This window comes from Equus asinus, chromosome 4, assembly GCF_041296235.1.
Source record: "Equus asinus isolate D_3611 breed Donkey chromosome 4, EquAss-T2T_v2, whole genome shotgun sequence".
Taxonomy (NCBI): domain Eukaryota; kingdom Metazoa; phylum Chordata; class Mammalia; order Perissodactyla; family Equidae; genus Equus; species Equus asinus.
In genome coordinates, this window is record NC_091793.1 from 131,106,230 (window position 1) to 131,618,998 (window position 512,769).

Here is a 512,769-nt window from a genome sequence, read left to right on the forward strand (position 1 = left end):
TAATATGGAAAATTTTAAACATTAAAAAAAAGTAGAGAGTATTGTCTAATGAACTCCTATGTACATACCAGGCAACCATCTCCAAGAATTAACTTTCTGCTGTTCTAATTTTATCCGTCCCTTTGCCTATTTTTCTTTTTTTTTTGTTGTTTTTGTTTGTTTGTTTGTTTGTTTTTGGAGGAAGATTAGCCCTCAGCTAACTACTGCCAGTCCTCCTCTTTTTGCTGAGGAAGCCTGGCTCTGAGGCAACATCCGTGCCCATCTTCCCCTAGTCTATACGTGGGACGCCTACCACAGCATGGCTGCCAAGCAGTGCCATGTCCGCACCCGGGATCCGAACCAGCGAACCCCGGGCCGCCGAGAAGCGGAAGGTGCGAACTTAACCACTGCGCCACCGGGCCGGCCCCTCCTCTGCCTATTTTTCTAAGATATTTTAAAGCAAATTCTAGAACGCAGGTCACTTTACCATAAATACCTCAATATGTATCTATCAGGAAAGAACTTTCTAAAACATATCAGAATATCATTATCACAGTCAACAACATTTGCAATAAGTTCTTAATGCCGACTAATAACCAGCCCATGTTAATGTTACTCTTTGACATTCCTTCCTCTTCTCATTTTTTTTTCAAGCTCTTTGTTGAAGAACCTGGATAATTGTCTATAGAATTTTTCCATTCTGTACATAGCTAATTGGATCCTTATAAAGGTGTTTAATATGTTTCTCTATCTGTACTTCCTAAAAGTTGGAATTAGAAACAGAGGCTCGGGGCCGGCCCCGTGGCAGAGTGGTTAAGTTCGCGTGCTCTGCTTCAGCGGCCCAGGGTTTTGCCAGTTTGCATCCTGGGCATGGACGTGGCAGCGCTCATCAAGCCATGCTGAGGCAGCGTCCGACACGCCGCAACTGGAAGGACCCACAGCTAAAAATACGCAACTATGTACCCGGGGGGCTTTGGGGAGAAAAAGGAAAAAATAAAATCTTTAAAAAAAAAAAAAAAAGAAAGAGAGGACTTATTGATTCAGGTTTATTTTATTAATTAGTTTTTTCTTCTGTCAAGAATTCTTCATGCATGGAGATGTTCAGTATCATTTTACTTCAGGAAACACATCTCAATTTGTCCACTTATTGTGATATTAAGAGTGATCTATCCATTATCAAGTTCCCTATCAACCTTTCACTAATGATTCTAGTAGCCGTTTGTGATTGTTGCCTCAATCCAGTATTTCATTAGAGCTTACTAAACGGTAATATTTAGCATTCTCCCTGCATTTAATAGCAATGATTTTTCTACAAATAAGAAATTCTCTCTCATAAACTATTAGGTATTCTGAAATATAGCCCATACAGAAAAGGCAGAAAAAAAATAATTAAATCCTTTTTTTAATCGATTTTCAAAAAATGAGTTGTCCCAGCTACCTCCAAAGGTGTTCAAAATGTTTTTGGTTTTGTGGTTGTTTGATTTTATTTTGGGTAGTGTTAAGTGCTTCACTACATTGTGGTCATTATTCTCTTGCCTTGTCTTTGGCCAGTGGGAGCCTTCAGAGTGGTTCCTGTGTAATCTTGACGTGATCGCAATACGCTTGGATGGTTTTCTTTTATCTGCTCTAACAAGATGTCCCAGGCTCATCTTGTACAATTCCTGCTCCAACCTGCAATCAGTCATTTTTCTAAAGAACTTTGGTCTCTTTTAGTGGGAAATGGTATTGAGAAGCCTCTCTCTGAGTTCTAGAGCATTCACTGTGACCATGTGGTCATCGCTTCTAGGGCTTTTCAGGGGACAAACCTGGAAAACATATATTTTCAGATAGAGAAAAATAAATAAGTACATACATCTCCAATTCAGGTTAACAATTACAGGATTTTTACTTCTTTGATTTTATATTTTATCTTTTTTCTCTTACTCTGAATATCCTGGCTTCTAACATTAACATAATTACTTATTTGCTTTACCCTATTTATCTATGTATCTATTAATAATGGTTTAAAAATAGCAATGCCAACATTACCAGCTGCAATAGCACTGAATGCAGCTTAAAATTTCTTCGTGGTTCTTTTGTCTTTACAATATATCTCACTAGTGATGTAAAGGCAAAATACAGTGTTTTAAAGTCACTGAAATTTATTCTTCTTTGCATAGTTCTCTGTGAAATAGAGTTAGGTTCATTAGTTTCTGTTTTCTATTTTACAGATTGATTTCTTGTGTTCTTAAATTAATTTTGTTTTGCATTATATAAAATACGTATATGCTTCCCAAACCAAAACTATAAAAGAAAGCACTTTGACAGAGATCAGCTTTCATTGCTATTTCTTCCCTACAGCTTTCTCTATATCCCTATCAATAATCACTTTGATCTGTTTTTGGCTTCTCCTTGCATTGTTTCTTTTTGAAAATACTGTAATACACACACAGACACATACACACACACCCACATAAGCTATACTTCTTGACCAAGAAGAACTTACAGTACATACTCTTCTGCATTTTGCATTTTTAACTAATAGTATAACTTAGAGATCACTCCAAACATTTTTAGAAACCTACTCTATTTTATGGATGTACCATCATTGGCTGTTTTTTAATATTTTAAAAATAATTTTGTAAGCAGTTTATTATCTTTAAAGGGATTTTTTTCCCTTTATTTAGTCTATGACATATTTCCCATTGAAATAAAAAGTTAACTCTGTACTTTTCTGGAAACATCCTCCCACCAAGAACAAAATGGCTGACTCTCATGTGAAATTGCACATGTCTGCAACGAAAAAAAATTAAATACAATTTTTTAAACCAAAGCAGAAATTTGTGGTTAATGTTTCTCCTTTGACATGGATTGAAATGGAGCATTTATTCTGCGGGTTATAGAAGCCAAGAAAATAAGCAGTAAATTATTGGCGTAAGGTCATAAACACTAAACATTCCTTATAAATTTTGATGGCTGCTAAGAACTTGCTAAAATGTATCAAGTTTGAAAAATGAACGTTTTGAGTCAAACAAGTTCACGTTTTTCAGAGCACATCTCCATTACCTCTGCCAACACAGAAATGGTATAAATTTTGAATTCAGATGTGCAAAATCACTGAATGTATATACACATCACAAGAATTTATCAAATGGACTTGCCGCCAAGGCAGGAGTCATCAAGGATACTCCATCAAACAATTCAACAAATGATCCAATTCAATCCAATTCAACAAACGTATATTGGATACCTATTGTGGGTCAAACACACCACTAGCCACTGGGAATATAAAGCTGAAATGGTTCCCTGAATTTAACTTTTCTACTAATCTGTGAATTTTTTAGGAGTTGACAAAAGACAGACATAATTTAAAAATTCCGAAAGAGTGTGCTAAGGACAATAATAAATATTTACAAACTACAGTGGAGGCAGCATAGAGGAGAAGTTCAAGTGATTAATTCTCGGGAAAGCTTCCCAGCTAAGTGGCATCTGGGCTGGACTGTGAAGGATAAACAACTCCAAGGGGAAAGATGGGCAAAGGAATCTGGCAAAGGGAAGAGCAAAGAATATTATATTGACCATTAGAAAACTCTGCAAATGGCCTTTCCCAAGACTCCATATCTCTAGGGGTTTTAAAAAATGTCCATGCCTGGGTGCCACCCCACCCCTACAAATGCACATTCAGATTAATTAGCCTAGGGTTAGCCTGGGCATAGGAATTTTTAAAAGCTCCCCAGGTAATTCAATGTGAAACCAAGGCTGAGAATCACCGCAATAATTGATGTCTGGAACTAGCCAAAAAGATGTGAACTGTGTATAAAGCTCTAAGATAAAGGGATGTCCTCCCTGCTTATAGAAATCCTATCATTGCTGTCTGACACTATATCCCGTGGGTAATGTTCTCAATATTTCTCTCATTTTCAAATCAAGAAATAGTCACCTTTTTCAATGTACATGAAGATCAGCATTGTAAAACTATGTCCATTGTTTTGCTTGTTTTTCTGAATAAATAGGAGCAGTGAGGCTATTAGCACCAGAACAAATTAGGCTTCACCTTAGGCCAAAATCTAATGGAAGTGAAAGAAGACGGCCCATCTTTTTGGCCATTTATGCTTAATTATGCATTTTATTAAGCAAAGTTTTTACTTTAAAAGGTTCATTAGTAACAATTAGTCTTCTCTCTTTTCTAATTTATATGCACCTGTTTCTAATTACAGTGGCACTATGTCAACCTTAGAAAATGCCTCTTAAACTCTTTAAAACAACCTGGATATTTCTACTTAACCAAGGATATTCATCTTCCTGTTTAAAAAATACCACCACCTTGTTTTATCTCAAATGCATTTCCTGTACTTTTCTGGTATAATGATTTTTGTACTTCTCCAATAGTTGAAATACACTTTGTTCCTGTTCTGAAGGCTTAGATCTCATTGAAGGTGGTGAGCATGCCTGAATAAAAAAGGAAACCCCGAAAAATGATTTGTAACCGTTAGATGTTTTTTCTAATTCTGTGACCACACTGTGACTGAATATTTGTGTTCCCCTCCCGATCCCCAAAAAATCGTATGCTGAAACCCTAATTCCCAGTGTGATGGTCTTAGGAGGTGGGGCCTTTGGGAGGTAATTAGGTTTAGATGGGGTCCTTCGGGTGGAGGCCCTCTGTGGGATTAGTGTCCTAATAAGCAGAGGAAGATGCCAGAGCCCTCTCTCTCTCCGCCACATGAGAACTCAGCAAGACAGCCAGCCGCAAACCAGGAAGTGGGCCCTCACCAGGAAGTGAATCTGTCGGAACCTTGATCTTGGACTTCCTAGCCTCCAGAAATGTGGGAAGTGAATATTTGCTGTTGAAGGCACCCAGGTATTTTGTTATAGCAATCCGAAATGACTTGAGGCAGACCCTCAGAACCTAAACCAAAGCCACATTAACTAGTACTGGAAAGTCTTCTGACAGAAAATGGGACAACTCTCTTGGCAAAGGAATGGCCATAAACAAATTCTCTCCTCTTCAGAGCACCTTGAGCTAAAAGCACAGAATTCGGGATTACCTGTAGGAAAAAGTGGGAAGAAAGGCTAGCTTATAACAATCTATTTTTATAATGTTAATATGGAATTTTAAATATGCATTATAAATTATTGCTGGCTAGTTAATAAATAAATTCCTATTTTAGAAACTTTCAGAGTTCCAATAGAGATTAATCCTAAGGAGGATAAAAAGGAAGAGTGATGCTTAAACAAGATCATTGAATTGATTTTGGGTTTTAATTATATAACATGTAGCATTATAGCTTGTAGGCATGAATGCTACTTTTGAAAAAATAATCAAAATTAATTCCCTGTAAGTAAAGCAAAGAAAACTCTCTTACCAAGGCAAAGCCTGGAGAAAATCTGCTCTCAACATTCTCACCCTTCACCCGGGCATCTTCCTTCACTGTGCAACACCCTTCTTTCTCCCTCCCTCACCAACTCTCAGACTCCACCTACTCTTTCTGATATCCCACCACAAGCCTGGCTGGCCCCAAATGTGCCTGGATGCCTTTTCTTACAGCAAAACTGAGCTACCCTTTTTACCATCCCTTCTGATCTCAATTTTCTGGCTAGGACTCAATAAACAAATTCTTATACATACATTCACGGCTGATAATAAGTTCATTCCAAGTACATTTATGAATTTTCATAATTATAATCTAGCTCTTCTGTTTTAAAATGAGTAAGTTATCCTAATGCTGAGAACTGAAGTGACATAGCAAAAAAAAAGTACTAAACAAGGTACCAAAAGACCTAGTTTCACAACTCTAGTAATTCACTTAACCATTGTGATCCTCAAGTTTAGCAATCGCAAAATTTATATAATACCCACCCCGTTTGTTGAGAGGATTATATGAAAGGAGTTAAGTAAAAGTCCTTTGAAGCTTTTACTATATAGGAATATTACATTCATATGCATATATGTGAATACATAAGCACACACACATATATAATAAGATAGTATTATTTATTCAATATTGGGGAGCTCATGAGCCTTTTACTCCTACCATGTCCAATTGTTGAACAAATGAATGACCAGTTAAAATACGAGATGAAAAAGGGAGAAAAATGACCTTTCAAGAGAAAAAGATTGCTATATACCTTGGAGACTACCACTGAGATGCCCAGAGAAATGGCTTTTAGAAAAATGGTCACCATTTCATACCTTTAGCCTTCCAAGTCCAATAGAGCTGAATTTGACACAGTGGGAGAATACAGAATAAAAAAGGCCCTGCAGATAATTTCATCCTATTATGTTTATTTGAAAGGAAGACTGTGAACTCGATGCTTTTTTTTCAGTGTTCTTTCTCACAGTTTTAGTGCACTGATCAGAACCAACCTAAAGCTATGTGCTGAGGGCTATAATTTCATAGGAGGCATCACAGTAAGAAATTTGATGGATGTGTATCCGTAAGGAGATAACTTAGGGAAGGCATCAGAAGCAAAATAAGATTGTCTTAAGTAAATCCATTTTAGGGCTGGCCTATCACATAGGCTCCAACACTATAAAATTATGGATCTGTTAAGAGCAGCGAAAAGCTTGTAAGATCTGCTGAGGAAACAAGTTCCTGCTAGTATGTAATCTTAAAGCTGCTGAGGCAGGAAAATCACTAATTGCATTTTCTGAGTGACGTTTTTGATCATTCTACCTTCCCATGAAAGAGGATTTTCTGAAAATTGAAAGAGTGTTAGGATGTTGAGAAATCAGCCAAGTGATGATGTGTTTGCCCAGAATATCATTTTCTGTTTTGTGGGGAAGAGTTCTTTTCATTGTTGTTTTTCCCAGAGATCATACTGTGTCTGAGTAGTAATTTAGGATGGACCTTATACACAATATTTCCTGACACGACTACTGAAGTGGATAGAAATTCATGCCAACAAGACATAAATGTCGTTGGCTGCCTTTTCTTGTAATTTTTTGGAAGAATCTTATATAAATGTACTGATGGGAACAACCAGTAATGGGATTCTTCAGTGAGGAGCAGAAAGAACAATATAACGAGTGGTGAGCTTCGGGGCAAGAACAACATCAGCAGGAGAGAAAGAGAAGTTGAGCTGTGTTCAGACTGAAAAATTATTGGAGAAACAACAGACTAATTTCAGCTAATACGTTAGAGGTTGTATGAATATAGCAGGTCAATCACTCATGTTGGTATAACTGCTCTTTTTGTATGAGGAAAGAATTTAAGTACTTAGGCTCTAGAGCTGCTGAATAAATGGAATTATAGCACTTTAATAGAATCATTTAAGGAGAGGCACTGGCCTTTGGAAAGAGAACTACTTCTCATATCCCAAAAGCCATGAGATCACCTGGAGAACCACCAATTGAGTAACTGAAGACAAAAGGACACAGCTAGCCTACTTGTGAAAGAAAAGTTTACCTCTCTCTCACCTCCTTCAAGGTCACCTTTTCTACTTTCTGCCCCAGAAATGCTTAAGTTGACTGTTTAAAAATCATTATAACAGTTTTTTTTCAAACTACAGTCATGCGCCACGTAACAACGTTTTCGTCAACAATAGACTGCACACACAACAGTAGTCCCATAAGACTAGTATCACAGAGCCTGGGCGTGTAGTGGGCTCTCCCCACTAGGTCTGTGTGCGTGCACTCTGTGATGTTTGCACAGCAATGAAGTCGCCTGATGACACATTTCTCAAAACATATCCCTGTAGTTAAGTGACACATGACTGTATTTACAATTACTTAATATCTATCTAAATAGCCCAGTGCTACTTAAGATTAATGTTAGATTACCTTCAAACATTTATTTGACTCAGTACTCTGTTTTATTTATATATGTTCAGTCTTCATAGTTTGTTGATCACATGACAAGTTCTCAATCTACAACGTTTAAACATGAAATGGGAGTTTGCCACCTACCTATCTTTTTAAAAATTTAAATCACACTAACTTCTCTAATGCACAGATTTCACAGTTTTTTTCCTATATCCATATTCCCTACCAGTTAGTCAATCTGGATGAGATGAACAATTTGGACAGGATTCAGTGGAAAAAAAAGAAAGATGTAGAATATTTTCACACAATTCTAACTAACATACCTTGTTTCTAGAAAATTTATTTTTTAAAAAAAGATTTATTGAGCACTTACTACATGCCCACTTGTACTTAAAACTGTGGGAGATGCAAAGAAGCATAGGAACAGAATCCTCAGGCTTATTTGGCTGAAGAAGAAACTCAAAAAAAATAGATTAAATAAATAAGATAGATAGATAGATAGATGATAGATATTGGTAGGAGGGAGGGATTATACCCAAATTGTAAAAATTGCATTAAAAAATATAAATTAGTAAGTTTCCAAAAATGATGATTATACAGACATAAGATGAGTATCCCAGTGTATGCACCACAAACTAGAATGGAAAGAAATATGAAGTTTGGCAACAATTATTTTACTTTTCATTTTCCTTTTTCCACTATTAAAGTAAGAAAATAAATGGAAAAAAGCAAAAGACTCTGGTTTTATTTTATGGTTAATATTGGGACCTAAAAGAATTATCATTCTAATTCAAAATTGATGTGCACTGTCACATTCTCAGTCTTCCAAAGTCTGTCAAATGTCTGTATATTTAAGACTCAGTCTGTAAAAGATTAGCATAGAGAAGCCTAAAGCCAAAATAGAGGAGTCATTTTGGAACATCTAGGAAGGAAGCTTTTTCCCCTATCAAACGACAAAGCAAGAAAAACCCCAGGATAGAACAGCTCTGGCCTTAGAGTGAACTGCAGGTAAACTGGAACCAAAGTGGGAAAATCGAGGATCCAGGTCTGGACAAGCCTGTCCATGGAGAAAGGGAAGCCATGGGGAAATTGAATTAGAGTTGAGGATCTAGAAAGAGATGCACTTGAGGCCCACCTCTTTGAAGAGTCAGCACTAAAAATCACTCATGGTTTCACTTTTTTTTTTGCTGAGGAAGATTAGCCCTGAGCTAACTGCTGCCAATCCTCCTCTTTTGCTGAGAACATTGGCCCTGAGCTAACATCTGTGCCCATATTCCTCTATTTTACATGTAGGACACCTGCCACAGCACGGCTTGATAAGTGGTGGGTAGGTCCATGTCCAGGATCTGAACTGGCAAACCCCGGGCCACCAAAGCAGAGTGCGTGACCTTAATTGCTATGCCAGTGGGCCAGCCTCAATCTGCCTCTTTTTTGGCTTGGGGAAGATTAGCTCTGAGCTAACATCTATGCCAATCTTCCTGTATTTTGAATGTGGGTTGCCACCACAGCATGGCTGACGAGTGGTGTATGTCCATGGCTGGGATCCAAACCCCTGAACGTGGACTGCTAAATCAGAGTGCACCTAACCCAGTTACTACGCCACAGGGCTGGCCCCTCACATATTTTTATAACAGGACCAGAAAATATGCTTCTGTAAATTCCTTCTTCCTCTGCACTATTGTTTATACTATTTGTCCCTGAGCTTACACTCCTTTACGTTGCTATTTATCTTCTTGCAATATTTCCCCAACTGTTCTATAAAACTCTCTTTGAATGCTCAAAGCCCTTTGCCTTGTTGTGTAATAAGGAATATGTATTGTAAACAGATCAGAGTGCTTTTCTTTTCCTAACATCACTGTGTGCGATCTTTCTCTCTTTTAATCTTTTGCTCACAGGAGAACTGGAATTTTGTGTTTGTGTGTGAGGAAGATTGTCCCTGAGCTAACATCTGTGCCAATCTCCCTCTATTTTGTATGTAGGACACCGCCACAGCATGTCTTGATGAGCAGTGTGTAGGTCCGTGCCCAGGATCAGAACGCACGAACCCTGGGCTGCCAAAGTGGAGCACATGAACTTAACCACTATGCCACTGGGCTTGGCCCGAGAATTGGAATATTTATAGCAGAAATACAGAGTCTATACTTTTTCTTTTTGATGCCCAAAATAGAAACATGAAGCCAAATTTTCTCTTAATTTTAAGAAAGGGATTTTCTACATTTGGAAACTATTCCTTTAAATATAAAGAGACAAGCCTAGCTGACTTAGATAAAAGAGGTATGGTGTGAAGATAATGGAAAATATGGTGTGTAAAGGAATTTTCCACCAGGAAGAGAAAATAAGTAGGAAAAAATAAATAGAAAGTCTTCTAAAACAGTAAGAATAAGAGACATTCAAAGAGAATGAGATGCTGTGGTTATTTGAGTTCTAGAGAGGGATCTATTCCCTCTAATTCCTGGGGTTTCAACCAAAGGGAACAAGTGGACAAGAGTATAAAAGTGCGAATATAACCCCAGATAAGTTTCAGAGAGAATATGACAGTATCCAACTTGTGTGATATTCACCCACCTTGTATAGTGTGGCAAAGCACAGGCAGGGCAGCAATGACTGATGCAAGTATCTATTTTAGATTGATGTGATGGTTAATATTTGTGTCAACTTGGATAGGCTGTGGTGCCCACTTGTTTGCTCAAACACCAGTTAGATGCTTCTTGAAGGCATTTTAATCATGAAGACATGATTAACATTTAAATGAGCAGACTATAAGTAAAAGAGATTACCTTCCATGATATGGGTAGGCCTCCTCCAGCCAGTTGAAGGACTTAAGAGAAAAGGCTGAGAAAGTAATTCTGCCTCCAGACCATCTTCAGACTCAAAACTACAACATCAATTCTTCCCTGGGTCTCCAGCCTGCTGGCTTGCCTTGTAGATTTTGGACTTGCCAGCCCCCAAAATTGCGTGAGTCAATTCCTTAAAATAAATATCTATCTCCCTATAGCTAGACATAAATAGAGATAGAGATATACACACACATACATACATACATCCTATTGGATGGACATATACTATACATATAGTATATGTGTGTGTGTGTGTGTGTGTGCAATATACATCCTATTGGTTCTATTTCACTGGAGTACCCTGACTAATATAGTAGACAAACTTAAAATAACACCAAGCCCACATTGCATGAAAATGCCATACAAGAGGCCCAGGAGTTCCCCAGTGGAAGACGAAGAGATGTAGAGAGAACAGTGGGACATCTGAGAGAGGAGGTCAGGAGAAGGGGGCTGCGGACTACAGAAACTTCACGGCCAAAGCTAACGACAGCAACCACGGATTTCAGCAGCAGCTCCCCAAATGACTCCAAAATAGCAAGTCATACCTCAGAAGATGCCAGCTCATAGACCCCAAAGACCAACACAGACTAACCATACCACAAAAAATCTAGAGAGGATACCAAGAAGAGTCTATGAGCCAGTCCATAGCCCCATCCCTCCATAGTAAGGTCATATCAGGTTCTTACTGGCAACCTTCATGAGAAGAGGCACCTTGAAAGAGCAGACTAATAACCCTGATATAAAATTCGTACTTTGAATTGACTATTACATGAAACATACCGTGCTAATCCTAAATAGACTGTAAAAATCCAAACCCACCTTTATTGTCAAGATTAAGCTCGTTCTGAGAGAGATGACATCAGCAAGATGGCAGAATGGGAGGTTCCCTGTTCATAACCCAGTCAGCAGCAATAGTTTGGCAGCCATCCATGACAAAAGTGCCTTTGTGGGAGCTTTGGGATCCAAATAAGAGATGGCAAAACCCCAGTGGAATCCAAAACCAAAGAGGGCCATTTTGAGAAAGCAGGCCCATGCCCAGGTGGCAGGCTCACTGACCAAGGTCCTGGATACAGACACAGAAAGAGCCCTGTCCCTCTATGGACTTGCCTACATCCCTGTTTGGCCTTGGTCCTACACCAGTACCATCTGCTAAGGGACCTGAGAAGAGTCCCACCCGCCCCTTGCCTCAGATAACCGGTCCCCGGAACTGGCTCCCAGCTGTGGACCTTGAAGTGTCCCATGACCCGGCTCCAGGCCTTCTCAGCTGTCCAAGAGTGATCCTGACCACCGAAGGACCAAATGGCATACACCCCTGTCTGTGCCCTTGGAGGTAAGCCTGCTGCCTTTGATCTGATCATGGATTCTAAAATGGTGCTGTGACTTAGTTGCAGCCCCATTTGGGGAGCAGTCTCACTACCCAGGGACCTGGCAAGATGCATACTCATCCATGCTCCTGGAGGCAGGCCTGCAGACCTTGGCCCTGCTGTGGACCCTGAAGCAGTCCTGTGACTTGGCTGCAGCCCCGCTTAGCTGCAGTCCAAGGCTAGAACTGCCCACTCAGTGACCGATCCAGTGATACATCAGGAGCCCTACCAAGGACTCAGCTGGAGCAACACCCATCTGTGTACCTAGTAACAGGTCTGCCATCTGTGGACCCAACTGAAGACTGTGAAGTTGACTCTTTTTCCAGCACCGGCCATCCTAACCAAGGTCTTGGAGGCAGTCCTGTCCACCCAGGGACTAGACAGAATTCATATCTGTGCTCTTGGTAACAGGAGCACAATTGCTGGATCCTGTGGTAAGAGTATGCAGACGTTTAGTAAGAACCTGACAAACTGTCTTTCAAAGAGGCTGTACCATTTTGTTTTCCCACCAGCAATGAAAGAGTTCCTATTGTTCCACATCCTCACCAGCCTTTGGTGTTTTCATGGTTCTGGATTTTGGCCATTCTAATAGGTGTGTAGTGATATCTCGTTGTTTTAATTTGCAATTGCCCAATGGCTTCTGATGTTGAGCATCTTTTCATATGCTTATTTGCCATCTGTCTATCTTATTTAGTAAGGTGTCTGTCTGTTCAGCCTTTGCGTTTTAAGAATGTGGCTTTCTGCTCATTTTTCAAACTTAAAATATGGAAGGACAAATTCACCTGCCTCTACAATAACCACAAAACACATTTCCTTGATTTTTAATATTTCCACTCTGAGATAAGACTGAAGAATCAAAGTTATTCAATTAGGGGACAAAATCAAGTCACCCGTTCATAATCTTCTCTAAAAGCATGAAGGAAAAAACAAAACTGAGGGCTGGCCTGATGGCATAGTGGTTAAGTTCTTGCACTCCGCTTCAGCAGCCCAGTGTTGGCAGGTTCAGATCCCAGGCGTGGACCTACACACCACTCATCAAGCCATGCTATGGCAGCATCCCACATACAAAATAGAGGAAGTTTGGCACAGATGTTAGCTCAGGGACAATCTTCCTCAGGCAAAACAGGAAGATTGGCAACGGATGTTAGCTCAGGGCCAATCTTCCTCCAAAAAATAAAATTGATATTTCTCAGAGAGGAATCTGGACAACGGTGTACCTGGAAATAATAATGCACATTGTCCAGGTAGCCTGGAACATTTGTGACTTGACTTCTATTGTCCAGTTTTCACCTTTAAAATATTGACGGGACACAATTGCTATCACCATCCCACTCTGCATGACTAATCTGAAGGTCTGTGCGATTTTGGAATTGTCACTCCAGTTTTACGAGAGGAGCCTTCAATTGTTTTGAATGGCCTTGTATTTAATTCTTATCAGTTTTATGGCCAAGTAAAACAGGGATCAAATTTACTGCACAAGCTCCGATTCATGAAATTATTTGAACAACTATTAGCATTGGACTGAAAAGACTGTCACTTGTTAATAACTAATACATTTCCAAATAGCTAGCAAGTCAGGGCTGTTTATTTTCTGAAAATACGTTATATCAAAAAGACAATAATGTACTATTGGGAAAAATCGTTAAGTACCTTATTAATCCATGTTTTGGCACAAGCGTGGTTTAGAATATGAAAGTAGTTGTTAATGGGCCTCAAGCAGTTTGTAACAGATTTATAGGCATGGCTTCTAAGGGCACTAAAAGTATCATAAAATGAAAAAAGAAAAGAAAGAAAGTAAAGGGATATAAATGTACGATGTGGTCAAAGTATCCTTAAACATTAATAATTTAGATTAAAAATTAGACTTTACCTTCTAATGTATTTTCATTTATTGGACCAAATACTATATGTAATGATTCAGATAAAAATCCTATATTTGTTTAACTTTTCAATTTTAACAGTAATGATCAATATATACGTACTTTAAGCTCTAATAAAATATGTTTTAAAACTCGCATTTGAAAGTGTATATTCATATAATGATAGTTCTATCAAATTATATCATCAAACATAAAATGAATAAATTCAAGGGCAGATAAAATTCTGAAACAACAACAAAACCAACTATGCTGGCAATCACTAGGAAATAATTAAAAACAGATTATTTATTCATCACAAATCATTAAATAAATGGAAGTTCTAAAATATTTTTGAAACTGCAAGCAACTCAGAAGGTCATTTTATCCATCTACCTTATTTAGATAAGTCTATAATTAAAAGTTATCCTAGACAAATAGTTGTCAATTGTTTTTCTAAAGATGCTAGGAAAATTGCCTGACCATCGGTCTCAGAACTCAACATTTATTAATCATATTCTACAAAGTCTTCCTTCTCTTTGCCTGAATTCTCTCTGGCTGCTATTTCCTCTGGTTTACTTTCTGAAAGAATTGCAAATAATCTTCCAAAAACCAGAGCAGTGTTGTTCAAATTTCGATCTAGCCAGCATTTTTACTTCAGTGAAACAGGAAATATCCGAGTGCATTGGGTAAAGTATGAGAAATAATTGATTCATGAAACTTGTTTCAGTTATCCTTATGCATGTATGTGTGAACTGGATATGTATTTACATACAAGTATGTTTCTTTCAGGATAAAAATATATTTCTTACTAAGTGTAATGGTAAAAAAAACTGAAAAACATAAATGCCTATTAGGACATCAAAAACTATTCTTGGCCCCTTTTTATTCCTCCGATAGTTAAAGAGTATTTTCTGACTATACGTTCCCCCACTTTTGGACTCGAAAAATTTTTCGAGTTGTTCACACAACTATACTCCTTTTTGATTGCCCAGTTTTGCTTGGGGAAAACTCAAAATGTTTTCTTACAGACTATTTTTTACTAAATTATATAAACTTAGAATTGTGACTTGGAAAACGAGACTAATTGAAAACCTTTGATGGCATGACTGCTCTTCAGTCTTCATGTCAATGAGAATAGCTCATAATGTATGTACCAGCAAACTTAACTGTTATTAGAATTGATGATATAGCTAGGAAGTGTTTTCTGCGTGTGGTGCAATTGAAGCATGAATTATGCTACAATAAATATCATTTCTTTGACGTGCAGTACAAAAAAAGACATTTAAGAAAGAATTTTTCTACACTAAGTTCTCACAATTTCTCATTATTTGTGACAGAAATAACAAAACTTTTGATTAATTTCAAGCATTGATAATATGAATCTTTCCTAAAATAAAAATTAAGAAGACGAAGCGGAATGTGATATTATAAAATCCAAAACTTTTTCTTGAGATTTTTTTCTTTTTAAATCAACTCTACTTAGGTATAATATACGCAAAATAAAATGCCATACATTTTTAAGTAAACAGGTATAGTCCAGAGAGTTTTGACCATGTATACACCCGTGTAAACATCACTCTTTCCAGTCAGTACTTTCTCAATCATACTGTGTAAATCAATAATGTTGTTTAAATTCATTTATATTGTTCTATGTAGTTTGTTTCTTTTCATTGCTGAGTAGTATTCCATTGTATCGATATATCACAATTTGTTTATATACTTAACTACTGAGAGACATTTGAGTTGTTTCTAATTTGGAGTTATTACGAATAAAGCTGCTATGAATATTTGTGTAAAAGTCTTTTTGTGGACATATATTTTCATTTATCTTGGGTAAATACCAAAGATTAGAATTGCTGAGTTATATGTTAAGTGTGTGCTTAACTTCGTAAAGAACCACCGAATTGTATTCCAAAGTGGTTGTGCCATTTTATACTCCCATTCAATGCATAAAAATTTATTTGCTATACATTCTAGCCAACACTTAGTATTTTATCTTTTTAACTTCAGCTATTGTGATAGTCAGGGTTCGCCAGAGAAACAGAACCAAAAGGATATATGGAGATATATATATGGAGAGAGAGAGACAGAGACAGAGGCAGATTTATTATAAGGAATTGTCTCACATGATTATGAAGGCTGAGAAATCCAAGACCTGTAGTGAGCAAGCTGGAGACCCAGGAGAGATGATGGTGTAAGCTCCAGTCCAGAAGCCAGCAGACTGGAGATCCAAGAAGAGCAGATGTTTCAACTAAAGTCCAAAGTCCAAAAAGGACCAATGTCCCATATCAAACAGTCAGGCAGAAGGAGTTCCCTCTTACTCAGACTTTTTGGTCTATTCAGGTCTTCAATTGATTGGATGAGGCCCACCCACATGAGGAAGGGCAATCTGCTTTACTTAGTCAATGGATTCAACATTAAGCTCATGCAGAAATACCCTCACAGACACACCCAGAATGATGTTTGGCTGAATATCTGGGCACCCTGTGGCCCAGTCAAGCTGACACATAAAATTAATTAACACAGCTATTCTGTGAGCAATCTCATATCACATAACACATTCTACACACTGAAAAGGAATTCCTTACTTGTGACAAGACAGCAAGATAAACCAAAGAAGAAAGGAGGGAGAAGAGAGAAAGCATGAGCAAGGAAGCACATAAGCAAGGAGAGGGTTTATCAGCTCGATGTGTGCCTGAGCAGAGTTATATAAAGTGCCATTAAAGGGGCTACAGAAGATGTTTCCTTACTGTGCAAGTGCACTCCTTGTGAACAGAAAATTCTGAAATGCCCTTTGGAGACCTGCCTTGTGGCTTAGGGTTCTAAAATCACCAAGTCCACTCCCTCAATTATTTGCTCAACATTCACCTTCTCCATCCCAAGCAAGGGAATGTCCTTCACATAACGAGTTCCATTCTTGGCAGCTAAGAAGTAAGTGGGAAAATGCCTCTGAAAACTTAGACTCACAAAATCCTGAAAAGTTGGTTTGCTTAAATCTCCTCATTTGGGCTGAAATTTAGACAAAATGCCCCCACTTCTCACCTTCTCCCCCCACCAACCCTGACCCCATTTCACCAATGTTTACAAGCAGGGGATCAAGTCTGATGGGTTTTGGAGGGATGACCTCTGACCATTGTTCACTTGACCATCAGCCATGAAAATGTCCTCTGAACCAACTCTGGGTTCTTGTAGGAGTAAGGACCTCTCAAAGACTATTTCTTTGGTTTATTGGGCACTAATGTTGTAACCTGACACTTTTTTTCCCCATTTTCCTTTGATTGGTCCAAAGTCTTCCTATGTATTTCCTTCAGGGTGGGCAGGTAAAGGTGAGGGGATAGTCCTATTGTAAAGAAGGTGTGAGTAATACTCTAGGGTCCAGTTTCCCATGCTGGGATCGTATTTGCCATTCCTCAGGGATGAGTTCAAATTCAGGTCTTCCAATCTGGACATTTTACGTTTTTAGTATTAAATGAAAATTGGCAAGTTTCAAATGTCTGCCATGATTTTCTTCATATTTGAAAGCATTTACAACTTTTAGGTGTATGCACTGAAACATGTCAAAAGAGTTTCATTCTTTTAGGCACTTAGGATTATAAATCTGAGTATTTAATTTTGTGAATGGGGTTTTCCATACACTGAGATTTTGCTATAAATGAGCACTTACATTCCAAGAATTGTTTAAGGCACTTGATGATTTTTAACTCACTTAATCCTCATAACAACCATAGGAGTTGGTTACCATTATTATCCTTATTTTACACGTGTCTATGGCACAGAGAGGGATGAAGTATTTACCCAAGCTTGCACAGCTACCAAGTGAAAGCTGAGAATCACACAGACAGGCTGGCTCCAGTATCCATGTTCTTAACCACTGTGCTATGCTTCCTCTCCATAGAGTCTCTCTTCTTGAAGTAGTTTAGTTCCTGAAGTTAAAAATAAGGCTAGTATAAAATATTGTACCCAGTTGGTTAATATATCATAGGACTTGGAAGACTGTTACATTGAGACCTTCACATATTTCTTATTATACCATTATAGGACAATCTTTTCTGTTTTCTCAAAGTAAAATAGATACACTACCATTTAGATGCTATAATTTTTTAGGTATATTAATCAAAGATCTTTTTTGAAAGTCCAGAAATTGCATCAAGCAAACAATTTTAAGATTTGTTGCCATAAATGACCTAATTTCATCAATTCTCAGATTTTTTGTCAAAATTTGTCACAAAATTTTATATCCTCAAAACAATCAATTCTTACATGATTAGGCAGGAAACCGCCTTACACTTAAGTAATAAGTGTCATCAATTTTGTGTCCTCTTCTTCTGATTTTGGCGAAGAGCAAACATCTGGTTACCATTCTCCATATAATAACATCATATACCTGAAGTTGATAATTAAGCTTCCCCAGAAGACTTAATAACTATGGTTCTTAAAACTCCCCTGATAAACTCTCAAACCTTTAATCAGTTACTTTCTTATGGATTCTTGCCAAATTCTCATTTTTTTCATGTCTCTTAAAATTGGTGAGATCCAAATTGGACACATCGCATAATTAATTGTTAAAATATCTCTATCATCATATCACTCCATCTTGTGAGCACTGGTCTGGAAGTCAGGAGATTTAGTATCTACTCTCCCTTCCAGCTGATTAGTTTTAGTATAGTTTTGAGTTGGATAAGTCATCTAACTTATCTGCATCCTACTTTGCTTATATAGAGATAGTAGGACGTGAACTGGAAGATTGTTATTGTCTCACGAGGGTATAATTTTATGACTTCCTCCAGTGAAACAATAATTTTTAATGCATATCTTTGTATAGCTAACTTTTTTTGCATTCTCTTTTGCAGATTTTTTTTCTTCACAAAGCAAACTATCCTTCATTTATCCCCAGAAGCTTCATTATACTTATTTTTTCAGCTTGTCAAAGTCATTCAGAATTCTAATTTTCTACAAGGTAAGGAATTCACTTAAAGTATCAGTCCTTCAATACCAACATCCAGTATCTAGGGAAAATAACCCAGAATATGCTTGTGTATGTTGAATCAGTTTCAGGAATTTATATAAGATAAACTGGTCTTATAAAAGAAAAGTTTAACAGGATAAACACTAGGTCAAAAGGTGAGATTAACCAATCTTTACTGTTCCTCTTCCATTTCTTTCTCTTCCAATAATATTTATTTAACACTCTCATTTACTGTGCTAGGTGCTATGCCAAGAAAGCATAACAGATGTATTTCTTGTCCTTGAAGGACTCAGATCCTAAAGTAGGTATCATTGAAGTGAGAAAAAGGGTAAGAAATAGACTTAAAATATGCAAAGAATAAGTGACTCTTTCAAAATATATGTACTTTCACCATATGTGCTGGTTGGAATCTGGTAGTAAAAGGTTCTTCATTATCAAGTCTGATCTCATGACTTGGGCAACAGCTGCTACCTTGCTCGTCTCCATATGACTTTTAGGAAGGATCCGGTCCGGAAACAGATATTGTCTTTATTCTTTTACCACTACTGTTTTTTCACTCCTATCTCCTCCTTCTTCCTTTCCTTCCCCTCCCCCAAGTCCCTCCCACTCTCCCCACACACTTGCTACCCTCCTTTGCATATAGAGAATCCACTTTACGTGCTTCATGTAGAGTCAACCCCACACTCTCCTTGGAACCTGGATTCCCAAAATTAGTCTCAACTTTTTTCTTAAAATTACTTAAATTCTTTCCTCTTGAGAAAGAATTTAAAGAGTTCCTGAGAAATAATCATGATAAATCAAGTGAGGCTTCTTTCCACAAAGAGGCTTAGAATTTCTGGTATAGGCTATAAATAATTTTCACTGTGGTGAGGTGTAGATATTCCTAACTTGTGGTCAGAGTTGGAGAAGGTCGTCAGAAAGGAAGAGCTGGAAAATTTCGGGTAAAACTGAAATGGGGAGACCTAAGTCTTAGAAATATTCCAGCAATGTTTGAGAACATGCAGATGTTCTAAGGAGTAAATGTAGCAGAGGAAAGGAACAGTAGAATAAGCAGTCGGGATATTCTTATAATCTAATTTGTAACTATAGACAAGGAATTGGACAGTAAGGAAGAGGGACACCAACAGAAGAATTTTAATGAGAGTAGTTTGGTGGTTAAAGTGACGGGTCACTAACTCACTCTTGACAGAACATATAAACACCCACAGCCTTCATTCTTTTGTAAAACGTGACTAATGGTGCTCCCCTACTGAGGGAATGTCAAAAATAACAATAAAAATCACCGAAAAGTGACCAGTAAAAAAATCCCTTAAGTAATAACAACTTTTCCCTCCTGAACTTTTTGAAAGCTCTGTTCAACTTTTCTATAGATTTATTTTAACATGCAATTTTTAATTCTATACAGCTATCCTGTTGGGAAATCTAGGAAAATTTTTCCCTTTGTCAACTGAAACATATCATTCACGTCTGTAAAGTTCTAATAGTGATTATCACAATATAAAATAAGATTTGTGTGTTTTCTCTTTTTCAAGAAAAGTTATGTACTAGAGCAAGACTGGTACGGAGAATGACAGTAAATAAAAACATGACAATGGAGAGATGCTGAATCAGGTGAGCCGCAATATTTAATATAAACCAAATCATTTAAAGTTTATTTTACAGAAATAGATGTATTTAAATTACTATTAAGGTGCTCTTACACATTACTATTTGGAGGGTACGCTCTAAATTCAGTGCTCATTTAGTTACAGCTCGGTTGGTGAGCGTGTTAATGAACAAAGTAGAGTTTGAACCACTTATTTAAGATATGCAAATACTTTCAGGCAAGGACAAAGGGTCTCCCCTTCTGCAGGGGCTCATCTGTAGAAAAATACTGATTTCATGTTGATTCTGGTGACAGTGTTAGAGTCAATAAAAGTTTAAAGTTAAATGTTTGATGGGATTTGTATATTCAGTGGAAATAAAATTCAGTGCAGTTGTGTTCACAGCCGTTGTATTTTTTGCTCAGAATTTAAAAAATGCTTCTAGAAGAGGTGAATGTTTTATTGATTAGTCAACCCAACAATTTTTTACCACCTATAAATAATTGCTAGGTGTTTCAGCAAATTCTAGTTGTAAAAGTGACTGGAGTCAACATTCTTTGGTAAATTACTTTAATTCCTTACTGAACATTTTTCATATTTCAATTAACTTTTTTTCCTCCACTAAGTACTAAACAATAAAGTAGCTGTGCTGCTGGAGATTGCTTTGTCATGCCCGAACGTTACTATTTCACAAAGAGCAATAATTTTTGGATACATAAGCCATAAAATAATTTCATTTACCTTTTAATTGATGCTTAAGCCTCTTTAAGATCATCATTAACAAACCTCTTTTAATGACCAGCCAGCAAATGTCTTCCTATAATTAGCACTTTCCTGACACCAAGCAGAACACCTTTGTCCTAGAGAAGTAGAGGGTGGAAGAGTTTTTGAGGAGGCCCACCAGAAGACAATTCTAGGCCAGATATTCCCAATGGTCACAGACAACGACTATCTAGAGCCATTTAATAAAGCTTCCTGGGGAGGAGAAGGGCATGCTCTTTCACATCTAATGGTGGAGATGGATTTCAAACATTCTTCTCTCCTGTGTGTAAATGTGGAACATCTGTGGGAACAAATGCCTGTGAAGTCTGTGCAAACAAAAGTAGACAGATTGCCGGCGCAAAATCTCTTTCCCAGGTTTGGTTAGGGATGAGAAATAAGACCAGATCCTTTTCAGGGCACTGTAAGTTGGTATTTCCAGTTGCTACAGGGGAAAATCAGGTTCGCCCATTGTTGCAAGAAAATGACTTTAATTGACGACTTTCTAAATATCTCCAAGCAGAAGATTCACCTATGTAGACAGAGGCAGGTTGATGCAGTGCTTTTAGCAAAGAGACAGATTATGTTCCTGTCTGCTCAGTTCAGAGTCTCCATGATGATAACAGATCGGAAAGTAATTTGAAAAGGACGTATTAATTAGAATACCATAGTAATAATTAGAATATTTCAGTTATATTTGGCTCATAACAATCTTTTTTTGTTATTACAATCTTAGACTAATTCTCTAATCATACCAAGTTAGACTAAACGATCGAAAACAGTGGAGAAAAGTAGAAACTATAGCATTTAAAATATTTTTTTCCTCCTCTCAGGTGTTTATAATACTTGTCAATGGACCGATGAACACCTCACACTTTGAGGTTAGAAATTTTATACATTATGTAATAAGTCCACATAAGAATCAAAAATCAGCAAATAGTCTTTTAGTCTTTCTGGTTGAAGACAGAACATATTTTTAAATTACTCTTCAATTGCCAGTTTTGTCTGTCTCATAAGTAATTCCACCCTGATTCTATTCATCATATTGTGTAAGACAAATTTCCCAATTTGGGGAATTTAGAAGGTAATTACTGGGGGCTTCTATTATCCCTGTCAGAGAAGTTATTTTAAAAAACACTTTAGGAGAAACATGCCATATATTAAAAATTGTGAACTTTATTTGGTATGTTCTATTTGGAAAATGTCATGCTAATTATATATTTTTAAATTTTTGTGTCTCAAGGAAAGAGGCTACACTGCCTTTCAACTTAATTTAAATATTACTTATTGATAAGCAGTGGTATTTTAATATATTGAAGAAAACCCTTGTGGTTGCTGGCAAGAAACTAGAACTGATTTATAAAGAATAGGGCAAAATTTTTTGAGATTGGATGCCAATATTTTAAGCTGTGATAAAAGAATGACATGGCCCTATTGATATATTAAAGTAGTAAGGTGACACGATACAAAGTGAAAAGCCTGAGATTGTTTTGAAAGTTTTACTGGGTCTGTTAGACTGGAAAGCTGCTGCTAATAGATTATATGAATTATTCTAGAACTTCCCAACAAATGAAATTAGTATTGTCTCACCTTAAACTGTCCTGTTAATTCCTCATCAAAAAAGTAATTTTCCAGGCTGCCCTGTGGCATAGTGTTTAAGTCCAGCACTCTCCTCTTTGGGGGCCAGGTTCGCAGGTTTGGACCCCAGCGCCAACTGACACCACTCGTTAGCCATGCTGTGGTGGTGACCCTCATACAAAATAGAGTAAAATTGGCACAGATGTTAGCTCAGGGCCAACCTTCCTCAAGCGAAAAAAGAGGAAGATTGCCAACTGATGTTAGCTCAGGGTGAATCTTCCTCAGCAAAAAGAAAAAAGTAATTTTCCATATAACATATGGAAAATTCAAAATGGTATTCACTACATGGGTCAAAATGCATTGAATGCTTTTGCTGAATAGAGAAAGGACTGTAAAAACCTGGGTGATTTCTGCATGTTTTTATTTCCCTTAAATTTATAGCATTTTTCTTCATCTCTGCACTCTGTAATTTGAGAATGTGGGGGAAATTGTTGCTATAAAGTTTAATACATTTCATTGCGGTTTACGGGTGCAGAGTCTAACTCATCTAAAGTGTGTTATGTAGGGCTGATAAGCTCCCTTGCAAACGTTTTTTGGAACGCATGTCACATACTCTGCATGCGATTAGGAGTAACATATGGATGGATATAGGGAAAACTGAGGTGGATCCTTGACTATGCTTACAGAATTTCAGAACTGAAATCGAAACGCATTTTCATGATCACCATTTATTATTGCTTCATGTCAGTCTCTAATTCAATTACATTTTTATAAATAACAATTATATAGATAAAAACTTTAAAAATAAAATTAGGTGCCATGCAGGAAATGAAACAAAGTAAGCTATGAATTCTGACCTTGAGAAGCTAATGGTTTTTTATAGGACATAAGATATGTAAATAACCATAAAACAGAGAGATGATAGGGGATACGAAAGGAATCTCTGGAATCATTTAGTGAAGAGGAAAATGATTTCAGAGCAGGCCTAGTGAGGAATATGACAGATGAGTTCTGGGAATGAGTTTGGTGTAAACAATCAGAAGATGAGAAGAGGAGGGAAGGTCATAGTGTATAAAATTACTACTGATGAGGGAGTGATCCTAACGTACAATTACTGGGAGCGGGGAGCTGCAGCTCCTGCTAGCCCAGGACACCTGGAGGCTGCGATTCTGCTCTCAGCGCATGTCTCAGGCTGGTTCATTTTCAGCTCTTCCACATTTGCCTTTTCATATTTCAATAGCCAACTTCACGAATGTTGTGAATATTGAAGGCGGCTAAGGGACTTCTTGCAATTTATTTGCTCCTTTTGCTATTCCATTTTTAATGAACAGAATAACACATAGGGGAGGTTCATTTTCTAACAGTGTTCGTTTCACACTTAGAACCAAATTCGCAGGCAGCATCTGAGAACGAGTCCTGGATTTCGAGCGTTGGAGGGCTGTGCAGACAATGACAGAGGAAGTGGCTGTTCGGATGAGGCACAGCGGAGCCAAGCAGACACTGGGAGAACTTCAGGTCGTTAGGGATTCCCAGGTCATTTGCTGCCCAAAGATTAACGTCGACCCCAGCTCCTGGGTAGATGTCAACAAGGACAAATGCTTGTAGAAAAATTAACTTGGATAAACTGAAAACTGCTCTTTGCCCATATATTAAACAATCTGGAACCTTTCATTTTTCCATACGATTTTTTGTTTCTGGCAGCCTGATCACAGCTCCAGGCTGTGTTTTTTATGCCATTCACTTGCCTGAATATTGGGCAAGGAGAAAAAGTTTAGACATTGAGTTAAACTTGAGGTAGGCTCCTTCAAATGTGTGGGTGATGAGGTGAAATGCATTCCTGAGCCTTTTAAGGCGGTCATTAGTGAGCGCATCGTGGCCACCACAGGTGATGTTTATCTCATTAATTTTAATAGGGAAAATCATCTTTACTTCCTTTTCCTAAAGCCCACACTTCATTCCATGGTTTAATTACGTTATTAGTGCAGCTCACCAAAAAAGCAGCTCATCTCTTCTTGATCTCCTAATAAGCGTCTTACAACAGTTCATCCAAAACTTCCCCACTGTTTTCAAGTATTGCTTGAAGCATCACTCCACATTCCCTCATTCTCAACAAATGAGCTCACACCTGCTTTATGGAGGAGCCAAAAGTCACTTAGCATAAACTCCCTCATCTGTTCTCTTCTTGGGCTTGATTTCGACACCTATCATGTCTCCCTAATTTAGTCTCAGAAAAAGAGGTGTTTCCTTTCAAGGCTTAGCACTGTCTGGGCTCCTGGCTTCTCTAAGTGTGGCCTGAAGAGCAGAAACATCAGCATCACCTGAGAGCTTGTTCAAACTGCAGACTCTCCAGGCCCATGCTGGACCTAAGAATCGAAATCTGGATATTAGCAGGCTTCCCCTGGTGATCTGTACACATGTTCACATTTCATTTTAGATCCTAGTCAGTCCTACATCCCCGAGGACTATTTTCCTTTAATTATTTATTTCCATTATACATATCATTGTAACAGGTCTTCCTGTCTCTTGGCTTTTTAAGTGCTCATAGCTTCTTTTTTCTATCTCATCAAATCCTTCTCTTCTCACAACTTCTCACTTAAAATGCACTTTCCAAGATTCTTAGCACGTTCTTACTGCATTGGCCTGGTTCTTACATCATTGTCTCAGCATCCTTTCATAACGACACCTGACATTTTACTTCTACGTGTACCTTTGAAAGTGAGCAAGGATCTCCAGTTCCCTAATCCAACTATCTAGACTCAGTCTTCATGCCTTTGCATTTTGGAGAATTTGGCACAGCTCAGCACTTTCTTGAAACTCTCCTCCTGCTCCCTTGACACTAGGCTTTGTTTGCACAAAGCTCTGGCGCATGGTGTTGACTCTTTTTAGTTTCCTCTTCTCAACTGGGTTGAAGGACTGGCATGGGAGAATGCTTAGCTATAGACGCGAGATAACTTAATCATAAGAAAGTCCCCTTAGTTTAGAATTGGGGTGCCATTATTGCAGCATTCAAGGGCAAATCAAAGTGAAATCCAGAACTTGAAAATTTATTTATTCAAAGCAAAGAGAAGAAGACGACTTAGGGAGAAGCCCTGGGCTCTGAAAATGCTACCATTCCTCACCAGGTTTTTTCAGATGCCATCTTCTAAGGGAGGCAATAGATGAGCTGAACAGCTTTTAGACTTTTTTCTCATTATTTGGGGATTTGGGGATCATAATTATTCCTTTGAAGGGAAGTCTCTCTTGGCTGAGTTCCCCTTCCTCCTCCCAAGTTGGTGGAAATAACTTTAGGAATCAGAAAAAAATTTCGTCAACATAGGAAGTTAGAAAAAAAATGACCCAGAATTCCACTCTCTCAGAGATACCCACAGCTAACACTTTGGGGTTCATCTTTCTAAATTTTCATTCATAAATAGAGAGAGAGAGAAAGAGATAGGTGTGTGTGTATGTGTATGCATATATATATATATTTATTTATTTAAACTTAAACTTTCTCTTTTTTACTATTTCATCTACAAAGAATGAAAGCTAGTTTTTTCAGTTACTTATATAGTACAGCTCAAGTTTCTATGTGAAAGCATATATATCTACCTCCTTTTTAATTGATCTATATTATTCTGGTGAATTGCTATGGCATGACTTATTTGAATAATTTTTTATCATTCTTTTCAATGTTTTGCACCTTTAAACAATGTTTAAATGAGCATTAATGTGTAGATACCTTTATCCACTTATCACATTGTTTTATTATGATAAGTTCCCAACAGCGGACTTTTTATGTCAAGGGCTATGTACATTTTAATTGTGGATGTACAATGCCAAACTGACCACTAACTTATAGGCCATTCCTAGCATATACGAGTGTTATTTCTCCTGATATTTCCTAATATTTGCAGGGTTAGGATTAAGATCAGATAAGTGCAGGACTAGATCTTGCTTTTAATTATAATTTTGACATTTTGTTTATCATAGATTTTTGGATTAATTTTCATCAAAATATTATTATGCTGATTATTGAGTTTTCTGTGCCCGAGTTGAGTAACTTGTCTCACTATAGACCCAGCCCTGAATATTGGGTCAGATATTAGGTGAAAAAATGCCAATATGATTGGTATAAAATGATAGTTAATTGTCACTTTTGTTTACATTTTTAAAACTTCTAACGAGGGTAAGCAATTTTTCACATTTATTGATAATTTTATTTTTTCCTCTGGATTGCTTGTTTGTGTTCTTTGCCAACTTTTTTAGGAAATACTGTCATTTGCATTTTGATTTGTAAAAACTTTTCCTCTGTTTATCATACACATTGTAATAACTTCCCCAGGTTTTTTTATTTTCCAAGACTTTTTTGGCATGATTTTTCTCCACATTGAAATTTGAAACTATTTTGTAGTTATGACGTGAATTCAAAGACTTTAACATGAGAGTCTAACCTTTTGGTTTTCCTCCCTTTCTTCAAATATTTTTCCTAAAAAAACGTTAACTGTTTCTGCCATATTCATAATTTGAGTATTTAGAAATTCACCATTGAAGTCCAGTTTAGCAAACAAAGAGGGGGGTCAGGCGGGAGACGAGAAGACCAGCGGAGACACACGTGTTAGAGTGGGTTTTCTCCACCCCTATAAAGAGCTTTTCCAAGGAGACGGGACTTCTGATTTCAGAGCCAGCAGGCGTGGGGGGGGGGGGGGGGGGAGCCGGGGGGAGGGCGGAGGTGAAAAGATCCCAGAGAAGACGGTTGCATTGTACATCCAGGCAGAGAAGGCTGGTTCCTAAAGTCCCTATGTGACACAGAAGCCACAGAGAGCTACCTGACTTCAAGGACCAACCACGGACTTGATATTGAGAATGGAAGCATGAGAAATCCCCTGGAAATTAAAAGCACTGATATTTGCATCCCATCATCCCTCCCCACACTACCTCCCAACCCGCCTAATTGTCTAACTACTGCATAGGCCTCTCTGACTTCGGTGCAGCCTTGAAGAAGAGAAGAGGACCAGCTATAACAAGGCTGGAATTTCCCGATGGTTTGTCAGGAGGTTGAAATTAATGTAAAGGAAACAAAGTCTTATTGACTATATACTCAAGTCCAGAGTCTGAGATTCATACTTGCTAAACGATTAGATTTAAAAATCTTTTCTTATATATATTTTTGATTTTGATATAATGCTAAGAATAGTCTTTCCCATCCCGAAAATTTTTTTAACTGTCCTATAAATTTTCTAGTACACTAATGATTTCATTTTTATTTTTACATCTTTAATTCATTTTCAGTTTATTCTGGTGTGTTTTGTGTGTAGTCGGAATGTAATTTTAAAATTGTTTCCAAAATGGTTAGCCAGTTTAATCACCATCTCAACCCTATATCAAACTCCTGATAGTATAAACTGGATGCCCTGGGAATGTGAAGCCAGAAGTTGTTCCTTTTTTCCCTTTCTTATAATTTGTCAGTCTAGTCACTGTTCTAGTTTCCTTCAGCTTTATTCTCTTTCTGTTTATTCCACCCTGAAGCCAAGGTGATCTTTCTTAAAGACAAATCTGCTCATGCCATAATAGTCGCTGACAAATATTAGAAGCGCTATGCTGTGTACGAGGAATCTGCTCTGTGAGGCAGAACCAGAACTCCTGGTAGGAAACTTTGGTGCAAATTTAAATTGTCAAACAGTGAAGTGTCCTGTAATAGAAGGAAGTGATTCCTTGTTTGGGTTCTCTGCGAAAATATTTCAGACTGGAAGAACGCTCTGAGGAACGCCGTGAAGGAGACTCTGTCACAGGCAGAAAGTTGGAAGAGATGATTTCAAGATTCCACAATTACGCCGTGCGTGTGGAGTTCTATAGACCAGAGCTCAAAACGCAACAAATGAGGGGGAAAATTACAATTGTTAAGATATCTCCTGTTTAAACATATCCACTCTTCTATTAAGTGCTATGTTTATTTAATAGTTTTATAATAATGGAATTGAATTTTCTGAATATCTAATATATTTATTTATAACTGTTTTCTTTGTTACTGGTATAGTAGTTTGTTGCAGAACAATATTCTCATGAAATGTTAATGTATATTTTCTCTCTCTGTTTTAGATATCTAATTAATTATGATGGCTTAAATATATTAGCCAGAATTTGATCTTTACATAATTCCTTAAAGCGATTTCTTGCTTTTAGTATGCAGTAATATTATTGGACCATAATTTTGGTTAAAAATTTGAAGAAAAGATTTATTATACTTTTTAGCAATATCCATCAGCTCAACACTGATTATCATATGAAACAGGGGCAAGGAGAGTATCAGAATGTCATGGTTGAGCGATTTAGTCTCTGAACAACAATCTAGTTAAGAGGAGAGCCGCAGGGTTACTAATACATTAGGACTAAGGGCACAGAAGGGAATCGAGTGCCTTATGCCTTGATTTGATTATTATTAAATGTTCCCCTTCAGGAACATTGCATTAATTTTCCATTTCAGAAAGAAAATTACTTTTGCAATAGTTAGAGCGGGGCACTAACTAGGGTCCTCCGAAATCTGGACATTTGCCAACTGCCTGGAGCTATTCTTGATAGATGATTTCCTCCCACCTCCTCCTCACATACACTATGTTCTAATTGGCTAGTAGGTGGGAAATATAATTCGGTACTAAATGAATTTCCACAGATACTATTTGGAATACCTATAGGATCTAACTGCTAATCCACAGGTGGCGATTGGCCCGGAAAAAGGCCTTAAATATATGGTGGTTTTGTACTTCTACACATTTGCCCAAAAAATATTTTTAGTAACATTTCTCTATTTTTTAAATGGATAGGATTAAAAATGTGATAATGCTTAGCAAATGGAGGAAGAGCACATATAAAAATAACAGCCCGTTCAATCAGCAAATGTCTGAGGGTCTACTCTATATACACATAACCCTCTCAAAACTTTTTGTCTCCCAAGGACAGCATTCTTATTTGTATTGTGTGAAAACCTACTTAATAAATTTTCTAGACTGCACAAAGGATGATTAACATTTGTCAGAACATTCCAGGTTTAAAAAATTTACTTTATTTGGCATCTATATGAGCACTTTTTTGTGTTTTTATATTTAGGACTGTTTCCAAGAATACCATATTCTTTGTACCCCTATATATGTGGTATAAGTTGTTAATTCCTTCACTCTTTTTCACCAGAGAACTTCCCAAATGCCATTTTATTATAATTTAGAATACAGTTCCATAGAATTATTTGTTTACTACGTAAAATCCCAAAATTGTATATTTTTTTCTCCAAGTAGACTCTGTGTTGTAGATAATTCAAACAACACTGGTCATAAGATTGGGTTTTGTTCCATGCAGTCTCTGTTTTTTGAAAGTAGCCAATTCTTTAGCATTAGTCTTACCCAACCCCAATCCAAAAATGAAACACTTCTTGAGTGTATTTCAATTTATTGCTTTGTGACAAATCACCTAAAAATTCAGTGGCTTTAAACAACTACCACTTATTATTTATCACAATTCTGTGGGTTAATTGGGAGGGTCTTCTGGGAGCTCTCAGCTAGGATGGCTGAACCTCTCTCTCCAACCCCTGGGAAGCACAACTGGGCTTCTTCACAGGTTTGGCCTCTTCACAATGTAACTGGGTTCAAAAGGGTGAAATTGGTAGAGGCAAGCCCTCTTGATGCCTTGGCTTGGAAGTCACTCAGTGTCACTTTTGCTACCTTCTGTTGTCCAAAGAAAGTCACAAGGCCAGCTCAAATTCAAGAAGATGGAGAAATAGACTCTACTTCTTTCTTGATTGGATAAGTGGCAATGTCACTTACTAGGAAGGGAGAAATTTAGGCCATATTTTGCAATCCATCACCTCTGGGAAGTAAGGAAGTGACCATGGGCGAAATCTAATCAATCACCACAACTCAATCAAGATTTCAGGAAACCAGAAAATATAAGAAATTCGTACAACCCAATTAAGCAAAAAATTTTAAGTGGGCGAAATTTGAACAAACACTTCACAAAAAGAGATATAAATGGTCAATAGGCACATACAAAGATGCTCAACATCATTCGTCATCAGGAAACACAAATTAACACCACAATGAGATAACACACTTTACTCATTCTCTCATTCATTTACTCAACTAACATACTGTTTTCTCAGTGCCAACCATTGTGATAAGCAATAGTTATATAAAGATAAGTCATAGTTCTTGAAACTCCCAATAGAGATGAATAAACAGATGGCAAAACAATGTAACGACTATCACAACAGAGAGTGCACAAAATTTATCCAGGCACAGAGGAAGCAGTGGCCAAACTTTGGGAGACTGGAGAAGGAGGAGGCAGAGTGATTTCTAGATAGTCTTGAAGGAAGGGTGAGAGTTTACAAGAAATAAGAGGGAGAAAAGGTATTCCAAGAAGAGAAGCAAGCCTGTGCCAAAACCTAGAGCCATGGAGAGGCATGGCAGATTTGGGGAAATATAAGGAGGCTTAGCCTTCAAGAGACAGGAGTGAGGTCAGTGTGACTGATATCTAGCAGTGAGAGGCTCATGGTAGCCTTTCCTGCTCCACTGTTTCATTTTTGGTGGATGGGCTAGCACAAAAAACAGCGCTCCATCAAGTTCTTTCATCTCCACCTTCTTCTCTTCCTCCTGTAAAAAAAAAAAAAAAATCCCACTTTCCCTTGAGCTTCAGTAACATTTTATTTGTATACTTATCACATTTTGCCTCATATTTAGATTATCTGTCTTCATGTCTAATCTTCCCTATTAGACTGACAGCCTCTGTTAAGGCAGGACCCAGGTGATTGCTTTTTTTTTCAATATTTTGCAAGATTCTTTACTTTTACAGGTCACCAAGAAATGCTTGTTAAATAAGTTTCTACTTTATGTATCAATTACTTGGTGTATGATGTTGACATGTTAAAACGAGAGGACCAAATACAGCATAGTTTCCTGCAATTGGCTCACAGGTTTTAGGTGGAAATGAAACTCAAATTGTCAAACTTAATCTTATACATAGTAGGCTTTCTTTAAAACCAAGTAATTTAATGCATTTTTAAATGATTACTGCTTTTGGTACACATTTTTAAATTTTGGAATATTTATCACTTAAAATATGGATTCCTTTATGTTATATTTTAAGTTGAACTCAACTCTCTTGGCCTCACACACTAGAATTTGCTCTCAAACTCTCTGTCATAGAATCACTTTCTAACAGTAATTCATAGAAGATATACTAAATACATTGGCAATGTGAGATATGAAATGCATTCATATTTGGGCTAATGATAAACTCAAAACACACTCTAGCAATTCTTGGAGGGTAGGTTTGGGGATAATAGGGAATAGTTTGGTTTTAGCATCTCAAGAAGTGGAATGTGGATAGTTTGAAAACGTAAATTTGATCTAAATATTATTAAAAATTATTTTTAAAGTAAAAACTGCACAAAACAAGGCTTGGCTAATATATGTGAAGATGGAGTGGAAAAAAACACAGAGAGATAAGAAAATAAAGTTTTAATACTTAGTGCATACTGGACCTATATGTATTAAGTGGGAACTATCTGGATAATTCAAGAAAGAAAAATAATTTTTTTTATTAAAAAAATTTAAAAAGTTCATTGAGCATCTATTATGTATGGGGTACATGAGGGTTTTCATTATTTAGCTGCATTCAGATGAAAGCTTTCACTTTCTATTTTATATTACACATCTAGACAGAGACTTAGTTTCTACCCAGAACTAAAGGACACTTAATTTATTCCTAGGTGCAAGGATTTATCCTCTAACTCCTATCAACCCATCTCCATCAATCAGGCTAGGCCCTAACTAAACAGATGGGATTTTCACCAAGCTCTGACGGCCAGCAAGCATTGTTGAGCCAAGAATGAAAATTAATTCCATAGACAATGACATTCTTCTGAAAATGCTCACATAGTCAAGGTTTGCATTCAATCACTCAAGGAAGATGTATTCTACTTGATTTAAGAGAGGCCTCTCCTTCTTTTACTATATGGCTCGCTATTGAACAGGAACATGTAGGGAGGGTTTTTGTCAGAGACAGGGTTCTCTGCCTCCTTCCAAATGATGAGGTTCGAGTCATTTAAAATACGGTTTCTCCATTTGCGAAGGAGGGTAATAACACACATCTCCTCCCCAACTGCAACAGTAGTGTTCAGTGCATCAAGAACCACAATAATTTGTAATGTATCTTGAGTGTCGCAGACTCAGATACCTGTAGCATTTTTTAAGGGCTTACCCCATTATGGACAATTTATTAACTTTATTCCAGTAGATCCCAGAGCAATAATGGGGAAGTATCATTATTCCCGTTTTAGAAGTAAAGAGAATGAGATGCGGCGACATTAAGGGGTTTGGCCAAGGTAACATTTCAAGTTAGAGGTAGATTAGCGAGGTAGCAAGATTTAGAACTGTGTATTCTGACTTCAAGTTCAGAGTGCTCTTAATTCTTCCACCTCTCCCTCTCAGAAAAATGCTATCATCACAATCTTGCACAATTTCATCCAGACTGTTCAGTGTGTTGAAGTAACCCTCCATGTAAATTCTATAAACTTCAAGCTAGAGGCTACCTCCAATCATGAAGCCTTCAGAGCCATATCAGCTGCAAGGGAATTTGTCATTGGCTCAGAGACACTGGTTTACAAACAAAAATAACCCTTCATAGTTTTACCTGTGCTTAAAACAAATCCTTATCCCCAAACACTTAGAACTAGTCATTAAACCATACTACTCTGCTTCGAAACATATTTTTAATGACATAAAAGCCTAAATGGTATTAATACAGCTTTCAAAAAAAGTTTCCAAGTTTAGCTGAATTTAACAACAAAGTTGAGATCTTTTCTCAACTTACAAAAGTAATTAATTCACCACCTGGCTCAGTGCCTCAAAAGGATTAAATATAAAACTGGAAAATTGCTTCCAGTGAAGGGGCAGTGAGATGAGATGGCCTGAGAACTTAGTAAAAGAGGCACAAGATCAAAGACGGTGCATTGGCAGCAGGTCAGGAGCATCGTGTAAGCACAGCTACTCTCATGGTTCAAACAATTGGCATTTATGTGGAGCAATAAATAAGCAGGATCCATCAAGAAAGTGTACCCAGTTTCTGCTTCTTAGAAACCTCTGAGGAGAGGTGGCTTTATCCTGGATGTTTGTACTTACTGGCTACCAATTAGTTTTTGGAACCAAGTATCATTGGCATAAAGGGAAAGACATCACTGGATTTTCAAAAAGAAAAGAAGAAAGAACTGCAGAAAATAGGTGTAAGATTCATGCTGTGTACTCCAGAATTCTTAATTTTTCTTAGCCTTAAAGGGAAGATTCAGAGCATATTCATATTTGTTTCTCTCCTTCCTAGCACATGTCTTGGCACATAATAGGCTTTCCAAAAGGTATATGATGTCAGAATAATTAGGGTGGTAGATCAGGAACATCCACAAACACCATATCCGTCAGGGAACCAGTATAATAGAGTCATTGATTAGACTCTGGAATCAGACTGTCTGGGATCAAATATTCATTCCTTCACTTACTAGCTTTAGGATCTCATGCATTATAGGAAAGGAAAAGAAGTAGTATAAATCCATTAAATAAAATATGGCATGTAATAATTTCAGCACAGTGCCCAGCAGATAGTAAGTGCTCAATGAACATTAGCATTCATGGTTACTGTTATTGGTCTAGAATCCAGTAGAGTATATACCATCTTTAATCATCACATCTTTGTGGCTCACAGAGAGAATACAGGATGAATGATGGTTCCATTAGGCGAATACCGACTGGATAAGTGACCGTACAACAGAGTGGTGACAAATGACTAGAGGGACATTGCAGGAGCTGACCTTCAGGGTTCTGTCTTTGGCCTCTTCTAATTATCATTTTTATCAGGGACTTGGTTGGAGATTTAGCACATTTGAAGACTTATCTGACATATCTGGTATAAAACGGCATCTAACATTCCCTGATTTAGCCTTTCTCAGCTTCTCACTAAAATATCTGTGAAAAACAAGCAAATTATCAAAAACATCAAAAACCAAAACTGGTGATCCATGGATTGTGGGAATCCAAGGGGCATTTGCACTACCAATATGACCTAAGAAGCTTCTACGTTAATTTATTACAGTCAATACCCTCCTGAAATATATTCATTTTATCCAACTGATATTTATGGGTTGCCTACAAGGGGTTCAGCACTGTTCTAGGAACTTGGGATCTATGAGTGAACAAAAGAAAGATTCCTGTCCTCATGGAGCATGAGGATAGACAAATAGTAATCATAATTAATGAATAAAATTAATATGTTGTGTGTTAGATGGTTTAAAATGCTATGAAATAAAATAGGGGGAGGTACAGGATGTCAGCAGAGGAGGGGGTTGCAGTACTAAACAGGGTGGTAGGGGAGGGCCTTGTCGAGAAGGTGCAATTGGAGCCAAGACTCAAGGAAGGCGTGAAGGAAGTAAGGGAGTTGGCTACGCACACATCCCAGGGAGGAACATTCCAGGTGGGGAGTAGAGCTGGAGGAAAGGCTCTGAGGTGGAAAGAAAGAAGAAAACAAGATAAATCATCTCTTTCCATGCTTATCCCTAAGTGACCAAAACATAAAGTGAGCCAGATGAATTTATTTTAGAAAAGAGGAATAATGTATATATTCAAAAACAGTCAGAATTGGAATTCAAGAAAAGCCAAACTGAATAAAATGAAGTTTAACGGGGATAAAGGTAAAGTATTGCAACCGAGTTTAAAAAACAGAAGTACCTAACTGTAGTATAGCAAAGGCATAGCTTAACAGCGGCAGGGATCAAAGGCACTTGGGGATTTCAGCTGATTTTTTTAAAACCAATCTGAGTCAACACCGGGAGCGGCTGCCAAAATAGCCCTGATAGTAAGATGCGTTATTCCTGCGTAGCATCCAAAACCAGGAAATCGATATTTTGGCCCACTGGATTTGACCAACCATGTTGGTCAAATCCTGCGGTACATTGATCAATTCTGTGTTCCACACTTAAAAGTGTACTCAGAGGAGTGCAAACATTATGTTAAGATGACTAAGAGTATGACGTCTGAGACACAGTTTACGGGACTGAAACTGAAAAGCTAGAAAAGGAAAGGCGTGGGATAGACATAAAGAACACACTTAAATAGTCACAGATTAAAGCACAGATATGGAGCATTTTCACATAGTTTTTCCTGTTAAATCTTGACAATACCCAGAGGTAATGATTATTCTTACCTTTAAGCCACCACATTTTTTAAGCCAAAGATTGAGATTCAGAAAGGTCAAGGAGAGGCCAGGTTTGACTGGGACCCTTGGGAGTGAACACACTCTGAGTGAACACACTCCCCTGAGCGTGGCTCCAATCTGAGTGTGCGCACCAAGCCCTCAGGCCTGGCTCTGCCGCCTCCCAGACAGTGTCATTCTAAACGCTCCTCCACCCTTCCCTCCTCCCTGATGGACTGAGGCCCAGGGTTCCAGGGGCCAAATGACTGTCAATTCACTAAAGCCAGTTTTATTTCTTCCTCTTTTTTCATCTGTCGTCTTCTTTTACCTCTTATTACGCTCAGCAACCAGCAAATTTCTGTCTTCCTCCCACCCTGAAAATTGATGCATAGCCATTAAGTACCTACCATACAAGTGGCAGGAGAAGAGATGGGGGACGGGAGTAGGGAGATAAAGATGAGTAAAAGACCATATCTAGTAAGCTGCAAATATATATACATCATGACTCAGTCATTCCCTTTCTAGGTATATTCTCTAGAAAAACTTGCATGGGTGTATAAGACAAGTAGAAGAATATTTCTGAAATGCAAGTTGCATTGTTTGTGATACTGAAAAATTGAATAGAAACTAAAGGTGCGTCAATAGAAACATGGGTAAGCAGAAAGGCAAAATGAATGAACCAGAGCTATACAGAGGTAGAGAGGTCACAAAAAGAAAGCTGAACAAAAAAATGTGGCAGAATGAAATGTACAAAATCATGCCACCTATAAAGATTTTTAAAACCTATAAAGTAATGTCGTATACACTTATATATTTCTTTGCTTGCCTCCATTCTTTCAAGAGTTGTCTTCCTCCTCGTCACTTCACTTTCCCCTCTGTTCAGATGTACCTGTATTTGCCCTCTTCTGGGGATTTGATGAAGTCCCCAACAGAGATGAGTCCTTGTCCTGGGCAGGAGGTAAATAGGAAGGCCCATTTACCACGTATGAAGGAAATCCTTTTGTCTGGATCTTAAATATCATTCTTCTCATGCTCCTTACCTATGTCTCTGTGCTCAGAATGCCCATCCCCATTGCTTAATATAGAATTCTTACCTATCCTTCAAGATTCAGCTTAAACCAATCTCCTCTACAACACTTTCCTAATTACCCCAAATTAGAATTTAATTCTCCTTTCTCTTATTCTTAGATCCTTTCTCAACCACTCTTTTAACATGCCTTGCAAAATTATATATATATGTCTGTCTCCCCACTGAACTGATTGCCTCTAGAGACCACAGGTTTTGTCTTATACGTCTCTGAATTCCTCCTCAGCACGTAACACAGTTGGCAGGCCATAGGAAGTGCTCCACAAATGTTTGTTCAATCCTGACACTTTGTTGCCTGAAGGCTGTTGATCTCTTGACACAATGTTGCCTGGAGCAAGTGCCTTTTTTTCTATCCTCCTAAAACTAGTTTTGCTGCTGTAACTAGACCTAACTAGACTCTGGATCACTTGCTTGTCCCCTTCTCTACCATGGCAGACTTCTCCTGGCTTGAAATACCCATCCACTCATTCCTGTCGCAGCCCTCAGTGCCACTGTTCTACCCTCTGTGTCCTCTGTGCCTGTGTGTGTATATTTCTACTTTCACACTACTTTTACTTATTTTTAATTTTGAGACCTATAAACTAGTATTCAACAAGCTTAAATCGTGCCTAATTCTTTCAGAGTTGTTTCCATAATAATCTTTAAACATCTGCCACACACAATCTTGGCAGATAATATCAGCGAGAATTGATGAACAAGTTACTTTTAAACGGATCTTCCCAATTAATTGGAGGATTAGAAAGTTAATAGAGTTAGAAGAGGAATTACTGAGGGCTCTGGGAGTTTTCTGAAAGTCATTCTTTATTAGCAGATAATTGGGAGCTTTCTTTGATAGCCAATTTATAATTGAACGCTGCTGAATAATAACCAACCCCAAAGGAAACTTACTTGAGTGGCGTAATTCTGATTTTTTTTAACAGATAGTTTCTGAGGACCAGAACAGCCAAATCACATTGTATTTCTCTCTTGCGCTCGCTCTCTCGCTCTCTCTCTGAATCTCTCTAGGTTTACTTCTCTTCTTACCGAAGCACATCCTCTAGTAGTTCTTTCAGAAAAATCTGTGGGTGGCAAACTAATGTAGTCTTTTTATAAAAAGTGACTTATTTTGTCTTCCATTTTGAATGATGCTTTAGCCCAGTACTTTAAAAATACTACACTCATTTGTCTTCTGGCATCAATCACTGACAGAAGCCTAACGTCATTTTAATTATCATTCCTTTGGCAGTAATCTTTTCTCTTCATTTAGGTTTCAACACTTTCTATTTTTAAATTATTGTTTTCCCTTTTACTATACTATTTCTAAGTATAATTGCATTCTTATTACTCGTTGAACAAGTATGATGTTAATCTAAGAACTCAGCTGTTTCCTGTCTAGCTAAATTCATAACCTTCTGCTCCACTGTTAGAACAGTTAAGCCCAGACAGTTTTCCCCACTTCTAGGAAATTGTCAACAATTATCTTTTCAATTATTTTTGTTTGAATTCTTCTAAGTAACTATTAGATATAAATTAGAGCTTATCAGTGTGGTCTCTCTTGCTCTTAACTATACTTTCACACCTTTAAGTCTTTCTTTCTCTACTGTGCTCTAGGTAAATTCATCAGTTCAATATTCCAATTTATCAATCCTCTCTTCAATTTGTGTTCAACTTAGAGGCTCGATGTGTTTTGTAATTTTGGTTTGCCAACTCATTTTTAGAGATAAGTATTCTTCCTCCCTCCAATTCACTTGCTCCTCACAAACTAGCAGTTTTGGGGTCCACCTGCACAGTCTTCTGGAGAAACCAGCTCAGAAACTTTTATTAGAGGCTTAGAGCTCCTGCCTGTGATGACAATAAATGCACAACTTTGCTCTGATCCTTCCTTAAAGCGAATCTGGATCCTCCCGCCTCCCCGAGCATCCAGCTTAGTCTATAGCAACTGTCATTAGCAACTCTTTATAGCCTCCTTTATAAGACAGAACCACAGGCCTCTGCCTTCACTTGATACCCTGGCTCTAGTCCTCTACCTTATGTGCATTTTCATTCTTCCTGTACCCAAAAGACACAAACTCCCGGCAGCCTCATAGCTCCAGGACCTCTCAATAGTTCAATTCTGTTCTGTTTCTGATCCACGGACATGTGTCTTATCTTGACCATGGCCATGTCCTTTTAGTTTTCTCTTTTTATATGTTATCTGCCATCTGTGTGTGTGTGTGTAGCTGGAGTTGGGGAACAGAGTGCCTGAAGTCCATCCTGCCCCACTATCATCTCCATTCTAGCTCTTCTGGAAAGCTTCCTTCTGCTACCAGTCTAAGTTGTGGATGTTAGCTTATGAGATTCAAGTTCCTTCAAATGAGCCCAAGATCATGAGACTGTTCCTCAGAAGGAAGCAATCCCTCTTGTTTGTGTCTATAGACTCTTTAATCACAGTTAAATACTGGGTAAGTGTGTGCACACTATTCTCTACTGACAGTGGGACAGTAGCGTCATTTCACACAACCAATTGGCACTTCACATCTATTTAAATCTGATGAGTTAACAAGAGATGGATATATGAGCTCTATGGTGAGAGAATTTCACACTGCACAAGAGTTGGGAAACTATGTAGACCCCGGCACTGAGTGAATCAGAGCAGACACCTGGAAGAGTTGGGTTCTCCTTTACATTTTCACCTAGTGAATTGATCATTACCTGGGCAATCTATCCCCTTAGTGAAAACTGCAGAATTTTGACAGATGGATAGATAGATAGATAGATAGATAGATAGATAGATAGATAGATAGATGATAGACAAATACGAAAGTCTCCCTGAAAGGGGGTAAATGGGGACTTGTCTCCAATTTGTAATTGTTTCACAAAAATACTGTTTTTACTTACATTATATGTTTAAGTTGGTAGACTTTTAAGAAATCTGGTAAAATACGGCTGCAAGATACAGCATGTACCATAAAAAGAGTCAGTAATTGGCTGATGATAGAGTAAGCTGGTAACCCGTAGCCACAATCACCATTCTCAAACAGCACTTTCAAAAATAATTAAGAATTTAACCATCACTTTTTTTTTTTTGAGGAAGATTAGCCCTGAGCTAACTGCTGCCAATCTCCTCTTTTAGCTGAGGAAGACTGGCCCTGAGCTAACATCCATGCCCATCTTCCTCTACTTTTTTATATGTGAGATGCCTACCACAGCGTGGTGTGCCAAGCGGTGCCATGTCCGCACCCAGGATGTGAACTGGTGAACCCCGGGCGACCGAAGCGGAACATGCGCACTTAACCAGCTGCACCACCAGGCCGGCCCCCTAACTATCACTTTTTAAATACTATTTCTTCAAATACTCACACGGATTTATTTGTATGGATCCCACTTTTGACTTTCACTATCACTTCAAGTGCATCAGATAATTTCTCTGTCTACAAAGTAGAAATGCTAATATTTGCCATATCTTCAACTGATAAACACTCTGTGAACAACTAGGATTAAGACTCAAGGTAAATACAACAGGCTGCTATTTTTACTAACATTTTTCAAAGCCTTCTAAAATTTTTAATCCACTTGAAAATAATTGCTTAATTACATGAAACGATATGAACACCTGACTAAATTAAGATTTTATGCCCTGTGGAAGAATTCATATAGAGTTGTCCCACGAATTTACAGAGAGAATAAATTGGGCCTATAAACTTGGAGCCTTAGGTTTACTCCAGTCTAAAGCTTTTTCCAACAGTAAGGAAAAATTTCGCTTCGTTTTATGAGATGAAAAAGTCATAAAACATACTGCTCTAAGCCAACTGAGTGACTCAAAGTGCTATTGCTCTCAGCAATTATCATACGAGCTACAGGAACGAATGAATTCAGCGGATGCTATGGGCCACTGTAAAATGCCAGTGCCAGCATTCAAATGAAATATTTGAACACTGTCAAATGAAGAGTGGTGTTATGAACAGTGCTAGCGTTTAAAAAGGAACTGTTTCTCTGCCTGTCTATTCATCACCACATCTGTGCGTGTTGGGAGGGGAGATGGATGAGTTTAGAGTGGTCCACATTTGCTTTCTTCATTTTTTACGTTTAATTTTAAAAGAGCTCTTCAAATGTCCCTAATGATGACTGCAAATTTGCCAGATTCAGTGGTCTTTCCCTGACTCTCCCCTACTTTACTGTCTCTGTAGCATTACTGATTCCCTTTTCTAAAAAGGCAGAACACAGCACTTCTCAGCTCCCTCTGATAACCTTGGATGGACCATTTTCCATTGTTACACACCCTAAAGTTTCTTTATTCCCTCTTGTGTACCCACTCTTCGTTTCTACTATCATCTCTATGTTGATACTCCTCAGACTCAATATCTAGCCCCAATTTCTGTCCCAATCATTAAATTAACATTGCTGAAAGCTTTGGCTGATATGGTCCAGAAACCCATCAACTCGACACGTCTCTGAGCACCCTACTATGGGGTCGCCCAGGAACTCTCTATTTAATACTTCTCTGTGTTAAGCCTTTGTCTAGTCCTGATTGCAACCAAACGTTTCCTTCTGGTTATGTTGTTATTGTTCTTACTCTTGTTCATCGTCTGTCCTCACCAACATGAGAGCAGGGACATCGTCTACTGTACTGGCCGCTCAGTTCTAAGTACTTAAAACAGTGCCTGGCACGCGGTAGGAGGAAAATAAATGTTTGATTAATAGTTGAATAAATGAATAACCTTCTGTAAAATCATTAATTTTTCTTTCCTAATGGCACTGTCATTTTTCTAGTCACTCAGGTGTGAAATATAGTTACTTTGCCTCACCTCTCTCATTCTCCTAGTCACTGTATCAGTTAGGATTGCATTCAACTGCAAGAATCAGAAACAATCAAAAAAGCAACCCCTCCACCTCCACCAAAAAAAAAAAAAAACAGTAATTTTAACCAGTAAATAATAATTATCTAAAATATTTACATAAGTAGATACCTGAAAGTGAGTGGCCCTGCACTGGTATAGCATCAGGGAACAAGGATCCTCCAACCTTTCTGCTAAGTCATCCCTGTATATGTCTTTTGTCCTCACATTACAGTCCAAAATGGCTATTCCACCTCCAGGCACGGTGTCCATGTTCCAGGCAGGAAAGACGGGGAGGGATAGTAAATGGCAACTATGAATGTTCACTGAGTCAACCTCTTTTTGAGAGTTTTCCTAGAAAACCACTCAACTTTTCCAGACACAACTATCTGCAAGAGAGGCTAGGAAGGTCAGTTTTTAAATAGGAATACTAAACCTTTCCCTGCAAATTGGAGCCTGGTGTAAGGAAGACAATGGAAATGGGTCTTGTGTCGGCAACTAGTCATTGTCTGGAGTTGTATCAATTCTATGTCTGAAATCTTCCTCCCAATCATCCCTTTCTAATCTCACTTCAATGACCTTAATTCAAGTACCTATTTCCCACCTAATCTACTGCAATAGACCCCTAACTGGTTTCAGTAGCTTCTCTTTGCCAGCCTAAAGAATGCAAACCTCAGGAATATGGCTCTACCTTGCCATGTTAGACTTTACCACAGCTTCTCTGCACACACTCAACACTCCTATCAAACCAGGTGTGATGGTGAATTTTATGTGTCAGCTTAACAGGGCTGACAGATGCCCTGATAGCTGGTAAACCATTATTTCTGGGTGTGCCTGTGAGACTGTTCCTGGAAGAGATTAGCATTTGATTCAGTATACTGAGTAAAGATTACCCTCACCAAAGTAAATGGGCATCATCCGATCTTCTGAGCACCCAATAGAACAAAAAGGCAGAGGAAGGGCAAATTTGGCTCCATCCTTAAGCTGAGACTTCCATCTTCTCCTGCCCTCAGACATCTGTGCTCCTGGTTCTCAGGCTTTTGGACCTGGACTGGGACTTGCACCATCAGCCCCCCAGTTCTCAGGCATTCAGACTCAGCCCGGGACTTACACTATGGCCTCCTCTGGGTCTCAGGCCTTCTGGTTTTGACTGCAACTACACCAACCAGCTTTCCTGGGCCACCAGCTTGCAGATGGCAGATTGTGGGACTTCTCAGCCTCCATAAACATGTGAGCTACTCTTTCATAATACATTTCTTTCCATGTTTCTATACATATCCTGTTGGCTCTGTTTCTCTGGGGAACCCTGACTAATTCACCAGGCCACTTATTATTCTCTAAATCACTGCCACACATTTCCCCCTGACACTGCTAATGTCTATCCTTTAAGACCCTTCATAATTGCCACTTGTAATGGACTAAATTATGTCCCCCCCAAAATTCATCTGTTGAATCCCTAATCCCCAATGTGACTGTATTTGAGATATGGTCTTTAAAGAGGTAATTAAGGTTAAATGAGGTCATAAGGGTGTCGCACTTTATAAGAAGGGGAAGAGGTGCAGGTGCACAAAGAAAACACCATCTGCAAGCCAAGGAAAGAGACCTCAAGAGAAACCGACCCTGCTGACACAGATCTTAGACTCCCAGCCGTCAGAACTGAGAAATCGATTTCTGTTGTGTAAGTCACCAGTCTGCGGTATTTTGTCACCACGGTTCTAGCACACTAATACACCACCTCCACCATGAAGCCTTTCCAAATGGGCTCTGCCCTCCGTGGGACCCTTTAAAGCACTTCCTCCTGCACTGCCTTTATGGCAAGGTTTTTTTAGCTTTTTGTCTTGAAATAATTTTAGACTTACAGAAAAGTTGCAGAAATAGTACAGAGAGTTCTCATACATCCTTCACTCAGCTTTTCCTGCTGTTAACATCTTATATAACGAGGAAAGTAACATCGGTACAATACTGTTAATTAAACTACAGACTTCATTCAAATTTCACCAGTTTGTCTCAAATGTCCTTTTCCTGGTCTAGGGCAATACAGAATCCCACATGGCATTTAGTTGCCAAGCTTCCTTAGACCCCTCCAATCTATGATATTTCCTAATCTTTCCTTGTTTTTCATGACCTTTATGCTTTTGAAGAGTACTGGACAGTTATTTTGAACGTCGCTCAGTTTGGATTTGTCTGATGTTTTCCCATGATTCCGTTGAGGTTATGCCCTTTTGACGAGAACACCAGAGAAGTGAGGTTGTACTCTTCACAGTGTGTCATATCAGAGGGTACGTGATGGCAATATGTCTTACTTTGGGTGACGTTAACTTAGATGTTTGGTTAAGGTGTTGTCTGCCAGATTTCTTCACTGTACAGTTACTATTTTCTCACTTATAATTAATAAGCATCTTGAGGGAGATAGTTTAAGATTATGCAAATATTCTATTTCTCGTCATGCTTTTGCCCATGAATTCTACTGTCCATCGATGGATCTTGCCTGCAACAACTATTACCGCAGTGTTTATCTGATGGTGATTATCCTACTTCTCTAATTTCTTCGACATTTATTAACTGGATTTCTTCCGTAACGAAGAGTTGTCCGTTCTCTCTCATTTATTTATTTATTCAATTATTTAACTCAGTATGGACTCACAGATATTTATTTTATTTTATGTGTTATAATCTATCACCATCATTATGCATTTACTTTGTTACTCAAATGAATTCCACTCTAGCCCTTGATTCTGGAGCCCCTGACGTTTGGGTCACAGTCCCTTCCATCTTCAAAGCCAGCATGGCTGGTTAAGTCTCTCTCACATCGCATCACTCTCTGTCTCCTACTTTCCTCTTTCACTTATAATGACCCTTATGATCACATCGGACCCACACGGGTAATCCAGGATAATCTCTCTATCCTAAAGTCAGTTGATTAGCAATTTTAATTCCATCTGTAACTTTACCTTCCCCAGCCATGTAACATAACATATTCCAGATTTGATAGATTAGGACACAGATATCTTTGGGAAGCCATTATTCGGCCACCACAATACTTAGACCTCCAGTTTTAATTCAACATCTCACAGTTCATTCTAGTCTCACCCTTTTTCCTCATTTGAAACTTCTTTTTCTGACAATGAACAATCTGACTCTCACTATCTGTGATTTACTTACTTGTTTGTTGAATCCTAACATATACATAACATAGTTTCAGAATTGCTGACCCACACTCCGTGAGAGACAAACTTAGTAACCATAGCACAGAATTTATGCACAGTTCTTTTTGTCTAATCTCACAGTATACAGCCAAAATACTCTTCTCCCAAGTTATTCAGGTTAGTTTTTATCTTCCCCACCTCCTTGGTTGTGGTTTTTATTCATTTGTAACAAAGTTCAGTTCACTTCTTACTGTTCGCATTCCATTTGGGATTCCTCCCACATTATGGTGAATTTTAATTAATTATTGGAGGGAACAATACGAGAAACATTACCAGGATTCTACGAGGTAGAACAATACAAAAAATCCTCACTACTCAATTCCCAGGCTTCCCTCCTTTCCACCCCTTTCCCTCTCACACCCTGTAGAAAGCCAATCTCATTTGTTTTTCCCTTATCCTGTCTCTAATTCATTTACATAAATGAGCAGATCCATGTATGTTCTTATAGCCCCTTTGTACTTACATGGAAGATAGCATGTTGTAGACATTCTTTGGCACTTTGCTTTTTTGCACTTGACAGTCTATACTGGAAATTACTCCACAGCCATTCCTAGAGATCTTTCTTATTCTTTTTTACAGTTGCATGGTACAGACTGTCCCCAATTTATGATGGTTCAACTTACTATTTTTCAACTCTACAGTGACGCAAAAGTGATACACCTTCAGTAGAAACAGTATTTCAAATTTTGAATTTTAATCTTTTCCCGGGCTAGCGATATGCAGTACCATACTCTCTCATAATGTTGGTTAGGGCAGGGAGCCTCAGCTCCCAGTCAGCCATGCAACCACAAGGGTAAAATACCAATACACTTACAACCATTCTGCCCAGACAACCACTCTATTTTTCACTTTCAGTATAGTATTCAATAAATTACATAAGATATTCAATACTTTATTATAAATAGGCTTTGTTTTAGATGATTTTGCCCAATTGTAGGCTAATGTAAGTGTTCTGAGCATGTTTAAGGTAGGCTAGGCTAAGCTATGACATTCTGTAGGTTTGGTGTATTAAATGGATTTTTGACTTACAATATTTTCAACTTATGGTGGGTTTATTGGGATGTAATGCCATTGTAAGTCAAGGAAGATCTGTACTCCGTAATGTAGATTACCATAGTTTATTCAACACCTTTCCTATATGTGGGCATTTGGATTGTTCCCAACATTCTGCAATTGTAAACATTCCTGCAATGGATAACCTTGCACATACGTATTTTCTTATTTTTGGAGATATATCTTCCTAGTGGATTCCTAGAAGTAGGATCATTGGTCGAAAGGTAAACACTTATGTATTGCCAAATTTCCCTTCAGAGGGATTGTACCAGTTCACATTCCCAGCAGCACTGTATGAGAATACTTATTTCCCCACAGTCTCCCCAACATCATGGATTCCCGTGCTTTTTACGTTTTGCCAGTCTTCTGGGTCAAACATGGTATCTCCAAGTTGTTTTGATTACTATTTCTCTAATCATGATTGCGTTCGACTTTTTTTGCCATGCAAATAAGGACCACTTTTCTCAATATCTTCATTATTTTATTTTTATTGAGATATAACTGGTATATAACATTGTGTAAGTTTAAGGTGTACAACATGTTGATTTGATACATTTATATGTTGCAATATGATAAGCACCGTAGCGTTAGCTGACACCTCTATCACATCACATAATTATCATTTCTCTTTTGTGGTGGCAACAATTAAGATCTAGTCTCTTTGCAACTTTGAAGTTGATAATACAGTATTGTTGTCTATAATCACGATGCTGCGCATTTGATCTCCAGGACTTATTTATCTACTAGTTCCAAGTTTATATCCTTAAACAACATATTCTCAGTTCCCCAACCCCCCAGCCTCTGGTTACCATCATTCTACTCTATGGTTTTCACAAATTAGGCTTTTTCAGATTCCACACGTGATATCATGCAGCATTTTGTCTTTCTCTGTCTGACTTGCCCCATTTAGCATAATGCCCTCAAAGACATTTTTATATTTTATATTTTATCTTTAAAGGTTTTCCTGTAGATGAATTGTGTCCACATGACTCTTTCCCTTTTTTCTATCAGGTTTTTGGTCCTTTGTCCCTCAATTCTCTCTATATTAGGAATATTAGCCCTTTATCTATGGTACATGTTGTAAATATTTTTTCCAGTTTGTCATTTGTCTTTGGCTTTTGTTTATAGTATATTGTGCCATGCCAAGAAATTTTTTTTGTAGTCAAATTTACCACTCTTTTCTTTCATTGCCTCTAATCTTGAATCAGTTAGAAAGCCTTTCTCTACTTTGAGGTAAAAGAGGAATTCATCATCTCATCATTCTTCTAACACTGTGTTCTGTATTATAGTCATTTGTGTTCGTCTCTGCTATCGCCACCACTAACTTCTCCTTTCCTCACAAATCTTTGAGCTCTCTGAAGGAAATCTCCTCCTTATTTTATGATCACTTGAGTAATTAGCCCATCCATTCTTTATATGAGGTCTTCAATAAAAAATTAAGCAAGTGAATTGAATTGAATTTACATGAAGACATTAGCTGCACTCTAATAAATACCATATTTCTAAAGTTAAGGGAGATTTAAACAAATCGGTTATTGGTTTCTCCAAAATTAAGTAGATTAAGTTTACAAAATAATGACTTTGGAAGGAAATGTAAAGATAATCTTACTCAGCCCCTTTATTTTGCAAATAGGAAAACTGACACCCCTGCAAGTAATGTGACTTGCCCAATATCTTATGTCCAGGAAACAGAAGTATTAGCTCATTGGTCTATGAAGTTCAAATTCTTGGTCTATTAAATTTCCAATCCTAAGACTCAAACTCTCCCAGCTTTTCTTTCTAATTAAGTAAAGATGGTTTTCAAAACTATCTACACTCTAATATAATCCAGACAGAATAGTTAATAAGAATAAAAGATTCTCCTGAAAGGTTAACACAGCAGCCAGCCTTTGAAATGTCTGGCTGTGGTTAGGTTACTTTGAGTAAAGGAAACACCATGGATTCCAAAACTGATTTTCTTCCAAATTCACTCTTATTAGAAAGTCAGCTATGTCGTGTGTGAAAGACAGGATTTCCTGTTGATAAATAAGGATCCAACTGCTCAAATACAGCTCAATAAATACATCCTGCAGAACTTTAAAACTGGTGGACAGCAGGCCAAATACAGCTAACAGACCTGTTTTCTTTGAAGTGCCATTTTCTAATACTGAGCAACATTATTTGTACATCAAGAATTACCTATGAAAATATCCATTTTCATTGTTTCCTGAAAAATTAAAAGAACTGGCAGCTCTGAACTCACTTTTCCACATGATATTAATTGGTCACAGTTGAGAAGTGGCTGATTCTTTTGGTCAGGTTATGATCTCTTCAATTTATCAACATCTCTGCCACTTCAACCCAATGCACTTCATTCATTTATGTCAGCCTAGGCCTTGTAGCCATTTGAGTTTGTAACCACTGATATGGAGTTTAGTGTGGACGCTAATAGGGAACAAACTCAGTTTGGATTAACATTATTAAAACAGTAAGTACCATTTATTGATCATTTTAGGCACTAGGAACTTTTTTTTTTTTTTGAGGAAGATTAGCCCTGAGCTAACTACTGCCAATCTGCCTCTTTTTACTGAGGAAGACGGGCCCTGAGCTAACATCGGTGCCCATCTTCCTCCACTTTATATGTGGGATGCCTATTAGCTTGCCAAGCGGTGCCATGTCCGAACCCAGGATCCGAACCAGCGAACCCCGGGCTGCAGAGAAGCAGAATGTGCAAATTTAACCGCTGCACCACGGGGCCAGCCCCAGTGCTAGGGACTTTTAAGTACTTTATATACATTATATCATTTAAGTCCTACATGATGAGGGAGGTAGAATTCTCCCATTTTACAAAAGAGAAAACTGAGGCTCCAAGAAATTAACTTGATTAAGAGTGCACTGCCACAGAGTGACACTTTGAGCGGGGATTCAATGTATTTAGACTGCAGGTGGTGAAAACAGACAGAGTGATGACATAGAGGAGATTCAAGAAGTTTTGCATGGACAGGGTCATAGAAAATCTGGTAGAAAATGTACAGAAGAGTAAACTAGTAAAGCAAAGAAAGAGAACAAAATAGGAGAGTAAAGCTCTAGGAACACCTCAGCAACAAGAGCAAAGGCCAAGAAGAAATATTCAGATACAGAGCAGGAGAGTGACTAACAGAGGACGCTGAGGAAGCAGCAAGATCCGACACATGGATGGTGGAGCAGTGTGTCTTAGAGGATGGGACCAGAGGCACCCTCAGCCCACACGCTCACTGGGTACAGAGCAAAGGGATCTCTGGGCTCCTTCACGTTGTATTAATTATTCATGATCTGCTTGGTAAATCTTTTTCTAACTTCATCCACAGCAACTGTGGATTGTCTGAAGTACTTCAGAATGCAGGAGAATGTCCATCGATCCTCTTGAGCTGCCCTATCTGCCTTAGCAAAATCTGCTTGGTACTATCTAGGGGAGACAGTCACACCCTCAGTGCTAAACCAAAATCTTCAAGCATTTTCTTGCACCTCTTTCCTTCTGTTCCCGACCCTCTCAACTCCAGGTTGCAGTTACCTTTTTCTTGTCATTCTTATTATTCCCTGTACTCATGGGTTGCTGCTAAATGTTTACAGAAAGAAAGAGAAGGGGGGTCAGGAAAGGAGAGAAGGAAGGAGGAGAGAAGGAAATAAAAGAGGAAAAAAAGAAATAAAATTCCTAATTTGTAGCATTTACCAATTCCCATGGTATAAGTACTCCAGCTAGGGCCAATTTCAACTACCTATGAGATGTCACTGAAAACCTCTTGGGAAGAAATGCGAAGTAAAACACCATTTTATAGAATTTCCATCATAAGATAGACATGCAACAGATATATCTAGAGTATAGGCAGAAGTAAAATCTAGTGGAATCAACATGAAGAAATTAATTTGGAGCAACTTAATTACTGTGCTTTTAATATAACGTATTTATTATAAGTTGATATCATTTAATATTTCATAATGGCTGTGTTTAACAACCAGCTAACAAAATACCTGAAAATTTAACAATTAGCTCTCATGAGCCAGTATGAGCCAGCTTGAGCACACACCACTGCTCGTGTTTCAAACTTCTAGGGGACGTGACACATTTAGGTGGGCCGGAGATCTTCTTTTTCTGTTTTTAATAATTAAATTTCCTTTTTGACTCCAGAATCCTCTAAAGGAAAAACACACTCCTCCTGCGTGTCTCCTCTACTTTCGACACTCTACCATAATACTCGGCAACTTCACTTCCGACACGAGATGTGTGGGTTTTTCACACATCAAGCAATTCTGCAACAGCAATGGGTGTCCTATAATTTAACTCAATTCTGACACTTTCCATCTGGAGATAGTGTCAGATCTCACAAGTTAAGTGTTCATTCCCACAAGACTGCTCCCCTCCCTTCAGACGACAATCCCAAGTCTAGGTTGATACCTGTGCTTCTGACCCACTGATTATAAATCGGAGGTTCCTATGAACACCTCCTCAGATTCAATTAATTTCCTGGAACAGTTCACAAAACTCAAGAAAACAGTTTACTTACTGTATTACTGATTTATTATGAAAGGATATAACTCAGGAATAGCCCAGTGGAAGACAAGCAAAGGGCAAGGTACGGGGGAAGGAGGACAGAGCTTCAGTGCATGCCACCCTTCTAGCACCTCCACATGTTCACCAACCCAGAAGCTCTTGGAATCCCATCCTTTAGGGTTCTTATGGAGGCTTCATTATGTAGGCATGATTGATTAAATCATTCGCTATTGGTGACTGATTCAACCTCCAGCTCCTCCCTCCTCCCCAGAGATGGAGGAGTGGGACTGAAAGCTCCAGCCCTCTAATCACACGGTTGGTTCCCCTGGCAACCAGCTCCCAACCTTAGGGACTTTATGAAAGTCAACTCATTAACATAAACTCACATGTGGTGGAAAGGGACTTGTTATGAATCAAAAGATACTCCTTTTACTTTTACGGCTCTGTAGCTATTTCAGGAATGGAGGACAAAAGACTAAATACTATATTATATCAAAGATATTCTCATTGCTCTTATCAGTAGGCAATTCCAAGGGTTTTAGGAGTTCTGTGCCTGAAATGGAGACAAAGATCAAATATATATTTCTTATCATAAATCACAATATCACAGACCCTCATTCTATCAGACTGCCATAAGAAAGAAGAAATTTACTCTCAGTCTTTTCTGTGTACCACCTCTCCCAGAGGTTGTGCCACCCAGTTCTGAGGTCTTCCCAAGTCCTGAGAGGGAGCCACCAGTTCACAGTTGTCAGTGCAAACAGATGCCACCGAGAAGTCCGCTGTCCTAGCCTATATGACACCTAGATCCAGCGTCTCTGCTCTTCTGTGCCATGCTTGGACAGCTAAGGGCCAAATGTTTTTCAGTGACTTATTCAAGCTCACACCACTACTCAGGAACAGTCTAGACAATGACGCAGGTGTCCTATCTCTAAATCTAACAATGCACAGGGGGACGCTTCATGATCTGATCCCTGCCCACCTACCACTTTCTATGGTGTTCTCCAGCTCCAGCCTGCTGTCCTTTTTCTCCTCCACCACATCCATCTTCATGCGTCTGAATTTTTGCCTACTTTGTTCCCACCAATTGGAAGCCTTTCTCTCATTAACTCCCTCCCATTCCAAACAAGAGCTGGTAAATTTCAACTCGCCATTCAAGACTTTACTGAGGAGTCTGCTCCTTTGGACTCCGTGCATGCCTCCCTTATAGTTCTTATCACACTTTCTATCATTTTCTGTGTTTGATTTGTGTCATCTGTTGAACTATCACACTTTCTATCATTTTCTGTGTTTGATTTGTGTCATCTGTTGAACTATCACACTTTCTATCATTTTCTGTGTTTGATTTGTGTCATCTGTTGAACTGTGGGATTCTTGAGAGGCAGATTCAGTGTTCTGTTCATCATTGGCACAATGCCTGTCATGCAGTAAATACTCAGTAAATAATTGCTTATATTAAAATGACCTTAAAAAAACAGGTGTCTCATTTGGTAACTTTTAAAAAGGATCATTCATTGTACAAATAACCTGTTAACTATAAATTAAACCAATGATCTAATCAAGAAAGCTGTTGGCTGGAGTTGTAGCAGGTCATATATATGACTGAAATAAAACCCAAAAAAGCACCCCTGGAGCAGATCATCAGGGAGCTAACAGCCACATAGCAGGTGAGTGGGACAGTCTCTGTAGCCTCGTTTCCAGCAGAGGTCACAGTGAATCCACCTTTCCTTGAGTTTTAATCAGAGCTACTCTTCACTGTTTACCTCATCAATAAAAATACACAAGCAGCAGCTACAAACAGAAGAAGATTTTCTATTTTCTTCACTAGGGAAACCACATTTTGATAATTCTCAAGACAATTACAGGGAAGAACAAACCCACGCAAGAACACAACTCAATCAAGCCAAAAAAAAGTAACTGTGGAATGAGATGGACAAAAAGGACAAAGTTCAATGGAAAAATATTCTCTGTAGGTGCAGACTATTTAAATGTACAGTAACTTGCATGACTGCCACTATGATAATTGCTTCTTGCTGAAGACTGGAGTTAACACAAAAGAAATGAATATGTTCTATTTCCATTCTGTGATCACCGCCGAATTAGTACAAAAATAGTGACAAACTTTCATAGTATATAAATCAAGAGAAATGAAAAGCATTTCTAATTTTTAATACCAGCAAAGTCAAAAAACCACAAGAAAAAAATTCAGCAGCAATCTCCTTATTGCCGAGATTCACAAAAAAATTGCATGCAGAAAAGAACCTTCCTTCTTTCCTGCCCTGTGCAAAAGCTTACTTGTATTCTTCCCTTTAATCATCCCTTTGCCTCTTGTTATGGGTTGAGTTGTGTTCCCTAAAAATTCATATATTGAAGTCCTAACCTCCACTACCTCAGAATGTGATCTTATTTAGAGATAAGTTCTCTACACAGATAACTAGGTTAAAGTGAGATCATTAGGGTGGGCCCTAATCCAATATGGTTTGTCCTATAAAAAGGGGACATTTGGAGACAGACATACACTGAGAGAATGCCATGTGAAGATGCAGGAAGATGGTCATCTACAAGCCACGGAGAGAGGCCTGGAACAGATCCTTCCATCACAGCCCTCAGAAGCAACCAACCTTGCCAACCTTGATTTCAGAGCTGTAGCCTCCAGAACGATAAGACAACAAACTTGTGTTGTCTAAGCCATGCAGTTTGTGGTACTTTGCTGTGGCAGCCCCAGGAAATTGACATATTCCTCCTACACACTTTTCTCCGGATATACTTCATCTCGGTTCTTCCAACAGTTCCCAAGATCAGAAAAAACATTTCACACCTGTATAGTATAAATCTTATGGTTTCATTTGCCTTCTTGTAACATCAGTGTGTAATCTTACCTCACAAAGTTAGCTATAACGTGGGAAAAACCTCTACAATTTTCAAACCCATAATAATCAAGTTCTATAATTACCAAAAAAGAAGAGTACAAAAGAAAACCAATGCTGAGAACTCTCGTAAAGCAAGTACAAAGGCAGAAGATAAAATTGGCTGTGCGCTATCATTAACTAAAGCTACCACAGTCCCTTTGTCATCTTAAGCAGCTATTCCATGATCTTTTCACCTGCAATAATGAACTGAGCTTTTGATAAAAGAAAATATTTGATCTCCTTTTAGCCAAAAATCTTCCCTTTATAAGTCCATTTAATATTCTAGATGGGTTTTCTTTCCTTTGAAGAAATACAAGTTTGACATTCTAAAGGCATTTGTATTTTAAAGCCTACAAAAAGATTTTTGGAGAGTACCTGCTGAAGTGCTGACTTGCCTCTGTGGCTCAAAAGTGCAATTATTAGAGACATTTTGCTCAGCATAACACTTCTACCTTTTAACCATCTAAATAATGTTCATTTCTCTTTCACTATGATAGAATTCAAGCCCTTACAATACACTGTGAAAAATTACAATACACTGTGTAGGAGGTATACAATTGTACTTCTTTTTCTTTGTTCCTAGATTTTAAACATCTGCCTATACCCCAGAATAAAATAAAACTTCCCAAAAAGAAATCAGTAAGGATAGATTCCAGTTCTCTCAGAGAATGAGAATGCATCAGGCAAACATATCACTTTTATTGTGTTTTTCTTCCGAAACACAAGAAATAGATTTCCTAATTTTGGAAAGCTGATTCCTATGAAAGCATTTCTAAACTGTGAGAAAATTATCTCAGCAATGAGGAATGAAACTCTCTTTCCAAAAATATTTACAAATCAAGACGGGAATGACCTTGACTGCTATTATCGGTCAGGGTTTTTGGTTGGTAAGCAACAGAAACTGACTCTACCTAATTTCAGCAGAAAGGGAACTTACAGAAAGAACAAGGGGGAGCTCAAAGAATAAACCAGCTGAGAGGATGGGACCCAGAACATCCCCAAGATACATCAAGAACTAATGAGCAGTTTTCCCTGGGCACTCCCACGGGATGAATCCGCTCCAACGGCTTTTCTATCTAGATTAAGCCTGGGGAAATTCTGACTAGCCTGCCTTGGTTACCCACCTAGAAGAGTTAAGCGTCCTTTGACCAAGGTTGCTCACAATCTGGGAGAGGTAATTTCTCCAAAGGAAATTGGGAAGTGTTTAAGAAAAGAAGGAGAAATGGATGCTGGTTTCCATAATTAAGTAAACAAACAAGCAAATAAATAAACATCATCTACAAGTAAACTCATATGAGAGCAAAATACATACTCTGTGTATTTTAGAGAGAAAAGGTGTTCAAAACTCACTTTTTACCTAATGACTTTATGTGAAAGCCCTAGTGAACTTTCGAAAATGTTTATTAAATCTACAATTCACCTAAATAATTTTAAGCCTTTGACACACTAAAAACCAATCACTTGCAAGTTCTTCTATGTATATAAGTTAGCGTACATATGTCAAATAGCCCCTGAATACATTTTTGAAAGTTTGTTATATAAAGAAACAGATATTTGTGTACTTTAAGAACAATACTTCAACTATACAGACAATCCTCATAAAAATGGGTCCTCAATCCTACCTTTTTCTTTTTTGGGGGGAAGATTAGCCCTGAGCTAACATCCACCACCAATCCTCCTCTTTTTGCTGAGGAAGACTGGCCCTGAGCTAACATCCATGCCCATCTTCCTCTACTTTCTACGTGGGACGCCTGCCACAGCATGGCTTGATAAGTGGTATGTAGGTCCATGCTGGGATCCAAACTGGTGAACCCCAGGCCGCCAAAGCAGAGCACACGAACTTAACCACTACACCACCAGGCCGGCCCCAATCCTGCCTATTTTTATCTAAACTTTTGCAAATAGTGCCTGATCAGAGAACCAACATCTAATTTTATGATTTTAAATTTTGAAGTTAGGCAGCAAGAATCATAAAAATGGATTTATCTTACAGCTTACGTTCTGAGATTGACTCAGGAACTACTATTCAAGCCATCAAATAAAGATCTTGAAATTAACTACTAAAACATCTAATATTTGTGAACACACACACAAAAGTATAGAAACGTAATATTGATCTTAAATTTTCAAAAACATACTAAATAAACAATTCAATTGAATAGACATTTGACATCAATCCTCCACCAAATTCTGTGACTGTGAAGATGACATAAGACATAGACCCTCATCTCAAGTGACTCAAAATTGAGAAGCCTGTTAATAAATAATTACAATGTTATGTGGACAAGGAATAAAAGACTTTATGTGCAAGATGCCGGATTAGTATAAAGAAGGGAAGACTTCAGAAGAGATAGTGTTTGATCTGGAATTGGAAGGATGAGAAGGTGATCAGAGTAGAAAAAACTTGCTAAGAAAAGATAAATATAAAAGTCTTGAAATGTTAAGAAACAGGGAGAGATGTAGGAAAGGCAATAAATTTGTTATTGCTAGAGCATAACTTTGACACGACTACAGAACCAGTAGCTAGAAGTCAGGGGCCATATCATAAAAGCTTCTCATGCGATAAGAAGGAATTTGAACTTAATCTCATACATAAGCATTTCCTAAACTATCTACTCTAAGAACAAAGAGCTCTTAATCAAATAAGCTTGAGAAATGCTTCATGCTAAAAACCTGTGCAGCGGCCATTACAGGCAGCTAACCAATATCTATTTCACCACTCTCCCAATAAAGATTCAGCACAGTTTGAGGAACTGATTCCATCCCCAGAGGAGGGCCCTGATTAGTCTAAGCAATTATAACATCCTGTTTCCCTTACCCAAGATTGGTTAAGGAACTCCGGCCTAAGCCAATCAGCACATGGCTTGACCCTGGTGGTGGTCACTGGTCTGGAGTTGGATCTAAACAACTGCATCAGACTGGAAAGAAGTACTACATATTGTTCCTTGATTGGGAAATCTCTCTTTCTCTCTCTCCCCAGAGGATTAAAGTGAGAATAGATGCAGCCTTAACACAGCAGCCAATGGGCAATGATCCTAGCACTACAAGAAGAAACCACCTTAGGACAATTCAGGTGGATGGCAGAACAAGAGGTAGAAAGAACCAGTTCTTGATCACATCATTGAATTGCTGCAGCAGCCAGTGTGGAAGACAGAAGCAAGACCCGGTTCATGGCATCAAGGGGCTTATGACTTTTAGGGAAGAAGATACATATACAGTAATTTCAATACACTTTAAAAGTACTATAGCAGAGAGTAGTACATGCATGAAGCAATAAAGAAGAGATTGGTAAGAGAAAGTTTTCATGCTCTTCATCTGAGTCTCCAGTAACGTGAAGGAGCTTACAGTTAGCCTACAAATCCATTTCGTTTTAATACATTGATATACTTAGCACTTTATATTATACCCAAAAAAGCGATAAAATTTACAAAAACTGAAATCATATTCAAAATGAAGGTGCTGACAAGTGTTGACAAGTAGCATATGAATTAAAAATGAATTAAACATAGTTTATGATTCTCATTATACACAGTAGGATTAAAAAGGGATTTATTTCTTTTAGATTTCAATAGTTGAATAAAACTTACAGCTCCTAGAATAAAAGAAATGATTTTGAACTACCTATGTATATACTCATCTGCATTTTAAACAAATACTGTTATTATAAAGTCATAAGTGACTTATCTACTATTTTCTGTTTTGCATTCATGTTATATTTTACACATATCATTCTATTCAGTAGGGTTTCACTATTGGCACGAATTTAATGCCATTTCTCAAATACAATTAGCCAATCCATGACACAATTTGTTTGAAAGGGTAGGCAAAATTTTAAGTTCTCATAAATACAATGTCTTATAATTACTGTTCAACAGACTATATTTTTAACATCTAAGTATCTCCTCATCAGTAAAATTTCACTTGTACCATAAACGCCATATGGTTTGGGTTTTGCTCTGCTTAAAAGAGATGTATAAAAATTATCACTGATGATATAGTTTATTGTCTAAAAACACCACACCCAGCAAAGCTTTGTTTCTCTACCCAATAATTTGTTAAATGTGCTCTTGCCTAGAAACATCCTAACGAGTTTCTCACCACATAAAAAAACAAAGTGTTACATTATCCTCATGGCTTGTCATAGACCAAGGAATTGGAAAGAGACAGCTTGAAAAAGGAAACCACATCATAACGACTTTCAGAAAACACTCTTCAAATTTCATTTTAATTGGACTTTTTTAAACCTAAGTTAATGGAGATGGAAACATTCTTGCTCATTTTATCTTAGCAAAATGGAGATAAATGCAAAAATGTCATGTGCATTCTTTATTTAAAATGAAGAATCTTCTCTATAGAGTGAAGGCTTCAGGCATAAAGTTCTTCATCTAATAGGAATATTTTGACTATCTTTCTGCTGGAATCTTCATTTTGACAGTCTTGCAGCTGTGAAAGTTTGCAGCTTCCTGAGCTAAACTCAAGAGGCTCTGAGTCCGTGCCAGCTGTCTTTCAATTTCACATCAACTCTCTTGATATTTTGTCAGTTTAAAGCTTTTGCAAAGTTTGCAAGGCCTGAATTCATTAGATAAGGGAAGTGGGTCATCTAAATCTTAGCCAACCTCAACTGCCATAGAGATTCACTATTGTAAATTTCCTTCAAGACTGAATTAGAAAATAGACCCCATGGGCTTTTGTCAGTTTTGGTATTTGATGATACCATTGTAACAGCAGCTGCTAAAGCTGTATGTGCCTCAATAAAAATTTCTGGCTCAAATTCTCCTTCCTTTATACTTTCTGTATAAAATTGGATGCTGACAGCTGCAATAATAAGGGCAAAAGGTTGTTTAAAGTTCAGTTTGCTAGGCACATGATAGGCAACAAATTCATCACAAAGGCACTTTTTAAAAATTATGGTAGTTATTAAAAGAAGAAAAATCCATCTCGCTTTTAAAGAATTCTGCAGCATCCTAAAAGAGCTAAAAAACAGATTGTCAGGGATAGTTAAGGAAGTTGGAACACAAATCTTCAGCCAACAAAAGGATTTGATGATTCCTCTGAGAGTGAAGAACAGCCTTCTTATCACAGGCAATCATATGTTATCTATATTTTGGTACAGTATGCATCTTAGATCTGCAGACACCCAGTCCTTGCCACATCTCAATTAGATAGAATTATTTAAGTGCATGTTGGTATTTTAAACTGAAGAGGAAAAAGCTAAATAGTATATGGAACAGGAAAAAGTATTGGTAATATTCTCTAACACTGCAAAGGAATGAGTGCTTCATCTCCCAAAGATTAAAATCTGTCAAAAGTTTGCATTCTAGAAGTAATTCCCAAGACAGTGCAGAAAGAAAGAAAGAAAGTGTCAAGGCAGGAAACTTTATAGAGAGGCAGAAATTGCCTTCAATAGAATTTTGGACAATGTGAACCAACTTACACTGCTTGCCAACTGCTATTCCATAACTCAGCTGTGCTAGCAGTGTCATCCAAAGCATAGTCTTCAGAACTAGAAAGATTCACATTCAGATCTGGCTTGGCCACTTATTATATGATCTTGGACATGTCGCTCACACTTTCTGAGCCTCAGCTGCCTTGTATGTAAAATGAGGAGAATAATATCTAACTCATGGTGCCACTGGAAGGGTTAAATGAGATATAATGCATGTCAAGTACCTGGCACATAGTACATGAACATTAAAAGCTAACTATTATTTCTAATGGATGCCATAGTACAAAGAATATAAGTGCACTGTGCTTTCTGAATTTGAAATGCAGAGTAACTATTAAACTTATTCTTGGGAAATTTGGGAAAACGAGGGTGCCTACTGAAACTGTTTGTACAGATCACTCTTTACCCTTGGGAGGAGGAAGGAAGGCATATGTAGTAAAGAGTTTAAGGCACTTGACAAGTCAACTAGACACCTACTAGCGAGCTCACAGCTCTATTACCGTGCTGTCCCATAGTACTTTCCGAGAGGATGGAATTGTCCTACATCTGCACTGTCAAATACGGTAACCACTATGTACAAGTGGTTAGTGCAACTAACTGAATTTCTAACTTAATTTAATTTTAATTAATTCAAATTTAAATAACCATATGTGGTTGATGCTACCATATTGGAGAGCACAACTCTATACTGATTGACATTTTCATTAGACTTTCTTAGGCAGCATAAGAGAAAAATAGTTCTAAGTGAATAAAAGTTTAACATAGATATCAAAAAGACCTGCTCCCTTAACGCAATCTCTGGATCTTTAGAATAATTTTATCTACTAAAATGTGATGCATCAAAACTTCTAAGGGAATCAATGGGGGCTTTGCCAGGTGGCTATTGAGCTACCATGATACCAACTGGTGAGCTACCCAGACACCAAAGGATGGTGGAGCTCACTGTTAGCTGCTTGATAAGACTAAAAGCACCAGGACCTACAAGAACGGGCACTGTCACGAGCTCCCCAAGGAGGTATCCGTGATGGAAGCCAATGACAACAGGAGCCACTACCAGCAGGATCAGTGCTTGAGAACCAACAGGGAGTAATTGTTACGGTTGGTTTATAAGAACATGACTTCTTGGAAATCCTCATCGCCTCTACTTTCAGTTGGATGTTACTCTTACAGAGGAATAAACTTTATTTCCCCTTTGCCATGTAACCTACCATATTCACGGTTTCTGGAGATAAGCACATCTTTTGAGGGGCCATTATTCTGTCTACCATACACACATATTCTCCACATAGAGTAGCCATGATGATGCTTTGGGCCTCAAGGAGTATGTCCAATGATTAGCAACATGTTTGGGTACTCCTCTTTCCAAAGCATATGGTTATCCAAGTAAATAGTCCCAGGTCCCTTTGGGTAAGGACCAACGAAATCATTACTCTTTATACACACCATCAGTGTTGGAGGACCCTTCATCGTAGGAATTTGGCATTCCCTTTAGTCAATGAGTTCTAGCTCTGAGAATTGGCTCAGGTCTGTAAACTGAGCAAGGGATTATGACATTTTGTGTGGCTGCTTTAGCTTCCTCCTCATCCATACTTGTTTTCTTTTGGTTGTATAGATTGTGAAATATCATTGTTGACTGCCCATCTATTTTGCCACTGGGAATGCCATGCTCTATCTCCACAGCTCTCTGTGGATTGGACATGCCTAGCTTCCACTCTGACCCTTGGTTATTACAATAATTGCATTTACCTTGCTTCTGATAGTTAAGTATACCACCTGACCTCTATTATTTCGGGATTCTTTCATCCTCTTTGCTATCAGTGATCCCAGTTCTATAACAATATTTTCTTCTGCCAGTCCTTGTCTACAGAGGAGAGCCACTGAGCTCAACAATGCCAGTGCCACTCTCATCACTGCAATCCATATGACTATGGTTAACAGGTTTTTTTCTTCCAGCATGTTAAGATGTCACTCCATTGTATTCTGGTTTGCATAGTTTCTATATAAGAAGTATGGTTTATTCTATTTGTTCTTCTCTATGTAATGTATCTTTTTTCTGAGTTTGTGCATGTTTGTTTTTATCATGCTGGCGTTCTTTGGTTTTGGTATCTAATTGAATCTTTGGTTTGATGTCTGTCATTAATTTTGGAAAAGTATCAGCCATTATTTCTTCAAATGCCTTTTTTGTTTCATGCACCCCTCACCCTGTTCTGGGATTGCAACTGCACATATATTTGACCATTTGACATTGTCCCACAGTTCTTGCTCTGTTCTCAGATAGGTTGTTCTCCCATTCTTTTTATCTTTGTGTTTCAATTTGTAATTTCTATTGCGCTATCTTCAAGATCACTGATTCTTTCCACAACTGTCAAGACAATTGATGGACCAATCAAAGGCATTCATCGTCTCTATTACTGTGTTTTTCACTTCTACCATTTGCATTTTATTTTTCTTATGATTTCCATCTCTCTGCTAGAACTGCCCAACTGATCACGCACACTGTGCATCTTTTATACTTGAACCCTTAACATAGTAACCATAGTTATTTTAATTTCCTGTTTAATCATTCCAACATGTGTGTCATATCTGAGTAACGTTGTGTTGCTTGCTTTGTCTCTTGATAGAGGATTGATTTTTATTACTTCTTTGTGTCCCCTGTAATTTTTTGTTGAAAGATGGAGAAGGGATTTCTATGCTGGGAAATGGGCATGCTTTTCTTTCAGCTAGGCCTTTATCATGGGAGAATGAATAAATTCAGCCAGAAATTGAGCTGGGCTTTGGATTGTTGTTACTATGGTTACCCTTAGTACACCACAGGCATACGAGTCCCCTAGTATTACCCTGTGTTTAGAGTGGAGGCTGATTTAGGGTAGAAACGGGTTTATCTCAATTTCTGCTCCACTTTTAGCTTTAGGATTTCCCTTTGAGGTACGCCTCAGGGAGGCTCTCTCTCCACGCTCTTTCCCTTCTGCCAGCAGTAGAATGCTATTACTTGGTGCTCAGTATTTGTTAGCTGGTGTCTGTCCCTGGTAAGCAAGTGCTTAATTCCTGTCTCCTTGAAAATGCCTGTCTTTCCTGATTTGGGGTTAGCTTCTTTCCCTGTCACCTCAGCTCTCCCATGGGTTCAAGAAAAGTTGTGAATTTATAGATTGTCCATTGTGTTGTTGTTGTTGTTATAATGATGGAAGTATGCTCTTCCCAGCATCCTATATCCCAAAAAGAAGCCAGAATGCCCTTAGCACTTTGGTAAAGTCCTTCTCATAGAACACAGTCACCTGGTGGGTGTTCTGGTCTTCTTTAGTATATTCATTCTCCGTATATACCCAAATTCTCTGAGCATTTTGATTGCTTTCTCCGTTATTTGTCATGGAAGTTCTCGCATTTTTACTTCTTATAGTATGGGCTATCACTTTTTCCAACCTCTCAAAATCTAACCCAGAAGGCTATTGTCACTATCTCTTGAGGTCTTGCCAGAATGTTAAATCGTGTCATGATAAAGTGATCTCATGTCAATAATTTCTCCTGTATTCATCTTTATTTTCTTTCCTACTTAAACCAACACCCTTAGAATCTAGTCCCATATAGATTCTTCCAGTTTCTACTAGCATATATTGACTAGGTCCTGCAAATTCTTCAGAACCCTTCTTTGCTTAGCAGACCAATACTTCCCCAGTCATTTTATGTGGTAATTTGACTCGTTATTGGTCAGAAGAGACAGGAAGGAAGGTAAATGTAGACACTGGCAAGTGGGAGGGGGATAAGAGGGAGGAGCATATGCAAATATAATTTTGGCAAGGAAAAAGCCTCTCTCTCTCTACATTGGCTATAAGCAAGTGCCTCTCCACATTGTCTAAAACAAGACTTTAAAAAGAAGGGCTTTATCCCAGGGCTCGGGGGAATATAAAGATTTGAGATTTTCCTGTGTTTCAACCAAGATGTCCCTATCCCAAATCCCACTCCTTCTCAAATAGGGTGCTGGATTTTGTAAAGCAGACCTGCCAGGGTTGCGAATTCAACCTTCCTTGGACTTCTGACACTCCTGCAATTAAATCCTGGGTTTGATCCTCAGTCTTTTCTGCACTCTGGCAGAAAATTAAAGTTTATGCTTCCAAGGAAACCCTCTGGCTTTCGCCCTTCACGTTATAACAGTAATTAATCACCCTTAGCTTTCACTGTCCTTTAATTCATCAGTCTGTCCCAGCAACAGCCATCCAGTTCAATAGTCCTTAAATCACTATTTTGCCTGAACTTTTCAAATGCTTGACCTATATCACACCTGCCAGTGTATATCCTTTCCCAGTACTCTATCACTGCTTATCACCAGTGAGAATTTTAACAATTACAAAGGCAACTCATTCCCCGCTCCATCAGTGCTCCATTACCAACAATTATGGTGAACCAATTCTTAAAGTCCCACCTTAGAATCTATTTCATAGGACCCCTCCACTTCCCATATCAACTGTAATAGATCTTGTTTCACTTGGAAAATAGCCTTCGAGACTCTGATATTTGCACACAGGTTTATTGCTGATGCTCTTGGGAATATGTGTGGATGGTGAGAGAAGCAGGATTTGGTAGAGGAAGAGCTTGAACTGCGGTGAATTTACAACAGGGGCCTTAGACAACATCTCAGAGACCTCTGGAATGAAGATGGTCCTTCAGAATTGTCTCAATTAAGACAAGAGGGTGGAGCATTTGTACCCACAGCATTAGACACAGATCATTAAATACAAATTGCTACCACCGTGGGAGTGAAACCAAGAGAAATAAGCTTCTTGCACCTGAAGACAATTTCTAGAAAGGAACTCAGTTGTGAGCCAGCAGCAGCGAACTTTCTCAGCAGCTGCAGGAATGAATGCCTTGATCCTGAAGAGAGTTCTGGGCAACACACCACAGAACCCACCTCAAAGGCGGAATTTGCAACGTTGGAGACAGGATCTTTACCCAACATCTCATGTGAGCTGAAGGGCTCTAAAGCTCACATAATTTGTAAGGCTGATCAGCAAGATTCAGGATACTCTGTTTCTTTCCCACTTTTGATATCCCAAGCTTAAGTATGATGATGCCCCTGGGAATTTTGGGTGACTCTCTCAATCGTATCTCAACTATAAAATGAAGAAGTAAGAGAAGGCCGTTATGTACAGCTGGAGTTTTGAAGGGGGAACCGCAAACTTCCAACACCTTGAAGTTAGGAGAGTGGTAGCAGTAGATAGTCAAGAGAAGCCACAAAAGAGGATGAGTCTGTGATCCGAGACAGGTCCACCAGGGGACACTTCTCTCAATAATAATGCTGGAGACTCTGGGTTTTATTTTCATCAAACTAGGACTTCTTTACAGTGGAAGTCTGGCCTTTAACTCTTTTAAGCAGGTTCCTTCTTTGCACATGGTACTTCAAGAGGCTCAGATAAAAATGTGTTATGGAATCCAAACATTATTACAGTTTACTCATTTTGGTACAATAGAATATAAAAAAATAAACTTAGTAGAGATAGTTACTTGTATGTGATATAGCTCTATACTTAAGCTTCTTCTAAATACAGTAGCTAATAGTTAGGACCAAGACTATAACAAATCATCTGAAATTTAATGTGAAAAATGTAAATACTGCTGGTATTCACACTAACAACATAAAATGAGTAAAAAGTTGTTACTCATTTTCACAAGAGAACAAAATCTGAATGTGATATTATTTTACTCCTTATTACCATAATAAGAGCAGAATTTGGACATTATTTGGTTATTCCAAATTGCCTCATTGATTACATAAAATATGTAATTTATTGAATACTTACTATGTGCCAGAGATAATGGTAAAGGTTTACATACATCAACTCTTTAAATCTTATAAGAACACTATGTGGTTGTTCTTAGAATTTTAGCTCAGATTTAGAGACTTCAAGTAATTTGTCCAAGTGCACACTGTCAGCAAGCACCAGATTAAGGATTTTAGGACAATCTGTCCTCAAAATTCATGCCCCTAAATACTATGCCAGAGGGCCTCTTAGGAGTAAAAGAAACTACGTGGATTCTGAGCTCAAAATTTTTCTCTGAAATGATTAGCTTACCGTAGCCTAAAATCTTTCTATCCTGAAGATATAGTATTACTTCTACTCAAGGCTTAGCCTTGACTTCTTCCTGCCCATGCACGTACCCAGGATAGATTCCAAGACGTACTGAAATATCACCCTGATACAGAATGAGTTCCACGTTTTGAAAAAAACAGACTATTTAAGTGTCCTAGGGAAAGATGCTGGATGGATGAGGGCACCAAAACAACGTCCAGCATCAGCTCTTTAAAAACCACAGTTGAGGAAGGAAAAGGACCACACAAACACCCAGCCCAGGTGGTTAGCTTTATCTCCCTCTGAGCCTCTCAGGAAGAAATGGCAAAACCAAGTCTCATCTCAAAACAAGAATGGCTTTCTCATGATAGAATAAGGTGTGAGAGTCTGGAATATTCGGCTCTACTTCTCAAGAGGGCTACCAAGTTTAGTCAAATACTACAGAAGTAAAAACAAGCACACGAAGAAACTAATATATGCTGCAAAACTTCCAGAATAAAGCAACTGGAAAAGTCAAGTAAAAGTGATTTTGTTCAAATTGGGTCTCACCTTGGGATGAAACACTTATCTCCCTCCCGTGGCAGAGTGCATACACGTGGAACCAATGATTTTAATTAGGTCGGTGTGGCGCACAGCAGGACTTCCATATCTGATCAATCTGCTGATACCTGGTGCAGCCTCATTCTTACCAGAAAAGTAAAGAAGCAGAAATGACGGATTTCCTGAACGGATCAAAGAACTCTTCTGCCCCTATAAACGTTCTGCTGGGAAATTAAGAAAAGCAATTATTTGTATGTGGGGACAATATTTCTGTCCTCTCTCAGGGCCAGAGGCTTTTAGACTCCGATGCCAGTACTTCTCTAACTTTGGGCTACTTCAGCCCACCCTAGTGGGATTTTTTCTTTTTTTCTTTTTAGTTAATGAAATTCAACAGTCAAATGCCACTGTTTCCTGACAGAAAAAGAGGAGATGCAGAAGAAAGGGTGATTTGTCTCCTTTCAGACAGTCGACCTCCTGGCTGAAAGGTTGGAAGTCTGTTCATTTATTTTCCCTTGACCGGTCATTTGTCCTTTCAAATAATCAAGTGAATAAACATTTCATTCAGTTCCAGTTGAATGCAAATTGTTATGTATTAAAAAAGATGGATCTAGATTTTGAAGTCCCCCTCACTGGTGTTGAAAAAGCAAAGCAGACAGGATACCCCTAGGAAGGTCAGCAGTCAGCTCCACTTTTCATAGCTAGGGAGGTTCTGATAGAATCCGTTTGGTATTATCCAGATAAGAAGCACAGGGCTAAGTAACCTATGAGACTTAATTAAAAGCCTATCATGGCCCACTGGGATTTTTTCCACATCACACTCATAAGCCTTACGCAATGCAGAGAATTTAGTAAGGTTTTCATTCAATCTTACATCATAGTCTCATGAACCATTTTGAAAGATTTGGTCCAGACAGCAACGGTAAAAAGGGAGACATTCCATTTGCAATTTAACAAGAGTAAAAGAAATAATCATCACTGATCTGTCGCCCAAAACAAAGCACATATAACCACAACTCATAATCTTGATTTTTCCATGTTTAGTACTGCAAGAACATAACGGACACTAACTTTAACTTCTTAACATCTGAGAGACTAAACAGAATTGCTAAAATTCATTATCACCCGAGAACTCATGCCCACCCTCATACACGCTTCCCACAGGATGTTCAAGTCTGAACAAGTGTAATATCATACAATATTCATCCACCCGTACTAGTTGAGGGCTGCAGATACAGCACAAGAGATTAACCAAAGCCTTTATACTTCATTATAACGTTAGTATAAGAATTTTGCCACTTAGATTTACTTATCTTAAAATATTTTTCTTGGTTCAGGAGAGGGAAATTTTTCAGACATCAATTTCATTTCACTTGAGTTTTGAGTCTTTTTTATAGCTATCTACCTTAAAAAATTCTAATTAATTCTTGTTATGTCCATATTGTTCACTAGGTGTTATTAATCCCTAAAGGATTATGGGAACATTTCTTAGAAAAATGTTCCCAACTCTGGGTTAGGGGAAAAGAGCCGTCTCCAATTTACAAATTAACTCTTAGTATACAAGGCATTCTTAAATCAGTCAATTCTAGGTTAAAAATAACGTCCCCAGGGAAACAATCACGTAAGTGGTGGTTTTGTCCCAGCTCAGCTTTTACAACTCACGATGTGATGAAATTTACCGCAGCATCCTTGCCCCAGGCATGGCCCTGTTTTAACAGTGTTAAAGAAGTTTTAAAAGGAGGCCATTAGTCTGAGGTGGCTTTAATGCCTTAGTAGCCTAGGTAAGCACACCAAAACCTAAACCTGAAACGCCTCAAGGTTAAGATGTCAAAACCTAAGGACGTCCAATCACAAATAGCCAACCAGGCTTTCCCAAATAAGGCGACTGCTTAAGCTACAGCCAATCAAATAATTTTCTTGCTTACCTTCCACCTCTTCTCTGCAAATATCTTCCACCAGCTCCTCGTGGTGGAGCCTCCTCACCACTTCCGGTTTGGCGCTGCCCGATCAGAATTGATTTTCACTCAAGTAAACTCTTAAAAATGTAATATGCCTCAGTTTATCTTTTAACAATAGTAAAACGCATCCACCCCTCCAGGTAAGATGGAAACACAGTTGTCTCAGCCCCACAGTAAGATCAAGGAATCTGCTTGCTTTGGTCACAGTACCTCAGTCTGGGATCAAAGTATATTCAGGAGCAGGAAGTGCTGGCTGCTCTCCCAGGGGCTGCCCCATCAAGTGAAGACATCCTCACAAGGGCTTCCCCAGCCGCTTCGCCTCTGCTCCCCTTAATCAGGCTCTCCAAGCAGCAGCCCAGAAGACCCTTTGCAATGCAAACGAGATCTTGTTGTTGCCATCTCAAAGCTCTCCAAGGTTTCCTATCATACTTTGAAAAAAATTCTAAGTCCTTTGCCTGACCTGCGTGATGTGGCCTCTGGCTGCTTCTCTCATCTCTTTCCCTGCCGCTCCTCCCACTACTCTCTCTGCTCCAGCCACTTTAGCCTCCTTGCAAGTCTTCAAACGGGTGGAGCATGTTCCCACTTCAAGGCTTCTGACTTGCTCATCTCTCTACCCAGAATGCCCTTCCCCCTGATGGGACACAGCTTGCTTTCTCATTCAGTTTCTGTCTCTGCTCTAACATCACCTTCACAGAGAGGTCTTCTCCAATGACCATAAAATAGCGCTCCAGTCACTCTCAGCAACTGCCCTGCTTCATTTTGTATCACAGCCCTTAATTCTCTCTGACTTCATGCATATCTGTTTATCTTCTTTAGTACAATGTAAACTTCATTGGGGTAGAGAATTAGTTTTGTTTACCACTGTATTCTCCAAAACAGCACATGGCACATAGCACACGTGTCATATGTATTTGTTAAATGAATGAATGAGAGTTATGGATCTCTAAGAAAATTTTTCACAAATCACAGCCTGCCTACGTTTAAAGTTGGCTTCTATCATCCCAGTATACATCAGCCAATACCAGGGAAAAGTATGTTAAACAAGAGTAAGAAGGAATAATCAGCCACACAGTAATTAAAACAGTCCTCTTGACAAGAGATTTTCACGTATTGTGGTATATGGGGTAACTTCTGGTTCAAAACTGATTTGGCGTGGGGCTGGCCCACTGGTGTAGCAGTTAAGTTCATGTGCTCCACTTCAGTGGCCCAGGGTTCGCCAGTTCGGATCCCAAGCACAGGCCTACACATTGCTTATCAAGCCATGCTGTGGCAGCATCCTACATATAAAATAGAGGAAGATGGACACAGATGTTAGCTCAGGGCCAGTCCTCCTTGGCAAAAAGAGGAGGATTGGTGGCAGATGTTAGCTCAGGGCTAATCTTCCTCCAAAAAAAAACAAAACTGATTCAGTTTAAACTAAAGAAGCCTGACTTATGGCCTGTCAAGCATTCATTGTACATCTGCTTTAACCATTGAAGAGTGTACTCTCTTAAGATAAGAATGCATACTTCCCCTCCTAGGCCAGATTGGTAACGCTCAATCCATAACACCCTTATTGGTCCCTTTCCCAACTTCAGGGTCATGTTGACCTGCTAATTTGCAACTGAATACCCCTTTGAAACTTTGATGAATATGTATTCTGGGTGTGTTTAATGTATGTTCTTTGTTCTAAAAAGGTCTAAGACTGTAGTAAAAACCTGTGCTTCTCCAGAACACTTTCTTCCTTTGTGGAAACTGCCTTCCCAGATTATAATCCTCACCCTGGCTCAAGTAAAACTCACTTTCTCTCTCTTATCTATGGAATAGTTATTGGTTATTTTGCATCAACACTATGAACAAAGTCCATTCTGGAAAATTAACAACCAGAAGTTTTTAAAAATCAAAGTATAGAACGTTTCATCTTACCACCTGTGCCCTGATTGTAACCAGAGGCCATGAAGCTGTTCACAAGTGCCCTCTCCCTAGTTCCGTATATTTTGCAAATTCTGCATATCTGTGTGGGCCTGCGAAGCACCTGGCTCAAATGGAAACTACTTAAGGCCGTTGGCATTCACAGATGTAACAGCTTCACCTTCAACATACTTCAGCCTTGAAGGCTTGGGGAGCTACACCATACTCAGCAGGAGCGAGGATTGCTCATCACGGAATGACAGGATGTTAGAGCTGAGACACCTGAGAAATTACTTAACCCCCCCCCCCAAATTTATATTTGAGCAAATATTCTCAAAAAATAAATTCTCCAGAGAGGAGAAGTTGCTGAAGGGTACTAGACTATGCCACTCCCAAAAAGCCTCTTTGGCAGATGTGTTATTTTGAACTAAAGGCCATTGAGAACCAGGAGACACAGGAAAAAGCTCTAAAAACAGGGCACAGGTTTTCCTTTTGTAACAGAAATTTACGTTCGCAAAGGAAATTTCATTCTAAAAATGTCTCCCACTCTCTTATCAGAAAGAGAAGGACTTTTGTCAGTGGAGAAGGCATCAACTTAAATTTGGATAACGAACGCTACTAAACAACGCTTGTTCATCATACTTTCCCTGGTCACCTTCCAGAACTTACCTCCCTCTCCAGAGCCCAGGACCTCTTCTTCTTTACCCTAAAACAGTATAGTAACCCAAATCCTAACCACCCTTTTGGGTTATTTACTGGGTGCTCTATTTGTATGCATGATTAATAAACTTCTGTTTGTTTTTCTCTTGTCCGTCTTTGGCCAGTCTAATTTACAGGGCTCCACCTGGACAACCTGAGTAGAGGAGAAAGGGGTTTTTTTCCCTCCCCTACCTGGAGATGAATCTTTATAATTTCATTAAATACCTTTATAGGCAGGTTTGTTTAGCAGACATTATCATTTTCCCCATTTTTGTTAATTTAGAAGCATAAATTTGTGTTGCATCATCCAGTTGTTTCTTTAATGAACAACTCTTTAAAACCTGGCTTAATGGACAACTGTTGACTTTCGCCTGCCTGGTAACCCTTCATCCCTCCCCAGACACACACGTCTCTGAATCACTTACTCTTTCCTCCTCCTGAGCCCAGGTCCCTTGGCTACACAAGTCAGCCTCTGACCCAAGGCTTGTTCATTGGAGCCTAGACCAGCCCTGTCCACAGTAACTGGTTCACGAATGGGCACATGACCCAATGAGATCTATTACAGGACTCCAAAGTCCTAGTTACGGGAGTAAACAAGAGAGAAAAATTCACCAATATAAGCCTTGATCCACAGTCGGCCACAGAAGGAAAGCCTGCCTGAAAAGTGAGCCAACACAATTGAAAGCAGAGACGACAGATGGAAAGAAACTGAGACCTGATGATGTTGTTAGGTCCTTTAGAACCAGTTCTGTCTGCATGCTGACTTTTCAGTTACTCAGGTCAACGCGCTGAGTTGAGTTTTCTGTCATATGCCACCAAAAGTATACTAACAACAACCAGAGTGTTGTATGAATTTACAGAGGAAAAGCAAATATGGGATATTATATAGAGAGTGATTTGAACACACAAGAATAAAGCTTCTCATATTCATTCACCTCAGCAAAGAGGCTAAAACTAGAAGCAATACAAACATATAGTTCCCAAGCTTCTTGGCTCTAGTTTAAAGCAAGGAACCTACTGCCTGTGTTTTAATCATCTGCACAGTTTCTTCTATCCTAGTCTCGAGCAGAAATAGCTGCCAATAAATTGTTCTACAAAGAACAAACCTTGTGAATCAAATTTCTATTTCTACCGGCTGACGAAAGAGATTTTAATATAAAAAGATACTGTAATAAAAAACACTGCAGCTGCAAAAAAATTAAGATAAATTTGAAGATTTGTTTTTACTCTTAAGGCAGGAAAATTGATGTCTGTAACAATAACTGCATACATAACCATCCACAGCTCCTGTGACCCCCTAAATGTAGCTACCCAAAAAATGCTGTCACACATGCCCGCTTTCAGCGGGGGAGTAATAGTGCCAGCCAGAGGGTTCAATTTTCCCTTCTCTTTGTGTGGATCACTCACCTAATAGAATTGGCTGTAATAATAACCAGCAAAACAAAATGGAAAAGCTATGCTAGGGTAAGCACTTTTAAATTTAAACCCTATTTAAAAGAAGAAGTATAGTAAAAATCCTTTTTTAGCAGCACATTTTCCCATCCTGAGGAGCTTGGGCTGATTTCCTCACAGTCCTCTCTGGGGGGTGGGGGGTGGGGTACAATCCATGAGTCACTGGCTGAGTAATCTGCTCTCACCCAACAACTCAAATATGTATTTGTAGTTTGACGGGAGGCAGAGTCGTAGTTTCTGCGATTATCCACACCTGTGTTGATTATCCAACCCTGTGTCGATTATCCACACCTGTGTCTATACAGAAACAAAACTTGTGCTTATAAACATTAAAGTAGGAAGTTAAATCAATCCAAAGAGTTCAAGAGAAAAAAAGGCACTCTCACCTCATGGTGAGTGAGTTGATACCAACGTGTTTTTACTATGAATTAGACAAAAAGCTCCCTCAATTCTTTACTTACGTTTGTAAACGCAACAAAAATGAATTGAATGTTCCATTAATTCAAAAGCAGATTGATGTAGTAAAGAGGTCCTTTCTCCCCAAATTGATCTGTAGTTTTAATGTAGTTCCTAACAAATTCCCAACAAGCTTTCTTGTAGATATAGACAAGCTTATTCTAAAATTTATGCTGAAAGACACAGGAATTAGAATAGCTAAGACAGTTTTTTTTTTTTTTTTAAAGATGGGCACCTGGGCTAACAACTGTTGCCAATCTTCCTTTTTTTTTTCCCCCCCCCAAAGATTGGCACCCGGGCTAACAACCGGTGCCAATCTTCCCCCCCCCGTTTTATCTCCCCAAACCCCCCTGTACACAGTTGTATATCTTAGTTGCAAGTCCTTCTAGTTGTGGGATGTGGGACACCGCCTCAACGTGGCCTGACGAACAGTGCCATGTCCGCGCCCAGGATCGGAACCCTGGGCCGCCACAGTGGAACGCGCGAACTTAACCACTCGGCCACAGAGCTGGCCCCGCTAAGACAGTTTTGAAAAAGAAGAATAAAGTGAAAGGAATCACTCCACCCAATGCTAAGGCTTGCTACATAGAGTAATCAAGACAATGTGGGTACCCTCCTACACTGCTGGTGGGAATGCAAACTGATGCAGCCACTATGGAAAACAGTACGGAGATTTCTCAAAAAAATTGAAAATAGAAATACCATATGATCCAGCTATCCCACTACTGAGTATTTATCCAAAGAACAATTCAAAGAGACTTATGCACCCCTGTGTTCATTGCAGCATTAATCACAATCTCCAAGATATGGAAGCAACCCAAGTGCCCATCAACTGACAATTGGATAAAGAAGATGTGCTACATATATACAATGGAATACTACTCAGCTATAAAAAAAGACAAAATCATGCCATTTGCAACAACATGGATGAAACTTGAGGGTATTATCTTAAGTGAAATATGCCAGACAGAGAAAGACAAATGCCATATAATTCACTCCTACATGGAAGATAAACACATGGGTAAGGAGAACAGATTAGTGGTTACTAGAGGGGAAGGGGGTGAGGTGGGAGGGTGAAAGGGGTAAAAGGGTATATATGTATGGTGACAGATAAAAACTAGACTATTGGTGGTGAGCACGATGCAATCTACACAGAAACTGATGGATAATAATGTATACCTGAAATTACACAATGTTATAAACCCTTATGACCTCAATAAAATAATTTTTTTTTTAAAAGACAAAGTGGTGTTAATGGAGGGATAGATACATAGATCAAGGGAACAGAGTGGAGAACTCAGAAATAGACGCACACAAACATGCCTGACTGATTTCTGTCAAATGTGCAAAAGCAATTCAATAGAGGAAGGATATCCTTTTCCACGAATGGCGCTGGAGAAATTAGACGTCCATAGGCAAAATAAACAAACAAATAACCTCACCCTAAACCTTACATCTTATACAAAAATTAACTCAAAAGGATCATAGAGTTCAATTTAAAACTATAAAACTTTTGGGAAAAAACATAGGAGAAAATCTTCAGGACCAAGAGCTAGATTCGACACTAGAAGCATCATCCGTAAAAGAAAAAGAAAAACAATAAATTGGACCCCATCAAAATTAAAAATATTTGCTTGGCAAAGCACCCTGTGGAGAATATGAAAAGAGAAGCAGCAGACTGGGAGAAAGTGTTTGCAAACCACATATCTGACGGGACTTGTATACAGAATATATAAAGAACCTCAAACTCAGTCGTATGAGGTTCCACTTTCACAATCGTGGCTTGAGGGGCTCTGCAGACCTACTCCCCAGAGAAACAATCATAACTTGTAAAACTACAAAAAAAAAAGTTTCTGGAAGAAACATTTATTCAAGAAAATCTAAAATTCGGCAAGAACTGGACTGGGGGATGGAGAAAAAATTTTAAAAATAAATAGAATTTGGTAAGAACAGCAAGAGTCTGTGGCAATTGAACTACATCCCACTCCCCCGGCCCCCATCCCCGCTCAGCATGGCAGAAGTTCCATGCTAGGCTGCTGCAGCCAAGAACACAGTAAGTCCTCTCCGTGCAGCTCACAACCAAGAGTGTGGCATCTCCCCGGGATGGGCAGGCCACCAGCATTTCTCATCCTTCCCCTCAGATCCATGTTGCTGAGGCTGAATTCAGTCATGTGCGGCCTGGCAGTCAGGACTGCCTTGCTCTCCCCAGCCCCTTTGGAGCAGAGGCCCTACCGCAGGCAGGGCACTCAATGCTGGGAGGATGCTGAGAAAGTGGATCACTCGGACATTGCTGGCGGGGATGGAAAATGGTACGCTCACTTTGGAAAAGTGTCTGGCTGTGTTTTTACAAAGCTAAATATGTGCTTATCATGTAACCCAGCAATTGCACTCTCTGGCATTTATCACAGAGGAATGAAAATTTATGTTCACACAAAAACTAGTACATGAATATTCGTAGTAACTTTATTCATAATAGACAAAAGCTAGCAACAACCCAAATGTCTTTCCGTAAGTGAGTGGTTAAACAAATTGTGGTACATCATAATATGGAATACTACTCAGCAATGAAAAGGAATCAGTACACTAAACTTAGATGGATCTCAAGAAAATTATACTGAATTTTAAAAAAGCCCATCTCAAAAAGTTACATACTGTATGATTCCATTTATATAACATTCTTGACAAGACAAAATGATAGAGACGGAGAACAGATTAGTGGTGGCCAAGGATTGTAGGTGAGTGGCTGTAGCAGGAAGGATCCTTCTGATGGAACTGTTCTGTATGTTGACTGTGGTTGCGGTCACATGAATGTACCCATGTGATAAAACTGCATAGGACAAAATACATACACACACACAAACACACAAAATGAGTGCATGTAAAACTGGTGAAATATGAATAAAATTGCTGGATTGCATCCATGTCAATTTCCTGTTTGTGGTATTGTACTACAGTCGTTCACGGGTTCTATGGGGGAAACTGGGTGAAGCATATGTGGGATTTCTCTGCACACATGTACAATTATCTCAAAGTGAAACAGTTTTTAGTGAGCGTGTGGAATATCACACAAAGTTGAATGGTCGGTTGGTTTTTAGATAAACCTACCTGAGAGAGTCACATCATCACTGCTAACCATTTGAAACAGAATTTCCATTATTTCAGCTTATTTTCGCTCTTTATGACAGGAAGACACAAAAATAGTGTTTGAGGGCTACTATGTCCAGCTGTGGTCACCTGGTAGCTAACAGGTGAGATAGGTTCTGCCACAGAAGTGATTCGGCGCTGTGGAAAGCACACGGTCCATGGTGTCATGGGTGCGGAATCAAACCCTGGCTTTGTCTCCTGCAAGATCTGTGACATTGAATATGTTACTTACTCTCTCTCAGAGTCAGGCCTGTAAAATGGTGTAAAAATAATTTGTTACAGAATTTTGTGAAAATTAAATGCAAGAAAATATGTAAACAAATGGCCTTATTAAAGGGTTAAACAATTATTAAATAGAAATGAAGCCACAATGGTATTTCACAGCTCACCTAATCAAGTCCCTGGTTTATGTAGATAAGAGGTCTGAGGCCAGGAAAAGTAACTGCTAGTAGAGAGGGAGTGGCCTGTCAGATGGGGGCAGGGACAGTTGTCTCCATGAGGCCCTGCCCTTTGGAAGACCAGTCCCATTTTATAAGAGAGAGGTTTTAAGCATCTGCAGGGCATCACTTCTTATTCTACTTTTTAACCTCCCACTGCACCCAGGTGATCCTGCACATGCTAGAGTTGTTTCATAAACGAGGACAGATTCAATTACCAAAGAAAACTGCAGAGGCAAATTCTAACATACATTTATTTCGTATACAGCTTTTTGTCATATCGTTAGTCTCAGTGTGAAAACCAACACTGCTTTCTTCCTTCCCTCTCAACAGAAAGAGAGCAAAGTTCAGTGTTTGTAGACATTTGTTTCCAAATTTTCTTATGTGATGATACAGTCAAGCACATCAGCCATTTTTTATTTCATTAAAATCCAAATTGTGGGGGCTGGCCCCATGGCCGAGAGGTTAAGTTCGCGTGCTCCACTGCAGGCGGCCCAGTGCTTCATCGGTTCGAATCCTGGGTGCGGACATGGCACCACTCATTGAGCCATGCTGGGGCGGCGTCCCACATGCCACAACTAGAAGGACCCACAACAAAGAATATACAACTATGTACTGGGGGGCTTTGGGGAGAAAAAGGAAAAAAATAATAAAATCTTAATAAAAAAATAAAAAGTAAGAAATCTGTGAAACCACAAAGCCGCCTCCATCGTGTGTGTCTCATGCATATGTACTACTTCCAGGGCACAAAAATTCTGTTGAAATTAATAAAGAGAAAATTAATTTTTAAGAATCAACATAGGGACTAAGGATTCATCTATTTAAAAACTCTAGGATTTTGTTTTATAGCATTTTAGTTCTCCAAGTCTTAAGGCTTTTTGTGCTACGTTATAGACCTGAATTTTCAAGTTCTTACCTGAGCCAATAATAAGAAATACATTTAAGATGATGCCTTTTTCTGAGCTCCTGGACCAGGAATATATTCATCTTGATTGTGCACGTTCTGAAGCCTTCTATAACTGTCTATGTCTTATTCTTTCACTCATTTCTTTTGTAAGCTGGACCTGCTAAAACAGTGATTTGAAGCGCTCTAAGGGTTCCCCACCATAATATTAGCTTTCTTGGAATTTATTGTGTCACCACAATTCCTCAGGACTTTGTAATAAGAAAAACTTCTGGGGCCTGGCCCCGTGGCACTGTGGTTAAAAGTTCGGCACGCTCTGCTTCAGAGGCCCAGGTTCACGGGCTCGGATCCTGGGTGTGGACCTACACCACTCATCAGCCATGCTGTGGCAGTGACCCACGTACAAAGTAAAGGAAAACCGGCACAGATGTTAGCTCAGGGAGAACTTTCCTCAAGCAAAAATAATAATAATAATAATAGTAATAATAATAATAAAAACTTGTACATGCACAGCACTTTAAATCTTTCAAAACATATTAACCATATAATTTTATCCTGTAGCTCTTTTATGGATGCTATTTTTTTTTCTGTTTAAAGGTGAAGATGAAAACAGGAAAAGAGACTGTCTGTGTTCTCAGAAATGGAGCTGGGACGGGAAGGCAGGAGTCCTGACTCAGGCTCAGCTGCCTCCCTGACAGGTGACCAGCACTCACCACCCCTTGCCCTGAGCTTTCCAGAAGGCCGTATCAGTCATGTCAGAACAGATTCCACCTGGACAGTCTACCAAGGTGAAATGTCACATCTCAGGAGACCACGTGCTTGCAGCTCCTGGGGAAATTCAAAGGGGAACCAAACAGCCAATCAAAGTGGATTCCATCAAACGCAGGATTAGACAGGAAGACTCTGAAGGGCATTTCCAATTGAAATGCTGTGATTATAGCAAAATACTTTCAGTCTAAACTACAATTTTTTTTAGTAAATTACTTTCTTATCTTCCTTCTTCCTTAGAGACTATGATTGTTAAAAAGAAAAAAAAAGCTAAAGGTGTTGTGTAAAACAGCATTATGGAGTCTAACATTTTGCCTCATTTTTTGAGTCAATACTCTACCACGTTAATAAACCCAGACGAACGAAAGGCTGTGGCTGCTGCTGCTGCTCAGAGCAGATTTGACACCCAATCCATTTCTCTTCTGGGGATGAGTGTCACAATATTTTGAGAACTGGGATTCACATAAGTATGCAGATACAAACGGCAACAGTTTTTTTCATTATTTTCTGAGCTGTGTCAGAATAATCATTGCCAGAATGTTGCCAAAAGTGGTGGTGGGGAAAAGACAATTTTAGGTGCTTGTCGGTGGATATTTTCATAACTGTACCCGCTTGCTGTCCAGTCTCTGCTGTCATACGGTCAATGATACAACGTCTTTCACTTTCAAAGGAAAGACTTGTTAAATCACTTTTTCAGTCTATAAAGACGGCGGTTGCTGTTCTTTATTTTATCATAAACGTAATTTTCATCACATAAAAAATATATGCTCAATATTTAAACTCACTTTGAGAATTACACCTTTTCAATAAAATAAATAATATATTTGTACACAGAAGAGTAAAAGAAGATAGTGTTCTTAATTTCTATAATTGAATTAAGCCATCTTATGAGACCCCATCCCGCTGATGGGGGAGAGAAAGGTGCATTTAAATTTCCCAATTAAAGCTAATTCACGTATTCTTGCTTAAAACAGTCGCTTTCAAGTAAATGTTCAGTTAATTCAAAGTATACCTTCCTTTGAGGGCTTTTCTCTCCTCTCTTCCTTTTTTCTACCAGTGATCTGCTTTCCAAGGAAGCCTTTGAAAGCTTCCCAGCCCTGAGGTAGGGGCCTTAGATTAATCTTAAAGGGACCAGGAAGCAAGCCTTCATTTGCTTGGAGATTATGCTTTTCATTCCATTGCTTCTAGCTATGATGTCTCTATTTTAGCTGCAAGATTTCTTGTGATTTTTTTCCAAAATGCATACAAGTTTTTTCTTTTTAAATATCATTGCAACGGTAATGGCTGCAAGAGACGTCACGTTTTAGACTCATCTGCAAGCTCAAAGACAAGCTCCATATTTTAAATAAACATCTAAGCATATCTTTCTTAATATCTCTTTTCATTTGGTTTCTCTGTGCATCTTTCGCTGTGGTGGGAGTGGCGCTCTTATCCTCTTTGCTGCCGGTGCCAGTGCAATGGGTCTCAGGGACAAAACATGCCTCCTTGATATCAGCTGGTTCTAAACTTTCCTCATTACCACGAACATCGTCACTGATTTCAAATGTCCTATTTTTGTTCACTGATCCATCTTCTTAGTTATCTTTTCATTTTAAATTGTTACACATTTAAAATGTAAATTGACTGACAGTAAGAAAAAATCATCTAAAACGTCCCCACAATTTCAACATTTCTTTGTTATCAGAGAACACGCCACAGGAAGAGGAGCTAAGCATAGCCAGGAACGAGATGCGTATAAAGTAACATTTCTTTGGCTGCAGTTGTAGAAGAATGTTGACCAGATATGTGAACCATGTTTGCGTATGTGTGCAACAAAAATATGAGAAAAATAATAGCATCGATTCATAAACTGTTAAACATGTTTCTCAAAAAAACTAACTCTGGGGGCGTCTTCTGGGACTCAAGGAGGAAGCTCCGGTTTTCCAGCCAGCCTGTCTCATAGACCACAACGAGGTATGTCAACCTGTGACATTGACATATATAGTGGACACTGTGATACTTCCCTCCGAGTGTCCCCTCCAAGGGAGGGATTTTTGCCCCCACTGCTGGACGTGCTGTCCCCAGGCAGTGTTCAGCTGTCAGCTCCTTCAGGGTCAGCCTCAGATGCAGAGAGTCACCCTGCCTAACATCATACCCTTCCCAGGGAGACCCACATCTGATGACCAATCCATGCAGGCCTGTCCTTCCAGTCCAGTGCAGGACAATGCTGGAAGAGAATTTCAGTTCCAGGTCTCTCCGAGGGGTCTGCAGAGGTTATCAGGGGATCTGCTTGGCAGCCGCACTTCCAACCTCAGGTCAATCCTGCATCCTTTCCTTTCCTTCCACAGTGAACATCCTGCACACTAACCTGCATCTCGGTGTCTGCTTCCTTGAGAACTCAACCTGCAGTGGCATAATTATCTTCCTGAAATACTAGAGTCCTGTTTCTTACAGTGCTGATGCCACCATCACAAAAAACTACCTAATTTTCCAGGCACTCACTATACCATGGTATAAAATGTTATACTATCTAGCCCAGTGGTTCTCAATGACTTGGAGAGATTTTCTTTTTAATGTTAGTATCCAGCCCAATTAACTCTGGGGGTGGGCTCTAGGAATTGAAATTTTTTCAAAATCTCTCCATGGGATTCTAAAATGCAGCCAGCACTGAGAACGCTCTAGGTTTTCAGGAAAAAATATACAATTACAATTAACCACAGCAGAAGAAAAGAATTCCGCTGTGTGTGCTTGTGCTGACATATGCTAAAGCATATTTCCACCACCTAACCTGCCGGCCGTTCTGCGCACACACCCATCACCTCTGCTTGTCCTCACGTTCCAGCGGGTGAAATATTTGTGGTCCTGGTCAAGGCCTTAAGGCCAGTTTCTCCATTGTGCAGTGACTTCCATCGTCTCAAAGACTTCTCTCTAGAAAACGCTCCCCCTGCCTCTGCGTCATTATTTTTTTCTTTCTCTGCTGCAGTATTCCTGCTAGCACGCAAATATGCAGAAATGTCTCCGTTCTTTACAAAAAGGAAAAGCTCAACCCCACATCCTCCTCCAGCTGTTTCCAGCCTTCTAGCTACTGCCCCATTGCTCTGCTCCTTTTTCAGGAAAACGTCTTCAGACAGTTGATTATGTGTGCTTTCTCCATTTCCTCTTCTTCTTTTCTTTCCTGAACCTAATTTACTCAGGCTTTTATCCCAACCCTGCAACCACAGCTGCTCTTATCAAGGTTACAATGCATCCACATTGCCAGGCTCCGTGATTACTTCTCAGTCTTCTTGCTACAAGAAGCCTTTGGGAGCCTTTGACACAGTCCGTAGCTCCCTCTATGACACTGCCTGCACTGGGAGTCCTCGGTGGCACGCCCTCTTGAGATACTCTCCCTTTGCCAATGGTCCCTCCTTTTCGGTCGTCTTTGCTGATTCCTCTTCACCTTCCCAGCCTCTACACTCTGCTGACGAGTTCATCTCTTCTCTTTGCCGTCTGTATTTGCTCATTAGGAATTATCCCGGTTTTACGGCTGTAAATATGATCTATATGCTTGAGATTCCCAAATGTAAACTCCCACTGCAGACTGTATCCCTGAATTCCAAGCTTATTTATCCCCACTACCTATTCCAGTCTCCACTTGGATATCTAATTGTCGTGTCGCACTTAGCATGTCCAAAACCAAAAACATTTCTTCCCCGAAGCTGCTGCTTCCTCAGTCTTCTCAATCTCAGGAAACAGCAACTGCATTCTAGTTGCTTTTTTCAAAATCTTTGAAGTCATTCTTAACTATTCTCTTCTGATTTCATCTCACAAATTCTGTGGCTCTACCTTTCAAATAAATCCAGCTAAGACTGCTTCCCATTACCACCTAACTAAGCAACCCTCATCTCTCAAAATAAATCCCAATGTCCTCAGGGGATTATAGGCATGTCTTCCTGCCCCACACTACTTGTCCCAGTGCATCTCCTTCAGCTCTCCTCCCTGAATATCTATCTCACAGAAGGCAGGGGACCACTGTACTTTGTAATGTCAATCTCTCCCCCAGACCAAGAATAAGTCCCTAGTTGTCTCTTTATCCCCATTCAGAGTGCAGTGACTGAGCACAAATTTAAGGTTTCAATAAATGGTAAGTGGATGAATAATGAGTGAATAATCCAACAATGTGACAATATTGACTAGAATGGATAAAGAGATATATTGATCTGCATGACAGAGAATTCAAGAAGTTATTATTAACTATATTCGCTGTGCATGCCAACTGGAAAGAATTTCACACTTGCTTTGATGCGTTCATTTTTCTCTTTGATTCAGTCCGTGGAATTGAACTGTCTTTCTTCTTTTTCAGAGGCTGATTAATTTAAACAGAAGGGCATGTGTGGTGACCCTCGCAGCACACTGACCAAGTGAGTTGGCTCCAATAATTCAATATGTACAAAGAAAGCCTGTTGAAACAAGACACCAGCCAACTAAGCCAACAAAATCAGTCCTAAAAATTTAGAAGGCCCCTAATAATCTATGTTTTTAAAAATTATCTCAAAATAGTTTATAAAAAGATTAGGCAGTAATTATTACATATCCTTGGGTAACTCAAGTTGGAAGAATATAATCTTTTTAAAGTTTTGACCATTTTATGTTTAATGTAGGTCTATTTGATATTAGTTCAAGGAAGCGTATACCTGTCCAAAATTAAAATTAATGTGCATTTCCCTAATGAGAGTGACTTCATGATTTGCATTCACATTAATTCTCAACAGGCTTGCTTAAAATTGTTTTGAATTGGAGTCTCATAATTAGGATTTAACATTTAAATCATATTCAGGAGACTGTGCATATGGTTAAACAGACTGCCAGAATAAATTGTGAGCTAACAAAATAGTAATCTATCACTTTAAGGTATTTGGTAAGTCATACTGTAGTCATCCTTTTACATCTTCTTACAAAAATATTCTCTTAGGTTTCTTAGCCACAGTTCACCCTCCTCATTTGACTGACGACACTTGCTTACAGAGATATCACCTTCATGATTGTCACCCTGGAGATTCAAAGTTTAGTGGTGCCCTAAGGACCAATGATATGAGGGAGAAATTCAGTAAAATACCTAATGTGTTTGCCTATGTGCTTACTAACCTGAGCTCTGCTCTCTTTGCCCACAGGTATAGCTTAGCCTCCAGTAATGCATTTTTAAACTTAGAATATTGCCTGCCCAATATTCTATTTAGAAATTGGTAAAAAATACAAGATCAGGTATTCATACATTTGCTTTTGAAATTTGAGCATCATATTGCTGGTTATCTTGCCTTCTAACCTTTCCATCTTCCCATCTTTACTGTATCCTAGCTTGGTCACCTTGCCTCCAGCGAAAGGCTTTACAACCTCATCACTACTGACATTTGGGGCCAGGTGATTCTTTGTGGCTGGGATGCTGTCCTGTGCATTGTGAGATGTTTAGCAGCATTCCTGGCCTCTACCCACCAGAAGCAGGTAGCAATTCCTCCTACCTCCACCCTGGTTGTAACAATCAAAAATGTTTTCAGGCATTATCAAATGTCTTCTGGGGAGGTAGAGGGAGGGACAAATTGCCCCCAGTTGAGAAGCGCTGCTCTGTGATAACGGAAGCTAAAGATCCTTGCAAATGACACAGCTACTAAGGATCACTGGCATTCAAATCCATATCATCTTAACCCACAACGCATTCTTTCCCCCAAAATGAGAAAGCTTGCACTAGCGGGGCAAGTCAGCCAGAGTGTGTTCCTGGAGATCATGAGTGCAATGACGTGTGATGGCTAATTTTCTGTGTCAACTTGGAGGGTGCGTTTGGATGACATTAACATTTAAATCGGTGACCTGTGATTAAATCAAATTGCCCTGCATAATGTGGGTGGGCCTCATCCAATTAGTCGAAGGCCTAAGTAGAACAGAAAGATCAACCTCCCCAAGCAAGAGGAGCAATGCAGAAGACTGTTTTGCTGCTAGTCCAGCAGACTGCCTTGGAACCGAAACTGCTCCATCAGCTCTCCGGAATCACAAGCCTGCCAGCCCACACTGCAGACTTCGGATTTGCCAGCCTCCATAATTGTGTGAGCCAATTCCTAATTACAAATACATATACATTTTCCCTGGAAAACCTTAACTAATACATGACATAATTGAAATAACATTGTTTGTGCTTTTCTTCCTCTCCACACACACACTTCCTGCAAGTTAGCAGAGACATCCACATTGCCTTGAGAAGGACAAGAAATGTTTATTTTTTGACTTCTGGAATGTTGTCAAAGGATCAATAAAGAAGGTTTGAGGAAATAAGACCCAGAGTTTCTATGATAACAGAAGAAATATAAAGAAAGTAGAACATGTGAGAAGAGTGGGGAAAGACAAGTTGGGGCACGTGGAAAGAAGCAGAGCTAACACTGAAAGTCCAAAAAATACTATGATGGGATGGCCAGTTCTTGGGAGCCATCCAAGGCCCGGAGGAGCCCAGGTGAGGGGGTAACCTCACATCACCTGGTTGGAGAACCGTGTGAACTGCAATCTTGTGACTAAAATGTGTTCATTAGCAGCTGCCTACAGGTTGCCCATGAATTGTGCCCTGAGACTTTTCAGAAGCCCATTCACACTGCCCGATGTAAAAGCAATCTTTCTTTTTCAACTGCCCAGCCTCTTTCCAAAACAGCAGGTTGGGTTCCTCAGCCCTCAGATATGAGGAAGGGAAAGTCACTGCAGTGGTGAAATCAGGAATGCTCACGCCGCACTTCCTCACCCTGAGCACGAGGTCCTGGGAGAAAGAAAGGTCATGAGATGAGAAGTACAGGTCTTTGCTAGGTTGAGTAGAGCCAAAAATGCCGCAAAGCAAAATATAACACGGGGACAAGTAGAACCATTTTCAGTATGACTTTTTAAGTTTTGAGAAGTCAGATTTTCTCATATCTACTTTGTTTTAAATCACAGATTGCTTTTCTGACTGGGTGCTCCTTTTCAAAAACTAGAGCTTGATAAACAAACACGTGGATAAGGAGAACAGGTTAGTGGTTACCAGAGGGGAGGGGAGTCAGGGGAGGGCGAAAGGGGTAAAGGGGCACATACGTGTAGTGATGGATAAAAATTAGACTACTGGTGGTGAGCACGATGCAGTCTATACAGAAGCTGAAATATAATGATCTACACCTGAAATTTACACAGTTATAAACCAAGGTGACCTCAACAAAATAATTTTTAAAAATTAAATTAAAATTAAAATAGAGCTTGACTTACATGCAGACAACATACCTGTTTATGACACCTGTAGATTCTTGGCTTATTTGTATAAACAAATTTATTTCAATCCATAATACATCACATGAAAATGGCTACACATAATTCACCAATTTTGAAGCATATGTTTGGGATAACCTGACTTAAAATATAGGTTGATCTACTGATCGGCGGTTACCAGGGAAAAGGGGGGGTGGGGGGAGGGCACAAAGGGGGAAGAGGTGTACCCACAACATGACTAACAATAATGTACAACTGAAATCTCACAAGGTTGTAATCTATCATAACATTAATAAAAAAAATCAAAAAATATATATATAGGTTGATCTACCCCATGACCTAGAAATGCCGCTCATGGCTATGCACCCCAGAGAAATGAGTCCGTGTGTCTGCCAAAAGACGTGTATAAGAAGGCCCACGGCAGCTTTATTTATAATAGCCCAAAAATGGAAACGACCCAAATAACCATCAGGGGAGACTGGATAAACATATGCATACAGTAAAATACTCTACATTACTAACAAAGAATGAACTATTGATACCACTACAAGGAATGAATCTCAAAAACATGCTGAGCGGAAGAAACCAGACATAAAAGTGTATACTGTATGATTCTATTTCCATGAATATCAACAGGCACAACTAATCAATGGTGATATAAGTCAGAATAGTGGATAACTCTGGGTGGGGCAAGTACTGACTGGAAAAGGGCATCAGGGATGCAGGGAAATGAAGTGATGGAAATATCCTCTATCTCGATCCCGGGTAGCGGGGCTCAGGTGCTTACATATGAAAACTTCATCAACCTGTACACTTAATAACAGTACATTTTAGTAAGTGCATGTTAAGTACATTTTACTCAATGTATGTTATATCTCAATTTTTTAAAAGTTCTATATATAGAGAAAGAGCTGTGTACAAAATTCACCATGAGGATCCTCAGGAGGAATGGCTAAAAGATAAAGGATGTTGTGTCTAGTCTAAAGCATCTGAAACTGAGGCACCTGCTGATTTAAAGAATCATGTGCTACATGTTCACATGCTGAAATCAGAAAAAATACTGATTCAAATATGAAGGCCACGTGGAAAATCATAAGGGTGGCTATTTGAAACAGCTGACATTGATTTGCTGCCCAGCTGCCTCTCACATGGTGTATTCATTTCCTATTGCCACCAGAAATAGTTACCAAAAACTTCGTGTCTGATCTCTCAGTTTCTATAGGCCAGAATACAAGGTTGGCTCAGCTGGGTTTTCTGCTCTCTATTTCACAAAGCCAAAGTCAAAGTGTCAGCCAGCTGGACTCCTATCCAGAGGCTCTGGGAAGACTTCATTTCCCGGCCCATTCAGATGACTGGCAGAATTCAGCTCCTTGTGGTTGTAGGTCCCTGTTTCCTTGTTGGCTGTCAGCTAGGGGCCACCCTCAGCTCTTAAAGACCCATATCTGTGCCTTCATGAGCCCTTGCATCTCAGAGCCGGAAACGACATGTCAAATCCTTCTCAAGCTTGTAATCTCCCTGACTGCTCCTTCTGCAGCTCTCTTCTGCCTCCAGCTGAAGAAAGTTCTCAGCTTTTAAGGGCTCGTGTGATTAGACTGGGCCCACATGGGTAAGGCAGGATAATCTCCCTGTCCTAATTACATTAGCCAAGGCCCTTTTGCCAGGTGACACAGCATCATCACGGGTTCCAGGAATCAAGATGTGGACTCCTTGAGGTTCATTACTCCACCAACTACACAGGCACAGCTCTGTTGGGTGCTCTGGGCTGTATGGTAGCAGCATTTATTCATTTATTAGTGCTTAATGGCCTTCTTGAACAAGAAAAAGAACAACCAATACATCTGTAGCCCGGTCGTGTGTAAATGATGGCTTCTTCAATCGAAGCTGTTAGGAAATTCTTTGAAAGGTAACACTGCTCCATTTCGCTATACTACTTTACCAGTTCCAGTCCTAGTTTGACTTTGAAGAAGCCTGTTTCTAAAGAATTACTGCTTCCCACAAACCTCAATAATTCTCTCCTACTGAAGACTCAGGTTCTGGACAAGGATAAATCTTTAAGGCGAAGGATGAATTGTACCCCAGTAGCCGTCCTCTCCAGCCTTCCCTAGGATGGACACAGCCCCTGCCTCTGCCACTCCCTATGCTGCCACTCAGGGACAGAAGCCAAGCTAGCATGGACTGGCCTGGAGAAGAAGAGCAAAGAGGAAAGAAAACTGGCTTACTTTAGCACGATGATATCCAGAAGGCAACACATGAATCCTGGTCATCTTAATCGTCAGAATTCTGAGTGTGATTATAAAGTAGCACCAGGATCCACCTGAGTTGTGACGTGGGTAGATGATGCCTTGGCCACATTTCTTTTCCCCTTGGGTCCTGCCCTTTAATGTCTTTACTTTGCATGGCACTTCACAGTTTGCAAATTTTTTGTGACCCATCTACTCTCATTTGAGCCTCCACATAATGCTATCAGGTAAAGCAGGAAGCATTATTACTCCATATCTCATCTGTGATCACCGAGGTTAAGGAGATCAAGTGACTCCAGTTTGCAGAGCTAGCGAGGAGCAAAGCCGCCTACGCACTTGGCAGTCTTTCTGTGGCAAGAACAGCTGCACCAGTCGCCGGAGCTCTCTTGGTTTTAATTCCATCTCCCTTTTCATAACCCAGCCCCTGAGACTCATTCACAATAAAGTGTGAGTGACTCATTCTTCCCAGGAGTGTCTGCACTTCAATATCAAAGGAATCAAATTCAGAGGATAAAATTTCAGACATTAGCAATCGAATCAGATGAGTTGGGGTGGGAAGGGGTATAGGAACAATGAGGGCTTCCCGACACTTCTATAATGACGTCCAGAAGCTTCTTCCAAATGTATCTAGAGGTTAAACTCAGTGCCCGACTCCCACGGAAGTTAAACACCAAGTTATGCTGCTTCAGATAAACCTTATTTTATTCCGAAAATGAAGTGATCACATAAATAAGGGAAGGCGAGAAGTTTAAAAAGAATTAAAGCAAGGAAGTTATGAGGAGAGAATGTTGGGTGCCAAAAGAGGAAGAGGATATCAATAACTAACATTCTCAAGCTGTTATATCAAATCAGATACAGAATGGTCCATCGAGAAATGAACAAATTGAAAATATGGACTTCTCTCCCAGATGATGAATAACAGCAATTTTTATGCTTTGTCCTTTTCTGCTCATCAGAATGAACGGCCGTGTAACGCACTCAGAAGAACCTCTGAAGCCCCTATTAGAGAAATGTAATCATCTTTGAATCTATGCATACACTGAAAAGAGCAGGTACGTTCCTGCCCACCTCTTGCTTTTCCCTACAGTGTTTTCCCGTTTACTTTTTGTCCTCCTGTTATCTCCTGACCTATTTTATGCTGTCAACTTCTCCAATGTCTTTTAATAACATATAGAAAATTATCCACTTAATGTTTCCCTTTGTGAAACCTCAGGCTACCAAAAAAGGTTAAAGTAACTGAGTCTGATAAAATTAGACTAAAACCTTCTTTGAAGCAGTGCTGGAGTTTTGCTTTCTTTCCTGTTTAAAATCAGAAAATGACAACGTCTTTTCTAGATCATACAAAGGTGAACAAGGGCTTGCCAAGTTATCCAGCTCGTTGCGTGAATCTAGGAGACACCACATGAAAACCATCAAACGACACTGCGTACCCCTCTTCTTATTTACGTATGTATTTTCCATCCTCAGAGAAGATCACTTCATAGGATATTTGTTCTCTTTACAAAAGAAAAAATCATAATGGTGATCATGGTTACCATATATGGGTATGTATCTAGTTATAAAATATGGGTTTTATTTCTCTTTAGCTATATGGAGATGTCCTGTTTCATGTGTTAAGCACGTCTAACCAAAAATTATCATTATGTATTTACCTGTTTAAGAGGAAATAATAGATGTAGGGAATTGAGAGTAACCCTCCCTTAAAAAAAAAAAATGGGTAGGAGGCAGCCCTGATGGCCTAGCAGTTAAAGTTCAATGTGCTCTGCTTTGGTGGCCCAGGTTCACTTCCTGGACATGGAACTACACCACTTGTCTGTCAGTAGCCATGGTGTGGCAGCAGCTCACATAGAACTAGAAGGACTTACAAGTATACACAACTATGTACCAGGCTTTGGGGAGGGGGGGAAAGAACAAAAAGGAGGAAGATTGGCAACAGATGCTGGCTTAGGGTGAACCTTCCCCTGCAAAAAAAAAAAAAAAAAATAGGTGGGAATACACGAGTACAGAAAGAACTGATCAGCATCTATGGTCACACCCAATAACCACATAGAAAGATGGTTCAAAATAATGGGTTAATTAGCATTCTCAAGAGAAGAGCTGCCTGCGTAGACTCACTCCTCCCTCTGAGGAGATGAAACCTCTGAATGACCTGATTAATGGTGCTGGGATGATAATAAGGTTGAATGAAGTAAGATAGGACACGCAGGTGACACATCGTCCTACCGAACTTCATTGGCACAGGGGAGGAACAACAACGTGCTGGAGGACGCGGTGAGGGGAGGAAACAAGCAGGAATCTCCTCTCTCTGTATTCTGTAAGCCAGACTCCCTATTTTGTCCTTGAATCTTAGCCAGACTCTCGAGCCGGAGCTCTCAAGCAGGAATAAAGTGAAAGTAGGCCATTGTCTCCTACTTGTTACTGAGGACGACAGCTGATTACATGGGGAATATTCCATAGAATTTGACGTGGAGCCAGTGATCTGACACTTCACAGAGGTGTATCTCTTGGCTTAAGATTGATGGCAGGGCTCAAGTAGGAGTACCATCTTTTCATGAAACACCTATGAGGATTATTATTCACCTCTCCATTGTAATGAGAGAACCCAAGTATTTCAGCTTCTTTTCATTTATAATTGGAGTATGCTAGCCTAGAAAAGAGAATAGTTAAAAATTATTGATACTGACACTTATACAACGCTAATTACATTGTCCACATATGTTTTTAAACATCATTAAATAATCATATGCCAGACATTTTCAAACAATAGGTAGGCAACTAATGACTGTGGTTTAAAATAAAATTAATATTCCAACTCCAGAATTCTTCTAGTACTTGTAGTTCCGATTGCAAATCTACTGTTCACGAAATCCCAGCAGTGATGACAGAATAGAAATGACTTTATAATGTATTAAGTATTCTAGTATTCTATGAAAATGTATGAATGATTTTATTATTAACGTATTTGCTCCAGGGTCCCATCTTCAACTTCCTCTCATCTGGTAGGAAGAAAATTAGCAAATAGCTGCACCCCATGCCACAGAGGGGCAGGGATTACATCTTGCAGAAGTATAAACAAGGTTCCAAATTATTGTTAGATTTAGAAATGGTCAGAAGCACTTTTATTCTGTTTTTCATCTTGAGCAAAAGGGAGACAGTGAAATAAAAGTATCACCTTTCTTTAAAACAATCTATTCCAAATTTGTGTAGATGGTAAAACCAAAAACTTAGCTTAAATTAATTTTAAGTTTTGGTTACACCTGAAGAAAGTTAAGTACAATTTCTGAACCATCACTCCTCTTCTACGCCAGTCATGCTTTCTGTCCTCTCATAATTATCCAAACACGTTTCATGACTTTGACAACACAAAGGTTGACATTCTAGTCAGCTAATAAAACAGTACAAGAGCAACAGATTCTGTTTTTTGACAAGGAATGGAAACACATCCCGCGAATCTGCCAATTACTGTTGAGCAGAACCAAGTTTTAGTCTTACTTGAAAGGTTGTCTCAACTTGAACTGTTAGAAGGCAAGTTTTTTGTTTAGGTCCATGGGCTTACAGATCCTGTTTGCATAGTTTTCTTTAGCATCAAAGAGAAGTAATTAACAACACAGTGCTTGAATCAACAAAGACTACTTTTAGGTCTCATTGGCCTCACAATTCCTCTTTTTTATAGCTGATTCCCTGTTTTAAGCAAGACTAACATATCTAACTTTCTTTCTTTAAAGAAGGGATTTATTTTATTCTGTTTCTATAACTCTGTAAGTCATATTCTTTCAAACTACACCTTCTAAGACATATTTCTAGGCTCACAATGTAGAGAGTATACAAAGGGCTCACACTACATGCTGATATTTGCACTGTCACACTTTTCTATCTTCAAATTCACACTCCTGACCTGTGATAAATACACATTCTCACAAAGGCACACATTCTCATATATGCTCATGAATCTCACAGATCTCTCACAAATCTCTCACGGATGTGGTAGATAACAGAATACTAAAGCAGATCTTCTAACATACAACATTCCTCAATTATCTATTTTGTTTATATTCCTATCAAGAGAATTGCTAGTTTATTGTCATAATGTCTGCTGTGAGCTCAGTAAATCTGACTTGCTTATGCAAAAAGAGAATTTATTAGAAATATTTGCAATAGTTCACATAATTGATGGGGACGCTGAACAGTCAGATCCAAGGGAGCTTCAGGAGGTACTGGGCCACCTTCTCTTGAAGGTGGCACCAGGCCAGCGTTTTCTATAGTCTACTCAGGTTTCACATCTATTGAACAAAGTGTCTGATTAGTTTAACTAGAATCATATAACCTGGCTCCCATCTTTCAAAATGGAAAGAAGCTATTCCTAAAAAAAGAAATTTGGCAGTACCAAAAGTTGAAATGGATGTTAGGCAGCTAAAAAACAAGGAATGTCCACTTTGGTCCAGCCCTTTGGCTTCCCAATAACCTCATACCTCCTTCTTTTGCATTATAGATCCAGATGTCCCCCTCCAACGTTTCTTAACTATTGCAGGTAAAACTGACTAAGAACTCGACATCTCTCCCATAGAAAGAAAACTCAAAGTTGGTCAGTTTCTGGTAAAGTTGCCAAAAGTGGCATGACTTACTCCTGACCAACCCATTTGCACCACATATCCCTGAAAACAGTGATTGGTTCAAGGAAAACCACAGGACCCCAGTGACCAATCATAGCCAGCGAGACTCGCCTTGTTCCCTCCAGTGAAGTTGAATCTAGTTATATGTAGGCTTGAAATACTGCCAAGAACTTACATTTTTTTTATTTCTTATGACAGTTTGTAGTAGAATTTTCTGTCTTTCAACAGAGTGTACTAACTACCCATCCCTTGGCTTGGGGTACAGACTGTACACCACAGGGAAAAGATGACAGAACTGGTACCAAAATATGGTGCAATGGATACTGGGAAGTCAAAAATCAACCAGTAACCATTGTGTCCCCTGCTCAAATATGTTTTAATAGCTTTGTTAAGATATAATTTATATACTATAATATTCATCGATTTTATGTTTACTGTTCAATGAATTTTAATAAATGTATACATTTGTGCAGCCATCACCAGATTCCAGTTTTACAAAACTTGCCCCATGCCAAAAAGTTCCCCTCTGCCCATCTGCAGTCAATCCTGACTTCAATCCCAATCCTTACACAACTACTGATGTGCTTTTTTTAACTAACAGTTTTGCCTTTTCTAGAAATTTCATATAAATGGAATCTTGTAATATGTAGTTCTTGTACCTGGCTTCTTTCACTTTCCTAATGTGTTTGAGGATCATCCATGCCTTTGCATCTGTCACTGGTCCGTTCCTTTTTATTGCTGAGTTGGCATTCAGCAAAATGGAAACATAAGATTTTGTTTATCCATTCAACAGCTAATGGAGATTTGGTTTTTTTTCCTTTTTTGTTTGGCTATTATGAATAACACAGCTCTGAACATTTACAGACAAGACTTTTGTGGACAAACGTTTTTTCTTTCTTTTGGGTAGGTCCTAGGAAAGTATATTTTTAACTTGTTAAGAAACTGCCAAAGTACTTTCCAAAGTGGCTATACAATTTTATTTCCCACCAGCACTGCATGAAAGTTCAAGGTCCTCACATCCTTGACAACACTCAGTGTTACGTCTTTTTAATTATGGTCATTCTAGTTGGTGTGTAATGCTAACTCGTGTTTAAATTTTGAATTTCCCAATGACTATATATGCCACTTGTACACTTTCTTTGGCAAAGTGTCTACTCAAATCTTTTGCCAATTTTTGAATTAGGTCATTTTTTTTTATTCTTGTTATAGGAGTTCTTTATATATTCTGGATGCAAGTTCTTTATCATGTATGTTATTTGCAAATATTTTCTCTCAGTCTATGGCTTGTCTTTTCATTTTTGTAATGAAGTCTTTTGAAGAGTAAAAGACCTTAATTTTGTTGAAGTCCACTTTATCTCTTTTTTTCTTTATTAATAGTGCTTTTGGTATCACATGTAAGAAATCTTTGACTAATCCAAGTTTATAAAGATACTCCTATGCATTTTCTAGAAGTTTAGAGTTTCAGTCTTCACATTTAGGTCTATGATCCTTTCAGGATTCATTTTTTTTAATGGTGAGAGGTGAAGATCTAAGTTCGTTTTGTTTCATATAGATATCCAGTTGTTCTAGCATCATTTGTTAAAATAATGATGCTTTCTCCATTGAATTACCTTGGCACCTTTGTTGAAAATCAATTGATTGTAAACAAGTTTATTTCTGGACCCCATTCTGTTCCATTGTCAATGTTTATCCTCCGTCTTGATTACTTTAGCTTTCCAGTTAGTTTGTAAATTGGTTAATGTAAATTTTGCAGACTTGTTCTTCTCTTTCAAAAGTGTTTTAGCTATTCTACATCCTGTGCATTTCCAAACAAATTTTAGGAAGAGTCTGTCCATTTTCACCAAAAAAAAATTGTTTGGATTATGATGGGGATTGTGTTGTATCTATAGATCAAGTTGTGAAAAACTGTCATCCTAACGATACTGAGAGGCTTCCAATCCACAAAGGTAACTCTCTGTTTAGTTAGGTCTCTTTAATTTCTCTCAACAATGTTGTGTACTTTCAGTGTTAAAGTCTTATACTTCTTTTGTTAAATTTAGTCCTAAGTATCTTTTTTTTTTTAGTTTCCTTCACCCTCCATTGTTTTTTTTTTAATTGCTTTTTCACCCCAAATCCCCCTAGTACATAGTTGTATATTTTAGTTTTGGGTCCTTCTAGTTGTGGCATGTGAGATGCCACCTCAACATGGCCTGATGAGCAGTGCCATGTTCACGCCCAGGATCTGAACCAGCAAAACCCTGGGCCGCTGAAGTGGAGCATGTGAATGTCACCACTCAGCCACAGGGCCGGCCCCAGTATCTTATTTTTTTTATGGTCTTGTGAGTGGAATTGTTTTTTATCCATCTCTTGATTATTGCTTAGTAAGTAGAAATAAAACTAATTTCTTTATATTAATTTTATATCATATATATATCTTATATCTTATGACTGTATTAGGCTTCAGTTTCTTCTTCTGTAAAATGAGAATATTGAATTTTTTAGCTAAGATTCTAAGGCCCTAGTTTTAGAGCCAATAAAAACAAAGGAGAAACCAGTAAAAAGAAGTCATTAACCCCAGCAGACTATAAAGGTTAAACATAGAAATTAGTTTTAGAAGGTTCTAGCAAATATATCCACACATTATTCATCAAGGGAAAGCAAGGTGGCATCATTGTTTGTTCAAGGCACAGTTTGACCACGTTAGGTTTAAGATCATGTGCACAGATGTCACATTCTCTCACATGATACTCTCTGGTAATTCGCTGTGTACCCCTTGAGCTAACTGTATAGGTTCTTCCAAGGGAGTGACATAATAACAAAGGTCATGTATGTCACATCCATTCTGTATGTCCACACCAATCAGATAAAAGCTCCTACAATCAGTCTTGCAATTTCATTCATCTTGGAATGGATTTTTTAACACTATCAACATATCTCATACCTTAATTGTTTTCTGGGATGCCTTCTTAAGTAACTAACATTGGAAACATCTGAGCAAGAGTAAGAGCTTTTGTGGATATTGAAATAGCACAGATCCAAATTTATTTTACCACCAGCAAACTTAATTATTTCCAAGGCAGAATATCAGTATATTGATGCTGCAGTTTAAATAGAATTGAGTCATGCAAGAATCATAAATAACGTGACTATTTACTTGACTCTGAGTACATGCGCCCTGGGCTTAAGTAAACGTAACCAGGTTGCCTCTCAAGACCTAGAGCTCTAAGCAAATGAAAAACATCCAGGATGCTTGACTGTCTCTTTCTGTGTGTGTGCCGGAAAGGGAGAGAGTATTTGCTCAGGCTATTCTTCCTTCAAGACCTCTAAACACTAAATAACTTGCTTTGCAGGAGTAATAGAGACTATGAAGAAGAGTTTTTCTTCCAGGGGAAGAAGGATGGGAGAAATGCAGAGGACATTATTACCTCTGCTGCTCAGCACAGATCCTCAACCTGAGCTACTTTTGAGGCTCCCTAAGGTGGAAACCTACAGAGGAAGCTACAGTGAACACCTTTGATGCCAGGAGGCCCTCCAGGAATAAACAAGACTCCAACAGACATGGCAATGTCCAGCAGCTCGCCTGGAAAGCAGATTTGTTTGTGAGTCATGTGACACACCCCTGAGGTCTTCCAAAAGTCATAGGGGAAAGGGATTTTTCAAAGGATCAAAGTGCTGGGTACATCTGTGGGCATTCTGAGCTGGCAAAACTGAGCACTAATGTCAACTTCATTTCACTTTTCCTGGTAAGTTGGTGAAGTCTGGGGAAATTTGGATTAGTATGTAACTATGAGTCTCTTTTCCCCAAGCCAGTTCTGATTTCTTTACTGCCTGTGTCCTGACTGCCCTCTAAAATTTCCAAAATTATCTAGATCATCAGCAGTCTAAACACTCCTAAGCCTCTTCGCCAACAACCAAAAATATAAGGAAATGAAATATTATCCCGATCTTTTTGCCCTAACTATTGCCTCTTGCTGAAAAGAACAGTAAGGAATACTAAAAAGGACATTGATTGAGTCAGTATACTGTCTGTTGATTTAATGCATTATCTCCTTTTCTATTTAAAACAGACCTTTCAGGTAGGTACTCATTACCTTCATATTACAAATGAGGAAATTAAGTTTTTGAAGGATGAAGTGGCTTGTCCAGGGTCACGTGGCAAGTAAATGGTGGAGCCAAGAAGAGAAGAGAACAGCAAGCAGTGTTTCCCTAACCCACTCCTGTATCAATTGCTGGCTGATCGAAGAAGATTTCTTGCCAACAATCTTGACTCCCTTAGAGGCCCAAGTTTCCTCAAGAGAAAAAAGATGCACAGCTATAGCCCTTTGCTTTCTTTCTCACCCACTGGAATTAATCAAAGCTACTCAAGCAACAGCAACAACCAGTTCCACATGTCACTCTAATTCCTGCCAATTGTCCAACATTCGGGTGCCAGAGGCTGGAAAAAACAGTAATAGAAGAGTCAAAGGAATTTAAATCAGCTTTATGCCCGTGCCAGCTTATGCCAAAAACTTTCATTAAAAATTAAAAAATGAAAAAACTTGTCCTTTGAGCATTCAGAGTTTAACACACAAAAGAGGAGAAGGGTAAAGGTACCCTTCTCCACAGAACGCCATTGGCACCTTGAGGAGGCCCACTTAGTGCGCAGAGGAAATGGCGGCCTGTGTTTTTCAGGAGACGATGCCCCACCTAAGTATTATCCAGCAGGGGGAGCCTTAACAGAAGAAAAAAATGGCAGCCGCTACATGGTAGCTGTTTCTCCCTCTCCCTCTCTCTCCCTCTCTCTCTTAGACACACACACACACACACACACACACACACACACAAGTCCTCTAATTTTGCATGCCGTAATGTATATCCAGTATAGCATAGAATAAAACTTCCAAGACTGAGAGTGAAAATGCTAGTCTTGGCCCTGCCCTGTTATTCCGAGTAAGTTAATTAACTCTCGCTGGGCCTCAGCTTCCTACTCTTAAGAGGAAATTGGACTGGATAATATTTTAAAACCTTCACAGCTCTAACCATCTCTAATGTTCAAAGAGCTACCCAGTTCACTCTTTACCAAAGGAATTGTAACATTTCTCTTAAGAGAATTCTGATTCTAACCTAAAAAATAGTCTTAAGCATATCTCATTCTCTGAATGCTCTAAATGAATGTTTAAGATATTCCTCTTCTTTCTTTTTTTTTTTTAAGAAAGTGCTTTTTACCCTTCAGGCAAAAGAAAACTCTTTGTCCTCCTCTACTGGCTGGCCCTCTTCAAGACACAATGCATCCCTCACTGCTAACCTTGGTGTGGCACTTTTTTTTCCCTTTTCCTATTGTGAGAGCTCTCTAAAGTCTTGTTTGCAGAATAGCGAAGAAAACATCACTGTCTGCAAGACTGCTTGTCGCCTCTGAATGTACTCCATCAGCATACTGCCACTTCATCTTTTTTAGACTCATCGACTGCTTTGTAGAAGGACACCAGTGTCCACATCTATCTCCTGGAGACAGGCAGAGAAACGAATCCTTTTTCCTGTCTCAAAAAGAGCTCACAAGCTTTTAGTAGTGTTTATCTTCACCGAAGGGTGATAACCTTGAAAATGAAAGTTAAAAAAGACTGATACAATTAGGTCCATGGTCTTCTCCATTCAATATTACAATTGGTTTTCTTTCATAGTTTAACATGTCCAAGTTTTCTATTGTCCACATTGATTTTTCTAAAACTAAATTTAAAGTTACATTTTATTTACAAAGTACAGGTACATCATGTTATGACTCTTTTGCGAAAATGTAATTCCTTTGTTAAGCCTAAAATGGGTTAAAAATATAATTCCATTAATATTTTCCATCCTTCCCACTACTCTTCCCACATTATCCATGCCACTTTTTCTCTTCTTTTGCATTTTTTGGCCCTATATTTTTGTCATATCTGCAAAATCTTGAGATTTCTCTAAGATAATTTTCCCTGATTATGGGCAAAGCCTTAGAATTCTAATTATTTACATTATGTTGACCCAAGGATAACAATAGGTGCTTTGATAGTTTCATTAATAAACTTGTTGCTATAGATTGAATGTTTGTGTCCCCTCAAAGTTCACATGTTGAAATCCTGATTCCCAATGTGATGGTATTACAAGGTGGGGTCTTTCGGAGGTGATTAGGTCATGAGAGCAAAGCCTTCAAGAATGAGATTACTGCTCTTATAAAAGGGACCCCAGAGAACTCTCTCTCCCCTTCTGCCCTGAGAAGACACAGTGAAAAGATGGCCATCTATGAATCAGGAAGTGGGCCCTCACCAGACGCCAAATCTGCCAGCAACTTGATGTTGGACTTCCAGCCTCCAGAACTGTGAGAAATAAATGTCTCTTGTTTATAAGCCACGCAGTCCATGGAATTCTGTTATAACAGCCTGAACACGTGTGTATTAGAGTCCCCTTGTGACCTAGATTGTGCCCACTACTGGGATTCGAACACCATGGATATGTCTGGCAAGCAGGTAGCTTGGCCCTCCCAGCTTGTTTGCCTGAGGGACTCAGAGTGCCTTAGGAAAGAGCTCATCCTAATAGAGCAGGAAGCCAGGCTCAAAGCTGTGGCCATCAAAGGAGAGCAGTGTTGCTGAGTCTAGTGTCATATCGTTGCTCTGCTTTGTCTCGGGGCTCTCCAAGGTTTCATGTCCAAGGCACAAGGGCAAAAAGAGTCAGCAAACAAAAATGAAGCGTAACTCAAATGGCAGAATGACATTTTTTCCCATTATGCAGCAGAGCAAGGTGCAGCTGTGGCCCTTGGAGGGCTCCTGATTCAGCTCCAATGGAGCACAGTGGTTCCTGGTGAATGACTGGCAGCAGATTGCTGACAGGGGCAGCAGCCAGCGGGCATAAACTGGTGCCAGGCACACATGAACCCTCCCTGGGGACTCACAAACACACTAAGGTCATTCTAGAGGGATTAAAGGCTTGCAAAAGCAAAAGGGGGCATTCTCTATGGCTGCCCTGCTGCTCTCCCTGCTCTGCTGCTCTCCCTGCCACTCATGCATGCCTCTCTCCATGGGTGAGCTTAGCCAATGCAGGGTCTGTGGCAGGCAGGACTGAATCGTAGAGTCCTGTGGGATACCAGGCAGAAGGGCCCGTGAATCTGGCCTCTCCCATCTCTCCGCAGCTAGTTGGCACTGGCAGGGCTCTGAGCACCAATAGAGTTGGTGAGGCAGCTTCCACCCAAGTTGAACGTTGTTGCTTGTTCGCAGTGGGAGCCAAGTATGGATGAAATATCCTTGTGGGCTTAATCTGGCCTGCAGGCTGTATTAGCCACCCCTGCTTCGGCTCTAAATTACTTCATAATGATGAAAGAATGTATAAAAGTTACGCTATCTGGTTTTGGCTCAAAACTTGATATTACATCTTAAGTGTGTTATCCTAATAAAATACATGACATCTCATGTTCTTTTTCATACCATTTTTACAGAGCTAACGATCTTATCCATGGAGGTCTTTCTTTGGCATGAATTGGTTTTTTTAATCTTTCCATCTCCCACCTCCACAAAATAATTATGAAGTCTAATAGATATGCCAGGCAGTAGCTTTGAACAATGTAAATTATAACTTTCCCTAAAATGGAGCAATCTAAAACATAAAGATATTGTGATTTCACAACAAGATTTTAAGGTGTTTAGAACTGTAGCACAGAGCTGGACATAGAGTAACATCTCAGTAAGGAATTTTGGAGCTGAATTTTGATGAATTAAATGGAATGAAATATCTGTTTGTTAGTTTGTTGATTTGTTTGTAAGAGCAAGGCAGTGTTGTATACTCAAAGAGAAGGAGCTTGAAAGAAGCTTCTTTGAAGAATTCATGGGTTCAAATCCTACCTCCCTTACAAAGTATATAACCTTGGGAAAAACCATAAAACAGAGATAATAAACTCTCTCTCTGGGATGTTGTAGTGATAAATTAGATAAGTATATAAATCACCTAATATGTTTGGTTCAATGGAAGTTAACTATCATTTTTTTAGTCATAGAGAATAGCTTTATGGATTTTTCCAATGAGGATTAAAAGGACAGTATCTGTCACTTCTCTAAGCTGTTACCTAAGAGCAGATAGTGGCTACTGTCAATGGTCTCTGTAAGAGGTCTCCCCTGTTTAGAAACTGAATGTCATTTGCAGCATAAAAATGGAAGTTCTTGATGGTATCTGAGCCTTGGATGATATAGACAACTCCGGAAACATCAATGCTCCATTTTATCATCAAAGAAAAGGTGTAGGCAGTCCTTTGTTTAAATACGGTACATGCCGTTTGGCCTGGAACATCTGGGAAGAAGGTGGCAGTGACATTGTACCCATATTCCAGGGTCAGGTTTGGCCAGCTGGACAAGTCGTGACCTCTATCCACTTTAAGCAGCCCATTGTAGAGAACAGCACTGGACTGATGTAGGACGTCTAAAACCATAAGATCTAGCACGGGTTCCACCTCTTCCTAGCTGTGCGGCCTGAGACAAGGTGCTTAAGCTCATTGAACCTCAGTTTCCTCATCTGTGAAATTAGAACAACTCCAGTTTTTCCTACACTATTAAGTTATTTATTGTTATCATCATCCACTCTGCCCTAGCTCCACCTACATTGCTTGGGCTTGATAAGTGTCTCCTCAGTCCTGTGTTGGGCATTGACTTGTATTACCTCATATAATCCTTACTTCAACATAATGAGGTAACTGTGATTCCCATTTAACAGATGAGAAAACTGAAGCACTGAGAGGTTAATTAACTTACACACCTGGTTATGGCGGAGCAGGAATCCAACTTCAAAGCCTATGTGCCAAGATGCTCTTCTAAGCTGCCTCTTGAAAACTGAGGTAGGGTTGGGTACCCAGCACTCATTCAACAGGAATATATAAGGACCACTTCCTGCCTCAAGGAGCTTATATCCAAAATTATAGTTTAGAGATGAGCATGGTCAAATTGCCATTTGCATCCACCCCAGAAGAGTTCACTGAATCCTGGGTTTCCAGCTAGTGGGGTAATTTCCTGACAGGATGTGAGACCATGAGAGACACACCCACAACCTGAGTCACCCACACTCAGGTAGGGCTAGAGAAAGTCAATCTGTCTCACCAAAAGATGCAACATCTTCTCTGGTTTGTAAGCATCTTTCCCTCTATTTCCATTCAAGTAGCATTAAAAGAATGAAACACTTATCTACTTAATTTCCTTTAGTTAGAAGGAAAATTGCACTTTCCTTTATCTCAAATAGACAAATTTAATGCCACACGGTAAAAAAAATAATAAAACCTTTCTTACATTATAAAAATGATAGTAAATCTTTATTGGGCTTTCTTACTGATATGAATACACTACACTACAGTATTAATTGCTTCTACAGTTAGAGCCTAGAATTTTAAAACTCCAAAGTAGTTGTCTAATGCCATTTTACGTAAAAAGACTGCACTAAAAGTTGGCTCTCCTTACTCCCAGTCCGATGCTCTTTCCAGTGTGAGAATGCCCTTCTTTAACTCTGCTAGTTTTAATTCCCTGCCTGAAGGAGAAGAACCTTGTCCTTCTTTCTTCCTCTCTGCCAAATTCCTATTGATTGGTTGGTGATGAGCTTCTAAAAGCTTGATGAGAATGCCATCTAGGCCTTCAGTGTCAAGATCAAGGAAAGCTTATAAAGAGATGCCTTTCATCTTTTCCTAAAGTCAGTGCCTTAGGTAATCACTTCTTGTCCAGAGGCAACGAGTCCCCCAGATGAGGTGCCGTGGCTCGGGAACTCTGGCCTCAGCTTTGTCAGCTCATTAAGGATACAGTCTACCACAAAGTGACTTTTGAACACACTAAGTAGAAGAATCAAATGGTTTCTGCAGTGACAGGGTCAGCTGGATCAGAGCCCGAGCCTTGAAATAAATCAGATATTGAAGAAGTAAACAACAAAAGAAGCTGAAGACAGACTGGATACAGACGTGGTGCTTTTATCTGCCAGCCAGCAAGCCGCCAGCTTTCTCTTTTGCACACAGACATGGTGTTTCTGCAGCGCCACCTGATCACATTGTCAGTTTCTTGCCCATTTCACTTGCCGGTCTGCAGGCTCTTGGAGGCAAGGACTCTGTCATGCATATTTTTGTTCCATGGTTTGCAGCACACTGCTTTTTAGATAGTGGGTGTTTGATGTATGAAGAAATAAAGGAAGAAAAGAACAAAATCTCTATGTCCTATATTCTGAAGAAATTTATAACAAAACCTTTAGCTCTTCTTCCAGAGTATTTTAAACCACAGTAGAAAACATGAACGATTATTTTGTAGAAGAAACGGGGAGAATGGGAAATAAGAGAGGTGAATAGAGAAAGGAATCAACATTTGTTTACAGGCCACCTTGTGCCAAACATGGTAGCGGGTAATTTGCACGTATCATCTCCTCTGTCCCTACCATCGCACCATGAGCCAGATGTCCGTAGTCCTCGTCTATAGATAGGTAAAGAAACCAGGGCTCAGAAAGACTAAGGAACCTGTTCAAAGTCATGCAGCTGGTAAGTGACAGAGCTGGAATTCAAACCCCTAACTGCAAAGCCCATATTCTTTTCATTTTATCAAGCTGATTACCACAGGCAAAAACCCCATTCTACAGCCATAATTAACAGCATTCGAGCAATAAGCGTTTCCATCATTCTAGTACCACCAGCACTTCCTCTTCTTCTCCCGTTGACATACATTATTTTAAAGACACTAATTTGGAACTTCTGCTTCCAGCAAAGATGGAATATCAGGGAACTAACTTACCCTCCTGGCTGAAACAACCGGAAAAAAAAAAAAACAGAGAAAATATATAAATATATTAAACAACAGTTTTCAGGACATTGAGCATCAGGCAATGAAGTATAAAGATCCCTGAGAGATGGGAAACAAACAATGTGAGTCCTACCACCGCTCTGACTTTTTACTTTGAGAGAATTTCCAAGCTAGAGCACAAAGAGGGAATACTCAGGCACAGCCCAATGAACGACCTGAGTTGAGGAGATAGATCTGAGAGTCCAAGGAGACCCAAGGCAGGTAGACCCTGCCAGGCAGCATGCCAGAGAAGAGATAGCTGCACAAAGAGAGAGCCCCAGAGATTTGCAGAGGGGCTCCCCAGAGAATTTAGCAGAGTACTGATCAGTGCAGGCATGTGAGGAAATCGCTCCTGGCCAGGAAAGAATCACTAGAGGATTAAGGAGAAGAGTGTTCAGCACTCACACAAGACCAAGACTAGCCTTTGTTTCCAAGCAGACTGAATAAACCTCACAATTCATGGAGTTTGGGGAAAATTACTCATTGGGTAGTCTTACGTCAGTTGTGAGGAATAATTATACCTAGACTAAACAATATACTCATCCCACCAAGCAAATCTTAAAAACAAGACCCAAAAGAATCAAATTATTTTCAAGTAATTTAACTGTATTCCAGAATGAAGCTCAAGAATACCTATAGGAGTACAAAGATACACAGTACCAACAGGGTAAAATTTACACTCTACCATCCAGCCAACCAAAGAAGCAGGAAGTAAAACACCAGGAAAGCACAGTTTATAATAAGAAAATTAACCAAGTGACACCAACCCACAAGTGACACAGACGGTAGAATTAGCAGACAAAGACATTGAAGCAATTATCATTACTGTGTTCCAAGTATTGAAAGAGCTAAGTAGAAACATGGAAGATATAAAAAAGAATCAAACTTTTAGAGATGAAAACTATAGTATCTAAGCTTTTTTAAAAATACACTGAATGAAGTTAAGAGTAGATTAGACATTGCAGAAGAAAATATTAGTGAATTTGAAGACATAACAAGTGAAACTATCCAAAATGTAACACAGAGGTAAAAAAAAAAAAGAATTAAAAAAAATGAAAATAGAATCAGTGAGCTATGGAACAACTTCAAGAAGATTAATATACATATAATTGGAGTCCCAGAAAGAAGGGTATGTGAAAAAATATTAGAATAAATAATGGCTGAAATTTTTTCAAATTTGATAAAACAATAAACCCCACAGATGCAAGAAGGTCAACAAAATTCAAATTTAAAAACCATGAAGAAAACTACACCAAACCACATCATAATCAAATTGCTCAAAACAACTGATAAAGAGAAAAATCTTAAAGGGAGTAAGAGAAAAAAAAGACACATTATGTACAGGAAAACAAAGATAAGGATGACACTAGATTTCTCCTCAGAAATAATGCAATCCAGAAGACAGTAGAACAATATTTTTTAAATGCCGAAAGAAAAAGGCCGTCAATCTAGAATGCTACACTCAGTGGAAATATCTTTCATAAACAAAGACCAAACGAAGACTTTTTCAGACATACAAAGCTGAAAGAATTCATCACTAGGGATCCACACTACAACAAATGTTACTGGAAACCCTTCCAGCAGAAGGAAAATGACACCAGCTAGAAACACAGATCTGCACAAATTCAGGAAGAGCACCAGACATTTATTTACATGGGTAAATAGGTAAGGCATTTTTTTCTTATGATTTATATCTCTTAAAAGATAACTGCGTGTTCAACAACAGTAATAACAATGTGTTGTGAGGTTTATAACATATATAAAATTAAAACACATGAAACTAATATCATAAAGGCTGGCAGGGGAGAAAAGGAAGCACACTGTTGTAAGTTTCTTCTACTATACACGAAGTACAGGACCACTTGAAGTGAACTATAGTAAGCTAAAGAAATATAGACCCCATAAACCTTCTGGCAAACTAAAATAACAAGACAACAGTGATAGCCAACACACCACCAAAGAAGATAAAATGGTATCATAATACTTGCATACCAATTTTCATGGCAGTGTTATTCACAGCAGCCAAAAGGTGGAAACAACCCAAATGTCCATCAACAGATACTGGATAAACAAAATGTGGTATATACATGCAATGGAGTATTATTCATCCTTAAAAATAAAATGAAACTCTGATACATGCTGCAATATGGATGAACCTTCAAAACATTATGAGAAGCAAAATGATCCAGACACAAAAGAATGAACATTGTATGATCTCACTTATACGAGATATTTAGACCAGGCGGATTCACAGAGACAGAAAGTAGAACAGAGGTTACCAGGGCCTGCGGGGAGAGGGACACGGGAAAGTACTGCTTAATAGGTATCAAGTTTCTATTAGGGTTAATGGGAAAGTTCTGGAAATGGATAGTGATGACAGTCATATAACATTGTGCATATAGTTAATGCCACTGAATTGTACACTTACAAATGGTTAAAACGGTAAGATTTTGTTATGTATATTTTACTATAATAAAAAAAAATGACACAATGGTACTATAAAAATTCAGTTAAGGGGGTTGGCCCAGTGGCATAGTGGTTAAGTTCACGCATTCCACTTTGGCGGCCCAGGGTTCACAGGTTTGGATCCCGGGCGCAGACCTACACACAGCCATCAAGCCATGCCATGGCGGCATTCCCACATATCAAAATGGAGGAAGACTGGCACAGATGTTAGTTCAGTGACAATCTTCCTCAAGCAAAAAGAGGAAGATTGGCAATAGATGTTAGCTCCAGGCCAATCTTCCTCACAAAAAAAAGAAAAAATTCAATTAAAAGGCATTCATTTAGATCCTATGGATTTTGCCTTACTTATGATTTTAATCCTCCTCAGTTATGCTTTTAAACAGCTTATCTTTCAATTTACAGAAATAGTTTTTCCTTCTAACATCACAAATAGTGGTGCTTATTCATCTACATCATAGCAAGGGACACTGTGTCCCTTTCATCATCTTCCACGCTAAACTCAGCCAACGCCAGGAATTGGACTCCTGGATCATAAATCTTAGAATTCAGCCCTCTCAGACCAGGTGCTCCTGCTGTCCCCTCCAGGTCTCAGTTTCTCAAGACCACTGTTGCTCCTTGGACATTCAGAATCACAGTCCACTGTCCCTCCCCCTGGGGATCCACCCACCGGGGGTCAGACAGATGTTCCTTTACCATTTCCAAACAAAATGTTCCTGATGCCACCTCCTCATCTAAACAGCGATGTCACCTGCCCCCCTCCTCAGTCCCCACGTGTCACTAATCTTAGTGTTGCCAGAGAACATGTTGCTCATCCCTCACAAGGAAGCTGATTTGGTGATTCAGAGGTCAGCTCCCTTCTTAAGAGAGGCTAAAGTGATTTTCTGACCCTCCCTTGCCAGAGAAGAAGACACACACACACACACACACCCCAAGTCTAATCTGGAGAAGGGCAGCCTTCTGCGCTTGGAAATTCTTTCAGGTCCTCATTAACCGTGAGAAGAAGAGGTATGCAAACATAGAATCATTCTATAGTGCGTTATAATGCCTTAAGACTAAAACCAAACCAATCATAATAACAGCCACTAATATGAACTGGATGCTTATCATGATCTTCATTTGATTTAGTGCACTGGGGACCAAAACCAAACTAAAATTAATAAGAAGAATGACAATAACAAAAGTAGCAGCAACACTAACAGCCAACATAATCCAAATGTTTACGTGTTCTGGACACTGTGCAAACGCTTTATATACAGTGTCATTTATTCCTCTTCATTCTATGGTTAACTATTATTATGACCATTTTACATGGAAAACCAAAGCCCCAAGGGCACACAGCTGAAAATGCTAGGATTGAACCCCTGAATTACAAGCCACTGTATAAGAATTTACCTAGAACAATTCAACTCAGAGATAATAAATGCATTTCATTCTAGAAACAAGAAAGTAGCAGATGTCTACCCTCCTGTGGAACTACTATAAAGAGGTCAAATTTATTTATTCTACACATATTTATAGCATGCTTATCATGTGCCAGGCACTGTCCTAGGCACTGGGGATACAAAAAAAAGCTTAGTCTTGGGCCCTGCCAACGCGCTCACAATCTGATGAGGGAGGTAGATTTTTTTAAAGTCAGGGGAAAAAAGGCAATTAGGTCAGTACGTATATTACAGGAACATAGCATAGTACAGAGAAGGAAATGATTCATATTCTGAAAGTTTTTGATCTCAAAAGAAAATTAACACTAACTTATACATTAGCTGGAAGAATAATTGAATGACAAGAAATGCAATAAGAGTGTGAGGAAAAGTACATAAAATTGAATCTTGGTGTTTTTATATCTTTTCACCTTTTTAAAATAGGCTTCTGGATTGGTTTGAAGCATGCAGATAGCGGTAAAAAATGAGTAGATCAATACCTATACCATTATTTTATTTTTCCAATTCGTTTTTTTAATTGTTTGTGAGCTTTATTTTACCTACCTTGTATCTCTACACCTGGGAAAAGCTAACTGTTGAGCCCATGTCATCAAACCTGGAAAGACTCAATTCTCAGCACCTCCCCAGATTGCAAGCAGAGGACGTAAGTTGAATTTTAAGTCTCTATCAATGATGATACCAGTCGGTTTATAAAAATTGCTATAAGTTTTAGTGCAGAAAAATTAAAATGCATTTTTCTTTTCCTGTGTTGCTGGTTTCCTTCTTAGGGTAAACAGTCTATAAAACCAACAACAAAGAGAAAACCATGCCTCTTGACTCACTGAATGGGTCATTATGATTCAGATCCCAGTGCATAGGTTTTAAATTCTGCTGAAGGAAATGATGAATGGGCCAGAGCATCAAGCAAGTTGGTTAAGTAAAGCAATCCCAATTTACCATAATTGGTGCTTTTCTAAAAGAAATTAGTAATTATCATTTGCTAGCAGGTGTTTTAATGAACAAAATTGTTTTTATTCATTCATTTAGTTAATCATTCATTCTTCCAACCATTCATTTTTCCAATAGATTTTTACCAAGGGCCAATTTTGTGCCAAGCATCATTCTAAGAGCTGAGGCTCTGGCATGGAGCAAAATGATGGTTCTGCCCATAGAACTCATGTTCCAGTGAGAGAGATAGATGGCAAGCAGTTTAAAAAGCAAATGTGTAATACGTCAGAAGGTGATAAACACTAAGGAAAAAAATAAAGGATGACAAGGAGCACAGGGAGGGTCCGGGACTCACAGAGACAGTATCACGTGAGTAAAAACTGAAAGAAATAAAGGAGCAATTCATGTACCTACTGCAGGGGGGGGGGGAACAGCCAGTGCAAAAGCTCTGAGGTAGGAGCATACACGGCCTGTTCAGAAAAACAGAGAAGCCAAAATGGCAGGAGTACAGGCAGTGACGAAGACAGCTGTAAAACAAAAGTTGTCAGACAGAGAGGGGGCTCGAGACAGACATAGAGTACCTTGTGGGCCATTACAAGGACGTTAACTTCTACTCTGAGTGAAAGAGAAGTCATGGAAGAGTTTTGAAGGGAAAACCAGTATCATAATAGAAGAACCAAGAGAGTGGTTGATCTCAGGAGTCAAATGAAGACAGCGAAGTAGTTCAGGGAGAGAGAACTGTGTCAGATCATCAAGTAAGTTGAGGGCTGAGAATTAACCACTTGATTTCACAAAAGGGGGCCAGTGGTGATGTTGGCAAGAACTGTGTCAATGGCATGGTGAACATAAAAATCTGACTGGAGTGGGTTCAAGCATGAAAGGCAAGAATAAGAATTGGAGCCATTTTCAAAGAGATTTGTTACAAAAGGAAGCAAAGAAATGAGGCAGTAGCTAAAGGGAGATACAGGGTCAAAAGAGGTTGGTTTTTTTTAATGTAGAAGAAATTAGAACTCATTCGTATATCTCATCATTGAATTACAAAACTCTTCAATAACAATGTAGCTTCAGATGAATTTGCCTGTGTCTTAGAATTCCCTTAATGTACCAGTGTGACACATTTGTCTTTTAGTATTCTATTTGCTTATAGATTTTGATAATGAACTACCTTGTATAGTTCATAAAATAAAAAACATATATTCTACTGGTCTTTCTAATCCTTTGTATATGTTGCCTGCTCTGGAATCACCAATAAAGACCTGAAAATTAAAGATGTGCTCTGCATTTGTGCGTGTGTGTGTGTATGAGAGAGAGAAAGAGAGATTTGGAAAGCAAACTGCATATTACTTAAAATTTTCATATTTATAATCCGTTTTGTCCAAATTTCTGAAAGAGAAATTGCTCACACAAGAGAAGACTTCGTCCAGAAAATTAGATTGAGGTTTTCTTTTGTATGTAACAATTTATCTCCCTTAATCTCCTTGATCTTTACAAATTAACACCCTCCAAAATTAAATCTACTTTAGACATGTGTAATTTCTAAAATTCAGCCCTAGTCATTTCCTGTGCATATTTTTCAGAGAAATCAATGAAATTTGTGAGTATGGATCAATTGCGTGACGAAATCTTCCTAAAAGGGCTAATAAGTTTTCAACTGAACAGAATGAATTTATGCTCAGAGAAATATATTGGGCAATGTGAACTCTGAATGTCTTTTTATCTCATTTACATAAATTATATGTGGAATAAAAACAATGCCTGTGTGGATTTTGTTTAGTTTGGGGTTGGGGACTTTTGGTTTGGGCTTAGATGTCTTTTGCATCCTGTTGTTCTGGAGCCACGGTTTTAAGAAAAATCACTGCAGATGTTGTCTTTAGAAGTCATGATTTATATGCAATTTTTATGCATCAACATCTTAAACTTGTTTGTCTTTTTATTAAAGAAAAAGTGGTAGGATGAGTAATTGGAAGAAAATGATTTTAATTCATTATCACAGGATACAAGAGAATCTGAGAAAGGCCTCTCATCTTTCTTTTGCAAGAATTAGAGAGACATTTCAGGATCTTTGTTTTGTTTCTTTTTCATCTATCACTATAAATGGCACAGACATTTAAATGCAGATGGGTGCTACCTTACACTTAGATGATAATGGTGATATGGTGGTAGTAGTAAATAGGCAACTGGACTTTCTCTTTCTCAGTTGGGTTAAGGGTGGTATTTTCCTACAAAATATAGAAAGTAAAAACTTGTCCTATACACTCCCAAATTCTGAGACCTCACCAAGTGTCAGAAAGTAACTACCAGGCATTCTGTATCACCCAGAAAAGCTACTCACAGGCCAATCTTGCCTAGTACAGGCCTAGGAAGAAAATACAACTTAATAAGGAAAGTTTAATTGACTTTTTTCCTCCACCCTACCACACAAACAGCTGGATATGTTTGGGAATGTAAATGTTTTTTGACCTAAAACTCATGCATATCCCTGAGGTCTTCTGTTCTTGAAGATCATTAGAATAAAATAGTCACTTGATAGATCTTACTGGATAAATCTCAACACTATTAATACCACATTCATATTGATGTTATGATAGATAGATAAAGTATTTCTAGAAATAGGCTGTTATTTGCATATATAGACTACTATTTATATATATATGTTTTTATTTATAAATATTGGTTATTATATACAACTAAATACAGGGAAAGAGATTATTTGATTTTAAAAATTAGGAATCAAGGTTTTTAGATTCAATTTCAACCCTGCCACATACTGTGACCTTGAGCAAATTACTTAACCTCCTGGTGGCTTAATTTATACATCTGCAGAAGAGTAAATTACCACCTATGTTATTTACAGAGAGGATGAGGATTTACTTAACATAGTAATCAGTAGGACTCTATCATTTTGGTGAAATTCTAACTCAGCTGGAAATCTGCACAGATTTAATTTATGGGAGATCTTAATGCTGAAGTAACTACTAATGCATTTTTTTTAAAAAAAGGAACCATCCAACTGTAAAATTGGCAAAATGTTTCCCTTGGGCTAGACGAATGAGTCTACTTTGTTGAAGCAAATCAGCCCACTGGATCAGACTAAAGACTTCAAGGTCGTAAGAGTAGCTCCCATATTGCTCAGATAGTTTCAGACACAAAAATTCATCTGAGCCGTGACTTCAGTTGCATCCCTGACCACAACTTAATCTACTGCTTTATAGTACATGGCATAGGTCACCCAGGAATCTGTCCTAAGAATGGGGATGCCTCAGTAGTACCTCTATGACCGTTACCAAAATAAGCAATGCAAAACCCCAATCTTGCTAACTGTGTAGGTCAGTAAAACCACCTTTGTTTCATTACCAGAATGTAGGCCTCAAGAACATAGAGATTTTTGTCTGTTTTCTTCACTGTCATATCTCTGGCTCCTAGAACAATGCCTGATACATAATAAACAGTAAGTATCTGTTGAATGAATTAATTTCTCTCAATTAGGAATATGGAGCTCTCCTTCCTGCCATTGTCAAAGGAGCTGTAGGATTATCCAGAAGACAATTATGAAAAAAAATCTCTTTTCTTGGATTATTATGTTATGTGTTAAGGTCAAATTGACCTATACATTGAAAAGATTTAGAAATAAACAATGTGACAGCAACCCAGAAGCATCTCTACTCATCGTGACACTTACTAATAGGTTGCCACTTAGAACAGTTGGCTCAAAGTCTTCCCAATCTACACCCATCAGCCTAACATAATTACTAATAATACCCTCTTTTATTCCGAAGAATGCTTGGGACAACAAAATCTATGCTTACCTCTCCCTACTGACCTAACTACACACCAGAAAATAGAGAACCTATCCTTTTGCAGGTTGACTTTCTCTGAGTAAAACTGAAACAAAATCTTAATCTTTTAAAATGTGTGATAATGAAGACCAAAATGCACTGTGGTGTAGTGGAAAGAATAGTAAACTAGAAGTCAACAAACTTGAAATATAGTCTAAATTGTGCCCACTTACTAGCTGGGTGATTTTGGAACAAAATGTTTAAATGGGCTTCACTTTACCCACTTTAAGCCATTGACTTAAACTGAGAAATCTTTAAGAGCACTTCCAGTTCTGAAAGTGTCGGAAGAATTTCATAATTCTTCAGTTTATCTACTGCCTTTTCTCCTTTATTTTTATTATTTGCTGAAACATAAATTTTGGTTTAATTGATTTAATTTTCAATGATTAAATAATTTCTGAGATCCCTTCCTGCCAAATCTAAAAATGTAATTGGATTCTAAAAGTCTAGGTCTGCTATAGTCTATACTAAGGAAATGAAAATTATGACTAGATGTAACAGGAAGGAAATGACTAAATGATAGTTTATGAGTATAGAGGACTTTTGAGGAGGAAGACAAGTCTGGATAGGACACTGCGGTGTTAGAACAGCTAGAAAAATGTTTAGTTTCTCTGAGATTCAGCAGCAAGGAGAAGAGAGGAGCTAGAAGTTAAGAGAAGGAGCATAAAGGGAAATTTCTGGAATTTGTTTAGATGTAGCTTACCCCATCTTCTTGACCTAGAGGCCAAACAATTGTTAATTAATGACATATACTATGGTTTAGTTCCCTCTCCACTTTTGCATGATGTCCCACCCATTGATGATTGTAGGGATTTTAAAAAACATCCACAAATTCTTTGATACTTCTTTCTTCAAAAGATGAGACTTAATTCTTTCTCTTTTCAGTGTAGACTGGACTTAGTGACTTGCTTCTAATAAATAGACTATGGTAGAAGCAATGGTGTATGACTACCAAGACTAGGTCATAAAAGGCACTGTGATTGCCTCCCTGCTCTCTCTCTGAATAACTCACTCTGGTGGAAGACAGCTACCATCTTGTGGGGATACTCCAGCAACCCTCTGAAGAGTTGCCTGTAGCCTCCTGCCAACAGCTAACAGGAACCGAGGGCTTCTGCCAACAGCCGTATGATGAGCCATCCTGGAAACAGGTCCCCCAGCCCCAGTTAAGCCTTCAGGTGACTGCAGCTCCCACCGACATCTTGACTTCAACCTCAGGAGAGCTCTTAGCCAGAATCACCTAACCAAAATGCTCCTGAATTCCTGACCCACAAAACTTGAGACGACAAATATTTTTGTTTTAAGCTGCTAGGTTTTAGGGTAATTGTTTACAAAGCAACATATAACTGAAACAGTGATCTATTTAAGTAAAAAGTGAACAGCCTCAGGAGAAGTGAGGTGAGCTGGGGGAATGGTTGACATCAGATGTTAAGTGTGAGAAAAAAGTCCAATGAACTGATCTACACGGGAGAAGAATTGTCCTCTAGGAGTGAGATTCTGTTGGACACTGAAGGGCCTTCTTTTACATAATCCCACTATCCTAGTCTGTGAGAGATACGTTCTGAAGTCTTCACAAGTAAAATGACGTGATATCTAGGTTTTGCTTAAAAAAAAAACAAAACTGAGAGTAGGAGATAGATTAAGCAAAGTAGCACAAGGCTGATAATGATTAAAGCTGGACGGTGGATGCATGGGGTTTGTTATTCAATTTTCTCAACTGGTGTATGTTCAAAAATTTTCACAATAAAATGATTTAAAAATCTAAAAAATATGTAATTAAACTCGACTCTAATGCTTTATAGCGAATATGTTTTTGAATTATTTTAATTAAACTTAATATATGTGTTTATTTCAAATGTAATTTCAGAATCTTGAAAAATAAAAATAAATAGATAATACTTCTTAGCCTCATCCACCTGAATGGGTGGAGTGGTGGGGGATTTGTGACAGAACGCCAGTATTCTCAGGCCATGTTCACTTTTTCACTCCCATTAACGTCACCACTCACAAAGCAGTGGAAAGGCCTATATGATGAGCTTACTGTCCAAGGGGATTTGAGGGCATGTTGTAAGTTGAACTGTGTCCCCCAAAAAGATATACTCAAGTCCTAACCCCTGGAACTTGTGATTGAATTGTGACCTTACTTGGAAATAGAGTCTGTGCAATGTAATCAAGTTAAGCTGAGGTCATACTAGATCAGGATATCCTTATAAAAAGGGGTAAATTTAGATACACACAGAAGAAGGCCATAAGACAATGGAGGCAGAGATTGGCTTGATGTAGCTACAAGCCAAGGAATGCCAAGGATTTCCAGAAACCACCAGAAGGTAGGCGAGGCAGTTTCTCCCTCAGAGTCTCCAGAAGGAGCCAGCCCCATCGACACTTTGATTTTAGACTCCTAGCCTCTAGAACTGTGAGAGCATAAATATTTGTTTTTCCAGTTTGTGGAACCTAGTAACGGCAGTCCTGAGAAACCAAAACTGGAAACGTCAAAGCAGTTTCCTCTCTCTTGTGTTCCCTTCCCACAAATGGGCCTAGAAATGCCTGACTTGGCTCTGTAAAAATACAGGGAATTTGTCATTTTTGTGAGCAGGTCACTTCTGATGAACTCTTACAGGGCCAGGTCCACACCATCACCCAGGCTCCCTTTCCCCAGCCTTTCCCATGGCATTACTCTCTGTCTTCATTGGTTCTTCTGAGCACAGGAAGTGGTTTACCCCAATTTCCCTCCTTCTTGGAACCAGCGTGTAATATGTACTTGTTTTTAAGGGTGTCACTGTTGCTATTGCTGAGAAACAAGGCTTTAAAATGATTTAAAAGTATTACAAAATCATAGAAATCTCTAAAATATAGAAGTAGTGGTATACATAGTTTTCATTGAGATGTCATTGAAGTTTGGTCTCATTGTCACATGATAATTGCTCAGTAGGGATGACTATTATTATTTCTAGAATTACTTTTCTGGATGTGGAACCTATATTAGGCCACTGAGAACAGAAACATAAGAAGATACAGTCTTCCTCAGAGATCACACTTCAGAAGGGACAAAAATATCTAACCAAATAAGAGCAATAGGAGTTAAGATTGAAGTTTACGTGTCATATTGAGGTGGCATAAGTTAGTTGTCATAAACAATTTCCAGAATAAAATGATTATGAGTTGAGGCTTGAAAAATTCAAAGTGAGAAAGGCCATCTCAGCATGAGATAGGTGATAGATAGATAGATAGATGATAGATAGATAGATAGATAGATAGATAGATAGATAGATAGATAGATGATAGATGCATATTTGGGGGAACTACAAATAATTCATTGTGGGTACAGAGGTGGAATAAAATAAAATTGAAAGTGAGTCTGAGGAAAAATTTGTGGAGAGGAATATGATGTTGGCAAAAGAGAAATTAGTTCAGAAAATCATTCTATAAATTCCTATGGATTTTTTTATAAGTAGCCTTCACATATGCTCCATGCTTCATAGTAGATAATTGAAAGAAAGGAACATTATCAGTTAAGAGACTCACAATTTCATAAGGTAAGAACAAATCCTTTGCTCAAGAGAATAATATTACTATAATCCCAAAGTGCAGGTGTAGTAGCATTAGAGAAGAGGAGGGAACAGAAATAAAATACAAATGGTAAGGAGGTGGAATAAACTGGACTTGATCACCAGTTAGATGTGGAGGATCAGTGAAAAAGAACAGTAGGACAGCTCCTGGGTTTCTTGCATTGGTGACAGGAGAACAGATGGAGAATAAAGGCAAGAAAGGTAATGAGCTCAGTTGTGGGGATATTGGCAGGTTAATGCCCTGTGGAGAAATACTGCTGAAGTTGTCCAGTGAGCAGCAGAGACCACAGTTAGAGACAGCAAACAAATGAGCTCACAGGTAGAAGTTGAAGCCAAGGAAATAGATTAACTCAAATGGGCTTGCAGATTATGAAGGTATATGATGGAGTGGCTAAATGTGAAATGTTGGAAAAATTAACTGAATTATTTTATGTAAAGAGCTTAGAAGAGTGCCTGACCCATAGTAAATATTCAATAATATTAAAAGGGAAAAAAGGGAGGGACAAGGAAAGAAGAGAGAGACAGACTGGTGAAAGAGAGAGCCAAGGGCAGAAAGGAAGGAAAAGCAGCATATAAGCAGTGGTCAAAGGGAAGGAGGCTCCCAGAAAGGTGGAAAGAAGCCGCAGAAATGATGGCAAACAACAGTGAGGAATGGAAGAATCTCAAGATGAAGGGTGCGTTCAAAAGTTGAACCTTCTGAGAATTCAAAAGATAAAAGTGGTGAAGAGTCCACTGGTTTGACACTTGGGTCAACAGGAAGCCCTCAGCACAGTGAAGCCCCAGAACCAGGGGAGCAGGTAGGAGGCCCGTGTGCAACTCTCCTCACTCCCCTCCTGCTGTTGTAGCCCCCTTACACACGTTCATAATAAATATCAATAACTGCCCCTGACACAAATGTGCAACATGAAGATTTAGCATTTTCTTCCAATTTAGTCAGCTTCTAGTTGTTCACACATAGCTTGGGGGAACATTTCAAGTAGATAATACAATTTTTTTTTAAATTTATTATTTGTATTACCTTCCCAATCTACCCCGTCACTCAACATTGCCTGCCCTTTGCCAAAGATAGATACAGTGATGATGCCAGAGAGATAGGTAGTAGGGGCAACAAGAAAATGCCAGTGAAAATACAAGAAGGTAGAATAAGGAGCTGGCCCAGTGGCCCACTGGTGAGGTTCACACACTCCGCTTTCACAGCTAGGGTTTGCCAGTTTGGATCCCGGGTGCAGACCAATGCACCGATTGTCAAGCCATGCTGTGGCGACGTCCCATGTATAAAGCAGAGGAAGATGGGTGTGACATTGGCTCAGGGTCAGTCTTCCTCAAAAAAAAGAAGGTAGAATAAGAACTAAATAAGAATCTGTCTCAAGAAATACTACAACAATGGTGTTAGAACTTCAGGTCAATTTTCCCGTGTTGGTTTGGCTGTGTGCTTCAAATGCAGATCCTCAGGCTCTTCAGAGAGTTCCAGGAATCTGCGTTTTAACACTTCCCTCATGTGAGTCTGAAGCAAGCACTCTGAGTCTCTGACTTTTCGAAATAATTGCTCTGGAGTGTGCAGATGAATTGAGAGTAGATATTCTTTCATTACAGGGTCAGAGATATCACAAAAGCAGGGAAGATATTTTGTAGTACTCAGTCCCACATCGTAGGAATTCCTATACGGAAGTGGTTCTCAAGCTTTAGAGATGGTTAAATACAGCTTGCTGGGCCCCACACCCAGAGTTTCTGACTCACTAGGTCTGGGGCGAGGTCCAAGAATGATTAGTTCTAACAAGCTCCCAAGTGAATTAATTCTGCTGATGCAGGGACCACATGTTGCGAAGTACTGCTCTTCAGCTTCATAAAAGGATCACTTTGCTATCTTCTGTCAAGAACATGAAGAAAATCAAGCTCATTATATTTAAAAAAAAAAAAAAGAAGCATAAAAAATGAAGCCAACTCTTAACCATAGTGGCAAATGTCACACAACCTCATGTGTATGCTTCACACAGCCATTACATTATGTGGTCTCAAGGCCAGCCCACGTGGACCAAGGTAGAGACCAGCAATATTTTGTTCTTTCAATTACATCACAGTGGTTTCGCACATGTATCCCAAAACTTCCCTGGGAAGTTGTAAGTGACACATGCAGGAGTACTGGGCCCAGCTGTTATCAAAAGATCTGTTTCGATTTGAGCATACTTCAAGTGAGAAATAGTTTGAGGATTATTTCTCCTCCCTAACTCTGGGATGTTGTATAAGAAGCCAAAATGAAGAAGACCAACTTACTCTGCTCGTAAATGACTTCTTTTCTAACTATGATTCATACTTACATAGTTGTATAGTGTGTGTCCAACATGACTGTACTATGATTCTTTTTAGCAACTAGTTTTAAATTCCTTTAAAATGAGAAACCTGAAATAGTTTTTATATGATGCGTTTATTGTAACAAACTGAAGTGCAAGGTTCCTCTATCGTTGTATATTTTTTGTAATTGTATATTTCTCTATTTGTACATAACTGTATATTTGCAAGTACTTTTTTGCAGATATATATTATATGCCACTTTCATATAAGAAAAGCTATCCTGGGAAATAATACCTGTTAGGTTTTCCTATTTTTGTTAGGGGAGTATTACTTTAAAAGTACACACTCAAGCTAAAATTGTTAATTGTTAATTATGTAAAATTGTTAATTATGAAAAGAACAGGTGTTTTATGAGAGAGAGAGAGACAACATTTACAGTTTTTAATACATTTATAAGAATTAGAAATGAAGATCTGTGACCATCAATTACATAGTCACAGGTGCATTTTAGTTGAATTTGAGGCAAATCGATTTTTTTAACAAAAATCACAGGTGATGAGATTAGAAAATAAATACCAGTTTATCCCTACACCCCTATGCTGGATTATAACAGAATAACAGAAGTCTGGCCTCACAGGTGTTTTAGATGCAAATCAGGTGATTCTGATCAAATCGCTCCGGGATGACCTCAGTTTCTAGAGCACTGACTGTCCAAGGAGCTTCTATTGAGGAAGTAATAGCCATGGTGTGAGGCGCCTGGTGACAGCAGCTTCGCAAGTTGCTTTCTTCTAAGCCACAGTAGAATGAAAGGAGAATTTCTTCTTTCTTTAAAAATAATCTATTTTTAAAGTTAAGGTCATATGTATCTATGGTTCTAAAAAATATGAAATAAAAAAGGAAATGGTTTTCCTCTCTCATAACATGCCAAGTTTCTTTCTAAAAATTAACCACAGTTAATAGCTATATTGTGTATACCATACACATAAAACTATTTTATGTATATCCCAGCTTGTTCACATTTTCTTTTTATTATTTACCCAAGTGCAGTCATACCATACATATTGCCTTACATCTTATAGAAAAACATATCTTGGAGATCTTTCCATATCTGCGGATACAAATCTTCCTCATTCTTTGTTTTTATTGTAATTATACCATTGAATGTGTGCACAATAAGTTATGTAGTCATCCTTTGATTAACAAACATTTAAATGGTTTCCAATTTTTGCTGTTATAAACAATGCTACAACGCAGCTATATCCCTAGGGTAAATTCTGAGTTGTAGAATTGCTGGGTCAAAGGGGATATGAATTTGTGATTTTGATAGATATTGCCACATTGCTCTCTTAAAGGGTTGTGCCAAGTTTCACTCCCATTAGCAGGGAATAGAAGAGCCTCAATAGCACTGGTTCGTTCCTTAATCGTGCTTCCGGTTACACTAAGGGAAGGAAGTCTATTCCAAACACTGCAGGAACCCGCCTACCCCCCCATAGAATTCTCCACTTATCAGTGCACCAGGGACCTCAGTGAACTCTGGTGATAGTGCTCAAAGGCATCTCTTTAATTTCACTAGTCAGTTTATCATATAAACAAGTATTTAGCATATTTATCAAAGGATACCCACCATATGCTAGTTTCCCTCGGGCTTGCTAATAATCTGGAATTTTTGCAATCTGTCCTCCATTTCATTTTGTCCTTAGGAAATACATAGTCCCAGCATCTGGATGGTAATAATAAATAATAATAGCTCCCTTATATGGGACTTTTGCTCCAGCAACTCAGAACACAGTATGCACATTATCTCATTAATCATAAAACATCCCTTTAAGGAAAGCACTTTCATCTGTGTTTCAAAACCACATAGAGCTTGAGCCATGGAGGGTTAAGGATTTCCCTTATGGGTCTTCATGAGCTAATGGGTTTTATGTATTCTGGTCTCCCGGTTTGAGTTCAGCAAAGTTCATGACAAAGGCTCTCTGAGTTCTCTTCATTAAGGAAAGTCTCAGTGCTTTTATAAAACTATAACAAGCAAAATGGAACAGAGGTTTCCAGATGACACCAAGAAGGTTGTGAACTACTTTTCTCAAAGGGTTTTACCTTCTCTCATTAAACAATTACAAAGAGAATAGAAGCAGGCCACAGATAGAGAAGAAACCACAATATAGATTAAGTTTACAGTAGGGTAGCACGGGATTCTCCTGGTGGTACAACTGAATCTGTGAAGCTTTATGAGACACTCTCAAGCCGTAATCAAATCGGAATGGAGGGAGATGAAATAAAAGTTATACTAGATTTGATAGACAAGAATAAGGGTTTGGGGGAAAATCTGTTAGACTGGCCAGTTTACCTTGCCACACGAGGCCTGATATCAACATTGGCAGATCTGTGCCTGACAATAACACCAAGTGGTTCATTCAGTGCATTCCATTCAGCACCACCATTGTGAAATCTAGTGCTGGTTGCAAGGAATTCCTGGTCTGATGTGGGGAAGGTTATCTACAGAAATCCCTTGTGAGCAAAGAGAAACAGAGGCAAGACTCTGTGGCATTTCCTTCAGGCTTATTGGATTGCCAGCTACAAGTATGCAATGAATTTTTCCACTGGTACATTTCTATTCTTCTCTCAGAAAAGTTGAGATTCTGGGGATAATGGCTTACACAAAGGGGCAGAAATGCCTTTCAAGCCAGCATCCACTCTAGGATCCTCTTCCTGTAGTCTGAGGTCTTAGCAAAGGCTGTCATGGCCTCTTCTCACTGTAATTTGCAGCAGAATTCTGTGGCCTCGGAGGAGGACAGGCAGTATGGTGAATAGAAAAAGTAATACAAAATTCCATAAATAAAATCCCCTCTTTTGCTTTATTGAACCAGTAGCAGAGATCAAAAGACAACACACAGACTCTTCCAAACAGAGCGCTGGGGCAGAATTTTTTTAGCATTTCAAATACTAAAATAGACCAAAGGAGTTCAGAAAAATAATGTGGGCGTTAGTTAGCAGAACTGATTGGTTTTCTACAGCAGCAAAATCAGATGTGACTATCGTCAAGGCTGGAACAGTGGAGCTTGGCTGTATGGCTCACATTCATGTTAATTTCAGTGCACTGAAAGGTTTTTCATTGTTTTTATTGTTTCAGGCCACTCAAAAACACGAACACTCAATTAGGTGTACTGAAAAATTTGCTGTATTTGATAGAAAAGCTTGTAATAACGTTCACTTGGGATCTCTGACACTTGAAAGATTTCGTAAAAATGAAGCATTTAGTTTAAACACACACATGCACATTCTAAACTGTCCTTAGTAAGAAAACACAAGGGGAGGGGTCAAAGGGTTCCTGTCTCTCGTAGAGTCTGCAATGAGAGAATGGAGGCAAATCACAGTGCCTGTGTGCATCCATTTTCTTTATCCTCCCTTGTTTGGGTTGTGGAGCCGATCCTAGCAATTTTACAAGACGCCTGCTGTGCTCCTGAGAAATGAAATGTGCACAGCATGCTTGCCTTCAGTGTCCTCCCCCGAGGGAGATATCTGGAGTCACTGACTGCTGGGCCCCTCGCTGCTGGGCTGTCCCCTCCTTGGGTAGTTGGTGTTAGTCACCACACCGTTATCCTTTCAAGTGGACATGCTGTCCGGTCTCTGGGTTTTATTGGACCCTGGAGACATTTGGCCTAATCTGAATCTGAAGGCTAACTTCCAAAATTTAATTTAACTGAGTTTTTTTTTTAAGCCATTGATACCGCCAAAAATATAGGTAACCTTTTTAAGATCCTCTCAGGCAGCTTCAGTGGTTGAGAGACCATTCAGGGCAGAAATCTTTGTATTCTCTAGAATTAGGAGACCTTTCATGGAACTACACAATAAAGTAATTTTAGAACTAGAAGGTTTCTCCAACTCACGTAATACAAGCCAATCATTTTATCAGACAAAAATTTTTCATGATACGACTTTTTTTCAGAATACATCACTTTTTTGGAGAAAGCAATATAAGCATATGGTTCAAATGTCAAAAGGTGAAAACATTGAGCAGTGGAAAATGAATATTTCCCACTCCCAGTTAGCCAGCTGGAGGGACCTACTGTTACCAGCTTCTTAGGATTTTTCCACAACTATTCTGTGCATGCTCTGATGTCCTTTCAGCAAGAGCTCCAGACCTGGCAAAACCAGAGAGGTCATAAATTAATCACAATTTGATAATTATCATAAAGTAATAGTGGATCTTTTAATTCCAATCTCCCCTCTGTGACTTACTATCTTGGATGAGTGAATGCATCTCTCTTCCACATTTTCCCCAACCCTCTGTTGGAATTAATGAGCCCCACCAGGCAGGACTGTCAGGATTAAGTGAGGTAATGTAGCAAAGTTCCAGATACACTCCTTGATTTTGACTATGGGAAAATATAAACTTTCTTTTCTACCTACTTGCATTTCCAATGCAGAGGATGAAGTCTTATCAAGGTAGGAACGAAGGTGTCTGTAGATATAGATCACAAGGAAGTGTGTGTCATGTTGTCTGTTTTCAGAGCACTATTACTCTACTTTTCCCACCTTGATGAAGTTGACTGGCTTCTTCCTTAATCGCCCCCTTCCATCATTAGTTTAGTTGTCTTTAATCTTCTCCGAGACCACTTCCCACAAGCTGAAAGTCAGATGACCTACTTTCTTTTCATTGCCGTACTCTGTCTTCATCTAAGACTGTCTCCTCTAATGGTCTAAAAGGAATCAGAAACAACCAGTGCTGCGTGCTTCCTAGTTCACATCTACAAAAGCAGAGAGTAGTTTTGAGGCAACGCCCAGGGATGAGAGAGAAATCCCTCCCTCCCCCAACTCCTACAACTCTCTCCTTAACCCCACTGTCCCTGATTGCTTCACATGCCTACCCTGAACCCACCATACGGACACGGGGATGTGATGTTGCTGGCTGACTTAAAACAACTCCTGGAGCTGGGCACTCCCACCCAAACCACACTGGAAAATTCAATGTTTACTTAGAAAGTAGAAAGAGGCCCGGAGGGGGAGGAGGGATCTCACAAATGTCAGCTAGAGCTCTTGTCACTTCTTCCCTCTGCATGTCTTCTATGTCATTCTCTTAGGCTGGCTCCGTATACAAGGTTTTTCCTTTGGGTTCCCTCAGAAATTCGAATTACGCATGGTGGAGGCTTGCCATGGGACAACTCTCACACCTGTGACTCTGCAAATCCCATTGACATCTCCCATCTATGACTTTCGTGTCTTAGTTCAAAATTCTCAAGTGATACCATCTATTCGGCTTGGCCTAACCTATGGACCGACTCTCAGAGGAGGTCTTCACACACTAGTCCTCCTCTCCTGTAGCTGGAGGAGGGTCACCTGACATAATCACAGATGACTAGGGCCATCTGCTCTGCAGTGGGTGTGGGTGGGAACAGATTCTTTTAGAAAGGGATGTGGGCAGAAAGGCAGTTATATACATCTCCGGCAAAAAAAATCCCAGAGGTGAAAATGATAGGGAGAAAATGGCATCAAATTTAAAGGTAAAAGAAAAGCTGCCACCATCATTCAAAATTAAACTTAAACGGGGGGACTGACCATAGCCTTCTGCTCTAACCGCTCTGTTAACCTCACAATTCCTGAAGTTTACTTTAAAGAACACTGAAACACCTCTTCAAGCGGAAACATTACAGGAGAAGACAATCTCTGATCATAAATCGAGACCCTAAAAAGATATTCATGCTCATTCTGTCCGAGGTGCCGAACAGTGTCAAAGTATAGCTAAATATTATGCCTTTTTGGCAGACTTTTACTTCCTCAAAATGAGTTTAAACACTGAAAGGGTAACAGAATACCCCAGTAGAATTTCTCCCAACAAAACTACCTTTCACTCTCAAGCAAATGACCCCTTTTCACCTCCTGATTTCCAAGAGGGTGTTAGAGATTCCTGTCCCCTCCCCAGCCTGACTCCAGATGTGTTCGCTGGAAAGGGGAAGTTTTCACTTAGCAGCAGCATCTGTGGCTCCAAGGAAAGAAGCGTGTGGGTATCAGACAGGGCAACCAAACCTCTGCTGGAGCTAAAGAGGAACACAGGCAGCCCGAAAGAGAAGTGTTCTTCTTCACTCTCATAACGTATTCAGGCTGCCTTTGACCCAAATAGCCATCTGACTGGTTCCTATTTTCAATGTGAAAACAGTAGAGAAAAGACTCTCTCCAGCTTCCGTAAGCCTGGAATGGACTGGGCTGAAGGCACCAAAACTGCCCCCACTCTCCCACCCCAGGGCAAGGAAATCTCACCTAATGTTTTCTTGACGATTCTAATACTTAAATTAAGAACACTTTGCCTAGACTAGTCCAAGGTATCAAAAATAATAAAATAAAGTTGAACTAAGGAAAAATAGAAGAAATATAGAGAAAACACTTTTCAAAAAATGTTCTTTGGCCTGTGGCTAATAAGGATTTTAGTTAAAAAACAAAACAAAGCCCAAAGATGGTTAAAACTAAACAATAGTCAAAAGAAAGAAGGGAAGACTTCAGACATAAAGGCAGACTTTTTAAGATCAACATCTCATGCAGCAGCTCCCCCAAGGCCTTCCCATTTCTCAATAGCTTTGATTTGTGGAAATGATGGTTATGCAATTTCCACACATTGTGTTCCAATCACAGCATGTGGGCAGCAATAAAAAAACAAAAACAAATAAACGCACTCGAAGCTGGAGATTTTGATAAGCTTTGCTTTTTATTTCACAAAAGTTTTTAACTTGATATCTTCCTAAGGCTACTGGCATATTCTTATTGAGCTTTAATCAGATATATGTGAACACAGTGAAGTGTCTTATTTTCTTAAATGTATCTATGGCAGCAGGACTGGTTAATCTAGTTGCAAAAAATTAACCAAAAAGAAACTACTGGACTAGAGAACTCCATGATTGATGGATTGTTGGTTTTTCTCCTAAAAAAAAAAGTCTGTTTACAAAAGATGAGAAATGTTGGAGAAAATGATTTCCCTTAGGACATAATGCTGTGGCCCCTCTGGCAGAGGTCTCTGGCATTCTCCGCGAGGGATTGGTACAAGGAACAAGACAGCATCAGGTTTGCACAGCCGTTGGCGGAGAAAAACAAAGATGATTTCCTCTGGTCCCTATTTTAGTTTTACTCTTTGAACTTCCAACAGTTTATTTATTATTGTTGTTATTATTTTTAGTGGGGCACAGATTGTTTCAGGAATCATCTTGGTTCCCTTTTTTGAAGTCTTTTTTTTTTTTTATTCTGTTGAGACTGGTTTTTAAAGTGCTCCACCTCCACCACCTGTCACTCTCCGGGGGGCTGTGCCTGGAGAACGCTCACAGTGCCGAGTTCAGCTGCAGACTGCGTGGTGGAGGGCGGCGGCAGAAGGAAAGACAGGTGCCGATTTGGAGGTAGGTGGCTACACAGTATTTCAAAATAACGATCCTCAAGCTGCAGACCCGTGATACATTTTCGGAGACTGTGTACCTGGAGGAATAAAAGTAACCTATCAAATTTAATTTTCTCAGAAGGATTTTTCCCTTTACCTATAAAATCCTGGGAATTTCACCTCCTCACCCCTTCATTCTATGTGATTAATCGCATGTTGATCACTTGTCACTAGATGGCATCGTGCAGTGTTTCTTTACAGCAGTAACTAAGTTGGCAAAGTTACAGCTTGGGCCGTTTTTGGGTATTTTCTTCTTTGGCGTGGATCTAGAAAATCTAAATCGGATCCTGGATATTTCATCTTTATTTGCTTTATGGGTTTGGCTTCGTAAAATTTGTGTATTCTTTGAGATTCTTTTTCCTCAGTGTGTCTTGCTAGTAAGTGAACCCAATCATTATTAGTCCTAAAGAAATAATAAATTAGTTCTTCCTCTAAATTTTCTTCCAAGTCACACACACAAATATTAACTTATAGAGGCTTTGCAGAAATAAAGCTCAACACATCCAGGATCTTCAGCTATACAGGCAGGTAGAAAAAATACATGTATGAAAACTTGTTTTATCTAAGCCTGGCCAGTTGAAATCTAGACGTGGATAAGCCATGCTGATGGAATAATATAAAATGCTCAGTTGATGCTTTCATAAGCCTGTGAAAATTATAAAGAAAATACAACAGTGAGAAATAAGGAAAACCGATATAGGTGCCGGCCTGGTGGCACAGTGGTTAAGTTCGCATGTTCCGCTTCTTGTGGGCCCGGGGTTCACAGGTTCGGATCCCGGATGTGGCCATGGCACTGCTTGGCAAGCCATGCTAAGGCAGACGTCCCACATATAAAGTAGAGGAAGATGGTCACGGATGTTAGCTCAGGGCCAGTCTTCCTCAGCAAAAACAGGAGGATTTGCAGCAGTTAGCTCAGGGCTAATCTTCCTCAAAAAAAAAAAAAACTGATATAAATATAATATGAGTTAATGGTCACAGGTCACAGTCTTGTACTCTCCCAGATGTGAAGGGGAATTATGATCATTTTTATTTGTTGTATTCCAATAAACCTTATGTTACTGAAGAATGAATTCTAATTTCTATGCTGTCAATAAAACAGGACAAGTCTTTCTAAATTATAATTATGACTTAGTGACCTAAAAATTTGTAAATAATAATAGTTGATAAAATGCATTATCTGGAGTGAGGTTAAAAAGATAGATGACAGATAAATTAGATGATAGATAAATAGATAGCATCTAATACAGTACTTGATATTCTGAATAGTTGCTTAAAATCTTTAATGTTAATCTTCTGTTTCATTTACATATTTACTATCTGAAAACACAGTTCTGTTCCAATTTGTCTTTCTGTTTTATTTCACTCATTCATTCAACAAACATTAACTGAGGACCTACATTGGATTAGATACTAGTGATGCAAAGATAAATAGGATATGAAGTTTGCCCTCAAAAAGCTTGTAGTTTTTTTATGTTTTAAGCTTCCATACAGTAAGTTCCAGAATCAGTTATGGAGGGTAGGGGGCGAGAGAGAGAGAGAGAGAGAGAGAGGGAGAGCATAATACAGACAGTCTTAGACTAGGAACCAGGATGCGCGGTTTGCAGTTAGAGCTCTGCTAGAAACTCACGCGGTGACTCTGGACGTCCGTCACTGTTCAAGTAATATATTTATATGAAAGTACTTTGTAGACTGTAAAATACTTTATAAATATAAAAATTTGATTTCTTCCTATGAGAATCCCACAGTTTTTAAACAGAACTTTGATCCTGCAGTCAAGGGTTTACTCCCTTTTAATTTCCCCACAATTTCAAAATACCAATTGCATAAATAAAAACATATTAATTTTTCAGTTCTCCTTGTGAAGCAAAAAGCGCACCACGATCGGGGAGAGAGAAAAGCTGCGAGGCTAGCCTTAATGGCCCTATGACCACATCAGACTCTGAAACACTGAGACTCTGGGATGACCCCTGTCCGTCCTCTGCTCTGCTGATTCTCGCTGCTTCTCTTGGTTTCTGCAGCTGGGGAACGGAATTTCAAGCAAATTGTTATAATAACGCGCGAGATAAGGAGACCTCTTGTGAGTTTCATTCTGGTCTTATAGCTTTACCTCTTCTACACTTTGATGGTAGGCAAAAACCAAAGAAAGTTCTAGTTGATTAATGGGTTAGGAGATTTAGTGCAACACCACCTTTTCTTAGACTAGTTCAATAGATATCCAAAATGCTTCTTAGTTTTCATTAAGGTCAGCCATACCGTATTCCACAGTAGATAAGTCAGAAAACGTCTTTCTCTGCAGATTGTACGCAGAAGTCAATATGTAAGGAGCTCCAAACTCAAAAGTATTTAAGACCACCTTGAAAGATACATAAAACGGTGTCCTTAGTCAAGGCCTTGACCGGATCTGGCTGTGTAGTGAGGTGTTTTATCTTAATTTCCTAGTCCGTTATCTGGGGATTTTGTCTTTTATTTTGTTACTGTATTAAGCTGTATTTTTAGTATGTTGACAGCTTATCAGCAAAGATAAACTTTTTTTTAAATGACTATCTTTTTTAAAATTTTAAAATTTTTATTTATTTATTTATTTTTGAGGAATATTAGCTCTGAGCTAACTACTGCCAATCCTCCTCCTTTTGCTGAGGAAGACTGGCCCTGAGCCAACATCCATGCCCATCTTCCTCTATTTTATGGATGGAACACCTACCACAGCATGGTTTTTGCCAAGCGGTGCCATGTCCGCACCCGGGATCTGAACCGGCGGACCCCAGGCTGCCAAATTGGAATGTGCACACTTAACCACTGCACCACCAGGCCAGCCCCAAAGATAAACTTTTAATTAAGCATCTGGGCTGAAAATGTTCCCTCAATATATTAGTATATTCTCGTTTGAAATAGTCTTATTTCATTAGGAAAAGAGAAAAACTAGCTCGGATTCGTTCTACTGTAGAAAATGTATTCCTACCCTTATTTTGAATGATTAGTTTTGTTCTAGAATATTTGCTTGTTATCAGACATGGGGAGAAAACTTGAAAGATTGGAAATGAAAAGTTTAGAGACCGAGATATCGATTTACCAAATTATTTCTTTCCTGGCTTTCCTTTCTTTTTTTTTTTTCTAGGTTTATGATATTTTTGTCTTTGTATAAAATATTATTTCAAGCCAATGAATGTCATAAGAATGACTTATTAGTTTTTGTGCATAAGGAATCTAGGAAATAGAATTCTACTTCACTAGTTCCAGAGACCATAACACTTAAGCCTTTCACCATCAGTATATTTGGGTAAAGAGATAGTCTTTATCATAAAAGTGTATGCATCCACATTTAGCCATGGACAAAACTTCCCTGGCAGGAAGCAGAGATTTTTTTCAAAATTATTTTCAGAAAGTATGCCGAGGCTTTTCTCTAAAAATAAAATGGTATTTCATCAGTACTGGTCATTTTTTAGCCACATATGACAAATGATCACAGATGCTCATAAAAATCTAAAAGGAACTGAATGTTGTTCTCTTCTGAAACGGCAAATATTTTTCCTTTAACTTCATTTTAAAACAAAAACAAACTTTACCACTTTGATTGAAGAGAATGCAGGAAGCGGTATGGTCCCACCCAAAGTTCCTGCATTCGAAATGTCCTCATGGGGAAGAAGGTTCAAGGTGTTTTTAAGTACAGAACTTTCATGTTTCTGTGTGTTAACAATGGCACTTCCTGTTTTGACCTCTAACCATACTAGGCTATCAAGAGAGTAAGATGATGGACTTCTCCTTTTTGCAAAGTGAAGAGCATTTTTACTCCTTCTCACCATGTGTGTAGAGTTCAAAGTGAAGACGATCAAGACTCAGTTCTCCTGAGTCCAAGACATTGATCTATGGTCTCCCAACAGTGGTTGGAATTTTCAGTACTTTATAGTTACCTAGCCATGCACCCGAGATTGAAGTCAACAGAATGTGCAATACTCCTTGTCTCAAATATAAATAAAGCTATGTGTTGCCTTTAAATGGCCCCAGTGTTTTACTAAAAATTATTAACAGCCCTTAACAGATTCAGGACTCGGTGACTGCCTCCTTTTAAGCCACTTTCATTCAAAGAGAGAGAGAGAAAGGAGGAAAGTAGGGAGAGAGGGCAGAAAAGAAGGGAGGGAGGATGGGAAGGAGGGAAGAAGGAAGGAAAGAAAGACGGAGGAAAGAAAAAAGCAAAGGGTGGGAGGGAGGAAGGAAAGAAAGAAAAATTAGAGGGAGAAGACCATCATTTTCAAGTGAGAAGGAAATTACTTGCAAGATTCAATAATCTGAGTACCTGTTGCTTCCCAAAACCAGAAAAAAAAATATTTTAAAGCAAATTCAATTTACTTACGTCATGTTATATTAAAAAATGCCATATTATTTTTAAAAGTGGATACAGATTAATGGTATGCTAAAGATGTAAGTATGACATCAAAATAAATAACAAACATTTTAGAAGTTAATGTTCTCAAAGTTTGAAAGAAACAGTACTACATATTGAAAGAAGACACTATTTATTATTTTGGTGAGAAAGATTTGCCTGAACTAACATCTGTGCCACTCTTCCTCTATTTTGTATGTGGGATGCCTGCACCACATGGCTGATGAGTGGAGTAGGTCCACACCCGGGATCCGAACCCAGGAACCAGGGCCGCGGAAGTGGAGTGCAGAACTATAACCACTCAGCCATGGGGCTGGCCCGAGGACATTATTTAAAGTGGAAAAAAATCTTAGTGACTATTCTATTTCCTGTATTATTGTGAGAATGACAGTTTATTAGAAATGAGAATATATTTTCTTAATAAAAAAGACAAACTTTATCTTAGAATTTGTCCTTCAATTCTTTTTTTTTTCAAGATTTTATTTTTTTCCTTTTTCTCCCCAAAGCTCCCCAGTACACAGTTGTATATTCTTAGCTGTGGGTCCTTCTAGTTGTGGCATGTGGGACGCCACCTCAGCATGGCTTGATGAGTGATGCCATGTCGGCGCCCAGGATTCGAGCCGGTGAAACCCTGGGCCATGCAGCAGAGCACACAAACTGAACCACTGAGGCACGAGGCCGGCCCCTGTCCTTCAATTCTTGAGGGCAGTTATATATTTCTATTCCAGAGAAAAGCAATTTGTTGGCTTTCTTTCCCAGATTCTATAAAATCATCTTTAAATATAAATGCATACCCTATTAAATATATATGTATACAATTTGAATTATATATGCATAGATATAAATGTTTTAGAAAGACTTAAATGACGGCTTTCTTTAAAATATTTCAGTAATTGGGCTAAATACAGTAAAAATAAATTCCTTCAGGCATTTATTGTTATCATTAATGATTTATGTATGGCTTTTTTAAAAATAAGAAATTCATATGTTTCAGATGCAAACTCCAGATTGTTACCCATACCAAATGATACTAAAACAATAAAACATTTGCTAAAGCAGAAGATAAGCAAAATATCCTCAGAGGATGCTATTGGTGTAGCTAATAGCAAAGTTGTTAAGACTGCTAATTCCATTTGGAAATCTGTGCAACTCGATGAGCAGATGCACGAGAGATCTTTGTGGGAGGACTGAGATAACCAAAGATAATTAGAAAAGTCAGTTTTTAGCAGAATGCATTCTAGGGCAAAAATAAGTTTTAGAAGCAGAAGATTTCCTGGCACAGTAACTATAGCGATTAGGCTTTCTTGACTAATACTTCTATACGTTTACAAAACTGAAATAAAAATTGGTAACTGTCAAAAACTGTTTTCTCCTTCTTCCATGAGACAGCAAACACTCTGTAAAATCATTTAGGGCATGCTTTCTTTAATTCTTTTTTTTTTCCCCCCCTGCTTTTATCTCCCCAAATTCCCCCAGTACACTGTTGTATATTTTAGTTGTGAGTCCTTCTAGTTGTGGTGCTTTCTTTAATTCTTGATTTAGGTTTTTATATATTTTCCAGAAGTAAACAACGAGTAAATTGTCTGATACTCTAGATTCATTATCAATATCCCTCAGATCAGCAAATTAGATAATAGATAAATAATTTTTTTAAAACCTTTATAAGTAAAATATATAACGTGGCCATGATAATCCATCAAGTTCAAGGAGACACTCAACATGTAAGATCACTTTTATGTCTGAAAAATAAATTGCTCAGCAGGCCAGTTGTAGAAGGTGAGTGCTTAAGAGTAGAAACTAGGGGGTCAGAGAGTCTGTATGTTAATTATAGTATAGTAGTACCGTTCGTTAATATCGCTAGTAAATTAGACCAATTTACCCCAGTAATGGAGTAAATGGAGATGGTAACATAGGGTTGCATAGGGTTGTTTAGAGGATTAAATGAGATAATTCAAGTTTAGTGGAATGTCTGGGACACATTAAGCATGCTACAAAATTACCAGTTGCAATAATGTTATTGATGATGGTGATAATGATGCCGCCTATTCTCTAAGGGTTCTAAACTTCCTCCTGAGATTTCTAGTTTTACCCAGGACTAAAAGGTAAGCGCCCTCCCACCCCAACCCCTGCGCCATCTTTTCTTTACGGAATCAGTATTTACACAGAAGTAAAGTGTTAGAATTCCACTTTCCTGTTCCTGCCACCTGCACACCTCAGTAGTTCTCACCTAAAGAGGTATGGAGACCTGGAGAAGACATCCCTGAAGATGTGCGGGCCACATCTAAAGGAAGAGAACCCACAGAGGCAGCACTGTTTTCTCTGAGATGTGTTCACTTTACCGTGAAAACTACATGGCAAAAGCCTGAGACTCGTCACTTCAAAGGTATAAAACGGGGTCGGTTATATCTCAGATGTGAAATTATAGTCCTATAGAATTTGATAAAATTATAAAGTGGAGTTTGTAAGTGGAGTTTGGAAGTTCAAGAACACAAGATCTGTGCTAAGGAAAACAAAGGGAATTAACAGGCTGTAAAAATCACAAAAGGAGAGATATGCAGTGGATTAGGATGTGATGGGGACCCATTACGATGCTAATTAGGAACAGCAAACCCCTCCCAGAAGACCCTCCCGAGAATGCCTTAAACTGAGGCAGGCTGAGACCATTTTCACCTCTCACCTTGTCTCCTCTGATCAAGACAGAAGGAAGTTTATTTAAGAGAGAGCAGAATTGCATCCTTTTCCTTTGGACCTAAGCACCTTGAAAAGCTGTCGCCAGGGTAAGTCTTCTTATGTCCAGCCCATCCTAGGCCTCGATGTATTACCGCTGAGGCTGTGGAAAGGCTATTTAGTGCCTCTTTGAAGGCTCGTGTATTTCCTTACTATTTAAACTTTTGAACTTGATGTCATGGCAGATGGCTCTTGACCAAGATTCAAGGACAGCAGAACGACTCTGGGGTATTAGTGGGATATTGTGTTGAAGACATAAACTTAAATTTCTACATAATAGAAACTGCCCATCAAAGGAGAGATTTTGTCACTGGTGCTCTTGAGATTTATCTACCTTGTCCCTTTTCCTCGTCCAACACCCTTTCTTGTGTTAGCAGAGTAACAGAGGGAGGAACTACTAACTTTAGCGGAGAATGTACGTGTTCGGCACATAAAAAATTAAATTATTAATGTTTGTTATATATACAGGGAATCATTCCTTTGCCACTTTAAATTGTTAGATCTGTGTTTTTAAAGGAAGTCGTTATAAGAAGAAATAAACTCAGGTGACTGGTTCTTTGTCATCTCTTTAAGCAATGAGCGTTCATTCACGGTCTGGTGAGTTTTCGGTACTGTGGTTTGATTTGATCCTCTCAAGATTTCTTTTAATTCTGAGAATCTAGATTCTAGGATGATATAGAATGTTGGGTATAGGACACAGTTATCAGGCAACGTGATATAATGTAATGTGCAAAAGTACAGAAGAATGTGTGTGTGTGTGTGTGAGCACTCACGTGTGTATGAACTTGGCTGTGCCAGGGAGGAAAACATCCTCTTAGGTTCTGTGGCTGGGCTGGGAATTAAACTTACATAAGACAGATTACCAGCAGAAAAATAAATATTTAATATTTAAATATTGAATTGAATTGAATTTGTTTTTACACGTACGTGAGAGTCTTCAGATAGAAAATGAAGACCTGAAGGAGCTGTCAGGCCCAAAAGCTTATACACAGTTTTACACAAAGAACAATGAATTGTGGAGATGTGACAAGAGAAAGGGGCTCGGGCTAGAGGCAGTAAGTTGTGGGACAGCTGCTAGGAATTATATGAGGGGGGAAACTAATGGAAAATAAGGATTATGTGAGTTTGCACAGGTCCTTTCCAGCAACAACTCCCAGTCTCTGGTGACGAGAATCTCTTCCTGGTACAAAGGGGGTGCCCTTCTCATTGGAAATTTTTTTTTTTTTTTGAGGAAGATTGGCCCTGAGCTAACTGCTGCCAATCCTCCTCTTTTCACTGAGGAAGCCTGGCCCTGAGCTAACATCCGTGCCCATCTTCCTCTGCTTTATATGTGGGACGCCTACCACAGCATGGCTTGCCAAACGGTGCCATGTCCGCACCCAGGATCCGAACCGGCGAACCCCGGGCTGCCAAATCGGAACGTGTGAACTTAATCACTGCGCCACTGGGCTGGCCCCTCTCATTGGAAATTTTATGATCTGCTTTTAGGTAGAAAGTGCAAGGTCCGCCAGCCCTTCATTCATCTGCTGTTTCTCCAGTACCTTCAGCTCAAAATATCACTATGCCAAAGCGGCATATTTGGGGCTGGTGTGTTCTGAATCCCTTCATCTGATAAACTTTTCAAATGAGAAAAAAAGAAACAAAAAAAAATCTTTTTAATTCTTACTGTGAAATAAATAATTTGGTACCCACAGCTAGTGGTACATATGTTTGGTGACTGTTCATAGCATCATGGTAATTTGCAGAGTAAACACACTACAGTTTTTGGTTAACAGCCTGAGAAATAGTCTGAGGCTTGTGTGTAAGTTAGTCAGAAAATAAGCAATTGGATTAGGAACGATTTTCAGGCTGATCAGAAAATTGAACTAGTAAATTATTAAATCAGTAAGATAGGTAAAATTGCAATGAATCCCTTGCATGACCTTATCTCCTTTGATTGATCATTAATCCCAAAATACTTGCATGATGTGATGAGGGAACATATTCAGAAAAATCGAGACACAATGAACACTAAAAAAATTCTCCTATTCGAAACCAGTCAATTAGAAGAACTGATTCAGATTGCAAGAACACTTTTATGAAATACTGAAATGGAATATTAAATGAATGTAGAGGGAAGTTAGGAAGGACAATAGACAATGAAAAGAAATGCAGATAAATTTCCATATAATGTAAAGCATGCACATTAAGACATTTAAAAAGCATTTGCTGTTTTCATAATGCTGGCCTTCAAATTGGAAGAGTCAAAGGTAAGACAAACACAAATTATATAATAAAAAGACTAAGATAAAGTAATTAAACAGGCTTTGTGTTTCCTGGGAAATTAATATCGAACTTAGAAGATGCATAACAAGTTTGTAAATCCTGCCTTATATTCCCTGCTGGAATTACTTTGTGCTCTTTTTAAAAATTTTTTTTTAATATGCTGCACCTTCAGATTAGCTGTGCCAAGGGTACAATTTCAAAGATAAAAGAAAATTACTTACAAGTCCAGACAGACCAGTATGCATTTCAGGTCAATGCCAACTGCGGAGTGTGTGGGAGGGTGTCCACTCCCTGGGATGGAAGGCCAGACTCCAGGCTTGTGGAAGGCCTGAAGTGTGAATTAACTCTGTCTGTGCAAACCCTCTTCTAACTTGAAACACTCTCAGCTCCCCAATGTAGGAGGCCCATCCCAAGTTTAGGTTTCTGAAAACATCTGTTTTAGAAAGTATGTGATTTAAAAGGTTAAACTCTGAAGGAGAAATAGCATTCGGGAAATGGAGGTCAGGAGTAGCCTTATAGATGCCCTTAGGATCACTTCGCCATTCGCTGAAACAAAGCAATGACGTAAACACACTGATTAAACCTAATCTCTGTGGTACATCAGTCATAATCGATGTTTGTAGAGTTAATATTTTTACAATACTCTCAAGACTATTCAAGGTCTCCATTCCACAGAGCTTCAGTGAGACTGTCTTGTTCCATATACTGTGGATCTTAAGGACATTTGTTTTTCTTCTATTGACCTGGGTGGTCGTGGTGGTTTTTGTATCTGTGGTCCTTGAACCCACTCCTCAAGCTGTTTTATCATACAATCATTTTAATAATTAAAAAAGATTTTAAGTGCTGGATTTACCTTTATTTAACCTACTCCATATAGCCAAGTAGGTATTTCTCAATCCTCTCTAAAACCTATAGTGAACCAGTCTTAAACTCTCTCCTTGCATGATGTGGCGCACACATCGCACTGAATCTCAGGCCATTGGACGTCTCACTCAAGTCTAGTTGCCCCCTCTCCTCGGGACACCATCCAAATGCACCTCAGAGGCTGGAATGTCTTCTGCCTCTTAAGTTTCCTTTCTTTTTGCTAATGTGCCATTCTCTTCAACTCAGTTTTCTATTCCCAAACCCCGTTTCCCTTTTTTAATTACCACAGACAGGAGGACTTTTCAGTTTTCCATGGCCAACACTGAAATATTCAGAGTTTAGGTAAAAGGATCCAGAAATAAAGCTGTGTGTGATAGAATTTCTCATGAGGACGCCTCGGGTAGGAGATGCATTACTCTGCAACAAGTACATAGCCCATTGTTTGCTGTGAAACTCGACTGCAGGGCAGGTGTGTGAGAGGTGAACCACAGAGCAGCCCTCACTGTGTGCAGCGCCTGAAGGACCACAGCGGATGGAAAAGGTCGCACCACTTGTCACCAGGCCCCTGATTACTGCCATGCTTCAGCAGACCGAGATGTATTTGCCCTGTTCGAATCCCTAAATTTTAAACACTTCTGTAGAGCTCTAAAATGAAATATTTGCAGGCTGCCCAGCCCTTCTACTATTTAGTACTTGACTCTAAAAGCCTTCCAAAAGAGCTATTTCATTCCTTTTTTAAAAAATAATAATAATAAATTAAGGCTGAAGCCTGGCCCAGAGATGAACTGTTCCTGGCTTACCATCTTTTCGTCCATATGCCTTGACAGCTTAGTTACCAGACATTTCTGGATGTGCTAACTGAAGATTTTGAGCATGGGGTGAAGGGAAAAGGACCTTCTTTTGCTTTTGACTGGAAATCTGGTTTGTGTACAAATAAAACCAAAGCACTGAGCTGCTGTACCTGGTCAGATTCTAAACTTCCCTCAAGGTAAAACAGCAACCTTCGGAAGTGAGTCCTTGGCTGCATCTGAAAGCCGTGGAGGGTGGGGCGCCCCATATTGTAAAACATGACTCTAGATTTGTAATCATTCTGATCGTGTTGAAAGGAAGAAAAGGTACGAAAAACTAAAAAGCCAAATCAAAACTACCCTCCAAAGGAAAATACGGACTCCAGGAATTTGGCAAGTTTTCTTTCCTTGATTGCAGTCATTTCAAGGAGATCATAGCCTCTTTCTCCACTCTCATCTCTTCAAAGAAGCAAATCGAAGCAGAAGAATTAGCACTGACCTTCCTCCTGATAGGACCCAAAAGGCAGGATGGGGCTGCGTAACACGGGGATGGAAATAGGATGAATCTCTTGTTACTGTTTTCCCGAAGCTAATCTGAAGGTTGTCATGGTAACTCTCGAGGGTATAAGACTTATCAGCTTCAGAGTACAATTTTGGGTTCCATTCTTAAAAGAGGATATCAAGTGCTTGCATTAAGAGAGTGAGAGAAGAATCTTTTGGAAGTGGATGGAAACTGATTTCAGATTTTGGTCTGGACTTTTGAGAGAGTAGGCATCTTGGGAGAAAACAATAGGAATATGTCAGTTGGTAAGTCTTGCCAAATCTCTGGGGTCGCGGAGAAGACTCAGGCCAGGTAGCAGGACTAAAAGAATCCGGAAGTCGAAAACAATTGGAGCCATTCGGTGATTTAAATATGCACATCCTTATAAGAGTTGAAGCTATAAGTGGTAGGTCTCTGCTATATGCTTCGCTGTTATCATCTTGGTATTACTTACCGAAGACTCCACTTCAGTGGATTTGATCCTACTCTTTTCCTATATTCTTTTCATTCTGAAGTCATTGCTTGCATAGATTAATAACTATACAGCTTTTCCCCTTTCTACAGAAAAATCGTAAATGAAACAGAGTCTCATTGCAGCAGTTTACTTTCAGAACAATTCTTCCTGGTGAAAGCTACTTAGCGATGTGGGATTCTGAGTACAGTAGGATGTAAGCCTGCCTCTGGTTTTTCAGATTCGAGCACCCCACCCTCAGGCTGACAGGGCTCTGTACAAACAGGCATGCCTTCCTGGGGCTTTAGCTTTACTAGAAAGTTTGGGGGAAAACAGATTACGGAATACAGTGCTAAATTCACAACAACATTTAAAGGAAAACACAGAACCAGAAAGAAATTTCCTGTTTGAGGCAGGACAGCTTCACACGGCCTACACCTCCCTGACCACCCCCCTGATTCTCACTGTTAAAACTTCTGGAAAGCTTCGAGCAGCCAAGATTCAAACAGCCAGTCCACTTGGGGAATCCTGAGGACGACTCCAAAGACTGCAAGACGCAAGCAGTCCCAAATTACTATTTAACTATCTACACATGGTTTGGGGCCTTGGGACGCGTCTTTTTACAGCAATTACAAGGTGGAGTGTGGCGTAGTGTGATTCTAAGTCAGAGGTCAGCGCTACTCCCCGAATGCCGAATCCCACCCAGCGCCTGTTTTTCACAGCCTGCAAGCTAAGAATGGTTTTTCTATTTTTCAATGGTTAAAAAAAAAAATCCAAGGAAGACTATTTCACGACATGTGAAAATTATAGGAAATTAAAATTTCAGGCATAAATAAAGTTTTGTTGGAACAAAGCCACAGTCGTTCGTTCCTGCATTGTCTAGGGCTACTTTCTTGCCATCAGGGCAGAGTTGAGTAGGTGCCACAAAGCCCATACGGCCTGCAAAGCCTAAAATATTTACTATCAGGCCCTTTATGGAAAATCTTGGCCAACCTCTGATCTAAGATATGATCCCCACTATTGCCAAGTTGCAGCCTGGATTATCTAAATATAAAACATCAAACAATTTATATTATCACTCCCTCCATTAATGAGAGCTGTTTTGATGACAGTTCATTGTCCTGCTACAGAAAGACTGAAAGAAGACCAGATTTCTCAATGGTAGGACTGACAAGAAGATACACAAAGAGGAAATGAGAGATAGTATACTACTTCTAAGTAATCTCTTCCAAAGAAAATGGAAATCTTTTCAATGATATTTGGTGTTAGGTTTCCTTTTACATCAGAGACCAAAATGCCCTAGTTTCAACCTCATGGAAACTGCAAATACGCCCACTTGATCAGTGATTTTCTTTCAGAGGAATTAATGATCAGTGTTTGCAAGTTCAAATTCTGACCTTATTTGTTAAACTGCCTGGGGTGGAAAGTGCTGGGAAAATGACAAAAGGAAGGAAGCATTTCTGTCTTCTGAGACTTCATTCCTCTTTGATTGACTGAAGAAGCCGTAAGAATAGCTTTTCTGGGCAAATGATAACCAGCTTGCTTTAAAAAGAGGAAAGATATTCTTTTGAACCAAAAATCTAATTGTGATTCTAATTCAGCCAAGTCTCTCATCTCAATATTAAAGTCTGGAAAGTGTAATACTTTTTCTTGGGTCCTAGCAAACTTTTTAAAAACAGAACAATTGGATTTACAATTGTATCACTACCTTATCAGACTGTGTCTGAATTTCTCTGTTGATGCACAATTGGTGATGTTCACAGTGGGTAAGTCCTTGCTTGGGTATGCCCAAGGCTACACATAATTCCAGGATCCACTGACTATAATGCTACCATGCGTTTTACACTCAGCCTTGTAGGATGCAACTGAATATAAGGAAAGTTATGAATCCACTCATGTATATTTTAAGTAAACTTCAGTATATTTATGCCAATTTCAAGTCTTGTGAACAATAAATTAGTTGAGACACATCTCACACATACTAGTCAGTATACTTCAGTTGAATGAGAACTATTTAATTTGGGCAACATGGCAGCAACGTTGGATGCCTTGGTCCTTTAGCCCTGGGAGAGGCTAGGCAGTAACCTGGGTAGCAGCGACATTGGCTTCAGCATCACAGTTATGGTACTTCTGTGAGATGAGTCTCCTCGAAGGTGAGCCTTAACAGTCTCTCACAGCCCACATTTGGCTTCACCTCTTGCACTCTTTGCCCCTTTCAAACCCATTGCCCATCAGTGCAGTGGACTGTTCAGTCCGATTGGACTCAGGTAGAGCTAAGGGATCAACCTGTTATCTCCATGCCATTCCCCACAGGCTGCCAATGTTTCTTGGAAACTCCACAAACTGCTGAGTAAGAGGTTTCATTGCGTCAGGATTACTTATTTCTGTGCACACTCTGCAGCATTTCCAAGAAGGTGCTCGTTTTCATTACACATGAAGGGTGCTGGTCCAAGGTCATACCTTCTCAGAATCTTTTGCCCTTATGTATTTAGGACAGAGGTGCTTCAGGAATGAGCATCCATCAAAATCAGTCAGAGTGAAAAAAAATAATTCAGTACGTAGTGCCTTCTTTTAATGAGTTTAAGAAATAGAGGGAAAAGTCCTGGTTCAGTGAATCTAGGTTAAAAGAATACCTACTTTTATTGAGAAAATGAAATTTCCTTAGCCAACACATTGGCTTTTAGATTTCTTCTCTTTTATGAAGAGCTTGTGGTTTCATCAGACATGAGTAGCAGATCTGTTCCAGTGGGTCATCCAGGCAGCAGTAAGTTAGGATAATTGCGAACCTGCAGGGTCTCCAGAGAGTTGAAGGTCTAATTGCCGAAAAGAGGAATGCAACACTAGTCCTGAAGTGGAAGAAAAAAGGTCCTTTGGATATGAATACGATGGCTGCAATGTGTCCTGCAGAAGCAGGAAGTCTGCTCTGAATTTGAAGAGGTTTAATTAATAGCAGATTGTTGGATAATACATTCATATAATATAGAACTTAATTTCTGGAAATGGCCTACACTACTTGGCAGCCACAAATCCGACACTAAGGCTGCCCACAGAGCCCCGTCCACCTGGTTAGACTTTTCTCTCTCTTTCTGCCTCCTGGTCAAGAGACAAAGCTTCTTTCTTGTTATATACAATTCTTCGTTTTTGACTTTTGAACAATATCATTTCTCTTGGTTTATTTTTTCTTCTTACTGTCTTAAATTCTTTACAACAAGTCCTTTTTTTGTTTGCTTTTCTCATTTTATTTTCTTTACTACTTGCGTTACTTCAATTTTAAATATGAATATGCCGATGCTTTCAAACACCTTCTTTCAAAAGAAGTGATAAGATTTGATGGATTTTATTAGCATGTCAGAAATTGATTCAGCAAGATGTTGAAAAAAACCTTAGATTAGACTGGATTTTTCATGTCATTCATAGAGCTTCTATTTTTTTCAGCTTTAGTGAAGTATAATCTACATATGCTAAAATCCAGTAATTTTAAGTGTACATTTGGAAGAGTTTTGACAAATGTGTAAAGCTCTGTAACCGCTATCAAAATCAACATACAGAACCTTTCTGTCACCCCCAGCCATTTCTTCCTGCCCCTCTGCCAGTGAGCTTCTGCCCCTCCCCTCCCCCAGCCATGAAGCACCACTCATTGTTCTGTCACTACTGTCTGCCTTTTGAGAATTTCCTATAAATGGAGTCACACTGTATGTATTCTTTTGTCTCTGGCTTCTTTCACTCAGCATAATGCTTTTTGAGACTTGTCCACATCCAATAGCTTGTTTTTTTCTATTGTTATATGTGTCAGAAGTTTATTCTTTTTATTGTGAAATCATTTTTCATCTTATGAATCCACCATAATTTGTTTATTGGTTTACCAGCTAATGAATATTTGGGTTGTTTTTAATTTTTAGCTATTACAAATAAGCTTCTAAGAACATTCCCACACAAGTCTTTTTTTTTTTTCCCCCTGCTTTATCTCCCCAAATTCTCCCCGGCACATAGTTGTATATCTTAGTTGTGGGTCCTTCTAGTTGTGGCATGTGGGATGCCTTCTCAACGTGGACTGACGAGTGGTGCCATGTCAGCGCCCAGGATCCGAACCAGCAAAACCCTGGGCCGCCACAGCACAGTGCAAGAACTTAACCACTGCACCACAGGGCCGGCCCCCCACACAAGTCTTTATGTGAATATAAGTTCTGTTTCCCCTGGGCAGATACCTAGGAGTGGGATTGCTGGGTCCTGTGGTCAATGTATGTTTAACTTTTTAAGGAGCTGCAGTTTTCCAAAGTGGTTCTACCATTTTGCATTCCCACTAGCAACATATAAGGGTTTCGGTTGTTCCACGTAATCATCAAAACTTGGCATTATCATGGTTTAGTTTTAATCACAGTGGTAATTTATGTGATTTTAATTTGCATTTCCCTAATGAATAATGATGTTTACTTTATCTGAAAAGATTTGGGGTTTCATTGATTTTTGCTTTTCTGTTGTCCATTTTCTGATTCATTGATTTCTACTTTTATCATCTTTTCTTCCTTCTGCTTACCTAGGGTTTAATTTGGTCTTCTTCTTAATTCCTTTCCTTTTTTTTTGGTGGAGAATGTAGGCATCGATCCTTAATTCTTTTTTTTTTAAAGGTTGGCACCTGAGCTAGCAACTGTTGGCAATCTTCTTCTTCTTTTTTTCTCTTCTTCTTCTTCTCAAAGTCCCCCAGTACATAGTTGCATATTTTAGTTGTGAGTGCCTCTGGTTGTGCTGTGTGGCACGCAGCCTCAGCATGGCTTGATGAGCAGTGCCATGTCTGCACCTGGGATCTGGGCTGGTGAAACACTGGGCCGCCAACATGGAGCGCGAGAACTTAACCACTCAGCCACAGGGCCAGCCCTAATCCTTAATTCTTTATTTGGTTGCTTAATGTGAAAATGTAGATAATTCATTTTAGATCTTTCTTGTCTTCTAATATAAGCATTTAGTATAATAAATTTCTCACCAAACACTACTTTAGCTGCACCACATACATTTTGCTATGCTGTGTTTTTATTTTTATCCACTTACAAGTGTTTTCTTTTTTTATCATGTGTTATTTAGAAGTATATTGCTTAATTCAAATATTTGAGGATTTTCCATGTATCTAGAAAATTATTGATTTCTTGTTTCCTTCTATTATGGTCAGAGACATAGTTTCTTATTTTCAATTCTTTTAAACTTATTGAGATTTATTTTAAGCCCAAAATCTGATGTATCTTCTTGAATGTTCCATGAATAGTGAAAAAAAATGTGAATTCTTCTGTTTGTGGATGGAGGGCTCTATGTGTCAGCTGGGTCAAGTTGGTTGAAGGCAGTGATCTTTTTCTTTACTACTGCAGCCCAACTATGTTTAACTGTTCTCTATAAATATTTGTCGTGTGAATGAATGAATACATGCTCTATATCATGACTATGATTATTATTTTTATCCTCCACTCAAAATTCTAAATAATGGGTTGCCTGAAGAATAATCTCACATCTACCCAGTGCATCTGTCTCACTAGCATCTGAACAATCGCATATGAGCCATAAACTGAAGGGTCATTCAGACTCCATGTCCTCCCGTTTATGTCATTTCTAAATCCACCACTGAAGGGATAACTGTGTATTTTGGTTACTTAAACTTCAAGAGATTGCTGATCATTTCTTCATAGATGTAAACTGCTTTTCAATAATGTTCTGAAAGAAAATATCCAGAGGAAACAAACTTAAACGTATTTAAGCAGAGTTAGCATAAATTTCATCTCTTGGTGGACAGCTGAGGATGGGGAGGGATGGGGGCCGAAAGGAAGGGAGATTGTGGCACTGAAATCTTTATATCTTAAGTATTCTTCAGTGACTGCAAATCGTTTAATGTACTCTCTCTTCCCAAAGCCTTTGTTTCTTTGCATGACTCTATTAAAAGAGATCTCAGTCATGTTTGTGGCCCAGGAATAAAAATGGTAGTGCTTGCAATCAAGATTATCAGTCTTTTTAGAGTAGCCTCACCATTCCCCCCAAAAGTTATATTTCATTTTTATTTCTTTTCAAAATGCAGGCAAATCAACATTAATTTTACTTTGCGAGTTTTACGACACCCCTTGAAATTACTGTAGATGTACTGGCATGCCGGAAGGCCAGGATTTCTGGATTGGGATTGTAACTATTTCATAATAACTAGAGTTATTATAACTTGGGTAGTCTCCAAAAGTAGTGAGAGAGTTATATTTTTATATATACGACTTATATATGTAAGGAGAATCAATGCATCTAAATCCACAGAAACTTTGTGCACTATTAGCTCTGCTTTCTGTCATGTTAGTTCTCTAAGAGGCTAATACCTATTCTTTTTCTTTTTTTTAACTCCCTCCGAGGAAACCTTGATAGAAATCAAGTCGGGCCAGTTTTGTTAGTTCTTGCTATCTTTAAAATCATAGAGTCCTGCTTGCTAGTCTGAGGTGTTGCTAATTAGGCCAAAACATGCCTTAGCTTGAGAATTTACCTGCATAATTTTAAGTTTTCATACGTAAGAAAGCTAGCCAAGAGGCTATTATGTGTGGATTTTTTAGAGTTAAACCTATCAAAACTAACCTAACACGGTTCTCTATAAAAACCTTCTCCACTGCTCTGAAATATTTTAATTGGATCATGCTTCGAGTGTGCAGACATTAACTTAACACACTCCTGTCTTGGGCTCATGGTCTCCTACATTTCCCCCTGACTATTTCTTTCATTACTCCCACAAAGGGATTCTTTGTGGCTTGTTTTTAGGTAATCAGAAAGAATGATTCTGCTTCGGTATAAAGGAGAATCATTCCACATCCAGCAAGAACTGCTCAGTTTCGAGAGCCTGAGAAGGAGGCCATCAGTCACAGCTTTGGGGACCAGCACTGCCCAACAGAGGTCCCTTATGGGAGCAGTTACTGGAAGAAGTGGCTAACGTGAGGACTTAGGTGATGGGGTCCCCTGGCCTCTAGGGCCCCCAGTGCTCCACTAAGCTAGAAAGGCAGCACAAACCCTGGTCCCTCTGATGCCAAGAGGAGGAAATACAGCACTTCCTCTGAAGAGTGGGTTATAAATCATGGTTCAAGTCTACAGTAATATGGGTCCTCTATGTCACCTATACTAAGGAATTAGGTGGGCTGGCACCTTGAGTCCCTAGTGTCAGCCTGCTTTAGAAAAGCCTTTCAGTGGCTTTTGAGTGTGCTTTATTGTGAGGCTGCACAGGGCCTCCAGCTAATTCTGGTTGTGTGAAGTTGAAAGGCATCCCTTCCTCAGAGTCAGGTGAATGCAGCCCTGTGCCAGGGCACTCGGCCTGCCTAGTGTCCTTAGGTACTGACACCCTGCACAAGGGTCTGTCTGGCTGCCCTGTGGCTACATCTATGATCATGACCCCAGGGTCACTCTTGGCAGGAAACAGGCTGTCCTGGATGTCTCTTGAGATCACCTGTGGATTCGGATAGCCAACAACTACAGGGGAGTTACCGGACAGATAAGGCTGGCAATTGCCACAAGTGCTGTGAGAAAGGCCATAAAGTGTGGAGAGAAACCATGTCTGCTCATATCTTTGGGATCTTAGCCTAAATTTCCCTTCCTCAGAGAGGAAGTTCTCTTGTCAACTCATCTAGACTGCAGTTCCATTGTTTTTCGTCTTACAAGTGACAATTGTATTTGTGTGTGTCTCATTTATTACCTACCTTTTCAACTGTCTTTGAGGTGTTCACCAATACACCCCCAACACATAGCTGATACCTGACACAGAGTTGGCACTTATTAAACATTTGAATGAAGGAATGTCTTCAGCATCCTCTGACAGTGACAGGGATGGGAGGTACGAACGCGATCTAAAATACCAAGAGGACAGAGGGTGGACAGCCCTTGTTCAGAGGGACACAATCTATTTGATTTTCCTGCACTACAGGGGCTTTCTTTGACTCTGTCACCTTTTTACAGATAATAGATACAGATAAGGCTGAGCAGTTGATGTTTTAGCGTTTGTTTTTATTTTTATTTATTTATTTATTTATTTATTTTGGGTGAGGAAGATTACCAATCTGTTACCAATCTTCCTCTTTTTGCTTGAGGAAGATTCGCCCTGAGCTAACATCTGTGCCAATCTTTCTCTATTTTGCGTGTGGGATTCCTCCATAGCAAGGCTTGAGGAACAGTGTGTAGGTCCGTGCCCAGGATCCAAACCCACGAATCCCTGGCCGGCAAAGTGGAGCGTGGGAACTTAATCACTACACCACTGGCCAGCCCCCTCATCGTGTGTTTTCAGCTGACACTTTCTGAGAATGCTAGGCACTGTGCTAAGTGCTTAATTTACATATGTTATATCATCCAACCTGCACAACAAGTACCCTATGAAGTAGGTATAATTATTATTCCATTTTACAAATAAGAAAACAGACTTGGGTATGGGGGGGTGGTTGTATAACTTACACAACAAAATGACAATGTCAGGACTCGAACCCAGTTCTGTCTACCCCCAGGTATCACACTCTTAAACCTTATTAAACACGTCTTTATCTTAAACACAGTGAGATGGAGCAAGAGATGCAAACTATAAGCATCTATTACAAAATCGCTTAGCCTGGGTCTCATGGCCCATTCTGCCTTTGGTCTTTCCAGAAGGTGGAGGATTTCTGGTTCTGCCTGTGTTCTAATCTAGTAAATAGCAGCCTCCATGCCCATGACCTTATTTTGCTTCCTCGTTGGTGCTTACTCCCATACTATGGGCACCCAGCTGCCTACTACACGGCTTCCATGTCCCTGGGGTGGGAGCAGGCTGGTTCCCACGCTCAGCAAGGCACGGACGTCTGGTTATGTAGCTCAACACTGAACAACGCTCAGTCTTTGGTGGGATTTTTTTCCCTCAAAGTTTTAATGATCCCTTAAAATGGCAACCTTCTTAGCCTTTAAGTTTTTTTTTTTTTTTAATTAAGGTTATGAAAGTTAACATCCTTGTGAAATTACAGTTGTACATCATTATTAGTCATGTTGTAGGTACACCACTTCACCCCTAGTGCCCTCCCCCCACTCCCCTTTCCCTGGCAACCACCGATCAGTTCTCTTTGTCCATATGTTAACTACCACCTATGAGTGGAGTCATACAGAGTTCGTCTTTCTCTGTCTGGCTTATTTCACTCAACATAATACTCTCAAAGTCTATCCAAGTTGTTGTGAATGGGATGATGTTATCCTCTTTTATAGCTGAGTAGTATTCCATTGTATATATATACCACAACTTCTTTATCCAATCATCAGTTGCTGGGCACTTAGGTTTGTTCCATGACTTGGCTATTGTGAATAATGCTGCGATGAACATAGGGTGCATGGAACTTTTGGAATTGCTGATTTCAGGTTCTTAGGGATAGATACCCAGTAGTGGGATGGCTGGGTCATAAGGTATTTCTATTCCTAACTTTTCAAGGAATCTCCATACTGTTTTCCATAGTGGTTGCACCACTTTGCATTCCCACCAACAGTGTATGAGGGTTCCCTTTTCTCCACAGCCTCTCCAACATTTGTCACTCTTGGTTTTGGATATTTTTGCCATTCTAACAGGTGTAAGGTGATATCTTAGTGTAGTTTTGATTTGCATTTCCCTGATGATTAGTGGGGATGAGCATCTTTTCATGTGTCTATTGGCCATCCGTATATCTTCTTTGGAGAAATGTCTGTTCATGTCCCCTGCCCATTTTGTAATTGGGTTGTTTGATTTTTTATTGTTGAGTTGTGAGAGTTCTTTGTATATTATGGAGATTAACCCTTTGTCGGAGAAATAACTTGTGAATATTTTTTCCCAATTAGTGGGCTGTTTTTTTGTTTCAATCCTGTTTTCCCTTGCCTTGAAGAAGCTCTTTAGTCTGATGAAGTCCCATTTGTTTATTCTTTCTATTGTTTCCCTCATGTGTGGGGTTATGGTGTCCAAAAAGATTCTTTTGAAGCTGATGTCAAAGAGTGTACTGCCGATATTCTCTTCCAAAAGACTTATTGTTTCAGGCCTAATCTTTAGGTCTTTGATCTATTTTGAGTTTATTTTAGTAAATGGTGAAAAAGAATGGTTGATTTTCATTCTTTTACATGTGGCTGTCCAGTTTTCCCAGTACCATTTGTTGAAGAGACTTTCTTTCCTCCATTGTAGGCCCTCAGCTCCTTTGTCAAAGATTAGCTGTCCTTAGATTAGCCTTTAAGTTTTGAAAGGCTGCTGTTGTGGTGGCTCAGAGCCCTGGCCATTTGGGAAGGTCATTTTCTACCAGGAAAATGCATAGGCAACTGCACCTTGAACCTGATGTCAGAAATGTGTACCACATTGTCTCATTCCAAACGATCAAACAAATTTTCATAATCAATTTCTTACATATCTAGGCTACTAGTATTTACTTGCTAGGTAGACCCTCATGGTAATTATCTAAAATATACATAGCATTTCAAGGTATATAGCAAATTGCATTATAGCTTTTAAAATTTTTCATTCAAAAATACATGTGACAGCCTAGGCGACAGGGAAGAAATAAAGATAAATAAGTTGACTCCAAGAGGTCCAAAATCTAATAGTAATTATTTATAACAAGACTCAGATACAACAGGATATTCTGATCTTCTGTTTAAAATCCTAATATCGCTTCATAAACCAATCAGACACACTGACCTCCTGCCAATAGAACGTTTGCTCGCATGCCTGTGCCTCACTGCTGATGGCCTGGTAGCTAGCCTGGCTCTCCCTTCCCTGAGAAAGCCCATCTTTGCAAATGATGAAATTGAGGCAACTTAGTCTGTGACTTTTCAAGATGTGAATGTGGAGTAGCATAGAGACACACAAGCTGGTGGTTCACTGCCTTCTTTTCAATCCTGTGCACTGTGTAGATTTGGCTGAAAACCAGCTCACGTTTAAGCTGCGCGTTATTTTGTAAACTTGTGAAAGTTGCACTTAATGTGTTTTGATTACCCTCGATTGTTATCCATGCTAGCCAGAAAGTACTTAAAATCACAAAAACACTTCTGTCTGTATCTTGAGGCCTACACCACCAAACAGTGAGAACGAGTCATCTTGAGCTCTTTCAAGAAAAAATAATTAAAATTTCTTATGCTGCAGTTTAAAAGTCAACCATGGTACTTTTCTTTTCTTTATCTTGTATTTGGTCACCATACTTTAATAGTGTGCAGTGAAGAGGAAGGTATCAGCCGAGATAACTTTTTTCTACATGCTAGAAAAGCCGATTCTGAGTAAGGCCAAGCAATTTATTTCAGTTCATAAACATTTATGGAAAGCCTAGGAGCAGGCTAAGGGCTAGAGGCAAAGAGAACAAAGTGTATCAGAATCTTGATGGGGAGGGGAGAGATACGGAAATGACCGTATTATAGAGTAGGACAATTATTTAAATGAGGGAAGAGATTTCGGCTGGGGGAGGGGGTGTGGGGAATATTTGGGAAGTTGGTGATAGGAGGTGGGATATGATATCATTTCAATTAAGGCCTGCAGACCATGACCTCCTTGAAGGCGGCACAGACAGTTGGATCAAGTTTCACTGGCTTCTGTTTTGGGCATTACTTCTCTCCCACTCACGCCTCTCTCTTCCATTCCCACTTCCCTGCCAAAAGAAGAGAGTAATGGGAGGGAAAACGCTTCTTTCTCTTCAAATGCAAAATGTATTGTTCTGCCTCGGGCCAATGAGGTAGACCAACTATTCACAGAATATACCTAATGCATGCTCTGAGAAAGGATACAAACCTTGCCAGCTTTCAAAGCTTTCACTCACAGGAATAAAAAAGTTGGAGTGGGGAGCATGTAAGGCAGAGGAAAAGCCGGGATGTGTGTGCTGCCCATTTACTGTAGTCGTGGTGTTATGAAAGGATCAGTCCAAAAGATCTTGTGTTATTTATTTAATCAAGTAATCACACTCTCTGGAACTTTTGGATGCAAGCACAGGAATAAAGGTATTCATGAAGTCAGACTTGCAATTGCCAGGAAGTAGCAAAGCATGCCAATTTAATCTCTGCTACCTGTGTAACTCCTAAGGGGAAGATGAGCTCATGAATGCATACATAGATCATTACAAAGCTGAATTAAAATACATTAAATATGGAAGTCGGATATAAACCCTCGAGGGCTATACAACATAAAAAGAATAGTTGAAGAACAACCTGAAGCTTTAAAAGGGGAGAAGCTAAGATCCTCACTGGCTGGGGAAAACAGTTAGTACTCACTCTTCAAGGAAAACATCTCATAGAAGCTTGGGGTTTGCAAACCCTAGCACTCCAACTAATCTAAATGAATGTAAATTTAGGAGGAGGGACTTGTTTTATGCCCTTTGTGGTCTCGGCAGCCTCTGGACATGACAGGCTTCTATAACTGTTACCTGAATTGGATTGAGCTGAAATAAAAAGGGAAACACCCTAAATCATCCATTGAAATCTTCTTTAAAGGGTAAGTTTCATTTATTTTCCACTTTTTTATAGTTACTTAGCAATGTATATGCTACAGGTTAAACAGTTGAACATTTACTTTAATATTTTATTTTGGGGTAACATTGTCTTTAGCACAATGAGTAACAGATGCGCGCATGCACGCACGAACGCCAGGAAGTGTCCCATTTGCGGAGAGTGCCATGCAATTAACCTTTGGTGTATTAATGAATCGGCAGCAGCAGGACTCAATGGGGACCAAAAGTAAAAACTTTAAAGACTTTAAAATAAAGTGGCTACCAATCAAAAGGAAGAAATAACATAAATTCATACTTAAGAATAGAAAAAAATGTGAATTAAAATTAAGAGAGTGCTGAGACTATGGAAATCATTAAAAATGGAGCAGTAGGAATAGGAAGGAGATTTATGTGCAAATACACACGAGTGTAAGAACCATGACGTGGACAAGGGCGTTTATGCAGGAGTCAGTTTGAGATTGTTCTCCAAAATAACCCAAAATGAATGGAAAGAGATATTTGGCCCCCTAAAAATGAGCCAATGTAGACATTGACAGGTAATGACTACTCTAAAAGATGTCGGGAACCCTGAAAGTAAACAGTCAGAAAACATTCAGAGCAATGAAGAAAATATGTACTGTGCATAGCTATACATCATTAAAACGGTAGGAATGTCTGTTTACTGTGATAACATAAACAAATTAAGGGAGGCAAAATCTAGAAAGAAAGAAATTATTTTTTCTTAAAGAGTCTCAGAAATTGACCTAATCAGACATATTTATAGTTCATGGAGATTAACTACTGATGGGTGAATTTAGGATGGCTAGTAAACTCATCCTGGAGAATTCTGAAGCAGAAACTTAGGAATCACAAACCTGAAAACCTGGATAAGTTTACCCAAAAGCTAAGGGAGCCGCCTCCGTTATTGGAGGAAGTCCTGTTTTTCTATGATATGACTTTACATTCTGAATTACTCAAACTGAGACTCTTACTAGCAAAAAGTGAATAACAAAGAACAGCACCGTGGGATCCTGCATGTCTTTAACTGCAAAGACTCATTAACAATACGGCAACTAAAGACACAGGTACAATTCTTTCAGTAGCAAATTCTGACTTAATCTGAATGTAAATAAACTAATTTCAGACTTTAAGTTTCAGAAAAAATAAGGCGTGAAGGATTTAAATCTTGTTCAGTGCTTTTGTCCCACACAGAAAAACTGAAACGAGATGGGGGAAAAAAGTAAAGAAAAAGTATTCTGTCAGCTTTTGGATTCTTTGTGTAAAGAATTGGTCATCTGAGTAATTTTCCTAACGGTTGGATTGTAGTCTGCTCATTTAGGTTCCGTCTTGCATGAGCAGAACATCTCGTACTTGCATGTTCTTTTCTCTGAGGGGACACCACATCTAGGGTCAGTTACACGGTGAAAGGCTTTATGCTTGCTTGTTATTCCTGGTGTAACAGAAATATTAGCCAATGTGCCTTTAAAGCTTAAAATACCAGCAAATGTAATTCAGTACCCATGTTTTTTATCCTTTTGGTTGGCTTATCATTTGGCATTGAAACCATCCTTTTTACTGACTTCACTTTTTACTTAAATAAGTAAATTTTATTTTCTCTGCAGGAATTTGAATCTGTAATAGCAATGAGGTAGATGCTTACACGTGCTTTGAGAAAGTGTGTTGTGTATGTGTGTAATTTATTTTAAAAATCAACATTTATCTCACGTGCACCCCATTTGGAAGGATACATTTAACACATTGAGGTATTCTTATTCTATGCCACACAAAAAGATGAGTAATCAGCCTTTGCCTTCAAGAGATTACCATCTCTTTTGGCTGACTTAATATACGGTCTCTGCTCCTTTCGTAGGATGAGAGAACAATTAAGCTCTGCGTGTGCTGAGTAAGCACTTCGCCTGAGCCATAGTGAGATAAAATGATCTTGGAGTCACGTGGACCTGGACTTGAACCCTGGCTGTGCGTACTTTTGTTCCTTGAAACCTGAGATTTCTACTTAAAAATAAGGATACTAATTTTTAGTTTACAGAGGTGTCATGAGGGTTCAGTGTGATCACGTATATACAACACCTAACACACATAAGCCCTGAATTTGTAGGTGCCCTCCCCCCTTGTATATATTTAAATGAAACGTTCAGGTTTAGCATGGTCCATAATTGCAGCCAGGGTGTAATAGGCAGTACTTCTCGTGGTGAATGAGGCAGTAATCCAGTGGTTAAAAATTCAGAGACAACGTGGGGACGCCAGAACATGATGCGCAAGAGCGAAGCCACAGTCCTTCCACACATGCATCACCAGTCACAGCCTCTCTGTTAGAAACGATCTGTCAGGGCTGGGGAGCTCCACAGGGAGGAGGACTGGAGCAAAGGATCATGGTGTTTCTAGAAAGCCTAGAGAAAAGAAAAGTGGCTAAGAAGATAGGGATTTGTTTTGCCAGCGTTCTATAAAAAAGAGAGGCACATGGATTATATTAAGAGAGTTCGACTAAAAATAACTTTGAGTTTCTTGCCCTTTTGCTCCCAATCTACCAGACCCATTATGTAGTTTTTCACAGCGAGAACACAAAGGAAAGTCCAACCATGTGCACACCTTTCATCCCTGGACAGCACTTCTGCCCACAGCCCTCCCTCTTTTCCCATTTTGTTGAGCTGTGTTGAACAATAAAGTACACTTGAGGGGCTGGCCCAGTGGCACAGCGGTTAAGTGCGCACGTTCGCTTTGGCGGCCTGGGGTTAGACAGTTCGGATCCCGGGTGTGCACGTGGCACCGCTTGGCAAGCCATGCTATGACAGGCGTCCCACATATAAAGTAGAGGAGGATGGGCACAGATGTTAGCTCAGGGCCAGGCTTCCTCGGCAAAAAGAGTAGGATTGGCAGCAGATGTTAGCTCAGGGCTAATCTTCCTCAAAAAAAAAAAAGAAAAGAAAAGAAAGAAGAAAAAGAAAGTACACTTGAGGCCAAACTTTAATTCCCTAGCTGAAACCCAGATAGTCAATTTCCTCTTTGTCCTCCTGGTCACTCTTTGCAACAATCTCCCTCAACAGAGAGTCAGGGTGCTCCCTACAACAAGTGAGGAGATGTCCCTAACAAAGAAATTCCAAAAATTAACTGAAGCCCCCAAACCCTACTAGTTTTGGGGGGAGATCTTATCATTCTTTATTCTGCTTGTCTTTCCACATTCTATGCCTGATAAGCTAGGGAATGTGAAAAGCTTCTTTGGGTTGGTCACTGTTCCATCCCCTGGGTGAAAGGTTGTTATTTCTCTGGATTTGTAAAAATGGGACTATTTCTTTCACTTTTGTTGAACTGGTTGGCATTCTGGTGGTGGCTTTCTAACTTGTTTTTTTTTTTTTGCTGGGAAAGAGTCGCCCTGAGCTAACACCTGTTACCAATCTTCCTCTCTCTCTTTTTTTTCTCCCCAAAGCCCCAGTACACAGTTGTAAGTCTTTCTAGTTCTTCTCTGTGAGCCGCTGCCACCGCAGCATGGCTACTGACAGACACTGGTGTGGTTCTGTGCCCGGGAACCAAACCTGGGCCACTGAAGCGAAACGCGCTAATCTGTAACTGCTAGGCCATCAGGGCTGGCTCTCTAACTTGTTTTTAATTCCACCACTGTGATTTTTCTTTAATTTCATTTTTAAAACTTTACAGAATAACATACATACAGTAAAGTGCACAAATCTGCTCAATGAATTTTTATATGTTGATAACACCTGTCTGCTTCAACCACATCAAGATCTAGGGCACTTTCAGCACACGGAATTCCCCCTGCTGTCCCTTCCCAACCAATATCTTCTTCCTGGGAAACACTCTTCTGACTTCTAGGTTTTCCCCAATTTTGAACTTCATATAAATGGAACCATAAAGTGCATACTTTTCTGTGTTTGGTTTATTTTGATCAAAATTAAGTCAATGAGATTCATTCAAATTGTTCCATGTATCAATAATTTGTTCTTTTGTTATGTAGTATTCTGTTACGTGAATGTACCGCAATTTATCCTTTCCTGTTGATGAATATTTGTGGTGTTTCCATTATTCACCTATTTTATGTAAAGCTGTCCTGAGCATCTCCAACGTAAATTCTTAATTTTCTCCAGGCCCCCTCTTTGTGGACGTTGTGATGAACAGAATTTGTGGAGAGGGTTTACAGGCACTCACTTAATCCTGCCTCACGTTATTTCTTCAGGTTTCTTTGGCACCAGAATTCAAAGGATGATAAAAATCCTCTGTTTTCCAGAAAAAAGAAAAGAAAGGGGCAGAGAGGGAGAAAAGAAGGAAGGAAGACAGGGGGAGAGAGGAAGGGGTAGGGTAATGTGTAGGCATGTCAGTATAAAGCCTTAAACTCATAACTCCCCTTTTATAGAGGTATCTGACCATCTTAATTTGCAATGCCTAAATAAGCAGTGCTTCCATGATTACAGACTTCTTTAGCTCACTTATGGAAATATTCCAGGCCCTCTGGAAATTATTTAAAGAGCTCTGTCTTATCCTTTTAAGAAGTTGATAAAATCACAGTGTCAAGTGCAAGTTCCAGGGCCAAGTACACTAGGAAGTTTGGTTGACTTTAAGTATTTTTCCTAAGAGTTTTTTGTGTTTTTAATTTCACAAAGACTTGAAACTCTTGAACAGATCCCAGAGGCTGAGGAAAACAGTGAAACCCATCCTTAAGCGTTCACTGTTTTGTGCCACTGTTACTAGCAATCTCCATTGCTGACTCTGAACTTTTGATTCCTTATTTCACTTCCCCTGGATTTTCCTGCTTTTGTTGATACTCAGGTTACTTCCTCAAATGTGGAAAGTCCTCAGACATTCAAGTTTGTTCCTGGGAGCCCTAGAGTCTTCTACATTAATAAATTATCTAGACAATTACCTAAACGCTATCCCTTTTCAATTTTTATATATATATCATCTAAGAAACTGGTCAATTAAAATAATTAGTGCATGGTAATTAGCAAATTATTTGCTCAACAGTTTATTTCTTATTAAAGAGATTTTCATTTCTTTCTATCATTAAGATTAAGGATAGTTTTTTGTTTTTTTTTTAAGATTGGCCCTAATATCTATTGCCAATCTTTTTTCTTCTTCTTCTTCTTCTCCCCTAAATCTTCCAGTACATAGCTGTACATTCTAGTTGTGAGTGCCTCTGGTTGTGCTATGTGGGACGCCACCTCAGCATGGCCTGGTGAGCAATGCCATGTCTGCGCCCTGGATCCAAACTAGCGAAACTCTGAGCTGCTGAAGCGGAGTGCGCGAACTTAACCACTCAGCCATGGGGCTGGCCCCAATGTTGGCTTCTTTCTAATTGTGTTCTTGTTTGTTTAGTTATGGGGAAATACACATGTTCTTCGTAACATCATTGCTCAATGTTTGAAATCAGATTATAGTTATTTTCAGTTAAATTCATGGCAAATCAACTTGAGAGGCTTCATGATAAATCAAATTATATCAAGCCATCGAACCTCTTAAGAGTAACCACTGGGTACTGTAGATAAATTACAAATGTTATGAAAATAGTAACAAATGGCTGTACAAACATGGCAAGCCAAGTTCTAGACATCAACTCTTTAACCGAAAGGAGTTAATCCAAGAAAAAGGTACTTGTCAATTTCCAGTTTTTAACAATCACAGTTAGAAGTTAAAAATATGGTTAGAATTTGCCTATTGCTTTCCCCTGCAATGTTGAGGGCTGGCTGAGTGAATCTTCTATGATGAATATTTTACCTCAACCACTCATGTGCTGTGCTGGAAGCAGTTTTATTTAAAGACAGAATGGAAAGTATATAGGCCAGAGTTGAAAGAGAAAAGATAAATATTTGCGTTGAAGGGTGGTGGCCATAGAAATGCACTAGAGAATAAGTGTATGAAAGGCTCGGCGTTTATCACTGTGCTTAGAAGGACATTTTTGAGGCTCCTGAGTTTTCTTAAAAACTACATCAGTAGCTCCAACTAGGAAAGAATTCTCTGTCCTAACCAACAGTCCAAGGCCAACTGTAAGGCTTTCCTTAAAATGTGCTTTGTATGAAGCTGCCAGGAAACAGCCCTTTGTTAGCTGTATAATAGTTCTGGGTTCAAAAAGGCTGAAGTGATAAAAACATAAATTATGATTCCATTAATAAAAAACACTCTAGCTAGAGCTGGTTTTGAGTTCCTGTGATAGTGTTTAACTCGTTCAAGGTTTGCATTCGACCTTTACAATAGGCTCAGTGTTAGGGAGAAGGAGAAACCTGTTGATACAACTCCTTGAAGCGCTCTAGGTTTCAAAACAACTCTGCAGATAGCACACATTCCTGTGGTGGGAGGCGGAGCGCCAGCCCACAGCTTTCCCCATTCATGCAAAGAAGGAGAAAGGGACTGAGCTTACCTCCCAACAAGTGAAGTTAAGCACATCCTGCACGCGGATTGTTATCTAAATGGAAGTTCTGTTCACAGGGGCCATAAGCGACAATTTCTGACCTGGTTCCCTCCTGTTCCCTCACTCCACCCCCAAGCGCCCTGGCTCACTGCTGAGAAAATACTTATTTTTTCTTCAGAGATACCCTTTGTCTTCCTTGATGATAGTAATTTTTTTCTCTTTCTTTTTAGCGCAAAAGAATTTTTTCCTGTTTGTCCTGTGTGCCATGTCTAATACGTGACATTGTTTCTCCTTTCCTGTTACTATGCTGTGCACCTCTTACAAACAAATGTGAGCTTTGTATCAAAACAACAATAAATGCACGTGCTATAAAATTATAAAGGGGATAGTACAGTTCTCAGTGATTATATTCTTTGAGCACATAAAATTTTGAAAGTGCTTAGAAATTTCTTTTAAAAAAACTTCTTGCAGAAACCGATTTTGTCACGTTTTTGATTTTTGCTTTTACGGATTGTTTACAAAAATACCTAGTGTGTTTCAGAAATAATTATGTTTATTTTAGTGTAGTGGAGCTTCAGCAGGTTAAGGCTTTAGACTGATTTTTCATTTGCAATTAATCCATATATTTATCCATAGATTTTACACACTATTTCAGCAGCATAGAGTAGATCAAAATATTATGAAGTGCAACAACTTAAAAAAGATGAACAGATCATATAAGGGTTGTGGAAGCAAGAGAATATGTTTGCTGATATTTATTCTTTGAAAGGCATGTGCTAGTGTGCCATTTTAAATTTTGTAACTATTGTCCAACTCTTTAGCAATGTAGAGCTAGAAGGAGACTTTCTGGGTGTATCTTTACCTGCTCTGAACTCCCCTTCCTGCCTTTGTTCTGCCCCCCAATCTCAGTGGTCCTCAGTTTTCTCCAACTCTGACAGTCTCAGAGTTGGAGATAGGGGCTGCTCTGACTCATGTGCACTTTTATCTTCTGAGATCATTCATTGGAGGAGCAATGACATCAGTTTTCCTGGAGGCAGGCTGGTTGGCCAAGGGGACCATGGAAGGGATGAAGTTAAAAGACTTGGAATAGCACCTGATACATAGTAGGAGCTCGACAAGTATTTGTTGAGTAAAAGTCTTCAACTGTTCTCTTCGTGCCACTTATATTTCCAGCCAGATCATGAGGGAGCAACTGTTCTATTTTGTTTGTATTGCAGTTATAACCCTGGCTTTAAAAATATCGGGTGACTGGACATTGCCAAAATTAAGTAAATAAGCTTTACTTAATTTACTTAAATAAGCGTTCCAAGCCTTCCAGACTTTGATAGCTTTATTTCCAAGGTACGCTTCAATTTTGCTGAAGGGAGTCAGGAAGGAGCGTTGAGCAGGTGGTGCTCCAAAACCCCTCCCCCCTAAACGAGAGCAGCATTACATCCTGAACTTTGCCAGATGATATTGTTGGCAGGGATGCTTTAGCTGCTCAAAAAAAATCTTTTTACATAAGTACCAAAAAACCCACACTGAGAAACTTCTGCCTTAAAATAACCTAAGCTTTAGATAAACTCCGCTAATTCACTATTCCCTCTCTGGCAAACTGGGAGGTCCCAGTCCGCTTTTGATGGCTTCCACCTGATTTCGATTATTTGCGTTGTTGCCAGGAGTATAAATGGAAAAATTAGAATATCTACAACTATGGGGTCTGCAATCCCACAGGGAACCACTGATACTACCTAAGGAATGGCCACTCCCTTGGAAGAGGACAAAGTTCTCTAGAGCAGGACTCCTCAAACTTACAGAGGACACGAGAATCACTGGAGATGTTGTCACAGTGCAGATTCTGATTCCGTAAGTCCAGGGTGAGGCCTGGGGTTCTGCGTTTTTAACAACTCACAGGTAATGAGAATGCTGCTCTTCCGCATTATTATCACCTGTCAGTTTTTTTTAAACTATGGATGCCTGGGTTCCACCTCCATCCCATCCTCCCACCCCCCACCCCCACTCCATCCCGGGTTTCTAATTGAATTGGCCTCAGTTAATGGCCTGATCATAGGGATTGTCTAAATCTCCCAGGTGATGCTAATATGCAGCCAGCTTTAAGAACCTCCAGATCTTGTTTTTAATCAGTTTTCACTTGGCAATCCATTCATTTATATGCTTCCCCTGCCTGGCCCTTGTAGGCATTTGATTTTCTGAATTAAATACCCTGCCCTTTCTTGAGGAAATCACATGAGTCTTTCAAAACCCCTTTTCAAATACTACTGCAATTTTTGGATATATAATACATTTAAAAAATAGTTCTGGCAGTCATCTTGCTGGAAATCCCATACAACTTTATTCATAACCCCTAAGGCAATGACCACATTTTACCTATAACTGTTATGTGTATTTATCTTCACCTCCCTAGTTGATAAACTAGCGAAAGGCAGACATTGCCTCACCTCTTTTATCTTTCCATGTGGTTTCCCAGCCAGTGGCCCCACGCAGTGCCCTGAGCATGCATTTCTTCATTCAGCAAACATTCACATACAGCTGGTGTGCCAAGCAGGCCAGGCTGTGGTGAGGCGTGCAAAAACAGACGTGTTCCCTCTCTGCCTCTAGGAGCTTCACAGTCTAATGAGGGAGACAGACATCCATAAGTGACTTCTTACAAAAACAAATGTCAGACTTTAACCAAGACATGAGGGAATCTGAACTTTTCCAGATTGGAAAGTCTTTTTGAGGAAATGGCTGAAATCTGAAGAATATACAACTAGGCGGAGGTGGTAAATGAAGGTGAAGAACATTCTAGATAGAGAAAACTGTAGCATTTGCATGATTTTTAAAAGAAATTAAAATTTTTTCAATCGAAAGTCTGCCTCTTCCTATCCTCCATCCACTCAGGTTCCCAGAGAGGCGCCAACTAATATTAGTTACTTGTGTATCCTTTCAGAGTCTCTTTAAGCATGTTCCAGCAAATGCATGCTAAGCATTGTATTTTCACTTCTGAACCATGCTTTTTCCCCCTTAACAATTTACAGTCATGTGTTGTGTAACAATAGACCGCATATACGACGGTGGTCCCATAAGATTAATACCAAATAGCCTGGGTGTGTAGTGGGCTATACCATCTAGGTTTGTGTAAGTACTCTGTATGTTGGCATAACGACAAAATTGTCTAAGGACACATTTATCAGAACATATCCCCATCACTGAGTGATGCATGACTATAGTCTGTATTTTTCACTTCAGCACAGAGAGAGCTTTCCTATTTTTTCGTAAGAAAAAACTTGTATTAAAGCTGAGCATCATTCAATTATGTGGCTGTTTTAACTAGTATGTTCCCAATAGTTGGGTTGCTTATAATATTTTATTGCAAACAATGCCACAATGAATAATCTTGTACTTAGACATTTTTCACATATGAAAGTATATCTGTAAGATCATTTTCCAGAAGAGAAATTGCTAAATCATGAGCATGTGAACTTGTAATTTTGAGAGGTATTGTTCGATTGCCTTCTATAAGCATTGTACCATTTTATATTCTCATCAGAAATATTTGAGAACCCTTTTTCTCCTATTGCCTCCCCAATAGTGTGTTATCAACGTTTTGGATGTTTTTCAGATGTGATAGTAAAAATAATGGTATCGTAATAGTTTTAATTTGGATCTCTCTCTCTTTTTTCTTTTAAGATTGGCACCTGAGCTAACATCTGTTGTCAATCTTTTTTTTTTTTTTAATTCTTCTCCCCAAAGGCCCCCAGTATGTAGCTGTATATTCTAGTTGTAGGTCCTTCTGGTTGTGGCATGTGGGACACCACCTCAGCATGACTTGATGAGTGGTCCCATGTCCGTGCCCAGGAGCTGAACCAGCAAAACCCTGGGCCACTGAAGCAGAATTCACGAACTTAATCACTCGGCCACAGGGCCAGCCCCTGGATCTCTCTTATTATGAGTGAATTTGAACATCTTTTGATACGTTTAAGAGCCACTTTTATTTTTTTCTGTAAACTTCCTGTTTTCATCATCTTTGACCATTTTTATATTGGGTTCTTATTAATTTTCTTATTGATTTCTAAGAGCTCTTTATGTATTAAAGATATTATATTTTTTGATATGATTTGCTGAAAATTCTTCCAGTCTTTTGCATTTAATAGTACTCTGGAGTTTTTGCTTGTTTGCTTGTTTGTTTGTTTTTACCTTACAGTTGCTTTTGGTTTTCATAGATGGAAACTTATCACTTTTTCTGTTATGATTTCAGAATTTTTAGTCATAGTTAGAATGGCCTTCCCCACAGAATGTAAACGAATTCTTCCATGTTACATTCTGGAATATCTATAGCTCTGCCTTTTTACATTTATCTTTGATCTTTCATATACATTTGGTATATCATGTAAAGCATGGATCTGATTGCCCATCCACTGTCAAAATACCATTTATTAAATATATATATTTGTAATATTCTTTTTTTAATGGTACCTCCTACTTATTTATTTATTTATTTATTTATTGGTAAGGAAGATTGTTCCTGAGCTAATATCTGTTGCCAATCTTCCTCCTTTTGCTTGAGGAATATTGTCGCTGAGCTAACATCTGTGCTAACCTTCCTCTATTTTGTATGTGGGACGCTGCCACAGCATGGCTTGATGAGTGGTGTGTAGGTCCGTGCCCAGGATCTGAACCTGTGAATCCTGGGCCGCCTAAGTGGAGTGCCTGAACTTAGCCACTAAGCCACCAGGCCAGCCCCTTAAATAATTTTTTAATGAGATAACTGAGAGTATTAAGAAAGGGAATCAAAACGTGAGTCTAGGAGCTCAGTTCTAGGGAAGTAAGAAGTCATGGGGTAGCAAAGCAAACGCAGCGCTGGGGAAATTAAACACTGAATCTGTGTAGCAAGATGGACGGCAAGTTTACTTCATAGATGCTGCCACCACCACCACCCCTTCATGGTAGACATGGCCAATCTGTCATCGCACTTCTCCTCAAAACATGCTGTTCCAGGCATCTACTTCCAATTAATCAAAATTGACACATTTGCCCTCCCTGCGGTAGGATTTGATTTGGGAGGAGTAGAGGAGGAAGACAAGTGGCAAGAGAGGTGGCTGAAAAGGCAGGCAATGTCAGAGTCTGGAACGCATCTTAAGCAATGGAGATAATGTGATTCTTTTTTTTTTTTTTTTTTTAAAGATTTTGTTTTTCCTTTTTCTCCCCAAAGGCCCCCGGTACATAGTTGTATATTCTTAGTTGTGGGTCCTTCTAGTTGTGGCATGTGGGACGCTGCCTCAGCGTGGTTTGATGAGCAGCGCCATGTCCGCGCCCAGGATTCGAACCAACGAAACACTGGGCCACCTGCAGTGGAGCGCGTGAACTTAACCACTTGGCCACGGGGCAAGCCCCTAATGTAATTCTTTTAAAGGCAAAAATGACATGATAAGTGTTTCAAGAAAGGAGGGAATGATGGATTAAAGGAGCAAAATCAAAAGCTACTATAGTAGTCCAATCTAGAGATGCTGAATACCTGAATTCAGGTAGTAGAGTAAAAGAGAGAGGATAGGCCATATGCAAGGGGTAAACTCGGTGGGACTTGGAAAACAATTATCTATCGGTAGTGAGAGACAAGACAGAATAAAAAATGATCGATCCCTTAAAGTAGGGCATAGAGTAGTACTGTGGCCCAGACAGAGACCTTAGGAGAGGAACAAATTTGGGAATGGAGAGATAATAATAAGGAGAATGAGTTTAGCTTTGGATTTTAGATATTAATACTATATTTGGATTGTTTGCATTTGCCTAGCACCAGGCTAAAACTATGATGTGTTTAGGAATAAAGAGAAGATTTAGTGTTGACTCACACAAGATAATTACTTGAGGAAAGAAATTACATATACGGAAGCTGGAAGAATGACCAGTTAGATCTATGAATTCCCAGTATAAAAGATGACTGCCTCAGAAACCATGGGAAAAGATGAACTGGCAAGTGGAGCATGTGATAATAAAAACAACAACAAAAGCTGACACAAGTCTTCATAAACTGGAATAGGAAGCTTGAGGTGACCTTAGGGTAATAATTCAGTGTTAGGCTGCACCAGCCAGTCTCAGCATATTATATCAAAGCTTGGGCTCCAGGCCTTGAGACATGAAAATGCTGGAGAACATTCAAAGAGCAAGAAGATAATTACAGGGTTAGAAATAATAGCTGAGGCATGCAAGTGTACCTGAGTTAGCCTGGAGAAAAGAAGAATAAATGGTAACCCCTTTCACAATAGATGAAGGTATTATAGAAATAACTATTTCCCCAAAGTTCAGAGCAAGAGAAGAGCGGATTAAACTGTAAATTGATAGGCATGAGATATGGGGCAAAACTTCCTGAGAGGAAGGTTAAATGCTAGAGTTAAATTTGGGGGTTCAAGTTGTCTGAGGTTGTGAATCTTCTGCGTGTGAATCTTTAAAGCGTGGAGAGCTACGTATGAAATCCTCGATTTAGCAAGCACTCTGTACTTAGGGATGCACTTTCTGAGCCCTGCCAGCAAAAGTCCACCACAAATCTTGTGCAACTTGAGTTGCTGTCATAAGATCTCTACGCTAGAAGGTCATCCCCACCATCAGTGCCCCTTCAAAAGCCATTCATTTGTTCAGTAACTATTTTTGAACAATACACGTAAGACATTGTTTTAGGTGCCAAGGACATGGGGTGAATAAAACAGAAGAAAGGAACGTATCCAAAGTTGATTGAGTGTTGCTCTGTATCAGGTACTGAGCAACTAGCTGCTCACTCTAAAACCCACCTTCTTGAAAACTTGCCTCTTGCCATAGTCCCCGCTTCCTCCTGTTTCCTCCCAAATCGCTGCCTGAGTCTGGTATCTCAGAGCTCAGTGCAGGCGACTGGAGAGTCCCTGCTACAAAAACAAGTAGAGAGTTCAAGAAGCTGGATTTAATATTTTCAAATAGAATATGGATTGTCTGTAGTTTTAATTTGTATCAAAATCATTCAAGATATAATTGTTCATCGGGCTTATTCATTTCCTTTTGACTATCTGCTGTCTGACTGCCACTGGTGAGTGTGACAGCATGATGTTCAATGATGGTGCTTATTGGAGACTTATTTTAATAAGACAGTGACTTATTTCAATTGTTCAGATAGGCAAATTAGAATATACATCATTTAGGTAGTCTGTTTATGTAATACATGTAGAAATACCACGAATTTTTAGATGTTTAATAATGCAAAATACTTGGAAAGAACTCTACTACAAGAACACATGTTTAGAAATTAGCTCACTGTTTTTTAAGGGCATATTTAGAATTGGAAATTGCTGTATGGGTTTTGAGTTCTTTGATTTCTTTGAAGATAGCGTTTGATGGAGTTAGCTTTCTTGGTACTGAACTCAGCAGAGGGGCAAAGGGCTGTTTATATCTTCATAGAAGTCAACCATGCCAATTTAGAAGCTTCCTGTAGGACAGGGAGTAGTACTCCTCCTGTTCTTATTGTTTCCAAATGCTTTGAAGCATTCCCGTATCACTTGATCCAATTCTCCAGACAGAGGATGTGGTAATAGCAGAAGGTAGGATTAAAGAGAAAAGTTGCAGGGCCAGCACGACTGGAAAAGATCATTTTACTGGTAAAATTTTCACCAATTCAGAGACGTGTAGGCTAGTCGGATAAAGCTGAGGTAGTTAAAGTATGAAGTGACCCAGCACTGGAACAGAGTTTGGCTTGGAAAGACAGATGTTATCCAACGGGTGGAGTTTTGTAACTGTACGTAACAGGCAGACTTGGATGACTCTGAAGATTCTTTGAGAACGGTACAGATAAGGGCTGGGGGGAGGGATCCAGAGCATCACAAAATTAATTGTGTTTTGATAGAACAATTACCTATAATCATAATAAATGCAACTTAACAATGCATAGGAAAATATGCCAGATGCTTTATAAACATTACCTCAATAAATCTTCATAGACCCCTGTAATGTAAGGAATATTTTGCAGAAGAAAAAACAAGGCCTAGATAATGAAATAATTTCCCCTACTTAGAAAATAGTGGTGCCAGGATTCAAACTCACATGCATCTGGTTCCAAATCTGTCCTCTCTCAGTATATCACGTTGCTTCTTACCATTGCGCCCCATTATTGCACTTTTTTAGAAAATGAGTGTTTTAGAATATTCCCTTTAATATTCCCAGAAGTGTTTCTGGTTAAGTAGACTTAGTAAAGTGAACATTTCAGTTTGAGGCAGTTAGATGACAACACGAAACTGGTAGTAGTAAGCCATGCTTCCCAGGCATAGGTGAAGGTAATGTTTTTTTTTTTGAGGAAGATTAGCCCTGAGCTAACATCTGCTGCCAATCCTCCTCTTTTTGCTGAGGAAGACTGGCCCTGAGCTAACATCCGTGCCCATCTTCTACTTTACATGTGGGACACCTACCACAGCATTGCTTGCCAAGCGGTGCCATTTCCGCACCCGGGATCTGAACTGGTGAGCCCCAGGCTGCCGAAGCGGAACGTGCGAACTTAACTACTGTGCCACCAGGCCTGCTCAGGGTAATTTTTTAAGGACGGATTTAAAGAGAATTCAAGCGTTTGAAAGAGAAATTGTGGTGAATGTGACAAAGTGACTTGCAATCAAAAATGAAAAGAAAGTTTGGATGTCATTGTTGTCTGGGCTTGAGGAATGAGCACAAAGGACAATAGCTAGAGATCCCAGAGATAATGTCACTAAGCAATGATTACATAGACTCAGTCAGCTAAGCCCAGAAAACATGACTGATAGAGATATGAGAAAAGTAAGGGTGAAAGTTTAGTATGAAAGTGAATGATGTCACTTTAAAATAGAATTTGAGATCCATTTAACAGAAACGTCCATTGTATTCAGGGCTGTTCTGCCAAATTAAACAAAGGCATATGTTTTCATGACATGATTGATTTGAGCGTACTGTTCTGTCAATAATATGATTTTTTTCCCCCTAAGTGTAAGTTATATATTAATACTTCTGCTTAGGGTTCCTTTAGAATTGCCTTAGTGACCTTACAAGTTTTTATAAGAATATAGACTCCCCCAGCCCCCGCCAATCCAACCTTGCTCAGTATTATACAATTTATTGTTTGTTAATGATAGATTCTTGTACTAGAAGTAAATGTATCTTTTAGGGCTCAGTATACATTTCTTAAACAAGAGAGGCCACAGTAAACTAAATATTTCCTGTGAAGCAATAACCGATACTCTACACATTCTTAAGGAGAGTCATTTTTCTTTTGGTTCTATCTAACTAAAGTTTAAGGCAACCCGTTAATTGCATGCTTTAGCTTTCAAACAGAAATTTGGCCCAGAAAAGAAAACTCTTTTGGCTTTATAAAATGACTTATTTTCAAATTTTAAATGGGGCAAAATGAATACAATATATTATCTACTTTTATTTATATTGTCTTCTTTCTCAGCAACTTGCTTTTTTATCCTTTGAAAATGAAAGAGCCTAAAACATAGTGAATATACTTGTAACACTGCAGAAGTATTCCATCAAAGTAATGATGTTTTAGTCATTTCTTAAAAGAAGCAAAATTCAAAGAAACAAACAAAAAAAACCATACACACACACACACACACACACACACACCCTCTTAGATATACAGATAGTGAGTCCTTGGTCTAATTTTTCCCAATCTAAAATAAAAAAGTTGTCATTTCCTGAAAATTTATAGTCAGGAAGAAAATAAAGGAGGGAGACCATTCACCAGTCACCATCTGGGGACCCCGTCAGTTTATGCATATGTAAAAGAAGGCCTCTTGTTTCCAGGTATCACAGATACGAGATGTGGTAACTGCCTACTCAGGAGGAGGGAAGTGTGAATGTTGTACTCGTAAGTTAGCAAACTTTGAAAAGGCAGTTTCAAATGGTGCTGATGACATACACTTGAGAATAGTCCCAAGCTTTGTCCAGTAAGGCATTAAAGATTTCAAACGTTGTTGACAGCTTATTGTGATCAGTCAGTGACATCAGGTAGTGCTTCTTTGCCACTAATACAGCCCCATCCCCAGTCCACTTATGAAGTACCCATGGTGTGCAAGGCGTTGGGATGAGAGATGAGCAAGGAGAATGCATGTCTAAGCTAAGGTTTCTGCCCATCCTTGATTGCTCCACAGACACCAGTAAATCAGGGATACCCAAAACTGAATAAAGCTCGGCAATGATAAACTTACCCAAATTTTTATAAGCGAAAAAATCTGGAGAAAAGCTCTTAACGTAAATATGCATGTAAGTTTGGCATTTTGTCATTTATAGCTTGGTACTGGCTTTATTTAAACGGTATATGAGGAGTCACAATCTTTGCAGAGCTCCAGGCCTCTAAAAGTTCTAAATGAGATCCTCTCCTCACCTTCCTTATCTGAGACGGAAAGCTTCTCATATTTTCTTCTGTTCTGTACGCTTTACTTTCTCCCTGGAGATAGCAGTTGTATGATCAGAAACCCTAAAATTTGTCAGACTCCCCTTGGGATAAGAAAGCCTTACTCAGATTTGGATGGTGGAAGCTGACTGCAATGAATCGATTCTGTCTTGACGGTCTGACTGTACAGTACAGTAAGACTACTTTCCAATTTACCTCTTCTCTCTTGGTAGCTTTGTTCCTGAAGCTCTGAGATCAGAGAGTAATAAAATTGTAATTTGACATATAAAAGAGAAAATAATACAAGTACTTTTTATCATGGCCACCAAATATGGATTACTTATCCATATAATTTCATTAAAAAAAAAACTCAAACAAGCCTTCTATAATTCTGTGGAAATGCAAGCGGAAGAGCTTCCTTTTTTTTTAATTTTTATTAAGGTTATGATAGATTACAACCTTGTGAGATTTCAGTTGTACATTTTTGTTAGTCATGTTGTGGGTACACCACTTCCCCCTTTGTGCCCTCCCCCCACCCCCCTTTTCCCTGGTAACCACCGATCAGATCTGCTTATCAATATACTAACTTCCACCTATGAGTGGAGTCATATAGAGTTCGTCTTTCTCTGACTGGCTTATTTCACTTAACATAATACCCTCGAGGTCCATCCACGTTGCTGCGAATGGGCCAATTTTGTCTTTTTTTATGGCTGAGTAGTATTCCATTATGTATATATACCACATCTTCTTTATCCAATCATCAGTTTCTGGGCATGTAGGTTGGTTCCACGTCTTGGCTATTGTAAATAATGCTGCGATGAACATAGGGGTGCAACGGACTCTTGAGATTTCTGATTTCAGGTTCTTAGGATAGATACCCAGTAATGGGATGGCTGGGTCATAGGGTATTTCTATTTTTAACTTTTTGAGAAATCTCCATACTGTTTTCCACAGTGGCTGTACCAGTTTGCATTCCCACCAACAGTGTATGAGGGTTCCTCTTTCTCCACAACCTCTCCAACATTTGTCACTCTTGGTTTTGGATGTTTTTGCCAATCTAACGGGTGTAAGGTGATATCTTAGTGTAGTTTTGATTTGCATTTCCCTGATGATTAGCGATGATGAACATCTTTTCATGTGTCTATTGGCCATATTCATATCTTCTTTTGAGAAATGTCTGTTCATGTCCCCTGCCCATTTTTTGATCGGGTTGTTTGTTTTTTTGTTGTTAAGCAGTGTGAGTTCTTTGTATATTATGGAGATTAACCCTTTGTCGGATAAGTGGCTTGTAAATATTTTTTCCCAATTAGTGAGCTGTTTTTTTGTTTCAATTCTTTTTTCCCTTGCCTTGAAGAAGCTCTTTAGTCTGATGAAGTCCCATTTGTTTATTCTTTCTATTGTTTCCCTCAACTGAGGAGTTATAGTGTCCGAAAAGATTCTTTTGAAACTGATGTCAAAGAGTGTACTGCCTATATTCTCTTCCAAAAGACTTATTGTCTCAGGCCTAATCTTTAGGTCTTTGATCCATTTTGAGTTTATTTTGGTGTGTGGTGAAAAAGAATGGTCAATTTTCAATCTTTTGCATGTGGCTGTCCAGTTTTCCCAGCACCATTTGTTGAAGAGACTTTCTTTTCTCCATTGTAGGCCCTCTGCTCCTTTGTCGAAGATTAGCTGTCCATAGATGTGTGGTTTTATCTCTGGGCTTTCAATTCTGTTCCATTGATCTGTGGACCTGTTTTTGTACCAGTACCATGCTGTTTTGATCACTGTAGCTTTGTAGTATGTTTTGAAATCGGGGATTGTGATTCCGCCGGCTTTGTTTTTCTTGCTCAGGATTGCTTTAGCAATTCGTGGTCTTTTGTTCCCCCATACGAATTTTAGGATTGTTTGTTCAATTTCTGTGAAGAATGTTCTTGGGATTCTGATTGGGATAGCATTGAATCTGTAGATTGCTTTAGGTAGTATGGACATTTTAACTATGTTTATTCTTCCAATCCATGTGCATGGAATGTCTTTCCATCTCTTTATGTCATCGCCTATTTCTTTCAAGAAAGTCTTGTAGTTTTCATTGTATAGATCCCGGAAGAGCTTCCTTTTAAAAACCAAACCACTTCTAGGTTTTAGGGGAGATTTTGGAGATTCTTATTGCAGAGCAGACAGTAATTAGACAGGGTCACTTGCTGAGTAACTATACAAAGTGCAGATAAGGGTAAAGAGAATGTCCAGGAAAAGATCACCAATGAGTAATAATTTCCCTGAGTAAACTTTCCCAAAAGAGAAGATTTTTCTATATAGAGTTACTCATCTTTATCTCAGGCTCACAAACTGGCTGGCAAGTTTTAGTGGCAGGAAAATTGATAAATAGTTGTAGCCTGGAGACACAATTTCTCTCCTTGCACATGAATGTCTTCCTATGTCCCTTGGCTGTTTTTATCTCAAAGCATTAATCTATGTTTATTGGAAAATAAATTCATGACGATGCATCAGTAAATTCTCAACAGCTCAAAGATTGCTTTAAAATTGGATTCTAAAGTATTACTTTTCTGTATTAAACTAAGGGTTCACTATTATCTAAGAAGTGATCTAAATCAGGAGTTTTTAACCAGGAATATGTGTTAATTCCAATTTGCTATAATGACTTGATAATTTATTCCTGATTCCCCTCTCAAAACATTTTGAAACAGTAGGCCTAGAAATCTGCATTAAAACAAAACAAAACAGGGGCCAGCCCGGTGGTACAGCGGTTAAGTTCACACATTCCGCTTTGGCGGCCCAGGGTTTGCTGGTTCAGATCCCAGGTGCAGACATGGCACTGCTTGGCAAGCCATGCTGTGGTAGGCATCCCACATAAAGTAGAGGAAGATGGGCACGGATGTTAGCTCAGGGCCAGTCTTCCTGGGCAAAAAAGAGGAGGATTGGCAGCAGATGTTAGCTCAGGGCTAATCTTCCTCAAAACAAAACAAAAACATCCCTTGATGACTCATACCTACCACAATGATTCATAAGCTACAACTTCAGTAATTGTCCATTCTTCCATTTTAAAATGGAGTAAACTGTGAAGACACTGATTTAAACAAGTGGCAGTTGACATCATTCTGTGTCCCAGAGGGCTGGTGACGTGATTTGAGCAGTACCAGCTTCCCACCATTAGCAACACACCCTAAAGGCAATTATATTACCCAAATTTACAAAAAACAGAAGACAATGTACCTGAGTAGATGAGAAGGGAGGAAGAGAGACTTTTCTAAGGGCTTATCAATTCCAACGTTCTATGATTCTTAGAACATTTTTTTATAATCCACAGCCAGATATTTTCCTGTATAAAAGGAAATAAGACCAGGAAGGAATTGGAAACAAGAGAGGCAAATTTGAGAGAAGGAAAATGTACGTAAGTTAATAGTATACTGAATGGTCAGATGTTGCATCAAGACTCCCTAAAGACTGAGGGGCAGCAAGAAAAACCACTGGTTACCGTAGGCAGGAATGTAATGTCAAAGACGGGAGCAGATTGTGGTCAATATCAAATTTTCCAGACTTCACACTTTCGATAGAGTCTGCTCTGTATACAGTTTGTTTATTTATTAAGTCCCTTGTGGAAGAAATCTCCTGTGAGTTAGACCTATTAAAACAAACTTTAAAAATGAACTTCTGGTACAAGGAACATTTACAAAGGTGGGCACTTTGAGTAAGATCAGCAAAGTGTCAGCAAAATCAATGTCATGTGAACCTTGTTTCCTAAAGTTATCACGGAAACAAACTGGCTCCGAACTCTAGGAGTTCATGATAGAACACTTGTAGAGTTGATGAATTGGTTGTACTTTGAAGAAATAAAGTTCTCCATAAATATTCACATATTGCAGACCCTCCATAAAGAGTGAAATAGTAAACTAAAATGCTTGGAATCCGTTGCTATTTAATCTATTTGTCCCTTAGGAAAGTTCAAGATAAATGATAATTGGTTAATATCTTAAATTATTATATATACATTTATATTTTAACAGTTGCTAAATTGGGTTATCACCTCAGTAGGCTCATCTAACATTCAATCAATAGCCACATCCACTTTAATTCATTACTCAATGTTTACTGAGTATTTCCTATGTGCCAGGCACTGTGCTAGGCACTGGGGATGAAATTGAAGCAAGTGGCCCCTGCCCTCATGAAACATACATTCTAGTGGAGAGACAAATACAAAATAAATAATCACAAATAATTTATTGCAAATTGTGATAAGCACATTGAAGAAACAGGATAAGGACATACGGGGGTGGTGCCTAATTTAGACTAAGGGGTCAGAAAAAGTCTTTTGAAAAAAGCAAAAATTAAGCAAACACCTAAATACATGAGAAGTTGGTCTAGTAAAAATAGGGTAGGACAATCCCTCAAATTTTCCAGGCAGAGGTCCTGGGCCTTCTGTACATTCTATCCAATTATTCTTGAGCAATCTTACTCAGTCCTGTGGTTTCAAATATCATCGAAACACTGACAACTCCAAAATTTATGATCTGACTCACACTTCTCTTTGGAGCTTGACCTGGATATTCCATTACCTACTTGACATCTCCACTGAGATGTCTCGTAGGCATCTCAGACTTAAAACAGCTCAAACTATGAAGTCTTCATCCCCCACCCCCACCTGCAAATCTGCCCCTCTTCCAGTCTTCTCCCTTTTGGTAAAAATACCTCCATCTGTATAGTTATTGATACCAGAAATCCAAGAGTTGTCCTTGACCACCTCCCCACTCCCCCCCTCCCACACACACACTCTTAGCCAGGCTATAGCCAAGGCTCATCAATTCTACCTCCAAAATATACCTCAAATCTGTTACTGCTCTTGACACTGCTTCTACACGAGCATCTTGTGCTTGGGTCACTGCAATAGCACCAGTGAGTTTGGATCAAATTCAACATCCATTGTCTGAATCCAGCCATAGCTCTGGAGCCACAGACTGAGCATGTCAGTCCCAGACTTGTGGAAGAGTCTCCTTCACTTAATATTTTCCAGAGTACGTCATGGCAAGTGCTTTCGGTTATATTATACAAACGACTTGGCAAAATTTCTTTTCTGATGGCTAACAAGGCTAACAATATCTTGAAATTAATTTTCCCCTATGACACCCAACTGAAAGGGACAATTTGGAGAAGAAATATATCCACACTATTGCTGAAAGAATTGAAATAGTTATTTCACTGGATATCTATGTTAAAAATGTCAAATTGAATCTCCGATTTAAAAAATTCAATCTCCAATTAAACACCAAACATATCTTAGCCTAAAGTGGTACATAGCTTCTTTAAAAAAACGTTTTTAACAATACCCTCAAAACACAGTATAGTATTACTTCAAAATTTAAAGAACTTATTTTTTTAAAAAAACAAGACTAAATTTTTAGATGAATTGTAATTTAATTTATTTAACCATAATTTACTTACCTTGTTGTTACCTGATACCTTGTTTTCTGTTAGTGCTTCAGTATGGTTCAAAAGACTTATTATTGAATGGAAATAGATTAATCCTTTCTGGGTCTTTGATTTGGAGTTATTTTTGAAAGAAAAATAGCCTTTGAAAGCAATCTCAATTTGTGATTAAGAATATTTACCAGTATATAACATCTACGTCCATTTGCAATAGGGATGTGGGAAAAGTACTGATATTATCACAAGATGAATTTTACTACATTCTAAAGTAGAAAGCAATGCAAAATTCTATGGATATACCGATCAATGTTTATAAACTATAAAGGACAAAACAACTGGATAATATTTATGGCATGGGATGGAAAACTTCAGTAAATGCGCAATTACTGCTGTTTATAAGACCACTAATTATCTTTATAAAGCACAGTTCTGAAGCTGCTCCATCATTCAATGGCTATGACTCTTAATTTGGGTAACAATCTTGAGTGCTTAAGCTCTTTGTCCAAGGATTTGAGAGATTGTATTATCCATATTTGTTTTGATATTAGACAAGAGGAATTTCCTCAAGCTTTTGATGTGAGGTAAGCTATGCCCAAAGAAGTTCAATGGCTTGTTCTTATCAAAGCTTTTTCGGTGAAGTTGAATTTGAGTGGTAATGTCAAATATGAAGAAAGGTCCCCAGCTCTCATTCTGTCTTTTTCTTTTTAAATAATTGTAGTACTTAATCTGCAACCATGACTTAAGATTCATGGTTTCATCCAATCCTTTTAGAATTTAGACTCATTTCTACCTGAGAATGTGGTCCTTTCATCTGGTGATCAAAAGATAGTGCTTCTCTGTTTTGAAAACTAAAATAATAGATCTTCATGTGGTAACATCTACTCACTCTAGAGCTGGTCTGAGTTAAAATATGTTAATAATTGAATGGTATTTAATGTTTGATCTTAAAACATTTTTTATGTTATTTATAGAATTATTATACATTAGAGGATGTTGACTTTTGCAGAGAGAGACTGTTGTTTTCCAAAGCCATTCTTTATCCAATGGACTAGATTTCCTTGCAGAGGCAGGAACTCTGATCTTGCAACGCACAAATATCTGCGAACCATTTCTGCTTTTACATTGACACATAGAGGGGAGGTGGACAGGAGAAAATAAAAAATATTTTTTTCTATCTACAAGACGAGTTTGTTTCTTTTTTATTTCTCTGATTTAAAAATATTTCCCCTTCTGAATCTCACAGTGTGATAATCAAACATTAAAAAAAAAAGTTGAATTAGAAATCTTCAAACCCACATTCAAGTATTAAAAGATAGGCCTATTTTATTTTGAAAAGAACTCTTTACTGTAACCTGACAATTCACAAATAAACAGTTTTTACTTCTCTTACTCATGACCACATTTCCAACTTTAGTGGTAGAATGTTGGTTGTGTTAACACAGAGCAGTGAATACTTTCCTATTGGTCCAGTATATAATCTGTGTTTTGATTTCTTGATACTTGGATATATTCCAAGGGTTTTGCCTCTGAACATCTGGTTACTTTCTGATCCTGATTACTCTATAATTCAGGGATAATGTTTTTAAGTCTCTGAATTTTTGGTGTTATATTCTAATCCCCTTAAGGGTTCTCATATTTTTATTAAAATTTAATATTATCTCTTTTATTAGATTTGCATCCATATAAGCCACCTGTTCCAGTTGTTCAACTTGGTACGCCTCCTTCCAGCTACTGTTAAATGGCTTGTAATCGTTTTCTTTTGCTTGCTCATTTCAGGGAGTTTGGAATGTATCAAACTCTGGTGATCAGGCTCTTGGAGTCTTTTGAATAGTGACGGATTGACCGAAAGTGTAAGATTATGTATGAGTAAAGATGCTTTCAACTTTAAGGAACAGAAAACCCATGTAAAAGTCACTTCAACAGTAAGGAAAATTATCATCTCACATAACAAGAATTCTAGAGATAGGGCATTTCCAGAGTTGAATAATTCAGTGATTTAGCAATGACATCATTTTGCCCAGATGTTTTCTATCTTTCCACTTTCCCTAATTCAGTGTGGTGTTTGTCCACTTGGGCAGGTTATTTCTAGGCTTCGCATGTAGATGACAAAGTCTCGAGGCAGAAAAGGGAAATTTCTGCTTCTACATATCTTGTTAGAAGGAAGAAACCTTTCCCAGAGGGCTTTTTGGCTTATTGGCCAGAATTATGTCACATACTTATTCCAGAATTAATTGTTAAAACGAAATGGAATATCACATTGGCTTAACTTGGCAGTGGTGCAGGGCACATGGAGGCCCTGATAGGGATCCTTTCTGAGTTCACAAGGTTAAAATCATTTCTCCTAATAAGGCTAAGATGTTATTTGCTTTTTCACCCCACTTATGGTGCAAAAGCAGTAGTGGTGGGTAACACTTCCAGTTGTTTAGCACAGACAAAGGCTGTGGCGCCAAAATGTACTAGTAGTCATTGTATTCTTACCTGCCCAGCCTTCATATGAAGTCTATTGTCGTCTGCATTGTCTCCCGGTGCATGCTGAGTGCTCTCGCTATCTCGGTCTACTAGTGGGTGGTTGAGTTGTCAGCTGAGATGGCCACTTTTTTCATGGAACAATTTTTTCTTTTAACTTGAAAGACTGACAAACAAAATATGGTTATTCAGACTTCGGTATTTTGCAGACATTTCCTTGAAAATGAACAAATTGAGCCTGTCACTTCAAGGAAAACAACTGACAGTATTTGTTGCAAATGATAAAATTAAAGCTTTCAGGTGGAAATTAGAATGCCAGATAACTTGTATCCACCACTCTGAGCCTGGCAGCTTTCCAGCACTTAAATATTTTTCTGATGATATTGGTGGTGATATTAACAAAAGTGATTTTTTGATGTGGTATGATGAAATGTGTCAGCCTTTGAAAGATCCCATAACTCAGCGAACCAATATTTTCTCAATGACTTATGCATGTTAGATCCATTCAAAGACCAAAATAGACTAACAGTAAATTTAAGGGTGACTGAATATAAAATTTCATTGATCTGTTTTCAGATTCCACATGGTAATTAACCTTCGAGGAACTACCACTTTTTGAGTTTTAGTGTAGTATCAAAGAGAATATCCAAAATTATCCAAAGAGGCTATTAAAACACCTATTCTTTTTTTTTTAAGATTCTACTTTTCCTTTTTCTCCCCAAAGCCCCCAGTACATAGTTGTATATTTTTAGTTGTAGGTCCTTCTAGTTGTGGCATGTGGGGTGCTGCCTCAGCATGGCCTGATGAACGGTGCTATGTCCATGCTCAGGATTTAAACCGGCGAAACCCTGGGAGGTGGAAGCGGAGCATGTGAACTTAACCACTCGGCCATAGGGCCCCCTCCTAAAATACTTATTCTTTTTTCAACTACTTATTTGTATGAGGCTGGATTTTCTTACTATATTTCGACCAAAACAAAAGATTGAATGCAGAAGCAGATACGACAGTCTACATCTTCTATTAAGGCAGACTTCTCAAAAATTTTTTCTTATTTTGAAAAATAGTTATTTTTCCAAAGAAGTATTATTATGTATAATAATATGTAATTCGTTTATTATTTTTTAAGTGAATTAATATACTTAAAATTTTTATTTTTGGTTTCTAAAATGGTAAATATTGATAGATATGACTCACATAAACAAATGTACTTTGCAGTCCTCAATAGTTTTAAGAGTGTAAAAGGATCTTGAAACCGAAAAGTTTGAGAACTATCTGGTTTAGACTAATCAAAAATTTACCACTTGGGGCTTAGCTTCAGTCTCCCCTGTGTACATGATTTTATGTTTTTGCAAGAAAATCAGGATTCTACTAAACAGGAAAATGAGGGGAGGAACGTAGTTAATGGCTTGATTAGACAGGAATGATCTGCCACAGTCAAGCTGAAGGAGAATTTTTCCAGTGGCATGTGGCAATCAGCAAACTGTGACCTGTCTTTGGGAAATGTTAGCAAAGAGTTTTCAGATCTCAGTGACAGGGACTTCATACTGCAGATACTCCTGGGCTGTCCAATTCGAGGGGAAAGCTTTCTTCAAAAGCTGCAAGTAGGGAGTGGACAGAGGCAGTTAACTGCCTTTCATGCCCATTGGAGGTCAACCTGAGTTTCTGGTCTGGCTCCCAAAAGCAATGATGTTCTTTGACCCAAGCTGGGGATATTTGTTTCTTTCCCAGGGAACACAAAACAACGACTTCCCATATCACTGTCTCATATCAGGACTGGAGGTCTCAGCTATACCTGGGCTCACCTCAGGCTCCATAGGTCAGCCAAGGCTGTTTTGTTGATGGATTGGTAATTATTCAGGAAAAGCAGTGACAGGAAAGGGAGCAGATAGAAATAGAATCAAACAATATTTGTATGAGATCAGAGAGGATAATAGTGGTCAAGGAAACACTCATGGCTATATACAAGGATCCTGTTGGATGGCTGGGGAAGTTATGATGCTCTTAACCATGAGTGAGGACACAATAGAAACCACAAGATTATGGTTTAAAATGAGGGTTTCTCCTTTGAGTGTACTGAGTTTAATACTTCTGAAAGTCTGTAGGTAGATAAGTCTACTAGGCGGTTGGAAATATGGTCTGACCTTTAAAAGAGAGATTGGGCTTAGAATACAGATTTTGGAGTGTTCAACATAAAGTTCATAGTTGAAGATGTAGGAATTTGTGAGATTTCGGTCCCCCTGAGAGATAATATAAAGTAATAAGACAAAGCAGTCAAAGGTGGAAACTTAGGACATATCACTTAAAGGACGGGAAGAGGAGGAATCATTCAGTATTGGAGACCAGAAGAGAGTATTAGGCAGGAAGGGAACAAAGGAAAAGCATGACTGAAGATGCTAAAGAAAGAGAGTTTTCACAAGGAAAAGATCATTCTACAGTGCAGGATGAAGATTGTCAAAAGGCAACAAGATTTGGCAAACAAGCAATCAATGATGACAAAAAAATAAACTATTTTTAGAACAGTTTTAGATATGCAGAAAAACTGTAGATAGCACAGAAAGTTCCTATATACCTGACATCAAGTTTCACTTATTAATACTTACATTGCTTTGATATATTTGTTACAATTCATGAACCAATATTCATAGATTATTAACTAAAGTCCTTTTCTTTTTTTTCAGATTTCCTTAGTTTTAACCTAATGTCCTTTTTCTGTTCCAGAATTCCATCCAGGTTATCACATTACATTTAGTTGTAGTATCTTCTTAGGTTTCTCTTGGTTGTGACAGTTTCTCAAATTTTCTTTGTTTTTGATGACCTTGACAGTTTGAGGAGAACTGGTCAGTTATTTTGTAGAATGGTCCTCACGTTTTTCTCATGATTAGCCTAGGATTATGGGTGTTAGGGAGGAGGACCACAGAGGTAAAGTGCCATTGTAATCATATTATATCAAAGGTACATATTTATCAACATGATTTATCACTGTTGATGTTGACCTTGACCACCTGGCTGAGTTAATGTTTGTCAGGTGTCCCTACTGTAAAGTCACTCTTCTTGTTCCCCTTCCCATACTGTACTCTTTAAAAGGAAGTCACTGTGTGTAGCCCACACTTAAGGTGGGGAGTTGAAGAGGGAATATCTACATAAATTACTTAGAATATCCCTGCATGGGATATTTGTTCTTTCTGCCCCGCTTTTAAATTTACTTAATCATTTACTTATATCAGTATGGACTCCTGGATATTTATTGTATACTTTGGGCTGTAACCCAAAGCTATTAATTTTGTTGCTCAAAGTGTCCAGCTTTGGCCTTTGGGAGCTCTTTCAGTGGCTCCTGTGTCTCTTTCACATACTGCCTTTCAATAATGACTTTTGAGTGAGCCATTTCACTAGAGTGGGGAACACAGGCATAACAGTGTGTTGAGCAGTAAATAAGTGGTGAAGCAGAAAAACAGTTAAGCAGTGACTCAAATCAAGGTGAGGCATATTATCTGTCTTTATAAGTCCTTTAGACATTTTAATCTCATAAAAACACAAATCAAAGTTTTGGCTGTGCCATGAAAATCCTCAAAGCAATAAAAAAAAAAACAGCCCAGAGTAATCAAATTGGATGAACACTGAGGATGCTACTTTAAATTTATATCTGAGACTGAGAAAATAGTTACTGTCTGTTCTTACTGCTTTTATAATTGGAGTACACTAATTTTTTCTTTTAACAGAGAGTAATGTGGTAAACGTTAATTATAATGTGAGTGTGCCAGAATTTTTGATGTACTCAAAACTTCTCTGTGACTGCGAGCAGTGCAAGATTATAGAGAAAATGACTTGATTTTAGGTCTCATTTTAATTCCTGCAAAGACTTGATCTTTAGAAATGCTATAAAAATGTTTTCCAAGGAATAGGTAATTTTTCTCACAGTGAATATATTCTAGCAGTAAAGCAAGTTAAAAATATTTAGAAGACAAAGGTTGGGTTCATTTTGTTCTCTGAACATTTCCTCATTCAAATTAACTGCTGAATTTTTAAAATTTTACAGGGGGCAAAAGAAGCAAGTGAGGGTTGGAGGTGTCATTTGATAGGTGTGGACAGGTCAAAGATGAAGGAACAAATTAATTCATAACTCCTTCCACATATACTAGTATCAGCCATGTTTCATGTATTGGGTCCAGGGAAGTCATTTCCAGCAGCCATTACACTAGTATTTACTCCATATCTACTTTGTACCAAGTAATGTGCTAGATGCTGAAGATACTACATTGAACAAGTCACAGTCCTGCTACTAAGCAATTGGTGAGTATAGGAGACATAGATTGTGGGTAGACAAGTAAACCACAAGTACAGTACCCTGCAAGCTATGTGCTACATTTGTGAGCATGTAAGAGGTAGAGCTAATCCAGAATTGGTCTGGGAAGAGAAAGGGGTGGGGAAGCTTCTTACAGTGATACCTAAACTGAATTCTGAAGGACAAGTAGGAGGTGATCAGATGAAGGAAGAGGAAATGTGCAGAAGAGAGGAAGCCCTTGAGACAAGGAGAAAAGCATAACATTTGAGGGAGTAACAGGTCTTCCAGTATGGCTGGACCATAGAGTTCTCGACCTGCATCATCCAGTAGAAGTATAATGTGAACCACTTACGTAATTAAACATTATTCAGTAGTCTCATTAAGTAAAAAGAACCAAGTAAAATTAATTTTAATAACACTTTAGCCCAATATATTTAAAATATTATCTCAGCATTTAATCAATATGAAAAGTTAGACATGTTTACACTTTTTTTGTACCACGTTTGAGAAATCCAGTGTGTGAATTAGACGTACAGTAGTCTTAATTTGGACTAGCCACATTGCAAGTGCTCCACAGCCACCTGTGGCTAGTGGCTGCTACATTGGACAGTATCATTGTAGAGCAAAGTAATGAGAGAGAAATCTGCAGAGATAATATGGGAGCAGATTCAGTAGGATATTGTGTGTTGGTGAGATTGTTTAACCCAAGGGCAATGGGAGGCTTTAAAAAGTTTGTGCATGGGAGTAATCTGATCAAATTAGTGATGACTCTGGGGTTCTTCTGGTCAAACATGGCAGCTAGAACATGTGTGCTTAGTTTTGCTCCTTCACTAAAACTCACAAAAAGGGTATTAAGAAATAACAAAGATATATCTATAAATACAGACAAGATAATGGGCAAGAGTAACAAACCATTTTTTGGAAGACGGAAAGGGAATGGTGAACTATTTCCTCTGGGAGCTTAGTCCCTGGAAATGGGAATAGCGGGGAGAGGGAGGCCCATTGGTGCTCCAGCACCCCAGAGACACTCAAGAATTGAAAGCACGGGGCCCTTCTGCAAGGAGGTGAAGGGCATGCCTGGAAGCAAGAGGATATTTGGAAATCTATGTAAGGAGCAGACTCCTCGATTTCTCAGATTATGAATGTGTGTATTTAAGAGAGTTAAAGCCTGATCTTTACTGAAGTCAGTAGCAGACACTTGAGACTGATGAAATAGAGGACAAGCATAGTATTCTAAAATATAAATCCCTGGAGAAAAGCTAAAATAATTGAGGGTTTTGTTCTGGGAAGGGAGATCCCGGTGATAGACTGCTGATTTTATTCTATTTTAATTTTTTTTAATGTAGTTAAATATATGTAACAAAATGTACCATTTTAGCCATTTTTTAAGGTATAATACTCAAGCAGAGGTTTTATTGACATATTTATCAGTAGATGAAGCTGAATCCATGTATAATGTATAAATTTCACTTTTTTTCCCGCTACTAAGACATCAGATAATTGAATGAATTTAATCATTGTATCTTTTATTGTGATAAAATATACATAACATAAAATTTACATTTAACCATTTTTTTTTTATTAATGTTATGATGGATTACAAGCTTGTGAAATTTCAGTTGTACATTTTTGTTAGTCATGTTGTGGGTACACCACTTCCCCCTCCGTACCCTCCCCCCACCCCCCCTTTTCCCTGGTAACCACCAATCAGATCTCCTTCTCAATATACTAATTTCCACCTATGAGTGGAGTCATATAGAGTTCGTCTTTCTCTGACTGACTTATTTCACTTAACATAATGCCCTCGAGGTCCATCCACATTGTTGTGAATGGGCCAATTTTGTCTTTTTTTATGGCTGAGTAGTATTCCATTGTGTATATATACCACATCTTCTTTATCCAATCATCAGTTTCTGGGCATGTAGGCTGGTTCCACGTCTTGGCTATTGTAAATAATGCTGCGATGAACATAGGGGTGCAACGGACTCTTGAGATATCTGATATCAGGTTCTTAGGATAGATACCCAGTAATGGGATGGCTGGGTCATAGGGTATTTCTATTTTTAACTTTTTGAGAAATCTCCATACTGTTTTCCATAGTGGCCGTACCAGTTTGCATTCCCACCAACAGTGTATGAGGGTTCCTTTTTCTCCACAACCTCTCCAACATTTGTCACTCTTGGTTTTGGATGTTTTTGCCAATCTAACGGGGGTAAGGTGATATCTTAGTGTAGTTTTGATTTGCATTTCCCTGATGATTAGCGATGATGAACATCTTTTCATGTGTCTATTGGCCATATTCATATCTTCTTTTGAGAAATGTCTGTTCATGTCCCCTGCCCATTTTTTGATCGGGTTGTTTGTTTTTTTGTTGTTAAGCAGTGTGAGTTCTTTGTATATTATGGAGATTAACCCTTTGTCGGATAAGTGGCTTGTAAATATTTTTTCCCAATTAGTGAGCTGTTTTTTTGTTTCAATTCTTTTTTCCCTTGCCTTGAAGAAGCTCTTTAGTCTGATGAAGTCCCATTTGTTTATTCTTTCTATTGTTTCCCTCAACTGAGGAGTTATAGTGTCCGAAAAGATTCTTTTGAAACTGATGTCAAAGAGTGTACTGCCTATATTCTCTTCCAAAAGACTTATTGTCTCAGGCCTAATCTTTAGGTCTTTGATCCATTTTGAGTTTATTTTGGTGTGTGGTGAAAAAGAATGGTCAATTTTCAATCTTTTGCATGTGGCTGTCCAGTTTTCCCAGCACCATTTGTTGAAGAGACTTTCTTTTCTCCATTGTAGGCCCTCTGCTCCTTTGTCGAAGATTAGCTGTCCATAGATGTGTGGTTTTATCTCTGGGCTTTCAATTCTGTTCCATTGATCTGTGGACCTGTTTTTGTACCAGTACCATGCTGTTTTGATCACTGTAGCTTTGTAGTATGTTTTGAAATCGGGGATTGTGATTCTGCCGGCTTTGTTTTTCTTGCTCAGGATTGCTTTAGCAATTCGTGGTCTTTTGTTCCCCCATATGAATTTTAGGATTGTTTGTTCAATTTCTGTGAAGAATGTTCTTGGGATTCTGATTGGGATAGCATTGAATCTGTATATTGCTTTAGGCAGTATGGACATTTTAACTATGTTTATTCTTCCAATCCATGTGCAAGGAATGTTTTTCCATCTCTTTATGTCATCGCCTATTTCTTTCAAGAAAGTCTTGTAGTTTTCATTGTATAGATCCTTCACTTCCTTGGTTAAGTTTATCCCAAGGTATTTTATTCTTTTCGTTGCGATTGTGAATGGGATAGAGTTCTTGAGTTCTTTTTCTGTTAGTTTATTGTTAGTGTATAGAAATGCTACTGATTTATGCACGTTAATTTTATACCCTGCTACTTTGCTGTAGTTGTTGATTATTTCTAATAGTTTTTCTGTGGATTCTTTGGGGTTTTCTATGTATAAGATCATGTCGTCTGCAAACAACGCGAGTTTTACTTCTTCGTTACCTATTTGGATTCCTTTTATTTTTTTTTCCTGCCGAATTGCTCTGGCCAGCACCTCCAGTACTATGTTGAATAGGAGTGGTGAAAGTGGGCACCCTTGTCTTGTTCCTGTCCTCAGAGGGATGGCTTTCAGCTTTTGTCCATTGAGTATGATGTTGGCTGTGGGTCTATCATATATGGCCTTTATTATGTTGAGGTACTTTCCTTCTATACCCATTTTACTGAGGGTTTTTATCATAAATGGGTGTTGGATCTTGTCGAATGCTTTCTCTGCGTCTATTGAGATGATCATGTGGTTTTTGTTTTTCATTTTGTTGATGTAGTGTATCACGTTGATTGACTTGCGGATGTTGAACCATCCCTGTGTCCCTGGTATAAATCCCACTTGATCATGGTGTATAATCTTTTTGATGTATTGCTGTAATCGGTTTGCCAAAATTTTGAATGAATTTAATCATTGTATCTTTTATTGTGATAAAATATACATAACATAAAATTTACATTTAACCATTTTTAATTGTATAATTAAATGGCATTAAGTACATTCACAGTGCTGTGCACCCATCATCGCTTTCCAAGTTTTTTTCATCCAAGTAGAAACTCTGTACCCTTTAAACATCAACTCCCCATTCTCTCTCTTTCTCAACCTCCCATCCCCCAAGGCCCTGGTAACCTCCATTCTAGTAATTTCTGTCTCTATGAATTTGCTGATTTTAGGTGTCTCATATCAGTAGAATCATAAAATATTTTTGTCTGACATTTCACTTAGCATAACGTTTTCCAGATTCATTCACATTGTAGCATGTATTTCTATTTGAATTTTAAAGCTAATGTCAATGTATTCCCTTGATCAAAATAGAAATTAAAACAAACAGAACTTCGCAAAGTAATGCCCATTCTATAGGTATTGACAACGAAGCTGAATCATGAGGTTAAGAAGGGTCTTTCAAGGTCACAGTTGGTAAATAGAGCTGGGGATCCAGTTTGATTCTATCTCCTTGACACTTCTCAAATCCAACCGTTTCTCTTTATCCATGATGACTTCTCATACGATTATTGCTATAACAGCTTCCTAATTGTATTAGTTTTCTATTGCTGCTATAACACATTACCTCAAACTTGGCAGCTTAAAACAGGACAAATTCACTATCTTACAGTTCGTAGGTCAGAGGTCTGTCTGACACAGGTCTCACTGGGCTAAAACCAAGGCATCTCTCTGCAGGGCTGTGTTCCTTCTGGAGGCTCTAGGGAGGGACCCATTTCCTTGTCTTTTCCAGCTTCTAGAAGCTGCCCACATTCAATTTGTGGCTTTCTGTCTCCAGTAACATTGCATCTCTCTGACCATTCTTCCACAGTCACCTCTCCCTCTCACTCTTTTCTGTCTCCTTCCACTTTTAGGGACCCTTGTGATTAAATTGAGCCCACCTGGCTAATTCAGGATAATCTCCTTATCCCAAAGTCAGCTAATTAGCAACCAAATTCCACCCCCAATTTCAATTCCTTTGCCACATAAACTAACATATTCTCCGGTTCCAGGGATTAGCACGTAGACTTCTTTGGGGGGACCATTATTCTGCTCACCTAACTAATGCTATTGTCCACTTCCTGTGTTCATGCCACTTGCTGCTTAAAATCCTTCAGCAGCTCTTACTGCCCTCAGGGTAGCATTTGGACTCTTAGACATGGCACCCAAAGGCCCTGCTTACCAGTCCTGTCTTTCTCCCAATCCCCCATGCCAAAAACACACACCGACACCATGTGTTTCACTTCCCCCAGCTGAGAATCACGCTTTCACTCACTTCATTCCTCTGCTTCAGTTGATCTGCCCCCTGCTCTTTATCTGGCGCTCTCTTACTCATTCTTTAAGTCAGACCCGGGATGTCATGTCCTTTTGGCCGTTTTTGGCCTTTGCTGTCATAGCAACCCATACCTATCTCTAAGAGCACTTGCCACTCTGTATTGTAATTGCCTCTTTAACTACTTCGCCAACTGGACTATAAGCTACTTAAGGGCAAGAATCATATTTGTTCACACTCATATCCCAGCTACTTCACATAGTGGCTTGCACATAAAAGGAACACAAACTATTGCTTGAAGACACTTCCATCCCTCAACGCTTTTATTTGTTTCTTTTTTCCAAGGTAGACTTGCAGCGGATGCAGATTTACATAAATCTAACGTTGAAGTGTACCTTTAATTCCCTAAATGAATTTCACTTTAAATCTGCTGGGATATATTTGTCTGCACCTGACCAATTCTTCATTGATTAGCACATTAGTAGTTCATATTTACATGACTATGATCAACGTCATTAACATACACCTGATTCTGCCTAACTTTTAATACAACGTTACTGGCATAAATATCTGAACAACTATATCAAATCACCATAAAGAGCGGAAAGCTTTCAACTAAGTGTGTAACCAGATTGGATAATTAACATTCTAATTTAAGAGACTGGAATAAACATCTCCTTGGAATTGATTCAAGCTAGTCAAGCTGAAAGATAAAGCAGAAAAGAAAAACTGTTTGTGTTATAAGTATCTTGAAATGTTTTATTCTATTCTTTATTTCATTTAAAATTTCCATTGACCTGAAACACTTGCAGACTGGGAAGACACCAGTTTATGGTTCTACTGATTTTTTTAAACTACCAACTTTTGCAGAGAAAGTAACATAGATGTCCTTACAAAAATCGGGACCTGCACATAGTCTTGATGTAAAGGCAAGGTGTAATATAAGGGGTAAGAGCATAGCCTCCAGAGCCAGACTGCCTGGACTGGGGTCCTGGCTCTGCCACATGCTATATAACCACCTCAGTTTTCTTCATCTGTGAAATGGGCAAAATATCATCTACCTTCCAGGGCTGTCATAGGAATAAAATGAGTTATCATATATAAAGCACTTGAAATGGTACCTGGCACATTTTGAACCATACACCTTCATGTGTTTAGGGTAGGAAGAAAGTCTGAACATAACTGCTTAGAGAAATCATCGGATGCTGTAGATGAGATCATCAGGTGTAGTAGGTTGCTAACTGTTGGGCACTGTCAGAATTGTTGCTCACAACACATCAGGAAGTTTCTAAAACTTCTCTAAAGATGTGTGCTGGTAAGAAGAGGTCGTTTATGGGATTTTATGAAGAACACAAAAGTGGCTTATTTTAGTAAAAATAAAATATGATTTGAGCTTTACATAGAAACAAATTCGGAAATCTCTGCAAATTACTCATGTTTTGACAATTCACTTATTGCCTTCCCTAATATTTAGAATTTTGCAGCATTCTTGCTGTCAAATTTTTAATAAATAAAGGTAAGGAATATTTGTTAAGATAAACCAAGTGTGTCTTGATTTTAAAAGAGATACTTGATTGCTTTCATAAATGTCAGTTGTGAAATGGTCTCATTATTAATTAGCTTGGAAGCCCTAGGCAAGATTTGAAATTTGCTCTCATATGATGACATTTTAAAATGAATTTTAAAAATGAGCTTATTAATTTTAACCAGTTAAACTAATGAGCCTGTTTTTAAAAATATTTACATGGTAACTTATTACAAATTCATTTCCATGTTGATAATTTTCCTTAAATTGAAGTGTAACCATCCACAAATACTCTTCAAATTTAGAATATTCATGTGGATATGTATGTTACTTTTTAAAATTCCTTTGGACTAGGAGCTAAGGTTTGTAAAGCTGATTTCTGCTTTGCCTCCAGAGTCCAAGAGATCCAAAATGGCTGCCTGTTGGCATCTAGGCCCCATCGTTGGTACAAGTGGCTGCTCACCAAACCTACTGTTTTTCTTCATCTTAGTATTCTGTGAGTGAACAAGGCTGGCTGGAAGCAAGATTAAGAAGTTGACAATTTGTCTAATTTTCCTTCTGTCCCTTTTACCACACTACCACTAGGAATCTAGATAATCACGCTCCCTATTTAAAGCTTCCTCTTCAGAAAAGACCTGAAAAAATATACTCACAGGAGTATAAATAATAAAATGGTAGTAAGTTCCCCCAAGGTCAAGGTCCCTTTGGTTTTGAAGGCCCAGGAATGAAGTTCCAGATGTGGAATTCCAGGGATCGAGCACAGTCGAGTAGGTTTGGGGTGGGAAGCCTTCAGGGGACCATCACGTGGGCAAATGTGTGGTCTGCCTGCCATCCTGGCTCTAGCTCTTAGCTTCTTGCTCTGTTCATTCTTCTGAGTGGGCCTCCTCTTTCCCCTAGGCTAGATCTCATTCTTATTTTCAAAACGACTTGCCATGGCAAGTCAGAGGCTTTAAGCTTCTCCATTCCTGTCTTTCTTCCAGTGGGGATGTCTAATGCTAAAGGCCTTTGTTTGTATCGTGATGAATTGAAACTAAGGGGTCTGGCTAGTCTAATGTTAGCATCATCCAGGCAAATCATACAGAAGTTAATTTTTCCATCATGGTCGAGGAGTTGCTTGAATTGTTTTGTTTCATTTCTCCAATCTATTTTTGTTTTTGCAGACAGCCTGAAGCCCATTTTATTGCATCAGCCTACCAACGCACAATGATCTCACTTGACAGGCACATCAGTCCAATTTGTCTCTCAGCAGGGTAGGAGGGATCATCTCTCCCTGCCTTTGCGTACCCTCCTCAAAGTGGTGGGCTCTGTGGAAGAGGATGACCATCCTACTTACATGAGTCCTGCTCTTTAGAAAGGGGTGCAAGGGCAGCTGTGATCCTCTCATAAGAACTTCCATGCAAGCTCTCAAGGCCTGTTTATCTTTATTTTAGGAATGGCAAGTCTTTAGATGAGACAGTGGAGCCATAATTTCTCAAGGGAGCAGAAAAACACTGCCCCGTAGGCCCTACTTCCCATCCTGACCATGAGCTTGACAAGTTAGATGTCACACAGTGCCACAGGCCTCAAAGAACAGGAATGCGATGTACTTTTTACATTTCTCTCGCCTCAGATCTGGGGCTGGGGCCTCAGTTTCCAGGCTGAAAAACAGTCTCTAAAAGTGAAGAGACGGTTGTTAATTTTACTTCCCACCTCAGGGTTATATATCAATGCAATTTAGTCTTCCTTGTACTCTTGTCTCTAGGTAGAACCTTGTCTGAACTAAACTTTTTTGGCTATGTAAAAATCAAAGTTTAAACTGAACATGAATTTAAGGAGCTTTATCTTTGATTATTACTAATCTTGATTCACAGAAAGAACAACTGAGTTTGAAAGGTCTGATTTCTTAGAACCAGTCATGTTCTTTATAAATTTAATTAAAGTTTCTTTTTTTCTTTAAAGATTGGCACCTGAGCTAACATCTGTTGCCAATCTTCTTTTTTTTTTTTCCTCTCTCTTTTTCTCCCCAAAGCCCCCGAGTACCTGGTTGTAGATTCTAGTTGTAGGTCCTTCTGGTTGTGCTGTGTGGGATGCCACCTCAGCACGGCCTGATGAGTGGTGCTAGGTCCGCTCCCAGGATCCCAACTGGAGAAACCCAGGCTGCTGAAGCAGAGTGCGCGAACTTAACCACTCGGCCGGGGCCAGCCCCCTAACTAAAGGTTCTTAACTTTATTGTGGATGATGACATTTTCCCCTCCACTAGAGGGAAAACTAAGTTTACGACACGGACTTCCTTTAGTCAGAACCAAAAATTGAGGTATGAAGTGTGGTTCTTATTTCCTTTATTAAATGTAGCTGGTTCTTTTCTAATCCTCTGAGGGGCAGAAAAGGCCATTGGATTTATTATATCATGCCTCACAAAGGTAGATTGGTCATGTTTAAAGTTTAGATATGTGAAATAAAATCGAGACTGGAACAGTGTAAGCAAAACAAATGAAAGGTAAACCATTTACACACAATTCAATACTCTTTCTTCCCTCCAGGTATTGCAAATCACCTATACTGTTTTTATAATTCAGTTGAGCTTCTTTATGAATCAAATGAGGTGGCTAGAAAAAAAGTCTGACCCTTTCACATGGTTCTATGATTCTAACCTATTAGAAATTCCTTACCTCGACACGTTCCTTGTATATTAAACATACGTTATAGCAATATTTTTGCCGCACTCTCCATTGTTTAACTCAGCAGGTGATTTTGAGTAAGGCTGCAAGTCATTTTCTAAGATTCCTTTTCCCAATAGGAAAAGCAGTAGACTTGTTTGCAGCTCAATCATTTGCCCTACCTAGTCATTTTGCTTTCAGTCCTGCTGTAGTCAGTGTGCATATACTTGATCACATATGAATGTTTGGGTGAGCGTATCAAAGTGGTAGGAGATATGGTTTATTTTCAAGTACCTTACGCTATAGTTTTATGCAGGGATGATATTTAAAATACATAACAATTAGTAAAGCATAGGCACTAACCAATTAGAATGGAAGTCCTTGATATGGGTTGGGTCCTGCAGGTTTCCTTCTTAACCAAGTATTAACCCTTTAGTTCTTGAAATGTGGGAGGTCTGGGGAATCCTGAGAGAAGGGGCTGGTACACGGGTGGGAATTATGGGGGATTTTGACTCAGAGCTGCAACTATTGACCAATGTGTATGGAAGTATTTCAATATTGGATCAAAACTAAAAAGCAGTGTGGGTGTGGGTGCCCTAAAATATAAGGAATGTATGTACTATATCTTATTGATATTTCGAAGAAAGGTACTGCATGTATTTTAGAGGTGCTAGTAATAATGTGTTCAATAAAATAATTATAAGCCTTAAAATATGAGGGTAATTTGGCAGCTTTTTATGCATTGGATTCAAAAGATGTACTATATTCATTTTATGAAATCTAAGGTACTTTAGTTCTGATTTTATGAAATCTAAGGACCTTAGAATAAGTTTAGACTAATTCACTTAACTCATCCATGAATCAGAGGACCATGGTCACTGTCTCCCACAGTTAGTGACAATGGTGAGCCTTGAAGCTAGGACTCAGGCTTCACCTCTTTCTTCTACACCTCAGGACTTCTCCCTTTGCCTAAGAGCAGCTATGGAAACAGCAGGAGTGAGGTCAGCGGATTGGCTCTTCCAAACAACAAAAAAAGGGATATGAAAAGCTTGGTATCCTGGCATTCACTAAGCACCTAAAATATATTCTTGCAGAAATAAAAAACAAACGCAAGGAGCTAGCCAATGGCATTAGCAGTTAAGTTCTTCAGCTCCCCTAAGGCACCCTGGGGTTTGCCAGTTTGGATCCCTGGCCTGGACCTACACACCACTCATCGAGCCATGTTGTGGCAGCATCCCACATACAAAATAGAAGAAGACTGACACAGATGTTAGCTCAGGGACAATCTTCCTCACCAAAAACAACAACAACAAAAAAAACAAAAGCAAAACAACTTCCTTCATGAAGGTAGATATGCAGAACAGGGGGAATATGTAACCATACCAACTGGGTTTGGATCCCAACTCTCCTCCCTACCTGTTCTGTGATCTAAGGCAAGTTACTTAACTTCCTATGCCTCAGTTTCCTGGGGTAGGATAATAAGGCCTACATCACTGTGTGAGGATGATATTAATATATATGTAAAGCACTTAGGAAGTATCTGACACACAGCAAAGTTTGCTATTACTATTGATCCTAGTTTTATGCACGCTGCTAGATATCAATAAGGCACCCACCCCCACAACACACCCTATTAAGTAGATTCTGGGGGGACACAGAAACAGGCCCACCCGACAGTACAGATGAGCCACAACATGGACATTAAGTGAGTGCCAGGAAGCAGAGTAATGAAGCAAAGAGGTGTCCAGAGCCACCCTGTACAAAAAGTATGGGTTGTGAATTGCTTCGTAAGAGGGGAGGAGACAATTTAGGCGGCAGGTATGCTGTAAAGGAATGGGAACAAGAATAAGCGCGACGTAGGCAGGAGTCCATGGAATCCCTTGGCTGGATTGGGAGTTTTGGCTGTTGGGTGTTAAGGAATAATCAATGAATGAAGCAGTAGGAGGTGCTGGAAAACCTTGGAAAGTTTCCAAAAGCCTCAAGAATTCCTCTAAACGCGTGACATGCTTTTTGGACTCAACTTTTTCTTTTAGGCTTGGAAGGCTCACAGGAATCGCGCTTTAGAATAAATGGGGCCGCCTTAGAATAAATGCGGCCGGGGCGGGAGGGCGGATGGGGTGGGGGGGTGTGAGAGACTATGCAAAAGACCTCGCACTTAGCCCTAAATAAATATCAGTTCCCTTTTTGCTCTATGAGTCTGAAGGTTTACTTTAACAAAGCCGAGGGGTTAAGTTAATGTAGAGAGTTTAACTCGTGTACATATAAACATCCTGACTTACCAATTTGAAACCTGGCTAAAGCAAAAGACCTTCCATTACTCATCCGCCTTCCCAGGGCCGCAGCAACTGACTAGCAAAGCCGGGAGGGAAGGCGACCGGGTAAAGGGAGCTGCACGCATGCGTTAGAAGCCGCCCAACTCCCCCGCGGCGTCCTTTCTTGGAACAAAACTAGCGCCGAGCCTCGGAGCTCCGCAATTTGCGTAGACTCGAATTTCCTATTACCCCGACTGCCTGTGTGAAACCCGTGAGTGGTGCAGTTCCCCTACGCAAGTTACGTTATCCGAAGTGAATGGCTGGGTGGTGCTATACGCCCAGAGCGTAGCACCCATAGGCGGACGGGGTGCGGCTGCGCAGGGACCTGAGAGGGCCTTGTACGCCGCTAGCGTAGTGTGGTGTCTGACGTGCGGGCCTCCGCGACGCAGTTAGCGCAGCCGGCTTTGGTGAATACACGATTTGGTGCAGCCGGGGTTTGGTACCGAGCGGAGAGGAGATGCACACGGCACTCGAGTGTGAGGTAACTATAAAACCCCGATTTGTTTACATTCCCTCCCCCAGAACCGGCCCCGTGCGCGGCGGAGCCTGCGAGTCCCGGGACGGCGGGGGGGTGGAAAGGGAGACAAGTACCGGGAGTCGGGGCTCGGTCCTTCCCGGCTCCGGGCGCTGCGCTGCCCGCGCTGCTGCAGGCGGCGGCGGCGAGTCGGAGCGGAGCGCGTGGTGGGCTGCGCGTGGGCGCCGCGGCTCCTCGTGTGCGCTCCGGGCTGCCGCGGGCTGGCCAGCCGGCAGCCTCCGCCCCGCGTGCGGGGCCCGGCGCCCGCCTCCGCCGCCTGCCGAGGCCGGGGCGCCGCGCGGGGAGCGGGGGAGCGAGCGCCGGGGGGGCGGCGGCGGTTGGGGGGCTGCGCGCGGGCGGCCCAGGGGCTGAGGGCCGCGTCGCCGCGGAGGCGGGGACCCTGGGGCCGGAGGGTGGGAGGATCCGCGGTCGGGTCTGGAGGAGCGGCGGCGCGGAGCCCCCGGGTTCTCCCGCTGCCGCCCTCCTCTGCCGTCTCCCGCGGGCTCGGGCACCCCGGGATGCAGCCTTGTGCTGTTCCGGCCCCGGGAGCCTAACGGCCGGCGCCGCCTCCGCTCCCGCCGTCCTGGGCCTCGTGGGGCTGCTTGTCTCCCCGCCCAACCGAAAAGCGCAGGCGGGGGAGTAGCACGCCAGCCTCCTGGGGTCCCCGGAGCGGGGGCCGGGGCGGCGGCCGGAGGGGCTGGGAGGTGCCCGCACCGCAGCCGGGCTTTGTTCTGAACGCCGTCGGCCGGGGGCGGCGGGGCCCGGCTGCGGAGGGCCGGGGGAACCTCCGCACCTCTCCTCGCTCCCCGGGCCTGGGGGGCTGCCGTACCCCCGGCTGCTCCCCCGGGACCCCCGGCCCGGCTGCGGGGGCGGCGCGGGTGCGCGCGCCGTGACGTCGGAGGGCTTCCTGTGCTGCCGTGGGCGTGCTCACGTGGGAGCCTGGCCCGGGGCCGTCTCTGCGGGCCAGCACGAGGGCATCGCGCGGAGCCGCGGGCCGCGCTGGGGACGGTCGTGCGCTCAAGCCCCTGTCCAAGTGAAAAAGAGTGACATTAAAGCACATAATTCCAAAAAAAAAAAAAAATGATGGTAGGTTCTACTGTCTCTTAACGTTTCATATAAACGTTTCATGTAACGTTTCACGTCTTTTACGCCTTTGAGTGTCATGGTTTTATCTTGGAACTGAGTCATTGTTGATGGAGCAACACTCGCATGTGACGGGTTTGCGTTTTGTCTTTTGTTTTTGGATGGGTGTCTCAATTCTACATAAGAACGAGCAACTAATATACAGGAAGAGCTGGAGATAGAGAATGTAGTTGATTGTACTAGTGCAATTGAAAGCCTTAAGCCAAGACTTGTGTAGTACTGTTTGATATTAGGACTTCCTGTTCTACAAATTTTGAGTACCTTATGAATCAGTCTCTTGTTCTAACCCTTGGAGGTCCGCACCAGACAACCCACATGCCTACACGTGCTGAATATTCTGGTAGGGAGAGAAAGACACAGACACTATCAGTGATGTACTGGTGGGACTTTAATTTTTTGTGTGTGGTGAGCCTCAGAATGATGATTCTAAATGTGTGAAATACATAGAATTACAACAGAAACTAATTATATTGAAATATAATTGTCAAAAATATTAAATGTTATGATAGAGTAATCCATGCTTTGGTAGAGCATTAAATATCAAGAGTAGTGGCAGGTCTAATAATGGCTAATTTCAAACTAGTGAGCACTGTAAATGACTTTAAAGAAAGGAATTTGAATGATTTCTAATTACATCAGGTACTGCGTATTATTGTGATTTTTGCTTACATTTGTAACTGAAGGAATAACTAAATAGAGATTATAGCTAAGGTGTATCTTTCTTCCCTCTCCAAATTCACCGACCTTCTGAATTCTGTAGAGTCCCCTGAGTAAGAACGCCTGTGCAAGAATGACTTTGATGCTACTTTAAAAGAAGTGGTAGGGAAGATTTCTCTCATGGGGTGACATCAATAATATATTGCACAATAACCTGCACTTGTTCTTCCTGTTACCAATTTCTATTCCACTAACGTAGTTTAAAAGCTAACACTGCTCTTGCCCTTTGTTGAGCACCTGATATGAAGTACTTTGAGGAGGCCTCCAGTTTAGTGTGCAAGCACTACTCTAGGGCTTTTTTTTTTTTTTTTAACTGACTTATGGAGAATGTAGGATATAGGTATTATAGCTAAGGCAATTATTCAACAATGGGAATTTTTTATTATTGAGGTCACATTGGTTTATAACTATATAAATCTCAGGTGTACAGCGTATTTTTGACTGCTGTGTAGATAGCATCGTGTTCACCACCCAAAGTCTAATTGCCATCTGTCTCCATATACATCTGCCCCTTTACCCCTTTAGGGAGTGCTTTTAATAAAAAGAGTGTACCTTGCTGCTGTTCTGTCCCCCCCACCTCTCCTCTACCCCTAGTATTGGAAAGAATTGAGGGCTTAGGAGTGAGACTTAAGGTGCAAAACCAGGACTCATTATTACCTAGTTTGGGCACCCTGAGCAAGTTGCTTTATCTTAATCTTTTATCTGTGACTTGAAGTCCTAGGAAACTTTACCTCATGGCTTTATTGTGACCACTGAATGACATAATGAACCAAAGGGCTACAGGTACTTAATTCATTTTACCTTTTCTACACACAGACGTTTCAATTTTTCATCAGTGGTTGAGGGACTGCTTTCTGTCTCTTCTTTCCCCCTGGTTGTTGATCACCCCCAGAATGAGGGTTAATGGTGTCTACTGGGCCTTTGCTGAGATTATCCTGTTGTTCTGTTACTCATATGTGATAAACCGTAGAATTTTTTCTGCCTCTCTTGCATTTTCTAACTCTTAATAATTATAATGTACATCTTGTTTTCCATGCCAGACTAAGTTTCTTGAGCAGAACATATTCCACAGCTTTTTGTCACATAATGCTCGTAACACATTTTCAATGAATGTGCAAAGCTTGGTGGTTAAGCTCCTTAATCAAGTTTAAAATGTTAATTGAGTGAAACAAAACTTAAATTTAGCATCAACCCAAGGAAATACTTTGGATAGAAATGCCAGCCCTTGTCTGTGCAGTGCGTACTTCAAAAATGGAAATGCCATGGGTTTTGGTTTATATCAAAAGGACGTGATCACTAGTGCGTTTTAAACTGATGTTCACAATAGCAAAAGAAGGTACACAGTAGAAAGTGGAAAAGAAGTGTAGGCAGTCAAAACAGAAAGCTACATTTTTCTCTTTATAACAGAAGTTTTATAACCCTATAAAGTCATCTTTCATTAGAAGTGTAATTCTCATTCAAAATATGCTAACTTTAGCTTAGAGTTTACGGGTGGAGGCGTGCTCAGTCTGTCCCGACGGTTTGATGCTGCCCCCTAGTGTTTGAATCCCCTGGAAGTTTCCTTGAGTTTAGCTTCACCTTCCCTTCCCCTTTTCCTGAAACAAGATCTATTTAAATGACAGATTCTTTACTGCTACAGATCTGGTCTACCCTGGGATTTCCGCCAGCTGGTTAGCTGGCGTGGACATGGTCATTTTGAATTGGTTGACTTCGATTGTTTTAAGCCCCTAGTTTTCCCAATCGCGAGTGAGTGTTAGGTGGAGATAGAACTGTGTAACAGTGGGTTTCCTTGCAAGAGTATATGTGGGATTTTTCAAAACAGGAAGAGGGATATGTGTTAAAAGTGTATCTTTGTAGTTGGCTTTGTATGTGAATAACAGCAATTCATTTAATCTGGGCTTCTCTTTGTTTTAAAGAGTGATAGAAAATTTGTTTTCTGGCTTAATTTACTTCCATGTAACTTTATTGCCTCAACTGTACTGAAAATAAAATTTGAAAATGTTAAAATCGCATGGTGAGCTTTTTTTAAGTTCAAGTTTATTTCGAACTATGACTTTTTCTTAAAGACTGGCACCCGAGCTAACAATTGTTGCCAATCTTCTTTTTCTTTTTCTGCTTTTTCTCCCCAAATCCCCCCAGTACACAGTTACATATTTTTTAGTTATGGGTCCTTCTAGCTGTGGCATGTGGGACGCCGCCTCACATGGCCTGATGAGCACCATGTCCACGCCCAGGATGTGAACTAGCAAAACCCTGGGCCGCCCGAGAGGAGCGCTCGAACTTAACCACTCAGCCACGGGGCTGGCCCTCAACTATGACTTTTATAGAATGACTTTGGAAAGTAGCCTCAGGGAACTTTAATAACCACAAGATTTCCTGTTGTCATTTACGTAAACTCTGAGGTTTCAAATTATACCAGTTATCAATATTCCAAACAACTTTTTTCCTTTTCGTTATTTTCTGTTCATAAATTCTGTGAGTGGGCTACACAATGACTTTTAGGTTTTTCCAAAATAAATAACATTCTCAATAAAAATTTACCACAATCTGAATGTTCAAAAATATGTTCAGTAAGTATGCAGGCAATTTACAACTGACAGTGTACAATTTTAAATAACAATAGCATATTATTTTCAGCTGCTTATGAGATACACTTAATGTCCAGACATGTTAAAACAGAACACAGTAATTTATTGTCTTATCACGTAAGTAACTGTCAAATTCTATTTTTCTATTCTATCAGAACAAGGGGTGCCGGCCCGATGGCGCAGCGGTTAAGTGCGCACGTTCCACTTCGCGGCAGCTCGGGGTTCACTGGTTCGGATCCCGGGTGTGGACATGGCACTGCTTGGCATGCCATGCTGTGATAGGCATCCCACATATAAAGTAGAGGAAGATGGGCACGATGTTAGCTCAGGGCCAGGCTTCCTCAGCAAAAAAGAGGTGGACTGGCAGTAGTTAGCTCAGGGCTAATCTTCCTCAAAAAAAAAAAAAAGAACAAGGGTTTTTTTGGTTGCTACATATAAGGATTGGATATTTAATAGATTTTCCTTTTTTTAAAGATTTTATTTTTTCCTTTTTCTCCCCAAAGCCCCCCGGTACATAGTTGTATATTCTTCGTTGTGGGTCCTTCTAGTTGTGGCATGTGGGACGCTGCCTCAGCGTGGTTTGATGAGCAGTGCCATGTCCGCGCCCAGGATTCGAACCAACGAAACACTGGGCCGGCTGCAGTGGAGCGCGCGAACTTAACCACTCGGCCACGGGGCCAGCCCCTAATAGATTTTTAATAGTAAATTTTTCATGGTAAAAGATCTTAGACTGAGGTAGTGGTCCTGGTGACAGTTTTGTAAGGATAAGGATAAATTATAAAATCTTGTTCAAGTAGTGTTTATTTTCACTAAGAGTGAGTGGTAGATGATTTTATAATTACCTAATTTTATATTTTAAAATTACTCATTATATTGTTGATATTTTACTGCTTAAAGAGAGGGAGGTATCAGATAATACTTACCCTGCTATTAACATTTCTAGCAGCCATGTTTACCCTATGTGCCCTACTTTTGAGGACCATCCATTCCATTTAGAAGAGGTTTTTGGGGATTAGAAAGGTGAATCAGAATGTTGTAGGAATTATCCTTATCTTATTAATATAGTAAGATTATGTACTTTCGTAAGACCAGAAGTATTGTTGTTGTAAGAATGACTGTGAGCTATGTATGAAAAAGTTATTTTTAATCCTCTAGTAATTATCTAAGACTTGTCAGTCAGTGATCATTTTAGTTTTTAGATTTATTTTCATTCATATAGGAAGTAGAAAATCTAAGTCGCTGTCAGTTCTTGTAACAAGATCACAAAGATAGACATCCCACTCTATTACTTTAATGTCTGTGAATAAAAAGAAACCAATTCAGGTGTGTCCTCACACCTCTAAACTTTTTTCTGAATTCACTTTATATATTCTTTGAATTTTTGAGTTTTAAAATAATGGTTTCTGGGGCTGGCCCTGTGGCCGAGTGGTTAAGTTCGCGCACTCCACTGCAGACGGCCCGGTGTTTTGTTGGTTCGAATCCTGGGCGTGGACATGGCACTGCTCATCAAACCACGCTGAGGCAGCGTCCCACATGCCACAACTAGAAGGAGCCACAACTAAAAATACACAACTATGTACTGGGGGACTTTGGAGAGAAAAAAGGAAAAAATAAAATCTTTAAAAAAAAAAATAATAATGGTTTCTCCTACATTTGTCTGCTGAATTGGTAGTTTTTCAAAAATGTATAGATTGTCAGGGGTCAGCACACTATGGCCCACGGGCCAAATCAGCCTGCTTTTGTAAATTAAGTATTACTAGAACACAGCCTCCTGGTTCGTTTATGTATTTGTATATGGCTGCTTTTGTGCCATAATGGCAGTATTGAGTAGTTGCCATAGAGACTGTACTGCCAAAAAACCTAAAATATTAACTGTCTGGCCCTTTTGAGTCTGCCAACCCCTGGATCCTGCTCTCAATCTTCTATCATTATTTGACAGGTTGCTGTTATTTAAAATACATTTTCCTAGAACCCATATGAGTAAAATATTTTAGTAGAAAAGCGTTCAGTCAAATGTCAATTCCTAGGTGGTAACGTGAGTTCTCAGGTGTTCTTCACCTAAATAGTGCAGAAGCGTCTCATCTCTCCTGCTCCCTGTTTTCTCTCTGTAGGAGGAGTAGCCCCCTTCTTATGCTTGCAGTTGGAATGGCGAGCCCTTGGCCTTTAACCTAACTTGCACATTGTTTCTACTTGCGTAGCATTTCTCACTTGAGCTTCCCTAAGTCAAAAGGTGATTGTGTCTTCCTTGTACCTCCTTCAGAGCAGAAGATGCTTCATATTTATTTTCAAGCCTTCTCTCTGCCTCTGTCTCCTTTCCTCCGCCTCTTTCCCCTCTCCTCCCACTCCAGTGCAGGGTTGCATGTTGAGGGGCCTGTGAACAGACGTTTGGCTATAATAGCTCTCAGTGTGCCCTGCTGAAGATGAGTCGTTACTTTATTCTCTTCACCTGTGGGAAAGTGTACTGTACACTCTGTTATAGAGGAGCATAGCTTCTTGATGGAGGGAGCTAGGGAAAGAATGATTTATACAATAATTTATGACTTGTTATCATATTGCAAAACAGTAAGATCAGTAAAACAATCTAATGTTAGGAAAACGTAGTTATAATGCAGTATTTAATTATTACATAATTATGTATAAAATGACATATAACAAAATAGAGAATGATTAGATTTGTGTATCATATATGCTATATATACCGTAAAGCAATGAAATCATGTTTTCTGTTCCCATGGATCTTTTTTAGTGTAGAATTTCAGCTTTGGAACATACTTTTTAAAGATTTTTGTTGTAAATTAGGATACTCTTAGTTTTTTTTAAATAAAGTGAATAATTTATATATAACCAGTGTAAGTAAAGTGTTTATTTTCAAGAAAATAATTATACCAATTTAAAAAAACTGAAGAAATCAGAAAGGTACACTCAAATCAAATCACTGAAAGAGATTTTGAGGAAATATGTTCTTTAAATTCACTGTAAATATAACATCATATAATACATAATTTATAATTTATAGAACAAATGTTAAAGCTTTTTCTGTGGTGGTTTTTGCCTAAATACAAATACTTGAAAGTTTTATTGAGGCTAAAATATAAACTTTCTTAGTTAACAGATAAGTATGTAAGAGTCTTATTAGTTCAGTGGATGCTTCTATTTTCCCTAAAAAAGAAATGAATGTTAGGGGTCATGTTAATTTTAATTACGGCTTTTTTTTAAAGAAAAAAAGACATAAAATATATAGAGAAAAACTTTTTAAATTTAGAAAACAGAAGAAATTGCAAAAAAATTTGTAGGTTTTATTGCATGTCCATGAACACATCTATATACAAAAGGGGAGGCATTAATCAAAATAAAAAGGCACTGGACAGAACTGAAGATGTTTTTTGCAGAAAATAGGACCAAGTCATGTTATGTAAAAGCTCATATATGTTGATGAAAATATTGAGACACCAGGAATAATTTTAAAAGTATAAATAAAAATAAGGCAAGATCTTTAACTTATTCCAAAATTAGTAATATGAGGTACTAATGAGAATGCTGTGACCATGCTGCTGGTGGCAGTATAACCAAACTTAATTTCTCTAGAAACCAGTTTGGAAGTATGTAACGAGACCTGAAAAGTGTTAAAATTTTTGTAGCCTTCTTGGAATTATCCAAGTAAGTAACCAAAAATAATAGCACAAGTTGGAATTAAAATGATTGCATATTGTGATTAAAACCCTACAAACAAATGCTTGTGAAAATCTTAAGACTGTAAGTAATTCATTATCTTCCACATGTGACATAATGTGATTTTTGTTTAACAAAAACTTTTAAGATTTATAATTGCTGACTTGAGTTTTTTCAATCAAAGTTATACATGAATGTAATTTAAAGAATTAAAGTTCTGTAAAGTTTTCAGGGGAAAGAAAAAAATCAGTTCCTCATCTTCCTTCTTTGATATACTTCTGCCCAGCGAGACAAAGAACTCTTTAGTTCCTTTTGCTGATTGTTCTGCCATTAGTTGCCATATCTCCAACATGTGCGTTATTTCTTGTTGATTTTCAATTTTAGTCATTATCTGTTTAACGGAAGATGAGGATTTAGCACTTTTCCCACCTCTCCATGTACCTTCCCATTTCCCATATTCCAGTTTCTCAGTACAAAATTATATTGTAATTTTGGTTTAGAACAGTATTGAGTGTTATACTTTTATGACTGTAAGTGTTATTTACAACTGAGCCATTGTAATAAACTGTTATGTTTCCTTTCCTGCGCAGCTTTCTTTTTTCTGGCATTAATAATTTTAGTTTTTCTCTTTTTTTCTGTGCCTATATATGACAAAATTTGCCCCAGCTCTGTGTATCTGAATGTAGCTCTGTAAAAAAAGGAATGTGCCCTAAGAACACTATGTTTACAGAAGAATTTATGTAGTTTTCTTATATATTGGGCATTCTTAAACTTGCTAATAAAGATGGATTGATAATTGATAATGAAATCGATAGTTTGCTAGTAAAAGGTAAGTAGCTTTGACATTTGAATTACACTTTTGTAAGATTCTTCTAAATGGCAAAACTAAACCATTTCACTTCATTCAACAAATAAGAGGACCTTGATGTCTTAAAATAACTATAAGGACAGCTAAAATTAATCAAAGCTTTCCTGGTAGGGAAGAAGTAGCCTGTGTTGTCTGCGGTATCAAAAAATGTTAATGTTGTAAAAAGATTACCCTGGATATTCTGATTTTTTTTTTTCCCTGACCTCATGGAAAGAAAGGTTTATTTTAACTGGCAGTGTTTATGAATGGCAAGCTGGTGCAAAATCACGAGCGTGTAACAGTGACAAGAGGCTGAAAATGGAAAACACAAGGGAAAGAGTGAAGATGGATGGAGTGATAAAGTTTGAAGCAGTGGCAGTAGCTCTTAGAATGAAGGCACCTGCGGGTCATGATGAGTCAGAAGAGAACACAGCTCTGTAGGTGGAAGGGAGAAGGCATGTGTGTCTAATTCAGGTCCTACGGTTAGCTCTCTGTCTTTGTGATGCATGTTGTGGAGATTTCTATGCTTTTGCAGTGGAAAGAGATTGAAGCCTATTTACTGAAAGGGTAGCTAAAATCGTAAACGTTTTGGTAGCTTCAGAAGGCATCACAGTATTTTGTGACTGATAAAGGCAGCCCAGCTAGTACATTTACTAATCTTAGACGTTCTTTGTATTCACAAGCAGCAGAACAGACACAGGAACATCATAGGTGGTTTTCTACAACATGGTTCAAGCTGCCTGTAATGAAAGCTTGTAATGCAGACATTTCAGATAGTTGTTTTGCATTTAATGAGAAAATGGAGGTTTGTCCATGAGTGTTTAGAATACAATAAAGATGGATTTGATGTGTTGTTGCTTGATTTGGTACATTAAATAAAGGCTCAGATGTTTATACTCTCCTAAAAAAAAAAAGTTAATGAAACAGGAGCAGCACTGAATTATGCCCAAGTTCAGTTAGCATGCAGCTACTATTTTTATATGAATGAGTCTCAGTGGAAGTATTAGAGGCTGTCTGAATTGTGCTTGTTTTGGGGGAAGAGCTACATTGGCATTCCAAGCTGAGACTATGGCATTAGTAGATTAGATAGCTGGTGAAGTGGGGAAATGAAAAAGCAGACCTTGAAGCTTTAAGAGGATTTTGTGGTCCCTGCTGAGGACTCATTACTGAAATAATTTTATGCTTTGAAAAGTTTTGTGATGTCAATGAAACTGGTATGCTGTGGTGGTTTTTTCTAACTTCTCGAATACTAGTGAATTGGATGCCTCCTGCAGTCTAGAGTTGGTCTTGGATGTACGAATGCTGCACAGGCTCTTGGAATATTTTTGAAAGCATTCTTTCAAAGGAGTCAAAGGGACTTTTTCTCCCTGGTTCTACACTTTGTGGAAGTTAAGTGAAAGGTGTATAATACTGCGTCTAATAGTGCTAACACCTTAGGTTAGTACACTTAGTTGCTTTGCAAAGCAGTTTCATATACGTTATTCCATCAATGGATAAGTGTAGGTGCTGTTTCCCCTGTTTTGCAGAAAGGAAACGGACAGTGCTGGGATGATCTAGAGATGAAGGTTTCTGACTCCTGGTACCTATACAGAATGCTGAATTCAGTGGATATATCAGAAATGGAATTTAAAATGGGTCCAATTTATATTCCTATTAATAGCTTTCACTTAAATAACATTTAAACATTACAAATAAAATGGAAAAACGTGTAAACCTTTTACCACTTAAAAAAGTACACGTCTTATTTTCTTTGGTTCTCATAATTACTGTGAAATAGAACAGGGATTAATAGCCCTGCTTTAGAAGTGGGAATAAGGCTTAAAGAGGTTCAGTGACTTGGCAAACCCCTCACAGCTAGTGAGTGGGATCTTGGACCCCTAGACTAGTGTTTCTTCAGTATGCAGGCAGTCTCTCTGCTTCTCAGTCGTTTTGTGTGCACTGCTGTTGAATCACAGAGGAAACTAAGTTGATATCTGACTACCCGTTCCTGTCAATATGGATAAAGATTGATGAGGGCACTCAGTGATACAAATACCAGTTGTGTTTATGTGATTCAGGATATAAATTAAACTAATTTCTACCGTTATTTGAAGTCCTGTAATGAAATCTTTAAAAAAAATGAAATCCTTTATGAAATTAGGATACTATGTACATTTATTAAATGGATTTTCACATTGTTTACTTAGGCCTGGATCTATAATCCAGGTTGAGGGTTTTAGTGATTTCTCTTTTCATTTCTACCTCATTGATCTTCAAAATACCAATCTGGAACGTTGAAATGGCTAGTTTTAAAACCTAAGCAATGTATAGTATTTTTTTCTATAATTATTAGTTTGAATATCTTTTCTATAATTATTAGTTTGAAATATTAATTTGAATATATGTAATGTTGTTTAATGACCAGCACATGGTCTGAAAAACGTATCGTTAGGTGATTTCGTCATGTGAACATTACAGTGTGCACTTACACAAACATAATGGTATCACCTACTACACACCTGGGCTTTATGGTCCTAATCTTGGGACCACTGTCGTATATGCAGCCCCTCATTGACTGGAATGTTATGTGGTGAATGACTGTATGTATGTATATTGTGTGTGTGTGCGTGTGTACGAGACAGACAGAAACAGAATTAAAATACAGATAGTAACTTTTGGTTCTTTCAGTTGGTCTTCAGTTTCTTTTAAAAAAATACCCCTTTGAGTAAAAGTCTAGTTTTTTTTTAATTGAATGAGTTGAATAGATTACACACAGTATGAAGTTAGCTGGCCTCTTCAGTAACAAGAACCTAGTGCTGGAAATGGAATTGTTTTAGTGTTTATCAGTCACTTTTTTTTAAAGATTTTATTTTTTTCCTTTTTCTCCCCAAAGCCCCCCAGTACATAGTTGTATATTCTTCGTTGTGGGTCCTTCTAGTTGTGGCATGTGGGACGCCACCTTAGCATGGTTTGATGAGCGGTTCCACATCCGCGCCCAGGATTCGAACCAACGAAACACTGGGCCGCCTGCAGCGGAGCGCGCGAACTTAACCACTCGGCCATGGGGCCAGCCCCTATCAGTCACTTTTCTTATTTCAAGCAATCATTTTGTTAAATAATCTGATGATATTCTTATTGACTTTTTTTTATGTTGACTGTAAGTATTAGAGACAATTTCTTTTTTCCTTTAAAAATGTTTTGGATAGGTTACTTTAGTAATTATCTCAAAGTAAAGAGCCCTTGACTTTCAAGTGAGGGCTGTGCCACAAACTTAAAATATCACCTTAATCATACTGTATACCTTCTCTGGGTCTTACTTTATATACAGAAATCTAAGAGTGTTTAGCTAGATATATTGAACAATCTTTTCATCTTAAACTTTCTCTGATTCTGTTATGTTCATCTGTATGAAATAAAGATAATATTTTTCTTTAGACAAAATATCAAAGGATCTGTAATGTTAGCAATTAGTGTATATTTCTGATTTTGTTCTTGGTACAAGTGTTTAATTTTATTTATTTAAAAATTTAAAAATTTGTAGTTTGGCATTTTCCATAGGAAAGACTACAACAGAAAGCATGTAATTAAAGATGTTTGTAAGCGCCTAAAGAAGAACTTGCTACGGAGAATATCAACCCCAATTACTTCGATTTAAGGATCTAGTTAACCAAATTTTCTCTTAAGTATAATCCTATATTTTGTCATGCAAGATCTTTGGTTACCAATGATAACTTTTTTTCTTTCTGGCTAAAAAAATGGATTTTCTACCATGGTGCTTTTAAGAGTGCTTGCAAAAACTGGGGAAATTAGAATAAGGTCTGTATTTTAGTTAATAGTATTATATAAATACAGTTTCCTTGTTTTGAAAATGCACTATGATTATGTAAAATGTTATTGGGGAAAATTGAGTAAAGAGTGCGTGGAAACTCTGAACTATTTTTATAACTTCTTGTGAATCTTAGTTTAAAATAAAAAGTTAAAAAAATAAATTCCTCTTTGGGGATGATTAAATATGGGTCTATTTCTAGAAGCTGCATGTTACTGAATTTACTAATTGAGGGTTGAAATATATGTGCTTCACATAGGGATTAGAAATCGTTTTGTTTGAAATATGACATGCCCTCAGAAAAGTACTCAAATGTTAAGTGTAAACCTTGACACATTTTCATGAATTGAACAAATCCATTTAACCAGCACCCACGTGAAGAAATAAAACATTAATAGCAACCCAGAATTCCCCTCATGATTCTTCCCGGTCACTTCCCGTACCAGAGTATAACCACTATTCTCACTAAATATTTAGTTCTGATGTTAATGTTAAAATATTAGTGAATCTCATTTTTTCTTTGCATCCAAAGCAAAATATTTGTTTCAGAAATAGTATAATTCACTAGCACAATGATTAAATTACTTAACTGTAAATTAACCCGACCCTTACTGTAGAAATTATACAATGATAGAATACTTTAACATTTAACTGTGATGATATACTGGAAATCAATAATAAAAGATGAAATTAAATGTGTAGTGACAACTGCTAGCTATTTTCCAGAATCCATTCTTCCTTTTTTGTGTAGTCAGTTTATACATAGATGTCTGTAGCACCCAGAAGTCTTAGGTAAATAACTCAATATGTATTGCTGAATTAAAAAAAATATTCAGTTATAAAACATTCTTAATGCACAAAGCTTGGAAAATTCCAGAACACAAGAGACAATAGACTGTGTTGGCCAGGGCAAAGCTGAGTCCTATAAAGGCCAGTTTTGCGGTTGAGTGGTATATGGACTTAGGCAACATTTCCCCCATTCCTGTCTCTACCCTGAAGATCCTCCTTGTCCTGTGCATAGAAAAGAATCCTTAATTTTCATAGAATGCTTGGGAAATATCCTAAGTTGTTCATGAGACTGTATTTCCCAGTCTCCTTATAGCTGATTGAGGCCATGTGACTAATTTCTTGCCAATGGAATGTGACGAGTGATACATGCAACCTCTGCTTCATTTGTTGCTTCAGAAGAAATTTCTGAACCTAGACTTCCCTTCTTTCTGTTTTACCACTAGCTGGAGTAGCACTGGGTAAGGCTGATGTGTCGCAGAATGACTGGAGCAGAGCTGCTCACAGACCTAGAGCAGTCACCTTGGACTATTTTTGAGGGAGAAATAGCTTGTTTCTTAAGCCGCAGCCCTTGGGGAGAGGTCTCTTTGCAATAGCTGCTTAGTCTATGCTAATACATGCTTCATTCAGATGATTCTTAAGCACACATTTGCTATAATGGTTCTAAAGTTGCAAAGTTTCTGAATGATTTACATAAAAAAATAGTTAACACAAGTTTAATATTAACCTTGTGATGTCACTCATGTACTCGCATTCCTGTGATGCTCTCTTGAATATAAATAATTAGAGGACTCCAGATGTTTAGAATCTTGCAGTGAACAAATTGGGTACTGTACATTTAAAAAATAGAGGGGCCAGCCTGGTGGCATGGTAGTTAAGTTCACCCGCTCCGCTTCAGTGGCCCAGGGTTCGCAGGTTCAGATCCCAGGCATGGATCTAGCACCGCTCATCAAGCCGCGCTGTGGTGGCATCCCACATAAAATAGAAGAAGATTGGCACAGCTTTTAGCTCAGTGACAATCTTCCTCAAGCAAAAAGAGGAAGATTGGCAACAGATGTTAACTCAGGGCCAATCTTCCTCACACACAAAAAAATAGAGACAAATGACTATGTAAAGCTCTTCAGACCACCCAGAGTTTTTGTGTTTCATGGAGTCATTCATTTGATGTTGCCTGATCAACGTATACTTATGTTTTATTTCCACCACTGGCACTTATGCATTTGACAGTAGGATAATGTGCACTGAAGAAACTGCAAGATATTTACATATCAGATGAATGGAGCAACATTCACTGAGAATGTCACCTTTCACTAGCCTCTTCTAGTGGAAAGCCCAAGGTAACCGCAGGGAGTGTAAAATTGTCCTCTCTCTACTTAATAGTGATTGTCTTAATTAGCCTTGCCTTTTCATCTTCATTAGTGTCCAAGTAAAATTGATATATTTTAAATGGTGACTTTATCAATGAGACTGTACAAGAAACTGAAGTGTTTGGATTACAAAACAAAATCTAAATGTAGTTTTGGAATTAAAATATTTTTTGGAGACTATTTTTTAAAAGTTTGAACTCACATATAATTCAACCTGATTTATTCAGGTAATCATAATATTCAGTTGACTAAAATATTTTAAATAAATGGAAGTGTTTGATAATTTATTTGTGTAGGTAGTGGTTCTCAACGTATCTTGCATCCGACTCGCTAGGAAGACAGGATAAAACATTGCTCAGCCCTACTGCCAGAGTTCCTAATGTAGTAGGTCTGGGTGGGGTGCAAGAATTTACGTTTCTAACAAGTTGCCAGGTAACTGAGATGCTGCTGTCACTGCTGCTGCTACAACTGCACTTTGATTAATCACTGGTAGAGGTTATGTGATGTCTTTTCATACTTGGAGAAAAGTACATAGAAGAATAGAACAACCGCCAGCCTCCCATTATGCTGCTTGAACAAGTATTAAATGTTTCTTCACGTTGCTTCAGATCCCCTTCCTTTTAAAAACATAGAACACTGCAGATGCAGTTGAATATATACATTCCCTCCGGCCTCTGATTCCTCTCCTCTTCCTGAAAAGAAAACCACTCTCCAGAACGTGATCTCCCCCTGTTAGGCTCTTGCTACCTGTATATATGCCCCCAAAGTAAAGTATTTTGCATGTTTTAAATTCCGTATAAATGACAGGACTTGTGACTTTTTGCTATTTATTTATTTTGAGGAAGATTAGCCCTGAGCTAACATCCACCGCCAATACTCCTCTATCTTGTATGTGGGATGCCTGCCACATCATAGCTTGATAATCGATGCATAGGTCTGTGCTCAGAATCTGAACTGGTGAGCTCTGGGCAGCCAAAACGGAGTGCACAAACTTAACCACTGCACCACCAGGCCGGTCCCACAATTTATTTTTTGAATTATGTTTCTGAGATTTGTGCATGTTATATATTCCTTCATAGTCATACATTTATAACTGCAGTTAATCTTTAATTGCAGAAATATGCCACATTTATTTTATCCATTCTTCCACTGATGGGCATATAGGTTTGTTGCAGGCACTATGGGATACGTAATCATCAGCCATTCCTCATCTACCTCCTTTTTCCTTGCTGTGTGACCCCCATGTTCTGTAAGTACTCCCTTTCCCGGATACGTAGGAAAGGTGGCTTCTTCCAGTCCCGAGGGGATGAGTGTGGCTTTGTCTAAGCTGATCGTGGTAATTTCTTCCTGTGCCAGTTGTTGGTTTTGGCGTTCGTATGTAGTATAGCCTCTTCAAAAACATGAAAAGGGAAATCTGGAAGGGACTTTAGGGAAAGATTTTTTTCCTTGGATAAAGGGAGAGACATGAAGATAAATCTTCCACCTTTGGATTTGGTTGTGCAAGGATAGAATTGTGCCAACAGCAGTTTCTTGACCCTCTGAGGGGACAAATCTGAGGATGAGAGAGCTTGAGTTTTTGATAGGGTAATTGTCTTGGAACCGCCCATTTCTCCCAACTTCTTTTTATGTGAAATTTTCCTCCTTGTTTTAACCACTTTTAGTTGAGTGTTCTGCTGTTTGAACCAAAGCATCCTGTTACAAGGTGGTTAAATCAACAGTACTGCAATAAAGATTCTGAAGTTTGTTTCCTGTGCCTAAGTGTAAGAGTTTCTCTAGGATAAATAGATAGGAGTGGAATTTTCGGGCTATGGAATGTGTTCATATTTAGCTTTGGTAGATGTCAATTGCTTCCCAAAATGGTTGTACCAATATATTCCCACCAGCAGGGTAAGAGGGTGAGGTAGTTTCTGTTTCTCTACATTAGGTCTTTGCTTAACACCTGCTTTTGTCAGATAGTAATTTTTGCCTGTTACTGATTTGGTACCTCATCTAGATTGTTAGTAATCCTGTTGCTGCTCAACCAGCTGTCTTGTTTATGTCCTTTGTGTAGTTATCTATGTAATATTGGAGTTTTTTCTGAATTTATATATATATGTTTTATACATTCTGGATACTGATTTTTTTTTTCTAAGATTTTATTTTTTTCTTTTTCTCCCCAAAGCCCCCCAGTACGTAGTTGTGTATTTTTAGTTGTGGGTCCTTCCAGTTGTGGCATGTGGGATGCTACCTCAGCATGGCTTGATGAATGGTACTGTGTCCGCACCCAGGATTCAAACTGGCGAAACCCTGGGCCACCAGAGCTGAGCATGCGAACTTAACCACTCGGCCACGGGGCCGGCCCCTGGATACTGATTGTTTACGTGCATCTTTTATCTATACGCATTGCCAATATCTTCCCGTGTATGGCTTGTCATAAGCTTTGTTTATGGTGTTCTTTTTTTTTTTTCTATTTTTTTCTCCCAAATCCCCCCAGTACGTGGTTGTATATTTTAGTTGTGGGTCCTTCTAGTTCTGGCATGTGGGACACCGTCTCACTGTGGCCTGACGAGCGGTGCCATGTCCGCGCCCAGGATCCAAACCGGCGAAACCCTGGGCCACCAAAGCGGAGTGCACAAACTTAACCACTCGGCCACAGGGCTGGCCCCTATGGTGTTCTTTATGGTAGGGCAATATTTAAAGAATTTAGTTTAATTAAACTAATCAAAACTTTTTCCTTTAACGTTTGTATTTTGTTTCTCTTATTTAAAAAAATATTTCCCTATCCTCAGGTCATGATATTCTTCTATATTTTCTTCTAAAACTTAAGAATTTTGCTTTTTATATTTAGATCTTTAATCCTCTTGGAATTGACTTTTGTGTATGGTGTGAGGAAGAACTATTTTCTCACAATCAATGTTACTGATTCTCTTGTTGAACTCTGTTCTGCTCCTCTGGTCTGTTTATCTGGCCCTGTGCCAGTTCTCTGTTAACTTTAGTTAGTGTAACTTTGTGAAAAAAATCTTTATCTCTTTGCTAAGTCTTCTGAATTGTCTCGGTTGTCCTTGGATTTTTGCTCTTCTATATGAATTTTTGGATGAACTTGTATAGTCTCAATAAAAACAAATAGCTACCAGGATTTTGATTGACACTGAATTAAATTTGTTGTATACACTTGGGAAGACTACATATCTCGTCTATGTGAGTGATGTCTCTCTAGTTTTTGCAGTTCTTCTTTAATGTCCTTCAATAATGTCTTATAAATTTCTCCTTTTAATGGTCTTATTTTGTTTATTTCTAGAAACCTTATAATTTTTGTTTATAATTACATTTTCTAGTTGGTCTTTACTGGAGAAAATTTGATTTTAGAAAAACTTTTAAATTGAAATACAATATGTACAGAAAAATACACAGAGTATAAGTACAACAAATTATCACAAAAAAATTATACGTATTTGTATAACCAGTTTTCAAGTCAAGAAAGAGAACATTACTACACTTTGCAATCCCAATTATTGCCTGCACTTTTCTTTTCAAAAAGTAATCATTATTTTGGTTTAGTTTTGCTCGTTTTAAACTTGATATAAATAGAAATATACACTGTACAGAATCATACAGTATTTCTTTAGTGTTATATTTTGCTCATGTAGTACTTATAGAGATTCATTTGTGTTAATGTGTGAAGTCATAATTTTCATTCCTGTGTAGTATTCCATTGTTAGATAATTTTGTTTTATTTATCCATTCTGCTGTTGATAAACATTTGGCCTTTTGCCTGTTTTGAACTATGATGAATGATGATCAGGTGAATTTTCATGTTCGTGTCTTTTGGTGTTCTGGTACGTGCATTTCTGTTGAGCATATACCCCAAAGTAGAATTGCTTTGTGAGTGGATATGCTTACGTTCAACTTCTGGCAGATCCTGCCAAACAGTTTTCCAAAGGATACCAATCATACATACCAATCAGCAGTGTATGCAAGTTCCAGTTGACCCCGTATTTTTGCCTACATCTTTTTTTTTTTTTTTTTTAAAGATTTTATTTTTTCCCTTTTCTCCCCAAAGCCCCCCGGTACACAGCTGTGCATTCCTCGTTGTGGGTTCCTCCAGCTGTGGCATATGGGACGCCGCCTCAGCGTGGTTCGATGAGCAGTGCCATGTCCGCGCCCAGGATTCGAACCAACGAAACACTGGGCCGCCCGCAGCGGAGCGCGCGAACTTAACCACTCGGCCACGGGGCCAGCCCCTTTTGCCTACATCTTTTATATTTTATTTATTCTGCTTGGTATATAGTATTATCTAATTGTGATTTAATTTACATTTCTCTGATGACTATTGAGGTTGTGAATCTTTTCATATGCTACTTGGTAATTTGACTATCCTCTTATGAAGTGCCTATTCAAATTTCCTGCCCATTTTTCTATGGCGTTGTCTCATACTTTTCATACTGATTTGTAGAAATTCCTTATATATTATTGACTGGTAACCTTGTGGTAATCTTCTCCCAATCTGTGGCTTGCCCTTTTAGTCTCTTAATTATATCTCTTGATGAACAGAAATTTCTTAATTTTTTTTTTTCCTTTTTCTCCCCAAAGCCCCCCAGTACATAGTTGTGTATTCTTCATTGTGGGTTCCTCTAGTTGTGGCATGTGGGACGCTGCCTCAGCGTGGTCTGACGAGCAGTGCCATGTCCGCGCCCAGGATTCGAACCGTCGAAACACTGGGCCGCCTGCAGCGGAGCGTGCGAACTTAACCACTCGGCCACGGGGCCAGCCCCAGAAATTTCTTAATTTTAATGTACTGTACTTGATCAGCCTTTCCTTTAATGCTGTTTGTGTCTTATCTTGAAGGTCTTGAAGCTGGTCTTCCAAATAAATCTTCTCCAGCTGCACTTTCCAGTATAGTAGCCAGTAACCACACGTGACTATTAAGCACTTGAAATATGGCTAGTCTGAATTAAGATGTTCTGTAAGTGTAAAATACATGCCAGATTTCAAAGACATAATATTAAAAAAGAACATAAAAATTGCATTAACAATTTTTATATTGATAACATGTTGAAATGATAATATTTGGGATATAGTAGGTTAGGTAAAATATAGTATGAAAATGACTCTCACCTGTTTATTCTAGAAAACCTTAAAATTGCATAATTGACAAGTTATATCTCTGTATTGTAGAAACATGCTGTCCAATGGAACTTTCTGTAATTATGGATGTGTTCTGTTATCTACACTGTCCCGTTATAGTGGCCATGAACTACATGTGGCTGTTGATCATTTAAAATGTAGCAGTGGTGACTGAGAAGCTGAATTTTTAATTTAATTGCAGTTTACATTTAAGTAGCCACATGTGGTTAGTGGCTACCATAGTGGACAGCATGTTTCTGGACACAATTGCTTTAATATTTATTGTTTTAGATTTAGGTTTACAATCCATCGGTAATTGATTTTTATATATGGTGTGAGGTGGGGGGTCAAGTTTTATTTATTTTTTCTTGTGTATGGAAATCTAGTTGACCAAACACCAAGGAACAGGGAATCTTTCCTATGTTTAGACGCTGTGTTTTGTTTCTTGGGTATATTTGTTTGTTCTTTACACAAAATACCACGCTATCTTTAGTAACTGGTAGAGTAACTGTTCCTATCTTGTTCCTCAGGAGTGTCTTGGCCATTCTTGGCCCTTTCTGTTTCCACATAAATATTAAAAATACCTCATCAGTTTTCACAAAATTACTTCTGGAGTTTTGATTGATTTTACATTGGATCTATATCTCATCCAGTCATGAACATGATATAGCCTTCTGTTTATTTAGGTCTTTCATTTCTCTGAATAATAGTTAATCCTTTTTTTATGTAAAGGTCTCACACATCTTTTGTTAGATTTATTCCTAACTATTTGCTGCTATAAATGATACTGTTTTCTAATTTCATTTTCTAACTATTGCTGGTGTATAGAAATACAGTTGATTTTAAGTTATTGTCCTTATATCCAGCAACTGTACTAAATTAACTTATTCTTATAGATTCTTTTGGATTTTCTTCATAAGCAATCTTGCCATTCGTGAATAATGATAGTTTCCTTTCTTTTTGATTCTTACACATTTTATCATTTTAATTAATCTTCTTACCTTATTGCACTAACCAGGACCTTACGAGCAGGGATCTGCAAACTTTTTTTGTAAAGGACCAGATAGAAAAGGAGCCAACAATTCCTGTATAAATGCATAGGCTCATCAGTGTTGTGCTTAAAGGGGGTCAGAGTAGTCTTGTAGATAAGTCTTGAGCAATTTGTATTTATTCAAAGGACTGTACACAATTTTGATAAATTAAAAGGGGTCATTTTTCTACGGTATTGGAGAAGGAAAGAATGATTTATAACCATGAAAGAAATGGAGTAAAGCATTTGCCTAATGGATTGGCAACTGCTGGGGAATTTATGATCATTTTGAATGTGCCTAAGTATAAACTAATGCTTGCCTCTCTTTTTAAATCCCTTTAGGAAAAATAGAAATGAAGGTACATATGCACACAAAATTTTGCCTCATTTGTTTGCTGACATTTATTTTCCATCATTGCAACCATTGCCATGAAGAACATGACCATGGTTCTGAAGAGCATCACAGACACCATCGTGGAATGACAGAATCGGAGTCAAGCAAATTTTCAGTGCTGTATGCTGAAAATGAAAAAAAATATTATATTGAAAAACTTTTTGATCGTTATGGTGAAAATGGAAGATTATCCTTTTTTGGTCTGGAGAAACTTTTAACAAACTTGGGCCTTGGAGAGATAAAAGTAGTTGAGATTAATCATGAGGATCTTGGCCACGATCATGTTTCTCATTTAGATATTTTGGCAGTTCAAGAGGGAAAGCATTTTCACTCACATAACCACCAGCATTCCCATAATCATTTAAATTCAGAAAATCAAACTGTGACCAGTATATCAACAAAAAGAAACCACAAGTGTGATCCAGAGAAAGAGACAATTGAAGTATCTGTCAAATCTGATGATAAACATATGCATGACCATAATCATCGCTTATGTCATCACCATTGTTTGCATCATCACCTCGATCATAACACTACTCGCCATTTTCCTAATGTTTCCATTACTCACGGTGAGCGTGGGGAGCCTGGCCATGAACCTTCAACAGAGACCAATAAAACACAGGAACAATCTGAAAGTAAGCTACCAAAAGGAAAGAGAAAGAAAAATAGGAAGAAAAGCACTGAAAATTCTGAGGTTATTACACCAGGTTTTCCCCCTAACCGTGATCAGGGTGAACAATATGAGCATAATCGGGTCCACAAACCTGATCGTCTACATAACCCAGGTCATTCTCATGTACATCTTCCAGAACATAATGGTCATGATCCTGGTCATGGACACCAAGATCTTGATCCTGATAATGAAGGTGAACTTCGACATACTAGAAAGCGAGAAGCACCACATGTTAAAAAAAGTGCAATTTATTCAGCTGCTAGTCACAAAGATCATAATGAAGATGACCGTCAACATGAGGTAAGTATAAAAAGATAGTTGCAAACAGAGAAGTAACAGTGGACTGGACTGGTCAATCATATCCAAACTTCTTTCCAGATAATGTTCGCTAACAAAATACATTAAGGAATCAAAATCAGATCTAAGATTTTTATCTGAATTTTCGCTTGCATTATTTGTTTTCAAGTTTGCATCCCTCAAATCTAAGTGTTTAAAAGTTGTTAGAAAATATATCAGTTATTTTCTTTCCTTATTTTACTGTCTTGCTTATGACTTGTTTTGACTCCCCAAGGTAGTTTTCATGTTGTTACTGTTAGCTGGTTTCTAGATATTTGAGAATTAAAGCCTTTTTTGTTCAACCTTTCCTTTTGGAAAGTGACTAGACAGTTTCTTTTTGTTTTAGGAAGATTAGCCCTGACCTAAGATCTGCCGCCAATCCTCCTCTTTTTGCTGAGGAAGACTGGCCCTGAGCTAACATCCGTGCCCATCTTCCTCTACTTTATATGTGGGACGCCTACCACAGCATGGGGTGCCATGCCGTGCCGTGTCCGCACCCGGGATCTGAACCGGTTAACTCTGGACTGCCAAAGTGGAACCCTCAAACTTAACTGCTGCACCATCAGGCCGGCCCTGACAGTTTCTTTTTCATAATTATTAACTTAATGAATTAACTGTGGAATGGTTCCCAGTCATTGGTCTAGCTCCAAAGTCTGGTATTCTGCACATACAGTAGGTTAGTTTTCTGTCAGGTTATGATAGGGCCTGCTTGCTCGTGGAGTTAGTCTTTTCTCATGCCTTTGGCAGGTTTAGGATGAATGCAAAAAGATATAATAATAAGGAACTCCAATAGTAGTGGGATGGTGCATTTTCTAAATTTTCATGCTCTTTTAAATGCTTTCACATTTGGTTGGTTCCTTCTTGATTTTTTTTTTAAACTGTTCACCTTAAACACATTTATTTTTGTTTCGTTAAAGGTATATCAACACCGTTGTTTATTCTAATTTTTAGCAGTCTTTAAAGTTTAGAAAAAATTATTGACGTTTTTGTTCATACGGATGAAAAGCAGCACCATCTAATGTGGAAAATGACCTCACCCTTTGCTGTTTCTGTCTCTGTTATTGAAGTATGTTTTGCATCTAAGTAAATATCTTTGTTTCTTCCCTAGATAAATCATCAGATATTTGGTTCTTAACAGTTATAAATACTGATTTTAAAATAACTTATATTTAAAATCTTAAGTCTACTTTTAAGGAAATATATTCATTTATTACTATGGATAATATCCTAGAATCTTTTGTTGATAATATCTGGATATTATCATTAATGTTTACTCTTTGTATCAGACTGGGGTCTGCATCATAGACCTGTGATTTTGTATCCTCACAGGTCTGATGCATATTGGGAATTTTCTCAGGATTTCTGGAAATGTTCTGTGCATTGGATAGGATGGTACCTCATGTTCAGACCTAAGAATTGTCTGTCTGTTTGTATATTTTGATTTGGTTTTTCGGACCATAGATAAAATCATAATCAGGTAGCAGTTCAGTAAACAAGAATGCAGCCAGCATTGATATGTGTGAAGAAGAGGCAGTACAGTCTTCTTTGCGTTAATTTTAGATGTTTGTTTTCACTATGTGATAGGTCCAAACTTGTTTGCTGTTTGTTTTGTTGTATGTTATACTTAAAGTACCAGTGGATGAAGCTGCCTTTTTTTCGTCTTCTGGTTTTAGCACTGGGATAGAATTCTTCAATATAATATTCTTTCGGGGTGCCTTAGGCAGTAAAAATGTCTATATTATGGCATATTTTAATATAAAGTTATTGAAGTACTCTGTTTAACACTATTTCACAAATAAGAATCTTGAATGATTGATGATTGTACTTTGACCGGGGAAGTGATTTTTCTCCTCACCCCTTAAGAATCTTGGAAATGTAACTGTGAGTTACTCTTATCAATGGCAGAAAGTCATTATCTTTCATGTGTTGGAGTGGAAAATGGTTAAAATCCATAAAACGTCTTCAGTAATCAAGTTGAATGTATTCCTATCGTAAATTTCTATCAGAAAGCTTTATTTGTAATACATATCTGTGTATTACAGATTATTTTTAAATGATATTTAGAATATTTTTTATTATATAGTAATTTATTTTTCTACTTAACCTTCTTAAAGTACTCTTTTTACTTAATTTGTTTTATCACTTTCCTTGCAGTGTTTGAACGTCACTCAGTTGTTAAAATACTATGGTCACGGTGCCAACTCTCCGATCTCACCGGATCTATTTACATACCTTTGCCCTGCTTTGTTATATCAAATTGACAGCAGACTTTGTATTGAGCATTTTGACAAACTTTTAGTTGAAGATTTAAATAAGGATAAAAATCTGGTTCCTGAAGATAAGACAAATATAGGGGCATCAGGTAAGAAAGACTTAAGTTTTTTCTCCTCAAAATAGTCTCTTTATATATTTATTTTTTAATGTAGTTGAATTGGAGAGTAATTCTAAATTACTGCCTTCCTTTTGGTGACTTTCAATATGTTTTAATGAGGTTTAGATATGTGTGCTTAAAAAAGATCAGGGGAAGACGGGAGGCACAGTAACATTTACTTATCTCTTCTGGCATTACAGAGGGATGTTTTGCTATGGATAGAGAACTAGAATAAAAAGAAAGTACAGGTTTGTGATAAATAGATCCTTCTTGATGGGCAAGTGTTGATAATGGGGCCTGTAATTTAAGTTATTTGGTGTTATAATTACTTAACATTTAACAGAGTTGAGGGCCTCTTGCAAAAAGCTGAGATTATGAAGTTTTTAAGGAAGTAAAAAGGGAAGTCTGTGGTTAAACTCTAGGAACGTCTCAGAAATGCCGGTGATTGGCACATGAACTTCGTCATGGGCACATCTAGAGAGCTTCAACTAAGGTAAAACCAAAACTATTTTTAAGCTTCTCTCCAGGCACATGGCATCCAGTTGGCTAGTTAGCTCCACCTTGATGTTCGTGGGTATCTCCCACTTAATATTTTTCAAAACTTCTACTCCACATAAAGTTTTTACCTCTTGTTCACTCCCAAATGCTGTTAAGTTCATTCTTTGAGAAAATCTGAAAATCTTTGGCTTTTTTTCTCTTAGGTTTTTTGTTTTTGTTTCTCTTTTTCCCTTGTATAATCAATTGTCAAGTCCAGTTGAGTCTTCTCGTAAGTATCTTCTAGCTCCATCCACTCTGTCATAACTTTAATTCAGGTCCTTCTTGGTTCTTTACTGAATAGTTGAAATAACTCATAATCTTCCCTGCTTGTGTTCCTGTCCCCTTTGTAGGTCATCCTTAGCACTTAAGCTCGATTTATCTTTCTAAAATGGCAAATGAGATTCTGTGACAGAGTTTTTTCTTTTTAGTGATAGTTAAGAGTTTGGTTAATACATATTTTTATTTTATTAACAAATACATATTGCAGTCACTGTTTTAAAATCAATTTGTTTACTCCTCACAATAGTCCTGTGAGGTGGAGAATGTTATCTAATAACTTTCCCGGGGGTCTCAGAGCTGGTAAGTGATAGCGCTAGGATCAAACTAGGAAGTTTAAGCATTTTGCTATTTGTGTGCTAAGTCTTTTATATGCATTTTTTTCATTAAATTGTAACAATAATCTATTAAATTATTACATGAAAGAGCTGTTATATGATTCTTGTTTTTAAAGATAAGGAAGCTGAGGTATAGAAAAGTTTAGTAATTTGCACACAGTTCCCAGGCCTAATAAATGATAGAGCCCACCAACCCTAAGGTTTTCTCATAAATCCTCTGGGCGATTAATGACTATGCTATTATCTTCCAAATTTAGTTAATTCTGGTGTCACCTTTATGGTTTTTCCCATTTTTCTTTACACTATTTAATGTTTTTCATTAACTGTCTAATATTTTTCTTTATATCTTTTATATTATAAGCAATAATATCTATGAGAAAATGGATTTGGTGTGATGTTCTAGTTATATTTTTTCTCGTATGTTTTAGGAAACCGCGTTATGCTATATTCAAAGTTCAGAGTCATTCACTTGGCCCGTCAGACTTTCCAGAATATGACCCCTGCCTACCTACCTACCTTTCCATCCTTATCCTCCACCATTTATTTCTTTCCTCTCAGCTCTAACCATAATGAACTCCTGAGAACAGATTATGCTGTTTTTCCCTCATTCCTCTCTGCCTTTTCACATTCTAAACCTCTCTACTTGACTGACTACTGTGATTCCGCAAAGATTCAGCTCAAGGATTAGCCCCTTTGGGGTAACTTACTGACTATCCTAGCCTTAATTAAGTCCACTTCCTTGACATCCTCTCGTGTCTCCATCATAGTACAGAGCTTAGGGGATCTTAATAATTGGATTAGTTATCTGTTTTTGTTGAACTTCAGTCGCCTAAAGGAAGTGACGGAGTCTTTCATCCCCTAGTGCCTAAGATAGAGGGTACCTTGGACAAAAAGTAAGAGCTCATATATTTATTGATTGAAAAAATCACTTGGTATTAGTCTATAAGCTTTCACTTACAACCCAGGAAAGACACTTGTTGAAAATGAGTCTTTGAAGATCATTTTATGAATATATCAATCAGCCTAGTGTAGTTTGATAATATGGTGGTCTTAGAATGGGTGGGATTTTCATGAACTTCATCATGTGTAAAATCATGATGAACGCAGTTCTGCTTGAAATGCCCCAAGTTGTAATGGTGCTTTTGCATAGTAAATAAAAGATGAAATTGAGAAGTATGAATATGGGCTAAAAATGGAATTCTGCAAGGTAAAAGATTGGAAGGGCAAAATTTTAAAATTTTTCATAGTGGAGGGATAGGGTGGACATATTTAAGAATATCACATTTCAGTATATAAGAATTTTATTTGGGATAGAGATGGTCCTTAAAGCTTTTAAGAGTACAAATAAAAGGAAGTGCTCTCAGCACATAACAAAGTAAGTCTCCCAGGTACCTACCTATTCTTGATTAATTTCTTTGCAATAGGAAAATAACTTTAGATAAATTAATCATAATAGCCCATATTTATTGGAACCTTACTATGTGTTCTAAACAGTTTTATAAGGTAAAGATATTTAATTTAAGATAGACACTTTTATTTACTTAAATTTGCTGAGGAAAGGAGGCTTTGAGAAGTTAAGTAACTTGCTCAAGGTCACGTAGCTGCCAGGTAGCAGAGCCATGATATGAACTAGAATATTCTCCATCTAAAGCCTGTAATCGTAACCACTAAGTTCTTCTCTTATGCTGAGCTCTACTGCTTCCTGCTAGAAGTTCTTAAGTATGCTTTGCTAGAATGTAAATGACAGGGAGATAAGGAGAGTATATTTAGTAATGTTTTGACAGACAATGTTGCATCTAGAATTCAAAAGACTTTTTTATTTCTAAGGCTTTTAAAAAATTTTAGTTCTTTATTTTCACATCAACTGGAGATTATGACTTAAAGTTATCTATGTTGTAATATTGACATACATAATGTGTATATTTTAACGAAGCTGTTGACAGATGCTTGACTATAGTAATATTGCAAATTACAGCTTATTCAATCTGATAAGCCTTAGAGGCAATTGCACTTGTTTTGAAAACAAATACATTACTAATAGTGAATATTGATTAGTTGTTTGCAGGTGGTTATTAGCAGTGTCAGAAATGAAGCTTAAATTAATTATGCCCTGATAGATGTTAATAATTGTTAGAGAGAATGCCCTGCTAGTAATTACTTTTAATGACTACTGCACCATTAAGAAAGGTTAACTTGTTGTGTATAAATCTCCCACACTACACAGCTACTACCTCATTAACTGTTCAAAGACGGCTGTAAACCAAATATGCTGTATACTGTGCATGGTAGAAATGGTTTGTTTCCCGAGATTGGTTCATTTACTCATAGAGTTGACCCTCGCTTAATTACCGGGGGGGGGGGGGGGTGTTGTGAAGAGGCCACTAAGCATTTTCTGCCAATTAAAATGCTGAAACAGTGTAGGAAACTGCCATCTTGCACATGCTTTGAACCACATTAATTAGAAAGTTTCCACAGATGAGCGCTTCTTTTTAAAAGAATGCTTTTTCTCCCTCGATAATGAGGAAGGGAGTTGGTGAATAACGAAAGCTTGGAGACCTTTAACGTTGTAAGCGACCTAATTTGCAGACTAAGGGAAGCTTATTTCAGACATTTAGCATTCTTTATTGCACATGGTATCTTGGGTGCAAATAAAGAAAACATTGCTAGTTCTATTTAATAGTTTGCATGTTGTTAGTTTGGTATAAGTTTTATAAAAGATGCCTTTTATTGTTTGTTGTTTTTTATTGCTATTTTGGGGGGTTTTTTTGCTTTATACCAAATTGTGATTGAAAAAATCAAAACAATTTTATTGCCTGAATTGCTTTCTTCTACACCTAGGAAATTACAGTAGAATTTATGTAAGCTTAAATGTAAATGTTATTAATTCTAAAAATAAGTATTTAAATAGCATAGGAAAGTATTTTAAATACCATAAATTCAAGTCAACTTTACTTCTCATAGGTTGAAAGGATTCTAATTTTCCTTGACAAAGATTTACAAGTTGTTAGGAGAATGACTATTACTTAAATTTTTAGTGCTGGAAAACTAAGATTATTTTTAAAAATCAACAGTAAATCTGTATAAGAAAATGTTTATAATAACACACTTATGGGAATAGTAGGGCTGTTTTGCTAATGAAACAGTTGTGATGGAATGGTTGCAATCTATAGAAAATATCTGGAAATTTTCTGATTTATCTGAAATGGGAAATGTAGCTCTTTGTCCCTTATTTCTTGGCACTGGCAAAAATAAGTGATAATTCATGTTAGATGAGACATAAATACTTTAACCTTACTCTTAGATATATTTTTAGGTGACATTGAAATAAGTATAGGTATATTCTGAATAACTTCATGTAGATACAAGTTTGTTTTGTAGTAATCTTTTGTTCCTCTCCTTCTAATTAGCTCAAATTTTGAAAAATTGATTGCCATTTGGATTAATAATAATATATTCCTTCCTTCATGTTTAATTGTACTTATTTTTCTTATAGATCTTTTATGTGAAGCCACCTTTATGAGGTAAATACGTAAGTGATAAATAAATCACTTGGCCAATAATTCTCTTAAAATACTCTGATTTAGTGGAGAAAACTGCATTAAGAGAGGACTTTGGGTTTAGTTGTGACTTTGCCATCTTAGCTAGCTGTTTAACTTTTTTTAAATGGTAAAATATATGCAGTATAAAATTTGCCATTTTGGGGGCCGACCCCGTGGCCGAGTGGTTAAACTTCTGCGTGCTCCACTTCAGCAGCCCAGGGTTCGCAGGTTCAGGTCCCAGGTGCAGATCTACACCACTCAGCCATGCTGTGGAGGCATCCCACATACAAAGCAGAGGAACATTGGCACAGATGTTAGCTCAGAGCTAATCTTCCTCAGGCAAAAAAAAAAAAAGAAGATTGACAACTGATATTATCTCAGAGCAAATATCCCTCATGGGCACACACAAAAAATTTGCTATTTTAACCATTGAGGTGTACATATCAATGTTATTTGTTACATTCACAATATTATGCAATCATCTCACTATCTATTTTTAAAACTTTTTTTATCACCCCAAATAGAAGGTGTGTAACTGTTAAGCAATAATTCCTCATTTTCCCCTACCTGAAGCTCCTGTAACCTCTAGCCTTCCTTTTTTCTCTATGAATTTGGCTATTCTAGATAGTTGATATAAGTAGAATCAGACAATATTTGTCTTTTTATTAATTATATTTATTTAATTTATATATTTGTCTGGTTTATTTCACTCAGCATAATGTTTTCAGGGTTCATCCACATTGTAGCATGTATCAGAACTTCATTCCTTTTTGGTATTAGCGTGATCAAGTGGATTCTGGCCTCTAGCGGCCCTGCGTACAGCAGAGCAGAGCCCTGCTCAGTTGTCTCGCGCCGTCCTCTCTCGCCTTCTGGTGCTGTGTTAGACAATGCTCCACTGCTATTCACAGGGGTTTCATGGTCAGATTTTTCACAAGTGGGTGGCCAGGTCCTTCCTCCTAGTCTGTCTTAGTCTGGAAACTCCACTGAAACTTGTCCACTGTGGGCGACCGTGCTGGTATTTGAAATACTAGTGGCATAGCTTTTGGTGTCACAGCAATATGCAGCCACCACAGTATGCCAACACACCGATGGGTAGTGTGGTTCTCTAATCAGGAAAGGAACCTAGGCCTTGGGGGTGAGAGCACCAAATATTAAACCACTAGACCATCAGGCCTGGCTCTTCGTTCCTTTTTATGGCTGAATAATATTCCATTGCGTCTATATTACCACGTTTTGTTACTCTTTTCATCCATGGATGGACACTTGGGTTGTTTTCACCTCTTGGCTATTGTGAATAATGCTGTAATGGACACGGGCATACAAGTATCTAAGTCTCAGCTTTCAGTCCTTTTTGGTATGTATCTACCTAGGAGTGGAATTCCTAAGTTATGTGCTGATCCTATTTTGCTTTTTGAGGAACTACCAAACTTTTTCTACAGTGGGTACACTATTTTATGTTCCTACCATCAATGTACAAGGGTTCCAGATTCTCCACATCTTTGCCAACATGTTTTTCTTTCTTTTTTTTTTCCCCATTCTAGTAGATGTGAAGTGTTATTATTTAACGTAGATGAAGACAGTTTGAGGAATACTAGTGTAGATTATTAAAGTCCTTTCTAGCTATATAGTATGACAATAGCTAGTATGTTGCCAGTTCAAATAGCTACTAGTAAGGAAGAAATTTAAAAAATTGTCTTTTTAATGGGGCAGAATACTTGACATCTTTGAAAATAGTTTTTCTAATTTCCAACTCTGTCGATCAAGACAATGTGTACACAGAGGAGTAATAAACTATTTTATAATAGTCCCAATTGTGCCCTCTGTTTTATGTACAAAAAATGTTACTGGAAGTTACAGGATCCTTTTTAGTCCTAGAATTGGTTATTTTTTTTAAATCAATTAAAAAATCGTTTGAAGGTAGCAAGCATACCATATGTATTTCCTCTAGTTGGTAAAATGGGAAAACTGTTTTAAAGAGTTAAATAAGATGTTCAAAGTTATATATCAATTATTTAATTTTAATCTAAAAGCAAAGTCTTTTTCTGATTCTTGGCTTTTCGTTGCTGTTTCTCAGTAGCCAATTTATTGCCAGTCATTTTACTATCTAACCAAAAACCCAAAAGCATTTGTATTTTTTTTAAAGTGTGTGTGTGTGTATGTATGTATGTATATGTCAACTTATTTTGGAGGGGCAACTGTCCAAGCTCAGTATAATACCATTTCTTAAACAACTTCAAGTGGTATCATTCACACTGTACTCTAAGTAAATGTCACTCCCTCAAAGATACAATGAGAATGGTGCTCTTGAAGTTGGGCAATGGTATGACCCTGGATTGATTTATGTAAGGCTTTCTCCTTTATGGGATTGTGATTTTTTTTGTATTTTCTGAATTTTAGATGTCAAATATGACAAATGCCAAAGATTTTCTGATCATAGTGGGCTTCTCTCTTTCAAACATTTCTTATTTCAGTTCCTTGCTTTCTCACCTGGATGAGAAAGAGGTATAATTATCAGAGCTGATACATAAGAAATTGTCACTGGGAGTGTGTAATTTGTGGCATATACCCATTTGTGCACACATGAATTCATGCCCCTTTCACACAAATCCTCCCCAACTACATGTGTAAGCACTTTGCTAATTTAGTGTGTCAATCTACCAGTGATTGGATTTCACTTATAATGTATTTAGCTCACTTGTTTGCATGTTGGCAAATTGATTTTCACTGAATTCAATTTTGATTGTTTTGTCATTTGCTAACTTGGTTTTTGGCTTATTAACCAAAAGTCATTTGAGAGTATAAATCATCTCAGAACATTGCAAAATGTTTACGGCTTTGTAGACTCTTTCTTGGACTTTTCTTCGTATTCAAGATACCCTTAGCCAGAAGTTAATATGCTGAGACTTTTAGAAAGGAAATACATACCGAGAATAATGTTCATTTTCAGATATAATTTTTATGATTAGGAAATAGAATCGCATTTTTCTCAAGTCTTTACTGATTAGATTTGTATAAATATGCTTATAGGAATATTTATATGTTGGTTTAATAGGGTCTCATAATCTTATAAGCTCAAATTTTAAAATATGCATGTAGTGCTAAGATTTTTATTAGCTTGTTAAATTATATTGTATAAGTTGTTAATCATCTCAGATGTCCACTGTACAAATTAATGGTATTCTTTCTATGTTAAGATTTAGACATTTAATTTCTATTATAAATGTCTTAATAGGCAAATACAGAAATGAATGAATATGTATTTCTCAGTGTAAAATATAATGTAATACTAGAAAAAAGAATAAATCAGGTTAACAAAATTTACCCAACTAGATTTTGGCTAATGTGGATTTCAATTTAGTATCTTAACCTGGTTATAGGAATTTCTTGGCTATCAATTGAAACATAGGAATAAAATAAGAAATACTTTTATTGGGTAATTTTGGTGACTAATTCCAGTAAATGTTTGGCCAAAATAATTCTAATTAATAAGAATTTCTAATACTTATGAAAATTATCAAATTTGTATGGTGTTTTGGGTCGTGTGTGTAGTTTTGGCAGTCCTTATTCATATATATTTACATTAGTGAGTGTACATTTTTTTTTTTCTACTACAGAGTCTCTTGGAATATGAATTACTGGCTTTTCTAATTAGCTTAGTGCTGTTTAAGTTCTAAATTGAAGTTGCTTTTAGATTGTTTTGAGATAAATTGCTCCTAGATTGGATTATTGCCAAACTAAGGAAAAATATATTTGGGGAGGGAGAGTTATATACTAATATATGAGACATTTTATTTCCAGGTTAACGTTTTTGTTACCAGCCTCAATTTGTCCCATTTAGTTATTATAGGTACTTTTTGTCTCTCTTTCCCACTAGTATGATTGGATCTTGAGAGCTGTGATGTTTTTGTTGGTTTGGTGGGCCAGTAACTATTGGCTCCCTGACTTTGTGTATACCTGTGGCCACTTAATAGTTATCTGTTAGATATGGGATAAAGCACAGAGCTTCCATTAGTAATAGGTGACCTGTTGTTTTCATTCTGTGAGCTAATTTAGCTAACGAGAATTAGCTAGGTAGTGTTAATGTTATTGGATGCTGTGACTAAAACACCCAATGGATAAACAATTTTATTGATAAAGTTCAGCATTTAGTGGGTCAATTAGTTTCATTTCCTTACCTATTCTTCTCTCTGTCTTTGAAAATTTTAAGTTATCTTGATGAGGAAATGCATTTTTCCTTTGTTCTCTTATCACAAGACTTAACATAAAGTCTCTCAGCAGATTTATAGTCCTGTTAGATTTGACTAGAAAAATAGCATTTTAGATTAAAAATTTGATAAAATTATCATTCAGTGGAATTTTCCATAGATAAATATTAAAATAAGCAGAGTTTTAAATCATAGCATTTCTATTTTGTTTTAGGTTATTAATAGAAAGTAATGTCACATTTTAAATGAAAGTGCCCCACCCCAGAACCACTGGCATTTATTTCTGATATCTTACGCGCTTATGAATAGCCCAAATACACCTATGTTTCTCACAAGTCATACTGTGAAAATGTTCCTCTTGTGTTCTGATCCAGTTAAACTTACATAGTGAGATTAAAAAAAAGAAAGAAGGAAATTGTACAGAAAGCCAAATTGGAGGAAAGGGTGTTTGGAACTGGGGTATGAAGGAGAGATGATGTCAATGGAAAGAGGACTGAGTCATCCTTCGTAAAAATAAGAAATGAAATACAATAAAGCTACCAGTAATAAGCCTTTTTTGTATCTCGTGTGACTATATTTTCATTTTGGGCTGATCTGTTGTTTCTTAAACTTTGTATTAGAAAGATTTACAGAGTATGGTGCATAAGATACTTGGCTTCCTTTAATGCCCACAGGAGAGTTTTATAATTATATTCTCTAAATAAACAGTTTTATTGCTGTGGTTTTATCTTCAGCGATTGGTAAAATTTTATTTACAGTCTAGATGTTAAATGTGCATCACAGCCTGCAGTCATTTTAAGTCCGTGTTTCTAATAAGGTGGGCTACTGAAGATACCATTTATAACTTGCTCTGAGTTTCTTAATTCTTTCTGAAGTATTCGAGTTGGTTATATGGTGGTTTTGTTTTCAAACATGCATTGCCAAAATATAAACCTTCTTAAAAAGCCTGGTCTGGGTAAGATAATCTATCTTCCGTGACTCAGTTATTTTATGTTTATTCTTCTTTGGAGCTTTTTTGGTTTATATTGTCATACTAATGTTGACTGTTAATTTCTTTCCTACAGCGTGGATTTGTGGTATCATTTCTATCACTGTCATTAGCCTGCTTTCCTTGCTAGGCGTGATCTTGGTCCCCATCATTAACCAAGGATGCTTCAAATTCCTTCTCACTTTCCTTGTTGCGCTAGCTGTAGGAACAATGAGTGGAGATGCCCTTCTTCATCTGCTGCCCCATGTAAGAAATCTTTTTAATCTTTAAAAGAACTAAAAATATGTAAGCTAAAAGGGTCCTTCATTAGCAAGCTGTAGCACACTAATATAATATTTGTGTTGTTTTATTTGCTTACAGGCTAAAATATTTTTCCATTTGTACAGTTTTAATAGCAATATTTTTTAGGTAAATTGAGTTGTTAGGTTTTAAAATGGCAACAAAGGCTGGTAATGTTAGTTTTCTTTCACCTGTCACAATGCGTGCATATCAAATCACCACGATGTATACTTTAAATATCTTACAATTTTATGTCACTTATACCTCAGTAAAGCTGAAATTTTTTAAAACTTTGCTCCATTAGCATTTCTGAAAATGAATACTTAAAAAGTCAATGAGTGATCTATCTTTTTATCTGTGTGTATGAAAGAAAGCCTCTAGAAGTCTATGAGTCTTAGAAAGTTGTGCATCTAACCAGTGTGCCACAGGCATCGTAATTTGAGCAGGAGTAGGCGGACATACTTGGTTAACTCTTTTAGGTGTTTAGCTCTTTGCACAGGGGCCATTTATCTTTTCACCTGTCCACCAGTTGTCTTCTTCCATTCCAGGGCACTTCTAATGATCATAAGTAAGCCCACACTCCTAGTATCTTGCTTATCAACCTTTTTAAGTCTATCTGTTGCTCGTTAAGAGTATTTGATCCAGTGTTATTGTTTTTACTTCAAATTCTGAAAACAATGAGGCATTTTCTTTTCCAAATGTAAAATTACAGACTTTAATATTTTTTTCTATTCACACCATCACCCCTCTGCACTCTTGGTTGAGAATTCCAAATCTAGTATCTAGAACAGTATATGGTGTTGCCTTTTTAAGGAAAAAAAATGAATGAATGAATCATAAAACTGTGAATGTGAATTTTTTTATTAAGTTGATTCATTATGTTATTTCCCCCTTTTCCTACCCTTGCTTGCCCTTTCTACCAGCCGTGAGGAGTAGCAACAGTCCGTTTCAGAACTGGGCCTAATAAGAGCAGTTGAAGTGAGAACAATGTTTAAGTGCTATTAAACTTATTTTTCCCTTGAGAAGTGTTAACTGAGTAAAGTTATTACCTTTTTAAATGGTCTTCACTCCTTGGAGAGGTTTAGAAACCTCTTCTGTTGACCACTAGCAAATGGGGAGAGAATACAAACAAGTGTTACAAGGAAGGACAATATTTAAAGCTAATTTTCTAATTTTTAATTTCTCTAAGATTAATATTGTGAAACTTGTACATTTCACAATTAAATGTATGTACAAAAGGAAAGCTATTTTTTATTTTTGCCAAAGCTTTAAAATGTAGGAAATCACACACGTTTAAGTATACAGTTTGGCTAATGTACCACAGTATGTGCTGAGGTAGCACCTCATACTTCTTTGAAATAATTTATAAGGGAAGAATATTATAAAAATATAATCAGTTTAAGAAAAAATCAGATTACAGGGAGCCACAAGTGGTGACCTGCTGTTGAATTAGTTTGTTTTATTTTTACTAAATATTAGGCATTTATCTGGGTCGTGTTCAGTTCAATTTACAAAGGACTTGTCACTCTGTATTTTCTTACTGCTGGCTTGATTCTCTCACTGTGGTCCGTATCTTAACCCCTCTAGGCATTTGAGTGTGTGGTCTTATTTTAGAGTTACTCTGAAATGCAGTAGGATAGCAAAATTAAATGGAAGACTACTTAAGTTAAATAATATTTAGGGAGCACTTTAAAAAGTGAAAGGTAGTTTTTCTGTGTCCTCTAGGAGATTATAATCTCAAAATTTAAAATAGCATTTTAATTATTTAGAAGTGTTTCTTCTTATTATTAATAGTCTCAGGGTGGACATGATCACACTCATCAACATGCACATGGGCACGGACATTCTCATGGACATGAATCTAAGAAGTTTTTGGAAGAATATGATGCTGTATTAAAAGGACTTGTTGCTCTAGGAGGCATTTACTTGTTATTTATCATTGAACACTGCATTCGAATGTTTAAGCACTACAAACAGCAAAGAGTAAGTAGTTTTTAATTGTTTATTTCATTTCTTAGATGTAAAACTCAAAGCAGAAACCATCGTTTTCTGGCCATCTGCTTTTCTTAGTTTTGGTGTTGGTGTATCTTAAATATCTGTCTTTTAATAGATAATCTTCAGAGGAAAAACTGCCTTTGATCTTTGCCATTATTTTGTCATTACATTTATTTTGGCATTTATAATCCAGCTGTATCAGTTTCAGTAAATTTGTCTTGTATCTTATTGACTTAAATAGGATAGAAAAAGTTATTGGCCAATTTGAGCTTATTATAAAAATGAAAAAATGTATGAATAGAAGCACATCCCAACAGCCTTCTCCGGTAATATTTTCAAGTATAGGTGGCTTTCATTGTCCTATTTTCTGATGTGAAAACATTTCCACAGAGCGCCTTTCTTTATCAGACATGCCTTGTCAGTGGTAGAAGTACTGGAGGTAAGAAGAATTTAGATTCAAGGGGCTTTGTAGGAAGAAAATAGAATGAAATGAAGGAAATGGTGATTCATCTCAGTAGTGATGAACCACTGAGGAGATGATGCTTGGACTATTGATTAAACTGCTTATCATGAACGTCTGTGTTTTAAGTCACATTTGTGAAAATACCTAAAAGAATTTTTCCTCCAAGAAATTAAGTTCAGGGCCACTACCATCCACTATGATTGACACCACCACCTCTCCCCTGCCCCCCGACCCCCGCAGTTCACATCTGTCTCCAAAGCCCTGTCTTGAATATATCTCACTAACATGTTTGTGATACTAACGCTGATTATCTTCAGTTTATTCTCTTTAAGTAATAAATCTAAAGAACATTTTTAGGAAGCTTTCCATAAAAAAAGAGTTAGAAAATTCAGACATTTTATTATTTAACTGCAAAAATTCAAAAAAAGAAGGAATCTTTTCTTTTTCTTCAAGAATACTGGATAGTCATGATCATAATATATACCGTCCACTTTTACGCTACAACTGTTATGCTATTTTTTTGGTATATATTTAGTTTGTATATGTATGTGTTTTGTACATATCCTCTTGAAACAAAATACAGTTTAGAACATATCGTAAAGAGTGAACTGAACTGGAATTCAGGGGGAGTGAGCCTAGTCTTGCCCAGTCACAAACTAGCTGTGGGACTATGACTCCTTCCCCATGATTTCCAGTTGCTATCTAAACTTATGGGAAATAAATCCTACTTCTCATCTGTATTTTCATATCGTATTCCAAATAGTGTATTTAATTTTAATTGCCATAGTGTAGTCAGGACATCATCATATTTAATTCCCTCCAAAGGAGGAGTATCAAGATGGTGCAGCCAGTGGATTATTATCTGAGGGATGCTAAAGGAACTCGGGAGGATCAACTTAGAGAAAAGTGAAGGAAAATCTAACAGCATTTGGATTTTGAAGAGTTGTGTGGAAGGTTATGTGGATGGGGAAAGAGTAGAATATAGTGGAAGGGATGCCAAAGTAAAAGTGGCTGAAGGGAAATGAGTTAGCGAAGGAGATTGCTGCAGAGTAATTTAAAAGAGGTAATGGGGGGGGGCTGGCCCCGTGGCCGAGTGGTTAAGTTCGCGCGCTCCGCTGCAGGCGGCCCAGTGTTTCGTTGGTTCGAATCCTGGGCTGGACATGGCACTGCTCATCAAACCACGCTGAGGCAGCATCCCACATGCCACAACTAGAAGGACCCACAACGAAGAATATACAACTATGTACTGGGGGGTGTTGGGGAGAAAAAGGAAAAAAAATAAAATCTTTAAAAAAAAAAAAAAACTTAAAAAAAAAAAAAGAGGTAATGGGGGCAAACTGGAGTCATGGTGTACAGAGGGGGAGGAGATGTGATGAAGAGAATTATTTAAATGAGAGCATTAATAAGAAGACTTCACAGTCGATTACATGAAAGAAATACAAGAATTTAGAGTCCCTCTGTGGGAGTGCCTAATTTAGAACACAATTACATATTGCAGAGTATAGAAAGAAGTTTTGAAATTGCTGTAAAGCCCTATTTTTCTTCAATTGTATGTACCTACTAACATTGAAGCAGCAAATATTAAGTATTCAATATGTACAAAATATTAGACACTGTATAACTTACAGATAAGTATAAAATGCAGTCCTTCAAGAGATAATTCAAAATTAAAAAGTTTTGTTTTGCTTTTTTAGTTTGTTTTTTTTTTTTGGGTTTATTTGGTGAGGAAGATTGGCCCTGAGCTAACGTTTGTGTTAATCTTCCTCTATTTTGTATGATGCCACCATAGCATGGCTTGATAAACACTGTATAGGTCCTTGCCCAGGATCTGAACCTGTGAACCCTGGGCTACCAAAGCAGAGTGTGCACACTTAACCATACGCCACTGGGCTGGCCCCTCTGTTTTTCATAATTTAATCTTGAAGTCATTTGGAACCTAAACTTACTGGCAAAATTAAATCCATTTATTTTTGTAAAGTAAACTAATGTAGGAAAATAGAGTCCCCAGAACATTGCAGCTTTTTTGTAAATTTGAAATTGTGGGAAGTAAAAAACTGAAAGGAACACCTTCGGCAGAGGCATGCTCTAAATCTAATAGTAAGGAATTCTTCAAGTATATCAAAGAAAGGAATCTGGGCAGACACATTAGTGCATCTCCTCTCTGATAAATAGGACAGTAAGTAACCTAAGATGAAAAAGTGTAATGCATTTTTTGCAGAAAGGGAATTAGCGATACTTGAGTAGAACAGACATTTGACTGTCTGCACAGAAGGATCCTTTATTGGAAGGAAGCTTTCAGAACATAAGTTAAATAATATACCAGATGCTGACCAGATTCAGCAAGTTGGGTCTTTGAGGATAATGATTTGACAAGCTCTTGGCAAAGTGGACAATCAGACCCAAAGCCATTAAACAAAATCCCAGCTGGTGTTCACACTTTCTTCTTTACTCTCTCTGTTCATCTCATTGACTTGGGTACTGCTGTTGGCTCCTCCTCCTCCCTCTTTTCCCTTCTTTAACTCATGACTGCTGTTTTGTTTCCTCTTTTTAGGATGTCTCCATATTAGTTTCTTTTGAACATTTTCTGTTTCCCCCCGTTTCTGTTATCTATTGCTAAAGCAGAACAACCCGAAACTTAATGGCTTACATCAACAATTTATTATTTCTCTTAATTCCGTCAGTAATTTAGGTGGGATTCAGCTGGGCACTTCTTTTGCTCCACTTGGCATCAGCTAGAGTCACTCATGCCACCACATTCAAACCCAGCCGGCATGAGTTGGCCTGGGCAGGGCAGAGCTGGAAGGTCCAAGAATGCTTCGCTCTACGTCTGCATCTTGGTCCTCCTCCACATGGCCTCTCTTCAGAGTCCAGACTGAGCTTCTTCATAGCATAGTGGCTAGCTTTCCTGAGGAAAAGCAAAAGGTGCCAGCCTCTTTGAGAGTAGTCCCAGAATTGGCACAGCATCGCTTCTGTTGCATTCTGTTGCTCAAAGCAAGTCAAAAGGCCATCCAAAATTCGGGGCAGGGGATAGACTCCACTTCCTTAGGGGTGGAGAAGAATGCTCATCCAGGGAGGGAGGAAATTGAAGGTGGCCATCTTGGAGCCTCTATCACACACTCCACCTGCCAGAACAAGCTTATTTACACAGCGGTTAGAAAACTCAGACATCTGAGACGTAGTTCACAGCCACCAACTAGAAGATGCTCTGCCAGTCAGTAAGCGTCTCCCAGAGGACACTGACCTTTACTTTCACCCTGTTCTAATGTACTTGCTTATTTGATCTCTTACGTTAGCATAGATTAGAAGTAGAAATCTTAAGTTCGAAGAGTTGTTGGTGATAGTGACACTGATCAAAGAAGAAAGCAGACTATTAAGAGATAAGATAGGAAAATTCAAGCCAAAACAATGAAATACACAATATTTAGAATTTATTAGTAATTGAATACAGATAAGATGAGGAAAGAAACTTGAGTATTGCAAAGCTGTTTGACGCTGGCCATTATGTCACATGTAGGGAAATGTCAGATTGCATTAAACACAGAATGAAATTCAAAGGAATAAGATTTAGTTTTTTGGAACTTTGTATTTCTACACACTTTTAAATAAGAGAGATTACATATATTTCACACATTTCATTTGGTTTGCATATAATAATAAAGTATTGTGTGCCCTATTCTTTGAAGTAGATGAATTGAACTTTTTAGTGGAGTACTCAAGAAAAACCGACAACATACAGATTTCATTGGATTTTTCATCTGGTTAGACCCCTTGATTAACTTCTAAACATGTTTTCTCATTCCTTTTCTAAATAACTTACGTATAGAGTTACCCACAGTTATCCCCATAGATGTTAACAAGTGAATATTGTTGCTAATTGTGGCTGAAAATTTGATACTGATACCAGATGTTTTTTTCAGGGAAAACAGAAATGGTTTATGAAGCAGAACACAGAAGAATCAGCTATTGGAAGGAAGCTTTCAGACCATAAGTTAAATAATACACCCGATGCTGACTGGCTTCAGCTCAAGCCTCTTGCCGGTAGACAACAGTTCTGACTAAAGAGAAACTTTTAAAACATAAAAATTGAAATATTGCTTCTAAACTGAGCCTTGTGTTGTTTGAAATTTCTTGTCTTTGTGGCTTCCTTAATATTACTTTCTAACTTGTATTTCCTTCAATGTGAGTGTGTCTTAATTGTGATTTTGTTAGTGTTTTTATTGATTTCAGCCTCATTCATACTGGAATGTGAGACCAATTATGTTACAGGGCAAGGAACATATTGCACTTTGACTCTACAGAAAAAAAAGAATGAAACAAACAAAAAGGCTTTGTTAGTGGTGGATCAGTGTTGGTTTTATTTCTTGACAATGCATGATCTCTGTGCCCTCCACATGTGATTGGTTTCATACGGAAAAAGGAGAATAGTCTCTGCTTAAATTCTCTGCTCATCGATCCCTCTCTTCTGTCGCCCGATAGATGTAATGAGGTAGCTTACAGTTTTCAGGGAGACGTAAGAAACGTTTTAACCTAATTTTCCCCCTTTCTGTTTGAACTTGTGTTTCCCCTGAGTGTACCAATGATTTTCTGCAGAAAAAGGGCAGCCTAGATTCTTAACTGTAGACTCTGCCCCAGAATACAATTTGGGAACTATTAGGATCTTTCTTACGTAATAAATAGCTTTTGAAACTAGGTGAGAAGGCCAACCTTAATCTAAAAGAATAAATAAAAAACAGCTTATCAGATGCTATCATTTATCAGATAGGTGGAGCTTTGGAAGATGCAAGTTATTTAAATGTTGTCTTTGTTTTCTTAAAAAAGAAGGTTAAAGTAGGTAAACTTTAAGGTTCCTTCTTTCTCTGAAAAATTATGGGTTTATTTTGTTATCCTGTAAATGCTGCACTAACGTGCCACCCTTTGATTTTCATCAGCTGTCCGTGATGTGGCTCTTAAGTTTCACAATACCTTCGTGCTTGCCAATTTTTCTCCTAACTCTGCCTGCTATTGATTTCGGTTCCCTCCCGTTTACCTCATGTTTCATCTTTTGGACCCTCAAAACCCCAGTTTGTTTTCTTTGTGTGCATGCATGTATTTATTTGTTTTTATACATTTATTAGGAATTTTAAAAGACATTCATTTAAGAAATGTTCATTACATTGCTATTCTGCCTGGGTTTAAATTAGCAAATATGCATTCACTTACTTGTTGATAAAGCATATCCTTTGCTATTATAAATATAGGAACTGATGACTTGGTTGTTTCTGAAGATCGACTTAATGAAACTGAACTGACAGATTTAGAAGGCCAACAGGAATCCCCTCCTAAAAATTATCTTTGTGTAGAAGACGAGAAAATCATGGACCATTCTCACAGTGATGGGTTGCATAGCGTTCATGAGCATGATCTTCATGCTGCTGCGCATAACCACCACGACGAGAGTAAAACCGTGCTGAGGAAACATAACCATCAGTGGCACCACAAACATTCCCATCACTCTCACGGCCCCTGTCACTCTGGATCAGATCTGAAAGAAACAGGAATCGCTAATATAGCTTGGATGGTCATCATGGGGGATGGCATCCACAACTTCAGTGATGGGTTAGCAATTGGTAAGTGGACTTGAAACTTGGGTTACCGTTTGCTCGTTAAGACCATTTTCTTTCCTTCACTATTTCAGTACTAATCTTAGGAATACATAATAATACATAAGATTAAAATTTGGAGCTTAACAAATACACTATTAAATATTTGTCATTTGTTTTTTCCAAAGGCTATGTGAATGTTTTTGATAAATTTACTTGGAGACGTAAGGTATAATTTCAGTGGGTTTTTCTTTGAACATGTAAACAAATATATGATATACTTTTACATATTAAATACACTTTACATATTAATTTCTTAGTCAAGGCATAGTCACCATATTGAAAAAGCTACCTTAACATTATGTTTTCAAATACATTTACACATCCTTCAGTGAGAACAAATTTATTTCAATCTTGGGTTTAATAATTTTTTACATCTTTGAAAAGGTGAAGAAAAATTTCACAATGTTAAAAATCCATTGTACCAAATTCAAATGTATTATATTAGAATCTTGCTAATGTAAACTGTTATTACCAGTTTAGGAAAACCTTAAATGTGATCAATATGTGATTTTCTTTGAGATCCAGACTCTGTTAAATAATCACTCAGAAGTAGGCTTTGGTTTTTTCCAGAAAAGTGAGACAGTATTTTTGAATCCACAGTGGCTGTCACATGTTAAAGATTGAAAATTTTACTAGCAGAATCAGATGCATTTATACCTCTGATCTCAGTCCTCAAAACCATCAAACAATAATACTTTGTACCAGTTATGCTGTAGACCCAGAAAAGTTTGGATAAGGATTCCAGCCATTTCAATATCTATAAATATTAATACGAGAGAGTAAGCGCAATCATGGCCTTACGTGACTTAAAATTGAGATCAAACTAACCCTCAGAGATTGAAACACTCAGAACCTCCTGCTCCCAAGCTGTCAGCAAGTTAGAAGGCCACACAAGCAGAGGCTTTAGTTCAATAGGGAGTATTTCTGTCACTGAGTAGCTCCTTCTCTCGTCACACACCTATTGTACCTCGCTATATGTTCAAAAACTGGAGTGTGTAAGACAGGTGAGTCACTCGTAGATTCTGGAATTAATTTATGTAGGCAAAAGAGATAGCACCTGTGATTGTTAATGAAGATGGGAAACAGAAGATCAGTAAACGTGGCTTGCTTCTTTTTTTTCTCCCACCTCAGGAGCAGCGTTCAGTGCTGGATTGACAGGAGGAATCAGCACCTCCATAGCTGTCTTCTGTCATGAACTGCCGCATGAATTAGGTAATAGAGCCCTAAAAGTCATCCCAGAGCCCATCACACCTCAGACTTCTTCAAATGTAAACGCAGCCGAATTTTAGAGATTGTTAAAACGTAAAAAATGACTGATGGCAAGTATGAAGTGTCATCATTCTCTTATTTATTGTATAATTTTTGTTATATGCTCCTAAAACATGTATTGTTTTATATGTATGTATTTTTCATGTATGTGAACAATATTGTGTTATATCCCATTCTGTTTCTTACCTTATGTTACTAATCATCATGTTTTTAAACTCCATCCAGGTCACCATGAATTAATTTAATATGTTGAGTCTGCTCAGTATTCAGAGGTGTGCGTTTACCACATTTGACATATTTAGCATCTAGTATTGGACACACCATGTGGCCTTTAATTTCCTGCCACTACTCATATGGCGCATTGAACATCTGTAAACGTGGTGCTTATAGACCCTGCAAGAACACTTTTTGGGCCTATACCCAAGAACGGAATGGCTGAGTCTTAGGATGTGCATGCCTGAGAAGCGCCATGTCACTAAGATGGCCACACTAGTGTAATCTAACCTGCAGTCGCTGAGAGTTCCCGTGTTCCCACAGCCCTGCCCACATTCCACATTAACTAACTCTCTAATTTTTGCCAATTTAATAGGTATGAGATATTTCTCTGTTTAGTTGACATTTATTGATCTACCAGTGCTTTTTTAGTTTCTCTTCACGTGTTTTGGTTTTCTCCTATATGTTGAAAAACAGAAGTAAAAGGTGTAAACGTGCATTCAGATAGAAAATATCTGAAGAATGTGGAGATGACATTAATTTGAAAGAAACAAACTCTATCTTTTGAGTATCCAATGAATTTCTTCATGTGCTCTTTCTAATTTAATATTTTTCTTCAATTTATCTGACTAGGAAACATCTATAATTTGTGTTTAATTGTCTTGATTGGTAGTAGCCTTACTTGCTCAGTTTGATTAGAAGTTATTCATATAATTTTCTTAGAAAATTATTAACTGTTCACAGAAAGCAGAAAAATCTGTTAGTGCTTACTTGGTGCTGATTCTTTAGGGCTTGACTTTCTTGTAGTTTTGATAACCTTGCCAACCTTGGGCATGTAGCCTTCCATCTTGTTCGTGCCCCATAATCCTTTACCCAGACCAGATCATCACTTCCTTCCTTGTCTTTTGCTTGGACAGTTTCCATAGTGTTAAATGTCTGGTTTCATTCCATTCCAGTGTACTTCATATACCTTATTGGCAGATACATCTTCTTAAATGTCACTTGCTTATGTAATTAAAATCGTTTAGTAGCTCTCCTTACATCTGAAGTAAAAGCTAAGATTCATTAGTCCTACTTTCAGTGACCTCCACTCGGGCTTCTACTTGCCTATCCAGCTTCCCTCACTGTCCTTGCTGTTGCGTGTTTTCCACTTCACCCAAACACAAGGCACCAGACAGACACCTAAACCTGTTTCTTTGCTTATACCCTCCTCCTACGTGGCTTGTCCCACTACCTCTGTCCCTAGTTTTCTCCAGCTTCACTGCCATCCTCCCGTGTCCATGCCTTGGAGTACTCTTTCTTCTCAGCTTTATCACTTACTTTCTTGAGGTCCTTCTTTTGGTGCTTAGTGTATTTTCATTTTAGATGTCCTGTTTCTTAAAATGTAGGTTCTTTTTGTGCAGATACTGTATCTTCTACCCTTCTCTAACTAGTTTCCTGTTAGAGAATGATCTGCCATGCCAGTACTTCCTTTCAATTCCATAGCAATACAAATCAAGGCCTTCTGTCAGTTTTTATACATGAGTAACATATTGCCTCATAGTTTTAACCTTTCACTTTTTCTTTGAACTTGCTTAGTAATAGTCACACACATATGTGGATAGTCACACATGTATCCACAGTATACTAGGGAAACCTCCGACTGCCCTTCCTGCCCACCCACTGCCCCCTGAATGGAGTATGTCAGGCCCCTTTGTGATTACGTGTGGTTTTACTGAATTGTCCTAACCCCCGAGGACCCGCCGAGGCAAGAATTGACAGCGGGGAGCTTGGAGATTAGGGATAGTTGCCCTCCTACTGCTTACTCCTCTTTCTCTCGGTAGTTTCTCACGGAAAGAGTGACACACAAAGACTGATAGCCGCATGTAAAACAAATGCACTGCATATCTTAATGGCCGGGTAAGCCCTTGACACCCAGTGCAGAGGCAGAGCTCTGGGAAGAGCTGGGTTAGAGAGAACTCTGCTTGGGCCCGGACTCCTCAGCGAGACATTCAGACCCCAAATCTCTACCTGTTTTACCCCACAAAGCAGAGGTTGAGACGCTACTGCTGTGAGAGGAAACTTCAATCCAATATGGAACTTAGAAGGAAAGCAGTGAGACCTTATGAAAATGTGCATTTTCCCCTAATGCCTAGTGCTAAATTGACGTAAACTGCCCCATATTCTAGCTGCTGAGGCTACTAGGGAAGAAAGAACATAAATGACCCAGCTTCCTCCCCTGGAGGCGACAGAAAAGGCTTTGGCCCTCATATCCATCAACATGGTGGGAAGTGGTCCACTGACCATAGCTAAAGGAAGTAGAACATGATTGTGGAGCCTAATTTTTGCCTTTAAGTCACCGTAATGGTAAAATAGGGCCAGATGAAATGTCTCTACTCTGATTCGATTATTCACTCTTACTCACTTGGAGACAAACAGGTGTGGAGAGAGGCATAGAACCTTCTTCCTCGGAACCTTCAAGCAAGGAAGGGGAGAAACCAGGCCCCTAGAGGCTGACACGGAAGCCTGGCAGGTCGACAGGGAGAAAGAGAAATCCTCTGCCTGCTTACTAGGTTACGATGTTGGCAAAGCAGCCTAAACATCATAGTCCAGGATAATTTATTCATTCTAAAACCTCTTTTGTCCTAGTTAAATTTCTTATTGTGAATTCTTAAAACTATTTTTGAGATTTCTATACTAAAGTCCACACCCTGAGGGGAAAGATATGTATTTAAATTACTTTGCAGTGCGTTGCCCTCGGCCTCAGTCAGTCAGTAACTCCAAGCGTAGGCGCCACTCTCCTGAACGGATGACTGTTTCTCTAGTGGCGCACAGCTGTGGGGTTTGTTTGTGTTTAGGAACGTGGTACGAAAAAGACGTGCACTTTCAAACCTAGAGCAGCATGCAGCTCGGAGATGCCCTCTGAGAGGCTTGCAGAAACTGAAACCGTCTGAGGAAACGGAAGACTCCTCTCTCTCCTTTCCTGTTTGCTCTGGGTGTGGTCATGGTGACATTGCCTGAATTATTACTCCTTTCTCTTTTCTGTTTTTGCCAAACTTGTGTAGCTAAATTTAAGTAAGTTACAACATTACTCTTGTATTCTCTGCACATTTTTCCACCCTCCTAATAAGGAACTGTATAAACATTTGAAAAATAATTTATAAGAAAGCCACATAAGATTAGGGATAATCCAGAAGGGTAGTTAATCAAACTCTCTTTAGATTAAATAACGTGTTTCGACTTCAAGGAAAGAACGTTTGGTAAATAAATGTAGCCATATCATTAAGATTCAGTTTGAAGAGGCTATAATACTGTCCATTTTTTCCTTTCCTCTCATGTGTATTAAGGGTTAAATAGAAATTCACACTAAGATTTCCATAATATACGAAGTTGTCCAGGGACAACTGAACAGTCACTGTATGTATTCATCCATGTGTATGTGTGCATTATTGAAGGCAAAAATAAAGAACCATAAAATACGTACTTGTTGAAGAAAACGTCAGTAGTTGATGTTAGCAGATGCTATACTACACAGTACAGTATAGTAATTCACATGCTATAGCGCTGGATCACATCAGTTTAACAGCTCTGGCAGGGACACCATTCGTTGTGCTAGTGATATCCTTTGTCAGCAGAAAGGAAAGACTACTGATTTATCAAAGATGGGGGCCAGCCCGGTGGCGCAGCAGCTAAGTTCGCATGTTCTGCTTTGGTGGCCCAGAGTTCACCGGTTCATATCCCGGGTGTGGACATGGCACCACTTGGCAAGCCATGCTGTGGTAGGTGTCCCACATATAAAGTAGAGGAAGATGGGCACGGATGTTAGCTCAGGGCCAGTCTTCCTCAGCAAAAAGAGGAGGATTGGCAGCAGATGTTAGCTCAGGGCTAATCTTCCTCAAAAAAAAAAAAAAGTAGATTTGCTTGTTTGGTATAAATCCTAACTGTGGGTATTTGATTTATTTTTCAAATGTTTATACTGGTTCTTACTAAGAAAGGAAGTAGAGAAAAAGGGAGAAAAATATGCAAATATCTTTGAGAATTTATAACCTGAGATAAGACAGGGACAAAGATAGATTTTAAATGAAATAATTCATCTTGATACAAGATCATTATATAAAAATCATTTATACTGCTATATACTAGCAGTGAACAGGGAAATTGAAAATTTTTTAAAGTACTATCTAAAATAACACCAAAAAACATGAAATACTTTGGTTAAATCTAACAAAATATACATAGAATCTGTATGCTGAAAACTACAAATCGCCAACAAAAGAAGTCAAAGGAGACCTAAATGGAGAGACGCACCAGGTTCAGGAAACAGAGGACTCAGTATTTTTAAGATATCAAATCTCCCTGTAGAGTTAGTGCATCCCCATCCGAATCCCAGAAGGGTTGTTTTGGAGATAAATGAGCTTTTTCATAAGTTTATATGGAAAGGGAAAGGAACTTGAATACCCAGAAGGATTTTGAAAAAGGACAACAAAGTTGACTTTAAGGCTTACTGTAAAGCCACAGTAATCAAAACAATTCATACTGGTGAAAGAGTAGACACAGAGATCAGTGGAGCAGAGTATAGAGTCCTTGCATATGTAGGAACTTATTTTCAACAAAAATGCAAAGAAAATTCCATGTTGAAAGGATAGTTTTTTCAACAAATATTGCTGAAATAATTGAATATCTACTTGAAAAAAAAAAAAAAAACACACCACAGACAAAAACTAACCCAAAAATGGATCACTGATCTAAATGAAAAATTTTAAAATATAAGACTTAGAAGAAAACATGGAAAAGCTCTTGGATTAGGCAAAGTGTTCTTAGGTCCAACACCAAAAGCATGATCCCTTAAGGAAAAAAGTAATAAAATGGACTTCATAAAAATCAAAAACTTTAGATAAAAGACACTTAAAAAAATGAAAACAGCAGCCACAGGCTGGGAAAAAATATTTAGAAAAATATGTATTTGATAAAAGATTTGCGTATATGACCCAGAAATCCTACTCACAGATATCTGCATAAGAGAAATGAACACTTAGTGTTGACACAAAAGCCTGTCTGTGGATGTGTACAGTGGCTTTATTCATAGTTGCTCAAAACTGGAAATAACCTAAATGTCCTTCAGCTGATGAATGGGTAAATAAACTCTGGTTCATTTAGGGAATATTACTTGGCAGGAAAAGGCAGTGACTTTCTGATACAAACTGTTACGTGGATGAATCTTCCACACATTCTACTAAGTGAAAAAAATCTGGACTCAGACGACTTCATCCTGTACGATTCCATTTGTGTGATGTTCTGGAAAAGGCGAAACTGTAGGAACAGAAAGATCACTGGTGCCTATGAGTGAGGGGCTGAGGAAATTTTGGAGGTGGGAGTAAAGAAATAGTTCTAAAGTTTGATGGTGGTTGTGGTTACATGGTATGTACTTCTGTCAAAATGCAAATCTACATCCAAAAAGGGGGGGAATCACGTATGCAAGTTATATCTCGGGTTTAAAAAGTATTCATTAAAAATAATTCATCTCGAATCTCGATTGGTTACTTCATGCTGTGTGGTTGCCACTCAGGGATGAAGGGAATCATCTTGCCATCCAGTATTATCAGGGAAGGCATCAGAGTGGACATAGTGTGTACCTCTGTTCATTGAGTATTAAGTAATCCTTTTTAAACTCTCTTTTAAAATTCTAAAAGGAAACACTGTGTTTTATAACTTAAGAAGCATTCTTCTGTAGTCTCGTTTTGTATTCCCTAACCTCCTGCTAAATGAAATTGTCCCTTTAGCACAGTTGGTGGGTGAATTATTGACAATATGGTGGGGAAATTTGTAGAGGAAGAAGTTAGGGAACTCTTTCTGTAGAGGAAGCTGAGAAAGGCCTGAGGAAATGAAAACTCAAGGGGAGGGAGGAGATAAAAGCTGATGTTGAATCCAGGTCTCACCAGGAGAATTGAGTATTTAGGATCAGAGGGGAAAGATGTAAGGAGAGTATTAATATTAGGTGGAAACTGGAGAATGGCAATTTAGAAGCCATTGGTAGGTAATCTCCTTAGGTGTATCTTAACTTTCCCAATAATGTTGCAGGATTTAGTTTGTAGCAATTTGTTGGAATATGGAAAAATAATGCCTTGCACTAATTTCTTTGTTGTTAACTTCTACTTATTTGTTAGAAACTTTAGGACCTTGTAACCATACAGTTAGAAAATAACAAATCATGTATTTTTAGTCATGTGAGATCTTTTTTAAGAGAAAGAAACAAACCTCTGTATTTTGTATAGTACTTTGCCTCTACTAGTGTTGAATTATTGATTGGATGTTTGTATGTTTAGTAACAAAAAGTTTGTTATAATTAGTAAAACTATTGTTTTTGACCCTTTTGCTTCAAGATTATTATTTCTAGCGGCATTTTGCCCTTCTAGTAACATCTCTCTCAGCGATACTTAATCATTTTTTTCCCTGGTATTCCAACTTGAGACAGAAGAATAAGAAAAGCCTCTATTCTTTTTTACAGTTTTAGGATTTTCAGATTTAATTTTTTTCCTGGAACAAATAAAACATCAATGTAAACAACATACAATATACTTAGAGCGTCTGTTACCTCTTTCCTTACTTAGGCCGTTTCCCTTTGAAAAAGGGCAGCGATCAGAGAGCTCGAATTGTTGCTCACAAAAAACACAGTGACCCAGTTCTGTTCTTCTGGGTTTTTTTCTTTTTTAAAAAATTTTATATTTCATGTCATACCGTAAAATTGACCTTGCTTTTTGAGGTACAGTTCTTTGAATTTTAACATGCATATGGATTTGTGTAACCACCACCATCGGGATGCAGAACAATTCCATCACCCCAACCAACCCCTCCTGCCATCCCTCTGTCACCAGGCTTTCCCACCCCTGCCCTCTGGTGACCACTCAATGTTCTCCATCAGTGTAGTTTTGTCTTTGAGAATATCAGACAAATGGAATCATGGGTAACCTTTCAGACTGTCTTCTTTCAGCATCATGCCTTTGGGATTCACCCAAGTTTTTTGCATGTTAAAGCTTTAATTTAATAAGTAAAAAATAAATTTTCATGATAAAATTTCACTTCTTAAAGGTGCATTGTTTTTATGTCATTGTTAATTTTGTTTTTTTCCCTAAATTTGTATATAAAATCCTGTGGTTTTAAAACTCTCACATTATGTCTTAACTGCAGGTGATTTTGCAGTTCTTCTTAAAGCAGGCATGACTGTAAAGCAAGCAATTGTATACAACCTCCTGTCTGCCATGATGGCTTACATAGGCATGCTCATAGGCACGGCTGTTGGTCAGTATGCCAATAACATCACACTTTGGATCTTTGCAATCACTGCAGGCATGTTCCTCTACGTAGCCTTGGTGGATATGGTAAGATATTTTATATTTTTCTTGTTACACTAAATCTGTAAATAGAATGCAACTTTTAAAAGGGAAGAAACCTTTGGATGTGGTTTGAAAGACTTAATTATTTTTCAAAATATTACCCATTTTAAAGACATGTGATATCCTAAATAATCTGTTAGGGAAAGACATTTAACTATAGGAGGGTTCGTTCTTGGCAAACCAGTTGAGATGCTGGAAATTTTTGTCCAAATGATGTTGCTATTCAAAGTAATCATCAGTAGTATTTAGAGATATAATTACAGAAGTATACTACTTTGAAGGTTTTGTGATATTGAGGTGAAAACGTTGTTCTTGTTAACAAAATAATTCTTTGAGCTTGCTTTGTGGTGAACAAGGAAGAAATACTATACCTCTTAGGTAAGCCAGTCTTCTGCAGAAAATGGTGCATATTCCAAGGGATTTAAGTAGTTTTCCTTAATTCTGTGATTAAAAATTTAGGTTATATAGTTTTGAAATGAGACTATCTGATAGATCCTACCAGGAGGAGAAGTGAATGTAATATCAGATTAAAAATAAAAAGTAACAAAATTGCTAGTTCTGCAAATACACTGCCTAACATATTTAGGATATTAAAGTAAAATTAAAAAACTAATTGTTAGTGTTTAGATTTATTAACTTTAAAGTTAGAAATAATGCCTATTTACTATAGAAAATTTAGAAAATAGGAACAAAAAGAAAAAATAGAAGTTGTTTACATTCTCCACCTAGAGGTCTGTTTCCCGAATCTCCTCTTAGACTTTATTTCCTATCCCCATGCTCAATACTCTTGCTTCCTACTTCATGGAGAACATGGCAGCCATCCATCAAGACAACCTCTCGCAAGTTCCCCTCACTATTTCTATTCATCCCCCAGTGTCCATGCCTGTTGACCTTCTTTCCTGTTACTCTGAAGAACTGACTACGTTCCTGGCTGAGGCCAGCTCCTTCCAATCGTTCACTAGAACTTATCGCCTCTTGCTGACGCCCTTAAATTCTCCCCTTTTTCTTCACATCATTCATTTTTCCCTCTCTGCTGGATCATTCCTGTCAGCATCTAACCCTGACGATACTTCTCCCTCTGACAAGGTCGGGAGAGGCGTGGTTCTTAACTTGCTTCTTGTTTCAGCCGCCCCCAGTGCTCGCCTTCCCTCGGAGAGCAGTCACCCTTTCTTGTCTGTTGAGTCTCTTCTCTCTCGAATCTGGCCTCATCAGGTTTTCTCCCTAACCGCTCTGCAGATTGTTCTTGTCAGATTTACCATCTACCACAACATGCGTGGCGAAGTCCCCTGGTCATTCACCTGCCATTTACCCTGCACGTCTTCATCTTACGTGTCCTAACAGCAGCATTTGGCAGTGGGTCATTCTCTTCTCTCTGAAACACTCTCTTGTCACTTGCTCCTGTACCCCGCCCTTTCCTGGCTTCCCACCTCTGCCCTTTTTTTCTCAGGTGCTGGATCCTCTTCTCCTCCCCTACCTCTGTCAGTGAAAGCCTCTAAGAAGTCTCATCGCTCTGAATATTGATTGGATGATAATTCCAAAGTTTACATCTTAAGCCCAGACCTTTTCCTTAACTCCACATCAGTGTATGCACCTGTTAAACCCGAATGTCTAAAAGGTACTGCAGACTTACTATGTTCAGAACCCAGTCCTGAATACTTGCCAACCCCACTCCTTGCACCAACCAGCACCTCCTCTAGAATTCTCCATCTCAGAAATGACAGCTCCATTCTTCTAGTTTTTCAGATCACACCCTGAGTATCGTTTTTTGACTCTACTCTCTCTGTCCTCCCCACAGCTGGCTTGTCAGTAAGTCCCAAGGGCTGCAGCTCCTAACCACCTCTGCACCCCCACTCTCATGCAGGCCACCGTCGTCCTTCCCTTTCTGTCTGCTCGCCCTGCCCACCACGCACTGCATCAACAGCGCAGACAGGGGGATCTTTTTAAGTGATCCTGGTAAGATTAGATCATGTCAGTTATGTGCTTCACGCCCTTCAGTGGTTTCCATCTTATTCAGAGTAAAAGCACCAAAGTTCTTGTTTTGACCTTCAAGGTTTTTCATCCTCCTTATTTCCTCTTCCTCTCCCTCCTTCATTTCCTAATCTTCCCTCCTCCCCTCCCCGCTTCCCCAGGAGGTGCACTCTGCCTCGGGTCCTGGCTCTTGTTGATCACTCCACGTGGAATATTTTGTCTGCAGACATTCTCCCAGCTAGCTCCCTCACTTCTTGTGAGGCATCCTATCTAAAATTTGACTGTCTACCCCAATATTTCACATCCACTATCCCTACTTTAGTTTTTTCTCCTTTGCACTTGTATCTCGATCTATTAAGAACACACTAAACATTTTACTTATTTATTGAGTTCATTATGTGCCCCACTAGGATGTCAGTTTTGGGAGGGCAGGCATTTTTGTCATAGTTCACTAACTACTGGACATGTGTTTACAATTAGTTGAATGCAGAATGAATGAGCTAATTCTTATCCTAGGAAGCTAAAGATGTAAAAAGAATGAAAGAGTCTCTACAGTACATATTTATAGTCTAATGAAGAAGAAAAGTAGCCATCAATTACAATTCTTTTGATACATGTTATGATAAGAGTGGTGCACCATGTTTGTGGAACTACAGAGAAGGGCTCGCTAAAAACTTGGGAAATAAAATTAGGGAAGTGTTTCTGGAATAGGAAATCTGAGCTTGAATCTTAAAGTAGAAGAGTTTGTTAGAAGCAAGAGGAAAGGGCATATGAGAAAGCAGAATAATAAAGAGCATCATTGTTTGATCAGTGAGTTTACTCCTGGGACCATATTCTGAGGAAATAACCTAAAATGACTACTGCTAATATAACAAACAAAAATAAGACCATATTAAAGTGTTCTTTGCAGTAGTGTTTATAATGTCACAGTTTTATTGGAAAGACCCTAAATGTCCAAGAAAAGGGGGACAGACTATCCACATATATTTTAGGATTTTAGTGACACTGAAATATGTATTTTCTAATATTAAGTGGAAAATAGATACAAAAATTGCATCCATAGTTGGCCAGATCGTGACAGTCACACAACATGCCATGCTAAAAAGATCAGAGTTTATCTTATAAATTTGAGGGAGCCATTAAAAGGTGTAAGCAACAATGATGTGATCACATTTGTTTTAGAAAGACCGCTTTGGCTAAGGGGAGACATTTTTATTGGTTTATAGTCATTTTAGAAGATAGCAACAGTACCAGAGGTTTTAGTTTGAGGTGCCTTTAGGATACCCAGCTGGAGGTACCTGGTTTAGGGGGCTTGGACAGCACCTGTTTATCAATCAGTGAGAAGCATTGTTGCATTTTAACGAGGATGGCCGTACCAGTCGGTACTGGCTGGCTGCTAGCTGTGGTTATGGCCATCGGTGTGGGTGTTGGCATTCAGGATAGAATTGAATGTGCCTGTTCTAGCTGATATGTACACATATCTAGAGGGGAGATTTCTGTGAAACGTTCTGCACACTATTTATGCTTAAATATTAAGGAAAGTCAGCAGTAAAAGTTTTTTTTTTTTTTTTGTTTAAAGATTTTATTTTTTCCTTTTTCTCCCCAAAGCCCCCCAGTACATAGTTGTATATTTCTCATTGTGGGTTCTTCTAGTTGTGGTATGTGGGACACTGCCTCAGCGTGGTTTGATGAGCAGTGCCATGTCCGCGCCCAGGATTCGAACCAACGAAACACTGGAACGCCTGCAGCGGAGCGCGAACTTAACCACTCGGCCACGGGGCCAGCCCCATTAGTAAAAGTTTTTGTAACAATAAAAACTTGAGGGAAGAGGGGAGAAAAGATACAATAAAATAGTCTTCTTATTAGAACCATAGGTAGGAAGTTAGCCATTTTAGTCTCATCCCAGGTTTTGGTCATAATCCAAACTTTCTGTAAAGGGCAGATAGTAAATACCTAGGCTTTGTGGACCATATTATCTGTGTTACAGTTATTCAGCTCTGCCATTTGTAGTGGTTTCTGTCACTACTGACTACCGCACTCTGCTAGTGAAGGACAGTCGGCTCCGTTAGCCGTTGCAGCACCGCCCTGGACTTTCAGACAGCATGATGGCAGCCTGCAGTAGTTCTTAAAGGGGAGCCTCAGGAGACTGTTGAACATGCTGCAGCACTGTCAGAGCGTGGTAGCTGGCTTAATTGTCCTCATTATTTAATAATGAATAATGGCGTTTCTTCCTAGGCAGGCCTTATGTACTTACCACCATATCTCTCCTCCCTAAACCCAAAAGCGCCAACATGTTGTTTGGAGCAAAGCTTGGTGTCTAAGAGAAATAGCATATCAATATCATCTTTCTGTAGATTTTCATTGCAAACGTGAAGTATGTTTTTGTGAAAGTGAAAGTTAGAAGTAATAATTCTTTAACAATTTTTATTAGTTTTGGATAGAAAGAATTTATGCTTATCATAATGCACATACATTTCTTCTTCAACAAATCTTATTTACTTAGGTAAATTAAAGATTTAAGTTTTATACTTTGAACTATGGGTTATTCTTAAATGCTTATACTGAAAACTTTTCAATGTATTATGCCTTTAAAGATACTAGGAACTTTCACATTTTAAACATTTTATCACTATTAAGGGAATAGAGTACACTGGGAAGGCAGGGTGCATAATTTGGTCGTAGCTGGGGAGCTTCTATATACTATTTTTTGTGTGTCTTATTGGAAGGAAAATAGTGGCTTAAGAGCATAGAGATGCCAATTTGGAATTTCTGTAAATATCTGTCTTTGCTGTCATGTGCAGTGGGAAATGAGAATTTTAAATGGAAAAGGGTGAAGAAATGATACAATTTTGAATTAGATATCCCCAAAAGATTTACTTTCCTGGTGAACTTAAGATATATCAGTAAATGTGAGAATTGTAGTGTTCTTTTCTGAGAGTTTTATTGGCAATAATAAATTGTCTTACATTTAGCATAAAGTAAATGTCGGAACTGATGAGGTCAGTGGGTGATGTAACTTTAAACGTGGCTGATGCATATATTATGTGCAATTGTTGCAGGCATGAGAAGGGATCGGATCTACTGTTTACTTAGTACATAGCTAGAGCATAAACTTGCTTAGTGTTTGACTAAAATATGTCTTATGATTAGCACTGTGTTAAATAAAATAATTATTTTATTTGTAGTTATGCTTTTAGTCGTTAGTTTTCTGAAGTAAGAAGATGTAAAAAAAAAAAAAAAAACCTTGAGCAGAATATTATAAAAATTGCTTGTAAACATCTGGGTTTTTTTTAGCTTCCAGAAATGCTGCATGGTGATGGTGACAATGAAGAACACGGCTTCTGTCCAGTGGGTCAGTTCATTCTTCAGAATTTAGGATTGCTGTTTGGATTTGCCACCATGCTAGTGATTGCCCTCTATGAAGACAAAATTGTGTTTGACCTCCAGTTTTGACCATTCCCAGTAATTACTGTTGGTTACGAGAATGTTACCATGCAGCTTTGCATCTTTTTCTTGTACTGTATGCACATTGCTCAAAGAAAAGTCAGTGGCTTGCACTACTTACAAGTTCCATAGATTTGAGCCTAACCATGAACGACTGGTGCTCAGTACTGTTTTCCCTGTGTGAAGGGGTCTTTTGAAACTATAAAGCTTGTGATAAAGCAAGGAGAAAACGGGACTCCATGAACCAAGGTTGATATAGGTTGGATTAAGAGTTTTTAAAAAAATAATCATATAAAACACTAAAGTAGTCTTTATTAGTAAAAACCTCTGTGGCTATGCAGAAATAGAAATTGAACCAAAAAATCACTTAAACTTTAAAAATGTTTTCAATGGACTCTGGGCAGACTTTTCTTTTTCCTAAAAGTGAATTTCAGTGTCCTTTAATTCAGCTCCGTATAGATATATGGTCATAGGGATCAACTTGACACAGCTTTGCAATGCATAAAGTAGACTGTAGGACTAGAGGAGAGCTCAGGCTGCATTAGAGTATGAATTTAGTATTGGGAAAAGCCCTTATTCTTGAATCTAGAGTTACTATTTTTGTATATATTTGCATAGTGTTTAAATTTGCAGCCTAAACTACTGAAATTTGTGATTGTATGTGTGAGCTTCAGTTTAATGAAAGATTCATAATGGTTCTTGGTATTAATATACTTGGTGTCTGGGTTTTCTTTTTTTCCTGAACTTTAATTTGTTTTTGTTTTGAGTTTTTTGGTGTGGGTAGTGGGTTAGAGCATGTGGTAAAATCTTTTTTCGTTAAAATTGTAACCCTCTACAAATATCAAACATGAAGAACCCAAACAAACATGGTCTAAATATTCAATTTCCCTACTTGAACAGGACTAACTAGTTATTTGGGAAAGTTAAGTCCTAAATGCACACATTGCTTTACCAGTTTGGCATTGGAACCAAGAGCACGTGCTGTGGCTGGCACTAAGGTGGTAAGGCAGAAAATCCAAGTTGACCACGTCCATAACCTGTACATGCAGTGTCAAAACGTCACTACGATGACCTCTGATGATACCGTGGCTATCATGGTACCAGGCGGCTTGGAAGATAGTTTTAAATAACTCAGCTGAGATCACTTGATCATTTTGTGCCAAGATATGCTGTTGGTGCCTGACGGGGATTAGTCTCTTTTTTGGGTGCCCTGCTCTTCTACCATAATTGTGAATGATTTGTGAGAAGTGCAAGCCATGTTTATCCTGAATTTTGACCTAATAATTTGTAGAACTAGTCATGTGCATGTAGCTTTCTGTTCACATCTGTGCCACCTGGTTGTCATTTATGCCAGGTAAACTGTATTTGAACTCTGTGCAGGCAGCTTTGTTTTAATCTGCTTGGCTACCAGTGTAGCTGCTTTTAAAAATCTTATTCAAACATTTTAGAGCCAAACTCTTTCCATTCCACTTAAAATGTTTTCATTTAGTCCTCCGCCTTTCCCCAGTTCCTTTCCTCCTACTCCATGAACTTTAAAACAGCAGAACTTCGAGAGCAGCAGGTGCCTCCAGGTGTTGATAGGGCATTGCCAGGGTTTCTTCTTTATGCTGTAAGCAGCGAGCCTAGGTGGTGTTTCCTTAATTCATGCCTGAATTTCACAGATTGTTTCTGGCTTTCTCCATGGCCTCCTGTAACGAGTTAGGAGTTTTCTACGGAGGTTATTTTCTGCATCGGGCACTGCATCGGGACAGTCCTCATCTCATGCTTGGCCCTTCAAGCAGCCTCGCTAAAAGGTGCTGATATTTTATTTAGTACTGCCAACTTCAAGCAATTCGAGTATCTTGCTTTCTGAACCAAGATTTATTTATAGTTTATTTTTGGGTTTTTATACCCAAGGAGGATTCTGCATTCCAGCATTAAATCTGCTTGATTTTAAAACTTTTATGAAAAGCAACAGCTGGAATATACTCCCAGACTTAAAATAAATGCCTGATGTAAAGCAAATAGGTTATGCTGAAGTATATAAAGTTTTATATTCTCTCAAAAATGGTGTTACCTTTATTTGCCAGATTTTTTTAAACCTTTGGAGAGGGCTGCGACAGTTGCTGCTAGTATTTTGTTAGGGTTCCACCAGTGTTTAGTTTTCACGTCATCCTAATGTATCGTTTCAAGTCTTACTAGACAATCTGAATTCCACTACATTTCTGTTTGGCTCCAACATTCCATTTAGCTTGACCAGTCTAATTTAACATGTGTTTGTTGGAGGTCATTAATGTTACTTGTACAATGCTGTCACTGTGTGACATCCATATGGATTTTGGTGTACATCACATTGCACTCAATCAGCTGTGATTATGCTTAGGAATACTATAGTAACTAGATGCAGTGTGAACCTTTTCCATTAACAGTAAGTCAGTGGCTTAAATGTGATTATGGTCCTGCAAGGTGATACTTGCTAAAATATCTAAACTTTTTTGTTGTTGTTGTAACCGAATCATTTTTTAAAAATTTATAAAGCTGGAAATGATCAAATGCCATTTTTTTCATTGTCAACAGTGGTGTGTCATTTTATGTATGTTCCTAATGCTTATGGAACTCTCCCAAAATAAAGTTATTCAAAAGAGCAAATATACCAGTATGTTTTCTTCAGTCTAGTCTTTACTTCAGAACATTTCCTTACACTGAGGTATGAATCATTTTAAATATAGGCTACATTTGCACATAAATTTATAATTAAGTATAACTTTAGTCAAATTGATTTAAGCCAAATAAATTGTTTAAAAAGTAAAATATATTTTCTACTCAACCATCTATAAGAAACAGGAACAGGGAAACGACGTCTTCTAATTATGAGTTAAGTTGACATAACAGTGCTACACCGCGTCCAATCCAGTGCTCCTTGGGTTGGTCAGAGGGAAGGGTCATGGCAATTACGAAGTTCGTAGAGTGCCCGGTGGTGGATAATGTTCCTCTCCGCTCACTTGTCTTATACAATGGAGCAACGTAACTTGGTCGTTCTGGAATATCTACCCTCTTACAGGGTTTCAGCCACATCTGGAAGGAAGTGCGTAAACTTCTTTAAGTCAAGGCTGGTATATTTACATATATTTGAGCCTGATATGGTATTGTTAAAGTTATGTCTGAAAATTTCTGTGGCCCAAATAGATTTTATTTTTGTCAGCAGTGCTGCCATTGCTCAAAACATTTTATTAGAGCTCTTGGAGCTATCTTCAGAACCAGTCTAGAAACTAAATGAGAAAAAATAGTCATTTTCACCTACTCTGTCCAGAAACATATTGCCCATTTACTCATCACCTCTCCACTGTACTTGGCTGAGGATGACTTTGGTTCCTACAATAATAAAAACTCAGACTTTCAGAGGAGAGAGCTGCCACCCTTGACGCTCGCACTCATGTTGCCTTATTAGTTAAAGGCCAACCCCCCAGAATTCTGAAAGGCTTTTCTTCAATGACTGTAGAAGCAGATCACCTCCTCATTTTCATGGTGACTATTTTAAAGGGGCGATTATGTATATTGTGGCCTCTGCTTAAAAGTATAACTGCATTCCTTTCTAACTACAATAGACTCACGTTCCTTTGAGAGAGTGATTAGCCACCTGCCTAGAATGTTACCATTGTTGAACCTCACCAACCTCAAAACTAAGATTTGGGAGCAAGTTGATCTCTGAATATAAGCGTAAAGAACAAACTATGATCATAAAGAAGAATTAATGTTTTGTTTTAGAATTTAATTAAATTCCTTTTAGCAGTAGAAGTAATAGCAATCCTTGAGGTGATGGGAGTTGACAGCCCCACTGCTCAGAGCTCTTGTTTAGGTTTCTCAGGTCAAAACAAATTGTATAAAGATGCTAGTTTCTCTCTTTCTCCCACATAATTGTGGAATCCAGATTATTATAAGGGGGATCCATAAAGCAGTTCTTCAGATATAAATATATGGACTCAACACTCAAGTCAGACGTATTTCATTTCAACCAAAAGTGGGTTTTGTTAATGAGAATTTTTCTTAGTGACTTCCTTATTCAGGAAAATCATTCATGGATAAATTCCTTCTGCTATTCACTGCAAGCTACTGAAGAGTGTGCATGTGAAAGCAAGATGATTTGATCCCAATCAACTCCTGAAATTGCAAACATTTGCCCTTGTGACTTTCAATTTGGGTCTCGTATTTGAAACTGTCTGCCCACAGTATCTTAGTACATGTGGCAGGATTTTTACAATTGGCTGTCAGCTGGTCCCTCACTGCCCGTTAGAGCTGCTCTGAAGGATTCTTGCCCGTTTGAGCTGCCCCTAGCGCCCCACAAACAGAATTCATGTCAATCCATAGCATGTATTTCATCACCATCCCAGACCAACCGTTCAAGTTATGTGAAAAATCTATCTAGCTATGATGTAATAACAGATGGAAACAACAATATAGCTTAGTCTGCCCATGCTGAAGATAGGTGCCAGGAAACTTTCTGCAGATGGTTTTCATATAGTAATCTAAATCTGCAAGTTTCACATTTTTAGGACAGTGTATATGTAAGAAAATATATATGATAAACATATGTATGTGTGTGTATGTGGATACATATATACCATCCATCCTCATTCCTGGATTCCGTATTTGCGAATTTGCCTATCACTAAAATTTATTCGTTATCCTAAAATCAGTACTCTGCGCTTTTGCAGTCATTCACAGGCATGCTCAGAGCACCAAAAACTGAGTCACCAGACAAGCAGCTTCCCAGGTGAGGTTGAACCTGGTGACATTCTGCCGCCTTGTCTCAGCTCTCATAACTAAAACAACTATCCGTTTCACAGTTTATTTAATTCCAAGTTTTTCACATTTTTGTGGCGTTTTTGGTGATTTCGCTGTTTAAAATGGCCCCCAAGTGTAGCGCTGAGGTGCTGTGTAGTGTTCCTAAGTGCAGAAAGGCTGTGATGTGCCTCATGGAGAAAATATCGTAAACTTCGTTCAGGCATAAGACAGTGCTGTTGGCCATGAGTTCAATGTTAATGAATCAACAGTAAACATTAAATAAAGTATCTTTAAACAAAAGCACCAATAAGGCAAGGTTCTGTACTCATCAGTTAACAAAAATGTGACCAGAGGATCGCAGAAACAACCTGTATTTCTCCTAGGAGCAATGGTTCAGTATTTACTAATTCACTGTTGGCAGCCACTTTATAAAACATAATTACCGTGAATAACGAGAATTGACAGTATATGTGTGCGTGTGTGTGTGTATATATAAAATAGACCCCGCGTACATGTCATTAGAAAATACTAACCACAGGCACTGCATCATAAAGAATTTTGGGATGTGATTCTGCAAGTTTCTTGGTCTTCCTATTCCAGGAAGCTCCATCTAGAAATAATCCATGAATGAAAACACCTAAATATAAAAGAAGCAGGTTAGAGCGACACTTTAACCGTGTATTCATTGAGCTCTGAATCTGAAATTCCTACAGGTGAACACTACGCAAATGACACGAGGTCAGCAGCCTAGGACTTGTTCTAAAATGAAAGCGCTATTCTGAGTGCTTTGTCTTAACACCCATATTTCCAGAATATCTATACTTTGCATAGTCAATTAATTCAATAGTAAAATTAGATGTGGAAAACAAAAGAGGAAAGGAATTTTTAATTAGTCTGTGGGAAGTTCTCAGTTTGTGTGAACACTTATCAGATTTATATTTTTTTTTAATTTTTATTTTTTTCAGATGTACATCATGTTTCAAATTCTGGATACATTACATCATGTTCACCACCCGAACACTAATTATAGTGCATCCCCTCACATGTGACCCTAATCACCCCTTTTGCCCTCCCCCCTCCCCCCTTCCCCAATGGTAACCACCAGTCCAATCTCCAATGCTATGTGTTTTTTTTTTTTTTTGTCGTTTTTATCTTCTACTTATGAGTGAGATCATACGGTACTTGACTTTCTCCCTCTGACTTATTTCACTCAGCATAATACCCTCAAGGTCCATCCGTGTTGTTTGAACTGGCCAATGATTATAATGTTAGAAGACAGGAAATCTGCAAGAAAATTTCTGCCTGCATTTGTAGGGATGCAGTGGCTCCAGGCAGCATGTGAACAGAATACTCTTCTGCAGATCTCTAGTGTCGTGAGAGTTAAGTTTCTCCTGTCCTTCTAGAATTTATTCTCACTCCAACACCTCTCCATAGTCTGTATGATAGGACACATGGATGGACTTCCTCTAGAGCATGATGTCATACACTAACAGTTAAAGAAGAACACCAGTGAGGAAAGCAGTGAGCCCTGGGTGACTTTCTCTGGCTGTCCACTGTGTAAAGCCTCATGGACTGAATGTAGCTATCCGCACATGAAAACATTTGTAGCAACTGTTGCACAGATGTGAAGGCAAGCAATGTGGAATTTAGAAAGACCTAGGTTTTAGTTCCTAATTGCTGTGTGACCTTGAGCAATTCATTTAACTTTAGACATGTTTTGTCGTTGGAGAACAGCTGGAAATCATTTGTAAAACAATGATGCCTGCTTTGTGTACCTTGTAGAGTTGTTAGAATCAAATCATTCAGTGCTGGTGAAAGCACTTGGTAAAGTAGTATATAAAAATCCACTGGGCAGCACTGTCCAACAGGACTTTCTGCAATGATGGAAATAGTCTATATCTGTGCTTTCTAATATGGTAGCCACTGGCTATTAAACACCTGAAACACAGCTAGTGTGACCAAGGGATTGAATTTTAAATTTTATTTAATTTTAATTATAGTTAAATTTTAAAAGCTACATGTGGATGGTCCAATGATGGATGTTGGGGGAAAGACTTACCCTTTCTCCTCTAGGTGTTAACTGATGCAAAGAATAGTTGGAATAAAATGTCAGTTTTATTAATTGACAAAGCACTTGTCCAGTAATTTCCCTACTATCACTTGGGTAAAGTTGAGTTGCAAAATGCCCCCTGAGCCTGGGGCAGTGTGGGGCGTGGACCCGCCTGAGGGAGAGAGAGGTCTGCAAACATCCTACTTGCTAACCTCTAGGCCAAATGGAAGGCCTGCAGGCCAGTCACAATAATAGACGGGACTAGGGGAAGCAGAGGAGCCCCCACAGACAGGTCCAGGAAAGCCCTTGAAGACCCTGGCGCCGCTGACTCGTCAGCAGTCTCTGGCTCTAACCAATTAGATTATCTAATCCTCACTTGGGAAAGAAAAAATGTCGTAGAGAGTAAACAAAGGGAAGAGTGGCACATCTAAGAAAAGTGACAACAGGGATCAAAGTTCCCTCCATCCCAACAATAATCTTATAGGAAATGTTTTCATTCCTCATGGTCAAGAAGGGCCTTATGGAAAACACAAGATGTAAAACAGCAGGCAGACGTTAACCGAGTCCTGGGTCACAGCCTCTCCCGCTCTGTGAGGCATGCCTTTTGCCATCTGGGAGAGACGGGGTCAGCACGTGTCACCTACAGCTTCTCGGCCTCTCTCGTTGGCTGTTCTCTGCCTCCCTTCCTGCTGGGCAGTGCTCTCCCCTGATGACTCTGAGTCACCCAGTACTTCCCAGTAGTCCAGACAAGAGGAATCTTAGGAAAATATATGTAGAATGTATGGGGCCAAATCTAAGTCGATTTGTAGTGGCCTTGTGGCCTTAAAGTGACCTTTTCATTACGTTTCAATCCAGTCTTTGGTAAATAAGGTTAATATCTTCCTGAGCCCCAGAAACAGGCACATACTAAAGCGTGTAAAGGAGAGAGACTGGTGGAGGGTAGCGATCAGAGAGAACGAAGCTGTGGTTCCAGCCCAAGCTGTTCTCAGGTGCCATCTGTGTTCCTCCCACTGGGGTCCCATGAGAAAGCTGCTCTTTAGGAAAAGTCTATCGCTCCAAATCATTCCATGCAATGTCATTTTCTTTCTTAGAATTAGCTAGTAGGAAGGAAAACAATGGAATTACAAAAAGCCTAATTTGTGCGTGTCTGTGTTTATTGGTGAAATATGTGTGTGTGTACAAAATAATGAAATTCATGATTTAGTAAATATTTATCTGCTATTATAAGTCAAACCTTAGGCTGATACTTTGGTATTCAGTAAAATGGCTGGCTTAATTGACAGCTACTCTTTACTGTGCAATCCTGGAACACTAAATGGTCTTTATTGATCTTTAAATAAGTTGTGCTTTATTCCTGCTTCACTGTTTTCAAGCTAATTTTGGATTTTAATAAATTTGGATCTTTAATAAAAGGGGTTGTGGGTTAAATTAGTAAATCATTGTAAAAGGAAATACCAATTATCCTGTACAATGTCCAAATTCAGTATATAATGACGGGCAGTTCAACAGTTTGATCTCAGGTGTTAGCTAGTTTGTAAACTCAGGCAATGCTTTTATAAATCCTATCTTTAGCTGAATTCAAAAACATCTAACTCTGAGGGACATCATCAGTGCTATTCAGACTCCAAATGCCATCTTCTGCCTTTTATCATAATGATATGAGGACAATTTAGAAAAAAATTCTCGCATCTGAATTAAATACTTAAGAATCAACCATTGCTTCTTCAAGAAAGCTTCCCCTGAGGAGTGTGATGATGTTTGCGGACTTCCACTCAGGCAAAAATTCTCAGTGGGCCAGAGAGAAAGCAGCCAGCGGAGGAGGCGAGCCAGGCGGCCTGGGGGTGGACGCTCAGCTCGGCCAGTTACTAGCTGTGACAGCTTGGGCAAGTTATTGCACCTTCTGAGCCTTAGTTTCTAGCTCTGTATGAGAGGGATGATAGTATCTGTGCCGTAGGGGTATCATGAAGATTAAATGAAAAGTAAAATAAATGTAAAGTTTCCAGAAACCAGTAGTAGTAACAGAGCAACTCCATGGCCTTCCTTCGATTTGCCTTTACCCAACTTAAACACTCCCTTCCTCCTTTCCCAAATACTTAGTTTGAAGCAAATTATGTATCCTTCTCAGTATGTTGCTAACCTGCCTATATATGTTCTGATCTTTATGAGGGTGTGGGAACTCAAACTTCTATTTAATGTTATCTTTTACAGCATGTAATATAGTGAGCTGTACAGATAAGGTATTTTTTTTAAAGGCCTGTATAATTAAAGAAACGATAAACTAAACAACTTAGCAGAAGGTGGTTAAACACCCTTTAGGCATGCAGCAGTATGTCTATTCAGGGTGTGCTAGGAATGAAAGTATTCTGAACAAATGCCCAAATTAATGATAGGTTAGGCATCTATGGCCGGAGGAAAAACGATTAGTTTTAAAATATCATTTGTCCCAGTGATCTTTTTCCCCTTGCATCTAATGTTCTTAAATGTGTTTCTGCAATAAAACTTTAAATTAAGTATTAAAGAAGATTGCAATGAACGGTAGCTTAAAAAGTTGGTTAGATTCCATGAATTTGTAGTGGATTCAAGCAGCATGATTTTTGGAATTTCCACAGGAGTATTTGAGGGCCTCTTGCGTGCCAGACACTCTGACAGGCGCTAAGAAAAGAAGGAGGAAGACAAACAAGATCACTAGCCTCTTGGGATCTAGATTTGATTCTAACTACAAAGGAAAAAATGTCATTATTAACATATTTAGTTGTCTAAATTTTCTATGGGGGCTTAGTGATGACATTATCTGTTTACGTATTTAAAAAGTTTATGTGGCTTCTGAACAAATGAAGGATTATAAGAGTGTAACTACACTAGTAGGGAGGCTAGATAAGAGGCTGGAGCAGAAGTCTAGATAAAAACAGTGGCGGCAGTAGGATTATACAAGAGTGACTGCATTTGATGTGAGTGTATGAGAGAGCAGGAGAAGGAAGAAGAGTTCATGGGCTTCTGGTTGGGTGGTGGTGCCATTTATTGAAATTCATTATAAATTTTACGTATGCAGGAGACACCAAAGTGGAGATGTCAGGTAGGCAGTTGGATAGAGAGGTCTGGGTCTTAGAGGAAAGACTGGACATTTAAATTTGGAAGATATCAGCCAGGAGACAATCTTTAAAGACACAAAAAAGTATGAGGCCACTTGGGGAGAGGATGCAATTAGAAAAGAACAACAGTCCCAGGACTGAGTCCTCAGGAACTCCAATATTCAGAGGAGGATAAGCTAGCAAAGAAGCGTACATGTGTCCAGTGGAAAAGAAAAATCAGGAAATGGGTGATGTGTTGGAAACAGAGAGAAGAATGTCTCTAGAAAGAGGAGGTTGTCAACTAGTGAAAACTGCTAAGAGGTTAAGATGAGGACAGAAAGATGAGGACATTGTCTACATGGAAGTTATTAATAACTCAGAAAAGAAGGGCTTCAGTTGATCGACAGGATGAAGAGTAGACAGGAAATATGAGGTAAGAACCTGCAGATGGCATGTAGAGACAGTTCTTTTGAGAAATTTTGCTATAAAGGGGAGCAGAGACACGGGATAGTAGCTGAGGGGATGTGGATGGTAAGACAATTGGAATTCTTGATTTGTTTTAAGATGAGAGATTCTAGACCATGTTGCATGCTGATACGAATTACTTAGTACTGAGAGAGATACTGCTGATTCTAGAAAAAGGGCACAACTGAAGGAGCAAAACCTTTGAGAAGGAGGGAAAAAATAGGATCTGGACTCTCAGAGCATGCACCTATCGACAGATTTATGGATTTGGTCGTGCTAAAAGCTCTTTTCTGATGGCTTCTTATTTTTTCAATGAAGTTATGAGGTGAGATGTGAGGGCATAGAGAAGGACAAAGAAGGCACAAGTGGTTGCTTTTAGCGTGGGAAAGCAACTTTCTCAGGGAATAGTAGTAGGATTGCTTCATAGTGTTACAACACCCTTGAGGATTGTGGCCACTGATGTAAAGTAAAACCACATGACACAGTACTGTGATTATTGTACACTGTTCGGGTTACACGTTTACTTGTTAGTATCCCACCAAAGCCTAAGTTAGTTGAGGGTCAAGATCCTGTCTAAATTGTTCACTGCTGACATCCCCAGTGTCTAATAGAGTGAGCCGGTGACAAATAAGGAAGCAGAGTTGTCTTCGACACATTAGTTAGAGCAGGACACATTAAGAGTTCTTTAGAGATTAAAGTCATTTATTTAAAGACCACCATTTTGGTAAAATTCAGGAATCTGTAGCATTTAAAAAATAATGCTTGTTTAAAATAGTAGCTCTGTCCACTAAATCTGAAATAAAACACTAGGGTAGCCACTAAATATTGAAAAGACAGTCTATTAAGAAAATAAAGATAAATTTCCTCACAATGCTTCAATCACAAAACAAATGCTCCTATTAGCTATCAGCTTTATTAAGTTTTGGAATGATGCACATAACAGGAAAGAATACCTGTTTTAGGAGTCTGCAAAGGGATGTCTTCAAGGGACCAGGAAACCTCCTTCTTTCCAATGCTGTGCCATCTTAATTCCCCAAGGTCACCATAAGATTATGGTTGATTATTCCATGTATTGTTAATTTGATGATTACTTTATTCCTAACTTATTAGAAATAATTTCAAACTTACAAAATTTTGCAAAAATAAAACAGGACCAGGGACATATACTCCTTATTCAGATTCATTTTATCCCCATTTGCTTTACCATTTGCTTGTTCTCTCTTGCTCTCTCTCTCTCTCACTTGCTCTCTGTCTCTCAATAGGTTTTTTCTCCATCATTGGAAAGTAAGTTACATATATGATGATTAAGTTTTTTAACAGTTGAGAAAAGTAAGCAAGAATGTTACGTTTTTGTTCAGTGTCCAGATATAAGCCAACTCATTCTGTCAGTGCACTTACCATCTTCCGGAGCATGCTTATATTCCTTGTCTTCCATCACTTCATAGTCAAACCCAAGAAGATCAATGGGGATGGTATATTTCCTGGCGTAGTTCTGCTGGGCACCGGTCAGGAAGGCTTGTGTGAAGAAGAAGCCAGACAGCCAAAAGACTGGAGGAGGGCCGACCTCGTACCATTGCTGTGGTGTCAAAGTAAAAGTGTCCCAACAACAGAGCCTTCAACTCTGAATACAGCGCTGCTTAACAAAATTTGTCCAAACACACCCCCCCCCCCATTATCTTTTAGGTAAACTAATAAATGAGCTAACCCTTTGAGGAATAAAAAGTCATACTCTCAGGTTTTAAAAAATAAGTAGTATATTCAGTATTTGTTCTGACTTCAATTTCCTATCCATCGCTCCAGCTTGAGTACCACAATGTGCACGAATGCAGATACAAATGTGTTTTATACAAGCCCAATGACTCCTTCAGAAAAGCTCCCTAAAATAGTGAACATCTAATATACATTGTTGTACAACGTATCACGTTATATAGTTGAATAGAAGAGATCCCTATGAAGTCTGGTCAGATGGTAATGTTTTTCAGGTTTTTTTCTCTTTAGTCATTAATACGCAGTAGAATATTCCTTGGGAAGTTTTCTCTGCTACTTCACCAAAATACAATGAAATTCACCATAAAGAAATACAGTATTACACAAGGAACTCCCAGAAGAAACAGGGTAATGAGAGCCGAAGATTTTAATAAATATCAAGATATCTGGATATTCTGTTCATATCATGTATTATAATAAGCTAGTTGAATACTGATTTTAACTAAATAGGAAATTGTAGAAGACAATCTGAAGAAATTAATTTGAAGAACTTTCCCCTATTAGAGTACAAAGTAGAGCCTTCACCTTTCAAGAATAATCTTAACTGCTTCATATCAACTCTATACAACAGAAGGCCTGTACTCTGGAGGGGAAGTTTAGTCATTTTATTCCTGCAGAAATCTCCTCATGGGCAGTTTTCGATGCTCCACATAAACTATCTAGGAAATTGATCAATATCGCTAATGAATATAATTGTTAAAAAGAACACAGTTAAGCACCAGTATTGCCAGATAATTAGGAGGTAGGCTTCAGCCCACTCAACATTTCCAGGACAATTAGCCATTGTGGGTATTACTATCTTGGGCTGAACCAGCAATCTATTGATTTCATGACCTGGAAGAATGTGGGACAAGGAAGAAATAATGCTCCTTGTTAGCAACTTGTCTGGCTGTCTAAGATGCTTTGCTCTAGGGATCGATTTTAATGCTAAATATTTAACGGAAAAATCAACATAGCCAGTTGTTTTCTCTCTTCAAATGCCATTGGCTTGAATGTCTAACTTCACTGAACAGGAACGCCTGCTCCTAAAGAAGCTTTCAGAGGTTCTGCTTCCAATACCGGTATTTTGACAGTTCAGTGTAACAGTTACACAATCTACAGGCAATATTGGATCGTGGTCACTTGTGCCTGGGACACACAGAAAAACTAGAGAGGAATACTCATAAAATTAGGCATCCTGATGAAGAAAAGGAGATCAGAAGAAACTTAATGTATTATCATTTGGATGAACTCACCTGCAAGAATTTTAGTCTCGCAAGGAAGTCATTCACATAGCTCCCGAGGGGCTTCAGGCTGGGGTAGGATCTGCCCATCCACATCCCTGGGATTTTGACGTTCAGAATGCTGCTAACCACTTCTTCAAGGTCTGTAGACATCACGACAAGCCCCTGAAACACATGCAAGCTTTGGTTAATGCGACAGTACAGATTTTGGAGAATCTTCTCTTAATACCTTCTTCCTAATTATCCTTTGTTTACAGTAGTGATTAGTTAGGGTTGAGTCATATAGCAAAAAAAGAGAAAGCAAAGATATTTTTCTTTTGCTCACAAGTAAGTCATGGAGTCTTTGAACTATTCCTTAGGAAAACATTAACAATTTCAAGCTGATCAAATTTTAATGGAAATTTTTTTATTGAGGTATAATTGACCTATAAACTTTATATTAGTTTCAAGTGTACAACATAATGATTCGATATTTGTGTATATTGCAAAATGATTACCACAATAAGTCTAGCTAACATTCATCACCAACAGTTATACATTTTTTTTCCCTGTGATGAGGACTTTTAAAATCTACTCGCTTGGCAACTCTCAAATATGCTGTGTATTAACTATAGTCACTGTGCTGTACATTACATCCCCAAGACTTATTTATTTTCTGGAAGTTTGTACATTTTGACCCCCTTCTCCCATTTTGCCCACCCTAGAAAATCATCTTAATCAATACCTGGCTACTGACTAGCTATTAAATCATAGCCTAACTTTCACTTAATTTACTTGTTTATTAAATGGACAACTAATATATCTCTGTCTTGCCTTTTTTTTTTTTTTTGAGTAAGATTAGCCCTGAGCTAATATCTGCCGCTAATCCACCTCTTTTTGCTGAGGAAGACTGGCCCTGAGCTAACATCCGTGCCCATCTTCCTCTACTTTATATGTGGGATGCCTACGACAGCATGGCTTGCCAAGCAGTGCCATGTCTATACCCACGATACAAACCAGCCAACCCCGGGTCGCTGAAGCGGAACATTCGTGCTTAACCGCTGCTCCACCAGGCCAGCCTCTCTGTCTTGCCTTCTTGAAAGGACAGTGATGAATATAAAATTATGAAAATTATATGAAACGCTTTGAAAAGTTAAAATATCCTGGATTCCATTTGTGAAATCTAATTGACCTTTTTGAATCTCTGACATATAGATGTCAAAACTTTGAGGCCCTTGAAAATTCCTGCCTATTTGATCTGGCCATTGCGCCAGTTGACATCATCATTACTTTCTTTATGGTTGACAATATCATTCCAACTAACATATGGAGAAGATTTTAGAGTAAATTTCATGGCTTAAACACCCACGTTTCATTTGCCTCCTTCCCTAAGTCCACTAAAACAACAGCAAAGAAATTTATTTTTTAAAGGCACAAACCCACAAGTGCAGAAAAAATAGGGGAAGGCACAATGACAATACAATTTTGGGAGCTAGAAAGCACATGGACTGTTGGTAGATCAGGAGAAACCTGGTCCTAAACTGGCTGAGAGGAAGCTAAGAATCAACTCAGTATACAATGCAGAACACTCAAAAATATTTGGAATTGATGGTCTTAGATGAAAGTGAGGACAGGAGGATGGTGCTAAATGGCAAAGATTGTTGAAACCTGGTTTACAAAACAGAATCCTGGGGCTCGCCTGGTGGCACAGCGGTTAAGTTCACAGGTTCCGCTTTGGCAACCTGGGGTTCCCTAGTTCGGATCTGGGGTGCGGACATGGCACCGCTTGGCAAGCCATGCTGTGGTAGGCATCCCACATATAAAGTAGAGGAAGACGGGCACGGATGTTAGCTCAGGGTCAGTCTTCCTCAGCAAAAACAGGAGGATTGGTGGCAGATGTTAGCTCAGGGCTAATCTTCCTCAAAAAAAAAAAAAAAAAAACCACACAGACTCCTAGGTCCTGTACCACAAAACTGCACGTCACCCACCTTGAATGAAACCTGGAAAGGAAAACGAAGGAATCCTGGGAGTGAGAGATGCCAGGCTCAGCTGGGGTTAGAATTACCATACTGAAATCAGGGGATTAAATGAATGCATGTCTGTTGAATGCTGAGATCCCTGAGGCCTCTTTCCCCTTTTAGCTCCCTGAATGCTGGAACCAGGCCTCTATCTTCCAGGAAGCATACAAGAAGAAGCGGGTCGAGGAAAAACACATGGTGCTGAATGCTTCTGAGCCAAACGGCCCACCCAGATTACACTACAGCCAGCCTGGGCGACTCCTCTTTCAATGATAACTCATATCTGACCACTTCTCTCCACCTCCTAGGCCACAAGAAACCAACTCAGCTGGACCACTTCAATCGCGTAATTAGTCTCCGCCTGCATTCTTGTGCCCCTACAGTCCTTTCTGCAGTGAACTTTTAAAAACGTAGCGAGAACTTTTAAAAATCTACAACAGACCATTTCACTTCATTGCGTAAAGCCCTCTGCAGGCTTCCCTTTCCCTTTATACTTTACAATAAAATTCAAGACCCTAATCGTGGCCAACAAGGCCACCATGGAGCCCAGGGCTTCCCCTCTCTGTCCTAGCATCTCCCTCTTGCTCACTCCCCTCTCGCCACAGCAGCCTTCCTGACTGTGTTCCCAGACCACGCCATGCCCCTTCTTCTCCTGACCTCTGCACTAGCTAGACCTGCTGTGCCAACGGTCCACAGCTTGTCCTTCACATCAGGCCCCTGCTCAAGGGTCAGCTCCTGGGAGGAGCCAGCCCCAAACGACTGAGTCTCCCACCTGCCATTCTCTACTCGTTTACCCTGTTTTATTTTTTTCCATAGAACTTACCGAAATTCTGTTACATATTGATTTGTTTATTTTTTTTTAAAGATTTTATTTTTCCTTTTACTCCCCAAAGCCCCCCGGTACATAGTTGTATATTTTTAGTTGTGGGTCCTTCTAGTTGTAGCATGTGGGATGCCGCCTCAGCGTGGCCTGATGAGCGGTGCCATATCTGCGCCCAGGATCCAAACCAGGGAAACCCCGGACTACCGAACCCAACCACCCAGCCATGGGCAGGCCCCTGATTTGTTTATTTTTTAATTGTCTGTCTCCCTTACTAAAACGTAAGCTGTACAAGGGCGGAGGCATTGTCTTTCTTACCCCTTAACACTTGGTTTGTTAACTCTTTGGCTTGTATCCTATCCAGTAAACTATTGCTACCTAACATACTCTATACTTATTTACCTCTTTATTAATTGTCACCCCCAGAATTCTACGTGCTCTCCAAGAGCAAGGATTTTTTTCTATCCCCAGAATTAAGAACAGGACTTGCATGGAATCTGTGCCCAAGAGATATTTGCTAAGTAAGCGAATATGTTTACTTCAATGATTTTGCTTTGGTGCATGTGCCCTTACCTTGATTGCTTTCTGAATATTGGAGCATGATTCTCTTATGGTCTGCAACAGCTTATTGAAGCGTCCCATCTCTTGGACGAGCACAGTGTTCATGCTCTGCGTGTAAGTTGTCGGGTATCTCCTCATTGCAGCCTCAACATCAAAGTTGTTTGGAAGTTTACCCAAGATGTCACCAGCGACCTCATTTACTACTTCCTCCGATGATTTTGCACCAGACTCTGCTGAACGAGACTATAAGGAATCCAAACTATAAATCAGAAATCCTCATAAAGGTCTAAGCATAGCTGGATAGGAAAACTCCTAAGGTAAATGTTATAAGAATGAGTACTACTCTGCCATTTTATCTAGGCTTCTTCTCCACACGAGATGTATTGCAGCGCTGATAACAGGCATGGGGGTGCGGGGGGAGGAGCTGCGGCAGAAAATAACTGTTAGAGAGAGAGGAGGAAGAAGGGAGTGTACAGCGTTGAGAGGCAAGAGGGTCTGGAGGAAGCAAATAAGCTGCACATTGTGCTGCCTGGTGGCGGGAGAGGAGTAGATGCTGCGGACGGAGGGCGAGAAAGCATTTTCATTGCTGGCATGGCTAAATGATGACGGGCATTAAAACCCAGGAGGAGGAAATCAGATCCCGCTTTGAGAAAGCTTGCCGCAAAATATATTCGCTATAACTCTGGTGCCCACTGGTTGCCAAAAGCAGAGATATAGCTTTCTCCTTGAACCAGGAGGGCAAAGAAAATAAGCCCATCTCCTCTACGCAGTTGGAAGAGTTATGCAGAAAAGGCAGATTTTAGTGATTCACATTGGAAGCAAAGAAGGGGAATTTCATTTCAATTTTTATTTTCTATGTTTATAGTGTCACTGTGTAAATGAGTCTATATTTTCTGGAAAAAAACTTTAAAACCTCAGAATAAATGAATGTGTTTGTGTGTGTGTGTGTGCGTGTGTATGGGGTGAGACAGAACAAGCACAATTAGAATATAAATGAATATTTCTCATATTTTTCCAGTCGGAGGAAATTGTGTTATGCTTATTTCAGATTTTATATTTCCTCGTTTCTATACTGGATCTATTCCATAAATATTGACTATTTCTTAAGCTTCTTGTGAGATTTTTAATGCCACCTACTACATACCACCATAAGATCCTATGAAATTGTACAATAAAAGAATTAAATGTTGGTCTTAATTACATGCTAATAAAAAAAGGGATATGTCATTATGGTAATTCTTTAATACGATCCCAAAGTGCTGGGTTTACAACTAAGTATATAAAACAAATTATAGACAGCAAGGAAGATAATGAATATTTGGCCAAAACTAGTGAAATACCTATTTCCATTGCATTTAAAGAATGATATGCTGATTTCTATTTGTATTTTGGCATGCATATAAGGTAATATAAACTCATTAAAAACATTCATATTTTCTAACAAGAGCTGTGCCTCCACCAAAAAAAAACAAGAAAGAAAAAACAAAAACAAATTCCAGGCCTATAGCCCTTCAAAAATGTAAGAAAATTATTTTAGTAACACAATCATTCCTTTTACCTATTTCTCACATACCAAAATCACATAATTGAGGTGATATGTTTTAAAAGTAATATCCAACTGATAATGAGAATTAAGAGCAAGACGGTATTATTTATTTGTAATTATTTAACTTAGCATTTTTCTTTTGACTATCTTTCCTTAGACTTTTCACAAATGTCAATTGAAACCTTCTAAGTGTTATTTTCTTTTTATTAAACAAATAAAGATAAGTGGGATTCATTTTCAAAGAGACTTCACAGAGTTTAACCTTTGCAGAGATCTCAGACCATTTTTAGTTTTATAATATTTTAAGTTGAAACAATTTTCCCATTCAAAAGAGAGTCTGGCAGTTAAGCATAAGCAAGAGAGTGCTGCAAAAATTCCCGCCCCCCCGCCCCCCCCCCCGCCAATATCTCCCTCTAATTTTTAAGGATATTTTAATTAAACAGATAATGTAAAAGTCTTGTCATCGTTAGCTTGCTCTCCAAACTCTGCAGCTCTTGTCTCTCTCTGCCTCTGAATTGTGGTAAACCCAATGCACAGTCACTGAACTACTGCCTACCCATTACTAGAATTGTCCTTGCCAAGGAAAGTTTGAGGATATTGAAAGAGGTTGTTTAATTACATACTGAGAAGATACCCCATGTGTATTTCAACTTATGTGTTTGGTTCTGAGTCATTTTCTGTTGGAAAGAGCCTACTGTTTTATGTATTCTGTAATGTGGCACACCCCATCAAGTTTAAATAAAGCCAAAAGACACTATAAATGTCCTGTTGTCAGACTGACTATTGTGGATTACATGCATTTAATGTTCTGAAGATCAACTTATTCATACCCGTACATATACTTTCATGTTCAGGCAATAACTGATTTTACTGCTATTAACATGTAAAATGGACATAAAAAATAGTCTTTGTCCTTTTTGCCTCATTAGGAAAAGTCATCTTACAGTAGACCAAAGCGTCAGGAGTTCCACGGACTCTCCCATCAATGATGGCACATCATGTTATTCTTCTAATCTGGTTCTTTTAGCCATTTTTTTTTCCAGCATCTCTGGTTATCTGCTTTCTAGGTCTTAGCCCATTTTTAGAATCTAGAAAGAGTATGAGCATAGTGGCTCAGAACACAGATTCTGGAGCCAAACTAGTGGGAGCCAGACTACTTGGCTTTGAGTCCTGGCTTGAAATTGTACTAACTGGTCTTGGGTAAGCTACTTCATCTTTCTGTGCCTTGGCTTCTAGCAGTAAAATGGGAATACTAGCCCCTGCCTCATAGGCTTGTCGTAAGCATTACACTGTTATACGTAAAGTGCTTAGAACAGTGCCAGCACGCAGTAAGCTCTATGTAGTATTATTATGTAGTGTTATCAGTATTACTCCAAGATTCCGTAAAAATATAAAAGATCAGCTATTATTCAGTTTGTGGAATAATTTGCTTGACTGAATAGTCATCCTTAAGTTATTAAAATTTCATTCAATCACTAAGGAAACTTGCCATTTGGATGAATTTGTCTTTAAAAATGAAAAAAAAAAAAAACAACGGAGTGCATCTTTTAAAGGGAGAGCAGTACAAGAGAAGATCTCTTAATGGACAAGCAAGATGAAATCTTTTTCATTACAACTGACCGACTCATGCCCATGGCATGCTGAATTCTGACGCCTCAGAAGGGTACTCTCCAACTCCCCCTTACGTTTATGCCCTCAGTAGTGGGGCTGCATGTTTACTAAGAGTCAACTGTATTTTTCTCCAAAACCTTTTTATTCATTTTGCACTTTCTATTGCAATTATATTCTTTGAATATTATGTAATCTGATAAAATATTAATGTGAAATAAACTTTCTATGTAAACCAGGTTATATGTTCTGGGATGTTTGATAAAGATAAATCATTTAAGGAGTTGCTGTTGAATTAGTGAGAGACATAAGTAGGCACAATTTCAGATGGATTCTGGCATCACACTGCTTCCCAAATATCTCTGAAATTCTTCTTTCACTTTAGAGGAATTAAAAAGGGAAATAACATATAATGTATCTGGGCACGATTTATACAAGAAAAGCAAAATAGAGCTCCTAGTAGCAGAATGACATCAACGATTACTCAGAGATACTCAAAGAATGTTACTCGAAGAACTCCTAGCAGCAGAAAGATACTCAAAGATTCTTTCCAAATCAAAGATTGATGGGAAAAAAAACCCACACGTTCATGTATTTTATGTTTAAATCCATATTTAAGATACGTATGTGTTTTTTTTCTTTTCCTTGAATTGGTTCTCCACGTTCACAGATGGAGTTGTGTATGTGGGCCGCTGCTGGGCTGGCACATGCTGCTTGGGGAGCATCCTTTCCAGCCTCAGAAGCCAGTTCCCATACAGATCACACACCTGTGTGAGAAGAATGTTGTCGAATAGCAGTTGAGTTTCTGACTGATCTTTGGTGATATCTGCATTGGCATTCATCCCGAAGATTTCTGGGGCCGGAGTCAGCGGCAGAGTCTTTGCGTGTTCGATGTAGCTTTTGTGCTGCAAAGATGAATAACAACGGAGTCAGGAGGTTAGAAATCAACTCTCCTGTAGGACTTTCTCACTGAAAAGAGAGACTTTTCACTACTCAAGTTGTTGAGTGGATGGGCCTGTGAGACTGGACACTGAACGCTTTCATTTTCTTTCAACCTGGGCCAAAGCTTAAAAAAAAAGAAAAGATATGGACACAGAGGGAAAAAGAAAATGCAGCATTCACTTGGAATGGATTATAAAATGGAGACAGGAATATCCTGGCCACTTCACTTAGAAATTTCTTCCATAGAAATCTTTCTGTGCTGCCTTTTGCTGATGACTCTTCCTAATTTATTGCAATAACAATAAAATTTGTTCTGCTTTTCTGATTTTTCTGTTGTGGGGGATCAGAACGGGCCACCCCAAAATGTGTCTCTTTGGCTTCATTATTTTTAAGAACAAAAGACTCTGAAAGAAACTTTGACCTTTCCCCTAACTGCCTAAAAGAATTTAAGGCAGAAGGCCTGTTCCAGGAAGAAGCTAATACCATAACTGAAATGTAATGTAAAATGTGTCTCTCAGGTCACATTGTCTATAGATGGTCCAGCAAACACTTGTTTATCAAACATTTGCTTTTCCATCTCCATGTAAATTACCTTCCTCCCCTTTGAAGCCTCCAATCACTACCCCCAACATCCTCCTTTGTCCTTAGCTGAAGATGGTATTTAAGCTGGTGGCTTTTGCCATTCTATGAGTTGCTCAGTTTCCCTAGGTTTCTCCAATGTATACATGTTATCAAACTGTCTTATTTTCCCGTTATTCTGTCTCATGTCAATTTAATTCTTACACCAGCCAGAAGGACCTAGGGGGGAGAGGAATTGTCTTCCTGCCCTATACTGTCTACTCTTATTGTGACAAAATCGTGTAATTCAGAAAAGTAAAAATTATCTGAAATGTTATTATCCTGAGATAACCACTAACATGATATATGTTTTTATGCATATGCACACATTTTGTATTTTATTTTCATGGACTTCTATTAAAATTCCTTCTTTCTTGATGCTCATATAATCACAGACAAAGACTTACATATATATATATATATGGTGGGGGTCAGGGGTGGGTCATTGATGGTTTTCCAATACAGGCTATGTTACATCCTCGTGGCTTCATCTTGCTTTTTCGCTCACTTGACAGTTCACCATTGGAGATTATTTTGCCCATGACTCCCCATGTTGACTTGTTCCATTTAATCAACAACCCAGGCTCTAGGACTGATTGTTCTCTTCATCCCTATTGATATCTCAGCGAGCACTAATCCTAGTGGATGATGGAGTTAAGTTTCGGGGGTGATGGTATGTGCCTCTGTTAGATGTGGCCGCATGTTTAACTTTCAATATGTGCCCTTCTGACTTCTGGGGATAAAACGATAACCAATTTGATTGTCCTGGTGGTCCCTAGAAGGCTACCATGTGATATTCTGAAGGCAGATTCCACATTTTCCACTAGACAGGACTGGGAAAAATAGCAGGAGGGAGCCTCGGCCTTGTGTGGCAGGTGGTTCCGTGACTCTCTGCCTCTTTCTACCTGTGCAGCTTTGGGCAAGTCATTCTGCTTTTGTGAACTTGCCTTCTCATTTGTAAAAGGCACAGAACAATAATGTCAATGTTAGTTTGATGCTCTAGTGAGATACTTGCATGTAACTGCTTTGTAAGTAATCAAGCATAATAAAAACATCAACTAGTATTGTTAATACTAGTTTGTAACCCCTCTCATGTGTATTTCCATTTTGATTTGGGGCAATGTCTTTTTACCCAAAGGACTGAATTCATGATAACAGAATTTCAGATCACTGAGGAAGCCATTCTTGACACTCCTCACATTACAGCAAACTGGAAACCACTAACTCCATCTATGCGTGGAGGGGGAGGGGGGTGCTCTGTCCCTATAAGACTGAAAGAGCACACACAATGGTTAACCAAAAGAAAGACCTCTGGAAAAATCACTCACCATTTTGTCTTTGCCAGAGGAATTTCATGTTTTACTGCTTTTAGTTTTCTCTTTTTCCTTCTGAGGAAAACCAGCCCTGAGCTAACACCTGCCAGGGGGCCAGCCCCTGCTTTTAGTTTTCTTGAAGGGCATACTTACATCACCAGAAGGAGGGACGAAATAGATGCCACTTGAGTCGAATTTATAGCTTGGATTTTCAACTAATTCTGTGTTGAAGAATTTGTTTAGAATACTGCGCAGCGTGCGCCGGTCCCAGTCGTCTGTCACCCTGCCTCCATAATTGCATTCACCGGTCATGTAGCGCAGAGCGTCATAAGGCAGTTCCTAAAATTGAGAGTTCAAGTCGCTCAACCAGTTAAGAGTCATCAGTAGCACATTATACAGAAACGTGTTTCCTGCTTCCTCACATTATTAAATTAAATGGCTTACAGAAATTTGCACCAACACAATTCCCTGTATATACTTCCCTGCTGGTTGTTGCAATTCCCCCACCTCTCGCTCTCCTTTTGTGGTCTGTCATTTCCTTTCAGTCAATGCAGAGAATAGAACTCCTCTATTAACTGTGAACTCACTCACTATCCAGCCAACATGAATGGACCACCTACTGTGTGCCAGTCACAGAATGACTTAGACTGGAATCCCATCCTTGAAAACCTTTCACTGCTGATTGACATTCAAAATAAATCCAACAGAATTCAGAGATAATAGGGTTCATTTCCTTCACCACCTTTTATATCCATATATAATTTGACTATTGGAATCACACTATATATATAATTTTGCATATAATTTTTCGCCAAATCTTACTTTATGAGCCATTGAGATGTCTTTTACCATTTCATGAAAGACTCTTTGAAAATACTATTTAATAACTGTCTTCTAATATTGAATACTCCAGTTGCTCCTAATTTTCTGTGTTAAATTATGTTTCATTAAATATACATTTCTTAACATTTTCAATAATTCTTTAGTCCAGATTCCTGACAAGGAAATTACTATGTCAAGGAAAAGAAATTTATAAAAAGTAATTGACTAATGTCACCAAACTGCTTTACTAAAAGGCTAGCAATTGTAGGAATCAGTTTTAAAATCTTTGCTAATTTGACTGCCCAAAGATAATTTTGTGTTAATTTGCATTTTTAGAATACTAGTGAAGATCATAATTTTTTCATATGTTTAATAACATTTGTTCTTTTGTGAACTAGCCTCCTACTCATTTTTTCAATTAAAGTTTTAATAGTTTTACTTTATTTGTATAAACTGTTTTATAAATTGACCTTTATTTTTTTGGTTTTTGAGGAAGATTAGCCCTGAGCTAACTACTGCCAATCCTCCTCTTTTTGCTGAGGAAGACTGGCCCTGAGCTAACATCCATGCCCATCTTCCTCTTCTTTATATGTGGGATGCCTGCCACAGCATGGCTTTTTTGCCAAGCGGTGCCATGTCCGCACCTGGGATGCGAACTGGCGAACCCCGGGCTGCCGAGAAGCGAAACGTGCGCACTTAACTGCTGCGCCACCAGGCCGGCCCCCTAAATTGACCTTTATTTATCAAATTTGTGGAAATACTTTTTTACTGTTAGTTTGCTTTTTTATTATATACTCTGGTATACAGTAGTTTTGAATGTTTATGAATGCAAAAGAATTGACTTCTCATGTTGCAATTTTTTTTATCCTAAGCATAAATACTTAAACACTCACCAGCAATATAGAGAATTCTATTTCTCACTACTCTCAACAAAACTGAGCTTTATCATTTAGGGGAAAAAAACTGATAAACAATAAAATTGTTTTAATTTTTAAGTTTATTTTCTTTATTATTTTTTTATTGAGCTATAATTGACATTTAACATTAGTTTCAGATGTACAACATAATGATTCAATATTTGTATATATTGTGAAATGATCACCACATAAGTCTATTTAACACCTGTCACTTTACATAGTTACAAAATTTTTTTTCTCGTGGTAACTTTTAAGATCTATTTCTTAGTAACTTTTAAATATGCAACACAGTACTATTAACTATAGTCACGAAGCTGTACATTACACACCTTAAGTTTATTTGTTTATTTATTTTTTGATATTGACATTTTCTAAATGTTTATTCACCCTTTGTCTTCTTATTGTTAAATTATCGGCTCTGTCTTTTAATGTGTTTTCTTCATTTGAATGACTATCTTCTTTTTTTAATTACTAAAAGCTCTTTATAAAGATACTGAATCAGCTTGTCAGATAAATTTTAGATATCTTCTCCAATTTTCATTTGTCTTTTAGTTTTTACTTAAGTACTTAACATTTACTTAAAATGTTTAACTGCTTATGGTATTTTAATATAGTAATGTTTTAAAATATTCTCTGCTAAAATACAGCGATGTTTTACTTTAGGATTTGCCATCATTTCTGGGCCTTTCATGCCCTTATTGCCGTTCTCGTGAAAAGTTAAACTGTGGATATCCCACATTCCAGGGATCCCAGCTGGAGGAATCTATTCAATGGAAATAACAGCTCTGGGGAAGAGCAGACAGGCGTGATTGGAGAGGGAAGTTTATTGAATTAGGGGTTGGACATTATGGGATTTGTTACTTGTAGAACTGGAACTGAAGGCAGTGAATTTAGGAGACCATGTCAGTGACCAAGACCTCATGGAGAAACGAACAGAATCAGGCAGGAGAACGCCAGCAAGTTGATGTTCTTCCCACTGCAAACGCAAGGGGAGTGTGATCAGATGCCCCCACTGCTTGGGCTGGCCTTGTTGACAGGCCCCCACCTCAGAATGAAGTATGGGAAGAAAACTCACATGCAAATTATGTAGGTAGTATATGAGGTGGGGCAGCACATGGACAAGCTGGCCCTGGGAGGGCTTTGTGATGCAGACATAACACGAGATCGGGTCGGGAAGGGTGATTTATGTATGAAGAGTTAAAGCCACCACCATGCCCCTGAGAGCAGATGGGCGAAATGTTTCTCTCAGAGCTCAGTCATAGCCAGCACCAACCAAACTGGGGAGTGCATTCTCCCAGGGGCCCAGGCACACTGGCTGGGGTTGCAGAAAGAGTAGTGGGTGCTGCTGACATTGCTTCCCTGCTCAGTTGTTATAAGAAGGTTGAGACTATGGGGAGAGAGTGTAGACAGAAGCAGAGCTCAAAGTTGGCAACGAGTGCGCAAGGTTATATCTGAGGTTGTTCAGTCTAACGTTGCTTATTAGCAAAAAATAAAAAGGAAATAAAATCATAATAGTCAACAGAGAGGAAATGCTGTGTAAGCAACCATTAAAACAAAGATCTATATCTACGTTGAAAGTTGTCCACAACATATGTAGAGTGAGAAAAGCAAGCTGAAAATGAATACGCAAACATAATTATGCCTTTGAGGAAAAATTTGCGTGTATATTGTGCATATATATATGTGTGTACCTATTTGTGCATAGAAAAACTTCTGCACAGATATGCCCTAAGCTATGAAATTGAGCGGTGGGCCTTTCTCACACACACACACACACACACACACACACACACACACCCCTCTATCAAATCAAGAACAACAAAGCAATTGCCCATCTGCCAAGTAGATTATATATATCTACTTGTATTTTCTTCTTTTACAGTTTCATTTTTCCTATTTATTTTTTTAATCCAACATGAATTCTATAGCATGAATAATCTAGCTTTATTTTTTCCTACTAGCAAATAATCGATTATTCTCTCATCACTTATCGAATACTCCTTCCATTTTCTATCCATTTTCAATGCTGCGGTTACTATGCCAAAGTTCTACATATAGTAATGTTGCCATTCTTGTTTTGGAGAGCTTGAAGATGTTTCCACTAATCCTGGTTCCTTCATGAGACAGACACGTACTGAGCTGTCTACGACACATACTGTTTTAGGCACTAGGGACGCAAGAGTAAACAAAACAAAGTCACCATACAATTTACTGGCTTGTGATCTGACAAGATGTGCTCTCCTTCTGAGAAAAGCTCATAGTTCCCAGTGACCCACACTGGCCACCAGCTCTGTTAAGGCTACCAGAACAGAATGGGGCCTGGGCACCCATGTTTCTGGCCACTATGCTAGAGTTTGTAACGGAAAGGATAGCAGCGATGTTGGGCAAGTAGACCATGGAAGACCAAAAGCGTCTGGAATCATCTCCTGCTCTTATAGGTGTTCACTCACGACAAGGATTCTCAACACAATGCTGGACCAAGGACTATCAGCCAAAGTCGCACACAGAAATGTGCCAAGGGGAGGCAAACTTGGCTCCTGAGTCTGAGTTGATTATTCAAGAAAGACTCCAATAAGTAGACAAAGATTGGGCACAGGAAAGGGTGCTTACAGTGGAAGGAAAATAAATGCCAAGGTTCAGAGATGTGGACAGAGCACCTCGCACTGGGAGAAGAGCAAGTACACCATATATCCACACAGCACAGGGCACGGGTCGAGCGGGGAGGCGGGAGTGGAGGAAGGCAGGATGTGGCTGCAGAGGGGTGAGGAGTAGCTGAGTGTCGGTGACTCCCTATCTCTAGCTTAAGGGTTGGGTGGGAGGCGGTTCCATTACTTTGATGCAGGCAGGGAATGGAAAATGGGGAACAGAGACAGGATTCCATAAGATAATCATTGCTCATTCTGTTTCTTTTCCACATTTTTCCCTACTCCTTCACCGATTATTTTTACAAAACACAGCACTTGATATCAGCTCCATAGATGCCCAGCACCTCACTAGAAATCAGGGTGCAACGGTGTTTTTCAGCCCCAACACTTGAGTACCAGGGACCTTTTTTGTGAAATCTTTGTTTCCTCAAGTTCCTGTTAGTGTTTGATTCCTCTAGAACGCCAGAGCTTTGCCTATAGATTTCTCCTCCCTAACGACTTGCTTTTCTCTTTATACATTCTTGGCTGGGTTGGAGGGAAACTACCAAGGCCATATTTCTGAGGCACGGGGCAAGGACTCCTAAGAGCCTTCATTTTCTTTCCAGTTTGACTTTTATTCAGAGTAAATTAGAATTAGAACGTAAAGATTTGGTTCCACTGCTATAGCTCACCTGCTGGACCTACTTAGGAGCTAGAAGAGCACGTTCTGGTACAAGTTCAGAGGTCCTGGGATTTTAATGTCTGTTGCAATCATAAACCCATTCTTATCCCCAAGTTGAGGTTAGTGCACCCTCTTTAACTTGATTTCCTCATCCTAGTCATTCTCCTGATGGCAAGAACTATTGTTGGTCTAGGTTTAATGTGTCCATGAGAGAGTTTAATTCTGACTGCTTTTTTTGTCAAGACATTGGATGGTTTTGTTTTAAGAAAAAATGTTGATTATTGAAGAAGGATTACATGAAACTTACTGATCTGAAGGGAACTGTGAATTCACATTCCTCAAAGAATCTCTAACTCGTGATGAAGTCTATGTGACGCACGAATAGCAGCTTTGTCGTTTGCTATATACTCTGCTGGAGGAATGGGCAGCATTCTGACCCGTCATTTAACAGAAGGAGCCAGTTCAGTCAGTCCTGTGTGTCATTCAGATTCTCCCCGCAGCGCTTGACAGGACGGATGGCTCCTGACGTCCCCTGTCACTCAGCACACTCTCCCCTGCTTTCCCCCTGGCTGCTCAGTCTGCCCTCCCCACATCTCCTGTCCTCTCTCCCACTGTTGACACTGGGTGCTCGCCAGCAGTCAACCTTTAGTTCTCTTCTTTTCTTAGGCTACAGGCCTCCCTTTGAAATCTCAGAAGTTCTCGGGCTTCTCCTAATGTGCTAACAATTCACAAACTTCTGTTCTGTGGTCACTCTCTTCTTTCAGGCTTTTATCCATATGCCAAGAGCCTATCAGATAGCATCACCCAGACATCCCAGGTGTATAAAATGTAGGAGACTGACGTAATTGTCCACTCACCCACCTCCACTGCACCAACTCCACTGCACCAACCCACCACTTCCTGGTACTGTTCCCTGTCTGGATTAATGGATGGTACCACCACCAATCCAGACCAGAAAACTAACATCAGCTGAGACTTCTCCCTCCCCCTCTCCCGTTTAATATCTAAGTCATTTCAGTCCTTTTCCCTACATGTCTATTGTATCTCTACCATGTTCCCCATCCTAGTTCAAATGTTTTAGTTTAAACTTTTCTCATCTCTTGCCTGGGGTATCATGATGGTCTCCTGTAGCAGCTTCCTAGGGCTGCAGATAGGTGGCTTCCAGCAACAGAAATTTATTGTTGGATAGTTCTGGAGGCCAGACGTTTGAAATTTAGATATTGGCAGGGCCATGCCCCCTCCAAAGCTTCTAAGAAGGATCCTTTCTTACTTCTCCCAGCTTCTGGTAGCCCCAGGTCTTCCTCTGCTCGAGCATAACTCCAATCTCTGCCTCCAGACATGTTCTACTAAGGGCCCACCATTCTCCAGTATGACCTCACTTAGCTTACTGATCACAGTTGCAACAACCCTGTTCCCAAATAAGGTCACTTTTTTAGGTACCATGGATTGAACGTCAACACATCTTTTAGGGGGACACGATTCCACTCATATCATCTAAAACTGGCCTGTTATTTGGGTCCCTCTAATCTACTTTCCACTCTGTTGCTAGACTGATCTTTCTAAAATGCAAATATTCTCCTGAAAGCACACCAATAACAACAGAATAACCCCCAAATCAGTTAGCATGGCATACAAGGATGTTCCAAATTACTGATAGTTAACCAGACCTTTTCACCTGTTTGCACTTTTTAACCTTTTTACTGTTGTTTCTCCACACTGTCTATCTGAAAAGCTTCCACTGTTCATTCCTTGAGTCCCACGTACCTGGTTCTCTGTGGAAGCTTCCCAGATCACAGCCAGCAGACCTGCTTGCCCTTTTGTTTGTGTTCACATCTCTCAATAGCTAGGGCGACTAAGTTTACTATTGTCCAAACTGAAACACTTTGAGGGTAAAAGTGGGTGCCAAAAATAATTCGTATTATATAATTTTAAAATAGTATATGTTAAACGACAAATCTATCCTAGTATTTTGGTGGACCTATAAGCAGCTCTACTCAAACACTGTTTTCAAAATAAGATTATTTCTTAAAATAAGTAAGAAATTGAAGCAAAAAGTTTTTATAATGATTTTCTTAAGAAACAATACAAGCAGAATAACTTTTCTTGGTATATATTCACAGACTTTAATTAACTTCTTAGACATATCTGTCTCAAATAACATCTCTGATATTTTTCCAAAGAATTTACCTTCCAATGTAGTCTCATTGTTTTTAATTTGTAAAATAAAATTGTCTATTATAATCTACAAAGTTTCATTTTATGGTTACTAAATTTTAAATCGTTGACACTTTTAATTGACTCTTTAGAAGAAACGTGCAGGTGCTTGAACAAATTGCTAACTGGAGGAGGTCCTCATCCTTTTTTTCTGTATTGAAAAGTGTATTTGAGCTCAAATTCTTCCACAGGCACTGTATCACTGCATTTTGCCTCCATTCTTGGTATCTTTTTTTGATAAATATTACTACAAGAAAGAAATTCATCAAATTCATGCTTCTTTTAAATGTTTTATCAAATTTAAATGCTGCAGAATCAAAGGGCTTCTTAACGCATTTCATTTTAGTAAGAATAGGGATTTGTCAAATGTAACACAGAAACTCAGACAAAGGATTCTGCACATATGTTTACACTGTCATTTGAGCTCTCAGTATTTATTTTGTTCAGTTCTTCCTCTGCTTTTATAGAGACAGAATTCAGTGCCTTTCTGTTTGTAAGCCTTTTTAAAAAAATAATCACAATTCACTAGCAGTTTCAAAAACCAAAGCTTTTTGATGTTCCATTGATTGATTTAAAAATTTTCAACCTCTTTTGAACAAAATTCTTCCAAAATTTAAGGGGTTCACTTTTTAAAAAGTTCCATATCCTCGCAGGACACTTGGATGGATCGACTGAGCAGTTCTTCAAAGGGGCAAACAGGTTAAAAATCCAACTGATGGACGATAGCAAAGAGGGAAAGTGGGTACTGCCACGCTGTGCGTGTGTGTGTGTCTGTGTATCAGAACAGTAGGGCATGAAACGTGTTGATGTCACAACATTAGGCTGTTTGGCTTCTTCCCAGAATCTATACTTCAGGTTAACACCAACAGCTTAAATAGTTCATTTTCTCCTGACAAATGGCCCAAACTCTGGAATAATACTACAGTGACATTTCTCTAAAAATAAAGTCATGCTCCAGAACAGAAGGAAATCAGTCTGTTTGTTTTTTTCATTTTAGAGCCTGGTTGATTTATGGTCCTCTCAAATCCTTTTCGAAATAAGTACAATATGCTCACTTTTCAGATTTCCACAGGTGGCTATATGTCAAAATAAACGATAAAATACAGATTCCTAAAAGACAAACTGACATTCAATTCCCTACTGTAGCAGCTATCATAATACCCTGCTGCAATAACGTCCCACTTACTAAGCTGTTGGGAACTATCCTGCTATTCATTTTATGAGAGCAGAAATTAATCAGAAGTCCCTGCTTACTGTACAAACACTTACAACGTGATAAAGAGCAAAACAGGTGACGTCCTTGCCATGAGTTTTACGATACCTCATACTGGTTCAGGAACATGTGGAGCTGCTGTACGCTGATTCTCAGGTCAGTCTCATTGAACTCATAAGGAATGTTCCACCCCAGGGGTCCAAATTTCCGTCTCTCTTGGACCAAAGCATGAAAGAAACAGAGGCCATAAAGTAATTTCTTGAATTCTTCCTGTAATGAGAAGAAATGGTGCCACATCATTATTTTTCCCCCTAACATGGCATTATACTTACCATATTGTAAAATGAAAGTAATTAACTCCTTTTGCGTATAAATATATCCATCTCAAAGTATAACTAAAACAGAATTAACTGTTTCTACAGGCTATTTAGACAAAAATATGCCCATTTGTATACATGTTCAGCTGGCACATATAGCTGGTTACACCAGATCTTCAGAAAGCATAGTACGCTCATCTAATTTAATGTTACCTTACAGGATTTTGGAGGTTCCAGCTGAAGCATCCTGAGGCAAGAAGCATGAATTCTAATGTGTGGTCCCAGACCATCTTGGAGAAATTTCAAAGGAGATAATTCAAACCAGTTAGGCAGCTCTACAAAAGGACTTTTGGACTGAAACTTTGGGCAGACCCATGACTTTTCTGTTTACTCTCAGGTAATAAAATGTCCTCCACTCACTGTCAATTGCAAAGCCAGCCTTGACTCAGAAATCAAAAAGTACAATGAAATATATTAATCATTTGCACCCTCCAGAAGAAGGTTCTAACATGGTCAAAATAGAGCTTGAGAGAGAATCTGTGGAGAGATTTCCTTGGAAAGAGCAGCTGCTGTGCTGGGAGTCCCCTTGCCCCCACCCCCAAGGGAGAAGGGAGTGTGAGGTCTTAGTCCAAGCTAGTGAGAAGGAATGAATGGGGCCACTTGGAGAGTGGATGCATGTTCCCCGCAACTGGGTGGAGTGGGAAAACGCAAAACCCATGCCTGAAAGAGTAGAGCAGCCGAAGGGCATAGGGTAGAGGACTGTGAGAGGGAAATCAGCACCCCACCTCCAACGGTGGGCCAACTGGGTATGGATCCCAAGGAGCAGAAGGGGAGCTGGAAGAGAATGTCAGCCAGGAGTAATTTAAAGGTTTCCCAGTCAAGAGGACTGGTGTCACAGGGTGAGTAAACCCCAACAGTCAGAGCCTGTATGAAGTGAATGCTGGAGAACAAAAAGTTGAGGGAATCAGGAGCAGCCACCTGAAGGAGAGGCTCTGCCTAGGGTGATGAGATCACAGTCAGAGGCCTCCAGCAGGGGAGCCCAGGGAGAACCCACGTAAGAACTCACAGGAGAAAAAGTCAGCTTTAACCCCCCAGGACAAGTGCCAAGTGGAGAGCTCCAAGCAATAGCAGCCCCGAACAGGGACTTGTACTTCCTGTCTCGTCCCCGCACACACTCTGAACTGAGCAGTCAGTGTCAACAGCTATCACGTGAAGGAGGATTCACAAAAAGAAAGATGCCAACTGCATCCTCTTCCTCAGTGGAAGCCCACAGACTACAGGCCCTGGTGAGGTCCTGGAGAGTTGACGCTACACTTTGAATAAAAGTTGAAGTGCTGATTACTAGATTGCACTGTACTTTCTGATTTCTGAATGAAGGCTGGCTTTGCAAGTTAAAATGACTTTAGGTCATTTTATGACCTGACAGTAACCAGGAAAGCCATGAGGCTGCCCAAAGATTTAGCAGGGGGAAAGTTTCCCCTGTGGAATAAACTTGAAAGGGAGAGTGGGCGACAAAAGTAAAGCAGCATAAATTTAACCACAGAGGTGGGAGGAAGTAAAGTTAAACATGCTGTGTTAATGCTGGAACAATTTTAGATTTATTGGAGCATTGAGCAAATTAGCAAATGTGTTGATGCTGTGGGAGCTAGGCTTCTCATATAGAAGAAGGACATACAAATATAGAATGAGGAAGAGTGAGAAAGAACCCTGGGTAATGGACTGAAATTGGAGGTATTGCTATGAACTCATTACTTCTAAAATATATATATGGCTATGTGCGCGTGCACTTGTTTGCGTGCATGGACATGTGTGTACGTATATATGTATTACACGTATATGTTTGTGTGAGTACATGCGTACATTTCCAAATTCTCTCCACCAACAGGGCCAAGAACCAAAGCCAATGCAGTAGCACTGAGCTCATCTAGCACCCAGCTCTTGGTGTCTAATATCATTCCCCACTAAAAAAGATCAGGACTCTTCAGAGAAATGGGTTGTTCCAGGACTAGGGTACAGATGAGATTGGAGCATCATATGCCAGCAAGTAAGAGGGCTCATCATAATAGTAATAGAATTTTTTAAATGATGGGACTTATAAAAGGCAGAAGAGCCAGCCTGAATGAGCTGACCAAATCTGGGACAATTTGAGCAAAAGACTTAAGTTCAGCAATGAATTGTATACCAATTGGAAAAAAACAAGGAATGCATGAGTTCATACCAATAACATAAATAAATGAGGGAGAAGGGAGGGCTTTGCTGACAGTAGAGTGCCAAGTGTCAAATATGGAAGGAGTGCCAGAGCTGGAATCATCCCAGGAAATAACGGGATCAGGTAAGAATCATCAATGGAGACTAAATCTGGGCTGGGGTGGATTTTGATAAGGAACAGGATATTTGCGTGTTCCTAAAATGTCTCCCCACAGACTGATTATTAGTTGCAAGGGGCAAAGCAGTTATTTACATTGAAGAAATCAGACAACACTTCAGTCATCCACTGATGATCAAAATAGTATCATCAATGAGGGGTAAATGGGCATTGTGCGCTTCCCAATGCAATACTCTGAGGACGCAATTTCACCCGTGTAGTATTCTGGCTAAGAATGAGTAACCTCAATCTAATCAGGAGGGAATAGCAAACAAGGCCCAAGTGAGAAATGTTCTGTTAAAGAAACGGGCGGAGATGAATTCTTCAGAAATGTCAATGTCATCAAGGACAAAGAAAGGCTGAGGAAATGTTCCAGATTAAAGGGGGCAAAGAGACATGGCAACTAAATGTGACACGAGCCCTAGACCAACCCTGTAGTGAACAGGGAAATGCTCTAGAGGACATCACCGAATCAAAGGAGAGATCTGGAACACAAATGGCAGATTCGATACAATAGTGCATCTGTGTTAAATTTACTAAACTATTAGCTCTACCTTGAAAAGACAGTATCTCTGTTCTTCAGAAATGTACATCTAAGTATTTCTTTCTGGATAAAGGGCTGTGACATATCTAAATTCCCTGAAAATGGTGTACATTAACAAGAGGTGATATGGGTGAAGGGCTTTGGGCTGTTCTTTGTACTACTTTTATACTTGCATATTTAAAATTATTTCCAAAAAAAAAAGTTAAAACAGAAAAACTATGATGTGCTGCTTTGGCAGTTGAGGAGATTTGGGTTTTGGCCTGGACCATGGTTCATAAACGCCTGGACTTCCCATGTGTATGACTGCCAGTGGAGGGACATTTGGATTCAGAAGAAAGGGAGTAAAATTTTGCAAAAGAGCGTCTAGCTAGCCCATGCAGAAGCGCCTCACCACCTACCTGGGAGTAAGCTGCTCTCTCTGGGCCTAATCAATGCCAAAGCTAGTCGTACAGAGGTCTTGGAAGCTTAGGATAAGGTTTGACTTAGTTTTAAACACGGGCACTTTTTTTAGTACCCAAGACTTTTGTTTAATGAAAGTACTTCTTTATTTTTATATTTTCTTTTGATGTGTACTTAAAACATATTCTGACATCAAGAGTGTGAGGTTTTTAATGGCAAAAACTTACCAAGGTTCATAACCCCTCTTAAAAAGAAATTCTTCCATTTTTAATTATGGTAAAACACTGTGAAACAATTTTAGGTCACAGACATTCACACATAGAATTCTAATCACGAAAGCAGTGGGTGGTTTCCCTGCTTGCCTGGTGATGCTAAAAAAGACCCTTATGAGTCCCATCAATCAAGGAGTAAAATCATTTTGGCTCTCATTATAGTTATATGGAGGAAATATTTTTATGTTTTAATTTAAAGATATGGCTCCAAATAGCAAAGGGCTCAGTTAATATCCTGAAACAAGATTCTCCAGCCTTGCAGATTTGTACAGGGAATGGCTTACAGCTGACTTTCTAAATAGAAAGCTACATTATTAATGACACCCCAGAAGATCTCAGCTGAGCAGGAATGAGGCTGGTGGTAAAATTAAAATAAAATATTAATAAAATTGACTTCAGCACAGTCAATAATCAGTAATCAAAACCAAGTGCCCTGCAGTGCAGGAGGTCTATTTAATTTGTAGTTTTACTCAGCACACACATCCATGATCGCCAGGGGCCCCTTGAATTGCTCTACAGGGCTGAGGTAACAAGGCTTGGCCATTACTAACAGGCTTTTTGCAGCTGCCAAAGAACTCAGGGTCAGAGATCGGGTCCATGAGGTATGATCGAATGATATTAGCCCGTAAACCTTTCGGTGCTTCATTGGTCATTTTCACTCCATTCTGCAGGACTGACACGGGGAAATTCGGAGATGGGTAACTTGTCAGCCAAATTCGGAAATCTGGATGTGTTGATTCTGGGCTTAACTCCTGCAAGAAAAGAAATCGGACACAAAAGGGTACATAAAATCCAAGACAAATCTCCAGATCATATGTGCATGGGATGGACTGGAAGTGGGAGGAAGCATTTTTGCAAAACAGAACTTATTGCTGCAATTTAAGGCGAAAGCCTTAAAATCTGATTCTGCCCCCGAAACAACATAGTTCACTGAGAAGGCCCAGAGTGTTGTCATTCTCCTTGATACAATTAAATCATCCGACTATAAAGTCTACAAAGGGGTTACATAATTCAGAGTTGGCCACAATAAAGACTAAGATATTCCCAAAAATCTCGCACCTTCACTGATGTTGCTGAAATATTTACAGAAATAATTCTCTGCCCCAGAGCCAAATTAAGAATAATTCGTTCTTTTTGCTATAGCCAGGTTGTGAGAATAAGTAATACACTCAGATATGTTAATATGAAACCAAGCTGGGATGGAAAAAGAATAGAGCATTTTGAAAGGCGAGAAGAACTGGTACATCCTGAAGCGACATTACATAATGACATAATGAAGTGACATTACCACGTCACTATTAGCTGTGCTGGTCTAGGGGATGTCCAGGCCGGCACTGTAAAAGCTGGCAGCACACACAGCACTGTCGTGAAGCCTAGGGGCCCAGGACTAACTAGCAGGGGCCCTTCCTTCTCTTCCTCTCCAGTCCCACTCCCTGCAGCTACCTCCCCCAATTGCCCATGTCAGTGGTATCTATGATTTTTTTTAATTGTAAATGTTCATTAGGAAAAAAACTATTTGAGAGCATTTATGTGGCCAAGGGGTGGGGCTGAATTAGGAAGGATGCATAGCTGCCTGAGTTCTTTAATAACAATAGTGGTGGGTGAGGGCACTGTTTCTTTTCCTGTCAGCTGCTCTATGTCCAGTGACTTAAGCAACATGACTCGTGGGACTTTGGATGAAGCTCACCACCCATTAGGGACAGCTCTTCTCTCCCGTATGATTCTCTGATGGGTGTATATGGTGCAATCCTACGTGTCATGAGAATGGCCTAGAGACAGAGGAAACACGAAGACACAGGCACAAATACAAAACCTCTAATATAAAGCCTGAAGGATGAGTAGATGTTGGTAAGGCAAATAACAGCAAGAATAGTTTTTCAGATAGAAATAATACCTATTATGATGGCCTCTCGAAAATATGTGCTATACCAATAAAAGTGAGGGAAGTTCAAATGGCTGGAGCATAGAAGTTAAGGCAGAAAGTGGCAGAGACGACACCTGAGAGGCAGGAAAGGTCAGAGGAAGAAGTGGGCTGGAAGCCAGGATGGGGTTTGACCTGCGTCTTACACGCAGTGGGAAGCCACTGAAAGGTCTGAAGCAGTGAAGCAATATTCATTCACTAATTCAGTAAATATTTATTGATTGTCTCCCATGGGCCACGCCCTACTCAAGGTGCTGAAGACAAACTAGAGAACAAAAGAGACAGAGAAAGTCTCTGTCCTCGTGATCCTTATGGTCTAGTGGGAGAAACAGACAAAGTGGTGATAAGAGGCATAAAGAAAAATACAACTTGCTCCGTAAAGTTTCAGCTGGATGTCTGCATAGTGCAGGTTCCATCCCACCCTGGGGTACGGGTAAACTTCGTCGCCCAGGGGACTCTGAGTTAGGAGGGGCTGGAGTCACGGGAAGTTACAGAGGACGCATTTTCTCTCTGTTCACTGAAATCAAGTGCAGGTTTTCAGTTTACTCAGTTGAGCTCCGTGGGGTTTTCTTCCTGGACTTTCTGCCCATCAAAGTAGGGAAATACTATGACCCACTGCAGGAAGGGTGGTTTCAGACTGGTCCTCTGTGGCAGGGTCAGGGGCTAAGTGGGTGAGAAGTGAGTCAAAGAAAGTTAGACCCCGAAGCCCTGTGGTTTAGAGTGGCCACATGAATTTCATTCTGAAAAGCCTCCTTTGTTGTTTTTGGTCCACTGCTGTAAAAAGTAACTTGGTTTCTGTCCACCTCGTGGTTTACTCCCATCTTTGAGGCTGCTCCTCTGGATTAAGGAGATTTCCAACTCATCAGATGAGTCCTTGTTCCTATTAAGAGGGATCCAGCAAGGCATGACCATGTGTTCTCCTCTAGTCCCCAGTGTGAGCCCATGGCTCCTGTAATCCAGCCACACCACTAACCCGCAACCCTCCAAACTAGAGGATGGGAATGGAGTTACTTAGATGGTACATATATCACTAATTACATCGGGGGGAAACAATCTAGTAAAAATAAACTTGCATTTTTACCTCACAAACTTTCTCGAGGGTTGGCATCCAAGAGGTGGCAAGGTGACAGTTCTGAAGAACAACCCATGTTCCTTCCTTGATAGCTTTTTCTAACATCTTCATAGCTATGGGCCCTTGGCCTTGACCAAGAGATAAAGAGCTAAGTTTTGATCCCCCATATCCCTGTGTACAAGGAGAGTAAAGATATTATTTAACATCAAATTTATAAGAAGACTCAATATTATTATTACAAGAAATGTTAACATTAAATATATTAAAATTAAATTATGGAGCATCCTTCAAAGGTTCAAAAACATGCAGCCCTAAAAACTCTTACTGACTCAGAATCCTATAAACATTTAGACAAAAAGCAAGTCAGTTAAGGAAGGAAATAGTCAGCTGGGTGCTTGATTGTTAAGATAAGGATAGAAAAAATCTTAAGCAGACTTTTAACAAGAGGAGGAGATGAAAGGGTCCGGCTGTCATTCAGTAATTCCTAAAACCCAAAGCCGAAAAGAAAACTATGAATAGACAGATGATCTTGCCCTGTTTCCTCCAGATCTTTGAATAATTATATTTTAACTAATTTGGCTACTGCATAAAACTCAGAGAAAAAAGCATTAACCCCCAAATCCCATTTAAAACTCTCTTTAAAGAATTTTGTGGGAATGTTTTCCAGGAATTTATTTCTACTGTGTCCTGACTCAACTGCAGCTTCTGGAAATGGTGCCTGACTCCTGAGCTTTTTCTTTCTAGGACAGTTCCCACCTGAAGGCCTCTTTGGAAGAGGCCTTGAGTGGACGAGTAGGGTCTCGAGCCCTCTCTCTCTCGAGCCCTCTCTGAATGTCCACGGCTTATTGACACGAGCAGGTAGAAGCAGCAGAAAACGAACAGAGCTAGACACTACTGTTTCTGGAAGAAGTGGAGACAGCAAGTGAAGATAATGCATTGAGCAGTCTTATATAGCAGCCAGAGAATAAACAAACTACAACGTGGAAGAGAAATGGAGGGGAACCAGGAAGGTCTCAAAGCATCGGAAAGGTCAAGTTGATTTAGAGAGATTGAATCCCACACAAATGGAAACTTCCAGCCATCTCCACCACTTCCACTCTGCTCACAGTCCCACCCGCCATTGCTCTTCCTGGCCTTCCAATAGCACTCTCTAATTAGTGCCCTGCTTCCATGTTGCACCTCTCAGATCATTTCTCCTCACTCCAGCTAGAAAGAGCTTTATAAATTATAGATCAGATCATGTCACTTTATTGCTTAAAACCTTACCACATCGTCCCATCCTACTCAAAGTCCTTAAGGCAGCCTACCAAAGCCCTGCATGATCTAGTCCCTCAGTGCATCTTGACCTCATCTCCTGAGTTATGACAGCCATGTCCCCGCACGTCTTTAACCAATGGTAAGTGCTATGTTACACAATCAATCCTCTAGTATTTAAGAATTACACCCAAAGCAAAAGACATGGGGTGTTAAAATATAAATTGGCTTAGTAAAGAGTATTGTAACCAATTAGTATGTAATCTTTGAGAGGCCACTTAACCTCTCCATGCTTTAGTATCCCTTTCGGTAAACTGGAGACGCCGCCTCACAGGACTGCTGTAAAACTCAAAAGAGAAAACGTGTGTAACAAGATCTAGCAAAATGACCAGTGTATGTAAAGCACTCAACAAAAGTGATGATGGCGATTTTAGAAATATCAGCATTATTACCATAAAATGTTACTTTGATTAGACCAAAAGGGAAAAAACTCAACTCAAAAATGCCCAATCATCTATTATTATTCTCTTGTTCTAGGTTGAAAGATGCGAGAAAATTTATACTAAATTCATTTGAATAATTTTTAAAGCCTAGAAACGTAAATATTAGAATATATTCTAACTTGGTAAAGTGCCGGTAATATATGATGGTTCTGGAAAGCCAAGAAGGGCCCCCTTTAGGGATTAGGAGAATGGGCAGGATCAGAGAAGGTCCTCCCCAGGGTCACTGTGCAGACTTGAATTTATTAAATCAACCCAGCTCACAGAGTGGGGCAGTGATGTCACAGAGTCTGTCCATTCCTCCAAAACAACAGCAAGGGCCCCCCGACCCAAATTCTGGTTTTGAAATCTGGATAAGGAGCTATTTTTACTGTCATGCTGCCATTTAAGTATCATTTTCTTGGGACTCCATCAACCTTTGGAGCCCCAAGTCTTTCAATGGCTAAGTGAACGACGAATTTTGACCTTTCCCTTTCTCCTTAGGATAAAGAAGTATTGCTCTTTTAAAAAATTCAGTTGGCAAATCTTTTATTTATTTATTTTTATAATATCAGATAACCTCCTCTGGTTTTCTCTCTCTTTTTTTTTTTGTGAGGAAGATTGACCCTGAGCTAACATCTATGCCAGTCTTCCTCTATTTTATGTGGGATGCCGCCACAGCGCACCTTGATGAGTAGTGCTAGGTCCACACCTGGGATCCGGGCCTGCAAACCCTAGGCCACCGAGGCAGAGCATGTGAACCTAACCACTACACCACAGAGCCAGTCCCATAACCTCCTCTGTTTTAAGGTACCTGGTCATCAGCAAATTTTAGAAGGGCAGCCATGGGATCCGCTCCAGGAGAGAGCACGAAAATCAGCGGTGCACAGCAGTTACTGTCTCCAAACGCCTTGGATAAGTCAAAGGGGGGCGGTTCAATGAACATGCGCCCCAACTTGTGGATTATAAATTCTTGCAGCATTGGAATAACCTAGAAAGGGACAAGAATATATTTGAAAGAATATTCAAAATCTGCCTAAAACCTTAAGAAATTCAGATTCAAAGGTGTTTGAAAACAAAGGACTCTAGCTACATTATCTTAGTTAATTAATCATTAATGCTGGTGGAGAGTCAAAGGCATCACTTTATAGAAATGTTTTTTCAATAGAAAAAAACGATAAATTATTTAAATAATAAAAGGTGAGTGATACCAGAATTCAAAGGCATTTGTCTTCTTTTTAGTGAGTATTCAATACTTAGTGAAGGAAGAATATAAGAAACTTTAACTCTCTAACTTAAGTTTTAAAACACCATGTTCCAAAAGTCCACAACTCAAAAGAAGAAATTTCAGTATGATTTATACAATACTATATCACCAGGAAAGAACTGATATAGCTGGGGGAAAAAACAGAAAGAAAGAAAAGGAAAAGCACTTGAAGAAGAAACAAGTCATTCTCCTGGGAAACAGGAAAAACTGTATTGCATAAAATTTCCGATAGCATGCCTGTGCATTTTCTGGGGCCCTGTTTGAGAAAGAGCAGAACTCTGAGGCTTGGGGGTCCCCAGCAGGCGTCGATGTGGGAATGGAATTGTATTAATCAGTGCAGCTGAGGTGGCTTCAGCTACATCATCCCTTCCTTCTGCTAAGGGTCTAGACCTGTTATCTCCGGACATTGCCTCCAGCTAATCACGCCTCAGGTGTGAGCCAAAGTGATAAAGATAGCTTTAACAAACCAGTCGCCCTGTGTCTAGCCTCACAAATTATGTAAACACATCCCAGGAAGAGGAGTAATGGGTGACAAGAACACAAAGAATTTTTTAAAGGGCCTGGAATCCCTCTGACTGGATCGCTGCTCATAACCAAGGATGGAATTGTGTGTACACCACCAGCAATTCCACCAGCAAGTAACTTTTCTGAACTTGGAGCAAACTGCAGGAGCAATTTTCAGATGTCAAATATTTCAAAAGGATTCTCTCCTCTGGAAAAAGTTACATGTGTTTCCAAGTTTTAACTGTGTACTCTTGGGAACGTATATTCACATGAGGTGTATAAGTAAAAATCATTGACATGTCACAATGCCTTAAAAACTGTTGATCCTGGTGTGAATGTGCATGTGTCACTGAGGGGGCGAGGGTGGGAGGCTGAGAGACAGTGAAGGAATATCTGGGCTTAAATTAGATTTTTTAATGCCTCCCCAATATTTCTCTAGGTTCATTCAAATAAGGAAAAGGTATGGAAGAATAACAACAAATTTATAAGCATCATGTTGGCAAGGACCTACCTAACAAGATGAGACATATTGTTCGTGTGCAACAAATATCTATTGAACAAAGGAATGCATAAAAAACTCAGGATGCCTCTTTTTGTGAGGGTGGAATTCTAATTGGAGAAATTCTAAACAAAAATCGTAGATTAATAAATTCACCTATCATAAAGTTTCACGTCTACATCAGTTCTCTCATCGTGCAGACATATTGACTGGGCACAGATGTCAAGCTTATTGCAGGAAACTAAAAATATCCTGTCCCAGCCTCATCCCCTCCTCTTCTCATTATTTTTTCCTTTAGCAGGTCTTTTCTCATTGGATTAAAAAAAAAGAACAACTAACAAAAGAAAACAAAACATTTTTTCATAACCTCTTTCCTCCTAAGACTGACTTCTTCACTAAATTATAGTTTTACAGACAAAATGAAAGCACGTGGCTTTGAAGAGCATGGTCCTACTTTTCCGAAGCATGAGCTGTAAGTGGCTCCTCTTTTGAGAGTGGGTCAGGCCCCTGCACACGTGCAGACACAGCCGGTGTGAAGTGATTCTCTTCTGTCAGTGCTGGAGGACCAAGTTAGGGATGCTCATGAGGGGGTGAGCCCAGACAAATTTGTGTGTTTCATTTTTGGTTTTTGTTTAAAGATTGGCATCTGAGCTAACATCTGTTGCCAATCTTTTTTCTTCTCCCCAAAGCCCCCCAGTACATAGTTGTATATATTCTAGTTGTAGGTCCTTCTGGCTGTGCTGTGTGGGACACTGCCTCAGCATGGCCTGATAAGTAGTGCTAGGTCTGTGTCCAGGATCTGAACTGGCAAAACCCTGGGCTGCCAAAGCGGAGCGTGCAAACTTTACTTGGCCACAGGGCCAGCGACTCAGTGTTTCATTTTTAATGTTAGAATGGAACAAGACTTGCTTGCTCCCAAAACTGAACTGTAACTCCCAAGGTAAATGAAGCCGTGCTAGCTATTCAGTTTGCAAGGCAATCACATTGGGTTTGCTTCTGCAATCTGATATCGCCAGCATTAGGTCTGTAAAATGAAATCTGTCAGTAACAAAAATTACAGACTAATTTAGGCAACCATCTACTCAAAGGCAGGAAAGAGGTTTGTGGTCTTTCCTTTATGTTTTTCTATTTTTTGCAAGTTCCTATAGGATTTATCTGAGGTCAGAGAAACATATTAACTTACATTTGACAAGTTTCTTATTGAAAGCTGATTAATTTGCTTTCTGTTTATAGTTCACAAGGAGAGAACTGTGGCCAGAAGCTCTTCATTTTGTAAATGGGCTCAAAATATTTCACACTTCAGTATTTATCCATCTGATATATTTCCTTTGTCAATAAAACACAATAAACTATTAAATTCTAACAGAAGGTGCAAGCCCATCCCATCTTCCTACTGGTGATTTAGCAAGCATCTTCTGCATTTTCCCAAAGTAGGCCCTTAGAAAACCTGGCATTTGTGGCTTCTTACCACTGCGTACAGTTGGTTCTGAGGGGAGAACATGGAAAGAAGACCAAAAAAAAATTGTGCCAACAAATTATACTGAGAAGTCAAGCAATTGTTGATTTCCTGGTGGATGTATATTATCTCATATCTTACAGATTGCAAAGAAATAAAATCTAGATGGTACAGCCCAAATATCAGCTCCATATAGCACCAGTCCTTTCTCTGGTGTGCTATACCATTTTACTTTGGAAAACCACTCTTTGAAAAGCATAAAGCCATAGGGGCTGGCCCGATGGCCAAGTGGTTAAGTTCGCGCGCTACGCTGCAGGCGGCCCAGTGTTTCATCAGTTAGAATCCTGGGTGCAGACATGGCACTGCTCATCAAGCCAGGCTGAGGCAGCGTCCCACATGCCACAACTAGAAGGACCCACAACGAAGAATATACAACTATGTACCAGGGGGCTTTGGGGAGAAAAAGGAAAAAATAAAATCTTTAAAAAAAAAAAGCATAAAGCCATACATCATTTAAAAATATATAGATTCCAAAATCAGCAATTCACCACTAGAAATTGGAGTTCTGGGTAACAGCAAGATGGAAGGGTTGGAGGTTGCTAGATAATATAATAGCATACTAGTAACTATGTTTATACTAAGGATCAGGGTGTGGTAGTACAGATAATGGTAACCAGCCAATTGTATCACTTGGGATACACTGAGTTATGCTGTGGTAGCAAACAATTTCTGGATCTCAGTGGCTTAACACAACCAAAGCTTATTTCCTGTCCTTGCACAGGAAACTAACTGTCCACATACTGGCCCAGTGCTCTTGCCTGCCTTTATGGCACTGAAATACCAACACGTGATCCCACCGGCCCCATGGCAGGGAGAACGCCCTGGAGAACCTCACACTGGCAGTTAAATGCTTCTGCCCTGACACTTCTGCTCACATTTTATTGGCCAAAACAAGGTGTATGGTCACAACCCCCGCACGTCGAGTGTGCGCAGGAGAGGAGAACCAGGAATGTCGGTGAGCAGCATTAATGTCTACACTCATTCGCCTGCCCCAGGACAACTCCAGAGGCGATAAGGAAACATACAGGAAAAAGTCACAAGACAGGGTGCTAGGGCACTGAGCAGAGTAGCTGAGAGAAGGATGAAACCATCAGTTCAACCGCAGATGATTTAAAAACAAACAAAAACATACGAACAAAAACTCCTCAGCTTGAATATCTAACTCCTCACTTCTCTCAAATACACTTGAAAAAGGGAATAAATATGGAAAGAAATATTAGATCTATTTGGTAGCTCAAAGTATTTTCAGATTAAAATGTCAAAAATTTGCAAACATAAAACTGAGGAAAAGATATTTCTAGATGGAACTGCTGCAATTAGGGAATGGCTCATTAATCATTTTTAATTAAACTTAATATAAGACATGAACAGAAGATCCTTTGTTTTTCAGATATTGAGGGGAGAAGGTCAATGGTGCCTGCAGAGTCATTTTACTTATAGAAGTCTTTATCTAGCTTAGAAAACAGAGAGAAAACCTTTGAAAATTTTAATAAAAAGGTTTTAAAACGGGAAGCCATATTAGGCAAGAGTTTGAAGCACCTGATATTCTCCCATACTTAACACTTGAAATGAAGACTTCTGAGGCTCAACACTAAAGTTTTAGTGGAGATTCATTTTTAAAAGGGCTACCAAGGGGCAGGATGTTTCACCAGTTTAACAACGATTCCTAACAACTACAGTGCCTTCCAGCACCTAAGAGCAGGGCGCACTACGACCTTCACGGGCCCTGGGCACTTCATGGGTCCCTTCCTCCACAAAAAAATATGAAAAACTATAGTTTACAATTGTTTTGGTATAATTACAAATGTAATACAGACTGGATTATATTCTCTGTTTTAAAAGAAATTAAAACATTCTCATGGACCCCTCAAAGTATCGTGGGCCCTAGGCACTGTGCCTACTGGATGCTTGGGCCCTGGCCGAGAGCATGCTGTCGAGTCAAGCAAGAATTACATGTGCATTGGACAGACTATGGCTTACAGAGGAAAGGAGGCCTCTACCCCATATTATCACTGACATGTATAAAATAAATTTTGAAAAATTTATTGCTTTCACCATCTCAGTTCTGCTTTTTTTTTATTAGGATGGAAATATTGTCTTATACTCCTTAGCAACTCAAATTGTGAGTACAGCAAGTTTTGAAATAATTATGTATTACTTTTACATGAGTAGTAACAATGGACAATTAGGATATTTTTTCAATTTTTTTCCAACATATTTAATATCTACATTTTTCAGAGTTTATGCATATCTCTGTGGATATGGGTCATTATACTTCAAGTGAATAGTTTTTTGGGTTTTTTTTTTTGGTGAGAAAGATGCACCCTGAGCTAACATCTGTGCCACTCTTCTTCCATTTTTCACATGTGGGATGCCTCCACAGCATGGCTGATGAGTAGAGTAAGTCCATGCCCAGGATCCGAACCTGCGAACACAGGCCTTGGAAGCGGAGCACACAGAACTTCAACCACTCGGCCACAGGGTGGGCCTAGTTTTTTTTTAAATGGAGTATACTAACACAAATGAGGATGTGAATGAGTACTGAAACTTGCTGAGATGACAGGTCAGATGGTTCACTGGTTATATAATTCATTATTTAAAGAAATTAAAGCTAACCAGTATTGACATTTTCCTTTGTAGTCAGCAATGGGGAGTGTCTTTTTTTTTTTTTTGAGGAAGATTAGCCCTGAGCTAACTACTGCCAGTCCTCTTCTTTTTTGCTGAGGAAGCCTGGCCCTGAGCTAACATCCATACCCATCTTCCTTTACTTTATATGTGGGATGCCTACCACAGCATGGCGTGCCAAGGGGTGCCATGTCTGCACCCGGGATCCAAACCTGTGAACTGCCGAGAAGTGGAACATGTGCACCTAACCGCTGCGCCACTGGGCTGGCCCCTTTGGGAATGTCTTAAAAACAATATTCTACTAGCTTTCCAAAGGCCAACAAAGAACTATTTATAAGGATAGCATTTCAGGAGCCAGAAATTCTACCATAACAGCTTGATATTAACACCACTTCTTAATTTCATCAATGTAATAAGAATAAAAATGAGATTATAGCATGTAAAGGAAGTAGATTGTGAGGAATTGGGGAAGCATACGTTAAAAGGAAGAATCATAAAATAAATAAAACTATAAAATGTAATCTGCTCAGTTACTAATTTAGTGTGGCTTTAACAAATATATAAACTTTTGGTAAAATGGCTGCATTAGATGGCAGTGGGGTTATTTCCCCCTGGCTCCTCCACCTCCCCTCTGATTACATAAGGCAATACACGTTTGGCTGGTGGAGAGAGGAGGGATGGAACCGCTGAGCTGCTTTCAAAGTCCACATTTACCTTGTCTGGCCTCAAGCAACGAATGATAAGCATCCTTTGAAACTCATTTGCTTTATCCTCCCAGTTGTCAGGAAAAACCTCATGATGTGGTTCCTAAAATTACAATGGATATAATTCAGTGTTATTTTGGAGACTATTTCTAAAAAGAACAGTATTTTGACTTTTACACCAATTTTTAGAGAAAATACATAATGACTAAATGAAATCAAGAATGCTAAAGTAAATTTTATTAGGTTGGGGAAAAATTATGAAATAAGGAATGAAAAGAAAATTTAAAATACCATAACGGAATCAAAACTACACACGAATGAAGCAGGTTAAAGTCAGTATGAATACTAATCAATAGACAAAATGATCCCTATTTTTTCCCATTATTTCTCCAAAAGCATTTTAAAAACCTACCACTCTCATCACCTATTTATAAAAATAAACATTTATTACAAAAGAAGAAGGGCATTGTACTGAAATTTATTGTGTTATTTCTTGTTTTGAACAATTTTTTTGTATCTTTTTTCTTCTTTATTTTTTTTCCAGGGAAAGATTTGTCCTGAGCTAACATCTGTTGCCACTCTTCCTCTTTCTTTTTTCTTCCCAAACCCCAGTGAATAGTTGTATATCCTAGTTGTAAGTCATTCTAGTTCTTCTATGTGAGACACTGCCGCAGCACGGCTACTGACAGACGGGTGGTGTGGTTCCGCGACTGGGAAGCGAACTCGGGCCACCGAAGCAGTGAGTGCCGAACTTGAACCACTAGGCAATCAGGGCTGGCTCTGCATCTTTTTTATAAAGGGATATTTGAGAATGGGTATAAGTAAAGAAGCGAAGAGAGAGAGCAACTAAAAACATATAAGAAGAGAGGCATCAAGGCCCCAGGAGGAGGGGCAAATCTGGAAAAAAGAAGATGTTTGTACCTTTGAAACAACAGGGAAGGCTATGTGGTGTCTCAGATCAGAAATCTCCAGGCTTCAGCATAGCGAATAATATTTCTAAAATATATTTGTCTCTAGGAAATATATTTTTATTACTTACAAGAAGAGACCCAGTCCAAAATATTTGAATTCATGTGCAGACACAATCTTACTAGCATGTATAATACAACAAATACACAACCAAATAAAAAGCATTCTCCACATGTCTGGCTCTCTCTCTCCTCCTCCAAACAGAGCTCTTGCATATTAAACCCAAGGAAAGCAGAATATCAAGAGAGTAGAAACAAAGGAATAGAAAAAACTAACTGGGAATTGGCAAAATATTAGCTTCTGTGCTAAAGAAAAATTGAGGGAAGGGAACAATTTCTATGTATTCCAGAAGGGAAACTGTGAGTATCATGGCATATGTTAACTATAAGAGTCTCCAATTAGCAAGATAGGGTCTCATGAAAATTATTTGAGAACTATTAGTTTTTCCATCTCCTCAAAGGACAGAAAATATTTATTAGCTTGTACTCCGCATTCAGAAAATCTAAACAATAGCTGATTTGTAAAATTTTAACTCATCTGCTATTAAGACTGCTAAAGTCTAAATTGATAATAAATCAAAACCTGGCATAGAAATTCAAAAAGAATATTTTTAAGGACCATGTGGCTTTTTTGCATCTCCACACATTTCAAGGAATCTGAATAGAAGTTCAAACAGAACTACCGATTTAGAAGGTAGGGATAATATAAATCAAAACTTTGATTTTAACACCTGACGAGTTATTTAAAGCTTACTTAAAGCTTGCTTTTACTCAAAGATAAGAATAAATTATTTAACATTATTTTCTCCATTTAAAACCTTTGGACTAAGAAGGAGGGTTAAAAACATACCAAACTATCGTATACTTTTTTCCACCCATCCTTTAAGTGCATAAACTCCCTACGAATAGCTTTGAAGGCAGGCAAGTCATCCAGTCGACATATTTCATCCCAGGATTTTTGAGGAAGCCATGTACAAGGGTTGGCATGAGGATTATCCAGTCCAATGCCACCAGTTAGCAGAAACCTCCACTCGGCTTTATTAATCTTCGGAAGACAAAGTGGCACCCAGTCAGAAATGAGTTCATCAGATACACAGTAAATTCACAGCTATTTTAAAAGAATTGACCGTTAATTTCAAGTTTCATCAAGTATGACACCCATGAAATTCTATAACTACTGATATAGCTCAATATTTATCCATAAGAAACCAATGTATCCATTAAAACCAGTTTTCAAAGTAGTTCCATTTTAGATAGCTAATTTTTCATAATTTTCCTCCAGAATTACTAAACATGAAAATCTGAATATATTCTATTTGAATATATGTTTTCCAAAATGGCTACTTAGAGTCCTATTGATTCTAAAAATTGTCAGGAGTCAGAAAGCCATCAACCTGCTATGTTTTCAATTATTTTACATGAAATATAATGAGGTACTGCTATGAAACTTTTGCGAGAAATGCAAGGATAAAACTTTTACTTCTTCAGCTTTCAACAAATACATTACCATATAAAATCAATAAATCTTAAAACATAAGTGTGTAAAATAGTGAATTCACAACACTTGTCTTTCATTCTCAAATTGCTTCCTACATTTTAAATGAATAGATTTAAAACATAGCAAAAATTTATGAAAGTTACTGTTCAGCCCAAATGGTCAGATTTGACCAACTTGCACAAGTTCTTAAAAACATCACCATTTATACTAATAGTTTGCATAAATATATCAATATATTTAGTAAATTTATATGCATACTTATACAAGATTCTTAGAAACTAATTTATTTTAAACTAAAACATACAAAACTTTAAGCAACAGTTACATAATGAACTCAGCGCCTAATTTCTTTTTCCTCTCTGTGAAATTCAGTGTAGTGATGTCCTGCCTTAACTATAATAATAATTAATATTATTGTTTATGTACAACCTTTTTTTTATATATTCCCACACAAATTAGTAAATGACTGAATCAACGTTAATACAGGTTTTTTTCCTAAAATGAAAACAGTACTGACCGCACGCTCGTGTATCAGCAGATTCACAGTGAGACAAAAGGAAAACAGGAGTTTATCTTTTTCAAAGAGTGACCGGCAGACATTAACATAAAGGGAATAAGTAAAGTGATCCTTGAGAATTTGAAGCCTAAGGGTCAACAGAAAGAAAAATCATTCAATAAAAATAAATTATACTTTAAAGAAAATGCTCTTAAGGAAACCTATTATGAACCGTTTAGATGTATGCTCTTCTCATAAGCTTTCTAGTCAATTACCCCCAAAACAATCAAAGATCCTCATTAAGCAGGTACAGCAATTTGAGAGCTACGCAATGCGGAAACACTGCAGCAGAACTGCATTTTACTGTCGACTGATTTTTTAAAAGCTTAATCTTCCGTTTGGAAAAAAGTCAACGTGTGGTTTATTAATCTATTACATTTAAAGGTTTACGGATTACTTTTAACTACAAAACATTGCTTGGGGTAAAATTTGACTTCCTTATTCCAAAAGACTTCCAAATGTTCTCTATTTTATACTAAATGAACAGACTCAAATTAATAGCTCCTTTATTAAGGTAACATTAAGTTTAGCAGTGCGCTACTCTGCTCATAAATCTATGAAAGCTGGAGAAATCACAAAGCTGGAACAAATTTACATTTTTATTTACCATGTAGACAAAACAAAGACATATGAATAATTCCAACATTTCCAACTAACAACTTTCTAGTAAGTGCTAACATGTGTGATCCGTATTCATAATAATTCCTAACATGAATATAACAACTTAAGCATTTCCACTTATCTCATAAGGGAAAGAAACTATCGTTGAAACAAAACTTTTAAAAATAGTTATATTACATAGGTTATAATAGTTATAACAGAAATAAATAAGTGACTAAAAACATTTGTAGAGAGTAATGGTTGACATGGATTAATGGCCCAAACTCTCTAAGCAGATCAATTTATCTGAAGGAAAAATTAGCAAAGTATTATGATTAAGCAAAATTATATTGGTGTTTCTAAATGTGTCTAGAAAAAAAAATCTACCAGTACGACCATATTTTGACTATTTCCAAACTGATACCCTAAGCTATTGATCACCCTCGCTCTATTGTTTTCCTTACCGGCCTATGTCTTTATTTTACCCTCTGCCAGCTTCCCCACAAAGAGAATTACAACTTGATGTATTTTATTTCCAGGTGAGACCTGTGAAAAAGGGCTTGGTAGAAAGCCCCTTGAAAGTAGTTGCTGAAATAGAGTTGAATTCTTTGAAGATTTAAAATAATTATACTATTCCTGTCCCCATTTCTATGCTAATAGATGGTCTTTTCACACTTGGCATTTAATTTGCCTCATCTATACCTGTACAATTAATACAGGGTGACTCAGATTTGGTCTTTCTAGAATAAAATAAAAATTTCTGCACTTTAAGACAAATTTCCTCTTGCAGATTGGGAGACTGAAGGGAAAAGGGTAAGGGCCAATCCTACCAGGAATTCAAGTTCAGTCTCACTAGTGATAAAAATGCAGAATAAAATATGATACTTTAATAATCTGTTACAGAGAAAAAGAGGATAAAAACTATCATCCTCAATGCTGATGTGTGATACAGTGCTATAAGATCATTCATGTTGCTCCGATGGAGGCGTACATTTGAATAACTTTCCAGGAAAGGAATTTACATCGAGACTGAAAGAAGTGAACACTTTTGTCCTAATTTTGGATTTCTAGCCTAAGGAAATAATCAATGATGTGGACATTTATATTTATTGCACTTTATTTATAATACAAAAGCTAGAGACTACTTATAATTCTTACAATAAGAAAATTATGGTATATTCATAAAATGGCATAGTGGGAAGCTACTAAAAATTACGTTTCAGAAGAGTATTATAACCTGAGGAAAATGATTTTGACAGTAGTGGGAAGAAAACAAACTATGTGAGTGAGTGTGTGAGTGTATGCACTTACATGTATTTCTGAGAGGAAGATTTTCGTTTGGTCCCTGTAACAAAGCTATATCCTTGTTAGATGCTTGTCTCTGTACTTTTTTTTTGCTACAGTTATTTGTTTATTTGGCTATAATAAATTCTGATGCATTGAAAATTTTATAAAAAACAGATGGTTCAAATTTTTATGGCTATTTCACAGTATATACCACAGTTGTCATAACGTAGTGTATATTTGGTGTCATAGCTAAATGATAATTACTATGAATAATAACCATCAGAAGACAAAGATGAAATACATTTTTATCTCTGAGTAAAAGGAAATGAGAAATAACTTTAGACCGATATTAAGATTCTAAAACAATTAAGTAGCCTGGTGTTAACAGTCACACGCTTTCTACGCCCGAGGTATAGCCCGTAGTCCAATAGCTGATTAAAGTCCACAGGTCATCTGATGTTTATAAATGACGGACAGATAAACAAATGATTCTTATTAGAACTGATTCTATCTTATTTCTAAATGGGAGCTAGCTTCTTAATTGAAAACTCTTATTTTACCAAAAAAGAAAAAGATTAAACAAGTCTGGCTAAAAGAGTCTCTTTTGCTGTAGCCACTTTGGAATTCTATTTGGCATTATTTACTAAAACGGAACTGATGTACACCCTGTGATCATCAACTCCATTTCTGAAAATGTACAGACCAGAAATGTGTACATAGGGGCACCAAAAGCCAAATAAAAGAACAAAATAAATAAAAGGGCCCAAATAAAAGGGGCCGGCCCGTGGCGCAGCAGTTAAGTGCGTACGTTCCGCTTCGGCGGCCCGGGGTTAGCTGGTTCGGATCCCCGGTACGGAGACGGCAGCGCTTGGCACGCCATGCTGTGATAGGCATCCCACATATAAAGAACAGGCAGATAGGCATGGATATTAGCTCAGGGCCAGTCTTCCTCAGAAAAAAGAAGAGGACTGGCAGCAGTTACCTCAGGGCTAATCCTCCTCAAAAAAAAAAAAAAAAAATGTTCAAGGCAGCAAAATCCTAAAAAGCCCCAAAATGGAAGCTACCCAATGTCCCCAGCAGTAGAATAAATAACTTGTGGTATAGTGTAAGGACAAGTGAAAATTAAAAGAGGTTTAATTTTCCCTATTGAAAATAAGGAAAGAGATTTCTCTCCCCTCTCTCTCTTAGAGTATTTATTTTTGAAAACTTAAAATTATAAGTACTTTCTTCTCTCTGAAACGTATATAAATCCTTTCAAAAACTAGCTAGGCTTTTTGTCAGCTTCATGGCTCAGGACTGTGTTTCTCAAAGACCTGGGAGCCATCTCTTCAAAATGTAAACCTCAGGGGAGACAGTGCCCCTCTCTCCCAGTTTCTGTGGGAGGGAGGAGCCTGACTTCAGAGGGTACCTGGCTCCAATTGCAAAACCACCTCCTGACATAAAGATGAGAGATGTTTGTGTTTCCTCTGGATAAAGCCAGTTTGCTAACACAGAAGGTCACCTCAATTAGCAGTAAAGTTAGGATGAGATTTCTGTCTCTGAATCTCTTAGTGGATTGCCTGTGATGTGCATCACGTTCCAGTTTAATGCTTATTTAATAATATAACTGTTTTTTCTCTACTACCTTTGTGGAGAAAGTTTCTGAGTTGGGAGACCATTTTGCTTTTAGACTTCCCCATCAATATACTAGCACAACGGAATACAATTTATCAATGAGAGTGAATAAACTACTGCACAAAACAACATGAATTGCACCAGCACAATGTTGAGTGCAAAATGCCAACACAAAAGAGCATATACTGTGTGATTCCATTTACACGACGTTCTCAAACAGGAGAAACTAACCTTCGGTGTTGGGAGTCAGGACTGTGATTATCTTGTGGGAGGGCATTAGTTCCTAGAAGGGGACATGAAGTGGGGTTTCCAGGCTGTTGACAAGGTTCTCTGTCTTGATCTGGTTACTAGTTATACAGGTGTGCTCACTTATGAACATTCATTGAACAAATACTTCTGATTTCTGCATGTTTCTGAATGTATACTAATAACTTCAGTGAAATTTTTCAAGTACATTTTTTGTGTTTACTCTTTGGTTCCAGCATTATACTTTTAGGATCACTGTCATCATAAATATGATTTTCATTGTTTCTAAATTAAAGGATTTTATCTAAAAAGTAAAAGGCACATTTTGTTTTCTAGATGTCATCCCAGTCTGACATCTGGGTAAAAGGATTTGATTTTCTATAAATTGTAAGGGATTCTACCACAGTTATGAAGAAATAGGTGTCATATCTGTGGGTGAGTTCTAATTTGATATAACAAGAGATAATAAAGGAACCAATCATTATTTTTAAAGCATAAAATTGTTCTAATTTTTAAATCTTGTACACAAAATAAGTCTTTAAGTGACAGAGCAAAGAAATTTTCTCCTCTAGACTCCAGTAAATACCTTGATTTTAAACTAGTTAAGATGATAACATTCTGGTGGTTATTGTGTTGACCAAGATAGAAATTAAGAACTGCAGTGAAAAACAGAACATCATTTACTGTGTGGCTCCACGTGACTGGCACTGGGATAACTTCTGGGAATATTTTTTTTTAAATCCTTGCCTCAGGAAACTCAGAATCCAGTGTGAAAACCAGACATGCTTGTTCAATTAACTAACATAATGCAAATGGCAGGGAACGTTCCTAAGAAAGGGCACTCGAAATCTTGTTTTCTCGATTTCAGTAATCCTTGCTAACCTTGAGAATTTCAGATACCGGAAGAAATAGAGAAATAAACTAAACATTTTCAAATATCATAATATAAAAACAAACTTTTAACTTTTCCATCATGTCTTTCTTCCCTAAAGATACTCTTTCTTCCCCCTCCTCCCTTTGTCACAGCACACATCTGAAAAACTGTTTGCCAAGCCAAGTGACGGTCTCACGCCTTTATTAGTCTCACATTCAAGCTTAAGCTAATGAATGATATGAACAAAAAATTGCTGAGTCTAAGAGTATTCAAAATTTAGGAAAATTATACCATGATATGAAAGGAATTCAACTCAGATTTCAAAAGATTAGCATTTTGGATTTCTACAATAACATTCTTAACTGCAAGCGATAAGCATTGAGTTTCCTTTGTGGGTAGGAACACTGAAGAAAGTGAAGCATCCAGCTCCACGTGGACCAATAAAGCTCAAAGGGCAAAGGCTGCAAGTAATTATTTTCTTTGTTCAAGAAGTAATTTCCTGTTAGGCTCTATTAAAAACATGTTTTAATACCAAACCAAAATTTCTCACTGATAACAAATAAAAAGAAATTTTATTCTCTCAGACTTACTATTAAGTAAGGTCTTAATTCCATTATTTACTGTAAGAGCCAACAGTAGAATAAGGTATTTTATGTAAATAAGAATAATCACAACAGAGTATTTTTTTCAACTGTATTACTTGACACATTTTCTATATGTGTATATCAAAATATGAATTTGTAACTTTTGGAATGCAAGCTTGCAGGGGGTAAGAATCATATCTTTTAGGGAGTGTTACTCACTCTTTCCATACCTCCAATCATAAATACATTTTGCAAACAATAAACAGAGGTAAATATTTCCTCTTTTTAGATTTACATTATAATCCTAAATGTCCGTAAACAATTTCCTGGCAGACCAAATTTGGTCACATCTGTTCAATTTCTAACTCAAATTTATTTCTGGTACAATGATTAATCAACTTCATTTTAGCTATGTAGCTGCAATGCTCACATCATTCTGAAACAACAGTGAAAGCCACCAATTACTATTTAATTTTCATGCATTAATTAGTATTAGTATTAATTAGTATTTCATTTACATACCTTTTTGCTAAAACATCTGATTTCTCTGAATTTTCAATAGACAGGATAAAAAGGTTAATAAACCAAGTCAGTGAGTATTGGTACATGGGCTCGATGTTGGCTAAATCAGCAATAGAAAAAAACAGGATGGTGGAATGGATGGCAATAGGACGATAGCCCATGCGGGTGGTATCAATCTTTTTCTCTGTCTCTTCGGCTACTTCCTGCTTTTGAGAAATCTCATTAGCCAAAGCCTTGGAGGAAGATAATATCTTAATAGCAGTTTCATCTTCTAATATATTGCCTTCTGAAGATGAAAGAACTTCTAAAATCTTGTCTTCTATTTCTTTTAACTGCCTGGAATAAAACACAATTTTCTCAGAAGAAAAAGAAATCTAAAATCACTTCACGTGTACATTCTTTTATAAGAAACAAAGAGCTTGTAACCTAAAGAAATGTATCACTTTGTGACAAATATCCAGAACAGTGGTATTGTATAATTAATTTCTTATCTTACAAAATGTCAAAAAGGGCTTTCTGCTCCACTTCTCTTTCTAATGATCATTTATGTGGTAACTAGAGAGAGAGATGGTAAGCCAGTCTTCTCTGCCATCAAGCTTCTCAGCCCCGAGTGAACAGAAAGGATCACTCCATTTATTTTGAAATTTTTCCTGACTTATAGAGCTTTACTGTTTCTACCTGCGATATTATGGTCAGGTATTATGAGCAGAAAGTGGGCTGCAACATATTCAGATTGTGCTCCAGTGAAAACAGGTAACCTCAGTTTCATAAGGAACACTAAAACTTTAGTGTTACAGCTTTCTTGAATAGTTGAAAATGCACTGCCTTGGCTTGGAGCAGGGCTTCTACTTCTTCCAGAGCACGTAAAAACATACTGCATATCACAATTTTCCAAATTAACACAGAGGCATTGTAACACCTTACATCTTCCTCTTGAATCTTCCCATTCAATGCATCTATTAAATCTAACAAAATAGATCTTTAAAAGGTACTTTAATTCATTCTAAGTGATCATGAAACAACTAAGAATAATTCTGTTTTACAACGTTTAAAACCTTTTGTTTTCAGCTCCTTGTAATATTAAGGCTTGCTTTTCTTCTTCAAGGTCGGGCCTTTCTCGTGCCACCACAATTCCCAAAAGCTGATCTTGCATTCCCTCAGAAGTTATCATGAAGTTTAATAATGTTACCTATAAATGAAAGAATGTACAAAAATTGCATCATTATTTCTATTGAGAAAGGCTCTGCTTATATGCTTCAAGTTCTGACCTTAAAATAGACTCTATTTCCTACAATAGTACGTGTGAAAAGTAGAATTTGTAGACTATGATTAAAGATATAGGCAAGCTTGATTGTGGATTAAAAACCCGCTAAAGTTTCTCATAGTCATAAATGTAATACTTCAAAGGGTTTTATTTGGTGATCAATTCATTCTTATTTCAAACTGGTCCAATTTCTGACAACTATTTAATCACTAAATCAATTAGAATCAGGTTGGAAGCCATGCTTCATATTGGCTGGACAAGCTGGTTTGTATTTTAAGGATCCTCATGGGATCAAAAAGTAAAGGAAATCTTACAAAGTGAGATAGAGAAAAAAGAACACGGTGTTTACTTGTCATGAGAAAAGTATATATGATATTTACGATCTGATAATCATATTGCATATCATAATATAATCATATTACAATATGGTATATTACATTATACATAATAACATATTATGATATGGTATTTACAATATAATAATCAGCCACTATTGTGAACTAAGGATTGTACATGTTGATGGTGTCCATCAAGATGTGGTCTGCTAGCAAACGCTTTCTCCCGATACTTAATGGCTCTCACCGGCAGGTCTCTCTCGGTTCTCTCCCATAAATGGGAAAGTAATCATGCTCAGGTCTCTCTTTTAAAAAGCAAACAACAAACAAATAAATCATTCTCTTGCTCTCACAATCCCTTTCAGCTACGGAACCATCTCTCTTTGTGTCTTCACTGGAGGCACATGATTTCTCTTTGTGCCTACTTACTGAAAATGTGATTTATATATGCTTTCTGTCTCCACCGCATTTCATTCTTCAGCCCTCTACAGTCCGCTTTCATCCCTGCCCTCACACACCCATCAACGCACACAGAATAAACTACAGAAACTTTCTGGCTCTGGTCACCAATGAACCCACAAGCTAATAAACACTTATTTGACTTTGGCTTAATTGGAAACACCCTCCCTTTTTTTAATATCTGTTTTGCCATCTGCCTACCATCATGTCGAGTTAAGGTCTGCACTCATGTCTTGAGCATCACCTCCCACTCCGCTTTTCCATGAGTCTTTCATTTTAGCTACACTGAACTGGTTGTGGGATCCTGTACACACTGACCATGAAGCGTCTGCATGTGCTTCAGCTCCAGCTGCTGACTGGGAGACCTTGTGTCCCCCTGCCTTTCCTAGTAAGAGAATAGTTCTTCTGCAGAAACAAAGTAATTTTGTTTTTGTACAATGTCCTACCTGCGATCAGGAAGTGTATAACAGCTTCTTACAGTAGTCCCAGGAAGGCGACTCCTTCCTCTGCCCAAACCCAGGCACCTTCTCCAGGAGCGGCCCTCTGGGCTAACTTGCCCCCCTCGCTTGCCCCATGGCGGGCCTTGGACACAACCAAGTATAGATTACATGGGCATAATCACGAATTTAAATGAGATAATAAACAATTCTTGAAATCGAGCAATTCAAAAAACTCATGAAGTGTTGTTATATAATTCTCTACTGCTCTGGCATTTATTCATAGAAACATTATAATTAAAGCTTTCGAAAGATTTTCCCTGTTGGCACATGAAGCCAAGTGCACAGGTTACATTTGCTTTAATCCCAAAACATAGTCCCAGTGCCTGGTGAAATGCACGTTTTACAGCTTTCACCTCATTGTATTCAGACACAAAGAAGTAAGCATTTACGTTCCACTAATGCTGGATCTTTCAAGATCAAGATTTTGCAAATCTAGCCATTTGCTCACAAGTAAACATTTAAAATCATACAAATATGGTCTCATAATTTTATTTTCATTTAGATTGAAAAAGATTATAGCAGCATGGTATCATCCCTTGGGTGCTTTTGAAAGCAAAAGGTACATAAAAGAGCCTAAAAATAAGATCAAGAAGAAGTATTTTAATTTGTAAATGAAAGCAAGCAACTGCCTCACTATGTTTTCTAATCCCCGTTTAATCAATCGCAGTAATTAAAAATAATGAAGCCACAAGACACTCTGGGGATCGGAAGGATTTTGATAATCATAGATCAGTTCCCTCCCCACAGTGGTTTATGACTTATAACAACAACTAGTTATTAGTGAGCAAAGAATTGTTCATGTTATTTGTGATACTTTCATAGATTTTATTGACAAGCAAAAAAGGATTTCCATATCATTTACACGGCTTTGAGATTTTACCATTTTTTTATATTTCCATTATTTTTTATATTTCCATATTATTTTATATTTCCATATTACCATATCTTTTATATTTCATTTTTTCTCACTTATATTTAAAAGTTAATGATGCTAATAGTTAACAATCATATAACACTGTGTGCTGGGTTATTCTAAACGTTTTACATAGATTAATTTATTTAGTCTTCACATTACACTATGAGACAGAGCTATTTATTATTCCACACAGACTAGGGAACTGAGGCACAGAGAGGTTAAGTAACATGGCCAAAGTCACACACTGGCACGTGAGAGAGCTGGGATATGAACCCAGGTAGTCTGGCTCCAAATCCACACTCTTAACTGCTGCCGGGTACTGCCTCTCCTAATGGGTGTACAACGTGTAGGTGTTTAGATAACGTATTATATTTTAATTTATTAAAACAGTGGCCAAGAATTTCCATATTTTAACACTGTGTTTTTAAAACTAAGCTCGATGGTCGCCCCACTTTCCCTGAGTCTTCCTGGCATCCCTGAATGTCCAGTCTAAAGTGTGTGTCCCCGACTCCGAGCTCCTCTCTGTCTTCCAAGTCATCAACACAGTCACCTTACCTACACGTTATTTACAATGTACACGTCTGGAGAGCAGGGACCACCTTTACTCATCCTGGAGGGAATGAATTACATCATTTCAGTGCTTCCGCTGCCTCGCTGCACACAGATGCCTACCTCAATTTAAATCTCTCCAATAAAGGACAGCATTTAAACTCCCTGCATAAATCTTGCCTCTATTATGTAACTTTCAAAACCTGAATCAATATTTCTTAACATCCTCTCCCACTAGCTTCTGTAAATGAAAGGCAGCCCTCCTTCCCTCCCTCACTCATCCGCTCATTTCACAAACATTTATCAAGTGCCAACTGAGGCTAAGAATTGGGAATAAAAAGTGGAATAACCTTCAGGACTCAGTTGCAGATTAACGTCTCAAGTCGTTTTAGTCACTGACTGAAACCTTAAACTAACTTTACTCTTTAAAGGGATTTTTAGTATTTTAAAAGAACGAGTGATCGAAAACAGTTCTTTCAAGTAATTATGCAAAATCAGATAGCAACAACCTTATTCTGAGAAAGAAGAATGGAGTTCTGTTCCTAAATTCCAATTCCAAGAATTAGCATACCATCATTCATTACAAAGAAACAACGCGCATATACGTCATCAATTTTTAACAATGAAAATCTAAGAATAATATCAGTTTTAGAAATTGGATTTTCACTGTCGTTTTTCACTGTATCCTGCACACACAAAAGCAATATTTGGAAATTATTATAGCAATTTCAGGAAATGCAAGGACAAAATCCATTTTTCTTAGGAAGACCTGTTTTCCTTATGGCTCAGGAGGAAAATACAGTCATTAATGATAAAATTTGATAAAGAAACATTCACTTTAGATACTGGCCTTTACTGATGTTTCGGGAAGATAATGAGGATTTCTCAGCTTTGTAGTAATATAGAAGCGGAAGTCTGGTGCATACTCAATGGTGGAATCTCCAAGTCGGATACACGTACTCCCACCCTGCTTAAAGGTCTGTTTTAGTAGAAGAGGTTCCAGGATTGGATCCAGTTCTTCTCCAACATTTTCTAGCAACACTGGAGTAAAATCAGAAAACGATTCCATGTTATTTTAAGTATTGACTGTAAACTTTCAAGCCTCCAATTTTTTCAGCCTTCGAGATTGCCGCTGTTCCTAGTTACCCATAATTTTTATCTTTCGAGTATAAGGAAATGATGCCATAAAAATAACTGGACGTCTGTGGGAAGGGCTTTATTGGTGGGTCTGCCTGGTCATCCTGCCTGCTTCCATATTCCTTAGCCATAGTTCTACTCGGGACTCCCCACCTGGTCTGGGATTCACTATGTGCCCAAGTATGATGGCAGTGAAGTATATCCATCTGAGACACCAGAGAAAAAGCATTTCCAGGTGCAGCTATTTAAATGGTTACTATATTTTCAATTATAAAAGTAACTCATTATAAAAGTAACTCATATAGTAGCTTGTTATAGAACATGTGGAAAATAAAGAAAGAATAAAGAAATGCTAAATTAATTAGACAAGGACACCATTAGACTGAGATGGCTCTAAGGCCACGGTGGCTTACATAAGCAACCCCAAATTTAAGCCTATAAATGCCTCAAGGTTATGAAATCAAAATGCTAAGGACAACCAATCACAGCCAATGAGGCTTTAAAGTGTAGCCAATCACTTTCCTTTCTTTGCTTCCACCCTTTCTCTCTCTGTCTTTCTCCTGGCTCCTGTTGGCAGAATGCTCTAAGCACTTCCAGTTTGGCACTGCCTGATTCTAATAGATTTTTACTCAAAGAAACTCTTAAAATTTTTGATGTGCCTCACTTTATCTTTTAACCGAAGGGAAAACTACTTCTACTTAGATTTTCTCAATCTTCTCTTTCTCCTTCTCCCTAAATATTTTACATAATTGACTCATACCATATATAAGTTGATAGAAACATGATGCAAAACTATACCTATATGATAATTATTTGTTGAATAAATTGTATTTTTCTCTTATTTTTTATTCATCTTTTTCTATACACAGTTGAGACTAAACAATATATCTAATTTTGCATCCTAATTATTCTGCTTGACATTATAGCACAAGTATTTCCCCATTTTATTAAAAACTAATAAACATGCTTTTAATTACTGTGTAACAGTCTATCATATTGATGTTCTCTCATTTTTTAAACCAGTGCTCTATTATTACATATTTGAATTGTTTCCTGTTCTCAATATTATAAGTAGTACTGTATACAAAAACTCTGCATTTCAGAATACTTTCTTACGATAGCATTCCAGAAGGGGAATCCCTGGATCAAAGATCAGGGACATTGTAAAGGTTCTCAATACATTCGCCAAATTAAAGTCTTACATTTCGGTGTTTGGAGTGCTATCACGGCCAAACTTGAACCATGGTGTCTTGTAGGAGTCCCTAAGGGACTGGGTGTGCAATCCAGATGGGAAGGAAGGAGCTCAGGGCATTGGATGACACGTATTTGGATCTCTATTGCAGGGGACGTGCAGACATAGTCTGCTCCTTCCCGAAGGGTACTCCTACCAAATGAATTCCTACAACTGTCTTCCTGTCAATTTCCTTCACTGCTGAGATCTTAATTAACCAAAGCAGGCATGTCTGATGATTTTTAAACTCATTTTCATTTTCTGCTTGAATAAAATGATTATTTTTCATGGTTAAATAATGAGTGCATCATAATGTATTAAACACATTAATCTTCTATTATTCAGATTGCTTCCATTTTTCTACTGTTAATAATGCTGCAGTGAACATCTTTTTGAATAAATTCTCGTGTTCATCTCTGATTACTCACTCACGCTGCAGTCCTAGAAGTGCAATTAATAACCGACAGTTACGAACATTTTAAAGGCTATTTATATTGCCAAATTAGTCTTCTGAATGGCTGTAGAGATTTCAGAGCTGCAATGAACACTCACTTTTTTGTTTGTTTTTAACCTGTTTTCGTATAACATCACTATACTTAGAAACACCAGGCATCACGCTGGCATTGTATTTTCTCATCATCCTCACAACTTTAAAAAGCATGGACTATTATCATCCCAGCTTTACAGATGAGGAAACTGAGGCCAGGCAATTGAAGGAAATGGCTCAGTTAAACCAGCTGGTAAATGACAAAGCAGGGACGTGAACTAAGCAGTCTGGCTCCTTACCTGGCTCTCCTAATCACCGTGTGATACTGCCAGCATTAAATACTACACTTGTGACTGTCACAATTTGATAGTTAAAAAAATATTGTTAAAATTTGTATTTTGGGCTTGATGTTTGAGGTGCTCTTTGGCTAATTACATTTCTTCTTCTGGAAATTGTATGTTAATGTATTTGCCCATTTTCCTATTGTGGGGTATGTTATTTACAATTAGGTTCAGTTTTAAGTGATAAAAAACCCAAAATAATAGTGACACGAACAGGAAGGGACTTCTATCTCATGTAAATGGGAGCCTGAGGTAATCAGTGCAGAGCTGGAAGGACAGTGTGTCTAAACCATCAGAGAGCCAAGTCATCTCCTTCCCTCCCCTCCCCTTGCTGCTTCACCGTTCTTGGCATATGGCTTTGATCTCTGGCCAAAATGGCCTTTCAAACAACATCATGTTCCAGCCATCAGAAAGAAAGAATAAATCGAAAAGGAAGAAACATCTTTTAAGAATATTTCCCGGGAATCAGAGCTGGCATCCAGTAACATCGAGATGGGCAGACCATAGTCACATGACCACATGCAACCACAACAGAAGTCAGAAAAATTATTTCTTTACTCTGAATGCAATGTGCACAGGTAAACACAGGGAGTGCTAAAAGTAAGGAAGAAGGTGAGAATGGATATATGGATAACAGGGAATAAACAGCACTAATTGTCACAACGTGCTAAGTTTTAAAACTTTATTTGTATTTTTTACATTGTTGTAGCAAATACCTCCCCCAGTTTTCTGCTTGTTTTTAAATTTGTTTATGTTTCTTTTTATAATTTGACTTTATGTTGTAGAAATTTTCAAACCTTTTTCAAAACTAAAAAGAATAGTATACTCAAAATTCAGCCAATCGTATTTCCTCTAATCCTCATCTCACTCTGGATTATTTACAAACAAATCCCAGACATCACAAAACTTCATTTGCAAATATTTGAATAAGTATCTCTAAAACGTAAGGACTCTTCTTTAAAAATTGCCACACCTTGGGACCAGCCCCATAGTGTGGTGGTTAAGTTCGCACACTCTGCTTCAGTGGCCTGGGGTTCGTGGGTTCGGATCCCAGGCGCACGCAGACCTACACACTGCTCATCAAGCCATGCTGTGGTTACGTCCAACATACAAAATAAAGGAAGATTGGCACAGATGTTACCTCTGGGACAATCTTCCTCACACACACACACAAAAATTGCCACACTTTAAAATATTATCAATAATTCACAATTTCTTCAAATATCAAGGCAGGGAATACATTTCCCCATTGTCTTAAAATATTTTGATTATAGTTTGATTGCCAAAATTGGGAAACAAATAAATTCCATAAATTGTGATTGCTTGATATTCTCTTTAATTTTTTTTACATAATGTTTCTTGGCTTAAATTATGAATTTTTACAATCATATTTCTTAATCTTCTTCTTTTTAATTTTTTCATTGTGTATTTTCTTAGAAAGTCCTTTCCCATCAAAGACAACTTAGTTATTCCCCTGCTGTCCTTTAGTATTTATAGCTTGTCTTTTTTTCTTTCATATTTAATTCTTTAATTCATCTGGAGCATATTTTGGTGTGAGGTGAGCCTCTGATTTGATATATTTTTCCACAAAGTAAACGTGTCCAACACCATTTGCTGAATGGCCTATTGTTTTTCCATTGGGTTATAATGCTTACTTTCTAATGCATTAAAGGCTTACGTATATTAGAGTTTCTCCCAGCACTTATTCCAAACTCACTCTTCTACTGAATTTTTACTGCCTCTTTTACTTTCTTTCTTCTAGGTTAAGTTTAGTATTATTTCTAGAACATTTATTTTTGAAAGAGTTGACACTTTTACATTTAGTCTTCCTGCAGTGAAAAAGCAATGTCTTAAGTCTTCTTTTGTTTTTCTGTGAAGTTTTGTCATTTTTGCACTGTGCATTATTAAAGACGTCCTAAGTTTTTTGTTTCACTTTGTTTTGTTTTGTTTCCATTTACCAGTTGACTAGAATTATGACCCATTTATTTTCTTCTCAGGAGTTATTGATTTCTTTTAAATATTCTTTTTGGAATATATCTACTCCATCGAGTTCTTTTATTCTAATAGCTTTTCAGCTAATCCTCTTTGGTTTTCTAGATGAAACATATTGTCTATGAGTATGATAATATTCTTCCCTCTTTCCACACGTTATAGAACCCTCATTGTTTCCTGTTGTATTGCAATGAAAAGAACTCTCCTAATAATGCTAAACAATAACAGTGATAACATATCAATGTCTCATTTTTACTTTTACATGATCAGATTTTTAAAACCTATTAATTTGCTTTAGTTATGAACTGAAATTCTGTTTATGAAATATAACACAAGTTTTGCATAATAGCCTCAACTTTTATTACCAACAATTTTTGTTTGTTTGTTTGTTTTTTTGTTTGTTTTTTTTTTTTGGAGGAAGATTAGCCCTCAGCTAACTACTGCCAGTCCTCCTCTTTTTCGCTGAGGAAGCCTGGCTCTGAGCTAACATCCGTGCCCATCTTCCTCTAGTTTATACGTGGGACGCCTACCACAGCATGGCTGCCAAGCAGTGCCATGTCCGCACCCGGGATCCGAACCAGCGAACCCCGGGCCGCCGAGAAGCGGAATGTGCGAACTTAACCGCTTCGCCACCGGGCCGGCCCCTATTACCAACAATTTTTTCACAAAGTATAATATTTAAATTATTTTTCACTCAAAAATAATATTATACAATTTCATTCCCTACTCCCCATAAATTGTTTCCTAGTTTGAAACAGAATTGAGTGCCTATATTAATACTTATAAGTGTCTTTTTTCAAAGCTAAAATATACATTATAAAACTTAAATATTGCAGACTTGATTCTTTTCCTCAAAAGTGAAAATTTATTTCATCACTAATAGGATCAAGCCATAAGCCTGTTAGGAAAGATTTCTATAGCATCCTGATCTCAAAGAAATATGTTCCCAACATTGAATACTTACTACTATTATAAGCCTCAGTGGAAAATCAAAAGTATTTCAAACTTAAAAAAATGAAAAAAATAACAAAAATGCAAAGGTACATGAATTACCCAGAACGATATCCTTAATTTAACTATTTTGACTCCTTTAACTTTTAACTAAATCAAAATATGTTTCATGTTAAAACATAGGAGCCAGGGGCCAGCCCCGCGGCCGAGTGGTTAAGTTTGCATGCTCTGCTTTGGCGGCCCAGGGTTTCGCTGGTTCAGATCCCGGGAATGGACATGGCACCGCTCATCAAGCTATAGTGAAGCAGCATCCCACATGCCACAACCAGAAGGACCCACAACTAAAATATACAACTATGTACTGGGGGACTTTGGGGAGAAGAAGAAAAAATAAAAATAAAATATCTTAAAAAAAAATACAGGAGCCAATTCATGAGACAAGCTTCTCTTCATATTTCCATCATCAAAGTTAACAATATTCTGGTTTATATAAAAGCCTCCTTTCTCACTCCCAAGCACCAGCCCACCACAGTATTTGCAAAGCTTTGGGAAACCAAGACTGAGAATCCAGACACTGACTGCTGACATCTTTGAGTAGGCAGACCTTCTCACTCAAAACAGTACTCCGTAGCAACAGAAATACAAAGAGAACCAAGTACTCTTTTCACATTTCTTTTGCACTTAGGACATTAATTGATATCAGATTTTTTATTATAAATTGCCTACATTATTATATGTGAGACTTCAAATTCATAGGAAAAAAATCTTCTGGGTATTATGTTCCACTATGGAGCATATCATATTCAAAGTAGATTCAACAAACCATCACTGAGCACCGACTGGGTACTCCTAAAGAGTCTGGAGGTGAGAAACACACAGTCATGTACATGAGAACAAGGGCAACACCAGACATCTGTGAACGCTCCAGAATTGGCACTTCATTGGACAGGTCAAGAGAAATAACACAGAAAAAGAGGTGTCTGAGCTCTATCTTAAAGGGTAAAATTTAAAGGAATTCACCAAGTGGATGGAAAAGCACAAATGAAAGCTAAGAGATATGACACATCACTGTGTTGTTACACGTCCTGGCTGCTCCCTTGTACCCTGTACTCCGATTTTCTAACCCTCATCACACACGTAACCTCTCTCTCCCTCTACTTCAATAAGCTCACAGACAGCAGAGACCAAGTCTGTCTTGTTCATGCTGTGCTTTCAGTGCCACGTGGTGGGTGCAAAATAAATATTTGTTGGGTGAACGAATGAACCAACAAATGAGCAAATGTAAGGAACATTAAACCGGAAGTAGTTTTGCATCCCTGGTATGTTATACGCAAGAGGGAGGGAAAGTAAAGTACTGGGAGATAAGATAAAAGTAAAGGAGGCTCAGATAAGATAGATCTTGCTCTCAACGCAAAGATTTCATTTTCATAGTTACTGGAAAGCTATTAAAAGATCTTCTCTACAAGTTGATTTCTTTTTCAAAAATTTAAAATTTCATCTTATTTTATTTTTCCAGCTTTATTGAGTTGGGAACAAATTGACTTAGCAGTATTTTTATGATTACTATCCTAGGCACACCTCAGTCACTCGTGTAACTAATACAGACGTATCTTTGTTTGCTAGAACACTGGCTTTCAAACTCTTTTAAAAAGCAGGACACTTTTTTCAAAGAGGATTTTATCTTAAAACTCAATATAAACAAAAAAAAAGGGAGGCCTGCTCTGGCGGGAGCAGAGGCCAGTGGGTGAAGAAGGCAAAGACCTCTGCCTTCTCGACCACGGCTGCCTGTGAGGGATGACAGATCAAAAGCCACTGTCCTTGAACAGGTCAATAACTAAAGGTAACTTCTTAAATGGAAGAGTCTTTAACTGCTTCTGTTTTAAAACTGTAACAGTAACCGATACTTATACTTGAAGGTTCAATATAAAAATAGTTATAAAATCTGTCATCTGTTTCTCTTTCTATAATAGATTTAAAACTTTTCACTTCTCTCTGATGATTCATGTTAGCAAGCATTGTAAATAATCATTATCCATTTTAAAAGTATTCATTCCAGCGGGCTGGCCCTGTGGCCGAGTGGTTAAGTTTGTGCACTCTGCTTCGGCGGCCCAGGGTTTCGCCAGTTCAAATTCTGGGTGCAGACATGGCACTGCTCATCAAGCCACGCTGAGGCAGCATCCCACATGCCACAACTAGAAGGACCCATAACTAAAAATACACAACTATGTACTGGGGGGCTTTGGGGAGAAGAAGGAAAAATAAAATCTTAAAAAAAAAAAATGTATTCATTCCAAAACATAGGTTAAAGCCACTGTGAGTGACACAGAAGGCACTGGACTAAGGCATCAGACCTGGGGACAGGTTGCAGCACTCCCCTTGACTAGGCATACAGTCTTGGTAACTAACATTCTCCCACACCTCACTTACCGGTTAACCAAATGAAGTGGTTGGAATTACTACTACTGGATTTCAGAATTCTGTGGCCACAACTCCAAGTAAGAAATATATTTTGAATCTTGGTCCTGTACACACATTGCATATAGAACTTTAAAATTTCATGAAATATTGCTTACCTTTACTCCATGCTATGCAGCCTAAGAGGTTCCATTCTTTTCTATTGCATTTCATTTAAAAATGCTGGTCATGACCCACTAAGTTGGTTTTCTCTCCCACAGTTGGGACTCACAGTTTGAAAAACACTATACAGATTGTCTCTATGGCCGTTTCCTCTCCAAAATGATGCAATACGGACATCAAGATACATGCCTGAGATCACAGAAATCTTCAGAATGTCAAGCACACGGTAGATGCTCGATTATCATTTAATTGTTTTTTACTGTGTCAAGGAAATTACTTGAACATTTAAGTCTAATTAAGTAATTTTAAATCAAGTATTTGAGGTGTTAATTTCTTCAGGAAATCTTCCTATTGCTCTGAATTCTCATAGTTCATCATCTGTGCCTTTCTTATTATACTAATGTAATTAAATATAATGCTAATACAATTAAAGGATAATACACATAGTAAATCTCCGACCAAAAAACAACACATATTGAGCTTATCAGACACTGCTGTAAGTACCCAAAGTACAGTAACTCATTTCTTCCTCATACTATATGATCAAAGTACAGATAGGGAGACTGAGCCTCAGAAAGGTCACTGAACCAAGCACTGAGTAACAGAGGTAGGCACTCTGATTGCAGAGCCATGCACCTACCCATAACAGAACAGCGGCCCCAATAAGGGTTAGTGAGCTATGTCCATTTTCTGTTTTTATTACAGTTAGTTACCCATATTGTCTGATCCCATCTATTAAACAAGCAAGACATCTGATAGTGGAGATCATATTCCCCCTTTTCCTGGAACTCCTCCATCACCCATACTATACTCTAAGAATGAAATACCCCTTGTGTGTGTCTGTGTGTCCATATACATAAACACAAGATTTTGTAGGTAGACTTAGATTTTTTCATTTCATGCTTGACAGAACCTAAAATTGTAATATTTTAAAGACTAACTCGTTATTAATATGCAAAAATAAAATGTCTGTAAGACGACCTTGTATATTCTTTATGATTCTTCCACGTAGTACTAGCTCTAACAGCAACTGGGATTTACTATACTTGTCCTGGGACTAAATATGTTGTAGTTTCATAATGTTTACATTTATTTGGTCAAGTAAACAGTCAAAATTTCATAGGTAACATGGATTTAAAACGTGACTAATAACCCCAATTTACTCAAATCATAAGTATTTTGTTCTGTGTTTTGACAAATGTGACATGTGCATAGAGCTTTATTAAAAAGTCCTTGTCATATTTCTAGTCTCTCCATTGTAAATGGCAGATCATAGTCAGCCATGTAAAATGTGTACTTACCTCTCTGCCACTTTTGTACGGTAAGTCAAGAAAAGAATACATGGATAATTGGACTAATGTCACGTTAAAATACTTTTGGCATATCAAGCAGCCCTTTTAATTGCAAAAGTGGAGTCATAATAAGAACTAAAGAATTGCAAACATCAGACAAAAATTAAAACAGCTAAATTAAAGGAAGCATCATAAATGAATCTTGAGACATAAAAAAAGTCCTAACTTGCTGGTACTATACTCTCTAAAGTTCTCACGTGATTAATTATCAATAAATAATAAAAAACGTTAACAAAGTCATAATTTAAGATGAGTCTGACACAACTATCTTTTTAAAAAAGAAACAACCTACATTGTTTTGGGTTAATTGTGCCCTCTCCAGGCATTTCCATAATGTACACTTGTTATTCAGCTACATACCAGGGGTACCAAACTGGATGCAATTTTCCAGAGTTCTGGCATAGTCAGGATCACTTAATTTAATTAGATGGAGACTATTGGCTTTTTCCATATTCTTGACCCATTTATTAGCCTGGCCTTGAGGATCTATCATCAGAGGCCACCTTCTTGCATTCCTGAAAGGGAGAAGAAAGAAGATGCTGGTCAAACTATGATTTGTCTCTGTGCGATTTAAGCATGCACACATCACTTTCTTACAGTTTATGCTTTATAGTAATATTTTACTCTTTAATTTATTACAAGAAATGATATTCTTGAAGCAGAGACATTTAGATTGAGCAGGCTACTAGAACGGCAGTTACAAAAATCATGTGGAAACAACACAACCTCTTTTACTCCTTTTGGGAAATTACCATTCTCGAAATGTTAAATTTGATTTTTAAAAATATTTGCTGCTCTTGCTAACTGGGTGACAATGACAACACCAAGAGTACTAGAAATCAGGAAATGCAAGTTCTACACTGGGCCTGGCCATTGATTGCTCATGTGACCTTGGGCAAGTCACTTCACTTGCTCAGCTTCCATCTCCTGTCATTTGTACAACAGGGAAAGAGAAAGGATTGAGACATCAGATCTCTCTTTGAAATATGGACCATTAAAGATATAATGGTCTAAAAATAAGGTGAAAAGCATAATTTTCTATCATCTAACCTTCATAATAGCCATGGAACCTTAAGTGTTCACATAATCGTTGACCTAGTATTTGCTTCAAACACTTGTATATTTAATGCCATATATGTACATATTTGTCATATATGTCGTATATTTGCTTAGCAACTGTGAGCTTATTACAGACAGAAATATATTTTCTGGAAGTCAGGGCTTTTGCACTATAGAAGAGCTCACATTTATTGCTTTATTCTCACTCATCTCCCTTTTATGATAAGAACGAGAACAGTGAACCATGAGGCACCCAGTTTCTTTTCCAGCGTGTTGTGGGGTCACAAAGTGTCAACCAGTATCTGCCATCACCATATGGTATCCAACCATATAGCTTTCTACCTTGTGTGACATGTAATCAGCATTAAGGTTATTGTTCTTTTTTTTTTTTTAAAGATTTTATTTTTTCCTTTTTCTCCCCAAAGCCCCCCGGTACATAGTTGTGTATTCTTCGTTGTGGGTTCCTCTAGTTGTGGCATGTGGGACGCTGCCTCAGCGTGGTCTGACGAGCAGTGCCATGTCCGCGCCCAGGATTCGAACCATCGAAACACTGGGCCGCCTGCAACGGAGCGCACGAACTTAACCACTCGGCCACGGGGCCAGCCCCAAGGTTATTGTTCTTTTTCTTCCTCTTCGAAGCTTCAGGAAATACAAGCCACGATTCTGGAAAATTTTCTAAAGATACTGTCCCACTCTTCAAAAGTGAGCACAGCAAATTCACATGGAACATCAGAAGAGAAGGAGGAGAAAATAAAAGGTTACTGGGGTAAAAAAAAAAAAAAGAAGTGGGACTGGAACAGGATAATATACTTAATCAACCTCATTATAACACGAATTTAGCATTTCATTGGATAATTTGTCCCCTCACATGGAAGTAATCATATTTTTTAGCATGTAAGTTAGAGTTGGATACAAAACTTATAGTTTATATGGTAAAGAAGATAGTCTTGTCCTCCAGTATCAGCATTATATAATGGATTAATTGGCTTGGGCTGCTGTAATAAAATACCACAGACTGTCTTAAACAACAGAAATTTGTTTTCTCACAGTTCTGGAGGCAGGAAGTCCAAGATCAGAGTGCTAGCAGATTTAGTTTCTCCAGAGGCCTCTTGCCTTGGCTTGCAGACAACACAGCCTTCTTGCTGTGTCCTCATTGACCTTTCCCCTGTCTGCATATCCCTGGTATCTCTTCCTCTTCTTATAAGGACACCAGTTAATAGTTTAGGGCTCCATGCTATGACCTCATTTAACCTTAATTGCCTCCATAAAGGCCCCATCTCCAAATACAGTTACATCGGGAGTTATGCCTTCAACATATGAATGGGGGGAACAACTCAGTTCACTATATTCAGGAAGAAATGAGGCCAAAAGAATACTGTAATATGTTAGATACAATCAACTAATAAAAAGAGAATCACATCCATAAGAAACTAAAGGGAGTGAGGAGGGAAATTAGAAAAGAATAAAACTTATAAGTATGTAAAAGTTTCATTCTGTCACATTTTAGAAATATTTTTAGGTTCGGAGGATTACGTGTGAGTGTTAGACAGCGTTTATGCTTCCCTACAGAAATTGGATGACTCACGCTTCCTTCTGTTGCTCCCACATGTTTTAGCCACAATACCCATGTTCATGCTGTTTTTTTGTCCAAAATGCACTTCTTCCCCATCCTTTCACGTTCAAGTCCTACTCGTGTTTCAAGGTCTGCTTGAATGCTATGAAGTCCACAAAGCCTGTCTTGATCTCTTCTCTCTGTGAACTTCTTTAGCCATTCATCCATATTACATTTATGGTACTTTCATATAATCAGAATATTCTATATGATAATATTCTATTATTGATTCTATAATTTCTTAACTGCATCACTCAACTAAATAGCATATTCTTTGAGGGGAGAATGCTCATTCTTCTTTATCCTTTTTTCCTAGATCAAATAAAGTTTGCACATGATAATCTATTGAAATAGAAACAGCAAAAAACGTCTGACAAACCCCATGCAAGCTAACTCATTCTGAAAATTGACATTTTCTAAGAGATCAACCCTGCATGGAGAAGGAAGGAACACCATCTCAAAACCAGAGGAAAGGACTTCTGGTGCTGACCAAGCTGGGCTACACCCAGTACAGCCAATCTCTTCCACTGATTACAATGAAAAATTCTGGATAAAATACAAAAAGCAACTACTTGCAGATTCTAAAAGTAAATAATAACAAGTGAATGGGAAAGAAGTTAAAATCTGAAGAATGACCAATAAGGGGGTGGTGAGTTTCTTGGGTGTTTTTGTTTTTTTTTCCTCTAATCTTGTAGCTTTGATCTGAGAACAGGCCTACTGGAGAATTGTGCAGCAAGCACAGGGATCAGAAACTCTCACTAGAGGACTGAGAATATGACCATGTGTGAGCCAGAGAGAGTGGGGGAAAGTGCATGTTTAGTTTTTCTCTTTTTTTTCTCCTGTCCCCGCCCTCAGGTCAACCCCAGCAGAAGAAGTATATTCCCATGGGAGAAGCCGTGGGATGAGTCACCTAAGAGAGCAGACTGGAAGAGGGGCCTCTGTTGTGCGTAGAGAGTAAGGGCATCTTTGTCTGCTCAGGCTGTTGTAACAAATCACCATGGCCTGTGTGGCTTAGACAACAAACATTTGTTTCTCACAGTTCTGGAGGCTGGGAAGGATAATGTTTTCAAACAAATTGTGCTAGAACAAATGGATATTCACATTCTCTGTCTCTCTCTCCATATATTTTTTTATATGTGTGTAAATATATATATTTACACACACACAATATATGTAAATAGATATATACTTACACACACACACAGAGATACTATTCTATACCCAGTTAAGAACTGTATCAGGGGGCCAGCCCCAAGGCTGAGTGGTTAAGTTTGCGCGCTCTGCTTTGGTGGCCCAGGGTTTGGATCCTGGGCATGGACATGGCACCGCTCATTAGGCCACGTTGAGGCGGCATCACATACTAGAAGGACCCACAACTAAAATATACAACTATGTACTGGGGGAATTTGGGGAGAAAAAAAAAGAAGAAGAAGATTGGCAACAGTTGTTAGCTCAGGTGCCAATCTTTAAAAAAAAAAGAACTGTATCAAACTTATTTTCCCCAAACAACACCCTCAATATAACACTCAATATAACATTTTTTGATTCAAAAACAGGACAAAGTTGCGACTTTAGTTTAAAATATTTGCTTTTAAAGATTAGGGCTTCCATACAATATCATGTCAGATTAATAAAATTTCAAAGGAGATATTCTTCAGGGTAGGTAGAAAAGAATGTACTGGTTTTTAAATATATATATAACAGCAATTATTGTGGAGAGTTATGTTCGACACACATGGGTTTAAATAGCTTCACTCTTTGGATGAACATAAATCCTGAATTTGAAACAAACGAGCACTGTATTTACTGTTTACTTCCTCTTCACCACTGTTTTGCATTATTTTTTGACAAGACAACGTTTTTCTCTACACTATCTTCTCTGCTACTTCCTCCACCAAACATTCTTGAATCCAGAAATGCTTTCAAACCAGTGATTCCCAAATGGAAGTTGAATTTTTATAGCACTCGGCATTCCAAGTTTTAATAGTGTTTGTTCTCTTGTTAGTCTTTTGTTAGCTCTTTGTTCTTTTTGTTAGCTCTCTTGTTTGTCTAGAGACAATTGTTACTTGGTTTTGGCTCTTTCGGGTTTGTGAAAAATGCAGACATGCCACAGTGATAATACATGTTCACAGCAGTCTGCATGGAAGGACAGAATTTGAATATAACAGTGGTGCTTGTCAAAGAGTTTTGCTATTTTCCTCCTTACACACATAAAAATAGATAAAAACAGAGAAGGAAAGATAGGTGTTCCTGTCAGTTACTATTGCTGCTGAAATAAACCTAATTTATCTGACTCCTACAGAAATGAAAACTTAAAGACATTTTTAAAAGGCAGAGTTATATTAGATACAGGTCTGATCTGCTTACCAAATTGTTAAAGAATCCTCTTACCTTCCCCGTAAAATGTTCAGCTGCAATCCAACTACATTAAATGTCATCACTCGCCCTGAAATTCTGAATAGCCAAGGACCTGCAGCTGTCAATAGCTCCAGAAGTTACTTACATTCTTACTTATCCAAACCGTACAGATTGTTCCAGTTTCCTTAAATAATCGACTTCTCACTGAGCTGAGACAGTATGTGAAAAGCACTTAGCACAGGATCAGGTCCTCAGTAAGTGCTCGGTATGAGTATTCTCATTATCAAGCAAGTGTCTCTGAGGAATGGAGGAACGCACCATGCAAGTAAACGCTTATCCGATACTTCAAAATGATCACCTTAAACCTACTTACTGAAACCTCTCAGTAAAAGATTAACGAAACACATCAACAAAATGAGCCAAGAATGAAAATGTTAATATTTCCTTCTTAGTAAAGTTGCTACCATAACTGCTTGCTAATATTCGAACATTTTTATAAACAAAGAGCAAAAATATAGGAGTTATGGCTCATTAATACCATTTTCTACCTGTAATCTCTCTGGAAATGTGAGCTTGTTGTCTTAAAAAATACTCACTGAAAGGTTTGGAATCTTTAAAGCAGAAATATTCATCAACAGTTCTGTTGTTATTGAGATATGACTGGACCCAAAAGAAAGCGCACATTTATTTGCTAGAAAATAAGAAGCAATTTAGCTTCCAATGAATACAATGGTTATAGATGTTCTGTAGGTGGAACAAAGGTATATAAATTCAAATCAAAACAGTAAAGACATAACTACCACTATGTGGGACATGACAAACTATATTTGCAAGGGCTTGGGAAGAGCAAAGTATTTTTTCTGAGAGGGAAACAATCGCAACAACAATAACGAAAACAGCAAAACTCTGACTATTCTTAGGTTGAAGTTAATTGGTCCACCTGGGCCAAAGTCACTGTCAACGATGGACTTCTAAACTTGCGGAAACCTCCCATATGTGTCAATGTCCACGGTGTGTTCTCACACTGAACACCAGCACAGACTATGTGCCATCGCCTTGTTAACTCAGTCAACAACGAACCAGCTGCCATTCTGGGCTTGTTAAAAGGCACTTAAAAATCTGTTTTAGCTGCAAACCAATGCACATATTTATCATTTATCTAGATTCTACCATTTTTCTTCTGGATTAAATTAGGTTATCAGTGCAGAGTACTCAGTTAATTTTAGTTTCCTGAAGTTTTGTAATCTTTTCTTCAAATCAACAAAATAATTAAATTTAAGTTTAGTTCCTGAAAAAGTTTGCCTAAGTACAATTTACTTGGCTGAAAAATGAGAACTACATGACACAGCTTTTCTTTTTGCCTTAGTTATCTGAAAGCTTTGAACTTAATTCAGGGCCCAGCCGTAAGGATTAGCTTGTCTCAAGTACCTAGCAGTAGCTAGTAGTAACAACTTCTTTACTTCCACTAGGTGGTCTCATCAGATTTTATCTTGTTTTGTATTATATTCAAATTGTACATACGTCAAATCTCTGTGGAATAATTTACCAAATAGATGCTAAAGAAATCTGTCAGGATCATTTGTTGAGCAGTAAAGAAATGTGTTTACCAGAGTTTTAATTTGTGGAATAATTTTCATAAATATTGCACACAAAAATTTAATAACAACTAGTCTTCATATGTAGTGGTTAATTCTATTTTAATAATTCACATGCCTCAATCATTTTAAATTAAGTACTATCATATTGATTGCTTTTTCAGTAGTAAAGCAACAACTAATCAAAACAGTCATGTAACACAGAATTGAACATTTCCTACTGATGGTTTACCTACACTATTCCCAAGACGCTAAAACCTCCAAGAAGACTGGCCCAGGGACAAAAGGCCTGTAGTACTGTGAACTTGGAAATCACACAATTCATGATGGTCCTCACACTGGGACAGGCTGAAGTCCTTGGTTTCTGGGAGGTAAGACCTGGAGGAAAGGCAAGGCTGGAGGGGCCTCCCATATTCTCCCAGCCCAGTCTCCATGGGACTTATCTACTAACCAGGAGATTCCAGGAAAAGCAACCATTTGTCTTGAAAGCCCCAATCAGCCCAGGGCCCAGAAATGTATCATTAAAGCTGGTCCCACACCCAGCAGGGACTAAGAGAATTTGGAACATCCAAACCCATCACCACCAACAACCCACTGCTACACCTTTCACTAACCTGCAATCCCAAAGCCCTGTATCTTATGGGAATAAAAATTTTGGACTTCACTTACTTATGGGAGGGTTTTGTTCTATTTGCTAAAAATTGACTAAAAATTAGGCAAATGTCATCTGGGTTTTGTTTGTTTACTACAGTCTCCAATACTCAACTATTCCAATATTAATATGAGAAGAAAGTGATTATCCATATTTAATTTAGCTAATTAAGTAAAATTTTGTTTTCAATACTATAACAGTTTACTAGCTATAACTGCTAAAAAGGTGCACAGATACATAACTCTACTGATTAACAGAGGTCATTTGTGAGAAAAATATTTTCCTTACATTATGATGATCCCATTATCAATGGAAAATGAGTCGGAAGGTAACCCAGCAATATTCCAGGCTCGAATTGTCACTGCTTCTCCCAGGATCCCCATAAGGGAATAATCATCAGAACAGGGGATATCTCTTCCTTTGCACAAATTTGTCCATTCCTTGGTTTGGTTCTTTAAGACATACACAGAAAGATATAAAAATGAGGCTGGAGATCACCAAATGAAAACTTTGTAAACTCCTTGATTATACTTTATTCATTGAGTCAACAAATCATTGCTGAAACTCTACCTCAAAAATGATTTATAGTTATCAGATTTTTTCAAATAAAATTATAATTTAGAAGGTCCACTATGTATTCAACTGAAAATTAATTATAGCCAATGCTAAGATAAAGTTTAGATAAATCACTTAACAAGTGAAGTCAGAATTTTGTGCCTGGAAAAAATAATTGCCAATTACTTGACGTAGAAGTTGGAGACCACCATGTTTTTCTTTAAATTACAAATATTCAGCAAGCCTAACACAATGTTATGGTATAAAAGTAAATCTAATTTGCACTGGGAGGGCCACAGAAAACATTTGTTTCTGGCTCTCACATGCCCTGGGGGAGGGATGATGGCGGGGCTATTAGGCACCAAGGATTGGGGCACACATTAGAGTTTGGGATATTCCATCTGGGGCACAGTTTGCTAAGATGCTTCATGCCCAAGTTGACACTCAGAAATTCAGAAGCCAAGGTCCAATTTGAAGTTACAGATAAAGAGTTCAGAAATAGTCAAACACAAGACAGAAGAGAAAACAGGTTAGGAAGAGACATGGGGAAGGCAGATATACATGGTGTTGGTACCAGCCCATGGGCAGAGGAGGATCCTGTGTGTGCAAAGTGGTGCAGGCGGAGAGGGCACAGTGGGCACTACCATCTCCCTCAGGCTCCTGTTGAGTAGGTTCGACCAACATTGCCTTAGGTTTGCACACGAAAGGCCATGACAGTTTGGGGAGAGTTGATGACTTTCATGACCTTGATTAGCCAGTTATTTTGTAGAATGCCCCACAATTGGGTCTGTATGATGTTTCCTCCTGATTCAGTTGAGGTTATGCAACTTTGGCAGGAATATCATAGAAATGATGTTGTGTTTTCATTGCATTCCATCAATGGTACATGATTTCAAATTGTTCATTTATTGATGATACTGATTTTTATCACTTGATTAAGGTGTCTTCCAGGCTTCTGTGTCATAATTCTGTGATCTTAGGTGTGATTAAAGCTTCTGTGGATGGTGGGACACAACACAAAGACACTCAGAAGAAAGGGAGAACTCTTTGTTACTTATAGCTCCAAATAAGAGAAAGCTGCCATACAGGAGGTTGCACACAGAAATGGAGTAACAGCAAGGTGTAACTGTGGGAGGCGGTTTATAGATGGTAAGCACGGTGGGGCGGGGTGAGCTAGGCTTCATGGGCTTCCTGGGGACTCGGTATTTTGAATAATTCCACAGGCATGAGGAAGAAAGGACCTTCCCTTCTGGGTGTTAGGTGTTGGGGGCCTCTGGAAGTTGGGTACATGCCTACTGTACCCCAGGAGTATTGGAGCCTCATAAGGAAAATGCTTGGGGTGAGGGCTTAGCAAACTGCCCATGAAAGGGAATTCAAAGTTTTTAATCATGATTCAAAACTGAGAGAAGATAGCACTTGTGAAATATTGTATTACAGCTTCTCCACCGCTAAGTTGCTCTTTTCCCCTTTCCCTTTGAAATTTGTCAGCATTTTGTGGGAAGATACTTTGTAACTATGTAAATATTCTGGGTTTTGTGAGGCACTCATTTTTGAAATTTATTAATTTATGTCTGTATAGATTTATCTTTTCTATTTTTTGTCTCTCTTTTTATTGAGGTATAATTGACATATAACATCATATTAGTTTCGGGTATACAACAGAATGATTCAATATTTGTAAGTATTGTGAAATGATCACATAATAAGTCTAGTTAACATCCATCACCATATATAGTTACAGAATTTTTTTTCCTTTCCTTTTTCATTTTCTCCTGATGAGAACTTTTAAGATCTACTCTTAGCAACTTTCAAATATACAATACAGTATTAACCATAGTCACCATGCTGTATGTTACATCCATGACTTATTTATTTTATAATTGGAAGTTTGTACCCTTTGACTCCCTTCACCCATTGTGCCCACATCTTTTCCTATTTTATTCAATGAGTTATAATAACGTTACCATCATTATTTATTGCTGATTTGGCCAGTGGGAGTACCTTTAAATTAAATTCTATGTCCTTTTGACATGTCCCTACCATTCTTTGGGCATTTCCATACTCTTGCTCAAAAAACATATTTCAGGCTTATCTTATAGTCAAGTCCGCACTGACCAAGGATAATCTTCCTATTTTGAGTTCAGCTGATTAGCAACCTTAACTGCATCTGCTGAGTCCCTTTGCCATGTGATGTAACATATCCACAGGTATAACACTAGAGGGCCAACACTGGGGGCAAATCCTTGCCGCTCACGGTACTTAATAACTATCACCTGGCTTTCCTGTTTGGTTTGGGTTGGTTGCTGACACCATGAACAGGTGTGTCTATGTAGGGAGGAGGGGCTGAGAGCATTTCCATTTTGGATTCTGCCTCCTAAGTATGCAGTTCCTACTGGCATGTTTTGATTTCTTTATTGTTAGGCTTTATTGTTTTTATTCTTTATTGTTGGGTTGCAGACTTTTGGGGAGGTCTGCAGGTTTTCTCAGATATGGCTTGATGCTGGAGTAGGCATGACAGCCAATGATATGCGGAAGAAGTAGAGAACATGAGAGCAATAGCTGCTGTGGAATGCTGTTTATAGTTGACAGTATGTTATCACAGAGAACTCTGGATTAAAAATTTAAGTGGCTCAACACAACTAGAAGGACGTGCAACTAGGAATATACAACTATGTACTGGGGAGATTTGGGGAGATAAAGCAGAAAAAAAAAAGATTAGCAACAGTTGTTAGCTCAGGTGCCAATCTTTAAGAAAAAATTTAAGTGGCTCAATTATACATGTGTAAGGGTGTGGCAACAGCAGAGAATAACTGAAATGAATATGAGGGACTCTGAACAACCATCTCAAAATATAAGCCAAAGGCCTTGGCTGGTAATCAGTGGTAAGAGAGATGGTGGAAATGGAAAACTGACCATTAAGGGTGTCATCTTGGTGAAAAAAATTCCATCACCACCAAAACGGTTTTGACCTTGATTATTGGCAGGGAAAGGTCAGTTAGAAAATTCACATTAATTCAACTCCAGGGCTTGTATGTCCTCACAGCACTCTAAGATTCTGTTTCAGAGACTGACATGGGCATTGCAGTTGAAGTACTGTGGGCCCAGCTATCCCAGGAGAATTGGACTTTTCTGTGTTTCACTTATAAAGAGTACCAGAAACTCTACAAAGGGGTCGATGAATAATTGACAACTACTCTGATTCAAGTTTGGAGGGAGGTGTTCCAGCTATTTGTTGAGGGCTCTTGTTATCCTGGGACTTTGATGCTAGAAAAGAACCAAGATTTTATCTTAGTTGGGTTTCCCAGAAGCACACTCTGAGATGAAGATTTGTGTGAAGTGATTTATTAAGGAAGGGATGCAGGGGAAGCAGGAGAAGAATAGGGAAGAAGCCAATAAAAGGTGAGAGGGGGCTGACTCCACGGCCTAGTGGTTGGATTTGGAGCACTCTGCTTCAGCAACCCAGGTTTGCAGGTTTGGATCCCAGGCATGGACCTACACCACTTGTTAGCCATGCTGTGATGGCAACCCACATACAAAATAGAGGAAGACTGGCACAGACGTTAGCTCAAGGCAAATCTTGCGCAAGTAAAAAGATGAAGATTGGCAATAGATGTTAGCTCAGGCCAAATCTTCCTCAGCAAAAAAGAAAAAAAAGGGGGGAGGGATCTGCCAAATTTCTGCAGCAGTGGCTTCAGCTTGATCCTACAGAAAGTGTAAGTTATTCCCTGGAGTTGTCCCAACCAGAAGGAAGGGAGATGGACTCTCATGCCCCAACTTCTGTCAGTCATTCATTAGGCCTGAGCCAGAGGGAAGTAAATTGCCCAGCAATTCTAGCTCTCCAAGCATTGGGCAAAGTGGGTTCTAAGAACCCAAGGGAAGTCTGCCAAAAAAAGAGACACAGGTGCTGGTTGTTGGATGTGAAAACACAGGAAGCCAGGAAGGGATCCAGGCAGAGCACTGACTTTGTCACTATAACCCTTGTGCTTAGAACTGAATGGGAAGCTTTTGATGGGATGTGAACTGCCAGCTTCCCTAAGAGGAGAGGAAAAAAACAAAAGAGAGATTATGGAGTATGACTCAGAGAACGAATTAATGGGAAGCAATAGCGACATTCAAGACTTGTTAAGAAAAGTCACAGCCTAGGTTGCTATAGTGAAGCAAAGAAGGGACAAGACTGCCTTCAAGCCTTCGTGGAGATGAGATGGGATGGGATGGCTACTTGAACCAGGGTTAGGGACAGTGGATTAAGTTCACAGAAAGAACTATGAGCTTTGGTTGTATCTTGTGTCTACCTTGAGTGTCACTTGGCTTTTGTCATTAAATTCTGAGGTCTCAGTTCTGGACCTCAACACTCCCTTGAAGCATTTGTGTGGTGGTCTGACTGGCAGCCCCCATTCTGGTAGAAGTGAGTGACTGCTGTGTCAGCAAGACGCAGTGCCTTGAAACAAGTCTGTCAGAGGGCTGGGTTGGGAGGAATGGTACTGGCTCATACACTTTCAGCATGGTCCTGGAACACTAAACAGGAGCCGGTGCAGACACCCAGGGGTATGCTGGGGGCCAAGAGAGAAGGGTAAAGGTGGCTGCAACTACTCCTTCCACTGTTCCAAGTTGATACAGGAGAGTAGAAAGAGCGCTAAATTAGGATTTGGGTGACTACAAGTCTCATTCCTGCTCTGTCATTAACCAGCTGTGTGCCCTGAGCAATTCTCTGAATCTTTATAAGTCTCAGTGTCTGAAATTGTCGAGGAAACAAGGCTGTTACTAGGTAAATAGTGTCATCTTAAATGTTAACTATTTGAACTATAAGATGTTAACACCATAACCATAGACAGTCATTCAAAGATACGAGTGAAAAGGCAAAGCTAAAAAGATATGAAGGTCATGCACCAGGACAAGGGCTACCAGAACCCAGAAGACTAAAGACAGAAGTACCACTTATGTGAGGATTTTAAACCAGTTTGGTTAAAAACAAACAAATCAAAACAGTAGCCCTCAAGAATCAACCCTGCTTAAGAGAAAACCCCAACATTAAGTGAAGCTCACTTAAGACCACGTGCAAGCAAATGCTTTGTAAAATGACAAAGGTGAGTTGTTTCGTTCTTCTCTCCTTGCTTGACACAAAAACGTATTGCCAAATGTTTGAATTTCTCTCTTCTCTGTACCTTCCTTTTCTTTTTCTTTTAGTTCTTTTAATTTTTCTAAATCTCTCCTCCTGCTTTGACAGGGCCACGTCCTGGGTGGGATGCCAGTTTAATTTTCCTAAAGAGAGCTGAAGAATACACTGGGTCCCATTCAGGAAGGGACTGAAAAGCGGAAGAAAAATGCGGAGAAGAAATAGGATTAGGAGTTGGGTCAGGGAGAAGGAGAAGACAAGCAGAGCCCATCAAAGGGGAGGGAACTCGAAGCAGGGGACCCGGCGTTGGTTTTCTAAGGAAGAAGCAGCTCCCCACTTGGGTTCCAGGCCGTCTCACCTCTTCCTTCTGTAAAGTTGCAGTCTCTGAAGTTATTTGGAAATGATTTATTACTGAGACTCATAGGGAGGAACTGATTAACCCCCCACCCCTACCCCTCCCGGGCCCCAAATCCTGATATCTTTATACTTGCTTAGGAACTGAAATTTTATCATTAGGCCCTGCCATCTCATTACATTTTAAAGTAGATCTTTTTGTTTCTAAAACAATTCGTTTTAGAAGAGTATTTGATATAGCATCTTCTGGCTACCAATCCAATTTAAAGAAAAAATAAAATACACAACTGAAAATCGCTTAAAAACATATTGCTCCTCGTACTTACCAACCAACCAACCAAGATCCCTAAGATTAATGTTGGCTGTAATGAGAGGGTCTGGAAGAGATCTTAGAAATCGATTAGTATTCCTACCTGTCGATAGTTCGACGTAAAGGCTCCCAGGTAGGCGACAACTCCAGAGGAAATGAGGATGTCACCTGTCAGGTTGATGTACAGCTGCCCCAACTCCAGGGCGGATTGGCTCCACCGCGTTTTCTCACCCCCAAGGCCTCCAATCAACTGCTCAGCTCGCTCCAACTTTTTGCTGCACAAGTCAACCTCAAAACAGAAGTGAGCATCATCAATGTCCGCAAGGAGAATGACTTAAAAATCCTGCAAGATTTTACCGCCAGAGATAAATTATTTTTTTAATTACAAACCCACGCCTGGAATTCTCTTTTAACTCTCTAAAAGAAAAATGTGAGAGATCTTACTTTAAATACTGGAAAGTCCATGACCTTTAAGAATTTTTTTTTTCATAATAAAGTGTGTACTTTAACACAATTTATGAAATTCATAATGGATATTTATCATATAACGCAAAGAACAGCTCTATTTAAGGAAATGACCTATAATATGAGATACTGAAAGTTAATTAAGTAACAAAGCACATTCTCTTGCAAATATAGATGTTTTCCCTCTATTCAAATAATCTAAATGCATTTTATTTTAAATATTCTATGAACATTTTTCTCCTCATTTAACTTCTGGTTGATTTAATGATAATTTTAAAAGTTAAATGTTTAAAAGTTTTAATAATTTATGCTTAGCTACAAAGCACAATTTTCAAGTTGTTAGATTGCGTCAACTGACTCAGATACTTGCAATTAACCTTAAATTAGGACATCAGTCAATAGCTGAGAGCCTTCTTTGTGCCTAAGACTGTCAACCGAATCTGATTACATGTAATTAAGCAATGTGATTTAAAAAAAGAAAAAGGCTAATTATGAAGGTGACAAACCCGGGGAAAAGCCATTTCAACCACGCACTAGAAATACTTCAGGAGAATATCTGAATTATTTTTATTTAATTTTGAGTGACTTAGCATCGTTATTTTTAGAAGAAAACAAAATTAAGGGTTAGCTTAAGGTTCAAAATGAAATAATTTACATGAAAAGAGGAAATAAATACTTGATAAAAGCAGAGACATTTAGATTACTTTGGAATAACAGTTTGTCTTATACTTTTTCCTAATGCTATTAATATTTATATTAAATAAACACTTTTAGATTAAAAGATATAAAATACTATATGAGTTTATCGAAAGATAGGTTTAAAAAAGCAAAAGGTGGGGCCGGCCCTGGGGCCTAATGGTTAAATTTGACTTGATCTGCTTTGTTGGCCTGGGTTTGGTTCCTGGACCTGCACCTACACCACCCTTCAGTGGCCATGCTGTGGTGGTAAACCACGTACAAAATAGAGGAAGATTGGCACAGATGTTAGCTCAGGGCAAATCTTCCTCAGCAAAAAAAAAAAAAAAAAAAGAACGAAAGAAAGAAAAGAAAAGAAAGCAAAAGGTATGTAATTGGTAATACTTTTGATACTTCCTAAATTTAAACCTTTTCTTTTTTAACTTTACCCCTTTTAATATCTTCTGTATTCCTAGCTTCTCTCTTCATCCATTCTTCTTTTAACAATGTTTACAATAAACTGAATCAGGTCTTAGACTATAATAAAGTTACCATCAGAAACTACTAAGTAAAAATACTTTAGCTAAAATTTCTCCTCCAAAAGCAGATTTTTAGTACATATACATGCATACATTCATTTTATATTACTGTAATCTTCCAACATTTTCTTAAAAGTAAATAAAAATTTCAAACATACAGCAGAGTTGAAAAATGTTTACAGTGAGCAACCAGATACCTATTAGTTATATTATTTAAACTAAAACTGACCACTTGGAACTCATGCCCAATAATAGGTCACAGTTCTAAAGATTAGCACAATATCGTATATTTGTTACAAATATAGAACTTGTGTACATGTCTTAGAGAAAGAGGCAGTCCGGGCCGTGGGAAAGAGCATAGCTATTAGGGTCAGATTGCCTGGGTTCAGACTTAGCCTTTAATGCTTAGAAGCTGGGTTGACCACAGGCAAGTTGCTTAACCTTTCTGTGCTTTAGTTTCCATAAATTGGTCCAAAAAGATTACCTCCCTCAGAGGCTGTTGTGAGAATAAATGAAATAATACACACTGCTTGCAGAACAATGGCGCCTTGCACTTAATAAGCACTCAATAAATATTAACTGTTATAAAATATTTTCACATTTTTTTTCCCTGGAGCATAATCAGACTTTAGAAATTAATTTTTGCAAATGGTGTCTCTACAGAAGTTAGAGGAATGTTTCTCATCTTACAAACATTTTCAGTGGACACAGTATGGTTCTGGGCATTGACTTCTCTTTTTTTCTTTTTAAAGATTTTATTTTTTCCTTTTCCTCCCCAAAGCCCCGTGGTACATAGTTGTATATTCTTAGTTGTGGGTCCTTCTAGTTGTGGCATGTGGGATGCCGCCTCAGAATGGCCTGATGAGCAGTGCCATGTCCGCGCCCAGGATCCGAACCAGCGAAACCCTGGGCCGCTGAAGCAGAGTGTGTGAACTTAACCACTCGGCCACACAGCTGGCCCCTGGGCATTGAGTTTTAATTTCAGCTCTGCCTAAGTCACTCACCATTCTGGTTCTCCATCTCCTTATCTATAACATGAAGAGTGATTTAAATAGTCTAGCTCAAAATTCTAGTAATCTAAGGCAGAGATGACTGGCAATTTTTTTTGGAAGGACCAGAAAGTAAATATTTTAGGCTTGTGGGCCAAGAGGCATAATCGAGGACACTAGGTAGGTACTTACATAATGTCAAAGAGCCAATTGACATTATATAAGTCAATGACATTATATGTAAGTCTTTAACAATGTCAAAACCATTGTTAGCTTGTGGACTGTACGAAAACAGGCAACAGTGGGTTTGGCCGGTGGGCTATAGCTTGCCAGACCCTGAACAGGAAGAAAACGGGATTGCTGTGTTATGTGCTGGTGTGCATATCGTTCTTTTTTTTTTTCCACAGGGAAAATTCATGCTGAGCTAACATCTATTGACAATCTTCCTCTTTTTTCTTCTTCTCTTCCCCAAAGCCCCAGGACATGGTTGCATATCTGATAGTTGTAGGTTCTTCTAGTTCTTCTACATGAGCCACTGCCACAGCATGGCAACTGACAGGTGGTGTGGGTCCACGACCGGGAGGTGAACCTGGGTTGCTGAAGCAGTGAGAGCGCTCAATTTTAACCACTATGCCACCAGGGCTGGCTCACAAACATTATTCTTGTTGATGATAATTGAGGACTTCACCATATTTGTCTGTTTTGCCCCATACCTGGTTTTCCAAGTCAGCCTTCTTTTGTTTGTTGAGTTCGAGCGTGTCCTGGAGCCTGGCCAGCTTGTCCTGAACCTCCCGCAGGGCTGCCTGCTTCTTCCTAAGCCCATCCATGGCAATTTTGAGCTCCCCTTCAGCTGAAGCCAGTTTTATCTTTTTGGGAGCCACTATTTTTGCCACTCTGCAAAAAGTAAAATTGGAAAGGGAAATATACATTTAATATTCTGGAGGACTTTCTATCACTGAATTTACTTTTCTAATATCCTTACTATCACTCAACACACATTTTTATACAAAATCTATACTGATTTCCATATTCTATATTTCACCTAAGAATCAGTCAAACCTGATCCCAGCACATAAGAAATGACTATTAAAATACATACTAAATTTGCATAATGTTTTCAAATAAGAAATAATAAGATAATAATAAGAAAAATTATTTCAATAATTTTTCTACCTAAAATAAAATATTCAATTGTTAGCCAGTGTAAATTTTGGTGATTTTGCAAAAGGAGAATAGCATATTCATGGAGAATATTACAATGTTTATAGAAACTAGCCAAATTCATTAAGGCTTAATTCTGATGAGGAGAAAGGGAGGTATTTAATCTACATCATTTTGCTTTTTAAAACACCTTTCAGAATATACCCTTAACTAAAACCAGCTATCTTACAAATACGTATTTTGGTAATAAAAGGGACATAGAGGCAAAAGAATGGATCTAAATTCTCTTCTCTTTATCTGGAAAACCAAGTCAGTCAAGTACTCGTTCCAAACAAATGATAAAATATTAAATTAAAATTTATCAATAGCATAATATATAATGGGCAAAAAAATATATAGTGTGTAATATATATGTACAATGATCCAAATTGTGTATGAGTTTGAATGACATCCTGCTTTTTGAAGAAACGGCCAATATTTTTTACTCTGGTAGATCATATAAATGGTTCTCATACAAACACCAAAGAAAGGCTCCTTGTCTCACAAGGAATACTATTATACCAGCGGTTTTCAAAATGTGGTCTGGGACACGGCCCCTCCTCTTCAAGGAGTCCATGAGGTCCTCCCTTGTCCAGCTAAACCTCACTGAGAGGCTGTATTTCCTTCATACACTTGTGGGGATCAGAATTGACCACCTCAAAATATGTCTCTTTGGCTTGATTATTTTTAAGAAAAAAAGACTCTGAAAAAAACTTTGACCTGCCCCCCTAACTGCCTAAAAGAATTTAAGATAAAAGGCCTGTCCCCAGGACAGGCCATCACCAGAAATAACCCTGGGTATCATAGACTGTGAGAGTCCTGGCTCGGCCCATTCTTATCTACCAAACATCTGCTTTTCCATCTCCATGTGAATTGCCTTCCTCCCCTTTGAAGCCCCAAAACACTACCCCCAGCACCCTCCTCTGTCTTTAGCAAAGATGGTACTTAAGGGAACAGCGTCTGCCATTTTGGCGAGTGGCTCAGCTTTCCTGGGTCTCTCCCATGGATACACGTTATAAAGCTTTGTTTGATTTTCTTCTGTTGTTCTGTCTCATGTCAGTTTAATTCATAGCCCAGCCAAAAGGACCCCGAGGGTAGAGGATTCGTCTTTTTCCCCTACACACTTCAGTCAAAGCAATCTATTGCAACAGATTGAACGAAGAAGCAGATTTGAGAGTCCAGCTGTCTCTCATTAAACTGCATATTAAAGAGATTTGCAAAAATATAAAATATCACCACTCTTCGCACAACTTGTTTCGAAAGTGTGGGTTTTCTAAAAATAAAATGTTATTTATGCCATTTTTTGTTGCTATTTTAAAATGAATTAAATATTTCTCAGTTTTAATTTCTAATATGGTAGATAAACAAAAGTTTTGGGGGTCTTCAACAATTTTTAGGAGTGTAAAGGGTTCCCAAGTCCAAAAAGTATTATACTATTTAATTGGTATATTCTTGCCTCCAGTAAATACGTAAACACGTAGCAAGTATTAGACATAATTTTCTGAGGAGCCTCTCACCTATGTAGCTTTTAAGTTTCATATTGCCTAACTGACCAAACCTGAAAATAAAACCTATCAGTTAGTTTTCTCTCTGTCAGTCCTTACCTATCATACGAATCCATTGCTATGACCCATTTGCACAGACCTTCAGCTGCTGTGGAAGCATTTCTAATCTTTTCTGGAACAAAATCTGGATTTGGAATATAATTTTTTCTTATGATATTCATATAAGCTGGAGGAATATTGTCCTTGTCATACTCATGAAGTGACTGTAGAAACCTAATGTCACCAAGAAGTCTCTTAGCTGGACCCCAGAAATCCTCTATTTTTTTGCCTGAACCTGTGGGGTCTGGGATTTTGTCTGCTTTGATGCCTTTCAAGATGCATATGGCTTCCATGACGAGCTTGACGCCAGCAGGAGGACTCTTCATGGATTTTACCACAGTAATGTCCTTAAAACAACAACAAGCTCATTACTAAAAAAAGAACTGTCTGTTTATATATAACTTGTCACTGGTTGCTAATTTCAAACTAAGCCATAAGCTATAGAAACTCCCTCTGTCCAGTGGGTGGAAAGAGTGACAGTGATCCTACTGCGTCAAGAAGCATTGAGAAGTTTGTCCCAAAGGAAAAATTTAAAACAAAAAAGAATAATAGAAAGATACCCTATGTGAGATTACTTATGACATGAAGTGTACTTCAAAAATACATAAAGGAGAGATTTGGGTGTCACAAAGAAAGAGTTTTGCAGCTTCTTAAAAACTATAAAAATAATAGATGCCAACATTAGAAAAATCCAGAGAAATTATACATATGAAGGTCTCCTATAATCCTATGATATAGTGTAAACTTTTTCATTTACATTCTTCCATATATTTTTCTATGTGTATATCCTGCAAACCAGTGTATATGCCATATTTTAACCAATAGAATCACGGTATACATAACATATATGCTGTTCTAAAACCTGTCCTATTTCAATAACAATATATAGTAAATATCCTTTCCATGCTAGAAAACATTTACAAACATAAACATTTACAGTCTTCTGATGTATAGATAGGAGTCATAATTCTAATACCCTATCTATGCTTTTTTTCTATTTTTTGCTATTGCAATTGCCATGTTGAATTAAAGACTTTATGCCTTTTATTTTGAAAGCTTTTGACACATATTGACAAGTCACTCTTTAGAAAGTATACAAGGGTACCTGCTTTGCTACATACACCCTTAGCAACACTGGTGGGCATTCTGATAGGCAAAAGAAATTTTATGTTAATCTGCATTTTTTTAAATACAAGTGGGGTAGGATATATTTTCATGTTTACTGACTATTTGTATTTCTTCTCTTGTAAATTACTTCTTTATATCATTTACTATCTTATCTTAGAGCTACTTTTTTTTCTTAGTAAGAAAAGCTCTTTCTGTATGAGCTGTTTACGTAAGGCATATTAATTAATATTAATATTAATCTTTTGTTTGCCATGTATTTCAAATATTTTTCCTCAGTGTTTCTAAACTTCTATCCATAGTGCTTACATCAAACAAAATGTGTTGGGTTTTAGGTACCAAAATTTACTACTTTTTAAAATATTTTATTAATTATGAAAAATACAAAAGTGTGTCAGAGTATATATATTACAAACAATATTGCTTGGTATTTTTTTGTTTTTGTGATTTTTCTCATACCAAAGAAATCCTAGGTCCTAGGCAATGCCAAGATCATAAACATCTGACTTACATTTTCTATTACTTTGCAGTAATATAACTATTTATTTTTAAATTTCAATCTGAAATCTATTTTGGAGTAAGGTGTGAAGAAAGCATCTAACACTCTCTCCCCACCCCACTCAAAGGTTTAGCCAAGATTCTCAACTCTGTTTTTAAAAATTCACCTTTATCTCTCTTAATTGAAATGTTCCCCTTTCACATATTAATTTCTAATACTACATTTCACCAAATCTAAGACATGCTATTATAAACATAACATTGTAAGCCATATTATTATTTTATATATCACCAAAAAAAAAACAGACCCACATTGACACAATACTTGATCACATTTACTGTAAGGTGTATCCCAATTACAAACATGTCTAAATATAAAAAAAGGTGCACCTTACAATCAAAATGTACACGTGTCTTACGCCTCTGTCCATTATTGTAGTGCAAAGCTGTTAAGCAAAGCTCTTGAAATAACAAGAGTAATAGGTTATAACGTCTGGCAGCTTTCTTCTTTTTTAAAAATTGTCTTAGTCGTGCACACGCATTTCTTCTTTCAGGTGAATTAGGGAATCTTTCTGCCAGTCTGAAATGATTCCCATCATATTCAAAGTGGAGACTAATTTGGAGAGGTTTCAGCCTGCAATGGTAAGCGCTTTCCGGAGCTGCGATGACACCTCTCTCGGCACGTGTGGGCCGGCGCTCTTACCTGTGCGGTGAGAGTGTCCAGGGCGGTGAGCGCGGACTCTAATATCGGCAAGGCCCCCGCCAGGTCAGCGTCACATTCGTCTTTGATGGCTTTGGCAGCCATCGCTTGCTCATTTGCTATTGTTTCATCAGCCTTCACTATTTTTTCAGTTTTGGCAACTTCTACAGACTCCTTCTCGATGATCACCATCATCTCATCGACCTCTTTGCTGGCAACTTTTAACTGAGGGTGCAAAGCCTCCAGCTCTACTTGCATCATGGCGACCTGAGATGCAGCAGAATCCAGTTTATCCAAACCCACTTCGTACCTCTTCTTCATTTTCATTACTTCACTGAAAGCAAAGAGATAAAACAAGGTTGGTCGTCAGGCTCTGTATCCTACTTCAAGGAAAAAAAGGAAGTGTTCTTGAGCTTTTCAGGCTTTTTTAAGGTACAACTAAAGAAGTGGTCTGAAAGATTTTCACATACATTAACAATTTGTTAAAAAATATAAACTCTAGAAAATCCGATGTGCTCCATTAAGAGCAGACACTATGTCTTGCTCCTCTCTGTATTTCCAGTACCTAGCACAATATCTAGGCATACAATATATATTCAGAAGTTATTCTCTTTTATTTATTATACACTAGGTAGAAGGCAAAGAGTATCCTATACGAAAATGAACGGTGTACCTCTAAAACTACGCACCTTGGGAAGTTTATTCCAACACTGTGGTTCCTTAAAACCTTTTTATAATCACTTCTTTTAAATAGACTTTGACGCTCAGAGTATATTACTTTGAATGTTGCCAAAGGTGGCAAATGACTTTAAGATGTATCCAATATGTTGAAATAGGAATGTTTATCAAGACAAAAGTGACAAATAGGATAGATAATAAACCTCAACTTTTTTTTTTTGGTGCAAAATGATTATAAGGTAATAATAATTGGTTAGAAATAACATAATATTTTAATGTACTTTAAAATTTTTATTTGCATTCATATATGTTCTCTAGATAATCATCCAGAGAAATATGTAGAGAAAACTATTCTTCTTTATAATTTGTTTCATTTTAAATATTTGATATACCACAATGTTTCAATGTAAAAGGTGACACCTTTTAGAAATCCTCTTCAAACTGTAGGCTGGAGTGGGTAAGGATCGGCCTGCTAATTGTCTAAAGGGAGAAGCACTCTCTTAACTGAGTGTTTTACTGGCTTAGTCGGAATAGGTAACCAGGAGAACACTGAAAAACTGTCAGAAAAAAATCAAATTTAGAGGTGAGGGCATGCCACATTTTTGTCACCTGTTGGTTCCCTCTGAGTTAGCAAAATATCTGACAGGACTGAGAACCCAGGGGACTGGATACATGAGACCATATTACCCGTGAGTTCGGTTTCAGTTGGAACCTTGTGGAGCAAGCACAGGAAAGGTCTCGCTCCTGCCAGCAGGAAGCAGTTTCAATGTTCTGGGTCATCTAAACCACTGGTTTCCTGGCAGGTGACCTGAGAACTTGCTGCCAGGTTCCAGTACTACCTGGCTATAAAGAGATCTGAAGGCTTCAGCTATTAAGGGAAGAGTAACTACGGGTTGGGGGGCGGGGGGATTCCAGTTGATGTACACGAGAATTTTTTTAAAAAAGAGGAAAATTTGAAAGGCAAATAAGAATATCCAAAAGTGCCTAGAAAATATTATTTCAACTTCTCTATAAGTTTGTATCTCAATTTTATAATCTTTCTTTCAGTTAGGACAGCCTTTTTTTTTTTTTTAAAGATTGGCACCTGAGCTAACAACTGTTGCCAATCTTCTTTTTTTTTTTCTGCTTTACCTTCCCAACCCCTCGTACATAGTTGTATATCTTAGTTGTAGGTCCTTGTAGTTGTGGGATGTGGGATGCCACCTCAATGTGGCCTGACAAGCGGTGCCATGTCTGCACCCAGGATGCGAACCCTGGGCCGCTGCAGTGGAGCGCACAAACTTAACCACTCGGCCACGGAGCCAGCCCCTAGGACAGTCTTAAACATTGTGAGCATACACTCAAACAGAGACATCAGTGATATTCAAAATTCAATCAGACTCTCCAAGAGGTTCTGATCCTCCTAGAAGGGAAAATATGGAGGGAAAAAAAAGCAAGATTCCATTAAGTTAAAAATCATAAGATCTACATGGAGAAATCATAATCTTGATAGCTAAAGAAATAACAAAATTCAGCCAAGTCATGTAGCAGCCTTGGGTGGCAGCTGCCCATTTCACTAGGTAGATGGAAAAATACTAATGGTGTGATTCAAACCCGGGGTGTGGACTATGGTGAGTGGGAAACGCTGAGGCCCAGCTGCAGAAGGCATCCCAACAGGCGCTACAAATACGGACGAGGAGTGTTCTACCGTATCCAGGCAGCATCCTGGACAATATGAGAAAAGGTGCTTCAAAACACCTGAGACTGGGTTAGCTACAGGAAGGTTTAGAATTAACAATAGTTAATATACAAAAATTAAACTCAGCGTGAATATTTGTGTGTTAAGGAATTTGTGCATATTTGATGTTTTAAGGTTTTTTTAATATTTAAAAGAATTTGGTCTGTTAGATTAACAGATCAGCCTTGTAATCTAAGGTAAATTGTATAATTGAGCAATACAGTTAGAGTGTGTTTTTAAGCAAAAAAATTCTCACTAAGTTTGTAGATAATATTAAAACATTTAAAAGAACTTCAGGCTTACCATATGTATACGTTTAACTTACTAGACTTCATACATTATTTAAGTCTCTAGGAAAGTTTGATTTGTCAAATCAGACCTCAAAAGGAAAATTAAAAAATGGAAAATTATAAATGCCATACAAGAAATTCGTTTAAATAACTTTTTGAATGTGACCAAACATTCAAAGTTGAAGTAACTGAAGACCCCCTTGAAGGTGATCATTAAAACTTCTAAATTTCTAACTTTCCAGTTAATTTAATGCTTTTATACTTTGTAATATACATATTGAGTATTAATTTTTAGAACCAAAGAAACTTTTGAATAAACTTTTCTGTGTGTAAAAGTTACTCTCAATGACATCAAAAAACTCACATTGACACATTCTATAGTACCTAAGTTTATTGAAGTTTATATTGATGTTTTCAGATGGAAGTTTATTTGAAGAAGGAAAGCTGACCATGTATATTCAGAGAGGCTGTCTGGGTTTCAACTGTTCAGTACCTAAAGAGAAGGTTTATCTATTATCTAATTACTTATCAAAGAAAAGTTACTCTCTAGTAGTGTTTACTCAATACCATTATCAAAGTATCCTGGGGTCTTATAGCTCTGAATGGCACATCTTCATTCCTTTAACAAATATGATTATGCATTTACGATGTGCTAGGCAATGTGCCTGTACAAGAGAATAAGACCCGCTCCCTACCCTAAGAATGTTTGTGGAGTAAATCAACTAAAGATTTAACAAAATTCAAGGTGTGTATATATATAAATTCAAGGTATATATATATATATATATATATATAACATGAATTGAAGGTGTGTGTATATATATAACATGAATCTCTATTACATCACAGCTATGTCATTTTTGTACATGCAAATATTTTAAAACTGCCATAGCTTACTTAGAAACATGAAATTTCATTTTTACCTTCTTTTCTTTTCCAACAACAGTTTGAAGGTGGAGATTAATTCAAGATAAGAGGTAGGAGTCACATAATTGTATCTCTGAAGTTCAACATAGAAGGATGTTGATAAATCTATGGTAGACGTGTGGAAGCTTTTACACATGTCGATACAGCCATCTCGTATTTCCTCTGACATTTCAATCTCTTCCAAGAAGCGTGAGGCAACTGCCTGTAGTGCGTCTTCAGGCCAGGACTAAATTTAAGATAAATGCTTTAGCACTTGATCCAAGGTACTAATACAAATCTGTTACTACTGCAGTCCTTTACAACTTATGGATGTTGGAAGTGCAGGGCGAAGCCTAAGGGATGGGGTGGGAGAAACACTTCGGTGAGGAACTTCCCCCAAGTACTTGCATGCTTAGGGCAGGGAGACCGAAGGTACTGCATGTGCTATTAACTCTTCATCGCTTGTTCAGAGGTTAGAGAAATTGTTCATGAGTATTTCAGGAGGAAGGAAGAGGAGAGGAACTGAACTAATGGAATGTCTATGTCTGTGTGCATTCTACTACTGCTATTTTCTCATTTAATTCTCCCAACAATTCTCTGAGGTAAATGTTATTATCCTTTCCCCTAAACTCCAGAATCATAAGACCAGCTACCTTCTTGATTTCTCTTACAGGCATCTCAAACTCAGCAAGTCCAAAATGTGGCTCTTATCTCTCCTAAAATGGTTGCAGTCTTCCCCAGCTTAGTAAACATCACCACTTAGTATCCACCCAGTTGCTCAAGTCAAAACGCAGGAATCATCCTTGATCTCTCTCCTCTTCCTCAACCCTACATCCATCCTGTAAGCAAGTTCTTTAGGCACCATCCCTAAAAGAGCTTCCCAATCCTTTCCCTTCTTTCCATATCTACAACCATCCCAGTTCACCTCTCTATTAACATCCGGTTGGAATATTCCAATAGGGTTCTAACTGGTCTCCCAGCTTGCCTGCTCCACACAGCTGCCAGAGTGATCTTTTCAAGATCACTCTCACAGCACACTCCCCAATTTATAATCCTTCGAAGACTTCCCAGCATACTTAAAATAAAATCCAAAACCAACTTGTGAGTCTCTACCTGATCTGGCCCTTCCCACCTTTCTGCCCTCAACTCTCCTACTTCCCTTAGTCACTCTGCTCTCGTCGCCTGCTCTTCTCTCCCACTCATTCCTTCTATAGCTCCCCTTGCCTTCACTAGTTGATTCTCTCTGCCCAGATCCTCTCAGGACTGGCGTGTTTTGTCTTTCATGTTTCCTCTTAAAGGTCACCTATTCAGAAAGCCTTTTACTCCCTATATTCTACCCTGTATGATGGAATTACTTTTTGCTAATTTGTTTGTCTGCAGAAAGTAAGCTTAAGGAGAGCAGAAGACTTCTGTGTTTCATTTCCCTCTTCATCTCCAGCTTTTAGAATAAGAGTGGCTACAGAGCAAGGGTTCAATAAAAATGTTTTGCATGAAATAACTAATCTCAGCAGGAAGTGCAGACATAAGAGGAGCTGTGTAAATTCCTCAAGGTCAAAAATGCTCGTGAGCTGGACCTCACTCACAGGATCTCTGCCACAGCCCACAAATTTCTTACCCGCCACCCTTGTCCACTGTGCTCTGTATTTCCTGATACTGTAGTTTACCTCAAAAAGTGTCCCTTTGGCTTTCTTCCTTTTGACTTCTTGTTGGGTTGGGCTAACAGAAAGAGATTGGAGGGTGGAAGAAGAAAGAGGTAGAGGTATTTATACCCTCCCTTTCTTTCTAGCAGGAACTGAGTTCTAGGTTTTGGGTTTCTATTCCTGTCAGGCATCCTACTTCCACAGCTCCAAGCTCCAGTAACTCTTTCCTCCCTATGCCCTTTTATGTCCAGCTGTGGTAACAACTTCCTGCTATGCTCCACCACTTCCTGATTGCTCCCCGATTCCCTCTCTGTTCCTTTCACCCTGCCTGCACCTCCCTGAACAGTCCTTCATTCAGCTTTCCTCAGTGAAGCCTTCCAGTGTGCTCTCTGTTTCCTGTCAGGACCCTGATTGATGTACAAATTTATCCTCAAACTTTCTACAATATATTGAGGTTAATGACTATAGACACTAGAAATAAAATGTCTTTCTATTATCATGATTTCTTGAATTATAATTTCATAAAGTGCATTGTTATTGATCAGAAAATTCTGCTAAACTACATTTTTTAGGGGAAGTCTATAAAATGTCATGATAATGATGGAGATTCAACATTTCTAGAACTCTATCTAAAATTTACAAGGCAATACCTGAAACCAGTCAATGGTACAGCAGTTAACAAGAGCAGGGAACTTTCTAAGTCGAATCCGAAATGCATCTCCAATGGGACTCATGGCGAGCACAACATGCAGTTGGTTGCGGCAGCGATCAATAAACATGTTGAAAAGAGCTATGGGGCTTCCGTCTGTTTGTTTGGTTTTATCCCGTTGGCGATCCAACTGACGCATCTTTTCACATATTTCCTGCTTCTCATCTACTGCGAAGAGATTTGGAATCTCCCCAGCATTTAGCAGATTGTTGACATCTTCTAGAAATGACTCCCTTTTAATCTGAGTATCTGTAAACAGGAAGACTCCCTGCACCTCACCTTCAGCACACTTCCTTAAGATCTCTTTTAAATCTTCACGCCACTCAGCGGTACCATAGCCCTTGGTGATTTCAACCTGGAAAACTGAATAATCAGCCATGTGGGCAGCTAATCTAGTGACAGACTGCCTTCCACTCCCTCCAACACCAACCAGAAGAGCATGGCTGCGAGGCTGCTTCAGGATCCTGGAAATTCTGCTGATGTGTTCTATGGCAAATCGGAATAAGACAAGGTTCATGGTTTTTTTGCTTATGTTGTTGTATTCTTCCAGGTGAGCTTCTACTATCACTCGAAGATTATCCACATCTGCAATTTCTCTGTAGTTGGTATCCTCCCTCTTGGGATCATGGAAATCACAAAACATTAAGCTGCGTAAATCATCTTCTTCCACTATTCCATCATTATTAAAATCCAAACTTCGAAAAAGCTCATGAAAATCTTCATGCATATATTGTTCCAAAATTTCTTGAATGTAGTTGATAAGCCAACTTCTGTCTGAATTATCCAGAAGGCGATCATAATACACTCTAAGGACCTGTATAGTAATTAAAAAGCAGCTTTAGGAACTGATTCTTCTATTTTTTTAGTTTTATTTCTGTGCTAACCTCAAGTAATATACAAAGCACTCTCAGAAAATTTCTGTGGGTTTATTAAAAGCATGTCCAAACAATCATGACTGACTCATAATAATGTTTGTTTTAAATATTAGTTTTGATCATATATATTTGGAATAATACACAGCTACACTGTTGTCAATAAATAAAGGTAATTTGGGGGGACTGAAGCAGACTGTAGAGATGCGAAGAGTATTAAGGACTAGAGAAAGAAAGACAAGGACTAGAGAAGGTGAGTGACGGCCTTGCGGGTCACTCAACTATGGATAACAGAGCTGGGCACTGGTACCTAGGGGTCTCCAACTCCCCTACGGTGATTTCCTTTTTCCAAGCCAGATAACATTTTGAAAATTATTGGGAAATCAATAGATATTACTTGTTTTTTAAAAAGCACATTTTCTAGAAAAAGAGAGAATGTCTTACCTGGAGGGGAAGTTTGTTTTGGACATTTGATAATTATTTTTGCTGTAAGTCATTGCAGAGAGCAACCTACTAAAATAAATCTCTGATTATAGGCACAGGTTATGGAGCTGCAAGAAATAGTTAATCAGCCTTGCTACATTAATTAACTATTTCCTCAAAGTGTTATGAGTGTCCCGTCATTACTGTCTGTTTGGACCAAACTCTATCCTCCAAAAATACATGTGTTGAAGCCCTAATGCCCCAAAGAGACAGTATTTGGAGAGAAGTGCTTTAAGGAGGTAATTAAGGTCAAAGGAAGTCATAAGGTTGGGGCTCTAGTCCAATAGGGCTGGTGTCCTTAAAAGAAGAGGAAGGGACACCAGAGCTCTGGCTCCCTCTCTGCGGGCACATGGAGGAAAGGCCGTGTGAGGACACCGTGAGAAGGCGGCCGTCTGTAAGACAGGAGGAGAGCTTTCACCAGAAACCAGCACTAACGGCCCCTTGATCTTCCACTTCTGGCCTCCAGAGCTGTGAGGAAATTTCTGTTAAGGCACTCAGTCTGTGGTATTTCTGTTACGGCAGCACTAGCAGACTCACACACATGCGACATGAGCAATGTAGATTTTCGTTGGCAAAACTTCTGACTTTGAGTCCTGACTCTGCTATGCCGTTTTGGGCAAATTACTTAAACCTGTCTGCACCAGCATCTTTACCTATAAAGCGGAAGTAGTAATACCTACCTTACAAATCTCATATGGCAAAAATAGAATGACAACGTATGTGGAAACACTATAGAACTGATAAATATAACTATTACATCCTGCCTTGGATTCAGCATAATGGTGTTCAAGAATAATGACTGTAGTGTTTTCACTGTTGTCAAGTTGATGACATAATAGTATTATCCCTTTTTCTAGTACTAGTGGCTGTAGAGGCAAATGATTTAAGTTGCCCCCAGTCCTCCACTCCAACCAGTTTAAAAGCTATTTCTCTACAGGATAATCTAGATTCCCCACATATGCCAATAGTCACCCCCTTGCACTGAGGTACCAAAGACCTCATACAATATTCCTATGAGAGGAAGGAACTAAATTGAGCCAACCTCACGTATCAGGCATCAGCCTAAGCATGAATCAAGTATATTATTATCTAGCTGGCAATTTCGCAAAACCTAAGGCAATGTTTCCTCAAAGATCATCAACACATCTGCATTGAATCATCTGAGGTACTTGCTAAAATGCAGATTCCAGGGCCCCACTCTGGACTTGCTGACTTGAACGATTTGAGGACAGTGCCTGAGTTTATCCTTTCTTTTTTCTTTCTTCATTTCCGTATATAACTTACAAAAATCTTAAGGGTAAGGTTCCAAGACTTTTTAAACATTTATACAGCCATGTAACTACCACCAAGATCAAGATCTAGAACATTCCCAGCACCTTGGCAGGCTCCCTCATTCTCACTTCTGTTGATGTCTGTCCTCCTCCCTCCGCCCCAGGGGACTATTATTCTATCAGCATGTCTTACATTTTTAAAAGTAGGCATGTAAAATTTTCTATTATAAATCTAAATTATTGCAAGGGAGGTCATTTCTGGCATATTTATATTGTATTTGTGCTTTGAATTGATTTGCCTCAAACCCTTGATTACAGATTGTTTTAACTGATATATTACTCACATGTAAAATTTACTCTTTTAAAGAATGTGATTCAACGGCTTTTAGAATATTCACAAAGTTGTGCAACCACCACCACTATCTAATTCTAGAACTTTTCCATCACCCCAAAAAGAATCTTTGTACCCACTAGCAGTCACTCCTTATTATCCTCCCCTCTGCCAGCACAGCCCATGGCTACCATTAATCTACTTTCTGTCACCATGGATTTGCTTGTTCTGGACATTTCATATAAATGGAATCACATAATATGTGGCCCTTGGGGTCTGGCTTCTTTCACTCAGCATGTTTTCTAGGTTCATCCATGTTGTAGCATGTATCAGTATTTCTTTTTAGAGATGAATAAAATTCCATTGTGTGTGTGTGTGTGTGTATACACACATATACATTTTGTTTGTCCATTCATCAGCTGATGTACATTTGAGTTGTTTCCCCTTTTTGGCTATTATGAATAATTCTGCTAATAACATTTGTGTACAAATTTTTGTGTGGACATATGTTTTCAATTCTCCTGGAAGGAGTGGAAGTGCTGGGTCATATGCTAACTTTATGTTTAACATTCTGAGGAACTATCAAACTGTTTTCCAAAGCAGCTGCACCATATTACATTTGCACAAGCAATTATGAGGCTTCCAATTCCTCCATCATCCTCACCAACATTTATTATTATCTATCTTTTTTTTTGCTGAGGAAGAGTCACCCTGAGTTAACAGATGTTAGCTCTGTTAATAGATCTAACAGATGCCAATATTCCTCTATTTTGTATGTGGTGGCATGGTGGCCGATGAGTAGTGTAGGTCCACGCCCAGGAACTGAACCCAGGCCACCCACGCAGAGCACGTTGAACTTAACCATTAGGTCACAGGGTTGGCCCTATTATCTGTCTTTTTGATTACAGTCATCCTAGTGGGTATGAGGGGTACTTTACTGCAGTTTTGAATTCCCTAATGAATAATGATGTTGACTATCTTTTCATGTGCTTATTGGCCATTTCTATATCATCCTTGGAGAAGCGTCCATTCAAACCTTTGCCCACTTTTATTTTGGGTTATTTATCTGATACTGTTGAGTTGTAATAGTTCTTTATGTATTCTGGACAGTAGACATTCATCAGATATATGATTTACAAGTATTTTCTCCCATTCCATGGGTTGTCTTTTCCTTCCTACATAGCATCCTTCAAAGCATGAAATGTTTAACTTTGATGAAATTGAATTTATATATTTTTTCTTTGGTTGTTTGTGCAGAATATCTATATTTAACAAGCCAACCAGATGTTATACAGACTAGCGCCGGAGCGCCATGCAGAAGCCAAAGGGAATGCAAAATAGTAAGCCAGTTTTATACTTTGAAATCTCTTTAGTAAAATTATATTAGGACTTCTAGTTTGGCAAAAGTGTCTGGAAAGGAAAAAAGCCCTAAAGTAGTGGCTGACATTCATTAGACCCTTAAGAAATCTTTTTTGAGTGAACAGAAATGGAGCACAAATGAGAGTGTTGAGTTCAATCATTTCATATTTTTTGAAATGTTGAAAACAATGTGTCTAGCACTGTTCTCAGCACTGTGGATAATCAGTGAGAAAAAAAAGAAATCTCTGCCCTCACAGAGCTTGCATGCTGCTGAGGGAGGTGCACAATAAACACAACACATGACTTCTATGGCACGTTGGAAGTTGACCAATGTTATGGAAAGAAGAAAAACAGAGCAAGTCAAGAAAGACTGGAACTGCTAGTGGCATGTGAGGCTGCAGTATTCTATAGGGCGGTCAGTGTGGGCCTCATCGAGAAGGAGAGATTTGATCAAAGGCAGGAGGAAGCTGGCCCAGAGGATCAGTATCTGGGGAACAGCGCTGCAGGCAGAGAGAACAGCCCAGGAGGCCTGCGCTGCTGGTGAAGGGTGAAGGTGGGTGAGAGCAGGATGCAGCCTGAGGGGAAGCAGGGAGAGCTGCACATACAAGGTCTTACAGGCCACAGGTCTTTGTTCTGAATTCCTCCCTGTGAAGTAGGGTGTTCCTGCAAGGTTTTGAGCTGAGGACTTAAACTCATTTCATTATAATTAATATGAAGTAGTCACTAAAAATTACAAGCTATTATATTATGAACCTCATTAAATGCCTGAAAAGCTCAACAGTCATTGTCAGAACTCAATAATCTGACATCCAAGCATCTGAAAAATGCTAAAATGTAACTGTAAACATCACAAAAATCCAATGGCACACATGAACTACTCCCATAGCTGGAAGAAAGCAATGGCGTGTATGAGCCCAAGTGATGAAGCACGTTACATATTGTAAGACTGTCTGCCTTCTCCCTTATGCACTCATTCAACAGTACTTACTGAGCACTTGCTATGTGTCAAGCATTGGGAAAAGCAGTGAATAAATAAAATTACTGCTCTCATAAAGCTTCTATTCAAGTAGAGACAACAAGTAAGCAAAAATATAGACAGTGTCAAGCGACATTCAGTGTTATGAAGAATTAAGTGAAACAAGGGACAAAGAGCTGTAGGGGTAGAGATGGCCCAAGGCGAGCTCCTATGGAAAGGGGATATTTGAGCAGAGACCTGAAGGAGATAAGTGGGAAAGCTTTGTGGATAATGAAGGGAAGAATGTTCTAGGCAGAAGGAAATCAAGGGTAAAAATCCTGAGGTGGAGGATGCTAGATGCTTCCTAGAGTAAGACTTGGCCCCTGACAAAATGCTGCCTTAGACAATGCACTCCTTCAATGAAGTCAACGACCTCTCCTCGTCTTGCCTTTCTCCTTCTCCATCTTTCAGCAGATTTCTATTACCCACGTAACCTAAAGATGTACAGCCTGTGCCCATGTCCCAGAATATGGATCCCACTCAGGCAATTATGTGACCTACAGCGGAGTGCAGTAAGAATCCAAAGACCATACTTTTCCAAAGAATTACTTTCAGGGACCTTGCTGTGGCCAAAATTTCCGAGTGGAATGTACCTTCACTTAGCCATATATTTGAATGCGGGAAGATTTAGGAATTCAAATCGTAGCTCTAAAAAGCCTACAGAAATGAAATTTTTAAAAGCCCTTTTGAAATTTATGTCTCTGTAGGACATGCTTTTAACACAACAGCACATTCCCATTTTCTAGATTTCTTAACTACATTATTAAAATTAAAATAACTATATTCTTCATATAATAAAAATGGAAGAACATTTTTCCTCCCACTTTCCGATTAGTTGGCTATTTTTAACTCCCTTAAAGAAGATTGACCCAAAGTGATATCTACTTCAAAATATCCTATAAATCAACAGAAATTCCTAAAAACGGGAGATAAAGCATTTTAAACATCCTAAAATATATTAGTATTAAATACTTTAAAAAATTATCTTGACCATTGGCCTTCTTAATGCCAAATAGCTGAATGCATTTCAACAATATAAGCTATCAAATATTTCTTTTTACCCAGTTGTTGGCACGATAAAATCTTTATTTCTTGCATAATCATATTTCAATGACACAGAAATCTACCTCATGAACCCAAAGACGTTTGATCACTTCTTTGGTTTCTGCTGTTTCTGGTCTTGACAAACAAACGCCCTGAATGACACGGGAGAAGTCTCGGAGGTTGAACAAGTAGTGAGATTTGGCTGGCGTAGGCAAGAGATTTTTCATTGCTTCTTTATACAGAGTCATTGTACCATTTACAATTTGTGTGGTCAAATCTAGAAAATCGTCTGGAAACTTATAACTTAAAAAAATGATTTTAAATAAAAAGAAAGAAAAATGTTAGCAAATATAGAATTATAATACACAAATAATATTTAGCATGATTAGCTTAAAATTTTTTCTTTTTAATCTTGTTTTTTTTTCCTCTGGCTTTTTTTTTAATTTTTTATTTTTTTCTCCCCAAAGCCCCCCAGTACATAGTTGCATATTTTAGTTGTGGGTCCTTCTAGTTGTGGCATGCAGGATGCTGCCTCAATGTGGCCTGATGAGCGGTGCCATGTCCGCGCCCTGGATCCGAACCCTGGGCCGCCACAGCAGAGCGCTCGAACCTAACCCCTCAGCCACGGGCCAGCCCCTAGCCTAAAATTTCTATTCTGGTTAAATCAATTGATTTAGTTTAGAGAATTACCATTTCTTGTTATAATAATAGAATTTTTACTTCTTTTAAAGCTACTTTCCATTCATTATTTTATTTTCTGTCCAAAGGAACTCCATGAGTAAGCAGGACCAATTTAATGAACTTAAAACTACTTGAGTGAATAGAAGAGGCAGCCAAGGAACCCAGATTACATAACTCAAACCCAGCACCCCTGGACAATGTGTCCTAACCTCTTTCTTTCACTCCCTGGCATTCTCAATTGCATATAGATAGAATCCCTGAAGAACCCTGGTGAAACAGGTATTTTCAGAGAAACAGAAGAAAGAAAATACAAACATAGAAAAAGTAAGGAAAACAGAAAAAGAAAAAGAAGAGTGAAAAAGAAAGTGAAAGAAATAGTGAGCCGGGACAATAAAGGGCAAAGGGCATGACTGGAATAGAGAGAACTGGGGAGAGAACATTCATTTGGAAAAACTGGCTATCTTTAACTTCTGCCTTGAGGAGCAGCCCACTGTCCTCCTCCATCATCACGGCAAGGGCAAACAATGACAGTTCCCTGAGAATGACCAGCAGGGAGGCCACACTTGCACTGCTCAGCTCCACTTGGCTCCCCGACTTTTGTGTATCTTGTGGAGAAGCACTGTGTCCAGAGCCAGGAGCAACATTTCCCAGGGTACAGGCTCCAAGGCCATACTCAAACCTGGACATGGCCACCCCTAGGGAACTCAAGAGTTCTACTATGGGTATCAAAGGCACAGGATAAATCTAGCATATCTTTCCAGCATTAATTACACTATGTGGTGAAAATTCAAAATATTGATAATTCTAACATGGACATATTATACAGAAGAATATACATTTTTTATAGATTTTTAGGCTAAAATCCAAGACTTCAGACAAAAAAAGGAAAAAGAGAAGACTACTCTGGCCCCTCTGTGTTGTGCTCCCATACCTGGTGATGGGAGCAGTGGAGGGGAGCAATGTTACGTGTTCTCTTTTTCCTCACCTAGGGATGCTTTGGTGGAAATGTTTAAGAACCACTACTTATATTGATACATTTTTAAAAGATTTTATGCCCCGTAATGGAAAAACAAACACACCTTAAATTACTTACCAAATTTTTAAATGCCAGGTTAAGATCCTAGAGAAGATGGTAAACATGGATTTATCACTAAACTCATTGATTGTTACAATATTAAAATGTCGCATGTATCGAGGAGTTACTGGATTTCGACCACCACCTATACATTAAAAAGGATAACTCTTAACAATGTTACTAGTATATAACAGGGTATTTTCTCTAATATTTTACAGCATAAAACAACTTGAAAGATGGACGAATTCATGGCGCACAGAGAAGTTAAGAGTAACCTTGACCTCAAAACAGTTTGGACAACATTGACCTCAAAACAGTTTTCCCCTCAAGCTCAAGGTATTGTTTTCCTCGTTGAATTATCTTAATGAGTTCAACAAATTAGATACAATCTTGGGTCAGGTGTATGTTTCCAAGGGCAATCAGACAGACAGAAAGAGCCATTGGCCATGTTCTCCACGACTCACAGCCCAAAGCAGTAAATTGTAAACATCCTCATTACAATATAGTATTAAGATATAATATTATACAATATTAAGGGAACTCTGGTGTATCTGACTGACCAAACTTTAGGGTCCTTCCCACATGGCTGAAATTCACCACGACTTTGGCATATAGCCTGATTCTTCCCCGACATCTTGAAATGAATTTCCCTACGACTAGTCTGTAGTTCACATGGTCACTTCACCAGCTACTTGCATTTAAAAATTTGGAGATTATCTCAATTTCATAAAATAATGATTACGCTTTCAAATATGAGGCTTTAATAACTGACTTAGCATGTAACATCATTTTACCAAATTGACATTATCATCTTTAAATATATTGTATTTTTAAAAAGAAATTGCATTTGCTTTCTAAGGGATTCTATACTGAAATCTTTGTTAAAGAAGTGATTTTAAAAGTGCATAGTATCTCTAATATATATTTTGCATAAAAATATATAGGTTCATGTTTTATGTTTGTTTAAAGCCAGGTAAATCTGTATTTTGCTTCTATCACTGAATTATACAGCACTGATTTTGAAAACATGAATAATGTGTGAAAGCATGTAACTGACAGCAATGAGTCTAGAGACCAAAACAGTTCTGTATGTCTATGTATTTAGAAGCTTATAGTGAACACTGGCTTACCTGGGCAATTTTAAGGAATGTGAAAGGTTTGCAGAAGTAAAGGTAAGAGATCGTATCCCCAGCTCTGTCCTCAACCCTTCCTCCCAGACCACATTCAGAAATGGTAGTTATTTTTAGAAAATGGGGTCCAAGAGGAAATGATTCCTCACGGATTCAGCCTATTCCTCTATCCAGTCCCTGAAGAGGCAGAGAAAAGTGGACACACAGCACAGATGACTAGCTTGGGGTGGTGGGGGAGAGTTATAGTAGAGCTGAAGTCTTAGACCCAGAAGCAAGAGAGTCTTATTAAAAAGAAAGAAAAAAAGGGGCCAGCCCAGCGGCAAAGCAGTTAAGTTTGCACATTCTGCTTTGGCAGCCCAGGGTTCACTGGTTCAGATCCCAGGTGTGGACCTACGCACCATTGGGCAAGCCATGCTGCGGCAGGCATTCCACATATGAAGTAGAGGAAGATGGGCATGGATGTTAGCTCAGGGCCAGTCTTCCTCAGCAAAAAGAGAAGGATTGGTGGCAGATATTAGCTCAGGGCTAATCTTCCTCAAAAAAGAAAGAAAGAAAGGAAAAAAGCATTCAACGTGGCCCAGGGAGTGTGCTGAGAGCAAGTACTGATTTAGAGCAAACTGTCTGTATTAGAGGTCACATGAAGGTCAGGGAGTTTGGAGGCAAATATCAGAGAGATTCTCTGAAGAAGTGGTACACCAAGAAAAGGAATTTTTTAAAAAATAGAATACCAGCTGGAGTCCAGGAAAACAACAAAAATGTCAGTTAGTTGAATCAAGCCATTTTAGATATTCCAGCATAGAAAATATCCCCTACCTAGAGATTCCTTTGACTTTATAAATTTCTCTTGGAAAATATAAAAGATCTTTAAGAGTTAATTCTTTGGGCCATTTCCTACTTAAATTCCTCTCAAGAGCCTGTCTAAATCCAGAGTCTCACTAGAATGGGACCTGACTGGGGGGAGAGGAAAGGCCATCTCTGAAGCAAGGATGTTTCATAGAGGTGAAACTTTAAGGAAAGAAACAGAGGGAAATGAATTGCCCCAGGGGGATTTGGGTTCTCAGAATGCAGAGACAGGAAAAGGGGAGCAAAGTTCCAGAAGGTGGGAGAAAAAGAATTTGGAAGAGTTAGTGAGAGAATGGCCCCAACCAAGGCAACCCACTTGGCGATGTTGACCATCTGGGTATACACCCTTAGGTCACAATGTATACACATAGAAAATATCCACATATACACAACATAGTAACTCAAACTCATCAATTGGGTTTCTTTTTCTTTCTCCAGCTGTCTCTTTAGATATAGCCAAAGTGATTTTCAACATTAATAATCACAAACTCAGAAAATGTACCTGGAGGTCCCATAGCACACATGATTTGAATGTCTACTAGTTTAATCATGGAACAATCTTTCAGGTCATACCAATTCCAGTGATCTAACCACTGTCTAAGTAACTCGATGGGAGGTTGAGCCCCGTATACCTCCCGAGCAGGCATATTGACATCATCTACAAAGACAACCTAGAAGGAAAAGAGAAGAGGTATTAGAAAATGTTAACATCTTACTATCGTGTCTGTCCTTGTGTGTAAAGAATGTTGAGGCAAAGAATTAGATTATCTTCTCATGGAGTAGGTATGGGAGAAGAGATGTTTTCTTTTCAAATAAAGAATAACATCCCTTAGGGGCTGGCCCAGTGGTGCAGCGGTTAAGTTTGCACGTTCTGCTTCGGTGGCCCGGGGTTTGTGGGTTCGGATCCTGAGTGCGGACCTAGCACCACTTGTTGAGCCATGCTGTGGCAGGCGTCCCACATCTAAAGTAGACGAAGATGGGCACGGATGTTAGCTCAGGGCCAGTCTTCCTCAGCAAAAACAAGAGGATTGGCAGCAGATGTTAGCTCAGGGCTAATCTTCTTCTTCAAAAAAATAAATAAATAAAAATAACATCCCTTAGAATCCATGCATCTAAGGAATAGGGAGCCAGTCTCATTACTAACCTTTTTTGGTTAGGAGTTTAGGACTTATTAATCCTCTCAAATAATTTGTTTCTCAATATGTCTTCTCTCTTTTCCTTATACAACCTCAATACATTAAAATAAATGAGAAAAGTGTACTTAAAAATGATTATAAGCTCTGAGTGGTGACAGTGAGGTTGAGAAGGGTGCTCTTGGCAGAGGAACACAGATGAGTCAGTTGACAGCTGGGTTGTTTAAAGGCCTAGAAGAGCAGGCAGCAAAGACTCTGCCAGGTCAAAATGTTAATGAGAGAATTAGGAAGGAGGTAATTTCCCAGACGAATATTCTACTTTTAATTCAAAGGGCAACTGCTTGTTTTTAATGTCAAGTTGTCTAACGCACATACAAATGTGAACACACTTTTAGCAAAACTTCTTAATCAAAATTTGTGATAAAAAAAAAAAACTGGAAAAAGATGTCAAGCCCCAGTATATCTGGTTTCCTTGTTCTGGTTGCAGCTGTGGACATGAATAGGACCAGTGCTGTGTATACGTATAGAAACGAGAGCAATTACCATTCTCTTGCCCAAAGGAGGACCAAAAACTCCCTTTCTCCTTTTGTCCAGTTTTGACATGATAATATTCTGAGTTTGAGCTGCTGTCGTTTGTGCTGAGAAGTTAATTAGCAGAGGCTTGTAGATTTCTTTATTGAGTTGATTTAAAAGAAAATTCTATATAATAAGAAATAATAAAATAAGCCATAGCTGGAATTATATTCTGACATTTCAAAATAAACACCAAGCATCATTGTCAACACACTTGAATTTAAACTTGGCATGTCATAACAAGGTAAAAAGATGTGGAATCAACAGAAATAACAGTTACCATGTCAATGGAGAGTCTCTATGTGTCCAGGCTCGGAGCAGTGGCTTCTCCGATTTTCAAAACCAACTTGCAGAGGACACATTCCTTTTTAACATGAAGTCACAGGGACTCAGAAGTTAAGCAACTTGCTTGGGTCTTCAGACTGCCATTTGCCTCTCTCCAGATCAATGTTCATTTTAATACAGCTTATTATCTTTTCACTTAAATACCAAGTTTACCTGACTATAAGTTAGGAAGCTTAAATAACATAATTGAATTTTTAAAATGGAATTCACTGAAAAGCAGGTATCATTACCATGATTCTTAATCAAGATGTTGTGGTTCTACAAATCATCTTGTAGAAGAATAATGAGATAGGAAAACATTTACAATACATTAAGTAGAAAGAAGCAGATTACAAAATAAGATACAAAGTATATTGCCAATTTTGTGAAAAAGTTGGGGGTTTTTTTCCCTAGGCTGTTAATTACCTGGGCTGAATTTGATGGAGGCACAAATGACAAAAGGCTTAATTTTTCTCCAACCACTGCCTTAACCATGTCAAGTCTCCATTCCCTGACTCTTGATGCTATCAGGGTAAATCCTCTAGCTTTCTGTACACTTTCAGTTATTTTTCTAAAATCCAGGCCAAATCAACATCTTGATTTAAAATCTCAGTCTAAATCTCTCTCCTCCCTGCTCTCGGATATTCCCTGACACATACTGCATTTAGTTTATGATAAAGGTATCATCTCAATCGGTTGTGAAAGAGATTATTCAATAAACGATACCAGGACAATTACTAAACTATACACCCAAACATATTCCAAAAGGATTAAAGGATTAAATTAAAATATAAAATCAATAAAGAACTAGGAACAGATACTGTCGTAAATTGGGGGAATGTGAATTGACTGGGAAGCTGCAATGGGGGAGGGACCACTGAGGGCTCTTTCGCTCTCCTCCGCCACTTCCCCTGTCTTCCTCCTGTCCCATGGTTAGGCAGGGGCAGAGCTAGGGGAAGAGAGGCAAAAGTCCAGCTTCATTGGTGTCACTGTGGTTCTCTTTTGTTTAATGTTTTCTCACCCACTGTCATGGCCAGCTTCTAAATGCTTGCTGTCTGAGAGCAGATGTGCAGGTTCTTTAGATACTCCAAAGGGACAGCCACACTGCACAGTTCCCTGACATCAGGGAACTAATAGGGATCCCCCACTGCTGTGGGCAGTCATCTAGAATGGAGATCCAAGAAGGCTCGAGTCCACTTATCTCCCACATTGTCCAATTGACCCTCAAGGAAATGTGCACTTACCTGCCATGCCAAAGGCTGGGGGTGCTATTTACTTAGTTCCAGGCAGCTTTCTGCCTTCAGAAACCTGAAACTAGAGGCAAGAACTGGTCTTTGATCAATATGTCCCCCTAAACTCAAGGGAACACACGCTGTCCAAAGCTACTGAGATGTGGGGCATTATCTGTTGTAATAGCTAGCATTTTCTTAACTAATACACAATGGGTATGATTCCAGAAATCATTAAGAAAAATCAGTCTTATCACTACCTAGGAATCATTTAGATATTAAGTAATTTAGAAAAATAAATATCAAGTGTAATTAACTAAAACACCCTTTCCACGGGATATGAAATTCTTCATCCTGAACAAGCTATTTTTATTAAAATACCCCAAAAAAGGTACAATAATTTAGTGATATAAAATGGCATCATATCTTTCATCAATTTTCTCAGTTACTCAAAAATTCTCTGTGGCTCCAACATCAAAATATTTGAGCACTTAAAAAATATTAAGTCCATTATTTTAGGTAATTTAAAAAATAACATCCTTAGAAATATTATGCACTCTTTAATATGTATATTTCTACAATACTTACAATAATATAAACACTCTTTCCAGTTCCTGTTGGTCCTACAAATATTGAAGGCTTTTGATGGGTGGTCAACAATTCCATTAATGCAGAGTATCGAATTGTGTCCAGAGTGGGTACAATGATTTCATTAAACATCATATCCTTAGGAATGGAAGGAGCTTCTGCCAATTTCTTTATCCATGGTTCCCATTTTCCTATTCCCTGTTTATAGTAAACAGCCAAGTAGTGAATGCTATGTTATAAAATACTTTTAAAAGTTCTGTACTCCTGTGCCATTGTAGAAAAAAATCAAAGATCAAGACCAAAACCCCTTGATATTTATACATTTATTTTTATCCTTTAAAACAATTCACCCGAATTTGAAAGTTATATTTTGTGTTAAATTAAGGAGAAACCAGGCTTTTACGTGAATGAAAATGAAATGGCAATGCTATGATACTTTTGATGTCCTGAAACCACTAATTATGTCAACCCGAAGATGAGTTATTTTGGCCAAATGTTAGATTCTTGAAGGCACTGAGAAAATTAGACTAATCAATGTGTTAAAGAGTAAAGAATTTTATTCAATAAATGTTAAATAAATAAATTTTACTCAATAAAAAAGATAGAAATTTTTTCTACCTAGAACATCAGTTGTATATTGCTTGAGTTTTATAACGGTATTTATAACATCAGCTTATTATTTCAGGCAAGATTTCTTTTTTTTTAATTGTGGTAAAAAATACCTAAAATTTACTTCAACCATTTTTAAGTGTACAATTCAGTAGTGTTAACTATATTCACGTTGTGCAACAGATATCTAGAACAGACATCTTAATATGAGATTATTATGAATTAACATTATACTATATCTTTGCATCCAGTAAGCTTATGAACTAAAATTTTAAATTGCTATGACAGCATTTATAAGAAAACATTTCAAAAATATCGTGTTAACTCTCTCTCCTTAGGTAAATACCACTGCCCTCTCCATTCTTACAGAATCAAATTCAAGCTCCTGGTCACTCAAATCACATCACAATTCAGATGCATCCTTCTTTCACACCTTCATGTGTCCCATAACCCAGCCTCAGTGATGGACCTACTGGTTCCAAACACGCCCTGGGTCCCTGGGCCTTGACACATGGCACTCTTTGGGCCTGGAGCGCTACGTGACACTCTTCTGAAGAGGTCAGGAACTCACTGAGGGCAGCACTGTGCTTTATTCATTTTTGTATCCTCTAATAGAGGTTTTTTTGAGGAGGCTGAATTCGCATCAGTCTGAAAAACTGTATTGCAAAGAAATCTCTAGAACTCTCTAGAACTGACGATGAAATAATGCCCTTTCCATTCTTGGTAATCTTTTCTAACATGGATATTTTGCCCCCATATGGGAAAGGAAAAATTAAGAATCAGAAAACCTGGAATGGACAGTCATTTAGAGATTGTGTGATCCTGGGAAAATCACATAATATCTCTGAGCCCCAATTCCCTCAATGGTAAAATTTGCAAAATAATCTTCTTTCCTATTTCAGAGATATTGGGAAACAAAATAGAAATGATTGTGAAAAAGCTTAATAAACCGCAAAGTGCTCTGAAAATGCAGGGTATTGTTAGTAACTTGGAAAAAAATTAAATTAGTAAAGATGAAGGATATCTTGTGGTTGGCAGGGTGAAGAATCTCCTCTGAGGTGAGCTTGGCAATATATCTCAACAGCCATAAAACTTAAAAATGGATATGGTAACCCCTTTTCTAGGAACTTATCTTAAAGAAATAATCAGATATGTACACAAGGACTTATGTACAAGAATGTGCACCAAAGCAGAAAAGCTAAGAAACAAGAAAACAGTTCAATGTCCAAACGTAGGAAACTATTTGAATAGGTCATGGTCCATCTAGATGGTAGAATATAGGGAAGCTTTAGAAAAATAAGTTTATTAGGGAAACATTAATGAGAAAGGAAGGTATTCTCTTCATTAAGGGAAAAAGAAGGATATAAAAACTACCCATTGGAGATACGGTGTGATCCCAATTTTACTTGAATCTGTACATATTTAAATAATACGTATTCCCAAACTTTGTTCTCAAAGCAGTACTTATGGGAGCTGTTACACAAAAACAAACAAATAAACAAATACCGCCCAGGTTTTACTGCCCAGTCTGTTGGGAAGAGCTGAGTTAATCCTAACCCAGCTGTGCTCCTGCAGGACGTCTGAGCTCCTGTAACGTGCTGACACACACCACGAACCTCCAAGAGGTGTCCTTGAACAGCACTGCCTAGTGATGGACCAGACGTCATAATGTGTCATTTTATTTAATGAGTACATTCGGCCCATCAGGTGTTATTATTTATCTCATTTTATCAGTGAGAAAAACAAGGTTCAGGGAGACTACATAACTAGTCCAAGGCAACCCAGAAAAAAAGGTGCCTTTACTAGGACTCAGACCCAGCGATGTCTGACTTCAAAGCCAGGGTGCCTTCCTCTGCTTCATGCCATCTCTTAAAGCAAACGGTGGTGACAAGGCGATCACAGAGCGGAGACGCGCTGTGTGTCTTGGAGGGGACTCTGCCAGGTCGGCAGCTGCAAATCTCGCTTCAGAAGTCTTACCTCAGTGACAAACTGATAATCATAAATTGTTCCTTTTTCGGGAAATGGGACAGTTAGTGCTTTCGAAGATGTTTGTTCAGTGCCACTCAGTAATTTAAACTTATTTTGCGTGAGTTCTGAAATTGGGCCTTCCATTAGTTCTCGAAGAATCTTATCAAATTTCAGCCGATCATCATCTTTACAAGAAGCACCGATGGACCAAATCAATGAAAACAGAAAAATGCCCTGCAGCGGAGAGACGAGGAGATAGAAAGCATTAAAGAGTAACTGTAATCTATCCTTGAACTGAAACAGATCAGCCAGATTAGTATCTCTGAAAGGAAATTAATAAACTGGTATATAATAGTAAGTTATCTCAGGATTTTGTAATAATTAGGTTTTTTTTCCAACAAATTGCATGTCTCATAAAATCTTACTATCAGAGAAGATAAGACAACGCAAAGCATGAATTCTAGCCATGGTGAAACTTTAGAAAAGTTAATCTAGTAAATCACGTGATATTTTAAGTATATGGCAGGATCTTGATATTGAAAAGAACATGAGATAACTTTTTATTAAGGTATAAAGGTATATTTTAATAAAGAATAATCAACCCACAGTCCACGTGTTTTTTAAATTTACATTTTGATATGGTGTTTTTTTTAAAGTAGAACAAATTTACATTCTCGTATTTATCTGTTGTAATAATGATCTAAGCACTGATGACATCGCTAGACTGTCACCCTGCAAACCGTCTGCTAAGAGACAGGCAGAGAGAACAGGAAGGACCACGAGATCCACCACTAAATGAGAAACCCTGTTTGCTTGCTTTAAAATCAAATCTCTTTTTTAATGGCAAAGCCAGCACGGCCTTGACTGTGCTCATAAAGGTGTGGACCCTACTCTGACACTGTTCACCTGCTCCTAGATTACTCACAGACCGGGTCTCTCTGGAACTATTTAAAACTAAGTTAAAAATTAATTTATTTCACAAAATATAAGCAATAAGTAACATAGTGACTATATTAGAAGTGCTGCCATTAGCAATATATAATTTTTTATTAAAGAATTTTCAGTCCGTTGATAATTTTACTTCTATTCTAAAGATATGTTTAGGGGGCCGCCCAGTGACACAGCGGTTAAATGCACACGTTCCGCTTCGGCGGAGCGGGGTTCACCGGTTCAGATCCTGGGTGTGGACACGGCACCGTTTGGCACGCCATGCTGTGGTAGGCGTCCCACATATAGAGTAGAGGATGTTAGCTCAGGGCCAGTCTTCCTCAGCAAAAAGAGGAGGATTGGCAGCAGTTAGCTCAGGGCTAACCTTCCTCCAAAAAAAAAAAAAAAGATATGCTTATAGATTACACATTTTCTTACTTTTCTCAATCCAAACATATATTTATACACACACGTGCACACACATATATATTTTAAACATTAATATCTCATAAAAAAGGGAAGAAAATAAAGAAAAAGACTAAGGAATTATTATGACTTGGAGGTTGAAGGTGAGGTGAATCTCATTGTCAAACAGGTCATCGGCATTTTGGAGACTGGTCATTTCTGAGACTGGTCAAATGACCCCAAATTTCAGTAGCAGATCTAAGGGGGTTATTGGGCTCCACCCGAACCTCACGATGAAATGGAACTGCCAGTTGGGTAGCTGCCCTACCAGCCCTTGGCATTTTGGACCTGACTTTTTCCTCACTGTTCAACTAGCACCCTCTGTGCAGCCTCCAATTCCAGGGGGAAGATGAGGTTTGTTAATTAGGAAGCAGTGGGGAGAGCAACAGATACCCTTTTATTGCAAGACACAAAGAGCACGCGGCCTCACCTCAAGTAAAGAGTACGTTTCTCGATCATTTCTTCCTCTTACTTTGACATCATCAGCAAAGTCATCCATAAAACAGTCAATTAGGTTCATTAAGGATCGGACTAAGTTTGTATCTGAAGTAGGAGATAATTCCTGAAAAATCAGAAAGAAAAGTCTATAAAACAAATTAATTTAAATCAGGCACTAACTAAAATAGCATCAACTAATATTTATTGAACTCATTCAATTAGAACATGCATAGCTTCTATGAAAGATACTGCTATAACAATTCTAGTGTTATGGACGAGAAGCTGAGGCACATGTGAACTCCCTGGTCTAGAGTGTGGCAGCCGTGGACGTCACATCCAGGGAGTGCGCACTTTTTAACCAGTCTTTTTCTTTTTCTTTTTTTTTTTTTTTGGAGGAAGATTAGCCCTGAGCTAACATCTGCTGTCAGTCCTCCTCTTTTTGCTGAGGAAGACTGGTCCTGATTTCACATCCGTGCCCATCTTCCTCTACTTTATATGTGGGATGCCTACCACTGCATGGCTTGCCGAGCGGTGCCATGTCCGCACCCAGGATCCGAACCGGCAAACCCCGGGGCCACTGAAGTGGAACATGTGCACTTAACCACTGAGCCTCCGAGCCAGCCGCAAAACCAGTCTTATACTGATTCTCAAATTTAAAAAATTTACTGTTACATGTTTAGTTAATTTAATCAAAGACAGAGATTCTATGTTATACCAATTTTATAAACCAAAACACTAAAAAATAATCTTTCTAAAACGGTAAGTAATAAATAAAGCCCATTCTAGAACTTCTTTATAAGCTACAGCAGTACTCACGCTAAACTCATCCCTGTGCGATCTATTATCAAGTCTTAAAGAGCACAAAACACCGCTGGAGTGCTGTAGATGTTGTGTAGTTTACTTTTGGGGGTCTCACCATGACAGTTTATAAAATGACAAAACAGCATGCACAGTTCCTAGACCCAAGCAGCATATTCAAGTCTCGAAGACCTGTCTTCTTCCCTCCAAGCCTCCTCCAGCCTTTAAAGTTGTATTGCTTCGTGGTTAACATGTAAAAATTAACTATCTGAAATGCACTCTCTGCAGATGAGAAGCGGCTGACTTCATACTCGGCCACAATCCCAGTAGTAGCAGGCAGAAAGGACAGCTGAGTTTCACACTGAGGATACAATGCTAAAACCCAAAGAGTTACAACTACAAACAGGACAGATACTTATGACTACTTAGTGAATAACGAGCTAGTGATTTCTTCAAGATAGGACAAAAGTATATAGTACATCTTAGAAAGCTTGCATGAAAAGTGGGGTTTTTTCCTGTTTTGCATTTGAAAGGATAAGTTCCAGTTACATGGAAAATTCGTTTATTTGTACTGCCTATATTCTATGACAATGCCAGAAAAAAAAACTGTAACATTTGATTATAACTTTCAATTGATACATGTTTAACTGCTTTTGAAACATGATGACTTCATACCTACAACATATTACCATTCCAGCCAAGCTTCTCGAAAGAGCAGTCTACACCCACTGTCGCCTCAGTAACTCCCACATTCCTCAACCACCTGCCCTGAAGGGCCCCTGCGTCTCCCCTGAAAGTGCTCTGGCCCACGTTCCCCCATGATCTTCTCAACTGCCAAATCCGGGGACATGTGCCAACCCTTTCCTGCCTTGACCTGCCCTCTTGGTACTTTCTGATGATACTGACTACTTCCTTCTTAAAATGTTCTCCTTGTCTCCCTCTCTCTTCCTGAAATTGCCAGTGCACCCCGGATTCCATCCTTTGCTCTCTTCTCTTTTGTTCTCTGGATTTTCCCCTTAGGTGATCTCCATTAGCATGGTTTTAAACTCTACTTCCAGACCTGTACCTTGAGCCAAACTTCTGCCTCAAGCTTTTCTATTGTATTCCAACATCAGGAAAATACCAGCCCCGTGTCCCTATATTTGTTCTAGAGCCAAAATCTTTCTGAAAGACCTTTAGTCGCCATCTCCTAAAGCATAAATTAAGCACACTTTCCATGCAATTTCCAGCTAGGGAGGGTTTAAGAGCCTCCCTGGAACTCCATCAACTCTCTTCTCTCCCCTCGGTCTTTCCCCTCTCCCAACCCCCAGGTTGTATTGAAAGAAAGAAAAGTGGATTTGCCTACTTTAGGACCTTTACCAATGCTGCTAACAAGGACTGACTTCCCTCCCTGAATTCCAGTTTTTTTTAGCTATTGACAGTAATGCCTAAACAATCAGATGCACTCATGTTAAATACAGTGGATTCCTCATTTAGTATCCCTAAGCCGTAATTTGCCTTCCTCCATTATCACTCATTATCCAGTTCTTTAGATGCCACAAATGAGATTACTTCTTAAAATTATCCTTTTTCTGATTATAAGATATTTATTTTAGTAACTTTAAAAAATAAAGAAAATTATAAAAATGGAAACTATTTTAAAAACTAATAGTCCATCAGAAATGAGAGAGCAGATTTTAGCCAGATGTGGTTTTCACCTAGATGTGATTAGGTGGGCCGCTGACTGTTTTTTTTTAAAGATCAAAAAGATTATCACCCATACGTTTTCTCAAACCCCAAGATGCTTTATTTAAAATATTTTTTGGAGAATGACTATATGAATTATAATCTCCTCACTTTAATCAGAAAAAAGTTTTCAGTCAAACCAGTTAAGGAATTATTTTAATATCTGGTAGTTGAAAATAAAAACAGACATTAAAACTGACATATATAGCTAATTTGGATTTTCCATTTATTTTTTATGTGTCAAAATTCCCATCCCTCTTACCTTCGTATGCTTTCTGATAAATTCGACAGAAACAGGGACAAATCTGTCAAATAAGCTTATTATAAATTCCTTCTGAATAATACTGACTGCAGGAGGTAGAAGATTTATCCAAGACAACATCAGTGGTCTCCAGCCCAACATGTGAGGCTCCATGTAAATCATACCACACCTAGAAACCTGGGAAGACAAGAATTGTTCACCATTAAGGAACACTTATAAAAAGAAATATGACTGGTACATCTGTTTCTTACAACTTTCAGAAAACCTGTGGGAAAAAAAAAAAAAGCTTAATTTTATACTAAATGGTCCTAGACAAGAGGAAAAGCTCCCCAACTCTTAAATTTGTCAAGTGTATCAGCAGATGCGTCTGCCCTTGGAGAAGCACAGGTTGCTCTTAAAGTAAATTCATTTAAAATCAAAGTTACTAAGTAATAAACATATTTATAACACTTCAAATTTACAAGCAGATGCCAAAGGTGAGAACTTACAGTGGCAGGAGAAGCAACTTCCAAATCCATTGGTTCAAAAATAAGATTCATTTGTGGTGACATTTGAATAATCTCCCCGCTCATCAGACACAGCTTTTTGTTGTCATCCAGCACTGTATTCATATTCTCAATCCACACTGCATCTACTGGTCCATCGAAAATTAACCACTTCCTATCTGGAGTCTGGTTTATGCATTTGGTAAATAAAGAGCAAAAATGTCATAATGATAATTTAAGGAAACAGTTCAATAATATTTCAAAGTTTAAAAGTGTAACTCCTAAAATTAATTTCACCATGAAAATGTAAAGGCGTCTTTTGAACAAAGTGTATATACGTATACACATAAGTGTACGTAGATATCTATGTAAATATATAGTCACTAAGGATGCCTACATCTGCCACGGACAAGACAGAAATATCACATCTTTTCTTAAGAGTCCATCTTTTCCAATGTTTCTGAATTCATATATAACATGTCTTACAGAGTAATTTCAGTAGAAAACTACAATTGCCAGGGAAAGCAGCATTTTCATTTGGATAATCTGACCCTGTACGGCATTGTGTTCACACAGATTAATTACTCTCCTGTGATAAGTCAAGTTATTTCTTGCCCCTGCTGAGTGAATTCACACATCACATGCACATCCCACGGTGACAGAGGACATTAATATCAACGTAACACACACAGTCCCATGACGATAAATGTGAAATTATTTATTCATTGTCTGGAACATAGTAAATGCTCGACAAATATTAAGGAGAGGCCAGGCACTAACAGGAGATTGCGAGAGCTGAGTCTCCTTTCCAGACCCTCACAAATCAGCCTTTTTGTGCCCAGGGATGACGCTTTGGTTCACCTTCAGCAAATGTGAATTTGAGTTGAAGCAGTGAAGGATTTGAGTCCATCTTAACACATTCTTGGTCCCTGCAGCCCACTGCGTTAATCTACGAGACATGGGCCTGTCACGGGCTCAGGCCACCCCAGACTCACACCCAGAGGCCAGCTCCGGCCATGCTCAGGAAGCAGGAAGAGCCCGCACCCCGAGATCACCAGAGATCGACGCTCCCTCGCGCCGCGGGCTTCCCGTGCCTGTTCACCTTCACTTTGGGGAACACGGCCAAGTAAGGACAAGACAGTGGGCTCTGCAGTCTGAAGGGCCTCACTTCTAATTTGGCTCTACTACTTGCCAGCTTTGTGACATTGGTCAGCTACTCAACCTCCCTGAGACTCAGTATTTATGGGGCGTAGCTTCCTGGAAAATGTAACGTGAGCTATGTAACTGAGTATAAGGTGGGCGATAGTGCATGATTATTTCTGTACAACTAATGTAACTGCCTACATTCTCTAGAGACTTCATATGCTCATCTGGGCCAAAGTGTATCCACTGTGGCAAGAGAGGACCTGAGAAGTGACAGAAAGCTCTCTCTGCCTCCCCTGGGCCTCACAGGTATTTATATCCTGGAAATGACTCATGAAGCCTGACACTGGGCAGGATCTCTGCCCCGTGAGAGCCAGTCCTCATGTGACTCATTGCCCAAGGCCCTCAGCCAACAAGAGCAGAGGTGAGATTCGATGTTTTTCTATTATTACACTGACTCATGAGTCATGATCAGCTGTGTGCTTAATTGGATAAAGAGCACCAAATTAGGATGTATGGTATTCAGAATAAAGAAAATAGTTATTAAAAAAAAGATTTAATAAATAAATTAAATGTCTCTAGCCTAGGCCCCTTTTCCTTTAAGACCAGCCATAGCAAGCTGCCTCCCATAGGACCACACTCTATGGAGAGCCCACGAACACAGGGCAACCGAGTAAACATTTGCTGGTGTGTGGACACTTTTCGTAGGACTGACAACAGCCACTCAGCAGGACAAGCAGAACAGGCCAGGAGTAGGTAAGTACCCGCTCCCATTCACAGCAGTCAGCAGCTGGCTCATCCTTACCTCTTCTGCTTTCCACAGGCAGCCCTTCCTAACACACTAGAGGGAAAATGTTGGAACTTGAGAGCAACATTTGGAAAAGTCGGCAATGTCTTCTGTAAGCACTGGTGGAGTGCATCTAACAACAGTGCACCGGTGTGACAGAGGCAGCAGCCCAAAGGTAGGCAAAGCAAGAAGACTACTGAAGGAGCAAAAGGATCACAAAAGGCAGAGGCTCTCCCTCCTGGATCATTGAGCCTGAAAAAAGAAAACCAGAAATCCTTTCCCCTGTCCTTTTCTCTCCTGCCCTCCCTTCTGTAGATACCGGGGCAAAGGTGCTTGCCAGCATGGTCTCTGGAATCTTTGGAGATGCTAACAATGTTCTTCACAGAAACACTGCCAGACTATCCAGTAATGTGTTTTAAATAAATATCTTGAGCTATAAATATAAATGTTTGAAACAATTGGAAAAAATCAGGAATTGGGCAGAAGGAAATATCACACCCTATCTAAATAGGCATAGGAAAGTTTCAGTACTTACCGCTGAAGAAGCAAACGCTCTAAAACTGACGGCGAGGATCCCATCAGACCACTCGTGGGACACCAAATCAAACTGTCCGTACAGCTGGCCCATGGTGACAGACTTAGGATTTAAAACAGTAATTTGAACCTTGTTTTCTTCCATTAACCCCTGAATGGAAAAGAAATCAATTATTTAGTTAGTCAGAAGAATACTTTCCTCATAGAAAACATGATTGTGTATGTAGAAAATACTACAAAGAAACTACCAAAAGTAAAGAGTGCATTTAACAAGGCTCCAGCATACAAGGTCAATATATAAAAATCCATTGTATTTTTTACATAATGTCAATAAACAGTTGAAAAATAAAATTTTAAAAATGCCAATTACATTAGTATTTAAAAACTCATAAATTACTTAGGAATAAATTAGCCAGTGTTGTGCAAGTTCTAGAGATCTAAAACTGCAAACTGAGAGATGGCAAATTCTTTTTAGTAAAGGGTCAGATAGAAAATATTACAGGCTTTGCATCTTACATATGGTCTGTCACATATTCTTCTCTGTTTTTCTTTCTTTTCTTTTCTTTCTTTATAAACCTTAAAAAATGTTAACACCATTCTAAGCTCATAGACATCACAAAAATAGGCTTTGGGCCAAATTCAACCCATGGGCTGTAATTGGCTGACTCCTGCTACAAAACATTTTCTGAGAGAAAATTAGGAGACCTAAATATAGGGAAATGAGTATCTTTCTCAAGGAGTGGAAAAGTTAATATTGGTAAGTCATCAGTTTTTACCAGAACCTTGAAAGCTGGTGTGTGGCATCATACAAGAGATGTTAATACCCTTGGGGCATAGGCTTTTTTACATTTTTAATTAATAAACTTAATTTTTTTAGCGTAGCTTTAGGTTCAAGAAAAATTGAGCAGAAAGTACAGATATTCATGTATGCTCTCACCCGTTCCTGCCCCACAATTTCCCTTATTATTAAAGCCTTGCATTGGTGTGGTACATTGTTATGATTGATGAACTGATATTGATATGTTATTATTAACTAACGTCCATGGTTTACATTGAGGTTCATTCTTTGTATCGTGCAGTCCTATGGGTTTTGCCAAATGCACAATATCATGTATCCACCATTACAGTATCATACAGAACAGATCCACTGCCCTAAAAATCCCCTGTGCTATACCTATTCATAGTCATTTCTTTTTTATATACAACAACGTAACAAGTTCAACTCTTCCCAACACTGCCTTCTACTTGTCACCCTGGAGCTTAGGACACAAACTACCACACTGAAGAAAAGATGTGGGAGTGATGATATTAACCAGTAAAACAAGCTCTAGCTCAGGTCTTTGCTTTCTTGTGCCCTGGAAGGGGGTAACAATGTGTCATCCTAAATTCAGAAGCTGGGGAAAGCTGTATCATCTTCTTAGGCACGATGACGTTGCTGTCACCAAAGCAAGGTTTTTGTCCCAAATGCATCAAGGCTAGTGTGAAGCTGTAGATTGCATGCAGTGGCTATGGAGGCCTGTCCCTTTTAAATCACCACAATGTTGCTCTCAGAATTTCCTGGTAATGAACCATTTTGGGCTTTATAATCGGACCAGAATACATGCTCATACCTTCATCTTCTTTAATCTTTGGGTGGCACACGTCTGGCTCTTTTAGAGACTTGTTTATTTTTTTATAGCAAAAACAATTAGTCCATATAACAAACAAGAAAACAGGAAAAACACAAACAAAAAAACTCAAGAAAACACAGGCAGGATGGTAGGAAGGCAGGAAGGGTAAAAGGAAGGGAAGGGAGGGGAAGAAAGGAAATAGCATGGAAGTATAAAAGCATAAGTAACAGAATAAACAGCCTATCAGCTTGTATAACAATAAACATAAATGAATTTAAATTTCCCTAGGAAAAGATAAAGACCATCAAACTGGAGAAAATAAAAGTCAAGCCATTTATTCTCTATGAAAAGTAAATCACAGTCATATCCAGAGTTAAAATTAAACCCATGGGCAAACACATATGCAAGGAGAAAGCAGGGGTTGCAATACTGAAGTTAGACACAGGGGAGCCAAGGCAAATAACAGTACAAGGACATAATTTTCTATTGGTTGAAGGGGGAACTCCACGATGAAGACATTACAAATTGCATAGAAGTTACAAACATTGAAATATATGAAGCAAAAACTATTTGAAATACAAGAAGTAGACAAAAACGTAATATTAGTTGCAGAATTTAAAACAGTCCCATTCCTTTAGCATAAGAAGTAGATCAAACTATGATGTGTAGGACAGAAATTTTGAATAATATCACTGCCATTATTTATTATATATAAATAAACATACATGTATTATATAATACAAACACATACATTTCAATGCAACACCACTAGCAGCCAAGTAACAGAACTTTGCATCACAAATCTAACTACCCAGAAAATAAAAAATACTCTCCTAAAAGTATAAAAAGAAAACCATCAGGTTTTTTTGTGTTTTCAGACATTTTTCTACAGTGAACGTTACCTTTATAATTAAAATTTTAAAAAGAAGAAATAAAAGGTTGAGAATCTGTGACATATCCTTTATATGGTGAACTTTCTACTTGCTTCACAATACTTTTCTAATTTCATTTTCTCTTTGACTCATTTTCTTCATGATTTTAAATTGCTGCATTAAAATCTCTTTTAAAATGAGCATACATTCTATCTTGTACAAAGCTGATTATGAATAAATTAATGCACTAATAGCACAGTTACCTTTTCACATATATCATTTAGTGCTCCGGCTAAGACACGATATGCGCTGGTTTTTCCTCCAAACGGTTCTCCAACAATCATAAAACCATGACGCACAATCATCATTTCATATATTTGAAGAATCTTCTCAGAAAAGAATCTGGTCATTTGCAAATTCATGGAGTCACAGTTATCTTTGATAGCTGCCAGCAAATCATTGTAATCTGGTTTGGGTAATTTCACCCCAGGAAACAAATCTGAAGTAATTCCCTGATGATAAATGGTTTGGGGATTTACATTATATATCTATAAATTCTCTCTCTCTCTTTCTATCTATCTATATGTCTACATACACATATATACATATATACACACACACATAAACATAATAAAATTTCTCTCATCTTCATATTTAATACTGATAGAAATAGAGCCATTAAATAATAATAGTTCAATTGTATTTTTAACACCTTTACAAAGGTATGATTGACATACAATAAACTGCATATATTTAAAGTGTTTAATTTGATAAGTGAAACCATTACCTCAATCAAGATAATCAACATATCTTGTGACCTTTTGTAAACCTCCTTCCCATCTCTCCTTATCGCCTCCCACCTCTATCCCCAGGAGACCACTGATTCACTTTCAGTTGCTATTTTTATTTGCATTAGCTAGAATTTAACATAGATGAAATTACACATATGTGTCCTACTTTTGTTGGTCTGGCTTCTTTCACTCAGTATAAAGATTTGAAGATTCACACATGTCACCGCATGTGTAACAGTTCATTCCTTTCATTGCTGAGTAGTATTCCACTGTATTGAAGTGCCACAGGTTTTAAATCCATGGTGGACATTTTCGTTGTTTCCAGTTTTTGGCTATTACAATTAAAGCTGCTATGAACTTTTGTGTATAAGTCTTTGTACAGAGAAGCACTTTCGTCTGTCTTGGGTAAATATCCAGGAGCAGAATGCTAGATGATATGGCGGGTGTGCATTTAACATTTTAAGAAACTGCCTGTTTTCTAAAGTGGTTGTACTATTTTACATTCACCCCAGCAGTGTATGAGAGATCCGATATTTGGTATGATCAATCTTTTTAATTTTAGTCATACTAATAGGTGTGCAATAGTATCTTAATGTGGCTTCAATTTGTATTTCCCAATGACTAACATATTTGTATGTGCTTATTTGTCATATATATATCTTCCTTAGTGAAGTGCCTGTTCAAATCTTCTGCCCATTTTTAACTGGTTTATTTTCTTAATGATGTTTTGACCATTTTTAAAATATTCTAGATACAAGTCCTCCATCATATATCTAATTTCCAAACATTTTTTCCTAGTCTGTAGCTTGTCTTTCATTCTCCTATCAGTGTCTTTCAAAGAGCAAATGTTTTTTAATTTTGATAAGTCCAGTTTATCAATTTATTATTTTATGCATGTGCTTTCGGTGTTGTACTTAAGAAATTTTGTTGGGGCCGACCCAATGGTGCAGCGGCTAAGTTCACACATTCCGCTTCTAGGCAGCCTCGGGTTCACTGGTTCGGATCCCGGGTGCGGACATGGCACCACATGGCACGCCATGCTGTGGTAGGCATCCCACATATAAAGTAGAGGAAGATGGGCACGGATGTTAGCTCAGGGCCAGTCTTCCTCAGCAAAAAGAGGAGGATTGGCAGTAGTTAGCTCAGGGCTAATCTTCCTCAAAAAAAAAAAAATTTTTGCTTAACCCAAAGTCACAAAGGCTTTCTCCTGTTTTCTTCTAGAAATTTTATAGTTTTATATTTAGTCATAATATTTTTAAGTTAAAAAGTTAGAGAATGAACACTATCTGACTTCAAAGCTTATTATATCAACAGTGTCATCTTGGTATAAAGATAGACAAACAGATCATGGGAACAGAATAGGGAGTCCAGACATAGACCCACAGCCTTGTGAACAACTGATTCTCAACAAAGGAACAAAGGTAATTCAGCAGAGAAAAGATAATAAGATAGTCTTCAACAAATGATGCTAGAAAACCTGGATTTGCCAAAACAATAAACTTCAATGCATATCTTATGCCATATATAAAAATTAATTCAAAAGTACTTTACTCATTGTAGTGTGTAGTATTTTAATCAGCTTGGTGTCTCTTAAAAATTCATGTCTACTCTAAACCCTCAGAATTGACTTTATTTGGAAATAGGATCTTTGAAGATGTAATTAGATTAGTTAAGATAAGGTCACCCTGGGCCCTAAATCCAACGATTGGCATCTTTATAATAGAAATGGGAGGCGGATTCAGACACAAAGACACACAGGGAAGAAGGCCATGTAATGATGGAGTCAGAGATTGGAGGGACACCAAGCCAAGCCAAGGAAAGCCAAGGATTGCCAGGAGCCACCAGAAGCTAAGAAAAAGCGAGGAAGCATTCTTTCCTAGAGTCTTCAGAAGGAACCAACACTTGATCTCAGACTTCTATCCTCAAGAACCGTGAGAGAATAAATTCCTGTTGTCTTAAGCCACCTAGTCTGTGCTACTTTGTTTTGGCAGCTCTAGGAAACTGATACAATTATAAAATGTATGATTGGAAAGAATTACAATTCCATATTTAGTGTATATGAATATATAAAGGTCATTGCAAGGTCTAAGAAACACCTTTACAAATTGCTAAGGCTACTTTATAAATGTTATAGAAACTTATGTGAGAAATATGACTATTTCTTTTTACTCTGAAGGTAGAAGTGAAAATTCAGAAGTGTCCAACGTGAAAGCATACATTCAAGCTATACTTTACAATTTAGGAATTACTAGTTTACTCTAAACTTAACTCTGTAAATGCTTTTATGGAGAAATTGATCCCAGTTGATCAAAGCAATAAGTTTCCTTGGGGCAAAGAAGAGAAAAAGGCAACTCAGCAGAGTGGTTAAGACGCTGCAGCTTGACTGCGGGGCTGGAAGCCCTACTCCCTTGTGTACTAGCCATAAATACAAGCTACTTCTCATCTCTGCACCTCGGTGACAAAACCTGTACAACACGGGTAATGACAGCATTTGCCCCATAGGGCCATTATGAATATTAAATAAATTACTATTTGTAAAGCTCTTAGAATAGTTCCTGACCCATGGTAAGCAAATAGTGTTTGCTAAATAAACAAAAACATCTCCTCAGGTTGTTCGAATTGTTAATGCTTAAGCCTGAAAGCAGCAGATAGCTCCAGAAGCTATTGGTGTTCAGTGGAGCTCAACCAAGACTAGTACTCTTCGCTCTCCCACCAAGTAGCAAGTCGGAAATACGTGGAGGTGTCCTTCTGGTTCTCACAGCAGGAGAGGTCCACAGACTCTGGGGGTGGGGGACGAGGATGCCAAATATTCTATAGCGTGCGGACAGTCTCCCACAACAAGGAATTGTCCTAATTGAAAATGTCAATTATGTTCCATTTGTGAAATACTGATCAATAAATCTTCACTGAATATACAACTGCAAGAGAATACATCTAGTGAAGGATATTTCCACTTTACAAAAATGAATATAGATTTACTCCTGGAAAATCTGTACAGTGTACCAGTACCAAAGAAACTGAGGGAAAACTTGAGGAAGAAAATTGGAACCCTTTCCTTGTAGATTTGCTTTATAAAATATTTGCTCTGCCAGCTACGCAGTAAGGAAAGCTCCTCTCAGATGGATAAAACACGGCTGCCGTGGACAGCTGACAACGACCACACTACAGGGGCAGTGTCACTCTCACCTCCCCACGACAGCCATAACGACTTCAGTCTTTTTTCTTTTTCCTCCCCAAAGCCTCAGTACATAGTTGTATATTCTAATTCTAAGTCCTTCTTTCTTCTAAAAGCCACCACCACAGCATGGCTACTGACAGACGAGTGGTGTGATTCTGCGCCCAGAACGCACTGAACTTTAACCACCAGGCCATCGGGGCTGGCTCAAGACTTCAGTCCTCACATGCTAGAAGCTAAGTGCCTGTCTCCAAGGCAGCCCAAGTCCACACAGCATCTAACCCACCCACTCTAATTTCTTCCAGTTGAGATGGGGAAAAGGAAAAGAATGACATCAAGAAAAAAATGATAAGAGGGAAACTTTATAACCATCACTCAAATATTTCTCAATTACTCATAACCTAATCTTTAAAATGTAACAAAATTATTAAGCTTGGGTCTTATTTTAAATTTGCCTGAAAAAACAATTTCATAAAAGTGATTGCCCTCTTTTAAAGAAATTATGCTTATTTATTTTTTCATTTCTTCAATCATTAATTTTAATGAACATTTACCAAGAACCTATTCTGACAAGGGACTCAGCGGTGTGTTAGATTACTTTCCTTCATGGAGCTTACATTCTAGCGCAATTTATAAGCAAATATATTTTGTAACTTTGGTGTGCTTATATCCTGCAGTGAAAAAAAAAAAAAAGCATTATTTGAAAATCCCAAGTTGTTGAAAGTCATCCAAAGGTAACTAAACACACTTCAAATAAAACATGTTTCTCTGTGCCGTATCACTGTTTTCTATAGTGGAAGTTTCTTGTAGGGAGTTGCAAACTTGGACATTTGATTAATAGATTATTATAAGAGTTTTGATACATTGGAATAATAAATGTTCTTACCTCAAAGAGCGGTAAATCATGAGACAAAAATTTTGGCAGATTTACATCAATAATAGATCTAAGCAGCAAGATTTCTTCATTTTCATTTGGGTATTTCAGCTAAAAGAGAATACACTCATGATGAAATCTGCATCTGCTAACTGCACCCCTGTGCGTTCACACACACAAGCGCACAGGCCCCAGAGGCAACTTAAACTCACGCAAAATTGTTGCTCTCGTTTATCTCATTTAATTGGATTGTTACTAATTTTAGAAACTGCATTTATACTTGCTGAATTTCCTACTAGTTTATAACAAAAACCTAGATTGAATCAACTACAGGTGCTCTGGTTAAAAAGCTATTGGCCATGAATCCAATATAGTTTTGGAGACGTCATTGCCTATATATGGGGTAGGAGCATGCTTATTCTATGCATTCAAGACCAGCAATGGGCTGGTTAAGTGAAAATAACCATTAAAAACAGGTAATCATTTTTAAAGATGCATTTAAATTTAAAACACATAAACAGTCACTCATTTGCCCATATTTTGATGCCAAGTACTTTTCTCTGAGTGTAGAGTTCTGCGCCATTTTTCTTGCAGAAAAGACATCAATAACACATCATCTGCTATGTCCAGTTTTGTTGTGTTCTGCTTTGTTTTGTTTTTTAAAGAGGATCATGCTCTTTAAAGATATTTGTGAGATAATCTAAGTGTAGGATCCTTATCAATATTTTAGGGGTTTTTTTCAGTCTTATATACTTGTCTTATTCATACCTAATTTAAAGTTAATTTTTTAGCATTTCATCTTTATGAAATCTTTCTTAAACAAAGAAATTAGTTTTCATAAAAACAGAACCCTTTTTCTTTTCACGTTTATATATCATCAGTTTCTTCAACATCTGATTAAACAACATAATAACAGTAAAATGTCCAACTGGCTTCAGAAAGTTTTGGGAATAAGCAAACTGACCCCGGGTGCGGAACACAGCTCATCCGACAGAAGCCGAAGTGGGAGGGCAGAGCAGTGCGCTGCCTGCTGGCTGCGGGCTCAGTACGGGTGTGTGTTAGCTTGGTCCACAGACAGAGTGGAGAGGGCTGATTAATGCACTAAGGCACTTAAGTAGACGGTGTTTCAGAAAATTTATATTAAATCCCGAAACACCTGTGGTATACCCCCCAAAATCTCACTGAACTCTGAACTTGTTGCCCATGCCCAAAATAAGGTTCACATAATTCACAACAATCTGAACTCAGCAATATTTCTCCCAACTTTAATACTTTACTTAACATCTCACTCCAAAGTTTCTCTTACTATCATGCATTTAATTTTCCAGAACCTTTTTTTTTTTCCTCTAGAATCTCCCTGCCTAGTAAATTCCATGTTCCTCCTCATCTGGCTTTAACCTTACAATGTCAGTGATGCCTGGCAGTCAAGTTCAGCTGTTTCTGAATCTCCAGAGCTCCCAATGCCAAAGCCTGTCCTGCTCGTACGGACTTTGTCTTTGGATCAATCTAACTACACATAAATTATGAAGTATCAGAGTCTGTTTTATTATTTGAGAGGCTATTATTTTAAAGCAAATTTTTAACTTGTTTCTTGATATAACAGAAAAAAACTTCAAAATATTCAAGCCAACACATTCAACAATTCTAAATTAGCTTTTGACAAAGAATGATAGGATTCATTTGCAGGATTCATTTGCTGCATAACTTTAATAGCTCAATTCAATAGTCAAGATGTCAGTGATGACATACACGAGAACAATGCATTATCTTTCCCATTATCTGACCACAATGCAATCATGACATGCCAGGTTAATACAAATTGTTGCTTCCAGTTGCATTTGTTTATTGCAAAACACGATGACTTGAAGTTATGTTAGGCTAATATGAAATAGAATATTACCACTATATATCAGAATTCTTGATAACATTGTTACAGAAGATAAAAATGTATGCCATTGTTCTTAATCATGTAGGATGTATTTTAAAATCTTTATCTTCTACAAATCATGAACATAAAAATTTTATAAACTTCAAGGTCACATTTTGCATTTTGCTGTTAACTGTATCTTATCTTGCTTGCTTTCATAAAGAACTAATATGCAGTTATATTTCATGGTTCCACAAAAATACTTCCAATGAAAAGTTACCCAAGTCTTCAAATATTTGGGTTGTCATCTACATAGTTATGATTTATACCATTTTAAAATGCAAACATTATATTGCAAATCTATTACTGCTAGTCTACAGCTGGCTGCAATTGTGTAATTATAATAAGTGACAATGTTTAGGGACTTCTGTAAATATTTGTTAATTGTACACTATTTCCTTTAAAGCTATACGTGCTCATATAGACTGGAAGCCTTCAAAATATTTCTCAGCAGCAAAGAATTTTATTCCTTGGTAGTATCAGTTTCATATATTTAAAATTATGGAACAGAACTCAAATCACTAAGAATTATATGTGTAAAGTTACAAATCATAAAATTTCCTTTTTGACATGTGCAAACTAATCAATTAGTTTTTTAGTACAATAATTGAATTTTTTTCAGTTGATGAAACCAAGCAGTTATTGGAACTCTGTGAAGACACATGGTCCTGAGATTTACAAACAGGAAGTTTATGAGTGAGAAACACGAGTTCTCTACCTTCAGATTCCCAGCAGCAGTAAGCACCGACTTCACAGCTCGCATGCCATAATCATAGTGATGCTGCGACGACAGCTGCTCTGAACACAAGCGATATGTAGCCACGATTTTCACTGACAGTGGCCGGGCTGTGACAAACCCACAGGAGTACAGGACTATTTCAGCTATCATGGCATAGTCAGGCACCATCATTGCTACTGTCCGAAAGAGAGCCTATGGGACCAGAGAAAATGTGTTTTTAAGACACCATCACAAAGATAACTCTACTCTTTATTTCATGCATGTTACAACTTAATACCTTTTCTGCAGTAATGTTAAATTACAGTGTCCAAATCATATAGATAAAAACACAATTAAAAAATTGGTTTCTTGTTATATAATAAATACATAATGAACTTTTTGTATATTTTTCCTTAAATTATGTGTTAAGAACACTTTCACATCTCTATCATACTTAGATCTTTGGTAAATTATTAATTCATATAAGTGTTTAGTGTCAGTTATGTTCTATTCTTCTTGGGAAGCGACGTGTTATAGGAAAAAAGCATCAGACTCTGCTGGGCTGTCCAGAAGCTGGGCTTCTCATCTAGACGGGTGAGAAAGCGCCTGGTGTTGGGAGACTGGGCTTCAAGGGAGGCTCTCTAGGGATCTAATTAATCATCTGACTTGGATTAATCAGGTAATCCCTAATAACAAGGCTTAACCTTTTGGAGTCTGCAGGCACAATGTCAGTCTTTCACCAAGCAAAATAAAAGGAAAAAATTGGAAATAAGACTTGGATAATAGATTAATGGAGATAAATTAATTTTCCAGATTGTAAAGATTTTTTTTCTCATAGTATTTTAAATATTGTGGGATAAATAAGTGTCATGTGATGGTAAGTAAATAGAAAACTGAATAGATTTTAAAAGAATAAATAAGAAAATTTAAGTTAGAATGTTGTTTCAGGATGTACTTCAATAGCTCATGTATTAAAACATGACAGTATTGTACTAAAGAGAGAAAACAACAATATTCTAGAAAAATGACAATTGTATTCAGACAGTGAATGACAATCGTAGTGAATGATAATTATATTCAGGTAGTTTATAAATACCTTCTGGGAATTACTTGAATTACCAAAAACACAAGGCAGACAGAAACTAAGAACATCTTGCTTAAGTGATCTGCTATGACTCTTCCAAGTTGAGAACAAATAAAAGATTTGCATCAAGTAAGATCCTTCAAATGTCTTACGTTAATTATCATCTAGAGGCCTTAGTACTGCTATTTTATCAATAAGGTTACCATTAAAGAAAGGAACAAAATGTTACAAATATATAGCTTGAGCAAAAATGTGGAAGAGAGAAGCTTAAGCAAGTGTTCTAACCACTGCATACTTGAGGGAAAAAGAATGCAAGAGAATTACTATACAGATGGTGCCACTTTTAAAGGGTAGGCTCTCAGCAACTTTTTTTTTTTAATGAATAAAAGAAAGAATTAATGAATTAACAAATCAGTCAGTCGGCCAATGGCTAGGTTAGGGTGATACAGTCTTTCCACAATAGTGCAAATTGCTACTAGTTTGGGGTCAACATGCAGTTCTGTGTGTGTAGGTTTCCTTCTGACGATCCTATTCACATTCTCTTGGCTCTATTAGCAATATGGGGGTAATACCATGGAACAGACATATCAGTGGCCAGGAGAAGAAAAACTAGAGCAAGGTAAAGAAGTTTCAAGAGGTTATCACGGTGTTCCATTTAATAGGAGTCCTCCATCAAAAATTTAACGTTGACTCTTATTTATCACAGAGAAAAGCATCCTGATCAAAATATTTTTTAGGTCTAAACTATTCCATAATCACCATGGCTTCTAATACTTAACTATTCTGAAACAATTAATGAGTATTGATTTTTCAGAATAGTTTCAATATAAAATACAGCTTCTCTAAAGTGGAGATGTGTTTAAGAAATTGTTCTACTATGCAGATATTATCTAGATGAACAGGATGTCAAAATGGGACTCTTTCTGCACCAAACAATACACATCACTTATCAAAGTCCCTAGGATCTGCCAAATATGCAAAATTTACAAAGGAAATGTACACAATTCTTGAACCTTCTCACTTACTTGTAGATCACAAAATATTTCAGAGAGTAAGGAAGGCAGGAGGATTTGTGCAAAGATTTCCATTATGAGTTCCCGCAACCCCCCACTCATCGCCCCCAAGTTCAGTGAGAGCTTGATGGGCATCCGCATATTTGGGGAGATATGGATTGGTACCTGTCTGATGTCTGGGAAAGAAAAAGTGGCCTGGGGCAGCAGGATCAACGTGGCCTTCACTCCCAGAGCTTGCTGGGACAAAGGATGCAAGAGATGTACATGATGAGGAAAAGAGAGAGCCAAGACAGTCATTTTAAGACCTACCCAAAATAGCCCCTGGCAAAGTGAGAGCTCTCCAACAGTGAAGTCTCTGTGGAGTCAGCCACCAGAGACTCAGGCAGAGAGGAGGGAGTGACAACGGGAGGAACAGAATCCATCACCCAAGTGTCAGGAGTTCAGGTGGAGAGACCTAACAAAGGAGTCCCGAGAACCCACGGGCATGAGCAGGATGGAAAGAGTCAGCTGTAAGAGAGCTGTTGCAGGAGGGGGCGGAGCAAAATGGCAGGGTGAGCTGACCCAGGATTCTCACCCCTTCAAAATATAACAAAAGATTGGAAGAACTGAATTTCAGAGAACAAAAATAATGCCAGCTCGTTAGAGACCTACAATACCAAGAAGGCAGAGATCATAACCTTGCTTTACACCTTCAGAGGCGCTGGAACGGTAGGAGAGAACATCGCTCCCTCCCCTAGAGTCTGCGATGGCTGCTGCGTGGGTTGGGAAGGAGCGGGGGAGGGGCCGCATGACCGGGGGATCATCCAGGACTCCTGCCCTGGTTCAGTGGAGACCCGCTGACGGGGGGAAAGCTTCCGTCCGCAGGGACCCCATAAATCAAGGGCCTTGGGAGACCAGAGAACAGAACTGATCTGAACCCAGACCAGCACGTGTGAGTAACAGCCCCTCCCCCCCAGCGAAGCCAGTGGGCGCAGCCATCTTGCCCCAAGGCGGAGAGCTAACATGCCGCTCTTGACCCCCCATCTAGTGGCGACAGGCTGTAACTGCAACTGAATTCTACCACCATGAGAAATAAACACTCCTCTACCATCCAGCAATTTATAAAAGCCCCAGACCAGAAGGAAAACAATAAAAACACAGAATTAAGTCCTGAGGACTTGGAATTAGGTAAACTAAGTGATAATGAATTCAGAGCAGCTATAATAAAAAAACTCAATGAGGTAGAGAGAAAGATAGAGAAACAAGCCGAGTTCTGGAGTTACTTCACAAAAGAGATTGAAATCATAAAGAAGAATCAAACAGAAATACTTGAGATGAAAAACACAATGGACCAGATAAAACAGAATACCGATTCCCTGAATGCCCGTGTAAACAACATAGAGGAGTAAATTAGCATAATCGAGGACAGACAGGCTGAATGGCGCCAGACAGAGGAAGAAAGAGAACTAAGAGTTAAAAAAAATGAGGAAAATCTCCGAGAGATAATGGATTCAGTGAGGAGTAAGAACATAAGGATCATAGGAATTTCCGAGAATATGGAAAAGGAAAATGGAGCAGAAAGTGTGCTTAACAAAATTATTGAAGAGAACTTCCAAAATCTAGGGATCAACAGAGAAATGTGTGTAGAGGAGGGTCTTAGATCTCCTAGATTTGTCAATGTAAAAAGACCCACCGCAAGGCACATAACAGTAAAGTTGGCAAATAGGAACGATAAGGAGAGAATACTCAGGGAAGTAAGGGAAAAAAAGAGAATAACCTATAAAGGAGCCCCTATCAGACTGTCAGCGGATTTCTCTACAGCAACCCTACAAGCTAGGAGAGAATGAAGTGATATATTCAAAGCTTTAAAGGATAAAAACCTTCAGCAAAGAATACTCTATCCAGCAAGAATTTCCTTCAGATATGAGGGAGAAATTAAATCTTTTACAGACAAACAAAAGTTAAGGGAATTTGTAACTAAAAGCCCTCCATTACAAGAAATCCTCAAGAAGGCTCTCATACTTGAAAAAAGAAAAAAGGGAGAAAGGGGACACAATCCACAGACCAGGGAGACCGATGGATAGAACCAGAACAGGATAGCAAATATTCAATTATAGCATTAGGGTAAAGGTAGGGAAACTACCAAAACAAGGACGATCTTAGCACTCTAACTACAAATGAATAAGACGAGTTGGAATAAAAAATGAAAATAATTATTTAGGAGGGGAAGAGCAAAGGGTCTAAATCAGTATTGGTCAAGTAGGTAAGAGACCACCAGAGAATAGACTATATTATACACGAGATTCTAAATACAAACTTCAAGGTAGACACTAAAATAAAGTACAGAACAGAGTCACAAATCATAAATAAGGAAAAATCTAAGTAACCCAGCATAAGAAATTGCAGTATTAAATGGGTAGTCTAAAGCACACAGGAAAAGAAACACAGGAAAACAAGATAATGAGCAACAGATTGATAGCATTAAGTCCACAGGCATCAATAATCACTCTCAATGTGAATGGATTGAACTCTCCAATAAAAAGACACAGAGTGGCAAAATGGATTAAAGAACACGATCCAACAATTTGTTGCCTCCAGGAAACACACCTCAGCCCCAAGGACAAACACAGACTCAGGGTGAAGGGGTGGAGGACAATACTTCAAGCAAATAGCAAGGAAAAAAAGGCAGGTGTTGCAATTCTCATATCAGACCAAGTGGATTTCAAAATAAGACAGGTAAAGAGAGACACAGAGGGACAATATATAATGATCAAAGGGACACTTCATCAAGAAGAAATAATGCTTATAAATATCTATGCACCCAACACAGGAGCACCAAGATTCATAAAGCAACTATTAACAGACCTAAAGGAAGATGTTAAAAACAATACAATAATAGTAGGGGACCTCAACACCCCACTCACATCAATGGACAGATCATCCAGACAGAAAATCAACAAGGAAATAGTGGAGCTGAATGAAAAACTAAAACAATTGGACTTAATAGTCATATATAGATCACTTCACCCTGAAAGAGCTGAATACACATTCTTCTCAAGTGCACATGGAACATTCTCTAGGATAGACCATATGTTGGGAAACAAGGCAAGCCTCTACAAATTTAAAAAAATTGAAATAATAACAAGCATCTTCTCAGATCATAGTGCTATAAGGCTAGAAATTAATTACAAGAAAAAAGCTGAGAAAGGCACAAAGATGTGGAGACTAAACAACACACTACTGAACAAGCAATGGATCATTGAAGAAATAAAAAAATACCTGGAAACAAATGAAAATGATAGCATGGCATACCAACTCATATGGGATACAGCAAAAGCTGTATTAAGAGGAAAATTCATCGCAATACAGGCACATCTTAACAAACAAGAAAAATCCCAAATAAGCAACCTTAAAGCACACCTAACTGAACTAGAGAAAAAAGAACAAATGAAGCCCAAAGTCAGCAGAAGGAGAGAAATAATAAAAATCAGAGCAGAAATAAATACTATTGAAATGAAAAAGGCAGTAGAAAGGATCAATGAGACAAAGAGCTGGTTTTTTGAGAAGATAAATAAAATTGACAAACCACTAGCCAGACCTACAAAGAAAAAAAGGGAGAAAGCTCAAATAAACAAAATCAGAAATGAGCGAGGAGAAATAACAACAGACTCTGCAGAAATACAACAGATTATAAGAGAATACTACAAAAAACTATATGCCAACAGAATGGATAACCTAGAGGAAATGGATAAATTCTTGGACTCCTACAATCTCCCAAAGCTCACTCAAGAAGAGGCAGACAATTTGAACAGACCAATCACAAGGAAAGAGATTGAAACAGCAATCAACAACATCCCAAAGAATAAAACCCCAGGACCAGATGGCTTTCCTGGGGAATTCTACCAAACTTTCAGAGAGGATTTAATACCTACCCTTTTCAAGCTATTCCAAAAAATTAGGGAAGATGGAACACTTCCTAACACATTCTATGAGGCCAACATCACACTGATACCAAAACCTGACAAGGACACCATGAAAAAAGAGAACTACAGGCCAATATCACTGATGAACATAGATGCAAAAATTCTAAACAAAATTTTGGCAACCAGAATTCAGCAATTCATCAAAAGAATCATACATCAGGATCAGGTGGGATTCATACCGGGGACACAGGGATGGTTCAACATCTGCAAATCAATCAACGTGATACACCACATCAACAAACTGAGGAATAAAAACTACATGATCATCTCAATAGATGCAGAGAAGGCATTTGACAAGATCCAACAGCCATTTATGATAAAAACTCTGAACAAAATGGGCATAGAAGGAAACTACCTCAACATAATAAAGGCCATATACAACAAACCCATAGCCAACATCATATTCAATGGGCAAAAACTGAACCCCATCCCCCTGAAAACAGGAACGAGACAAGGATGCCCTCTATCACCACTCTTATTTAACATAGTACTGGAGGTCCTGGCCAGAGCAATCAGGCAAGAAAAAGGAATAAAAGGAATCCAAATAGGGAGGGAAGAAGTGAAACTCTCGCTGTTTGCGGACGACATGATCTTATATATAGAAAACCCCAAAGAATCCATTGGAAAATTGTTAGAAGTAATCAACAACTACAGCAAAGTTGCAGGGTATAAAATCAATTTGCATAGATCAGTAGCATTGCTATACTCCAGTAATGAACAGAAAAAGAACTCAAGAACACAATACCATTCACAATCGCAACAAAAAGAATAAAATACCTTGGGGTAAACTTAACTAAGGAAGTGAAGGACCTATATAATGAAAATTACAAGGCCTTTCTGAGAGAATTGGATGACGACATAAGGAGATGGAAAGACATTCCATGCACATGGATTGGAAGAATAAACATAGTTAAAATGTCCATTCTACCTAAAGCAATCTACAGATTCAACGCCATCCCAATCAGAATCCCAATGACATTCTTTACAGAATTAGAACAAAGAATCCTAAAATTCATATGGGGCAACAAAAGACCCCGAATTTCTAAAGCAATCCTGAGAAAAAAGAACAAAATGGGAGGCATCACAATCCCTGACTTCAAAACATACTACAAAGCTACAGTAATCAAAACAGCATGGTACTGGTACAAAAACAGGTGCACAGATCAATGGAACAGAATTGAAAGCCCAGAAATAAAACCACACATCTATGGACAGCTTATCTTTGACAAAGGAGCTGAGGGCATACAATGGAGAAAAGAAAGTCTCTTCAACAAATGGTGCTGGGAAAACTGGAAAGCCACATGTAAAAGAATGAAAATTCACCATTCTTTTTCACCATTCACCAAAATAAACTCAAAATGGATTAAAGACCTAAAGGTGAGACCTGAAACCATAAGCCTTCTGGAAGAAAATGTAGGCAGTACACTCTTTGACGTCAGTATTAAAAGGATCTTTTCGGACACCATGCCTTCTCAGAGAAGGGAAACAATAGAAAGAATAAACAAATGGGACTTCATCAGATTAAAGAGCTTCTTCAAGGCAAATGAAAGCAGGATTGAAAAAAAAAACAACCCACTAACTGGGAAAAAATATTTGCAAGTCATATATCTGACAAAGGCTTAATATCCATAATATATAAAGAACTCTCGCAACTCAACAACAAAACATCAAACAACCCAATCAAAAAATGGGCTGGAGACATGAACAGACATTTCTCCAAAGAAGATATACTGATGGCCAATAGGCACATGAAAAGATGCTCATCATCGCTGATCATCAGGGAAATGCAAATCAAAAGTACACTAAGATATCACCTTACACCCATTAGAATGACAAAAATATCTAAAACTAACAGCAACAAATGTTGGAGAGGTTGCGGAGAAAAAGGAACCCTCATACACTGCTGGTGGGAATGCAAACTGGTGCAGCCACTATGGAAAACAGTATGGAGATTCCTCAAAAAACTAAAAATAGAACTACCATACGATCCAGCCATCCCACTACTGGGTATTTATCCAAAGAGCCTGAAGTCAGCAATCCCAAAAGTCCTGTGCACCCCAGTGTTTATTGCAGCACTGTTTACAATAGCCAAGACGTGGAAGCAACCTAAGTGCCCATCAACAGAGGAATGGATAAAGAAGATGTGGTACATATATACAATGGAATACTACTCAGCTGCAAAACAGAATAAAATCATTCCATTTGCAATAACATGGATGGACCTTGAGAGAATTATGTTAAGTGAAATAAGCCAGCAAGAGAAGGATAATCTGTGTATGACTCCACTCATATGAGGAATTTAAAATTATGGACTAAGAACAGTTTAGTGGATACCAGGGGAAAGGTGGGTGGGGGGTGGGCACAAAGGGTGAAGTGGTGCCCCTACAACATGACCGACAAACATTAATGTACAATTGAAATTTCACAAGATTGTAACCTATCAATAACTCAATAAAAAAAAAATTTTAAAATTAAATAAATAAATAAATAAAGAGAGCTGTTGCAATAAGACATGCAAGAGAAGACTGAAGAGGGCAGGAAGCGAGGCACGGCAGCGGGACTGGACAGGAGCAGCAGGCATTACGAGACTTTTGTGACACAGGATTCCTGGTTTTGGTGACTGGCATAATCGCTGGGCGAAGAAGAGGGAAGCCTCAAGGTGGACTCTGAAAACTGGTAACAACACTCCTGGGCCTCAGCAGTCTTTTTTTTCTATTTGAGAATACATATCTCTTTCATTTCAGACTAAGACATTTTTCCAAAATTGTTAGGTATTTCCATATATACTTGCAAACAGATGTTCTGTAGCAGCTCTAACCAAAAAGACTGCACAATAGGAGGAACAACAACAAAAAGCTACCAAAGTTTGAGAGCAGCTTTTGGCCTAAAGGAGAAGGAAAATACATTTCCCCAAGAACCACAAGGTGAATATTTTGACACTGGTGCAACACGCACAGTAAACAAAACCGTGGAAAAGTCTGCACAGGGCATTAACAGACTCAATCCAACGGTCCCAGCTTTTTAGGACTAGCTACTCACAGATTTTTCTCTTGACAAACACTTATGTATTCACATTGATCCTACTGAATGAAAGAAAAACATGAGTGAATAAAAAAGCAATTCTAAACAGAAATCACAATGAAAAGTCGCAAAATGCTTCTCAGATAAAAGAGGATTTACCAGTTTTTATTTTTTAATCATACCTTCCTCCACCAAGGCAAAGGACTAAAACAACTCATTGACATATAAAAGTGCATGGAACGGAAATACAAAAATACTTGGCAGCAATTAGTTGAACCAAATGTGAACAGTGGAAGGAAAGTAGGACTTAAAGCCAGAAGACTTGGTTTTGGATGCACAACTCCCACTGCGCTATTCTTCACCCTGTACTCTAGGTGCTGGCCATAGATACATAATCCACAGGAAAAGCATGGAAAATGCCCAACAAAGATATGGGGAAAACGTCAGCTTTCACCAATAATCAAAGAACTTCTTTCTGTTTTAAGTGAAGATTCTAATCTATTCAATTAGCAAAGTATTTTGTTCTTTTTACTAAAAAATATCAGTGCTGGGTATTAATGTAAATTAAGAATTGATGTGGGATGTAAATTGTTTCAACCTCTGCCAGAAGGCAATTTAGCAACTCAGGTCTTGGTCCTATGACTCTACCTAAGGAAATATTTTAAAACAGAGAAAAGACTTAAGTATAAATTGCCCATTGTAATTTTTTTTTCCTGAGGAAGATTTGCCCTGAGCTAACAGCTGTTGCCAATCCTCCTCTTTTTTTGCTTGAGGAAGATTAGCCCTGAGCTAACATCTGTGCCAATTTTCCTCTATTTTTTTCTATGTGAGATGCCGCTACAGCATGGGTGGCAAGTGGAGTAGGTCCCCGCCTGGGCTCTGAACCCACAAACCTGGGCTGCTGAAGTGGAGCACGCAGAACTTTAACCACTCAGCCATGGGGCCAGGCCCTGTAATATTTTCTATAATGAAAGAAAACTAAAAGCAACCTAAATGTCCAACAGTAAGACACAGCTCAGTAAATTTATTTACAGTTTGAATAATATTTATAAACACAGGAAAATGCTCATGTTATAATATTAACTTGAAAAAATCACTCAGTATACGTAATTGTCTGATATCAGCATTTAAAACTGGCATTTTAAAAGGCATTTAAAATTGAAGGATACAACACAGTAAGCAGTAGAATAAGTACCTTTCTCAGTATTTCCTATTTTTCTAATTTTCTGTAATAACTAGTATTTTTTATAAATAAGTTTTGGAAGTTGCATCCAGTTCATATATTTACTTATTTTTGTTTTGTTTTGAGGAAGATTAGCCCTGAGCTAACATCTGCCTCCAATACTCCTCTATTTTGCTGAGGAAGACTGGCCCTGAGCTCACATCCATGCCCATCTTCCTCTACTTTACATGTGGGACGCCTGCCACAGCATGGCTTGACAAGCAGTGCATAGGTCCACACCCAGGATCCAAACCAGCGAACCCCGGGCCGCCAAAGCAGAACATGCGAACTTAACCACTGTGCCACCGGGCTGGCCCCATATGTTTACTTTTTAGAGGTATTCAAAGCTTTAAAAAATATTTTCTAAAACAGTTCTCTAAAATATAACATCTGAAAGCAAATATTTTGCATAAAATTCAAGGGTGGCTTGTGCTTTCTTTTTACATATTGACTTTGTAAATTACAGAAAGGAACTAGATAATTGCCCCTCTGTACCTTCAGATTATCCGGCAGTTCTGACCGCCCAGCATATCCAGGGTTCATGGTAATAAAGACAGCGCACGTGGGGTCAAGTTTTAGTTCCGTTCCTTCAAACACTAACATATCAGAACCTGCATTAATACCTGTGGGTAATCAAGAATGAAACGACTCAGCAATTCCACATATAAATGTGACTTGTGCCATTCATTACCTGCCGGATTTCCACTGTTTTGACATAAAGCAAAGGCAAACCAGTCCATTACCTCTTTGGATAGTAAGAATTTGTTGAGCGACCACAGACAGTACTTCCAAATCAATTCTGTTAAACTCATCAAAGCATGCCCAGGCACCACAAGATAACAGTCCCTGGGAGAAAAGAGTAATGAAATTTTTCAATTTTATCTGACAACGTTGCATTGAGATGTTGCATTTTCACCTCATCTTTTCAAGGATTTAATATCCTATCAAGGATATTGCTTATTCACCTTTATCTTTAAAGATGGCTTATTTTTTTTATTACGAATTCACTATTCTGCACGAACAAAGAGTTTCATCAATTGGAAAATTTTCCAATTGATACATATCTTTTTTACTTTCAGTATATTTTTGGCATTTAGATGTATACCTGTAATTTCAAAGCTTTTCTTACTTTTTAATTACAAGTTAGTTTTATTTGCTTTTTCCATATGGACTCCATAGAAGGGATTGTAATAATCTTCTAAATAAGATGACTCCTGTTGCCGGTGAGACTACTTTGTAATCTAAGCACCTTAGTAGCCAATAAACATAGTTTGAAGCCCTAGTCTGCAATCCTAACTCACAGCTACCTCACAAATATGTGCCATTTGCTCATAAGGAAGAGCTAGAAAAGCAGGCTGGAATAGCTCAGTCCAAATTTACTTTTTTAAAAAATTAATTCAACAAATATTTATTGAATGCATATTCTACAGATAGCATATGTACATATGTGTGTTTCACTGAGTGCCTGGTGTGTGCCAGGCGTGATGCACGGCTCTTTGTGCACATCTTTTGTGCAAGGAAACTAAAGCTATGTCATACAAGATGTTCAGTGATTGGTACAAAGCCACACAGCTAATGGTGGCTGACCTCGGACTTGCACACAGCTCCATCTACCAAACCACACTGCGTTAAACAACAACTCCATGCAAGTCAAAGAACAGTATATTTTTATTATTTAGAGAAGACTCTATCTATGACCTGGATCTCTAATACCTCATATAATAAAAGGATTAGAAATCACAGAGAACAGAATGCTTATGAAGTCACATATTCAGTTACACGGACTGTGAGGTTCTTTACAGTAAGACCCATGTCTTTTTCTTTTGTACCCCATTATTCAGCATAGTCCTAACACAGAGTGTCTATATAATCAATAAACACATCAATAAGCAAATTTAATACTATAAGTGTATGCATCTATATGAAAGAATTAGGAATATCATTATATAGATTCCAAAATTGAGTAATACATACCAGACTTTTCTTTAAACATTTAGGAATATAATACCTATTCAAACTACTCTTGGATCTTTTAGATTTGCTATTTCTTCCTTAAATAATCATTACACCAATAATCATTAAGAACATGATTAAAATAGCAGTTGGTCATTCAAATGCTTTCTTGACTTTTATTTATGATAATTTTTACTTTCTTTTTTTGACTCATTCTACTTGTTCCAGCATCACAAATGTAGACTTTTTTTATATCCTAAATCTGTTATAAAATTACCAGGCCACAGTTAAGCCGGAAACGGTTCACTGGATGAGGCAGGATTGGTATGCTCTTTTTTGTTAGTTTGGTTATTTTTCAAAATGTTAACTTCTTCTGGAGAAGTTTTGGAAAAGCCAGGATTACAAAATCTTTAAAATTTACTTTGAAAATTACAGAAAAATAGAAATAAAACAAACAAATAAATAGAACCCATAATCCCAAATGGATAAGTTTTTGTGCAAGCGTACCACCTCACATTTTAAGGAATAACAGGCTGTAGCAACAAAGTGCTAAAATGACCAGCTGTCCGCAGGTTTATAAACAGACTTCACATCTTTAATTCCTCCTTTTGCCATCTTACAAACTCATAAAAGTGGGAATTTGACTCAGAATAAAAGAAAAACAAAACAAGGGCTTCAAGTTCACCAAAAAAGTTTAACTAGAATGTGTCTATAAAAGTAAATTACTGAATCATGGCTTGTTAATCACAAGATGTACAGGTTAAAGAAGGCTGAGAGTCCCACAACCTTTACACGATGTCGCGGTTCTCAAACTTTTAGCTGCCACAGTGCACTGCAGGGACATGACTCCCTCTCGTCAGTGATCCGGGCCCATCACAGCAGGAACGGAGGGGGAGGCAGAGCTCGCTCTCAAACAAGCTTTTGATGCAACCCTGCTTCTCTTGAGAATTACTGAGACAGTACATTAATTTTAACTTTACTTAAAATACAGTGTCTTTTACTTGCATTAAATTATGTTTCATCATAACCTTCCTCTCTGAGCAGTTATCATATTGCAAAGAAATGAGGAGTCAATTCAAACCTTAAAGAATTTTCCTAAAGCCAGGTAATCCAACCCATCTGAGCAGTTGAAAACAACACATTGTTTGGCTACAGCTTTTGCTAAATCTTTGGTAGTTTCAGTCTTTCCAGTGCCCGCTGGCCCCTCAGGGGCTCCTCCAAGGTGCAGGTGAAGGGCTCCAAACAGGGTTCTGAAACATGAGAAAAAAACAATCTTCATACAATAATGTGATTTTTTTCATATACATTCTGAAAAGAGGAAAAGTTTAACCTGAGAGCCAAATTTTCCACTTTCTCTTCAATAATTTCTTCCCACTAACCTCTGAACATTTTTGACTGTGCATTACTTTGTCTGTTCCGATATTTTACTTCTATAAAGCTATATATATGACAAAATCAGAACAAATTCACTTTTGAAACTCAATGCTGACTTCTGGTCACCATGGAGAATTCAGCTGATCCTGAACCACCCAATCCCCTACTGCAAGCATATGGACATGCTACAGAAAAGAAAACAAATAACTTTTGAAATAGATGGCATTTTTGAAAAAATGAAAAGCAAATCACCAATGAAGAGGAGATGGAAAGCTGGTAAAGTAATTAGGCGCTACAGTGTAGAGGTGCATATTGTTTTGGATCTGCATATAAACATGAGTGTATTTATGGCCACAGAGAAACAGAAAATAACTTAGAACTTAGAACGGAGCAAGGTGAGGAGCTGGAATGGATTTACCTATATAAACCTAGAAGCCTTCAAAGGCTGCCTTGTTTCTAAACGGAAACTAAAGTTACTCCAGCAACTGACTCAAGACAGACAAGAGTCAACTATGGAAGAGACAAGAAGCTTACCCTTCATGCAGGGCCCAATGAAAAGCCTACATCATTCAGAGGAGTGGAGTCTAAACGTCCACTACCCAGGGGCACACGAACCCAGACTGAGAAATTACCATGAAAACTTTTTTCTGGACCAGAGAAAACCCTAGAGACCTCCTCAGAGGTAAATGTGAAACCATTCCACATGGATACCTCCAGAGCTGAGAACATGTAAGACTGTGCGGAGAAACCACCTTTACTAAAATGAGCTCAGTTAAAACTGGAGCAAGAGAGATCAGAGTTAGGAGTCAGACTCGCAGTGGCAAAGGCAGATGGACAAAGGTCTGGGGGGGTTAATACATACATGGCACTCTGCCTTCTCTGGCATCCTATTGGTTTGTTCAATGAGATTTTTTTTAAAAAAGCAACAGACATCAGAAAATCATGAGGAAAAAAAAGTCAAACAAACAGAACTCTGGCAACCTGAGATCTGGCAATGAAAAATATAATCATTGAACTTTTAAAAACTCAGTGAACAGATTAAACATCACAGGAAACATAAAGAGACAGAATTATGCACTAGAAGATAAATATGAGGAAACCACTCAGGGAGATACAGAGATCAAGTATAAGAGAAGTTAAAAGACATAGAAGAAAGAAGGAAGAGAATGGGGAAAAGGCAAAATTTAAAAGGCAATGCTGAGAATTTGCCAGAACTGAAGAAAGACATGAATTGAAAAATTCCCAAATAAGATAAATAAAAACTCACCCACATTTAGTAACATTACAGTGGACATCAACAATAAAGAGAAAATCTTAGAAACTGCAGTAGAGAAAATTACCTTCAAATGAATAATAATTAGAATAACAGTAGCAACAAATGCCAGCAGAATATCTTTGGAGAGCTGAGGGAAAATTTCTGTTCATCTACAGTTCTATACCTAGCTAAAATTTCATTTAATAATTGAGTGAAGATCAAAAAGAAGAGAGGCATTTTTAGACAAAGACTGATATATCTCACTACTTGCAGAACCTCACTGAAACAATTACTAAGGATGTTGCCTAGTAAGGAGAAAAATTAAAAAAGAAATAAGGCTAAGGAAGAAGCAAGAGTGAGTAAAGACAATGATAAAACTTTTGGAAAACCTATATAAATATTAGCTGTAAAAATATGTTACAGTATACAAATAGAGGTTCCTTCTGCCTTCAAATTTTGACTACACTCCAAGCTGAGAGCAATATATGCCAGATCATTTATCTTATAGATAGTGAGATTGGTCATCTAGCATCAGGGCATATAGATTGCCTAGGAAGACTGCATGGGAGTCCAGGAGCGAGGATTTCATTGCGAAGAGCTATTACTGTGTTGTGTATCTCTCCTCCCTCTGTACGGAGGAAGAGAGAGAGCAGCATTGTCCCTCTCTCAAGCTAAGTAAGGGGGCTTTAGAGAACTACTCAGAAAGCTTGGCACATTGGCCCCTGGAGTTTGTGGAACACAGGAACTGGGAGCTGAGTCACAACTTAAAATACTTAAAGTCAAGAGAATGCCTGCAGCTTCCCCTGATGGCAGAGTGGGAGAAAACAAGGACAGTAAGAGAGATGTACTGTTAACTGCTGGCAAAACAAAGGCGTGTGTATCATCTGACCAGATCCAGATCCCACTGGGAGGGAGCCAGATTTGAGTCATGCTGAACGACTCTTTGCAGGGACCCTGCAAAGGAGGCCCACCTAGAATCAGAGAAGACCCCAACAAGAGAGGTCTGTGTGTGATGGATCTCAGACAGAGGCTGAGGCCAAAGTCACCAAAAGCCAGCCAGAGAAGGCATTTTCCACAGGTAGGAGAATCCAGTGACTGGGGGATCCAAGAACCCACATAAGCATCCCCTGGGAGATCTGGCACATCTGTGCTTGTGCCATCACTGAGGGCTCTAAGCAGCCAAGAGATAGTTGTCCCGAAGGACACCCGTCACATACAAACCTACCTCTCCCTTTCCTTCTTCCCTCCTCCATCGACCCCCAACACTAGAGGAACCAAAAATAAGCCACTGAGAGATGGATGCAAAGGACTGGGATAAAAATGACACAGGGCTGACCACATTTACCTTCCCAAATGCAGGCCCTGAGCGGGAGTCAGGCTCGAGCTGGGGAGAAGGGAAGTTTCAAACTCGATGAAAGATATTAACTTTGATATTAGACTTATATGGACTCTCAATATCTGACAAAAATAACACTATTCATTAGTATCTTAGAGTAACCAGAAAGACTAGAGAATCTACCCTAAATTTCATCCAGGAACGGGGAAAAATATTTGATAGAGCAAGTTTCAAAGAACAGTGATAAGAAAGAATAAAATTGCTTTCTGCTTGCATCCTGAGACTGGTTTAGTCAACCAACTAGTTAAAATGCCTAAATTTTTTGGAAGAAAATGAAAACACAAACTTTAAGTTAGTATTTGACAATAATTTGGAATATGGGAGATGAGAACTTGGAGTTAAAGTAGTTAAAGCCCTTTTATTATGCAGAAAGTCGATTACAAAAATATAAATGCAAACACCTATGACATATCTAATGGAGCTATCCGGCAGGCACGCGTGTGGTGAGAGCTTACAGGAGCGTCCTTGGCTGCAGGTACAGATCTGGGGGGCTTCAGGATGTAGGCTGTTAAAGCCTGAGAGTGGATGTGAACATTCAGGAAACCATGAAGCGTGAGACAAAACACCACATGACAACAGAATTCTAGAAAATTCTCTTTCAGGGAAAGGAACAGGATGCCTCAAATGATCTAAAAGGAAAAGTCAGAAAGTTTTAAGAAGAAAGGAGAAATGAACAATGTAAAAAACAACAGCAGGAGCCGCCTGTGGCCAAGTGGTTAAGTTTGCATGCTTCACTTTAGTGGCCTGGGGTTCGCTGGTTCGGATCCCGGGCACAGACCTACAGACTGCTCATCAAGCCATCCTGCGGCAGCGTCCCACACAGAAGAACCAGAATGACTTACAACTAGGATACACAACTATCTACTGGGGCTTTGGGGAGAAATAATAATAATAATAATCGGAACACCTATTTCAGAGTTTGGAAAAAAAAAACCAGGATTATCTGATAATACTTAGAGCTCTAGAGTTGAGTACAAGAAGCCAGCAGAGAAAGAAACTGAAGGCCAAATTGAGAGGAGAAATAAAGGTAGAGGAAACAATAACATAGGACACATTTACCTGTGGGAGATAATTCAGTACTTTTAAAGAAATTAGTGGGCTAGGGGTGAGTTAAAGTTATTTCCAATAGATCCTTAAATTAATGAGTTTACCTGTAACATCTGTCAGTGAGGGGAGTAATGACCAGCCTAGGGGAATTACCCAGATATTCATATCCATATCGTAAACCAGCATTGATCATCTTTGTTTCTAAATGATTTTCCTAGGATAAATCAGATAAAATGAAGTTAGCTTAAACAATAAATTTTTAAATAATGTGAAATCTCAAGCTCTTTAATAAATAATAGCCACGCTGTAAACAATATCTTTAAAATTCACTTTTCAGACATCATTTAATTCAGTAGAAGAATTCAATATCTAATTTCCTTGGATAAGTAATTCAAGTCACTGTCTTCCATTTTCCCCATATGCTATCTTTGGAAAATATTTGCTTCTTTTCTCTCTTATATTTTCTTTTTTTCTTTTACTTGCTAATACTTTTAATTTAATTTTTTATTAAGGCATAATTGACATACATTATATTAGTTTAAGGTGTACAACATAATGATTCGATATTTGTGTATAGTGCAGAATGATTACCACAATAAGTCTAGTTAACATCAATCACCATAGATAGCTACAGAATTTTTCTTTCTTGTGATAAGAACTTTTAAGATCTACTCCTTTAGCAACTTTCAAAAATGCAATACAGTTTTATTAACTGTAGTTGCCATGCTGTACATTACATCCCATGACTTATTTATTTTATAACTGGAAGCTTGTGCCTTTTGACTCCTTTCATTCATTTCTCCCACCCACACCCCACCACCAGCCACTGGCAATCACCAAACTGTTTTCTGTATCTATAATCTTGCTTTTGTTTTGTTTTAGATTCCACATATAAGTGAGATCACACAGTATTTATCTTCCTCTGTCTGACTTATTTCACTTAGCAAAATGCCCTCAAGGCCCATCCATGTTTTTGCAAATATATCAAGATTTCTTTTTTGATATTTTTCTAATATTCCATTGTGTGTGTGTGTGTGTGTGTGTGTGTGTGTGTGTGTATGTATACCACATCTTCTTTATTCATTAGTCTATTGATGAACATTTAAGTTGTTTCCATATATTGGCTATTGTAAATAATGCTGCAATGAACATGTGGGTACATATCTCTTTTCAAGTTAGTGTTTTTGTTTTCTTTGGATAAATACTCAGAAGTGGAATTACTGGATCATATGGTAGGTCTATTTTTTGAGGAAGCTCTGTACTGTTTCCCACAGTGGCTGCACCAATTTACACTCCCATGAACAGTGCACAAGCATTCCCTTTGCTCCACATCCTCACCAGCGTTTGTTATCTCTTATTTTTTTGAAAATAGCCACTCTGATGGGTGTGAGGTGATATCTCATTGTAGTTTTGATTTGCATTTCCCTGACAGTTAGTGATGTTGAATATCTTTTCATGTACCTGTTTGCCATCTGTATGACTTCTTTGGGAAAATGTCTATTCAAATCCTCCGCCCATTTTTAACTCAGATTGTTTGTTTTTTTGCTATGGAGATGTATGAGTTCTTTATATATTTTGGATATTAACCCCTTATTAGATATATGATCTGCAAATGTTTTCTCCCATTCAGTAGGTTGCCTTTCATTTTGTTGATGGTTTCCTTTGCTGTGTAGAAGCTTTTTACTTTGATGTAGTCCCACTTATTTATTTTTGCTTTTGTTGCCTTTGCTTTGGTACCAAATGCAAAAAATCATCACCAAGACCAATGTCAATGAGCTTAGCACCCGTGTTTTCTTCTAGGAGTCTTACGGTCGCAGGTCTTAAAGTCTTTAATCCATTTTGATTTAATTTTGCATATAGTGTAAGACAATGGTCCAGTTTCATTCTTTTGCATGTGGCTGTCCAGTTTTCCCAACACCGTTTATTGAAGAGACTGCCCTTTCTCCATTGTATATTCCTAGCTCCTTTGTCATAAATTAATTTGCCACATATGTGTGGGTTTATTTCTGGGATCTCTATGCTGTTCTATTAATATATGTGTCTGTTTTTATGCCAATATCATACTGTTCTAATTACTATAGCTTTGTAATATGGTTTGAAATCAGGGAATGTGATGTCTCCAGCCTTGCTCTTCTATCTCAAGATTGCTTTGGTTATTTGGGGTCTTTTGTGGTTCCACGCAAATTTTAGGATTGTTTGTTCTATTTTTGTGGAAAATGCCATTGGCATTTTGATAGGGATTCTATTGAATCTGTAGATTGCTTTGGGTAGTGTGGACATTTTAACAGTATTAATTCTTCCAATCCATCACCATGGAATAGCTTTCTTTTTTGTCTTCTTCAATTTCTTTCATCAATATCTTATAATTTTCAGTGAACAAGTCTTTCATCTCCTTGGTTAAATTTATTCCTGAGTATTTTATTCTTTTTTTTTAAAAGATTTTATTTTTCCTTTTTCTCCCCAAAGCCCCCCGGTACATAGTTGTGTATTTTCAGTTGTGGGTCCTTCTAGCTGTGGCATGCAGGATGCCGCCTCAGCATGGCTTGATGAGCAGTGCCATGTCCACGCCCAGGAACCGAACCGGCAAAACCCTTGGCTGCCGAAGCAGAGCACGGGAACTTAACCACTTGGCCACCGGGCCAGCCCCCTATTCTTTTTGATGCAATTGTCAACGGGACTTTTTTCTTAATTTCCCTTTCTGATAGTTCATTATTCTCCTATATTTTCAATCATTTGTTCAATTTGTTTTCAGTATAGAGTGGATATAATTATCATCAATTTACAGATAAGGAAACTGACGCTTAGAGAGAGTAAGTAACTTGTCCAAGTTATACATCTGGTAAAGGGAGGATCTGGCATGTAAAACAATGATTGCACAGTCTGAGGTCCTAATCACCACATACACCGCCTCTCATATAGGTTTCCAGACTTCTGGTTCTTGTTTCTCCCCTCCTCCCACCAGATACCGCCCAAGCCTTTCACAAGAGTGAATCTGATGAGAACTTTCAAGTCCATATCTCCAGTCACCAGCTCTCTCTTCACACTCTCAACAGGCCCAGCCTCGCCCACTGTACTAACGGTGCCTGCTCCTCCTGGCTTCTTGATAGTAGCTGCCAACACCACCCACCCAGAGGCCCTGATAAACCTTCCTTCCAGATCATGTTTCTAGTTTCTTGAATTGATCAACAAAAGGCAACTTTGATGACTAAAGCAGACTAAAGTAGTCTGATTTGTACATTCTTTAGATGTATCAGGAATCTAAAAACGTAGTTTTAAACTGACTAGTTCCAACATTTTGCAGATTCAGCAAGCATAATGATTCATTTCAAATGAGTAGTTTTTTATAATTACTCATAATTTGTGTGTCTATATATGTGTATGTATCTCTATGTAGCTATGCATTTGGATATGGATTTGGATATAGATATAATTTTTGTACAGATGCTATAGATATAGTTTTTGGCTGCCTTAATCTTCAATCTGGAGAAAGCGTGTTTGTGTATAGTCAGCCATCAGCAAAAAGCCTATATTACTGACATCATTTCCCATGTGAGCAAGCCAGCACAAATTAAAACGCTATGAGCTGAAATTGCTGTGTAATAACATTCAGTGGTATCACTTACTTGCCAATAGTACCTAAGCTGACTTAACCATTCGAAGTCCGAGTCATCATTAACTTGTTTTTTAACAAGTGATGCGAGGACATCTCTAGCATGGACATCCAGCACCACGAGGGCTCCCAGAGTAACGCGATTCTGCTTGGACAGTTTGCCACGGACCAAGGTGACAATATCATCAATTTGTTTGTTACATTTTTCCAAGTATTGCTCAAGAGCCTGAAAGAAAATAAGATATGATTACTCAATGTGATCAGAATCCTTTTGACCAAAACCATCTTGAGCTAGCATGTATACAGACTAGTCTCTTCATTCTTATCATAGTTTTCCATACAACATAATTTAAAAATAATCAATTTTTCTTACTACAAAGGTATTAGGTGAACAAGCGCAATCTGGTCAGATACAGTGGACATACGTGGTTTGTATCTACCCAACATCCTCTCCTCTCCTATTTCCACTCTTCTATGCTCTGTGGTTCTGGTGAGCTGTCAATCATATTGCCCCATCTCTATGGCAACATGAAGGAGGGGATGTGAGACCCAACAAGAGTCAATCATAGTTCTTCCCCGGGGCTGCTATACAGATAGAGAAACGAGTGCCGCTCAGTAGGCTTGGTAGACTCTGAGCATGCCAGTCTGAAGCTACTGCAGGCCTCCATTTCCACTGCAGAATAAAGCCTGCCTGAGATCAGCAGAGGTGAAAGACAGACAATGAAAGAGAGACTGCAGCAGCGAGGAAGCCATGAGACCCTGATTCCGACTGCTCCTCCTTGGATCCCATGAGTCCTTCGAGTACTCTCGTGTAAGCTTTCTGAGTGGGGTCTGTGTCACTTGAAATGTAACGACCCTAATAAACAAAACATGTAACATTTTAGTCGATGGTGAGCTAATGCCAGTTCTAAGGACCAGGCTTGCTTCGGGGTCTCTTTTCTGGTGGGTAAGTCTAATTAGTAAGGTAGAAACGAGAAGAGGGTTTATGAAAATCAAATTAGAATCGATGAAAGCTGCTGTGCTTAAGGGCAGTGTCCATATGCCCAGCAGGTTGACGCGGCCTCCTTCTTCCCTGATAACGTTTAATAAGCATTGTGCACCAATGGGTTTATTCTACTCCTTTAGGGCCAGGTAAGGGTAGCAAAGAAACTAAAAGTACGGATGTCCAAGAATGAGGAAAAGTTTAAAGGATAGTGTTGAGGATTGCAAGCTGTTTCTCTAAGGGGCACTTTTCTTATTCCTTGAAATATTTTATCTTTTTTAAAAAAATTTTTAAGGAAGTCATTTTTTCAAAGGTTTGGTGCTTGAACACTATTTCCTTTATATTATTTACAAGATTAATAACTATTAATTTGCTTCTTAAGCAGTGAAAAATAAACTTCTGTCCCATGCATGTTTAAATAACCATAACTGCTTAATTTCTTGGAGCCAATTAGTGAATTTAAGAATACTGAGTATATAAGTTAGTAAGAATGGTTTTGACTCGAGGAAGACAAGCTATGCCAGCAGGTGCATCTTAGTTTCCTTATCAGCAAAAGTAAAGATCTCTGCGAGTCTTACCAGTTCTCAGGTTCTGTAGTTCAATACAAGATATAAAATAAAAATTTAATGCTTGGACCTGACAGTACAAATTATATGTCCAGAAGAATTTGTTTGTATTTACACTAGCAGAATGTGTTTTCCTATACTAGAAAAACAGATTTAGAACTAAAATTTAGCTTAAACTGTGAAACTGAGTTCTTTAGGAACTACATTATATGAATCAACAAGAATTCGGATTAGCTAGATTGAAAAAAATCATGATATTGATAGTATTTTTGTTACATTTTATTCCTTGTAAAACATTCTGTACAGTGAGTTAATGAATCTGCAGGTAACCACTATTATATTCAGCCAAAATAAACCCTATCTGTAATCAAATATTTTCATCATACGTAGATCCTTCTACATACACAATGACATACTGACTGAAAATCACATCAATATTTGCAATATTCTGAGCTCTGTGGCAGTGGCGGTTCTTTCATTCATTTTATAGCACCTGTAATGCTTCATATGGAGGAGTTCCACAATCAACATTCACTGAACAAATAAATGGAAACACAGATCCTGAAGTGCATGGGTCCTCTGGGAGTGTGACAGTATAACATGGTGCTATTGTAGGATGGGTTCTCATTTTGGCTTTCTCTGTGAATGCCTCCATACCTGCACCATATTATGTGATTCGAAAAAAACTGAATAGACCAATAAAGGAATACTAAATAAATAACTCCATCTAAGTATCAGTGGATACTCTTGTAAACCAAAAAAACTATTTGTGTCTGTATGCAGTATGGTAAGAATCATAGGCAGATAGTTTTGAGCAGAGGACACACTGAAGTGGAGTGACCTAAATTGCGCATCCCTTGAGATTCAAATTACACTTGAGAGAGAAGTGGCAGCATGAAAGGACTGTAATTTATACTTTAGCTCCACCTCAACTCCCACCTGTCCCAGCTTGCTTGGAGTAGGAGCAGAGAAGAAAATGGTTTTGACAGAAGGGTAGAGGTTTGATAAACACCACATCTAAACTGAAGGAATTTGGAAGATGTCTACAGATTGTCTGATTTGCTCACATTTGCTTCTTTGTTCCCTCCAGACTACTTCCCCACAGTGGTGAGTGATAAAGTTGGTATGGTGGTTTTAGGGGGCCAGCAAGCAAGGAGGGAGATTCAGGAGGCTCCATGTACCCCAGTAGCCCACAGTGGCGATGGAGGAATCCCTCTGCGTGGGATGGTTGGTGGGTGGTAGCTTAAAAGTGAAAAGACGAGATCAATTCTCTGGCTCCACTGAGGAAAAAAGACAAATGCACTTGGGGCCAGACAGCCAAGAGGCCAGAAGTAACCCCAAGGGCTTACTGTGGTTGGGGAACCCCTCATCCCCAGTGCTCTGGTTTCCATGAAGAAAGACTTTATCCTGAAAATCCCTGACCACCTGGCCTATGCCCTTATCCCTTCCCACAGAGGAAACATCAGTGACCACTGGCAAGTTGGAGTAAACTAAGCATGTGTCACTCAGCTCCTTCCTCTGTGGGATCTGCCTGCTTACAGAGAATATGACTCTCTCTCAAACCCCAACACCCACCACTGTTCAACAGTACCTGAAAGATAATAATATCAAACTCTACGTCAAAAATACTCTAAAAACTCATAGGTTTAAACAAAAGATTTACAATTGCTAGATTCCAATTGGTTTATCAGACAACTGAAAGTTGACCAGCTTGAAATCCTACCTCAAGGACAAGAACGTTGCATTGAATGTTCTTCCATTTAGCAATGTTCTTCCAATAGCAATCCAATTACTAATATTATTAAATTCATATATCTAATACATTAGAATATATAAAATTAAGCATCTTCAAAATATTAATAATTATTTATTCAAAGTCAATACATTAAAAATAAAAATAGTCAAAATAAGTCAACTGATACCTTGTCTTGATTCATAGGCTAGTTTTACTCAAGGCATAAAAGAGAATTGTATTATATTCTTTCCTCCTATCTGAGTTTAGGAAGTTTCTTAGTCCTATAATCATTCTTTTTTTTGAGGGAGATTGACCCTGAGCTAACATCTGTGTCCATCTTCCTCTGTTCTATATGTGGGACGCCTGCCACAGCTTGGCTTGATAAGCACTGTGTAGGTCTGCCCCCGGGATCCAAATTGGCATGTGAACTTAACCATTACACCACCAGGATGGCTCTCCATTCTATTTTTTAAAAGCACAAAAATGTATTCAATGAGAAGATTGAGGCTCAACTACTCCTGACTTTTTGAGTGGATTGTCTTTATTTTATTTTTTAGAATAAGTGCATTCTGGCAATAATAACTATTGAAAAAATGCTGAAAAACCTGGGGGTAATAAAAGCTTACCTCTTGCCCCTCTGAAATAGCTGTTTGTACTTCTATTGTCCAAAAGGTTTGGGACACACAGAGAACTGTCTGTCCAGGCCAATCCCTTACCCAGTTAATTCGTTCATATTGTGTATAGGCAAAAATTGCACTTCCAATTACCTGAGTGAAAAAGAAAATGTCACAGATGAACAGTTTCACACTTTACTTGAATGAGCTGTACAATGAAGAGCTAAACTCTTAAACAGATGAACTCATACTGCTCAATTTTTTACATCTTAGCCAATTATGAAGACTCAAAGCAAGTGATTACACTACTTAAATTTAAGTTTATTCATACACTTGTCAGCAAAACAAATATATTATATAGCATTTTATTTTGCTGATACATGACCAATTTGTGTGAACCACATTATATCAAATATTTATTTGACCAATTGTAGCCAAAGACATCCTAGATACATTTGAATTCAACAAGCACAAGCAATTTTATTGCAAAACATAAATTCAAACAATTCCAAAATGGAATCAATCGAATTCATAGATAATAATTTTCTTTGAACCTAATCAAATCCCCACTTAGCCATGTGCATACGTGTACATGCACACGCAGGCAAACCACACAATTCCTCTGAAGTTCCACCTGTTTTTCCAGACCTCACTCCCTCTCAGTCCTATAGTTTGATGCCCAAGGCAGTGATGACAGGGATGGATGTATAAGTCACCATGGAAAGCTGAAAGCTGTAAAGTCAGGAAGTCTAATTTATGTACTTTGCTACCTTTGTTTTCAGTGGATTGATATATCCACTTTTTCTACCAGCCATCAGTGGGAAACATTCTAATCTATTTTATGTATCAACTAAAAATAGTAAAATCGTCCGTGAGGTGATACCTACTTTAATGTTTGAATTTCAGAAAAGATTCTCAAAATTAGACTTTTCTGAGAAATATATAAGGATGAGTGAAACTTTCTGGATTTCTAGTCTAGCTAAGATATTTATAGAGCTGAAGAGAGGAAGGGCAGTGTTGGCCACTGATAATAAAGAAAATTTAAAAGGCTAGAAGAAGCCACAAGAAAGGTCAGGTGAAAATGAGCAAGTGAAAGATGGGAGAAACACAGAAAAGAATAGAAGATATAGTAGAGAAATGTCAAGGATGGAATAAACATGCGTTCTAGAAGGACACTGTAGCGAGAACTAGAGGAAGACATTAAAATCGAACTCACAAATTTCTATATAGTTGGATGAGGAAAGATATGACCACACAAAGTTCTACCATATTGTATGTAAAAAATATTATTATAGCAACATATGCCACATGTATATATGTGTGCATATGAGTATATATGTGTGTATGTGTATATATATATATATTATATTATATACTATATATATAATTAAGTATATTTGTATATATATAATAAGCATATTAATTAAGCTACATTAAACCCATGATAATCTAGTAAGATAAAGGGGCAAATTGCCAAGAACATGTTTTTTTATTATTTGCAATATTAACACAAAATTCACTTAATTTAGGCATGCAGTAGCCTTTCAAGCATGCAAATACATATAGCACAACACAGTAAGTAACACACATATCTCCTATTTGTAATAGTTTACACACATTTGCTTGCATATTTCACCAACACAAATTTACACATGAACATTTGGGGAGGATATTTCCTACACAATTCTTTGCCACCCCATGTTAATGCTCTAAAATGGCAAACAAAATATTTTTTCTAAGCACTTTGACAAAAGTAAAAGAATAGTTGAAATAGTATCAGATACATCTAAAATAACGAGTTATCCCTGTATACATCAATTAACAAACCATATGACCCAGTTCAATGCTGCTAAGTAGTGGTCAAAGTGGAATTCATCTGCACTGTTAACAGCTACATAAATGGGAGTGCTATTTGTCAATACTCATCAAGGCCTAGGAAAGCTCATCCTCTTCAGCCCAGTGATCCTACACATGAGAGGTAATCATAAGAAAATAATGCAAAGAAACCAGCTATATGCATAAGGACAGTCATTATAATTTAATCCATAACAGGAAGAAATGGGAAACTGTCCAAAAGATTTTCTATCTATTGGAAAAATATTATGCAGGCAGATATTAAAACTATATTTAAGAAGAGAAAGAATCATTAAGACACATGATTTACATTAAACACCTAGATTCCAATGAAGTTTTTCAATAATATATGAAAGAATCTGAAAAATTAATGAAAACTCTTGTTGATTAGGAACTGATACCATATTTCCTTCTCATTCTTGCCCTCATGCTCCTTTGCTCAATTATGATTTTTATTCTTGATGAAGAACTTGAATGCTAAGTCCACATTATAGTAAAAAATGGATTTAAGTGCTCAATTAATCTCTATTTGTTGCCATGACTTGAAATTCTCTACCAACAAACGTAATTACAAATGATAGAGTTGACAATATGTTTTATGAGATGTGGAAAATAGGAAATTATCACTAATTGTAGGAAGTGCTTATGATTTTCTAACATTTTGGTACATATATAACATATACACAGAACAAGAGGATTCACCGTGGAAACACACATGTCAAGAAGATTGAAGTCAAACTGCAGAGAGGCACTTCCAAAGCAAGACTAAAGACAGACTGTGCAGACCAAAGTGTGCCTAATTAATGATGAAAGCACGAGCATGTGGCTGCCAGAAATGAGACAGACTCATGACTGAAACTCAAGTTTTCTGTAATATAGATGGTATTTTGTCCCACTTTTCAAATGAGTCACTACAAAATTAATATCATAGACCATACCTTTGCCTTCAAGCTATCTATTACAATTGAATTGGTAATTCATGACTCAATTTCTGTTTAAATAACAACGCATTTATTAATGATACATTAAAATTCTATCACCTTTACTAGAAATAATAATAAACACAGCCAGCTACCTTGTGGATGGATTTAATCATAGTTCTCTCTAACTCAACCAACCACTTCTCCACTTGCCCTCTGGCTTTGGCTGTTGAAATGGTGTCCACAAGTTCCACAACCTCTCCTTCACTACTCTTCATGTGAGTAATGTCTAAAGTTTCTGTAAATTCTACCTTTGCAATTCCTTCAAAACATTTCTTCAAGTGAGGTTGCACTCTGTGAGGAAAAACAAATGTTTAAGAGAAATAACCAAATTAAAGCAATTCCTTAAATATCAATATTCTTTGTGCACCAATCGTCACTCAAAATTCATAAATGTGCACTATGCATTAGGCCCCTGCTAGATGCTGCTGGAGATGAAGTGCCGGGGGGAGAGAGGGTAAAAAAAACCATACACTCCTTGCCTGCATGGATTATACAGTCCAGTGAGAGGTCATCATTAATTGAAGATCACAAAAAATCTGTGAAATTACAATTATAATAAGAGTACAGAGGAGATGTCCATGAGGCTTTATTTCCAGCACACTGAACTGAAAGATGGTAAAAGTAACGTAAGGAAGAAACTAATCTTGACTAACTGATAATATACTAACCTGAAGAATCTTCAAATACACAAAAGGATCCATTTCAACTGGGATCTTCAGAGACTGCTTGCAAATTATGAGCTGGGTTCAGTGCATTCAGTATTTCACAGCTTACTAAGTCAACTGCTTTGAAGGTACCCAACTTCCATCCATTCATTGTAATACAGATGGAACTGACTAAACCACCCCCTTTGGGCCCATCACCAATAACCAACTGAATTCAGCATTCAAACAGGCAAAAAAGAAGCAGAGTATAAAAATTCAAATGGAAATCTGAGCCTAAATTTAGCTTTTTCTCTGGATTACTTGTCTCCTATTTTGAAGGCATAAAATACAACATTAACAAATTTGCTTAACAAGTATCTATTCACTGTCTGCTATATACTATACACTCTTCTAAGGAATGAGGAATCAGCATTGGGAGAAAAAACACTCAAAACTCCCTGCCATCGTGGAGCTTATATTCTGCTAGAGGAAATCAAACAGGAAACAAATAAGTACATTATAGAGTAAGCCAGATGATAAAAAGTACACCAATGGGAAATAAGGCAGAGAAGATAATCCAGGAAAGGTGGCTAGAAGTGCTGGAAGGGGTTGCCATTTTAAACAGAGCGATCAGGAAAGGCCTCCTGACTGGCAGATGTTTGAGCAGGTTTCCACAAAGACCTACCGCAGGTGAAAGGAGTCTTATGGACAGCTGGGTGAGGCGCATCCTAGGCAAAGAACATACACTGAGGTAGAAGGCTACTCCTTTCACGGGGGTATTGCAAGGACTGTAGCAGAGTGAGCAAGAAGGAAACGTGTGGGAGATGAACAGGAAGGAGAATGGCGGACCCCCTTGTGGGTCATTGCAAGCCACCGGAGGCACTGTCTTTTATTCTGAATATAATTAAAAGAGTGAAGTGTCCTGAAAAATCTGTACGAGAATATGTGCTAAAATAAGAAATCCACTCGAACATCCATAAAATTTGGAAAAATGTCATTCAATGATATTATCTGTGTTTTTAATAATTATTTTAAGTTGATTATTGATGATATTTAGAATAGTCTTGAAAAAGTTATTACATAAACATAATTATATATATTTATTTGTGTTCCACCTTATTCTAAAAATTAAATTTAAGCAGATAAATTTAGCCATGTGTTATATCTGTAAGGTACTTACCTAGTGGGATCTTTGGTCTCAGACAGAATCTCAAGAAGTTCATCATTAGACAAGAAAAAGAATCTGGGGAAGAAGAGACGTTTCTTTTCCAAATATTCATTAAGTCCTTTAAGAATGAGTTCCAAAAGTTCATTAGATTTTTTCAGCCTTTCCAGCATTCTCTCAATAGTTACAACTGTCAGAACATGTTTATCCTAAAAATAAAAGAGAAAACACTCAACTCAAAAATATTAGATACTAACTTGATTTATATTCATATTACTTTTGAGATTTTACATGTTTTTAATCAAACAAATATGCAAAATGTAAAGTGAATGTTTACTTTTATTTTTTTTAAATTTTTTTCTTTTGAGGAAGATTAGCCTTGAGCTACCATCTGCTGCCAATCCTCCTCTTTTTGCTGAGGAAGACTGGCCCTGAGCTAACATCCGTGCCCATCTTCCTCCATTTTATACATGGGATGCCTACCACAGCATGGCTTGCCAAGCGGTGCCATGTCCACACCTGGGATCTGAACCAGCGAACCCCGGGCCGCCGAAGCTGAACATGCAAACTTTGCTGCGCCACCGGCCGGCCCCCAAATGTTTACTTTTAAAAAGTAGTCTTGCATATTCTAGATCTAACTAGCCTCTTTAATTACATAAAAGTCATGTTGACTTGATCTTCAGCAATGTTGTTCACAATTTCTCCAAGTTGGACAGTGTCAGAGACAGAAAATGAGTGAGCGAGGGAGGGAGAGAGAGAGAAAGAAAAAACAAGGATGGGGGAAACAAAGCAGTATCAGATATACTTGTCTTTTATTGTTTGAGGAAAAGTACTCTAAAAAGATGTCATCATTATAATTTTTTTCTTTTAATGAAGCAATCTTTTTTATTTCCACACACTCCTTTTTTTTTTTTTAACAGATTGGCACTTGAGCTAACATCTGCTGCCAATCTTCCCATTCTTTTTCTTCTTCTTCTCTCCACAGCCCCCCGGTACAGAGTTGTACATTTTAGTTGTAGGTCCTTCTAGTTGTGGCATGTGTGATTCCGCCTTCGCATGGCCCGATGAGCAGTGCCAGGTCCGCACCCAAGATCCGAACTGGCAAAATCCTGGGCCGCTGAAGAGGAGTGCGCAAACTTAGCCACTTGGCCATGGGGCCAGCCCCTATAATTATTAATACTATTGCTATCAATCATAGTAAAATAACACGATCCCTGTTTTATAACTGTAGATAAAAATGTAAGAGTTCAGGGTGGGGAGGAAGGAGTTTTCAATAAAGATCTCACATTGCAAAGAACTGCATTTGGAGCCACATTACAGCACTCTGCTTGCTGAAGGACTCAGGTTCAAGGTCTGTTCTTCCTGAACTCTCTCGAGAGACTAAGACTGTTCTACCCACAGGGCATGGATTTCTGAACATTCTATCACATGAAAGCATCACTGTGAGCTGCTTGCTTTAAAGAGATTCAAACACAATCAAGTATTTAAAAAAGAGCTTTCTTTTATGCCGTGGGATTCAAAATAAGAATTACAACCAAAAGCTGATCTTATGAACTGATATTTTTAAAAAGTAAATAGTTTATTGATTTCTCAAAATATCCATACAAGTAACTGCTGGGTTTATGAAAACCCTTAGAAATACATATTAAAATACAATCTAAATATAGCTGAACTAAAATTCTCTTCACTTTCTTTTTCCTTTAACATATGACAGATGCCATCCAGGTCTAGCCTTGGTCTCCTAACTCCAAAATCAGCATTCACCATTGACACCAAGGGCAAAAGAAGAAAAGTTCTTTACTAAATAAGCTTAAAGCTGTTAGAAAGAGGTGCTAAAACACATTAGAGATTTTGGGGCTGGCCCCGTGGCCAAGTGGTTGAGTTCGCGCGCTCCGCTGCAGGCGGCCCAGTGTTTCCTTGGTTCGTATCCTGGGCGCGGACATGACACTGCTTGTCAAGCCACGCTGGGGCAGCGTCCCACATGCCACAACTAGAAGGACCCACAACGAAGAATATACAGCTATGTACTGGGGGGCTTTGGGGAGAAAAAGGAAAAAATAAAAAAAATAAAATCTTTAAAAAAAAAAAAAAAAACACATTAGAGATTTTGATCACCAGATCAAATAATAAACCTCATGAGAACACACCAGCACATTTATAAATATAAGTGATAGGGCATTTCAGAAAATTTCTATGAAATTAAGTCAAGAGAATATTGTTAAAAATTAATCATAGAATTTCAAGATTAACTAATTAAACTTATTTTTGGCATTCATCCACGACTGAGAGATCAACCAAAAATGTCAGCTGTAAACGGTTTCATACGGAAATTTTATTTCTATTGCAAGAGTCTCTAAAATATGTTTTTGTTAATATACGTAGAATGTGGCTGAAAATGATAGATATAATTTCCTGCTTTGTTTTGAATTATAACAACGTAACTTGGAAACACAGCAATTTACTCAAAGAACAAAATAATTATCATTAATACTTGTTTTCACAATAAAACAGGTTCATATGAAATATGTAACCTATGATTAGATTAACTTATCTTTAAAGGGACACACTTTTTAAAAGGTATTTTATTATATTTCCTAACAGTTTTATATTTCAAATAAGTATTTTTTAAAATGCATACACAAAAAAAGCATGACAGGGACTCAGGTCATAATTTAAACGTGTAACTCATTCAATAAAGGATAGGGTAGAACTCATGTATGCCTAAAGCCAAAAACCAAAAACCAAAATGGTGTTCTTAGAGTGCCACCTTCTGGAAAAGTATGCCTTTCTTTGTTGGAAAAAAAAGCTGAATGGTCGCTGATACATGTGAAAAACTCCTTTCACAAATTAACAATATTTGTTTTATTCTCCGCCAAAGAACTTATTGCAATGTTGCTATTTTGGATCTGAGATTTGAAAGCTAAAAAAATTCAGTTCTTTAAAACAAAAGTTCATATTTCTTTCCTTATTACAATTAAATACCTCTGGAAAAACTTAGCATCCAAGTAAAATGTTTAAATTGAATTCTTGTGGTCAAACCTATTTAAATAGACTAGCTCAATGAATCTGAGCCAAATGTGCCAGTTCTAAATGAACATGGGCAATAATCTATATACCTTTGCGTATGGACTTCAGAAAAATATATATACAAGTAACTGTCTCACAACTGGAAACTAATTTCACTCTCTTCCCATGGGATGGGGAACATAACAGAGACTGCATCAGATAAAGAAAACACAGCTCTGTCCCTAACCCACATTGCTCCTTATAACCTGGGTGACCCTGGGTCATTTACTTAACCCAAGTCTCAATTTTCTTATCTTTAAAACGAAGATAAGAGCCCTCTGCTCAAAGTTGTTATAAGGACAAATTAGATAACATATTTGACACACCTAACATAGTGCCTAGAACACACAGACTTGAAACTACTGTTTTCGTTTTCCCTTGCATAAGTGCTTCTTGGAGAGAGACAGACAGACAGACAACTACCTGGGGGGATGGAAGGAATGAGGCGCTTACATCGCTCCATCAGGTCTATGGAATTAAAATGAACATTTTATAACCTGTCATCCTCCAGGTAAGATATTTATCACAGTAAAATAAAACTGGCTTTAAGTCCCCTTAAGCATTGCCATAAAATCCTGGTACAGGGTAGGCATTCCCATAAATATTTGTTGAATGCTTGAGCAAATGCAGGATGAGTTAAGCCTGTAGAGACACAGAACTCCAGGAGAGTACAAGCCTGGGTGTGGTACCAGGCTGCTACTTATTAGCTGTGTTCTCAGGACATAACAACGCTATAATAGGAAACTACTAGAAATTTGAAACTTAGTATGACTCCCTTGACACTTTAATTACTTTTCTGTCTCCTGGAGGGGAGGAGAAGGAACTATTAACTTTTATATTTTTTGCTTAAAGAAATAATTTTACAGATTTTCTGTGTCCCCTTTGGCTTCACAAGCACCACACTCCCATCAGCTCGAACGACAGGCTCCTGGTTGATTTACATTTCTACACCAAAAGCCTGTGATATCAGGGACCTGAAACCTAATTTGGGTCTACGGAGAGAGCATACTCATTACTGCTACCAGGAAGCTTCACAGAAAGTACTGTTTCAGACTCCGTGATGGAGTTATGCTCAGGCCGGTTCAGTAAACTTCGGAAGCCTAAACTTCCTAATCAAGTCCCCGAACAACAGAAAACTGGTAAGGTCCACATTAAACCCTTTAAGCACTAAGACAGGAAATGTGGGTTCACTGATAGACCTTTCAGCCCCTTACAACTTTGAAATCCTTTGACCTCACCAGGAATAGAAATTCTTTCAAGACCCAGGATGTTTATAGAATTAATCCAGATCTTAGGGCCCACTTACCTAAAATTGAATTTTCAGAGAAAGTTTTTCAGAATAAACTCAGAATCCTTAGAACTAGCAATAATTCGAGGATCCATCTCAATTCAATTATTCATTCACTCAGTCAACAAATACTTGAGGGTTGGCTATACAACAGGCACTCTTCTTAGTGTTTGGCAACAACAGTGAAAAAACAAAGATCCCAGCCTCCATGGGGAGACGACGACAAATAACAAACATAATAATTCATAGTTAGAAGGTGATGGATGCTACAAGCAAGAAAAGGGGGCTTGGGATGCTGCGAAGGCAAAGGGCAGCCTTCAGTTTTGAACAGGGGGCTCCGTGCGAGCCTCTTCACAAAGGTCGTATTCGAGAAAAGACTTCAAGGAAGCAAAACCACTAATCAGCTCTGCAGACATCTGGAGGCACAGCATTTCAGTCAGTGCACGGGCTCCAGGTCAGGGTGTGTTTGGCATGGGTGATTTGAAAAAGAAAAAAAATAGGAAGCCAGTGTGGCTGGAATAGAGTAGGTAAGATGGAATCGTAAGAACAGAGAGGTAAACGGGTGGAGTGAGCAGATCAAGAACTTCCCATTCAATGAAACCACTGATATATCCCCATACAGAGAAGTATTTCTCTCCTGGACACTAAGATATTTCAACCAGCAAAACCAAAAGTCGGGAAGCAAAATTGCTGTGAGTAGCGTACTGGGTGAATTGGTGAGAAATGTCACTCTCCTTTTCACTCCTTAATTCCCACACCCATGGACTCGGACAATGGGAGAAACCATACATTTCGAACTGGTTGAGAACATATGCTCTGTATCCTCTAGAACTGCACCCCAAACTCGCAAACTACTGTCTTCCTGCTGGTATAGCAACTGAGTCTTCAACATGAGTCCTTCCATTTTTCATAAGGCCAACACTCATATTAGAACCTGTAAATCTCATGAGTGTCAGTCAATTGCCTCATTTCCCTTGTAATGTGAGTTCCTCAGCAGAAGCAGTGTAGTGTGGAAACTCAAAATGAGCAAGTCACTGAGTAAGTGAATGAATAAATGACAGTGTTGGCAGAAGCTTGGGAAGAGAAAGGAAAGACCCATCTGGTACAGACAAATCACTGCCCCCTTCTGTGTTAAAAGAGCTCCAGTGGATTCAATTCCTTCTAAACGGCTGCCTGGTCCCTTCAGGTGTGGTGCTGTAACAGAAGCATTATGTTTGTTTCTGCAGCTGGCAGCTTGGACAGTCAGCAGGGCTGGTGAATGGTCGTCCATGATGATAAGTCCTTCCATAATTCCCATCACTGCCATCATGACTTCTTTGTTTATAGCTAGAGTGACCATATATCCCAGTTTGATGAGGACAGTTCTGGTTTATGCTTGCTTTCCTGGCTTATTAATTACTTTAACTCTCACAAGTTCCCGAGGCTGGACAACATGTTACATGATTATTCTATTCGTAGCTCACCATGCATACACTGGCAAATGCTGGTTGACATTCACAAAATAGAGCAACTGGTCAACTATATTATTAAGTGCCTCCTTTTGCAGTGCTGTCTTTTATTAAGCATTTACATGAAAATACAAATATGCTCACATTATATTCTATTCTTTGATCCCTTCTACCTCTTCCCCAGACCTCCTTGTTACCAGCCCTTCAATCTTGTTTCTTCTAAGTTTTTGATCATGCAGCCAAACTGTTTGCTACTGACCATGATCTACGTAGATCCACACTTCCAACCCTGGGGTCAGATGAAGATCCATACTTCTGACCGTCTCTCTTTCTAGGAAAGGTTAAAAAACAAACTAACATATTCCTTGAAGTTGTACCCACTAGAAGGATTCCCTTCCTGCCGCCCTTTAAGGCCACTCCTAATGACGCTGTCATTTCCACTTCTGGATGGTGCAATTATATTTTACAGAAACATCTTTAAAGTAGTCCCTAATTTCTTTAAATCATATCAAGAATTTTCTGGCATTTCAATTTCTTTTAGGTAAGAGCCAGGTTTGGGTCAAAAAACCAAGTGCCATTCACATCTCCTTGACTAGTACATTGAAACCAGGATCTCTGGTAAGTGCATTCACATCAATAAATCTGACCACATTTAACTTAAGTTATTTTCTCCATAGACAAGCACCATTACAACACATTGCCTCCTATATTTCTCAGGCTTCTGCCAAGGCTTGTGGCAGGGGGCACTCAGCAGTATGAGGGTCAGGGTACCCGGAGTCAATCAAATCCACCCAAATGTCCCCAATCCCAGTTCTCCCCACCCCACTCTTTCCCAATAAGTAAACTACCCTTCACATACCAGATGTGGCAAGGCTGTGAGTTAAATTACATTGTAATTTGGCAACCCAGTGGATCAGACTGTATAATTCACTTTTGGCTCTGTCAAAGTTGTAGCTATGAGAAATAAGGGGCTCTTTGAGGACAATCACAGAAGCTCTTTAGTCCTCTGACCATGTCTTGAGCAGAGAATTTAAAACTCTGAATTATGCCATTTCTTTAATTTCTCCAGTGCTTTTGAAAGAATTCAGCCCATCTCACATCCCTTGTATTTCAAATTCCTACCATATTGACCTATTCCAGCAGCCACTTGGTCTACCAAATCAATGCCTATAAATAGACTCTTTATTCCAGGAAATCAAGAGCATAATTTAAGTTAATGATTTTTGCACTGCATGCCAGGTACCACACAGTGTTCCATTTTCAGATGGTAACTAGATCTGCACTACCCTGAAACCCAACTGAGTCACATGAACAATCCTAGATTCCATCCTTGAGGTTCTGGTTTATTTATTATGAGTTTAGTGCAGAATCCTTCTAGGTACATTAAGCAAAGAAGACATTTAACATAGGGAGTTAAGTGATTACAAAATCGCTGGAAGATCTGAGGGAGCACAGACCAGGGTAGGCTTCCAGGTCGGACTCTTAGAACACTGTGGAACCAACCTTCCAGGAGTGCTACCTCCTCTGTCCCAATCAGGACCAAAGGGTACCACCACCAGAACTAGTGCATTCAAGAACACATCAGGGTGGATGTGATTCCAGGGATCAGAATGGGATCAGGAAGTCACCATCATCACCACCTCTAAATACCCATAAAACTGGTGACCAGATATTGAAGTTCTGTTGGAAAAGAAAAATAAGTCACGTGTCCATAATCTTGCTTGACAGCAGAAATAAGTAAAACGGCAAGAAGACAGCCACTGCTTCCCTTATGCCTTCCAAATCCCAAATGAGTGTATCTAATTGTCAAAATCTAATTCAACTCCAGAAACTTAGATGCTAAAGAGTCTGGAAGACGTGGTTTTTAGCTTTCCAGCTCACTAGAAAGAAGTGAGATGCTTGGTACCAAGTGATCATATTTACTAGAGTAAAGGGAAAAATAAAAATAAAGAATGACTCCTAAGTTTTTGGCCTGAGTAACAGGAAGAAATATCTACTGTGATGGGGTTAGGCTACAAGGGGAAAATGTTTGGGGAGAGATTCAAAAGTGCCTTCTTTTGCCTTGTGTGGAATACAAAAGAAGACTTGTATGGGTCAAAAGCCAAGTTTGGGGATGAGCGCAACATACATGAAGAAAGATTATCCACGTCTTTCACCTCCAAATGGTGCTGCTTCCCATCCGTGACTCTTAGGGAGGGGGCCCAAGAGGGTGCCTAGAATATTTTCAAGCATCTGTAAAGAGAGGAGGCTAACATCTTCTTCCCCAACTGGAAGTCTGCTCTGTCACCAGGTGTGCTGACCTGCTCCATTGCTACCAGAGCAGGAAAAGAACCCTGGGAGAAGATGGTGTGGTGAGACGACCAGGGGAAGGAGAGGCCAGGACCGTGTGCTCAAGGCTACTAAGAGGTACTGAAGAGGGATCTCACCTTTCTGCAGACCCTAGATGAAATTAAGGGCTACAGATTTGTGAAATACTGCTGTAGCATGGGGCAAAGACACACACATGAAAGGAATGTGGCACAGGCCATCATCGGTAGGTCAATTTGAAGATGCAGTCAAATCTTGCAGAGGATGACCAAACCTGGGGGAGATGCTCAAGATAGGGTCCCTCAGCAGCTAGAGTTTGTCAAGGTCTTCACCTGTCCGCACTCGGTCAATCTGTGGACTTTATCAGTCCACAACTGGTCAAAAAGCTAGACTAGGTGTGATATCCAACAGTAAAGGACAGTGCCTGGACACCACTGACAGGAGGCTGTCCATCTTACGACCATTGCAAAAAGAACAGCCAATTTGGCTGGGTCAATTACATCAGTAAATGCTCTCTACCTCTCTCATTTTCTTTCTCTCTCTCCTTCTCCCTCTTCCTATCTTTCTCCCCATCCCTTCCTCCCTCCTTTTCTTCACCTTTTCTCTGTCCCAGCACCAGATGATAAGCACAGGAAGGAGATTAGCATGGGAGAGCAGTCCCCACACCTTCCCATCCCTAGAGCCTCAGGTTTACCTGCACTGTGGGGAGGAGAAGAGCTCTGAGTAGAAGATGAAATTGAGCTCTTAAAACAAGCACAACTAGGGGCTGGCCCCGTGGCCGAGTGGTTAAGTTCGCGTGCTCCGCTGCAGGCGGCCCAGTGTTTCGTTGGTTCAAATCCTGGGCGCGGACATGGCACTGCTCATCAGACCACGCTGAGGCAGTGTCCCACATGCCACAACTAGAAGGACCCACAACAAAGAATATACAACTATGTACCGGGGGGCTTTGGGGAGAAAAAGGGAAAAAATAAAATCTTTAAAAAAAAAAAAAACAAGCACAACTAAGTATTCATAAACAAAACTATCTTAATAACCAAAAGTGACTGAAAAATTCTGAAATTAGACTGAAAGGTCAAAAGGGAGCCTCTCCCAGAAAAAAGAGGCTTTGGCTAAGCATAGTTGGCAACAGGTATCAAAACAAAATTATTCCACATTTATACCTCAAGGAACCAAGACACTTCAATCAAGCCAGTTATGTCAACAATATCATTTACATTCTATTTTTAACCTCTGAGCCTTTTCTCTTGGCATAGTTCTAAAATAACCTTTATTAGGAAACTGTAAGACTGAAAATGATGGCTTTTTGTACCAATCACTTAATCCAGTGGCCTCTACTACACAGGTCATCTCATTATCCTTCCTAAGAGAATACAGATTTATGTTGATCTTCAAAGCTTTGGAGAGTGTGGACAAAAGCTGTCCTGAATATTAACATACTGAGAAAAAGAAAATGTAAAACCAGCTGAGGAAGATAATCAAGTCTTACAGCAAAGCAAACAAAGTGTCACCCAAAGAAAACTGCTTATTCGGGAATGAGCGGAAGTAACGTGTTTTTTTTGTTTGTTCTTAATTCAGCAGTTTTACAGAATTGAAAATTCACCTCCTTTATTTACCAGTCCCAGCACAGCTGCCCTTTTCTAAGCATCAAAATATCTATAAAATTTCCTTAGCAATGTGGGATTTGATTGAATACCAAAAAAGAAATTCTTTTTTTTTAAATTTTTAAAATTATATTAACTAGGAGAATATAAGCATCTACTTTTTACTTTTTGGGGCAAGAGAAAAATTCCACTTCATCCTTTTCTAAATGAAAATATATACATGTTATAAGGGTTTTGCCCTGTTGTAAGGAAACAATCTATGAAAGGCTAAATTTATAAAGCAAATTAATTAGAGATGACTAAGTGCATCACAAAATGACTCACTTATAGGTCCTTTAACTATAGAATTCTAGTGTAATTAATTTTACGAAAGTTTGGTTTATACAGAGATTTGTTTCAAGTATTATTACATAAAATGAAGTAAACATTAAATAAATAAACTCATGTCCATCTTTCTGAATATTCTCCTATCAAGTCATACAGTTGATGTTGATACAGTATTACCAGTATTTAGGATTATAACCACAACTTTCAAAGTTCAAATAACAAAAATATGCATAATTCTATTTTAGGGTAGGAAAATTTTAAGATAATACTCTTCCTATCTTACAGTATTGTATTTGATCAAAACACTAACAGCAAAGTTTACATTCATTTAATGATATAATTTAATAACTAACATTTCTTCTATTTTAATCTTAACCTCCAATAACACACAAACCATGCCTTTCAGGTAGCAAATAAATGACTTCAGTTGAACAAAAGTCATACATTTTTTAGTGTTACTGATTTTTACTAAATTTCCTCCGTAACTTAAACTGTAAGTTCTCCTCCACAATATTTGTGTTGATTGATTGCATTTTGCTTGTATTTATTGGGCTCTTTCTATTTATTTATCTTTATGACTCATCCTTTTTTGGGCCCCTGAAGAGAACCTTGCTGACTGAGTGGCTGGCACACTGACACGTTTCCACTGCAGCACATTTCAGTGGTGGGGCAGCCCATAACCAGGGGCCATAGGATATATGGGGACAGCAAGCACTAAGGGCAGTGTCTTCCTACCAAAGCATCGGTAAGACCCACTAACAGAACCAAATCTCATTAAATAATGCAAATTCAATTTGGACCTCAAGAAGTAGTAAGGATAAAATATCTATTTTGCTTTTTTTTTTCCTCCCCAAAGCCCCCCAGTACATAGTTGTATATTTTTAGTTGCGGTCCTTCTAGTTGTGATATGTGGGATGCTGCCTCAGCATGGCCTGATGAGTGGCGCCATGTCCGCACCCAGGATCCGAACCGGCAAAACCCTGGGCCACCGAAGCAGAGCCTGTGAACTTAACCACTCGGCCACAGGGCCAGCCCCATATTTTGCTTTTGATATTTCTTGCTCCTGGGATTCTAAAATAATATCTGAAAATGGAACCTACATGGGAAAAAGACAATAGCTTATTTGGATTGTTTTGAAAACAAAAATCATGTCACTTCACCAAATAATCACATTCTCAGAGACTTTTACCTACTTGTGTGACATTTTTCATTATATCTCTCCACGTTTTATCCACAGTTGTAAATCGTCTGCCTTCCTCAGGCATTTGAGACATAATGTCCGGAGAACTGAAAATGGGCTCCAAATACAGCCACGTGGCTTGGACCTTGAGCCATTCATCTAGAATTTCCTGAAGCAGCAGGAGTTTGCCCTCCCATTCTCTGAGAAACAAAACACAGAGGCTCTTATCAATAGCAAACCAAGCAATGTTTCAGATGACAAAATTCAAAACCAGGACTAGACTGTCAATCTTTATGCAATCTTTTATTCCAATTTCTGTTCACCTAACTTCATTCAAAGATAAACCGCTACATTTGTTGTACAAAATTTGTTTAAAAATAATAGCATCAACATTTACGCTTTTACAGACACACATGTTAAGATATACCTATCTGCAAATGGGCTAGTTTCTCTATATGTCATAACAATAAACCTTTCTGCAATCCAGTCCCACGGGGGGAGGGTAAAAGGTGAGGAATGAAATGCTGGAGACAGTAACGGTGTTCTCAGGGAAGAGCACTCTGCAGCTCTCAGGAAAGGTAGTTACATCCAAGACTCATTTCCTTTAACGTTCTTTTTTTTTTAAAAAATGTAGGCCCATAAAGGCTTTATTTCCAGAATAAAATATTTCAATTCATAAGATGTAACTGGCATTTAAAGAAAAATCTACATCATTCTAAATATATTAGTGTAGCATTCATGAGAAGGAAGTATTTTTGAATTTACAATAGGTTATCAGTTCATTTCTAAATATGGAGAACAAAAATAATGACAATTTCCTCAAGAATAAATATTATAATTACACCAAAAACTAAAAATTTTACAAGCACAGTTCTAAGATCTCTGTATGTATTTGCTCCATCCTCACAACAACCCCATGAGGTAGGGTCCAGTATAATATCTATTTACAATGGGGAGACTAAGGCACACAGAGATAAGTACCAGGTTCAACTTGACCCAGCTAATAAGCAATAGCGCCAGATTTGAATCCAGACAGCTGTAACCACTATGCTATAGGAGATAACACAGCTATAAAGAAGAATGATTGGTTAATGGCAGAGGAACTTAGAGATGGGCTAGCTTTAAGTACATATTAACACACCACTCATCATTTATAAGTGGTGATCTGTAAGTCTACGTTGTTAAAACCAAGAAACGCAAATAGGAGTTCTAAAAGTCACCGGGCATTTTCAAATAACTTTCTAAAATATCTTCCTTTCAATGTTTATCAGTGAATTTGTTTTACCTCTTTTCACAAGAAATGAATGCCTCTGCTTTCTTCTGGTGCTCTTCCCTCTTTCCCCATCTAATCTGACTGATGCAGAAAATTTCCCACTAACTAATATCTCATGCACAGTCTTTAAAAATAGAATCTAGATATACCAGTTCCAGAGTTGTTCAAAAATTACTCTTGATGAGCACATGGGAGCAAGCTGGGCAGGAGGCAGAGCAATCAGCAAGACTGAGCCAATACGAGGGCATGTGCAAGTTTCGGATAATATACTGCTTTCCCTTACCATGCAAATTCACACTTCACACTGAGGACGGTAGTCTGATTTAGATTTACTCACTTTTTTAAGGTAAAATATAAACTGCTTGACACAAATTACAAAAATTGAAAAAAATTGGACAGGATAAGGGTTTAATTTAATTGGCTGTGTCAGATGCTCAAAATTTCAGACTAGAATCACAGTTTCATTTTTTCGCACTTATCCAGCCATCACTCATGCATGGGAGTTGAAATTGCTTTCAAGGATCATCTACAACAAACTAATTAGTATATTTGGAAAATGAAATTATCTTCAGTTTTATAATCTATACATTCTATAAACTATGTTCATAGACTCGAAATTATTTTTGAGAGTCAAATATATAAGATCAGATTGTAGGCAATAAAAATGAATACCTGGGCTGAAGATCCACTACCTTTGTCATGAACGTGGACGACAGCAAAAGGATCAGTGCCCTTCCAAAGGAATCAAAGTTCTCATTCCTTACAATGAAGTACTTAAAATAGTAAGGATGAAATGCAGAATCAATTTTCAAAAATAACTATATAGTACATGCAAGTGATGATTTTGGTAACATAGTATAAACATTGTCATATAAATATAAACTTTACCTCATTTGTTTTTCGTAAGGCTTAATGAATGGAGATCCTCGCATAGTCTGTGCCTTAATAATGTGGTCATCCAACAACATCTGAATTTCGTCAACTGATGACAAAATAAATGTCCCAGTTTCTCTATAAGGAAGAATGACAAATTCCATCGCATCCCATTCATTAATCATCTTCTCCATGGCCTTTTCGAGAGAATATTCTTTGCTAGCTGCTTCACTAATACCTTCAAACCTATCTAGATACGGTTCCAGATCCATGTCCAAAAAAGAGAAGATGGTGGAGTCTTCTGCTGGCTGCAGAGGGTAACCCACAATGTTGGACATGGCCTCCCAGTGCCTGGGGCGCAAACCAGGATTACAGATCACTTGAATGAGAGGAATGTGCTGCTTGAAATCTTCCACTTTCGCTCTCACTTTTTTTGTCATTGCCAGTGCATTTGGAGAATCATGGAAGGTTTTCTCCAGTTTATATAGTCCTCTCCAGTAATTTCCAACATCTGTTTCTACTTGGTCTGGATTCACTTTGTGATATGGTCCTTCTGTCCAGCCTCTATATTTGTTGCTAAATTCAACAGCAGTCTCATAGAGACGAAGATAAGGGTTCAAGCCATCTTGGATTTTTTTCCGCTGAGGATATATTGATGGTAGCCAACCAAATGCCTCCTCTTCAGCATTAAACTGCTCAATCTGCAAGGACAGGTATTAACTATATTATTCTGAAAGTGAAGGGTATTCAAAATTAAATTTTTAAAAAAATATTTATATTAAATGTGACCCAAAAAACCCTCATTAAGCCCTAAAGTTAAACTTAATTAAGTCATAATCTAGAAAAACTGAGCAGTAATCTTTCTCCTATTTCTTTTTAATTACAGTTTCCAGAGAACGATGACTGTTTAAGTTAGTTAAAATAGTAAAATAAATGTATATATGAAGAAGTCTTTGCCCAGACAGATACACTGAGGATTTAGCTTCTTTTATTAATTAACAAGAACTTAAGCACTTTTAATATACACAGTATTGTATCAGGTACTGTGGAAAATAGAAAAAAGTATTATATTGCAAAGTACCACTCCAAGGAGTTAGAAATCCAGCTGAGAAGACATATGTATGTAGAAACTTAAATAGCGATTGTTCAATAATAATATATGGCAACAAGAGAGATGCCTTAGAGCAGTAGTGTTTAATATAAAATGAATAATATATACTAAAAATGCTATCACTCAGAGGCGAGAGATCATGCTGAAATAGTGCAGGCATGGATGCTTCCGTAGAGCAGATGTAACTGGAGAGGGGTCTTAAAGATATGTAGGATAAAAAGAGGCAAAGAAGGTATTAATTTCCTCTTAGTTTAGTAGTGAAGTATGTGAGGATATGGGTGGTTCAGAGGAGAAATCTACAGAATTCAAAACCCTGAGCAAGATAGATACTGATAAGATATTAAAATCTTTCAATGTAAGAAAAACGGTGGAGCATTCATAATATGGTCTGTTTTCAAATTTCCCCTTTTTAAATAAAAAGCACAACTAAAAATTTCAAACATCTTATATGGCAAAGGCTGTGGCTTTTGTCCCTCCAGCATCTTCTACTGAGAAAGCTGACTTCTAAAACAGCAATATTGGGAGCAAAGCGGCTTGAAGAAAGAAGATAATGGGCCTACTTTAAAACACAGCCTCCAAATCTAAGCTGGCTCTATCAAGATGGAAAACTAACCAGTAACCAGGTGTTATTATCATGTGATGCAAACAATTAAATGATACAAAATCAAATTAAGAAGCAGATGGAGGCATAGCTCTATCTTTCAAATAAAATATGAAGGCCACTGAAATGTTATCACTACTGATAGAAAACAGTGATGCTGTTCCTCCTTGATGCGGGTCTGTGAAATCCATCTGTGCCATTTACATTATTCTCCAATTAAATGTAGTTCAACTGTTATATTTGAACCCATTTCTTAAAGGTGAATATGCAATACAAACTCAATGTTCTTTCTTTTGCACTAATTCGTCCTCTTAAGAATGTTTTAATCCTACCTTGTCTGCTGCTAAATCCAACTTTGCATTCAGCGTTTGGGCCTTTTTCAGGTACCGCTGTACATCCTGAAGATCCCCAAGTGAGTAAAACTCTTCCGACTGCTTGGCATAACTCTCCAGTTCCTCCACAAATCGTTCACACCGCAGCTGATAAAAACAACATCCGCTGTTACTATTGAAAAGTTAAAACCCCTAGGCATCAAGAGAAAATTTAAATATTTGTAAGGATTATGAGAATTATTATTATATTTTGTCTCTGGCAAAATATAAAGAAAAGGATGACCTGGAAGATGACTGGGATCTAAAATAAGCAGAATTTTTTTAGGAGTTGGAATTTGAAACTAATGGATCAAGATTCCTGTAATTCACAAATTAGAGAAAGTTTACCCTTGTACTGTCAATGTAAGAAGCTGTAGTAAAATGAGTAAGAATGTGTTAAACAATGATATTCATTAGTACGCTAAAGAATTTATGCTAACAAATGATTTATAAGCATTTGAAAAATCTCAAAATCATCAAGTATGGGGTAAAAGAAAACTCTAGTTTTTTAAGGGATGTAAAGACATTTGTGGCATTTTTACAACAACTGGAAAAAACAAATTTCTTTAATTGCATTCTGATATTCAGATATCTCTTTAATTGGCAATGCTAAAACAAAGTTTTCCAAGGTTATTTTTCTTGTCTCATGGGCTCTCTTCACAAAAAAACGTATAAGGTAAATAAATCCAGATTTAAACTCCAGCCTAAAAACTGTAGCCTTCCTATATCAAACAGGTGTGTGTTTTTTTAATGAGAGGCTTATTGCAAACTTGTCATTGGTAAGGTATTCCAAATTAAATGGTTCTAAAAGAAAGAGCTCTTAATAAAATATTCAAAAGTCAAATCTAGGTTATTCAAAAATAGATTTTGTATTTTATAGATTATCTAGGTTGATTTCTGTCCTCTTTCCTTTAGTTTCCTGTCAAATTTATTGCTCTGGCCCAGTGGGAGAAGGGAAATGAGAGGAAAAATTCAACATTATGTGCAGTTTCTAGAATAGTATACTTCACAATAAAGTATAGATAATTCTGGGCCACCTACCAATTTTCTAAGAGTCTATTATGGTGTAACTTAAAGTGTCTAATATGTTTTTTAACATTCTGAAATGGCCTCAATATAAATAAAAATATAGACTACAGTTTAAAATGAAGGCTATTTTTAAAGTCTGTCATTTATTCTCCAAACAACATATTCTGCCAATTGTATTTGTATTAACTGTATTTGTTGCAGCATGGTAGAAAGAGGCTAGGCTTGCTATCAAGGGACATCTCTACTGGCTGATGTGGAACAAGTTTCACCGCCTTTGGGAACCTTAGTTTCTTCATCTGTAAAACGAGATAGAAAATCCTAAGTCATTTATTCGGACAATAGCTATGGAGTGCTCACAGCATGCCTGTGTGTCAGGCACTGTGCTGGCCAGGAGGGATAATAGAGAAAAGGTCAACATGAGATGGCCCTGCTATCAAGGAGCTGACCGTCTAACAGGGAGATAGACATGAAAATAATAACATAATGATCAGGTAACTGGTCCAGTGGAGATGTGTTAAAAGTATAACAGGAACAGAGGAGAAGCAGCCCTGAGGTCTGACTGAGAGGGCTTCTCAGAAAGCCAACCGAGTGTGCTAGATAGACAAGCATGTGTGCGGGGCAGGGGTGAGCTCCAGAGCAACAGGGAAAATGCACAAGAGACGAGAGGTAGGGGAGCGGGGACCTAGGAGCTGCCCAGGGTTATGCAAGGAGTGGGGAGAGTCAGGAGATGATGCTGGACAGTAGACAGGAACATCACAAACCATCTTACATGTAGGACAAAAGAAAAGAGGTTAGAGTTAGAGTGATGATTCTGGGCACAAAACGTAGGTGAGTGTGAGCAATTACGAGGTGTGAAGGCACTCTACACCAAGGGAGCTTTGATGTTAAATAATAAAAATAAAATAACTCAAAAGAGTTCTATAAACCGTATACGACAAATAGTATTTTTATTAATGGTCACTTGTGGGCAATATATTAAAATGTTTTCTCCCTTGACAAATCAAGAAATGATGCCACAACAATCCACTATGTGTACTACCTCCCACTAAGATTTACAGTATGAGAAATATGTGCACTAACTTCTACCAAGATTTATAGTATGCGAAAGCTAAAACACATGACCTGCGAAATAGAAGTCGCCAATGCTATGTAAGAAGTTAATACTTCAAAAATATCTGTGATGCCAACCTTAAGACCTTCTTGATATTGCTCTGTTTTCTCTTTAACAATTTTCCTGTGTTCATCAAAAATTTCTTCCATTCTTCCATACCACTGGAAAACATTATTATTTAGCCTAATGTCTGCTGGAGAAAAGTTGGCACACTCAATGAGGAAGGCAAGGCAGTTTTTAGAATCCACCAATCTCTGTCCCAGTTCAATCATATCAGTTGTCTCCACTTTCTGAATATAAGCCTGAGGGAAAACAAAAATTACAGACGGCATTTCAATGAACAGCTCATGTTGAAAAATAGCCTGTGGAAATACACTGCATAAATATGTACACACTTGGTAGAAGGAAAGACTTTTGGTTCCAGAGAGGGGACTGCAGCCCAATTTACTTCTCATCCATCCCAAACACCTTTACTAAAATAGCAGGGGAAAAAATAGAAAATACTAAACAATACACAAAGAGCACTGGAAAACCAGAGAAGAATGCCATGGGTTTCTGGAAGATATGAAGCAGGTGCCATCTGAGAGACCATTTATTCTTTCAGAATAGCATTTATGGGCACCTATTATGTGCTTGACACTCTGCTGGGTGCTGGCAATTCAGTGTGACAACAACCAGAGGTGGGATTTGCCCTCAGAGAGTTTATAGTCTAGTTGAGGGAGACAATTATTAATCAAATAACCACCACAACAAACGTAAAATTGCAAACTTGCAACAGACACCAGAGCCGCAACACTTTCCTCAGTTACAAAAACTAAAAAATAACTGCAGGCAAGTTTAACAAGAACTGTGCTAAATCTATACGAGGAAAACTATAACACTTTATTGAAGGACATTTTGAAAGTTCTGAATAAAAATAGAAACATATGTTGAGACATAACATTGTAAAGATGTAAATTCTCCTCCAATCAGTCTATAAAATCAATGCAATTTCCATCATAATTGCAATGGCATGTGAAAAAATTAAATATGACATAATTCTAAAAGCCTCTGAAATAGTAACTACTCAAGTAAAGACAATCAGAAGTAAAGACAATCATGAAAAAGAAAACTGATGGGGACCAGCCCTGCCGAATATCAAAACATACTACACAGATATGGTCATTTAGACAGTTCTCGCTCTGGCCCAGGAATAGAGGACGGAGCAGCATAGAGAGAGTTCAGACATGGATCCAAGTACGTATGGAAATTCAGTGTTGAAAAGATGCATTGCAAAGTAGGAGTGAAATGACATCATTTAACAAATCGTATTGGGGTAACTGGCTATTGATTTTGGGAAAAAGCAAGAGCCCTAGCTACCTAGTAGGAGAAATACAGAGAAGCCATATTATTAAATAAATAATTTGCAGCAGAGTCATGATTCTGCCTTTGCAAAAACAAATCTCTCTATTTGTGTGTGTGAACGGGTGAAGGTACAGGTGTGTGCGTGCACACCTATGCACACGCCATGTGTATGCACATATATACGCAGAGCTCCCTCAAAGCTCTTTTGATACATCTTAATTTATTTATATATCTTAATAATATAAACGCCAAAGGAAATCTGCTACCCCACTGAAAAATGAGAACACTGGCCGCTACCTGCAACCAGTGTGCTCACCTTCCCCATCTTACGCCCTCCTCCCTGTCTAGGAAGTACACACTTCTTTTTAAAAAAACGTTGTTAAAGCTCTTTGAAATCTCTAATCTCCATCTCTCTGGCTCTCTCTCTAGTTATATATATACATATATATCTATATATATATACATCACTATATATACAATATATCATATATATCACTATATATAAGTTTGGAGAGAGCAGAATTCACCCTCAACTAACAGAATCATTACCCTAAAGAAAGAAATTATGGAAAAAGGGAAACTTTTATTTTTCTCTTGGTACAATCCCATATTGTTTAAATTTTTGCTTTTGTAATTAAAAAGAAAAAAACAAGCAACATTGCCTAGAACTCTTTCACTGATATATCTTTCTAATTAGACCAAATGTTTTTAAGTTGCAAATTCAAACAAATAAGATGCAAACCATGGTGGTTTCCACAGGTAACAAAATGCCTAGCTGAAAATATATTTTTCTAATATGGTTAACGATATTTCTATGTAAACAACTGGACTTTTATTTCTCCTTACTGATATATGTGACTGATTTCTGTGCTAAATAAATTGAGAAGCTATTTTGCCCTTGCAGGAATAAATGTTTTTAAGGTACAGACATATTTTTTAACACCAGTTAATGAATCCTATTTACTAATTCTGTTAAAAGTTGCTATGAACAATAGAAATTGACACTAAACAACCCCAAATTCCTAAATATTTTCAGCGATGGCTAGGAGGGTAAATAAATTACGCTCTTCATACTGAATATTCATCTTTCCAAAAGACTTTACAATTAGGGAATTCTCCAGCTATCTTTATAATCACCGATAATCAAAGTATCAATGTCCCACAACAACTAATATATAATATACAAATATTCTAAAAGAGAATATATCTAGGCATGTGTGTATATCGGACACATAAATTCACATAGTAAGAATCCCAATCCAAGTACAAATACTTTAAAGAAAATGGAACTCTTTTAGTTAGAGGCTTATATGTAAAATTTGGTTCTAATGATTTTGACAAACTTTTAAGTGAATAATTTAAAGAATGTACAAAAATCATTTTAACTCCTTTTGCAATTTCCTACCTATACAAAGTTTTGAATGATTTTACATGCTTTGCTGGGTACACTTAAGTATTTTAAAGCCTAAAAATAAAAGGGTTCTATTTTGGATCTTGGGAATGTTAGCAAAGGAAAAAAAAGATCTTGCAAAAGCTTAACGTTATAAGAGTGAAAAAAGAATAAAATAAAATGGTGATCAACTAGTTGTTTTATATTATTTTATTCACCATTAGGTAGACTTCAAGCACAGCAGGAACATGAAAAATGATGAAAGTGACACTTATCTAATATTTTCAGTACCATAAAGCCTATGCTCAAACATAAAACACTTCAGCAAACTACAGCAGAAAATTTTAATGTATAACAAAAGACAGGCTATAGAAAACAAAATATTACTTAAGAATTAAATATTTGTTGATTAAAAGAAAATGAAGGGCGACCACACAGTTTGCTCAAGACAGTACTGCTCTATGCCTTTAGCATGGTAATAATTATTAATAGTGCTTTCAAAAATATCCTGGTAGATGATTGCATTGACAGCTCCAGTACCTCACCTCTTCTGGTATCTCACTCTGACTCTGAGGGCACGTGACTTTCTTTGCCCAATGGGATGTTAGCTATGCGACACAAGGAGAAACCTGAAAAGCACTGGTACAATTGGGCTTGCTTTTATGCCTCTACCGTGACATGAGAACACACCCAGGTGAGCCTGTTGGAGTTTGAGACACAAGTGGAGCAGAGTCCAATTGCTGAGGATAGCTGCACTAGTCAACCCGAAAGAGAACTAGCTGACCCAATTGAGTAAGTAACCCCAATGAGACCAGAACCGGCCAGGAGCACCCAGCCTAAACCACCAAACTGCAGACTCATGAGCTAAGTATATAAAACAACAACATTACTTTAAGCCTCTGTGTTAACGTTTGCAGGGATTTGTTATTGTATTATCATGTCAATAATTAACTTCTTATAAAAGCTGGCAAAAAAAGAAAAACAATTAACTTTTACACCCACAACTATAAAGAATTTAGAAGCAATACCTTCATTTCCATCAGTTCTGCTGTATTTGGAGGAGTGCTAAGAGCTTTTTCAGCTATCTTCTCAAATTCATCACATAATCTGAAACACCAGACAAAAATCAATCTTATATATTTAAATTTCATTCCTAAACAGGTTCCTATAGATGATTTAAATGTTCCATTACATGAAAAATAAAGTTAGATTATCTTACCTATACGACAGCTAATGAATGAAAAGCAAATTTGTGTTCATTTACTTATTCATTCAATACACATTTAATGATCATCTATTGCATTCCCAACTATAGGATTAACTGACAGAGATACAGAAATGGACAAGATGTAACAATGGTCCGCAGCCTGTTCACAATCCAGTATGGAAGACAGGACCATAAACAATCACATCCAACCTAGAATTTTAAGTGCTCAACCAGAGATTTTTTGAGATGGCACCAAAAAAATGGTACAAAGGAAGGGAGTCATTAACCCTACTTGGAGAGAACGGTTAAAATGGGCCTGTATGCTCAGAAATTTCTGGTAATATGCAAATATTTCCTATTGATTTGGGTTGCAGCCAGTATAAATAATGAACTTACTGTGAGGTTAAAAAGAAAAAAAGAGCAAGTGGAAGTCCAGATAAAACATGTAGAAATTTCTTCAAGAAGAGTGGCTGAGAGGTGAGGGAGAGAGAAACAGCATGGTGATGATGTTGGGTTGAAGTGAGGGGTCTGAAGATGGAAGAGGGTTTTGAACATGTTTGCAAATTTTAGAGACAGAATCAACAGCAAAGGAGAGATTTAAAATGTGATACAGAGGGGATGGCTGGGGGAGCCAGCTCCAGAGGGATGGGATGCAATGAGGTTGAGCTCATAGGAACTTTGAATGGGTGTGACAGACTCTTGCCGTCTGAGAATGTGGGCCGACAGGTATGAAGGGGTTCATGGACATGTAAGGGCAAGGAGTTGAGGGTCTTCACACTGAATGGTTCCTCTAATAGTCCATCCAGTGAGTCTGGTGAGAAGCATAATTAGGAGAAAAGGGGAAAAAGTAGAACTGGCATGAGTTCAGAGGGTAGTTAAAAGGCAGAGAAAATAGCTATGAAATTAAAATAAATATTTCACCTGGCATGAAAAGCTACAAGTAAAAGACATTTTCACTATCCTTCCAGTACTTTTAGAGGAAAAGGTGCTTTAAGTAAATATGTGATTCTGGTTCCTAGATAAGCTACGCGAGTCCTGGTCCTCTTTCATGTGGTGCCTCTCTCTTCAGCGTCACCCCTCAGCTCTCTTCCCTCACAGTGTGTGGGAAAGCAACACCAACCCCTCCTGGTTCTCGGGATACACCATGCCATGTTCATACCTCACTCCCTTCTACATAGTATTTTCTCTACCTGGAATTCTTTCACCCACATTGTCCACCTAGCAGATTCCTACTCATCCTTCAAAATGAACTCACACATCACTTCCCCTTTGCAGCCTTCCCTGGCGTTCCCCTCTCCCCCAACTTCCACCCCGAAAGAAAATTACTCATTTCCTTTTCTGTTCTACCTCCGTGGCTCAGCACAGTGCTCACTGCGCCCTATTGTAATGTGCAGGTTTGTATGTCTATTTCCCTTTCAACACCATCACTTCCTTCAGCAGTTTTACTCATATTTAGAGTCCAAGTACCTAACTCTGTGCCTAACACATGGTAGGTAAATAAAGCTTCCTTCAGCCTTAGATACAGCCTGAAAGAAATATTCTATTTAATACCATAACTACAAAATTTTTTTTGATTATTTGGGTTTTTTTCCATGAAACTGATACCAGAAAAGAGGTTCCTAGAGTGACACTAGCACCAGTTGTTGGAAGACTGATTACACTTCTTGTCTTAAAAAAATAGGCATTCTGCTTTGCACATCAGCACTCTGTAAGTTTACTTAACATGAGTCAGTTTTCCTAAAATCTCCAGGTTACTCAACAAATGAATTTTTAGTTAAGACAAGTTCCCATGGCTTTGAAGGGTAATTACAGTAAGATGGAAATTCCAAATTTGAGGGTCCCTGAGGACCTAAAACAACTACTGTGTAAATCTGCTTTGAAAACCCAATTTTGTGTATTGATTATACAAATTTAAAAATCTGAAGTTAGAGAACATCCATCTGACTTGTGCAAATGAAATGCACACACATTTTAATACCACTTTAATTCAGACAATTGGGAAGGCATATTTGCGGTGAAAACAAATAATACTAATAATCATGAAATAACACATAAAGCCAAGTAAAAATACATTGACATTATCTTTCTTTTGGGTCATTCATGACCCTGCTCTAATCCACTATTTTAGTTGAACAACAGTTGTTTCTATTTAACATCCTCCCCCCAAAATAAAAATATAATAATATCACATAATTACCTTGTATTTACTTCCTGATGATCTCTGAACATTTTAGCGATAAGTTTTCCACAGATAACGTCTGCTCGCTTCACCAAAGCTCTGATTAATTCCTCACAGCGCATTTCAAACATTCCTAAACGAACAGTCTGCAACGTTAAGTATCAAAACTCTATTAAACACGAAAAGAAATAAAAGATTCCCACAGTTTTACCTTCCTCATACTACTGATTTTGTGTGTGCGTGAACTAACAAGATTGAGAGTTTTTTAAAAATATGATACAGGCAGGGATTTTTACAACTATTTTCTGGATAAGTCTCCTTGAAGAGTTTGTTGCCTTGGAAGCTAATTCCATTTCAAGACAATAATGGACACAAAACTTCAGAGGACTGAGTTATTGCTAAATAAATAGTGTGGGACTTAAATGCTATATTTTCTCTGTACAAAAAAATAATATACATCCATGACAGAACTTTTGGGAAATATAAAAAAGAACAAAAGAAGAAAATTTTAAATCACCAGTGTCCTACTAAACAAAAGTAACCACATTTTGGCCTAATAACCATATTTTCCAAATGATTTATAAACACCAAAGCAAAAAAACATAAGTTTTTAGAATTTTTGAGGGCTCAAAATAAATAAAGTACTTAGAAATCTGAGTTGTAGGAGATGTTTGCACTCTGAGCACAAGAACCGTGTCTCTTTGACTACCTCTGCATATCCAGGACGTGCCACAACGCTTGGCACAGCGAGCAGCTCAGTAAATATTTTTCCTGTTGATAGAAATGTTCTAATTCTTCAACAGTATGGTCTAAAAATATATCCTAATAAAACTGAGAAAAGATCATGAGGCACAGAGAACAGTAGTACAAAACAGGTCAATTACCTTTCTGGATGTATACTGTATTTCCTCTATTAGTTTTTGGTATTTGCGAATTTCCTGTATTATTTTCTCGTAATTATGATTTTCTGCGAGGAAAGCATCAGCATCTTGCTCAGCCTTTTTGGTAACCAAAAAGTCATACTTGTCATAGAGTCTGCGGTGCTCGGTAGGTGCCACGCTCTCTCTCATTGTCACTTCCCTCACCTTTTTTTTGTGAGCATCAACAATTTCACTGAGAATTATTGGCTTCAAGGTTGTTGGTTTAGACTTACTTTCCTAAACAAAGGGGAAAAAACAATATTAGTTACTTAAAATACCTGAAGTTAAGGTAACAGTAACATTTATCTTTGCAAAATTGCCAATCTGACCACATTGTCTTTATTTTTATTCACAAGATCTTTATGATTTTCTAATCTCCCTAGAAAGATATTCAGTCTAATCACAGCAGTATTTTAAATATTTAGGTTTCATATAATTTTTTTGTTTTCCGTTTAAGCCACTTAGTTGTGTTCTGTTTTCTGTACGGATGAAAGGACAGCAGCTTGAAAATATACACAAAATTAAAGTTAGAATACACAATAGCAAAATTCACATTTTATTCGTGCAATTGTACATGCTAGTGTAAGGTAGTGCTTGCACTGTATGTTACTTTTAAAAAATAAGCCAACTCAACGTCATAGCATACTCTTTGATCACAGTACTTTTTCACCTTAGGAACAATCTATCTAGAACAAAGAAAGATTGGTTACTCATTCATTGACCTTTGATTTTTGATTCTGTGAAGAGCAAGTAGAGCCGAGTAAAATCCCCAGTTATGAAATCTGCATTCTGCGATCACCGTTAGAATGATGGCAGGCAAGGATGGGTCAGACAGCCGTTTTAAGTAAGCAAAGAAATCTCAACAGCCTGTCTCCTGTTTTCAAATAAGAAGACAAGTAAATGTGCCTACATGGTTTATCATCTTGAAACAAGTTACACTTAAAAATACATTTGCTCTATCTGTCTTCCAGAAGAAGGGATTTTTAACTGTAACAAACAAAAACCATTGCCCACAGTGGATATTCTACAGCATTCAAATTGATATCAAAGAATTCCTCAGACAACTGGGCAATTTGTTCAGGTATCCAGGGTGCATTCGCCTGCTCTGTCCCCTCGTGGGCATTTTAGGAAAATATATTGTGTAGAACTAGATGCTTTATGAGAGCCTCACCTCTGGGCTCGGTAGATACTTGGTGTTATCTTCTTGGAAAAAGAACCTCAGGATAAAGTAATCTATATTATATACTGTATGCAACGTGAAATTATTGGATCTAATGTGAAGCTCATTAATATTCACTATAGAATGTTTCTTGAATTTATTAATACCTGCCTAATTTCTAAAGCCTAAAGATCTATCTTTCTAAACAGAACTGGATATCGAGACTTCAGAACTATATTAGAAAGTATACTTTTGATATGAATTCTAATCAATTCCTGTTAAGAGTTAAGAGAAGTGATCTTTCGTGTGAGACAGCTCAAGTGTTCGAAAGTGTGTCAAATTCTGTCACAAGACCGTGCTGTGCTGGGACCCGCAGCACCTCAGCCCCTTGCAGGTTTGCTTTCCATGGGAAAAAAGTGTATTTTAATTTGACTTTCAGTTACTGTCAAAGATTTGATAAGAAACAGTGATACGAATTCCACTTTGAGTTGCTGTCAAAGATCACTGAGACCACATTCAATTATTTTACCGAGAGTACTGTCTATGTCACTTGTTTCCAAATTTGACTGATTGCCAGAATCATCTAGGGAGATTTTACCAGCACCTGTTTCTGAGTACCAACTGTCATTGTGAATTCACATCTCTGGAGGCAAGGGGCGGTGGTGGTGGGGATCCCCAGATTTGTATTTTTATTTTTTTTTTTGAGGAAGATTAGCCCTGAGCTAACATCTGCCACCAATCTTCCTCTTTTTGCTGAGGAAGACTGGCCCTAAGCTAACATCCATGCCCATCTTCCTCTACTTTATATGTGGGACGCCTGCCACAACGTGGCTTGACAAGTGGTGTGTAGGGCTGTATCCAGGATCCAAACCGGCGAACCCCAGGCCGGCAAAGCAGAATGTGCGAACTTAACGGCTGCGCCACCGGGCCGGCCCCTGGATTTGTATTTTTAAAATGTCACCAGGTGAGGCTGATGCATAGGGTTTCAGAACCACTGCCCCATGTATAAGGCCCCACAGAAAACCTATCTCTCAAAATCTGATACCAGGAAAATACCCAAGCAGTCTAAATTAAATGTTCAATCCTAGTTAAAACTTATCATGTTTTCCTCTTCACTTTAAAAATGAGGAAGCTCATAGCTATATTTTACAACCATAATATCATATCAGCTGTATGCATTCACATGATTATAATACTTCTCTCCACTTCAAGCTTTGCCTAATAACTCTTATTAACTTGTTACATTTGTCTATTTCATAAGCTACCTCAAATTGTTCTTGAAAAAAGGTAGGGTATGAATAGAACAGAAAAAGGTGCACTAGATGAAGTGGAATTAAACGAAGGACAGACAGCAAGTTTCTAGAGAGACTTCTACTTGTGCACTATGAGGAACAGATATCCCGAAAACAACTACCTAGTTCAAAACACAAAAAGATGCTGGAAAAAAATGCTAAATACAACTTTCATAATGCATAGCTAAGGAAGGAAAAGAATAAGGAAAGTCTAAAGGGCCAAACATGAGAGAATCATGAATGAGAGGGAACTGTGCGGAAGCGAGCAGCTGCCTGGAGACTCTGTGACCCCGGTGGTCTCAGCTCTGCTTTACTGAGTCTCCAGGAAGGTAGAAGATGCGTGGGTTGGGGCGTGGAGGGGAGAATGGCTGTCAGGGAACAAAGACTCAAGCCTGAGCCAGGTGGGAGTCATAATTGATACCCACACACGAAGCCAAGAACACTGAAAGGTGACTGACACAACCTCAGAATGAGGGTTCTGACGGCACAAAATTTAAGGATGCTGAAAGGTGACAAAACCTTTGAATGTGGGGGTAAAAGTGAGAAAAATGTCCATTTTGGCCTTATTTCTCAGCAGAAAAGAAAAAAGATTGTTACCTTAAGAATTTGTAACCACAAGCCTGATCTCATACAGATTTGGGTAAACATTCACAAGGCCAGTGTGGTCCACAAAAGCTTTAGGCAAGAATTTTGTTAAAAATGGTCCTTTGCCTAGCACCGCTCATCAAGCCATGCTGTGGCGGCATCCCACACAAAACAGAGGAAGATTGGCACAGATGTTAGCTCAGGAACAATCTTCCTCAAGTAAAAAGAGGGAGATTGGCAACAGATATTAGCTCAGAGCTAATCTTCCTCACACACACACACACAAAAAATGGCCCTTGGTCTGCAGGGGCCTCCAGAGCACCTGTTAAGAGAATTTTAATTAAAGAGAAATGCAATTTCCAGAGGAACCAACTTCAGCCAAGGCCTCAAAGACTTCCCTGCATAAAGTTCTTACATGGATAAGCCCACAATAAGAGGGAAAAACACCCACAGAAATAAACCACCAGGAGCAGAAGTCAGATCAGCAAACAGAAGAAAAAGAGTCATGAATCCATGACCAAGGATGAGAAACTATCAAAAATGCCCTGGCCTATTTGAAAAAGAACTTAATGGAATTCCTAGAAAATAAAATAATAAAACTAGAAGTTCTATGAAGAGGAAAATATCCTCAAAATGGAAAATTTCACAGTCATAATGTTAAGTAAAATAAAACAATTCACAGATTATTTCTAAGCTGACCATCTATGCAAAGACATGGAAAACTAAACAGAAAGTGTTCAGGGATATCCAGACATGCAGGAAGTTTACCTTTAAAAATTCAGAATAATAACTAAAAAATTCAAGTTACTCATTGTTTTGATAGAGGGTAGAAGGATAGAGATGTGAACAGGGAAGGGCAAGGGGGCAGGGAGAGCTGAAAGGTATCAGTAATATTCTATTGTTTAAGTTAGCGTGGAGGTACCCAGGTGTTAACTTTATTGCTACTTAAAACTTCAAACACTAGTCTCTTATACTCTTTTGTATGCATGAAATATTCATAAACTATTTTAAAAATTAAAAAAAGAAAGCTACTGGTTGGACTTACAAAACTTGAAAATCTTATAAGTTAAAGAATTTTCAGACATGCTTATCTCATATACTAGATGGAAACAACTACTGTTGAAATGTCATTGTTGGCATAGCTCTGCCAAATATTTGGCCAAAGAGAAAAGGGAAGCAGGATTTATGATCTGAAAGTATGGAGACTCTTATATTTACAGAAAAAGATGTAAGAGGAGGGTAATCAATTGGAGGACAGTCTTACAGAGCTAGAAGAGTATAACAAGGGAACAGCATGGTATGAGTGCTACAGCAACTCTTGCTGACCGCCTCCGACCTCATCACAACTGTCATTCCTTGCCCTCAGAAGGTCTCCCACTGAGTCCAGTGGAAGACTGGACTAGGAAACTAGGTATGTTGTAAGAGGAGCTAATGGGAAAAAAACCAACACTTTTTTGAAGCAAAACTTCCTTATAAGTCCATGTTATTAGGCCACTTACATTCCGTACAGCAGTGGATACCTGTCTACACCTTTTAGAAGTTATTTGAAGTGAATATCATCATGCCAATTCAAGCAATCAGAATATCACTGTTACTTACCCACTTGGAATACAATTTTGTCTCAACTCTTGGCACAAAACTGACAGCCTTAATCATGACATCATAAACATTTAGAAAGATTTCTATATAGTCGTTGAACTCAGGTTCAAACTTAATGGTGTTATTATCAAGAATCAGCCTCATGACGAAACCTGGATGTTCAAAAGCTCTAACAGAATCCTGCAAAAAAATAAAATACATAATGAATATACATATGAATTGTGGTAGACTAAGGAGTGTACTGGTTCCAATTAGAATACATGGGAACTCACCTTTTGTCTCATGCCCTAGTCAGTTAAGCCAACAGATGAATTGGAATCAAACAAATGACAAAGTAAACTGTAAGTTTTACAAAGAGGAGCTCTACTAAAACAAGCAAGAGCAGTTCCCAGCTAGACTTGTTCATATCTCATTGTATCCATTGGGCTTAAAGATCAACTATAGGGTCAAGGTTTCAGGAAAAGGAGGATGTGGACAGCAGTGGGACTCTAGAATCTTGCAAGAAGGAGCCCAAGAGAACACTCAAATTCCCAGGCCCTGCTCACACTATAACAGGACATTCTTCCAGAAAGAAAAGAGCTCCTCATGGAAAATTTCCCCAGCCATCATGACCCAAATTTCTCAATTATGGGAATTTTCACTAATCCTCATCAATAAGATGATAATTAAAAATCCTAAATATGCAGGTTAACACTAACTTTTTTTTAATAGATAAGGTCTAAAGATATAATTTCTGCTCTCCCACTGGTAAAGGTATTTTATCATTTTCCTCTCCGAAAGAATTGAAAATAAATAAATTAGCAAATGAATATTGGTGTGAGTGAACTGTACTTACTGGGGGTTGTGCAATTAAGTCTGTGAAATCTTGCATGGAGACCAAAGCAAGGTCCTGCAGTTGTAAAGTCATAAGTGTAGCAGCGCAGTTGAAAAAAGATTCTAGTTTGGCACTGTTGTCACCAGTTGGCAACTGCTTTTTTTTATTACCTTGGTAATAAATATTCTGCACTTCTGGAAACCATCTTGAAAGAACAAAAGACTTTTAAAAGTTAATACTTTCAGTAAATTACTCCTTTTACATTAAGCATTAATGGTAACCTCTGGATATCCAAGTCTTACTTAAGAGGTATACTGTTAAGTGACATCATCCACCCTCTGAAATATAAGCACTAGCATACTTCACTTCTTCTAGGAAAAGAAATCATAGCCAACAGAAAACAATTCACCAATGTGATGTGAAAAAAACATAAATCTAACTCCCGGAACTATGATTCCTGTACTTTTTGAATAAATATGACAAGTAACTTTATTGGATATTACAAAACACTCCTCTCCAGTCTCTGAGATGTTCTTCAGGGAATGGATTTGTTCATTTAAAGCTGAAATGTGAACAACTGATTAAACCAAGAGAGGGCTTACTTGGCTCAACCCACGTGGTATTTTACCATATTCTATCAGTTTCACAATGACTTGAAAAAACAAATCAACAAAATCAAGAATATTATTTTCTTATTCCCCTTAATGTCAAATCCTGAAAGAGTGACAGATTTAAAACAAATTTTCCAATGTGTATGTGTCCTCATAATAAAAGGATAACAGTGAAATAGACATACAGATACATCATGATGGTAACAAGTGAAGTTTTCAGTTTATAAAACCACTGTCCAACACTGCAAAATTAAGGAATATTAGTACCTCTTTCATGAGAGAGAATGGATTTTTTAAAATAGAGAGTCAATATAATTTCAGGAGTTGCCTGAATGCTCCAAAAGAGATCTAAGTTTTAAATATATGTATCCATCCCTTTAACAAATATGTGTTTAGTGTCTGCTATGTGCTAGGAACAGTGTCATGGGAGATATAAAAAAAGACATGACCTCATCCCTTCTCTCTTATAATAATGAAGGCAATGTGTCATAGCAGAAAAACAGCTTTGAAGTCAAAGGATAGAGATATAATTTTCCATTTAAGTAATGGAGAAGGGTTTTATAGTGAATACAACTTCACTGAAGAACAGATAGAAACGAAAGGGGGAAAACCGTAAGAAAAGGATATGAAGTAGAAGTAGGATAATAAGAAAATAGGAGGGATGAGGTTGGCTAATATATCTGGTCATTTCACTGTCTATAATAGAGATAAGAGACTAGAAATAGGAAGAAATAAGTGGGGGGAAGTCCATAAGGAATTCCGCAGAACTTGGGAGCTAAACACAAGAGCTTGGGACCACCTTGCTCTCTAGGATGAAGCCATGACAAATCTTCCTGCAGTGATGCATCACCATTAAAGCACCAGGTAAAGAGGACAAGTAGCAAATACTAAGCAGAGACAGGCAGTGGTAGATGAAGAAAGGGGACTGAGAAGCCTCCAGTAGTTCAGAAAAAAAGATGGAATAAGTTTGGGACTGTAAGACTGGAAAAAGGGTAAATAAAGAAAATACATTTTAAAAATTGTTTGTTCAATCATTGTCTCAAAAATATTTACAGAGCTCCCCACTATGTACAAAACTCTTGGGGTACAAAATATTACTCAGTTCTCAAAGTGCTGATAGACTAGTGGAGAAAAAAAGGCATATACACAAATAGATATTATAAAAAGAAGCAGCTATAAGAGAATAAACTGTCAGAGGCATTCATAAGGAAGAGATTATTTTTGATGAGATAACAGTAAAGACTTCATGGAAGAAGGATCATTTGGGCTGGGTACTGAAGGACAGAAGAGGGGTTTCTCCAGTAGTGAGCTACATCAAGTACTTTAAATAGTGTGAACCATAACATTTTGATGATGGTATTCAAGGGGTTCTCATTTTATTTTAATTTCCTTAACCTCTGATTCAATCTGATACCATTATGTATGCAAAAATGACAGCGCTAAGAGTCACAGAGCTGAACAGTGAAGCAACTAAACAACTTTCAAATTTTCTTAGAATTCCCTTTGCACAGATGGAAACAAACAAGAAGTAACTAATTATCTTAAAAATCAATAATTGAGGGGGCCAGCCCGTGGCCGAGTGGTTAAGTTCGCACGCTCCACTGTGGCAGCCCAGTGTTTCGCCAGTTTGAATCCTGGGTGAGGACATGGCACCGCTCATCAAGCCATGCTGAGGCGGCATCCCACATGCCACAGCTATGAAGGACTCACAACTAAGAATATACAACTATGTACCAGGGGGTTTTGGGGAGAAAAAGAAAAAAAAAACAATAATTGGTTAAACAGGAGAACAAAGAACCTTTAAACTTACCCATTGGATAGATATTTAATGGTGGGAAGGTATGGTTACAGACTAGTCTTAAAAGTTATGTCCTGCTTAATTTAACTTGACTGTTTCTACAGGCACGGCTCAAGGTGAAAGTCTTTTTAGAGCTGAGAATGGAAAAGACCTTAAAAATCAGATTAAGAAACGTGGACTCATTTTGTCAATAAAAGTGAGGCACTGAACTGGAGGTATTTTAAGATTCATCTGGCAGTGGTTTGTAGGCTACATGGGAGGTTAAAAGGGCCTGCCAAAGGCAGTAGCAGTGGGAATTAAGAGAAAAGAGTACACATGGAAGATGCTTCTGAGAGAAGATCAAAAATAATTGGTGGTCATAAAATAAGTCTCAATAAAAGCAAAAGGATTGAAACTATACAAAATTAAAAATAAGTACAGAAGGACACTGGAAATCCACAAATATGTGGAAATAAAACAACAAGTCCTAAAAGCCAATGAATCAAAAAAAGAAGTCACAGGGGAAATTAGAAAATAATTTGAGATTAATGAAAATGAAAACACCATATACCAAACTCATGGGATACAGAAAGGCAGTGATCAAAAGGAAATTTATAGCTGTAAACACTTACATCAAAAAGCAAAAAAAGATCTTAACTCAATATCCTAAACTTCCACTAGAAAATAGAAAAAGAAGAGCAAGCAAAACTCAAAACAAGGAGAAGGGAAGAAGTAAGGGTTTGAGTGTAAATAAACAAAATAGAGAACAGAAAAGCAATAGAGAAAAATCAACAAAACCAAAAGTTAGTTCTTTAAAAAGATCAGCAAAATTGACAAATCTATAGCTAGACTAACCAAGAAAAAAGAGAGAAGACTAAAATTGTTAAAATTAAGAAAGAAAAGGGGTATATTAATACTAACCTTACAGAAATAACAAAAGATTATAAGAGAATGTAATAAATAAGTGTACGCCAACAAATTAAATAACCTAGCAAATTCCTAGAAAGATACAAACTACCAACACTGATTCAAGAAGAAATAGAAAACATGAATAAACCTGTTACAAGTAAAGAGATTGAGTTAATAATCCAAAAGTAAAAATAAAAAGGCCAGGGCTCAGGAACTGATGGCTTCACAGGTGAGTTCTACCAAATGTTTAAAGAAGAATTAACACCAATCCTTCACAAACTTTTCCAAAAAAAAGAGAAAGGAACACTCCCTAACTCATTCTATGAGGCCAATATTATCATAATACCAAAACTAGACAAAGATACCACAAGAAAAAGAAAACTATAGACAAATATCTCTTATGAATGCAGACACAAAAATACTCAACAAAATACTAGCAAACTGAATCCAGTAGCTTCTTAAAAGGATTATACTCCAGGACCAAGTGGGATTTGTCTCAGGAAAGCAAGGTTAGTTCAATATATTAAAATCAATGTAATACAGCATATTAATAGAACAAAGGAGAAAAACCCATTATCATTTCAATAGATCCAGAAAAAGCATTTGGCAAAATCTACACTATTTTGTGATTAAAAACAATCAAGAAACTAAGAATGAAAGGGAAATTCCTCAACCTGATAAAGGTCAACTACACAGCTAACTTAATGGTGAAAGACTGAAAGCTTTTCCCTTAATATCAGGAAGAAAACAAAGATGTCCACTCTTGCCACTTCCATTCAACATTGCACTGGAGGTTAATCAGAGCAATTAGACATGGAAAAGAAAAAAACATATGCAGATAGGAAATGAGGAAGTAGAATAATCTCTATTTTCAGATAACATGATCTTATATAGAGAAAGCCAGAAAGGATCAATGCACAATAAACAAGTTTAGCAAGCTTTCAGGATACAAGATCAATATACGTGAAATAGTTAAATTAGATTTCATCAAAATTGAAAATACTTGTGCTTCAAAGGACATTATCAAGAAAGTGAAAGAAACCATATAATGGGAGAAATATTTGGGTCTAGTATCCAGAATATAGAAAGAACTCTTACTACTCAATAATAAAAAGATGGATAACCCAATACAAAATGAGCAACGATTTGAATAGACATTTATCCAAACAAGGTAAATAAATGGACGATAAGCACATGAAATAAATCAAAAGCACACTGAGATAGCACTTAGCATCCACTAGGATGGTTATAATCAGAAAGATGGACAATAACAAGTGTTGGCAAGGATGTGGAGAAACTGGAACCCTCACACTTGTCGATAGGAATGTAAAATCTTACATTTAGAAAACATTGTGGGAGTTCTTCAAAAAGTTAAACATAGAATTATCATATAAACCAGCAATTCTACTCCAAGGGATATATCCAGGACAACTGAAAACATATGTTTCTACAAAACAAAGGCTGATAGCAGCATTATTCATAATAGTCAAAAACAAGAAACAACAAATGTTGATCAACTGATGAATGGACAAATAAAATGTGGTATAACCATACAAGGGAATATTATTTGGCTGTCAGAAGGAATAAAATATTGATACATGCTGTAACATGGATAAACCTTGAAAATAGTATGCTTAGTGTAAGAAGCCAGACATTAATGTTACATATTGTACCATTCCCCTTAGATGAAATGTTCAGACTAGGGAAATCCATAGGGACAGAAAGCACATTAGTGCCAGAAGTTTGTGGAAGGGGGAATGGGAAGTGACTACTAACAGATGCAGGGTTTCTTTCTAGAGTGATGGAATTAATGGTGATTATTGCACAACCTTGTGAATATATTATAAACCACTGAATTATACACACTCAAGTGGTGAATTTTATAGTAAGTGAATTATATCTTAATAAAAAAGAATAGTTAGCAACACACTGAATATAGCTTGGGGCAGTGTAAGGGTGCTAAGAATGTAGATGATAAGCAAAAGAGACAGAAAAAGGAATGACGTCAGCATCATGGTGGAGCAAGTTGTTTCCCTTGGTCTCTCCCCTTTAAGTTACAACTAAATGGACATTCATTAACCAGTAGAGGATTCCCTGCACAGCACAAGAGGACATCTGAGAGATCTATGCAACTATACATCTGAAAGTGGTAGGACTGGATCCCCAGGAGACAGTGGAACTAGGTGAGTGCACTCCTCCCCCTCCCTCGTGGCAGCAAGCCAGGTCACAGATCCTCACACAGTGGCCAGGCACAACTGTAAGAGAAGGCAGGGACAGCTCAACCTGCAAAAACGCTTTTGGAGTTGCAGCCTGGCAGGCGGGAGCACTTGCGGTGCCACAGCAGCCCCATCAGTGAGAACACTCTACTTCAAGTGGCAGCAGCTCAGTCTCTGAGAAGGCGCCTGCCCACTGATCACAGCACAGGCAAGAAGGCACCTACCCACTCAGAAGGTGCCCCTGCCATGGAGAACAGCAACCCATGGGACGCACAGAGTGGTGGCTCAGCCCCTGTGTGGGCACACCTCACCCCTAGTGTAACACAGGCAAGAAGGTGCCCTGCCCACTCAGAAGGCATCCCTGCCCACAGAACACAACATCCCATGGGACCCACCAAGTGGGTGCCCCTCCCGCCTAGCATGCAGCAGCTCAGCCGGTCCCCTGCTGAGCACAAAGGCCCCGCCTACAATGTCCACCCAGCCCGCCCAGTGCAAAGGCCCTGCCCATACATGTGAGTGCAACCTGCAGAACAGCTGCAGCCAGCCCGGGCAAACACAGAGTAGCTCTACCTGCACAACATCCAGAAGACAAGGCAGGGTCAGAAAACAAAGCTCCTGTCCATCCCCGGAAGTGGCAGGTGGAATCAGTGACCTGATACTACTGCAAATGTTCTGTCAAAGGATCAATTCATCAAACACCATGACAAACTTCAGTAACACTTCAGAGCAGAAGGAAAATGACAAGTCTCCAGAAAGCAATCCTGAAGTCACAGAAATTTATAATCTAAACGACAGAGAATTCAAAACAGTTGTCATAAAGAAACTCAATGAGTAACAAGAAAACTCAGAAAGACAGCTCAATGAGCTCAGGAATAAAGTTAATGAGAAGGAATACTTCACCAAAGAGATTGAAACTCTAAAAAAAACCAAACAGGAATTTTAGATACGAAGAACACAATTAATGAGATAAAAAATAATCTAGAAACCATAAAAAATAGAGCTGATTCATGGGGGGTAGAATTAGTGAATTAGATGACAGTAATACAGAAACGCTTCAGGTAAAGGAGGAAAGAGAACTAAGATTTTTTTTTTAAATGAAGAAATTGTTCAAGAAATATCTATCTCAGTTAGGAAAAGGAATATAAGGATTATAAGTATTCTAGGGGCAGAAAAAAGGGAAAAAGGAGCAGAGAGCTTGTTCAAGGAAATAATAGCTGAGAACTTCCCAAACCTGGGGAAAGAACTAGACTTACAAGTACATGAAGCAAATCAACCTCCTAATTACATTAATGCAAAAAGACCGTCTCCAAGACACATAGTATTAAAATTGGCAAAAGTCAATGACAAATAAAAATATTAAGGGCAGCAAGGCAGAAGAAAATAACCTACAAAGGAACCCCTATCAGGCCTTCAGTGGATTTCTTGGCAGAAACTTTACAGGGTAGGGGAGAATAGACTCAAAATACTGAAAGACAAAACACTTTCAGCCAAGAATACTCTATCCAGGGAAACTATCCTTCAGACAAGATGGAGAAATAAAAGGTGTCCCAGATAAACAAAAGCTGAGGTAGTTCATCACCACTAGACCTGCCTTACAAGAAATGATGAAGGGAGCCCTCCTACCTGAAACAGAAAGGCAAATGTTTGAGCAAGGAGATAAATAGACAGACAAAATTAGAAAATTGCAGCTCTCTATCAGAAGAGGTTAGCAAAAACTTAATTGTAACATAAAAGATAAAGGGAAAGAAAGCATCAAAAATAGCTATAAACAGGGGCTGGCCCCGTGGCCGAGTGGTTAAGTTCACGCGCTCCGCTGCAGGCGGCCCAGTGTTTCGTTGGTTCGAATCCTGGGCACAGACATGGCACTGCTCATGAAACCACGCTGAGGCAGCATCCCACATGCCACAACTAAGTGGACCCACAACGAAGAATATACAACTATGTAACGGGGGGCTTTGGGGAGAAAAAGGAAAAAAATAAAATCTTTAAAAAAAATAATAACTATAAACAATTTAGTCACAAACTCACAACACATAAAAGAATTTGTGACAATAACTCAGAAGAGAAAGAGGTAAGGGATGGAGTCTGTTTAGGCTAATGGAGACAAGAGGCTATCAGAAAATGGACTACCTCGGTTATGAGATCTTTTATACAAATGTCATGGTAACCACTAAACAAAGAATCAGAATAGTGACATGAATCATAAATAAAAAGAAAACGAGAAAATCTTCACAGAGAACCACCAAAATGAAATGGCAGTCAGAAATACAAGAAAAGAGAAACAATGGAAATAGAGAACAAATGGAAAACAAGAGATAAAATGGCAGCATTAAGCCCTCACTATCAATAATCACTCTAACTGTAAATAGATAGAATTCTCCAATCAAAAGACACAGAGAGGCTGGATGGATTAAAAAACAAGACCCAACAATTTGCTGCCTCCAGGAAACACATCTCAGCTCTAAAGACAAACATAGGCTCAGAGTGAAAGGATGGAAGATGATACTCCAAGCAAATGGCAAGCAAAAGAAGAGAGGTGTTGCCATATTTATATCAGACAAAGCAGACTTCAAGATAAAACAGGCAATGAGAGACAAAGAGAGGAAGTATATAATGATAAAAGGGACATTCTACCAAGAGGAAATAACACTTATGAATATATATACACCTACAACAGGAGCACCAAAGTATTTAAAGCAACTACTAACAGACCTAAAGGGAGAATCTGACAGCAACACAATAATAGTAGAGGCTCTCAACACCCCACTTACATCAATGGATAGGTCATCCAGACAGAAAGTCAACAAGGAAACAGTGGCCTTAAATGAAACATTAGGTCAGGTGGACTTAATAGATGTATATAGAATGTTCCATCCAAAAGCAGCAGAATACACATTCTTCTCAAGTGTACATGGAACATTCTCAAATGTAGACCATATGTTGAGAAACAAGGCAAGCCTCAATAAATTTAAGAAGGTTGAAATCATCTCAAGCATCTTTTCTGACCACAATGCTATGAAACTAGAAATCAACTATGAGAAAAAAGCTGAGAAAGCCACAAATATGTGTAGACTAAACAACATGCTACTGAACAACCATTGGATCAATGACGAAATCAAAGGAGAAATCAAAAAATATCTGGAGACATTTTGGTATGGAGACATACAACATACCAACTCATGGGATGCAGCAAAAGCAGTACTAAGAGGGAAATTCATAGCAACACAGGTCTACCTTAAGAAACAAGAAAAATCTCAAATAAGCAAACTTAAACTACACCTAACAGAACTAGAAAAAGAAGAACAAACAAAGCCCAAAGTAAGCAGAAGGAGGGAAACAATAAAAATTAGAGTAGAAATAAGCAAAATAGATACCAAAAACACAGTACAAAGGATCAATGAAACTAAGAGTTGGTTCTTTGAGAGGATAAGCAAAATGGACAAACCATCAGCCAGACTCACTAAGAAAAAAACAGAGAAGGCTCAAATAAATAAAATCAGGGATGAAAGAGAAGAAATTACAATGGATACCACAGAAGTACAAAGGATTATAAGGGAATGCTATGAAAAACTATATGCCAACAAACTGCCTAGAAGAAAATGGATAAATTCTTAGACTCATACAGCTTCCCAAAACTGAATTAAGGAGAAATAGAGAATAGACCAATCACAAGTAAAGAAATTGAAATGGTAACCAAAAACCTCCAAAAAAACAAAAGTCCAGGACCAGATGTCTTTTCTGGAGGACTCTACCAAACATTCAAAGAAGATTTAATACTTCTCCTTATCAAATTATTTCAAAAAGTCAAAGAAAATGGAATGCTTCCTAACCATTTTATGAGACCAACATTACTCTGATACCAAAACCAGACAAGAACAACAAAAAGAAGGAAAATTACAAGCCAATATCACTGATGAACATATATGCAAAAATCTTCAACAAAATATTGGCAACCAAATACAGCAATACATTAAAAGGATCATACATCATGATCAAGTGGGATTTATACCAGGGACACAGGGATGGTTCAACACCTGCAAATCAATCAATGTGATACACCACAATAACAAAATGAGGAATAAAAACCACATGATCATCTCAAGAGATGCAGAGAAAGCATTTGACAAAATCCAATATCCATTTGTAATTAAAACTCTCAATAAAATGGGTATAGAAGGAAAGTACCTCAACATAATAAAGGCCATATATGACGAACCCACAGCCAACATCATACTTAAGGGTGAAAAACTGAAAGTCATATTTCTGAGAACACGAACAAGACAAGGGTGCCCACTCTCACCACTCCTATTCAACAGAGTACTGGAGGTTTTGGCCAGAGCAATTAAGCAAGAAAAAGAAATAAAATGTACCCACATTGGAAAGGAAGAAGTGAAACTCTTGCTGTTTGCAAGTGACATGATTCTATATATAGAAAACCCTAAAGAATCCACCAGAAAACTATTAGAAATAATCAACAAATACAATAAACTTGCAGGGTACAAGATCAACTTAAAAAATCAGTTGCATTTCTATACACTAATAACAAACTAGAAGAAAAAGAATTCAAGAATACAATCCTATTTACAATCACAACAAAAAGAATAAAATATCCAGGAATAAATTTAACCAAGGAAGTGAAAGACCTATACGCTAAAAACCATAAGACATTATTGAAAGAAATTGAAGACGACATAAAGAAATGGAAAGATATTCCATGCACATGGATTGGAAGAATAAACATAATTAAATGTCCATACTACCTAAAGCAATCTACAGATTCAATGCAGTCTCTATCAGAATCCCAATGACATTCTTCACGGAAATAGAACAAAGAATCCTAAAATGTATATGGAATAACAAAAGACCCTGAACAGCAAAAGCACTCCTGAGAACAAAGAACAAAGCTGGAGGCATCACAATCTTTGAATTCAAAATATACTACAAAGCTATAATAATCAAAACAGCATGGGACTGGCACAAAAACAGACATACAGATCAATGGAACAGAATTGAAAGCCCAGACATAAAACCACATATCTATGGACAGCTAATCTTCAACAAAGGAGTCAAGAACATACAATGGAGAAAGGAAAGTCTCTTCAATAAACGGTGTTGGGAAAACTGGACAGACACATAGAAAAGAATGAAAGTATACCATTATCTTACACCATACACAAAAATTAACTCAAGTATATTATATATTTAATATATATAATTATATAATGTATATTATATTACATATTTAATATATAATTATATAATATATATTATATTATACATATTATTTATATATATCATATATATATAAAATAGAATAGTACTCAGCTATAAAAAAAGACAAAGTCATCCCATTTGCAACAACATGGATGGACCTTGAGGATATTATATTAAGCAAAATAAGACAGACGGAGAAAGACAAACACCATATTACTTCATTTATATGGAAGATATACAAATACATGGATAAAAAGAACAGATTGGTGGTTACCAGAGGGGAAGGGAGTGGGGGTCGGGGTAAAGGGGCACATATATACGGTGACGCATAAAAATTAGACTATTGGGCGTGAGCACGATGCAGTCTACACAGAAACTGATACATAATAATGTACACCTGAAATTATACAATGTTATAAATCAATATGACTTCAATAAAATAACTGAAAAAAATTTTTTCTAAATAAAAGGAGACAAAAAAAGTCACAAAGTTTTCAATTTGGCTTGGGGATGGTCCAGAACAGGGAGAGCAGCAGTCTGGAAGACAGAATAAGCACTATCATGGGGATGCTGAGATTCAGGTGCTGACATGGCATTCAAGTGGAGATATGTGGTACAAAATTCATAATAAGGGCCTAGAGCTCAGAAACACGTAAGATCTTGAGACAGCTGAAATCATGAAATTTTGGAGAATATAAAGAAGAGAAAAAACATCAAACACCTGGGGAGCCCTTACTCTTGGTGATAAGAATAAGTAGTGCCAAAAAAGAAATAGAAGAAAAGAAACAGAGACGGACAGGGACACAGAAAGAGAGATTTCCAGAAGGCAGGGTGATAAACCACAGCACCTACTGAGTAGAGCTGAGGATGAGGACTAAGAGGAGATGCCTGGGTTTGGGGTAGACGCTGTAATCAATCACTTGCTATATGCTTCTCCACTGTGGTGAGCTGATGCTCCGCCTTTTACCCATGATAAACACACTCTGGCTCACTAAATTACGGTCAGAAGCTTCTTCCCTTAGAATCAATCAGGAAGCATCAGCAGATACAGCTAATCAATCTACATCTCTCAGCAACATCATTCAATAAACGTTTGTACTCTACTCTGCACTTTGACACCCCAATTTACTAAAATTTACAGGGGTAATGTATTCCTTGGCTAGAGCCCTGAAGTTACAGATCAAGAAAATTTATTCTTATTCTGTCCTTTAGAGCCATTTTCTTCTCTGTAATAATTATGAGGTTTCATTCTGCACCTCTTCTCTGTTTATGTTAAGTAAATACTAATACTAAATAAAAGTTTTTCAAGTAATGTCAGACAAAGAATTTGATTCTAACACATTGGAGAAAAAAAAGATTAGGAAAGATTCAGTCTTAAATTATCAAGATATATTTCTAAGTAACTTTTGGAAATTATGAAGCTATACTGGAGTTTCATGTCCTCTGTTATCTTAAATTTGATCTAATTTTAATGTCCTCTTTATAATAATTTAATAACCCATGATAGAGACAATTTCCTGTATTGTTTCAGAGCACATTGTGTGGCACCAGCATCAAGAATAATCATACGTGGTTACCAGTTTGAAGGGCCAGTCTAAGAAGATGTTTGGTTATCATTTGATGAAGCCAACCTCCCAATGAGATTTTAAACTCCTTTAAAGAATGTATTTTCCCACCCAATTATTCTTTAAACTCTTCTGCGTCATGAATCCAAAAACAAAATGAAAGAGGCACAGCACCTTGCACGTATTAATAATAGATGTCAAAGAAATATGTGGCAAATGATTGGTTGATGATTGTTCCCCCACGGTTTCCAACCCTCTGATCCAATCAGAGCAGAGGTAGAAACCAGACACTGAGAAAAAAGTAACCATTAATTATAATCATTTTAGTTTCTGCACAATCTATGTGGTGTAGAACATCTGGGTAGATATTACAGACCAAGGCAGTTAAAGATAGCATATTTAACTCTCAAACAGAAATGATTACAAATTTGTTAAAATGGGATTTTCTAAAAGCAGTTAAAATGCAGTATTCTATCAATCACACTTTTAAATTTATGTTTTCCTACATGAAATTTCAAAACTTTACAATTTAAGTAGAGTCTCTTTGGTAGATTCCATGTGTCTCATGACAATACTCTGAAAGGTCGCCAGCTCTAATGCCTCCTGGCGATTGTGAAATTCTTCTACATCCACTAAACGCAATTTTCTGCAAGAGATAAAAATGAAAAGCGATTTAAGTATGAGGGTTTTTGCATTTAATATTTTTGCTAATTAATCTCTTCTCAAAAACTATGATAATTTAGGTTTTATCATTAAAATTTGTGTTTCATAAAATTAAATATTCAAGAGCATAAGATATTACAACTTTTAAAATAATTAACATAATTCAATTCAACAGGAACACTGTGACGTTATGAAGCCGCACTGTGAAGTAGAAGGCTGCAGTGTCTGTGATTTGATGGATAGTTTAGACTGAGTTTTGCTTTCAATCTGGAACAATTAAAACAGGAAAAGAGGCAGGGCTCAGAGTTTACAGGGCCCCCTGCTCCTAACACAAAAACTGCACCCTCTCTGCAAAGAAAGCATCCCTGATATTAGGGAGTCATGGAGTGAGGGAGTTCTCACAAATAACTAAGACCCCGTGTATCACAATCTTTTGAACCTGTCTGGTTTTAATTATTTTAGAAAAGACAGTGCTTACTCCAGTCAACAGTTTTCAATGCAACCCCTTATCTGATTACAATGCAATGGATCTTTGTAATATATGTGGTTTGCTCATTTCAGAACTTTCTCTGGCAGATTAAAATAAAAGGACAATATTACCTATTAGTATCATTGTGTTATTTACCTAAATTTAACTACAGATTCCTTCCCTACTGGAGGAACTGCTATTTGATTTCCATTGTAATTAAGTGATTTCTATGTTACCTGAAAGATAGTAAACACTATTAAAAACATCAGATTTAATCTTCACTTAAATACCAATGCAAAATCCTGGCTAGTAAACAAAACACATTTCAAATCTACTTATCTATATTCTTTTCACAAGCTAAAGTCCATCTCTTAGGTTATAATGCACTCACTACGTGGCGTCGATAATACATTAGGCACAAAATAGGTTTGACCATTGCTGGAGTGCCTTTGATAACGTGTTATTCTGGACAACTGAGCAGTGTAGTGTTTTAAATAAAATACTTCTAAAATGTAGCATAATAGCACACACCAAAGGTAATCTGCTCTCCATGCTTCTTGGCCAACGTTTTCAAGCTGTTTTTCCATTTTAAAGCTGCAGCTGTCAATCAGCGTAGAGGTGCACGTGGTGTGAAGCACGCTGACTAAGAGTATTGCTAGGGAAGGAGCCCCGGAATTCGCTTTGCTTCTGAGCCACCAACCGATTTTCCCTGCATCTCCTTAGTGTTGGGGCCAAGACAGAATTCTAGGCACAAGCCAGCCATCTTTGGTGTTTTGAGATTAAAAGGTCTTTATAGAACTTTTAATGTACAACAACTTTCCCTGAAATCTCTGCTGAGAACACTTCCCATTTGGTCAATAGGCTGAATTGTTAAGAAGATGGGAAAAATACTACCTTTCCTACTTTCTCAGGACAATCTCTACAATAACCTAGCGGTAGAACAATAGTTTTAACCACTGCTTTAAAACTACGGAAAGAATCAGGAAAAAAGGTTACTCACTATCCCTTAGCTTGAACTTGGTTAGCAGAAGGAAAATGCTTGTAAGTCTCTAAAAGTTTTATGATTATGAGTCTTCTAACCACCAAAATATCTTATTCATCTCAATTTTCTATTCATAGAGCCAAATAACAGCCTCAAATCACCCAGACTGTGACCCTCAGGATCCTCTCTGAACTCTCTCTATCCCTTACCTGCGACAGCCAATCAGACAAATTTTTGTAGACTCAGCTGTCAGTCACACATCCTTCCTGCCCGCATACCCACCACCTGTTCATCGCAGGCTGAAACCCACCTTGACCTGGGTCCATCACTGATTTCAAGCAGAAGAGATTTCAACAGTCCTAGCCCAACACTCTAGACTCGACACCTAGTCAGTTGCTGACTTTGATCTCTGGTTCTCAAAGCTAATCTCACTTCTTACTGGAACCAAGTTGCCCCCAAATCCCACTCCAAGTGCCCACATTTCTTGCTTGTTCCATGAATTTTACTGTTACAAATATGTCTTGTTCTTGCCAGCCCCCTTCTTTGTCCCATTCAAAGTAGCACATTTTTGTGTTCTGTGTTTGCTTTTTTCACTTATTAATCCATCCTGGAGATCTTTCCATATTAGCTTATTGAGATTTTTCTCATTTGTATTTCATAGCTGTGTAATGTTCCATTGCGTGCATGTGCTGTAACTTACTGAGCCAGTGAGCTATCGATGGATACTTGGTTGTTTCCAGTCTTTTACTTTTATAAACAAATGCAATGAGCAATAAAAGAGCCTTATACCTATATCATTTCCTACATTTCCTCTCATAAACAATAAAGAAACTTAACCCTATATCATTTCCTATATTTTCAGGTGTATTTGTAGGCTAATTTCCCAGAAGTGAGATTGCTGGATTCAAGTGTAAATGAATTTGTGATTTTAATAGCTGTGGCTGGATTCCCCTCAAAAAGGTGCCATTTCTTCAAATCTCACCAAGGAAGTATGATGTCAATATTTTGGAATTTTGCCATTCTGATAGAAATAAATGATTTCTCGGTGTACTTTTTATTTCAATGTCTTTGCATTTCTCTTATGAGTTAGATTAAGTATCTTTTTAATATGTTTAAGAGTGACTTAACATGTATCCTTTCTGAGTACAGTAAATGAATCCACAGTGTTCTAATCTAGCAATATTTTCTTGGGCTCACTTGGGTCAAATAATGAATTTTTAAAAACCCATTTTATCTTTTAAGATGAAATTCACTTTCTTAGACATCTGTCTTTTATATTCAACTATTGTAATTTATATCCTATGATAATTCCTACACTCATATATACACTATATGTACATGTGTCCTCATATATACACTATTTTTCAAGCAAAAATATCTGCTGTGCAGGTTGTGACTGCATTACAAATGCTATCTCTGACATTAAGTGGGTTCTGTAAGCTTAAATACTGAAGGACATGAATGTGCACATTCCTACCTAGACAGCATCCCTTCAGGTTTCCACACTCGTGCATTTTAGAGTTATTCAGATGATTTTTTAGGTTGTCATCCCCCAACTCACTGCCACACATAGAGATGTAATACATTTTCAAGACCTGCTGAGATTCAGGGTAAATGACTGTCACCCAGAATAAGGACACCCTGTATCTCCAATGCCAGCTTCTACTCAGAGGGGCAGCACTCATGACTGCCCACCCTTTCTTAATATTCACATAGGGAGTAAAATGACTCAAGCCTGCAAAGGCAACATAGGAGTTGATGGGGTCCTCTTTCCACCCACAGACTGCAAAGCTGCTTTCTCATTTGTCTTTATCCTGGACGCCTTGAGGTTTGCTTCAGTTGCTGCTACTAACACCTCTGCCACCATGACCATGGGCACTAATTTTGGACACATCTACTGTTTACTGTTTTCTTATCTCAGTTTTGCTACTCTTTATTTCCCTTCCTTCCTGCATTGTCTTGTCTCTTGCCTCCTGACATTGACTAACAGGCAAAGTCTAGCCCTTTATGGACAATCCTAGGCAATGGAGCCCTCCCCCAGCATCCAGGCCAGTGTGTTCTAGCAATTCCATCCGTGAATGGATGTAAAAGAAAACAATTGTGGTGTTTTGAAAATGGAATGTATTATTGTATGTAGAATCTTTTGTGAAAGTGATATACTATACTGCATGACCTCATAACTGCAAGCAGAATTAGCTCATGGGCCTTGTCAGGGAGAGGTATTTGAGCCCCAGTACCCAAGAGAAAAGAGGTGAGAAAAACACGGGGCAGGGAGATAGCCTCATCTTATTCTTATAAGCCAATTTCAATCAAAGAAATCCACAGTGTACAATGGAGAGCTGGAAGGATCCACTTTCTAGCAGTATGTAGTCTGACCAACAAAAGCCAGTTTTATGCTATACATGTACATGCATGTGGATATACATATGTATATGGTTATATGAGGAGAAAGAAAAATATGGGAAGATACCCACTAGGTTATCATGGGTCTTGTGCTGGTTTGGTGGAAAGAAGGGCAGGTATGAGGAAAAGAAAGGCTGGTGGGAGTCAAAGTAAAGGAAAAAAGACTGCCCTTAAAAAGTGTACATGATCGGGGCTGGCCCCGTGGCCGAGTGGTTAAGTTCGCGCGCTCCGCTGCAGGCGGCCCAGTGTTTCATTAGTTCGAATCCTGGGCGCGGACATGGCACTGCTCATCAGACCACGCTGAGGCAGCGTCCCACATGCCACAACTAGAAGAATACACAACTATGTACCGGGGGGCTTTGGGGAGAAAAAGGAAAAAATAAAATCTTTAAAAAAAAAAAAAAGTGTACATGATCACACTTATGTACTGATGTAAATTACATAAATAAAGAAATTAAATTAAAATGTGTTAAACAAAGGAAGAGAGGGAGAGAGGGATGGAGTGAGGGAGGGAAGGGGCCTTGAATACCACAAACCCACAGTCATTTTACCTGTGGGAGAGCAAGGGACGAACTAGGGAGCCTCTGGTCGGATGGTGGCAGAGCTAGGGCAATCCTGGATGGCTTTGCTTCCTGAGAGCAGACCCCAGGAACAGGGTGAGGGTTAGGTGCTCCTGTGCACTGAGGATCTGAACTTTGGAAGGAGTTCAGAGAAGCTGGTTGGTGATGCCCTCCCTAGTGTGTATGTCCAGGGGTTTCCCAAAGCAGACAACAGCTGTGCTTCTGAAACAACCACAACTCTTAGCTATGATTTGCTGGTCTTTGCTGGTCTGTGGGAGGCAGAAAAAATGTTCTCCTTTATCGTACTCTCATGCTATAAGGACAATACAAGCAATAAAAGCCAGGAGACCCTGGAGATCATGTCACAGCACCAGACCACCTTGGAGACCAGGGTATCATCTCTTTTATTATAAGGCAGGAACAATCCAGGTTTTGAGGCGGCACAAGCGAGGCCTTCTTTAAGAAAAATAAGATAAATCTGTATTACTTTTGCACATTTTATAAAAACACATGTCCATGGGTGCATATTGTTAGGACAATATTGCTAGGACCCCCAGTGCCTTGGAAGGGGTGCTGCAACGGAGGGGATATGAAGCTAGAAGTTCTAAACTTGGAGGCAAACCATCCTCAGCCCTAGGGCCAAGCTCTTTAGCTCCACAGCACCATCAGCGTCCACACCCAGCTCTGCCAAGCACTCGCCACGCCCAGCTGCACCATCCCACCACAACAGTGCATATGAGGTCATGCATGATCCCAACAGTCACCCAGGAACTCTACTTCATGCCGTTCACACAGGCAATATTCCTAGGTTTCCAAACACTATAGATGAGTGTAGCAGCTAATGCTCTGTGGGATTTAAAACAGCCATGACAATTCAGCCCCTTAACTATGATTATCCCTTAGAGTATGTGTGGTAACGGGGTGGGTAGGATTGGGTCAGAGATGAAAGGTGACGTTCACTGGTTCTCTATATATGTCTATGTTGTTCATTTAAAACCATATTTAAATACTTATGTTTAAATTTGTCATTTTTTTCTTAATTTGCAACTAAAAAAGTAAAAGAAAGAATTAAGATGTGCTAAGATAACTTTCAGGGGCCAGCCTGGTGGCGTAGTGGTTAAGTTTGCGCGCTCCACTTCAGCAGCCCAGGGTTCGCAGTTTTGGATCCTGGGCACAGACCTACATACCACTCATCGAGCCACACTGTGGCAGCATCCCACAAATAAACTAGAGGAAGACTGGCACAGATGTTAGCTCAGAGACAACCTTCCTCAAGCAAAAAGAGGAAGACGGCAACAGACATTAGCTTAGGGCCAATCTTCCTCACAAAAACATAAAAATACAAAAAAAAATAAAATAACTTTCATCTCTCCTTTAAAAAAGTCCAATGAGTCCAGAAATACTCACTTAAAAGTACCGTGCCACAAATCCAGCACAGCCAGCATCGTAGGGTTCATTGCGTTCAGGTGATCCCTAATATAACTGCTTGCAGACAGAAAAGATTTCCTCCAAGGTTTTGGAAGAATTTCCATCCTGAAAACAAAGAGAAAATATTTAGTTATCGTCTTTAAAAATCAAAAGAAAGTATTTTTATAGTCAATGTACTTTTTTAGTTGTAATGGTTTAAGTTTAATAAAAAACATGATGTATCCCTAATGGTAATAACAAAACATACAATTACGTTTAAAATATATAAAAGTCATACTCATTATGGTTTAGTATAATTTCAGGGTAATAATTAATACATTTGAAATTAGATTTAATTCTTTAACACATAAGGTAATTAATTTTTTTCTCTAACTACCTGATCCTATTGAGTCCACAAATAACTCATAATGATCAAACAGTAGCCAGCTATGCTTCATAAATATCTTGAAAGATTCTCTTAATTTCAGGACATAAAAAATTTACATTTTTCCTTTATTTTTAAGATATTTTAAGGATATAGTCCAGTCTGCCTTTGGAAACCCCTTGAACTTCACCTTTGTTAATGTGTAAAGGTCATTTACAAAAGCACAAACACTAACATTCCTACTTGAAGACATTTATTCTGGAACTCCCATGACATGAACAGTCATCTTTTGTATATTGCAGATGTGTCATGTTCATCTTTCAGAGTATATTTAAACATTGACATTTTATGTCTATAATTTTTCTACTCTCATTGATTTTAAACACTTAGTCTTGCTTTATCATAGAGTAAGTTTAATTTAGTTTTTCAGTTGTGGCTATACCACCTTCACAATGACAAAGGATGACTTTTGTCTATCCCCAGTAGAAAAGCTGTTCTCCATAGAAGATGTGTTGGAAATGGCTACATAACTGGTTTTTTTTTTTTTCTCATTATGGGAAACAATTTGGGGCACTTTTAAATGATATGAAGGAAACAAAGTAAAACTGAATTGGTTACTTAATCATATAAATATAAGCTCTATTCTTCAAACCCATTAAGAGATTTATTCCTAAATGTTAATTACTTTACGGAAAATATATAGGAAATGGATTTTCCCATTGTGTTCTATATTTTAATCCATGTAATAAATTGAAATATATTCTATATACTCATATTTTTATACAACATTCCCAATGTGTTTGTGGGCATTCAAATTGCCATCAAGCTTTTATATCCCTATTAATCTGAAGCCTGTGCTAGGAGCTGTGGAGATACAAAGATCTATATTCTTTCACCAAGGTACTTATGTTTTAACTACCCAGGTGTCCATCTATGTGTCTCTTTGTCTACCCAACTTTCCATCAATTTGTAAATGTAACACATTAGGGCTTAAATACATAAATAAATAAACAAAGATAGTAAGAACAATCAATTGCACATATGAAGTATGTAAATAAAAACACATACATACATGAGAAGATATAACTGGTGTACAAATACAGACACATACACAGGAATGGTCACATAACCAGTATTCTTAGAACAATGTGATTGCTTACTCAGCACGATGGGGTAGAAGTTCACCTGCCTGTTTATCATCTTCTTTTTCTCTAGGATCTTTTAAAACAAAATCAACTAGAAGAAAATTGAAAAGTTATGATCAATAACCTTATACTAATTGTAGTATACCTCAAAGCAATTGCAAAACTAATTTCATTGAATTAATTCTTTATGTTATGTTTTCTAAAATAATGAGAAATTTGTGCATTTACAAATAAGAAAATGTTTTAAATTTTATGAGAAAATCTGATGTCTCTGTCTTTGAGAGTGTATGTTCCCTTTCTTAACAACGTCCCTGTTCTTTCATTTGAGATGATAATTTCTTTTAATATTACATTTTCCTTTATAGCTATTCCATCAGAAGTAGTTCTCGTTGAACTAAAGGTCAATAATACAGAGCGGCAATAGTTTCCCTTCACTGAGGAAAGATACAAATTGCCTCGTTGTCTTTTAAATTGCTTAGGAGCACAAAACAATCTTGTTATAAAAATCAGTAAAGTGAGCTATTTCGCTTTTGTCCTCTGTGGTCTCTAATTCACATTTATCTAATTTTCCTGCCTGTCCTTCAAGATGCTATTTCTAAAATGCCAACATGTTATTACCCCTCAGCTTAAAATCCTTTAGCATCTTCTCTTTAAGTGCTTCAGAAAAGCATGTAAGGCTCTTCATATTCTGTCGCCTTCCCAAAGATGCACCCTCTACTTTGGCCAGCAGAACTGCTTACAAGCCTGGAACAACCTTTCATGTGTGTCCGCCATTGCTCACACCATTTCCTTGGCCCAGCATGTTCCCCAGTACACTGTTCATCCTTCAAGACTCCGTTCAGGTGGCCCCAGAGTCCTTCCCAACAAGTGGGGCATGACTTTTTCTCCCTTAGAGCGGGTCCTCCATTTCCCTCCTCACTGCACCTACTACTCTGATATGTCATTTAGTGATTTGTCCATCTCCCTCATTACACTATGAACTTTAGAGGTAAGGATTTGGCTTTTTATTTTTATAGTACCATGACACTCAATAGGAGTCTTAAATGCAATGAATGCTTTTCTCCCTGAGGGGTCCCCAGGCCTCTCCAAAACATTATGATTTCTTCAACTCTGAACATAACATCAATTATACCAGGTTTACTAACACAACCAATTGGAGAACCTTTTTAAAAAGTATAGGTTCAAAAGTATCAATTTTAAAAAGTATAGCCCTGACTCTAGAGATTTTAATTCAGATGGGTCCAGAAATTAGTATTTTAAAAACGATTCTGATGATTAGTCAGTCTTAGAATCTATTGTTCTATATCACGAGTTAACAAACTTTCCACGTAAAGGGGCCAGATTGTAAATATTTTCAACTTTGTGAGCCACAAAGTCTCAATCATAACTATTTAATTCTGCTCTCATAGCTCAAAAGCAGCCAAAGGCAATATGCAAATGAATGTGTGTGGCCGTGTTCTGATAAAACTTTATTTACCAAAACAGGCAGTGGGCAAGACTGGGCCTGTGAGCTGTAGTTTGCCAGCTCCTGGTCCATAGCAACAATTTTGTAATTAATCACATTCTAATTTATGATATCAGCAATGTTAATGTTAACTAAGTAGTTAATTAATGTTAATTAATTACATGTTAATTAATATATCCCTACTAATAGAAAGAGTTTTTAAAAAAAGTTTTGTTATACTTTATTAATGAAATTTGCCTACGATCTTAAGCAATGTAACAGCAATACAAGAAAGAGCATAATAAATATAATAAACAGTTACAAGTGTAGGTATTGACTTTCTATTAAAAAAATTTATCCTTAATGAGTCACATATTCAAATTAGAAAGCAAGGAGAAATACCGATTTACCTATGGATTTTTTTACACTAAGAAGGTAATCTTCTCTCATTTCATCAGATAGTACAAGTATGCTGTTAGTGAGGACTTTCAGATGTTGGGGAACTAAATTCAATACATTCTCTAGCCAAGAATCTTCCATTGGGGCTACATGGTCCGTATCAATTCCATGGTGAATGTAATAGTAATATCTCTACATAAAGGAGACCAGAAATGTAGATGAGTTTAGTACTATAACAAAAGAAGTGTGTTTATCAAAAATGAAACTACAAAGCAAAATTAAAACTTTACGAGAACAAAGTATTTACAAATCATAAAAATACATTTTATGTAATTCATGTAGGCATTATTTGAGATCTCCTAAATTCAAAAAAATATATATTTCATGAAAATTAAAGCTCTTATCTTAGTTCATAACTCCATTTTAAAACATAAAGTTATACTACCAAATCTATGAAGTACTGAACAGAGCACACGTGGAAGTAGAGTTCAGTGTTTTATAAACGTGAAAATTTGGTATGCCAGTTTTTATCCTTTTCTTACTGATCATCAGAATTTGATCTTAAAGCCTCATGTGAATCAGTATTCCTAAACATGAATCTCAGAAATGTTACACAACAGGATTTAGGAAACTCCCAACTGGCCTATTAACATTCCACACTAGAATTTTATAGCTGCTATTAAATGTGTGCATCAAATATTCATTTTAAGACCAGATAGTATTTCTCTAATAATAGACATTTAACTTCAATATATTTTCACAAGAAGTTTTTATATGTCACTTATTAGAAAAATATTTAAGCATCAAAATACTTTCAAATTAGAAATGCTAAAATCTTTGATATTTACATTTTTAAAAATCTGTATTTGAAATACTCAGAGAATTACTATTTCTACAGTAAGTTAATATGCTCTGTAATGTGTACATTATGTAATCAGGATAATATCTCATAGAAGAATAACGACGTAGAATGTCTCTCTCTACAAGGCAGAGGCTAGCTGTAATGAAAGGAGCAGCTAAACCTGAGACTCTTGCCTAAGACTGTGGGCTTAGGCAGCAAGAGAGAGTGACTTCCTTCATTAACCCAGGAGAGCAACTTTATGGAACTCTGCATTCACTCCTAGAACCACAGAGCTTCACAAGGGAGCAGCAGAGAATAAGTCAAAAGCATAAAAGTATCTCCAAGTGCTTTTTTTACTTTCAATAATACTGACAAAAGAAATAGCTCCTTACCAAGATGTCTTTCTCTATTGCAGAGGTGGTCTGCTTTGAAAATGGGCTTTCATCAGGGGTAGGTGAGTTTAAGACAGCATCTTGTTGCCTAAGAAAATGATAAACACACTATTCAAATGCGTATAAAGGGCAGTTAGAACAGAAACTAATAGATATGAAAACAGCAGGACTGTCTTATTTAAATCATAAGAAAAAATGAACTGTTGAACATTTTATTAACAGTATACATATTGGTTTGGTACCATATTCCTCCCAGAATTCTTTCTCCTTATTTGTAGAGAGACAGTTATACTGGAAATGATTTGCAGTACCTAATTCAGAGACCACACCCTTCTTGATGGGCTTTACTCATTCTTCCTCATTACTCTAAAATCAAGCTCTCTTTTCTCTGAAATTTTATAAGAGTGTTCTCGCCTTATTCCTAAACTATGTATGGTTACTTATAAATATGAGGTTTAAAAGAGCACTGATGGAGACGTTGTGGAGAAAAAGGAACCCTTATTACACTGCTGGTGGGAATGCAAATTGGTGCAGCCACTATGGAAACAGTATGGAGATTTCTCAAAAAATTAAAAATAGAAATACCATATGACCCAGCCATCCCACTACTGGGTATCTATCCAAAGAACTTGAAATCAGCAATTCCAAAAGTCCCATGCACCCCTATGTTCATCGCAGCATTATTTACAATAGCCAAGACATGGAAGCAATCTAAGTGCCCATCAACTGATGATTGGATAAAGAAGATATGGTATATATATATATATATATAATGGAATATTACTCAGCCATAAAAAAGGATAAAATTGTCCCATTCACAACAACATGGATGGACCTTGAGGGAATTATGTTAAGTGAAATAAGCCAGATAGAGAAGGATGAACTCTGTATGACTCTGCTCAGAGATAGAAGTTAAACATGTAGACAAAGAGAACAGATCAGTGGTTACGAGGGGAAAGGAGGGGTGGGGGTGGGCACAAAGGGTGAAGAGGTGCACCACCTACAACATGACTGACAAACAATAATGTACAACTGAAATTTCACAAGGTTGTAAACTATCATAATCTTAATAAAAAGTTTAAAAAAAAAGCACACTGATGGAAAAGACTTTACATTTGGTTTTGCAGAAGACACAGATGCATTCTTCAAAAGACCATTCCTCAGACTTCTAGAGACATACAGTACAAGTCAGCAGTGAGTGACATAGAGGCTCATATGCTCCTTTGTATTTATTATTGGCTAGAAGTTTATATCACACTATAATATTTATAGCTACAATTCAATTCAAAATCTATACCAGATATGAACCACAATTCATGTCTTCTTACGTTCCATTTTGCAGAAAGGCATAGTTCAGGAAAAACAACAAGTTGTTCTGAGATAGCTTTAACCTCTTTATCATTCAATGTATTATGTTCTGGATCCCAACTTCACCTGGGATGCTGATCAGGTCAGTGATGCTGTATGATAAAATACTCCTTCCCACTCCTGCTGTCCAGTGAGTAGAGGCTGGAGGTTTGTTGAATATCTGTCTGAGACACCATACCAAGATAGGTACCCAGAATGGGCCTTCTAACTTAGACTTTTGCAAACCTAGGAATCCAATACTTTGTGAACTTTACACTTATTCTTTTCAATAAGATGGACCAGAGAAAAGAGTCAAGGCACTGTCTCAGTAACATCTCAGGTGATGTCTCAGTTTAATCAGTACACAGCAGGTGCTCAATGAACCATTCTCAAGTGAGGGAATAAGAGTATGAAAGGAGGGGTGGGAGATCTTCAAGGTATTCTGTAACTGGAGAGAGAAAGGTTGATTATTCCAACTACAAAAGTAATCACCTCACTATTTTGTTGATTGTACAGTAAAGAGGTACTAATATGACAGCAACATAGTTCAGGAATCAAGACATCTGGGTTCAGATTCTGCCACTATAAAGTAGATGACCTTAATAACTGGGTTATTGGGGGATTTTTAATAGCAGACATGCTCATCTTATCTACCTGCTGAATCCTGAGCATCAAACAAACCTCATCCTCTGTGTGAGTAAGGCCTGCCTAGAAGGATGCAGCAAGCTTAGGGTAGGTGAGGAGGAAGAAGGCTGGGGGCCCTGGGAACTGCTGGAGAAGTTCCTGAAGTCAGAACGAAAATCCTTCAGCTATAAAACTCTGTGATTCTATCATTCTGCGGCTACAGGAAAAGATTTTGTTCACTGGGAAAAACAATAATAGAAGCCTTTTACCGATCACCTAGTCAGACCCTAAATGTCTCACATATATTATCTCTACTCTAATCTTCACACCTGTTGTTAAAGACACAATGGGATAATTATCCCCACTTCACAGATAAAACTAAATGACAGAAAGATTAAATAACTTCCCCTTTGTCATACAGTTAATTAAGTATGAAAACAAGAATTTGCCCATCCATACATACTTCCAAACTGCCATGCTCTTTCCAACAGAAAAACATTCCTTTCAGAAATAAAATAATCAATATAGGAGACACTTTATCTAGTTAAAAAGAAAACATGATGTACTTATTTCTCAAAAGTGAAAAGAAATATATCAATTTTTTCTTTCTTTATTAAATCAATAGAGGTTTTGGTTCAAGATGGTGGCATAAATAGCCCTTTTTTCAAGTTTCCCTGTGAAAATGCTTGTAAAATAATTTTAACCAACGATTGTGAAGAGACTAGAGGGTCATCAACTGAGAGATATTTCAACAAATTTTTGGAACATTAAAAGATGATAGAAGACAGATGAAGCAGAGTTGAAAACACCACAGCCCATAACTCACGCAGGAAGGAAACCAGTCTGCCTAGAAGACCCATAGAAAAGGCTCTGGTCTTGCAGTCAGCAGATCCCAAAGGGAGAAATGAGTAGAAAGGCTGAAAACATGGAAGTTGTCTAATAACTTTCTGCCAGCAAATCAGACAACTTAAATAAAAAGTGTATTCTGCATAAAAAAAATTTAAAAGTACCAACATGACTCAAGAAGAAATAGTAAATCTGAATAGATCTATAGTGGGTAAACTAATTGAATTAGTAATTAATAATCTTCCCACAAAGAAAAGTTCAGGTCCAGATGGCTTCATTAATAAATTCCATCAAAAAGTAAGGAAAAAATAATACCAATTCTACACAAATTCATTTAAAAAATAAAGGAGGTAAACACTTCCCAACTCATTTTATGAGGCCAGTAGTGCCTTGATACAAAAGCCAGACAAAGATATCAGAAGAAAAGTACAGACTCATATCACCTATTAACATAGACTTGAAACTCCTTAACAAAATATTAGGAAATCAAATCCAGCAACATATAGAAAGGATTATACATAATGACTAAGTGAGAGGAATGCAAGGTTTCTTTAACATATCAAAAGCAATTAATGTAATATACCATATAAATAGACTAAAGGACAAAAACCAAATGATCATCTCAATGGACACTGAAAAAGCATCTGACAGAAATCCAGCACCCATTTATGATAAAAACTCTCAACAAACTAGGAAAAGAAGGGAACCTCCTCAACCTGATAAAGAGTATCTTAAAAACCTACAACTGACATCCTACATAAATATGAAAGACTGAAGGCTTTTCCCCTAAGACTGGGAATTCCATTCTCACCAATTCTATCCAACAATGTACTGAAGGTCCTAACAAGTGCAAAATGGAAAGAGAAGGAAACAAAAGGCATCTAGATTGGAAATGGAGTAGCATAAGTATCTTTATTTTTAGACAACACGATTGTATATACAGGAAATTCTAAGGCATCTTTTTAAAAGCTCCATAGGGGCTGGCCCCATGGCCAAGTGTTTAAGTTCACACACTCCACTTTGGCGGCCCAGGGTTTGCCGGTTAAGATCCTGGGCACAGACATACACACTGTTCATCAAGCCATGCTGTGGTGGCATCCCACATAGAAAAACTAGAATGACCTACAAGTAGGATATACAACTATGTACTGGGGCTTTAGGGAGAAAAGGAAGAAAAAGAAAAAGAAGATTGGCAACAGATGTTAGCTCAGGGCCAATCTTCCTCACCAAAAAAATAAATAAATAAATAAAGGATAAAAAAAAATAATAAATAAAAGCTCCAGAACTAGTAAACTAGTGTAGTAATGTCTTAGGATCTAAGATCAAGAAGCAAAAATCAATTGATTTTTCTATATACTGGCAACAAACAATCAGAAAATGGAATTAAATAATTCCATTCACAATAACATCAAAAATAAAAATACCTAGGAAAAACTTTTTTAAAAGAAATACAAAACTTGTACGTTAAAAATACAAGACACCGCTGAGCAATTAAAGATCTAAATAAACGGAGAGAAATAACATATTTACGGACTGGAAGACTCAATACTATTGAAATGGCCATTCTCCCAAAATTGGTCTACAGATTCAATGCAAAGTCCCTAAATCCCAGTAGGCTACTTTTCTTTTTGAAGAACTGATAAGCTGATCTTAAAATGTATACAGAAATGCAAAAGACCTAGAGTAGCCAAAACAATTTTGAAAAAGAATAATAAATTTTGTGCACTTAAACTGTCTGATTTCAAAACTTACTATAAGGATCAAGACAGCACGGTAGTGGTGTAAAGATAGACACATAGATCAATGGAACAGAAGTAGAACCCCATATATGGTCAAATGATTTTCCATAAAGGTGCTAAGGTAATTCAATGGGAATAGTCTTTTCCACAAATGGGGCTGAACATATGAATATTTATATGCAAAAACTTGAACTTCAACCCTTACCTCACACCACAGATACACCATTGAAATAAATCATGCACAAAAATGTAAGAGCTAAAACTAGAAAGCTTCTAAGAAAATATAGGAGAAAATCTTTATGACCTTGTGATAGGAAAAGATTCTCAGATAGGACTCCAAAACCATGAACAATAAAAGAAAAAATTGATAAATTGAGCTTAATCAAAATTTAAAACTTTTGCTTTTCAAAAAAATACCATAAGGAAAATGAAAAGATAAGACACAGACTGGGAGAAAATATTTGCAAATATATATGTGATAAAGGACTTGCATAGGAAATATATAAAGAACTCTTACAGTGCAATAATAAGACAAACAATCCAATAAAAAGAAGGGCAAAAGACTTAGACACTTCACCAAAGTAGTTATACGAATGTCAAACAACCACAAGAAAGGATATCCATCATCATTAGTCATTAGTCATTAGGGACATACAACTTAGAGCCATAATGAGATACAATAACACATGTATGAGAATGGCTAGAATGGCAAAACAAACCAAAAAACAAAGTGTGGGCAAGGATGTGGAGAAACTAGAAGCATCTTCAGACACTGCTTGTGGGAATATAAAACAGTATAGCCACTTGGAAAAGTTTAGCAATGTCTTAAAAACTTAAACATACACCTACTATACAACTCAGCATCTCTACACCTAGGCATCTACCAGGAGAAATGAAAACATATGTCCACAAAAAGATTTGCATGCAAATGTTTATAACAGCATCAGTCAAACAGCCAAAAACCAGAAACACTAAACTAGACAAATGGATTCCAAAAAGATACATGTTATATGATTCCATTTATATGAAATTTTAGAAAAGATAAAGCTATAGAGACAGAAAGCAGATCAATGACTGCCTGGGCAACCAGTGGTAGAAAGGATTAACTGAAATGGGCATATGGGAACTTCTGAGGATGATGGAAGTATTCTACAACTGGATCTTGGAGAAGGTTGTGCAACTGCAGAAATCTGCTAAAATTCATTCAACTGTACCTTTAACATGGATGAATTTAATGGTATATAAATTATATCTCAATAAGGCTGGTTTCTTTTAAAGCCTATCTAGAAGCCTTTAAAAATGAAATGTTCAAAAAAAAAGGAAAAGACAAGTTGACAGCACAAACACATTGCAAAGTAATGACAAATAAAGCAACATAGGCTTCTCATCTACAATAATACACGCCATGGTGGCTATAGCTGATAATATTGTATTGTATAATCAAAATTTGCTGAGAGTAAAACTTAAGAGTTCTCACCAAAAAACAGAAAGGTAAATCTGTGAGGTGATAGACATGTTAATTAACTTGAATGTGGGGTCCTTTCACAATGGGTACATACATCAAATCATCACACTGTGCACTTTAACTACATTGTAATTGTATTTGTCAATTATACCTTAATAAAGCTGGGAAAAATAAGACATGCCAAAAATAATGCTTAATGTTTTTCAATCTAATGTTTTCCAGATGTGTAGGGTAAAAATTACTATTATCCTTTAACCCTGTAGCCAGCTTAATCATTAATTAAAGAATAAGGACAAAATTGAGACCTTTACAGAAATGAAAGTGTCAAGTTTACTCTGAACAGATCCTCACTGAAACAACTACTAAAGGATAAACTTCAGCAAAAAATAAAATGAACCCAGATGTGAAGATTGGAATGCTAAGGCAATTTTCTAAGAAATTAGAAAGACTTTAGTAAATCTAAGTAAGTGTTAAATTTAAAAAAAAAAAAGAGTATAGAGAATTTAAGGACTTGGTAGAACTAAAATACTATAGAAATATTGGTAGAAATGAAATAAACAACAGGGGCCGGCCCCATGGCCAACTGGTTGAGTTCCCATGCTCAGCTTCGGTGGCCCAGGGTTTCGCTGGTTCGGATCCTGGGCGCGGACATGGGACCACTCCTCAGGCCATGCTGAGGCGGCGTCCCACATGCCACAACTAGAAGTACCCACAACTAAAATACACAACTATGTACTGGGGGAACTTGGGAAGAAAAAGCAGAAAACATTAATTAACTAATTAATTAATTAAAATTAAAAGATAAACAATAATCACATGGAAAATGCAGGGGAAAGTTCAGAGCTAAATTAAAGCATTCCAAGGTCCTTCTGTGATATTCATGGGGAAGACAGATAAAATGAATTTTAAACTTTAAAAAATATAAATTACAATATGTGGTTTGAAATGTTAGGGTAACCACTAAAAGAACAGAAATATATTTGATAACTTTTAAGCCAATAGGAAAAAAGGGAGAAGAGGGAAACTTCAATTCAGTAGAAAGCAAAAAAAAATAAGCAAAGGCAACATATCGTCAATAAGAAATTAAAAATAAATTGGTAGAAGTTAAGCCACATACATAAGAAACTATAATGGGATTAAACATGCTATTGAAGTACAGAAACTCCAATAAGTCCATCCATGCCCTGTTTATAAAAGGCAAAACTAAAAAAGACAAAATATCGTTAAAAAAGAGACTTCTGTTTCTTACAACCCAGCAGCAAAGATACTTGAAAAACCTCCCAATACCATTCTATAAATACTGGATATGTCACAAAGATCCTTTTGAATGCATAGCTGGGCTCACAGAAAGAAAGGAAATATTCAGGAGGAAGAAAACAATGGAATGGCAAGGCAGAGCACTCCTTAAAAACCTGAGGCCATGGCGGCCGTTGTGGGGGCTGGGCCTCAGACTTCAACGCCCATGTGGGTCAGGAGACAATTCTTAGGCCTGAGGGAAATGGGAATTCAAATTGAGACCCCTGTACTAAGCTGAAACCCAAGATGCACTCTATCCTCAACTACAGGAGGACCAGAAATGACAAGCAAAGGGAACTGTGTCAAGAAAGATCATGTGTCCTGGCCAGGACACAGGGTAGAGAAAAAGTGGCTTCTAAGAAATTGTAACCAGAAGCCTACAGGTCCATGGTTTTGGGTGTTGATTTTACCCTGTTTGAGGGATCTAAGAGTGCTTAATCCAAGAAAGAGATATGAGGGCCAAGCTGGCAATATTGCAGTGGCGCCTGGCAAAAGCAAACTCCAACCCCCTTGAGTGGAGGCACACACCCACAGTCCAGCTGCACAGGACCCCACAAAACCCCTGCCCCTGGTAAGCACATAGCACCCACTGTCCTCCCTTCCAGATGGCCATCCTGCCAGTAAAGCCCCATGCGGGCAGAGTAAAACGGGGTTTCTGTGGGTGGGTCACCTACTGCAATGTGTCATGAAACTCCATTTGTTCACAGATGGCAGTGTGTGTGCCTTGAGAGTCACAGTCAAAGAAAGAGGGTACTGAGCAACCAGCACAGAGCTATGAGGAAACAAGCAAAGAGGATCTAGTGACTTGCATCTGCCTTGCCCTCCATAAACAGATCTAAAATTCAGACCAGGCCGAGCCCGGGCTCTGCTCATACCCTGATCATTTCGCCCCAGTTCCTTCCTTTTCTATAGGAGACTCACAATGCCACAGAAGTCACCACACCACCTTAGCAGAAGAGATGGGGAAAAAAACTACCCCATCCACCAACCACTAGGTCTGCAACCAGAATCCCAGTCGTTCTGCTCTCTCAGCCAACATCTAGCATAACATGGGTGCTTTTTCAGTTCATGATATTTAAAAGTGGGATGCCCTTAATAGGGTTAAGCTCATTCTTTCATTCTACATTTATCCCCTGACCTCATTCCAACAAGGCTTTGAGGCATCCTTAGAGAGGCATAGAATTCTTATATTTTGGATGAAAATTTCCCAGGGGCTCAAACTAGGGTAACAGTTACTAGTTAGCTTATAGAACTTACATAATGACATTAACAAGAGTGCTTCTAAAGTTTTCTCGTTCTTTATGTGGAGATTTGCTCTTTGATTTGGAAGTAGATGGTCCAGCACAACTGTCATCAACTTGGTCTAGTAATTTGCCCCTTTTTCCAACGTGTTCCATGTATTCAGCTTGAATTTTAAAAATCACAAGTTAGTCATCTAAAAAGTAAGCTAAGACATTTCAATAGTTAGAATAAAATGACAAAGCACCTTTCAACAAAAAACTACATGCTTTAAGTTCACAAGTAACTATAATTTATTTTCTTTAACTACGGGGAAGTTAAACTAGTCTTGTTTAATGTCACCATAATAGAAACCTGTGACTATTTTAAGAATATTCAATTAATTTATTTTCTATTTTGATTAATATGCTAATAAATGCAAACTTTCAATTATATTTGCATAGAATCTTAAAAGGAACAAGATTAAAATTATAATAAAAATAGAATACAAAACTATTTCAGGAAGTTTAAAGAACCATGATGAAAAAATGTTAACATTCAATGTAATCAATCTGATGAGTCAAAATAATAAAAATTATTAAAATGACTTATTTTTGGAAGTAAGGTTTACAATTTACCAAAATCTCTTTTAGAAAAAAATTCTTAGTCTTTGCAGAGGCAAATTCTGACTACAATAAATCAAATTTTTATTATAAGCATTCCAATTCCTAAACTATCAGCTTTTATAGCATTTACAACAGCCTGAAATAACTAAGACTGGAATCAATTATTTTCTAACGGAAAACATTTGGAATAAATTTTTCTATTTGATATAAACGTCACTTCAGTTTTACAATTTCACTACTCTATTAACTAAATGTTGTAGGATTTTTTTCTCTAGCAAATTTCCTTAACTCTAAGTTAGAATATTAAAGCTCTTACCATATGACTGTTCATTTTTAATACTAAACTGTTCTGGAATATCACTGTCCTGCTTTATACTCAAATGGAATGACGGAGCTGCCTGCTGCCACTGGGGCTTTGTACTCACCTGAAATATGAAATTTAAGTAGCATTAATAAAACAAGATAAGAAAAAACTTTTTTCATGAAATGCATGAGTATTTATAAACATGACATTTTCTCAACCAAATCAGGACATCTGGAAAGAAGACACAAACACTCAACAGCAAATCTTACTCAAGCCCACGAACGGCTGTGGTGGTAACATTTGGGAGCCATTACCAAAGGCCCCAATGCTAGTTTGATGTGGACACCAGTTACCCAACACTGGGGTGTTCATTCCAGAGAGTCTACTTCCCCCCAGATATTAACATGTTTTTTAAGCCTTCCATTTTAATGAGGCACTCTCTGTTGGTCTCCACCGCTAATGAGTTCCACTGCATTCCAGCTCCAAAAGGTCTTCCTGTTCTCATGGCTTTAAGTGGCTCTGGAGTATTCTGGAAACTCACAAATTTATTCCATCATTTAAGGCAGGGGTCATAAATTCTTATACAATTTGAGGAGGTATCATAAAGGAGAGAGGAAGGCTAATGATGACAGCTAATTAGCACTCAGCTTCAGCGCTGGGACACAATGGAGAGTGGGACTGTGGCAGATGGAAGAACACCTACATCTTTAAAAAGGCAACAACTAATTAACTCAAGCCAATTATTGCAATACCAGAACACAGACCCATTGTTACTGGAACATATGACTCTTAAATAAACCCAAATGAGTGGATTTTAAAGTAAAATGTACATATTTTTTAATGTTGACAATTGAGTCTGTGTCTCCTTTCAGCTGCAGACCAACTTGATAGCCCATGCTTGTACTGGCTTCTCCTTCTTTCCAGTTTTATTCTCCTCAATCCCTTATTCCCGGTTCCAAATAAACTACCTGCATGCAGGTCCTTGTTTCATGCTCTTTTTTTGCAGGAAAACAGGCTACAACAACTTATAAGTCAATGCTTTTCCATCCATCCGTCTGCCCTTCCATTGTTCCAGTCTCATCTTGCTCCATAAAGGATTTCAGATTCATGGGAGTGCTATGAGTGAGTGTACAGAATCAGGTCACCAGCCCACAGAGGTTGGGAGCCACCAGTGCTGCGTTACCCTTGATTTTAACAACAAAGATCACCTCTGGAAGCATGAAGCCCTGTAATGAAATCGCTCTAGGTCTTAATTACTGCTAGAAAATTTCATCTGTGTGCAAACCTTAATATTCAAAGGAAAACACTTTTTTTCTAATCAACGGATTTTTAAAAACATCTCTTAAAAATATTATTTCCCTTAAAACACATAAAACTCAAAGAATGCTGAAAAAATGTAAGACAGCCAAATACGAACGTAAAACCATATTTACATCAGCCAACAAAAGCATTTCAGACTATTATATGCCACCAACAGGAAAAGATTATTACGCAATTCAACTTGGCCACTGAATATTAAATATGGAAATTTAAATTTTTACATTTCCAAACCTATATACTAACAAGACACAACAAACTAAGGGCAATTTTTATTTTCTTTTAGTTTTAAAATGTGCTAAATTTTTACAGAGAAAATAAAATGTCTATTCCATTTTAGGTCTTGTCTTTTAAACTAGAAAATTTAAGATAGATTTTGCAGAACTAGGGAAAATATGCTATGGCTCAATTTTACAGAACTTGGCTTGATGATCTGGCATTATTAGTAAGAACACATTTTCAATGAAAATATGTATTTTGAAATGTTCAAGATAATTCACCTAAGAATATTAACTCAAGTTTTCTAAGTAAAAAATGTCCTCCATTTTAAATGATCAAGAATCTTCTCTATATAAAGCAACATGAAGTCAACTTCATAGTCTGCTCTCACCTTTTAAAATATCTTTCAAAAAATAATGCTTTGTATGAACCTTGAAAATATTATGCTAAGTGAAATAAGCCAGACCCAAAAGGACAAATATCGTAGGATTCCACTTATACGAGGGACCTAGAGGAGTCCAAATAAACAGAGACAGACAGTAGAATGGTGGTTTCTAGGGGCTAGGGGAAGGGAGAATGGGGTGTTAGCGTTTAGTGAGTAAGAAGTCTCAGTTTGGAAAGATGAAAGAGTTCTGGAGATGGAGGGTGGTGATGATTGCACATATGAATGTACTTAATGCCAATGAATTACAGTTCAATTAAAAATGGCTAAAATCGTAAGTTTTGTTATGCATAATTTATCACAATTTAAAAAAATAATGTTTTCATTGAACCTTCATTTAAGCTCAATTTCCAGGAGTCACAAGAACATAACTCAATGGCACTAAACTCAACATAATTACTAGATGGTAAAATTTATTATGGTAAAGTTCATCTTACCTAGCACCTATCAACTGAAAATGTCTACCAACTGCCTCTTCTAAAGGACAATGACAATTTATAGTCATAACAATTAAAAAAGGATGGCAAGAGCTGAAGAGTCTTCTGTGGCATAGCATTTCACTGCTGAAAGATATATCTCAAAGGTCACGGCATCGACTCTGCTCATATTCAAACTCAGAAACTGAGGCTCAGAGAGGTAAGTGGCCCCCTCAGATGACAGAGCCACGACTGACAAAGCTATAACCTGACACCTCATTTCCTAACTCCAACACTGACATACTTTCTGCTGGTCCATCAGGGAAATTCCTTCAGCCAGAATATTCAAATATTCTGTACATAGTAGGAAATTACAGCTTACAGTTACTTTATTAAGATAGTCATTTTTCCTAACATGTGCACCTTGTAGAATTTCTCCATCAGAAAATAATCAAGTGGAGTACAAAATTCCAAGTCAGAAATTCAGTTACTATTTACAAGTTTGAAAACTAATAAACCATTTAAAAGGGCAAAAATTCAACGAATAAGTGAATTACCGCAGCCAACTGTGGTAAAACTCTTACTGGTGTCTTGGATTTTTCTTTGCTGGCTGATTTATCCTGCATGAAAAATATAAAGAAAAAATACCTGTTTACTCTGTCAGTGCTAAAATTGATTTACTCAACCAAATTTTACAGAAGTCTGCTCTAAAGTAAAGCACATATTATCCAAAATATTCAAAGACATACTCTACGACTTTTTAAATTCTCAATATTTGTCTTAGAATTGCTTCCTTTATAGCAAGGAAGGAAAGGAAAATGGTACCAATACTCACAAAAAAGCTTTAAAAAACGTGCAAAGCTTTTTATCCATTACATCATCTTCTGGGACTTTATCAGAACCTAGCTAGTGCCCAGGGCTTACTCAGCTCCACCACCCCTCTCCATCACTAAAATATCACTTTTGTCTATTGACAAGCAGAATGCTCTCCCTCCTAAGCTGACAACGTATTCAAGACAACACACCCTCAAGCTGCCGTAAGTAACAATTGTACTTTTCAGCAGCAACTTTCAGAGAAAAGTGCAGCTATCTCTTTTGAGTAGAGGGTATTCATGGTAGGAATTTTATCTAGGTAAGAGGAAGCACTGTTGAGAAGGATACTTTGATCTATAAAGCAAACAATATGAGTTTTGCTTTTTGCCAATTGTCAATTTATTGCCTCTCAGCTCCAAATCTACCTTTTTTGCTGTCCTTTGTGATTCTTGAGAAGGATCCTATAACATTTTCCCTTTGCCAACCAGCATTAATATTATAAAGAGTGCTAAAAGAAAACTGTAAGAGTAGGGACTTTTCTCCCTGGTTCCAGTGGTTTTTCTCATTGCTCCCAGGGCATGGCTACCAGCAGGCAGCATAGTTGCCCACAGGCACCTTCCAGCCTGTGCTGTGTGGCTCACCCAATGGCAGACACCCTCCAGCGGGTTTCACTGGCATCCCTATAGGCAGCTTTCCAGCAAGTTCCCTTACATCACAGAGGAAGACTTCCTTTCAAACTTTTCAGCATCCCAGCAGTGGTTTTCTCCCCTTCCAGCCCAGGCCTGCAACATCCCAGCAAATGTCTTTGCCACCCAAGTGGGCCACAGCCACGCCCCCTCCAAGAGATCTTAATCTAAGCTTTGGGAAAGAAAGAGATGGATCTTCCAAGTTTCTTCCTTGAGCACTCTCCCTGAGACCTACAGGGAGTGGCTACTCCTCATGTCTGCTATTCTTGTATGCTTTAAAGCTGTGTTGTCCAAAAGAAAATTCATTAGCCACCTGTAGCTATTGGCTGCTTAAAATGTGGCCCATCTGGGGGCTGGCCCCGTGGCCGAGTGGTTAAGTTCGCGCGCTCCGCTGCAGGCGGCCCAGTGTTTCGTTGGTTCGAGTCCTGGGCACGGACATGGCACTGCTCATCAGACCACGCTGAGGCAGCGTCCCACATGCCACAACTAGAAGAACCCACAACGAAGAATACACAAATGTACCAGGGGGCTTTGGGGAGAAAAAGGAAAAAATAAAAAAAAAATCTTTAAAAAAAAAAAAAAAATGTGGCCCATCTGAAGCGACATATGTTTAGGTATAAAATATATACTAGATTTTGAAGACTTAATAAAACACAAAGAATGTAAATTATCTCATCAGTAATTCTTTATATTGATCAGAGTATATTTTATATGGATGACATTGCATGCTGCATATTGTTTTAAGAAGTTTACATGAATTATATCATTTAATTCTCTTTAAAACTCTATGAGGCAATTAGTATTGTGCCTATGGTATAGTTGAGGACTTTATATATGATGTAGTATTTGCCCCCACAAGGCACACAGTCCAGTTAATATTAAAAACTATATGCTTCCATGCAGGACAGGAAATGGTATGGAGTACAGTGTTCAAAGAAATTTCTAGAAAAAGAAATAATGGAAGCTAAGCCTTGAGGCACAGTTGGATCTCCATAGAGAATAGCAATGAGCTTACTGAAGACAGAAGGAGCATCGTGAACGATGACTCAAGGGGATGCTGGGGTCGATGGTGAAGGGACTTGGCCCAACCGAAGTAGCAGGTCCAACCACTGTCTTATTCAATGATGATTTCTGAACTCTTACCATGTGTTAGGCTCTCTTTAAGGCACTAGAGCTACAGCTTTGGAAGAACGAAGCCCCTTCTCTCATGGAGCTTACATTCTAGTGGGGGTACAGACAGCTATTTCAGAATAAATACATCATGTAATGTCAGAGAGTAAGAAGAGCAATGCAGACAAATAAAGCATCACGTAATGTCAGGAAGTAAGAAGAGCAATGCAGACAAATAAAGCAGGGTGAAGGGAGAGAGGGAAAGGTGGAGCAATGCTCGGTTAGGTGGGGCAGTGAGGCCTCTTGCAGAGGTTACGTTTGAGTAGGAACCTAAATCAAGGGTGTGGCGGGGATGGATAGATGGGTGCTGCTATATTATGCAGGACGTAGATTTGTGGCATGATTGGCCTGGCTGGCAGCAGAGAGCCATCGTGATCTCCTCTTGGGGTGATCCCACGTCCCAGTTCACACGTCTTGCCCAAGCATAACTAGTAGCACTTTCACTCTCAATGGCTTTCAGTTTGGGTGATAAATTATACTTTTATCTTATTTATTACACAAGGACATACAAAAGGTTATTTCATAAATGGTCCTGGCAGCAGTAAACAAGACATATGAGAAAAAAGCGACTAGAGTCAGCCGTGAGGATAGTTTAGCAGCTTTTTTAAATAATCCAGGCAACAGGAAATATGAGCCCTAATTTACAGAAAATGCTAGCAACTGAAGGTCACCTCAACCTTCCTACGGCATAGCTCTGATCATTTGCCCCCAGGTCAGAAACATGAAAAAGCCCCCTAATAAAGTAGGCACAAGGCTTCTTCTTGGTTTTCAAAGCCTCCTCCATACACTCCAAACAATTCCGTTTCCCAGCCTCTCTGACAGTTACATTGTAGCCACAGGACTGGAGCAGACCAGCGAAATGTGAGCATCAGCAGGACAGGTGACAAGCGCTGTCCCTCCTTCCTGGCTCTCCCGCCCTGGCCACTGTCAGCAAGGAGCCCACATGTTCTCACGGGCATAGCTTAGGCGGGAGGAGGGCTACCCGATCCACATCAGACTTCTGAGCAAGGGGTAATCTTTATTGCATCAAGTCTCTGAGATTTGGGAGTCTGTTACGTCAGCTAACAGAGGGGCCAATATGCACCTGAGTGTCTCTCTGTTAAAATCTGACACTTTCTTCAAGACCAAGATCAAAAACGTTTAGATTCTCTTTCTTAACTCCAATTGCAGGTGACCTTCTTTGAACACGCACAGCGCTCTCCTGGTAATTCTCTTACTGCTTAAATTCTGTCCGGAATAGAATCCACATGCGGACCTCCCCTGCTCTCCTATCCCCTCACCCTGCTCCATCTCTACTAGTCTACTAAATCAGTCTTATAGAGCTTGATAAACTAACTTCAAAATAATTTTAACTTTATCTTAGAAAAAGTTACAAATTGGCTAAGCAAGCCCTAAAAAAAAAGTGCAACTAAAAAGAAAGAAAAGTAAAAAAGAATGGCCATGAGCTTCAAACAGTACTTCCCAAAGTACAAACATCAGGTTACGTGAATATTTCCTAAATATCCAGTGCTGTACCACAAATGGCTCTGTCTTCTACAATTTCTACAATTCCCAGTGGACCACAGGACGTGAAGGGAAACACGAGCACATTTTCAAGCTAAAAGATGCAGTAGGTGTTCCCAAAGTTGAAGGCTTCCTTTGAGAAGAATGAGGATGTGGTAAAGGCCTAATCAGAATGCAATTGTAGATGACAGAGAAGAAAAGTTCTGGAATATACGTTCCAAGTGTCCTGCAATTTTCATACCAGGATACAGAGGGAATTCAAATGAGGTCTATTGTATTGGAGCCACTACAAATGTACAAAACGCCTTGCTTAACCTCGGCCTCCTACAAAAATCCCCACACACCTGACTTCTTAGGACCTCTACACTGCCTGTCCTGCCAGCAGAGCTATCCTGCCAGTCTCATCAGCATCCTACTCGGAAAAGAGTGTTGCGGGCCTTAATGTTTCCTTCTTACACTGCAGTGCAGAATCTCTCTCTCATAGAATATTTTATAAAGAATAGTTCTCTGGCTAACCAAGAAGAGCTGCCACACAGAAGCCAGAATCCCATCTAGCTAAGTAATGCTGTTCTTCAATAAAACCAAAGCGGTGGATTTTAAAGTAATATCTACGTACTATTTATGCTGACAAGCAATTCCATTTTAGTCTGCAATTTCCTTTCAGATGATGACTTAGGCATATGCCATTCCTTCCCTCTGCTTTGGCACTCTTGTGACACTGGCCCCAAGGGAATTCCCTTGACTTTTCTACCAGATGACTCTCGTGCCTCATATCTTTTCTCATCCTCCTGGCCTCATCTCTGATTCCAGACATGGCTACAGTGAACAGTTCTGTGCTGGCTTCAATTCATGTAGGAATGACAGTGTTTCACCTCAAGAAAAGGTCTTTTTCTTTCTGCTGTGGGGCTTCTCCAAGGCCATAGCATGGAGTTCTCAGAGTAGCCCACTCTGCACACACACATGAGCAGCCATAAGTGGGTGAGTTAGGATTCTCAGGAGCAAACTCTACCAGTGTGGGATGAGAGCTCACAGATAAATGCTACCACCCTGACCATCCTCAGGTGGATAATTCCAGGAAGCATTCTAGAAGCAACTCAGAAGGTCATGGCAGAGTCACTCCAGTTGCCTAAGTGTGACAACCAACAACACATCCTCGTAATGGTTTCTACTTCTTCCTAGTTTTACTCTCCCGAACCCCTCACTCCCACTTCCGGGGATCACCTCCCAAAGAAACTGTGCACAAGTCCTTTCTTCAGGCTCTCTGTCACAGGAAAACAAGCTAAGGCAACTTAAAAATCAGTGCTCTTCCCTCCTTCTGTCTGCCCTTCCATTGTTCCTCTCTCTTCTTGCTCCATAAAGGATTTAAGATTCCTGAGAGTGCTTTGAGTAAGGTGTGCAAAAAGGGTGAGAATCAGGTGTCCAGATCACAGAGGCTGGGAGCCACCAATGCTGGGTCACCCTTGATTCAGCAACAAGGATCACCTCTGGAAGCAGGAAGTTCTGTAATGAAATCTCTCTAGGTCTTAACTACTGCAGGAAAATTTCATCTGAGGGCAAACCTTAACATTCAAATGAAAATAATTTTTTAATCAATGGATTACTTTTTAAATCTCTCTTAAAATATTATTTATCTTAAAAGACAAAATTCAAACAATATGGAAGAAAAATTGAAAGATACAGTAAATATGACACAGGATAAGGTTTAAATCAGCCAACGTAAGCATTTTAGGCAATTACATGGCTCACTGGTTAGAAAGGATTATTCAACTCAGCCTCTGAATATTTATTCAGTAAATAAATTTCAATTTAGTTGCTATTTCTAAACCTACATACTAGTAACATAAAAAAAACTAAGTAATTTTTTTTTCAGTTTTAAAATTTGTGAAACTTTTAAAGAGAAAAAATGTCTATTCCACTTCAGGTCTTTGTCTTTTAATCTAGAAACTTAAATATTTGAGAACTAAATACAAAAGCTATGATTTTATTTTATAGAATATGGTGTGACAAACTTGGCATTATCGATACAAATAGGTTCACAATTGGGGGCCAGCCCCGTGGCTGAGTGGTTAAGTTCGCGCACTCCGCTTCGGCGGCCCAGGGTTTCGCTGGTTCGTATCCTGGGCGTGGACATGGCACTGCTCATCAGGCCACACTAAGGCAGCGTCCCACATGCCACAACTAGAGGCACTCACAACTAGAATATACAACTGGAGGGCTTTGGGGAGAAGAAGAAGAAAAGAAAAAAGAAGACTGGCAATAGACCATAGCTCAGGTGCCAATCTTTAAAAAAAAAAAAATAGGTTCACAATTAAAACATGTACTTTGAAATGTTCAAGAACATTCACCTAAAAATTTTCATTTGAGTTTTTTTAACCTGAGAGAATCTTTCATTTCAAATTATTAGGACTCTTCTCTGTATAAAGCAACGCAGATTCCATTTTATAGTCATTCTGAGCTTTTAAAACATGTTGCAAAGCAAATAACGTTTGCATTGAACCTCCACTTAAACTTAACTTCCAGGAATCACAAGAGAGTAGCTTAAAGGCACTAACTCAACATAATTATTAGACAGTAAATTTTATTGCAGTAAAATCTAACTTATCAGCACTTTATTAACTGAAAATGTCTATTAACTACTTCTTCCATAGGACAATGATAATCTAAAGTCAAAACAATGTAAAAGGATGCCAAGATCTAAGAAATCTTCTGTAGCACAGCATTTTAGCACTGGAAGACGCATCTCCCCAAGTTCATCAAATCAGCTCATTATCACACTCAGAAACTGGAGCTCAGAGAAGTAAGTGACTCCCCACAAGTCACAGAGCCATTAGTGACAAAGCTGTAACCCAAGTCCTCATTTCCTGACTTCAACACTGCTTCTGTTAGCACATCTTCACAATTCTTTTTTCAGAATACTCAAATATTCTGTACATACTAGGTAATTACAGCTTACAGTTACTTTAAGATAGTTATTTTCCTAAGACATGTACCTTATAGATGTTCCCCATCAAAAAAGAATTAAATGGAGCACAGAATTTAAAATCAGAAATTCAGTAAGTTATAAGTTCGAAAACTAGTAAATAACATTATTATAAAAGCAGTATACTATGATAATATATTGGTAAATTACCGTAGATAACTGTGGTAAAAACCTTACTGGTATCTTGGGTTTTCCTTTGCTGGCTGATTTATCCTGCATGAAAAATACAAAAAAAACCCAAAACTGTTTATTCTGTTAATGTTAAAACTTATTCAGTCAACCAAATTTTACAGAGTCAACCAAATATCTACAGAGTAGATAAATGCTTTCGAAAGCATATATCATCCAAAATATTCCAAAACATACTCTACAGATGATATAATATTGTGTGCAGAAAATCATAAGAAATCCACAAAAATTATTAGAGCTAATGAACAAGTTCAGCAAGGTTGCAGGATACAGGACTAATACAGAAACATCAACTGTATTTCTAGACACTAGCAATGAACAATCCAAAATTGAAATTAAGAAATGAATCCATTTACAATAGCATGAAAAAGGATAAAATACTTAGAAATAAATTGAATAAAATAAGTGTAAGACTTGTACAATGAAAGCTATAAAACATTACTGAAAGAAATTAAAGAAGACCTTAATAAATGGAAAGATACCTCATGCTTATGGATTGGAAGACTCCTCAAAATAATCTACAGATTCAACACACTCCCTGTCAAAATCCCAACCACTTTTTTTTGTAGAAAGTAACAAGTTAATCATAAAATTCACATGGAAGTGTAAGAGACCCAGAACAGCCAAACAATTTTGGAAAAGGAGAAAAACGTTGGCAGACTCACACTTTCAGATTTCACAGCTTACTACACAGCTACAGTAATGAAGACTGCGTAAGGATAAACATAAAGACCGAAGGAATAGAACTGGGAGTTCAGAAATAAATCCATACATTCATCGGCAGCTGATTTTTAACAAGAGTGCCAAGACAATTCAGTGGGGAATTGGTGATATCTTCTTCTGGGAATTTATCTGGATCTAATCGGTGTCCAAAGTTTACTCAATTCCACCTCCCTTCTCCATGACTAAAACTTCATTTTTTTTCCAGAATGCTCCCTTCCTAGGGTGACAATGTATTCAGGTTAACGCACCCTCAAGTTACTGTAGCATCATTTGTACTTTTTAGCAGTAACTTTCAGAGAAGACTACCTTTACCTTCTTTGCAATAGAGAATAATTCCATGGTAAGAATTTCATCTAGGTAAGAGGAAGCACTGTTGAGAATGATACTTTGATTTACAAAACAGATAATATGAGTTATGCTTTGGCCACTTATCAATTTCTTGCCTCTCATCATCAGATTCATGCTTTTTGTCCTGCTTTGTGCAAACATTTCTCCAGGTGGCACAATATCAGGAGGATTCAAAAGGGACACTGTAAGAGGAAGAGACTTTTCTTCCTGGTTCCAGTGCTTTTTCTTGTTGCTCCCATGACGTGGCTGCCAGCAGTCAGCATCCTTGCCCTTGGGCACCTTCGCAAGTTGTGCTGTGTGGCTGACCCAGTGCCAGACACCCTCCAGCAGGTTTCTGCAGGATCCCTAAAGGTAGCTTTCCAGCAAGTTCCCCTTACATCACAGAGGGAGACTTCCTTTCCGACCTTTCAGCATCCCAGCAGGTAGCTTCTCACTTCCCACATTGATACTTTCCTCACTGATTTTCACAGCTGTATAGAGTTCTACTATAGGAATATAAAACAATTTATCCATTCCATTCTCTTGTGAATGAACATTTAGTTTGTTTCCAATGTCTCTCTTTTACAAAAGATGTTTCAGTAAACATCTTTTGCCGTATATCTTAGTACATACACACACAATTCTTGTATCTCACATGCACAATATAGTGTGTGTATATAATATATATTTACAACATGTGTGTATGGGCATATCTGCTTTTGTCCTTTTATTTAATTCCATTGGTATATCTGTCTATCTGTAAACAAATTGTATTGCATTGTCTAAACTACTACGACTTCACAATAGGTCTTGAGAGCTGTAAGGCAATTCTCTCTATCTTACTATTCTCAAAAGTTATCATACGCAATCTTGACATTTCCTCTACCATGTTAATTTTATAATCCACACTGCATGAAACTTTTGGGGATTTTGATAGAAACACATTAAATTTCTAGAATAATTTGGAGGAAATTGATATCATTATGATACTGACCCTTCTTTTTCATGAATACAATCTATTTCTTTATTCAGATCCTGAGAGTGTATCCTTCAAAAACATTTTATAATATCGTTTATAAGGGTCTTATGCATCTTTTGCTGGACTTAGTCTTAGGTATAAAGATTTTGAATGGAAAGTGCATCATAGGATCTAAATGATTGACTTACAAACTTTTAATCCCAATTGATTTGTAAATGGAAATGTCTATAAAGCTGTATTTACTTATAATCATTTCTGTGATGGTCAATTTTTGGTTGGCCCAGTCAGGTCTCCGTGCTTTTCTTCTTGCTCTGTGCCTGGAAGTCTGAATTCTATGTATGGGCATCATCTGGGCTCCCAGTCCTTTGGCTTCTGATGGGGATTAAGCATTGAGAGGCACTAGTAGCAGTCTAGAGAGCAGGAGGAGAAAGGGTTTTGGCTATTTCTTTCCTGTACTCCATTTCCCAAAGTTCTGACAGTGGCTGAATTCTTCCATAGCTCAGCTCCTGTCAGGAAGCTACCATTCCAAGCCCCCAGCTCTCACCAGGTTCTGAGAATGGTGTTCAGTTTCTTTGACCCGTCAGGCCTAGGAATGGTAATGGCTTCCTATTGCTGTTAATCCTTAAGTGCTTCCTCATCCCTGTTGGTTCCTTCCTGTAACCTTGCACACACCTCTGCAAATGGTCTTCTTATAAGTTGTCTTCAATCAAATCCTTTTGAGCTTGCCATCTGTTTTCTGTTGGGATCCTGACTGATATAATTTTACATAACCAAAATTAAAATTGCTGAAGAGTCTAGGTCTTCCTTGAGCAGCCTAGTTGTGCATTTAGATTTCATTTTGCTGATTTTCAACCACGAGTCTATTGAAAGGGTAAACCTGGTATACTCCAAATTTAACCATTCTAATCAAATGACCAGAACCTATTAATGTGTCTGGTTAAATCAACAATAATCTTATGAAGTTGTCTGGTTAAATCAACAATAACCTCTCAAATTTAATACAGTTGATTTAAACATACGCAGTTGGCATATGCTTGAGTTATGGTTGTTAAAGATATCACCATGCTGTTGGCCTCTTATCCAACTGTTTTCACTCTGACCTCCTTTTTAAGCAATGACATCAACAAGATATGAAGGAAAACAGAATGAGCATCATATAAATGCAAAACTACTCAATTTAACAACTAGAAAAAGTGCTAGAGTAGAGATATGCTGACAGCTTTTTCCTCTTCTCTGCCCGCAATCTGTAGTGGATTTGTAGGGAGCTTCGTGGTCTTTGGATATTTGCATCTTTAAACCCCTGAAAGTACTGCAACTGAAACTCAAGATGCCTTATTTTATGGTTTAACTAATTTTAAAAAATGAAATGAGCAGTTGTAAAAGATTTATATTTCTTTTAAACACCTAATTTAAGAGCTCAGACTGCTATTCCTGAAAAATGCCCTGTCACGCTCAACCTTCCGCTAACAAGATGCATACGTTAAAATCTCCATCAGCAAACATGATTTTAGCACCTGCTCACTTTTTCAAACTAAATAAATACATAAGTAAACATCACATAAAAATGGCATTACCAAAAGTTCAATCCATTCCATTTGTTTTAGGTTAAAATATTAAAACTTTCATCCTTTCAAAAGGAAAACTATGCTCTAAATTAGCATAAATGAAAGTATCAAGAGTTTGAAAATTACAGATCAACCAAAGCAGCGAGAGAGGGACCTCTGCTGTTTAAAAATAGTATGTAGAAAATGGAAATCATCCTAGACGGGCTCAGGCCCATTCTTCCAAGATCCCACTGCCTTTTCAAGCATCCAGGGCCCTCTGTGCAGGAGAGGGATGAGCAGTGTCATTTCCAAACATCACTTTTATTAAGATAAATCGGAACTTAATTGCCAATAGATGTTTAGTGGATGCTTTTTAGTTGTAAATTGGTCAATTATGGGCTTTGCAAAATAATGGCTATTCAGAAATACCACTGCAAATATAGTAAACATGTATTTTTAATTTCAACAACATACAATATGGTTCAAGATTAGGCCAAAGACTAATAGGGGCATCAAGGAAATAAGTTGCTTAATGTAAATGGATGGTGATGATAACAAACTTTTTTAAAAGGACTTCAAATGTCACAGAAAAAAATCACTAGTGCAGTCTATTAACCTAATTGCTGAGTTTTTCAGTTACCCGTCTCGATTTTTTTGTTATTTTTTGTTTGTTCATTTGTTCTTTTACTACTAATTACTAGTTATATGGTAAGTAAATCAGTGTTTCTTAGTTCTCAATTTATTACCCATTTCAATAAAAGGCTAAAACTAAATTGTCCTGATCATTTAGAGGTTAATTACTTATTTGATTAACTAATGAATTAGGGTTTTGACATTTCCTGTTAGCAATCTACAACCCAATGGATAGGCGAATGAATCACCTTTTAACAGTGTTTTCACAATAAACTGCAATACTACAAAAAAATATGAAATATCGAAAAGGAAAGAATTATAGTGTAGCATCAAAACAAAGAAACTAAGCAAAATGTGCAGGCTGAAAAGTAAATGTTTCCCATTCAGTGCCAAGATGCTCACGGGGCCCTTTCCATATAGAGAGCTAGAGTTGCATTCTAGCTATAGCCAGAACAATGCCCACGCCTAATGCCTCCCCATTTCGTCGGGCATTACAAAGTTTGACCATTGTTCCTCTTTCCTTTTGTTTACAGCTGGTCTTAAGTTCAATCAAGAAAGAGTTCTAAAAAGAAGCTAGTGCAACATGCATTCTTTATTACATGCCTTGGTGATATTTTCTTAGGAAGAAATTCCATTTGCCACTTACCAAACTCTTTCACGTATGGTATGGTATGGTAATGATATGGTATGGTATGGTAAGGTATCTTATCTTATTTGAACTTTATAACAACCTTAGAAAGGAGGGGAAGTTGTTCTGATTTTTCCCCCTGAAAAAAAGGGAACGAAGGCTTAAAAAGACTAAGTGATTCGCCCAAAGTCACACAGCTAGGAATGAGCTTAGATTCCAACACCAGAGCCAACTCCCCAGCGAGCCTCCCCAACCCAAACGCCCCCACCCTTAGCACGCCGGGACACTCGGGCTGTAGTTTAAACTGCTGGCGCCCCACTCGACTGATCTGTTTGGTTGTTATGGCAACACCAAGGACGAACGGCCGGGAAGGAAACAAAAGAGTTTCCACGGACAGCGCTCAGCATCCCAGATGGGAACTGGGGTGAAGGAAGCTGTACCCCACGAGCTCACAACTGGGGAGTCCGGAGGACTCGGGTTTCCATCATTTTGGAAACGCGCGGGAAGCTTCGCGGCGGGGCGAGCCTGGCGAGGAGCCGCCCTCTCACCTGCTGGCTGCTCATGGCTGCGAGGACGCGGCGGCGGCGGGGCGCCCCCGGGATGCTCCTGCCCGGTGGCCCCGGGAGCCCCTCGGACAAGACGTCGCCCGGGACCCGCCTGCAGTCCCTGCTCCCTCCGCGCCCGGCCGTCTAGCTTTCCGGCCGCGTTCGTTGCTAGGCAACGGGCCGGTGCAGTTTCCATTTCCGGTCCCCTGCGGCTCCTGGTACCTCAAGCGGGAACGAGCCCTGCGGCCCCGCAGGAAGTGCTTTCCCCGGCGCGCGGTGGCGCCTCTGCGCCTGTGCTGTGGGGCCGCGGGGCGCGGTGGGCGCTGCAGGCGGTGGGTGCGTCTCCTTCTGCCTGGAAGGGTCAATACTGTGTGATTACTGATTGTCACACTTCTGCACCCTCCTTGTAACTTAGCTGGGTGCTCCGGACCCCTGGCTTAACCCCCCATTTAACTGTGTGCCTAGAAGGTCCCCGAGGACTAGAGAAATGAAATGATGCAAAGATGGGGACCCTTTAACACCTTTTTTCTGTTATCCGTGTGCTTTCAGTTCCTGTTGTTTTCTTGACTTTTCCCAAAAACTATCCCTTGGAAGAATACCAGAAAAAGAACCTTCAAGAATTCATGTAAACCAACATTCTCAGATGGTGTTGTGCCAGGCACTAGGCATACAAATGTGACCAAGACACTATCCCTTCAGCACAGGTGAAGGGAGTATTCAAAGAAGCGGTTATAAGGCAGTGGACTCAACGATGGGAATGAGAGTCGGCAGGGAAAACTCAAAGCGCCAACTATTTTCTCAAGAAGATGTGGAAGGGATTTGAAAGCTGAGGTCTGAAGGAAAATGACATGGCCAAACAGTGTTGCAGGTAGAAAGCAGATTACGTAAAAAGGCCTGAGACAGGGGTAGGTGGCTGCTGGAAGAACTGAAAATGGTTCTGATAGGTTGCAGAGTAGATTTGGGTAAAGGGAGTTAGAGAGAATGTAGAGATGCAGCTGAGGTGGTAAGCCGGTGCTGTATCCTCAAGGACTGTCTCAAACGTGACACGGAGTTTAGACTGCAAGGGCAACTGACCTCCACTGAAAGTTTATGTTAAGAAATGACCAGATCCCATTCTAAAATTCGTATGGAATTTCAAGGGACTCGGAATAGGCAAAGCACTCTTGGAAAAGGACAAATTTGGAGGACTCAAACTTTCTGATTTCAAAACTTACTACAAAGCTACGGTAATCTAAACAGTGTCTTTCCAACAAATGGAGCTGGGAAAACTGGATATACACATGCAAAAGAATGAAGTTGGACCCTTACCTAATACCATATACAAAAATTAACTAAAAGTGGTTAGAAGTCCTAAATGTAAGATCTAAAACTATAAAATTCTTAGAAGAAAACGCAGGAGGAAAGCTTTATGACATTGGATTTGGCAATGATTTCTTGGATATGACACCAGTTGCGCAACCTACAAAAGAAAAAATAGACAAACTGGACTTCATCAAAATTTAAAACCTTTGTATATCAAAGGACACTATCAACAGAGTACAAAGGCAGACCACAGAATGAGAGCAAATATTTGCAAATCACATATCTGATAAGAGATTAATATGCAGAATATATAGAAAATTCCTAAAACTCAACAACAAATAAATAACCTGATTCAAAAAATGGCAAAAGTGGGACAGCCCCAGTGGCCTAGTGGTTAAGTTTGGCACACTCCACTTCGGCAGCCCCAGTTGGTTTACCAGGTGCAGACCTATACCACTCATCAGTGGTCATGCTGTGGCAGCAGCTCACATACAAAATAGAGGAGGATTGGCAGCAGATGTTAGCTCAGGACAAATCTGCCTCAGCAAAAAGAGGGAGATTGGCAACAGATGTTAGTTCATGGTGAATCTTCCTCAGCAAAAAAAAAAAAAAAAAAAAGCAAAGGACTTGAACAGACATTTTACCAAAGAAGATATACAAACGGCCTATCAGCACATGAAAAGATGCTCTACATCACTAATCATTAGGGAATGTAAATCAAAACCACAATGAGATGCCGTTTTACATCCATCAGCATGGGTATTATCCAAAAAAAAATGGACACTAACAAACGTTGATGAGGATATAGAAAAATTGGAACCCTTATACACTACTGGTGGGAATGCAAAATGGTGCAGCCACTATGGAAAACAGTATGGCAGTTCCTCAAAAAGTTAAAAATAGAATAACCATATGATCCAGTAATTCCACTTCCGAGTATACACCCAAAAGAACTGAAAGCAGGGACAGAAACAGTTATTTGTAAACTACATTTATGGCAACATTATTCATAATAACCAAATGGTGGAAGCAACCCAAGTGTCCACAGATAGATGAATAAACAAAATGTAGGAATACAGACAATTGGATTTTTTTTCATAGCCTACATACTAATATTTATTTTTTAAAGTTATACAAGTGTGTGGAACAAATGGTCAAGTAGAACAAAATTTTACACAAGAAGTCTTCCTTCCATTTCTGACCTGCCTCTCACCTCCCCAGAGGCAACCAGTGTTACTAGTTTCTTTGGCAGACTTCCAGAAACGTCTATACATAAATAGACATATATGTCTCTTTTAGTTATACAAATGCCTGCATACTATACAACCTATTCTGTAATTTGCTTTTCCTGCTCACAGTGTATCTCAGAGATGGGTTCATATCATGCACTCATTCTTTTTGACACTGCATAGTATTCCACTGCAGATTCCCCCCAGTTTTTTAGCCGGTCCATTATTGCTGGATACAATGGGAATATTATTTAGCCTTAAAAAGGAAGGAAATTCTGTCACATGCTACAACATGGATGAACCAGGAAGGCATTATGCTGACTGAAACTAGCCAGTCACAAAAGGACAAATACTGTAAAATTCCACTCACATCAGGAATGTAGAGTAGTCAAATTCTTATAGACAGAATGGTGGTTGCCAGGGATTAGAGGTAGGGGCAAATGATGAATTATTGTTTAAAGGGTATAGAGTTTCAGTTTTGCAAGATGAAAAAAGTTCTGGAGATGGATGGTAGCAATGGCTGCACAACAATGTGAATGTACTTTGTGCCAATGAACTATACACTTAAAACTGGTCAAAATTGTGAATTTTATGTTATGTATATTTTACGACATTAAAAAAATTTTTTCAGTCCTTTAAAAAAAGGAGGAAAACTGAAGACAAAGAAGAAAGAGGAGGAGGAGGAATGACAGGATCACATTTGCATTTTAGAAAGATCACCCTTGCTTTATTCTGGTGGAAGGAGAGGAGAAAGGCAAGACTGGAGGCAAGAGAGAGACCTACTGGGAGCCTATTACAAGAGTTCAGTGAGAGATGATGGTGGCCGGAAATGGACTCATGAAGGTAATAGAGCGAAGTGGACAGATTCAGGAGATAGTCGGGAGGTGGTTTCGCTAAGATGTGGATGTTTCAAAGAAAGAAATAAGGGTGAGGATCCTTTTACTGCTTTGGATACCTGTATGGATGGTGAGGGAGAGGAAAGAAGCGGAGGAGGAGGCTTTAAAGAGAAAGTGAGGAGTCTGGAGTGGGACACAGTGACTGTGAGATCCCTCTAAGACGTGTAAATGTATTTATGGCCAGTAGATGTTGTACATATTAGTTGAAGCTCAGAAGATCATTTCTGAGCTAGGGACGTGGATTTGAGACTCATTAACATATAAATGACATTCAAATTCATGAGCATAGATGAGATGGCTCAGGGAGAGTGCAGAACAGGAACAGAACAGACTCTAGTATTTTTAAAAAAAACTAATATTTAAGAGTTGGACAGAAGGGGACCCTACAAAGAGAACTGAGAAGAAGTGGCCAGAGGCAATTGGGAACTAAGAGTATAGACTCATGGAGATCAAAGAAAACAAGATTTCAAGGAGGAGACTATGGTCAATGGGGTCAAAGTCTTTGGAAAGTAAGTAATCTAAGGATTTAAAAGTATCCAATGGATAGAGCAACAAGGAAATCGTCAGTGAACATGGCAAAGGGATTTCAGGACAATGAGGTAGGAGGATGTGAACCCAGACACCAGAGGTTTGAGAAGCAAAGGGAGAGAGACTGCCAGTGCAGACAAATCTGCAAGAAGTTTGAGTTCTGAACAAGAGACATAGAGTGGGGACTGAGGGAAGCCACAGAGAGAAGGACTTTATCTTTTCAAACAAGAGGGTTTTGTTTGTGTTTAAATACAAATGGGAAGGAAAAGGATGAAAACAAAGGAAAAAGTAAAAGGGAGATAGAATTACTTCAGACGAAGAGACACTTTTTAAGGACACATTGTAAAAAGAAGGTGGAGGGAAGGATGAGGGGAGGTGTGAGTGTGGGGGACTTTGCTGGTATGCAGTTGGGGGCATTCCCAAAAAGTGATTTTCATTTTCTCCATGATGTAGAAAGCAAAAATCATCTGCTGAGAAGTAGAGGGAAGGGTAGAAGTCAGGAGTTAGGAAAAAATTTGAGCGGAATGAAGTTTTGAAGTAACTTGGCTGAAAAGGAGAGAGAACAGAAGTGATGGAGGAAACAGAGAGAGGGCCCAGCTGAAACTGAAGCCCTTGAATTAGTAATGACAAATCTATACTCCAAAGATGTTCAACAGACCAGGCTCAGGTTCAGAGAAGACCAACACATGGCCCCTTTCCAAGGCCGGTGCGACAGAAGAACAACTGTTAGCTTGCCAACTGGGCCCTATGCACAGAGGGCAAGGAGAGACTGAAGAAAGAGGACGACCAATCCAGCTCAGTATGTGGTGGCTTTAATAAGCAAGGGAACCTACATACAAAGTTTGTCTTGGGCGGCCTCAAGCAGAGCAGATCTCCATACCCGCCCACCAGAATCTTAAAAGTTTATGTAGAGGCCTTAACAGGGTTCAGTCATGTGTACTGTCCAGGTGGCCTCAGCAACACATTACTCTCTCAAGGCTGCGTCCTTGAAACGGGTTCCCACTGTGAGAACGGTGGGCAGAAAGTCCATTCCAAGGACAGGGGAGACGGTGAGGATCCTCTCATTGCTGGATTCCAGCTCAAAGGTCAACTGGTGGTTGTGTCCTCTCGATGACCTCCTCCAACAACAACAGAGCAAGAGAATGGAGAATTTGATAAGAGTGAAGTTAAAATAAAGAATCTCAGAACCTAAAATTAATAGAGGAATAAAGCGCTGTTAAATGGGGAGAAAGGTGTTAAATGGGGTGAGTGGGGGGCTCAGTGAGAGTGAGACGTGGAAGAAACTAATGTCGAAGCAGAAAGGTTAGGAGTGAGAGTATTGACTCTGCGATTTCAGAAGTGGAGCAATTACAGGCATTGACAAGGTCCCCAGTGTGGCCATGGAAGTGGGTGACTGAAGTGAAAGACTTTGGCCACGGAAGGTCAAGGAAGTAAGTTGCTAAGGTTATGGCTGTTCCCATGGATGCTGAAGTAGCAGAGTAGAGAGGAAAACTGTGAGCCGATGTCTTCAATGAATGAAGCAGGAGACAAGGAGAGAAGATGTTATGAGCCTAAAACTAGTAAGAATTTGTACTGGAAACGAAAAGATAAATGCTGCAGCTCCCATCCCCAGAAGAATTGAAAGTTGCATTGTGGAAGAATTGAAAGTCCCACAAAGACACAGAACTTCCAAGGAGAGACACATTTCAGTAAAAACCTGGAGGTTGAGGTAGGGTTCAGAGAATGGGTTGAAAATGTGGTGCTTTCATAGCCCGAGGGCACAGTGTAAAGCTCTGAAAGCAGTCGAGTATTAGAAGGTTGAGTCGGCCAAAAAGAAGCAAAAAGCACTTAGAAAGTAAGAGTACAAGAAGCAAAAAAATTTCCTCAAGGGCTTACACCACAGGTAATAACCAAGGGATGAGAAGGTGTGACTAGTGGCTGGCACTGTGCTGCCAAAAGAACTAGTCCCAGCAGTTCCCAGTTGTCCAGAAGGAATGTCGGGTTCCTGGCAGAGAACCATGGAGGGTCTTAGTCCACATGATCAGGCTGGCAAGGGAAAGAGGGATTCACAGCAACAGTCTAGACAGAGATGAGCCTGAAAAAGTCAGCCATTCACCTCCCACCCTTTCCCCATGTGAGAACTTTCCTTCTTCAGTCCTCTGCTGTCTCACTCTCTGTTGACCCCAACCTCCAGAGCCATAATCGAAAGAAACAAACATCAGGGTATGCTGACATCCTACATTGCCTCTGCTAGGCCTCTATGTCTAGCTCTTCTGGGAGTCAATTTCTCCTTTGCAGAATCCTGTTTCTAAATTTGTCTTCTGTAGGACACCTTGCCAGAATTATGGAAGGAAAAACAATTTTATAAAAATTGGCAGAGACAATTCTTTTGTATTTGCCAGTTGTTGTGACCCCTGTCGAGCAAGAGGAATGTGGTTCCTGGAACTGAATTCCCGTAGTAATTCTCATAGTAATCAGTAATGTCACGCACCCGACTGGCTGCTGAGATGGAATCCTTGTCCTCACCATTCAGGTTAAGGTCAGTTTGAAACCCTAACAAGAATCAAAATATTTCCAAAAAATGTTGGGAATGAATTTTAGATTAGATGTGTTGGACCACTGGATTCCTCAATTCATAGAAAGGCACTTTATAACTCATGTCACTTGTCTCCTTGAAAGAGTCCCTTATGCACTTAGTGCTCAATTTGGGCAGAGCTATCTGTATGGTTTGACTTCCTGATCTACCAATATGGAAGTCCGTTTTAAGAGAAGGTGTCTGGAAACAGAAACTGGTAACGTCAGTTAAATTAGGAAAAACCAAATGGAGAACCGAAATTGACTTGCTGATACTTTGGTTCCCTGAGCATCACGTTCAGTTGCATTTGTGATCTTGTGTTTTCTCTCAGGGTTTGGGTGTTTTTTGCTCAAATGATTTTATTAGACGTGAACCAAATGCTTGCTTAAGGATTTTATGCCCAAATTTGTGCTGATTCTAAGGGAATCTTTTATGAGAAGATATTTTATTTTCCTTTAAAGTATATTGCGTAAGCTTATGCAGCTGCTGAATTCTGACTTTTACGTTATTTGTTACTACTTATTTTTTTACCTCCTGCTTTTGAAACCATGGCATGTGTGGAGGAAAGGAAGGAAGGTTTTCTGGTGTTAGTTATACATGCTCCTTTTGAGGCAGTGTGGCAGGTTTTTATTATGAAAGGGCGTGGTCTGAGGTTGAGAAAATTGAGGGTACAACTTAAAGCAGAGTCCAGCATTTGGTATTCTTTTCTCTGCCCATGCCTTTCTCTCTTTGTGAACCTATCCTCGTCCTTGTTTCCCTTATCTGCTCAGTCAACAAATATTTCTTGAGCACCCACTGTGAACCAGGCACTGTTCTAGGCATGGGAGGTACAGAAGGCAGCCAAGATCCCAGCCCCGTTCTAGTAAAGAAAAGTAGAAAATTAGCAACAACCACCAAAAAAGTGCATTAATAAATAAGTTATTTATTTGTTTCATATGATGAAAAGTGCAAGAAGAAAATGAAATGGGGTAATGGGAGAGACTGCAGTCAAGGAAAGTCTCTCTGAGGAGGAGACATTTGAGTTGTGACTTGAATGACAAAAAGGTCCTTCAAAGATACTGAGAATGAGTTTCCCAGGAAGTAGGGGAGCTAGTGGGAAGAATGTGGGAAGGAACTTGACATGCTCAAGGGCCTGAAGAAGGCCAGGAGCATAGTGAGGAATGATCTTATTTTAACAAGGTGGAGAAACCAGGAATGGAAACGGGGCAGAGTGGAAGCAGGAAGACCGAATAGGAGCCTATCGGCGGAGGTCAGGAAAGTAGCAGTGGTGGCTCGAACTCTGCAGAAGTGATGGCAATGGAGACAAAGGGACAAACTGGGGTATATTTTGGAGGAAAACCTGATAGGACTTGCTGATAGACCAGGTGTAGGGAATAAGAATGAGGTAAAAATGACTGTTAGGTTTTTTGTCTGAGCGACTTGGTCGTACCTTCAACTAAAATAGGGAAAGTTGGGGAGGGGGCATGCTGGAAGGTGCCAGAAAATAAAAAACTTGGCTTTCAAACAGGTTAAGTTTGAGATGCCTATTAGATGTCCAAGTGAGATGTTGAGGAGAGAGGAAGCTATACAACTCTGGGTATAGCTCTGATCAAGCTATAGATTAGAAGTTCATCCATAGAGAGATGGTAATTTAAGCCATGAGATGAGATGAAATCATCAAATGAGAGAGAGTAAACAGAAACAAAAAGAAAGGTGGTCCAAGGACCAAGCCCTGAGGCTCTCGTTTTCTCTTTCTGGAAACTTGAAATTTAAAAATTACATATTTTGTCAGCCCTTTAACAAAGAGTTATGCAAGTACAAAGTTAGAGCTACAACAGATATCTTAGATACAAAATGTGGTTGACAATTCATGCATGTGGTATTTGTTTGTGAAAATACAGAGCTATATATGGACCAATTCCCATAAAAACAAGTAAGATGCTGCTTTATTACCAGTCATTGACCTTCAACTAATCACAACCAGACCTGGAAACACACCAATGATTGCATTTGGTTTCTTTGAACGCTAGGGGGAGATATGTTCACTTTAAGAAAAATCTTAATAGTTTTTTTTTCTACAGAATTACTCTTTTACCATGGAATGAGAATATTTTAAATGTTGATATTTTTTCAATCATTAATAAATTGCTCATATATCAAGGCTTAACAAATTACACGTTTGGAAAGTAACGCGATTTCTTTGTTAAACCAGATTCTACTAAAATGCTATTTCATATAGGTTTATGATATGCCATATTTTTAGGTGATACGTTAATCATTTTTCTCTTGGGCAATGTGAAACAATAATATAACATTCAGTGAATTTTTATTTGAGGAAACATCAGTTCTTCCTTCCCAGGAATTCTGGTAATGTGCTCATTGTAAGCCAAAGTGTCAGAAGCTTTGACTCTCGACCTTACACCTACAGACTTGGGGACGTGCTGTATTTCATCACGTTCAGTGTGTCCCAGGTGGACTCAAGGTCATTGGCACTGACTTCATTCTGGACTTTTTATTTGCCCAATAAAATGCTCTTCGGCGTTGCTAGGTAATCGCATAGATATGTAGTGTTTTCACGGCTGCTTGGGGCTGCAAGACAACCTTCTCTCTATTTACTTTGGTAAACTTTCCAAAGAACATACTGTAAGGCATCCTCTTTTCTTGATCAAAGGTTAAGTGTGAACCCTATCCAACAATTCTTAGCCTACCAAATACTTTATTTGACCTTGTAACTAATTTAATAAATCTTTTCTGTAACTTCAACACTGAAATGCTTCTGGTAATTAAAGTGGAAAAAATGTATTTTCTATCTCTAGGGAAGGAGTATAGTGGAGGAAAAGAGGCTACTTTTGGAATCGGAGCTGGTGTGAATCCTGACTTTGGATGGACATTAACTAAACTTATTGTGGTAATCATTTCACAATATATACATATATCAAGTCATTATGTTGTACAACTAAAACAATGTTAAATGTCAATCAAAAAAAAAAATTCCTGACTTTGTCTCTACTGGTTGGAAAGATAAACAAGTTACTTTGCATCTCTGAACCACCATTTTCTTTTCTCCAAATTGGAATCACAACCTTTTAGAATTATTGTGGAGACTGATTCAGATAATGTATGAGAAACATCTAGCTTAGCTCCTAGTAAAAAGCAGGCACTTTAAGTTCCTGGGCCTTCCTCTTTCCTTCTGTGTGAAATGCTTTATAAAATGACCCTATAAATCATATGTTCACAGATTATGTGCTCTGAAGTATTTGTCAAGTACTGGTGATATGTACAGAATGTGACCTGGGCCACATTTGCAAGGCAATCTTGCAAGAGTACAGCATGTAGTCAGAGCTGTATTGCCCTGTGCTTGACAGGACTAGGCAACAGGACTGGGCCAGAGACAGGACCTCACCAAGAGATCAACCGCTCCTAAATATGGGCTTGTGAGTGGGGAGAGAAGAGGGAGGCACTGAAAGTCTGATAACGACTGTTATCCCTGAAAGGAATGACTTCCCCTTTCCCTCCACAAATGATTCCACTTCCCCACCCCCATAAACATCCAGTTCAAATCCTCCTTTCTCTAGGAGACCTTCCCAGCCTAAATGAACTCACTTCTCCAAACACCTGTAACATTTAGCCAATTCAATCATCTGGCGCTTCATGCCTTGCATGCCTCCAAAACCATTTCATTTACATGTGTCTCCCCGACAAGTTAGGTTCTCGCGAGGCATGGTTGCTACTATGCCGTATTTCTTAGTGTTTCACTTTAACACATTTCACAGTGCCCTACAGGAAGCAGACATCAATACACACTCAGATGGATTTCCGTGTCAGTTTTCCTTCAACTGACTTTGTCACAGGCAGTTTGACAATAGAACTCATCAAGGGTAAGCGTGTAGATACGGTTTAAGTCATTCTGCTGACAGCATCTGAATATTATCTCTTTTCTTTATACTACAGATTCTCAAAAAGAAAGAATGAAAAATATATTATGCTCACATTTGTGCCGTGTACTGTGGTACATATGTCATAATTTTTGCTAAGTATTCACTTTCAGTTGGAACAGATTAGTTACCACGATGTGATGGCCATCACTTACAGATAGAACATAGCAGAGAGACTGTGTGACAGGCATTTTCACACACAGCAAGCCGTTTTTCCTTTTTAAACCTCTTAGTCAAATCTTACTATTGATCATAAACATATGAATGATGACTTGACACTTGCAAAGCTCTGAGATTGGCATACATAACTCCGTTTTTACATCTATAGAACTGAGACAATGAAATTTTATCATTTGATATTCAAGCTGCAGAATAAAAGGGTGCTGAAGCTGGAATTAGAATGTTCTTCAAGGCCATGAAGGATGAAGAATAACACATGATATGGATCACCTGTTCCCCAAGTGTCAAACCGTAACACAGAAAAGTCATAATCCTAAATCTTGACTACTTGGCAGCTCTGTGATATGACCCACTTGCTGTGTGACTCTGCTTTAGGGTGGCCCCACCTCTCCCCTAAGGAGCACTGAGGCAAGGTCACATGTTCTTCAAGAGGAATGTACTTTCAAATGCTAATAATTACAATTGAAGCAACATTATTTTCAAAAGAGTTGCATGGTAATGCATTTTTCAAAGGATATTCAGGTAACAGCTACAATTTTTTAAAAAGTAGATGCAGAAAAAAATATGGAGGCAGATTCTTTCCCTTCTGCTTTTAATCATTCACAAATTTCTTAGCTGCTAAATTAAATGTTTACTTGACAGTTTCTTCTAAATTCTACACCATTTCTTTGTCCTTTCATATCCCAAATCCTCACATGGGTCTTCTTTTCCCACTTAATCCATTTTCCATTTCCTTGCCACTGGATCTCTTTGAAAATCCCCTATAATCTGGCCTCTATTTCCACAGTCTATTGAAATATCACTAATGACATTGACCCACTTCTCATCTTTCTTAACTACTATTCAGAATGTGATGTTGCTTTTTCTTGCTTCTTAAAATTCTCTCCTTCCTGGTCTTGCGTGACTGCCAAGCTTCATTCTTCCAGTTCTTTCCTGTTTTTCTGGCTCTTCTTCCTTCCCTGCCCAGCCATTTGGAGATAGTCCTTAGAGCTCTACTGGTGCCCTCTTTCCTCAGTTCTCATGCCCTTGGCTCATCTACTCTTAAAGCTTCATTCATCACCCTGATGCTTACAGCTCCTGAGTCTGCGTTCCCTGCTGTGTTCTTTCTCACTTGAGTACCTATTTCTTGTGTCCACTTATCTACATGATTTTTCCCTTTAGTTGCCCTTCTGTCCAAAGCTACTGGTCCAAAACTGATTTTCTCTTCCCAATTTTTTCATTTTACCTGCAGCCTCACCAATATTCTAAGGTCAATATCTTGAGTTCATCTTGGTTTTCTCCTTTTCCTCCAAATCCAGATCCAGCCATTAGTTTCTGTTACTACTTTTTCATAGACATGACTTACAGATCATCTCTTTCTTCTAGTCCTATTGCCACTTTTTAAATCTAGGCTCTGAGCACCTACGTATCTGAAAGAGTCTTTTAATTGTTTTTTGTCTTTGTTTATTAGAGATTGGCACCTGAGCTCACAATTGTTGCCAATCTTCTTTTTTTTTTTTTTCTGCTTTTTCTCCCCAAATCCCCCTGGTACATAGTTGTGTATATTTTAATTGTGAGTCCTTCTAGTTGTGGCATGCAGGACACCGCCTCAGCATGGCCTGATGAGCGGTGCCATGTCTGCACCCAGGATCTGAACCAGCAAAACCCTGGGCCGCCGAAGCGGAGCGTGTGAACTTAACCACTCGGCCATGGGGCCAGCCCCTTTTGTTTTGTTTTGATTTTTGGTCCCCAGTCTGTCTAGCATAGGCAGAACACACTAAAATAATCCAGAATGACTCCATCTTGGATTTGGTGTCCTCATCCCCTATTTCAGAAGACTATCCATCAATTCCTTCCCCCTACCAATCCAGTCTTATTTCCCACAACCCTCTTCCCTATGTGAGTCTCTATATTGTGCAGTGTAAAACCTCTGCTCAGATTCTCATCCTCCACATTCTCACTGAGTTTACTTTTCCTCTGTATCTTTATTTAACTCTGTCCGAACCTAACTCAAAGGTCTTCTAGCAATTAAGCTTTTGCTCAAACATCCAGCAATGGTCTTTTTTTTTTTTTTTTTTGGTGAAGAAGATTGGCCCTGAGTTAACATCTGTTGCCAAACTTCCTCTTTTTGCTGGAGGAAGATTGTCCCTGAGGTAACATCCATGCCAATCCTCCTCTATTTTGTATGTGGGATGCTGCCACAGTATGGCTTGATCAGAAGTATGTAGGTTCACACCCAGGATCAAACCCACTAACCCTGAGCCACCAAAGCAGAGCACATGAACTTAACCACGATGCCACAGGGCCAGCCCCTGGTCTATTCTTCTTTAAAGCAAGGATTCATATAGTATAATAAATCTTCCAATTTATTAACCATTATTGTTTGCATAAATGGTATTCTCTTTTCCTTACCTTTTTTTCCCCCCCATTTCTACTTACTTATTCTTTAAGTCTCAGTTCAAAGATCACTTCCTCTACAAGGTCTTCCCCGGTCACCCTAGGCACTTGTGTCTCCCAAATACACCTGGCATAGTTTTAGACATGTAATTGAACAGATGCAAAAATCTCCCCATTGCTCTATATTTTGAAAAAGAATGACCTCAATGAAATTAATTGCCTTCTCAGACCCGAAGGATACATACATAAATTAATAGGAAAAGATATTTTTCTAGGTTAAGCACTGGTATTATTAGTAGAAGCAATAAATAAAATGAACTGTCAGAACTATTCTATTTTCAGTGAAATTACACAATAGCTTATGACTATAGTCTATGAAATACTTATCACTCTAGTCTGTATAATAATCATTATTTTTGTTTTTATAACTTTTTCTCTAATTACTAAAATGACAAGTTGATGCTATAATGGTGGATATATGTCTTCATACATTTGTCAAAACTCATAGAATGTACAACACAAAGAGTGAACCCTAATATAAACTACAGATTTTAGTTAATAATAATGTATCAATATTTATTCATCATTGTAATGAATGTGGCACATTAATATTAATATTAATAAAGGGGAGGCTGGGTTAGAGGAGATTAAGGAGGCATATAGGAACTCTCTGTACTTTCCACCCAATTTTTCTGTAAACCTAGAAGTACTCCAAAAAAATCATCTATTGATTTTTTTTAAATAACGTGTTTATTGTAGGAAATTTATATTGTCATCTAAAAAAGCACAAGGAAGAAAATTAAAAACATCTTTACGTCTACTGCACTATCATTGCCAATATTTTGGTATCCCTTCAGTCTGTCTATTGTTCCATCCATCTACTATCCATCCATATATCAATCTATTTTTTTTTTAAGATTTTATTTTTTTTCCTTTTTCTCCCCAAAGCCCCCGGTACATAGTTGTATATTATTCGTTGTGGGTCATTCTAGTTGTGGCCATATATCAATCTATTAATGGATGATACTTTACCCATTATTATTATGAGACTAGTTTTTAAAAATATTTAATCATATATCATAAGCATTTTCCCTGTCATTAAGTACTCCCCTACAAGAAAATATTTAATAATCATGTAGTATAAACCTCTTTATCTTGAAGCAATATTTCTAAGTTTTCCCTCAACTTTAACTTCTGCAGCCTGAACAAACTCCTTTCCTTTACTACTTTCTAAACCTGTGTTATTGTTTTCTTCTTGGTATTCATTTCTGAGTTCTTGATATCCCTTTCTCAGGATGCTTTAAAGTGAGTTATTTCTAATACTTTCCAATTTTTTATGGAATAGTCTCTTACACAGAGAACAATCCATCATTTGTTTTGTAAGAACATTTCTTTTCTGAACACATCAGATCATTAGCTAAGAATAGTTTTTGATACAAAGCAGCACGTATACTGTCCGACAGCACACTGGTAATTCATGAGAACCTATATTAAAGTATGCTGACAAATATAAGATCTTTTTCTACCTGACACATGATTTCCATTTATGCATTTTTTTCTTCTTCTTCTCCCCAAAGCCCCCCAGTACATAGTTGTATACTCTAGTTGTGAGTGCCTCTGGTTGTGCTGTGTGGGACGCCGCCTCAACACGGCCTGATGAGCGGTGCCATGTCGGCGCCTAGGAACCAGCGAAACCCTGGGCCGCCGAAGCGGAGGGTGCAAACTTAACCACTGGGCCACCGGACCGGTCCCAATTTATGCATTTTTATTTAGGACAGAAATGTGGAGGTGGAGGCTCGTTAGAAGTAGCACCACACAGAGTCTCTGAATTAGTGCCCATGGATCAAAGCAGTCCGAGTGATGGGCCACACATCTTCATTGGTTCTGGCTTTCTTTGTTACTGAGAAGTCAGCAATTATTCTTAACGTTGTTCACCCGTATATAAAGTGCCTTTCCTCTGACTGCTTATAATATTTTTTCTTTTTTGTAGATTTTTAGCAATTTGATTATGAGGTGTGTTTTGATGTGATTTTGTGTTTATCTTGTTTTGCGTTCACCAATTTCCTTGGGTTATATTTTTCATCCAACTTGGAAAATATTTGACCAGTATTTCTCCAAATCTGTCTCTGCTCCAATCTATACCTTCTCACTCTGATAATCTAATTAAATATATACTGACTGCTTGATCTGTTCCATGGGTCTCTGAGGCTCTGGCCACTTTTTTTTTTCAGTCTTTGCTCTCTGTGCTTCACTTTTGGTATTTCCTGTGCCGTCTTCAACCTATGCAGTGTTAAATCTATCTTGTGATCATTTCATTTTATATGTTGTTGTACCTTTCAGTTAGAGAATTTTTATTTGACTCATTTTTAAAGATTCCATTTCTCTGTTGAGATTCTCTGTTCTCTCAATATGTTCATGTTTTTGTTTTAATCCTTGAGTATATTTTTAATAGTGGTTCTAAAGTCCTGTCTACTAATTTCATCATCACAGTTATTTCTTGTTCTATTGATATTGGCTGATTTTTGTTTCTCTGACTGTATAATTGGGATTGGCGTACTTGGCAGTTAGCAAAACCCCCACATGGATCCTTGTTCTGTGTGGTAAGAGCTATCAAATTGGGAAAGCCAAGTGGAAGCCTCTGGAACTTCCCTCCACCCCCAGCAAAGAAGGCATGTCAAAACAGATGTCACATCCTGGGATAGAGAGGAGGTATGGGGGCAGATGGCAGAAATGAGTGCCATCCCAGAGTACCTAAGGGAGGAATGCTTTTGCCAGAGCTCACGGCAAGAGTTCCACTGAATCCTAAGCTATGGCTTCTCCCTTGGTACTTTGGGCAAAAATAAAACACACTAAGATTGAAAAGAGGGGCATAAGTACAATTGCAGCAAATATTAAAATATAAGGAGAAAATGTTATGAATAACGTTATGTTCAGGTGTTTAAAACATAAATGATATGGACAAATTCCTAGAAAAATATAACTTACCAAAACTGACTCAAGAAGAAATAGAAAATCTGAATGATCTAATAATCATTATTGTAACTGAATTAGTAATTAAAAGACTTCTCAAAAGGTAAACACCAGCTCAGAAAGTTCCACATGTGCATTCAATGAATCATTCAAGGAACATATTCTAATCTTAAACTTTTCCTAAGACTTAGAAAAAGAGGGGAATATCCCCCAACTAATTTAATAAGCCCAATTGAATCTTGCTAATAAAATTAAACAATGGCAATCTGAACAAGGAAAATTATCGGCCATTCTCACTATGGGAACACCCTAAACAAAATATTCACAGGTCTAAATGAACAGTATATAAAATATAAGAATGCAAGAATTGTTTAACATTAGAAAAACCTATTCATATAATTTACCTCATTGTGGTATAATCAAAACTATATTTGGTCTTTGTCCCACGTTCTTGGCATAGAGCTCCTAAAATCCTTGGCATTTCCTGAGGGAGGGAAGTGCCTTTTGTTGTTCATAATGTAATTCCTGATTCATAATGAGCCCCTTTCTATCATAACTTCGGGACGGGAGCTGGTCCCGGAAAGACCAAGCACAGGATTAGAGGCTTGGGACTTTGAGTCCCACATCCCAAAAGAGGTGGCTGTTTGAGGCATGGGGGCTGGAGATGGTTCAATCACCAGTGGTCATGAGTTAATCAATCACGCCTCTTTAATGGAACCTGGATAAAACGTTCTTGAACAGCGAGGTTCAGGAAGCTTCCAGGTGGGTGAACAGATCAAAATGCTGGGATGGTGGTGTGCCCGGAGAGGGCATGAAAGCTCTGTGCCTGCCCTCCTCCACCTCCCTTACCTTGCCCAGTGCATCGCTTCCGTTTGGCTGTTCTTGAGTTGTATCCTTTATAATAAAACTGTCCTCACAATTATAGAGTCTTCCTGAGTTCTATGAATCATTCTATCAACCCTGAGTTGGGGGCACAGGGATTATGGGAAGTCTCAAATTTACAGCCAGTCAGTCAGAAGTCCCAGGGCCCCCACAACTTGGGATTGGTGTCTGAAGTGAGGACAGTCTTGTGGCAGTGAGCCTTTAACCTGTGGAGTCTGTGTTAACTCGGTGTAGTTAGTGGCAGAATTGAATTGTATGACCCCCAGTTGGTATCAGTGAATCAGAGAATTGTTGGAAAGACACTACGCTGATTAACAAATTAAAGAAGAAAATCATATGATTGTCTCAAAAAGCATAGTAAGAAAATAGGTGGCAGATCCTTTAGGCCTCTTTGCCTAGATCCCATGCTGGTGCACACTGGTGTACCACAAATGGGCTACAGGCGAACCCAGGTTGCGAAGACTTGTGAAGGCCAGAGCCCTAAGCTCTTTGCTTCTCCGACTTTAAGCAGACTCGTCCATTTTGTCTACTGTCGTGTATGAACAGTATCATTTTCTACATGTGCTGTCATGTGAAAAAGTACAGATTTTTTTAACAGATGAACTTCACTCAAATGGGTGAATTTTTTGTCCTGTTGTTCCACCCTCTTCTCATTGGTGGATGAAATCCATTGGTTTCATTTGATTAAAGCGTCTCTATTTAAAAATTTTAAAATCTATAACTACCAGAAATTTGCTCTTTTCTTCCCTCCATGCCTGAACTAACATGACACAGAATCATGGGTAAGGGAGTGTTTTGCAAATGCAAACTTCCCTCAGTTGGATGGAATCAAGGCCAACATGGAGGGAGCAGTGTTAGCAAACCTCTTTAACCACTTGCTCATACCCTTCAATGCAATTGTTTTCGGTAATCAAGCTGATAGCCGGCCCTGGTGGTCTAGTGGTTAAAATCTGGCTCTCTCACAACCGCAGCCCAGCTTCGTTTCTCAGTCACGGAACCACACCACCCGTTTGTTGGTTGTCACACTGTGGCAGCTGCATGTGGCTGTGATGCTGAAAGCTCTGCCACGGGGATTCCAGCAGGGTCACCCATGATGGACAGGCTTCAGCAGAACTTCCAGACTAGACAGACTAGGAAGAAGAAATTGGCCGCCCACTTCTGAAAAAATTGGCCCTGAAAACCCTATGAATAGCAGGGAGTATTGTCTAATACAGCACTGGAAGGGGAGAGGATGAGGCAGAAAGACCGGGCAGGGTTCCGCTCTGCTGTGCAGAGGGGCGCTAGGGGTCGGAATCCACACAAGGGCACTAATAGCAACAAAATCAAGATGATATTCTTTATCTCCGTTGGTCTGACTGATTCAGAACTTAAGCAGGAAGGGACTATTTTATGTATTGACCTCTTCATATGCCAATGCATATAATTTCTAAAATGAGGGGTTATTCTGAATCAAAATTGACAGATGAGCCAAAATTGAACCCAGATTCCCCAGTGACTTACAAACTTTCCACCTACTGCAAAAGTTTCCATAAATACCCCCTCTCCTGCTCTTATTCTTTTTAAATTGTCACTGAAAAAATCTCCTTGAAACGTCTTTCATGGGCCAGTTTCACCCTAAGCCACCTGCCCTCCTATAATTCTGCTCAATGAGACCCAGTGGCCAGTGTCAGGCGGGCCTCTTAGAGCAAAGCTGTTTGCTCTTCCCTCCCCCCCTCCACTTCTTTCTTGCACCGTCTATGGCGAATCTTCCTTTCTTAAAGGATTTCAATAGTAACTCTGCCCCATGAACTGAAGTCACGCATGGTGAGTTTTCCAGCCTCATTATTTTCTATCTTGCAATCCTCGTTGGCCAAGAGCTCCTTCTGAAATCAACACATCATGACTGTTCTAGAACACGTACCTTCCAGGTGACCCTCATGTGGAAGAAACTTTGAGAATTGCAGGCTCAATTCAGTAACGTGGCACTGAGCAAGCTATTCTCTTTCCGTCCCCTTTGGAGGTGTTTCTTTAGTGGCTCCCCTCTGTCGAGGGAATCTTCCATCTGCAGTCTGAAGGAGAGAATTTCTACCGGTCGTATTTCTGCAAGGCTTTGTCCCATCAAGCCTTTCCACTCTGCCACCCCTCCCGCACACACACACAAACTCACTTTATACCACTACTAGCACCTGCTATAATCACTGTTTCCACACTCACAGACACAAAATGATTTTATGTTAAGAGATGGTTAACATTTTCTTTTGTCACAAAATCATTATAGGTTGGCTTTTTGGATTTTAAATAATCTTACAGAGAATGTACTTACATAGGGCATGGTACCTAGCCAAAGACATCCTGAAGGTTTGCTCAAAAACATTTCCTGTTGTGTCAGCCTTTATTAAGACCTCCCCAGGAGCTGATATTTCGGGAAGAAAATCCTACTAGTAAAGAGAAGCATGTGAAATTTCCAACAGCAAAAGCGTATGTAACCAATGAAAGGATAAAATTTCAAGGCCTGTACAGTAAAGCGGCTGTTAGATGATTTACTGGAAAATTCTTCCAAAACATAACAGAGGCTTCCTACTACAAAGGAAATATTTTCCTTCAAGTCCATAATACTAAAGTTCAATATGTTATGTACTCAAAAGACCGCTCTAATAAAATCTAGGATTTTCACGATAACCTCCACCTTGGGGACTAGACTCTCATTCCATGGCTCTGAACAGCCAGGGCACCACTGGTGTGAGGTTCATGATGTGTGTTCTAAACTCCAGAGACTCCCTCGTTTTGTGCAGTTTTCAGTATCCGTAACAGAGGCTGGGACGTCACTTCTCAGGCCTACAAGTGACTAATGCTGCACCAGGCAAATCAGATAACCTCTGGCTTTCAATTAGAGAAATCATCTTAGACCTGCCAGCAGGGCACCGTGTGATTTACAAGGCAGTGAGAAAAATTGCAAACAATACTTGCGGGGGAGTGAGTCTAGAGGAAGAGAAAAATGGACTGTTTCCAGTCCCTTCCTTAGCTTTCCACGTGGATGATGAACATGAAGAAGGACTTTCTCAGATGCTCCAGCGCCGGAGCGTTTCAGCCAAGTCCTGGTGGAGGCCAGCGAAGGCCACTCAAGGTGTGCAGCACCGTGCCCTGTCGCTGCCCCACAGCCCAGAGCAGTGACCTGTGGGGGCTCTTAATAGCTCCCAAAATCAAAACTTCCCCAGTTAACCTCATCTCTGACTCTGCTGACCCCCAAGACCATTTATTAGGAGTTACCAGAAGCCTCTGGGACTCTGTAATGCTGTATTCACATGTAAAACACCCTCCTTCTGCTTCAAACTACAAGGAGGCCCCCACCCGTCCAAAGGGCACGACTGAGCTGGCTGAGCCGCAATCACTCTGAGACTTGGATCCACACAGGAAACGCAGAAGGGGCAGCGGAGCAAAGACACATAGTGATGCAAGCCGAAGTCAAAACAACAGGCCTTCCCTGCCACCCGCCTCCTTTATTATTTCGAACACGCCACCTGACTCTAGCCGGCCAGTCCCTCAGCGTGCGGGAGGGGTGGGCCCGCCGACGCTGCAGCAGGAGACCTCTTCGGCAGACACTCCTCCTCTGGTTACTGATGGATGGTGAGGAGGCTGCTCTTAGCTCCCTTTGGATGATCAGACAGTAAGAAAAGACACTTGGCTGCCATATGCGCATCTATTCATTGCACCTCCAGGCTAAACCATTCTACTTTTCTTAAGAAATAAACATGGAAGTGGTCCAATGGCAACAGGAACGTTGCTACAGGAGCGGTTTGTTCAACAACCACGACGTATGAGTCAACCATCCGGAGTTTGATTCTGACGTGAGCTGATACCGTGGGAGCTGGAGGGTGAGCTATCTGAGCATGCGCTTTGGCTGGCCTCCTGAGGCTGCTCGGCAGTGAAGGTTTGAGTCTGTGTGTCCATGACTCAGCTCTGCTCTGCTCCGGGAAGATAAATTAGGTGCCACGTGCTTTACCCTTGGTGAGATAGGTTATTTTGGGGAAAAATGTAGAAAGTAATTTTTTTTTTTAAATCCCAGTAAATATGAAAGGTCCCTGTCTCGAACGGTGCATATTTGACCCACGATGAGAACTTTTTTCTTCCTTGTGAAAAAATATTATCTTCAAAGTTGTCTAGAACTGTTCACTACGTGGGCCCTTTGAGTTGCGCTGATAAGGAGGGAGTGAAACCCACTTCCCATGATACTCTGCTCAGCCGAGGTGACAGCACGCCCCCTGCCTTGCGCGCTGCCGCCCCAGTCCCAGCTGAAGTCTGATCCCAATCTCAGCAATGAACAGTCCCAGGGCCTGTTAGTTCCATGTGGCAGGAGATATCTTGGGATCAGTTAGCTGTTTTTCTTATGTGTGCTGGCTTCCGTCCTGCACCCTGTGAGTGTGCTTGTTCCCTGCTTCCCCCTCTGCTAATAGAGCCCTGGCCTGGCTCGGGGATCAGGTAGCAATGTGCTCACAGCAGTCAGGCTGGGCCCAGGATGAGTCATGACTGGCCATTCTCCTCTGCCAGTGACTGGTGTAGGGATCAAACCAAACAAGAAACACTGCTTAGGGGCTTTGGAAAAAGGCTTTCTTCCCTAATAAAAGGAACCTTGACGTGACTGAGCAGCTGAATCAACCCACCCAGCAACCCTACCTCTGGACTTCTTGTTAGGGGAGAGGATAAACTCCTTATTGTTTAACCCCATTGGATATGGCGAAAATTGCAGCTAACAGCATCCTAACTGGTCCTCAGTAGCAGGAACCTGAATTTGCTTTCTATTTCTGCAAGTGTTACAAGCCACAGGCTATCAGCTCCTATATCGGCAGAGAAAGTAAGCACTCACGGTAAGCTGTGGGAACTGAAGCAATTGCAGCTGAATTTGCTCATCTGTAAAATGGATATAGCGGTAGTAACAATTTCAGAGGTTTGTGATGATTAATTTAGTTAGTACAGATAAAGCTCTTAAAATAGTGCACAAAGACTCAATATAATGTCAAATGTTGTCATGGAGATGAGGCAAGAAGGATTGATCATTCTGGGCTCAATTAGGGCTGCCAACCAGGAACCGAGGTACAATCACTTGCAAAGAGAAAGGTTCTGGCTGAGACCCACAATGTAAAGGAGACAATCATCGCAGTTTAACAGCTTCCTCAGCGCACTCCTTCCCTCCCCAAGGGCGGAGGCGTGATCTGGCTGACAGCAGCTCGCATCTCTCTCAGCTCGAGGGTTGGTTCAGTTTACCCGATGTGCTAGGCTGAATAATGACCATCCAGGGAGGTCCAGTGTCCTTACAAGAGAGCAGAAGGAGATCAGAGTCGCTAGTGGGTGACAAATAAAAATGGCAAGCAATAGCATATATTGGAGAATATGAGGAAGCCATTTGGTATAAACCTAATTCGGCCTGACCTTGTCTTTCCAAAAGGGCCTGACCAAGGCCGTTGAGCATGCATTGTATATCTGCTTTAGATATTCCCTATGGCAAGAACAAAGGCCCTTGAGATAAAGGTGCAACTTCGCTCCCCCTCCCAACGTTGGCATTCCCTTAAGGATTAAGCATCTTTCCTTAGGCTAGGAACTGATTGCTGCACTCGCCTGTGACCGCCCAGCTCAAGACAATAGGCTTGCCTCCTACTACGCCCTCTGAGATAGCAGACCCAGTGCCTGCTGTGTCCATCAAGCGCTGTGCCAACAGGGCAATCGTGTGACTATTGTGGGAGGGACATTTCAATCATATGTGAAACGTCCTGTATGGGGGTATATAACTACTCTGTATACCTCACTTCTTTGGTGCCCTTTCTTCCTTTGGGAAGAAAGGCCCCAGGCCATGGTCCTCAGATTTCAGCTCAGAATAAACTCACCCAAATTTTCATTTATAGATTGGTTATGGATTATTTTCATTGACATGTGGGACGTCTTGATGGAAGCAGATTGCAGTGATGGGAGGAAGGGGCCACAAGTGGAGGGATGCATGCAGTCTCTAGAAGCTAAACAAGGCAAGGAAACGGACTCTCTCTAAACCTCCAGAAGGAGCTCAGCCCTGCTAACAGCTTGAATTTAGACTTCTGACCTCCAGAGCTGTAAGAGAATAAATTTGTGTTAAGCCAAACTTTTCGGAAATTTGTTACACCAGCAATAAGAAACTAATAGTTCTGACTAAGCAGGTGAGACACGTCCCCTACCTCCCTGTGTTAGGGTGGAGATTTCTGCCACAAGTAACAGAAGCCTCAACTCAAAAGGGCTTAAACAGTTAAGGGATCTATTATCTCACATATTAAAAACAGAGTCACAGAGTCAAGGTGTTATAGGTTGGTTAATTCAACAGCTCAATGACATGATCAAAGATCCAACTTTTTCGGGGCCGGCTCCGTGGCCGAGTGGTTAAGTTCACGTGCTCCGCTGCGGCAGCCCAGTGTTCGGATCCTGGGCACAGACATGGCACAGCTCGTCAGGCCACGTTGAGGCGGCATCCCACATCCCACAACTAGAAGGACCTGCAACTAAGATATACAACTAAAAGCAGAAAAAAAAAAAAAAAAAGGTTAGCAACAGTTGTTAGCCCAGGTGCCAGTCCTTAAAAAAAAGGAAGATTGCCAACAGTTGTTAGCCTAGGTGCCAATCTTTAAAAGAAAAAAAAGATCCAACTTTTTCCCAAATTCTTGCTCTGCCGTTCTCAGCATAAAGGTTTATCTCGTCAGGTTGGCCCATTCATGATCAAAAATGGTTTTTCTGGGGCCAACCAGTGGCCAAGTGGTTAAAGTTCTGCATGCTGCACTTTGGTGGCCCAGGTTTGCAGGTTCAGATCCTGGGTGTGGATCTACTGCACTCATCAAACATGCTGTGCAGGTGTCCCATGTACAAAAAAATAGAGGAAGATTGGCACAAATGTTAGCTCAGGGCTAATCTTCCTCAGGCAAAAAAAAAAAAGGAGGATTGGAAATAGATGTTGGCTCAGAGCAAATCTTCCTCAGCAAAAAAAAAAAGAAAAAAGAAAAAAGGTTGTTGTGGTTCTAATCACTATACCCTTACAAGTTAACATCCAAAGTTTGGAAGATAAAAATAACTTCTTTCATGTGTCCCTTTGATGCAGGGTTGGTGAGCCGAGGAGTCGAAAGAAAGATTTCTTAGACCCTTAAGATCTGGCAGTAGTGCTCTTTTATTTAGAGAATAGAATAGCATGGGGACAGGACCCATGGGCAGTCAGAGCTTCTGCTGCTGCCGCTTCTGCTACCCCCGCAGGCATGGGGACAGGGCCCATGGGCAGGCAGAGCTGGTGCGTGGGGACAGGACCCACGGGCAGTCAGAGCTCCTGCTGCTGCTGCCTCTGCTGCCCCCGCTGGCATGGGGACAGGACCCATGGGCAGGCAGAGCTGGTGCGTGGGCACAGGACCCACCGGCAGTCAGATCGCCTGCTGCTGCCCCGAGTTGAGGGTTAGGGCTAATTTTATAAGGCATGGGTATGTGAATCATTTCTTTACAAGACAAAGGAAAGAACATGAAAAAAAGTTAAAATGGTATCAGTGCAGGTAGGGTCTGGTCGTTGGGTGATCCCATGACTTTTAGACAAGAATCAAATCGGATTAAGTAAAGGCCAGAAGCCACCACCCTAAATCAGTTACATGAGATTGCCAGACAGCAACCAACTTAAGTTCTTGCCTTCCCCATTAAGAGTTTCTAGGGATAAGGTCATCTCTCTTCTTCTTCCTGGTACAGAGAGGGAGGCACCTTTTACAGATAGAGATTTACCTTACAAATGTAAACGTGTCCCAACAAGGGCAAGTTCCATTCCCCAGAGCCTCCCTCCCTGTCCCAGTTTATCGAAAGCAATCAGCCCCAAACAATCCCGATGCCAAAGAGACATATCTTGGGGTGGCCAATTTCAGGTCCCTACAAGGTCATCCCCCCTTCCTTCACAAATGCAAATATCTCTCAAAGAGCAAGCAAATTCCAGTCCTCAGAGCCTGCTTCTCATCTACAGTTTTTTAAAATTAACCAGGCTAAAAATCCTCATCACCTTTTTAAGGACCAGGAATATTTTCCCTTAAGTCCCCAAGTAGACTTTGTCTCTTGGGGCATTAGCAAGAATTTAATGATTCATCTATTTCTAAACCAGTCACTGGGGAGGAGAATGGGATCAAGACTCACCTCCTGGTACAAGAGAAGGGCTCACTAGGTTGCATTTGTAAGGACAAAGAGGGATGGCAGGTGGCATGTGTAGCAAACATGCATCTCCTGCATTGGCCGCTCAAGGACCCTTTGGAGCAGACGGCCACATCAGAGGGAAAAATCTTCCGAAAGAGATGAGGGCTGCCCTTTTGGTGGAGTGTGCGAATGTCAGTAACCCTCGCTCTTTTCACTCAAAATCTTCTGACCCGGAAGTGCCTTCATTTATTTAATATTTTTATTTGCTTTGAGTAACCCCTAAATAAATGTTTGCTCCATCAAAGGTCAGTAATTGTTATTTTGTGCCTCCACTGGTGTTATTTTTTATTGTTTGATCCTCAATAGTTGGGCAGGTATTTAGAATCTACTGGAGATTTCATTAGCATAGATATTCACATTAGGTTGAGTAAAAATAAAAATACTGCCTCTTATATCACATTTTCTCTGGGCCTGTCATTAAACTAAGGACGTGACATAACTCCTTTAGGCTTAGCTGTGTGAAGTGGCACTGATTTCATTCCCTGTTTTATAGATGAAGAAATTCACACACAGAGAGGAAAACCATTGTTAATCCATAAATGCCTCCTTGGAAAAGCTTAAGCAATGGCAAGGAGTGGTTCTCTAGTGATATTTTAGAAGGAGGTAAAAACAATTTAGGAAAAATGGCCTGATACATGACATACCAGAGTACTTTACACTGTATTTCAAAAAAATTCTCTTTGATCTAAAATTAAACAACATAAGCAGCATTCAAACCTAAACTGAGGAGTAGATGAAAACATAGGACAAAATGAAAAGTGCGTGTGTGGGGAAGATACCGATAGAAAAAAGATAAACCTAACAAATCATGGTCTAACACATATGACCAGAGAAAAAATTTGAGATTTCAAAGAGTTGATTTAGAATCAAGATCATTTTGATGAGGATTTTTGGCTGGTTATTTTTAAAACTGCGGATAAGAAGCAGGCTCCGAGGACTGGAATTTTCTTGGTCTTTGAGAGATATTTGCATTTGTGAAAGAAGGGGGGATGAGCTTGCAGGGACCTGAAATTGGCCACCCCATGATATGTCTCTTTGGCATCGGGATTGTTTGGGGCTGATTGCTTTCGATAAACTGGGACAGGGAGGGAGGCTCTGGGGAATGGAACTTGCCCTTGTTGGGACACGTTTACATTTGTAAGGTAAATCTCTATCTGTAAAAGGTGCCTCCCTCTCTGTACCAGGAAGAAGAGAGATGACCTTATCCCTAGAAACTCTTAATGGGGAAGGCAAGAACTTAAGTTGGTTGCTGTCTGGCAATCTCATGTAACTGATTTAGGGTGGTGGCTTCTGGCCTTTACTTAATCCGATTTGATTCTTGTCTAAAAGTCATGGGATCACCCAACGACCAGACCCTACCTGCACTGATACCATTTTAACTTTTTTTCATGTTCTTTCCTTTGTCTTGTAAAGAAATGATTCACATACCCATGCCTTATAAAATTAGCCCTAACCCTCAACTCGGGGCAGCAGCAGGCGATCTGACTGCCGGTGGGTCCTGTGCCCACGCACCAGCTCTGCCTGCCCATGGGTCCTGTCCCCATGCCAGCGGGGGCAGCAGAAGCGGCAGCAGAAGCTCTGACTGCCCATGGGTCCTGTCCCCATGCTATTCGATACTATTCTCTAAATAAAAGAGCACTACTGCCAGATCTTAAGAATCTAAGAAATCTTTCTTTCGATTCCTTGGCTCACCGACCCCGCATCAATTTAGCTTTCCCTAGCTGGAGACCAATATTTTTAATGGCTTTTATATGTTTGTAGAATTATTTTGACCTTTCTCTGAACTAACAACTTCTTTTAAAAATGTACATGGGGTATTGTGCCCCAATCATTCTAGACAAAAAACAGGCCTATGTTATGTTTTGGCTATTGGGTTTTTCGAATCACTATTTATCCACTTTATTGTTATCGGGTTTAGATATAAAGAAATAAATAATTTAATCAATTCTTGCATACAGATAGAGACAGTAATAATCTTCAGTTAAATTCATTATGATTCCCTGAGAGAATGATGTCTTCAAATGCTGGCACAATGATGCTCACGTTGGTTGGCACTGCAATGGAGATTGAGAGGCTTTTTCAACAACATAGAAAACAGTAGGAATTTCTATACCAGGAACAAAAATTCTCTTATCCGAATCCCATTAGAA

At 38.5% G+C, this 512,769-nt stretch overlaps 2 protein-coding genes and 1 long non-coding RNA gene across 10 annotated transcripts; 1 reads left to right on the forward strand and 2 right to left on the reverse strand.

Annotated features, from left to right (window-relative positions):
- The first annotated feature begins 123,533 nt into the window (after positions 1 to 123,533).
- SLC39A10 (solute carrier family 39 member 10) lies at positions 123,534 to 248,020 on the forward strand. Of its 7 annotated transcripts, none has more exons than XM_070508278.1 (11): positions 123,799 to 123,904; positions 209,277 to 209,394; positions 210,928 to 211,952; positions 214,143 to 214,350; positions 224,319 to 224,488; positions 226,316 to 226,504; positions 230,897 to 231,017; positions 232,217 to 232,585; positions 233,753 to 233,833; positions 241,268 to 241,458; positions 246,736 to 248,020. In XM_070508278.1, the coding sequence occupies exons 3-11, from the start codon at positions 210,939 to 210,941 to the stop codon at positions 246,892 to 246,894; spliced, it is 2,502 nt and encodes an 833-aa protein (XP_070364379.1). In that variant the 5' UTR covers positions 123,799 to 123,904; positions 209,277 to 209,394; positions 210,928 to 210,938; the 3' UTR covers positions 246,895 to 248,020. The 7 variants fall into 7 exon arrangements, with proteins under 7 accessions (XP_070364377.1, XP_070364379.1, XP_070364380.1 ...); XM_070508277.1 differs by lacking the exon at positions 123,799 to 123,904 and adding an exon at positions 190,551 to 190,616; XM_070508276.1 differs by lacking the exon at positions 209,277 to 209,394 and having other exon boundaries at positions 123,534 to 123,904.
- Positions 168,308 to 189,062, reverse strand: LOC139045138 (uncharacterized). Its single transcript, XR_011502956.1, has 3 exons — positions 188,984 to 189,062; positions 172,996 to 173,149; positions 168,308 to 168,415 (listed from the first exon to the last, which is right to left on the reverse strand). It is a non-coding gene; the product is annotated as an uncharacterized lncRNA (long non-coding RNA).
- Positions 248,021 to 249,532: 1,512 nt separating the features above from the next.
- DNAH7 (dynein axonemal heavy chain 7) lies at positions 249,533 to 485,863 on the reverse strand. 2 transcript variants are annotated; one of them, XM_014835173.3, is made up of 65 exons: positions 485,596 to 485,863; positions 480,175 to 480,237; positions 473,430 to 473,492; positions 470,491 to 470,599; positions 469,588 to 469,735; positions 461,014 to 461,101; positions 459,792 to 459,972; positions 457,953 to 458,028; positions 456,408 to 456,533; positions 450,450 to 450,569; positions 437,653 to 437,836; positions 436,818 to 436,997; positions 432,147 to 432,419; positions 431,281 to 431,408; positions 428,905 to 428,983; positions 425,220 to 425,444; positions 422,964 to 423,110; positions 420,935 to 421,620; positions 418,787 to 418,973; positions 407,572 to 407,765; positions 405,840 to 406,038; positions 402,923 to 403,063; positions 399,027 to 399,239; positions 395,508 to 395,617; positions 391,413 to 391,581; positions 389,122 to 389,224; positions 388,874 to 389,001; positions 378,077 to 378,289; positions 375,444 to 375,542; positions 370,855 to 371,103; positions 368,111 to 368,260; positions 365,649 to 365,831; positions 365,161 to 365,337; positions 362,368 to 362,499; positions 360,555 to 360,779; positions 357,969 to 358,166; positions 355,798 to 355,953; positions 354,624 to 354,792; positions 352,167 to 352,293; positions 350,476 to 350,695; positions 343,959 to 344,831; positions 341,686 to 341,915; positions 338,081 to 338,411; positions 335,755 to 336,101; positions 333,664 to 333,844; positions 330,386 to 330,571; positions 324,239 to 324,402; positions 317,035 to 317,189; positions 307,457 to 307,647; positions 303,639 to 303,772; positions 302,584 to 302,919; positions 296,818 to 296,944; positions 295,653 to 295,847; positions 293,845 to 293,937; positions 287,534 to 287,710; positions 284,996 to 285,157; positions 282,545 to 282,745; positions 278,205 to 278,366; positions 269,778 to 269,963; positions 267,519 to 267,656; positions 263,610 to 263,840; positions 260,232 to 260,384; positions 258,628 to 258,805; positions 252,180 to 252,283; positions 249,533 to 249,939 (listed from the first exon to the last, which is right to left on the reverse strand). In XM_014835173.3, exons 1-65 carry the CDS (start codon positions 485,608 to 485,610, stop codon positions 249,733 to 249,735), a joined length of 12,075 nt encoding a protein of 4,024 aa, XP_014690659.3. In that variant the 5' UTR covers positions 485,611 to 485,863; the 3' UTR covers positions 249,533 to 249,732. The 2 variants fall into 2 exon arrangements, with proteins under 2 accessions (XP_014690659.3, XP_070364375.1); XM_070508274.1 differs by lacking the exon at positions 473,430 to 473,492 and having other exon boundaries at positions 485,596 to 485,738.
- Between the last annotated feature and the right edge of the window lie 26,906 nt (positions 485,864 to 512,769).

Bases quoted from the DNA above. Each gene is read 5' to 3' on its own strand.
- DNAH7 (XM_014835173.3), bottom strand. The intron at 432,420-436,817 runs GTAAGTAACAGT...CCCTTTGTTTAG, and splicing joins CAAAATTGTATTCCAAGTGG to GAAAGTAAGTCTAAACCAAC. The intron at 330,572-333,663 runs GTATGGGGCAAA...TTCTGTTTTGAG, and splicing joins AGGCTGACTTGGAAAACCAG to GTTGACTTGTGCAGCAAAAA.
- SLC39A10 (XM_070508276.1), top strand. From the start codon at position 210,939: ATGAAGGTACATATGCACACAAAATTTTGCCTCATTTGTTTGCTGACA. The intron at 211,953-214,142 runs GTAAGTATAAAA...CTTTCCTTGCAG, and splicing joins AAGATGACCGTCAACATGAG to TGTTTGAACGTCACTCAGTT. The intron at 214,351-224,318 runs GTAAGAAAGACT...TCTTTCCTACAG, and splicing joins GACAAATATAGGGGCATCAG to CGTGGATTTGTGGTATCATT.